At 39.8% G+C, this 515895-nt stretch overlaps 4 protein-coding genes and 1 long non-coding RNA gene across 8 annotated transcripts; 4 read left to right on the top strand and 1 right to left on the bottom strand.

Annotated features, from left to right (window-relative positions):
• Positions 1–9633: 9633 nt before the first annotated feature.
• LOC136008582 (myosin regulatory light chain 2, smooth muscle minor isoform) lies at positions 9634–16478 on the top strand. 2 transcript variants are annotated; one of them, XM_065668062.1, is made up of 5 exons: positions 9634–9886; positions 11220–11331; positions 14503–14700; positions 14835–14996; positions 15977–16478. In XM_065668062.1, the coding sequence occupies exons 3-5, from the start codon at positions 14517–14519 to the stop codon at positions 16147–16149; spliced, it is 519 nt and encodes a 172-aa protein (XP_065524134.1). In that variant the 5' UTR covers positions 9634–9886; positions 11220–11331; positions 14503–14516; the 3' UTR covers positions 16150–16478. The 2 variants fall into 2 exon arrangements, with proteins under 2 accessions (XP_065524134.1, XP_065524133.1); XM_065668061.1 differs by lacking the exon at positions 11220–11331 and having other exon boundaries at positions 9797–9886.
• A 10661-nt stretch (positions 16479–27139) lies between these two features.
• Positions 27140–33830, top strand: LOC136008583 (myosin regulatory light chain 2, smooth muscle minor isoform). Its single transcript, XM_065668063.1, has 4 exons — positions 27140–27397; positions 28809–29007; positions 29142–29303; positions 32933–33830. The coding sequence occupies exons 2-4, from the start codon at positions 28824–28826 to the stop codon at positions 33103–33105; spliced, it is 519 nt and encodes a 172-aa protein (XP_065524135.1). The 5' UTR covers positions 27140–27397; positions 28809–28823; the 3' UTR covers positions 33106–33830.
• A 40522-nt stretch (positions 33831–74352) lies between these two features.
• TGIF1 (TGFB induced factor homeobox 1) lies at positions 74353–85679 on the top strand. 3 transcript variants are annotated; one of them, XM_065668053.1, is made up of 4 exons: positions 74353–74632; positions 75714–76391; positions 83033–83259; positions 84602–85679. In XM_065668053.1, the coding sequence occupies exons 2-4, from the start codon at positions 76376–76378 to the stop codon at positions 85166–85168; spliced, it is 810 nt and encodes a 269-aa protein (XP_065524125.1). In that variant the 5' UTR covers positions 74353–74632; positions 75714–76375; the 3' UTR covers positions 85169–85679. The 3 variants fall into 3 exon arrangements, with proteins under 3 accessions (XP_065524125.1, XP_065524126.1, XP_065524124.1); XM_065668054.1 differs by lacking the exon at positions 75714–76391; XM_065668052.1 differs by lacking the exons at positions 74353–74632; positions 75714–76391 and adding an exon at positions 78064–78242.
• Positions 85680–105780: 20101 nt separating this feature from the next.
• On the bottom strand, positions 105781–432633 carry DLGAP1 (DLG associated protein 1). The gene is made up of 12 exons (XM_065668051.1): positions 432606–432633; positions 363245–363356; positions 243941–244966; positions 230168–230382; positions 203385–203562; positions 200699–200939; positions 132337–132710; positions 129031–129122; positions 120303–120721; positions 110818–110909; positions 109554–109706; positions 105781–106698 (listed from the first exon to the last, which is right to left on the bottom strand). Exons 3-12 carry the CDS (start codon positions 244892–244894, stop codon positions 106489–106491), a joined length of 2928 nt encoding a protein of 975 aa, XP_065524123.1. The 5' UTR covers positions 244895–244966; positions 363245–363356; positions 432606–432633; the 3' UTR covers positions 105781–106488.
• On the top strand, positions 126676–133201 carry LOC136008579 (uncharacterized). The gene is made up of 3 exons (XR_010610155.1): positions 126676–126772; positions 128569–128681; positions 131038–133201. It is a non-coding gene; the product is annotated as an uncharacterized LOC136008579 (long non-coding RNA).
• Positions 432634–515895: the final 83262 nt, after the last annotated feature.

The raw sequence follows: 515895 nt of genomic DNA, 5'->3' as shown, positions 1-515895 counted from the left end.
CACTGCTCAATCTCTGTGTGGAAACTGTACGAAGATTTTATATGTGCTTGTAAGTTTGACAGGCATATGTAAAACAAATTTATTCAGAATATGCAAATTTAAGGGGGAAACATTCTCTTGCTCTCTTTTTTCCTGATTCTGATGATGATTACAATTGCTTTGCATAAATCACAGTAGAGCTGTGGGAGCTGTAGAGATATAAGATTCAAGCTTCCCATATGAAGTCATTTGTCAAAAAGCTTCCACGTGCTGATGTGCTTTCAAAAGAATTGCCTTTTAGATTTAAGATATTGTAGATATTTTGTATTTTAAGTATTACTTCATTTAACTTTTATTTATAAATAAAACAAATGTATATCTTTAAATTATAAATAATATAAAAATATAAAAAAGACAATACATTTATATTTACATATTTAAAATATGTTATATATTTATGTATATACTTATATATATATTTAAAATGTTTAATTAGTTCTTATATTCTTGTGTCAAAACTTTTACGTGTAGTACCTCTCATGGTGGTCTCAGCTAATAGGTAATTCACTATATGTTTTAAATTGGACCCCTTTCCATTTGAAAGAGCAGTTGGGGATTTTTTACCTATCTAATGAATATTTAAATACAAAAAAAGTCTGAATGTTGGCCCATAAAGAATTATTTTATTACCAGATTGGAAAACAGGCAGGAAGACTGCAAATATAAATTATTTTAAATAGTCCTTCCTACAAAACCGTCAAAGATCAGTCTAGCAGACTGATCTTGAAGATCGAGATCTAGCAGACTGATCTTGAAATACTGTGTATACATGTGTATAGACATGAAATTATGTGTATAATTAACAGATCAGTATTCTAAATGCAAGCTCAGACTAGCTAATCAACCACACGGTTATTTGCATAGATCAGTGGAAACTGCTGAAAGCAATATTGATACTCACAATCTCTAGCAAACATAGCAAAGCCTTATTTGTTTTCTAGTTTTTCTTTCCAAGTGTCAGATACAAGCATAACATTATTTCACTGAAAATAACTTCGAAGTAATGAGCAAACAGAAACCAGCTGTACAATTCACAAAGCTCTTTAGTTTCAGTCCCTTCTCAGCACCAGTTCTTAAAACAAGCTTGTACTGTCAAACTGATTCTGGAATTCAAATAATTTTACTTAAGAGAAGCAATTACCTGGGAAAGACACCCATCAAGAATCCCAAAATACTTCAAGGAAGGAAGATTATAAGTCAGGACTTGCATTACTATGTAAGATACAGTATTCAGGGAGCTTGTGAACAGCTCTCACTGGATGAGCTGCATATACGCTTAATTAACATCCAGGTTTTAATAACAGCAGACTTAAGGGTTCATGGGAAACTAAAGATTCATTCACCTTCATCACTGTGAACCTGGGCAGGCAGATGTAGGGGTTGACAAATCTGAATACAATCTCAGGGAATGGCACTGATGGGGCCTGGCCACAGCGGGGATTATGCTCTCCCTGGCTTTTCTGCTCTGTGATCTCTGGCTTTTCAGTCTGCCCACAGAGGTGGAAGGCGACAAGGAGATATGACATAAGAACCAAATATGTGCAAGACTAACCAGAGAATATAGCACTAGAGATGTATTTCAAACTCCAGTCATCCAAGTCATATTTACAGACATTAAAATCCTGCCACATAATTGGCTTTGTAACTTTTCCGTTCTTTTTCTCTCTTTTCCCTGTAGCACAATTAAATGGAGATCTGTTTCCAAAGTTCATCTCTGAACTGTTTCACAGAATCATAGACTCATAGAATGGTTTGGGTTGGAAAGGACCTTAAAATCATCTGGTTCCAACCCCCCTGCCATGGGCAGGGACGCCTCACATTAGACTATGTTGCCCAAGACTGTCCAGCCTGGCTTTGAACACTGCCAGGGATGGAGCATTTACCACTTCTTTGGGCAACTTGTCCCAGCGCCTCACCACCCTCACAGTAAAGAACTTCTTCCTTATATCCAACCTGAACTTTTCTTATTTAAGTTTAAACCCATTACCCCTTGTCCTATCACTACAGTCCCTGATGAAGAGTCCCTCTTCAGCATCCTTGTAGGCCCCCTTCAGATACTGGAAGGCTGCTATGAGATCTCCATGCAGCCTTCTCTTCTCCAGGCTGAACAGCCTCAACATTCTCAGCCTGTTAAGTTACAATCACTTTGCTGCTGCACAGCTACGTTTTGCAGTTTCTCTGAGAGTTTGTTCAGAAGAGCAGATACCACCCCTACTGAGTGCCAGTATTAACTTCATTGGCCAAGGAAGATGTTACAATCTAATTCTCAGCAATAACTTGGAAGGCAAGTGATCTTGCTTTGCCTGGGTTTCTCCTGCTCACCTAGTAAATGTGCGTCATGGGCAGCGTGGCAGCCATTTGAAACCTGCCTAGGATCTGGCACTAATAATTCTGCATTTTTGTCACTGAATGTCTTTGGTTCTAGTGTCCTCATATACATTTCTGTTGTAATTAACGTTAGCTGTCTGCAGTTCACAAAGCTGGAATGATACTGGCATCTTGGGGTTCGTTTCTCTGTAAGTTTCTGAACTATTCTGATAAATGTACTATAAAAAACTGTCAGCTCGTGACCTTACTACTTGATCTCACTGTTGCTGGCCGTGAGCTGTCAATGGGGTGGAAAACCCTCTTTTGCCCAGGTACTTTTTGTTTCTGAGCTGCTCATAACAGATCCTCCAGCATGCATCCCCTCTGTTAACATGGGCTAGATGGGTAATTTAGAGAACTACACACAGAGGGCTGTACTCTTTCTGGATAGACATGCACAGTACATGATCCCAAAATGCCTACTAACATAATTGCAATGCAATCTATTGTAAGAGACACTGCTCTCCATGGCCCATTACACTGCTAACCCCAATGGATACAATTCCCAATCTTTATATCTACCAAAGGAAAAACAGTGGAAAAGAGACAGACTCCAGAATTATCGTCTCTCTACACACACACACTTTGGATTAACTAGAAACATTCCTATAGATAACAGCATAATCACTGTAGGAATAATTAGAACAGTGATACAAACCCACGACACTCACAGTTATTAGATAAAGTTAGAAGAGTCTGGAGTTCATATGATTTGCTGTGTTATAAAGCTGATACCAACCCAAGGACTAGATATGCACAGCAAAAATACAGGGCATATCTTTGTTTACTATTTATAGTTGCATGAAAAGCAGAGGGGAAGCATTTGTCCATTAGATGTGTCTTATTTACTATGAGATAGTCCAAATTTGAGCCCATCTGCTGACCATTTGTCACCTCCTGGCAATTCTTTGAAGTTTAGCCACAGTTACTGTATTTGCTCTTGCAAAAAGAAACTCCAGACTATTTAAACATCATTTTACTCTGGTCAAATGCTGAAGAAAATTAAAGTTAACTACAAGGGAGAGATCAAACTGGACAGTTCAAACCTATTTTCATATTCTATGGCTTTATAAATTAAAGTTTTAGATTACTTATCTTGCAGAGGCTGAACTTCTTGAAAGTTTCAGATTCCAACAGGATTTTGGGGAAAATCTGTGCAATTAGTTCACACTGGGGAGAAATGGGAATATTTCAGGACAAGAAACATATTATTTTTATTTTTTTTTTTGCTAGTACTGTCTTGTATTTATTTCTGTATGATAAAGAAACAGTTTTCATCAAGCCATTCAGAGACACCTTGAAATTTTTAGTACATCTCTTTATCATTACATCTGCAGCTCTGAAAGTGTCATGAAACTAAAATGCACAATGAACATTTTTCAGCTGATATCAGATTTCTCTTATTCCGCCTATAGAAAAATTGTACTTATTAAGTGTACTACAGTACTTTACGTTTCCCACTAACACAAGGCCTGAGTCTGGGGTTTCAGAGTGGAAGGGTGTGTGCTGCTCAGGCCATGATGGCGGGCAGACAGCTGAAAGATGAATCCTCAGCCACTGCCTGCAAGGGCAGGGCACAGCTGAGAACAGCCCTGCCAAAGGTACTAGTGGCTTCTTGACACAGTGCTGATTTTCTGCTTACCCTCCTGCATCTGTGTAAAACTGTACTCTTTCATTATAGCTCTCGAGGGACTGTCACACTAGCTGACAGAGTAAATACAGAGGGAATATGTGCCTTCCCTTTGGTAATGCCAGCAGGGACTGACGACCAAGCACAGCTGAGTAATGACTGCAAGAGGGTTAATAACAGCTGCTGATGAGCTCCAGAAATTCATGGTGAAGCAATTACATTACTTTTGCTGCTGGGTTGCTAGTGAAGAAAGAGGGGAACAAGTCTGCCTGTTGGCAAAGCCCAAGTGAGAGGCATCTTCCCTTCAACAGAAAAAATGGTATCTCCTCCCATAGGTGGCAACAGGGAGCCAGTGGAGTCCTGGGTGCAAGCAGAACATCCAGAGAAGGTTCAGTGGGACAGGCTTACAAATAGGAAAAATTCAACATATTTGATTTTAAAAACATTTCTTTCATGAATTTTTAACAGTCCTCATTAACTCCTCATTATTTTTCTTGTGCTACACAAGGGAGAGAACATGTTCTTCCTAAATTCAAAATTAATGTTCCTGTGGGCTATCGAGGTACACTTGAACTAGGAAGCACGGCTAGAGAAGGAAGGTGTACTTAGAGCCTTGTGGGGCTGGGTTTAATTTGCTGTGTTTGCTCATTTTGCCATTGTAACTTGTCTGTTCACTGCTGTCTATTCCTTATTTCCTCAGTTCTCACTGAAAAGGGTTCATAAACTATGAGTTCTTCATTGGCTTTCAGGTTTGAATGAAACTCACCCCAAATCTCATTTTTTCCAGCTGTTGGCCTCCTCTAGAATGTCTGTTTTCGTATACTTTCCAAGCACTTGGATATTTTATTCAACCCAGCTTTATTCAAAATTTCCTTTTCTAAATTCAATCCAGTTTCAGAGGAAGATTTGCAAATCTTGTACGAGTGCTAGATTAGCTCTGGCTCATCACGCTCACACAGGGCATCTCTGCTGAAAACAAGGAAACTAATTTTGCTATACAAGCAGAAAGCATATTTACCCCAGGTGTTGTTGATTACGGACATTGTACCTCTTATTGCATTTGTAACTTTGATCGCAATACCATAAAACAACATGTTTTCCATCCCAGAAAAACGTATTTGAGCTTTTCATAAAAGGAACACACCGATTCCCAGTCTGTACTGACAGCAGAGAGGCTGATCGGGGTTGCATCACAGGTGAAACTGCGATGTCAGCCTTCACAGAGCTTTAGCTGGGAAAGCTGCTGGAGCTGCCAGAGCTTGGAGACACTTCTGTATGCTTCTGGTGACTACGAAAAAGCAATTAGCAGCGCTGAATCAGGGCAAAGAGGGGCTACGACAGTAAGGCAGATCCTCACTTTTTAAGATACCTCTCTCGGCAGAGGTAGGCAGGTGCTTGCTACAGGAGTTTGAGGAGTTCGGACGCACCCCAAGTGTCACCCCGCAGCCCGTCGCACTGGTAGCGTCTTTCCCCTTTCTCCTCCAGGCCACAGCAGGATCCGATGCCATTTTGCAGCGTACTCTCCTGCCTGTGGCCGTACCCGGCCCCGCCTCTCGGCCCCTACTCAAATGAGGAGCTCCCCTTGCTGGTGACAGCCGGTAGCGGAGCTCCCGCCCGCCGCCAGCAGCCCGGGCGGCTTGCAGTGACACCAGCGTCTCCAGCTCAAGAGTTCAAGGGGGAGTAACTCTCCCTCAGCAGCCGCCACAAAGCCTGAAAGCGGACAGGAGCAGGGCTCCAGTGCGGGTTTCTGGCACTGGGGCGAGAGGGAGCTGCCGTGGGGATGGACTCCGGGTCAGGTACGCAGCGTCCGTATGGCTGTGCTGCCTCAGGCATGGAGCCCCTCTGTCTCAGGTTGGGTCAGGGCAGTACACGAAGGCAATTGACTACTGCTGTAAATAAACCAGTCATCTTCCTCCTGGAGCAAAGCACAATCACAGAATCATAGAACAGTTTGGGTTGGAAGGGACCTTAAAGCTCATCCAGTTCCAACCCCCTGCCATGGGCAGGGACAACCTTCCACTAGACCAGGTTGCTCAAAGCCCCGTCCAACCTGGCCTTGAACACTGCCAGGGACGGGGCAGACACAGCTTCTCTGGGCAACCTATGCCAGTGCCTCACCATGTTCACAGTCATACAATCTGAGAGTTACTTCATCTGAAGTATAGTACACCCACAGCAGTCAGGGAAAGAACCTGGAGAAAAATAAAACCACCACCAACAAAAACCATTTCTAGTATGACACACATATAAACTTCAGGATAAGGATTACAGTAAGGGCTTAACAAATGAAGGAATGCTGCTAAGCAGAGGAGGGTATCTCACCTGTCAACCAAAGAGGACTGGGAGTCCTCACAGTCAATGCTGTGGGAATGTGGCTGTGCTGCTCCCAAACCTGGCCTGCTTACACAGCATCTGTGCTGAGTTTGTGCACATCCTGCACAACACGCATAACTCACCCACAGGTAGGTAGGGTGGGACAGAAGCTGTCACAGAGCAGAATGGGCCATGAGGATGGATGGGCCACTGTTCCTTTGGCTTCCAGTGCTTGCAATGCCCAGTGCATGGCTTGACTCCTCGCATTCAGCATTGGAGCCAGGTTTTGTTCCAAAGAGGAACAACAAACCAGTTTTTGTCCCAAAAGGGAAGGACAATTCTACTTTCTACATAATGCAACAGTACCAAATAAGAGAGATGTGTTTCTGAGATTAAAGAGAATGCAGAGTTGTTCAAACTAAAAACAGTTCCTGTAGTACTAACCACAGCTGGAAAAAAGTGATACAGCCCACGTGATCGACTGCAGATAGAAGTCTCTGGAAAGAGCAAGAAAGGTAAGATTTGATGTCATCCAGCACACTGTAATCAAAAGTTAACTATTTTTAGTCATTAGTTTGCAGTTACTAGCTCTTCAGCAAATCAGAGGACTATCTCAGTGCTCAGACACAGCTAGAGAGCCCACCCAAGTCCCCTTTTTTAACACTTTAGACATGGTGGCCACTTCTCTTTCTTTCACATTTTCTCATGGTATGGAATGGCAGCTTGGCTTAGCCAGTGCTTTTGTTTAGTTTGTTCTTAAGTGTATTGACATTGCTTTGCATTTTCAAAATGCTTCTTCACTTCAACTGTGAGTGGGACATCGGAGCTGTGTAAGAAGCAAATGGAGAGTAAGGCTAAAACAGCTCAGTTTGCACAGAGTGAGCAAGAGGCAGCACCTCTGGCTTCTCCACAGGCATGTCTTCCTGGGTCAGGGAGGTGCAGGGCCATATTCTCATGCCAGGAATGCCCTAGGAATGGCACTACCAGGCCTGCCATGTGGCACTCATCTTCCACAGGCTGATACCAGCAGAAATTGCACTGTTTAAGTAAACTCCTGTTATTCAATGTAGTGTGGAAGATGTGTGTTGATTGCTGGAGCTGGGAACAAGTCAAAGCATGTTCCTTCTTTCCTGCCTGTCAGTACTGGTGACTCCCATATTGTAACTGTATTCCAGCTTCATTGGTTTATTTTATTTAATAGTCTGACTATACTATTGTTTGTATAACTGAATACCATAATATATTCTCTTGACCTTTGTTGCAAATGTATTAAGCTGCTTCTTCTTATTGTTATATTTTTGTTATTGTTATTGTACTTATTTACTTGGTAATTTTTCCCTTCCAACCCAAACCATTCCGTGATTTTACGATATATTCAAGAATTTAAAAGCAGTCTTGGAAAACTTCCTCCTTTAGGGACCCCTGGCTTCTGAGGAAGTAGCATGTAAGTCACTTTCAGGTGGATTCTAGAGTAATTTAGGTGTTCAGAGACTCACAGGGGTTTTGGGAAGTGTGCAAGCTTCCAAATCTCAGTGAAGTAAAACTCAGAAACTTCGCACCTGACTGAAAATCCTTTTACATTCCAAACCACATGTTTAGCATTTATGTATTATTGCTTGTTTAGCCCACCTGTGCTTCAGTGTCACCATCTGCAAAGTGGAACTCATGAAGCTTTTATACAGTCTGAAGAAGTTTAGTAAGAGCTAATGAAGAAGGTTACAAATGAATTACGCATATTTTTTTATAACTGGCTAATTATTTATTTTTCTGGAAGCACAGCTGCTGTTCCTGAATCAATATTACTGCCATCTGTGTTTCTTAAAGACGCCTGAAATCTATCGCGTCTTTAAATTTCTCCCTACTTTCCAAAATAAAAGGTTGCACACCTTTTCCCATTATGAAATTATTCAAAAGAAAAAAATCTTGCAAAAGTTCGAAGGGCAATAAGGTGAGCTCACCTGTGGTGATTTAGTAATACAGGCTGAAGTCCTCTGTGGTTAGTCAATATATTACGTATTACTCATTACATTAAATATTAAACCCGGCAGCTACTCATAGCCAGACACTTCAAACACAGATACCAAGTATGAAGGCTTCTTCTGACAGGTGTTCCTACATATTCATTATTCACATTTTGATTGCTCTTTTAGTCATACATTTTTGATTATTCCGATTTTGGGTACTCCAAAAAATTATTTTGGAGTAGGCCATAAAAATAAACACACTTACAAATCCCTGAGTTAGTATTGTATCCATTTTTGAAGGAAATAAATAGGAATTGTCATTGAATATTATTTATTTCATTGGATAAAAATGCCTCTAACACAGATACAGATTCCCACTGCTGCTCTTGCCAGGGCTAACTAACTGCTAAATCACGTCAGTTTTGCCACTGACTCCCCTCTTTTCAGCTCAAAGCCATTCCCCCTTGTCCTGTCACTATATGCTGTGTAAAATGTCCCCCTCCACACTTCGTGTAAGCCGTTTTAAGCATTGGAAAGCTACTCTAAGGTCTCCCTTAGAGCCTTCTATTTTATTTCCCTAAAAAAAAAAAAGTCAGAAATAGGTGTAATCCTTCACTGTTTCCACAGACCAAGAGCTGAATACACCCAAGGCCTCAGGCCACCTGTTTTATTGCCGCCATCGGCTGAGGCAGCAAATACTGGGCTGACATACAGACAACAAACCGGCATAAGCCCTATTCCTTAGGGATTTCTGCCAACACAGCCCCTCCCGAGCACGCACGACAGCACCATAAAACGCACTTTTATTCGGCCGGCTCCCGGCCCCTGCATGGCCAAAGCCATCCCGGAAGACGCTCTGGTTTTGTGTGAGGGAAGGGGCGCAGGCCAGGTCCGTGCCCCCCGAGGCCCCCGCACGAACGGTCCTTGTAAAGGCAGCACACGGAGCTGCGAAGGGCGGTCCGCGGCGGGCGCTATGAGGGCAGCGGGAGGGACGCGCGGAGCCGGGCGGGGCGGGCCCTGAGGCGCCGGGAGGGGAGGGGCGGGGCGGACACGGCGGGTAACGCCCGCCCCGCCCCGGGGCCCCCACCCGCGCGCGGCCGGGAAGGCGGGGCGAAGGGATGAGGCCCCGCCCGCCGCAGCGAGCCGGACGCGCAGGAAACTCCCGCCGTTGCCTTATAAGGGCAGACGCGGTATTTCCTCCGCCCCCCTGTCCGTGGAATGCGGTGACTGCATCGCGCTGCACCAAGGTTGTGCTCCGCCGGGGGGTAGACACGATGCGACAGAGACTGAGCACGGGCCTTGAGCTTACGGTCTCGGGGAAGATAGAGGCTTCCCTATAGGAACCGCGAAGCACACAGTCGCCGCCGGGGTCTCTTCTTGGCACTGCTTGTGCAACCTTGACACCGAAGCGACGAGCCTCGCCGCCACCCCTCCTCCTCTTCGCGCCGATGGTCTCGCCCACGTCTTCCTTCCTTTGCACCGGCGGGGCGGTGGCCGCGGGCTCTCCGGAAGTGCCGTTGTTGCCGGTGCTCCCTGCCGCGCTAGGGCGAGGCTTCTCTCCTGCCGACTTCAGGTGAGGTGGGGCCGGCGCTGGGTCGGGGCCGCAGCGGCCGCCTGCGGGCTCTGTAGCTGGGGTGCGGTGGGTCAGGCCGCCTGAGGAGCCGGGCCGGGGTCGCTTGCGGCGTCGCCCGCCTCGGAGGCAGCTCCTCTCAGCTCTCGCATCTGTGCTGCCGGGCCTGGCTGGAGCCCTGTGTTACGTCGGCCCCGCGGCTTTCTCAGTGCGGCCCTGTGAATGGGTCGGTGGGGCCGTTACCGTGGGCACACCAGCCGGGCCCCGTGGCAAGTGACCGGCTGCCTTCCGGCCGTATCGACCCTCTTGCAGCCGTTTCCTCACCATAAGTTAGAGCAGGGGAAGGGCCAGTGTGAAAGCTGCCATGGCTGAAGGGGCAGAGATAGGAGGAGAGGCCGTGAGTCTCTTCTTTCCTGCGTACGTTTTGAAATAACCGTGGCCACGACAGAGCTCTGAGGAACAGCTCGTAGTGGTTTCCGCTGTCTGAGTTGCGGAGGCCCTGTTGAATCAAAGACAATGGATTTTAAGGCAAGTTTGACTCCTGTACAGGGGTTTAGGAAAGCTTATTCGTGAGGAGCGCATTAAGATGACTTTCAAGACTGAGAGGGTGTGGTCTTTATTTCCCTTTTTCAAAGTGTAATCTGTTCTTTATTGAGCCTTGCTACAGATCAGCTCATCGTGCCCCAGTTTTATCGCTTCCTGCTACCACCCGTACTGTGATGGATGCATGGTCGTACCTGATGCTGTAATTGGTTATGTGGACAGAACTTGGGATTTAGCTTTGAGGCTGATTCAATTTGATGATTGAAAGGAAGGTGACTGTTACCTTAGGTCATGTAGAGGCTTTCCTGAGTGTGGGCTGTAGGGTTTTATTATGTGGCTGCTTTGTTTGTGGGCTGTTTGTTTTTTTTATTTCTGTCATAGACTCATAGAATCCCAGGTTAGAAGGGACCTCAAGGATCATCTGACCCAACCTTTCCAGACAAACTATGACCTAGACTAGATGTCCCAGCACCCTGTTCAGCTGAATATTTGAAGTGTCCAGTGTTGGGGAATCCACCACTTCCCTGGGAAGATTATTCCAATGGCTGATTTCTCTTTGTGGAAAAAATTTCCTGTTGTGTCCAATTAGAATGTCCACAGGAGTAACTCGTGGCCATTACCTCTGTCTTTTCCATATGACTCCTTGTAAAAAGGGAGTATACATCTTCTTTGTAGTCACCCTTTAATACTGGAACAAATCTTGCATTATAGGCATCCCAAATCATTATAAAAGCAGTGTTGAAACATGAGGATATTTTCTAAAGCGTACTTTTTGGTCACTACCTCTAAACAGATCCAGCCTGCAGCACTGTTGGTGGGTTATGAAGTTTCATATCTTACTGGCTGGCTCAAGCTCTTTAGTTGCTCAGTTTTGTCTCCTCCTGGGGTTTATCCTTTGCCCAGAGGTAAGGGCTGTAAGATGACTTTCTGTGCTTCTGTGTTTGTGTGTGCCTTGTTTGATAGCTGTTGCTGTTGGTTAACAAAGAAAATGAATGTACATGTGCAAGCGGCAGAGTGCAGTGCATGCTATTACTACCCTTTTATTATTTTTTTTAATATGTTTAAATCTTCCCAAGTAAAGATTATGTTTTTGGAAATATATTATGGTAAGTTTTACAGGCAAGGTCTTGCATTAGAAGTTTCTTGAACTGTTTCCAAAACAAGTCCCAGACCATCCAGTGCATCGCAGTTTTAAACAGACTAAACTTGCCTGTCATGACTTGTACTATCTAATGTGAAGTATTTCCACTTTACATCTACTGAGATTCTTCTATTTTCAGCGTATACTTACCATATTTCAATTATAAAAGCATAGAGGGTTTTTATATATAAATGACCTGTTGGATTTATTAGGTAAAATACTATTTTTTCTAAAATTAGTGGGTCCAGTGCTTGACTCAAGTTAGTTCTGGCTCACTACATCAGTCACTCTTGTACACAGAGAGGTATACTGCATGTAAACACTTGGAACCTTTTCATCATGAATGGATCTCTTTGGCTAAATGGGTTGATGTCCTTATTTGCCTGAGGACTTTAAAATTTATCACCCTTTTTCTGATAGAGTTGCCCAGAGTGGAGTGCACCAAATGGGCACAGCTGCACCAAACTTGTGCTGAAAGGCACCACAATCTCTTGAGACCTAATGTTTCTTTACATGCAGGCTGACAGGTCTCTCAAAGTGAAGCAGTTGTGTCATCTGTATTCCATACACCTGCCTCCTGAGCCCGCTGGAGGGAAACTTGGGGAATAATAATGCAAGCACCAGCAAATTTTTCTCTTCTCTAGTACGCAATTTTCTGAACAGTTAAAAAGAGGCTCTCCTGCCATGTGCAGGTACAGTTGGTAGTAGTGTGCTTCTGTTGCTGCCTCTTGACTAAGATGGAATTGCACCCAAGGGAATTGCAGGTAGCAGCTTGTTGGAAGTGCTGCCTGGCAGCACATGCAAAGTGAACTTCTCAGGCCACATCCTTGGAAACTACTGTTTGACTCTATTTTTGGGTAGTGGAACTTTATAAATAATCTGGAGTTTAACAGTAATTTGCATGAGTATTTTTACTGAGGTAAGAAAAACACTGAAGGTATGCCCAACTTGACTGCAGCTTGAAAGCAATCTACCTTATTGTCTTCATAAGTATCTAGATGTCAGGAGTTCATGTTTATTTGTTGAAGTATTCATTGGAGACCAGACATCTCTGATAGCTTGTGGTTAGTGAATGCAATGAAGAGAACTTCATTGCTGAAGGATGTGTGGTTGCATTTCATAAGCTATTTTTAGTTTGGGATATAATGGTTTGTTTTATACGTCAGAGGAACGTTGTATATGCACGCAGGATTTAAAAGCGTGGAATTAGCAGGGGAGATCAGTAACGCTCTTTGTAGACAGACTGAGAAGGACATAACCATGGAATATCCTTTTATGATCCAGATGCTTGGTACAGCGTGTCAGGTACCTGATAAAAATCAAGGTAAAATATATTTCCTTTTAATTAAAAACAAAACAAGCAAACAAAGAAAAACCAAACTAACTGCTTTTTGCCTGAATATTGGATTAACTATGTATGGGAGTTACTTACTTAAATTTACTCCCTTTTTTAAGGATCAATCACAGTTAGTGACTTCAGTCTTTCTTGTCAGGAGTCTGACAGAAAATATTGTAACTTTGAGCAAGCTGTCCAAGAAACAGAAGTGTACTATGACTGATTAAATTGCTTTTCTGACCAGACAATTTTTAAGTTACAAAATTAAATTTCAGACTGTTGGTATTCTTGTGACTGCAGGTGAAGTTTAACTTTGTCCTATTTCAGGACAGAGTTGGTGCAGTGCTCCTTGTAAAATTCAACAGAGGCTAGAAGGAACATGGTTTGCGTAACACTTAGTTTGGGCATAATAAAGTATGACAGCAGCATGGATTGCTTGCACTAGTTAAAACTAAAGCGTAGAGGTGAAAGAAGACTTTTAGAAACAACATTAACCAGTGTCTATCTTCTTCTGATCCAATAGCAGCGTTGAGGTCTTTTGTGTTTGCATTTCAGTCAATGACTCAGCTTTTCCTGTTTGTGCTGTCAACCATACTTGATGGCTAAATCGTATCTTCCCAGCCAAATAGAAAGAGTTAACTTGAAAGCCTCTCTTCTAATTATCTCAGTGTTACAACAAGTGAACTGCCACATGTATTTCTTCATTTGACAGCTCAAGAGAAACAATTAAATCAGTATATTTGATACATGAAACTATATAAAGATTCTGTAAGAATATATGTTTTGAAAGGTTGATAATTTAAAAGAAACCATCTTGAGATTTCTAGAACTATTATGTCAATTTATTTTAAAGCTAGTATGCTTGCATTTGCATGTGTTGTGTAATAGTTCCACTGTGTAACAGAATAGCAAAGTAGTGCTTTTGAACCAAGTCAGTGTCCTTTCTCCACCACATACAATCCCCTAGTTGACTGTGATGAAAGAACTGTAGTAGGAGTTCTTTGGCAGATCTTTGTCCCAGCACCATGGAGAAATCTGCACAAAACCCACAGGCTCTCACCAGGGTCATTCTGTGTCCTGAGACCTGCTACTCTTTTAATGGCAGCTATTCTAACAAAATGTTATTCAGAGCCTAAAATACTCTTCTCCTGACAAATGTTAGTTTAGCGTACTGCTTGATTTAGTTAACCACTACACACTATACTAGGTTAGCAGCCCATATCCTTCTACATGGTAGGACAGCAGTGCCTCCTTAACTGCTAAGTATGTAGTCTTAATTTGCAGAAGGCACAGATAAAGTATTGAATCAGCAACAAAAGCACTGTGTGAGTTTCACTTTGTGAATTTATTATTTGATTTGGTTTCCTAATGTAGCCTGCTACTGGCTTACAGTGCCAGTCCTTGAGTCTGGAAAATGTGCTTAGTAGCAACTGAAAGAAAATAAAGCCAGAGATACTAAATAATACATTTATAACCAGTTGTTATAAGCAAATTCACATTTACAACACGGAATTTGATATTCCTTTATCCACCCCTCTCCCAAGGACTTGCAGTCTGATTTAATAAGGCTAAATCCTGGGTATGTTTCTGTTCCCCTAGAACCAACAGCCAACATGTCCAGCAAAAGAGCAAAGACGAAGACCACCAAGAAGCGCCCTCAGCGCGCCACTTCCAATGTATTTGCGATGTTTGATCAGTCGCAGATTCAGGAGTTCAAGGAGGCCTTCAACATGATTGACCAGAACAGGGATGGCTTCATTGACAAAGAGGACTTGCATGATATGCTCGCCTCCCTTGGTAATGTCACTTTTCTGTTTGTGGTTGACAGGCAAATTTGTGCAGTTAGAATTAGAATAATGGAGTCTGGGATTTGCTTTTCAGGTTACTTTTAGTTTGAAAGCTAAACCGACCATGAATCCTTTTATTTGTAGGAAAGAATCCCACGGATGAATACCTAGATTCCATGATGAATGAGGCTCCAGGCCCTATAAATTTCACAATGTTCCTCACAATGTTTGGTGAGAAGTTAAATGGCACTGACCCGGAAGACGTAATCAGGAATGCTTTTGCTTGCTTCGATGAAGAAGCAACAGGTACGTAGGTGAAATAACTAAAAATCATGCCTGTGTCCCCATCAGCTGAAATTACTTTTTCAAACACTATAAAACTTAAGATCCCAAATTTCTGGCCCTTTGGTGGTATTCAGGACAGCAGAAGGTAAAAAAAAAAAAAAAATAATAATCAAAAATGTTGATTTGGGAACCAGGGTCTATATTTTTCCTAACTTAAAATTCAGCTTCAAGGCAACTTTTGTGAGGAGAACCCTTGTCTTCAAAGCCATTGTGCTTTTATGAAGAGCTTGTTTTCTGTTGGCAACTCGTATCCACCTTCTCTTTGTTAAAATGCACTTAAAGGAGAAGAAACCAAATAGATGAAAATCCCTGTGTGACTCACAAGAGTGCTAATAGGAGTCACAAATTATATAAGGCTGCTTGTTTTATAAACAATGCCCAAATGTGTTCTTTGCAACCAGTCTAGTAAATCTGAGCTTCGCCACTGATTTAAGATCAATTTCAAATCTTCGAAGTATTTCAAACTGTGTTTTCGTGCACTTGTTGAACATTGGTAGTTGCCAAGTTCTGTAATTTTGGGGGTTTTTATACTGATTTTCATTAGGAATGTTCAAGACAAACAGATCCCTTTTGTGTAAAATACACAACTGCTAAAGGCTTTTGGTACTACTAGGAGTATAGCTTGGCTGTTGGGAAGAAGGTCCAATACATATACTGACAAATTTGTATATTCTCTGAAACAACACAGGCAAATCATAAGATGGCCTTTACTTGAAGGAGTGAGATGAGGCAAATGCACTAAGAGGCTTGACTTAATTAGATGCTTGTAATTAATTTGCAACTCTAGTAATAGGCTTTAATGTCTTTGTTTTCATTTGGCAACAAAGACTGTAGCTGTCTTTAACTGAAACAAAGAATTCAGGGAAATACATTTTCATCCATCTGTTAGCAGATAAATATAAAAACTCCTTTTTCTTATGTCCTCGTACATTGTATTCCAGGGTTCATCCAAGAAGACTACCTGCGAGAGCTGCTCACCACAATGGGAGACAGGTTCACAGATGAGGAGGTGGATGAGCTGTACAGGGAGGCTCCCATCGACAAAAAGGGGAACTTCAACTACATTGAGTTCACACGCATCCTGAAACATGGAGCAAAAGACAAGGACGACTGAGCGGATACCTGCAGATTATCTCTACTTTACACTTACATTTATTTTTGAGGGTTTCTTCCTGATAGAACTTGTTGCATGCCTTTAGCTTTACAGCTTTTGCCTTTCTCAATGTATTTATCTATTCCAGGCCATTTAGGCACATTTGCACCTGTGTAATCAAACTGGAAGAGGGGAAAATATTGTGAGGGAAAGGATATGGGGACAAAGATCCCTGGACTTTTTAGTCCAGAATAATTAATCTCAATGTTTCTGGTTTAGCTGGATTTTTACATTTTTGTAATAAATGCCATTTTGAAATAAAGATTGCTATATAGATAAAATACCTCAAATTCTTTTGTGAAGAATATTTCTATTATGCTTTAGTAAACGTAGCTGTTAAATGAATTATACTTGCAGTTGCAAATCACGCTGGAAAACTCATTTACATAATGTTTGTTGCCAGAGTTCTGAAATGCTCCTTGCAGTGTGTGCTTGTAGCTTTAATAATGCAGCTGTAGAAATCTCTTACCTTGGGTTTTTTACATGGTCACCAGAAAAACGGTTGGGAAAGGTTGTTAACAATTGCCTCATTGCCAACAGACACCATGCCCAGCTTTTACTTCCTTTTAATATTGATCAGGTTTTAGCAATACTTTTGTGTCAAAATTTGCATTCCTCTTTGCCAACTTTTCATGCTGGCTATTGCCAGATTATTAGCAGGGGATTGGACATATTTTTTTCCCTTCTGCTAAAGGGAGCCTGTACAAAGGAATCCCTGAGCTTGCAGCATCTGTCCTAGCACTAACAGGAGTACATGGCAGAAAACTGACAGAAAGCTTCACTGTTCTGCAGCTAAGAATGACACTGAAGTTATGAGAATTAACTTGGTAAATCCCCATATATAGATGCTGAAGTCCCTCTCACGTTTTTTAAAAGATCACAAATACTCCTTACTACATTGATAAAATGGCTTTTAACCAGGCAAGAATTGTTGACCGAGGAACAGCTGTGCTGATGCTGTTGTCTCCAATACCAAGAAAAGAGGAAGGTTGTTCTCTGAGTTCTGAGCAGGACTCTGTCCTGCAATAGGTCTCATTCTCTTGGTTACTGCAAGCTGAAAAGTGTAAGGGGGATCTTTATTAAAGTGATGACCTCTTGTCTAGAAACTATGCCCTCAGCCACTTACACATTACTTAGGACCCCTCTTCCTTGGGATCTTAAGTTTACTCTACAATTGCAAAGGCTGGGGCAGCTCATACTGTACAGAGGGATTGCCTCATTTTTCCATATGGTATTATGGAGGCTTGGTTGGCTAATCTTGCTTAGGTTCCTAGTGTGGCAGCTCCTGAAGATGTTCTGCCTTTAGCTCTGTAAATGAGTTAACTTTACAAAGTATACTTCATAGGCATATTCTGGTATTCCTGGGTGCTTTCTTCCTTTTCTGGGCTTACTTAAGTTTTCAGCCATTCTTGTCCCAGTTTTGGTCTTGCCTCAATTTTTCTTTCTCCCACACAGACAAATTCTTTGGTGCATGTCTTCAGGCTGCTGCACCTACTCCTTTTCTCAAGTGTTTGCTTTTAAACTGTCTCGGTGCTCTTCAGTGGGGTTGCTGAGGTGTTTCTTCATGGGTTGCCTGCAAGGTTCTAGCAACAGCTGATTTTTTTTTTGGAAGGTAGCTTACAAGTATGGAGGGAAGCTTTTTCACCTTCAGTACCCATGTGACACAGACAACTGTGTAGATCTAGGAAACACTTGTCTTGTTGCACCATTGCTATGTAACATTAAGCCAAAGAACAGTTATGCTGTCACTTCTTGACTAATCTTGTCACCTCTCTGCAGTTCAGTATTGTATACATGCAAGGAGCCCTCACAAAAGATAGATGTTAGACTGGTCTTGATTCTTTTTTCCCTTTGAATGTCTAAATGGTGCAAGATTCAGAGGGTCAGTTTCCTTCTGTTATGAACACTGGATCCCCAAACCAGTCTTTTCCTGATCCCATCTTCTCAGTAAATTTTAGGTGCTGGTATGTTACTTTGAGTAACAGGCACAGAAGCCAGCTGGATTTTTCTTGCTGGAAGCATTGAAGTAGTGATTTTTAAACCATAAATGAGTTACTTAAGTAAAATACAGGATCCTCCTTGAGAGGAAGTTGTCTACTTGAAAACCTTCTGTACTGTCGCTCTCTACTTTTGAGCAGCTAGCTGAAAACTGAGATACAGCCACTGGGTTCCTTGTTGCACCGTGTGGGTGCTACAGTCTCAGCTGCTTCCTCTGATGAGGGGGTAGGGATGGGGAACCACATTAATACACAGATACCTGCTCAGGAAGACATGTTACTGAGAAAAACTTCCAAGGCTGTTCAAGTACAACTAATGATGCCCTTCCAAGTGCCAGTTTCCCTAGTATTGGTGTTGTAATATAGATGACCAGTTAACCTGCAGGCGGGCACAGACCCCTTAGCAGGGGAAGGCTACACAGCCAACAGAGCCAGCCAAGAGACCATATAAGAGCATCAGATGCACTTTGTGGCTAAGCCACAGGGGACATCCAGACAGCTGAGGCTGCATGCCGAGGCTGTAGGGATGTGTCATCAATAATCCACTTCCAAAAATAAAAATAACTTTGGTCACTGAAACAGCTTAAGATTCTGATGACTTAGCTTTGCAGTTTACAGTCAAGATCTTGAAGCCTAATCTTTTCTCCCTTGGGGTTCAGATATAATGGTCTCCAAGCTCTACATCAGACTAAGCTCACAATGGAAAACTATTTACACAGCAGATGCATGCATTTAATAGCCCTACATCTATAGTGATATATAATGCCCTGTGAAGCACTACTGAAAAGCAGTGATTTATTTTGCGTGACCCATTTACCCTGTTCTAAGGCTACATCCGCAGAGGCCAAACTGAAGCCAAGGAGCTACTGCAGCTGCATGAGAAACCTCCAGAACGGGTGTGTTTTTGACATGCAGCCAGTACATGCTTGTCTGCTGCTTCCCCCCATGACTGTTCCTGGAGATACTGGTAACACACAACATTTTAACACTCAGGATACACTTGATTTGGCTCTTTATCTGCGTTTAAGGAAATAAAACCACGTTTTATCACACAGTGATCAGATGACTGAAGCATTTCACAACATGAGGGCAGCTTAACATACTAGGTGAGCAGCTAACTGATGTCACAGAGATGGTGTTTGTACATTTTTGAAGTAAGGATCTGTTTCCCCACTGACCTAAGAACTATCTTTAGACCACTTGTTTCTAGGATCACCAGGGTACGTTGAGAAACAAAATATAGCACAGGGGCCCCATCCTGGCAGAAGACATCAGTAACAGTACGTCTTTGTGTCCTGCCCAGTGTATTTGTTCCAAAAAGCTGGAAAGTATCTGAAATCTTGTCATCATGTTCCTTGTGGCCTTTTTATGTCTTGAATAATACTAACCCATTATTTGGCATGTTCCTGGGGAGCCTCAAAGGGCTACGAATAGCTCTTTTACCACAGTGAAGGCATTCAGGCAATCCAAGTCCAACTAATGGATGAGTAACAATCGAAGCAGTCAGGAACATTTTAGGTATCAGCAGTTAATCCGCAATTGGTATTGCCTGTGTACCCATGCTCCTATTTTGGCTGGCTTGCTTCACTTTTCACACTTGACTGATATTTTTACATAACCTCCTCCCGAGGAAAAGTTATTTAGGATGACAATAACTCAGAATTACAGAACCAGGAACAATACAGAGGCAAAATGAAATTGGTAAATGCCTCTCAAAATGCAGCTTAGAAGTAAGTTACCACAAAATGCTGAAAAGCAATACGGGGCGGGGGGAGAGAAGGAGATTCCACACAGCTCAGTTTTGATGTGCTCTGAGCAGCAATTCCACAGAGATCAATCACCCTTTTCCTAAACTTTTGATATATTAGATAGAGTATTTTCCATCTTTAAAAAGAACAGTGGAGGGCAATGGCTGCTCTTCCTGCTTAAATCTGCAGCCCGTAGGCCCATACACACATCCTTTCCCAGGACCACCCATTTTGGGTATATAGGAGAAAGCTCCATTGCTGTGGGCAAACAAAGCAGGCAGGCTGATGTGGCAGCACACCCTTTGGGAACCACTGCACTGGACCTTGCAAAAAATAACTTCTATTTCAAATTTCAACAACAAGGAATGTTTTTAGGCCAAACGCGCGATATTCCCTAGAGAACAGATCATACATAATAGATAAATACACTGCATCATAGGGCGTAAGGAGTTATGCAGTTCGTATGAATGTAATAAACCTAAGGGAAGGTGTTCATGTGTTTCTTGGAAGCAGGTAATGAACAGGAGGAGAACATGAAATCCAACTGCCTCCTGGAAAATCCCAACATCTGGCTGCATGCAGATTCCTCTGCCACGCAGCCATGATTTCACCCCCTTGTAAGGCAGCCCTGCACTTTGATACAGGCTGAAATCACTTGCAAATACTACATGGTTAGGCAGGTCAAGACTAAATTTAAGACGTGCGCCTAAAGGAGTATGTGGTATGTGACAGCAGCATTCATTTTGTATTCTTATAAACCATCACTGCTCAATTTTGCAAAGCTTATTTAATCCTCAATTAGTAATTTCCGGGTATCAGTGAGTGCAACCTCACTAAATACTGAACTACGTTTTGGGCTTTTAATTTGTGAATGCATAGCTCCTTGGGAGTTAAAAGGCAGCATTTCGCAAGAATTGCCAGCCTTTGTCTAGCATATTCAAGTGAGTGGGTGTAAAATGAGGTCTGCAAGGCCCTGACTTAGTATGTGCTGAAATAGAGCTGGCATCAGAAACAAGTAACTTGAGCCTTGACTTAGCATTGTATCTTACAGATACTGGGTTTTTTACTTTTATCACGTTCCTCCTCCTTTATTGTGAGCTGACCACCTCTAACGCAATAGGTTTTATACTGGCAGCATCTTACCATCTCACAAGAAGCACGCTCATTTTGAAATTGCTCCACCAACCAAACTTGCATGGGTATCAGCTAAAGAAAACTGGTAAGAGCTTACCTTTTATACACCAAACACCTGACTGAATACACTCCCTCTTGTTTCCTGAGTATGTTTTAAAATACCATTTTAGACCTTCAGCCAAGCATTGAGCACATTTCATTTTATTATTTATACATACACACTGTCAGACAGATACAAACGCTAATTTAACATGGAAAGGGCAAAGAGGCATGTTCTTAGGTTAGCAGAATTACTTGCACGTGTTTGAAAGACCGGAGGCGTCACCCTTTTCGAACTAAGAACACCTTATTAACACTTACTTTTGCATTTCACTTATAAACATTGTGGAATCATAGTGCCTGGCAATGTTTCTGCTTAAAACTAGTGCAAAAAGGGTGAAAGAAACACACGAAGATTTTGCTAAGATTACTGCAACATAAAAAACAAGTGATAGGCATACAGCACAAGTGGCGGTGTAGTGACTTCTTTACCACAGAGAACAGGTAGCAAGGCACAAATTCCTAGAAGAAGCCAATAGCTCAAGACATACTTTTCAATTTCTTTTTTTTTAATAATTTGTGTTCTTAAATATAAAAGTTACACATAATGGACTTTGGACTTGGGAATGCAAAATGCAAGGAGCACCTTCTCTGCTGGGTCCCATCCCTCCATAGTCCATCAAACACATTTCAGCGCCTATTCATAGAGTGACTGAGCTGCAGATTTAGATCATTATATTGAGGTGTTTTGTTTTTTTTTCCTGTTTTACAACACTTGGGAGACTGACTCTATTTTGTTTAAGTTGCATTACATTTCTCTGCTTTGCCCTTGCCCTGTCATATTGTCATACAATGCTCAAGAGAACTTCCATGTTCTCTCCTTTTCTTCACCTGTGCACACCAGAAGTTACCAGTAACTCACCACTTTTATTCATGAGGTCTGTGAATGAAAGCAGGGAATACCCCACAGACGGTTAGAAGTCTTGCTCTGAGGCCCTCCAAGAGACCCAAGTGAGGACACGCATTCAGAATCCTTCTTTACCTCACGACTTCTCAAACCTTTCTTTGCCCTTTAGATCACAGTGCTGAAGCTATTTTTGGAGAAATTCCAGAACAGTTCTGCGACACTCGCAGCATCACAAAAAGAACGACTGTCACTCTGACTGATACAGTGCTGCGCTTGGGATAGCTTGACAAAGACAACAGACGCCAGCTGTAATCAGGGAAGAAGGGACAGAAAGGCAGAAGGATGAGCCAAAATACTAGGTGAAGCAATTGGCAGTCAAAATGATTTTGTTAAATGACTGTTGAACTAGAACTGTCTTCAATGGATATATTTGATTTTGATTGTGCTGTCAATACTTAACCTCTGCAATTAGCATTTGCAACTTCTGTTGAACAGTGATAATATGATCAGGAAAAAATCTCTTAACTGACAAAAAGTTCCACCCAACTTTGACACATTTTTAATTTGTAATTCAATGTGAAAATCACAAATATGCTTTTTCATTTAGTGTCTCTTTTTTAGACTCTTTTGTTTGTTCCCTATGCACATCTTTAGTCTTACTTCTACAATCACCGTAAGTATGGAATAGCTTTTGCACAAGAAAAATTACCTAAGCAGGACTCTGCTACAGCTGGCAGAACATGCAAGTGCTCTCTAGAAGTAACACCAAAAAGGTGGACACACAGTTCAGCCTTAGCATTTCCACCAGTACAAAGTTGAGAGCATCAAATAAAAACAGGAATAGGTAGGTTCAAAATTAGTAAAGTGAAGTTCTTCATGTAACAAATAACCTTGCAAAGGAATTCAAAACCACCTGCAAATGGTATTGTGGATGCTAAATTTACACCAATTTAAGGATGACATATTAGGCAAACTCATGAAAGAAGTTCATTAAAGGTTATGAAATACCACATCTGGCTCAGGATGGCTTACTCCTTCATGAGCTAACACCTGCAGAGGTTGGGAAAGGATTCCGAGAAGATATCACAGGCTACCATGATTCTTATTCTGCCCTAAATACTTACATATGGCCATTGCTGCTGCTCTCCCCTTAAAAATAGGATAAAAGTACACAGTGTTCTCTCTCCTCCAAAAAGAAGAGGAAGTGTACAGAAAGATATTTTTAAAACACCTGACGATTCCAAGTTTCAGGGGAAATAAACACACAACAACAAAACACAACAAAACTCTCCAGACACCTGGTAGGAGAGACCTCACAGCACTGTTGAAGGCATCCAAGAAATCAGCAGACACATCCCAGGTGTGCTCCACCGAGCAATGCAAGAAGCAGGAAGAGGACGCAGCTGCTGGGCTTCCCCTTCCCCACTCTCATGCTTAATTTTGACTTGCTGAAAACTCAGGGTGAGACATGGACATCCTCATTTAATCCCCACTCCATGGTTCTCACCTTCTTAGGAAGCAGCAAGATCTGAATGCTGCTCAAAACTCCAGCCTGTGGAATCCTGACATGCCTGCTCTGTTCCTCACCGTTGTGTAGGGCCAAAGAGGGGTGCTGTGGATGATCCTGGTATTTTTTCTGGCCTTGCAGTGAGCAAGCAGTACACTGTGACCTCAAACAGACCAGTTCCTTTGTGGAGCAGACAGTGCAGACATAGCCCGTGGAAACAGGAGCTCACCAAAGGATGGCCAAGACTCCCTGCTTCTCACATCCAGAATACATGTCTCGTTACAGCTGGGGCACTAGGCAGACTTTCACTGTGAACCAGTGCAGCTGTTCCTGTGACACTAATTAGATTCATAAAGAAACATCAAATGACACAGACTGACTCTGCTGCATTAAGCAACCAAGTCAATCACAAACGTTTGCATAGTCATCATAACTCAGCTGAGGTGAGGAAATGCAGAAAATTAAATTAAATGAGGGAAAAGGTTTACTGTAAATTGCTTGCTGTCTGTAACAGCTGTAGAACTTCAGCATGAAATGTGATTTTGAAGGCTCTTACACAATCCAAAGAAAACAAGCCTAGGAAAACATTCCAACAGCACAAAAGTATTGGAGTATTTTTGATGGAAAGAATGGAAAAAAATTATACATTTTGCTTAAAAGGGTTTTTTCTTAAACACGACTGACATAAATGAGAAAGAAGGTGGGAGTTAAGAAGGAAAAAGTAGAAATAAGAAAATGGAAAGAGTTAAGAGCTCAGCATGAAAAAGAAAAAAATGTTTTTCAGAATGGATGAATCCCTATTCTGTACGCTTTCCGCAGGAAATTATGCGGTACTGAGAAATAAACTTTTTTTTTTGCCACATCCTTGCACATGGAAGCCCGCAAAACAAACGCTGTGCGAAACTGAATGCCATCACTAGGCGGCACTATTTGGTGGTACAGCACCACCAGCTATCCAAAGCATCCTCCCAGCACCACAGCCAGACGGAGAACCTCCGGCACCCAAACCAAACGCTCCCGCGGTGCCCGACCTGCGCAGGCCAGCTGCGGGGTACCTCTTCTGCACAGCAGTTTTATGTCTGGAGCGAAGCATTTCTGCTCTGCACCGGGTGATGGCAAAAAATGAATTACTTAGCAGGACTACAACCCTGGGCTTTCCAGAACACGCTCTCCCTAGGATGTACCTGGACTGTTTTCTTGAGAAGAGCCCGAAGGCCATCTTCATGACGAGGCCTGCAGTCCCATCAGATAGCGATCTGCAAGCACAGCTCTCCCTGCAGTCAAGGAACACCACCTGGGCACAGAGGAGCCTGCACACTCAAGAAAGGAGCATGTGGCTTCATTATACTCTCAAAACCAGCCTGTAAGGCAGCAGGGAATAGGATTACAGTGCGCTTTTCAGCATCATCCAGGGATGCCCAGTCACAGCTGTTCAAGGCTGCGGGCAGCTGATAGGTACCATCCTCAAGCAGTATCCTCTCCAAAGTGAAGTTTACACAGCAGAAACAAAGTCCTGTTTACTTGAGAGATCATCACAACAAATCTTCTTAAGTAAGAGATGAAGCACAAGCTAATACAATTACCAAAAAGACCTTTATTTTCCAAGACTGATGTCAATGGGCAAAAAAATATTATTTATATAATATTTTAAGAGGCAAAACAAATTCTTTCCCTTTTAAATTTCTTCGGTGGTAGTATAAATGTTGCAATCAAGTAAAATGGAACCATTTGTAAAAGCATTATACAGATTTAAAAGGTGCAGAAAATGGTCTGCATTTAGCAACTGCTTCTCAATTCATTATGATGTGACAAACTGGAGACAAAAGCTTTAAGACATAAACACACAATTTGCAGTAAGAACTGATCTCATACTGGGTAAGTGTATTACTGTACCTATTCTCACATCTCTGGAAGTTAAACACTAGGAACAACATCCACAGGGGCAGGTTTCATGTAACACCTTTTTAATAGCATAAGAAACAATAAAAGTAGCATGTTTGCAGTGTGGTTCAATGTATAGTAACTGATGAAAGGATTTTAAATTAAGATATCAAATAACCATTTTAAGAATTAAATTTCAACTCACAATTCAGTTGCTCAACGTTATTACAAAGCATTTTAATAACTCTATTACTACCTTGGTGTTTCTACTGCTTTTCTGCCCACTCACACTTTGCATATGATTATCTGGAAACTACATGCCATTTTCTGGTACGTACAGAGCACTTTTCTCCAAACTTTTTCCATAAGGATGCTCTCAATTCAGCAAAGTTTGGTTTTTTTGTTTTGTTTGTGGGTTTGTTTTCTCTGTGTGTGTGTGTTGTTGTTTTTTCCTGTTGTGTTTTCAGACACATTTTAGAAGAGCAATATTCATCAGGAAACATAGCATGTTTTGGGTTGGAGAAGACCTTAAAGGTCATCCAGTTCCAATCCCCCTGTCATGGGCAAGGACACCTTCCACTAGACCAGGCTGCTAAAAGCCCTGCCCAGATTACTCCTACAGCTAATTAGGCCAAACTCTCAGACCTCATGAAAACTCTGAGTCAACTCTTTTGAGTTGAGGGAGGGCAGGGAAGGAAAGTTTGGCCTTTTAGCAATTAAAGTGTTTTCCTTCAAATTTGGGCCTGCAGCTTCTAAACTGTACAGTGTCTAAATGTAATCCATTTACATTTGTGAATATAACTGGTAATTTCAGCAAAAGCCTGTTCACCTATTTTTTCCTTTCCTCCTTAAATAAATTAATGCTAACTTCAGCTTTGTTTACCAATATACCGATTGTATATGAACAAAAGTTGTAACAGGCAGAAAATTAGTTAAAAGAATGATGAACTGTAGCTTTCTTCACCATATAATTATTGTGTACTGAACAATGGCTTCTTGAAGCCCAAGTAATTTATACAGTACTTCAATATACAAAATGGGAATAAGCATTCTGTTCAGAGGAATTCCCAAAATGCAGAACCCGTCAGGCTAAAACCAAGCAGTTTCTGACTTCATTTCGGACTCCGTTCTCTAGTGAGCACTAAAAAGACCTTACACTTCAATTTGAGATGCTACACCAATAAATGAAGGGGAAAAATAACCCACGCAGTATTATTCTCTGCACTGCTTTCATTAAATACAAGAATAAATCCCGCAAGGGGTCTGTTACTCTGTGCGAGGTGCGCGCATTTGCAAGACTTAAAAGACGCAAACTAGACGTTTTTATGATTCCTCAAACGAAACACGAGGAACACCGTAAGGATAACACCTCACACTCGTCAATCCTGTACGCTACCACCTCACGAGGCTCCATTCACCCCACTGCTCGCACACCACCAACCCGTTAACTCCGCGGTCGCCGGTAGAGGCCTCAGGAACACGGAAGCTCCGTCTCCAACGCGACCCATGAGAAGCAAGCACACGGGAAGAGCTCTCGACCCGCAGCAGCCCTCTGCAGCTACGCTACCAGCCCTCGAGACGCGCGCACAGAACCCGACCTGCCGCCGGCCCGGCCCGGCCCGGCTGCGCGCTTATCTTCTCCCATCAGCGCTTCAGGCTCCCTCCAGCGCTCCCCGCTGCACAGCGCCCGCATCGGCGGCAGCCGCTTCCCGCGGGCTGCGCCAACGCTGTCCGAGGGGGGAAGCTGTTGCGGAGACGCCCCGAGCCAGCCGCCTCGGGAGGGCGAGGGCGGCTGTGGGCGTTCGAGCAAAGGCCTCGGGGCTGTTTGGCTGCCCTCCGCAGCTTCTCCCACCGCCAGCCGCCTTCCTTCTGCCGCCGGTCCCCACCCGCCGCTCCGGGGCACGATGGTTTCTCCGGGAAGCACCGGGTCTGCTGCTGCCGCCGCTTCCTCCCTTCCTCGTCACCGTCGTACTGGGCCACCGCGGCGGGCGCTTGGGTGAGGCCGGGAGGGTCCGGGTGCTGCCGGCGGGGCGGTGAGGGGGCGGGGACGAGCTGTGGAGAGCGGCCGTCGGGAGACGCGTTCGAGCCGGCCACTGTCAGCGGCAGCCGTTGGGGCAGCTGCTGCTGAGGGGAAGCCGGGGCGGCGTCTTTTCGCAGGGAGGCTGAGAGCTTTCAGGCTCCATACGCCCTTAGGAGACCCGGGCGGGCTGCGGCTTTAGGGCAGAGAGCAGCCTTCTGGGGGCGGAAATAAAGAGTATTTATGTTTTAATTAAATCTCCTGAGTGCTGTGCTCGCTGGAGAGCTGAGCGTGTCGGCCGATCTTGATTGTCCGCGCACGCCCAAGCTTAGGGTAAGAGGTGGCTGCCCGGTTGTTTTCCGGTCACAGCACTGTGTGGTTAAAGCTGAAAGAGGCTGCCTGTGGGTTTCCCCCCGTCAATCCCTCCCACACAAACTAAAAGACAAAGGCAGCCTGCCCCAGTTCATGTTATAAAATCTTAAGAGCCTGCTCCTCGGCTCTGTGTGACCAGGCTCAGCAACAGGTAAATTAAATGACAGTGGTAGCAATATAATGGACCAAAGTGTGGGCATTGCTCTGTGTTGTTAGACCCGAGCACAGCCTGAGCGCTACAGGTGAAGAGGGCTTTTTCTGAGCATTGTTTTTTCTAGAGAGATGAGCAGAAGAGGCATGAGTTGGTTGCTTTCCCTTTTGGCTTAAAGGAGTAGGCAGCAGACATGAGCTGTCAGGTACGACAGACCTGTAGTACATTTTGGGTAAAATTAAATGCATAAAAGTAAATGGAGGTCAGACAGAACTTATTGGCGTGAACAGAAAAATAGCTGGCATGATTTTCTCCTAGCTTTAGGGTGTTTTTAAATAATGGAAGACAAGGCAAGGAAGAAACCCATCATCATACAAAATAGCAACTACTTATCATTGTCAGGTGTCAAGTATAGGCACTTCAGAATTTGTTCAGGTCAACCAAGTTGTGTTTCTCCTTTCCCTGCTACTTAATATTGCACACATTTATTGCCCATCTATCTGTATATCCATATGGTGCTCTTTCACAGGCTTAACAACAGCTTTCAAAACCTCACTTTCTTCGTGTAGTTTCCTTCTTGCAGGTGCATATATCAAGAAGGGATCCCAGACAAATGCTATCACTTTGAAGACTGAAATTCAAGATTAACTTATGTCTTATTTTAGTGGCTTTTTTATTTAGCAGTCTGTCTTTCATTTGTTTGTATTTTCTACTTCTCTTTTTTCCTTCTTCATTAGGGAAATACATTGATGAGAGAAAACGGAAGTGTGTAAGAGGTGTTTTCTGTGAACTTTCATGTTAAACTATAGTACATTTTTTAAAAAGTCCTGGTTTTACTGTATTTACAGTATTTATTTTTCTCCTTAGTATCCAACAGCCAACATGTCCAGCAAAAAGGCAAAGACAAAGACCACCAAGAAGCGCCCTCAGCGCGCCACTTCCAATGTATTTGCGATGTTTGATCAGTCGCAGATTCAGGAGTTCAAGGAGGCCTTCAACATGATTGACCAGAACAGGGATGGCTTCATTGACAAAGAGGACTTGCATGATATGCTCGCCTCCCTTGGTAATGTCACTTTTCTGTTTGTGGTTGACAGGCAAATTTGTGCAGTTAGAATCAGAATAATGGAGTCTGGGATTTGCTTTTCAGGTTACTTTTAGTTTGAAAGCTAAACCGACCATGAATCCTTTTATTTGTAGGAAAGAATCCCACGGATGAATACCTAGATGCTATGATGAATGAGGCTCCAGGCCCTATAAATTTCACAATGTTCCTCACAATGTTTGGTGAGAAGTTAAATGGCACCGACCCGGAAGACGTAATCAGGAATGCTTTTGCTTGCTTCGATGAAGAAGCAACAGGTACATAGGTGAAACTCAGACACTTTGCAGGGGGGAGGAGGGAGATGGTACTTTTGTGTTGTTTAGTTGGGTTTCTAAACAGTATGCTGATTTTTGCACTGTTATAAATGAAGTGTGACACAGTAATTCTAGATGGCACATTCTACCAAGTAGTAAGAATTTGACTTCTACTGAGTGAGAGTAAAAGCTGTCTGGCTGTTCTGTGTGAGTACTGAGGGCTACTAGTAACGTTGTTCTGTGAGTATTTGAAGAAAAGTGTTTTAACTGGACAGCATCTATGTTCCTCTGAGTGCAAAATAAGATATGTTTGCTCTAAGGATATAAGGAATTCAAATTGGAAATACGTGATTTTCTACAGCATTAAAAGGTAACAGATGTGAAATCTGTATTACAACTGAGTGTGTCCACTCCCTGCAGTAGGTCTGAGATGCATCCGAATTCTTCAATGTTATTAATATTTCAAGACAAGGTGTCCAGGCTACATAAACTCTTCTGAAACCTCATTTTCCCTCATGTATGTTACAGGTCTCATGGCAAATGCCATGTGTCATGCCCTCAGCTGCACAGCTCAGTTTGTTTCCAGGTTGCAGGAAGGGCTGTACTTTAGTGATCTGAAGATAAAAACCAGGTGGGATCTAGAAAACAGAAATTACAGGTTGGATTGACTTGCATAACAAGATGGGGAGAAAGGAAAAGGCAGAGCTGTTTTACTGTATCACACTTAAAATGTTGCACCTGTAATTTGGAGGGTAGAGGTTATTTATTATTCATGTAGGCTAAGATTCTGGAGAAGTGTGTGTAGCAAGTAGGGGTGAATCCTTAGGGCAGTTCTGTGGAATCACAGGATATCAGCGCTTTGACATGCTGCGAACATGTCTTACTAGTGCATGCCAAAATTACGTAACATCTGTACTAGAGATGTCACCGCATCTATAACTTTCCTCACAACTGTCGACAGTATTTCAGTCTAACCTGTGGATATGTGCTCTGAACCTTTCAAAGGATATTACTCCATTTCAAACAGCTATTTTCAGTCTGCGTATTTTTAGCACCTTTTGCCTTTTCAAAGAGCATCCCCTTCCTGCTGAGGTGTAGGTAAACAGGCCTTCTGTTGGTAAGGCCTTTTCAAATGTTAATTGACTTCCTCCCTGTCAAAGAAGATCTCTTTACCATCTCCTAGAGAAGGAAGTTTTGTTAATAGGTTAATTATTTTCTCTCCACAGGTAGTCTGACTCACTGTGCTACAGGGTTTTTTTGTGTGCACCAAAACAAGAGCCTGTGAATTACGATAGAAAGAAAATTACTGTGCTAACAGTTCTTTTGAACAGTAACTTTCTACGTCTATGTAAATAATAAGTTACTAGTTCAGGCCCCCATGTACTGATAAGATTGATTTTATTATCTTTCAACTCTGTGTGGTAAATGTTTTAGTCTAGTCCTAGGATGATTTGAGGATAATGGTTCCACCGTTTCTTTGGTGTCTTACGCCATCCTGAAATGTTAACCAGAAAACATGTTAGATAGCACGCTGTTTTATTGATTTTTCGATTCATAGCAGTCAAAATACAGTCTTCAAAATAACGTGATGTATTTGTAGAATCCATGTCATGTTTGCATTTTATTAATTCTATTCTCAGAGTTGCCTTCTAGTAAGTTTGTTCCTTTTAAACATAAACAGAAGGGTTTCCAGTGATGTTAAACCTTTTCAGTTTTGTTTTTCCACTTTGTACTCTCCATGAGTGTGTGTGTGTTACTGGCCTGATTTTCTGGCTCTACCTCAGTGTAGTTCTTTTGACAGAGTATAATACAAATCGGATCCTCCTGATGAGGATAAGGCAGTTGTAAGTAAAAACCAGCAAGTACATTTCCTGTATTGCAAATCTAGTTGAGTATATTGCTTTAGCATTACTATCATGTGTAGTACTATGAAATTATTCCTATAGTATTATAGTATATAATAACTATAAATGATAACTATAAAAGTTACATCTGTCTGCATTTGTTATGTCTGATCTTTGATCCTGCATTGTCATCTGTTTTGTGCTGCCTGAATCTTAATTTTTGCTTCATTAATTTGTTACTCCCCATCTACACCAAAGCTGTGTCTGAGGGAGAGTGGGTTTGCTGTTTGCTTTACAATTTGGTGCTACTAAAACTTTTAGTGTATTTCTAGTCTAGCAACCTAGTTCAGTGTTTAAACACCTAGCTGCTCAAACAGGAGCAATCTATCTCCTTGAGGCTAAACTTGGAGCACCAAAGGCTTTGCATTCTTTGAATACTAATCCTTTTGTCATCTCTCAGCACTTGGTCTCTGTAGGACTGCAGAAATAGAAAACCTAATCTGTCTCGCTGCTTTTCCCCCTTCTTTACGCACATCTGCTAAGAGACAACTCTGGAGTTTGACCTGATTAAGATGAGTCTGACTAATGGAACATTCTCCGAATTTTTGAAGTAGAACACGGTTGTTAGCCTTCTTCATTTGGAGTCAGCAGTCAAGGGTTTGCCTACACGGGGATATAACCCTGGTTTAATTAGCATATGTTGAAATATGTTTTTCCCTTCCCCACAGCATACACCAACCCCATGATAATTTGCCATGTTCACTTGACTCTCTTTCAGTCCCGATTCCCTCTACATCAGTTGATGTGGGTGTCTACATATGATTTCCTGCTGTTCTGCACAGTTTATACATTCTTTTTTGGAACATACGTCTACCCCCTCTATTCAGTTATTGATATTTCTCCAACTGAAGTTGAGTAACCAATTTCTTTATCAAATGAAGTAACTATTGTACATTTAAAAGCACGGTTGGTCTTATTTCCACATTAGTTGGTTTCTGCATTCTTCTGTCTACTATTTGCTACTCATATTATGTTTTTTCATCTCAAAACTTTCCTGCAATTGTTTGGCAACTGGTGGTTCTACCCATCTATTGAAATTGAATGAACAGGACATACTTAGCAACTGCTTTCTTCCAAAATCATCTGATAATATTTTAGCATAAATAACTTGATATATTGTACCTTTTTCTTTACTAGCTTCTCTGCCTCTACATCTCCACAAGTAAACATTCTTCCTCCCTTCTGAGTTAACTTGCTCAATCCTGTCTGAAAGTCTTTTCTGTTATAAACTGTCCCTGGACACTTGCCAGCAGCTCTATATCCATGTAAACTGCCTCCAGTAACAGTATTGTGTAGAGTGAAGAGCCAACCAATGGTTGTTTAGTCCCCAGAGGAAACTAGTTTATAGAGGATACACAAATATATCTAATTAAGTCAAGAAAAATATAATTGAATTAAGAGAATAGCTTGTGTAAAGAAGACTAGCAGTGGCAGGAACTTGTTTTTCTACTTTCAGCTGTTAAAGATCAGTGGGTGGAAATAGGTGTTTACCAGATCACAGCAGATCAGGCCCTCTTTTCAAAAATCTGTATGAATTGCATTAAATGTCCCTCTCCTCCCCTTTGCATTCAAGGAGTTTCTTTAGAATCCAGTAAGAAAATATTTTGGGCTCTTGGTGCAAACACATATTAACCACTGTATTAGTTAATTGCATGTCTGCCAGTATGTCTGTTCTGCTGCTTTTGAAGGCTTGGCTAAGAAACAGTTCCCCTTTGTGTTTCTTTCTAGGGTTCATCCAAGAAGACTACCTGCGAGAGCTGCTCACCACAATGGGAGACAGGTTCACAGATGAGGAGGTGGATGAGCTGTACAGGGAGGCTCCCATCGACAAAAAGGGGAACTTCAACTATATCGAGTTCACACGCATCCTGAAACATGGAGCAAAAGACAAGGATGACTGAGCAGATCCTCAGATAACTGCAGATAGCTTTCCCCCCTCCCCCTGTCCCTTCCCCCCCCTCCCCCCCCCCCCATTAGTTTTCTTTCTCAGGATCTGTCTTCTCTTTCTTCCTGTTGGGACCTTTTGCATACATTTTTAGCGTTCCAGCTTTTTACCTCTGTGGACTCTGGGCCTGCTCAGGCACACCTGCACCTTTGTAGTAAGACTGTACATGGACAGGGAGGGAGGACAGCTTACAGTGATAGAGGTTTAGGGACAAAGATCAGTGAGTGTACAGGCCCAGGTAAAAATGTCAGTGCTACTCACCCTAGGTAGATTCATTTCATAGTTTTGATGGTAGCTTTTCAAATAAAACACTGCTATATTAAGCACATCATTAGAATTTTCATGCTAGAAATGAACTGTTTAATCATCTGTAAATATTTTTGCAACTATATGCAGTCGTGTTGTTACCTATTTTTGCCTTAAGAATGAAGCATAAGTCACTTAAGTATACTGTTGTTTGTACTTCAGCAACTTCACTTACTACTGTGAGCACATACAATGAAGAAACCCTGTCCTTCAAATTTTGCTACACTGTAAATTAAGAATTTCTGTCCAGGACTTGCACATTAAACATTTTAAATCCTATGGATGTAATCGAGGGGGTATTTTACCACCTTGGCGCCTCCCTTTCTTGACGCTGAGCACAATATAAATACTGCTATTAAAAACTTCTGTAGTAAATCCTGGTGTTGTCTTAAAAAAGATACCATATACGAGTAGAATGCCTGAGTGATGCCTCTTACCAGATCTGCAGGACTAACAATATAAATTGCATTACATTTTGTTGCAGCCTCTTACTTTTTTTCTTTCTTTTCCTGTCTTTTTTCAAAGCGCAATGAGGATGGGTCTGGATGAAGAAGGGAGGTGTGCTCTCTCTATCTGAATATTACATTATTGCTTTCCAAATGAAACAATGTACAAATACATTTTTAAGAGCTTCTGCTGAGAGTGGTGCTTTGGGTGTATGAGAAAGAGGCATTCCTTTTTGTTCTATTTCTCACAATTATATCCTCCAGTCCCTGTGGTAGGGATGCGTAGCAGATTGGCTCCAGTACTCTGAAGCAACTTTGCCATGATCAGAATACTTGTGGTTTTAGTTTTTTGGCCTTGAGAGAAAGGGTGATCAGCGCTGCTTCTGTCACTTCGAGGAATTACATTGTTATATCCCTTCAGGATAAATGTCACTTGGTGGAGAGAGTGCTGAGTTTCTTGCTAGGCTGCTTTTCTGAACTGAACTTGTATTAAACTTCGTTAGAGGGCAGTGGTTATTTGTTTCAGAAAGACACTGTTCTTCCATGAGTAACCTACGAGGGCTGTCGTCTTTTGAGGACAGTGCTGTAGAAGTCGTTCACTGGTACCAGTAAGAAAAAGCTGTGCAGTTTCTGCTCAGAAGCGCGGGCCTGGCTTTGCTGCCCAGGGAGCCTGCCGGGGGCTTGAGGCCAGTTCCCAACGCCATCGGTAGGTGGCATCGCAGCTCCCGGCTCTGGCTTGGCTGAAGGGTGAACGGTTCTCGGCACAAGTTTGTTGTTGACTCCCGAAGAGCTCGCTTGTTGCCGTGTGCAGAGATAAAAAGAGCAGTTCGGTTCCCACAGAAGTTCCGCTTCTACCACAACAAGGACTAGTGCTGCCGGGAGTTTTCAAATTGCAGCTTTTGTATGGCAGTAATCGAATTCATTCATTACAGAAGTGAGTAAAAAGAGGTTATCTGCCAGCTGTTGTTACAGTCATGGATGTACAAATGCACATGTGGTGTATGTTTGGGAAAGATTTGGTTTCAAAGGGACGTAAGGCCTTCCTTGTAACTCAAACCAGATACACACTCGTACATTTAATTTCTCAGCATCTCTGTAAGCACCCTGCTCGTTCTGTGAGATCAGCTTTGAAAAACTACCCCCTCCCCATTCAAATTTATATGTTTGCATAACTTTGTTTACATATGAAAGACTAAAACCTATGATACAAACTAAACTGTTGATGCTGGGAGTGAGGCAGCTGGTATTTATCTACAGCAATAAAAGGCAGTTGTTAAAACCCCAGTTCTTGCTTCTGGGCCAGGGCGATGCTGTTGCCATATAGCAACGCCTATATGCCGTTTGGTCTTCCGAAGATGAACAGTAATTCACTAATGCTATTGTTCTTCCCCTTGCCTTGGGGACAATCTTTGTTCTACTCTCCCAAGTTTAGTGGCATTTAATGCTCATAAAAACATGCCAAGGAGACTGATAAAAACTGACTTCTGGTAGGTAATTCGGAGGCCTGGGATTTCTCTTGTGAAGACATTTTAAACCCCCACTCACCTCTGATGCAGAAGGTGCCTTTAAGTCTGTGTCTGCCTGGAACCAGTAACACTGGTTTTAGAGACTAATTGCAGTTCTCACTCCTGGCAAAACCCTAAGAGCCGCACAGTCTCCAAGTGTTCTCATTGAAGTGGGTCAGCAGAACGTGAAGGCGTTTGTGGGGGGATGCCTTTCTCTTTTTATTATTATTAATTCAGTTGTTTTGTAGCTAGGCCACTTGAGTGGAGGGCTGGAACAATGTGGCCTTCAATCCTCTCAGCTAGAAGAGAGAATTAAAAGTAGGTCTGCAGCATTCAGGCTGAATGTTAAACCACTGAACAATTGAAGGAGGGAGGGTGGAACCATCACAAGCGACTGTGTTTCTAATTGTGATTCTTCTTCCATTTTCTTTTCTTTTTTTTTTTTTTTTTGGCAAATGAAGGATCTTGGGCAATGATCCCAGCAGAAGGGATTAAAGCGATCAATTCTACCTGAAGAAAGACTCCTTCCTGCTCTTCAAGGTGAAGTTCCCAAAAGCTGTGATTCACAAGCAGGGCTGGTATGTTTGTTTCCTGTGGTTGCAGAGGCAACAGAGCTGAACTCTAAATGAGTTTTAGCTTATAAACCGTTTCCTCTCCAGGGCTGTTTGTAAACGTTTTCCTCTTTAGGGCTATTTGTGAGAAGCAGTGCCTGGGAGTCACCAGGGAACTGTCTTGCACATCCTGTATCTGACCTCACACCGCGGCCCCCCCCCCCCCCCCCTCCACTAGCTGTCAGTGCAGGTCAAAACAGGCTAAGGTTGTCCCTGCCTTTACTCTGCTATAATGGAGTGTGCTGTGAGCTGCCATGGCTCAGCACCTGGTTATTCTTGAGCAACTCGTTCATCTCCACCCGAGGGGCAGTCATTTTGTAAGCTGTGCTGTCCCTGCTTGTGAGTTACAGCCCAAACACACGTAGAAAGAGTAGTGGTGACTCCTTACCTCCACCTCAGTACTTCTTGTTGATGAGATCCAGCAGATCCTTACTCAGTGCGCTTGCTTTAATAGTTACTAATTTTAGTGCCTAACTCCCCTAGATGGGGAGAGAGCAGCATCTGTCAATCTGGCAGGCATGCCTCACTGCGAATAGTACCAATGATGTCAAGCATTCTTCCCTGTCACCCAGATACCAAGTAGGGGATATTTAATATGACAATATCCAAATGTCAAATAGAATGATGCTTGGTCTAAAAAATGTGAGTGTCTTACGAGAATTCCTATCACCAGGGTAGTGGTGTCTAAATGCTAGGCACTTGGTATGACCTTTGTGGACTGTTTGCAGGCATGGTTTATATCGCTATTCAAACAACCTTAGCTAATTGCTGACTCATCGCTAGTTCCACTCTACAGATCCCATTGCCGAAGTATAAAACTTGTTTCAGCAGCTCTCATTAGCTGTGGAAGACAAACCTAAACTAGAGTTCCTCTGTAATCACCATGAGATCAGAGGTCTCATGTAACCTGAGTGTTTAAGAATGTAAAAAAGTGTCCACACAACTTTAACAGGAAGGCATACCAGTCCCAGCAGGCTTCTTTCAGTGAGGAGGCAGGAGTTGCAAATTAAAGATACTTGCAGCTGGAAACTTCCTTTTCAAATAACAGCAGGTCACTGTGACATTGGAAATGGTTGCAAAAAGCTACAGTGAGACCACAGTCATTGCATGCTGCTCCCCCCCCCCCCCCCCCCACATACGTATATACAAGGTTTCCTGAGAAATCTGCTGAGCTCTGTGCCCCACAGCCTTAGGGAGCTTCGAAGCTACAGGGCTGGAGTCAGTTAAGAGGGGAGTTGACAAGCTTCATGTTAGCGAGATAAGCTGGCGAACTTTGTGGTACATATTTTGAAGAGAATTAAATACAACAAAATCACTTATAGTTGGTTCTTGCCTGTTTCTTTTACTGATTCAAGGGATAAGGTGTTGTATATGTATTAGAACCTGAGACACATGTTGTGCAAAGTATCAGTGATGACAGTTATTGCTATCCTGTTTGCAAACAGGGGAACTTGGCTATGAATCTAAATCCTTCAACTTTGCCTACCCCCTCCTCTGCTAATTAAAAAAGGTAGCAATGTAATTCTCAGTTGTCAGAAGACAACATTTCTTTCAGGCTTTCTGTTTGCGGTTTTTTTAACTTTTTCAACACAATCTTAGAATTTAACTTGCTTCTCTGCTGTAATAGGTGTGGGTACACACACCGCATTGGTCTCACCAGTGTTTGTTACTGTTGCTTTTTAGTATGTACATTGCCTCTTTACATAGGTGGGGCAGAGAACAGCAGCCCTCTTACAACTGTATTTGGGAAAGTCCTACTACATGGTAGACCTACAGCAAAGAAGTCCTGAAACTTGAATGAAATGGTGAGGAATATACCACAAAAATGCCAAACTCTGATTCACTTACTGGCAGATGACTGTAGGCCACCTGAACGGCAAAGAGGAGGATAAACTGTTGCCATGGAGTGCTGGTTACAACTGCATGATTATTAGAAACCCTACCTGGTAGCAACTAGAGCCAAATGTGGAGGTAAGTTACAATGTGGATGGATGGGCCAGCCATCAGAAGACAGGGATGAGGCTTGTAGGAAGTACTTGCGTGTACTCTGTTCCTGTTGCAATGCATGCAGCCTGCAGCCCCTAACATTTTCTGCCCAGACGCAGAATTTTGGTAACTGAGGAGCCATCTAAACTGATGAGTATTAAAATACCAGAAAGAGGAGAGAAGATAAGGGCTGAGGCACTGAAGTATTTCCTGATGCAGCTGATCAGAGATATGACTGTCTGTTGAGATCCCAGTAGTCTGCCTTCTACAGGGGCTGGACACCAATGTCTAGGCAACTCTTTAGGCAGCTCCTTACTTTAGCAAAGCACCATAGCTCTTCCAGGGCTGTTTTATATGTGGTGTTTCACCCACTCCCCCTCTCACCCCCCTTTCCTCCTGTCCTTTATGCAAGCACTCAAATGCCTTCCACATGTCCAGGGGCCTGTGTCTAACCCCTTCTATTACAAGCTTTACACATGCCTAAGGGTTGAGGCCCTGAAGTGAGAAAGGCATTCCCTTCCCTGCTTTGTGTACCACACCTTGGGCCTCACCTTGAGATAAGATTCAAAGCAACTAATAAGCTGTAAGGCAGGCTTTGCAAATTTTGATGAGTAAAAATTCAAGCACCTCCAGGATTAAGGAGCAATTCAGTGTCTGCTTTGAAAATGCTGGCAGTATCTAAATGGGACATCAGTACCTCAGAGATTTCAGGCTCTTGGCTCAAACCAGATTCTTGTGCACATTGCTGGATGCAGGGCAGTAGGGCAGCACATGACAAAACTGTCGGCTGAGGGCAGTAGGCGAGGAGGCTAGGAAAATAGGAGACTGTTTTGGCTGATATTCTTACTGGCAACACCTGGAAGATCTTACCCTACACCAGCGTTTCAGGGCTGGTAATAGTGCCTCTTCCACCACTGATCTCAAGTACTGCTATGAGAGAGCAAATGTCAAACAAAGGGGTGCTGGCTGCTTATTTTCACAACCACTTTCCAGACTCGAAGGGTACTTTGCACATATGTGACTGATTCTGGATTATTCTTACCCGTGACAGATTTAGTGCTTGCACACACCCTTTGCAGGAATGTTTTTGTTACCTACTGGTGGTTTTAAAAGTGACTATAAAAGCAAGGAAAGCATTTGGGAGATGCTGTTATTATGAACAGGTTAGGGTGTGTTTATTTTAGTTATTTATTCTTATTCCAATCCCTCCATGCCTCCCTTAAGCCTATTCACAGGTTTTCCTTTTACAGGAGCATTGTACTGAATTCAGTAAGGCTCACCTAAAAAAGGTCATTTCAGCAACATTATGTGAGTTTCCAATATTTACCTTTACATTCTGGCTCATTTCCTGACTGCTGTTCTTAGTTTTCTTTTGGTCTTCCATTTGTTTATTTTTCTAACTTTTGTGTTTTTTTAAAGGTACAGTTTCCTTGAGTTTCAGCCTCTAACCAATATTACCTTAGTGACTTTCCTATATAGTTTGCCCCACTTCATTTCTGTGGCAGTTGAAATGTTCATCTGGTGAATCTCCTTGCATTTCTCTGCTATACGCGGCTGATGTCAGACACCTGTAATATCTGGGCATGTCCTTACACGGTCCACAAAGGTTTGTTTCAGGCTTTTTTTTTTTTTTACCTCCCAGAAGCTATGCAGAAAAGGACAGCAAAAAATCTGTTTAGAACGGAAGCTGGCTAGGGGTAGGGAGCAAGAAGTTTTATCCCTGGAAATAAAAGCAATGTGGCATGAAGTTATTCCTAATATGCGTTCCTTTTAATGAATCTTAGCCACTTAGGTGATTGAAGACGTTCAGTTGGTGTTTCCCTCAAGTAAGTAATTAACTTTCAACACAGAAAATTAAATTGCTTAATATTATTACACAGCTATCTGAACAATACTTCTACTGTCTTGTTGCTTTTATTGCTTTTTTGCCCCCGGCATTTGTATGTAATCATCCAGACACCATGAGACATACTGAGTAAATAAATTGGGGCCCTTTGCACAGTACAATCTTGTTTTATATAATCTTATACAATATGCTATTTCCATAGCCAAGTAATAAATAAGAGCAGAGTTAAGATAGAAACTTTGGCCAAAGCCAGTCTGTCCTATAATACATAGTCAGAAGTAGTGTGGACTCCTTAATTAAGCTATGTCTTTACTGGGAGAGGGACTCCTGAGTTGACTTCAGTAGGAATTTTGCTATTAGGCTGACGTATTTCCTACTACTACGCTGCGAAAAGCTGAAGAGCAACTTCCGTGCCAATGCTCACAACGCTCACAATGCTCCCAGGGCTCCAGACAGGTGAGTAGGTCTCTCTCTTTGGTGTTTGTACAGCGTCTAGCAAAACAGGCAGCGGTTGTGTGCATGTGAAATTATAATGTCTTAAGGCATTTCCATAATAAAAGCAATAAGCACTTTTCCAGTGGAGGTGACAAAAGCTCTGAACAGCTTTCGCTGGGCCCTCTCTAATTCATCAGAACATCATTTTCACCTCTGGCTTTGGCTAGGCTGATTTAGCAGCTTTCTGTTAGCAGTGTTCTAGATAACAAGTGGCAAACAGAATACTCCATGGCTGCCCCATCCTTTCTTATCCCACAGCCTAATGACAAAAGGAGAAAATTGTGCCTTGTTTGCTAACTACATGCTGTGCTTTATCTTGCATTTTGGCTTATGTTGTCACCAAGTTGCTAATCACCATTCTGTGACACAGTCTGCACAGCTCCTCCATGCACCTCTTGGCTGCATTACCCAGGCACGGTATCGCAAAAGAGCAAACACAAGCATTGGTACCTGTTGATAACTGTTGTTTAGAGCAGAGTTGTTCCTTTTGCCAGTCAGTGCATCATCATATCTCAAGGCCACTAAATAAACGCTATTATGCATCATCTGGGCACCATATGGTCTGCATGCTTCTGACTAGAGCTGAGTTATGCACATCCAGTAGAACCCTCCAAGCAGTCAGGTGAAACTGCTAGCTTCCACCCTCAGTAGTGGTCTGCCTTAGCAGCAGTAAGGCTTCCACACTGCTGTGTTGTGAAGAGAATCAGTGAAATCCTCTCATAAAGTACCAGAAGGATTTTGTTCCCTTATGGAAGTGCTGGAATTTCTGCTGACCCTCCCAGACACAGATGAATAAGTAAGCTAGCTCTTCTATGTCAGTTGTGCTGCACAGCTTACAGCTCTGCACCCTGGTGTCTGCAGCTATAATGCCCCCTCAGAGAACTTGTCTTGTATTTGGATGTATGAAACTGTGGCTTAAATGAGCTCATGTTATGCTGCTTTTAATCTGTCTTGCAAAAGAAGTCCATTCTACATTGGACTCTTGATTTGGCACCATGCTTGAATGGACAGAACCGACACATGCACTTTGCTGGAAGTGACTGGGTTAAATGTGTCAGCAGGCTAAGTTTTTCCACACAGAGAAAGCAGAAATGAAGTCTGAATCAATTCCTAGAGTAGCACAAATTAGTGAGCTACTAAGAGCCCTCAGAGAGGTTCCCAAAGAGCTTCTCACTTAACCCAGGTAATTATAGCTGCAGGTGCCCATGTAAGCATGAATCACATAGGTGAAAGTAGTGTCAAAGACTCAGCAAGACTGTTTTTATAAGCCTAGGAACTGAGTTCAGTGACATTATATTGACCTTACTGCCAAGACAGTCCTCACCCTAATGGCTAGCCAGAGTTAAAGCACGTTATTGCCATTTGAAACACCTGGGACTATGACAAGTTGTAGTCTACATCCATACAAGTAAATCCAGTACTCATACTAGTTTGACAGGGAAACTTTGGCTCCATGCCTGCAACTCAGTTTTTAACAAGTGAAGATCTGTTTCCATCCTAAAGTGTTTGAAAGGAACTTCTGTTTTTGAGAACATGAGATAACTAAGGTAACAAATTACTTCATCATCTACCAATGTCCTATAAGCATGGGTGCACAGGTTTTGTAAAAAACTTCCAGGTTTCAATCTATCCTGAAATTGGGCTTCTTTACAGAGTGAACTGTACTTTTACTGTCCTAATTGCTTATATGCCTGATTTCTGAAGTGGCCTTTTATTATCTTTACTTTTCTCTAGAAGATACATACCATAGCTAATGTTCTAGGCTAAGCTTAACAGCTTCATTGTTATTTCCAACCTAAAGCCATATGTGGTCTACAGTGTGATGATGTCTTTGGGCCTCACTTGTGTCTCACTCCTTCACAGCCTGATTCCAGCGATCACATGCTGAACATGTTTAGCAAAGGTAGATAGCACTGAATTAAGCACAAGCACAGTGGCAACTAGTGCAGAATCATGTCTGATAAGATTCATGCCTTTTGCATTCCATCTCAGTATGTAGAGCTTACATACAGCAAGTAGAGACCTGTGTGCAATTTCCTTTCAAGCCTGAGAAAGCTGAACACTTTTACAGCAGAAGCTATTCTAGACCGAGACCTTTTTCTGCTCTTCCTGTTGAAACTGGACTTCTAAAGGAGGGTCAGATTCATGGAAGGACAAGGAAAGACAGAAGGAGACAGCATGTGTGCCTGACTCTCTAACTCAGATGTTTCTGAAGCACTTGACAACAGGCTTCTTCAATGTGAGGCCCAGTAACTTTGTGCATTTTAGTAAAGCAAAAAATTCCTCAGAAGAAGCCAGGCCTGCCTTTTCTCTTAGGAAGTGTTCTTCTTGCTGAACTGTAAAACTGGGTTATTTTCTTTTTTCCACCTCCTTTTATATTTTCTACATACCTTTATTATTGATGTTTCTTTTTGCCCAATTAAGGGGTTTCCCTTCCTAGTATGATGGTTGACATCAGTCTCATTTTTGTATACAAAATTTTATCTTTTTATTGGATATACTACTGGTGAACTGCAGACACAAACTGGCTGATGGAACTTCATCTGCTGCATTAGTTGTAATGGCAATTGCTAATATAGGGTCTGAGTTATTCAGGATTATGGCATTTATATTTTTTTCTTAATAGTGCAACTGTTGTATCTGGATTTAATGGAAACTCAGAGTTAAGCTGCTGGTTTCCTGATTTCCTGTTGATTAGGTTTGGGTACTGTGTTCTGCAAGGCCATAGCTAAGAGAAAGAATTTGTCTACACTCTCCACTTCCACTTGGGTCTAAACTTCTAGCTGGTGAATTTCTGTAGGTTTTGAGAACACATAGGCAATGGGGCTCTTTTCTGTCCTCATCTACAGGCTCTTCCACTATACATCCAGTAGAGCACAAGTATAACCTCCATTACAGCTATAACTAATCACTGATGGGGCTGCGGTGTGTGCAGACAACTCCTTCACTATGTAACTCAGGAAGCAACTGCACATCAAAACTCCCCCGGCTGGGGAAAGGTCACAGGACAAATCTGGACCTGCCATTCCTGGTGAAACACCTGCAAGGTACAACTTTTATGCATTCTCTCTTTTGACCTGCCCCCTCTTTAACAGTCTTTATTCAACAGAAAGATGGCCATACATAAAAGCCCTACGTAGCAGGTATAGCCTAGGCCTATGACGTGGAAAATCGTGGAAGAGCTCCTTGGGTTCCTAGAATGATCTTCAGTGCCAAAGCACCCGAAGCAATGTTTCAAGTTTTAAGCCTAATTTAGATGTTTAGCATTTGCCAAACCTAAGTAACTGTAGAAGGTAGGGGGAGAAGGGGTAGTATATAGGAACATAACCAAATCTGCAGTACCCATTAGGACTGCTCCTGCTTAGGTGGTACATAGAACATACCAAATCTGCGCTACACATTAGGACTGCTCCTGCTTAGGTTCCTGCCTGACCCTACACTCAAATACCAGTCTTGCCAATTTTTAGCTCCCTCTCAGGAGAGCCGTTATGCCATAGCCCAAGCATGCCAACAAACAGACCTCCACGCATTTAAATAGTGCTACTTTTCCAGACATGGATTTTCCCTGCCCTCAGCTCCCAGCCAGACTGGCTCTCTGGTGCAGGATTAATTTGACGGAAGGGCACCTTCAATACACTCCCATTGTTTTTGCTTACCATAATGGAGAATGACAGCATAATGGTCAAGCATAGGGAGAAAGGGAGCATACAAGTGCCTGCACGAGTGAAGTCATGCATTTACACTCTTTCATCTTCTCCAGATGTAGTGCTTAGGGTTTGTAACATTGCAGTAAGCTGTGTAGCTCTGTCAATGTTTTTACAGCATCCTGTGGGAGGATTCATCTGTCCCTGCCCCAGATCCTGGCAGAAGTAGCATGGGTATGGCAAGTCATGAAAACGAACTGGCTCTGGCTGCACATCTGTGGTTCCATCAGTGGCAAGGCATTGATCCAGTGGCTCATTCTCTGATGTGTGTAAGTTATGTAACCAGCCTGCTTGTTTGCAACTCTTGTTTTAAATTGTCTGGAATTGAGCCTATTCCACACTCCAGATAGGTCCGTTTTCAGCTGTCCGACCCATGCGACCCTTTGCATATCTGCTGCATCCCAAGACCTCCTGCTCTTAGCTTTGGGGCTATGCAAGTCAGCACATTCCCCTTCTCCTGGCACATTTCTGTACAAGCCTGCCTCTTCTCAGCTTTCTAAGCCAATTTCAGCAATGTCAGCCTGTGCTACGTTCCACACCTTTCTAGTCCCAGTTTCTATCTAAGCTCCGTGAATCCAAGAACAGCACAAGACAATCTGTTCACAGCTCCTGATCCAGCCAGAATATACCCAACTGAAATACTTTTGGTCCAAGCTGACACAATTGCAGAGGAGAAGGAATTAGGACCAAACATCACTGTCTGATTCAATCTTTCTGGGCTGCCATGGAAAAGAAATAATGGTACTAAAAGGGAATCACTATGGACTAAAGGAAGCAAGAATCCTAACAGGGAAAATGCCTGCATAACTAGTATATAAGCAGTAATTAGTACATAAGATGGTACCAAGACACACAAAAACTATCAAAAGAAGGGAAAGCATTAGTAATTGTGTAATTGATTATCTAGTGAAAAAGATTAATAAAGATTAAAATTTCAACTGTATTTGGTGAAAAACCTAGGAAGAAGAAACAACAGTGCTTTCATGACTCGCTGAAAAGAGAGCTTTTGAGATTTAACAGGAAGCAGTTGGACTGTCAACATGAAAGGAACGATTGATCAGAGGAGAGTGCAGAGGGGCTCTCGCTACAGAGCAAGCTCAGGAAATCTGTGCGATGGGCAATAATAGTCACAACGGAGAGCCCAGACCAAATGTTATAGGGGTTTCTTAAGTGATGAGAAGGATTAAGAGCTTACTGGTATGAGTTAGAAGGAGGCAAACTAGTAGTAATAGAAGTTGGGGGGAAAGGGGGAGGCGTTTGAAGGAGAGAATTCATGTTAATACAAAGATCAAAATTATTTGCTTTGGGCTCAGGGAAAAGGCCAAATGGAGAAAACAAACTGACTACAGAGATGGAAGTTACTAGTTTTGAAAATGGAGTAGAGATTCTTAGTGTCTTCTGATAGCAGTGAATGACAGAAATCAGCATGCTGCTGACAGCAGTGTAGAATACGGTGCCATTAGTATACCTGACAGATGAGGAAAGCTATTATCTTTGTATTTTCTACTTGAGAATCCCAAATTACTTTGTGCTGCAATTGTTTGAGGCACGGAGAAAGTTCCTGGTCTTGAAAGAATATACCAATAGGCCAAATACAACTGCTTATGTTCATAATAGCTAGAGGAGAAAGGTTAGCAAGGGATGGACCAAGACGGTGAAATCTGGCTGAAATAGGAACAGTATGTTCAGAAAGGCACTGGCCAGTCATTTGCTGAGTGATGAGATGATGGAAAAACATACAGAATGAGGGAGCATCAGGTAGGTGAGGTCAGGAGCTGTTCTGGGAGACAAGCAAAGGATCATTCCCAGCGAGGTAAGACAGAACTAACTGCACCGAGTGTAATCAGACTGAGACCAAAAAGAAAAAAATGCCCAAAGGAAAATTCAGATCAAACCACACTTCAGTCCTGCTGATTTGCTTCATCAAGAAGTTTACTGAATATTTCATGTAGAAATCAAGAGTTTGCATTGATTCTACTCCTCCGTAGTCAGTTTTAATAATGTAACCCCAGAACTCTGACAGCCATTTTAAAGCAAAAGTAGGAAACTTCCTGGAAACCAGAGATCTTCCTATCGATACACCTGCCACAATCCGTTCAGATGTGTACAGAACATACAAAAAAAATAAAGTGAAGTAACACCATCAAGTTCAAATTTTATTGTCTTCTGTGCCCCCCTGCTTTTTCTACCTAGGAAAGAGGTGTATAGGTCAAGACTCTTTTCCCTCTAATGAGCACTGTCCTCTGTGTGCTGCCCCCAGAGAGGGGATGGAGGCTGGGAAAGCTAAAGGCAAAGGTTTGCAGGTAAGGGGGTGTTATGAACTGGAGGGTGCCAGCAGACAAGGAGAGAGAGAGAGAGGTGGATGGGTAAAAGAACAGTCAGTGGAGCTCATGCTTTAGCACTACAAGAGGCAAGAGCATCGATCAGCAGTGCCGCACAGGGCACAAGTCCTGTGGAGGGACCAGGTGAACACAGCACATGGGCTGCAGCCAGGGTATGTAGCTGGGAAATTCTGCAGCTGGTGAGAGGTGACAGACTTACCTGGCAAGGGACGGCACTGCCCTGTTTCTAATCTTCTCTTGCTTTGCCTTTTGAATTTTTTGAAGCCATCTGTCATCCTTACTCATGCAGATTCATTCTTACCCTGAAGTGACCTTACAGATTTCAATACTGATACTAAATGTACAGACATAAATGTGTCATACAGAGCATTTAAAAGTAAAATGGTGACCTAAAAGTAATAGGCAAGAAAAATATTCACTCCACAAAATAGCTTTCTGCAGTCAAGGGCTGTGCTGCAACATCATTAAGTGACTAAGATCAGGACTTTGGGCTGTTCGGGACTGTTTTGCTATCCTCCATGGGCTTTCACTGGCAGAGAGACCTATACTGCCAGTAAGGTCTTACAGCAGACAGCTTTATATAGATACTGAGTAAACTGTCAGGGCTCAGGAGAGGCCAAATGCCATTCCTACCAGTGAAGAAAATGTTGAAGGTAGCTGGCAAGCAGATCCACTGGAGACATGCAGGCAGAAATCCTTCCATATTCAAATAATATATAACCAAGTCCAGAAAAGAGTAATACTGAGGTCTGAATCAGGTACTGCTCGGCAGTGTTGATGCGCAGAGAACCTGACACAGTGGAGCTTCAGTAGGACAGCTCCTCCTCCTTCCTCCACTGATGACCAAATATTGGACCTAATGGGCCCTGCTGGTTCCCTGCTCCCTCCCACATTCCAGATAACAACAAGGACCCATCCTGAGAGATAAGAAGTTATGTAGGCAGCTATTGCTGCTCTTCAGAGAAGGGAAACCAGCTAAAAAAACCACACAGGAGCTGAGATTAAAACTGAAGAGTTTCTGGCTGGGTGCCCTCTGGAGGTCATAGCGCTCTCCCGTTAGAAAGAAAAACATTTGATTTACATAGAAATATTTTTGGCAAGAACATGGAAAAGACACACTATATGATAGATATGGTTTTGATTACACTTTGAAAGTCTGCCTGAGCAGAAACAGTAGCAGCAAAATAGTTTGCTACCCCGCTCCAAACTTAAAATAAGGTTTTTCTGCATAGCCAAATATTAAAATGACATTTCACTGCAAGTTCAGTCATCTCCCAAAGTTGCTTTCTCTTTACTAAGAAAACTTTTGACTTGCACATTAAAACAGCGATGGGTGAAAATAATCTTGATCGATCATTCACGGATCACTTCCTCCTGTTTATTTAAATGTTAACCCTGTATCTTTTCCTTTTCTCATTACAACTACCACTTTAACAGCAGACTTGCATTTAATGTTACAGGAGCCTTTTAATGATGACTTATGAATGTGAACAGAGACAGAAGTTATTTTTGCAAGTACTTATTGCAAAGCACTATTGCTGCAGCAAGCACTCTGTGTTAGAACATGTGCGGCAAAAGCCATATAGCTAAAATTATTTGTAGATCTCCATTTTAAACTCTGACTTCATGTACTTGAGATGTCCCATCTGTGGGCTGAGTTCCAGGGAGAAATATTTTTCCTTCTTTTGTTTAAAAGTTATTTCTATCTCGAACTGGAAGTATTTTGTTGCTGTCAATGTGCCTGCTGTTCTTTAATCTCAGACGTGGATGACAGCCTGGAACAGAACCGTAGAATACCATTTATTTTGGTGCAGATCCCTGAACATTAGAGAAAGGGCTGGCAAAATGGGGATCCAAATACTGGACCTGGACTGTTCCCAGTCGGTCAGGATATGAGCAAAGAGTTTTCCCATTTTATTTTCATACTCATACTGGAGTTTGAGTTTCTTAGTCATTCTGCTATACAGGCATCATGAAAAACATGTCACTTACCAAATCATTCTGACTCACTAAGGCCTCACCTACTATGTATTTGACCAATCTCACTGGAGTCCTGTTTTCTCCTCTTTGACTCTTAAGTCACAACCTTGGCAACAGTCCAGTTGCAAGACTGGGCAAACTGAATCTCCTGATAAAATTAACATGATCAGCTATAAGTATAGCTTATAGCTATATTTATACAGCTGTAAGTCTAGCTGTAAGTACGTATTTGAATTTTCAAGCCACAGAAAATAATGTACAAGGTAAATATCCATGTTACTGGATGCACTGTACAGCAAAGACCAAGGTACCAAACACAGAATTTGCTTCTCTTTCCACAGACACCTAGCTTAACAACTTACCAAAGTAATCTTTAATGCATCCAGCATTCCTGGGCAAAATTTCTTTAATATATTACACTGCCATTCTACTAAACTAGCATTCTGAACCCACGCAAACACTTTTTCCATAATATTTACTTAAAAGTTTTCCATCAAAATCTTGGTGGTGGTAGGCAGCTAACTACCGTTTTAAGCAGACAAGGGTTCTTTAATAAAACAAAGTTTTTCACATAGAACTGGAAATTAAACCAGCCACATCAAATCTGGTACCTGGGAGGCATATCTGATTAAACAGGGATCATGAGTGGCACCTTCTGATCTGGAAATGCCCTGCACCCATTATATCAGGCACACTAAATGAGAAGCCCTCTTCTCTGTGGGCTGCTGGCATAGGTCTCACATTGACGAAACTACCCTCTCTTCCATAGTCAGCTGAGGCACGGTGGTACAAGGTTCAGTTTGCACCCTGAAGGCTGCTGCCTTGAATACGGGGAAGACCCAGGTTCAGAACAGAGAACTCAAAGGAACTAAGGTCTTGAATCTCTGGCAATGCCACATGACCTGAGTCATCTCACAAACTAAACTACTGACAAGGTTACTTTCACTGGTGGAGCTGGGTGTGCTGGGCGAACAGGACACACATGTCAAATTAAGTGCTGCTGGATTTGTTGCTTTGGCTGGACCTCCTACATCACAACTGCATGCAAAGCATCCCACCAGGGAAGGTAAGACCTTTCACATTCACCAGGCCAAACACCCAATGTAGCTCTGTAAAGCAGAGCCATGCTTATAAGACCTGTCTTTCTCACATGGATTCAGCAGTTCAGGCCCTATTATTCTCTCTCCCCTTTGGCAGATGAAGAAATTTCCCCCTGTTGAAATGTCACTGTACTTTGCCCTTTGCACAGACGAGGAACCACGGACAAGACCACTACTGGTGAAGGAGAGCTCAGTGTGCCACATGAAAGGGAAACCCTAGCTAGGCAGGTTTCTCCCACACCTGCTCCCTCTGCCAGGAGGTACATACCCTCCCTTTGCCAGGCTGCATGTGAGGTGCTCCCACTTGGCTGTCCCAGCTCTCACCGAGCAATAGACCTGCTGCAGAGGAGTGGCACACTGCTTGTAAGGTTTTGCCTTCCATGCAAAAGGCATGGTTGTTGGTCTGTGACAGTTTCAGCCCCCGTTCCGTAAACATCTCTCCCAGAAACATCCAGCCTTGCTGCCTACCCCCAGGAAAAATGCCCCCGCTCACAGACTGATAAAGAGGCCCTTCCCAAAACCGCAACTGCAGATATGACTCCTACATGCACATAGCGTAAACCAAGGATGAAGGATGCTGTAGGGCCCTTTTAAGGTTTAACTGAAAACTGTGCTGTCTTTGCCTTTACCTGATGTACCAGAGCAGCATTGCTGCACAGTCTCATTGCTCAAAAGTGCCATCAGAAGGAAAGAGACTGCCTTTGAGCCTTCATGTTAGAAACTGTGATAACTTCATATGCATAAAAATAACAAGGAGCAGCATGCAGTGATTCCACAAAAGAGCGACTGAACTGATTTATTTTTACATGTAAGTAAGTATCTTAATCCTGTCCTAACTCTACTTTGCTGCTGCCAAGACAAGGAAAAAAACCCTTCAAACTCAATTCATTAAGTCAGGCCTAAACATCAACCATACTTTTTTCAAAACAACAGTGCAAAAAAAGATAAGTAGATAAAGCATGAAATATTTGTCAGCATAAACTGAAATAAGCACTGAAAAGAGAACTGTGGAAAAATATGTTGTACTTGCTACAGTTTAGGCCACATCCTGATTTCACATCCTGATTTAATTCAGCACAAGCCTGAAACAATGCCACTTAAATGCCGCTTAAATCCACTTCACATTTACCCCAGGTAACTGAGCAAATGAAAACCTGGAATGAAATGAAACCTGGTGCTAAATTAATGGTTAGGCTTAGGAGCACAAATGAAAGTATAAGCTCAAAAATTGTTCTTCCCCTTCCTTCATGTCACATTGCAATAGTCTCAGTGCCTGGATATGTTCAAAATGCAGAGTTGAGCAGTTCCTTAATTACAGGAACTTAGTTTTCACAAGCACCAAAGGTTTGTGCTTTGAGTCTGCATGGGTTACTTATTCAGTAGCAGACTGCATTTAAGTAGTTGGTTTTGCTCTAGAGAGCTCTGTGTGGCCATTGAATCTACCAGGCTGCAAGTACAGCTTGCTGGGTTTCTCCAGAAAGGTTGCTCAGCGTCCCACTGCCTGCCAAGACTGAAATAAAGCAATTGTTTTACTGATCTTCTGCCCATAATGTAAAGCCTATATATTTTTGTGCCTTCCAGAGCCTATGAAAATGCTCCTGAGAGCAAGAAATCCTGTTAAATCCTTCCTGTTGGAAAAGAGGGAGTAGGTATTCCCCCAAGCCTACTATGAGCATATCTTTAGTTGAAATGCAGTCACTCAATCCTTTTCCTAGTCACATTTTCAAATGGGTCAAGGAGCATCTAGGAACAAGAATAAGTGTTTCTTTCTTTGTAACAAGAACCTAAAAATATACAAATAGTTATTTAGATCTGTTCCCTAAGAAACAGAGATAACTTTCACGAATGCTTCAAGGACAATCCTACTTTTTTTGGTTTTCATTCTAAAATGACAATACTGGGACATATATAACTAATGCTTCCCTGTATCAGTAACTCCAACTTAAATAACACATAAACACAGAATTAAAAATCCAACATCAAGTGATACTTGATGACTAAGTCCACTATAAGCAATACTGATTTCTGCAAAAGCTGCTTTCCAACCCTGCAGGTAGGTCCATTTTCATGATCTGATGTCCTCAAACCCTTCCTAGCATTATTCCATAGGTATGTCACTGCCTGAAGCAAACCCCTGCAGTCTCAAAGCAGAAACCTTCAAGCAGGCTCTTCCTCCAGCATGTTCACCGGGACAACTGGAGGTCAGCTCTGAACATCCCTAAGCTACACATAATGCTCACAAAAGGCAAAACAAGACCTTTCTCCCTGTATGTATGTATAGCACTTCTCCTATTAGCTTAGCAGTTATTTACACCCACCATGGAAGATCTTGTTTCAGGCCCTTAAACTGGACTTTAACCAAAGGGTCCTTAACTCTGTGTAACACTGACTGTTGGGTAAGTCTCTGTCAGGTAAGTTGTTTAAATAACTTTATAGAGCTTTGTATAAATAACTATATATCCATTAAAGCAAAGACACAAACCACATTTGGTGACAACGCAGCTGAGTGAGAGAGGAAGTAATTCTCTCTCTATGACTTGATAAATATTTAGTTACAAGAGACTGGGAGAGATCTGTTATTGAGCACACAGGAATCCGGGAGCTGGAACATTCCCTTGGGATGTGTGTCACTTCGTGACTAAGCAGCATATGCTTGTTCTAGCTAATGACTGGCAGAATGACTCGCCAGATTTAAAGATCACAGCTTTAAAAAAAGTTCCACAGTGTGGTTGGGAAAGAGCTTCAGGAGAGGATGATGACAGAGAGAGAAAGATCACAACCTTAAGCCTTAAGGAGGACTTGAACAGTCCTCGTGATACTGGAAATCACAGCTGTTCCAGTTCACCCTGCTGTTTGTACTGCCAGCTTAATATAGTGACCTGGAAAAACAGCAAGCCTTCCAAAAGAGGTTTTAAATGCAAGGGCAAGACATCACAAATAGCTATCTACTCACAGGAGGAGCAACCCGATGGTCTGAACTGAAACTGAAAAAAACACACAGTGGCCTGAAGACAAGGAACATGTCTCGTAACAACCACAGAGACAAACGTGAAACTGAATACTTGACAGAGTTAAGCAAGTGGCAGGGGTGAAATATTAAAAAATTAAACTCCCTAGAATTTACACTGTTTAAATTCAAGCAGAGGAAAGTTGCAAGACAGTCTAAAAACACAGAAGTTTCTAACAACCACTTTGGTTTTTCTTGCCTCTCTTCTGCTGTGTTGGATATAAACTCCTGAAACAGTGAATTCTGCCTCTGGAAAATGGGAAAATCAAATTTACCCAATTTTAGTTCTCCTAAATCATGGCCTTTTTAATATGATCTCTAGGTTACAGAGCAAGGAGAAAATGACGTACCACAAAAAGGCATGTTTGACCCAGACCTCTGGATCACTGATTTTTATCAATTGACCTGTAGGTGAGAGTTGATCACAAGGTATCAGAGATGGTATTAAGCACAATGTAAACAGCTTTCCGTAAACAAACACATACAGATACAAATAAATACATGGGGTAAGAGGGATAGTAACAGTCAGGTTAGATGTATTTTAAATTTGATTGTAAAGGGGTAAACCATTCCAGCAACATTACACACAAACTGAGTCCCACCAGCATGAGATCTGACAAGACTCAGCATTCCCTATGCTTTTCCTTTCATGTGGGACAGCCAGACAAGAGCTGGTGTACACACTGTCCAGTTTCCTACTTGGTATGAATGAGGGAAAAGGACACAGAGTGCAAGCATATCATTGCATGTATTCATTCCTTAAAGTAAATTCAGTCCAAGCCTTCCTTGGACAGTCAGTGTTAGGGATTAAGCCAGGGCTGACTGCCCAGTCAAACAAATGCCATTTACAAAGCTAGACTTTGCACTTCAGTAAATGCAGGGATGACCAGATCAGGTCACAGGTCCCAAAATACTTTCAAAATTGCTAATGGAATAACTCTATCTAACCGAAACCTTCCTCATTTAATCCACTATGTTGAAAACAAACGGTAGTGCCACCAAAGAAGAAACATTGCAGATCCAGGGTTTAATTACTTTTTCAGGGCAGTTCCACCCCAGGATCCTGATGTATGGCTGAATTATGACACTTTACAGGGTGCTGCAAGAACGCAGTATGTGGCTGCCTTCAGATTATCAAAAGGAGACAGGATGATTTAGATTAAACCTTTTTCCTGGGAGTTCATGCCAACACATTTTACCATAGGGTTCTTATAGCCTAGCAATACATATGCAGTGGCAGTTATCACAAAACACAGTAGACACAGAATCACAGAATTATTTAGATTGGAAGAGACCTTTAAAATTAACAAGTCCAACTGCTAACCCACTGCCAAGTCCACCACTAAACCATATCCCTAAGTGCCACATCTACACATCTTTTAAATACGTCCTCTGATGGCCACTCTACCACTTCCCTGGGCAGCCTGTTCCAATGCTTGACAACCCTTTCACTGAAGAAATTTTCCTAATACCCAGTCTAAACCTTCTCTGGTGCAACTTAATGCCATTTTCTCTCATCCTATCACTTGTTACTGCAGTAACTCTCCGAGTAAAGAAATTCAAATGTGATGCCTTTACATGTCTCCAAAGTTCCAGTCTCTTACACAGGACACTTCTCAGAAAAGCTAATGTACTTATTTCCAGTAAAAGTTTTCCATTTTTATCCTTTCCTCCTATCTTCTTTACTTGCTTGTTTTGTTTTGTTTGGTTGTTTGGGGTTTTTTTTCTGTAAACAGTGAAAGAAAAGTTTATGAAGGAAGTACTCATCTGTTACAAACTGGTTCACGATCATTATGGCCTTATCACAATGCTTTAGAACTGAGTTTACATGCCTGTGTCTGAGAAGGCATTCTGTTAATAGCAGAAAAAGGGAGTGATTCTTAACAAACCTGAACTTTGGCAGCTACTTCATTATCTTAGCAGATTCTGTAAAAGCTATTTTATAATTAAGCTTCAGAAGTATCTCGGTACTATCACTCAGAGGTGAGGCTACACAGAACAACGGAAGACTACAACCAAGGTCAAGGTCTCCCCAGAGTCAGACAAGATGCAAAACCCTAATTCTTCTGCTTCAAAGGATAAAACCTGTGAGCAATAATTTCACTGCTGTCAAAGCTAAACTCATGATAAAATACTATCAGATTGGCAACAAGTCTCAGCGTTCATCATGCAGGACATGTCACATCCTAGTAAGGCACAGTACCTAAATATAGGCTCTGGAACATTAACATTTGGTCCAATTCCCCCATTAGCATCCCCATCTTCCATTCTTAAACATGGATAGTGCCTTGCCCACAATAATACAGCAAATTAAGTCTCACAAAGAACCAAGCATCACATTGTTCCCCTTCCATAAACACAGCCAGACTAGAAGCACTCAAAAGCTGCCACCGGAGACAATGGGAGGTGTTTCTGCAAATTTTGCTTTTCTGAAAAGCAAGATTATTCATAGCATTAATAGCTGCAGGATCAAAGATTGCTGAAACTCTTCACTGAAATCTAAGGCTGAGCCACCAGGCCTGGGATAGTAGCTAACCTGCTGTAAGAGTCACCTGAACCCAAAACCAACTATCTTTAAACTGACTTGGTTACTGTTTCTAGCTTTGGATCAGCGTTGCCCTCATGCAGGCCCAGATGCCTTGTGTAAAGGTTTCACTGAGCCACACTACTTCCTGACCCAGCTAGCACAGAGCTTTGAACTGCAGTCTTAACATACGTCCAAGAGTCCCTCTTCCCATTCAGTAATCCTTTTTCTCAGAACTCCTCCTCAGTGTTGTAATTCTAGTTTGATACACCCAGGTACTATCTTGCCCACCAAAAACAAAACCAACCAACCAAAACCACATGGTACTTAGGCTTAGTAAAGGAATTTCTCAACCATTTATTGCTAAAAAGTGCTGTAGAGACCCGGAGATCTGTAAAGCTTGCCCTTGACGCCACCATAGTCTAAGTTTTGTCAGTGTTCTAAGCCAGGCAAAGACTTTCTGCTTCCGCCCGCTCCAACCACCCCTGTTCACAGAGAATCCAGGTCTGCCTCCCACCTGTCTCTTCGGACAAGCAGGCTCTCCCTCCATTTATTTGGTCCTGCTGAGAAGCACCATGGCTGCCAGCTATGACAATTCCCTTCTGTAAAACAAAGCAGAAAGTAAAAATTAAGAAGAAATTAAAAAATAATCTAGAGACCTCTAGTTCAAGGGCCTACTCCGTCAGTTCTGAGATCAAAAAAATAATTGTCATACCATGGCTGTTCTCTATGATCTCTAAACATAACTCAAAATGGATGTCCTAGTGTGGTCTCCATTTTAAAGAGTGCAAAATTCCCCAGCAGAATGATGATAGAAATCTGCCAGATAGATTATAATGCTGATGCAGAAAATGTACATCTTTGTGAAGTATGTAATTTTGTAAAGTATCTATAACAGTTTTTTTACCCTGGTGCATATAACCATATGTGGAGACACAGATGTGTTATACAGATTAGACTCTCTGGGGGCAAAAAGGAAATTCCAGGACATAAGGTCATATTGCTCGTAATCACGAGTGAAGAAGTGCTAATTAATGAATTGTTCTCACTGGACAGGCAGCTTTCAAGGGTCCTGTTTTCATCTCCATAAATCAGGATTGCTAGAAAACAAACTGACCAGTGACCATTGCAGCAAAACCCAAGAGCTTTTTCCTAAGATATTCTTGCAAAGTCTGTGCAATGCTTGATGCATGCCTTTTATTTTTCGTTAAAAAGAAATCACTTGGTACCTCTGATAATTTCAGCACAGACCATAAAGAGCTGAATTAAAGTTGGGCAGAAATACAAGCTTTCAGGATCTAAAGGACAAACTCAGGTTATCGCTTCAGATGCTTTAAAAGACGAATGTACAATTTGACCTGAACCAAACTTCAAAGTCAGTGAAGGCCAAGTGAAAATAAAAAGAAAAATGAAAAAGATTTCAGCAATTACTTAGCACTGGTGTCTCAGCAGCAGAAAAACAACATGTACTTAGGGTAGGAGAAACATCCATGCCTCTGATAAATAACCTGATGCCTAAAACCAAAACCAAATCCCAACAACAGACCCCCAAACTCTGAAATACTGCTTTACACTCTATTTTATTCTTTACATGTTACAGTATAAATAGCAGTGACAACTATGTTTCTTACAACACAGATGTTTTTGAATAAATAATAGCAAGAGGGAAATAGTAGTAAGGAGTGAAAGGGAGAAAAAGGGAGGAAAATTATTTTTCCACCCTACCACTAACCTAGAGAGCTACTGAGCTATATAGACACAGGGCAGGGAGAGGTGGCAGAGGCAATTTATTTCCCAGATCCATAAAATTCACCATGATTATCTTTATGGACCCACTTACATACATCTCTGCAGAATTTTACTACTTCAAAATAGTGTAATATTTCCTAAAAGGAGAATTACCCAAGTTTGTCATGAAAGGCTTGAGCATTCTGAGGTCTCCCAAGACTATCATTCACTGTAACAGCTAGAAGAAATTGGAAAATACAGCTAAAGATGTAAGTAGCACACAGGAATCTTTGCCAAAACTCCCTTCCTAGCAGCTTACTACCTCCCACTCCTTTCTCCTGCTGCAATCTCTACATCTGCACTGGGGTTTTCAATGTTCATTCTACAAACGGTTAAAAATTACTTTTACGTTAGATACTGGCAGCAGCACAGCCAAAATATCTGATTTGGTGGGTTTGGCCCAACAGAGGCTCTAGCAGAAAGAGCTGCCCCAATCTCCTTGCCATGTTCAAGACAAAATTGACTAGTAAATCTGTTGGCAGATTAGTAACGATAAAGAATTCCAACTGATCATTATTATTTAATATGAAATGAGCTCATAATCTCAGGGTGGTTCTGGCTGTAAGGTGGCATTACATCATTCACCCTTACTGTTGACACTGGAGCTTTTGGCACACAGCAGACAGCACCTGCCTTTCTAGAACTCAGACATGCAATTCATTACTAGTTCAGCTCCCCTTATATACTAATCAGAGAAGCCACAGCTCCGGTAAGAATAGGCTTTTTTTTTTTTTTTTTCAGCTAGGACATCCATATCTAACTCTGAGGAGGACCTGAGAGCACAATTATAAAAAGAAGTTAATAGTCCTGCCTCTGCAGCAAGTCCTACATTCAACTACCACCTGCAAAACCACCCGAGTAAACCATAACTTAGTCATATTATAGAAGGTACACCAGCAGAGACAACTGACAATAGGTAGTGAGCTCAGAATCACGTATACATGCAAATTATCTGACCATACACACAGAAACCCCTCAGGTTCATTTCCTAGGGCAAGTGACCCATGTTGCACACGGGATGCTGCACAGGACAGTATTAAATGCTTTGCACAAGTTTAAGTAGATGTGCCAGTTGCTTTTCCCTCATACACCAGTGCTGTACTCCCACTGGAGAACACCACCAAATTTGATAAGTAAATTTGCCCTTAGTGAAGCCATGTTGGCTGTCACAAATCACCTCCTTATTTTGCATGTGCCTTGGCATAGTTTCCAGGAGGATCTGCTCCATGGTCTTGCTGTGCACAGAAGCGAGACTGACTGACCTGCAGTAATGCCCAGAAAATATTACAGCATATACAATAACTTTACAAGTAGGCAAAGGATACATACCAAAACAGCACAAAGTAATCTTGTGAGCTTGGTTATATTTGTGGCAATGCAAATGGCATCATGTTAACTGGAGAGAACCTTTTCCCCAGTATTTGCCCAGCAGTAAGAGCTGTTCTGGTTTTACAGGTACGGAAAAACCACTGCTGGTTCCCTGTGCTAAGTGTCAGATACGGAAGTCAGGTCCCTTGGCTTTTAACTTCTCTATTCTAATGAAAAAGTTATCCACATAGTTAAAATGTATTTTATGTGTTTTGTAAATTATTAAGTATTGCGATTTGATACTGCAAATACCAGAAAAAGCCTAGAAACAAGTTAAAATCTGAGGTTTGGACACTAATGATTATGTTGTGTCTTCATGGCTGAACATAAGTTTTTCAAGCTGTAACTGCCGTGATCACTGCTTATGACAAAACAGGATCAACTCTACAATCTTTGATAGCCATGAAAGAATGAGTTAGTAAATTGGGAGTCAGAGATCAGAACCTGTTCTGTCCTCAGGAAGTATGTAGAAATCACAACATCTCTGAATTAAGTAAGGACATCTAAAATAACCCTCTTGGGTTTTGTCAAGAAACATGAGAAGTTGAATACCCTGACTTCCTTGCATATCTTCACCCCTATTAATTTTAAAATACACAAAAATTATCTCCTTGGCTTCTCCTTAGGAGAAGGGGGATTTCCTCCATTCTCAGCATGAAAGCAAGAGGCAAACCAACACAGCTCTGGTAACGCCTGAATTGTCAGCACCAAGGGTTCATAGATAATCTCTGACCTGGACGCTGCAGTTTGTTTTAATGTTTCATAACCATATCCTCTTTGATCTGCAAGTCTTTACATAGGCAGTTCTATACTTTCAAAGTACAGGAACAGCCACTGCTTCAACTAATTTAAGAGAGAACTGATTTCCATTAGTTATTAAAAATTAAATACTTCTGACAACATAGTTGAAGGCATTGTTCTATTATCAGCAATTTAAATAAAAGTCATCAGTTGCCCATTGTTTAAATTCCACTGGTGATATATTGTAATTAAAAAGAAGAGGAAGACAACTGAATGTATTACTGACTTCTGTGTGCTGGACCCTAGAAATTGAACTCTGAAGAGGAACAGACAAACCAAGCTATTGGTTTAACATCTTTGCACAAAATTAACCTCACCAAGACGAATATCTGTTTTGGTGTGGTGGTTTGGGTTTTTTTTAAGGAGAGGAGTCAAGTAGACATCAGATTTGGTGTTGATAAGTCACTCATCATCTGTGCAATCACCATAGTTATGCCTGAGGGTTTGTAACTGTAAGCCCAACTTTGGCTTTAAATCCACAAATGATTCATCAAAACTTTAAAAGGCCCAAATAGTTTCACAGGGAGTGAAATGCCCTTCATGTTTACCTGCAGCTTTGTTTGTGCTGTCCCATTTCAACTGAGATACAAACTCTCACCACCTTTTCTGTTGTGCTTGGGGCATTCAGTATCTTCCCCTTGTGGATGTGTCACTAACAACACAACCAAACTCCTTCCAAAGCCTTTCCTTCTATGCAGAGATTCAGGCCTTACTTAACCCACTTAATCACTATCATCAAGAACAAAGCATCTTTAAGATATTTGAATTCCATCAAAATTTACCTGAAACTGTCCTACAAGAGACAAACTGTCTCAAGTTACTGAGGAACCCAGGCAGACCAGCAGACAAGGGCAGCACAATTACATAAACCTCCTTTCCTTAGGAATTCCAGATAAAACTCATCTAGCTCTTCTTTGTTATGAGTGTAACATTTCAATGTTCATTCAGTGCTACTGGGTACCCTTTGCTGCCTGCTCCCTAAAGAAGTGGCAATCATTTATTCCTAAGAGAGAACTCCATGCCAAAGCAGCACCTGGCAGCACCAACCCCTACCCTAATCCCCTGAAGCCTTTGCCCTGGCCAGATCTTTGGAGTGCAGCTTTCCTCAGATAAGCCATGGAGACAGAACACTCGCTAAGTTTTTGGTTTCTTCTCTATTCAGCTTCCATGACACTCATGGTTCTTGCTGCTTCCTCAGCTTTGAGCAGGAGCACATGATACTAAAGAACAGATGACCAGCCAACCCAGAAGCAGCTCTGACTGATCACATCTGTGAGGGCAGGTTTTCCCTACTGCCCCACTTTTACTGAAATCCCCAAGCTCCTATGGCATTAGATGAGGTTTCAAAGCAGCGTTAGGCACACTCAAGGCCCATCCAAACAAAAAAATGTACTGTCGTGATTCACAATGCATCAGCCAGTGATTCGTATAACTGGCTCCCCAGAGAGCTCTTTTGAAGTGCATGCAAGTCAACAGACTGACAGCAAAGCACAATATGCCATCACCAGGCACTCATGGGAGCCTCACTGCTTCTTCTGCAGCATGTCTCATTCTTCTGTCTCCAGTATATCTCTTTTATAACTCCCTCTGGCTCTGTCAAAGCAAGCTACACTTTATTAATTTGCTGATCAGGTCCATTCATATTGCAGAAATTAATGAGAAGTGCAGCAGTTTGAAAGCTAGCAGAATTAGAAGTTATAGCACCTTGCCTCACTGAAGTCCTTCCATAAATCTGAACTTAGGCCAAAGTCTCACTACCAAGCTCCGAGACCATCTGAACACCCAAGTGTGGTGCTTGAGTAATGCGAGCCCCCCACTCAAAGCAGCTTACTTGTCTTGTGTCTCTGTTTCCACCAACACCTGCTTGCCTTTCTGCTGCCTTAAGCTACTCCTGATGCTGGGCCACCAACAAACCTTATCTTATTTGCACTAAATTTTACACTTTTGAAGTATAATTGACATTCCTGACAGGGATGCTCTATAACAAGTTGTTCAGCCACTTCAGGGAAAGTGCATTGCTGAAGATAATCATTAGCATGACTTTCTTAGCAGTTGTCATGTGTAACACCGTGCTGCATGGACATAAAAGTCTGAAGCTGACTTTGAGAGTGAAAAGTAGTATGGCTATGTTCATGCGGTATTTCATCAATAGTAAGCCTTACATCTCAGCTAATTAGTGAAGCAGGAACACCACAATGACAAGATCAGACTGTTAGCAGTGCTCAAAACTAATTTACTGTGACATATGTCACTTGGACAGACTTAGATTTTGGCCAGTCTACAGAGAACTTTTGCAGAGGCACCTCATTTCCCAGCAGATGCTAGCACAACAAGCATACCAGAATGATCATTTCTGCTAGGCATTCCATTCACTAAGCCTTCCAAAAATAATATTGTTAACAAATTTGCAATATAGTTATCTTCTATCTGTACATGCATTATTACTGTTAGTGTTGTGAGACAACAAGGAACTTTGATAAAATACCATTGTCAATGATCAGTTATATAACTAACAGCACTGTGTGCATATATACACACACACAGATGTATGCAAAGCTTTGTATGCCAATGTTCTCTGGTTTGTGCTTTCTTCTAAGATTCACACCAACAGTGAAAGTCAGGACAGGTTACTACACTGAACAAGTATGTTCATAAGCACACACATTTCTGTAAGCCCAGGACACATTCAGACATATAGAACAGAACATCAGTCTGAAGTGTTCTGTATATTAATATGAGGCAGCAAAAATATTAAATAAACGCATTCTGTTATTATTCTTTTCCTTAGATTTATAGCACTCATGAAATTACTACACACACAAAAAACCAATACAGCACTGTAAGAAAGTAAGTTTTCTCTAAGTGTTTTACCTCTGTAAACAAGCTTTATTTAAACTTCTGCATTTAACAAAATTCTAATACAACACCCCCCATTCAACATGAATAATAGCTCTCAGAGTTTTAACCTTTATACAAATATAAAGCTATTCCACTTCTAAAAACTGAGCAATTTGAGAAATCATGTTTAGGAAGATGACATTTACTGACACCAAATTAATTAACAAGCAATGACTGTTGTCTCCTACGTAATCCTTATCTTTGTCTGTCTCAAATATGTGGTTCAGTGTCTGTGTTAAAGAATCAGATTAAAATTTCAATTTAAATGGGGAAACTAAAACAGAAAAAAATAAGGTATGTGCTAAATTTATTTCACCATTTCCAACTTCTGTAATTATAAAACAGTTTGTAAGTCTATGCATTGCATAAACCCCCATCTTTTCCCCCAAAATCTTCCAAACCCTCAGTGAGAGTAAGTACTGATCACCACTTTGGCCGTAGTTGTCATATCCATTTCAGTATTGTACACCACTTACAACATAGTGCCTATCCAGTTATCACTGCTGATTAAAATACTCTTTATTCTAGAAGAAATTAGATTCAACAGTAGCAGCTATTGCTCTACTGCCCTCCTGAGCAGCACTGCTCATTGAAACATGGCTCCTACTAGCCACATGACATAATCACACACAGCTGAGCATGTCTATATTTTATCATGAATTAGACATGTTAACCATGAATACGTATGGGTGGACAATTTGACAGCACACAGTTACGGAGTGCTTTGTGTCCACTAGAGTTTATTGCAGGTATACATTATTTACCTAGTGTTAAACCTGCAGCAGTTTCGTTTCAGAGAAATTAGTGAGAACACATGCATTGGTTCAGTATCAATTAGCTTTCCATTGAAAAGTCAAAAATGCAGGATTTTTGAAACTTTCAACATTTCCGTTTCACATTTAAGGCTAAAAGGTTCTGTCTTCAAGGGGAAGTTACTCAGTCTCAAACTAATGTAATTTACAAAAAGAAATGCTAGCCAGGACCTAGCTATATGCAGCTTGCTTAGACCTTGTGTCTGCAGACACACTTTCAAGAGATTGAAATTGATGCCAATCATCTGCCTTAACTACACACAGGTAAGAGACAATTAGCCCCTTGTAAAGATGTAAACAACCCAACACAAAGACTGAAAGCCATTCGAACTTGGTGTAGCCTTCCTGCTTCCACTTTTCAGGATTAACCAGTTAATCAAATATCTCCACACCTGAAGTTTATCTCTGAACAGCTGAAGTCAGATCCTTAGCCATTTGATGATCCCACATAAGACTGTTAAGCATCCAGGTGATTAAATTCCAGCTCCTCAGGAGACTAATGACTCAGACTCAGGTTTTGTTACACCTCGTAATGGGTACAGAGGTGGGGCAGGTACAAGAGATTCTAATACTTGCTGGTATTAGAATGGTAGCTCTTACTACACCTTTTAACTGCAATGGAAGGAAGAAGAACAGTTTTTAGTGTCTCAATAGTTAACAGATCAACATATGATTAACAGCTGTGTAAAGATTTATTATTTGCTCCATGAGGATGCACAGTTTGTTTATCTAGTTTTACTTAAGTGTCCAAGAGACTGCTTCTAATCAAGACATGAAATATTCACACTAAAAATTTAGGCAGTTATGTACTAACTTTACACTGAGGATCCAAGCTCAACTGCTTCTACCTTCAGTGTCTCCTAATACGTAACTACAATTTCCCTGAGCCCCCAGGGCAGTTACCCCCCCCCCCCCCCCCCCCCGCTTGGCTATGACTCCTACCACATAGCTAAACATGCAGGTCACAGAGCACCTAAGAAGTACTGAGAATGTCCCCCAAGATTTCTGTATTTTGAGATAACTTTAAAGTTATTTTACATAAAGTTGATTTAAAGACTCCCAAAGACTTCTAAAATCACAAAGACTATCACAAAAATATTTACATGAAGGTCTGTTTGAGTATTTGCTCTCTAAAAACATCCAAGTGCCCAAATCGCATGAAAGCAAATGCTTATAACACAGTTTTAATGCCTGCCATAATGCCATTTGCTTTGCATAAGTTAAGGCTTCTCACACTATTTACAGCTAAGGGTTGTCACAGGTCCCATGCTGTGCCCGAGACAGATATTCATGGGGTTACTGTGTTTCGAGATCCATGATCCCTTACCTTCATTTTGGACACTATGAAAGATTACTTGGTGACAGGCTGCCTTAGGCCTTCACAAAATAAACTAGCTGTCTCAAGCTGCTCATGGACTGCCCAAAATACCCATCTCTAAGTTCAATGTGCCAAAAATCCAATCCTGGGAATGCTCCTAGGTTACAGTTTACACTCCACCAACACATCATAGTTTAAACAAAACAAAAAAACAAAACAAAACAAACGAACAAACAACAGAAAAAAAAAACCACAACCAACCAACAAAAAAACCAAACCAAACAAAAAAAAAAAAACCCAAAAAAACACAACCAAAAAAATCCCCAACACAAAGCCAAACCAACAGTTCTGTAGGGTGCATTATTTTACTTCACCATTCATAAGAAATATACTGCTGATAATGTATAGAAAGAGCACATTACAGTGAAAGCAGAAAGCCCCATGCAGACTCAGAAATATCAGCACTACTGAAGACAGAGAGCATACATTCCTACTTCTCTCCCCTGCTCAATCCTCCTTTATCTGCAAACCTTCAGCATTTGGGTCTCAAAATCAAGCACCAACACCTGACTTATTCTTCCTAGTACAGAAGTACTCAGTGTGGGAGAGCAGAAGCACCAATCCAGTTCCTGTGATCCTCCCTAAAACCAACAAAATCTTGTTTAAATTAATTTCCTTAGAGTGTAGCACTCTCATTGCCTCATAATACTCACAGGATGGGCCACATGCAGGTTTAGCAATCTTCCTTGATGCCCTACATTATAACTGCAGACAGATGCAGTCCCAAATCATCACAAGGTACATTTGCCTTGAGAAGATTAGGGCCTCAGGCTATGTCTAGGATTTTAGAGAAAGTTAGCCAACACCCATTACCTGTCACTTTAAAAACCTTACACACCTTTTTCAGCAGTGAAAATTTAACTCTTCCTTAGTCATCAGACATCTTTTCATGGTGGCTCCCAGGTGAAAAGATCAGCTCACCAGTGTCACCCGCAAGACGAATGCATAGTCCCTAATTTTACACACTTGCTTCTCAGTCACTGAATCTGTTTAGCTTCGTATGTACGTAAGTGCTTAGTAAATAAAAGAACATTAACAGCCTCCTTATATGCTCAATTGATGAAGCTGTGCCATAAAGCTGTAAATTTGATCACTCACTGCCTCTATACAAACGCCCGTAGCATGGGGAACAAACAAGAGGAATTAGAGTTGTGTGCACATCTATGGAGTTATGATATAATAGGCATCACAGAAACGTGGTGGGATGGCTCCTATGGCTGGAGTGTTGGAATGGAAGGTTACAGGCTCTTTAGAAAAGACAGGCCCAGCAGGCGGGGAGGGGGAGTTGCCCTTTATGTCAGGGATAGGCTGGAGAGTATGGAACTCTGTCTGGGGGCAGGTGAGCAGTTTACAGAGAGTTTGTGGGTCAGGGTTAAAGGGAAAACAGTGATGGGAGACATTACTGTGGGGGTCTGTTACAGGCCGCCTGATCAAGGAGAACCTGTGGATGAAGCACTCTACAGACAGACAGGAAAGGCCTCACGCTCGCAGGCCCTTGTTCTCATGGGGGATTTCAACCACCCTGACATCTGTTGGAACGACGGCACTGCACGGCACAAGCAATCCAGGAGGTTCCTCGATTGTGTGGAAGACAACTTCCTTCTGCAAGTAATAGAGGAGACAACAGGGAGAGGTGCTACGCTTGACCTTGTGCTCACCAACAGGGAAGGGCTCATTGAGAATGTGATGCTCCAGGGCAGCCTTGGATGCAGCGATCACGAGATGGTCGAATTTGAGATCCCCAGGACAGTGAGAAGAGCATGCAGCAAGCTCACTGCCCTGGACTTCAAAAGAGCAGACTCTGGCCTCTTCAGGAATCTGCTTAGTAAGGTTCCATGGGATATAGCCCTGGAGGGCAGGGGGGCCCAAGACTCTTGATTGATATTCAAGGATCACCTGCTACAAGCTCAGGAGTGCTGCATCCCAACTAGAAGGAAGTGCAGCAGGAGGGCCAGGAGACCTCCTTGGATGGATAAGGAGCTGCTGAGGAAAGTGTAGAGTCTTGCATCTGGGGAAGAACAACCCCATGTACCAGTACAGGTTGGGGGTTGACCTGCTGGAAAGTAGCGAAGGGGAAAGGGACCTGGGGGTCCTGGTGGATAGGAGGATGACCATGAGCCAGCAATGTGCTCTTGCAGCCAAGAAGGCAAATGGCATCTTAGGGTGCATTAGAAAGGGAGTGGTTAGTAGGTCAAGAGAGGTTCTCCTCCCCCTCTACTCAGCCTTGGTGAGGCCGCATCTGGAATATTGCGTCCAGTTCTGGGCCCCTCTGTTCAAGAAGGACAGGGAATTGCTTGAAGGAGTCCAGCGCAGAGCCACAAAGATGATTAAGGGAGTGGAACATCTCCCTTATGAGGAGAGGCTGAGGGAGCTGGGTCTCTTTAGCTTGGAGAAGAGGAGACTGAGGGGTGACCTCATCAATGTTTACAAATATGTAAAGGGTGGGTGTCAGGATGATGGAGCTAGGCTTTTTTCAGTGATATCCAGTGATAGGACAAGGGGCAATGGGTGTAAACTGGAGCATAGGAAGTTCCACGTTAACATCAGGAAGAACTTCTTTACTGTAAGAGTGACAGAGCACTGGAACAGGTTGCCCAGGGGGGTTGTGGAGTCTCCTACACTGGAGATATTCAAGGCCCGCCTGGACAAGTTCCTGTGTGATGTACTGTAGGTTACCCTGCTCTTGCGGGGGGGTTGGACTAGATGATCTTTTGAGGTCCCTTCCAACCCTTGGGATTCTGTGATTCTGTGAAAAAAAAAGGCTTATAAAAACTGGAAGCAAGGACAGGCAGCCTGGGTAGAGTACAGAGATGTTGTCCGGGAAGCTAGGGACCAGGTTAGGAAGGCTAAGGCCCAGTTAGAATGAAACCTAGCCAGGGATGTTAAGGATAACAGGAAGCTTTCGGGAGAACTGGCTACACAGGATTTGGAGAAGGCTGAGGTTCTGAATGACTTCTTTGCCTTGGTCTTCACAGGCGAAGGCTCTGACTGCACCACCCAGTTCTTAGAAGGTAGACGCAGGGACTGTGAGAATGAAGACCTTGGGCCCACTGTAGGAGAGGATCTGGTTCGAGACCATCTTAAAAATCTGAACACGCACAAGTCCGTGGGACCTGATGGAATCCATCCGCGGGTCCTGAAGGAGCTGGCGAATGAAGTTGTTAAGCCACTGGCCATTGTATTTGAAAAATCATGGCAGGCAGGTGAAGTTCCCGACGACTGGAAAAAGGGAAATATAACCCCCATCTTCAAGAAGGGGAAAATGGAAGACCCAGGGAATTACAGACCAGTCTCACTTCTGTGCCTGGTAAAATCTTGGAGCAGGTTCTCCTGGAAGGCATGCTAAGGCACATGAAAAACAGCAAGGTGCTTGGTGACAGCCAGCATGGCTTCACTAAGGGGAAACCCTGCCTGACCAATTTGGTGGCCTTCTATGATGGGGCTACAGAACTGATGGACAAGGGTAAAGCAGTTGATGTCATCTACCTGGACTTGTGCAAAGCGTTCGACACTGTCCCACACGACATCCTTGTCTCTAAATTGGAGAGATATCAATTTGATAGATGGACCACTTGGTGGATAAAGAACTGGCTGGATGGCTGCACACAAAGAGTTGTGGTCAATGGCTCGATGTCCGGCTGGAGACCGGTAATGAGTGGTGTCCCTCAGGGATCGGTGTTGGGACCGGTCTTGTTCAACATCTTCATCGCTGACATGGACAGTGGGATTGAGTGCGCCCTCAGCAAGTTTGCCGATGACACCAAGCTGTGTGGTCTGGTTGATATGCTGGAGGGAAGGGATGCCATCCAGAGGGACCTTGACACGCTTGTAAGATGGGCTGATGCCAACCTTATGAAGTTCAACCATGCCAAGTGCAAGGTCCTACACCTGGGTCAGAGCAATCCCAGGCACAGCTACAGATTGGGCAAAGAAGAGATTCAGAGCGGCCCTGCAGAGAAGGACTTGGGGGTGCTGGTCGATGAGAAAATGAACATGAGCCGGCAGTGTGTGCTTGCAGCTCAGAAAGCCAACCGTATCCTGGGCTGCGTCAAAAGGAGCATGACCAGCAGGTCGAAGGAGGTGATCCTGCCCCTCTACTCTGGTCTTGTGAGATCTCACCTGGAGTATTGTGTGCAGTTCTGGTGTCCTCAACATAAAAAGGACATGGAACTGCTGGAACAAGTCCAGAGGAGGGCCATGAGGATGATCAGGGGACTGGAGCACCTCCCGTATGAAGATAGGCTGAGGAAGTTGGGGCTGTTGAGCCTGGAGAAGAGAAGGCTGCGTGGAGACCTAATAGCAGCCTTCCAGTATCTGAAGGGGGCCTATAGGGATGCTGGGGAGGGACTCTTCGTCAGGGACTGTAGTGACAGGACAAGGGGCAACGGGTTAAAACTTACACAGGGGAAGTTTAGATTGGATATAAGGAAGAAGTTCTTTCCTGTTAGGGTGGTGAGGCACTGGAATCGGTTGCCCAGGGAGGTTGTGAGTGCTCCATCCCTGGCAGTGTTCAAGGCCAGGTTGGATGAAGCCTTGGGTGGGATGGTTTAGTGTGAGGTGTCCCTGTCCATGGCAGGGGGGTTGGAATTAGATGATCTTGAGGTCCTTTCCACCCCTAACTATTCTATGATTCTATTCTATGAAAATCTCTGTAACGCATCTACAATATTGAAAGAGTATTCTGTTTGCAGTTAAATATGTAAAAATTACACCCAGTTTAGAATAATGTAAGCATTAATTTTAAATTGTGTAACACTGAGGATTAACAAAACAATTGCAGTAGTAAAAATAATAAAGTGGATGCAATACCTATGAAAATAAAAAGCTGACAGCTTTGAAAATAAAGCTCCCAACATATATTCAGAGCAGGTACAGCACACAGTTTTTAGCATACAGTAAATGCTTTTCTACATTCAGTACACAGTGTTTAATTGTGGCCTGTCATAAAATCCCACTACTTTTAACAAGTCTACATCCTTTTCAATCTTTGCTGAACGTAAGGCTGTAGACCTAAATAGGTTTTTTTTTTTCTGTACTGTTATACCTAATAACCAACATTCACATTTACGATCAGCTAAAAAAGCATGAAAAAATCCGCAGTCCCAGAAGGCATTATTTCCTACACAATCTTTCCGCCCTTATGGCAGGGAATGATGACAGAGCATCTTTAGCAAGAACTTTCTATCTCCAAAATATTAAGATACGGTACCATTATTTCCTTAGTTCCCAGGCATAACAAGTATTCCAAGTTAGGTTTTTTGTCATACAGAAGACTAAATATGTTATTTACTGTTACACCAAATAATGTTTAGTGGAATTAGTATATTTCATTCATTATGATTGCATTGTTTGTACTTCTGCAAGGCAAAGTTAACCGTGTTTTTCAAGGACAGACATCGTTTTAGACACTGCTCCTTAAATGTAAAAAAACCCCAAACTTTTAGCATAGACTCAACTAACGATATACTTGGCTGACCATTAAGTTATTTTGTTTAGAGTAGACTACATTGAACAGAATAAAAGTGCCCAGACATAGTTATGAAGAGTTATTTCATTTTAAATTAACATTCTGCCCTGAAAATAGATCAGCTATCAAGTGTAAACATCTCTTAGGCTTTTGTTTTGTTGTTGTTCATTTATACAGTGATTTTTGTATACCTCGATACAGTTTGCTGATGTAAAAACTTAAGTAGAGATAGACATTTCAGTATTTAGTTAGACAAGGCCAGATAAGCGAGGTCACTCTTGCTTAGGGCACCTACAGTAAACCTCCAGCCTTGCCCTTGCTATGCACTAACCAGTCTGTGGTAAAAACAAGTTGGTCATCTCACTATTAAAAACACTAAACAAAAAAAACCCTAAACCCACATATTTTTTTGGTCAGCCATACTTCTTACAGATAAGCAAAAACTGATTGTACAAATTGCAAAATTGCAGCCACAGTTTCAAATTTCAGGAAAGATGGATCTGTTTCCTTGAATGCCCCAAGTTCTTGAGCTAAGCTGAGACTGTCAGTGATCATGCCATTTGTCACGCTGATTTTGATATGCTCACTTCCATGCCACAAAGGAAAACAGAGAAAAAGCCCCACCTCCAAGGCAAAAGGACAAAGCCATTATGAGATGTGCCTGTGGTGGACAAAAATTATAATTTCTGAATAAGTGGAAGGAATACAAGGTCTGTCCCTTGTCAGACTTTTAAATCCAAACCTGAAAGTGAACACTATTACTCCAAGCAAGATTAAACCTACAATTAACTTTTTTTTTAATTTTACACAGTGATCTGACTTAAAGCTATGAAGAAATTGCTTTTACATTAATGCAAGTTTCATAAGCCACTACCCAGAGCAGCTCTACAGCTTTTAGTCTCAGTGTGTGATTATGTCACTTACAAAGTTTATGCATTGTCTTCTAATAGCTAACATTACTGTATGTACTTAAGTTGCCCCTACAGTAATCACAATATTATCTTTCCATAGGCTTATACAGAAGCACAGATGTGGGACATCACCATGTGGAGCTGAGGCAGCATGGGCTAGCACAGGGAAGAGCTGAAGGAGGCCCCAGAGAAAGACTGCACTAGAACCTGCTAGAGAAGCCATAACTCCCCTTTGCCAGTAAATGCCTGAAAACCCCAGCAGGAAGTACAGAGCACTACAGCAGCTGATCCTCATCCGGAATGGTAACTGCTGCCTCTTACCTAGAGGATCATACTGAAGTCCATGCTGAGAACAAAAAGCTTGTAAACCTGATGCTATGCCAGAGAGGAGCTTGTGTGACTCTCCATAAAGAATTCCTGGGGCTTTTGTTCTTGTTTGATCATTAATAATCACAAGAATGCCCATATAAAAAAAAGTGAGAAGTATGTTCTAGTTGCAAAGTCTCTCATGTAGAAGTTCTGAAATCTTAGGATTGTTTTCATGACTTTGATTTATCCTTTTTGCAAGGGAAACGTAAAATCCAAATATGGGAGCACAGCTGGCTGGCATAATTTATTTAGATTTCCAAAGGGTATTTGACAAGATTCCATGCAAAGAGCTACTGGAGAAACAAGTAAGATGCTAGGGCAAAAAAGCAAATTATTGTCATGAATTAGTATTTGGTTCAAGCAAGAGAATCAAAGTTGTTTTTTATTACGATGAAAAGGTTAACAGCCTGGTGCTTCCAGGCGTTATGCTCAGTCCAGTGCTCTTTAATACATTAGCTCAGACCACCAAGAAAGGAAGAAATAGGGCCAGGTGAAAAATAGTGAGGTGCCAGAATATGAAGCTATCAAAAACATATTTGGGAAAAGGAAGATTTGTGAGTAACTTCAGTATGACTTCTGTTAAATGAATGAACAGTGCAATGATAAAAGACATTCAGCAGTGAGATTCAACTGTGCACAAGATAAACTTCAAACAACCTATATAACCTCCAAAGTTGATAGAGCCCTGTGCTCAGTATGTAGCAGCAGCAAAAGATAAAGCCTAACATGCTGGATTTCATAAGAAATAGGTCAGGGAGTAATATCAAATACATATATATTGTAATCAGAGGCATAACCTTGCTTGGAATACTGCATGCAGCATAAGTCACCCTTGCTGAAAAATAGAATATTATAGAACTAAACAGACCTGAGAGAGAACCAAGGCAATGATCAAAAGCTGGAAATAATTCTTATAGGAAAAGAGATTGAAAAGAGTGAAAAATTTTAGCTCAGAAAGCAGACATGATGGAAGTATATAAAATAATGAATGGTACAGAGAAAGCAGGAAGTAAGAACTCGTTTTCATTGTGTCAAAACACAAGAGAATAGTCAATGAAATAAATACATAAGCAAAAAATCTAAAGATGTTTTTTTATGTAACTCACAACTCACCATGGTACTCTGCAACCGACTGCCATCACAGGGTTTTAATGCTATAGAGATATTAAACTTTTATATAAGTATAAAGAACACCGAGCTATCTCAGTAACAAGATTTGAAGTTATATTTAACTACTGCTCCAGTGCTTGTATTCAGCTATTTAAGATTTGGATGGGACATCTGAGGGATAGTATTACCTCACATCTGCCTTCTATAGCCTCTCCTCTTCCTCAGATGCATCTGAGACTAGTCAACATCATTGATAAGAACAGGTGAAGAATGGCTGTGACCCACAGTAGCAATTCCTGATTTTTCATGCATAGGACAGATTTTTTCACTGGAAAACTGGTTATTTGTTACACTGCTTTATTCTCTCTGCTGAAGGTATGACCTGCTTAATTTTCTGCATGCTGCTTAGTTTTGTTCTAAATATAAAGGAATAAATTTTCTCAGAATCATTTTAATGGCATTTGAGTGCTTCACAAATATCAATGAGTTTATTTTCATAATATCCTATGAAGTGCAGAGGGGGAAATATACTCTGCAGTTTATAAACAGCAAACTGGAACAAACAGTATAACAAACATCCACAAGCCTGAGATGCCTAGGTCTCAATTTTCCAGAGTACTTCCTTTAAGAATTTCTATGCTCAAAACATGGCTTTGGAGAAGTTAGTAATACTTAGGCAAACATAATCCCAACATATTAAAGCAAAGCACTTGTAAGAAATGTGAAATTAGTTGTGCACAATGTCATACATGGCAGCATGACAGGACAGAGAAACGTGCGCCCCACCACAGAACATTGATAAACCTATGATATGAACAATCATCAAGCAATTCAAAATCTAGCCCCTCCAGTTTTATTTCTCTCCCTTTTGAAATGCAGTTTTACAAATACTTAACAGCATGTCTATGCAGACAGGTTCCAGACAGAGCTGAACTTGCTCTGACTAAACCAATCTGTTCAAACCTGTTGGCACAGATGCATCTTGATGCATGTGTATACCACTACTTACTCAAGGAGCTGCACAAATACCAAAGTTGCTCAGTGAGCAGCATGAGCTGCTTGTGAGATATGACTATTAGTGCTGATGATGCAGCTCCAGCAGATTAGGTAATACTAAGAAACACAGCTTCACCAGCATGCCAAGGGAAAAGAAAAACTGTGGAAAGTTACGTATCATCTTCCATACCACCTATTTTTGCCTGCAAGCAACAGCCCATACCAACACCCACCACAACTTATGGGCCACCGTGTTACTGCATTCATTCTAAAAATCAAGTTGCTCTGTTCCTTAGATTTGAGATCAGTAAGATTCCTTGTCATACTTCAATAAAAATAACTAGACTACACACTTCAACCTGTTTTCTAGGGATTTTCACATACAGCAACAAATTGACTCCTTAAGGACTGTGTCTTCTCAGCTTTGAAGTCTGAACTTAGTTCAAGGTAGAGGTCACTGAAAACTCCACCATACCCAAACCCATGTGATACTCTGATTTTGGTCCAGAAGGAAAATTTCTGGATCTAATACTGTAAGCTATTATTAACTTGTAAGCGTTTTAAATGCCTAGGCTAAAGTTGAGCGTACTAAACCCAAGATATTTCCTAAGGAGCATCACCTGTGCTCTCTTTAGATGCAAACTTGTTTCAGGTGTGTTGAGGGCTTCACAAAATGGTGAAAGCCTCAGCACACCTGAGACAACTCAAACTGGTAAAGAAGGTTGCAGGGGTTTTCTTTCACCTGTCCTACACTTTTGCAAACCTTATCCACCTTACCACCTCAAACACATCAGTCTTCAAGCGACAAAGAATCTGTAGGCAGACCCGTGCTACTGTCCCAGGCAACAACTGCAAGGTGTGCTGCACAAGCAAGCCCACTTTCTGTCCTTCCCTCTGGTCTCAACTATGGACACACCCCTCCATACTCAAATCCATGAAGAATGCCGGTTCAAAAAAGCATCTCTGCGCATTTTGTGCCTGGGGAGCTACACTTGAACACACGCTGACCCACTGGCTGCTCCTCCTAGCTAAAAACCTGCCACCTGAAGTCAAAATCAATCTTACCGTCCTTTGAGAAAATTCCTAGGAACCCACATTCCAACAGAGCTAGAAAGGCTGTTTCTAACACTTTTAAAAGCGGGCTTGATCTCGGTATGAAAAGAAAACTTTTTTCCCTCTCATGAAAGTGACCTTGCCAAAGAGAAAACCAAACAAAAAGCCTCAACCCAAACAAACCTAAAAAACCAAACAAACAGGAAAAAAAAAGGCGGGGGTGGGGAGGGAGCTCGCTTCCCGGTCTGCCAGCAGTCCCTAGGACAACGAGCAGGCGTGAGGCAGCTGGGGCGGCGTGGAGAAAGGGAAATCTCTTCAACCCTTTCACGTGCTTTTTGTCAACTTCCCGTAATTACTTTTTCTTTTGCCGTGCCCGTGCCTGAACGCCCAACCTCCCCGCTGGAAGAGTCAGCCCTCGCAGCTGGGCACCCGGCTTTAAACAACAACAAGCCGGGGAAGAAACCCCCAGCGAAACACGGCGGCGTGCGCGCACACCCCCCCCACCCCTGAGTCACCGGTCCCTCAGAGACATGGCTCGCTTCTCGTCACGTTAAAAACACCCGCCCCTCAGCCAGCCTGTCCCTCGCAGCTGCATGGGCACGAACCCAACCGGACATAACCGAAGGAGCGAAGCCGGCAACGCGGCGGGAAGGTGGACCCTGAGCAGGGCGAGCGAGCGAGTGAGTGCGCGCCGCTGCCTCATCCCGCGGAGGGCGGTTGGCCGGCCCGTAACGGCCCAGCTCGCGCTGCCGCCGGCGGGCGGCCAGTGGAGCGCCGCGCCGTGAGTCAGTGTGCCCGGCACGGCAAGCGGCGGCCCCACACCGGGGCCTTGTCAACTGGCGTGACGCGCCAGCCCCCCCACGTTCCCCCTTCAGGCTGTAACAGCTGTTTTATCTCCAGCAAGGTCGCGGTAATTGCGGCACGTAAAAATAGTTACAAGGTACCGGAGGGGGAGGGGGCTGTTAAAATGCTGTTGCTTCCCCTTCGGCTGTGAATGCGCGTTTGTGTGGATACCCGCGCCGCCAGAGCGGGAGGGCGGGGGAAGGAACGAAGGAGGGAGCTCTGCACTGCCGTAGGGATTCATTATTTCATCAGCCGTTTGAAGCGTTTGCTTGCTTTCTCCCCCCCGCCGCCCCGAGCTCCTCCTCGCCCGCCAACGGCCCAGCACGTGGCGGTGTGGGAGCGATACAAACGCGTTTGTGGGGCACGGCGGTTTGTTTTGCTTTGCTTTCCACGCCGAAACCTTCCCGTGTCACGTCAGCCCAAAGCTCGGCACTTTGAAGTCCGAGCCGGCGCCGAAGGGTACCCCCCCCCCATATCTCCCCTTTGCTGGGCCGGGGGGCGGTGGGGAGCGACTCGCCGGCCCCGCGTTTCCCATCCCGGAGGAAAATAAACTGTTGCTGCAACGCTTGCTCGGCCCTCAGGGACGAGTCAGGATGGGAGGATGTTCGCTTTCACAGCTACGAGCGTGTGTCACAGCAACATCCACCGTACTGGGAGCTTGAGGGGAAGAAAAACAAGCTTTACGAACTGATGTATAAATAACCCCAGAAACGGGGCTCGCCTTCCCCGCGGGAGGGGCAGGCGACCGTCAGAAGGATGCGGCTCCTTCAGTGCCATCGGGGGATTGCGGGAGGGGGGGTGCGAAGCACCCGCCGCCAGGCCCCTCAGGGGGCACCGGGTAGGGGAGCTGGTGGGGCCCGCTGGTCGTTGGAAAGCTCCTTCTCCTGCGGTACCGTCCTCTTTCTTCTCTCTATTCAGGCGAAGGAGTGGGTGGTTCGTCCGGCAGCAACAGGAGGAGGCTAGTCAAGGGCAGCTGTCAAAATCTCCCTCCCCCGCCCCTTTCTCCTTCCAGTTTAATGATCAAACGTCTGCCTGGAAGAAAGGCGAGGGAGCGGGAGGCACGGAGCGCTCTTGTGTGTGCATGAGCAAGCGGGTACGTTCCCCCCCCGCCCCGGCCCGTCCCTCCCCTGCCGTCTGACAGAGCCACAGCAGCCCGGGAGGGGAGGAGAAAGGAGGAGGAGGCAACAGCGAGTGCCAGTGCAGCGCTCGGTTACTCTCCCGTACTCGCTGTGGGGAGGGAGGGGGAGGGCGGGCGCTGTGTACCTTTTCCTCCCGTGCCTTTCCTCACTTTAACAAGCCGGGGCCAATAGCCAGCAGAAGGGAACAAAGGGACGGGGGGAGGAAAGCCCACCCCGGCAGCGGCCGCATCAGAAACCCCCCGGGGAGGCAGAGCCCTGAGGCTCCTGGTGACAGCAGCGCGGCCCCGGACTGGGCGCCTGGCTACGCTGCGGTGTTTCTTCTTCTTTCTTCGTCGTCGTCTTTCTCCTCGTCCGTGCCGAGTTTAAAGGAGGAGCGGCGTCCGGCAAAGGGAGAGAAACTTGGGTCGGTGTGCGGAGTGCCCGGCGGTCCTCGTGATCAAGATGAAAAGTAAAAAAGGTAGCGGTGGTGCGGCGTGCTCGAAAGCCGGAGGCAGCAGGGTCTCTTGCGGGGACGGGTTTCGGGGGATGGAGGTGAAGGGGGTGGAGGGACTGTTGCCAAGCTGGACGGAGCCTATTTTCTCTCTCGCCCGTTTTCCCCTCAGTGGTACCCCCTGCCCCTGGCAGAGCTCCCGTGGAAGATGGCAGTGGATGCTTCGCTCCCAGACAAAACATGCGGGGCTGTTGTTTGGAGGCGGCCGCCTCTCCGCGCCGCTGGCTCCCTGTCAAAAACATGTTCAGCCGCCCGCCTTTTGCCTACGCGAAGTTTTGTTTTCGCTCCCTTCGCCGGTCCCCTTCTCTCCATTAAAACGCTTTCTGTCGCTTTTCTGCTCCGAGCCTGCCGTCCGGCAAGGGGGGAACGAAGGTGCGGGTCGTTTTTCCCAACTTGGTGTGAGGGAAGCGGTGCCGTCCGCAACTCCTAGCACCGGGACCTGTCGGTGCCCGGCAGCTCTTTGTTCGCGGCAGCGTGGGTATGGGGGCCGGTGGGGGGGCTCGGCCTGAGGGTACCAGACCCCATCCACCCCCTCGGCTGCGGTGTTTTCCTCGAAGTTACTGCCTTTTCATTCCTTTAAATGGAGAAAAGAGAAACAAAAAAGTACAGAAGTTTCGGCACAAGTAGGGTTAAAAGCAGAAAGACTTGTTTTTTCCTCACAAAGCCAAGGCTTTTTAAGTTTTCTTTGTGTTAATTTTCAATCAGGCAAACTTTACAGTTAAGAGGATTGTTGCTCATTACGCTTGTGGTGCTTTAAGTGTCTTTAAATTAGAGCTTGGCCACAAAGGCGCGGAACGTGCTTTCAGGTTTAACACATCTGCTCTGGCTGGAAAGAAGTTTGTAGCAACGGAGTGTCTCTTCAGTTGCCATTTGCCAGCCGGTTGTGTGGGACGAAGGGTGTTTTGTATTCGGAGACCATTAAATTACCCGAAGTGGAGGGTTAGGGGAAGCAGTGCGCATGTTCAGTACTCCAGAGTTGTTCTGTTTTTCCCCTACTACGCATTCCTGCGGCTCTATAGTAGAGTAGTCTCGCTCATTGTTAGTATCCTTAGAGCAATTAATGCATATGCAGTTCGTGAAATCATAGGGCTGGTGAAAACACGGTGTACTAGTATAGTTCGTAGACCCTCTTAAGAAGTTTTGGAAGCGCCATTCAGCTGAGAGGCGAGTACACAAAGGGAATTAAGCCACAAAGACGAAGTTTAAAGGAGCGGGTGGTACTGGTGCGAGCGGAGCTCCCGCAGGACAGGAGCCGGGCGCCTGTCCGGGATTGTAGCGTGGGGCTGCTGTGCCTGGAGACACGAACCGCAGGAGCTCCGGAGCACTCCACACGCCCGAGGCAGGCTGAGATTGTTAACCCTATTGCTAGCAGGGGGGTTTGGTTGGGATTTTACTAATTTTTTTCTTGGTTTCACTGAATTAATTTAGCCCAGTTATTTTTAGGACATTCCTATGCTCCCTATTTGCACAGCAGTGGTGAGCTGGTTTCCTGTCTGCTGTTGCTTCCATTGTTCAGACTTCTCTCCCCGAGGGCAGCTGCTGGTTGGTGAAATACCAAACTCTCCGCACTTTCAACTGTTGTTCTTACCAGCCCCCCTCCCCCCGCCGAAATAAATGCGTGCGAAAAACGCTGACGTAGTTTCTAGGTATGCATATGGAGGGCTTTGTGTGTGTATCTGTATGTGAGAGGGGGAGAGATCTGCTTTGAGGATTGCAAGTCCTGGGCTGAAACAATGGAAACAATGAAAGGTGACAGGCAGGAGGGAGAACTTTTGAGAGGGGCCATGGGCCTGGGGTTTGCGTGGCAGAAATTAAAAGGTGAGGAGACAAAGACCAAAACTTTTTAAAAGATGTTAGGGCTAGGGTGCCTTTGTTTTATTAAAGGTTGGGCTTGTAGTTATTTGTGACCTCCTGGCATTTGAGGCACATTCAAGAAGTTTCAAAGAGTGACTTTGTTAGAGCTTACACTCCTATAAAAGTCTCATTTCAAGGGGGAGGACGGGGGGGGGAAGGAAAAAATTAGTACTCAGCCAAATCTGTCCGTTTTAGAAGTGATAGAGCATAAGCTGTGAAATGCAGAGGACGACAAATAAGCTGGTTCCTCAATTTTGAAACTCGTTAAGAGGAAAAAGTTGCTTGGCTTTTTTTTTTTTTTTTTTTTTAATACTGCGGAAATTCCCTTTTGCATCCTTGTAGTTTTGTAGGTCTTGGTTACTTACGAGTAATTCTAAGCTAATTTATTTTTGTTGTTGGATTCTAAATTCACATTAAATTTTAGTTAGGTTTTTTGTTTGTGTGTTGGATTTTGTTACTGTTTGGGGGGTGTTTTTGTTGTGGGGCTTCTTTTTTTTTTTTTTTTTTTTGCTAACAGGCTGTGTATTAAAACCCTGAGGACTCTTCTGTGGATAGTTTCATTTACAAATAATAACGTGATAGCAATCATACTTGTTAATTAGCTGATTTAGAATACAGTCTCGCAAAGACACAGGCATGTGCTCAAGTTTATACATGTGAGGAATCTTACTGAACTTGGTTACAACAGGACTGGGGCCTTAGATGGGAACTGGTTTTGTTTATCTGTGCTTAAGAAATTCAGAGAACCCTAAGGGGGCGGGAGGTTTTCCATAGGTGATTTTTGTGCATCCACTCTTTGGAGGGCAGAGATTGTTCATTGTGGTATACTTTGTCCTGTTTTGAATAACAATTGGATTCTGCCACTTCCTCTGTGAAGCTCTTCCTCAACACAGTGGGATAATTGTTAGGGTTTTTTTCCTGATACTCTGCCTAAACTTTTTTTCATTTGCTTAACTTCTATTTCATATGTCTCAGCCTCTCCAAATACTTTGTCCTCCCCCTCAAAGTATTTCAGCATGTCATCTTAAGCAGCAGTAGATTATTTTGAAATCAGCTTTAGTCATCACTGTGTGCTACTTCTACTCGAGTTGTTTTAAGTTGTTAACGGTTGAGTGTTGAGCCTAGACTCGAGATCCTAGGTGTAATCTTCCCTGAGCTGATTACAGGAGGACCTGTAAAGGCTTTGGGCTGTGATACAATGCAGCAGCACATTCAATCATGTATATGACTTCAGCTGGGAAGCCAGGAGGATAAAGTAATTTATAAAGAAGGGATGCTGATCATGTAGTTCTTGGGTCATTAACAGCATGGACTACTCATGTGAGTGAGCAGGAATGGAGAACTGGGATTTTGTATTGTTTCTCAGACCTCTGCAAATTAACTTGTGGTGCTTAATTTAGTCCTGTAAAAGCAGTTTTTCTGTTTGTTTCCCCCAGAATGCATTTAATCAAAAATAACCTGGTGCTAGCCTGCTATTAAGACAAAATAAATTAGTAGGTCAGCTGGGGCTACACGTTGTGTCCACAAGCCTTTATTCTGGGTGTAAGTAACAGTAAGCCAATGGTCCAGTCGTGGAGCCTGGCCAGAAGCCTTTTCAGTTGGTCCCTGTTAAAACAGGAAACCAGCAGCAAATAGCCTGATTACTAACAAGACAGAAAAACAAAGCTGGGTTGTGATTAGCAGAAATGCTTTAATGAAAACGGAGCCTTGACAGCAACAACGTGGCTCCTGCTCCAGTAAAAAAAATATCAGCTGAGATAGTGTGAGATTTCTAGTCATGACTTCCTGTTGCTGCTTATTCTGTACCGCGCCAGAGAGATCTCCCGCAAGTTCAGAGGGCTGATGATCTATTTAAATGAGCTCATTTAAATGAGGAGAAGTTGTACTACACTGAGTTTCCTGCTTAGCCAAAACCTGCTTTGTGTCACTAACTTACTGTGTCAATTAATATAACACACTAACTGAGCAGGCCAAAGGGCAGGCTCTGCTGTTGACTCATTTCTTGCTAGGTAGGTTACAGTTAGACGGCAACTTTTACTTTAGCAAAAGATCTTGTTTGCAAAATAGAAAAACATTTTTACGCTGCAGGCATTCACAAAGTATTTTGCCACTTTTGAGTGAAAAAGAGCAACAGTTCTTGAAGTTGTGCCTGTCAGGTCAGTTTTCTCAAATCAGACAGATGTCTGTGGAGTCTTTCAGCTGTGGGCTAGATCTTGGAGAGGTTACTCCAGACAGGGTGGTGTGTGCCTGGAGGTTTTTTTTTGTTATGCTGCTTAAACATGGATCTCAAAGCTTTAGACACCCAACTTTCTCATAGGAGAAGCTTCTTTGGCTTCTCTTCCTTATTATTTCCAGCCCTTGCTGTTGGCCTCTCCCTGTTTTCCAAAGTCCTGACTTGCTGCCTATTATACTTAAAAACAAACAAAAAACCCAACCCACTGAAGTGCAGCAACACATACAGTTTCTGATGAACAAGCACACTGCACTTGAAAACATTGTCTGAACAGTGTAGGCTAGTTTTAGCTAGTTTTAAAGTTCAATTTAAAAGGGATGAGCTGCTTTGCAGAGCCATCTTGTTGTCTGTGCAGGATCTTTGTTCCAAGAAGTGGTTCGCATGGCTCCAGGAGCCCATTGTGCAAGGCATGTTCTCAGGTTAGGTTGCAAGCATGACAACGCTTTCTGTGAAGCTATGACAAATGCAAAGTGGTTTGCTCAGAATCATTTTAAAGTAAACTTGACATACTTTCTACATGAGTTAAAAACCTGTTTACATAATTCAGAGTTTATCTTGTGTTGGCTACTTAAATATTGTCCTATTGTTCCTGTTCCGTGACTGGATAATTTATGTAGCTAATCATCACTGGAAAAATTTGGTATGTCAGTTTGGTGTTTGTCGGTTACATAAATCAGCAGTTGGGAGAACGAAAACAATACTAAGTAAGTTACTGAAGTAACTATGCCAGACAAATTGCAGATTGATGATCCTGCTGGGAATGCTTGCCTATGAAAAATGTGCATTGAAATTTGGACAACTTAAACTGCATTTAAGGATGTTGGCACTATTCATAAATAGGGGAAGGAAAGAATAAGTCACCATGTCAGCTTTGGCTAAAATTTAGATGTGTGGGGGAGGGTCCTCCTCTGCTCCACTCCCCATCCCCCAAGTATTAAGTAAAGCTTGCACACTCACACCTTTGTGTTTTGGTTTGGTTTTTGAGTTTGGTTTTTTTTTGTGGGGGTTGTTTGGTTGTGGGTTTTGTTTGTTTGGTTTGTTTTTTTTTCCTTAAATGACATTAATTCCTTCTGTTTCTTTGCTTATGGATATAACTATAGCTTTATATAGTTTCATATTTTGATGGGCATGTTTCTTTTATTTTAGAGCTGACTTTGTTTCCTTAAACAGAATTTTTGAATTATGGGTGGGTTGCCGACATAAAACAATTACTTTTGACATTTAACTTGCTTTTACTGTTAAGGTATTTAGTTTTGATGTTATGAATGAGCAAGTTTCCTCTACCCCCACCCCCACCCCCAATCTAAGTTCAAAACACAGACTAAGGGCTTGTTTTCCTTACATAGTTTCTAGAAAGGGCTTCTGAAAACAAGTATAATTTCAATTGAAGTTAGTATTCTACTGTTTGAAAATGGGTGGTATCTTATTTGGGTTGACATACTGTTTGTCAGATTACTAACATTTCTGGTAAGCTTAACCTGGTGAGTATTTAAAGTGTGGTTTTCTTTGTATTGTGCAGTACTATTTGTATATCCTACCAAAGAAGTAGAACTGTAGTCTTCCTAGCTGTACTTTTGTTTGTCCTAATTTTATTTACATACCATAGCTTCATGTTACTAGTTGTGTGGTGTATATATAAAGGGATAATCGAATTCTGAAATCTGTTCTTTGCTTTGTGTTGAAGGAAAAAGGTATGCAGTCTTGTAAATCTGGAGCCTTTGTAGTAAGTGTAGCACAGAACACACATTTCCACAAATTAAAATGTCACATGAAAACTGTGAAGTTGAAAAAATAATCAGGATGCAAAATGGTACATTTAAAAGAAACAAACCAACCCACCCAAATATTAATTAGGTTAATCTCCCAGTAAACTGATGGACTCTTAAGCAACTGATTCTTTTCTTTGCCTACACTTTTTGTTTCCTTCCTAACTGAAAAATTCACTCTGGTAGGGGCAGGCACAATTTCCCCCTTTATTCTTTTCTTGTGCCATTAGTTTTTATTAGTATATTTTGAATGAGCTATAAATTTACAAAATCTTAAAGCTGTCTCTCCCAGGAGTGAAGCATCAGCATGTTAAGAAGAATTTAAATAACCCATTGCTTGAGTTGGGTGTTTCAGGTTGTTGCTTATTGACCTTTTGCCCAGCAACTGGATAGTTACCCTTTAAGAAGAGTGTTGGATGCATACCATAGCAAGCAAATTTGGACAATGTTGGTATTAGATAGAAGCTATCTGATAACATGCAGCAGATAAAAGGTTGCTAGGGGAACAAGAAAATGAGGGTTTGAAGAGAAGAATTCCTTTAGGAACAGAGCATTGGTGCTACTTTTTGTTCAACTGACAGAAAAGCTACAGCTTGTCAAGTTAACGCTACAGGACAAATCCTATATAGGAGGCTATACATACCATGATTCATAGTAAAGACAGTTAATGTAATAAAAATGTGTGAACCATAGAATGCTGGAGCTGAGTAGTTTACAGATGTAGACGGCTGATTGTTCTTGCCTTGTAATTGTAGGTGTAGTTGCAATATCAGGCAGTGAAACGGAGGATGATGACACTATGGATGTCCCATTGGATCTTTCCTCATCTGCTGGCTCAGGCAAACGGAGAAGACGTGGCAACCTGCCCAAGGAATCTGTGCAGATTCTTCGGGACTGGCTGTATGAGCACCGATACAATGCTTATCCTTCAGAGCAAGAAAAAGCCCTGTTGTCCCGGCAAACACACCTTTCCACACTACAGGTATTAAAAATAGTAGTACTGGCTTCAAAAGGGGTTGTTTTCTTCTTAATTTACCTGTGGTCTAGTCACTATTGCAAATGTTTACACTGCATGTGAGGTTTTCTTTCTTATCGTTACTCACTCTCATTCTGATGGCAATTCTAAGGAGAAACACAAATCAGTTGTGTGTTATGATGATCTTTTGTTTCCTGGGGATAAAATTACTTCTCTGGGAGAACAGACAGTCATGAATTTGAGTATGCATGCTAACTTGTGCAGAATTGGGCCCCAAAAGACACAAAGTGTATAAAGGTAATCTATTGTGAGAAGGTGGTTATTTACTTGTCAACAGAGGTTTTATGGTGATATATTCGCCACTTAACCTAGAACTCCTTACTACTGAAACTGCAACCTGAGGCTTGTTTCTGCAGAACATGTACATACATTATTACATGTCTGATGGCTTCCATTAACATTAGTGGAGCAACCTGTATGGAATAGAGCTACTCGAGTGTATTAGTATAGGTATGATGAGGCTTTTGTGTGGTTAGTTTGGATTCTCATCCTGGGATACCACTAACAGCTGCAGGGTCCCTTGGATGCATCATTCTTGCCTTCTGTGATCATCTTTGGTGGAATAGCTGTTGACAGTTGCTGCTTCCCACTTCTTGGGAAAGTGGTGCATGAAAACTTGTGTTGACCCTGGTTTGGTTTTGCAAGGTGCTAAATACAAATATGCTCCTGCTGAGTTCTGGGCTTTATTTTTCCAGATTAATTCTTTGGTACAAATTTTGTAATTGGCTATAAAGTAGGATTTTCTCAGTGTAACATCATAAAGAAAATTTCCTTTATGTAGTAAACAGAAAAAAAGACGTTAAACTATAAACTATCCTGTATTGCCCAGGAAACTGGTTTGATATTTAAACAAGGACAAACTTAAATGAGGTAATTCATGTTATGTCTGTCGACACAGTCAGTTGAACAAGGAAAATCAGTAACTGTTTGTGGGAGGAGAGACTCTCTTCAGAGAGAAAAGGTTTTCCTGTTGTTAATTAACCTAAGCATAGGGAACAATAGCCAATAGGTTAATGTGTGTGCAGAGTTAAAAGCTAAACCCTTTGGTTCAGGCTAGAAGTCTCCAGATGTCCCCAGGCTTTCTGTAACAGGAGTGGGGGAGCCGGCAGTAGAGCCGGGACAAGGGAAGAGCTTTTGCCAGGCATGTCAGAACTTGTCAGTAGGCCTCTCTTTTGTTCTGAAGTTAAGGAAACTGCTTGGAGGGATTCATTAATCTAATCCAACTATTCTAATGGCACATAGTTGGAAATGAATGAAGATAGAAATTAAGATGTCATTATATTCCCAGGTCTGCAACTGGTTTATCAATGCACGCCGCAGGCTTTTACCTGACATGCTGAGGAAGGATGGCAAAGACCCAAATCAGTTCACTATCTCACGGCGAGGGACCAAGCTCCCCGAGGGTGGCCTGGTAGAGTCTTCTATCAGCACAAAGAACTACATTCCCCTGCTGGAGGAGACTGCCTTCCTTCCCTCCGCAGCTCCGCTTGGCAAGACTCTGTCCTCTTCCAAGCCAGCTTCCCCAGGATCAGTCCTGGCTCGGCCGTCGGTGATTTGCCACACGACTGTGACTGCATTGAAAGATGCCCCTTTCCACTTTTGCCAGCCAGCTGATGTAGGCCAGACCACGGACCTGCAGCAGCCCCCCACCAACGGCTTCACAGACAACTCCCTCTCCTACCATGAGGACGCATCTAAACTGGGACCTGGTGCGAATGCACAAAGTGGGCTCTTTAACACTCCTCCTCCAACCCCACCAGACCTTAACCAGGATTTTAGCGGATTTCAGCTACTGGTGGATGTTGCACTCAAAAGGGCTGCAGAGATGGAGTTGCAGGCAAAACTTATGGCTTAAATCCCCTCTGTTCTCCTTCCCATTTTGTTTTTCCAGGCAGGGATCTAACAGCTGTGTGGTTATTGCCACCCACATGATATCAAAAGACTTCACAGCATTATTATTATTTTTTTTTATTAATCTTATTTGCACAAGGGATTGCTGAAATGAAGCTTCCTGTCACTGAGATGGTTTTCAGTGGAATATGGTCATTCCAAGAATTATAAACTTAAAGCTACTGTAGAAAGAAAGGATTGTGTGTTGGTTCTGTGTTTTTTTTTTTTTTGTTTTGTTTTTAATGTTTTCTTCATAGGTTTTTCATAATGTGAGATAGTTCCCAAGATCATGTGATTTGTTTTTTTCTTTCAGACTGTGCAATATCTAGTAATGATATAGAGTCTTCTTATCATTCCCACGTGGAACAGAATATACCGACATGCTGTTTAAAATAAATTTTCAATTTTTTTAACAATACGAACTTTGGATGATTATGCTTTTTTCCCATAATGTAATAAAATATTTTCTTTACAAATGGATGCCTACAGAGTATTTTGTTGAATATGAGCTTTGCAGAAAACACAGCTGTACTCTTAAATGGAAGTGAGAAGTATTTTTGAGCTCACACTGACTTTGGTTTAGAGAGCTGCACTAGCAGTTATTGTTAACCAGGTATTTAAAGGAATGCAGGAAAGTGGGCCAGAAGTACCTGAGTGCGTTCTACTGTGTTGAATTTTTTTTAAAGGGGCCAAAGGAAACTGTGTAGGCATAGCTCATGAAATTCCAAGGGAGATACCTTAGGCCTCTCTTAAGTTTTAATGTTTTGGTTCCTAGAAATACTTTAGGGTTGGGAGATGTGACAGCACATGGGGAAGTTCTCCTGAAGATTAAATGGGAAGGCCAAAAGGGGTTTGGAGCAAGCATCTTTGTGACACAGCTCCTTGACACCGCTAGTGACAGATTTTTAGGGGGCAGGGCAAGGGCTCCCACTTGCCTTGGACTAGCAACAACAAGGTTTTGACTCTAATTCTAGTAGACTGAAATAGAAGAGACTGTATTGAGTTGAAATCTGAGTTTTGGGAGTCAGGTCTTGGTGAGATACTTAAACGAGTGGCTGACAAAGATTTTGAAGAGATTCCTGTTGTTTTGGGATGTATTTTGGCTAAAGTTACCCTTCAGAAAAAGACTTGGCTATCAATATTATTACTAAGTAATGTGAAGACTTGCAGATCCCATCTCAACTTACTTGAATGTCAGTCACCTACCCTTATCCTTCCAACAACAGTGAAATAAGAGACCTCAAGGGGAAAAAATCAGTTCCGGCTAATCCTTAAAAACAAGCCAGTTGTCTGGGAGGCTGGGAGAGGGCTTTGTGGAGCAGGAGAGCTGACGAGTGTAAGGATATCATTACGAGTAGAAGGCTGCAATGCATACGCATTTTGTTTTGCTGCGGCCTTTTTATCTTTTTGTAATGTCTGGAAAGATTATGTGTTCTCTGGAGTACTCTGGAATTCTACTGAACTTCTGCCTTTCTTTAACCTTGGAAGTTTCAAATAAATGTTTATATTTGAAAAAATGAAGGCAAATAGTAAACACTGGTTTACTCATTATCTGTGTCAGCTTCAGTAACACAGTCATCCTAATCTGCTGTATGAATTGTCCTGGGTTCAGCTGGTTCAGTACCAGCTGTGTGGTTCTGAGTTGCCAGCTGGGCTTAAACCATGACAATGAATATAGATTTTTCTTTATATATGTACTTTGTATTGAAGTAAAGCTTGAAAAAACAATTTTTTAACATAGCCAGAGGTGGGTGTATACTTTGTCTTCAAAGATAGCATGTGAATCCAGAAAGAGCCTTGTGTCTTGTCTCTGGACACACTGTACTTTGTATGTCTAGTCTATTTTTCCTGGGATGCCTACGTATGGGTTTTTTAGTTTTTTGGTGGTGGTGGTTTGTTCGTTTTTTAATGGCTAATTTTATAATAAAATGGAAGTACACTTTGGTGAAAATCATGAAGTTGAGGGAAAAGTTGCTCAATAGACATCCTTTGTGGCATGGATGGTTGTTCTCAAAGCGTGCTAGGCACCCGAAGAAGAGTGACGTCTTTGGTGGTGAAGATTTGGAAGATGCTTCCTTGTCCACATGCAGGAAGGAACCTTATGGCAATGCTCCTTACACCCATGCCTCAAGCGCTGACAAGGAAAAACAACCTCATACAAATAAATGCATTCTTTGATTTAAGTGCTTTGACTTTCTTCTCCTCCCCTCCCATCCCCCCCCTTTTTTTTTTCCAAAGCAGGCTGCTCATGTGCTGTGACAGAGAAAAAGCGGGGGACTTGGATCACTAACGAGTGTGCTCAGAGATCTTCATTACTCTGCCCTCAAAAAATGTCAGCAAGTTTAAAACCCCAAACTTGAGCTCTGCTGGCTGAGCTGACCGTTTCTGTAATTCCACCAGAGCAGCTGCAGTACTGAAAATGAAAATAGGATGACTAAGAAAGCTGTTGCTATTCAGGTTAACAGTTGTCATTGAAAGTAAAAGCCTGTGGTCTCTGGGCTGTTTTCATTTACCAGTAAGCCATACAAAGTGGCATTAGTGTAACACCACCAAAGTCCTGGCTGTGTGATGAGCACTGCATTTCCATTTTGCTGACTGACTTACCCTGGGGACTTCACTTGTGACCAGTTTTGCTTGAGGTCTTTTTATTTTAATTATTATTTGTGTCAAGGTTACACCTAGAAGTTCAGCTGTAGTCACAAGCCAAACCCCTTTGGCTGAGTAGCACCTGACACACTGTAAAAGCTTTTCCTCACCCTGAGGTGTTATTTAACTTGGAGGAAGACAATTACTCATATTGAGTACCTACTAACGTAATATCAAAGCGGAGTTTCTGCTTTCCTGTAATGTAGCAGTGATAGTTTCAGTGCAGGTTATTGAAGTTTGCCTGAACCTGGCTCTTTCAGAGCAGCAACTTGAAGTTCCAGATAAAATTATCAAAGGTAGGTAGATGTAGGGCATGAGGTGGAGCTAGTACCCAGAATTGAGCAGGAGTCCTATTAACAAGCCAAAGGCTTCATGGGCTGGTCACTCATCCCTGGCAGGACAAAGGAAAAGTTTCTTTCTGGAAACTTGGTTTACCATGGCATAGAGAAAAAAAGAAAGGCAGTAGAAAGAAAGAATGAGACAAAATGGGCAGTTTTTCTGTTCCTGCAGCAACGATAAACCTAATTGAAAGGCAGCTGTGTCAAAACCTAACCTCTGACTGAAAACACACTCAGGCTGACTCTGAAAATGAAGGGAAGGCATTGCCGTGCGTTACTGAAGACCACGTGGCCAGCCAGGGCGTAAGTGAACGAAGAGGTATGACAAATCTATGCCAGGGAAAACAGCTCGCATGCAGACTTCATCAACCTTGTTTTCATGGCTTTTGTGTCTTGTAAACAAGTTGTGGCAGCTGCATGTGATAAATCTCTGCACAGAGCAAAAATAATTACAATAGGGAGGGAATCTTGGGACTAGCATCACTGCCTGTGTGCACGGGGGGGGGGGGGGGGGGTCAGGGAGTCTCTCTGCCTATTTGGGGGGGTTGGCTGTGGTATCCCACATGTCTCCCAGCTTCTGCCAAGAGGTCAGTATACACGTCTATAAAACCATTGAAGCTGTAACAGCTGGCCTCATGTACTATGGGGGAGGGAAGGGACACCCACAGAGCACGAAGCTGGGATAACTCAAAGCTGGGATAACTCTTTTCAGGAGGAAGGCAGTACAGTCCTGCACGCTCTCAGGCAATGCTGGTTTTGTGGCCAGAGGGATGCTACTACCTGGGTAGGAATGCAGGCAATAACCTCACTGGAAAAGGGGCAGCAGGAGAAAGTGAGCAGAAACCAGGGAGAGTGTGGGTGGTGGTGGGGAGTGCCCACGGTATTCCCCTTGGAGAGGAGAGAAGCCCAGCCAGAAGAAGGTGCTGTGTGGCTGAAAGCCCAGGTGCACCACGACCCTGCTAAGTGCCACATGTATACCTGCACTATATGGGCCATTTGCAGTTAACTGTGTGCTGCCTGTCAAAGGCCGTTTTCATTTGCCATTTTTCTCACAGCGCCCATGCAGTTTTCTTGTTAACGCTTAGAACATATTCTTGGAGTGCTTCATAGTTCTCTTAAAGCTCATCTGGGTTTTCTTTCTCCTTTTTTTTTTTCTTTTTGACATTTTGCAGTTGTCAGCTTCCCTCCTGGCTCCTGCCAAATAGGGATTACTAGCATGAATATAGCTCCTGTTCACTTTTCAGGACATTACTTGTTTTAAGTCTCTTGTTCACCAATTGCTGGAGTTGTTACATCTCTATCCTGTTTCGCTGGTTCAGCGTGCTCTTCTGCCATGAGTTCCAGTGTTAAGACTGAAGGAAAAGAGATTAGATTAGCTACTCTCTGTAGCAAAACGTCACTTAAAGCTGCTGCTGTTCCAGACATAATAATTGCATCCACGTGTGCTGTATGCAGTTCAGTGTCTGTTCTGGTCCATATCATAAAAGTGAGTGCCTGGATTTCTGTACACACAGAAAATAACACAAAGTGATACTAGCTATACTACAAAGGCAAAACTCAGACCATTTTCTACCTCTAAATTTTGCATTCATTTCTGTTTACAGCTCAAAGCCAGGGCATTTAGCCATTTTGCTCACCTTTTTCACTGAAACTGGCTTTACCTGCCTTAAAAAAACCTCCCTTTTCCTTCTGAAGCTTTCTAGCACCTTCGGCTCTGAGGCATCAGGTCTGGGACTGAAACTGGCAAGTATCACAAGTCTTGCTAGCAGACCAGGGTAGCTTCGAACAACAGATAAACCTCACAGCCCTTTATAGCACTGCAGTGCTGCCTCGCTGTGTAATATGAATCATGGTTCCTGAAGCTGATGCAGACATGAATAAGTCACATCTGCCTCCAAGCTAATCCCCGTTCTACTGCAGAACAGGGTTCCTGCCAAATTTAATATGTTTCTACTGACAAACAAAGCGTTGATCTTTCAGGTGCTTACATCAATGAGTAATAAACCTGTAAACATGTACACAGGTAGCAGTGCTTTGAATTAGTGACATAGCCTGGGGGACTGGTGGCAGCTTGTGTGTTGAATGAGTGCAGCTGACAACTATCTAACCCTGTTTATTCTTGGACAGCTTCTCTGCAGCCACAGACCAGGGCTGTGGCCTCTTTCTCTAATTGCAGCTGAGCCAGTCTCTGCCCTGGCCAATGAGCCCTGTCTGTAGGTGTGTAACAACGTGACCCTCTCAGGGTAAAGAACCCTTGTCTGGGCATATATAAATCCTGCACATGGTTTCTGTAGTGAGCCTTTCATCACATCATTCAGCTGATGATGAATAGGACTGACCTGACTCCAGCGAGAGCAGGTCAGTCTCAGTGCTGTGGTTTTGCAGGAGGTATCTACATTTGCATGGCTTCTCTGAGTCTTTCCCTCTCTGCACCACTGCTGGGGAAATACTACCCTGGCAAGTGTTCCTGGAGCTCCTCCATCAGTGATGTTTCACAGGTTGGCAGGGCTCTGTTGTTGTTGGTTTTTTTTGAGAATATTCATTTTTATCAGTAGTAAAGAAGTAATTCCGAACTGCAAGGCCTGTAATTTTACCAGTATAGCATTCAATAAGGAATCAAAAATGTTTGGTCCTGCCTCTGAAGTTCCTACAGTCTAATAGCTCTGTGGGAAATAATGTGTCATACACTTTAAAGCATGTTGCTGCTTTTTCCCCTACAAACAAACACTTAGGGCCAGAGTGGCTTACATTAGGGATAAACCATTTGGATTCTTTAACTGATGTGTCCCATTTTCAGCATGAAACAAGTATTCTTTCCTATCTCAACTTTGCCTCTAGTGTCCTAGCTCTTTTGTGGGAGCAAAATTGTTTTCTGTTAATTGGTGAACAGATTTTAGGGCTTGGCTGGGGGCTTTTGGCCTTTTGACGTCTCCTTTAGAAGCTGTTGATTCAGAAGACAATCTTGATCATAATTTGCCACCAGCATATAGATTTTACCAGGACACTATACATAAAATAGTGGCCCCATCCCTGGCAGTGTTCAGGGGCAGGCTGGACAGGGCTTTGAGCAATTTGGTCTAGTGAAAGGTGTCCCAGCCAGTGGCAGGGGTATTGGAACTGGATGAGCTTTAAGGTCCCTTCTAACCAACCATTCTATGTTTCTATGATCTCCTCGTAAGGACACCTGGTATGGTGTCCTTATATGGCCCCTAGTATTTATGTTAACAAACCCCACAAAATCTCTTGACCAATTTTGGGAAGAATGTGATGTCCTTCAGCTTGCTTTTATGAATTTGTGTAGCCTGTCTTGGAAATTGTTCTGGATAGCAAACACATAACTGATGGTAAGGATCACAATAGTTTTGTAATTTTCCTGAGTAAGTGTTCAGCTGTTTTGCCAGAGCCTGTAATTTCACTTCCTTTTCTAGCCTGCAATGTTCTGATTGCCCGACCTTGTGTCAAATGTCTTACGTTGTTTTCTTTTGTACTTCTAGTCTCAATCCTTGTTTGAACTCTCCCTCTCATCTCTCTCCCTGTTTGACTTGAGAGTGCTTACATAATATCATGCATATTTCATTTAACTAGGTTAGAAGTTATTTTGACTAGTTTCGTACTGCTTTGTAAGTTATCCGATCCTTGCTACCCTGCTATCCCAACCACAACAGCAAATCTTGCTCTCATGAGAACAAATCAACTTCTCTTCATGAGAGAAAGCACATCTTCCCTGTGTAGATAGCTTTGCTTTCTTGTAATTTCTGCTTTCTGTGCTGTGACTGGGGTAAGCCGAAGAGAGAAGCAATTAGCATTAAAATCCATTGGGCATTTTCAGAAACAGACGGAATGTTTTTAGGTTGGAGTTAATGGTGTTTTTGGCTTCAGCACACAGTCCTGACTGCTGCCACAAGCCTTCCCGAGGTGGATGTCCCACTAGGCGAGGTATGAAGCAGACATTCCTCTGCCAACCTCAACTAAAAGGTTAGTTCAGGTTATTGTATGAAGTGCTACTTAGGCAGTTGCTGCTGTAACTCATTCTTCATGTTAAATTCTGCTGGCTTGCATTCAGCCAAGGTATTTCCAGTGATGTGTTGCCAACTTTCTCCAAGGGCTTCCTCAAAAGTCTTCCTTAGCTGGTGATACATGGAAAAAACTCCTGTAAATACCTCCTTTTAGTGCACAGAGTTACATCTGCGAAGTGCATACTGTCTGTTGTAAAGCTGCCAGTCCTTCCACTTCCCTTGCTCTACCAAACCAGGCCTTCTTGACCCCCTGCTCCCTCCCTCCTGCTAGAGGCAGCTTCAGCCAAATTCATCTCCTTGCCTGCTGGGACTTGTAACCATATCAGCTGCCCTGGCAGCTGTTCCCAAGTTTCTGGAGGCTGCTTAGATGCAGAAAGCCTCCTTCATTGCCTGGCTGGTAAAACAAAAGATGTGCTCTGAGTCTTCCAGAGACATCTGGTCTCATTTCCCACCATCTACTATGTCCGTAACACTCAAAGCAGAGGGAATGTCCCAGTCAGCTTCTTAAAGAGAGAGCGGCATCCATCTCTTTGGACCCTAGGAAGAGACGGTGGGAATGAGGGCATACAGGTCTCACTGTGGGGAAGTTCCCACTGAGTCATGCAACACCTTCACCCGGGTGTGACTGTGGGAGCCATGGAAGCAGTGCAGGTCCCTAGGGTCAGAAGGATGCTGGTGGTTTCAGGGTGGGCAGCACGTGTAGCCTGGCTGGGGAGCATTCCAACAGCAAGGACTGCTCTCTGTGCCTCCTCTGATGTGGCAATTTGAATTTAAGTAAGCCACATGGAGGTTGGGGGGTGGCACCATTCCTCCCCCCCCGTTTACACCGGTAAACAACAGGTATTTCCAGTGTGAGCAATTTCCTTTCCTTTCAAATGCAGTAATACAGCCGCTCAGCTTTCCTTCCACAAGGTGGGAGGAGCCAAGGAGTGGAGCGTGGACCAGCTCATGCCCACATTAGCCAGACTTTTCCTGTCTGGAGAAGTGACTCATCGGTGGCATGACCCTGCTGCTCCCTGATGCCTGTTGTGCTCAGGGGCCGTCTGACTTCAGATCCTCTACTTCCCTGAAGAGCTGCCTTTAATCCTTGTCTTACCCCAGCCCTCTTCCGCGTTTGCTGGAGGGTCTGGGCTGAAGCGGGCTGCTCCGGACGCCCTCCCCAACGCCTGCGGGCTGCCTTGGCAAGAGCGTGCGGGGAGCTACCACTGCGGAGCTGGAGCTGGAGCTGCTCCCTCCGCCTGGGTCTCATTACGTGCCGCTTCCGCTCCAGCTGCCAGGGGCCTGGACGGACACCGGGGAGATGGCATGCGGCGGCTGTGGAAGCTGCAGGCCGGCCCTCGGCGCTGTCCGCCCTGGAAGGAAGAGCTCGCTGAGCCTCCCGGCCCGCGGGACGCGCTGCCTGCCTCGGGAAATCCCCTGCCGCAAGGCAGCCCGGGAGACGCACGTGGCTGGGTCCGGATAAGAGCGAAGAGTTTTGACAAACCCCCGATAAATCTTTCCATTATGCATAAGCAAAAGTGAATAATCCTTCCCACTGCTCAGCTGTGTGGTTTGCCTGAGTTTACTTCCCTGGGACGCATCGGAGTTTGATCTTTAAGAAATGCTATCTAAGCCCACGTGTAAAAACGTAACTGCACCAGCGATAGGATCATAAACTGCCTTTGATCCCGTAAACTGTTGAACCACAACTCTATCTGTTGCTCAAGGGTTGCAGGAAATGGACACAGGCTTATGCAAATTTCTAGTAGAGGGAATGTTCTGTAGGACTGGAGGGGGGAGGGAAGATGGCTCTTGCTGCAACTCAGTTTCTGGATTGCAGCTGAATAGCTTGGCAGTCCCGATGCTCTCCTCTGTCACCCTGCTGCCAGTTCCCACGGCTTCTACCCCTCGCCGCTCACCGCCCGGTTGTGCAAGCCTGGAGCGGAGAGGTTTGTCAGAGCTCTTTGCCGTGTATGCTGGTGGCATTTACAAAGAGTCTAGAACCTGGTCCTTCAGCTGTGTTTTCCTCCGGACAGCTGCAGTGACTGCAGTGTTCGTGTTTCACCTCTAAATCCCCGTAACTTTTGCCGGTGGGGGATATTTGCATGGGAGTGGGTGAATCCGGTGTTACAAGACAAAACGATTTCTTTGGGAACTTTGAGGGGAGCCAAGAGCGCACCAGAGCCCAACCAAGGCAGGACACAGCAACAACACAGCGGGGGCGCAGCCCGCAGCTGGGGAGCAATCAGGCAGGACTTCAATTTTGTGTAAAATGTGGGTTTTCCTCTTTCTCAGACTCGTAAAAGAATACTCAGACCCTTATAAAGTGGCGGGCTGGGTGCAGTGTCAGAGTATCCATCGCCTCATTCAGACGATCTATGCTTTACATCCTAACCCTGGCTTAGGGTAGCAGATCCTGCTAAAAAATAAGAATAGAGATCCTTTGATCCCTTCATCCTGTCTCCATTTTTTCTTTTTTCCTCTTTTTTTTTTTTTTTTTCTTTTTTTGCTATATAAGCCAAGTGACGTGACACTGGAATTTGGTACTTCACCTGATTTATGTCAATTTGCATGTTGAAGAAAGGTGTCGCAAGGGCAGGATGAGCCCTCCATTGCTCAGCTGCCCTGGCAGGACTCCCCTGGCAGCCATGCTGCCGTGCTATGCCATGCCAGGGGAGGCTGTGCTGTGTCCAGGGCACATAGTGGCATTTTTTGTAAGCCATTTGTGCCATGCAGGTGCAGGGCTGAGCGAACCAGAATGTGGGGCAGTGCTGCCTCAGCTGGGCATGAGTTTGTTTTGCTGTTTCTGTTTGCTTTTTTCACCTCGGTGATAAGTCTTACCCAGTGTGTGATCTCTGCTCTATGTACTTTACTACTCCTTGTGATAATCAAAATCCGGCCGTGAACTTTTTCACTACAAAGGAAACAAGAACTTTGTCCTGTCGGCTGTTCACAGGCTGTCTAGTGATGTTGCAGCCTTTTCTCACATGCAGAAACCTCCAGAATCTGTGCAAATCAAGGCTACACTGATGTCAGAATGCTTTCTGGATTTTCATCAGTGTGGGTGGAGAGCAGGCGCTTTGACATGACATGTGATTTCTAGTGTCAGAAATCTCTCAAAAAAGAGAAGGCACCCAACTGGTCGGTTGAATCAAACCTACAAACTCCAGGATTGCCAGTAATGTGCTGTATACAGCTCAAAGTGCAACCTGTGATGGGCAAATGCTGAAACATTAACCAGACCTTGGGACACCGTCTATAGTTGCCGCTCGGTGCCCATGCCATCACTCCTGGGAGCGGAGGATGAGGACTGCACTATTACTAGTCTGTGCAGAGAAAGGGTGCAGCAGTGTTTGCACAGCACGGGCAGAAGCGGGGCGGTGGCCCCGAGGCTTTGTGTGTAGGGCTGTGGGGCAGCAATAAAAAGGTACGAGCTTCCCCATGAGGGGAAGAAGGAGAGGCCGAGAGCTTAAATTTCAGTTTCTGGCTCTTGTTGAAGTGCTCTGGCAAGCAATGCGGTGGTGGTGGTGTGAGGCCGTCCTTCCACGTGCATTCCCATGTTTGCGTGTATAACCTGCCTGGGGGTGAAACCCCTGATTCTAAGCTTCCCTCTGACCTCAGCTGAGGTAAGGATGTCGGAAGAACAAATACCATCCCTGGCAATGTTCAAGGCCAAGTTGGACGGGGCTTTGAGCAACCTGGTCTAGAGGAAGGTGGGGAGTTGGAACGAAATAATCTTCAAGGTTCTTTCCAACCCAAACCATTCTATGATTCTAAGGAATGGCAGGCTGCAGTGGCAGGGAAAAAGGGGAACGATAGAGATGCTTCAGGGCCCACACCTCAGATGGTTTGGACCTGGATGGTGTTTTGATGTTGGCTTTTTTTTTTCTAACACTGGTGAGCTGTCCTGGAGATCAGGTGAGGAGATACGAGGAACCAGAAAGCATTTCTGAGCACACAAGTGTTGTAATCACATTACTGCTCTATGAGCTCAGCTGACACAGGAGACTGGTAAACACCTCCCAGTGTGCAGGTAGGTGACAGTACATAAATCCTCAGAGCTCCCTGAGAAATGACAAGTCTTTTGCAACTTTGCCTTTGAACTCTGAAGGAGTTATGATGGATGCTGGATGGTGGTGGCGCCCAGCCATATTCTGAGGGGCAGTGCAGCTTCTGACTCCCTTGCATAGGTTTTATCCTGACATGAAGAATAGGTGCAGCCAAGCTGTGTGCTGGTGCTGAGCAGGCAGTGTGGAAACTGTCATTTCCTTTCCATAAACCAGCACCTTCTGCAAGGTGCTTGCAGCAACCTTGCACACTTGGTGTCAGGCCAGAAGCCATTCCTAATAGCATCTGCTCATACTATATGCACGTGTAATGTTAACTTACTTGATTCCTACTGCGGGTTTCTCCACAACCGCTACTGCATATCCCTGTCTTATCAGTGGGGTGGCTTTGGGAACAGTCTTTTCCATTAAGTAAGTTTACCTGAGAACATGTCCCAGTTCAGGAGCAGCAAAACAATGCCTTTCCCTGCTGATGCTGAATCATTACCTGGCAAGAGTTTGGGAACCATGAGGTTATATTTTATTGTAGTCTATTACAGCTGCAAAAAAAAGTACTGGATTTTGGGTTTATATGAAAAATAGATTAATTCTTGGTGAGGATGATAAAGTTTTTAGATCTGGGACTTTGCCTTCACAGCTCTCTTTGTAAAGTAATTGCTCTCCTAGTAGTGGCAAGAGAAAGTACATGCTCATTTATGATGCTCTAAATCACACAATTCATTTCCAAAGACAAATAGCAAAATCGTAGCAGAGAGCTCTGGTGCAGGCTCCTTCATGAACTGTAAATACTGCAAGACAAACCATCAATATTTGCACAGTGTTCAGCCCAGCCCAGCTCAGATTCTCTAGTGGGAGCCTTAAGAGTCCCGCTAATAGGACTGTTAAATCACACTGAAACCCTTCTTACAATATGTACAATCTAACAATAACTCTGCATGTGTGTGCCCAGTACAGTGGGTTGTGACCACGAAGCAGTGAAACCACAAAACCCACGATGAGGCCAAGTGTTGCAATATGGCCTCCCACTCTTCCCCCTGCTTATCACACGTGTTGCAGTGGCTGGGACCCTTTCTGATGCTGCCAATATTAATCAGAAGCCACTTCTTAGAAGAGGTGATGTGAGAGTAAGTGTGTTGCTGTGTGAGCTGTCACCAGATGTGCCAAGGACTGTGGATTGAAAAGGTGTGCTTGTGGTGGGGAGGGAGAAGCATTAAAAATAGCATTGCCATGTTCCCCTCTGGGCTTACACAAATGTGACACAGAGAAGAATTAGGCTTTTGCAGTTTCATGTTTCCTTGACCTTTTGGGAGAGGAATAAAAAAATGGATCTAGCTTCAGCTCCCAGTTTTAATGCTGAAAGCCCAGAGCAAATATAATACACTGGCTCCTGAGGTGTGAGAGCAGAGTTTCATGTTGTCTATTGAAAGAGAGAGCTCTAAGGTGTAAAGATAATTGAACAAAGACCAGATGAGTTGAAAGCTAAACCTCTGTCCCAGGTGGGTGCAATTATTGGTGTTTCAGTGTAATTATTGGTGTTTAAGGAGATTCATTCACCCTGCTCTGGTGGGATTTCTGACTTGGCATCAGTGCAAGGTAAAGCAGTAAACACTTGGCTCCTATAGCACAATGTCCTCTTACCGTGTGAGTGAGGGACATGCCGCAAGGAAAGGTTTCCAGACAGCAGCATCTCAGCAGACAAACCCTGGCAGCGGTGGGTACAGCTAACGCATGTGGCAGGGACACTGTGGCAGTGCCCGCATCGCACTCACTTGACACTTGGGAAGGCCTTGTGCCTTTAGTGTTAAGTTCACACGTGCTACTTGACATGAAACCACTTCCAGTCAAAAATCATTTCAGAATAACTTTATATTTGCTCATGCAGCTGTCGACAAACAAAACCCGCTTGGATTACACTTCAGTGACAAACTCTGCATGCTTCAACAGGTTTTCTTTGTTTTGGCTTCGTTTCCTGATTTTATTCCGCACCTTCTATGAAGAATTTTTCAACTTAAAGAGGACAGCTATGGAGGCTTGTCTGCTTCCTACCTGAGATCTTAGCATTGCCTGGCAGAAGCTGATCAACATGAATCATCTCAATGAATGCAGTACTACACGCAAGCAGCTTTTTTCCCCCTTTTGCGTACAAGCACAGGGCTATTAAGCAAAGGACAAGAAACGTGTGGAGTACACCATAGTTTGCTAACATATGGCTGGGTTCCCAGGTCCATGTACATTCTTGCAGACAGGCTACAGTTATCATGATGCTATTGCCAGGAAAGATGTAAACAAAAGGAAACTTCTCGTTGCCAGTTAGGTTAGTAATACAAAAGAGTACTTCATAGAGTCTCTCAGATTGATACACACTGTCTGTTTATCAAAGATGTTGTTATATGTGGTCATACATCTTCACTGATGTAAGTCACCGTTTTTTAAGTGGTTTAAAATCACAGCAGTATTTACTATGTGGTGACTCAGAGCAGTGAGCAAGGTCATAGGATCCTAGTTCACAGGATCATGAGTTAAAATTCAGGTGTTTCAGGTGTTTGCTCTTCTGGGTTCACTCAGAGACTGGCAAATGGGCATGTTTCTGTTGAACTTGCTAAGGGTTTGTCTTTATGCCTCCACTAAGTGTCACAGCTGGCAATTAGCCTGGGGTGAAGTCTCCTTTCTCTCCCAACACTGCAAATACAAGTGTGTAACCTCACTAAAAATCCAACACTGGTGTTTATGCTGGATTAAAACAGTTGCTAGTGAGAGGAAAACAAGACTCACTCTTTCAGACTCATGAAAGCTTACTTCATGGAAGTAACAGCCGTGAACTGACCTGGATTACTTTTGGGTTATGTTATCTGTGTCAAGTCCATGCCATGTTCCCCTAGAGTTGGCATCATTTCTGTAGCCTGTGACAGCCCTGCCCCATGGAAGCCTCAAAGTTGCTCAGGGACTTGCATCTCCCCTGCCTTCATCTGGGCACCCAGGGGCTCCTTGAGAGCATGATTCTGCCCTGCCACATCTGGGGCTTGCAAATAGCACGGTGGAAAATGTGGTTGTGGTGGCGGTGATACAGTGGGAAGGGATGTCGGATATTTAATGAAACATCACTCCAAGATGGGAAGGAATTTTCCCCTTCAGCTGTTGCTGCAGATTGGGACAGCAAACGCTTTGGTCACGGATGAACTTGGTGGTATCCAGCCTCTTCTGCCAAGTCTCTCTTCTTCCTCCTGCTTTTCTCCTTCTCTAGGGCTGCTCACAGCATTCCTGGATTCAGCTCTTGGTACCAAGGCCCGTGCTCTCAGTTTTGGCCTGGTACCCCAGCATGGTAAAACGCATTGCAGTTATGGTACATCATCTGTGAACTGCCTGACTGATACCAACTTTTTTCCCTTTTGTTGTCAATTATTGAGCTGAGACATGAGGAATGACACACATTTAAGTGCATCAGTTATCTCCGTTTCCTTCCCTTTATACCTTTAAGCTAGCCATGATTTGCCAGAACTATCTAGAAATTGAAGAAGTTTCAGTAGTTATTTTTTTTTCAGGCGGTAGGAAAGTTTTCTTCCCAAGACTGACAAAGCAACTGGTGAGCAGTGAGTTACTATTGCAACCACTTACTGAAAAATAACCAGAAAAAAGAACGTGATGTAAGATGACAACGTAGCCCAACTCATGCAATGCATTAACATTTCAGTGCTGCATACTTTGTGGAGTGTGCACAGCAAAAGCAGGGGCAATCACAGTTCTGGTTCAAGGACTGCAGCAATCCAGTCTTGAGCATATGCTTACAAAGTGATTCCAGATTGCAATTCTGAGCACCGATAGCCAGTACAATAGGGAAAAATAAGCCATACTAGTTTAAGGACATGACTTTGATAATTCTCTACTTAAAAGCCAGGGATAAGCGATAGGCCAGGCATTCCCACTGGTAAACAGATTAGGTACATCGGAAGGGGTTACTTTTGCCATTCAACATCTCGGATCCCTAGTCCTGGTTACCATCTGCAAACTAAGACGATTCAGCATATGTTTGTTTACACAAGTGACATATCTTACCTTGGTAAGACATTTCATACCCATAAAACATCCACCACGCTCTGTTCTACTGCTTTTCTTTAACTCCAGGCAAGGCCTGTCCGTTTCCCCAAACCTTTTGACAGCTTTGAAACGTGTCAGAGTGTTGTCAATGCAGCTCAGTGGCCGGGCAGCAGTTGCCTTCTCTAGGGGCTCTGCAATGCTCCAGTAGTTCTCCTCTTTGAATAGAGCTGGCAAAATCCATAATTGCTTCCATTCCACTTGGCTAAAAATGAGGAAAAACCCTGCATACCGCCACAGAGATTGTTCAGTGCAGAGTTGCTATGATGAAGGCCTCTGCACCAGGAGTCACCCATAATAGGTGGTGGCAATGTCACAGCTCTGTTTTTTAATATATCTCTTTATTTTCTCCTTTCATGCGTTGTTTTCTTTCCCCCTGGGTGGAGCACAACCGGGAAGGTGATGACTTACCTGCCACAGCTCGGTAGATCGCAATCTGGAACTGGCAGAGTGTTAACACAATGCCCCAGCAGAGCTTTTCTGTCTCTAATTTCTATGATTATGTTATTACCGGATCAGCGAAGAGAACCATGAAAAACACAATTACCAGGAAGCCCTTTTCCTTTCTTCATCCCTTTGTCTCGCTGCAGATCGGGCGTGTGACTCACAGAGCTGTATTCGCCTGCACTGCTGAAAAGGGTGCTACCCGCCAATGGGACCCAAGCGTGGGAAAGCCTGACCGCTGGCTGGAAAAGCCAGTCACATCATGTTTTGTGGCTGACATGCAAACGCATCCTGATGAATCAAGTGATAACAGCTACCTTCTCCTGCCACCACAGCAGCTGAGCAGCAGTGCAGAAGACAGGATGTAAAAACTTCCCCACTGTGTACGAAAGCATGAGGAAGGGAAGATGGTTGTGAATGAGCTTGCCATGGCAGGAGACCAAATGTTCTTAGGTCACTGGTGTAGCATCAATCTAAAGGGAAAGGGGATGAGTATGTTCCAAGTGTAGGTGCTGGTCCCAGGTTTGCTCAACACAAGCCATCCTCTGCATTGCCGGCTGGCAGGGCTGACCCAACCCCATTGGTTGACGCATAATGGGAAAGGAGAACTTCATGTGCTGACTGCACTCCCAATCATGGATAAACCTAAGACTACAATGACAAATGCCAACAGCAGCAGAGCAGCCAATATTTATATTATTAGTTGCTATCAAAAATGTCAACTTGAAGTCAACACCAAATCTCAACAGATCTGGTACACAAGCATGCCCCAAAATGAAGGATGAAATGTATTATTTGCCTATTGTGTGCTGCAGAACAAAGAGTCTAGCAGGAGAGAACAGACTTCGGCAAACAAACTGACAACAAGCTATGCTTGTGGGGAAGGCTCACGATTTGATCTGGAAGGGAACACTGACAATAAATAGGGATAAAGTTTTCCTTAAGCATGCATGAAAGGCAGGACTATGAGCCATAGTTTGGATTTCTTCATTCTTCTGCCAGAGAACAGCTTGAAACATATCGGTTATTTTATGCCCTCTGCTCTATTCTCATTACAAAAAGATACCAGCCACCTCTGAAAGGTTTTTAAATAGTAAAATGTACTTTTTTTTTTTTCCCATCCCTGGTGCCTCGGTTTACCAGTGATCAACGAGAACATAAATTCCAGCAGGTGAACAGAAATCCCTTCATCTTGGTGGTAAATAAACCTTTAAGCAGAAGTTTCCCTGCCTATAAATCCCTGGTGCACATCCTTCTGATCTTCCTGTGCTGAGGGTCAAAGCATGGGCAGACAGTTACGTGGTGCAGCATTGGCATGCTATTGATATAACTATTAGGCTCTCCAGGCTGAATCAGAACTTGTTTAAACGCTCATATGGCCATGAGCAATATCATCCAGGATGTATTCCTATGGTATTTAGCGACTGTCTTTATTTCACATACGATGAAAAACCCTGTCTTGAAGCAGGATTCCAAATGAAGGAAACTATCTATCTCTGCCAGGGATCTCTCTGCCCCCACCCTGTTTCATCCATCACTGGAGATAGGCATGAGATGAAGGGGACCAGTGAGGGGAAAAAGAAACGGGCTGGGGTTTCTTGCTGCTCCTTTTGAAATCACCAATGTAACTCCTGTCATCTTCAGCAGGGTTTGGCCAGGCTCTGTGCAGAAGCGACTTTGAAGATTTTGTTAAGGCTCAAGGCCTTGATCATGGCAATATTTACACCTGTGATTAACTCTGCGCAGATGAGCACTTCCAGTGCGCACAGTGGGGTGCTGTGCATGAGACTTTGCAGGATCGGTCTTAAGCAATAAGTGCTTAAGAGAAACATTCTGCTTGTCGTGCTTTTATCCTTGACCACATCAAATGGAACGCCTTGGCAGTTCTGGGAGAGCGATTTTGCATTGAAAACCCACAGCTCTTACAAGCAGTGCATTAATTATTTTATTAATTTGCTCTTTTTACATTATGGGAAACATTCATCTATTTACATTTTCCTGTCCACACACAAACCAGATAGATAATCCTATGGAAACCCAAATCATTAAGCCATAAAAACACTCTCCTCTCTCTAAAGGCTTTCACATTTGTGTCTTTTGTTTCAAATCAAAAACATTTTTAAAATCACATTTGGGAATGCAGGTAGGTCAGTGATTTACATTCCAGTTACTTAAAATATGCATTTGACCATTTTCCTTAAAAAAACCCAAACAAACAAAAAACCCAATAAATTCACAAAGGTACAGTTTAAATTAAAGTGATAGTGCACATAAAAGCATTAAGGGAACACCAATAAATAAACTGAAATATATTACAAATAAATTATTTCTATTTACCTTTTCAAATATTAAAAATCTTTAATCCATTTCTTCATCTTTCTTTACAAAAAGATTATGAGAATTTTATGGAAACATCTGCAAAAAATATAATAAATACTTTTTTTTTTTTCTTTTTAAACTTTTGAAGCAGGAGACAAAAACAACCTTTTCTAAAATTTCCCCCAAGGAAAAAAAAAAAAGCAATAGTTTAGTCCCAAAGTGAAACAGAATATAGGCATTTTTAATATACACTGGGCAGGTTAGACTAAAAACAAATAGTTACAAATTATACTAAAACAGATGATAGAGCAAATATACTAGCATTAGAGTCAGTAAATGAGTCAAGTGGTTAACTAGTGGCATTCTAGGGGCAGAATTATTCTATTTTATGCTTTCTGGTCTTAGCTCTACTTTTAATATTTTGCTAAAAAACTAAGCAAACATTATAATAACCTCTCCAGTGCCAAATGAACTAACAGGCATCCTGCTAAGAACAAATTCATTTAAATTAGATATGAAAAATATTCTATGACATACAAATACAGTAATTTGTAATGTACAGGACTAGATAGTCTTCGCTTTTCTGCATTTTTAGGTGGGAATTTGCTGGATATAAATTTCTGTAGCCACTTGTCAACCAAAGTCTTAACTCATCTTTCATAAAACGTTCACAAAACTAAGTTTAGTCTGCAACACAGTTGTGAATGTGGACTCTCACCTGGATACTGCTTTGAATATTTCAGTACAAATGAGTTCCAAATAGTTAATACTTCCTATGACTATATATGCTCAAAAGTGGCAGTTGGCACTATTACATACTGCAAACACGGTGATGTTTCATTGCTGCTAAAAGTTAAACGCAGTGTTTCAAAACTAGCAAATACACTGCTATTCAAACACCTAGAGGGTCAAACCATTTGAAGCTCCTGTAACACAAAGCACTCTAGGGTTACACTGGATTTCTGATTACTCTAGTTAAAAGTCATTTATATATTAAATTATTAGCCCTTATCTTGTAAACCACAGCAGTAAATATTTGTGCCCTGTTTATAAAGACATAGCTCAGATATCAATGGCTTTGAGAGGTAGCAAATTCTCTAGTGGTTTTAGTATGCTCTCATGAAAATACTTGGTGCCAGAACCTATTACCTCTCTTATTTTCTTGAATAAAATTAAATTAGCACCTGGCTATGATGTCGTAAGAAAAGAAGCTGTCTGCCATGATCTCGATGGATAGTTTTAGCAAGACCTTAAGTTTTTGATGACGATTTTGAATGCTTTTTAAGTGCAAGCTGCAGAATTACACCACCCTGTGCAGTGGGATTTTTCATGGGTCGGATCATCTGTACAAGTTTAACAGTTATGGGCACAGACAGACAGCGCTGGCACCCTGTGCCCCTCCATGGGGGCTTTTCCCTCTGCCTGTTCCCATCAGGAGTGGAAAGCAGCCTGCCTTCCTCTCCCATGTAGCCCTGCCCTGGCAGCTGGGGCAAAAAGCTCACAGGGACCAGTGGAGGGGTCCAAAAAGCATCACCATGGGGCTGCACACAACACCAGGGACCACACAGCGTTCCTCTGCCCTGGACCAGCCCCATCATCTGAACCAGTTCACAGTAATTCTGCTTTCAGCAGCACATGCCAGCTAGGCACACATGTGCACGCACGCACTCAGACTCACACTCACATGCACGCACACAACTTGCTTTCAGCAACATGCCTGACATAGCTTTCCTAATGTTGGCACAAGAGATCCGGGTAGCGTCATGGTCAGCACTGTTCCACATCAGAGGAGCTGGAGGACAAGCTCCTGCCTCAGCCAGAATGACTGGGGGGAACAGACATGCAGGGGCTGACCTCTCAGGCTCCTCTCCAGCCCTATTGTCTGCCAGTAACCCCCACTATTAATGAGCTACTTGGGATGCATATTTTTCATGATTGCAAAACAATGGCAGAAGCCATTGGGAGGAAGGCTTGTTGTGAAAAAAATTAAGTTCATATTAATCCCATAACTTGTGAAAAATACTTTATTGTTCTTGTTCAAATGGGTATTTTATACTGCTAAGAGGAGGCTGAGTGAGAAATTTACTCCTAGATGCAGACTGTTTGGTGATAAGCAGTCTGGACTGTAGCATACAACTGGCTGTGGATACAGCAAAGCAAGCCTGGTCTGGAAAAGCATCAGAGGCTCCATGTACAGCAATTCGTCTACAGGTGTCTGTGTGTGGCTGCGTGGACGTGTGAGATCGGATGGTCCCACCGAGATTAAGACATCAACAAAACCAAACTTCTTTTTTTCTTTTTTTTTTTTTTTTTTTTTAACCAATATAATCCATACAATACAATACAAGAGGAATTGACAATACAGTACAATTTTAAAAATTCTTAATACTTGGACAAGAAAATCCTTCTTTTATATTATCTCTTCAACTGTCATTGCTTCTTATCTCCTTCCTTTTCACTCTTTTATTGCCTTTCAAAATAGATTATTTCCCTGGAAGATCGAATTTACAATCTTCTGCTGATTGAAATGTTTAAGTAGTGATTGATGAAATAAACATGAGGCAGTTTGTGCAGCTGTGAGTGTGCAGGTGTCTTTCCACAGGAACTTCTCTATCCCTCGCCATCTCACCTGCGGGATATACTTCCACTTTTTCACCTTGCAGAGCTGTGTTTTATTTTCTCCCCCACTTCCCTATGCCCACCCCAGCCCCCTCCCCATATGTGACTCCTTAAATTCAGGTGAGAAGGTGTGATTCAGAGGTTTAAAGTGCGCCATCTGCTTTAAAAAAAAACAGTAATAAAAAGAAGGGAATCCAAGTCTTAGTTCCTTTCATCTTTTGTGAGGAAGACGGCAGAGTCCGAAAGGATCACCCTGCATGACTGAAATTTCCAAAGTCCCCTACAGTTTGATATTGCTGTACACTGGGTAACAGACTAGCTTTAGGTCAACTAAAGATCATGGGTAAGTTAAACGGAGCATCTACTGTACAGGTGGCGGGTGTGTGGAAGTCTGAGCGCTGCGTTTATTTGTTTCAAACAGAAACTAAAAAATAAAGAGGGATCGTACTCGTTTACATGAGGCGAAGTGGCAGCATCAGTACATGTGACAAAGCATCGTGATGGCATGGGCGAACCTTCAGAAAGCAAGGGTGATTAGAGGACATCTCTCGGAGGACCGACAACTACGCCACGGCAGTGGAGTTCACTGGGAGCATCGGGGCGGCTGCGTATAGAGAGAGGGGAGGGGGAGAGGAGGGGGCAGAGAGCGAGAGAGAGAGGAGGAGGAGGAGGTACAAATACTTCGTGGTGACCTTGAGCAGGAGCCTAGAGGGGCAGATTATACATGAGGCTTGTCTTGCCAGAGAGAGTCCTCCCAGTTGGATCCCTTCATAGCCTGGTCTGGGCTTCGGGGATGTATATCTCAATGCTTTCGGCGCTCTCGGTAGCTGAGTTCTGGCGGACCGATGCAGCGCGCTTGGCAGCCATCAGCCGTTTCCGGGCCTCTTGACGCTGCGAGCTTTCCAGAGAGCGTTCTCGTATGAGTGGCACCTGACCTTTCGATGGCTTCTTTGGCACTGGAGGAGGGACCCTTCTCTCCTGATCAAAGCAGAAGGTTAATGGCATTATACAGCTTCTCAGGGAAAGGCGGGAAAAACTAGGATACGTCAGTAGTTAGAACACACATTTTACCTAAGGTTTGTTAGCTCTTATCTGCCTTTCTGTCTTCAGTGAACTGGCTTTTGTGCTCAAGGTTTCATAAACACAGGGCAAGGGCAAAGGGCTACTTTTCCTCGGGGCCGAGGCCCCCACCGCTAACCGCTTAGTGCGGCTCCCCGGGGCAGCGGGGATCCAGGCGTCTCCTCCTGGTGCCAGGGGCTAGAAAGGAGAGCATCAGACACGGCCTCCCGCCACCAGCGCAGTCGTGAGCGCCTGGGGAGCGAGCGCTGCTCTCAGCAGAGGAGCTCTGGAGAGCCCCGACTCCTGAGCCACCCTCTTCTATAGGTGCAGAACACACCAGGCGCTCTTGCAACACGGAGATACCGTGGCTTTGGCGTTCCCAAGTGCAGATGGGAACTAGCTGCCTGCAGCTGGTGCATCGGAGTAAGTGCTGTTAAGAAACACCATATATTTATGTATATATTTTGTAGTGGCTTCATGGCTTCTCAAAAATCCCGCACTTTGGGGCTCAGTGTGCAAGCTCATAAACTCTAGCCTCCTGCTAAATAGGCATGACAAGCTACGATCAGATAGAAGCAGAAAAAAAACCTGGTAGGAAAAGCGTAAGAACCATTAAGAGAACATGCATTAATCATCACGGTGGCAGCTAGCTCCAGATATGCGATCAACAAGGAGGACTTTTATGCGTATCCTGGTGCATGTACACACACACACAAAAACCCAGCAAAAAAAACCCCCTCAGAGAGCGATGTCTCTCAAAAAAGAAAAGTGTATTCAGGTCTGAATTTCAGGCGGCCACAAAGACTTTGTCAAGTTAATTAGATTGTCTTTTAAGTTACATCCCCTTCCAACTGTGAACATGGTCTCTGAGCGAAGGGATTTTACCGCACTACAAAGGTCCCATTCTGCCCTTTCGTTTTCTCTCATGCTGCTCACAGCTTCCATGGCTCGAAATATAAAGGTGCTTAGTTACACTTATTCATACTTCGCTTTTTCTCTCCGTCCAAGGATTAATCTATGCTGCTTAAAAAGGGACCAGTGGCAAAGGCCAAAGGCAACTGCAAATATCAGTTCCACATAAAGTGTTTTCTTCTTTTTTGTTTTTTAATCCTTTTTAAGATAGATGATCTGTTTCATCTAAAAATCATAGACAAACGCTGTTGAAACAGGAACACAGTGCAATTCGTTAAAATCTTTTACCTTCCTACTGTAGGTCCCTTTCTTCAGCACTACTTAACTTCCTTTAACCTATTATAGTCTTCTTTTTGTTGGAAACTATTTGAAGTGTTTTTTTTCAGAAGCAAAGAAAAGGCACGTTTGGTTTTTTTTAAGGAAAGCTCTCATTTCTCACTGCAATTGCAAACACTCGGCCTACCCGCTTTACTGTAAAAGCTAATGAAAGACCAGATACCAGCGTTTCTGTGCATGGATGTCTGACGGTTTTAACTTCCTTTTTTAGATAGAAACTGGAAAAAAAAAAAAAAAAGAAGATAAGAAAATGACTTGCCTTCAGTACCTTGGGCTAGGAAAACACATTCCCATTCATTCCCCTACAAAACACACTAGGTGTGCACAAGTGGTGTGAGCATGGCACTCCTAAGTCAGGAATGAGTATTTAGTCTTGATCGGAGGAGGAGGGAGAGTGCTACCAGCACTGCCTTTGCAAGCTTCCCGCTGCAAGATTAATGGGGTTTGATATTATTACGGTTATTTGTCCAAAAGAAAACACCACTTTGGTCATCAGCAGCCAGCTGATCATCAGTTGGGGCAGCCCGGACTCCTGTCTGAGCCACTGTACCTGTACGTCATGTTCCCCCTCCTTCTGGTGACCCTACCTGTCGGCTGTATTCACTCCTATCAGAGCAGCCATGGTGGAAATTCAGCCATCACATTACATACCTATAGGAGCGTGACATTAGACTGTTGATTCCTCTAGGAATGGGTCTGGCTTTTAAGGATTTTTTTGAAACATTTGTGTATTTTGGCTCACCCAGGTGCTGTTTGTCTTGATACAGATAGTGAGAGGAAAAATAAGGCAATGGTGCCAAATGAGAATGGAAAGTGAAATGTGGCTCACAGTTGGAGATGGTAGTTTTTCATGGTGACAGAAGACAACTACATTTAAAAAAAATAAAAGAAGACCAAAACTCCAGATGATTTTTATGCTACTTTGGGTAAACAGCACTACCAGCAAAGTGAACCTGTTTATGAAATCACCCATTAAAAAAGCCAAAAACCAAACCAAAATAAATTGAGAAATGAAACAAATGGAAAAAAAAAAAAAAAAAAAGTAGTTCTTTCATGTGACATTTTGGAAGGCATATTTTTGATATTGCTTTGTTTGCAATCTGGTTACCAAAGTCAGTGATGGTTACAGTGCTTTCCTATTTTTTTCAGTAACACAACCTAGAACTCTTGCTATATGCAATAATATGAACCGTAAATGTGATTTATTTAATTTTAAGAATCAATATATAAGGCAGTTCCTTCCAACGATTGATCGCCTAATATGATTAAATGTAAAGCTTAACAAAGTACCACATTCCCATTATCCGATTCACAAAGACAGATTTGGTTTAAAAATATGCCTGAAACATATTACAGATAATATCCCAGATGATTATTATGTAAACATTGTTAATACAATGAAATTAATTTGATATGAGCTTCATTTCACATTTTAAACGTCAACGCTGTAACACAGAGGCCTATTTAATCTGTCCAGTATTTGTGCAGGGTTTTAAATGAAGCATACAAAATCTACAGTGTTCTACCTTCTTGTCATGAGGATCCATCTGTTTCCAATTATTGGCCTTTAACTGATGAAGTTCATCAAATTTCATACTAATATTTTCTATGGACAACTGCAGCATATCCCAAAACCCTGCTAAATCCTGGGAGGTCGGCCGTGGATGTGCATTAGGATTCTGTGCAATAGAAGAAAGAAAAACACATTGGCTTTAGTACGCCTTAATGTAAAGCATTTGTTTGAATGGTTAGGAATCTCGCTAGCAAAGCAGTTTCAGCAGATCCAAGCAATCGGTGAGACACAGGGAGAGAAGCAAAATGGAGCACTACTTACTGGCAGGGGTTTTTCAAGGAGTCTGGCTGGGTGTTGAGCTGCTGTGCCCCCACAGATCCCCACTCACTGAAGGCAGTGGTTACCCCCCGTGGACCATGGGGAAAGGGCACGTGGCGGGTCCCCTGGGGCAGGATCTGCCTAGGGATGTTCCTGGGCACAACTGGTTATATCCTAACCCCAGTGAAATGAATCACCAGCCTCATCTTCACTTTCGTGAGGAAGGGTTCCCTGCCATGTCCACACTTGTAAAAAAGACTGATCCCTGTGCATATGTACATTTGCTGGTTGTGCAAATAGTGATATATCACTGCATGGATGCCCTTTCCACATTCTGAGAACTTAAGGTTTAACCAAGAATAACCTCTGCAGGGTGAAAATCTCGCAAGAGAACATGCAGAAGAATAGTGCTTTAGATACAAGGTGTAAAATGTATTTTTATTTACCAACAGGAATATTATTCTTTGCCCTTTTAACCCTCTGGAAAATTATTTCTCTCTTTTTTCACTTATTGGGGTTGTGGAACATGAAGCACCAGTTTTCAGTGGTTGACTTTCTTGTATTTCTATCTTGTTTAGTACAGATTACATGGGAAAGCCCCACTCATGAGACTTCTGGTCCACCTTGAAAGACTTTAAGTTCTTTTACCCAAACATCTCTATGCCCATGCAAACTGAACTCCGAGAGCAAGGGACAGGTCCTTACCCTTCTGAAGTCAGTAGCAGAGCCTCAGTGTTATTTCACCCAAAGCTTTTTGCTTGTTGCTATCTTACGGCTCCTAAAGCCATTGTGAAGCTCATGCTGACACTGCTAAGTTTCACAGAGATACTCCCAAATTCATATCAAGGCCTTTACGAGAAAAACTACCATATTAATCAGAAAGTCTGTCTAGTCTAGGCATTATTGTTCACAGGGTTAGTAAAAGGCACACAACAGCGTCTAGCAGAAAACTTACATACCAGGTTTTCTTCGCAAAGTTCTCTGAACTGGTAAAATTTCTGGGCCATGAGAAGCTGGGCACTGCCCACTGCAGTTCGAATTTTCCCTAGAACTGAGAGGAGAAGAAATGTAAGTCACGACGCTTTCTGTGTGGCAGGCAACTGAAAGCCTATAAAAAGAGAAGAAAGCTGCACAGTAGTCATCTCTGGCTTTGAAAAAGTATGTTATCTCTTATTCATGGATTAGAAAGAAGCTGATAAATCTAAGGCCAAATCTGCAATAGGCAAAAATACTAATCTGCTGCTGCATCTTACTCATTCCTCCCATGAGACCAGCTATAACCAGCAAAGAGCACTTCCATGGCAGTATAAATGTGGCTAACTAAAAGCTTTTGCAACCTGCATAGAAAGCTCACCAGAAATGACACCTCTCCTCATCACTGTGACCCAGGCTCAGGCTTTGAATACAAGCCAGCTCCCTGCACAAGGACACATGGCTTTCAATCCCCGTGATGCCTTCTATGCTGCGTCTACCAGCATTTCTGCCACCTTGCTTAGCAACTCAGAGCCTTGTTTTCAGGTTTAGCCGAGTGTTGTTCAATCAGAGCCCCAGAAAGGGAATGGTGATTTTAATGCACACCAATGAATCTCAATTGCACCCTCTGAGTATTTTCCAGTGAGCATAATCTTGAGGCGGCTTCTGCCTTTGAATGCAGATACCGAGGCATACTTCAGGGAGCAATCACATCCTGGCCTCTCGTCCTTGCTGGTGACCTGGAAGGAGATGTCAAAGAGTCCTAGCCCAGTTCCAGTGCTGTTTGGGGACTCCTTTGTACAGACAGCTGGGTACTTATGGTGTCTTTGGACTGACTGCGTGCTGTGAAGGACTGCAGTGAACCAGAAGACAGCCCATAGTGAATGCCTCTGAATAAAACAGGAGCTCATACTGTTTTGATTGCATTCAACCTCAGTGAAATGGTGGGGTTTTACTGCTGCAAGAGGTAGTTGGGAATACACTACTAAAAACAAGAGGCAAAACTGGTGCATTCAGAGACCTGCATTTCTCTAGAGCTTTGCTGAGTTCTGGTCCAGGGGGAGTATGTGTGTGTACACATTTGTGTGTATATGTGATAAAAGAATCAAGCAAAGCAGAAACAGAGCAGAAAGACAGACAACTGGTATTAGGACAGTGAATCTAAAGAAGAGAGTGTGATTTTGGGAACTGCTGGTTGAAAGAAAATTGATGCTGTGAGCAACAAAGCAGCTACCAGTTTGTCTGAGACTTTCAATGCTCAGGAAAAAGAACCCAACAACTCTGCTATATGCACAGTCTTTAAATAAACAGGTTGGCACTGTGGATGTATCTGGCTCAAGCATTAATTTTCCCTTTTGGCTGGAACAACTTATTATCCCCCAATTCTCTTGTTAAATATTGACTTAAAAACTAATTTAAATTAGTTAAAATTTTTAACACTTCATTAATGAAAAACATGAATGGCAGCCACTGTGTCACAATTTTCACTAGCACTTCTATTCATGGGTATTTGCATTGTTCTAGCCCTCAAATAAACACAGCAACTTTTCCATGACAAATTTACACTCTGGATACATAAGGCAGGCGAGGGAGAAGCAGGAAAACCAAAGAGATGAAGTGGCCTGCTCCAGGTGAGTGAATTGTTGGCAGAGCCTAGAAGAGATATTAGTCCTAAGCTGCCAGCCTCTGTACCACCCCTTGGGCAGTCGCTTTTTGTGTAAAACCTAACACAACAGTAGCAGAGCTCCACTGGGAAAATGCTGCTAAGTATTTTGACTTACCACAATGAAAAATCAATAAACAGATAAATAAAGAAATAAATACAACTTTGCTATAGCCCCTTCCGACAATTTTTTTAGGGCCTCAGGGTCCTGTGAAAGGCTACAGTGCATATCCGTGGCTTGCGCCCAGAATGCCACCATGCATTCTCCCAGGGATTCACTTGCGTAGCCACGTGGTAACAAATATGATGAAGTCTGTGTTCTGCTCCTTCAAGGCATATAGCTTTTCCTTCAGCAGCCTTAACAAGCGAGCTTGAAGGCTGCTGAAGAAAAAAGTGGGATGCGGAGTTCATTTATACTTCAGACATAGACAGGGGAAATGGGAGAGGGAGTCTTTACACATTTTCTTTCCAGAAACTATAGGAGAGAGCTCTGTGAACACACACAGAGCCCAGACTTTCATTTTGTTCCCAGAACTCAGCTCAGCACTGCCAGGAAACAGCCGTGAGCTGGAAGATTCACTAAGCAGAATATTTTCAGCATATTGCGCAGGGAGTTTTGCACACAACTCTCATTATTGTTAGCAAGGCTTGCGTGTCTAATTCTATGCGCACAGTGCTGAAAATGGACCCCTTGGTGTGTCTAGTCATTTATGCAACCCAATATGCAAACCACTCAACTGAAAGGACTTTTCAATAGTGGGAGGAGCTACTCCGGGAGCTTTCATGTGGTTCCCATTGTTAGGAAAACTCTTCCCACTGAGTGTATTTCGGAACAGCTGCCTCATCTGGAGCTCGGCCACTCTGACGCTTCCCAAGACTTGAGGAGGAGAGAAAAAACAGTCTCTCAACTTCTTGGGACAAAAAACCAAGATGAGGGGAGCTCTTCCTGGAAACCTGCACCACCCAAGCTGGAAATCACATCCCAAGCACAAAGAAATGTAAATACACCTTGGTGGTGGTGGATGGGAATGTGCCCCTTTCTTTGAGGGAAGAAGAGCTTAAAATACAGAGATCTCAGCAGAGGGAAAAGGAAGTCCTTGTCCTTGGCTGCCTAGCGACTGGCTATCTGCCTAAAAACCATCATCCCAGCTGACTGTGGGATGCATGCTGATGCTGTTCTCTATTGTTGCCACTTCTGCTGTAGCTGCGGCTGTATCTAGTCAAGTGTCACTGATTCCTTGCCCCTCAAAAGCAAGTGGTCTGTTAATGTGGAACCCCTCAACAACCAACTCTGTCACGGAAGTTAGGGGAAAAGAAAAAGACAAAGCATGCAAAAGACTGAAAGGAATCTCTCCAGAAGGCACAAAGCCTTATCAATAGCCTAAGTTTTGCTTCCAAACGCACATTGCTTTGGTGTTTCAAGGCAGAGTGCTCGTTTTGCTTACTCAGTCAAAACCTTGGATGTCAAGGAGAAAGGCCAAGGTATAGTAAAAAAACCTAAAAGTGAAAATAGACTGGTACTTTCTTAGGTGAAAAGCCTGTGATGTTTGAAGTACCAAGAAAATAAATGGAATTGCAGAGATAATAGTCAAAACACATCAGAAAAGAATCAGGAGAAAAACATATAAACATTCAAATTGATGTGTTCAGTTAATAGGATGCAAACAGAATGTATAAAACCAAGCAACAACAAAAAATACCGACCCATCAAGATACAATCATAACAGATTTAAACACCTATATAATGTTATTCATGCCTGCTTTCTATTCCATACAGGGTTATACAGCACACTCAGCGCTGTTGGATCTGAATGCCTTCCAGTAATGCATTAAGCAACATTATTAACATCCATCATATGCTTTGCTGTCACCCCTTCCCCAGGGGGAGAAGTGTGTGTACTGCAGTGTTTTGTTTTTATAGTTTGAATTTTTCCTCACACCCCTCCTTGCTTTGACCTCTCTTCCTTGCAAATCCAGTTCTCTCCTGTGATGACTTTAAAGAAACAGACATGCCTATTCTGGAAAAAACTGCTTTCATATAGATAGCTTGATATAATTCAGCTACTGTGGAGTGCCTCCTCACTATTACTGTTCTTCACCAGGGGACACAGAATGTTATTCCAAGGTAGACACATACCAGTGGATTTTCTTGTGTGTCCATCCCCCCAACACATTATGCTTTTAAAATGTTCTTAAATATAGACTTAGATTAGCTCTGTTCAAGCAGTAAGTTCTCGCTTCTTGTGGTTCTAAGAACTGCATGGGACCTACTTTGGGATTGTAAAGCTCTGTGTATCTCTCCCCTCCTTGTCTTCATGGGAAAATAAATGAAGAAAAACAATCCAAAAAAGGAATTGCAAACACAAGCGGAAAATGGTGATACTGTCATCTTGGAAAGAGACTGTGTGTGTGACAAGGATATCAAAATACAAGAAAACAAGAACAAAAATCACCTGCAATGAAAAGTCATCACGTAGAAGCCATGGAAGTTTTGAGAAGCAGCAGCATTATTTGGCCCTAAACACCAACCAATCTCTTTGCATTTCAACTTTGACAGGCTCCAGGGTCTAACAAGTGAGGAAGGAGGCACTTAAGGACTGTAACTATCAAATGCCCTTAATGTACGAACAGCTGATCGGTAGCAGGGCTCAAGCTAGGGAACAGCAAACCAGCGACTTGCTCATTGCCCCAGGAGCAAGTGGTAGGAACAATAGCCGAAATTACAGGAACACAGCCTGACATTTGCGTTGCAGATGTTGGCTGGGCACAATGCATATGAAGCAATCCTGCCATAGAGCTGTCACAATCCATTTCCAAGCCAGGATGGACCAGCATTTTAGCCTATTCATGTTGACAGACCTACATTTAAATAACGCCAAACATGACAAAAGCCAGGAAATTCAAAGTTAAAACTACTGCTCAGGTCTTAAGCAGGACTGTTAAGGAAAACAGCCAAATGGAGCAAAGCATGAAGGAGCAGTCCTTGCTTTGAGTCATATATATACTTATAGGAGTGATCTCATTGAAATTAATAGGGCTGTCTGCATGAGTAAATGCTGTTCACTGGGAGTAAAGCAGTTTCCATGTGTTCTCTGACTTACTTGGCATTTATTGCCACACTTCATGTTTTTTTCCCTAACTAGATTGTTTCCTTGCTTGTGAATTTCTCTTTTTCCCTTGCTAGCCTTTGGACACTGGCAGGGCTTCCAGCCAGGAGCTGACTTTCCTTGGAGAAACCCTTGCGTACGGAGAAGTCCCTTCTGGGGAGAAAAGAAAACCAGCACAAGAAAAGGATGCCTCGGGCATATGGCCAGAGGAACGTAGCCAGGGGGATTCCAGCAGGACTCTGGCCACATGTCAGCCTGGTGACTGTCCCTTTGCAAGCCTGCATCAGCCCACTGCAGGATGAGGCTGCCTTACTCCTCCAAGCGGCAGGGACCAGGAAGCTTAGGGAAGCCCTGCAGAGGACTGGCAAATGGTTTTCCTTGCTTGTGGCTGAGAGTGGTCTCATGGGTCCCCTTTTCTTTTGCCATGCACAACTATTACAAAAATTACATCTTTTCCTTAACTTTCTTCTTTTTTCGTTTAGCCTTCACTCATAAAGTTTTCTTTTGAAACAATCAAAACACACTAAACCAGCACAAAGTGTGCAAGTATTGCATAATTTGCCAGACCTGGCTGAATTTGCAGTGACTCTGGTCCTGAGCAGGGAGGTTATTGCACATTTGAGGTCAACCTTTGTTCACAGACTAGCCCAGAGGAGTGTAGTATACACACAAGACAGTTATAATGACATGTCTTGTCAGAGCCGTGGTTTTCTATTTTCGTTTTCACTTGATTGGCCTGACTTATCTTGCCACTAAACCCACATTACACCTGGCTTGTGGTGAATCAGGCCCACTGTTTACTTCTGATGCTTATCTTCGCATCTAAGCCACATTACAACCCCAATGAAAGAGAAACATTTCTGAAGCAGGGGGGAAATCAAATCCTCTGGTTCTTCCAGAAGGGTTAATGCTCCATGTGAAATAAAACAACAGCAAAAAATCCAGCAAAAGCCAGGCTGAGGCCATAGGTGTATGTTTGCATGTCTACTGCCACTGGGAAATAAAGTGATTAAAGGCTGCTCACTAACATCAATGTGCTGGCAGCCAGGCCTGTTGCTGCTTATTCTGTGTGTAAATGGTTACTCCAGAGCCCTGAGCCAAAAGTCACCGCCAGTCATGAGGCTCTGACTGTATGAAATTTTGCAAGTTTGAGGCAAGAGGTAAGAGAAAACAAAAGAAGGTAAACAACTGATTGCACTGATCCAAAGTGTCAGTCATTTGTCACAAGGGATTCAGACTCATATATCTAAGAATATTTTTTAAATATGTATAAATTTATAAATATAAATATATATTAATATATCTAAGAATATTTATGAGAGCCCTACAGTTTGTAGCCAATGTCCCGGTAACAGCAAAATACATGGAAACGATTTCAAGTATCCTAGCTTAAAGTGTGAATGGCGTTCACTTGCCTGTTACACACTCCACGGCTCTATCGAAAAATGATTTCAAATAGAACCGGAATATACTCTACAATACATAATTCATGGCGGAAGGGGAACCACATTTCTCTCTATATTGGCATTTCATCATGCAGCCACTGAACCACAGCTTGTTTTTATACACAGCAGCAGACTCCATTTCCCAGCTAGAAACATTCAATCCCATCTGGTAGATTCATTCCCAGCTAGATAATACCCAACGTATCTCTGTAACATACAAGCTACTGTCAAACAGCAGCGAGCCGTCTCCCTGAGACAGCTGTTTCGCACAAGGGCCGCATTGTCTGGAGGAAGCAGGGATCATTTTTCGCGGAGCGCCGGGGGGACGAGCCCTCTGTCAGCTGCCATGGCATCGAGAAAACCTCGCTCATCACACGTCCTCGTTATTTTGTTATCTGGCCAAACACACGCTGGGGATGTCAGGTTGAAAACAAAGGATGCTTTCCCTGCTCTGGTTGTATTTCATTAGGAAAACCAAAGAGAACACACCTCGTCTTCACTTTTCCTCCTTCTCTTAGAAGTTTATAAACATATTAAAACAGACATATTTTGGGTCAGGATTTGTAACAACCAGGCTTTTGTTTTGGGCACTGCTGAGTGGGCAGAGCAGCTCTGGCCATATGCTTTTCCTTGGCACCAGGTAGAGTGGGGCGTGCTGAGCAGCAGCAGAAAGCCCCATGCAGCTTCTGCGGGAGGCAGCTGCCACGTGCTGGAGCGGCTGGTGGCATCACACCAAAATCAGTACCTCACTGCTGACCACAAAATCCGGGTGACCCCTTTCCTCTTCCCATTGCCAATGATCACAAAAAGTGCCAGTCAGAAAAATGAAGGGGAGGAATAACCCGAAGGACACATGCCATGTGTGCTGTAAGGAGGCATTTGGAATAGCCTGCTGAACCACTCATTTATCTTCCCCATAACTGACTTCTCCCACCAACTGCTCAAAAGAAGGGCCCTTTAAAACTATCGTATCTCAAAGACACCAAGACACTGACAGAAAATTCTATACGCTTTCTGCATGTATCAGCCTTGTAAAAATTCACTTCATGTTTTTTCCCAAAGTGAACAACTATTTTGGTGTACAAATAAAATATTTGTAGTTTTTTTCCTTTATTATCAGCTCACAGAATCATAGACTCTCAGAATGGTTTAGTTCCAACCCCCTGCCATGGGCAGGGACACCTTCCACTAGACCAGGTTGCTCAAAGCCCCATCCAACCTGGCCTTGAACTCTGCCAGGGATGGGGCAGCCACAACTTCTCTGGGCAACCTCTCCCGGGATCTCACCACCCTCATCATAGAAAATGTCTTCCTTACGTCCAGTCTAAGTTGTTGTGGAAAAAAGAAAGCAAGTGGGCTTTGTTGCTTGGACTTAAAAATATTGTGTGCTTCCTATTATTTGTTATGTGTTCACACTTGCTTTTCAGACTAAAATCTCTTACCTCATGAAGCTTATTTCTTGCATACTAACAACAGAAAGCATTTGTATTCTGATACATGTTCAAAGAGATTTTTGAATGTACTGATGTAAATTAAAAATGAGGTTCAAATATTCTAAAACTTGGGGAATCTGGATTCGCTTTGAGGGCCTATCCTTCTGTATTATTGCCTCAGAAGAAATTGTTAGCCTGTTATATAACAGAAATTTTGTAATAGAAAACCTTAATATACCTTGATGTTATCTTGTACTTTCCATTAGATGTCAATTTCCAGTTGCTTACAATAGTATCTATCTAGATCAAACTTCTCTATGGTTCTTTCTTTCATTGGGTTCAATGGAAAGTTCCAGCAGAAACAGCTTATGCATTTTTAAGAATTTTAAAAAACAGCATTTTTGCCAGTGTTATTTCTTTTTCTTCCATAAATCAAAACCTTCACATCAGAGCGATGCACCCCGACAGTGAGGAAGCCAGGCAAAAATGCAAGGGGGCCTGCATAGGCAAACAAGGAGCTCCTGGACAAATTCAGACACAAAAAGGAAGCCTACAGAGAGTAGAAGTAAGGAGAGGCAGCCCGGGAGGAATACAGAGAAGTTGTCAGAGCAGCCAGATTAGGAAAACTAAAGCCCTGGGAGAATTAAATCCAGCCAGGGATGTCAAGGGAAACATGAAGAGTTTTTGTAGATACATTGGTGATAAAAGGAAGACAGGAAAATGTGGACCCTTCTCTGGAAGGAAACGGGAGACCTGGTTACCTGGGATATGGAGAAGGCTGACGTATTCAATGCCTTTTTTGATTCACCAGCAAGTTCTCCAGCCACACTGCCCAAGGCACAGAAGGCAAAGGCAGGGACTGGGAGAATGAAGAGGTGCCTTCTGTAGAGGATAAGGGTCGAGAGCATCTAAGGAACCTGAAGGTCACAAGTCCGTGGGGCCTGATGAGATGCATCCATGGGTCCTGAGGGAAAGGGGGGAATGAAGTGGCTAAGCCACTATCCATCATATTTGAGAAGCTGTGGCAGTCTGGTGAAGTTACCACTGACTGACCTCCATTTTTAAAAAGAGGAAAAAAGCGTGACCTGGGGAACTAAATTCTGGACAGGGAGGCATGTGTTTAGCTTTTCTTCCCTAATTAGATTGAATGAATAAGACCAAACCCTTCTTCCTAATGAAGCCTTACTATACATTTCCACTACCTTACAAGTGGGGTAATAATTCTGGTAGTGGTGACAGCTGAGATGTAGTTTGCACGTGTGTGGGTTTTATCACAGAATATGGAGAGCTTCTTTTACCAGGAAGATCAGAGAGGAATAAGAACTGCAAGGGAGATGATGAGAGGCTGGAGAGAGGAAGAGAGGGTGAACAACTTGGAAGCACCACTGAAATCTCTTTCAGTTGGGAGAAGCATCTGAATACCCTGCTGCCAATCGCCATCTAAGAAAGCAATTAAAATATGAATTTAGTGAAAAGGAACTAGTGTCTGTTCAACTGTATTCTGAGGTTATGAGAAGAGATTTCAAATGGAAGAGTTAAGAAACATTAATACTACAAGATCCCTAACCACGGTCTCCTAATTAGCTGTTGAACTATGCAATCCCAAAAGCTAATACCTCTGCAGTTTCAGAAGTGCCGAACATTTGCATTCCCTGTCAACTTTAATGAGGGTTATTATATACATACATATAGTCCTTTTGAGAATCACTTCCATAGCTTCATTAGCTAAATAAGAAAGGACACGATACAGAATTCACTGGAGTAAATTTGACCTATATTAAATACATCTTTGTAGTTGCAATATTATTGTACATAGTTACTTACTGTCCTCAGGTAAGTTGTTTTCCCGTTCTTCTCTCTCCATCTGTTGGCACCAGCCCTCCATACGATCTCTCTCTGCCTGTAGTAGCTTCAGAAACCAGTGGCCGTCTCGTGGGCACACTGATCTTTGAACAGCTTCCAGATGATCTTCAGTAATAGAGTCAATCCAGGGGTCAGGAGGAGGTAAAATTGATGGATCAAAATCTGTATCAAAGTCATCATCCACTGCACATGCATGGTAATGGTTTCCTGACCCTTGTATGCTAACGGTGGAGGTGCTTGCATCTCGAGAAAATTGTCTTGATATTTGTCCAGAACACGTATTGTCCTCTTGAGGGTCGATTATTTCAAAGTTCTCATGGAAATCCAGGTCTGCTTGCACCGCTGTTGTTACACTATTAGATCGCGTAAACCTGCGAAAGCTTTGGAGACCACAAACATAAAATATTTAGAAAGCTTTTTCTAGGTAACTCAGTCAGAAAAGACTTTCTGAGATTCTGCACTCCTCCTAAGACTGGCAGTCACACTGGGGTGCTTTTACTTGAAATATCAGCATAAACTTCTTTTCCCATTGCAAGCCAACAAACAAGCCTCTTTTTTTCCATGCAGGCTTACTGTTTATTGAAGGAAGTACCCGTAATTATTGTGTGGCTTACCAAAACCAGAGGCTAGCCCAAGAGACAGCTAATGGTGGCAGTAGCTCAGTATTTTAGGTTAATGATTGATGAAAAGGTAAAGGGGCCTAATTTTAAGAAGTGGCTTATCTTTCAACTTGTAAAACTTATACCCCTTTGAAGTTGCACACCCAAACTCACAAGCCACGTTCAAAAATCATACATGTGAGGCTGATAAGATAGTAATACCAATGAGTCCACTATCTATGTAATGCTATACATTCCATTTATAAAGAAGTATTTTTAACCCAGATAAGTATTTTGTATTGCTTCTTCATAATTACATACCTGCTAATACCATTGCCATCTCTCACAATTTCAGTGCCCATTCCCAGTGTTCAGGCATTTTGTTTTTCACATTCAACCTTGTTTCAAAGCAGTATTCTTTTTTACGCCAAAGATATCATTCTCAGTCACTGCCTGCGTTACCGACATTGGGATGGCTGCCACCCCGAGGGTAGCTTCCTTTCACCTTACGTAGTTTCCCTATGTGAGATCCTCTGAGGGCAGAGAGTAAACCTTGAGGGTAAAGGCAAAAGCAGGGGAGAGAGGAAGTTTGGGGCTTTGGGTTTGAGTGGGTTTTCTTTCTGTAAACACACTCCAAATTCTGCAGTCCAAGGCATCTGAGGTGAAGAGGCTGATGGGGAAGGAGCAGAGGGAAGCGTAAGGAGTAAGACACATCTCATGCTGTTGCAGGGGGTGGTAGTGAGCAGATACAACAAGCAGTAAATTGTGGAAGGAATGAGTGGAAAATATGCAGACAAATAATCACAGAGTCAAGGTAACTAGAAACTGATGCACTGAGGAACACAGGAAAACAAGCAAAGCAGACATCTGTCTTGCCCCATGATGATAAAGAAGATAGAACTGCAAAGTAATTAGCATAGGTGTTACTTACATTAGTAATATTTAGGCTTCAGAATTAATACAGTTTTCAATTGAACAGGGACAGATTACCACTCCTTCTTAGTAATCCAGGATGCCTCTGCACTCATGCAGCAGGCAGTTCACTTCTAATTTGTTCACTATATCACATTTACTCTTGAAACCAGTGTTAAGACCTATTTCCCTCTGATATTTTGGCTGTTTTGCCTTTACCAGTTCTATTTTTAGTTTAAGCTCAAGCAGCATGGAAAAGGCTGTGGAGCTGGATGCTGGGCACCATTTCACTCCATTTATATTCCACCTTCCACTGAAGAGCAATAGCTGATTAGACAAGTGCAACTAACAGCAAAACTTCATCAACTGTATTTAGTCTGCAGCTGAGGAGGGAGCAGATGGAAGGATGCTGAGGGAGAATTTCATGTCCTATATATTTGATGCACCCAGATGCATCAGGAGGAGTGCCACTGACTTCAAGAAGGACTGTACTAGGTCATGTTGATAGAGGAAATTAGTGGCTGTTGATCTGGGGCTTTGAAAGGAGTAGAGCAAAGCAAACCAGGAGTTAAGAAGGGCTATCTAATTAAAAAAGAAAAGGCCAATTCCTCCACAGAAGAAAGCTTAAATTAACTTTTCAGTCACATCAATCCCTAGAAAATGTTAATAATAGATTGTATGCATATTGCTTTATAATGGCCTAGAATGCAAACATTTTCAGTAGTGTCTGCTGCTTGCAATTCCTTTGAAACAGGTGTGTTAAAGGATGGAAAATCCACCTGTAGTTTTGCATGATACACACCAGCAAACTATTAAAAATGAGCAAGAGCTCTTCAGCTTGGCAGTATTTATCCTTTGACAAGCAGAGCAAAGCATTTTGCTATGCACTGATACAGCAGGAAAAGTTCAAAAGGGAGGACAAGGATCACTAGAGATATGGTATGGCTTCCACAGGACGAAAGACATTTCTTCATTGAGAAAACAGATAGCTGAGGAGAGATATGAGAGACCTATGAAATCCCGACTAGGGGATGTTTCAACATTTCTGAAAGTGCAAGAACTGTGAGGAGGAAGGCAGCCAGTTGCTTGGCTTAGAAGTCTGAAGATTTACATCTATCAAAAGGAAACATTTCTTCACACAATGTGTAATTAAATTGCCACAGGATCTTGGGAAAACCAAAGGTAAAAATAGGTTCAAAGAGAACCTAATCGGATTCACAGGAGATAGGTCCAGGAAGAGCTATTACACAGATGTCATATCTGGCTTAGGAAGTCCCTGAACAACAGACTGCTAAATTGGGAATGTCCACTGGGAGAAGCAGTGCTTTATACACACCCTTTATACTTTTCCTTTATACACTCTTCCAAGTATTTCCCACTGTCCCTTGACAGAGAAGAGCTGTTAGACTGTTATTAGTTGTTAGAATGACTTTAGCTTTAGGCTGACATTACAATGAATATCTTTCAGTTCAATTTATTTAGTTTTTAAAAAAATTGCTTTAATTTGGCCACCAACCTGACAAATGACTTTATCTGTGCTGAAGCGTGTGCAAGCATGTACACACACAGAAATCCCTGTGTGCCCTCAGAAGCACATGCTCACAGAGTTATTAGATATTAGTCTCTTAGTTATTTAGTCAGGGTTCACGAGAGCCAAGGCATTAGTACACAGTGTAATCTTCCACACCCTCCATGGTAGGGACAAAAAAGCAAATGCCTTAATCCAGGTTCGTTCTTCTCTGTGCCCCTACCTAAACGTCACAGCTGCCTTCTGCTTGCCCCAGTGCCCTAGAACTCTGATATACTTGTTTCAGATAACCATTTGTATTTTCAGTTAACACCCTGGCTTTTCCGTGTGCACCAAATCCCAAATGCGAAAACATTAAGGTCTTCTTGCCAAGAGGATGCATTGCTGGAGACACTACATTTCAAAGCTTTCAGGAGTGTATTTTTACTGGGTTTCCTATGAGCTACTACCACCAAAACCAGGCTGCTCAAAAACTGAAACAGAATGACCTGATTCTTTTTTGCCTTTGTTTTATCTATAAAATGGTATGCTGCAGGCTGGCTTGACAGATTCTTGGCACCAGATTGTGTAACCTATCTGTCTTCAAAAGAAAAACAACTTGGCAGTAGAATATAGCATCAGTTCAAAACCAAAAAAATACTCCCAAGGAAATGTATGTTGAATGAAATGGAAATGCAGGAAGGCACCCACTATCTGCCTGCCTCCAGCACATCTATATCAAATGCCTAATAGATGGTAATTTTAGTCTCTGACATTGCTTCCTCACTCACTTCCAGGATGTTTTACTCTTACAAAATACCATTTGCGTCCCACATGAGCCTTTTTTGTTTTGCTGTCAGTTAAAACTCCATATCACAGGAGACTGGATGAAACCGTTGCCTAAATTTTCACTGTTTTTACACCTACAAAGCATTCACAGGTCTACATTAAAAAAAAAAAAAAAAAAAAAAGTTTTCAGAAATTGCTTGTATTTGTTAAAACCCGAGATTTGCTTCTTCCTTTGCTTTCAGGCCTGGCCCTTTTGTACTCAGTTGTGCCCTGCAGGCACAAGGCGAAATAATTACAGCTTCAGAGAACTGCAGCAGATATGTGGCCTAAGGTGCAGAAAGCCATGAAACCTCAGACTGGATAAACCAGTATGGAGAACAACAGCATGATGTGTTTTGAACAGCAACAACAGGGTCACTTGTTAGCATTCAGCTCTCTGCTTCTAAGACATCTCTCGCTTTCTTTTGAAAAACATGTTTTCATTTCAACTCAGAGAACTTCTTTCTTTCCTAAAAGAGACCCGACCCAAAACCCAGAAACGATCTAGGTTTCAAAGCAACTGATGCATGGTGAGCCTCAGAGGCTCTTACATTAAATTCAGCCTGACTCACTTCAGCCATTGGCTGTACTGTGCCTTATCTGTGGGCTTCTCTGCTAAGGTTGCAGCCGCTGTCAGCAGAACAAAACAAACTGCAGGAGCTAGCAGATACAGTACTATGTCTTCTAACGGCAGGATCTTCAGCCATGTATCTTCAAACTATACAATCTTGTGTGCTTTGCTCTATCCCTCTCCTCTGATTCACATAGTCTTTTCATTGCTAAGAGTCTTAGCAGAGAAACTAATCCTTTATGGCAATTTTACAATAGACTGTTTCAGTTAGAAGGGACCTAAAATGACCACCTCTCCAGGAAGCCTGTTCCAGTGTCTGACCACCTTCTTGGTAAAAAAATGCTTCCTAATGTCCAGTCTAAACTTTTCCCTAGTGCAGCTTTGAACCATTCCCACGTGTTCTGTGACTGGATACCAGAGAAAAGAGATCAGCACCTCCCTCTCCACTTCCCCTCCTCAAGAACCTGTAGAGAGCAATGAGGTCTCCCTCAGCCTTCTTTTCCCCAAGCTAGACAAGCCAAAGTCCTCAGCCATTCCTCACAGGCCATTCCCTCCAGCCCTTTCACCAGTTTCGTTGTCATCCTCTGGACACATTTGGGACCTTCACATCCTTAAACTGTGGGGCCCAGCACACAGCACTCGAGGTAAGGCCCCACCAGCACTGAGCACAGTAGGACAATCACCTCTTTTGACCGTCTGGTGATGCTGTATGTAATGCACCCCAGGGTGCAGTTTGCCCTCTGGGCTGCCAGGGCTCACTGCTGATTCCTATTGATCCTGCTGTCCACCAGCACCCCCAGGTCCCTTTCTGCAGAGCTTCTCACCAGCCACTCCTCTCTCAGTTTATACTTGTGCTTGGCATGAGTGGAAATATTAGCCCCACCACCATTCTAAATCATTTCACTTTATACCACACCAGATATGGTGTGGTAAGCCACACTTTATATCACAGCAAGAGGTGTAGGCTCCTTCCCTGGCTGCACAGAAGCCAGAGGAAATGGTGAAGAACCATCTGTTTACGGTTTTAGTCTCCCATGGCAGTGTTCTTACTTCAGAAACTACCATTGTTTCAGCATTCGTAAGTTCTTGCGATGCAAACCAAGTAATGGTTTGCCATCTGATGGTGCGACTAGAGCAACCAGCTGATGGTGTGACTAGAGCAATAAGCAAGACAATTTTGGGGGAGGACATCTTAAGGCAGACAACATAAAGAAGCAAGAGAAACTGAAAATGAGAGCCCCTTGTTCAATAAGCATGGGTGCTAATCGGCCTGGCACAGTCTATAACTTCTTTTCTAGTTCAGTAGAACTGGTTGACTTCCAACAACTCAATTATCTTCTGTAAGTGAGGGATGGAAGGTGCTCCCTTGAGGTCAAAAAGTTACAGGCAGAGAGAAAGGACAAACAGAAATGGAAATGCCCCACGATTGAATTGATCAGCTTAGGTAGATAAATGTTTTGAAAATGCCCTGGAAAGGGTGGGTCATGTGAGGAAAGCAGAGGAAGATTTGGCTTGGGTTTTGTTAGCATCATGGGGGAGATCAGGTGCGAGATAAGACAGTAACAGCAGGAAGATCATGAGGAAAGAAATGCATACAATTTTTTTTTCCTACAAGAAGGATTGGAGAGAGGTCCTCTCTAAATGCCAGAAATTGTACAGCTGCACTAAGGGAATGGGTGCGTAAAATATTATTGAGAGCAGGCAGCATAAAGGACTGAGGATAATATGAATAGTGGTGATGGATCTAGTTGTAAAATGGTCAGGTAGTGGTAGGCACATTTATTCTTTGAGCTGTACAAGAGGAGGAGCAGGACTCGGATCTTGGCAGGAAGCCCAGGTTACAGAGAGTGAAGGACTAATGAAAGGTGTGAGTCGACATGGAAGATGGAAGAGATAGAGCAGTCCTCTGAAGATGCTTGGTTCTTGAGCTACCTTAGATCAAGAAATGGAAGCAAAATCTTTTGCTTATTTGGTCCAAGCACAGAAGCAGGAATATTTAAAAGAACATGAGGAGGTAAGACTCCTTAATGTGAGAATGACAGTCATTTGAGGTGAGGGAAAGGGGGGAGGAAAGAGCAGGAAGCAAAGAGGACTGAAACAAATTTCGTATGGTAGGCTTTTGGTGCATTAAGCAGAGAGCTTTCTTTTATAACACTGCACTTAGTAGCTTAAACTGGCAAGGAAACATGATCAATTTACTGTATTTATTCTCTGCTGTGTCATGCTTCTTGTTTTATATTTATGTAATATTTCTGAAGCCTGAAAGATTATTTAAAAAAACCATTCATTTGTCAAAGATTGAACTCAAAAGGGTTTTTCTTCAGAGCTGCAGATGTTATGGTGCAGGGACAGGGAAGAATGCACTGTATTTACAATTCTATTTCTGTAACAGATAATCAATACATTGTCCTCTGCTGTGTTTAGAGAAAAAAAAAAGGAATATGGTGCCAAACTGTGATTATAAACCCTTTGTGTCTTGGGTGCACTCATTTTCTGGAGATTAGGGGCTGTCCTTTATCAGCCAGTTCACTTCTGAAAGTCCATGATAGATTGCTGCTTGCCCGACTGCTCCAGCAGCAACCTCAACTATATCAGCAAGGAAACCCCCAAACACAACTGTCAGGAGGTAAAGCAGAAATACTGCTTTCTCAGGGCAGACCCTCACAGGCAAATCTTACCTTTTCATCTGGAGCAATAAAAACTGCAATTGAAAGTGGACTTTGGAAGTAAGGTATTTACAAACAGCCATTTCTTTCTTTCATCGTTTTAATGTGTTTTGGTTTGAGTTGGTTTTGGGTTTTTTTGAGGGGAGGGGGAAGGGTTGGGCTTTTGGGGTAGTTACTTCCTTTGTGCTCAGGCTGAAGGGAAATAGTCCTTCAGCATCTATTCATCTATTCTAATGCGCTGGTTTATCTAGTGCTGGAAGAGTTGTGGGTAAATGGGGCTAAGGTCTAACACATAAAGAAATGTCTGTCAGCAAGAGGTGTTTTAGCAGGTTAATGAGGAACTTGGTAACAGCGTAGTAAGATCATTGCAAAATCATGTTTCTTTTTGCTGAAATCACTTCAGCCTTTTAAAACCACAGGAAAATACTCTCCTACTTCACGGGGAGATTTTGTTGAATTGAAAATAGTGTAGATAACATGGGTTTTTTTTAGGGTATTTTTAGCAGAGGTAGTCAAAAACCAGTGTGAAATGGACATTTCTACTCACTTCTGCAGTTGGCGGGCCAGAGGAGGGCAGAGGACCCTAATTTTGTCAGCTTAGATTTACTGTGACCAGGTTTTCTCTGGAGAGATTGCAAGGGTGACTCTTCCCTCAGTGACAAACCCTGAGGCTTCTCCCACAGTACAGTACAAGGAGCAAAACGGCTCCAGAATCCATTAGCAAAATGGCTCCAGAATCCAAAAACTATGCTGCTGCCAAACAAAATGAAAAACAGACTTGGGTGGGTGCTTGCAGCCACAGCATCACTGAGCAGGCCTGCATGCTCAGAGGTCAGGGGAGAGTCCAGTTGTTCTTCAGCCACCAAGTCCAGTTTTGGGCAGGAATTAAGATTTACAGTTGTGGTCAAGCACTCAGAAACTTTATGTGTCTGGGAAGTGCTATGCACGCTTATGCTTCCCTACAACTTCATTGCAATTTGTCACCAAAAAGAAATACAACCCTTAAAGGCAACAACTATATATATATATATATATATATATATTAACTGAAGCATATTTGTTTACTAATTCAGGTTGCACTGCAGACTGGAGAGAGAACTGAGTTTTACAAGCTTGCTTTTTAATCTCAACATTTTTTCACAAGGAAGCAGTTGTAATGCAGAGATGTCTGGGTGAGATACCTGAGCAAAAGCAATCAGTTTGGCTCTGCCACTGCACAGCTCCACGTGGCTGGAAATTATTCTGCTGAAAAACAAGGTAAACTTCCCCATCACCTCCATGCTGCTGCAGCCGCCCCAAGACTAATATTCCATCTGCATCACCTTTCGCTGTTTAGGTAGATTTTCTGGGGAAAAAGAGCTTATTAAAAGTACATTGACCTTTAAAATATGTGGCACTTTTCTTCCACTTCTGCCAGTGGTCCGGAAAAATCCCCTCTGAGAAATAAGAGCTATAGCATTTATAAGACTCAGCTTTTCAGTTGGGTGATCTAACAATTCATCCAGGAAGCAGGTTAATATGGTCATGTGTGCAGGAACTAGGGCTCTTAAAAATTAGTTGCGGCATAATTATTTACTTTAGAAAAACATTATTAACTTTTACTCACCACTTTTCCTCCTCTACTTGAACTCCTATGGACTGGAACTTACTGGTTGCTTTATTTTCAACTGATTTATTGGACTCTTCAGCACCATCAACCTTAAAAAAAAAATCATCCAGCTAATTATAATGTATTTTAACAGAGATATAGCCCAGCTGCTTACAATTTCTATGCAAAATAAGTGTGTGCATGTATAACTTGTACTGTAAGTACCTTCATCTAGTCAGATAGCTTACCTGTCCTGTGCCCATTTCTGATGTTATTAGTGGATATTCATTATTCTAGTTAATCTACAAGTCTTTTCTGGTAAGACAACATTCAGCCTGCAAAACTCAGATGGACTTTATCCAATATTTTCTGGAGTCTGGATGCTCACATTTGCCAGAGCAAATCTCTGAGCAGCTGTAACTCCACTTACTGTGCTGTTTGTTTGATTTTACCTGTTAGTGTGTATACATATACATACATGAACTCATGTCAAAATTATGCATGTATTTTCAGTGTTTATATCAGAGCACTGTACAGATAAGACTTAAAGAAAACAGATGCTGCTTTTGGATGCATTTTCTTTACTGCTTCATCATGCAAACAGGTGGTCCCCAGGAGCAGAGGCAGGAACTTTATACCACCTCCCCATCTCTTTGAGGAGATAAATACCAGTGGTGTAAAGTTAGGATTTAACACGCATGTAAGATATGTCTTTGAGAAAAATCTCAAAATTGTGGGTCCAATCAGTGCAGTTGTTAATTGCCAATGCTATATATGAGATTAGTAGACATACAAGAAAAAAGATTTCTGGCACACAGAATTTTTGGGCCACAGCAGGATTACAAAGTGACCTGTGGATTCACTCTGATTCTGGGTGTACCTTCTGTTGTAGTTAGCATCTTTTCCACTAGTAAATAAGCTTGTTGAGAGCCACCTGAACAACCTATGCAGGAAAAGTGCTCAAGGAGGGATGAAAAGTTACAGACTTGCTCAAAGGATTGAGGTACTTATCTGGTACTGAAGCTTTTGGGGAGATAACTATGCCTTAAATCCTGTAACTGAGAGAGAGAAGGAGCCTTTTGATGGAAGGGTTTTTTTTTTTGCTTTACTTTGTTTTTTGCTAAACAGATTTACAGCAAATGCTTGGGGTGCAGCCCCCAGTGCTCAAAAGTGACTGAGGGGTGCAGAGGACACACATGGAGGTTCATCATGAATACACATTAGCTTTGTTTGTTAGAGGAGGAAGCAAACCAAGACTATGCCTCTTCAGCTTGCCTTGCTCTACAATGATGGCCAAGCTATAATTAAGGTGCATACCTGGTCTGAGTAGAGTATAAGCCTAAGCTAGGTTCTCTTTACAGTCAGTGGAGAGAGACTGACTCCACACTGCCAGTCTGAGGGCTGACAGCATACCTACCTATTTTAGGACAGTTGTTTCTAAAAGAAGTAATTTCTGGCAGCAACAGCTATTTTATGGTATTTCCACTCCCACACTACCTCTTCAGCTGTACCACCAGCATGATTGCTTGTGCAATGATGCTGCAAAATGGACCAGACAGCAGACTAGCAAAGTAGTCTTATTTGTGAAGCCTGTCTGACTCTAAAAATCTCACTGATGGGCACAACTGGGAGGGTGGCATGGTGCAAGGGCAGGAATCCTGTATCACTGCTGAAGGCTTTGCTTCATGTAATCCCGGTTTTTGGCATCTCCATTGGTTTGTATACAAAAATTACCCTGGCAGTGCCTCATGACCATCCCCAGGCAGCTTTCATATATGATTATGTTGGTCATCTGTAAATTTCAAAGTTTCAAAGACTTGAACAGCATTTGGGGCTCTGTTTGCTCAGATCTCAAGAAACTGAGGCCCCTATGCTTCCAAAAGCAGCATTTGTTACTTGCAGAAACAATACCTGAAGAAGAGACAGAAGGGAGACGGTGTCTCAAGAGCCATTATTCACATTACCATTGTTCATTTTGGCTTCTGCAAACATGGAAATGATTTCTTTCTGCCTATTATTTTGCAGGGTGTTTGCCTGCTAAGGAGTCTTTGTTGCCTTGCTCAGCGAAATGAGGAATTACAACATTAGACTTGGCTGAGAATGGGAATAAGTAATAGAAGAGTTTTCCCTATCCCTGTCCCCCCTGAATCATGTGCCTGTGTTTAACACTGAACATCAGCCCTTCTTTCAGAATATATCCCAAACAAACATCTGTGAAGCAGAAAAAGGCTACAACCAAGTCAGAGAACCGAGCCCACAGGCAATAGTAATTACTGCCCTTCCCAGAAGAAGTAAGAGAAAAGCCACAGCTACCCCAGGATTTGCCCCTGGGATGGCATACTTCTACACAGCACCTCTCATCTCATCAGGCTGATGCAGAGATTTCATGGTAAATTCTTAGGCTTTGCTAACCAGACAAGCCTGTCCAGGCACATAGTGCTGTGTGTACAACCTCCATCTGCAAGAAAAACATCATGTCTTCAGGCTGATAAGCTGTGGATTGCTATTCTGTTTGCTTGTGGTTCATCTTCCAGCAAAACCCATGTTGATTCTCAGTTGATTGTAAGTTCAAGCACTTCATTGAAAATGTTAACCTTGCAAGCAGATAGCTGGAGTCCTATCCACATTCTTCTTTTCTTTATTTTTTTTATTGTTTGGCTCTTTTTTGGGGTGTAGGGGTATGGGAAAGCTAATTAAGAAAGCAGATTACACTGGTCTGGCTTATTTGCTCTTCTTCATTCCTGTAAACAGGAGTGAATTTTGGCAGGGTTAGTTTTCTTGTTTCCTTCCACTAGAGGTAACAAAATGTAATTTTCTTTCACAAGGGCAACTTAGAAGAAACTTACCCTCTGCTCTTGAGGCTGAGATGGGAACAACGCTGCCTCGTTCAAGCGGCTACCAGTCATTATGAAACGCATGAATAAGCAGTGACAATTAAGTCACTGAGGCTGGACGAAAATATTTTTTGGGTGATAGTGTAATGTAAATCATTGTTTTACACATTCCCTTTCAGTGATTTAATTCATGCCTTTCTGACCCCCGCTGTGTTATGATTCATAGATTAGTGCTCATGTGTGTAATTTAACAAAGCTGAATAACAAGCAGCAAGGAGACTTAAACAAATCATTGCATCTGATGTTTTTACGATAAATTAGGAAAACATCATTAGTACCATGCAGAATGATTATGCTGCTGCAATTTCTACATAGGTACCTGTCAGGAAAACAAGAAAAATACACAAAACATTGCATAATAAGCAGTAAACCAGATGTGGAGATCCAAAACAATGGCAGGCAATAATCCATGTACTGTACTGTACCGTACCTGTATTCCAATAGATAAGCATCTGTTTTTCTTGAAGTGGTCCTTCTTTCTATCTTCTACTGCGACGGTGGCAATGGTTGTGGTGGTGGTGACGGTGGCAGTATTGTTCCCTACATGTTGACTTGCAGGGCCGTGGATCTGTGCATTGGCAGCTTCAATAGCAGCTGTCAGCGCCTTCATACTGTCCAAGCTCTCCGTGGAGTTGCTAAGTCCAGACTGACTGATGATATCTCCCCTCTGTCCATGCCCATCCATATATGCATCTTGGGCAGATTCTGTGCTGCTCTGGGCTGTGATAGAAATAAACGGTTTGGTGGTAGTTCTTGGTGGGACTGGAGGTGGTGTCTTCTTATAGGTGGTAATGCAGGATGACACTGGAAAAAAACACATGAGAGTTCTTGATTTATCAAGGCTGCCAGGAAAATGGATGCAGATAAGATTACAAAACATCAGTGAGCATGGAAAGAGCAGATGTAAGAAGGACACTGTTAGCCACAGAACCCCCAAAAGCTCCAATGTAAGGGCCATAGAAATACCTTGCTTATTGGTGTCCTCTGTTCCTACTAATGTGAGTGGCAGAATTGCCAGTAGAGGGAAAGAAATTACCTATTTGCCAATTTCCTCCTTAGTCTCTTTAGGATTGCTTTCCTCACTGTATTGTCTGCTAACTGTTCTAAGTCCCATGGGAAGAAGTCCTCGGATCAAAATGTTTGTTCTGCTCATGGCTTCCAAATGAGATTCACAAGAATGATGAGTCTCTCACCACTTATCCTAGCTGAACTGTACTTAACACAGCCCTATTGCAATTGTTTTCTGTCTCTAACCTGTCCTACTGTATTTACCAAGCTTATTTGGAAATTTAAACTACATTCCTCTGCTCAGAGACGGACTCTCAAACCTGTGTATTTATTGCTGTAAAACATCGCACTTGTTGCACAGACCTCAAATACTTTGAAATGCTCTGTAAGCCTCTGAAGACATTGAAAACAGCACTTTGCCATGCCTAAATTTCTCACCATAAATAGAAGATATCAGTTCTGGAGAAAAACTGCTTGATTTTGTACACAGGGAGTTAGTGTAATGAAGTCAGTGGCTAAAGCCTGTCAGTGATTGGGACTACTTAAAGGAAAGCGTAAGTATAAATGCTTATAACAAGACGCTTTAATAGAAGTTTATGAGAACTCTTTTTCTATTTTGAGGGCTGTGCTCTCTTTTTTAAGTGCTGGTATATGGATCTAGAAGCTTAGCTTGACATTCCCAGGTTAAATTGGCCTATTGGCCTCTATATATAGAATCACATGCAGAAAGCACTACATGGAGATAGAAACATCTTCCTTTAAGGGGTAGTTGGTGTCTTTGTGTTACTGGAGTCTTGGAATGCTTTCAAATGAGGAAAGAAAAGTTCATTAAGAACAAAAAAACAACCATGATATACTCTATTCTTTAAGAAAATAAATGCAGGCATGAACCTGTGCAAAGTTCAGACACAAACACGTTAACATAAATTCTTATTAACAGTAATCATATGGCAAGAAATGAATCATCACATCATTTTAATTGGCAGACGTCTATGCCACCCACATAAAAGGTAACTCTGCTACAGCTGTTCTGCTTTCTGTTTGTACTGTACATGCTTGTTGAGCCAGAAGCCATTATGGAATTAATTTGACTAGCTCAGATCCATATGCCTCATCTCCAGATAGCTGTAGGAATAGTTACAATATAAAAGGTGTTTCCAGGGCATGAAAGCACACGGGATTTTTTTTAGGGACTGTAGTGTAAGTTTCTGATAACATGTCTGAACCCATGTTAAACATGTTGAATGCTAATGGAAAAAAAGAGTGTTTCACTAAGGCAGTGAGGGTTTTGAAACTATGATTCACTTCTGAAAAATCAAACAGAAACTACAGCACCTTTGAGAGGAGAGATGGCTAAAAATGAACTTGTCGAATTTTAACTGTGCGGAAGTGACTAGTGTATTAGGGGTTAAAGGTGTTTTTTAAAGTGCTTATGACAAGATCAATATCTGGAACTAACAGAAAGGATGTCAGTTTTACAAAGGGGACTGTGAATTTTGTGCCGTTCTTCACTGGTTTTGATGGTGCCAAAAAGCATTCGGCGTGACTGTGCACATTCAGGTGAATCAGCTGCTGTTGCTGCAGCACAAGCATTTACTCTGGGACTTAGAGAGAGTTCTGGAGGCTGCTGCTTGGGTGATGATATCCCAGAAACAGCCCAGGTGGTTCATGGTCTGGAGAACATTCTCTGAGTGGTGGAAATGCAAACTGAAATTCACTGCTGAAAATTCAAAGCACATACACATACATATATTCGGGTAATGCTTTGGGAAGCTGGTGTCGGACTTGTGTAATAGAGATTGGTGTGCAGTGCTACTTTGCAATTCAGCAAAGTATAAATTGCACCATTTAAAATATGCTAGGCAAGGTCATTGTGGAACTCCTGGGGACATGCCAGCAATTTCAGGACATCCCAGCAAGGCACATAAGTATCATTTTTCCTACATAGCAGATAGGAAAATGATAATGAAACACACTCAGAAAGTGCTCTTAGGTAGGAGACAGAGCATCAAAACCAAAATGCAAGCCTTAACAAGACTTGTCCACACATCACTGGTCATCCCCCACTAGAAAGGGAGTCAATAGCAACTGTCTATCAACTGTTACCATGCACTCTGGACACAGCAGTACAAATACAGAAATGCCTGATTAAGATGTCTTTCATTCTGTTGGTAAATGTACTCAATGAGGAGTCTAATCCGCACTGCAATGAAAGATGTTTGCACTCAGCTAATTAAATCTGAAGTTATTCTTAAGAGGGGGAGAGAATTGACAAGTCATATGGTGAAATTGTAAAGAGAAACGGCAAACGTTCTTTTGGCAAGTCAAAACAAATCCTCAGTTTCCTGGAGTCACGCAGCACATACTGTACAGCTCTGGAGAAGCAGAGTGTGCAAGTCATAAAAGAACCCCAGGCACTTCATTACTGGAAAAGATGTAAGCTCCTGCCGCTCCTCTGCAGAAACGACAACAAAACAATGCTCGGGCCACCGTCGCTGTTGGAGGTAGCTGCGCTCTCAATGCTGTAGCTGGCTGAGCCCTCCAAACGGCTGAAGCACAATGACGGGAGGGATTCAGTGCATCAGTTTTTGTCCGGGTGCTTTCAAGAACTTGGCAACTTGCGACATGGCAACCTGAAGGATCTGCCCACTGTTCAAGTGGCTATGGTATTTTAAATGCCAAGCTGCTTGAAAAACAAAACAAGTACTCCCAAAGAAAAATGACAAAACCCTGGTGTTCTTCTTGTGCAGCCAAGAGAGCCTGAGTGTTCAGTCAGTGCTTGGGAAGAGCACATCACGTTGTGCCCTGTCCCTGCAGGCAAAGGGGAAGCTCATCCATCCAGCTCTCCTGCAGCAGAGATGGACTGCCCAGCAGGATGACTCAAAGGGAGAAGATCACAGGATCACGGGACACATGAAAAAGATGGAGAAATCTTCACTTCACACACAAGGAACTTTCAAGGGGTTTTGCATATGAATGTCATTTTAATTCACATCAGGAAGTGAATTTAAACAGCTATATAAATTCCTTGATAAATATGTTCTTGGACATGGATCAAAGAGCGAAGTTCTGTACGGAAACTGATCTGACTGGAGAGTCAAGTCGAAGTAGTCTTGTTTTCCATTAAAATTGTTTAGACATGGAGTTTATCAGTTTAACTTTTTGAATAGCAAATGTGTGTATGAACTCCCAGTTTGTCACAATATAGACTAGCTTTTTGTAGTCCTTAGAGCACACATGCTGCTGGAGCAAGTATGAATTCCTCTCCTAGGGCATATGAAAGGCTTAACCCAGAAACTAGTTAAGTCATGCACAAGAATCTTTGACTCCTAAAGCACCTTGAATTGGGCCCACAGTTTCCAGCTGTATCAATCTACCAAGTAAAGCTCTCCTTTTCCTTTTGATCTTTATCCTTCTTCTGTAGCCTGCCTTCTGGTTACAGTTTAATCCTAAATACCTAGTGAAAAAGCACTTTCTCCAGATTGAGAATAAAAAAACCCCCAGTCATGGTGTTTGTCTTCCTAGCCAGTATTTCCAAACAACTAGCTCATGGGACAGGAATTTGGAACAGGGAGTGTCAACCACCCAGTTCAGAAGGAAGTCTAATGATAAAAAAAAAATAATCCCAGATTGCATAATAATAAAGGCTTGAATGTGAATGTTTCATTGTAAGAGCACTTCAGTTGTTTAAACATGCTCACGAGGGAGATGAGCCCTCAGGAGCAAACATCAGCATGCAAACACAGTTTTAGCTCAGTGAATGGGTGCTCAGGAGAACGCCAAGGCAGATTAATATTTGTGAAGAGATCAAATTCGTGCACTACTTTGAACAGTTCAAGTGATGAGATATGTAAGCAATATCTTCCTAATTTGGCAGCCTCATATTAACTTGTTGACTTAGTTAACAAATACAGGAAAAAATGAAAGTGCAAATGTAAACTTAATTAACATAATAGTGTTCCTCTTGAGAAAAAGGACTAATTCCACAGCTTGAAAGAAGCAGCAAAGGACAACTTGAGCGCAAGTAAGTATTAAGGTACAAGGCAGGAGTTCTTCTACCCCACACAGATGTGCCTCGGTCTTCTGATTTACTGTCTGTTAAACACGTGTGCAAACAGCAGTGCCCTTGCATCTCACACAACTGCAACACAAAACACAGGTGTAGGCACATCCAAGCAGACCTGAGCCTCACAACTGCAGCCCCTGAGCTCCCCACACAGAGGTGCAGTGCTTGATTTGGCTTGGTAGAGTTGTTATTCTCTTTACCATGCACTAATTTCCTTACTTTGGGGGGGAATGTTTGGAAATAGGGTTCAGATCCTGTATTGTTATTTATACATGCAAAAAACTGGTATGGAAGGAGAGCATGTGTTTTCCTAAGAAAAACCTATTTTCATATAGCAGATGGCTTCTGAGGATGTAGAGATTTACTATTACAAGAGTGAAATAAAGATTTTTATAAGAAGTTCTAAACTGCCCAAGGGAATAATACCAGAGTGAGTTATAGATATCATTATCCCAAATGAGAACTACTGAAATCTACGTACTACACCATCAGGACTTCTGCCAAGAACATGATTTTTCCATACCCCTGCCACTGCCAAGCCACATACCTTATCCGACAAAAACCTAAGCCATACTGGGTTAAGAAACAGGCATAACTGCTAACTAAAATCCTGCAGAAACCTATGCAGAGTACCTAAACTATCTTCACTGCACACAGTAGCACCACAGATTTAATATTCCATGTACTCAAGAGGTCTAAAAGCTGGTCCTGGTGACCTTTTCATAAGTTTGGACATTTCTGTTTGCAGGTAGGGTGCCTCTAGCTGCCCAGCTGGATATAGTAAAGGATTTCCTGAAACCTAGGAGAGAGGTGAGACTAAAAATGGTTCATCGTGCACCTGAGATGGCCTGAGTTAGAAAATCTGCACGTGCAGAGTCAGTGGATGATAGGTGAATATTTCTCCAGCTGATGGAGACTGCTGATGCCAGTCAGAAGTTTAATTGTTATCCCAGGGAAGCTGAATTAGTGTACAGAGAACAGATGAGATAGTAAAAGATTTCTGCTAGATGCAGTTTATGACTAGGATATCACCATAAATTATGGATGCACGGACAAATTCAGTGCAAATGCAAGAAAATAGTAGGCTTCCTATGAGACCTTTTTCACTCCTTGTACTATATAGACATATCTGAACTTCTCTATACATAAAAATTACCAGTACGTTAGCAGCACACAACTAAGCAATTCAACTCATTGAGCCCGAAAACCAAGACATCTATAGACAACTGAAACTCTGGAAAAAAGATTTCACATAAACTGAAAGTCATTACCCAAAGTGGATAGTTGCTAGGATGGTTTATAATACTTAACTCCTGAAACCTGTGATTTTTACTGGTGTCAAGCAATTAGGACTCGGCTTTATCTTTCCTGAAGAGATAAAATAGGCAAGAATGGGACCATTTGCAAGCCCTAGACTTAATTCCAATTAATGCATATGAAATGCCTTGCTTTTTTCCCCTGAGTGAGTAGTTGGAGGCAACAGCAGTAGCATTTGCTTCTGCCATTCGCTTGCCAGCAGCTGTCTCTATGGGGTTGAACTGCACTGTACCTGAGGATATGGTGCTTTACAGATGGGTTTGATCCTGCCCTTTGGCCCATGGGACATGATGAAGCTATATACCCACAGACAATATATGAATAGCTGAAATTCATTCGGGCTGAGTGGGAAGTCAGATGTGAGACTATTCTGGCCTTGCCCTTAAACTCTGGCTACCAACAAAACACCTGAATAAACACCACCAAGAACTGCAGGGATGAGAATGTGAGTCTCTTCTGGGCAGATGCTCCCCAAGAGTTCTGAAGGTTCAAACTGCTTTAGAACAGTCACGGTGGAAGGTATCTGATACAGAACATCAACCTCTACATTCAATGAAGCATGTGGGAGAAGAGTGAAAAGAAGAAAAAAACCAGTACAGCAGTGTGGTGTTTTTTAGTTAGCAGGTGAATCATTTATCATGTCTTTTCATCTGTATAGCATTTCTTTTTTTCTTGAGAAAATCGGGGAAAAAGCGGTTGACCTATAGTTTAAACTAAATCTAGTGAACCATTCAAATGCTTTCTTCACTTAAATACTTCACTAAGTCCTTCGCAGTTCTGCCCCATTTTGGAGCAGTCACGGATAACAAGAAACATTATAATTTCAGATAAAAAAAGGACACTTTAAAATATCATTTATTGTTCAGAATTTACATGTCTTAAAAACACCATGGTAAGAAATTGATGAGCTTTCTGAATATCAATACATGAATATTATAAAATACATTTATAGAAAACAGAGGAAACCTGGTAAAATATGGCAGTTTATCCTACTTAGACCAAAAATGTACAAGTAAATAAATGTAATAATATGCAGGTTAATGAAATCAGATCCTTTCCCCATCTATTTTACAGGAAGCAACTTCACTGGCACTTTAACACTTTTTTATGTGTTACTGCAGGACTCTCAAATTCCAGAATTTGCATCCTTTTCCCTCTGGCAATACTGTTAATAAAACAAAATGGGAATTTCTTTTTTTAATGTGGAGTTGTGCTAACCAAATAGAGACACATATATGTAAGCAGCTGTTTAAGTAAAAACACAGTGCAAGATCCAATGCCTGGATTTTCAGAAACACAAGGGGTTGAACTCTCTGCAAGTATCAAGCCACCTTAGCCAGGAAGATGTATTTAAGCAGTTTCAAATCCAAAATATATACTCCAAAAAGATACTTATTGTTTTGGCTACTAAGGAAAGGTTAAATTTAAAGACTTCGGCTCCGAAGGTACATTTCAAGTCCTTGGTGTCAATCACTGGAAAACCTCTTATTTACATTTCTGATCTCGATGTGGATTCTTGAAAACCCAAACTGTGAATACATGACCTAATTTCCAGACTATACCAGCAGCTCTTTCAACATGCCAAAAGTGAAGCCCACACTTGCCACTCTGTGTGGACATATTACCATAGGTGCTATTTCTCAAAATTATCATGTAACTGTTGCTGGACATATTAATATACTCTTGTGTATATGGTTTCCCTTCAGTTACAGATGGAATATTTAATATCTGAGCAGCCAATACATAGGAGTCTTGAACCCTGTCAAACCTGAAGATACATCATTGCAGATGTGTGGTCAGAACTAAGGCCACATGTTACTAAAGCTCTCCTGCAGCAAGTACCATGGGTCATGCCCTCCTTCACAGTTCATTAAGAACTGCATTTTGTCCTTCCTGAGCCTGTGCTGCCAATCTGTCATCCTCCCTCAGTGCCAATGGAGCTAACTGATGATAGAGCAAGTTTAGCACTCAGTCATCTTAGGAGGAGTTTGTCATGAATTTGATGGAGAAACTGCAGGTTGAAATTGTACAGCTTTTGTCACATAGCAGGTTGGGCTACAGAATAATACAGAATAATCTTCTAAATCTGTGAATCCCAGAAATTAACCTGTGAACCTAGAGGAGACGTAAGCAAGTCAATTAACTCTCAGTAATCTGATCATCTAGCCTTGAAGTTAGCTAGGTATTAATACAGTTGGACATCACTTTTTTCAACATTAATGCAAGGATTTTATTTTTAAGCTTTTCACCACAGCCAGCTTTCAAAAGGAAATAGTTGGCTGGGCTATTGACACTTCAAAGTGTGATTTCTGTATAAGAAAAACATAACTGTAAAAGTTGCTCCCTTTTCTTCTGCTGCTGATATTAGCAAGAAAACAAGCTTCTACTGGTTTTTACTCCCAGTGGTTTTCTGAATACTTAATAAACTTAAGGTAGGGTAAGGAGAATTCTGTATCATTGCACACATTGGCATCAAGCTGGTCCCACAGAATTTGATTAGTGATGCATCTACATTGGTATAGAAATTAATTAGTTTAAATTGCTGCAATCCCACCCCTGATGTGGACACATTTAGAAGTGCATTATGACTGATAAGGTCTTTTTTATAACTTAAATGAAAATGCAGTGGAAATAAGAGTGATTCCCTCGAAGAGTTTATTCCAATTAACTGTATCAGTTCAGTGATTTTAAACTTCGTTCTATGCCACAGTGTGCAAACAAGCTGTACATTGCTATGAAGTACATCCATTTGAATCCACTGCAAACTGTAGAGGTATAATTTAACCCAATGACAATTTGTGAAGATTAAGAGCCCTTTTTAATTTTCTGGGTCAAAATCAGTTCTCAGGGTTGCTCTATTTGAGTTAATTTGTGCCTACATGGTTTGGTTACTTTCACATCTGGTATTTTTTAAAAGCTAAAATAAAACAGAGAACGCAGTGAGCAGCATTGTTACTAATGACCTGCACTGGAGAAGTTCTGTACTATGAGAAAGGTACACATATACATATGTGACAGTTATATTCCTCTAGTCGTTAAGGGACTGGTATACACAGCAAGTACGGAAATGTAGGTATACCAGTTTTGCATGTTTTTCAACCCTAAGGCTGTTCAGAAGCTTTTAAGCTATCAAGAAAGTCGTTGGTCTGACATAGACCATTCAAATGTGTTTAACACAACCTATACGAGATGGAATTTCCTATTTTCAGTACAGTAGCCACCTACTGTACTAATCAAACTTCTTCATGATACTGATGAGTACAGGTGGTGTTTCCTCACAGCAGAAAGCACTCTGTCACCTGATCCAGTAAAGGACTCAAATGTTTTTAAATTCTTTAAAGTACATACTTGAGCTCTTTTGCTCAGTCCCGAGTGGCATCAAGGCTTTACTGCTTTCACATCATCCCGAAAGGCTACCTTTCAATTTATTTTGAGAATTTTATTTTATGCTACTTGATATCTCAGATTATATTAAATAAGTTTGGCCAAGAGTTGAAAGTTATTCAAATGACAGCAATGATGAAGGGCTGCTGTGTTTTAATCAGATATATGTTGGGAAGAAACTGTACAAATGCCAAAGACAAGAAAATAAAAGCCAGTACAAACTTACTTAAAAAAGAATGTGATTGTTAAAAACAACATGAACAACTTTTTCACTGCTACAAATTGCCATGAAGCACCACAAGAATTGATTTATATCATTTTACTATCAGTTTCAGTGTAGTTCCCTATAATTCAAATGAGTATAACCACACACTGAATTATTCTCATATATAATTATTAATAAACATAAAAGTACAAAGCCATCATTCAGGAAGAAAAGTATCATATGGGCATTGAGCAAGAACAGGGAAGTTGAGTCAGGGAAGTGCTGACTTGTTTTTAAGCAGCCAGTACGGCATTTTTCAGCACACTTATCACTTTTGGCTGTTCCAGTCCAAGCAGGAATGTCTAAAGCAAGCAAGTTATGCTCTTGTATTTCCTAAGAAAACAAACCCAAACTAAAACCAAAAGCAAGAGCTGCTTGCAGCAGGAAGAAGGAAGGGAATAAGGAAAATTATGACTAAATCCATGCTCCAGGCTGTCACCTGAGAGAGAGAATTACAGCCCCACTTGAAAGTTCTGCCTCCCCACATAAGGTTATCAGATGACCTGTTAAAAGTCACCTGTCAGGGCAGATCCACTAGTGCTGTGGGGGAAAATCCAGTCCCCTCTCATATGGGGAGGAAATGGAGGCAAAGGGTTTACACAAGAAATTACACTTCTCTTTGGCCTGATTTCAGGTAAAACTGCAAAACTGACCCATGCTTGAGGACATTATCGTCTGTCAAAACCTAGAAACAGTGGAATTGTTTGGTGAATGAGGTATATGAAACGTGTATGAAATATGTTTTGAGGTATTAAAATCTACACCGAAATCTGATTTCTATCTTCTCATTTTACATTCAAATGAACAAGCTACATCCTTGCTCAATGACAGGTTTGAGGTTGCTGTGAGTGACCTTATCCTTTTATCTATTTGCTCGTTATTATGACAAGAGTCCTAGTTAATAATTCAACACATCAGCTGAAGATACTGGCATGGCATGAGAAATTCCTAATGATCATCCCGAGTGTCCTGAGCACAAAAAATACTGACATCTCATTTACTGTCACCAGAGTGTACAGATAAGAACATTTCAACAAATCGGAGCACAGAAGTCACTTCTTCCTGGGAGTCCTCAACTAGCAAGAGAACATCAACAGTTCCCAGAAGACATTTAGACAAAGAAAGATGGTAGCCCTGGTACACATGAAAGAGGACAGAGCAGTCATGTTACTTTTAATCAAGATTTGAATGAAAGACATTCTCATTTCTTTTCATACATTTCTCTATCTATTAAAGAAACGCCTGTAAGACAGGCCTTGAAGAAATTCAGATTCACAGTTTGTAGGAGACGTTAGACACAGACTCCCGTAACTTCCTTGGAGACATCAGCTGCATAGATGATAGTCTGAAAGCTTATTTTTATTTTTATTTTTGTTTGTTTATTTTGTTTCTATTTTACTTAAAATAACCCAGTTCACTAGAGGTAGAAATTTGAAAACTTGCCAACAACATCATGAAACCCTGATGGCTGAATTCATGTCCTATCATTCCAGTAGCAAAAATCGGAGTATTATTTCCACAAGGACAAGAAGTATTGTCACAGTAGAGATCCAACTTTTCTCTCCCCAAACCACATAGTATTTATTTTCCACTAATCTCTTTAGCAAGAGATTTTGGAATGAATGCTCATGGTCTCAGCCTGGGATAAACCTCCCTCTTCTCTAACCCGTAGACAGCAAGATAATATGAGCATTTCTCACTTTTGCATATTATAAAAATGAATGATACACTTTGTACTGGCTTAGTTAAAAGATAAATCCAGACCTTTGTGCTGGCTAGAGTCAAAAGGTAGACCCAGGACATCTATTTACTACATAAAAAGAGAAAGCAAACACACCCAAACAAATTTTGACACTTCAAAGTACCAGACTTTTTGAATCCCTAGACTACAGAAATGTTTTATGAGGATCATGTGGCCAATACAAACTCTTTGCCAAAGCCAGCAAAGTGAATCCTACAGATCTGTACAATTTTACATGCACACGGAAATACTCCACACCTCCTTGTGCATGAGTTGCAGGAAAAGATCAGGTTTTTAACCAAAGCTCCAATATTTCAGTTTTCTCCTACCATTTTTTGCCCCAGCCTTAAACTTGCTCTTCGTAGTCACCCCACTAAAAAGACCCTTTTCCTATTCCTCCTCCAAACTTGGTGTTTCTTTTGGAACAAAGATTTGTCTCTGAGACTTCACTGGTTCATGGTGAATCAGAAGGTAACCCAAACCTCTGACCGAAGATGCTCTCATGGGCAAACAAGATGTGAAAGAAAGGGGATGAATCAGGTCTGGATCTTCTTGTCCAAACCAAGCAGTTATAAATAAATAAATAGATAAACAAATAAATAGGTAAATAAACACACTAATACAATGTACTGTGAATGTTTGTCAAAAAGGATGCTCAGCAGAGCAACCCACAACCCAGTTCAATTTAGGCTGTTGAGTCTGGCTCTGCTTTGCTTGAAAACCTCCTTTATATGACCTTGATTTCTGTTTGCGCAGATGTTTGAAGAATGTCCGTCTTAATACCAGCACCTTTATCTGCCTGGTTAACATGGCTGAGACTATGTGGTAATTCATGATTTGTTATTGTCATCCAATTATGGAGTTTGAGCAGTATCACTGTCAAATGCCAATCACCCAGCACAAAAAGCAAATAATTAAAATGGACAGGTGATGAATAATTCACAAGCCATTTATGCTTTTCATAAATTGCCTGTTAACAAATGATAAACAAATTCACGTGTAATCATGAGGACTGTTTGCAAACAACTTGGGAACTGGGGAAAATTATAGATTCAAGATTAAAATCAGTTCCAGTGAGGAAGTAAGTCAGCTCTTGTTACCAGTGCTATTAATATTGTCTACTTTTTATCACAAAGGATCTAAGAGGATATACAGACTGTGCGTAGTTCTGGGTCACAGCAGCACCATCCATGGTTGCACTGCACCCAGCTGAGAGGAAGGTTTGAAGCTAGTTGGATGTTTTCCAGAAGAGCTATTACTCTGGAGTAATTATACATTTTGGAAGTGGTTTAAACTGAATCACTACACCCCCACTTCTTGTTTGGGATTAAGGGTATCCAGATGAAGAGTTATTCTGGAATAACCACAGTACTTTTGGAGAACTTCCAGGATTAGGGAGACTTTGCTGCAGAGAGGAGTGCAGCACACTGAGCCAGCAGTCTCCTCCCATGACCTTTGTTTTCTTCAGAATCTGTCAAAGTGCTGGCAGTTCTGATTCCCTTCAGCTTTTAAAGACTAAAAAGAGCAATATTCAAGGTACTTTGCCCGACTTGGGTGAAGAAAACAGCATGCGAATGAACTCTCCTCTAGCTAAGACTTCTCAGGGCAGAGACTTTCCTACCTGCAGAATGATTAGAAAAAATGTGAACTATTAGAACTTAGTAATTCCAAAGGCAGCTTATTACATCCACAATGTCATTCCTTTGTGCATGAAATCTCTGTTTTATCCATGTACACCAGGCGTGAAATCTACTCATAAAGTAAAAAGGAACTTTCTTAAGTTTTACTGAATTTAACGCATAATGCTGTGGATGAGTCATATTTTCCATTCAGTTGACTTATCTATACATGTCTTGAATGTGCTATGTATTAATAGCCAAGTAGGTCACCACAGCAGTTTTACTTGAGTTTGGGAACCTGCTGATTTGACCTGTTTATCAAGAGAAAAGTGTAATCTCAACAGGACAAGACTGTTTTGTATTTTTCCTCCCTGTTTTCCTCTTGTGAGCAATTTCTTTTTAACTCCCTAGAGCCAAGTAAAAGGTCACTGGCCTAGAGGACTTTTTTCCCCCTTCCTCTTTTCTACCATTTGTACATAATTCAAGGAAAAAAAAAAAAAAAAGGAACAGTTCTCTTTATATAAAAGCTTAAATTGTAAAATTGGAAAAAGCATATGCTTAGTGTTCTTTATATATGTCTATGTGGAACCTCTTTGTGTATGTCTTAAGCAGACACAATAGAATTTAGAGTCTTAAAATGGAAAATAAATATCTATATTTATGAACAAACCTATAATGATAATGGGAAAAGTGCAAAACCTGTCATGACTGAAGTGAAAAGACAGTCATTTTATACCTCGCCATGTTCACACAACAGAATGGACTTGAGCTCTGCTGAGCATGCTTGAGTCCTTCAGGATGGAAGGCTCTGTGCTCTCCAATTTAAGTTAGCATTACAGTCAAAGAACTTTCAGTTTTAAAAATGTCCTAAGCTACTTTGAAATGTTCCAGAGCTTTGTTTTCCTAATTTCCACTGGTACAAGTTAAAAGTTAGATCTCCTAGATCATTATATTAGCCTCACTAAGGAGAACTGAGCCAATGGTACTTCTCCTCCCCCATAAATTATATGTTGTCAAAACAAAAATTGTGTTAAAAAGGCTACGTTTCACATTCTTCAGACTGCTGCATGCTACTTGGTCAAGAACTGAGCTTCTTGTGACCTTCCATAGCCTGCCATGTGTGAAATTCCTCCTACGTGACGATTTTAACATCAGTTGCATCGTTAACATGTGCTCCTGTCTGCACAATGTTTGTTTTGCACTTTGCCAGATGAGGCATATGCAAGATGAATTGTTACTGTGCACATGCAATTTTCTGAAAAAACCCCAATATAGGCATTATTATTCTTGGAAATGCATTTGGAAAAATCTTACTTTACATTGTATAATACACATGAGGGTGACAGGTAGGCAAAGAGCTGGAAGTGTATATGACGTTAGAAAGAGGAGTCCATGAGTATAATAAATACCTTTATGCATGTACTTGCCTGAACACACAAACAGAGCCACTCATGCACACACATACAAAACTACATTAATCTTGAACTCTGCCTTAGAGTTTTGCTTTTGTTCTCATCTCGTATGATGCAACAAATTTCAAGGCATGCTTTTCTCCTGAGCTTTGACTTGTATCTTTGGTTTCTTTCAGGATATTCCTTTTGGGTAGCATTCTCAGCTTCTTCAGCATCTGACACTGGGAGGGATTATCTGGTCTATCCACAGCTTCCACACAATATGTGTGCAGTTCCAAAGTATCTTGTAACACTAACCATTCTGACTAAAACCACAAACCACCCAAAACCTAAATGAAAACACATAGATCTTGCAGGAAAAACAGGCTAAAAACTATAAAGTAAAATCTACTGGAAGAGAGCAGAAGAGCTTCAAGGGCTCAACGAGTGTCACGGGCCTTTCTAGATGAGGATGAAGCTTCCTAGGTGATATTTGCCTACAGGTAAACTACATTATTTGATACCACAGATTGGAGTTAAGAGGTTGGTGTCCCCAGCATTAGCTGGTTTGGATCCAAATAGAACTTAGTTCCCCATCAGTTTTTCACAGAACACCATTTGAAGAGATATTCAGAAACTGTTTTTCTGGAAACAGTTTTCTTCAGCTCTAAGGTAAGTATATGTGCATGTGCATGTATTTGTATAAAGGTGTTACTGGAATACGGAGGGAATTATACTTAATAGCACCAGATGTCCTACGGCTTTGTGTCAAAGACAAAAACTTGCAGCTTGGTTGCTCACACAACCTGCTTGCTAGGGGCTAAAAAAATTCTGCTTATGAGCAAAATAATACACATTATTTCACTGCTCATTCTAGCACCAGGCCTATAATTACTGCATTCTCAACTATCTTCCACATTCCCTTTGAGCTGTGAATTACAAGCTTTCAGCATATTGGATACTAGTACTGTGGCATGATTAGATTACCATTTCCACAGGTTGCCAAAGCAGAAGAATAGCTCATCTAAGTATGAATAGGTTCATTTACTTGAAGAGAATTTTCTTTACCTTTCAGACTAATCATCTGTGTCTAACACAAGGTAAAAAGAACAGAAATTTTTTGCAGGTTAGCTTCTTTCATAAAATAAAATTTAACCCCTAGTTTTTATATCCCAGTATTTCAAGGTATGCAGATTTGGGGTTTTGTCTGCTTCTCAGAAGAGAGATGTTGGTTGCAGAATGCAGATACAGACCTGTTTTCTATTGTAGACTGAATGCATTAGTCACTAAGGATGCTAGCGCAATAATGGAAAGTAGCCATTTTGTGTTCATTTTAGTGCACAGCCCTGGAGAGGAACAACACACATATCCCTATCACTTTTGATGTACTATTGAATAGAATACAAAGATTATAAGTATTTTATTAGTTGTTTATGTGTTAAAAAAGTAATATACATAGAGTAAACATTTCCCTTTGGAAACATAACAGGCTTCAATTTGAAATAAGAATCAGCATTTGATGATATTTGTTATTTGCAGGCTATTTATAGTGTGAACATTGATCTGTGTGTGTTCAGAAATACTCACTATGCTGTAATTCCAGTGCTACCAAGCACCCATAAACCCAGCTTAATGGGCAGCACCTCTCAGCTTCACAGCTCTCTCGTGCTGACAGAGAAGACAAGAAGCTCTGTCATGCTGACAGGCAAAGCAGGCAGGTGAGTCCACTCTCCTGTCCATTCGAGTATATAGGTAATAGAGCACATGCAAATGATTGGTTTTTTTATGTGGAAGCTGATACACCACACATGGTGAAGCAGGTCAGAAGCAGCCCCAGTGGCTTGCTGGCTTTACTTGCCCAATGATGATGGAAATCTGGTTTTGCTCAAATGCATTCACCCCCTTGCCCTACACAATGGCATAAAGAAGGCAGCCCCACATTGCCTTCCCAGCCATTTGCAACTTACAAAAGGTTTTTGGTGGATGCAAAAGCTGACTGACTCAGAACATGGGAGAAGTCGGTAAAAAGTCGCAAGTCCTTCCACTGGTGAGCAGCCTTTGTGGCCCATCCCTTATGTCTGTAAATCAAGTTCCTGACACACATTTGTGGCCTGCTCGGCACTGTTATCGCCTGTGTTTTAACTCTCTGGTTTATGATTTTATTATTTCAGTATGGTCTCCAGACCATTTGCAAACCACCTACAGCGCCTGGCAGCTCACACCATTTGGGAAACATTGCCTTATGATACTCCTCTGCAGTAATTACATTAAAAGCTTGTTAAAAAGGCAAATCTAAACAACTTTGGAGATATCCAAGGAGAACCACAGATTTTTTCTTGACATGCATCATTATGTAGTAAAAGAACATTCCATGAAACACAAGGGTATTTATTATTCAAGAGATTACACCCCGCTACAGCTTAAGCTAGTCTGGACAAAAAAGGACAGCACTATTTAATGATGGTTTGCAAATTACATCCAGAGAAAGAATACCTGCCATTCCAGTTTTTGTTAGCCTGCATGTGGCCACGTGAGTACTGCTCACAGAAACACTACTCCCTTCTCCGTTGCTCACACACAGACACACGCATCATTCTCCTGACTTTGTTGTGACTTCCTGAATGGTTTTCCGTTCAAACAAGCATCTAGGCAAACAAAAACATGCTGCCTATAGGAAATGTCCTTTATCTTGAAGGGTCCGTGTCTATCTCTCCATAAGACAAACATTCACTGTGTTTTCTGCTGTGGCCGCTTTCCAAGCTTTCCACACCTACCTCAGCCCTGCCTCACATTGCATCTTTTTCGATGCTCTTCCCAAGTCGCGCTGCTTCTCACAAACCAGTGTGATTACAGCTGAATTCCTCTCTCTTTACAGACTCCCAGGACATTGTATTTCTGCTCGGTAGTTCAAAGCATCATGCCTATAGTTCATAGCACGGTCTATAGTGCATGTGCTGTTTTGCTTTGTAGGACAGTACAGTAAATGTTACATTCTTTGTACAGAAGCATAAAGTTCCCGTGTAACTGCCTGCTTCACTGCACAGTGCATGCACAAAGTGTCTCAAGTTTTCCAGCATGCTGTTTATGCCCTGTTGAGGCACTGTCTTTCTGAAAATTCCAGTTATGACCTGACTCCTGTACACTGGGTAATTTCAACCTGGCCATTTTCAGTTCCCTGCTGTGAAGGAAATCCAAAGCAAATACAAAGCACACTCACAATCCACTTAGCAAACATTTCCAGAAAACAAAAAAAAAAAAGGAAAAATACAGAAAAACCTGTATAAATGGCTATAAATGCCTAAAAAACACAGGCACTCTGGGAAAGTAACTTACCCTACCTTCCTTAGAACTATTGTGTTTGGAGGTGATGAACTGCCCTTTAGCGGTGTCTGCCCCCCTCCCTGTACTGAACTGCAGGCCCAGATGACTAATTTTGGATGGCTAATTAGGCAACAGGAATCCCAATGCTAAACAATTCCAGCACTTTGCTTCACAAAGTTGCCCCTAATTGCATTTAGTCCATTTTCTCCATTTTTGTTAAGCTCCAAGATGAAAATCTGGAGACAAAGAGACACTATTCTAGCTGCAGAGTTTATCTATCTGTCTCAGACACAGTGCATGCAAATGCACAGAAGGGCTCCACTTTGCTGTTTGGGTAGTGCTGTGCAATGGAAATCGGCAGTTTGTAGACAGCTCTTTCAAAGATCAGCAAGAACAAACACTCCTTTCTTTCCTCTCTGATTTCCTCCTAGTTAACAACAGATATTGACCTTATAGAATCACTGTAGCACACTGTGAATCATATATGACATGCAATTTCCTCATCTACTGTGAACAAGCTTAGCTGTGCTGTTTGTAGTACCTATCATCAGAGGGCTCACAGTACCCTCAGAGACAACCTAACTCACCCAAATTAAACTGTTAATTTTCAATTAAAAAAATTCCTTTTCAATTTCTAAAATCCTCCCAGCAAGCAGCTTGTCATAACTCCTATCCCACTTCCTAACACAGTTTAAAATCTTTTAAAAGTCCATGTTTTAGTCTCCCAAGGGTTCAACATGTGCTTTAAGGTAAAATGTAATGAGAACAGAACATTTCAGTTGGGAGGGTCCTACAAACAATCATCTAGTACAACTGCCTGACCACTTCAGGGCTGACCAAAAGTAAAAGCATCTTATTTAATCAGACAAGAGGAAAGGGCCTCAAGCTCAAACCAGGGGAGTTTCAGACTGGATATTGGGAAAAATTTCCTCACTGAAAAGGTAGTCACGCGTTGGAACAGGCTGCCCAGAGCAGCGGTGGAATCACTCTCCCTGGAAGTGTCCAAAACCAGTGTAGATGAGTCCCTTAGTGACATGGTTTAGTGGTGGACTCAGCAGTACTAGGTTAACAGTTGGACTTGATCTTTAAGGTCTTTTCCAACCTAGTTGAGTCTATGATTATTCAGGGCATTTTCCAAATGCCTCTTAAACACTGACAGGCTTGGGGCATCAAACACCTCCCTAGGAAGCCTGTTTAAAAAACATCCAAGGGAGATTCAGAAGTACAGGCAGATGCCTTACTAACAACCCTAGGGTCAAGAAATCAACAATTGTTACTGAGTACCTATTCTTTTTCCCATCCAGCACAAATTATTTCAGTAAACATCTCCCAGATTGGATCAGAAGAGTGATCTCATATAACAAGTCCCATACAGAAAAAACTTAACTTGTGCTGGCTCCCTGCTCAGCACATTTCTTATACCTTCTTATTCAGTCATCAGAGACCTTCTGTGAGCTTTATCCATGTGACTAGTCTCAGGGATTAAAGTGGAATTTGAACTATCTTAGTATGGCTCTACAAGTTTTGCAGCCCACAAGCAAATCAGAAAGAATCAGCTGATTTCTCAGTGGAAAGATGTATTCTTAAAATCCTAATCAGAACATTTCTTTGTAGTTGGGTTATTAAGAATTTGGAACCTGAGCATATTTTTATGGCATTATTCATTTTTCCTTCCTTTTGTTGCATTCGGTTTTAAAGCTTCTAATCAGTGTTTTTCTCTCATCCAACTTTTATTATCATCCTAGAAACAAAATATCAGCATAACAATGAAAAATAAATAGAATCACTTATTAACACTTATTAACAATATGTAAAAGCCACAGAAGATGACTGAATTACTGGAGTAATTACAAGGAAATCTCGACTAGGTTTTTTGTTTCTCTTTCCCCTTGTGCAAGCCCCATTAACAATGCAGTGTGTACGTTAGCAATGTATACAATCTGTAATGGTGTAGGAGTCTAGCACCTTACACCCCCAGCAACACAGGAACAGCATCTACCATCACTGCTGTTTTTCTGAGTCTCAGATTTATTTTGGGAGGTACAAACTACACTCACACTTGAGCTACTGACATAAGTAGAGGCAGAAAATGTAAGCAAGCTACCTTTAACTGATGAACGCATGAGTAAATCAAATGGATGCTCGTGTACAGCAAGCAGATTTGCATCAACAGTTCATTCTGCTGATGCAAGGGTTGTCCTGTAAGCTGCACCCAAATGCAAGCAGAGTTGTCTTGGAATGTTTACTTCTAAAAATGAATTATAAAATGTGTTATTTTAAACGCACAAAATCCCAATTTCCTTATGGGCGTGTATAATTTGCACTCATGGAAACTGTAGGAGCCTTCTTTTCTCCTGCTCTCAAGTAATTAAAAGTGAAACTGTTCAGCTATTTGCATGCAATTAATTTGCTGTTCCCTCACTTATACTGCTATGTCCTGTTTTACATTACACATCCAAGGACTGTATACTTTATGCACATAATTGCATTTGATCCTGTGGTGGAAATAAATTTTATAAGCCAGCCAAACTTCTCCTAACCACGTATACATCTGCTGTCTCCCTGAAGCTCTCTGACAGTTAATTCCCTTCACATCTCCTGCACAAGAGGTACTGTTCCCAGTGCCCTTGTGAGGTTAAAGCCTGCTCCCACCCCACATGACTAAATCAAAGCATTCCAAAAAACCAAAGGGACGGTCAAGTCTCTGGAATTTCAAAGCAAACATTTTCTGTATGTCTGGTGGTTCAACCCCTGCCAAGTCATTTCTCCTGTTAATCATGTGTTTTGTTTAGCACAGCAGCCCAGCTCCTGACTCCCATTTCACTGACAGAGGAGAGGCTTTGATTCTGGCCTCATAATACATCTGGATAAATTCTCGAAGGCCAACAGAACAACACAGGTATAAATTGGAAAGAAGCAGACCCAGAACTGGCTTTGTGTATGTGGATATCACATAGTAAGAAGGCAAAACATACATGTTGTAATTTACATGTCATAAATATATATGTTGTTTATTTACATGTCGTAAAACATAGTTCAGCCTGTTCAAGAGCACACATCCACAGGGAGCAACAGCCACACCAGCACATGTGCAGGTGCTCTGCTGGGAATGGGAGGTCACTATGGCAAGCCAGTAGGCATCTTGTGATGGATGACACACCTATTTGAACTGAGGACAACTCAAATATGGATTTTTCAAGCCTGCCCAAAGAATGCTAGAGCTCTAGGAGAATGACAGGCCTATATAACATGACTTAAATCAACATTTAATTTACAAACAGCAAAGTCTCTGAAAAGTGTTGCCCTGTATGTAGGGTGACCTAATATGGGGCTGTGCTACACCATAATGCAGAGCTGCTAGCTTGTTACACTCCACTGACTCAAGGCCATGCTGGCTGGAATAGAAAGTCAGATCCAAAGCTGCAAGGCTTAAACAGTATGGTTTGTTCAGCCCTGCCTAAGGGTGAGCTTCGTGGGAGCTGTTACCTATGAAGAGTAGTAAACACTGATCATAGCCAGTGTCAGATGCTTCTGAACCAATTGCACACTCTCCTAGGCCACTTGTGGGATGGCATTAAACTGTGATGGGCATAGGGTGGAGATGCATAACAGAGAGTTCCCCTTCCAGGTGTGGCAATACAGTCTCCCCCTGTGGACAACTGTTGGCACCTAGAGATAGCTAGCAAGTGCTGGTAGCCTTAGATGTGCCTGGTCTGCGTAGATTTCCAAGGCAATGGCTCTATGGCACCTCCCTTGCCTTCCTGCGAGAAGGAGCCATCTACCACTCCCCTGGGTCAGCCTAGATTAACAGCAGCCATTTATTCTCTGCTGCTACTGCCCCAAACAGAGCCTTTCAGTTAAGAGTCCCTTTCTGTTAATGGATATAAATCTAACAAGCTTCCATGATAATCAATGCAAATTTTTATCTAAATACGGAATCTGCACATGACAGGATTGAGAAGCAGAAGAAGTGAAGAAAGGAAGCAAAGCAAGCAGATCCAGACCAAATACTGGGCTCCACTAACCACAAAACCTAAGGACAGGTGTAATTCTTCCAGTTTTACTCATATGAGAAAGAGAAGCTCACTCTCCGCCACACTGCTCCCTCACGCTCTTTGTTTCTTATACTCACACACTCAAAGATTTGTGTCTTTACATAGTCATCCTTGCTTGGAATTTCTTTAAACTGCAGCAGGATAATGCCCCTGGCTCTGGGGGAACCCCTTGCCTGAGGGATTCCTAGGGATATCACTTCTATCTTACGAAATTGAGAGTAGCTAAACTGCCGAAGGACTGACTAAAGATACGGTTCTTTCCTTGTAGTAGAAAACCCCTTTTACTAGCAACTGTTTTAAAGGAATCCTATAACATAATACATATGCCTCTGTATTTTATTTTCTATCAACTAAGATGCTGAATTTCTAAATATTGTGATCCGTGCGTGTGTCATTTGAAATTTGGACCTTAGCCTGTGTTTTTACTACCCTCGACCTTAGACATCCCATTTGGCACCATTTGAGCTAATTTCCCCACACCCATTTCATTTTTTCACTCTCTTTGCATGTACGTGTGGCTTTTAATCACGTGCAAAGCTCATAAGAACACACAGACAACCCTGTAGTAAACATAAAGAGGGAAGTGCTTTATTCCTTTGGTTTCTCTCTCTGCCCTGAGCCGTGTCCCACAGTCTTACTGCTTTAGATAATAACTCACAAAATACTTTTCAGGAACTTGGTTAATCTGGTATTACTTATGGTTCTAATATTTCAAGGAAGACCTTGAATGACATTAGCCAACAGGCAGTGTGTAGCTATGGACATAATTATTTCTGAGGTAAAGACCTTGAGATGAATGTGCATATGGTTTACATTTGTTTTTTAAGAGAATTCCCTAATGAAGCACATTCCTTATCCCACAAGGCATAATAGTCTGCAAAAATGGTGGAGATGAAGTCTTCCTATTAATAATTAAGGTCTTTGTTGCTACCACAGTGGTGAGCATTAGGCAATTACCTTTAGTCTTTAGAACTATTTGTTCAGATAGGTTCGTATATAAATCCCTGCGTTCATGGATCTGTCACATTAAAAATAAAGAATAAAACCAGCAAGCTACCTCCTGTTCCAGAAGATGCCAAGGACTTCTGCAAGTGTAACACTTTCTGCCCCAGCCACTGTATGCATTTTGTCTGCATTTTGTTCACAATCTTCAATCTATTTATCAATAAGCAATAAGCAGAAAGCAAAACCACTACTTTTACTAATTTCAAAATTAGTAACAGAACATTTCTGGGGAAGTATATAGATTGTGAGCCAATGCAAGTTGTTGTTAAGGTCACTGCTGTCAAATACATGGAGCACTCAGGATCCCCTCTGTGCTTGACAAGTGTAGTTTGTGTGTCTCAGGGCGTATGTTGTACTGCTAACACAACCTTTCCAACAGCCACCTTCAAAACTCAGTGTTGTGACCTCATATATGAGGGACCCAGACAAAAGAGGCAGAGCTCAGGCACAGGTATTTTGGGATGCTCTTCCTACTGCCATGAAAGGGGGTATGACGGGTCGGACTTTACTGCTCCTAGCCAGGAATCTTCAACAAACAGGGCTATTGGCCTGCTGGTGCTGCCTCTTCCTTCAGTGGCAGCATCCCTAGCAAGTCTTGCTTCCCAGGACCCCAGGCAAGCTGGGGCTCACAAGCTTCCATGCAAATGCTTGGCACACATACAATTTAGACTCTCACCTTGTCTCAACACCCGCCTTCCACTTCCACACCAAAGTCCAGCTGTGAGAACTGGAAGTTTGAAGGTGTGCTGTTTTCTTGCCACAGGTTTTCAGACATCAGTAACGTGTTTGAGGTGCTGCCGCTTTTTCCTTCCTTTCTGCTTGCTGTTCAAAACACATTTTTGTGGTAAGGAAGAATGAGGATGGCTTTACATTTTGGAATGAAGGCTGTGACTGTGCCAGTGAAACTATATTAAGAAGCCTGGGCTAAAGTGTTTATAACCAATTATGAATGTAGCCATTCCTTTTCCTACTCACAAAGCTTGCAAAAAGTTATTTGGTAATTTTTGTTATGCGGAGTCATTCTATGACACCTCTTATGGATCTAGGTCAGGTTTTAGCACTTGTTTACAAACAACTCACTTCAACTGTATCTTAGCATATTCAGTGTTTATGGTGTGTGGCTGAGCAATTTTCATCACACCTAACTGTTCTCTGTTAATGGAAACTTTTGTAAAGGGCAGAAAGATTGGTAAAAATGCCAGTGAAAACAATCCAAGTATCTGATAAATGAAAAGTGCTCTTTGAACTTTCCATGAAAAATACCTGGAAAGAGCAAAGGATACTGTTCAAAGAGACTTTACATTACTTTCCAGACAAAAATTACATAAGGCAGTTGGGGTTAAAAGTCCCTATTGCCAGGTCAGAATTAAAAAAATGGAATGCTGTAGTACCTATTCCTACACCAAACATTATACAAGGTGGAATTCAACGGCAAAGTTAAATATAAAATAAATCCAACAAGATTGTAGAAGGGCACCGTAACCCTGTCCCTGCAGTGACCCATGTAATAGCTCTATGCTGGTGCTTGTGATGACATGTCAGCAATCCCGCATTAAATGTACTTTAAAGGCACATTAGCTTCTCCTCTGCTTTGTGCTTCCAGAGGCTTCCTTCACTCCTTTATGTGCCTTCTGCCATCTCCTCCTTACCCCCATATTAGCTGCAAACAGTGTTAACGTTGGTCTTTCCTGACCTTCCTCCTCAGCAGATTGCCGCAGTGAGGAAAGTATTTTGAGACACCAGCTCGTTTTTTTTCTCTTCTGTTTTTAGCAGAAATTCCTTCACAGCAGCATGTTCAAAACAGCTGCCGTGTGTGAGTGCATTTGCAGCCACATTTGCTTTAATTCTGGCAAACAGCTAACATTATCTTTGTGAAACATGGAGGTAAAAGAGTCACATTTGGGTCTGGAGCAGCAGGGGCAGGCACAGAAATGAGTAAAGACACAAGGAGCAAGCAGATGTGCGTACCAGGTAATACTATCTGGGGCTAGGGGAATTGGATTTTCTTGATGGGAGGATGGGCAGATATGGGGGGATATTTAAATATCATGTTTCACACTTGTGAAGTTACATGTTAGATAGCTTTTAATATAGGCCTTTGTCATTTGATTTTAATTAGCTCTGCCAGAAAATTAGACCTAAAATGGTAAGTTTTGGAGACCTTAAAACACAACAGTTGCTCCACAGATGTTGTGGGTAGGCAGAGAGAGGTCATCTGAATGAAAAAAACACAAACTTATTCTGAGGCAACAATTACAGCCTCCAAGTTTGAGGGCTGCCACAGGTGAGGACAATTTTTTCCACGAGAAACAGAGCAGGTGAAGCTGGTTTTCGCCTGGATTATGTCTTTCCCTCTTCAGCCCCTGCTCTCTCCATCTCCCCTTTGCCAAGTGCCTGTTGCTTCACCTATTTTTGCTACCTGGCTCACACACCTTGGGAGCTGCCAGGCTTGCCATGCAAACCTGAGTTTCCTGCCTTTCCTACCCTGCCACTGATGTTCGCAAAACCCAGCAGGACGTAAGCAATCCTGAGTGCTGTTCCTTACTTAAATTTAGTTGAAATGGAACAACAGGTTAAAAAATTATTCAAGGGGGCATGGGTTACTTGCCTCTGCTCACCTGCAGGCAGAGGAAGTTGTTCCTTTTGAAAGGAAGAACTTTATTCAGTAGTAGCCAATTCATAATTTTGCTGTGAGATGACAATGATGCGAAGCCTGAAACATCTGGAGGTAGTACTGTGTCATTAACGCTGCTTATGATAGAAATATTGGACATAGGCAGCTCTGGAAGTACTCACTTCTTATGAACTGTTATCCCTGAACTCCTGAACTGTCTTCGCTTGTGCACTGTAAGAAAATTATTCCTATTCAAGCAGTAAGTTTTGTAATGGCAGTCAGGACACACACTTCTTCATTTGTGAGAATACGAGGATATATTCCTGCAAAACTCACTGCTAGGAGCTACCTTGAGGAACTGTATCAGTCACCCGAGGCTTACATTTTAATAAACATTAGCAAATACCACCATTTGCTGCCATTTGGATCTTGCAGTGAAATGTGGCTAATTAGACATGTCGGATGTAGGACTTTCATTAAAATCCATTGGTTCATATTATGTGCAAACAACAATGAAAAAAGCTATATTCCATTTGTATGTGTATCTAGTTTCTCTGTGCATGTACTTTTCATTTACACAAACCTTTTTCAACGCCTGTTCCTGTTTCTCTTGCTGAAAAATAATAAATATTTTGTTAAAATACCTTTCTCAAAGCACTGGTTCTCGAATTAGGGGAATATTCCTGTAATAAATCAATTGTACCTGAATGGTTTGAAAATCAGAATGTAAGTAGAAATACATTTTTTTACATATCATTATATTTATGTACTCGTCATACTTCCAGATTTGGAGTTGATGCTGCATACAAATGACAGTGAATGGTTTGTGATATTTTAGACCAGGAAAAACCTTGTAAGTGGCAAACCCAAGTTAAAATGTGTCCTTCCAGAAGTCATGTGTGGTGAACCCAGGTTTTCTGGGAGGCATTTATGGCAGGGAGAACAGAACTCACACCATTCTTCCTTTTCTTTTTTTCCTTTTAATAGTTTAAAATCCAAGCCTTTCAAACTGCACCTTTGCTCTAAGCTACCGAAGTCAAACAGAACAATTTACAGGGGAAAAAAAACTCCACCTAAACCACTTTATGTTTCATTTTGCTTATGCAAAAGAGAAAAGATACAGCACTTTATGATCTCACACTGTGGCACTCCGTGGAATTTTGTTCCAGGTATCACCAAAATAAACCACAAAAGCAAGGCTAATGAGAAATAAATAGCCTTATAATCCTAAACAATTCACTAAATTTTTTTTTTTTTTCAGAAAAGGGAAGCTTTCCAGTTCTCCCGCTATCAGGCAGGGGCCTGTACCAGCCTGGTATTACAACCTCTGTTTTTTAGGTCCGGAAAGCATAAACACAGACTAATGTTACTTTTGGCAGACTCTGCCTAGTATAGTTTGTGTGGGAGTTTTTTGAAAGTTTGCCCTAATAAATGATTTACCAGGACAGTAAAAAGATCAGGAAAGCGCTGAGTTGGCCTCTCAAGACAAAATACTTTCTTCACCCACGCCTTGAAATCCTTTAAGAGCTTCTTGTAGTGATTAATTTTCCAGAATTCTAAAATCTGTTGAAGATCAGGGCCCATGACTACTGCACACCTCTCCTGGGATAAAGACACAGCATGGTCTTGGATTAAATCTCATCTGATGCATCCACATGTTTGCTTTGGGTATCCATTTGTCTTATTTGCAGCCTGAATTCTCCTACAGAGTCATTAGAGTTTCAATATTTTCTAATGTGCACATTTTTCTACTAAACAAAGCACAAGAGAGTGTTTTGCCCTCCTTTTTTTATATTAATTTTGTCAAAATAATTTGTTTCAGTTGTAGCAAAGACAAAAGCAGGCTCACAGGGTGGAAGGAAAAGGCAAGTGGGAAGATGCCAATAAAGGCAGAAGAGAGAGATAAGAGAGATAGAAAGAAATGACTGTGCATACTCTGGGGGCTCCCTTGTCTTTCTGCGACAGCGGTGCCTCGCTGGGACCCCTGAGGAGTTTTCCAATACACATAATAAAGAAACAGTGTTAGAAGACACATGAAGAAGAGCAATTAAGAACAACAATGAGAAAAAAAAATTACAGGCATAATTGTGCCTCGTTAGGGGTACTTTATGATAATAAACAATGATATGTATTTCTGGTGATAATGATCCTGCAGTTACTCTCTCCACTTATTCTAATTCCCCCTGCAGTGCCATTGCTGTCTAACATAAGATATTTATGCAAAAGATGCGTTAGAAAATTAGACTCCATTATTATAGCATCAGGTACAATAAGCAAAGCTATGGAAAATATCCTCTCTCTTCCTTTACTGCTTCTGCATCTGTCATTTCCAACGGTTTCCATCATCCTCCCATAGACATTAAACATTTTAAAAGCATCACTCATTCTCATGTTCTCTTCGTTTTACTGAAGGAGAAACTGAGGCATAGAATAACTTGCCTGCAGATAGGGACCTACCAAGCAGCTGGGCTAGGCATTGGGCCAGTTCGCAGTCACATGCTTTAACTATTTCTGATGCTTCCATAAAGAGTATTATTAATTACTGGCAATTTGTAGTAGGCAAACCCATACAAAGGCCTTATTAGCAGTGTGAGAACACAGGGAGAAGAGCTTCTGCTCCCCAGAGGAGCTCCCGAAAGGCTCACAGCTTTAATAGCCCTTAGAAGCTCACATTGGGAACAAAGATCTTTTAAAACATTGCTCCCACAGTAATTTTCATTATGGCAGATCATTAGTCAGCAAACCCATGCTCGGGGACTGCTTATTGAGCAAGGAAAACCTCATATCCACAGCTGCAGCTGGGACTGCAAGCTGGAGTGCCTCGCAGTGCTAACAAAAGCAATTACACAAGCATTTTCAAGACCTTAGCAGACCCAGGCAGGACAGTTTATTCACCTATCACTACTAGTCAGATGGACTTGTAAAACCAGGGAGGAGAAAAGGTGCTGGTGATGCAGACGATGCCTGCAGGGCAGCCAAGGGTCAGGTGATCTCCCCCTTTTTAGCAGTAAGTTGGTAGCTAAGAGCTGTGTGTGCCTTTGAAGCGCAGTGCAGTTATTTTTAAAGGCTCCCCTCAACCAGCCCATTGTGTAACTTCAGAAGAAATGGCATCCTAATAGCAAACATAATATTCTTCTTGCAGAGTCTGCAGTTCTCCCACATGTCCGCTTGACTCTCACAGCGGACAAATCTCCTGGCAGGAACCAGTTAACAGGGACAGCGATGAGCAGCACTGACAAGCAGCAGCTCTGGAGGAAGGCAGTCATGTATTTAAAAAGGAAAAAATCACCACCAAGAAGCCCACAAAAAAGCCACATTATTTATTTTTCTGGGAGGTGAGTGGGAAGACTTTCAAAGCGTGGCTGTTACTCTGTTTTGGCACAAAAAGTACTTTTCCAAATTGAAATCTTCCATTGGGCTGGCCTGGAAAACAGCATGTGGTTTATAGCCACGGCTTGCTCTTTCAGCTTTGCCTCCTCTTCCATGTCAAAGTCAGCAACTGGGAGCATCTCTGGGAGGAGGGAGGAGTGTGTAAGAACCACAGCATCCCCAGCGCGTTTCCACTGGCTGGCCCTGGGATCCGCAGGTAGTAAACACAAGTACTCTCCCTAAAAGGACCTTGCTTGGCAGGATACCGAGGGAAAAAAATGAGACTATTTCCAAGGTGCGGAGCAAAAAGAAGTTGTTATTTGCTGGCACAGAGGAAAGGAACGAAGGATGCTGAAAGGGTACTGGGCAGCTGCTTTTCCGGCTGCTCTGGGAGCCAAGGGAAGAGCCTTTGATCTGCTGAGCAGGCCTGGGCTTGCCGCCAGGACCTATATCCTTTCTCCAGCAGTGACAGCAGGCTTCCTCTCTAGTTTCTTTCTGACTGCCGAGTCAAAAAACAAGTGACGTAACTCGTTTAGGGACCTCACTAAAACGTTTCTATTATCACCAGCTCTGCAGAAAACATATGCTACAGATGCCTCAGTCTGAAATTATCTTCTTGTCCAAGGTGGAAAAAAAAAATAACAAAGAAACCACGAGGTCAGCTGGATTACATCTTGCAAAGCCTCATAAAAACCCCTCTAAGTGTACTGGTGAATTAAACTAACACACTAGCTCTACAGCTGAACTATTATGTCTGCATAGCACCCTGGCCAAGCAAGCACTCCCTCAGATCTTGATGTGCTCTTACCTGTTGTGGTTAGGAGATTCAAACAGCAATACGGCTTCCAGAACTATACCTCAAATGACGTCAAGATAGCACTTACTAAAGAATGAGCTGTTTTGAAATAATTGCCAACAATTTTTAGTATAAATTTAGTGATGTAAGGGTCAGCCTGCTTGATTTGTCATGTTGCCCAAGAAAGCGGAACATGAAGGCAGCTGTGCTGCTCAGTTCTGATACCAGAACAACCAGAGTATAATAGAAATTCCTCCAGCACCAGAACGCTTTGAGTACTTATCAGCATAACATGCTATTGCCATCACTACAGGTAAATTCTGCTTAGATGCGATCCAGGCTTACATCTTACCCCAGAACCAGACAGGATTTAAAAGTCTCATCACCTAAAACACAGAAACATGCTATGTTCTATTTCTAATGAAGCTGAATCATACATTTTTGAATGACATAATCAAAAATTCACTTTACCTTCCTTGCAGCACAACATCTTTTGCACCATTGTGTTCCCTTCCTTTTGATGTTTACCCTCAGTACTGAGAATACAACCTTGCAAGATGCTGAATACTGGCTCAGAAGTTTGGATGGTCCCACAGTTAACTCAGCCAAGCACTTTTATTCTCTTAGTACACTTCCATTTTGCTTTCAGGTACTTGCTGCTCTTTATCAATGTTATTTGCACAGCGGTGGCAGCTTCTCTCAGGTGTGTCCCCTGCAAGACGCACTGGGTGGCTCTGTATTAGTTCTCTTTTCGCAGGTCAGACCTTAACACTGTGAACTAACAATTGTACCAAGTCTTCTGTTCTCACCACGTTCAGCTCTGCTGAAGTCAGCTGGAGCCTTGATGTTTGGGTCAGGTCCTGTCTCCAGCCATTATCATACTGACCTCAACTTGGTCTTGATGAAACCCTTAGTCCCTGCTGGCACTTGGGGCACCAGTTTCAATCTCTGACGCTGTCTGCTGATTTTCACGTGGACAGAATCTGCAAAGGTTTTGTGTTTTCCCCCCCACCAGCTGCTAAGTTTTACTGAACCTACCAGACATTGCTACACATAAGAAAACATTTTAAACACAAACTCATTTATGAAGTTGGGTGTATTGAGGAAAGGATAAACCACAGAGTACAAGGAACAAGTTTTGAAATCATTGGCTAAGTTTTGCCTTCTAGCACACACAATCAACTTTTACAGTGTTCTTTTTGAAACTATGCATCTGAAACCTGATTTTTTTCCACTTGAGACACAGTCTCAGTTGGACGCAATTACTTGAAAATAAATCAAAACACATTGGTAGAATCTTAGCTGGAGTAAACCTGTGCTATAATTAGAACGTCTATTAATTTTAAGAAGTTATTTTGCTCACTTAAACTCTGCAACAGCATCCAAACCTCCACCTTATTACAGGCATCTTGGACAGTGGCTAAAGCAGGCTGCTCAAGCGAAGAATAAGGCAAAGTAACGTTCTCTCTCCAAGCCACTCTCCCAGCTACAGTGACTTGCAGTTCAGCAATTTCCCTAGCCAAATGTCCTACCCTGCACAATCTCTTAGTGGATTTTATTTAACTTCTTTGTATGGTTGCTTCTTGAACCCATCCGGTAACAACAAAACATCTGAATAGTTTTGCACATTTCATAAAAGCAGTGATTTTTTTTCCCTACACATATGCAATTCAGTATCAGCTTTTATGGCACACTCGTATCAATATACCACATGTGTGATTTCCTCATTGCTTTTCTCTACCTGTAATTGTTCACTTTACTGCTGATAACATTCATGGATGTGGACGGAGGTGCAAACAGAAAGGGGATATTTGCACATGTGGAAATACTTAAAAAGAAAATCTCTGTCAAATGGAAAAGACCAACACTAATTAGGAAAGAAATTATGTTTTCCATCTTCCAATTGTACATTGCAAAAGATGCAGTCTGTTAAAAAGGACACCTTTGAAAAAGCAGTTGGCCCATTAATTTTTAAGCGAACAATGAGATTTTTTGCTATGTAAATACCTGAAGCTTCATTTTTAATTTGCCATCACTAACAAACACACAAGTGTAGACATGTCAGCTGAGTTTATAGGAACCTAACACTAATATAACTAGAGATAACACTGCAGAACAACTGGAAGCATACAGCAGCTAAGCCCTCTTCGCTCTCTGTCCACAGCTGCATAGAGTTAAGCTGAGACAAGTCAGCTGAAGGACTTGTCAGAATTCGCATATGGCAATGTATTAATAAGCTAGAATTGGCCCAAAGAGATGATACAAAAACCATTTAACCAGTTTTCTGTAACAGATGTTGCTTGCCATTGGCGTTTTGAAACTGAAGGCCCATGATGACTTGGTCTTTTCCTATGGCTGGGAAGCAGGTGGCCATGGCCTGCAACAGCCCTTGTCACTCACCTTCTTGATGTAGCATCAACAAGAACTATTAGCACCTTCCTTCTGGAATTCAGCACCAGAGCCCAAATCTGGAGATCAGGAGGGAGAACTAATGCCAGCAATTCTTCAGCTAATAGCTCTTCTTCCCATCCTTTTCCCATGCCTGTGACTCTGGCAAATGACTCAAGCCACTTAAAGGGCACCACATACTTAGACAGCTTCCTAAATTGGTACCAGCCAGATCTTACTTAGCATAGCAGGCTCCTGGGATGTAGAGCTGGGACTCAGCCTGTCAGAAAACCAGTTTAGGCTACATGCTTTTGCAATATGGTGGTAATAAAAACCAGCAGTATATCGTCTAAGCCTCTTCTTCAGACTGCTGACAATTCTATGTGTCTAGTATGTAGCTGGCATCAGACAAAGGGAGGTAAGCCTATAGAGTCAGAAATAAAAAACATTCACTGAACCAGATGTATTCCAGCTATCATAGTTTCCACTTATTTTTGCACATCTTTAATAATTGCCAACCTGAAACGGGACCAGCTGACTGGCTGTAATATGTAACAAATATGTTCATGTTTATGTATGTCCCTAATTTCCTTCCCCACATGTACACGTTTGAAAAGCCTCATGTTTTGCAGCCTTCACCCAAACATCTGCAATCATTTATGGAACAGAACAGTCTGCCATCTCAGCCTAGGTTTTTCAGTGCACACTACAACTGATGTCATTTTGGCATTTCGGATTTTCAAAAGAAACAAATAGGTTTCCAGGCAAACCACATCACAGAACATGCCATGGTTATCAGTTCAAAGAGTCTCATTGGCTCAGCAGCTAGTGCTGTGTTTCATCTAGTCTTCCTGAGGTCAGGCAGGGAAATGCTAGCCCAGGAGTACACATCTGTGTGTACACAGATAGTTTCAGTCTCCAGTTGTTCTCTCCCTGACTGCCCTGTGAAATAATACTCTGCAAAGCATAAGAATTGTCAAGTACAGGCTTGGCCAAGGGTAGACTTTCATATGAATCATGCTACATTCTGGAGCGTGGGTGTTTTGTTATGTCATTTTAGGGATGAAGGAAAACAGACTGACTAAAATGGAGATCGTTACTGCGATATCCCATCACCTTACTATGAAAAGGTCCCTCGAACATATTTACATAAGTATATTCTGCTTACATTTTGTTTTTCCTCTAGCCCACACTGGAGCTAGGGTGAGAAAGAAACTCCCTAGTGATCCCAGACAGTGGAAGTAAGACTGGATTCAGGATGTACTGCTTAGACTTTCACTTTTCTAATTTGGCAAAAGGAGCTAGACAGTTTTGGGTTCCCAAGAGGACCCAGTATGGATCCAGGCTCCAGTGAGTGACAGATTAGACTGGACACAGCAGAGGCAAAGCAGAATTACCTCTGGGGCTGCTCCTGGCTAACCTGAACATGGTTTCAGTTAGTAGCCTTGGACAAATCCTGAGCTGGCGCCTATGCAAATTGTCTGAAGCAAATTCAGCTGCATAAATGAAACTAAGATGTTGTAGCAAGGGAGATAAGAGTATGCTAACAGCTCAGTATTGCTAGGTATTGATGAAATGCTTTGCTGACTAATCCTGACAGACTACCTGTGATAAAATTACATCCAGCTCCAAAGACACCCACTAAACTTCTTCAACAAATATCCTTTACTAAAACTAGAGGGATAAACTGTTCAGGGGACTCAAAGGAGTGATGAGTTTTTTAATATGTAAATTCTTTGGAATCAGACATTAGACTACTTTGGTAAATGAGTCTGGACGTAGACGAGTTAGGAAAAATTTTATGTAGACATGGTATTTCAGATGAGGTGGAAGGGCTACAGTATCAGAAGACCAAATGAAGTGTCCTAATACCTTAATGTAAAAACCACAGATAGAAATGAAGAAAATTAAAAGATGCGTGTAAGAGTGATACATGAGTTTCACTCTTGGAGATTAGTCCCTGTGTCGTCACTGGGACTACTGTCCAGTGCCTCTTCCCTGTTTGCAGTCTGACATATGCAGGCACACACTGCTGTGATTAAGATTAATTTAATTGTAGGTTTTATGTCCTCATGACAGGGCCCCAAAGGGCAACTGTTGTTCATAGTAGGCATTCAAAAGAACAGGTTTCTAAAAATGTCATTAAAAAAGAACTGTATGAGCTTTGCATGTCATATTTTCCCAAGGGCTCAGGGTATGGGATCCCTGAGGTATGGGATTTCTTTTCACAGACGCAGATCCTGAAAGATCCTGGTGAGAAATGGTTCTTCGTGTCACAAATGCCTCCTCTGCTGTCCCTACATGCTTTTCCTGCCAAATCCTTCTGAGCTTTACGGTAACATCACAATGTTTGCTTTTGAATGTAAGCCATGCTTGGCATTGCAAATTTTAACTGTTTGTGGTGCTCTGATTTTACACAAATACAATATTTCCAGTAGTTTAGAGGAGTTGTCCTTTCCTTAGGCATGCTTATCTGATGAGTAAATTTAACATTCATAAGCATGTGATGTTCCTTCATGTCTGCCTCATCCAGCAACATGGTACTGCTATTCCTTTTTGACATGAGATGCCAATCCAATTTTGATTAGATGGTTGCTATTGCTAGGAAAGGACTGTGGTGATGGAGTAAGCATCAATCTTTGAATCTTTGTTAATGAAGAATAAAGAGATTCTGACTTACTTCAACTCTGGAAGCATCAGAGACATGCGAGATGTCTTGCAAATCTAAGCTGCTATCAGCACATACTTTAACCAAAAGTCACTCCATTTTCCTGCCCATCCCCGATGTCATGTCCTAAGGTTTTCTGTGGTGTATCTTGCCTTTTTCATGTACCCATGTGAATTTCTGTTGCTGTCGTGGTTTAAACCCAACCACAAACCTCGTCCACTCACTCTCCCCAGTTCTTGCCCTCCCCCTGCTTCTGGAGGGACGAAGAGGAGAATCAAAAAAAAAATGCAACTCCCACGGGTTGAGATAAGAACAGCCCAGTAACTAAGGTATAACACAAATCACTGCTGCTACCACTAATAATAATAGTGCTAAAGGAAATAACAAGAGGAAAGAATACAACACCTCAACACCAGCCGACCGATAACTCGCCCCACTCCCCCCTGCCGAGCACCGACCGATACCTCCTCCAACCCTGCAGTCCCTCTACCCCCTCTGGGTCCCTCCAAGTTACATCCTGGGCATGACGTGCTGTGGTATGGAATACCTCTTTGGCTAGTTTGGGTCAGGTGTCCTGTCTCTGCTTCCTCCCGGCCTCCCCTCCTCCCTGGCAGAGCATGAGGCTCAGAAAGTCCTTGGCCAGACCAAACATTTGAGCAGCAACTGAAAACATCGGCGTTATCACCACTGTTCCAAGGCCAAAAGATCAAAACACAGCACTGTACTAGCTCCTAAGAAGGAGAAAAATGACTGCTGCTGCTCAACCCAGGACAGTTGCTTCTGTCATGTAACGGTAAGTACTGCTCAAAAATCAATGCCCCAGCTCCTGTGTTTGCTACTGCGCTTTGGTCTTATGAGATATTTGCCATGTTTTTATGTTTTGGGTGATGACAACATTTGCTTCAGGACTATAAAATAGCTTGTTTTGTGTATCTGCAGTCAATGCAGGACAGGTGCTAGACCCACAAGCTCGTGTGGAGATTCTCCCTATTCCCCAGCAAGCCAATGTTCTCCAGATCAACCAGCAGGATTCATCATAAAAGCTACTTTACAAAAAATGTTATTTCCCTTCACCTCAGTTCTACAACACTGTTGCAGGAGAAACAACTGCACTACTCAGGAGTTGTGGGCAAGTCACACAGAAATGCTTTAGCCTCACAGAAATGTCACAAGGAAATGTTTGGAAGTCTATAATGAAAATGCCAGCTGTGAATGAACTGTTCACAAAGGATCATTTCAGCTCCTTTCAGAACATGTGTTAAGGACATGGTTTGATGGCAGTTGTCTTCAGTGGCAGTACCAGTGCAGACGACAGCCTTCTAGAGGACTAGATGACCATCAATTCTGCATCACTACATCTTCACCTGTACTAAGACACATCAGTTGGATGGTGCTGTCAACCAGATCAGGTACATGATACACAACACTGCTTTTACATTCAATTTATCTATGTATTTATTAAAAAATAGTATTAAAATACAAGCAGCCAGATTTACAGGAGAGTTTCAGAGAACAGCCATATTAACAGAGTTGGGGGGGAACAGGAAACTGGGAAATAGGGACAGAGATGCTGCACGACAATATCACTTCTGAAGACAGTGTGCTATCACTGCAGCCTAATTTTAGATGCATGGAGGAGCCCCTGTCTTTACCCCGACTGTGAGAACAGCCTAGGAAGAGTTATTTTCCTGAGCTGAAGTTTGCCTTTATATGTAACCTTTACTTCTCTCCATATTGTAGGAAGACTCAAATTTGTACACAGACTTTTAGCTTCAAAATGAGGAGGAGCAATGTATTACCTTCCAGCCAAGGAATCAGAGCTGAAGTCACAGAAATACTGATATTTAATCATTTACAAAACCAAAGTTACTTAAACACCTGATCTGCATAGGGGTTTCTGCAAATTTAGCTAGGCGCCTATCCACATTATTAAATACGTAACTACGTTTTACCTCTTCTGCATTCACATTAGTGTAATTAAGATGAGCATTTGATTCTCAGGTTTCTTCTTTACCTACTGAAAGAAAAAGTTTACTGTCTGGATAATTCATGTATGGATATGACTTAATGAATCAACACTTAAACACCCACCTCTAATAATGCCCGGATCTTTTAAAAGATCTCTACAATACTAGTCATCCACCTGAATGTATGATGCATCTTCTATGTTCAACACTATAACGATGCCAAGATTCTCTTTTTGTGCTGGTGAGCTCTGTAAAGCTGACACACCTAAGAAGGGAATAGTCTCATCTCCATTTGATCTTACACACCTGCAATAAAACTATTAAAAAAAATAAAATAGTGTTGTTGCAGAATCCTTCACCTTGGCACACTGTGAAAGCCAGGGAGTACGATTTAACATTTGGCTTAGCCTGGATTTACTTTGATATTTGCCAATGAAAGGGTGATATTTACAGAATACCCCTCTGAGAATAGAAGAGAACTTTGAAGTCCTGCTGAAAAGACAGCTGAATTGTGTAATGAGCTGATCTTTGCTTCATATTCCACAGGTGAAACTCAGTGTAATGGTTGTGGAAAGTTAAGTACCGTGTCAATAATAGGAACTAAAAGCAGTCAGTGCAGAAGCAATAATTACAAGTCCAGATAAAGCAGAGAGTAAGTCTCCACTTTAGTCTATTGTCTCAGACATTCAGTGGTGAACTGGAGAAGCTTCCCACCTGCTTCAGCATTGTGTGAAGTATAATGCTGTTGGGTCAGTTTGTTCCATTGGCATAGATTCACCTTGGAACTGAAGTTGTGTTTTCTTTCTATCAGTTACTGCAAACGAAGCAGTTGACAGAGTCTCTCTATGGAGAGCCCAGGGGATTCACTGTTCCCGATCCAGGCCAGATGAAACTTTGTGGGCAGAAGGACAGACTTTTAGCAGGCACAAAACACAAGTATAGCTGCTGAAAGGGCAGCTCATTTTCAGTAAGTAGATAACCCACTCGCTTCTTTCATATCTGTGTACCCAGATGTGCTTCCATGGAACACCAAAGCACCTGGGGAGATGATTGCATCCTGGTCCCTTTCCAGCATGCTGCACACTTGGGAACCAGGACTCTGAGAGTCCAAGGACTTTAACTGTTCAGACACAGGCACTCTGATAGAGGGAGGGCGTGTGTGGATGGACCAGGAGAAAAGCCTTCAATAAACATGTGAAAAAACTTATTATTTCCTGCTCATCTGGCTCTGAACACTGAGCTGCAAGCCTCTAGTATCGTTAACACATATTAGTGCACAGTAGGTGAATGTTCTGAAGCAACTCCTTGATATAAAGAATCAGTACCCTGCAGTCAGCACTGAAAAATGGCAAAGAACACAAACTCTTTCAAACATCACCAGAATGAATCCTTTCACTATTTATGTTTTTGTACAGTCACGTCATCTGAACTTTATTCTTTGCTTAGAAACCTTACTCACGCTATTACAAGTCCTGTATCCCGAGGCTTTCCTTTCCCAGATCTCCAGTAGAACAATAACTCCCTCTGGTGTTTGCCTGCTATTGTTACTGCCTCAGCCACAGCCCTGCCTGATGATGTTCGTACTATAAACTCTCGTTCCTTGGTCGATGGAATTTTCGGCTTTGGACAGAAAGGACAGCATGCACCCACTGGGCAGATGCCGGACTCGGAGGATTCATGTCTGCAGGTGAATGGACATCTCGCACCGTGAAAAGTGGATTGCCAAACTCCGCTGCTGCTGAGTGACTCCTGGTGCCAAAGGCTCATTAACATGCTCCCTGCATTTATTTAATTACAGGACCAGTAGGCTGGTCTGGATGCTTTATTTGATGACTACTGGAACTTACCAGTACAACACAGTCCTGAGAGGGTCGGGATACGTACAGGGATATGTCAATCTGGATGATAGTTCGGAGTTAATGAATTACCGAGCTCTGCTCTTGGAACAAAAAATGCAGAACTGTCATTCAGCTGCAAACTTACAGGAATGCTGTCACAGCTTTAAGGCTCAAATCTGACCTACAAGTCAGTTTCAAGCTATCTCTGCAGGCAGAGGAAGCAAAATGAGATGCAAGAGGATTAAGCTCCTGTCCTTCTGGCTAGACCTTGCCTATCTGTTGCCCTAGTAATGCTGATTGTCAATTTCTTTAATTTGAAATTTACAAAAAAATCTAAACTTTTAATGCTAAATATATATCACATAATAATTTATAAGTAAACACCCAATAATTTTTTTTTTTTCAGATTTTTGCTGTAACCAGATGACGAAAACAAATCTGCAAGACAAGATGAAGGAAACCAAATGTTTGAGATAGGCATTTTGCTAACGAGAAGAGGCTATTTTGCTGGGCTGCTGAATAGAAATTCCTTCCAAAGAATCATGCAATCATTCAGCTGAGTGCTCTCTCCGAACAGCCCACAGGCTTTTTGTATTTGACCTAAATGTCTGGAGTTCATTGGGGGTTTGTTTTTTTTTTCCCCTTCAGCATATCACAGAACAGGAATCTGTAAGCTGATTACTGTTGCTGTTAATTCACTTCTGAATGCAAACATCTTTGCATATTTCAAACACTGGTGTATAGAGCTGAAATCAGAAAAGTTAAAAGAGCCTGAAAGCTCATAGTAAATCCTGACTGTCTGGCTCCTTGGCCAATGCCCCGTATTATACAAAGTGTGTAACCATACTGCACCTTTGATGTAAACCAACTCCCTTTTAATGTGCTGTAATCTCTTATGCCCTTTGTCTCTCAAATAATAATCCTCTTGCATATGGTAATCCTCAAAATCACATATGCTTTTTAAAGCCTTTCCTTTGGAAATTGTTCATATCCATTTTCTGGGTACTTGTAACTAGATATTACAGAAAACCTGACTCATCTGCAGGCTGAATTTTTCAGATTCCACATTCACTGCTTGGTTGGAAGTGGATTAACAAAATGAGTAAACAACTTTCAGCTGTCCAGCAGAACAGCAGCATGCCTACTTTTCGTTTGGTCAAGGCAGAGGCACAACATGTCTGGGAGAGTCAACAAGAAACAAGTAAGATGACATTTTCCGTTTGGGTTGTAAACCAGAGAGAAAATCAGATTTAGTTGCCTAGAACAATTAAAAATTATCTCCTCCTGGACTACTAAAACAAGCTGGTAAAAGAAAAATTCCCACCTCAGCAATAATAATCAAGCCCCCTAACCCTGGCACCTGGACATTTCCAACTGTGCTACCAGTTACTTGAAGTTTCATTGTTGCAGGATTAAATGTTTTTAGATATTGCCATCTCACATCAGAGGTAGAGGCTGAGAGTAAAATTACATGAGATCAGCATATTTATCTAAATGATCCAATCATGACAATTGATGACTTTAATGTGGGTCTCATCAGCTCAAATGTAAGATCTCAAGTGTCACAAATTGCAGTAATTGCAGGACTTGATGAATATTAGCCTAAGAGTTAAAAAATAATTGTATTTGCTGACAAATGTGCATATTGCCATAAGGAATCTGTGGCAAGCAAGGAGTGCTGAGGTACAGCTTCCAGTGACACAACAGCACAACCTGCTGATGGGACCATCTTGTCTTGCCTGTCTAAGCCCAGCCAGCTTGCTTCACTCCCTCACTCCCTGAAAGATGAAGCGCAGAAATTTCTCCAGGTTTGTTTTTTATGGAGGACAGGGTCTGCTGATGTTTAGGGGCATTTTATTCCTTTTCCCCACCTCCCCTGGGCATGGGGACACCCATCCACAACCCCTCTGCTTTGGTCTGTCCTACACAGGAAGGGATAAGCCATGGGCTCTGGGTCAGCTGCTGACTCACGGCAGCTACCCTGGAGATGGTGGATAAATAGACCTGAGCTAAACAGCACAGCTCTCTGGTATCCTGAGTTAACATTTCACAGTGTTTTTAATTTAATCTTGTTACTACAAGAGTCTAAGAGTTTCTCCTGGAGCTCTATGAAACTCTCATCCTTGTACAAAATCAAAATTACGTTGCATTTAATTCATTTAGATTATAGCCTATACCTCATGAGTCACAAACTGAAAATGCAAACTCCCCCATTTTGAGAGTTTGAAGGATGGGATCTTGATGGTCTCTCAGCCTAAGCAGCTCTGAACCGTGTTGGAGGTTTAGGAATGCCCTGCAGGCCCACAGGTCCCTCCTTCCAGTGAACTGTGTAGTAGCACATGTGCCATAGCTCAAAGACTGCCACCCAGTCATAACAAGAACAATAAACAGTACTGATAAACACTCCAAGCTGAAGTAGGCTGCATGTGGGAATCAGGCAGTACTATTTCTAAAAGAAAGGCAGGAAATTAGGCTCTCATATGCCATTTCAAATGTTTACAGTAAATCAGCAAAATTAATGGTTCTAGCAGGGAGAAACTCTACTCTCACTGAGAAATTTGCTGTACTCCAAGCAAAATAGCCAAATATTAATTTCTTTACAGCTGTTTTTGCCATTTCCTTGATTTGCCAAAATTAAGTCAGCTGAATTTTCTCATGAGTGCAAACATTTGTGATGCAAAAAAAAAAAAAAAAAAAAAAAAAAGAAAAAAAAAAAGAAAAAAAAAGGAAAAAAAAAAAAGGGAGAAACTCAAGGATTTAACTAATTTTTTGGCAATAAAGTTAACTTATCAACTGTAAGTGCTAACCTTCCTATCCCACATGAAAGTCTACAAACTCCAGGTAGATCTAAAACTTGGTAACTTGACTGCAAGAAGATTTAAACTTTAAACATTGAAGGCAAATACCTATCAAAAGGAACCAGTTTTAATTTGGTGAGCAGAAAAAATGATCTCGAAGAGCAAGGTTACAAGAAAGACCCCTAAGAAGATGCTAAAAAAATTTTTTCACATGGACGTATCAATGCATATAAAAGAAGTAACCTCATCTCCTCCATTCCTCTCCCTAAGGAGGATTAGAAGTCCAGCTGTCACAGACAGCATGCTTTCTAGTCTTTATCTAGGTGATAACAGCAACTTCAGTTTGCTTAATTAAGTAATTGCTTTGCCAAACGTTGTTATCAGTGTATTGATTAGAAAACCACAACTTTTCAATTAGGAAATATGTTGCCTTGTTCAGTTTCTGAACTTTTAAAATCAGTTTAATCACTCCTAAATCATTGCTTTAATAGTTGTTATTGCAAAACAAATTACTGAGGTAAGAGCGAATAGTTATAATTAATACTATTTTTCTTTCATCTTGATTCTTAATTGAAATGAGATTAAATGAAACAGGAATTAGAATAGGAAGCTAGTGGAATATGTGTTCTTACCAAAAGAAAAAGAAAATTTTAATATTCAGATGAGAAACTCAATGTTATCAGCATTTACAAGACTGGAATCAAAATATCCAGTTTAAAATTCAGGCTCTAATTCACTTTTTATTCAGCTTTCTCATCAGTAATAAGGGGCTAATAATCCTTACTTTTCTTATTCATGGATTGTTTCAAGGATGAAAAATATAGTGTCAATGTCGAGCATTACCATAAGTTGTTTTAAAAGTGTGAATGAAATAATGAAGATGTATCATAAGCCTAAAGATACAGAGAATTTGAAACCATAAATGCACCACACTGAGTTTGTCAAGAGATAGTAACAGTCTGATGAGGAAAAGAAATGAGTATTTCTTTCTCATTGGCAAGGAAACGAAATTTCAGAAATCACCATATGACTTTTTTCCCACGTATTTCCCACTAAAGAGGTCCATTCAGAAATTTTTTGAGAGCTAAACTTATTACAGGTGTAACTATCTTTTGATGTATGTATGGGTACAGTCCATGATTTTCACTTTATAGAAGAGTGGTTGTACAGACAAAGAACAGGAGTAGGGAATTAGTAAAATACAGTTAAATGGATTCCAAAACACCTAGTGATAAAAAAAAAATAAATAAAAAAATGAGAAACTACAAAGCCCAATTCAATAACCCAACTGTATTAAAAAAAATAACACTTCCCACTTGGAGAATTCATGGAGAACATAAATAGCATCATGGTGTGACTAACTATAGGGGGGGGGGGAAATCTCATTAAAATATTCAAATTAATACCATCAGAGTTTAAGATAGCACATGACAAGCATAATTGGCTTATCACTTTTCCAGGCAGTCAGTAGAACAAGATGGATGACAAACCTTACAAGTTACAGGAATTGATCAGTTGCTTGTAAACTAGTTTAGCTATACTGCCTTAAAAAGTGTGTTGCTGTACATCAGATACACTCTGACTCCCTTCTTCACATCATGGACATCACCTGGTTACTTCTTCCCTGCAGTGGATTCTCAGGGCTTACTCCACTGATAACTGTGGGAGTGAAATGCTTTGGAAAATTTGCCCTTTAACTTTTTTACTCCTAATCTCAGCAAACCTTCACACCGACAAGCACCTGCTTATCATTCAAAACAATGTTATTTAGTGGACACTGGCATGTTTCCTTTCAGAATAGACAGTCAAAACTCGAGTCTTAGTTTACATTTCTGACTGAAGCATGGAAATTCCAACCCACTTCATGCTTCTAGGCAGTTTGATATCAATACAAAGGTTTAGGGTCCAATGCAATTTTTACTAAAAATTAGTTTGTTTGGGTTGCAGGACCAGGAACTGATTCAGTTATTTTACAAAACCAAACTCAAAGTCATCTTATTCTCCTTTCTAAAAAAACTTAAGGAGGAATTAAGTGAATCAGGAATAGAACACAGATAACCTACAGCAAGGTGTATGCAAAGGTCTACCTTGCCACACTGTTACTTGCTATGGAGAAGTCAGGACTTTTTATGACCTGAGGATACATCTGTATACTGTTTAATGTTAATATGAGACCCAAATGACAAATTTTAGAAGTGACTGTAAACCTATTATATTTTGCATGCTGACACCCTTACCTTCATAGTGCTACACCATTCTGTTCTGATTGAATAAAATCCGTAATAATTTTAAAGTGAACCAACACGACATCAAAAGTATACCACTACAATATCATAAACATGCTTTGTTTTTCTGCAGAAAAGGAATACTTTATTAATTGCATTCATGGTTAATATGACAGTTATCTAAAGAAAAATAGTTTAATGATAGATGTTGGTCTAGATATACAATTTCCACAGAAAAAAGAGGAAGAACATATGATATCATTTGGCTGTCACAAGATCATAGATTTGTTTAAGTTAGAAAAGACCTTGAAAATCATTGAGTCCAACCATTGACCCAGCACTGCCAAGTCCACCACTAAATCACGTCCCTCAGTGACACATCTACACGTCTATTAAATACCTCCAGGGATGGTGACTCAACCATTTCCCTGGGCAGATGGTTCCAGGCTCAACAACCCTTTCAGGGAAGAAATTTTCCCAAATATCCAGTCTAAACTTCTCCTGGTGCAACCTGAGGCCATTTCCTCCCATCCTGTCACTTCTTACTTGGGGGAAGAGACTGACTCCCACCTCCCCACAACCTCCTTTCAGGCAGTTGTAGACAGCGATAAAGTCTCCCCTGAGCCTTCTTTCCTCCAGACTAAACAACCCCAATTCCCTTAACTGCTCCTCACAAGACTTGTGCTCTAGATCCTACACCAGCTTTGTTGCCCTTCTTTGGACACACTCCAGCACTTCTCTCTTGTAGCGAGGGGCCCAGAACTGTACACAGCATTCAGGGTCCAGGTTTACCAGTGCCAAGTACAGGGGGCAATCACTTCCCTAATCCTGCTGGCCACACTGTTTCTGATATAAGCCAGGATGCTGCTGACCTTCTTCACCACCTGGGCTCACTGCTAGGACATATTCATACTGCTGACCAACACCCCCACCTCTTCCCCAGGCCTGTAGCATTGCATGGGGTTGTTGCGGCCCAGGTGCAGGATGTGGCACTTTGCCTTGTTGAACCTCATACTATTGGCACATCAATCAAGGCTGTGCAGAAGCCTCTGCAGAGCCTTCTTACCCTCCAGCACATCAACACTGCCATGCAACTCCCCATGAGTTTTCTGCAGACTTACTGAGGGTGCACTCAATCCCCTTGTCCAGATCATTGACAATCAACAGAACCACCCCCATTACTGGGCCTTGGGGAACACCACTTGTGACTGACAACCAACTGGATTTAACTCTATTCACCACCCCTCCTTGGGCCCATCAGCCAGGCAGAGTTTTACCCAGCAAACAGTATGCCTGCCCAAGCCATGGGCAGCCAGTTTCTCCAGGGAATGCTGTGATAAATCACAGAATCACGGAATGGTATCAAAGGCTTTACTTAAGTCTGGGTAGACAATATCCACAGCCTTGCCTTACCCCATGCTGACTGGGCCTAATCACCTGGTTGCCATGTGATGGCATTCAAGATGATCTGTTCCATAGTCTTCCCGAGTTCTGAGGTCAGGCTGACAGGCCAGTAGCTCCCCGGATCCTCCTTCTGGCCCTACTTGTGGATGGGAGTCACATTTGCTAATTTCCATTCAGCTGGGACCTCCCCAGTTAGCCAGGAGTCCTGAGAAATGACGGAAAGTGGCTCAGTGAGCCCTTCTGCCAGCTCCCTCAGTAGACGGGTGGACCCCATCTGGCCCCATAGAGTTTTGGATGTCTAAGTGTTGTAGCAGATCACTGATCATTTCCCCTTGGATTGTGGGGCTTCATTCTACTCCCTGTCCCTGTGTTCCAGCTCAGGGGGCTGGGTACCCCAAGAACAACTGGTCTTACTACTAAAGACTAAGGCATTAAGTACCTCAGCCTTTTCCTCATCCATGGATTTCCTCATCATCCTTTGTAATTTCAAAGTAGCTTTAAAACCTTCAGTTAAGACATGCAGGCATATCATTATGTCAAATCTCAAGCTTTTAACACCAAACATAATTAGTATTGTCAGATCTGTCAAAACTCAACAACTTTGGCAGATACTAGTAGCACCAACTTGGTAGTTGGTAGTTGGTTGGCTCTAGCAGAGTCCGCAGCAGGACCAGGTCAAGCTGCCTCTCTGGGAGAGCTCCAGGGTTCCCTGTCCCTCTGTAACTGAAGTCCCCTGGGGTGACCTTATAAGCTTTCAGCCTCTCTAAAACTCCATGTGAGCCTGAGCACAGGGCAAGCTTTCTTGATGATGGATGGACAGTGAAAGGATTTAACAGGTGGCTGGCTGCTTGACTTTCTGTTTAATTGACCAACTTAATGGTGTTGAGATCAAATTATATGTTTACAGTGTGCTATGAAACACTACTTTGGATGGGGTACTTTTCATTATTACTGAAATCAAGTAACTGAATGCGAAGGGCAGCTGTGCAAGAAACATATTTTGTAGCCAACACCATACTGTATTACATTATACTACCAAAAGCACACAATGAGTGCAGAGGGTGTAAGTTTTCACTGGCTCGTCTTCTGTAGCTGAGTCTTTCCTGAATGAAGACCTATTATGAGAACAACTGAAAAATATTTTAGAGTTTCAGTTTTCAAAGAATGATTTCTTATATAGTTATTCTGTGCCCAATTCTATATGGCTCACGCTTTGAAATCATAAAACCAAATATATGTATAAAACTTATGAAAGCTTTTCATGCCAGAAATTGATAATTTCAACTTTGATACATCAGGTCCTTACAGGATTTGAAAGAAGCAGCTGCACAGAACAATTAGGCAGCTGGAGATCAACCTTCTGCAGTGACATAAAGCTCCAGTTTCTGAGCCTGCAGGGATATGAGATATCAGATTTTAAGTAGTGACGTCTTAACATGCAAAAGAGCTGTCACTGCTGTTTTTTGTTTCAAGAAAGGAAATTATTTCTGGGGGTAAAGCCAAATTTAAAGAGGAAATATTCTGGGGCTGTATTAAGGCTAATGCTGGAAACACTTTGGAATGGCAAACATGTTTGAGACAGCATAGTAGACATCTTCCTTGTAAGCATTAGTTATCGTTATATTCACCTTTTTTTTGAAATACTTGATTTTTAGCCTTGTTTACACTGTGTTCTAGTGTATTTGTGTGCAATGACTCTTAAAACCCAAAGGCAAAATGGTAACAGCCTGTGGGATCATTTTCTTCTAGCATTTTTCAGCCTCAGCAAGCGTATTTTTAAAAATATCCTTTCTAGATTTTTGATATTTTTTGATGTAGATATTTGTAGATTTTTTAAGATAATTTATCAGATCTATAGACCCTTAAATACCACTCAGGGAGCATACAGAATTGCTCTACATCCACTGACACTGAATTCTGCAAAACCTGGGGTGACCTCTCTCAGAGGTGCTGTAGGATCCCCAGCAATGCTTAGTTCCATTTGCACCTTCTGTCTCTAGAACAACTCCATATGATATCTGAAATGACTTAAGATCATTATGAACATGAATGGTTACAAAAAACCATATACTGGAGATCCCAGGGGAAAGCACACAGAAGGGCATAAGCTACTATTTAAACTAGATTGAAGCTGGGGAGAAATCAGAGGACAGAAGATTAGTTATAACGCATATATTATGCTTTTTTCTATATAATCAATATAGCCATACACCTACACATAACACATGGCTTTCCTAGAAGGTGCTGCAAGAACATTCAGCCTATTGCTCTGTACTAAAAACGTAAAAATTGACAGCCCTTATAAGCCTTATCTTAGCCCTGTTGGCTGTTCCTTCACAAAATAGCTACTAATCCAGCGCACAGAAACAGTAGTACTCATGAGCAACATTGCCGTACATTGGGTTTTCCTTCTTGTTCAATGTGCAGTCCTAACATAGGTCTACTAAACACACCTCATACTACACCCAGAAGACAGAATTACTATTTTCCTTGGTGGCTAACCTTTTCTTTTAGAAAAATAATTATTTATTTAAAATCACCCTTCTGAGGAAAAGAGAGGTTAATTACTCCCATTTCAGAGGTGAGGAGATGGGAAGGAGAACAGTCAAATTTTAGACTGCCTACAATTCTGAGTGCCCAAGATGAGATGCTAGTTTTCCAATTGCACCACCTCCTACATGCAAGGGAGAGCACTCTGTGACTTCAGTTCTAAGTCAGCACTTCCACCCATCAAGTCTGTCTCTCCAGCCAGAGAGGCAGAGGAGTTTGGAACTAGCTGATCTCTAAAAGTTCTTTCCAACCCAATCCATTCTGTGAATTTGTGATCTGCAGGAAATTATTTATTTGACATGACAGAGGAGCTCTGTGTCAGAAGCTGGGCAGAATCCAGCTCTCCACATCAGCTTTCCATGGATATAACTGTGACCCCATCTTTTTTATCGCTGCAGTTCCCTGGTCTCATTTGGTACAGACCGTGCTTCTCCAACAGATGAATTTTGGGCTCAGAGAAGAACAGTTTCCCTTATTTGTTATTCTTAGATAAACCAGATAATCTCCTGAGCAGTCTAGTCTGTTGCCCACAGGAGTCAGGCAGACACATTCAGGAAAACATCCTTGTAATTAAGTATTGTGTCATACAATAGGTGTCCAATGGAGCCAAAATAAGACTGTGCATGGAAGTTGAAGACGAAGATTTTATACTTTATGGATGTCTCACTTGATGACTTTAAGCATGTTCTTTTAAAGCAATTTTTGGGTGTATAATTCCCTATGTTTATAGAAAAGCAACAAGAAAACAAAGTAAAAGAGAAATTTCCATTGTGAAGCATTATATTGAAAATCATGAGCACTACTAAATGAGGCCGAAACCCACCTCACTGCTGGCTGAAGCACCAGGCTCACTGTCCATCTCAGGGTCATCAGTAGTTTATAGATATCCTAAGAGATGATTGCTTCATCTCCTGACATTTGCTCTTGCAGCTCCCCAAGAGGGTTTGCTTAGGCAGACATTTGGCCTTGGGGCTGAACATCTGTCTTCCTAGGTCTTGCGTGAAAATGTCAACACATTTGTTTTTTTAAACAGAATACAGTGCCATGGTGTGGTGCTTGAGGATTTTTTTCCCCTCAGCATGTGAGAAAGCTTTAGCTTTGGAAAAATACATCTTGTTGAACATGTTATGCATTATCTTTCTTTTTTAACAATGACTATAGCAGATTGTAAGTGTTTCCATTCTACTTTAATCTCTTTATTAGGAAGCAATGCTTGCTACAAAATGACTTCAAGCGAATGAGGCATCCATACATTAAGTGAAGATCTCTGGAAGAAATCATTAGCTATTTGCTTTATGTGATTCCCTTTGTTCCAACAAGAGAATATATGCATAAGTAAAACCAGTTGTTTTCAGGTCTTGCAAAAGCGATTTCCATCTGCGCTAATGTGAAAGGCCGGAGAGCTGCAGCACGGCTCAGTGGGGCTTACTGCTGATGCTAATGAAGAACAATCATGTCAGAGAAGGAAACAGCCACATCTCGTTTTTGTCATCAATCTGTTAGAAAGCTAAGACCCACATTTGCAGTTGAGCCCAAGAAACTTGTCATTTATTCATATTCAGTTTGAAATGATCCTTTGTCAAAAGCACAAGCAGGTGTCCTTCAGGGGAATGTGAATCCACACTGCAACTTTCTTCCTGGGACCAATTTGTACCCTAAATCAGGGGTAGAAGCAATGGAACTTACTAATGAAAGTAACGTAAACAGGAAAATACACTTAAAAATATTTCAAGATTGAATAAAGCTGGCAAACTAAAAATTAACAAAACCGAGGCACAACAGCAGCTTTCAAAAAATAAGCATTGCTTGGTAATAAACCTCTGCAACAGAATAGGAACATTTCAAATAGACCACCTGTTGCAGTGTTTTATTAGCCTTCCAAATCAAAAACGTCATTTCTCATTCCTTGTTTCCAGGATCGGATGTCAGCCTCCTTGGAAGCAAGAGGTGAAGCAGATGATGCTCTCCGTTATATTTTTGTCAGTGCTTGCTAGTTTTTACTTTCCGAGTGTGCTTTTTTGTTTTTCTAAATGTTGTGAGAACAGTTTTCACTTTTGCAAATGGGGGGAATGATGGTATCATGGAAGTTGGACCATTTCCAGACAAGGGAAAGACGAAGGGCACAAGGGCACACTGGAGAGGTTCATGCTGTGCTGCAGTTTGCACCTACATGAACTTCACTCCTTGGAACTGTCCGTCCTCAGCACTCACTGCAGCTGTGAAATTCAAAGCTGAGCCTGGGCTGCTGCTAGCTACAGCATGGCAGGGTCACACATCACAGCACATCCAGCACTCAGGCTACAAAGGAACTAGCACTAAGCACACCTGCACAACTTATTGTGCTTTCACATATATTCTCAGCTGCTCAAATTCGAAAGACATGAAATAATGGATTTACTTCTGATATCCACTGAGGATAATCTCGGGGCAAAATTCACTTTGGCTATGGAAACACTACTGCCTTCAATGTTGAGGAAGAACTTTAAATGTTTCAATTAGGATACAGAAAAAGCGAAAAGGGATTAGCTCAGAATGTTTCAGATATCAGAACTAGGCTTAATTCATACTACTGCTGTTATTACTACCTAATTTTTGTAAAGGGAGCTGTATTTAGTTTAAACCTAGTTAAGAGTTTTGCAGAGAAAATCCTTATGGCCCATTTTGACCATTAATGAGAAAAAGGCCCCCTAAAAGCATCAAATGAGATAGAACAGCATATGCATATGCAGTCATTAAAAAACTTGACCCTGTACCACACAGTCCATGCATCTGAATGAAATACAGGCCTTACTTTTGCCCATACATTTTACAGTTTTTAATCTATAAATTGAAAGAACACAATATATTGTAATTGTACTGTTTTTGTAACAACTTGTTCAAAAAGAGATTTTTGTAAAAGTACAGTCATGAAGTGCAATTGGGCCAGTCAGATTACCTTCCTGCTTCCTGCTGAATATGATTAGATAAAGCTTCCTGGTGAATATGATTAGATAAAAGGAAAATGGAGACTGGAGAAAATTGATCCTCTCAGCAGAATTTGCCATAATTACATGCAGGATGAGGAATTATCTATTATTCTACTGTTAAATTCCTCAAGTAGCCAGAAGGAACATTCTTGCATAATCTGCTTTTTAGATCTAGTCAACGCAAGATGAAGATCCTGTTAAGAAAAATGGAGGTGTGGTTGACCAAGTTCTATGAACCTAGTAATTTTTCTCCCTAAAGGTTAGACAGTGAAAGGATGTATTGGGATTGCCTTACAAGCACTTCTCCAATAGCCCACTAGCTTCTGTTTAACAGAAGTTTTCATTTCAAGAAGTAAAATGATTGAATTTCACCCATGCGTTCATCCCTGGCAAGCTGCAATGCAAAAAGCTTCTATATCTCAAATGCTGTTCTTACAAGGCAGAGTCTTTGTAACAGTTCATTGCTAGCATGACCTGAACTCTGCCCTGTCACCACAGCAACCACATTGTTGTTAATCAAATTCTTGTGTTTTTACTAACACAAAAAGACTTTTCTGATTGCGAGCTTCTGTTTATGCAAGAAAACCATGGCTTGGAGCACAGCTTTCTTGTCGCTACCTAATTCAAGCGGAGATGGTACTAGTAACATGAAATAATAATCTGGAGAAGATAGAAATGATTCATTAACAGAAGGAGGGAATAGGCTATGTAGCCTAATGGGGGGGGGAACAGCCCTTAATGTTACTGAGTGCAGTGAAATAGCAACAATGAAATTGTGGCAGGTTGGCATTGCTGGCGCCTGGGCAAACAGCTGAGTTAGGTAGCAGAGGAACAGTGAGCACAGCTATACAAGTGGCAAACTTCTCTCTTTCTAAATATCAGAAACTGTTACATAATTATTCAAATTAGCAACACGAAAGAGAATCCAAGAAAAAGAAAACAAAAGCAAGAAGCCATGAAAAGGGACAGCTTGTCTGAAAGATAATTATATACTGCTAAAAGGAGTAAGAAACACTGTTTAGTATGCCTCTAGATGAGCAATGATCTTCCCTTAAATGCAGTCTGCTCTGCTAATTCTCCCAGTTCTTTTATTATAGATGTTGCAAGCACAATGGTTTTATAGTTCATGACTGGGTGGGGTGATCTTAGCTGCAATGTTACTATAAGCCACTCATATCCAGTCTGCTGACATGGTCTCACTATAATTCTAACTGCTAAAATAATCGCTAATTACAACACAAAAAGGAAAAGAAGGAAAATCAGATTTACGAGTAGGGACCAGGAAAAATCGCTCAAGTTGTCAAAGCTATAGCACTGTCATCTCTCCTTTCTGCAGCCTCACATGTAACCCATTCGCTTTCTTCAGCCAGGAATGACACTTGCCTGCTGGAGCTGCCCAGTTTGTCCAAAAGCACTTTTGACTGTGAATGCAGGGAGTCCCACTTCATGCTGACCAGAAGGGTGCAATTGGGAAAAGCAAGAAAATTAACATATAGGCAAACTTTAGAGGAAATGACTGTTAACAGCATTGAGAGATTAATATGTATTTGCACAGTGGGGAGAGCTGCAAGCCAGTAACCTATGCTTTTGGCAGATATAAAACATGGCTTTAATCGATACTATTGCAGAGAAAGGTGTATTCAAGAGGTGTCTGTAGAGGTGGAAGTTCAATTAAAGGCCTTCACACAGCACCAGCTCTAGCTATATATATCCCATAACCAATGGGTAAAGGGCATCTGAGACACTGTCTGGGAGTTCTTCCCTGCAAACACCTTCATTTATTCGGTACACACCACCAGCCTAGATGAAGCAAATACTTTTATGCCACGTAATTTTTAGATATTCTCATTGTCCTAGGTTTTGCAGTAGAAGTCATTTTTCTCCTTAGTAGCTGGTGCAGTGCTGTGGTTTTGACTTTTGGCCTGGGAACAGCGCTGATAACACTGATGGTTTTAGTTGTTGCTAAGTCATGTTTACTCTGACCAAGGGCTTTGGGAGTCTCATACTCTGCCAGGGAGGAGGGGAAGCCAGGAGGAAGCAGACAGGACAGCTTTCCCTTTCAAAGAACTGTCGTGGTTTAAGGCCAGCCAGCAACTCAGAACCACGCAGCCGCTGGCTCACTCCCCCCGACTCCTCACACCACGTCTTTAAGATGGAGGCAGATAACAGAACACCTTTAGTTTGTCTCAGAATATACAGTTATGCACTACGGGATGGTAGTTCCTCAATTTTTGTAAAAATGTCAATTGAAAAGTCTGTTGACTCACTGCTGGAAGTGTTGCTGGCTGACAAACCAGCTACATTTTTCATAGGCAGGGAAAGGTGAAAGATAAAAATCTATGGGATAAAAGTAAGTATGGATACATCATTTTTTTTCCCCAAAGCAGTATCACAGAATGGCTGGAGAGCCGTTATCTGTGAAAATCAGAATAAATGGCCTAGGAAAAATGGTGACTGACATGAGTGTCATGAGGTCATCAGATACAGTTTACTAAATGGCAGTTTTTATTGAATAAATGAGCTATCCCATTAGCTTCAACTTGTCCCCAAACAAATCCTCATTATCTAACCACTTCATGGCAAATAGCTTAGGCTTGATTTTTGTGGGGAGTCATCAGGGACTGAGCCAAAGAAATCACTGCAAAAATACGAGTCTAGAAGAAGACATGCCAGTTGCCTTCAACATCAGCAAGTATTCAAATATGGATTTATTGGAGGTAGAAATAGGAAATCTGTAGTGAGCATAAAGATGAATCAAAGTGCATGAAATTAAAAGTACTTTATAAAAAACAAGAAAATAAACAACATCTTAAGCAGACAAACCAATAAGAATCTTCACAGAATCATAGAATAGTTAGGGTTGGAAAGGACCTTAAGATCATCTAGTTCCAACCCCCCTGCCATGGGCAGGGACATCTCATGCTAAACCATACCACCCAAGACTTTGTCCACCCTGGCCTTGAACACCACCAGGGATGGAGCACTCACAGCCTCCCTCAGCAACCCATTCCAGTGTCTCACCACCCTAACAGGAAAGAATTTCTTTCTTATATCCAATATAAACTTCCCCTCTTTAAGTTTTAACCCATTACCCCTTGTTCTGTAACTACAGTCCCTAATGAAGAGTCCCTCCCCAGCATCCCTATAGGCCCCCTTCAGATACTGGAAGGCTGTTATGAGGTCTCCACGCAGCCTTCTCTTCTCCAGGCTGAACAGCCCCAATTTTCTCAGTCTGTCTTCATACGGGAGGTGCTCCAGTCCCCTGATCACCCTCGTGGCCCTCCTCTGGACTTGTTCCAACAGTTCCGTGTCCTTTTTATGTTGAGGACACCAGAACTGCACACAATACTCCAGGTGAGGTCTCACAAGAGCAGAGCAGAGGGGCAGGATCACCTCCTTCGACCTGCTGGTCACGCTCCTCTTGATGCAGCCCAGGATACGGTTGGCTTTCTGGGCTGCGAGTGCACACTGAAGCTGGCTCATGTTCATTTTCTCATCGACCAGCACCCCCAAGTCTTTCTCCACAGGGCTGCTCTGAATCTCTTCTCTGCCCAACCTGTAGCTGTGCCTGGGATTGCTCCAATCCAGGTGTAGGACCTTGCACTTGTCGTGGTTGAACTTCATGAGGTTGGCATCAGCCCACCTCACAAGCGTGTCAAGGCCCCTCTGGATGGCATCCCTTCCCTCCAGCGTATCAACTGGACCACACAGCTTGGTGTCATAGGCAAACTTGCTGAGGGCGCACTCAATCCCACTGTCCATGTCAGCGATGAAGATGCTAAACAAGACCGGTCTCAACACCGATCCCTGAGGGACACCACTCGTTACTGGTCTCCATCTGGACATTGAGCAATTGACCACAACTCTTAGTGTGCGGCCATCCAGCCAGTTCTTTATCCACTGAGTGGTCCATCCATCAAATTGATATCTCTCCAATTTAGAGACAAGGATGTCATGTGGGACAGTGTCGAACACTTTGCACAAGTCCAGGTAGATGACATCAACTGCTTTACCCTTGTCCATCAGTTCTGTAGCCCCATCATAGAAGGCCACCAAATTGGTCAGGCAGGATTTCCCCTTAGTGAAGCCATGCTGGTTCTCACCAAGCACCTTGTTGTTTTTCATGTGCCTTAGCATGCCTTCCAGGAGAATCTGCTCCAAGATTTTGCCAGGCACAGAGGTGAGACTGACTGGTCTGTAATTCCCTGGGTCTTCCATTTTCCCCTTCTTGAAAATGGGGGTTATATTTCCCTTTTTCCAGTCGTCGGGAACTTCACCTGACTGCCATGATTTTTCAAATACGATGGCCAGTGGCTTAGCAACTTCATTTGCCAGCTCCTTCAGGACCTGCGGATGGATTTCATCAGGTCCCACGGACTTGTGCATCTTCAGGTTCTTAAGATGGTCTCGAACCAGATCCTCTCCTACAGTGGGCCCAAGGTCTTCATTCTCACAGTCCCTGCGTCTACCTTCTAAGACTTGGCTGGTGTGGTCTGAGCATTTGCCAGTGAAGACCGAGGCAAAGAAGTCATTCAGAACCTCAGCCTTCTCCAAATCCTGTGTAGCCAGTTCTCCCAATAGCTTCCTGAGGGGGCCTATGTTGTCCCTAGTCTGTTTTTTATTTGCTACGTACCTATGGAATCCCTTCCTGTTATCCTTAACATCCCTAGCCAAGTTTAATTCTAACTGGGCCTTAGCTTTCCTAGCCTGGTCCCTGGCTTCCCGAAGCAGCTGAAGTGAATAGTGGAAAGCTGACTGGCGGATGACTTGTGCATCAGCAGCACACAAAGCATTTGCAGGCCTTGTTCTACAAAACTAGTTAATGACATTACCACTTTTGCAATGTGAACTTCTTTTCACTTAAGCTGTTTTGAGTAATGAAACTTCCTCCTATTTGATGAAAAACCATGACTTTGTCACTTACTGCACTTTAAGGAAGATGTATGCTAATTTCAATTTTGCAAAATCTCCGCAAACTTCCTCTGTAGAAAGATACCCACTTATTCCTGCTACGTTATCAAAAAGCAAACATGCACTGGTTTTATTTTACAAGTGAAATGTTTTTCATAACAATATGAATGAGCTAGATAACTGCTGACAGCTTGAATTAATAATTTCCCTAGGCTTCTTTCTCTCTCCTAAGAAGCATAATGTCATGCTCCAATAACAATAATGGACTCTTCAGGAGAAAAAGAATCAGATGTAAAAGATGATGCCAGATGCTGCCAATGCAGTCAGTGCACTGCAGTAGCAGAAGCTGACAATGCCTCATGCCCCCAAAAGGTTCATATTACACTGAAAGCGAGAAAAAGAAAAGTGTTTTTTGAAACAGGAAGTCTACACCAGGTGGGTATGCCTAATCTTGCACTCATGATTAATGTCACATGTTGCAAATTACCACACTGATGTTGTTCTACAACCACAATGTTTATTTTTGGAGATTAGTAATAGTAACTGGCAACATTCTGCAATTACACAGGTTCTGGTTTGGGATAAAAAGATTTTCTTCCTTGTGCTTCTGCAAAGGCACTGGCCAGAATGTAACCCTAGGAGAGTTCTGACTCCATGCCTGCTGAAGAGGCAGCTCTCTGAAGATGGAGTAAGGCTTCCTCTCCTCCTCAGCAGTAGCTGGTAGTTAGTTTTTTGCCTCTTCTTTAGAGGTGACACTGCAAAGGACACACATGTACCAAACTTAATGTGTTGAGGAGGAGAAAACACAGGTGGTTTGCAGGAAGTGCACAGGATTGCAGTGCAAATAGAAATACCCTCTTGAATGGAGTCATACTAGTTTTGCAATGAGTGGTCTTCTTTTAATCAATGTTTAGCAGATGTATCTGAAATACAGTGCCAGTGGTCAATTCACATTATGATGTTATAGACAACAGATGTGAGGCACTCAGTATTGCTCCATCTAAATCTGCTGAGCATGATCTCATTGCTAATTGTGAGGGTCAAAAGAAAGATACAGGCACCCATTCTGTCTCTTCCATTTATGAATGTGACAGAAAAAACCTTGACATTGGGTAAAAATCTTTTTTTCTTGTGCAAATTTGTCTGCTACTACAGCATAGGGAAAGTGTAAATATTTACTCCACTGACATTTCCCAGGATCTCATCTTTTCTAGCAGCAGACTGGAAAATAACCTATCATTTGAAAAGTTTCCCCAGAAATTATGTTTTGCAAGCCATTTCTGTATTATTCGGCAGGATTTGGTTTCATGATTTAAGCTTCCAACAGAAAAAGGGTAAGAAACTCTTAAATTTATATCTTTTAAAAAATACCATAAACTGGATTACAACAGATTCGTGCTCCTGACCCAGACTCTTCTGGTTGTAAGGCACATGCAGTGAAACGAGGGAGCCAGATGTTTTTGTGACACCAAGCATATGGAAATTTTGAGCTGATTCTATGATGCTGGCAGCTGAGGACACAGCACCTTTTACAATTAGACCCTCGATGAGCAAAGTCTGCAGGAAAAGAAAGATCTGTCTCACTTCTGCAATTTAACAGACTGCTCTGATCTGCAATATTGTACTTAAAATATTAAAAAATGTATTTGAAAAACAGATGGGGCAAAGTGTAACTCTTCACTCGATGAAATTCCAACACTGCTGCTGCAGTCCCACAAATTCCCACAGCTATTTAAACTTTCTATCTATTGCCTACCCTTATCTGTCATGTTCATTATTTTCCATTCACTAGTTTTGCCAGCCTTTTGAATGCAATAAACAGATTCTGGATGTCATTAATCTGATGACCACCTCATATCCTTCTATATCTATATGCCTGCAGGGAAACTGGAGACTCATCACAACCACAAAACAGGTTCTAAAATAAGTGTCAAAATCTGGCTACACCGGGGAATCAAATCGCATCAACAAAATGTGCTAGATAGCACACCAAGTCATACGTGATGGAGGAATAAAGAGAAGACAAAGCATTTTGGAAAAACTCAGGTTAAAAGCTCCATGCTTCTGTTTCTTACCATCAACTATTCACACAGCGGAAGGTGTTAGTGACTCTACATTTTGTTGAAATTAATGATTTTTGAAGTGGAGGGCACATTTCTGTTCTATGAAACTATACCGGACCCACTTTGCTCCTTAAAATCAGTTTCTTTCTTGTCCTTCTCCTTTTCCTTTTGTCACTTCTCACCTCTTTTTTCTTAACCATCAAACTCTTTGCCCTTCAATGAAAGGATGTATGTTGAACTAGGGAAAAAAGTATATTATTAAGAGTAAAAACTGCTTTAACTCCTATTTTTTTACAGATACATGTTTTCTCCATTGGTGCATGGTGGCATGCACCAATGGAGAACACATGTATCAACCCACATGCTTTGAATCAGACTCGGTACTGCTTCACCCTACAGCTATTACTTAACCATCCCACTCAAGCTCACAGGACGTAAAACTAATCTTTGTACCCAGCATGAGTCTTCTTAACTAGCCTGGTTGTACATGCTCTGTAAGAGAGACATACATTCTCAGTAAGCACTGACAGAAACAGAAAAAGGGTCTCAGGACTGCAGCACATATTTGAAGTCCAGAAAGGATGATGACTGGGAAGGTAAATCACATTATGGGAAGTTGTTCTTATTCATTATGCCACGTGTAATCTGTTGAAGTACATGACACCAGAACAGATGTGATGCGCTGCAGCCTGCATAGACTGTGTATAGACAAGGAGAACCTGTTCAAGCATTAGCCCAGCAAGTAGCTGATGTGAGATGATTAAACACAACCATCCATTTGCACAAAATAACACTGCACACTCTTAGGTGAACCTGATGCAGCTTTTTGAATGGAGATAAAGTCCTACAGGAAGATTAGGGAAGGGTGAGTGTTGGTATCGGAAAATTTAACTAACAACTTCTTGCCCTTATTTATCTCCCTTTTTCTGAAAGGGAATAAGCATTTCAGTCTTAGCAGTGCATTAGCATCACTTTTAACAGGATCTGACTTCCCCATAATAACATTACAAAGAGGGAAAGAGATGGCTTAAAGCAATATGTGTAAGGACAGAGCCAGCTCTCTCTGAAATACATAACAAGACAGTAACTCACATCACCTAGACGAGAGCATGCAGCCTTGCAAACTTCACCAACAGGGCTTGCAACACAGATAGAATAGAATCATAGAATAGTCAGGGTTGGAAAGGACCTCAAGATCATCTAGTTCCAGCCCCCCTGCCATGGACAGGGACGCCTCACACTAAACCATCCCACACATGGCTTCATCCAACCTGGCCTTGAACACCGCCAGGGATGGAGCACTCACAACCTCCCTGGGCAACCTATTCCAGTGTCTCACCACCCTAACAGGAAAGAATTTCCTCCTTATATCCAATCTAAACTTCCCCTGTTTAAGTTTTAACCCATTACCCCTTGTCCTGTCACTGCAGTCCCTGATGAAGAATCCCTCCCCAGCACCCCTATGGGCCCCCTTCAGGTACTGGAAGGCTGTTATGAGGTCTCCATGCAGCCTTCTCTTCTCCAGGATGCAATTCTTCCTTTCACCCCACCTCCATCTCTCTGAATACCTTCTTCTCATGCTTTATATATATATATATATATATATATACACACACAAAAATTATATATATAAAATTATATAAATTTTATATATATATATAAAAATATTAAAAAGAGGCAAATGTTAAAATGTCACATAAGAGTTCAGGGAACTCTGTGAGATAAGACAGAGTAAGGGCATGGCACCAGGTGACCAATTTTGTCACTTGGTTGTAAATTCCCTTTCATGCAAAATAGAAAGTGGCAGATTTTCTCAAGAGTTCCTGAGGCAGTCAGATTGGGGCTAGTAGTTCATGGATGGGTTAGGTTTTATTCATTGCTTGTATATTTTTGGTCTACTAAGACCCTGGCTTTTTTTCTGCCACAGATGTACATCATTTTATTTGACTCTTAACAAGGTTCAGCAGAAGAGAATTAAATTGAGAAAAAGGAATTTCAAAACAGAAATAGTCTGCTTTATTTAAACAAAGATTCTGCCAGCATTTATTTTGTTATACTATTACAATGTTCTGACTTCCATTTAAACCTTTCCAGAGGGATTCAGATCTACATTTTACTTCAGCTAAAGACAGAAATAATTTAAAAACCATTATAGCAAAGAGAACAGTTATCAAGCCGCCATAATCTTAACTGTGCAGACAAAAAGTAGGTGTCTTTCTCAACAGAACAAGCAAGAGATCTGTCACAATAGAGGGTTCTGTGATATTTATTGTTTTTTTTTTTTTTTTTATCCCTCCCCTGATAGCTTAACTCAAATCCTTGATCAAAGCAACTAGGAATTGCTCTGCTCAGATGGCTTACTGCATTTTAAGTGGAATGCAATTTAGTGCTCTCCCGTCTGACCAAAGCCAAATTCAGTAAGGGAAAACAATTTCCAAAGAGCAACACATCCATTTCCCCCTTGAGAGGCCAGACAAAGGTTGTGGCATTAGAACAGATTACCAGCATCTGCTTACAGTGTGCTTCTGATAAAAGGGAGTATTAGACTGTGATGGCAGCTAGACTGTCCCTCTCTGCAAAATAAAATTAGGTGTTGTTCAGATTCCAGTATTTGACTTGCACTGTGCTTTGTTATTGAGCATTGTAAAGAGCAGTGCAGTAAGACTGGTGTAATATCAAGAAATAAAGAGTAAATCACATTTATGTGTATACTTCAGAGCTTCTGTATTTTGTTTTCTTTTGAATCTACAGATGTCTTTGCTACTACATTTCTATTGGGTTTATCTGTGGCATTACTAGAGAAAAAAGGCAGTCTCTGCTTCAAGAAGTGGTTAAAAATATGTGCACCCCATAGTCTACCATAGCTTCAAAGAGCCAATTACTGTTAGACCATTGCATAAACACATATTTAGGAAGCATGAAAATGTGTAATTATTTACTAGATCCAGTACCTAATACATCATCTCTGAGCTCTGAAATGGGAATTACTGACATGATGAAATATAACAGCTCCAAACAAATTGCTGTAGTGCAAGAAGGACCCTGAAAAGCTGTACTCATTAAACCCACTTATTAAAAATTCTCACTCAGTTTTTTATTTTTAAATCCAAAATCACAGTCACTTTAAAAAGCCCATCATCACCAATTACCTCATCTGTAACTTCCTGGAATACACTATGGTTCAAGAGAGCTTTGTAATTATTGTATCTATCTGAGAACAACCAAAATATTCAGGTTTATTTTAAAGGAATGACGTAGAATTTACTGCAGGTGGGTGGCAGCACACTGCAGAGACTGGACAGTAGCATACTGTAAAAAGAACAACCCAAGTTATTTTCACACCCTGGATGTATTAATTAGTCATAGCCCCTTCAGGAAAGAGGCCTAAGTCTTCCTTCCCAAAAGATAACTGTAGTTAAAAGCCACCACATTAGTCTATTTTAGGAAAATGGCAGGAATTATTACTGAAAATGTGATCGCATTATATAAATTGGGGCATGTCTTCAGCTTACTGATTCAGCTCATTTCTGTCACCACCATCACAAAAACACTGCATTGGAAATAAGCCAGAACAAAGAAAAGATTCACGTCTGTTGTATTTCTTCATAATATGAAAATTGAATTATTTGCCCTTCATTTGTTATTGGCATCTCAGCTAAGGAACAATGTATCCCTAATGATGAGAGTTCTGTCGCTTTAGAGATATGACCAGTCCTTGAGAACAACATTTTGGATAAAGGTTATGCTGTTCTCCCACAATTTGAAAGCGGAAGCAGGCCATGGCTTTATTTTATATTCTGCTCTACATCCCACCCATTATTTTGCAATAATAAGCCGGTGCTGCTACAAGAAACCTGCTTCCTTGCAATGTGATTGCAAGCATATTTCAAAAGCGGTTGGTTCCTACTCCTGCCTGAAATCAGAAAACATTGTCCCCAGAAACACAGACAAAGAAGGCTGCTGAGCCAAAGCTGTTGAAGTCACAAAAGGTGACAAAAAGGTAGACTTGCCTTGTTTGCATCAATGAGCATTAGTATACCAGGGGTCTCCACCTGACTGGGGCCCTGGACACTCCTACAACAATGTCCAGGTAGTGGTGCGTTTGAAAACACACGTACCTGGTCTGGACCAAAAGCATAGCACAACTCCAAAAATGATCCTTTAGGGAGAACTATATAAGTCTGAAATGATTATCACTTTAGTTTGTGCAGTATAATCAAAGGAAATGAATTCATGGCTGACTGTATTTAAGCACATTCCATACATGTATATGCAAAAGGTTTTTTTTTTTCATCTCCGTAAAGAAATTAAGAGACTAATACTGAAACATTACATTTTATTGTAACTAATCACTCCATCCTCTTTATTTGTGCTGCCACTAGATGAGCAATCTACTTAAAAGTTCTTTTCATAGAATGCTATAGATTTCTGTCAAAGATCAGCTTCTCCTGAAAAGTCGTGTTATTTCCTGTTCCATTTCAGAGTGTCAAATTTACAGCTCTAATGGCCATCCTATTCCCAGCATCAGAAAAGGCTTGTGGGGTCCTGCAGAGCAGGAGGCTGAGCAGCAGTCAGCAGCGTATTGTGTCACTGAAGACTGCTGACTGCATGCCAGGCAGTCTTTGCCAAAGCACAGCTGGCAGTTTGAGGCAAGTGTAGTTCTGGTAAGACCATATCTCCAGTGTGTGTCCAGAGCGGCACTCCCAGCATGGGAGACACATGGACATTGACACAGTTAGTAGGGCTAGAGTGTGATGTACCCATATTTAGTCTTGGAAAGGTCCAAATCATTTGGATGGCTGGTGAAGCCAACCATACAAGTGCTATCTGAACAAAATAGTGGAGTTGTTCTGTTCTAGAAATATTAACAAAGTAACACAACACATTCCTTCAAAACATTCTAAAATCACAGTTTTGGATGATTAAGATCTTTCTCATATTCTTACCTCACTAAGAGTCTCAGTCCAAAAATTTAGAAGCATATCAAGCAAATGAAGAATGAGAATAGTAACCAAAGATCGAATACCAAGGAGTATTACAAGTCTTTCATTTCCTGCTTTTGAAACACATTCATAACTTTGGTGACCACTTTGAACTCCTCTAAGCTTTGCGTTCTTAGAGGTAGAAATACAAAATAGGCCATACCCTACAAAACAAAGTCCTTGCCTCACCTCTTCTCCTTAGAAAGTTCTGAGCTTTCACTGTGCTCAGCAACTCACCTTGAGCCTTACCTGAAATTGCAAGGACTGAGCGCTTTCCTGAAGGGCTGTGAGGGAAAGTGGACTTGTCATAACGAAATCAAAATGACCAAGCTCCAGCCTGAATTCCACAGGTTGTCTTTCTCCAGATCTGAGCAGTGTCTCAGATAGGAACAAACAGTTTAAATTCAATATTCATAATTACACAGAGAAAAAAAAGCAGTACCAGGGAAGATGACAAAAATTTGGTGCAATATATTCCACCATATATCACTTAAGTTGTGAATCAGCTGTAACTACTAAGTATTCTTAAAGTAGGGTCTCTGTAATATTACATAGAATCATAGAATAGTTTGGGTTGGGGAAGGGACCTTAAAAATCATCTAGCTCCAACGCCCTGCCATGGGCAGGGACACCTTCCACTAGACCAGCCTGATTCAGCCTGGCCTTGGGTACTTCTGGGGATGGTGCATTTCTTCCAGCAATCCCTGTCTTTCAGTCCACAAAGTTCCATGTGTCTTCAGGACATAGAGACTTTATATCCAAAAGGTAAAATAGAATTTATCAAACATTACAATTCCTGTTCTCAGTTGGCATAAACTATACCACATGTAAATGAACCTGATGCAACTCACCAAATGTCTGGGTAGTCTTTCCATATCCAACTCTTTCTCACACCTGAGTCCTGCTCCTGACCCACTCGGAGCCATTTCTATGAGTGCCTTGCATCATGCTTTAAGTTAGAAATGTTCCAGCAAGATCTCTGTTGTGAATTCCTCTCATTAAAAACTTCCTCTGGCTTCATAAACATGGTTTTTTTTTTTTTTTTTTTTTTTTTTTTGTGTGTGTGTGATGTGGAGCTTAACATTCATAGTCAAAGCTGACTTCTGGGATAGACAAGGCGAAACTTGTTTTATCTACAGTCAGATGCCTCTGAAATTGGAAACAGTGTTCTCCAAGGTCAGCTCCTCATCAGTAAAGCAAAACATTTTTAAGTGCTGGTTTAAGCAATTTGAAAGCAGATCCAAAGCCGGACTACATTTCAGGATTACTCAGGGAAACAGAGGAAATGAACCATGTAAATTCTTTGTCAAACATTTTTTTACACTCTTCAATTCTATTTTAAGGTTCAACATCTGCAGGAAAGCCTTAACTTAGTTATATTGCTTCAGATCTTCTGCGGAAATATAGTAATTTTGGTACAGGTCCAGAAACCAACCCTAGCTTCGACAGGAAATCAAGTTTGAAATCCTAATTACTTGTTTCTTTTTGGACAGAGCAGCCACTGAAAGGACAGCTCTGAGGAGTTCAAAAGAGCTTAGACACAGCTGGCATTCAGTCAGTTACAGCTTCCCCTTCTCCACAGGATTTGATTTTATTTTTGAATTCTGCCAGGGACAAGTCTATTTTTAAAGCTGTTTGCATTTTCTTTCCTCCTCCTTTTTTTAAGAGATATATATATTGGCTAGGCAGCCCCTTAGAGATTTTCCATAAAATACCTGACCTCTCTCAGTCAGATGTTCCAGCAAACGGAAGGAAAACAGCTTGCTCAGCAGAAGCACCATAATTAGCATATACTGTGATAACCCTCAGCCCTTTTCTAACCTGCTGGCTACACAGCACGATTTCCTTGGGATTTTTGTTTGGTTTGCTTTTAAGCAGAAGTGTAATATTATTAAAAATCACCAGATGGCATTGCTGCAGATAACTTTGATATTTCTATTTACCTGACTGTATAGAGGATAGATAAGGAGAAAACACTGCAATCTAGTACAAAGCTTTTACTGATGTTACTACTCGAAATCTTCTACAGAGATGCCATTTTCAAATTAAACATATCCAGCCTCAGTTATACATTTGTATCTGCATATGCTAATGCCAGAGTCCTCACAATGTGATAAGGTTTGTTTGCAGCAAAGAAATGTGCATGGCTGCACAGATATGGTTTAGAAACAAAGACACAAGAAATGTAGGAGAAATGTTATTTAGACTACTTTAAAATTTCATTTCTTCCTAATTACTGTGGTAAGTTTATTGAAATTATTTACAGACTTCTAAAGTTGTTAAAAGGCTACCTGTTTAGTGACTGAATCTGTTGGCTGAAGCATTTCAGCTATAATGGTTGCATCTGTAAATAACCTGGAATCACATAATGTAATAACTCACAGCTCACTAAATTCCTCTGAAGAGACCAAATAGCATGGGTGGTAATTTTTAGTGTAGGCTATGGGGTGTAACATACGCCAGCACTTCAGAGCTTCTGTAGCTCACAGCCTGCAGTCTGCTCCAAGGAATGGCCTCTGGCCAGTGCAGGGTACACCTGCCTCTGCAGGTATGATGCTGAGTGAGCAAATACAAGGGGGAATGTAACTTCAATTGCTTAGATTTTAAGTCATGATGAAATTGTGACATAGCACTTAATTTCCATTTTTATATGAAATGGTAAGATTGTATTTTCTCTCCTTCGTTTCAAAATCCTTCATTTTAAAAGATGATAAAAAGTGATTTCACATACAAGATTGCCTAAATACTCAACTTCCAGCTACACGCAGAAACATCACTTTGGTGAGGTTAGGATTTTTCTCCCCATTCAGTATAACATTTTAACCCATTGATCACAACAGGTTTGTGCCTACAACCCCATTTTTACACTTGGGCTTGGTTTCAGTCATATGCTGAGGCCACCAGCTGAGCAATCATCCGTGGCTGAGCTCTGTGCCACAGCTAGTATATCAGCACTGGATTTATAGTTATATTGAGAACATTCCCAGGAACTGAACAGCTATGCCACTAGAGATGTATCCTAATTTCAGAACCAAACCTCCAAAACTATGTGGCAGAAAGGAAATTAAAACCTGAGGCTGCAACCACTGTAGCATAGGCTGACAGGCAGAGGTTAAGTGTGATTTTTCTCCATAGTGCTTGCTTAATATTTTTTCCCAGATGCCTTGGAAAACTATAGGTCATTGCTATGGAGGAATAATTCTGAATCCGGTGGACAGGCAGCTGTCTTGTCTTTTCCATCATCATCAAGTTGGCATTTTCCTGGGCTTGTAGCCCAGGTCAAAGAAATTCCCAGTATCAGTGTATGATCACAGATTTGTGCATTAGTGAATGAAAAGCCGGGTCGCAGAGCGAATTGCTAATGTTTATGAAAAGAATCCTGCTTGGTTAAACAGGCAAAGGTGTTTTTGGAGCAGAAGAACAGCTCTCTCATTTGGGGAGATTAAATCCATAGTTTAGATCATAACCGCCTATGTCTCCCACGAAACATTTGAAATATCACCTCAGTGGAGAGGAGTATGATATACTGTTCTCCTGTCTACACATCTTCCTAGCTGTTGTGCCATTTCCAATTTTATTGAAGCAGATATTAACAGAAACTAACAATGATACCTTTCATGTTTCTCTTCTGTGAGCCAGCCATAGGCAACAGCAAGGTAGTCAATATAGATGCTTTTGGATGGAGTTAATTCAGCTCTAATCCCCATTTAATGGATACTGGTATGTAAGTCAGGTAGTAAAAGAGACAAGCTGTCTGAAACTCTTAACAGTGTAAGAAATAGGCCCTTGGGAGCCTGAGAATTAAAAATTGAGAAAGATAATTCTGTAAAATTCCCATGGCAGAAAATATACACCTACAGCAGTCTTTAAATGTCTCTATGGATGTCCAAAGAGAAAGCTGCAAATCACTTTTCTATCTGCATTTTCTATAGGGGTTGACTACAGAAACAGTAACTCAAGACAGACCCACTGGATTACATTATTGAATAACATAGCTTTGTTCATATTATTTTTTAATAAAGCCAGCAACCCAGAGAAGAGACCAGGCCTCTGTCTGTGGTTGTACTGCAAGAAAAGGAACATAAACAAGAGACAGATTACAATAATGGTTTTCCTCTTCTGAGTTTTCCAGTGGTTTTGGTTGACACATACAGCCAACCTTCTCTATTTATACATCATCATCCCCAAACACAGGCATGATTTTTCTGAGTGTCAGAAACAACATCTTATATGAAAATAAGAAAAAAATACTCTATTTTGTATTAATTAATTAAAGATTAAAGTAATTTTTATAAAGGAAAAATGTTAACAAATCCGTTCTCATAAAATTGATAAACCACTCTGGGATACCCAAATTGGTCTAACAAAGGTGAATGCACACTGAAAAATCCCTGAGAATTCTCATCCTTCAGCTTTTGCCTCAGAATACGTTTGACATAAGCTAACACCATACAATGAAGTAACATACACCTCATGTAAATCCTGTCTTTGTGATGTGGTGCAAACCCTGCATGCACTCAAGAACCACTTTTGTAGCAGAAATGTTGTCATATGAATACTGTTTCTTAAAGGTTAGTGATTTCGTAGAATCATAGAATCATAGAATAGTTAGGGGTGGAAAGGACCTCAAGATCATCTAGTTCCGACCCCCCTGCCATGGACAGGGACACCTCACACTAAACCATCCCACACAAGGCTTCATCCAACCTGGCCTTGAACACCGCCAGGGATGGAGCACTCACAACCTCCCTGGGCAACCCATTCCAGTGCCTCACCACCCTAACAGGAAAGAATTTCCTCCTTATATCCAATTTAAACTTCCCCTTTAAACTTTCGATGAGAACTGTTCTGCATCATTTGTTGAAAAAGCTTTGATGTTTGTGATGTACTGACAATGTATTTCCAACAGTACTTAAACTTGTTACTTTTAGAAAAATCATGACTTCAGCTGAACATTTTTGGTAAAAGGACTGAAAGTGTCCTTTGATGTCATAAAGCAACTGAAAAGCGTCTTTAGAAAAGACTGGAGTGAGAGATAAGGACTTACAAGGTATAAACAACTGCACCTCTGAGATAACACACAAAAGGGCAGAAGTTTTTAGTATATAGAAAACAGAAATTAAAGAAGTAACTAACTGGGAAAAGAAATAGTAGGTGTAGTGAAATACTTATAATAGTTAATATTAGTCATGAATAGGAATAGTACATGAATAGTCAATGAAGCTTGTGTAAAGCAGTAGAATGGATGCAGGGAAGTCAAAAGAAAGAGGCTCTTTCTCATCCTCCCACAGGGAAGAGCACACACATGTAATGGTTCCTGCCTCTTGCTTTCCTGAATGACGAGGCAGATTTGGATTTTGGTTTCCAACTTGATTTTCCTTCCCCTTAAGCACTGCTTTTGGTGACAGAATCTAATTCATAATGGTTATTTCCAAAAGAAAAGCAACCTCAAACATTAAAAGGAGGGTTTCTAAGTCTCATATTTAGAGCAAAACCTCCCTCTCTTGCAAGGCTTGAATAATTTCAGCTGCAGAAAGAATAACAGCAGGAGGTGAACATGCAGCTTTTGACCTCCAGACCTCTTCTTCCCTTCCTCATTCTCACCTCTGAGATACAGCCTAAAGAGCTGTAACAGTCTCTTTGAGACATTAAACAACACATTTGATAACTTGTAATTTTTAGAAAAGACAAAGATCACCTCATCTTCGTAGGAAAACACAGAAGTGGGACCTGTACTCTGTTAAGAGCCAGCAGAGATGCTAAACCAGAGCCTTCTTGTTCAGCCTTGTCAAATTGTGATTGTCCTTTTGGGGAGGAGAACATGAGGAGACATGACCCTGGACTTCCCTTCTATATGCTTTTAGCCTAGAATAAAGATTGGATGTAGGAGGCACTAGAACTGCATCAGACTTGATCAGTGCATAGTTTTAGGCTGATAAGTCTGTCCATTTCCCTAGTGAAAAACAGACTCTTGTTGGCTTGGTGTCTGATGGAGAGGAGCTAATTGTTGATCTGACGGAACTTCACAGAAAGGTACCTTCCCCTTCCACCACCCCTCTGGATATTCCTTTTGTTACTCACCAGTACTGCTCTGGATGGTCCTCACCGTGGTGGTTGTACGTGGGGGAGATGATGACCGCAGTGATATGCACTCGTCGTCCTGAGAACAGCCCTTCTCAATGGCCCTGACGTAGCTGTGGCTCCTCATGCGGAAGCAGCCTGGCATGGGCAGATCCAGCGCCTCCACTGCCTGAGACTCGAGTTCACTGAACACTGACTCACAGACGGATTCGAACTGACCGTTCACCTCCATCTCACTCACCTGCAGGCAAACACAGAGCAGGTTCAGTACATCCCATACTCTCACAAGCTATGGTGGCACAATTGCCAGTATCATCTAGAAGATCCTTTCACACATGAAGAAAGGGTGAATGGCACATAAACACATCCCATTGTACAAATCAACAATTGTTAGGGCAAAAAAAAAAAAGAGGAAACAAAGGTGTTAGGCAGAGATTCATCCGACTTCAGGCTTTTGGTTTCTCCTGAGACTGGTGGGAAGCTGGGATTCCTCATGAACAGTGTCTGATGAGCAGCATCTGGTTTGTGTTACCCTAGGACCACAGCAATGGTTGAACCTTTGGTCATTATGATCGTTACATTGAAAACCAAAAATCATTCATGCTTTCTTCGAGGAATGAGGAAAATACCCCAAAGGTCAGTTTAACCAATACACAATCAATGCAACCCACAGGCAATCACAGTGATAAACCTGAAGGCCTGGGAAACTCGAGGGCAGAAGTGACAACAAACAGTTGGGAAAAGAAGGCTGAGAAGGGACCAAGTTTGCTGCAGAGGCAAAATGTGTAATTACCTCTCTGAATGAAAGCAAGAGATGCAAGGGAATCCTTAGACCCTTTGTGGAGCAGACAGTAGGTGGTGACAAAGCCTTGCACTCATGCAGGTTACAAAACATTCCAAAGCATGTGGCCTTACTGCAGGTCTTACAAACCTGGAAACCATTTACCCTTGCTTCACTGCTAATGGATGCGCATGTTTCTAAACTGAGCTTGGCATGAAAGCACAATAAGTATCACTGTAGGAAACGTGCACACAGAAACCATCACTTGAGGATTTTGTTAGTTTTCAAGCATGCCAAAGGCCAAGACAGCAGAAGATAAGGCTATGTTACTGTAGTAGAAAAAAACTTATAAATTCTTTTCCCAGACTAACTTTATCAAGAAAAATGTTATGCTGAGCATTTGCATGCATCACTGAATAGAGAAATCTCAGAGTAGAACATAGTTTTTAAAGGGACAAAAGAGCATGGAAAAGTAGTAGATAGTATATCATACAGAACAATCTTAGTATGGTGCAGAATAGCCATATACCCAAATAAACACCTCTGAATTAATGCTTTTTTAAAAAAATAACCGAAACAACAAACTTCTTCACATTGTTAAATGATGCTCACTCTTTGGCAGACAGCTTTGTGTAAGCGTTAGGTGTAAACTAAATAAATCGCTTAACCTAATGTTCATATAGTTGCCTCAAAGACTTGAATTTCATTGGTCTTCCTCCTAGATACATCCTGACCCTCTTTCTAGAGCATCAGCCCATAGCCTATGTAAAGTGCCTCACTATAAAATACATAGGTGAATATTCTGAAGTTTCAGTGTTCAAATATAGAATACTGCAGAAATTCAAACTACAGATCCATTCTGAATGGCACATATATTTGTTATGGCCATAGCTAAAGTCCTGGTATCAAAGATGCCACACACTTTTTTTGACATTGAAGTGACTTGACATGCCAGTAATAAGGGGGCAGCATCTGGCACCACAAATCCTGCCTGCTGCACTTCTGGACTAGTGTATGAAAGTTCTTTTATCCAAATGATTAATCCAAATGATCCACTTACTTAAGGAAACAAGCCAAAACTCATACCAGGAAGCTACAGAATTTAGCAGATTAACTACTGGCCCACTGCCCTGTGGAGTGCTGGCATGCCTGCATTTCTTCCAGATCCAGATTCCTGCCCAGCTCAACTGTACAAACATCTATGCAAGGACAGGCTATTTTATGATGCTAAAGCTCATAAACTGAATGCGTTACAAGCTCATAAACTGAATGTGTTGCAGCAGGCTTATTTTTTCCTCTAGTTTAGAATTAACATGAAGAGGTCTCATAGGATTTCAGAGCAAAAAATACGAACAGATCGTTGCACTTTAGTATATATACTGCAACGCTTGTACTATACAGGTGAAAAGTTCAGAGGTGCCCAAGGTTAAGAATATACACAACAGCATAAAGAAAGCTCTAAAATGTCTAAAAAAATACTAATAGAATTGTGAAATACAGAATACTACAGACTTAATTTTTCTTTAGCTTGTGAACTGGGTTTTTTTGGAGGCATTCTGAAAAATTTGATTTGAGGTACCAGGCACAAGATCCTTAAAAGAACCCTGTTTAAAGACATTGTTGATTAACACCTGCTTTGGATAAAGAAAAAAAAATTAGACTGCTCCTTCAAAGAAACTGCATGTTATGCCACTCATCTATTTGCAAAGGGCAGGTTATGGCATTATCAAATGTTACCCTCTCACAAACAAGACTGTGTGAAAACACTCCTGATTTCTTCAATACATTATGAAAATGTGTGGCATGGAATGGCCTGATTCCACTTTAAGCAAAATCAAGTTTCTCCTATTGCAAAGGCTCAGTCAGTGGCTGCTCTCCAGGCCACAATGGGTGCCTGCCACCCACCTGACTGATGGTGCTCATGGCTCTCATGTAGCTCTCGTTGCGGGAGCGGAACTTGGGGGATGTCAGCAGCCCTGCTGGGTCCAGGCTGTCCAGGCTCCTGTTGATGGAGACTTCACTCACTGCTCTCAGGTAACTGTGGCTCCGGATCTGAAGCTTCGGCGAGTGTTCACTGGATATCCTGGGAGATGTGGGGAAGGAGAAAGAAAAAAGGTATTTTATGAAATCCAAATGGCCTCACCACGAGCAAGAATAACCAGGTATTTTTCACTGGATCAGCAAGACCTGAACAAGTCATTACACAGTCTCTGTATAGTTACAAAGTAAGGACAATGTCAGCGCTTTTATTTGGATTGCCACACCTGTTTATTTGGTGGGAGGAAGAGAAAAGAAATGAAAGGACTTACTTTTTGTAAATCTTGTTTTTGGTAAACTGTGCCTAAGCAGAATGGCAAAATAACTTCCATTTTATTTAGAGACAGCTGCATGGAAAAATTTTACACTGTACCGACAGTAGCAGCAACCATCTCCAGCAACGCCCCTCACTGTGTGGGACTTTCTACATGACAACATTGAAATGACAGCGGAGGAGAGCCCTCTGTCCTTACAGAGTTGAATGTAGAAACCACCAAAACAGCTGGGAGGCAGGTAAAGAAAGAAGCCTGGTATTAATATTGGCTGAATGATCCCAAACACATTAGCTGAACATCCACTTCTTGCAATGCAGTTGGTGGGAAAGGTAGGGGGTCTATTCCTCTAAGGGGTTATTTCTCTGAGAAAACCTGGCACTGAACAGATCTGATGGTGCTGTGACTCTGACACCATTGTATGTGCCTATCCCATGGGAATGCTTCTTAGGGAGCTTTCAAGGGTGCAGGGGCCAATAGGGTAGGCAGATTATGCACAACATGCAAAATGCACTCACAGAACATTTTAACCTGGGAAACCACCCTAAGAACTTTGGGCACTTCGTGAGGTTTGATGTACTCTAAAATTTTACTCCTGCCTTAAGCTGTAAGTTGAGAAAATGTAAGCTGGGGAAGTAGCTTGACAAGACCGATGTCAAATTAGAAGTTTAAAAACCACAGTTGTGTTTCTGAAGTGATTACTTTCTCCATCTTTCCAACGCAACTGACAGACAAGATGTACAAGTAGTCCCAAACAAACCAACCTCCCCCATAGGTGAAGTGTACAAACTGTAGTACGCCTGCCATATATGCTTAGAGTCAGCTAGCAAAGGTTGTAATGTGTAAAAACAATCCTCCACCCGTGGGATGGTTTATCACCTGAAAATGCTGGCTAGGTGCTGTCTTCATAATCACAGGCATCCTATAAAGATGTGAGTCACAAAAAGTGATCCATGTCATGCCTTTTATGCAATACAATTAATTTTGGGGATATCCCTTTTGAAACAATTAAACAGTGGATAAAGTATTGAAAGGGTGGTTCTTCAATATGTTTAATGAAATATCCTTAATACTCTCTAAATATTATAAAGCAAAAATTTAAAATATTAACTAAATTTTCCATTTTAAAATGTAGATCTCACATAGATGTTTGTTGGTATCTGAAAGAAAAATCTGTAACCTAATTACAAGCCTAATCTTGGTCCCCTAGTTTCAGCAATACACACACAGCTGACCTGAAATGAGAGAATTCATTTTATGTCTAATTCCTCAAGCATTTGCAGACATTTTGTATTCAAGTAGCTAATGATGGTAATTAGTATGAGCAATTTCCCAGTGGCATGCACAATTCTGGTAATTGTCAATGTATTTTAGGAGGACAATTCCATTGTGTAATTGCACACCTAAGTAAGTAGTTCAGAAACTGGGTCTGTTTCTGAATGGTACAATACGGTAATAAAATCTAGGCCATCTCTACAATACCAATCATACAATACCCTGGCTGCTAATTATCTGCCTAATAAAAATATGTAAACTTATGCCGATTACTTGATATTCTTGTCACAAGATAGAGCCTTTTCTTGCCATTTTCACTATGGGCATGGTGCAATACAGCAGCCATATTCATACGCTCTGACTCCTTATGCCATTTGATCCCACATGGCAAAAGCAGGTTTTTAGATATCATTATTAGCAGTGTTCCAAACAACTTAAAAAAAGGAAGAGAAAGTGATGAAAAAGAGACCATTACTAAGGGTTAGCTACAGCATTTTGGTAACTAACATTAACCATGAAACTCTTCGAAAAAACCCAAAAGTTCTTGTCTGTTATTGGATAAAAATATACAGAAATAAGTAAAAAAGAAGATAAAATAGAATGAATAATTCAAAAGACATAATGTTTCAGATGCATGCAAGCAACTTCACCACCCTGCAGATCTGTAAACTGATCAGCATTGACTGAAATGCATTTCTTGAATTAATTCAAAATGTATTTTATGAATACGTTCTAAACAGTTTGCTGCCAGTATGTGACATACAAAATTCACATATGCATGATAAGCAACCAGTCAAATACGTCACCTGGGGCTTGTTGCTGTTCACTGATTAGCTGAGCTCACAAGGAGAATGCAGCACATCATGAAATTCAGTGTACAGATATTGCCAGACAGAAATTTGCAAGCGCTGAGGCAGGCACCTTTTAAATACTGGGAGCAATATAACAAGCTGCAGCTACTCACAGCATCAAGATTTTGCTGTAGCAGCCAGAGTACATATCAGATCAGATGCTCTAAGTGCCACAGAAAGCCACCACAAAAGGTATAAAAATTCATTTTCAATATGCATTAGTGTTGCACAGCTTTTTCCCAACTTTGGAAACAAGGGCCTCCACCCATGAGGGCAAATGTTTCCCTCTTGTTACAGACGTGGGTGGTCAGCACAGCTGCCTTCTTCTTCTTTTTGTTTGTGACTGTACAACTGTCCAGCTTGGCACGCATCTAGAACCACATTTTACAGGTGGCCACTTATCTTAGCCTCCTATCCGTTGTATAAAACTGACTAGGATATTGGCAGCTGTTGGAGGAGGTGGCTCCTTGCTTACTGATTGCTACAATCACTGTTTCACTAGAAGTAATGATGGGGAAAAAAAGAAAAGAGAGATTTTAAAGCCTAGACAAAGAAACATCCGAAGGTTTGCATTTAAACTGCCGCTTTTATGGCTGTGGAATAAATCGTCACTGTGTGCTACAGTATACCTCAATGAACAGCTGTAATGCCACTGGAAATTTTGAAAACATTCAACTTAGGAATAAATCTGACTATGTATGACAGGGAAGAGCTGAATGTCTAATTTATTTTCTCAGAGTTGCTATTACCATTAACCTGTAAATGAAAATATTCTTTCCTTCCTTAAGGGTTCAACTACATCTTCTTATCCTGCATTACTTAAACTTCTGTTTGTGCCATCATGATTTCCACAACTAAATACAACAGGGGACTGAGACTTTGAGACAGCTCTTTGGCTAATCCAAAATGATCTGTTAGCTTCACTCACTGCATTGGATACGTTAACTGGCAGAAGGAGGATGCACATTATTAAAGATCTTGAACGAACTTCTCAAGCATACTGCATCATTTCTGTGCTGCAGTGCCTGACAGTGTGACATGGGATGAGTTCTGTAGGGTAGTCCTGAGCTCAGCGCCAGAGCTCCTTCAGAGAAGCTTATACATAGCTCATCCTTACTGCTATGATGAAAGAGAGATTTTGTTTGGGATGTATAACAGTTAGTCCCTTGTGGATACACCATGTTGGTTGAAGCAGCATTCATGGAGCTTGCAGCAGGCATGGGAAGCCAAGTGTGCTTTGGGGCTGGGCTGTCCCCAAAAGTAGCACGCTGCATTCACAAGAGGTGTGTCCCCAAACCAGCTGCACCATCCTTTTTCCCCATATTGCTGCTGCCCTTGTCCCAGGCCTCACCCCAGAGTATGACAGCATAGCCACAACAGCAATGCATCAATAATGCATGGGGCTGGAGTAGCATGCTAAATTTGATTCCCAAAAACCATAGGCAAGAGTCGCGGCAAGAGGAGAAGATGAGGCCTTTAGGTTTCTGCCACTCTGAGGCCAATCCCCTCGGGCAAATCCAAGGGGACTTACCAGAAAAGGAGCCAGAGCTGAGACGGGTTGAAAAGGAGTCTGCCAAGACCCAGCAGAGAAATAAAAGCTCTGCTGGGTAAAGAAAGGCAAGTGCCTCTGATAAACACTGTGCCTCAGGGCAGTTTGAAGTACCCCTTTAGACTAGACACAATATAAAAAAGTGTTACAATGAAAAGTAGTCCAAAGACAGTATTGTCTTCTGTGAGTTCAGCATTCAGACCCATAGTACAAAGCCCAGTGTTGTGCCAGATGGGTACTGTGCCCTGCCAACAGAAAATGACAAAGCAGAATAAAGCGAAAGTCCAGAAACATGCCCTGAATACTCCTGTAAGCCTGTAGAGGAATGTGCTAAAATTTGCCTTCAAACAAACAGGAAGAATCCAACACCACACCACACACAACTCAAATCCAAGACAAAATAAACCTCAAAACCACCACTGTTGCAAAATATTTCAGCTCCCACTTCAGTAGCCTACAACGGACAGCTTAGTTCGCTGGGGCTTATTATCCTTGGCTGAATGCCCCAACTCCGGCGTGGCTGGTGGGCACATCCAGTGCACATTTCTGTGCTTAATTTTATTTGCATTTTCGTGTTGTTAGAAGCCAGCACAGTCTGACACAAGGCAAACACTGAAGGACATCAGGGAGGAACACATATAGAACAAAGTCATTCAAGTGCATCTGTCTGATCCTGGTCATGATATGGGTCACCAGGCTTGGGTAATTTGATCATGCTGGCACGTGCTTTTTCAGTGCAATGAACATAAAGCTGTCATGCTACTGACAGAGACAAGGGCAGCACATTAACAGTTTTGAGCATTCTTCCCACTCATTAGGGATTTTTCTGGGTTTTGAAGATCTCCTTTTCTGGTTGTGTTTACAATCAAGTGAACTTCCTCATGAGGTTTTCCTGTCTTAAAGCTAAAATTAAAGCTAAAAGAAAAAAAATAATAAAACCTCTCTTCAAGTCCTTAACGTGTTGCTAGAGTCAAGTTGGAGAAAGAAATATCTAAAACTTGGAGATAGCCAGAAAAAGCTCAAATTCTGAAGAGCAATTAATCATTATAATAACATAATAATCAGCAAAAACCTGACATTTTCTTCCTTTTGCATTGTAAAAGATATAACTATCAGACTATAAATTGTCTTCACTGCATGGACCAGCCAAGACACACAATGAAACTGTATGGGGCATGTCGGTGTCACAGGGTTTGTCATGCAGTGAGGCAGTATGGTGTATTTTTCAGATTCTGGTAGGGCTGCAGAGGAGAGCACTTAAAAATACATATAAATCCAGAAGCCTACACAGTTTGGTGTCACGCAGCTCTCTAACATGTCTATCTCCAGCTGTTGTGGGCTTTTGAGTAAACACAATGTGTCCTGCCAGAAAGCTCCTGTTAGTCTGATAGAGGGCAGCCGGAACTGGTTTAATGTTTCCAGTAGCAAATGCTTCAAAAAATCACACTCCCTTTTAAAACTCTCCATGTCTGGCTACTGCGAGCTTCAGAATCTGCCATGAAAACTCCTCTTTGTGATTTTATTACAAACCTGCTTTCCTCTCGAGGGACACAGAAGCTTGGAGTTGATTGTTTTCTTATTTTTTTCCTTTGGGCTGTGGATGTGTTGAGGTTATATGACCCAGTTGTAAGAGCAATCTCTAGCTGTTAAAGTGTTAGCAAAGATGACTAATGTATAAAACCCACCATATACATTAAAACAAAGCCTCCCCTTTATCTCAAAGATCCCCTCAGCTGCTGTGCATAATCAAAAACCATAGTCTAATGAACTTAAGGAACGTTTCCCTTGCCCCTGACATGCCATGTCTTCTACCTGCTTTCTAGACATGGTGAAAGAACCGAGCACAGTATGGAAGGGGCACATAATGCCATATGAAATTGAGTTGGTAAGAGAAACAGATGGGAGATGATGCAGACAGACATTATACAATTCTCTTTAGTCAGAAATCTGGTCTGCATGCTGGTGCTGATTCCTATGTGGGGGTGTGTGTGTGGGGAATAGTTGTGAGCACTCTTCTGTTCCACCCTGGAGAGTGAAAAGAGATGCTGAAACATAGAAGCAGTTCAACCCAGATGAACCAGGTAAGCTGTTTCTGTAGAAAACCACACATTTTTTGTTTACGCTAGAAGTTCATCCTTGTCACACCTAGCACTGTCGAGAGTGCCCAGCTTGAGAAGAGTAGCTTTCCTTTCAGAAGACCCTCTGAGGAAAGCTGTGGGCATTAATGTCCCCCCTCCTATTGCCAATCCTACTGAGTACTTACTCAAATGGGTTTTTGCAGGTCCTTGCTGAGGAAAATATGTCTGAACCTAGACCAAATGTGCGACACACTCCAAGCATTTTGGTGCGCCAGCCAATTGTACGCATTTGAGGGCAAGCCACCTGAGAAGGAGGGAAGGAGATGCCTCCAGGTCTGCTCAGGCACAGGGACTGCTTCACCACCACTTCCAGTAGCTGCTATTATAACAAGTGAATCAAATCACACTTCATTTTCCTCCTCTCGGGTCTCTGGTAACACACTCAAAACATCCTCTTGCACACCTGCAGATCTGCACTTCCTGATGTATTCATGGTGAGAACTTCGAGTCTTAGTCTATGTCCTAATATTAAGCTTAATCCTACCCAGAATATTGACATGAGGGTATCTGGCATCAAGATAGTTCCCATTGCAGTCCTTATGCTATTCTACTAAAAAATCACAGTCCAGCAAGCTCGGACCTCACCTGCTTGATTTAATTTTCAGGTATACCCCATTCACACATTAAAAGTTTGATTAATTCTGCCAGTGGGAAGAATCAAGAGTCACAGCTCTCTGCCAACTGCAGGAGGAAAGCAGTTACTTTTCAGGAATGTCACCTGGCCATGCGCTGAGCTGGCTGCACAACCAGCCCTCCCTGCTTAGCACCGTGATTTATGCAGGAGCTCTGGCTTGCTCCCGGGAGTGGGAGGATAGCACTCTAGCTCAGCTAAACAGCATCTTCTGGGCAGGCTTCCCATAACTTAAGGTCCTTCTGTGCTATTCCAAGTTACAATATTGGGCTGTATTTATCTACAAATCATGTTTTCTAGGTTAATACTAAAACCGTATTTGCTGTTTAATGTCACTGCAGTGTTTATTTAAGAGCATTTTTTCCTGACAATTCGCAATCCATTTTCAGTGATCACTGTGCTCAGCTCCACATGGAACTGAAACCAGATGATGGCCACTCACATACTACATGTCCATGAGCCTGCAGTCCTGCCATGTGCCTGTTTCTGAGTCACCTGGTTCAGACAGACATTTCCAGCCCTCCAGTCTACATCTACATAAGCTTCTCACAGTGAGATTAGGAACACATCTTAGGTTTTGCAAGTCAACACCATTACGCCAAAACCTCCACATAGATAAGCAGCCACCTGCATTTTCCAAAAATGAATTTTACATATGCAGCATTTTTTCACTTCCTATTCAGTCTTCTACCATTTCAAAAATTTCAGTTACCTACTTAAAAAAAAAAGCAGATTCAACATCTGTACAGATGTGAAACACAAACCAAACTACTGCAGAAACTCTGAAAAGGAAGTACATTTTAAAGCAATTAGGAGGGAACACTAGTAGTTCTGCAAGGCAGAAGGGAAAAATACCATATCCAACTAAGCTAAAGGGGCTGAGCTCACGTTTTTATATCTCTGAGTAACAGCACTGACTCCGAATGAATGTTTGAAAAAGCAAGAGTCAATACATTGCTACCTGACAAATACTGCGAATATCCCCTCACCCACTGTGGGCACACATTATTTCTTGATAACAACTGCAAATTGTTGACCTGGACTGTAATACATGCTGATAGCGACAGCGGATTTTCTTTCCTCTCTCCTGATGGGTTCATTTTGAAACATCATCTGTGCACTCTCACTAAGTGGCTATTTCAGTGTTCTCTATTTTAGCTGGTTTATATTTGAAGACTGCTAAGCAGTTTAAAATCCCTGAAGAGAAGATTGCTTTTTCTTCTAGTCTAAGCAAGTACTTCTAACTTTCTACATCTTGATTTCCTGTGGACACTGGGGAACCGGTGATTTGCAATGGGATCCAGTTCCTCCTGCTGGCACAGAGGGTTGAGAGGGGGTGATAAGGCAGAGTAATGACCTGGATAGCTCTACAGCCAGTTTCTCAAACTGTGTCTGGGTAAGTATAGCTTGGAGCTCAGATACAACTTGCAGCTGTCTCTTCCTGATAAAAATGAAAGATTCTGGGGGAAACTGTTCAACTGGGATTTATCACTGACTAAGATAAAACCCTGCAACTTCTGTACTACCAAAGAAGTTGGAAATAATAACTTCTTTTTCCTACATTTTTATTTAAAGTAACGTCTACAATATAAGTAAATTGAAAAATAATGGTGTGCAGTAGGGTTTCTGGCAAATTTTTTACTGATTCTCCGGGCAACAGCCTGCTGCTCTGGGGGAGTTTCTCTTTTATCACTGATCTTGCACAGCAAAAGTGATACTCAGAGACAGGAAGACATTCCCTCCATGTAACTTTACCAGAGTTATTCCTCAGAAAAAAAGGAGCTGCTACCACTTTCCCTTTAGCTGCTTTTACATCAAAGGGAATCCTCAAAACAAACCCAGTTAATTCCCGAAACCTAGTTATCTGTGTGTATTTTACAGTTCTCTCTTTCCACTCCAAAGTCTTTCCAGTCTTATTTTCTCTCCTGTACCGAGACACAGCATGAAGTGATAACCTGTTATTTCAGGTGTGTATATATACATATATGTATTGTAATATGGGCAGGTTGGCTTGTCAATGCTTTTATAAACAGGGCAAAAACACTGAATACCTTAAGGTGGAAGTCTGCACTTGATTTCCGTTATGAAAACTTTTCTGATAAATACAAGTTTGTGCAGAAGATGTAAAATTATGCTTAACACACATTTTTTTAGATTTTTTTTTTCTTTTTTAAAAACAGACTCATTCTGTGTTATAGGCTATCACTGGGCCTAACTTGTATAGAATGAATTCTGACAAAGCAGAACTAATTATATTTTGAAGTATGAGAGAATAAAAAAAACCATCTCTTAAGAACCCTGGATAATAATACAAAATCCTGCTGGGGACTAAAAGGGAAGTTTTATTGCAATTATTTTAAATAGGTAACTTTTAATCCCATGGAACAGAAGTACCCTGAAACATTTATTTGGGTCTGGGAGTAAGGGAATAGACAACCAGTTGACATGCCATTCATCATGCTGTTAGTGTCAAGCGCAATGATTCGGATGGAGACAATGAGAATGTAAAAACAGTTCCGAAGAGTAGATGATACTCTTCAGGGCTGAGGATCTTCAAATAGGCTGCGCACCTCATTTTAAAGGAAGAAAGCTTTAACTCCTGAAGATTTTCCAAATATTTATTTGAATTTCATTATCGCACTCAGAACTAAAGCTTTTGGTTTACGGAACTGGGACACTGCTCTTGTCCAGTGAAAATTAAAGCAAAAAAAAAAAAAAAAATCCATCAAGGTCAGATAAAAAAGATAAAATGCCCAAATGTCTGTGTTTGCATATTGAAAGGAATAAAGCTAGCTCCTTATAGAAGGCTGATTAATAGTGTGCTGTCTAGCCCATATAAATCACAAAACCACCAACCACTTGTGAATGAATTAAGAAAACCTCCTCTCCTTTTCAGAATATAAGTACAGGATACATGGTGAAGCTGAAAATGGCCTTCTGTCTTACTGGGAAAATCAAAACATCTGGATACCCATGCTTTTGCTTAAAACACCATAACAGGGAAAGGAAAAAAAAAAAAGCCCAAAGTTTTTCTGGATAAAAAATGTCTACCTGGCATTTAAAACCATAGGAAATGGACTGTGGCTCATGGGTTTGGATTTCATTGTTGACAGAAATTTGCTGTGTGACCTATAGAAGTCACTCTCAGGCTCAGAAAACAGGTAAGTTAATACTTCTCTACAGTGCAGCTCAGGTGGCTTCCTGGTGCTGAATTCAAGTTAGCAAACATGATTGAGGTTCTTTGATGGAAGAGAACGTATTTTTGTTATATTATTGGAGGCAAAGGTGACAGGATGACTGAAATAATAAACTTCAGCCCCAGGGACAGTTATTGTACATAAAGCGCAATAGCTGGTTAATAAAGACTAATGAATGTTTGGTGTGATGACCAAAAGGCACTTCGGAAGAAATGCATTATTTGATTAAAACCATTATTGACTATGGATGGAGATTTATGATACCATTTCAAGTCAATGGTTTTACTGAGGTGAGACAGAACTCCTTGAAAAGATCTCCAGCCTAATAAAACTTCAGTGAGCTATGGAAAAGTTTCATGCCTAAATGTCAATTTTAAGCATAATGAAACCTATATTACTTTCTTGAGCCTCACAGCATTTACTGGGGGGTAAGAGGCCTGCAGTTTTGCCCTGAAGTTATGTAATGTAATTGTTTTGTATGAATAAGTACCCTCTTCCTTAGATGACCTTTTCCTTAAATGGCTGTTGTACCTATATATATACTGGCTATTTTATTGCTCAGATTTTTTTACTGCTCAGAGTTTTTGTCACCTTGATTAGGAAAACAGCAACATTATGATAATCTATTAATCTGCTTCTTATTGTCATGTATTGTACATGACTAGGCAAACTAAGCAGTCTCAAATTCATCACTTTTTCAGTTTAGCACATGCATCAGAGATCAGTTGTGATATATTACCTGGATTTGTTGTAATGGATGATAAGGAAGAACAGAAACAAAACAGAAATGGGGCAACCTTCTTTACACAACAGCTACTGGGAATCATGTCATATAATGTACAGAAGTGACTGGGAAAGCTTGAGAACTGTAGAGAGGTGGCTTGAAAAACTGGAAGGCTGGTCACATAGAATCATAACATAGTCGCTTATGTGTACACAGAGGCACCAGGGATTACCAAGCAGGCAGGAGGTGAAGGATGCTGGAGGATGCTAACCTGATAAAAGTAAGTTTCTAGTAGCTAAACTAATGGAATAATTCCTTGAGATAGTAATAAAGAGCTCCATTTATTCTCACTGGAGCCAATCAGCCACTAGAGGGAGGAATAATCTAGTGCTTCCAATCACTGCAATTTATTATGCATCTGCAATGCATTATGTTTTCCCCAAAGCTCATCTCATGAGGCTTGCAGAATCTTTCCAGTTAAAGGAAAAAACCCTTGAATTTTCACAGTTGGCGAAGAATGCACACAAGCACAAAGTACAGGGACTCAAAAAAGGTGCTGCACACCTATTGTATCTTAGAATATATTCTGCTCTGTACAGCCCAGATGAATTATGGACCTGATTTCCAATTAATCAGCATTCATAAGGCAATTTTCTTTCATAGCATTCAGCATATCATTACAAAAAATTGTAGGATTGAAAGCTTTTTTATGTGCTTTAAATGAACGAAAGTATTTTTCTTGGTGACTAGAAAGGGCAGGTCAGCACTTTGGTGTTGAAAAAGTTTCTGTACAGAAACTAGCAACGTGTTAAAAATGTTACTTCTATATTCTTTAAGAACAAAGCTATTGAAAGTAGAAACCAAAAAAAAAAGCCCAACACAATAATACGCTCTCAGTGGCTGCATTACCATGCTCTTTTCACCATGGATAACTATGCAAACTATCCATTTATAGCAGGAAAGAAGCAATTTGGGTAAGTGGAGGCAGCTTTTTGTGTGTACAGCTATTCACTACTCACTGAGGAGATTTTCAGGCACAGGAAAATGCTAAATAAAATTATAAAGTTGTTTTTATCTGAAGATAAGCAAGTAGTTCATTAGGTAATTGCTAGAAGTTTAGCAGGTCGAATCCTGGAGTTTTGCTGAGGGTCTATCATAGAACTGTAGAATGGTCTGGGCTGGAAGGGATCTTAAATTGACTGGAAATTCTGAGTCATGTTTCTTCCTTCAACAAATTCTGCTTAAGTTAACAGGCCCAGTATTGCCTTTCCAAACAGGAAGAAACCAAGCTTAAACTCAGCAGAAGAAAATGGATCAATATTCTTCACAAACAGAGTGTAGAAAGGTCAGGAATAATCTCTGTTGTGAGTATACTAAGGACTTGGAACACAAGTAGAAAACCGCCCCTCCACTAGGTCTTGTAGGTTTTACTGTCCCTGGCAGCACCATGCTTTTAATGGATGACTAGGCTGCCATCAGTACAGGACCACAGGTGCTGCTGTCTACCCTCTCCAAAGGAGAGAAATAAGGAGACAATAACAGAAAAATGTTTCTTGCAGCCCTCCAAATGGCTTTTCATCAGAAAATTCACAGGTTTTCCAAGAATAGGCATGCACAGAGCATACAGTGGGAACCCCCTCACTCAACCAAACTGTGATTTTCAGTGTGTGTGGTGTGTTTGCTTCTCTGTGCAGCACACACCATGGCAGCTCAGGCTCTGAGATGTATTAAAATATCTTTTCCTAGCTCTGAAGTCCTTCCCTATGGGGGAAAAAAAAGCATTTTGAGATTCCCTTCTGCTATAGTGTGAAGGGTAACAAATACAAAGAAAATTTATAGAGATGTGAGTGGGAAGCCATGCATTAGCGTATGTAGGCAGGTCATAGAGGGAAGAGGGGATGTAGGAACAGCTGAAAGGAAGCATGCGTATCTATCATTTACCCCCTGTGAAAGTATCTGAACCACCTCTAGGACATATGTTAGCAATGGGTGTGGGCTGCATGGCGGTAAGAGAGGGGGAGATGTGTCAAGTTATGATATACCTATGAATTTCAACAGACACAGCAAAATGCAACGTGAGTTACTGTTACTCCTAGGAGTAGTACGCTTCCCTCCGGGCTTTCACACATAACAGGGTGAGCAAATACATACAGCAGGTGGAAAGAGAGAAGAGAGTATCTCAGCAGCAGGATGCACGTGGGAAGCACAGTTGAGGAGGAACTACAGGAACAGAATCACAGAATCACAGAATCCCAAGGGTTGGAAGGGACCTCAAAAGATCATCTAGTCCAACCCCCCTGCAAGAGCAGGGTAACCTACAGTACATCACACAGGAACTTGTCCAGGCGGGCCTTGAATATCTCCAGTGTAGGAGACTCCACAACCCCCCTGGGCAACCTGTTCCAGTGCTCTGTCACTCTTACAGTAAAGAAGTTCTTCCTGATGTTAACGTGGAACTTCCTACCCTTTTATCCCTGGGTGAGGTCTTGCAAGCCTCTGAAGCATTTCCTTCAGCATGGAAGTATGAGGATGATTTAACTTCTTCCCCATACTGTGCCTTGCTGCTCATGAAGTACAGCGGGGCTCTTCCCAGGCATCTCAATGAGCACCATGAAATGCTGCTGCAAGCCTTGCTTCAGAAGTACAAAGCCGGAGCTAAAAGCAAGGGGTCAGTGACTAACGATGATGGTATAAGCATTTCCGCAACCTCTTTGGAAGGCTCAAGGATTGATGCACTAACTGTAATCAATCAATCCTTGCGACATTCTGATGCGCAGGAGGTGAGCATTATAATCCCTTTTTACCCAGAACTCCAGGCACACCATTAGCTGTGACTGGTAAGGGGCCAGGCAGGGAGCAGCAGTGGTGGGGTGCCCAGCACTCCTTCCTTGGACCCTCCTTCCAAGGCACAGCCTACCTGCCATGGGGGCACAGCATGTAGGTGTGGGGGCCAGACCCTCCCACCCCCCGCTTCCCCCTGCTACAAAAAAGGGGCAGCACAGCTGAGGGTTTTGCAATTCAGTCCTTCATTTTAATTGCTTGACTGATACTCCTCCTCCCTATGGGAACAACACAAGCCAGGCACTCATTCCAGGTGCACCTCTTTATGCTCTTTTTAGACCTGAGAAACACAGAGCAGCCAAATCATACCTTAGAGTGCTCTTGAACTGTAATTAACCTCAGTATATCATTTTATGGAAGAGAAAGCTGTTAAATTTGTCTGAATTCAAAAGAACTTGGAAGAACAGTGGCAAGATAATGTTTTTAACAAGCAGCTTGATTAATTCATGGCAGAGGTTATCATCCCATTGTGCTGGGTAGAAGGCCGACATTTAAAACTTGGTATGTACTTTGTCAGGGAGGGGAGAGAAAAACTTCCACAGCTCAGATTTTAAACGCTACACTTGAGACTTCTAAACAACCCACTGCAGAATCCAGTGGTGAGGACCCGGATCCCAATTGCACAGTATTCCCAAGGACTTTAAGAGAAACAGTTTACAATCATTTTTCTTTGCCTTATTCCCACTAAGTCTCATGCATTAGTGAAAAACCCCAGTGTTGATTTCAAGTAGAGTGCATACCTCCCCATGGAGCAGAATGCCCTCCCAGTGGTTATATCAGGCCTGTACTGGGTGCAGTGGGTAATCCAGGGAGCAGGGCAGGGGATTTACATTAACCTCAGATCTAAACTGGATCAGATCTAAACTTCCCATTCTGGCTGGCTTCAGTGCTGCCCATGATAGAAACACTGAGGGAGTAAAGGTGAAATATAAGGATAAAAACTGTAAGATTCAACTCAGAAGCAAGCTTTTACCGTGCTGGGTTTGGGGGGGGGGGGTTGGCTACAAAAGAGACTAATTTTACTTTTCTTCCCTAGAAATATAAATATTCTGAGAAGGGATTATATTTTTTTTAATATTGAAAATATTATAAAACAGGCTTGCAAATAATCAAGATGCTCTAAAATCAATGTTTTAAGTATTACTTTACATGTCCATTTTACTTTAAAAATATTCCTTAGAAATAAAGATTCTTTATGTATTATTTATTGACTATTATGTACATCATTTAAAGGAGGTACATGAAATAAAACACATAATCTGAAAACATATTCAAAAAATGAAGAATCTGTGTGACATCAATGTCAAGCTACAGCCCTGGTTTTAGAGACAGCTGTTCAGGTGATTTGTCATTTGTATGAATGTCAAATGGATTATTTTATTATTCTTTGAGCTGTTGCCCTTAAGGTAACTAGTTACATTAAATAACAAGCTATCATTATATGGACATACTGATTCTGAGAACAGGGGAAGGAAATACAGTCATAATATGCAATTTCAATAGAAAATGAGGGCTTGTCAATCTTCTGCCAGAGGCAAAACATTCAGGCAGATACTGCAGTCATCACAGAGATATAATGAATCTGATTAACTTCCCTGGAGAAGGGACAATTAGAGCTGATAGTATAAAACCGCTTTGGGGTGCATGCATGTTTGCACAGGGAGCAGTGCACAAAGGCTGCATGACCACTGGTTGATGGCAAGGGCACCTTGGCTGCCAGGCTGTGATTGTGAGCCACCCCAGCAACTCCTGTTGGGAGAACTGGAACAGGGAGCACACCCAGTTGCCCACGAAATCACTCCAAAAATAGCTTGAAGCATGACTGGGTGCAAATAACCATCACATGTACGGTGGTGGCAATGGAGAACCAAAACGAAGGGAGGCACAGCCATTTTCCAACACAAGCTGCATGCCTCCCCCATGAGAAAAGAGAAGGATCGAGGAGCAACAGAGCAGCTCTAGCTGGGAGTAGGAACTGTGGGATAAAATAACTCTCAAAGACTCACAAGGATGAAATTAGTAACAGGACTAGTGAAAAATGTTAATAATTATACCACCACTGATGAAAATCTTAAGAGTGTGTTAGGATCGGGACTATAATAAATGAAAGCAGACGATAATGCTACATACTCATTATTTTCACAGGTGTGAAATTCATTGACAAAGGAAATAAAATAAGCACTAGGGAGGTGGAAATATACAAATAGTTGATAGTCAGGAGGTCATTCTGTCACTTTCACAAATCTTGGCCCCATTAATGGAGAAACGATGTTTAGCTAAGCACTGAGGATTATTTGGGACACACAAGAAGGATGTGGACCTGCTTGAGTGAGTCCAGAGGAGGAACATGAAGATGATCGGAGGCTGGAGCACCTCTTTTATGAAGACAGTCTGAGAGCTGGGCTTGCTCAGCCTGGAGCAGAGAAGGCTCTGGGGAGACCTGGCTTTAAAGTGAGAGAGGGTAGATTTAGATTAGATATTAGGAACAAACTCTTCACTGTGAGGATGGTGAGACACTGGAACAGGTTGCCCAGAGAAGTTGTGGATGCCCCATCCCTGGAAGTGTTCAAGGCCAGGTTGGACAGGGCTTTGAACGACCTGGAAGGTGGAAGGTGTCCCTGTGGAAGTGAAGCAACCTGGAAGGTGGAAGGTGTCCCTGTCCATGGCAGGGGGTTGGAACTACATGAATTTAAGGTCCCTCCCAACCCAAGCCATTCTCTAATTCTCTGATCACTGATTAATATTAAGGAATCACTTAAAAAAAAAAAAAAAGAAAAAGAGAGAGAAAAGAGAAACGGACAACAGAAATAGTGACATAGTGCTGACATTCATACCAGGCACTGTCAGTCTAGCATCTTGTTTGAATAAGGCATCATCCACGCTTTCTCAATTCACATTTTTTCATCGCAGGTAACCAGCAATTAATTTGTGCCCCAAATAAAATGATCTCTAAGGGAGAGGGGGGAGGGGTGGGAGTGGGGGAAGTAATAATAGACAGAGAATGACTGCTCTGCCAGAAATGACATTCTACCCAACAGTAAATGACTGAACAACTGCAGTGGCACAGCCTGACTCACCAGCATTTCAAACAACTCTGAGCAACAAATCTCTGCCAAAGCCCTGTTGTCTCACAGCTCGTACGGGAACATGACTGAGATGAGTCCAACAGATCCTGCAGCAGTCTGAAATCCATGGCTAGACATTTAGATTGGACCCTATTGACTTGACAGTGTCAACGTTTCTGAGTTTCGAACATCTTTGACTGCAACTTCACAAGGATGGCTGAATGACATGTTGGCTGCATCCCACTAGAATAATGAAGAGAGACCTTTTCAAAGTCAGAAACTGCCCCCCATCCCCAATCCAGCTTTTATAAATGTAATTGCTATCACTGCTATAAACATAAATATTATGAGATGAAGTCATGACTCGGTGTTACCAGTGACACCATTTCACCCAGAGTGGTTGTAAGCTTTCTGTGTTGTGTATGTATCCTAGATTTTGAGATTTATGCAAAGTTCAGAACCAAATTGTTTCTCTAATGTGATAAAAACCAAGTAGCAGTTTTAAGTTTTGTTATGCAGGCAGTAATAAATATTGATTATTATAAGGAAGAGTTTTAATAAATGTCAATACTATGCCTATTTAGGTTTGATAAAGTAAGAAGTAATAACTGTGAACATTTTTAGGACTAGCTCAAGGAGGACTACCTTCCAAAAGAAGTTTTTCAATGTTTCCTTTCAAGTATAACGAAGGCTTAGCACAGATTTGCAATAGCCAGTGTCAGATATGAAACGGGAGATTTATATACTAGTACTGAAAGACCCAGAGCTTGCCTTCAGCATGATACATCACTGTCACAGTGCAGAGCTGCACAGACACAACTCAAGCATGGCTGCCGTCCCAACGACACCTAAAGAAAGGGAAGGATTTGGGTGCTCTATATGTGGCTGCTGGCACTTCGGGATGACAAAACCAGTTACTGCTTTCTGCAGCTCCTGGGCTTGCTGTAGGGCAGGCAGGGCAGAGGCTGGCAGCACAGCCTTTTTGAAGGGGAATGGGAAATTGCCATGCAACTCAGCTACAGATGCAACCACAGAAATGTCTCACAGGAACTCAGTAGCTGCAGCAAAGGTGCTTTAAACCAAAATATTTTTTTTTTCACACCAGCAAATAACACAAGCAATTGTACGATACTTAGCTTTGTGGTATACAATGAACAAGAAAATAGGCACGATGTAAAAAAGTCTTTAAGGATTTACCCTAGTTTCTCCCCTCCTGGACAGATTCATGACTTCTTTAGAAGAGAGGAGATTTTAAGAAGTTAGGTCTGACTGGATGAAGTTCCATCCATGTGTGTCACCGGGAACAGAGTGGTATTTGATGCTGCCCTATTTCGGCACCTCTGCCACCAGAGGCCTTACGCTTTATTTGTTTCCCCCTGCCCCTAACCTTAATCTCATACTGCAGTCAAGCCAGCTGAGAATTACTAAAATAAGTTGAAAGTCAGTCCATCTTAGTAGGAATACAGACACAAGGAAATGCAAGAAAATAACGAGTGTGCATCAACATGACTTGGATATTAAAAGTATCTTTTTGTAAGGACAGAAGAATTACTCACTTTCATGTCTCTCTCTTTCCACTTTAACATGATATAAATAAACAGAAGATCCCACAGCATGTCTACAGAAAGTGTCCAGTAATTCACACTAAAACTAAAGCAAAATACGGGGTTTTTTTCCTTTTTGATCTAAAAGGGATCCAGCATTTCACAGTGAAAGAATACTGCGCTTCTAGCTGATCAGCACAGAAAATTGCTGTGAATAATTAACTTAATTATTGTTGCCTATTTGCTTGTCTTGTTACGCTGGACATTAAGGACTCCAGACTGAATTTTGTGCAAATGCACATCTCTTTCTATGCCCGTGAATTTTCTGCATGGCAGATTTAATACATCAGCTGAGCTCCCCTTAGCAAACTAAACCAGATAGTATAAGATCATACACCAAGAGTCAAGCATGGCATTGCTGGCAGAAGCCAGAACATAATTTCAAAATGCTAGCAATGAAATAACATTTAAAATACATGAAAGAACTGTGCAGCAGTGCTGTGGGTGGGATATCTATAGTTACTATTCAACATTAGGCCTCCAGGAATGGTTTCGTCCTGACGAGAATTTTATTTTTGTATTTAAAAAATAAGAAAAGGAAGTAAGAACAGTGATAGTGGGTATTTTCAATAGCCTGCGAAAGACATAGAATCATAAAAAATAGGTCTGGAGGGGTCTTTATGAGGTCATTTGTCTCCTCCTCCTACCCTAAAGCAGGATCAGCAATACCTAAATTTGTCCTGACAGACGTTTTCTACCCTTTTCTTGAAAATGTCCAGTGAAGTGATTTCTCTTGGCAATCCACTCCCACGTGTAACTATCATTACCATTAGGAAATGTTTCCTAACATATAGACTGTGTATGTCCTTGCAATCTAAGGCAGTATTTCTTCTCCTGTCCCCACTGGACATTATTAACTTCCTTTCTGAGGCAGCCTTTTAAGTAGGTAGGCAGAAATAGGGCTAAAAATACACAAGACCAGTTTTGCACACAGGCATGCAGGTTGGCTGTGTAAAAAGTATATCCTGAAAGAGATGGCTGAAAACCACCTCTTGGTTCAGTGATTATAATTGTTTCTTAAAGCAAACCCTGGAAGTGCCCCTTACAGCAATAAACCTCGCTTTTTAAATCAGACAATGGGATGGACTTGAATTTACTGAAATAATTTGCTGCAAAATGAATAAATGTTTAGAGAATTTTACTGAAAGAAATCAAAAAGTTAGAAATCCTCCCTTTCATCGGTAGTTATGTTTAACACAAAGCTAGATCTTATGCAAAGTTGGGACAGATAACTAAATACAGGACAAGGGGTCATGTATCTAGCGATTTCGGCAGGTCAGCCAATAATCTAAATGAAGTTGCAGCTTTTTGTTAACAAACTATCAACTTCCAAAACTCTCCTCCAATATCACCAAAGAATCACACTTCGACTAGCAAAGTTAAAGTTTATTTTTCTTTTTGGCTGATGTTTTTTTCATGAGTACGTTAATTGTAACAGTTTAATTGCATTAAATTTCAGTAAGTAAAAGTACAAGTGAGGCAACAACAGTAGTATAGGTCACATACCACAACACAATTCTGACTTCTTATCTTAGAGAAACAAGAAATAATATTATTTACACAAATGTGACAATAGCATAAGGGCACAAGGGCACATGGAGCTTGGTGTGGATTGACACAAGGGTAAATTTTATGATAGGATTAGCAATGTCTGCTAGCAGTGAGACTGTAATAGCTCAGGCATCTCAATTTCACTGCAAGACAAACTGGTGAGGATCATCACAGAAGTAGAGAGGAGGGGTGCCTGTCCGACCTATGTACTATGCAGTGAACTGTAGGAATGCTTTTTCTCCACAGAGGATTGTGCAGTGATATAAGTGAATTCATTTTGTCCTGCAAAGCATACATACCTTTGTGTGAGGGGACACAAAGCCCAGAAGGGAAGCTGCAATGGGGCACAAAATTTCTCACATAACCATTAGTGACATTAAGCATTAACTGACTGAACACGCTTTATATATTCATCACTGGAAAGTTGCAACTGTTTTGAAAGCCCCAAGATCTAAGTTCCTTTAATAAATCAATATCCTCTGCTCCTTAAGTATCATGCGCACAAAACAGATGTCAGCTGCCATAAAGAAACCATTGGCTCCAGATGTATGACCACCTACTACCTCAAAATAAATATATTTTTATTGTCTTGCCTTTCAAATTTTCTTCTGACTTACAATTTATTCATTGAACTTAATCATACTTGACATAAGAGCCTGAAAAGTGACAAACCTGTCCAACAGCTTCTCCCTAGCTTTCAGAGAGAAGAGAGAAGGGATTAGAGTAATATAAAGCTAAGTAATATATCACGCATCAGTGACTGCAGGCTGGGAAAGTTACCGCCCAAGCCAACAACTGTTCCAGAATACTATTCCTTCATCTGCACGTCCAAAGCTCAGGGTGATGCTCCAGTCTCTTTCATGGGAAATTCAAAAACCTCACTCTTCAAGCAAACAAACAAAAAACACCTAAGGAAAATGGAAACAATTGTTTCAGTAGGTAAAGATTTGATGAAAATGAAAGAGACTGTAACATGAAACAGGGAAACACGGTACTGGAAACATACTGTAAAACACAAATAAAAGATTAATCAATCTTATTGCTTTTGTACTAATTAGGAAAATCATTGTTCCCTAATTGGAAGTCACTCAACAAGAAAAAGAAATTATCAGTCTTCCCTGCATGTGTCTAAAAATATTCACCAGAAGGAAGATGAGGTATTGCATCACCTTGTATCTTCCCTCTCCCTTCCCCCTATCTGTGATCTGGGCCTGTGAAGTTAATGGGACATTTTCATTAATTTTAGCAGAATGAGGACAAAAAAGTATGTTTTTGTTTAAATGACACCTTCTTTTCTGGAGATCTTTTGGAGCATGTTTTCGTAATACAGAAAAACCTTAAAGTAAATAGGACCTCATTCTTAACACCAAGATGGCTTTCATACCTAACGATGTATGCTAGTGCAGGGTAAGGACATCAGCCTCAGTTTGCTCAAATGCCAGAAGAGTCTAGCCAGTCTGTGAGGCTACAATTATCCTTACGTCCCTTATCATTTACTTCAGTGCAGATATTTCCCAAGAACAACAGTTCAGAAAAGCTGAGAAAGCGGGAGAACCATCTCCAGAGTTTATATTTTCCCATAGTTTTCTGAGAGCTGCGTATTTCAGTTTGGTGACATATGAAGATTCGTACATACACAAACGTGTATTTCGTCACTATAGGAAAATCAAAGCTATAATGATCTCCAGTTTTGCACTTAATGTTTAACAACATCCTTGCCATGTGACATTTAATTTGTTGTGTCTTTACTGTAAAAAGCTTTTGGACCTTTGCTCATCCTTTCATTCACATCAGTCCCAGCATCATGTTTGAAAACAGACAGTATGCGATTTCGCCATTAATTTCACAATTAATGCCCCATGGAAGTGCCCAATCCAGGTGGGATGGGGCTTTGAGCAACCTGGTCTAGTGGAAGGTGTCCCTGCCCATGGCAAGGGGGTTGAAACTACATGATTTTTAAGGTCCCTTCCAACCCAAACTGTTCTGTGATTCTATGATTCTATGATTAATTCACTCAGTGCAGATGATGCACTTTACCTTCCTAACAGTCTATATGGATGTGCCCATGTGTGCATATCACTTTTCCCCTGATCACCACAAGTTACCACCAGACAAAACTGTTTGGGAGCTTTTCAGACTAAAAGAACTATTTTGATCATCATTCCTTTTGCAAGGATTAGGGGATTTCTATCCGATTCACACTATGTAACAATGGGGTAGCTGGATTTTTTGGCAAGTCATCCTACCAGAGCTGGTCTTGCAACTCTGTCAAGCTTTGATTCATAATATAGGTTGACCCTAGCTTGAAGGCTTGTCTGCCTTGAACTGACCTGATCAATTCTCAGACAGGTGATGGAATGTTGGAATTTAGGACAGATAAATCAGATCTACCTCCTTCTTCTTGCTTTTGTCACTATTGTTAATTTTTCTGCCAGATTCTGCCACTTAATTGAGCTTGATTATTTACTGTGATTTTATAGAATATTAAGAAAAATGGCACAGTTTTCCAAAACAATATTATCTTTAGATCCCCATAAATATACAACTAGAAAGTACGTATGCTGTATCTGTTAGCACATAAAATATATAAGCCTGGATGTACACAAATAACATGCATGTCTTTTGAGATACTATTGTTGGAATGTCTCCGATAAAGTTAGGAATTGATTGCTTTATTGAAAGTATTACTCACCTATGCAATAAATCACAGGAATACATGCAGCTGTGATGAGAATACCTTGAAAATAAAGATTTTAAAGAAAAAAACCCTAATTTCTGTTTTCCCTTCTCTCCTTTTTACATGAATTCCACCAGTGCATCTCCAAAGTATCAAGATCATTGAAACTGTCAGTACACTGGTGATCAGAGAGAACAACTCCGAAAAAGGTTTATATAATCAAATATGAGTTCAAAGGAACAATACTGCAACTGCATATACCCCCAAATCCATGTAAAATGTCCACAAATGGAATACTTTACTTCAGCACTGTAATATTTTAGGAAAAATAAAATAGAACTGCAGAAGACTGAAGTGGCTGAGTCCCCAAAGTAGAAGAAATATTGAGTTAGGAACCATAATCTGAACCCGTATTTTAAGCAATGAGTGTGGATGTAGTGAGAAGAGGAAAGGGATAGAATGAAGTAGGAAAGCTATGGTAACGGGATCTTAGACCTCTTGTCCTCCACAGACATTTTCAGTCCTTTCCACATTCCTCATCTTTCAGGCTGGGAAAATGCTGCCATCAAGTAATATCTTGCGCTGACTCACCAGCTGCTTTGCCCACTTCAAGAGACTGTAAGGGACAGCTGCAGATCATTCTCTGCCTTGTCCAGAGAGATCTTCATAACGTTTGCTGGAACTTCATATCTTTCAGACTTCATTCTCTTTAGCAAACTTGGTTAAAGCTGGCCAACAAATTCAAAAGTTACTGGGAGGTGGAGGTGATAGGTTGGTGTGTGGACAGGCAGTGTAATTGCGTATTTTTCCCCAATGAAAATCAGGCTAAACATAACCAGGGAACATATAGATAGTGAAGGAATATGTCCTGAACCAAGCTGAGCTGTAATAGAAATGTCAGTTATCTGTTGCCTTCACCTTCTTTAGAAGTTAGCTAACCTATTTTCCATCTGCTTATAAGTGCAAGATAGATAAACTTTTGCCACTTTTTAGGAATGGGCAAGAAAACATCACTTTTCTTTTTTTTTTTTTTTTCTTTTCAGCTGGGTCAGTTTAGATAAACTGGACTGTTAAAGATTAAACACCAAGAGGATACTGCCAGCAAAGACAGAGAGAAAAAGCTGCTTACTTCCTGGTAGAATAATGAGAATGCAGCAGCGGAGGTGTGCATTTCAAGATCACAACAAGATGTGCTTTGTTCAGAATGGTACCACAGCATTTGACACATGTGCTGTAACCACACAGAAACCATGGCATGGGAGGAATGTTGTAGGAGGAAGATTGTAAGGTATAGCAAGAGAAATACCTCAGCAAAAACAGGAAAATAAATTTGCATTACGTAAAGGAGATATGACACAGTTGTGCTGTTCAAAAATTATTCCTTATATAAAAAGAAACATTGACAATAATGAAAATCCTTTCTTAGAAAAGTAGGCGCATGAGCAATAGTAGGTAGGTAGGTGGGAGGAACAGTGTGGGTTGTGAGACCAATATTAGACTTAAAGTACTCAGAGAGGAAAAGTCCCATAAGATGAAAAATCCTTTCAAAAACAGTGAAAGCAAAGGGGAACTTGTTTTTAAGTTGTTTGCTCTGCCGAAGACAAAAGTGAAGCCAACTAGAGACTGTATACAGAAAACAGAAACAATAGCAGAAAGTGCAGCAGATTCCTGACAATTACTACTGAAGAAACACCACTTTCAAAGGTGCCTTGTTCTTCACTGATGGAAAACACCATAATTAAAGGAGTGAAATACCACTCAGCTTTAAGGTGTTAATAATGTCCCATGAGGACAGCTAGGAAGTCCGCTAGTGTCACTAAAAGGCTGCTTGCTGATGAAAGTAGCTGTTGGCTCATTTCCTCAAGGCTCTTATTCAGGTGCAAATTGAACTCAAGTCAATAGTAAGCCAAGGAAATAATTTGATATCACACATTACACAATTGCTTGACGACCTATATTCAGTGAGTTAGGGGTCCTAATTTAAACTCTGGCTGACAGGCCAGCAAAACTCTATCACAGCTCACTCTCAGAGTAATCAGGGTAGCCCTGGGATGAACAAGCAATGTCATGGTCAAGGTTAATTCATGAAACTAAGGAAGTATGAAGAAATGCAAAAAAGAATGAGCTTAACAGAAGCCTTCAGTTACCAGAGCAAGTACTTGGCTAGTTCTTACCAAAAAAACCCCAAATTATGATGTTCAGCAGAAAAGAATAAAAGCAATGCATAATTATGTATTATACAATTTGTCTCTGAAAGTGGAAAGGTTTCAGAGGAGGAAATATTTCTCCAAAGTATCATCATGGATTAAAACAAATACTTCTACTTCATCCCAATTCTTGATGAAAAGTCATTAAAAAAGAAAAGTTATCTCATATTTTGTCCTCTTTTCTGTTTTACTACCATTTATAATTTTCTCCTTCCTTCCCCTATCCGGTGATTTACATTCTTCTGCATAGCTTCAAAACGTACATGAATTTTACAGAGCTCAGCTTAAAATCAAGCACATTCCTAAGAGCTTTCCTGAATAGGAAGGAATTAAAAAATATATATAAAATGAAGTATTTGTACAAGCACTTTGATGAATAACAATGACTTCAAAGCCAAACTCAAAAAGCTTCTGCTGCCAAAGCCCTCTGATCTAACATCCTCTGTGGGTGAACAGTGACATGCAGGACTTTTTATTTTCAATAATAACATGATATTCTTTTGAAAAATCTTATTTTTACAGAGAATAGGAATGACCATGAGCAAATAAACTCACTGTGATAGACTGTACTTCACATATATATTACAGAACTATGGAACATGTTTCTAAAGTCTCAGAAAGGATAAACTGTGCCTGACAGTGTGTCCATGCATAAAGCGTGGCTTTACGGAGTTTGTGATGGTACATAACATTCATGTTCACCTTGCAGAGGATGTAATAACTGATCTCAGAGGAGGAGTTTTGGCTCAGGAAAGGATGCGGTAAAGTCTGCTGGATGATGAGAGGAATCACTGGATCCCTTGAGCAAGCACCATCTAGCTTATGAAAATCCCTGTAGAGAATGAGACTGCTCTCTCCTTTGGACACTGACGGAAAGACAGGACAAACAATCTGTGGCTTCCCCCGAGACAAAGTCAAGCAGGCTGTTATGGGGAGCTACAATAAGTCTGTTTTATTTTTCTGCTGGTCTATTCATCAGTGATGTCAAGAGCATGACATTCTTAACAAGGATCAAACGCTTCTCTCTAAAATCTATTTTTCAGATAAGATATCTGGGAAAAAATGGGGTAGAGAAGGACAAGGAAGGCAGGAAGGAGAGGAAATTAATGAGGGTAACGCATAAGGAGTCTTTTGTCACCAATCACACATACTAGAAGAGAGATACAGTGCCTTTTTTTAAAATTCATTTTAAAACTACAGCCTTAGGCAAGTTATACTAAAATCAAGTTATTTTTGGTTCTGTGAACTATGATTCACTATTATAGCTCTGAAGTTTGCACAAGACAGACAGAAACAACTGTTGATTTAAATTCACACTACTTTCTTTTGCGGATATAATTTATTCTTTTGCTCTAGGGGACCTCTCCATTTTAGAATCATTTAGAATACAACACTAAACCCAAAATTATCCATTTGTGTAACTTTCATCAGAATTTAGGTGGCTCTTTGAAAAGGCCCAAATAAAAACAACACAAACTGACATTTAAAAAAAAAGAAACCATAATTATTCTTGACTTCCATAAATGATTTGCTCCTTCTCCCCACAGTTTTGGTTCTATTTATCCACAAAATACAGGGCAATTCTGAGTGAAGTAATGAGTGGAAACAATGGATTTGCTTATTTTCAGACAGTCATTGTTCTTTTAAACTAAATGTCAGATATTCTTTGTTGAGTTGCAAAGACTAGTTTAGGGCTAATTTAATATGTTGAATATAAATACGCAATCATGCAAAGCTTTTGCAGGACAAAACTATATTTCAGCAAGATGCTTAAAGAACAGACCTATTGTACATACCTGAATACTCACTTAACACTAAGAGCTTAAAATACTTCGCAAATTCAAAGCACAGGTAGTAGGGTCTCTCTTCAGAATAACATTGAAATACATTCCTAAACCTACTCTTGTTCAGAAAAAAACAAAAATCCCAACTGAAAATAAGCATGACCAAACATCCTTACATAAATACTTTCCTTAACTGGTACCCAGAAGCAAAGAATAGAAACAAATAGCAACAGAAACTATGTCTTAATGGAGAACTCTATATGATGCAGTAGAGCGCTGACTTACTTGAGGGTGGTGAGCTCTGTGAGGGATGGCTGGGTGGCCTTGAGATAGCTCTCTCTTCGTGCAGCGATCTTTGGGGATGGCTTTGGACTTGTGTCTGAGTCTCCACTGTCATCATCTCCCATGGCTTTGATGTAACTGCCACTACGCATTCGTCGGCAGGGAATCTCATCATCTTTCCCTCGTGGAGTGTATCCAGTCCATTCATCTTGAGGGACCTAAAGTGATAAACACAATTCTCTTATTAATACCTCCCTCCCTGATGTAATTGTACAGCAAAATTTGAACGTGCTAAACCACAACAGAGACATAACAAAACCTCTCATGGCCAAGGGCCTACTCTTAATCCCATTTGGCCATGGGTTGCTGCTTGCAGTGGAGGCCCACTTCTCCCCCTGCATAGTCACAAGCATCTCTGGAGTTCTTTGCTATTTTCCACTACTTATCTGGGAAGTTCTAGCTAATGTGCTGACACAGAAGCCTCAGTTAGGTCTAATGTTGGTTTTCATTAGAAGTATTTGCAAACCAGATCGTGCATTTTTGGTTTAGCTTAACAAATCAAACACCTCTGTGGAGGCAGAAAGGATTAAATACAAATCTCTATATCATAATCTTTTCAGACAGAGTGTGCACTGCTACACAGACCAGGATGACTTTGGTTCAAGATAGATTAGTGGAGCTATGCACTAATCATCACAAAAGTAGGTTTGCAAGTGTGAAATTATACTATTATTGCTTCTATAGCATAATTAGCACCACTGAACACCTGCCAGCTTGCAGGGATCCTCCTTTTGAATTATGTTAGCCTGAGTGTCTGAGTCATACAACTCTATTCCCTTCTTTTTCTTCTTGATGTACATTATTTCTCTTAATCTGAAGCAAGTGCTATCCATTCCTTGCACCAGAAATCTGGAACACTGGGAATGTGCATTCATGAGACTTTGGAACATAGCAAGAGGACAGTTCAAAAGCACAGTGCTTGCCCACCCACCCTGTCCTCTCCTCGGCTCTTGGAGCTTCTGGCCATTGTAAACCAACACCCTCCTCCTTCATGTAACAGCAGAAACAACATGCAGTGGAGAAGGGTCCTTGAAGGAGTTGTCCTAAAGTTATTTTCCAGAAAGCATATTTTTATAACAAAGGTGAAACTGCAAAAAGGCTTTTTAGTTACACATATTTTGTGTTTGATTTAAATAAAAGTAGTTGTGAACTTTCAGATTGCTATTTTTCTGATTTTTAGTGAATCATTCTCCAAAGCAATCTGTAGCTACAGCGCTCAAAAACCCCTACAAGCCATATTAAGACAGGAGTCTCAGGTCTAAGTTGCTAGAATTTCTCCTGCAGCGTATGAATAATAGCATCTACGAGGATAATCATGGCGTGCCTCTTTTCTATGGAAATTTTGTTCTTCAACAACATCCATCTTCTGCTGAATGTCTTGTGTATCAATTGCTTCACAGACTACAGCAATAGCATTTACATGCCAGCTTGTTTAGAGAACCAAAACCGAAACACTGGATTGTTTGCTAACAGCTTAGCTGTTGATTCCCACTACAAACTTAAACCTAAGTCCAGATGCTTTAAGGCCTTTCAAACGTTACTGTCAATGTAGGTCAAATTTTTATGGCATTTTATCCATCTACACTGATATAAACTGCATTCCACACAGCCACTGTGCTACACAAATGAAATAAAGACATTTAATGGTCCTAAGCATTCATGGATTTATTGATAATCATAATTAATTAACCAAACTATTCATAAACCATGTCACTGTTTTGTTTCCTGCTGATTTGAAACCCAAGACCTTGCCAACTTTCTTCTTTCATTTACTCTTCTTTTTACTGCATCATGATTTAGGTCAAAGTAATTGAAAAAAATACACTTAAAACACTTAAAATTTTCTTCTAGTAAAGGTTAGGACTCTAAGAACTGCAGTATTACACTGAACCCGCTGAATATAGGACTCTGACAAATTTCTGTGTGCAATAAAAACCAAATGAACGAATGAACAAACAAACAAGCAAACAAAAAGCAGTTCCAATTCCATGGTTTCTAAGTTTATGTTTAGACCTCAGATCTGGAAAGTTAATGCTTTCTTGGTGTGTATACATCTGTATACAAATGAAGATAGTATTTGGTAGTGGGTTTGATTCCATTTGTGATATAGAAGAGTATGGAGAATTTTATACTCCTCCTGTAGCCATTTATGACAGCCAGAGGATAATATTTTTTTCATCTCTCATTCTTGCAATGGCTCTAGGCCAACAGCATCATCAAACAGTGGAAATACAATTCTATATTCATACCACTTCTCACATATATTTTGGAACCTACAGCTCCTGCTTCTCAGCTGTAAAACCTCAACTTTTCCATTCACTGACATACAAAAAGAAGTTAACACACGCTTAGTAAAATCAAGCTCTGCTGACATTTTGATGACATGTTCAGGCCTTCGGTCAGGAGTTTAAAACCTGCAATAGTGTATTTCCAATCAGTTTTCAGGCAGATACTAGATAGCTAAGTCATATTATGTAGGGAATCTGTAAATTCTCTGAGGACATGCACTTTAATCTGTTTAATATTATATTCATTATACTTTAACCAGTTAAAGATCTGTGCTTTTTCTCATGAAACTAAATAAGTGAATTAATCTTTCATGCACTAAATGGGATATGTTAGTATAATGTTAAAGTTGGTGTCTTTGAGAAAAAGCGGTGTTAAAGTTACAATGCTCATACAGCACCTATAGTTCAGGCAAGTTGAACACTTGTGGTTTGACGAAATAACAGACATACTGTCAGATGTAATGCTGTAGTTTATAGGTGACAAGTGATGAGCTATAGTTGCTGCAAGCACCATAACCCTTGAATTCTTAAGTTCTGTTATCAATAAGTCCATACATAAGTACAATATCTTTTTTATCCCCAAAACTTCTCCAAATAATTTAGATACAATAGGCTAGGTTTTGAAAGCTGGTTGCAATGAATTCTGCACAAAACTTCCTATTTATTCACACAAACACTGTGTGCCATGATACGCATTGCTCTAGCCTCACAATGTAAGATGTGATTGGAAGAAAGTTTCCAGTTTGAGCTCTGCTCACTCTGTGAAGTGAGCAACCACCGAAAACCAGCATGCTAACTTTTTAGCAGCTCTTCCACCTTTTAAACACTCTAGAAGAAATAGAAAGCTGAGCCGGTCACATATGGACCAGCAACAAAGCAGTCTCAGGGAGTGCCACAAACCTGGGTGTTTTTTGTACTGGAAGTCACTTTCACGCCCAAACCTAAAGGAAATAATATAAATGCAACCCAAATTCCATTACCACATTATGGTTTTAAGGGTAAACTCTCTACAAGCCAAAGAGAAAAGGATGGCTATGGTTATGGTTAGGAAAAACATCCAGATTTAGAGAACTGGCTAAAATATCAACCCAGATACGCTTCTAATTTCAGTTAACACATTGAGGAAGTTGGAGTGCTTGTGTGAATTCTCTTGACTGCTTGGATATAGCTGAAGTGGAAGAATGTAATGGATATTTGTTAAAAGGCTATTTTAGTTAAACAATTTGACCAGTTTTCTTGCAGATATTTAAGGCTGAGTGGGACTCTCTCTCTTTTTTTTTTTTTTCTCCTTTTTCTTTTCAGTAAGGTTTCAGTATTTAAGAGAATATTAGGGAAGAAATTTGGGTCCAGTTCCCTTTTATTTTATTTCATTTTTAAAAGAGTCATAAACCCCGATTTCAGAAATTTGAGTAGGAGAAATCAGTAAGACATCATGTAACTTGTAGAGAGCAACTGCAGTACTACTTTAGAAGTAGTAGATTTTTGCTTTGGCTATTAACAGTTGTAATACTTGTCACGAAAGGATCTCAGAGCACTGTCTGTATTATTCGAGTAAGACAAACAAGTCTTAGGGCTTAGCATTTCCTTTCATTGTACCTATTTTGCTGTTTAAAAAATACAGCCAAATACAATAATGTCAACACTTTAATATTTCTGTGCCTATAGTCAAATGCCTCAAGCAATATCGAGTAAAAGAAGTGACCTGATTTTCAGAGAGCTTTCTCTGGTTCCTAAAAGAAATGGCTGAAACAACTCATGCAGACAATGCAATTTGCTGTCACATACAGTGCTTCATATCATGGGAAAAAAATAAAACATAAAGCCTTCTCAAAACCGCAAATTGTGAAAATAAAATTGATCGCATTATTTCGTGCATTCATTTTCTATACATATGGTACTAAACACTGTGTAGTGTGTTTCCTTCTGTTGATTTGGAAAATGCTGGGAAAAGGGCCTATGTGAACCTCCATCTCTTTTATTTTTTTCAGTCAGGAGGTCTGCACAGATTTTCCCACAGGCTCTTACTTTGAATCACCACTATTATGTCTTGCAGGGTCACGTACTATATTGCACTCAAGTGCGTATGTACAGTATCTACTGCCTTAGAGGATTAATGGCATTAAGACAGACATACCTGAGATAAAGCTGTTTCATGCTTTTAAGAAAATCATATTATCCAATTACCTTAGCAATACCATTGTATCAGTATCAGATCATCAAGCAGGAACATCACATGCCTGATTGTTTTTACTCTCAAGAAAAAGGGGAAGAGCTAAACTAAGATCTAACAATGAACTTTTTTTTTTTTTTTTTGTTAAAATAGAGCTATTATTATTCATACTATTGAAATAATAGAGATCCTGGAAATATTTCATTCTGCAAATGATCTTTAAGATCGTTTACAATTCTTTCTTTACAAGCATAAAAATCAAGAGTGCACTTCACTTACACAAAAAAAAGCACAGTGAAATAGAACACATTATTACTTGAAAATACACAAAAAATACTCAGCTAAGGCCTCTGAGCCAGGCAATTTACTGAAACTTGAGACTTCAGCATACACATTAGTAAAATGTTTGTTAAAGTATGAAAGCTAAGTCTGACTCTAGTTTCTTTCTTCTGATTAAATGGTAGATAGAGGATTCTTTTGCAAACAGAACAGGCTATACAGATAACACACTGCCACCAGCCAACATTTTATCTAGATTCAGGTTCATTTAGTGTATAGATTACCTGTCCTGACTTTTAAATTTGTGTTGCTCTGGAACTGTTTGCACTTCATCATTATCCAGGCTGGAGTGTCTCATCGATTCCTTTAATACATTTTTTGATATGAAGGAGCTGGATTTTTCTAATAGACAGTCTAGGTCCCCAAATAAAGAAACTAAGTAAACAGGCATACTATCTCCCCACTTTTCTAACATTCATTTCAAAAGCTCACACATAGTGGTATGTGAAATAAACCCAGAATGTAAAGACAAAAGTAAACCCCCATTTTTTATTCCATTTCTAAACAATAAAATTAGAATATCTAGTTTCCTTCTCCCCCCCCCCCTCACACCCCCCCCCCCCCAAATTGTTGAACTTACTTACCTTACTGGATGAAATAGCAAACAGACTGCTTCTATAGCAAATTAAGTTCATTACTGATCTCTAGTTTGATTTGGTTTATTGCAGCTGAAATCATTAAAGCTTCTCCCTGTGCTTTGCCAAAGCAATGTGGATGACTACAGAAGTAAACACAAGGACTGGAAGGAGTGGCTAACCATCGCTCACAGCAGTAGACTTGTAACTTTAGCTTTCTATTAGTATGCAAATACTTAATGAAATGAAATCACACAACTGAAGAACAATGCTTAATGACTGCTCAGTGCAGATTTTCAAACCCATGTAATTTGGTTTTCTTAGCCGTTATTATGCCTCTTCTGCGTGCTGTTAAGGAAGTTTCAATTGCCATCTTCCACTCACTAAGCCTATTCCTAGCACTCATGAATACTGAATTAATCAGACCAATAAAGATGAGCAGCATTTCATTCTATCAGTGTGCATGTATTAAGAATCATTGAAGTATGCAAAAAAGGGGAAGCCTTAGAAATCTTAAAGAACTATATGTTTAATAAACCTCATGAGTTTGCTAAAAGGCAGATAGGAAGGTTGCTTCTATTTAGGACAAACTTAATATGCGTAGTATCTGCATCACCACTTGTTTTAGCTTGTACAATTTCAGCAATCAAGTTCTATTATAAATTAATTTCATTTAGCTGACTCTATGTTTTTTATACATGAACAGCATTAACAGCCAAAAGACCCTGTCCAAGATGGAACATTTCCTCAATTCTAAATGCCTGCACCTTGCATCATACCTGAACAAGCAGTTCAAAGAACTGCAATCTTCCTTCGCATAATAAGAGTTTGGAAAGTCTGCTAAAACAGTATAAATTCTCATATAGCAAGTCAATAGACAAAAATTCTTCAAATACTGCTCCAGTGTATGATTTTCGTTCATCAAAAGGTGCCTTGACCACTAGCTTGGCAATCTGATTCACATCCTGTTTTATGAAGAGGAATGTGGGTCTCCTACACAAAACAACCACGTCTTGATTCCAGATAAATTTTCTCCTCCTGCCTTATGCATAAAAATCCAACCAACCATAAAAAGGGCCAAGTGGATACAATGATTCCAGCCAAGGGCCTTGCAAGTTTGCCACCACCAAACGCATTCTGCAGAAAGGAAGCCAAGCACCAATTACCACATCTATTAGCTGAAGGAAACATAACTGAAGGTCATATAGTAGCAAGACTCTTGGTCAGGACCTGAAACTAGAACTGCTTCAGTAATACCCATGGATAATCGCTCTGTGGCAGAGGGCAGACATTTATTCTTATCTTTCTCGATTCCATTGAAGCTTTCAGTGCAGTGGACTATAATGAGATATGGCTCCTTGCCCAAGTAAGGATGACAGGATGACTGTTAACATGAATACCCGTCCTTGACAGGACACTTTCAATCTCTAGCAATGGAGAAATGTTCCCTCACTTCTAGGTACCTTATTTTGGAGCAAATCAGTTCTCTCCCTTATCACTTCAGCAGCTGTATACAGTGACTAGTTGGCATCACATCCCAGTATTGATAAATAAGATGTCATTTTACCTTTCTTTCATAACACATGTCCACAAGCCCATTATCAATCAGCCAGCAGGAAACTGGCTTGTGGATGGAGAACGTGTAGCTGAATCTGCATCCTTGGGAGAAAACTGTTTTTGATGGTGGGGAGAGCATTTTGAGAAACAGCCCTTATACTGTTTCTGTTGGTTGACTGTAACTGGATGATCTCTGGTGCTTTGCTAATGTTGTGCTCTCACAGAGAGCAGCTGTAAGTAATGCACTTAAGTTACCATTTCCAGCTGGCTATTAGCTTCTGTCAAATTTATTGGACAGTGGACAGACTTTACTGAAACTTCCACAATGCTTTCTTTTGGAATACAACAATGAAATACACCTGCGTAAGAAGCTTTCATTCAGTCCTTAGGAAACTTCCCTGGTTTCAGAACATTACAGCATGCCTTCTCAGTGACTCCAAATTGTCACACTCTACAGTAGTGTCCCACTGGATACCAAATCAAGGCCATGGCCTTGACTCTCATCTGCTGGAAACTGAATTGCTAGAGACCAGGAAATCTCACAGATTTCCTACCAAGGTGATTGACAGGCTGGGGTTATGTCACTAAAGCAAAATAAAACACAAACCTATTTGCATAGAACACTCAGAGATAATTCAGAGACTGTCTCTGGAAGCCCTCCACCAGAACTGTCACAGTGTCTTATCCAACTGCAATGCACATTGCTTAGCCTTTGATGAGAGAAATACATTATACATCAGAAGCCCAAATGAGACAGTCCATTGCACAGGCTGAAAGGACAAACAGTACACAATGAATTCATGTTCCTGTTGCTTAATTCACTAGTGACAGAAGCTCAGTTGTGCAAAAAGCAAAGCACAAGAGCATTTGTAAGGCAGAACAGAAACTGTGGGCAGCTGCCCCCGGCTCAAACCACTCTTCTAGCACTGTAGTATGTCCCCACTCAAGATCTGTACTTCTTGAAACAAAAGCAAACAAACAAACAAAAACAACCCAATAACTGGATATAGAGGAAATAGTACTCATGGCTTTGCACTGACTGTGGAAAATATATCACCTCTCAGTATTTTTTTCCCCACCTACTTTGCATATCTCCACAATAAAAGTTAAGGATTTCAGACTTGGATGCAGACTGAAATCATCCTCTTTGCTGAGCTTGATTTGCCTTGAAGATTTTTTTCTTTTTTTTTTTTTTTTTCTGGTGAAGTTACTGAAAAGAATAAGATCAGAACACTCCAGATACTTAAGGGTTTTGAAAGGAGTCAGATCCAGGACTGAGTCAAATCTTATCCACAAAGGAACTGAAATCTGCATCAAATTGTGTGCAGCCATAATTTTCATAAACATTTCTGACAGAACAGTATATGTAGCATAGTGTCACCTGAGTATGCTGCTGGATCCTATATATGGGTTTGTATGCTAGCAACACAAAACAGGGATACAGCTGCAAGAATTAGGTTCATTAATGGATGAGCTATTAGAACGTAGGGATGTTAACATAATGAACCAACAGGAATTCAAGTTAATCCAAAAAACTAAAAAAAGTAGTGCTGGTATACTCAATACTAAGAAGCTACAGAATGGTTATAAAACTAAAGCATAGAAAATTATTACCTAAGGAATATGGGCAGATAAAATTGCAGCTGAATGTTAAATACTGCCACTGCTGTAGAACAGCTCTTAGTGCTTAGGTGGCCCCCATTACTGCATTACTCAGACACCAAAGGTCAGTCCATGCTTCAACTAAGTGAATGAGAACATAGTGAAATACGTGGCAAGATCATGCCCACCAATTCAGCTGACAATTTCTTTTTTTTTTAAAAAAAGTAAATTAAAGGACTGCAAAGACGAGGAGGGTGGCTATATGGAAATACTCTCCTACATATTTGTCTTAATATATCAAGGGTAGGATTCTTAATATAGCAATGAGTAGATTTGCAGGTAGGCTAAATAACCAAGATATAGGTTCAATGGAATTATTTGTTATTAATCTATTTTTTGTAAATAAGCTGTTTCGTGTTTAATTTCTATTTTCCAAGTGCACACACATTTTGTAACTTTATTCATTATTCATATTACCCATCTCGCAATTTTAAAGCTGAAGTAAGTTGCTTTCTGTGAATGACACTTTTTCAATTTTAATATTCTTAGACATTAGTTTATTTTAAAATTCATGAAAATCTAGAAATCTCCAAACATTTTTAGGATTATTCCATACCTGGAAGCTGGCCTAGAATACATTTTAACATTTGACATTTTATTTCACAATTGTTCAAATTGGTTCACCAGCTTTACTGAGAAGTATGTTTCATATGAGCTCAGTAAATTAATGTTAAACTTTTACCTCAATATACTTTGTAGTTCTGACTAGAAAAATTAAGGGAAAATAATGTATGCTTCATTCAATTGCAATTCATAATGAAATAAGAGGAAAAAAAGGCAGGTCTTTTGGTATATGAAAAATGGAAGATCAATATTAATGAATATTGAAATACAACTTACATATAAATACATATAGAGGGAGATACTGAAACTGTAATATGAATACGGTAGTTGTGACAGAAATACAAGCATTACAAACAAGGAAAAAGTAAAGATAAATTGAAAATGCAGATAGACTTGCGCACATAAGCCCAGGATAACTGTTCTAACATAAATTTCTGTGCCATAAGGATAAACACTCTGTAAATGCCATACTGCATTTAAAAAAATCATACAACAGATATTGGTCCTTATTAGCACTCTGACACAGGGTGATGCCCTCTATTTGGCTGTCCATGGACACAGGCAGCAGAAAGAGGTTAGGATTGAGCAGTATCTCCTCAGAACCTGGGGACACGCCTTGTCTTCAGAGTGGAAAACAAGTCACTTGAACTATTGTGTCTCTTCACACTGCACATTATACAACAATGCACATTACAATCTTTGCAGAGGAAACTGAGCACAATATGAACAGAGCCCTTCTTCACCAGAAAATATTTATTACACCCAGAAACTTGGCTTATATATATTTTTTTTTATAGCATTTCTCGCAGTCTCCCACCAATGGACAAGTGATGGAAATATGGAACTCAGATGACTGCACCATCACCCTCACCTACTGCTCTTCAGTTTTCAGAAGTAAAATCTCAGCCTTTCATCCTCTGACACAATTGACTTGAGCCTCATCAGATGGGATCAAAAGAAAACATTTGACTGACCCACATAAGAAGAGGAATAATACAAAAAAAGTCATCCTTTATTTTTATCCATTTTTTTTAACTAATGGACCAAGGACAATCAGAATAGTAATTATCAGGGAACACTGAATGGCAGAACTATAATTTGAAACAAACTCTGCAGTATATTGGATACTCTATTAGCTTCAACAATCATGAATTCATAGAAGACAAGAGTGTCAAAAATATCTACCTGTGTATTAGACCTTATTGTTCACAGAAAAGACTGCATTTTGTCTTCAATAGTTTTGTTTAATTTTATTTTCTTCCAGAGAGGATACCAGAGAAAGAGAGGCTGTGCACTGCTTCATAAATTATTCTCTCAAAGGACCGAATGAATTTTGAAGAATTTTAAGGAAACACAAACAATTCCTTCTCACCTTCCTTCAAATTAGTCCAACTGTAAACCTGAATAAAATAAAAGAACTTTCCTGAAGTAAGAAGCAGCTCAAAACTAAGGACTTTATCTTTCTACTATGCAGCTCCTCATTCTTGAAAGGAGAAATAAAAGAAAACAGAAAAATACAACTTCATTCCCAAAACGCAGGTGAGAGGAAAAGGTTTGCTTGACAGTCTTTAGACTAGTTTGGGAGCTAATATTTCTTTCTGGAGATGCACAGTGTTGAGACAAGCCTCCCCTAGACCGCCAAGGACAGACACTGTGCCTCAGCACCCAAGCTGGAAGTGGAGCCTGCCAGGGTAAAGGAAGACTGTGCAATGCAGGAGGGCTCTGCACTCAATCCAAATTCCAAACTATGAGAAATAAGCCCATCTGTAACACAAACTACTGCCAACTCCTTCCACAGAACAGTTCTGTGGAAAATACCACACTAAGTGAGATAATTGTTTGTTATTTCTATGTCTTTACACTGAGAATTCATCCAGATACTTTAGTGATAAAAGCCTTTACAAGCAAATGTGAAGTCAATGTTGTCTTTGATCTCTGACAGATCAACCAGGATAAAGAAAATTCTGAATACCCAGTGTTGAAAGAAAGTCACTCCTTCATTGAATTCAGATACTGTAACAAGAAGAGTTTCACATGAACAAAACAGTTGCCTCTTTCAAGGATCAGAGAGTTTTTATCCTGGACTATAAACAACAGCTTAAATAGAGTTGATAAAAGTATCTATTTAACAATTAGTGAGTTAAATAAAGCAACAAAGCATCATCATAATAACAAAATTAAATTATTAGAGTTTTCCAGTTTTGCCAAGAATTTGAAGCTTTAATTTCATTTAGTGCATTTCTAATGGTTCCAACATAGGACACCAGCTTTTTGGTATGATGATGAGAAGGTCATCGGGAAAATAACAGATATACAGAATACTTCTGCAGCCTACTAACGGAGTAATACTCTGCTCCAGTTAATATATAATCATACTGCAGGACAGCCAAAAGGCCTCAATTAGGTTCTGAGCCCCATTGTGCTAGGCACTGTGAAAACACAAAAGGGAACAAAGTCCAAGCCCCAAAGGGCTTGTAGTGTAAAAAGATTAGTGACAGTGAAGAGAAAGGCAGTCCGATGCATTCAAAATAGACTGACTTTTTAATACCTATATCCATGTGTCATCCTTTCAAGTTGCCAATAGAGAAGAGTAATCCTGACCTGCTTTCTCAAATCTACCCTACTGTGGATATTATTTCCAATGTTAATCAAAGTCTGGCTAAGGTTTTCCATTTATTTATTTATTTATTTATTTATTTATTTATTTATTTATTTATTTATGATTTCAAAACAGTTATATTTCTCTGGCTTTTACTAACAAGCATACAGTTAGAAAAAAAGAAATTAAATGAAAGGAAACCCAAAATAGAACTACCAGGGAGAATGGAAAACACAGCGAGAATTTACTTATTTGAATTCCTGCCCTTCTCAATTGTTGGACATATTTTCACATAGACACAGATAGTGTCCTCTAATTCCACTTCAAGAGTCTATTCCTGTCAGTTAAACATTATCTAAAAGTCCCTATGGAGGTGTTCATTTAAAGCTGATGCTGGCACAGTTTTTCGCTCTTTTCTAGCCATCTGGTCACATACTGAATTGTCAGCTATTTTCTCTAAACCTGAGAGGAAGACTGAAAGAGTAAACAAAAACATCAACAAAAAGCAACCTCAGGGTATAAACTAACCACAACAATCAAGGCTAAATTGCAGTTTCTTCTCACTCACAGATTTCAGACAAAAGAGACTTAAGAGAAAAAAACAACCCAAAACTCAAACGGTTGCAACCCGAAGCTATTTTGACACCCCCCCCAAGTCCACATGCACAGCTGCAAACACACCAAGCATTCATATTGCCCCCTCTCCCCCTAACCCATTCTCCCAACAACTAATAGAAAATACAGAGATCCATTTCTTTACGTTTAAAACTTAGAATACCAGGGGCTGGCATTCAAAACTATTTTGCATGCCCTTCAATAAAACCTTTTAACATCAATTTTTAAATGTGGATGCCTCAGTCCTACGCTTTCTCTGCATACTGACTTAAACAACAGAATGTGGAAGCTGACAGCCTCATTAAAGCACCCATATGAGAAAACTTGCTACAGTTTCTATACAAATAGAGAAGAGTCCCACTACATTAAAATAAAACCAAATCATCTTAGCAAACCTCTTTTTTCCTCATGGTCTTCTCTCTTCTCTGAGCAACGTTGTTCCATCTTACACACACACTTAGATGTGCCATAAGTGCTTCGTTTAAAGTGCATAAAAGCTATTCACAGCTCTCCTAAGAATGAAAGAGTTTTAATATTTTCTGATCCATGTTCCTGCCACAAACATTCACCGGCAGTATGATAGCTCCAAGAGCAGACATCTGATTCTTGACATTTAAAGATACAATACTGGTGAAAATAGTGACGCTGTATTAACTGCAAACAGCTTGTGAGGGAGTAGGTGATGTACTCCTAAAATGTATAATCAGAACAAGTAATAATTTCAACCTTTTGATTTTTTATTTTTGACTCAAAGCCATGAGAAAGAGGAATAGCCAGACAAACAAATCTGGACACGTTACAATAACTGTTTTATGAGAACTTATATTCTATGGCAAAAAGGAAAGTAGGTTGTTTTCCTGATGGAGAAAGTATTAAGGTACATCAAAATTTCTCAAAAGGGTCTCAAAAGCTTTCATAATGAAATAAGCAGTAAATGAAGGCAAATCTTGAAATTACAGAAATCAAAGAATTTGTATCCTGGTTACATTTAGTTAATTGACATTGTAATGCTAAGCGCAAGCACTACAACATCAAATTCCCTATACCCCTACTGTGACTGCCTTATAAAGTCAAAAAGTATGCAGAAAGGTCTTATTTTTCCCACAGGAAAAAATTATAAGCCTGTTCCAACATGAACTGTTTCTTTGAAATACTGAACGCTCAGGGAAAAAAAAGAAAAAAAGGAAAGAAAAAGCAGGTTTATTTTTAATTTCAGCAGCTTTACCCCTTGTCTGATGATCAGTGACCTCTTGGGAAAGCTGAAATATCAGAGTAAACCTCCATCCCCCACAAACACCTTAGACACGGCAGAGCACAGTTAACAGTAATCAGTTCTCCACACTGTACCTGGAGGTACTGACATGACCGTTCCTGTTGACACGTCTCTGCTTTCACCACTGTCTGGTCCATGTTAACTGATGCTTTCTGGTAAACTTCACGGGCTCTGCTCACTGTTAATGTAGAGGACCAAGAGCTTTTCTTCATTAACTGGGAGTCCAAATTCACAGGCAGGTTTGCACAGGTAGAGCATTTGACATCATTATTGCTTCTGGATGACTTCACAGTATGTTCGCTAATAGTGTTATAGGCTTCCATAAAGTATTGGGAAGAAGAACGATCAGGGCATCTTCCCATGGTCATGACCCCACTGGGACCATGATAAATGCAAACATCATTGTCCAAGTTGTCATCTGAACTCCACCATCCTGATGCATTGGATCTGGGCTTACCTTCTGATCGCCTTTCTTTACTCTTGCTGCGCTTCCCATACCTCATCGTCTGCGACTCCTCTGGACTTGCTTTGCTCCCATTGACACTCCCCTTGGATGGTCCCTCCAGTGAATGCGACTTAGTAAAGAGCTTTTGGACAGAATGAACCAGATGCCTGATCCTCCCTGGGCTGTCACTGCGGTGCTCCATGGCAGTCCGCTTGTACTGCAGAGTGTGGTAGCCATCCCGATTCAGAGGCAGCTGCCGCTCAAACTGGTCCAAAAGGTTGGCAGGAATGCGATTTGTCTTGTTGGCAGTTCCATGGGGAACCAGAGCGCACTCATCCTTGAGTTCATGGTGGGAACTATAATGCCTCCTGGGAAATGTGCTGCTGGCAATCTGATCGTTGTAGGGCACCATGCACTCTGCCTGAAAAGAGTTCCTTTGAGTGTAGTAAGGGTGGTCTGCAGGATGGGGGTCCACCGGGTTTAACAAATATGGCTTCCTGTCTGGGTGGTGTGGCAGACTGTCACACGGAGGGTCACAGGCAACCCCATGATGATGACTACGGCTGCTAGATAATCCCTTCATCGTTGATGTAAAGCAAGTCCCAAAGTCATCTAATAAGTATGGCTATGCAACAGGGAGATCTCAGAGAAAGGCCTAAAAAAACGAAATACAACAGAAAACATAAGATATTCAAGATAAGAGAAAAATCAGCATGTGCATGTTTAGCATTGTTTCTTACTGTAATTGTAATAAACATTCTCTGACTATTCTTATCCCTTAATATTTGCCATGTCCAACATAGTGATAGGGGATACCTAAGCAATACACAGGAAAAGTATTTTTTCACCAGATGGAAAACATGCAAGAACATTATCTGATATGAAATTCACTATTGTTCATTAATTCACAACAAGGTAAGTATCACCACCTATACTGTAAAACTTTAGTCCTGAAAACATTCATGGGCATTCATGCTCATCCGCATGCTTTCAGAACCAAATAAATACATTAAAAAAGATCGTGTCCCTAATGGATCACTTCCTGGGTTACTCTAGACCAAATACTAAGTGTGGTTCAGTTAAGGTAAAACTGTTCTTTGTCTTAAATCCACATCTGTTCATGACAAAAGTGCAATTTACTTGATCTCCATGTTGTCTGCCTAGACCCTAAGCATCTCAAGACTATATGAAAACATTATTTCTGTAAGCTTTTTTCAAATTAAGAATAAAATAATAATACATGGAACTAACTCTGTCAAAATTAAACCAAACAAACTGTTTAATAACCTATATAATCAGGGTTGTTGTAGTTACTGTTTACTCATTCCTATTAAAAAATTAAATCTTACTCTGATAATGCATGGCTTGGTTTAATTTTCCATAAATTTTCAGAGTACCAAGCAGTGTTTAAATATCCCTACCTACTCCTGCTACCATTAGGGGAATTAGTATAGCCAAAACTTGCACACTGCTATAACAGTGTAAGGTACTTCAACACTCAACACTTGACTGCAGTTATTTGGCCTTGAAGTGACTCACAGTGTTATAGACTAATGGTTGCAACAATTTGAAAAGGAATTCTTCACTGTAAGTGATATAACCACCACCCTGTTTGAGGCCAGATGTCCTCATTTCAGCTCTCATCCTTAGCAAAAGTCTGGATGCAACTGCTACTGCAACCTCTGAGATGTTAATGCATAAATTATGCGGTTTTACATGTGGCAAAACATTCTCATGGTGCTGTCTCAGCTCCTGATGGGCAGAGGATCCTTAGAGGATGCTCTCTTATTCTGCACACAACTGAAATGGGAGTCACTCAACGACTTTATTCCTTTCCAGCATCAATAGTCGCATAATACTTTTGGAAATGTCACCTTTGAGATTTTTTTTTTTGAATGTGAATAGACATGTATCCACAGTTTTCCACTATGTTCCTCCAGTGTTCTCTCAGATAAAGTTCATGTTTTAAGAGGCTGTGGACAAGGTACGTGCTGGCAAATTCAGAACAAAGTTTTCTGAAATAGCACTAAGTTAATGTCAGTCTGGAAAAGCATGTTCTGCATTTCATCACAACAGGTTTTATGTGTTCTTCTGAATCTGTGATGAGCTGAAATGGAGGGTTTTTTTAAACACACCTCAAACCTACTGTGGATGTCCTGCATTTCTTTCTCCCTCACTGCATCCCTGCAATGCAGAAAACGTTCATTCTCAGGAGACTGAATTCCAAAAGAAAAGTTTTCAAAATACCACAAAAGGCACTGGAAATATTCCAAATGGATGAGCTCACTGGCTTACCTGAAGAATGGCCAAAGGCACTTTTAAAAGCACAAAAAAAAAAAAATATATTCAAAGAGCTGATTTGTCAGTTATACTGTAGTGACAATCCTTATAATTTCTAAAGAGCATTCTACATCCCAACAAACTCCTTTAAAAGTATGATCTATTAGACTGTGTAACAGAGAAAAGCCCAAAAGGATGTAGATCTATTACTTAAATCATTGAAAAGGTGATTTGACCAACAATATCCCATCAAGAGGCATACCAGTAAAGGATATAATGACCAAATAAAAATACTTGTGTCTCTGGTGTCTATGAATATCTTTCACATGTAAAGGTTTGTGAAAACAAAACTTCAGCCAGTTAATTTTCATTCAAATGTATTTAAATCCATTTAAATCGATAATCATGCAACAGTCCACAAGATGGTTGATAAATTATCTTAGGACTAACAATAGATTAGTGCACCATGTAAGATAAAAACAGTAAAACCTTGCCTCATAGATATGAGAAAGACATGAAGAAGTACAATGCAGTGGGGCATGCACAGAACCAGTGATTTATTTTCATTTTTTTATTATCTGAATGGCTATTAATTTTTTATTTTAGCATACTGTGGAAAAAGAGTATATGTAGACAGACAGAACTGAAAGGACCAAGCATTTACAGAGTAATGAGGTCATAACAGGCACAGGGGATGGCATGGAATTATTAAGAATATGCAGTCTTAATACATTGTTAGAGCAGAATGGCTTGGATGAGGAAACACTTATCTGACTTCATAGCAGCCTTCCAGTATGTGAAGGGGGCCCAAAAGGATTCTGGGGAGGGACTCTTCATTAGAGACTGTAGTGGTAGGACAAGGGGCAATGGGTTAAAATGTAAACAGGGGAAGTTCAGGTCGGATATAAGGAAGAAGTTCTTTACTGTGAAGGTGGTGAGGCACTGGAATGGGTTGCCCAAGGAAGCTGTGAATTCACCATCCCTGGTGGTGTTCAAGGCTGGGCTGGGCAGAACCTTGGGTGACACAGTTTAGTGGGAGGCGTCCCTGCCCATGGCGGGGGGGTTGGAACTAGATCATATTAAGGTCCTTTCCAACCCTAACTATTCTATGATTCTATGATTCTATGACAGATAGGCTAGAACAGAATAGTGTGGAACATTTAGAAGACAAATATGAGCTTTAAAGGTACAGGTATGGTTTGATCAATGACAGCAGCAATGTTACCAGCTGTGTTTTAGATGGACTGGCAATATAGATGCTAGAGAGAATGCGCAAGTAGTCTTAAAAAGTGGTAAAGCTTATGAAAAGTGTCATTTGTCTGTACAGAGAGAAAGGGACACGTTTTCCATAAATTGTGGAGGAAGACTGGTTAAGCACTCCTATATGAGCTTGAGTGGCAAGTAGGATGGTGGTAATGTTTAGGGGAAAAGATAACATTTAGTTCTACACCCATTTTGAGCCTGAGCTGTCAAGAAATCTTCCATGAGGAAGTACTGGAGAAAAAAGCAGAAAAGAGATAGGTTGATCTGCCTGAGAGGAATCAGATGAGCAGATACAGCGAGTAACAGAAAAAATATGCTTGTGAGAGCAAAAGATCACAGAGTCACAAAAAGACAAGGATAAATCTTTGCAGGAGCAGCAGATTGAAAAAGTGGGGGAAAAAGAAGTAGCAAAGACCAGAAAATTACAGAAAAACCCAACAGAAAAGGGAGTAACCAGCTGTGTAACAAAAAAGAGTAACAGTAAACGCTCTAAAACCTGTGAGAGATTGAAGTTCAGAGTAAATAAATGTTTATTCACAGCTCTCAGACTTCTGTATGCATTATGAGTTTTTTTCTGCTGAAATAGCATTGAAAACATTTATTTTATCATATGTCAATTGTGATAAAAGTCATGAGTATTAACGAGAATATATCTCCATTTTATCTTAACTATATTACTGCTGCTACATTATTGAATGCATAATGAATTAGAAAAAATCCCCAAGAACGTGCCATACTGCACCCTCCAGGAAGGGAAGAATAAGTATAATATATGCTCACTAAAGAAAGGAGTGGTGCTTTTCCTAAAATATTTAGTGGACAATTCTGCACAGAAAAAACCCAATGCAATTCCTAAATCACTTTCACACCTCGATCCTGCTTTAATATGTTCATATATGTCTAGAAAATAACCCCAACACACCATCCTACATAGCCTCTAGTTCCATCAGTATTTTTTTTAAATACAAATTTTTTTTACCATGATTGTGTTGGCTGAACCTATCAATGTTTAGTGATGAACTATCAATGTTTAGTGCAATTAACAGCTGAAGACAGGGCTATCTGATCATGCAATGAATAGCTGAGAGGAAGACAATTAAGATTTTTATTGCATTGATATTTTTTGGCCATACTAGGAACATTTAATTACTCATGAAATAAGGCAAGATAATTGATGACCATACTGCCTATTAATAAACAGTGGAATTAGCAATTCTGTGGACAGCAGACCAAACCCACTTGATGCAATAGGAATGAGAGGTTAAATAGACACAGCATTATTTAGCTGAAGAATTCTTATTACTTTCAACATTCATGTTGCATTTGCTTTTTTGTTTTGAGGATGCCCTGAAGGATACGAATATACTCATCCTTGCTGCTAACATGGTGTCCTTAATGCACAACAGTTTGCTGAAATAATTAAGTGGTTAGAAAAATATGTAACTAAATCTTACGTAATTAAAGTCAAAATGCATGCAAAATAACAAACCTGAATGCATAAATTACCTACACTTTACAAGCTCGATTTCCCTATACTGTCTACTCATGTGTTCCAAATTTATTCACAAAACACATATTCAAGAAATATATTCTTTCTCTCAGATATATGTGAAAACTTCTCTCTTTTGAAAGACGTACTGATATGCAACATAGCCCCTCTAATTTTATTTTACGAGACTGCAGAATTAAGTTTCTTATGTTTTTACTGGAAGCTGTGAAAAACAATTAGTTAACAAATGCTTTCAATAAAATAATGCATACATAGGAATATAGAAAGTAAGCAAATAATACAGGAGAATGTAGCAGGTAGTACAAAATGGATAATTAATAACTCAGAATGACTAATAAAATAAAAATAGTTTATGGCCATTAGCGACTTACAAACCTTCATAATTGGAGTGTCTTATGGGATCAGTATGAAGAGTCAACATTCATAATTTTATCTTTTTTCAATAATCTGGTTATGTTGTAGCAGTACAATATTTAGAGCAACGCAAAATCACAATATAATGTGTAATGATGTGGAGTGTAAGGTAAATAACTGCTAAGATAGATGACAGAATGGCCGTGATATCTATGCCAAGGTGTGCAGCTTAACTATAAAAATGCAAGTAAGGCATATATGAGAAACAGCCAAACATGTGCTTGGAATTCATATTAGATATATACAGAAGGAAGACAATGCAATTACATTATGTGTAGTTACCAACAGAGACACTGTAATACCCAACCCTAACCCTAACAGAGATGACCTAATGAAGCATCATCAGGACTACAGCACCTTAAGTCTAATATCCATGTCTGTTCAGAAAATGTGTGAATGATATCGACCTTTTGTTTTCATTTGGTGAACATGGGTCCGTTCAGTGAGTTAAGAGGATACTTCTGAATCCTTGGTTTTGTGCCAGGACCACAAACTGCCAGGCTGGCACACAGGTGAAAGGCAATGTAAAGACATGATGTCATGTATGTATAGCTTTGAGACAGGAAGGCATTTAATCATGCACACAAACTGAAACAGACATTTGGACCATATTGGTACTTACATCTCAGATCACAGCAGTCTTTTCAAAGAAATGCTGTGTTACTGTTCGAAGTGAGAGGACATAAATTGCGCTTTCTGGAAGTACTATTTCTGGTTGTGCTCCCATTTTATACTCGGTGGTAAACAAAGAGAGGTTCTAATTCCCATACTGAACACCAAAGATTCTCAGCATTTGCTTATTTATTTACTCACCCTCTATGTGAAGTTGCCAGGGAAACTCCTTTCCTCGAATCTCAGTCTTTACAAACACATGGAAGATATGCTGATGCTGAGAATCAAACTTCCAAACACTCCTCATGCAGCACACTGCTTTATCCCAAAGGTCTTGATATTTTACAGCCATTCTGTGTGGCCTTTCCCATTTATAAAAATTTTGACATTGATAAAAGGATACATATTCTAAAATGCCTGTCTCCATATAATTTATTAAAGGTGTTCAGAACAAAATGAAGTCTCAAATTATATTCCTAATCCATTTTGGCATGTAATATGAGAGATACTGCACTTTGGGTAAAACTCTCAAGGGGATGTCTGGCTTTTGCTTCCATGTCAGCAATCACACCAGGCAGGTGATACAATATAATTTAATCTTGAACTGTGGATGGGGATTCATAAAAGAAATGTTTTGGCCACTAACATAAACTCACTCCAAGGTCATGGGCAGATCAATAAGGGGGAGTAACTGGGGAAAAAAGTAATTAAACTCAAGAGGAATCCCTTTTGAATGGTACGCGTACAGAAAAAGCAAGAGAGGCATCCCACCCACGATGTCATAAAAATGGATTTTTTTTTTTTTTTAATTTTGTTTGTTTGTTTTTTCCATTTTTTTTTAGGTCTGCATCCAACATTCTTTAGTTTGCATATACTTGTGGTGGCAAGTTTCACATTTACATTTCATCACTATTTTCATCCACATGCTTTTGGTGAGCAACTGTGGTGGTCAGCACCAGGGTAATATGTGCCTTGCAGGTTTGGGCTTGGATTTATTTTCTTCGTCTCTGTGGCTAATAGCAAGTTGATTCTTCGCTAGGAGTGTCACTAAAAATGTAGTCACTAAAGGAACCTGACACGTAATTAATCTCTGAGTCATATCTATCTATATTACAAGGTCTGCAAGAATTCTAGCAGTAATATATCTGCAAGATTTTGACACAGTCTGATTTTTCAATCCTTTAGGAATGTGACTGGCAATACAAAGGATTGCATGCAAAAATCTTGGCTCTACAAGTACAAATACAAAATTGTGATCATCTGTTCATCCACTCTCCTCGTCTGCACACACAATTAACAGTCAACTCTTAAAAAATTCTGATCTGCTCCAGTGATTAATAATATACTGTGTGATTAGACTGCTCATGCCTTTTCTGTGATATAGAACACAGAGCCTCTCTGATTTGATGAGGCACAGCACATCAGTTGGAGAGCCTGTTGTGAATTCCACTGCAAATTCCGAACCGTCAATCAACATCTTCACCCAGAAAGAAAACAGCCAAGAGGTTATGTCTGTATAATGTGCATGTAAGAGAATATATTAAATTGAGTCCTTTGATAAGTGTTGTATAGGCAGTATTTAAGCATATAACTCATATGCAGGTATAGATGTTGCATTTTATCCTTCTAAGCGTGTAGGGTGATGAAATTTATGACCTTAAATTTTTTTTTTTTTTTTTTTTTAGCAGCACTTACAGTTTGTTTCTAGAATTCTGTTTGGGCTGGAAGAACAGTGAAAGGGGATGAAATGAAAGTTCCAAAATTTGGAACAAGGTTAACACATACTTAGCTCAGTTGCTCTCTTTTGGGTACCCTACAGTGACACCCAAGTTTGCAACTCTGGAGATTTTTTACTTGCTTTCCTCACAGAAGATTTCTTAAAATTAAAGGATTACAGTCACTACTTTCTAGCAATTACAGATAATCAATGTAATTTAGACCGCTTATATCACTCAGGATTACAAAAGGAAGCACGTATTAGGGACAGGCCACACTTCAGTCTGGCAGGGACGTCCCATAAAAATAGAGGGGCTAACATAGTGGCATAAAACATATAGCATTAAATGACTAATACAATATCGAAATTTCAGGTATGCATATATAGATTCCTGTAAGCCAGTCAGTTTTGAATGTCAAAGGATTATTTTTCTAGTAAGAATGAGATGTTCAAAAGATAAAACCTACATTCAGTGTGTGCACTGTAACTTTACTGTGAAAGTCAAGTAAATTCATGATCTGCAATGTGGTCACATTGTGAAAATGGACATCCTTGTACTACAAGAAGCACTTTATTCTCACTGCAAGCACACTAAAGTGACCAAGCAAAGGAGCCACTATCGCATCTAGTGACTGTCTGACAGTGACCTAATAGAAGCTGTCAATCTGAGTCAGACATTGCACTATTACGTAATCCTCAACCGCATGGATCACTAACCTTTTTCAACCAGTTTTTTAAGTGCTCTGCAATTCGGCAGCATGGTACTTTTGCGAAAGGAATCAGTTAAATTATTGCCTGAGCTAAAGGTTTTCATGATCTCAAGAGGTTTTCTACACATATCTTGAAATAACAACATACACTGTCAAGCCAGGCAACTGGCTTTTCTTAGTCTTATGCATTACAGTCCAGTCAAGGCACACCACAAGACAGCATCCATACTTTTATTTCTGTGATGGCAGTGACAGTCTGATTATGTGACTTTGCTGGTCTTGACCAGCAATTTTCATGACTCAAACTGCCTCTGAGCTTTTTATTCCTTACTGTTTAGAAATTAAGATAAACATTATTTCACATATTTCTTTCTCCACAAAAGCTACCCAACTAATTTTAATAAAACATAGTTTTACATGACTCTTTCTGCAGCTTACTCACAGACCTTGACCTCATTTAGCAGAAACAGAGATTGATTTCCTTGGAAAATGTTCTTCCAAGTACACTGTGATCTTTTAAGTCCAAGCAAAAGTGATAGATACAAAAAAATATAAGCATCAGTCTCTATGCTTGCAGATGGTCTCCCATCTTGGCTTCCAAATAGTAGCTCTATTTGAATGGTGTTACCCCTCAAAATCTGTTGTCAGCCCCAGAAACTAATGAAAATGGAGAAAGAAATTTACAAGTGTTTTAATGGAGAAACTTCATGGAAACCTTAGAGGAACATTGTGAAGATATTAGTTCATGGAAACCTTAACAGGAGCATTGTGAAGATATTAGTTTTGACAGGATGACACTACAGGGCTTATTGATCTTCACAGCCCATATGCTACCCACACTAGCCCCACCAGAAAGCAAAAAAACCTTAGTGAAAATATCCCATATTGTAACTACAAGTAAGAACTTCCTGCAAAATTCACTTCATATTCATATTGGTATTATGGAGCTTTGATTGTATAAACAAATACCACCACTATGATCACCCTTCCTGGTCATGGATATGCTTCAAATCCTGTGTATCCAAGCCAGGTATCTCCAGTGATGCAGTAGGAAAAGATATGAGGCAAGCAGTGGCAAGAATGTTTTGCTCATATCCAAGGCCAATGATCTTCTGCATGGGAGAAAACTAATTCTTGGAGGAAACAAAAGCCCTCTCTGAAGGTATGAGACAAAAATGCTTAGCAAGCAAGTTGGAAAGGTCATTGGGTTTGAAGACAACAGTCATGCTTAGATCAAAACTTAACCTTAGTAATTTTAACCTGCTCCTTCCAGCTCAATCTAAAAGTAAAAATCAGCAAACATAAGCTTGGTTTGCCATAGACCATGAAACATCCAATTAAAAGGCAGAGAATAACAGAAATTTTACAGCTGTACCCTAAAACAGTGCTGTAACTTTGAACTTCCTGAGTTCAAGGTTAAAAAAAAGAAACCCAAAACCTAAAAACTAAACCAAACCTCATCTATGCTGTGGTATATAAATACAGTTTAAGAAGTTTAACCACCTTATTTTTGATAGCTGTAGAAACTGATCAATATTTGTTGTCACATAGGAGATGTAATGGAAAATAATTTCTTGTTTTATAGCAATGTTATAAAATTGAGTTAGATTTAGTGGAAGTCTTAACCACTTGCTCAGATCAGCTTGTCCCACCTTACCTTTACTGGTATAAAAATAATAAACAGAAAAATTGTCTTTTCAGGGGAAAATATTTGCTAGAAATAACTTTCATGCAGCTCTGGTTATGAAGAAATTGAAATAGCATCAATTTTGAAAATGGACTATTTTTCACAGAATTTCGTGAAAAATATTTGTTGCTATAGAGTACTTGGGAAATAAACCTAATTTATGAAGAATGTCTGAAAAAATGACTGGTACTTCCAAAAAGCTACCTAAATTTATCAAGTCCCTCATACAGTACAATGTGACAGCAAAAGTAAGTGCGGAAGAGAAAATCTGAGAAAAGGGTTCTTTCCCAAGCAAGGCACAGGATAGTGGCTGCATCTCTTCTAGGAGGGTATTCTGCCCTTGAGCAGAGGACACAGCTCCTCAATTTCTACTTTGAGGCTTCATTCAATTCCACTTAAATGACAGAACCGCTACATCTGATCTATAAATTTACAACAGCAATAATTTAAAAGCTTTTACAAAAAAAAAAAAAAAAAACCACAACAGTAACTTTGAATTTATTTGGATATGATTTTGATTGAAAATATAAATAACAAAAAAGATTATCTCAGATTTTTCTGCTATTATTTATGCGCATGTGATTCGTTTCCACTGTGTTCATGTGCTCTTTTTTTTTCTTTTTTTTTTTCCCTCCACGCATTATTCAGAAAATAGATAAATATATTCAGTGGTCTGCTCATACCTAGAAACAAGTAAATTTAAAGATTAAAAAATACTTTTGCAAAGTTTATTTGGAACTTTCTCATGTATGTTGAGGTATATAGACAAATGGCAATATGACAAGAATCTGACTGTTCCAATTATGCTTATCCAATTAAGAACCAGAAAATAATTCTATTAATATGGAGGTAAAAATCAAAAGAACGCTCAATTACAGAATATGAATACTTTGAATGAACCCCTGCTAATACACTAAAAAATATTCATAGAAATAAATTTTTAAGAACACTGAACATGCCTTAAACATTTCAGAACTGGCTTTCAGAATAGCTTTTAAATCAGGAAGAGGCAAAAATAACTGAAAAAAAATATTAAATTACTCATTGCAAATAGTAGTCTGTTTGATGCTGGATAGCTGAAAAATAAAAATTAATAAATATGTTGATAGCTTGAGTTGCTCAGGTCAGCTTTGTAGTGTCATGGAATTTAACTGTGATTTGTACTGGACTGACTGATTGATCTCTGCTTCCACAGTCTGATCTTTTATCACTTTGGTGAGGTCACACTGGATTCACTCTGAGGCTTCGACACATGGTGGTGGCACCCTCACATTAGATGGCACCTAAAATGCATGCATGTATTTCATGCGCATGTTAGAAATTCAGAACTGAAGATGATTTCTTTTTCACTGTATGCATTCTGCACAGAAGCTCATCACAAATCACTGTGCTGAGATATATAAAATAGTAACTGAAAATCTTACTGTTGAAAGATGACTGACTTAATCAGCACATCAGGCATTTATGCACTTCACATTTCACTCTTTGGGGCTCAAAGGGAATACCAAAGCACCAGACTTTCTTATTTTATACTGGCCTTGACAGAATGTTGCACACTGCTGACATTAAATACAATTATAAAAAATAGAACTAAAATTTTTCTTTCTATATAGAGTCAAGAAGTCAAAATCAAGTAAGATACAGGAAAGAATGTTTCCGTTTCACTTGAACTTTGTTGTATTAATGAGTATTTATTGAAACAGGAAAATCCAGGTGTGGGAAGGAAAGAGTGGAATAAAAAGGACTACATGAAAAGAAGGAAAAGGAAAGTATGAGTTTAATTTGTTGGTTTTTTTTTTTTTTTTGGGTGTTACTATTTCTAGCAGTTCCCCAATTGATACAACTTCATAGATCTCAGTGGAATTACTCCTGAGTGAGACCGGCATGAATATCATGAAAGTGAATGGAATGAATTTAATCTCTGCTTTTAATACTTGCTAGTTTAGAGTAATGATAAAGAAAAGGTATATTCCATTATATTTAGTAGGTACAGTTTCAAAGCCATTAATAATACACTGTAGAAGAGAATGGTATTAGTAACTCATTGTTTCATCACATAGAACTGCCATAAATGAAATACAGTTCAATAATCTCCTGAAATTTATTTTACAATTAATGGCAAATGATAAAGTGTACATGTTATGGTATGACATACATGAAGGTAAAATGCTTTATTTCTAGGTTCTACTGCAGAGCATCTTGTCATGAGTATTTTAAAAAATCACTTAAGTAATGGATTTTACATTCTTTTTATTAAATTAAGCTCTAATATTCTGTTAAAACTGACAGCAGAGTAATAATGTAAATGTGCATTAAACATTTCCATAGCATTGAAAATACTTCAGGAAAATGGTTCTTTAAAAGAAAAACACCATAAGCAGACTACTGTATATGTCAACCTGGTGATATATGCAGAACATCCTGATAATTCTTTGTTACTTCCTTCTCCTAATTTAATTTCATGTCAGGGTGAAGGGTGAGTGGATTCACACAACCTGCTTTAATTTGTGAACTAAAAAAAAGCCATAATCCCTTAAACTTGAATGAAAAGTACACAGCCTTTTCATTTTATTGCATGTTAGCTATTCAACAGAAATCTCATCTTTCTTTTCAAACCATGAGGTTCATCATACATTAAATGTCATCATTATTGTGTAAGCTCAGGAGGAGCCATGGTCGGTACACTGTTTGTCCTCCTACATAATATGAGGGTTATAAAAAATATCCACAACTGCTACTGTGGAGCTGCAGTTTTTTGTTGACAGAAGAGTACACCTGGTAGAAAGATAGTAATTCCAATTTTAAAGATACTAAGTAACAGAATCTGCCACATTTCCAAGCAAATTGTTCTGGTAATTAGCTGCTGATACATAGCTGCATCTAAACGCATGTGGTATGCACTTCCACCTGATAGCTCTGGACTTTTTTGAATGGACTTTTTCAGAAGGCCTTACAATGAGCCATGTTCCCTCATGCTGCTATGAAACAGAATTATTTCATGTCCTTCTCCCATAAACTAAATTGACTGGGTTTCTTCAAATACTTTTGAAGGCAGGTTTTCAGGCTTCTAGTAATTCCTGAAGCTGCCTTCCATCCAGCCTTTAGCTACTTTATAAAATACAGTTCTTATCAGATATGTAATAATGTTGTTATGCTTTATCAATAAATATAGATTTATTCTTGTGAATTCCTTATCTAGACAGAACTTGACTGAAAATGTTGAGCAAACTTGTCATAGCTGGGTTTAGGGCTTTCCCTGCTTTTTTCCCAGTTTGGACTGCAAACACAGTACAACATATAACATACAAGTCACTTATTCACAGCTGTCTTCAATTCGCATAATATAGTGGGGTTTTTTTGTTTAGATTTGGGGTGTTAAATGAAAACAACAACTTTCAAATTCTTGAATTCATGCTCACATAGACAGATTCACATTTTACCAATAATTAGATAAATTAAAAGCATTTCTATTGAGATTAGTCACATTAACCTTTGTATTTTCACAAATGTAACTCAGAGTCATACCCAATGTTCAAGTAAACTACTTTTGTTTGTCATTCATATTTTCAGCCATTAGTATTTACCAACATTAAATCTGTATTGCATGGAGAAAAGGAAACCAAATGATATTAGCCCTGTGAAACAGTAGCCGAGCTACAATTTCATGTTTACCATCTTTCTTGGGAAGTTCACAGTAAAGTCAAACCTAGTGATCATTATTGACTAGTCAGACTAACCCCTGCTGAAACAGCAGTGCACATGACCAAAGAAACAGGACACATCACTGTTAGAAAACTTGAACTACTACAACTATAATTTCCAGTGTATTTTCAGAGTGCACCATTTAAGGCACTGCAGAGAAGATCTAAGGAAGGAACTCTGGATGACACTGCTGGTTGTTTTCAGAAATGTATGATTTCTGTAGTAATATTTTCCAGAAGATAAATGACGGGCACTGGTTTCAGTAACTATCCATTTTGAAACTTACTTAAAAATAAAGAAATATTTTATAAAAGAGGTAAATAAATTTTCTTAGCTTGCAGGTGACAGCTGCTGAAAGGATATTAGTAAACTAATTTTATTATTTTTAATCCAATTATAATATTTTTGCATTAATATTCTGTACCTATTTAAAGAACTTGTAGCCAATGAGTAGGGTAGACTTTAGTTGTGCAAGTGGTTATAAAATCCCTCATTGTTATCCGAATTACAGCTGCAGAACACAAGTGAATGAAGACATAGATTGAGTCCTGTGTTGTGAGTTGGTGGAGTCCTGGGATCTGCAACACTACAGCCACAGATAATTCAGCCATTTGCAGTTTAAATTCTTTTGTTTCCATCCTGGAACAGCTGTATGGAATAAAATCGGCTCCAGCAATACTGGGATATACATTTATTTTACCCAGTTTCTTCCTTCCATTTAAGAACAGATGTGGTTAAGGTGAGGTGAGAGGAAGGCCCATCATCTGAGGAAGGCCCATCATCTTATTTCACCACCTTCTACAACATGATTTTGTAGAGCAGTGTGAAACAGAAGACAAAACAGAATATCTATACTCCACAAAATCACTGAAAATACACCAAATAAGAGCATACAAGTAGATCTGGCAAATGCTGTTACTTTTTTTTTACAAGAGTGAATATATAGAATGTTAAAAAGTGATGATAAGTACTTTACTGGCTGCTGATAAAGCTGTGTTCGGAAGAGACCTGCATTCTTTAAAAAAAGTAATTCCTCTCTTTTCCCAAATGCAAAGAGACTGGTAGGTCAAGGACACACACAGAGGAAGTTCAGAATAAAACCCTGGAAACGGCATGAACAGGTCTGTGATCTCTCCTACCCTAAGTGAAAAGGGAAAAAAAAACCCAAGCCTACTAAAGCTCTTAACACTGGTTTAGTTCCGGAAGACTGTGATTTAAAGGGAAATTTTTATGGTCTTAATACAGTGTTAAGAGTGTGATCTCAGACAACTACAGTGCATCTTTGAAGTCCGTGGTATAGACGGTGGACAGCAGTAAAAATGATCTGTTAGGCATTATTTGCCAGGTTTCCTGAGGTAATAAAGTCTATACATTCCCCTTATCTGTGCACTTGCATCCATTCTTCCACTTGCTGTCCAACCTCCTGCCCTGCCTCAGTACTTCAAATTTAAACTGACAGGGGTTGAAATACAAGATCTGTACAACCCTGAATGTTAGCAAAGGGAGGTAAATCCTGTCTATTTCTTGACAGTGAGAAGAATCATAAAGGCACCTGAATCTTAGAGATGAAAGACTGTTATTTTTGGACTTGGGCTCCAGTGGTACATGGCACTAGGGACACCATCCAGAGACAGACCCTTTCCAAGATTCACAGCATTGGAAATGGTGGCATCTTGCGATCAAAGAATATGAGCAAAAGGCACACAGGGCATCATGCATCCTTCAAGCTCTCCCTTCTTTTTCCTTCAGAAAACACTGGTCCAACTACACTTCTTGGTAAGCTGGGAAAACCATGGAGTCCAGGGACTGATTTCTCCTTGGGTTTCTCACAATCAGCCCTCAAGCTCTGCTTTATACAGGAGCTGCTGGCAGGTTCAAATGTGGCTGGCTAATTCATTTTGCTTGGTTCTGCAGTTTGAGTCCTCTGAGCTGACTTTTCACCTTTTATTCTACTGCTCATTCTTACAGCAGACCTGCAAAGTTTCCTCCATGTGATCCGGTTGACCTGCCTTCTCTTAATTCTCGTATCACTTGGAAACATGCAAAAGAACATTTTTTCCCTTTAGTTCTGAAGGGCTATGTGACAATTTGGACTCAATACGCAACTATATTTTCTGCCATTTTCTCCTAAAATTTTCAACTCAAATCTTGCTGAGGCAACTATCGTGCATGTAAAGATGATAACACTCTTCCAGGTCTCATAAAATATAGGAACTCACACTATGTTTGAACATTTACAAGTTCACTTCTCATAGCTTTTTATTCCTGTGTCTGACTGTTGTTGAAGAAAACAACCTGACTGCTGCTGCCAAAAACAGATATGGGAAAAGGCTAAAGATACATATGGAGTAACTAAAACAATACCATGATTCAATTAACTATACAGTCAGCTGACACACACAAAGCTACAGAAAGCCACATTTCCCAGACATGCTTTACTAACACAGCTACTATAAGCATCTCCAATGTTTTTATCTCCTAGACTTTTGAAAGGCTTAACATCTATTAATATCCAAGTAAAAAGCCATCCTCTTTTTCAAACACAACTTCCAAGCAAGTCAGAAAACGTTGAGAAAAAGTAGATTTTCCAGGTATTTTACTACTATTTTAAAGTCTGAATTGGGAAAAGTAGTTGAAGTGCATAAGATTTAATCTTTTTTAAATGCAATGATGGTAACATAAAAGGATTTTACCACTTACCAGTCCAAAAGATGAAGCAGTCAATTTCATATGCATTTGTTCTGCTGCTTTACATCTAATTTGGACACATAGGGCATTCTTGTGAAATTAACTAGACAGAATGATAAATAGAGAATTTGAGTTTAATTACGACAATTAATCCAGTTATGGAATTGGATATTTCAATTTTCCTTAGAAAAACATTAAGCCTAAGCCAATGTAAAAAGCATTATGTCTGTCTCCTTTTCTTGACAGTTTGTTTTTCCTAGACAGAGGCTCAATAAGCTAGAATGGGATGTAGTTCCAAGGGTTTTAGATTTTCATTCAGCAGTAATGGTTTTCTAATGGATACCCTAAAACTGTAATGGTACTAATAGAGACACTTTTATTAACCTGAAAAAAAGTTTAATTATTATAGCAAGTCTGGTTGTCCCAGACATGCAGGTAGCAAAACAAAACAGTTCTTTACACCTTCAATTCCAGCACACCCATATTCTCATACATAGCTAAAACAATCCATGGCATCTGGAAAAACTAACCATCAAAACTTATCGATTCACTTTCCCCACACTTTGAACCTTAGCCACAGTGAGAATTTCTGAAAGTTGTGGTATTCTCTTGCTGGGATCAGGCTCAGGTGATTGTGTCCTTGGTGATGCCTGTGTTTCATAGCACAAGCCTGCTCCTCCTCCTCCTGGAAGATACGCCACCCCTTTACATGCTGCAGTATTCTGCTCTGGTTAGTTAGATGCAGCTGCACTCACTCTCAATATGTAAGCTGTGGAAATCTTAGATAATCACAAGCTTCTACCTACTGCTTCTCACACAACCAATGAACCTCTATTCTTACCAGAACTTTTGGTCACCATTCTCCCATGGCCTGAAGTCCCCAGCAATAGTTTGTGCTGTTTTTTCTCAAAAGTAGTTGTGATTAGAAAGCAGGATGAGGGTAAGAATGTAAAGAAGAGTGTTTTGTTAAGAATACACTGTATAATAAAGTTAAGTTTATTTCCCTAAGCTGCCAATTTTCATGTCATTAGTCATGAAGAGTGTGGCTAAACCCAAGATGTTATGGATGAAATTTACCTGGAATGCAAAACCACTGCAGGAACACTCAGAAACTAAAGTCCCTGTTTCAAAGTTCTTCTAATGACCAGCTAGATGCCCCTTTTGAAGCTAGAATAATTGGCAAATGAGTTTCTAATTATCAGTAACTGAGTATTTTTCATTAAACATTTAATGATATGACTTCTCAAGCTGGCTGCAGTCCTAAATGAACTCCACAAGCAGTAGGTTTTTCTTTCCTGATGCAAGGAATATCATTCTTCACTTAGCTTCCATGGATAAATACAGCATACGGCTGACGTCCCTTTGCTTTAAGATGATTTGCCCTCATGAGTACAAGCTCAGGGAAACATAAGCAGCATTATGGTTCTAGAGCAATATTCTGGTTGAAAGAGAAGATGAAATGAAGTATGATAAGAAACACGAAGAGGAGTGAGAGGAACATGAAATGCTCCATGGCTGAGAGCTTGGCTGCTTTACAGATAGAGGAGACAATAATAAGCAAAATTGGCTGGCAGTGTTAAACTACTAGCCAGAGAAAACCTTTTCTGTTCCACCTCCTGGTCAGTTACATCTCATGGTACATATTTCTTCACTTCTTGGATTTTGGGGTTTGTAATGGCGTTCTCTGTGAAGCATGTAGAAACAGAATGTACACAGCTTCCCAGAACATCATATGATACTGAAGAGATGAAGTGAAATAGGAATGTCTCAGTGACGCCCACAGGAACAGTCACCATCGCCAAATTGTCAGCATGCCTCAGCAATGCCAGACCACAGTGAGCATATGGATAGTTTAGGCTTTCTGCCATTAGACTAGATCAGTGAAGCACATGGTTCATGCATATCTAGGCTAACTTTGTGTCAGCGGAAAAAAATATTTCCGGTACAAGTAGCCTCCTGGACTTAGAGAAGAAGGGCTAGTTCTTGGGCAACTTCCATAGAATAGCCTACTGCTGCCTTCTGCATCCGTCAGGTTCTGTGATACCTTCCCAGAGAAACCCTTCATGTGATCTGCGATTACACTTCTGAGACCATGAACCAAGGTGTGAAGCTCTTTCCTTCTGTTGAGTAAATGTGACTGACAGTTCCGCAAAATCCCTTCAACAGATGATACTACAAGGGATTTTCATTCTGTTACAACTCATGCAGGCTGTACAGCAGCCATTTGTGCAAAGCCTGCTCTCCATGACCTCCCCAGGCAAGAGTGCTTTACTGAAAGATATACACTGTGCAGAGCCTTATGTGAAAAAATGCTGTGTATCATTTAGAAGAGAAAACTTCAAATATGGTGGAATTGGATGCTTCAAGTTTCATTTCTTTAGAGAAACATTAAGCCTAAGTCATAAAAATGCCAGAGACTGAACAGCACAACATACAACCTAACTTTGGCCTCTCTAGAAACAGATTCTGGTATAATGTGCAGTGCCATCGTCTATATTGCAAAATGACCAAGCCATTTAGCACATTTTAATGTATTTTCCTTATGGAAGATTATTCCAGCAGAAATTTCATGTTCAAATTTAAAGTATATTGATAAAACTAAAAAAACCCAGAATATATTATCCTGTATTGCAGTTGACTAAGAAGCTAGCTTTTATCGGCCATGAATGAACTAAAAATATGATTATATAAAATGTTCCTCCTTTTGAAGCTGACCTGGTTATTTATATCCTAGCACATAACCCATATTACTATTCTGAGGTCTAGAAAGGTTTCCAACTAATATGCTACAGATATAGTAGTCATACACCTGTACTTTTATTCCACTTCAAACGAGAAGCAGAATATAGAATGGGAAAAAAGTTAAATAGTACGTTAAATACTGGTTAACATATACATCCATCATTCTGCAAACATCCATGATTAATTATAGTTGAATAATCCTATGCAAATTAATCTATTTGCAAATAAAAATAAATAATATTAATATTTGTGGAATAGAGGGCAAAATGGTAATGCCAAACTCACAGTAGAATACAATGTTTAAAATATTCCTTTAGTGCTTGTCTTCCATTTTTTTTGGCATATTAATTGAATTCTCTTTTGCCCTGGCAGCATACAGGAATGATTTGATCAAGAATTCTTTAAATATTAACAGTGAGCCAGAGGAGTCTCAGAGGAAAGAACCTTGTTAGTTGCAATGTAAATGCAAACATATGCAGTGTTTGTTTCTGGCATACTACTATTGTGGTCTACCCTATAGGCCGAAAATATTATTACCCATTTAGTAATTTACACAGTAATCAGACATTGTTTCAATTAATATAGAAAAATGTCCTTTTAAACCAAATTAGTCTTTATGTCGGATATCACTGTATTTTTTCTTCATACTTAAAAGTTCTCTAAAATGAAAATAGTTATTAGCCAGATAAAATTTAAATAAAGGAGCACTTCTAACTACCTCTTTTCCCTTATAAAGTTTAAAAATACAACTTCAGGCAAGAGCTGAAAAAAACTATACATACACTATATAGGCTTGCTCTTCAGGAAAAAAAAAGTCATGTACAGCATTCTGCAAGACGGATCACATTCTTTGCTGAAATTATCATTCAATGCTGACAACTATTAGTAGTTCTATATCATATATTCCATATTCTATATCTATATTCCAAGTAAAATATCTTTAAAATATATAATCTGGAAATATTCTCTACCATCTACAAATCAGAAAATAAAAATTCGGGATTTAACATATTAATTATAGGAATCTAACTGTTCTGGCAAATTTTCACATCCCTCCTGTTCCTACACACAAAAGCTAGTCACTGATTGCACAAGGAAATACTGGAATGAGGATCACTCTAGACTAAGGACACAAAAATAGGTATGTTTAAATAGGTCATAGAAAGACACTGTTGGTAGAGGCTGAGCAACTACTTTCAAAAAAAACCTCTGACTTTGTACACACATATTTTCCTAACAGCTCTTAGCTACGCTGAGCATCATGTTCTCAAGCATAATTTTGTCATTTATAACAACGGTGCTTCCATGCAGCTCCATTGGTGAAACCAGACCTTGGAATGAACATGAATTATAGTGCCAACTTCTTCAAGGTTCATTTACATTAACCTTCAGGTGTACTGGATGAAGGTGTAAGCCTATAAAAGAACATGTCACTGATGCCTCTGGAAGTTTTACAATTTCTAAGAAATATAAACTATTACTATAAAACTATTCTTGAATATTTAACAACAATTATTAAACTAAGAATGTACACATATACTGCATTTCCATGAGATGGAAATATTTGTGGTTTATGGATTATCTTGAAAAAATCTGCTTGCCACATTCATGATAATTAAACACATTCACATGTGTTCTTACTCATTCTCTTAATGAATATTCATTTACCCATCTGATTTGGAAGTACAGGTCTTCTAAATATTAGATAATCCTTCAGAGAATTTTGCATTCTGCAATGGAAATAGTCTTTTACCCCTGGGCAGCTGTCAGTGACCAGAAAAAAAGGGAAACTTGCAACTTCATCCTTCATAGAAGTTCTTTACTGTGAGGGTGATGAAGTACTGGAGCAGGTTGCCCAAAGAAGTGGTAAATGCTCCATCCCTGGCAGTGTTCAAGGCCAGGCTGGACAGAGCCTTGGGTGACATGGTCTAGTGTGAGGTGTCCCTGTCCATGGAAGGCAGGTGGGAACTAGATGATCCTTAGGTCCTTTCCAATCCTAACCAGTCTATGCTTCTATGCTTCAAGACCACCATAATCTACGCATAAAAAGAATGAAATTAAACAGGAGCTCAGCATTTTCTTATTGCTATTCATAATGCCTTCAAGTGTTATTCTATGTTTACGGAAGATTTTTTTTTTTTAGTAAGGACTTACCACTCCACTAATTTCTGTCCTAAATCCAGAATTATAAAATACCAGATTCTTTCACTGGATTAAGAGATATCAAAGGGACATGTAGGTATTTACAGATAGGATGTAGACCAAAATGATGATTAGCAGTTTCTCACACACTGTTCATTGCATTCCTTGCTGCCCATCTGTCCTCTTCTTAACCTTGACGTAGCAATTTTCAAACAGCAGTGGTGCAGTTCAACCATAAGGAACTCCATAAAGCCTCCTGTGAATGAACTCTTGACACAGGGGAACATCCCCATTAGAAGAAGGCTAATAGGAATTGGCAGCTAGTATTTTGAAAGGCTGCATTAAAATTCCCATTCCTTGTACTGCAAGGAAAAAAACCCACCTCTTAAAAGATATATATTGTTCAATTATGGCTACTTGTTCAGTAAAATGTGCCATTGCCTGTAATTTACTATTGCATTTCAATAGTTGGAATGTGCAATAAGAAAGAATTTGCAACATAAAAAGTCAGATGTAAAATAAGAAGAGAAAAAAGAATTGCGTTCTGCTCTTTACAATCTCTGGAGATTACACTTAATGTGGTTTTGGGAAGGAATTCATTGAAAAATTCTTTGTCTGTGTAAAAGAAAAAAAAAGAACCTCTTCCTGCCAAGTGAGGCAACAAAACATTTTTATTGTGGAACACTTATATCACTAAAATTTTTGTATCATCATTATGTGATTAGGCTAAAAATGAATCTATTCATCATTTTATAATACTGTAGAAAACTGTTTGCATGCAAATTGCTGCAACATCCTACAGAAAAATGCCAGACTTCCACAGGCACATTTGTAATGCCTATAACCAGGTTAGTGTTTTCTAAAGAAACCAAGGGCGAAATCAAACACTCAGCATAAAAACATCTGTGTGCTTTTTGTTGTTTTTGCTTTTTTTTTTTTCTTATATTTTTCAGCAGTTCAGTGAATTACACAAATTAAAGCTGAACGGCCCAGCAGGCCCAGACCCCTTCTTTTACCATCTCATGCTGCAGCTTCACGCTCTCCTCATTTTGGCCAAATTCATGTGAGGTCCAGAGAACAATTCTTGAAAGCCGCTCTGCCCTTCGGATTTTATATTCACATTGGCCACACTCATGTCTGGTCTTCGAATACATCAAGCTTCCCTTTTTACTTTATCCTACAAGCACAGTCACCAACAAGCTCCCTGTCCAAGAAGACGGCAATTTCTTTTTGTAAAACCCTAAGCACTCAGGCGTAAATCAGAATTTGAATGCAGCAAAGTATATGAGGGCAGGATTCAGAGATAGCACAGAACCATCTATGGGTTGCCATCGGCACCAGCAGTGCAACAGGAAAAGATCTTGATACGTTATCAGCTGCAACTGAGGAATAAGAAAGGAAGAACTGAACTGTGACAGATGACAACAGCAGGCTGCGGAATTTTTCAGTTTTACTTGCAGACTGCTCGTAGGAAGAGTTTGAGGCAGTGTGCTCTCATCTGTGCCTCATATGCACAGTGGTGACATTCATGAAGCGCTCCCATATTTACAGAAATAAAGATATATATTCAAGTTCAGGCTTTGCATCATGTCATTTTTGTCAGATCCTACAGCTATATATAGGTAGGTAATGAGGGAAACTACATGATATTTAATATGGTATCAGATAAATATGCAAATGTTTCCATAAACATGCATCCAAATCTGCAGATAAATTGACAAATTGTTACTCTGATTTTTTTTTCCCCTAAAGCACTATCAGACTGTTTCAAGCTCCTTATTATGACACTACACATTAATAACATTTTTCTGGTATTGAAAGATGATTATCAGACTACACGGCCTTTATATATGAGACTAATGGCACCACTTCATATGAAGACTATCGAATACCTTCCGACACTTCCTTATCAGCTGCTCATACCCTTAACACATCTCCGTGAATACGAGCTGATATTCTCCATCACTGGGAGTACTGAATATCCATTAGAAAAAAAAAAAAAAAAAAGTGATGTTTGAAAATTATGTACACCAGCTCCTTTGTATTTTAAAACAATCATATAAAATTTGCCAGACACTTCTTATCTATTTTTGTATTTGCCCAGACTTGAAAGAAATTGGTGAGACTTAGGATTTAGCAACTAAATTTGCACAGTTCCTCAACCCCAGGGCTTACTTATGTATGCAGTTCTAGCTCTGAAAAGTTATTTCTTGAACATATGGATGTGCTGTATACATAGTAGAACTTTCTCACATTGCACAACTTGTCTGATGTGGTAACGTTTCAAAAATGGTCTATTCATACACATGAAAATGCATCTCAGGGACTATGCTGTATTACCAGGAGAAAGAATTTGTCTACCAGTTTATAAAAAAGATGCACTCCAGAAAAGATGCATGATTCCTATTTTGACATAGTCAAAGTGATTAGTATTTTACTGTGTTACAGGTTCTGGGAAGTATTGGGAAGCCAATCAGCCCTGACAATTCTGTAAATATTTCAATAAATCCATTCAGTGTTAGCAATGTAAGGATGAAATGAGATATTCAAGGCCCGCCTGGACAAGTTCCTGTGTGAGGTACTGTAGGTTACCCTGCTCTTGCAGGGGGGTTGGACTAGATGATCTTTTTAGGTCCCTTCCAACCCTTGGGATTCTGTGATTCTGTGAAATGACTATAACAGAAATGATGGCAAGGCACTGAACAAGTGTGGTGTATCGACACAGAGTTAAGAGGGCAATAAATATATGTGATGGCTTAACATTGGTCAACTGTCTGGTGGACACCAAGCTGCTTTCTCACTTCCCCTACTCCACAGGACATGACACTCACCAATTACTGTCACAGGAAAAACAGACTCAACCTGAAGAAATTATTTAATTTATTGGCAGTTAATAACAGAGTAGACAGTGAGAAATGAAAACAAAACTAAAACCACTTTCTCCCCACCTGCCTTCTACTAATCTTCTATTGTAAATCTATTCTATTCTGCCTTGGAGGCTCAACTTCAGTTTCAGTCCCAACTCTTCTACTTGCCCACCAGCAGCTCAAGTAAAAGGGGAATGGGGGCTGTGGTTGGTTTATTAACACTTTTCTCTGCCACTCCTTCCTTCTCACAGTCTTCCCCTGCTCCAGTGTGGGTCCTTCCTACAGGGTGCAGTTCTAGAAGAACTACTCCAGCATGGGTCCTTTCCACAGGGTACAGTCCTGCAGGAACAGACTGCTCCAGAAAACCTGCTCCTGCGTGAGCTCCTCTCCATAGGCTGCAGCTCTTGCCAGGAGCCTGCTCCAGTGTGGGCTCTCCATGGTCTGCAGATTCCCTCAGAGTATGTTCATGTGCTCTGGTGTGGGGTCCTCCCTGGGCTGCAGGCAGATAGCTGAACTGTGGTCCCCCATGGGCTGCAGAAGGCAACTTCCCTCGCAGTGGTCTTTCACCATAAGCTGCAAGGGAATCTGTGATCCAGTGTCTGGAGCACCTCCTCCCCCTCCTCTTCTCTGACACTGGTGTCTGCAGGGCTGTTCCTCTCACATTTTTCTCATTACTACCAAAATGCTAACAGTTTTTTCGGGGGAAGGGGAGGGAAAGGGGAGTGCGCTTGTGTTTGATCTTCACCTTTCTTAGTCAATGTGCTCTCAGTCATTGTGTACCCAAGAGGTGTTTCTAGAGGGCAGTACAGTGCATTCTGTTATTGGGTAATTTTAGTCACTGATAGAATGTGTGAGTGCAAGATCTGGCCCTGGTTTCTCTCTAGCTTTCCCTTTCTTTACACAGTTTATTAATTTAACCCTACATTTTTCCCAGAACACAGCTTTCAACCCCATGAATATCCGGATACTCCCACGTTTGCCATCTTTTGACATAAAGACTAAATGAAATAATTAGGCAAAACCCCTGCTGTGACACCACCTAATAAATTTTTCATGCTGTGTATTAAGAATCCCCCTCCCCAGTTTCTCAGTGTCTAAGACAACAATCGCTGGAGCCAGATTCTCTGATCCATTGTGCAGATTCAATTGAGTTTGTGTTCGAATTCAGTTGTACTGGCAACTGTACCTACACTGTGGAGTAATTCAGCCTATGCTGGAAGCAGAACTTTATTGTATTTAACCTCCGTAATGCCTGTGAATAAGGAGGGTTCATATAGTACCTGTAGGTTTTCTAATTATGCATCACAAGAACCTGAAATTATCTAATAGCAAAAGGATTTCAGTTTCCCTCTCCCTTTCTTTGCAATAAGACCATGTTTCTTGGTTTCTGTTTTTGTTTTTTTCCTTAGCAAAAGCACAGCTAACAGCTTGTCCTCTACTACAGTGAAGAAGGCTGTCCTGTGACCAAAAAGGCTGTGCTCTCTTCCTTCATTTTTATAACTGAATAGATTTTAAAGCTGATCAATTCACTAAAAAGGGAATTGAACTCCCATTGCAATTGTTCTCTTTTTAATCCTGGCTTCTTTCTCAGTTTTCCCACATAATAACACCCTACGCTCTGTTAGAAATGTCATCCTCATTTCTTAGCCACTCCACTGAGGAGCCCAGTTGGGATAATGTTCTAATTACTAGTGGTGAAAATGTCCAAGTGGCCTTGGATATATGCAATACATTTACACACTTACTAATTCCAGCTCATTCTAATAATGCTTAGGTGCTTTAAGTTTTCATTTTTGAAAACATTTAATTGATGGAATTTTCTTTCTTAACAGTCACAAAACCCTAAGCATGAATACTTCTAGGAAGCACATTTTTAGAATGTGAGCAGATGGTAATATGCATTGAAACTGTTGTATTTTACTTAGTGACTGAGACACAGAAGCACCTGAAACTTCAGCTTATTTTTACCTAATGGCAACTGAAAGATACCACATGCCTAAGAACTTAGCCCACAATTTATTTTCTCTTTTCTTTAAAAGCCAAATGAAACACTTGATAACAATTCACCTCAGTGGTTGCTGTTGGCATTCTCACCATTTCATGAAAGCGAGTGGGCTGTAATGGGCTGTAAAATTTTCTTTGGGGATACGTGGTAATGGATATATTTAACAGAATTACACTGTTGGAGCTGATCACTTCTAATTTGGCCAGGCACTGATAGTGCTAACTGCATTATTGTGGTAGTCTTGGCATGGGGTGGGGAGGAAAGAAGCGTAAAGCGAAGAAGTATCAAAAGCTAAGTTATGATATTACAACACAGTAATCTTCCTCTTTCCATCCAAGTTACAAAAATAGTATTTCTTTCTCATTTCCTAAAGTACAGCACTGTTCCCACTAGGACTACACAGAGCATTGCTTTTTTTTCCCCCCACAACTGAATGAGCATTCCTCTTGCGTTCAGCCTTCTAACACAAACTGTCATAAAAAGCTAATGTGAACTGGCAGAGAAACTCAAGAACAGGCACAGAACCTGAAAATAATTTAGTTATTTTTTCCCCCTAAATTTACTAAATTTTAAATGCCCTCTTACGTCCTTTATTTTATTGCCAAAGCATTTCTAGAAGGCTACCAATGGGCAGTTTTGATTTTTTGCACAATTTCCAAGTTAATTCTTTGTTCTCAAAAAGAAATGTCGTTATTTCTTTCCTATGGGGGGAAAAAAATCACAATATGAGGGGTGAGATGATAGGGATAATTAGGCTAAATGGTGGTATAGAACACAATGGGAAAAATATCTTTTATGAAGACCACCTGTCTACTCATTTTTGTAGCCTAAATGATGTTTTATTTTGTTCAGGGAAACAAATTCACTTAATAAAATCCAAAACACAGATGGCAGCTGCTAGAAAAAACCAATACAAGATTTTGTTGCAAAGGGTATAGAAGTGATCTGAGCTCTGAATGGAAGAAAGAAAATTTTCCTCTCTCACTGTCAATGGTGCTGTTTTCCAAGAGCTCTCACTCATGCAGTCTGGGATTTAGTTAGAGCAGCAATTCTAACTCTGAGTGTAGAAATAAGGCTTTCTTTCATGTCATTCTAAGTTTTTCCTCACATTCTTTTCATGCATCTTCATTATATTATTGTAAATGATTTGAAAAATAATGCTTGAATCTACATAGTATTTATTCAGGTGAGGTTGAAATGGATCAGGAGAAAATTCCATTCTTCTCAGAAGTTTAAAAGCATATTTTAATGCAAAAATACATAATAGTTTAAGAAAATATAGCAGAGTCTCTTTTTTTTCAGATGTTACTGTCCTCTACAAGAATAAGTTCGTAACTCAGTTTAAATTCAGATCTATAGCAAATGTTAGCTTCCTCATTTGGCCAAAAAACGTACCATGAGCTATCTACAAATCACAGTAAAAGGAAGAGTTACTCAAAGACTGATTTAAAAAAAAATAATTTACATATTCACAGTGCCTTCTTGGAAAGTCCACAAAACCAAAAATATTGAGTTGCTATGAATGCAGTCTGGTTCTACTCAGGACTTTAGGAAGACAAGGTCTTGATTTAAGACATTTCTAGATGCCAGGTCAGAAGCACATGAGGTACCTCAGTCTGATTTCAGTCTGGCCTAAGTCAGGTCCTTCACACAGATTTACTTAAATATGCAACTTAAGCGGGAGGATAAAACAAGGACTGTGAACAGCCAGAAGAAATTTTATGGTTTAGATACCAAAATAATCTTCTTCTAAAGAGGATTATCTTTCAAGGAATGAAAACTTAAGTAATACTGGGGCCCACATAACCATTTTCCCTTAGAAAGGGATCCTCTCCCATGGGAATCTTACCTGTCCTTAGAGAGGAGAGCAGATGCTTACAGCACCGCTCGTCCTCCAGAAAAGCAGGACTTCCTCCAGAGATACCAAGTAGCATAAAGGCTAGTGCAGACATCTGAAGTCACATAGTGAAGTTCTCCAATAAATAAAATAGCAGTACAACAATCTCTGAATAGATTAATTTTTCTGTAGCAAGTCTTTGGACAAGACAAGTGTCTGGCAGATGGACCTTGGCTAAACATCAGAAAGGTCAGCGCTGATACAGCTTGTGGAAGTGGTTGGTCTGGAAGATTCACTTGACTAGAAAATTCTCTATTTGCTCACCTATCATGTGTGTATATATATATATATATAAACCCAAACCTGTACAAAACCAGTTTTCCTCTTACAAGAACTTTCCCAGACAGATTTCTTTCCAGTTCCTTACCACATTATCAAAATGAGAGTATCATAACAAGATGCAGATCTGCTAAGATTTTGGTTACCTGATTCTGAGGCATTCATTATTCTACGTGCTGGTCATAATAATAAAACATAAAATCATTTGGAATTAAAAAAAAAAAAAAAAAGGTGGAATCCACACCAGGAATCTTGCCACTGAAACCATATAAACCACCAAAATTTTTCTTGCAAGTCAGTGATTATAAACCACTGCTTAACAGGAGTAAAGGAGGGTGGGTAATAAGCAACTTTAAAATAAATGGACATTCATCACACAAAGCTCAGTTCCTGCTTGGAAGCTTTTTTATGCTACTCTGGCAGGAAATCCTGTGGAAACATTAGAATATAGCCTCAGTGAGTACAGACTTGCTGGATTTCATTGCCAATGTACGCTCCAATCATATCTATTACATACATTGAGGGCCTCAACGGTTCATTTCTGGGAGAAGGAAAAGGTTATAGAAATAGGTATTTCTTTGGGATAACTATAAGAAATTTCTAGCAGACACATGGTAAAACATGTTTTGTCATAATTCCATAAATGATAAATCTCAGCAAATTAAGCACAAATTTTGAAAATAACCTCCACTGAAACTTGAATGAAAGCTCCACAAAGTATTAAATGATTAATTTTTACCTCCTTCCAAATCTTTTACTGAAAGGCAGACTTGTGGGTGACACTAAAGTGGAAGCAGAGATAGTTAAACCAGAGAGAAGTCACCACACAAAAACATGTCAAAGAGCTGGAATATTGGGACAAGAAGATTTTTATGAGGTTTAATAAAGATAAATGTAAACTCCTGCATCCTGAATAACTACACACAGAAGTATAACTACACTCACCTCTGACTGTGAGGTGAAAAACGTGTGGAGGTGTGACTGTGTGGAAAAGGCTTGGGGGGTCCTGGTGCACAACAAGCTGAACATGAACAAGCAGGCAAATGTGTCCTAGGATGCATCAACAGAAGTAGAGCCAGCATATGGACAGATGAGGGACAGTCTCAACTGCTCAGTACTTGTTAGGCCAAACCTGAAACACTATGTCTCTTCTGCTCTACCAGCTCCTGGTCTCCCCATTTCAGGAAAGACATGGGAAATTGGAGAGAGTCCACTGGAGAGCCACTGAGATGATCAGAGGGTTGGAGAACTTTACATAGGAAGAAAGGTTGCTGGAATCGGTTGTGTTCAGCCTAGACAAGAGACAGTCTTGCAATGTCTAAAAAGTAGTCATAGAGCAGATGGAGGCACTCTCTTCACAAGGATGCCCAGTGACAAGGGGCAAAAGGGCACAAGCTGCTTCAGGGTAAATTCCATCTGAACATATGTAAGGAAATTATTCATTTCAAGAATAATTAAACACTGGAACTGGTTGCCCAGAGAAGTGGTGGAATCTCCTTCATTGGAAACATTCAAGATGCTTGATTTGGCCTTGGACAGTCTAATCCAAGCCTTGCTCTGGTTCCAACCCAGCAGGCTGGACCAAATAATCTACAGAGGTTCCTTTGAACCTTCTCTGTGATTCTGCATGTGAATGAAGTAATAGAGTAATTCAAGGATTACAAATGCATAACAATTATGGTGGGTTTTTCACTCTGTATGAAAAGTTTAATTAAATTGACTCATGAGCAACCAAGCCATGTCTGAGATACACTGTACATTCCAAACAAGTGTGTACAAAGACTCCCAAATCATACCTCAAATGCACAAGTTTGGTGTCATATTTACTGTGAAAGGGCATATTTACTGCGTTTATGACATTTTCTAAAATCTTTACCTGACTATTCCTCTAAGCATATTTGTAGGTTCTGTATCTTCCTGTAAATGTAACACTGGGGGATTGAGACAGACTGAAGTAGAAATGTATAATTTACAAAACAGCCAAACCCCATCATAATCTAAAGTGATATATCAGGTATTTCCATGCAGTAATGCAAATGTTTCTGAGATTGTAATTATCAACCTTGAGGTAACAAAGAAGATTAATAAACTACAAGATCCTGTCCATTGAACTGAGACTAAATACTGTCCATTTTGGAACCTATGTTGTAGCAAATGTAGGGAGCAAAAGGAAGCAAAGCCAGATTTCTATGAACTGAAAATAAAAGACAGCTGCTACCTGACTGTGCTCAGAATCTTGGAAATACGTAAACAGCTGGAGTAAAGCTGCAACAGAGGACAGTGTGCACTTTCCTTTACATATTGTTGCTGCAGACATAATGTGTTATATGAAGGATAAGACTTCCTACATTAAAATATCCTCACTTGAGCAATGAAATATGAGTCAAGTTAACTGAGGTATTCAACAGTTCAGTTTATCCTTTTTAAAAAATTTGTTGCAGCAGACTTAACCAAGCATAGCTTCAGCCGTAGCCTAGAGTCTTCTCTGGCGGCCAGTCATCCCCCCCTTTCTGGCTGAGTAGCAGAAGTCCCTGTCCTATGAGGTCAATGTGCCAATCTACTTCTTCCTCTGAGTATTAACACCTGTTAACAGACTGAAACAAGAAATGCAATTCTGCCACTCTGTTACGGATAGACTACAGCACTACTCTGTGTTTTCAGTTCGTAAAGGCCTATGAAAGAGAAGGAATTCCTTATGTTTCAAGTCACAAGACAGCACACACATCTTCTCACTATTATATGGAAGGGAACAGGCACTCCCATCAAAAGCAAAAAATCATTTGCATTTGTACTTTACCAAAATGGTGCACAGACATTTTACTTATGCAAAACAGAATGAAAATCTAGTGTTATAAATAAGTCAGTACAAGTACATAGATGTTACTTGAAAACTTTTTAATAAAGTCTTATGTTTCATAAAGGTTACTCTCCAGCTAAAATAGTGCCGCTGCTTCATATTTGAAAGAAACATGCAAAGAGACTGCTTGAAGCTATAGATAAATAATAGATAATGCTCTTCCCAATGGAAAAGCAGTAAGTGCTTTAAAAGCACAGCAAAATGAAGAAAATCTGTGCAAAGGAGTTGAATGGAGCTAGCATTTCACATGAAAAGTAAGTGCTATTCTTTTTAAATTTGTAAATTATCACTGGATTTCTGGGTCAGTGCCCATTCCTGAGTTAGAACAACTTTTAACACATTCTAAAGTGTTACTCATGCTACTTCAAAGAGAATAAAGGAAAAACAAAGAGAGTTTTCAGTACAAAAACACCTAATGACTTTCTCTAGCAAATGATTAAGCAAAAAGTCCCTGTAAATTTGGAATTGTGAAAGACATGGTAACTTAACAGGTTAGACTTTAGTCCATTGCAGAGGAAAGTATTTATTCTCTGGTTCATTTTTAAATAAAGTCACAAAACGCAGTAATTATTCTCCTGAATCTAGGCAAAGATTTTCTTTCCAAGCATAAGAGAAAAAAAATCCATATTGTATTCAGCCTAGGCGATAAATGAGGTCCTGAAACATATGCATGTCATGAATAAGAGCAATTTTGTTTTCGTTTGTTTTTTATTGCTTTCCATATTGATTTTCCTAAATGTTTTCGTATTCAAGAGCAAAAAGCTAAGAAGCATAGGTTTTAGTCAGGTAAGGAATGCCAAACAAAGGATTTCAGTTACTTGGCACCTCCTTGTGTACAAGCCATTAAGTGTTGGTTTTCCTCAGAGCACTGCTGTGAAAAGCCCAAGTCAGCAACTTGCTGAAAAAACCCATGAGTGGAAAGGAATCATTTTGTAAGAAACCCTCTTCTCTCACAGCAAAGGAACTCTCTCTGAGCACAGAGCATACTTTCGTATCACCAAGAACGATAACACTAAGCTGAGAGAGAACAGCATCACCCTGAAAGAACAATTTCTAAAAAGAGTCATGGGCACACCTTGTCCAGTTCCTCTTCAGACGATTTCCAAACAGGGAGCCAAAGGCTGTATCCATGGTATCTCATGGATTTTGGGAAGTTTTCTATGCTTTTGAGAAGTTCTGTCCCAGTCTAAGATTTCACTTAGAAATGTTGTCTCATAAAGTTAATTAGGGACGTATCTAAGAGAGGCTTAGAGTAGGCTAGTCAGATCCCCATAAGAAACTTCATTACTATACACATGCACACACTCTTCACACTGATATGCTTCATAAGGATCTGTTTTCTTGTGCACAAGAAAACAACAGGAATTAGAAGCTATTTCCCGAGTCTCTTCATATATACAACCTCATTCCTATTCCTATCACACAGACTTTGTTGTCTTCACCAGAAAGCACATCATGTGGGAGATCTGTATCGGCTCAAGAGCTCAACCATATCAGAATCTACCTGGACTGCTCCCATAATATGCCACAGCCACAATTCTCCATGAAGCAACACCACTGAATCTGTGCAGCACAACATACATATTTTAGTTCCTGACAGCGCTCATCTGAGCCAGTATTTTTGTTCTTAGCATATGCTTGTTCGTGTCACTTTTAACATTTAGTTAGGATTAGGGGTAGGGTTAGGATTCTCTTCAGAGACTACTGGCATCTAACAGTATTCAGGTAACTGACATTTAGGTAATTGAACTTAAATTGTATATGACAAGTGTTCAAAGAGAATTCTTTCACTGTAACCACTGAAAAAATTGGGTGCAAACCACAGAACCTATATTCTCCCTTTCAAAAAATGTGCCAGCTGGGAACCCAAATTACTCCATTTCTGTCCGTTTCCTCAAAATTTGCATTCTTGATTGCATAGTGACCTTGTAAGCTCAGCAGAGGGAACAGGAAGTGCTGGGCAGTCGGGGTACTCAATACATGGAGTGGGGCTAAGGGAAGTCCAGAATCCAAGTACAGTCTCTCTGAAGTGAGTACTCTAATGAGGCTACTAGGCAGAAACTTTTATCATCTCCCAAACCACCACCATTACCTTCCATTCTGGGCACGTTTTGGTTTTCTCTTTTTCAGCTTAGCCCTGCCTGTTCCAAGCATGCTCTGAGTCTACCTATTAAGTCAGGACCTTCAGAAGATGCTTAGTTTGTGGATCCCATTGTTGGTCCACCCGAGACACTAACTGTGTAAAAGTATGACACAGGTTTAGATGTGTGAAAAACTCAAGTGAGAAACTCAAGACACCTGTGGTGTTGCAACATTTTACTGTCCATTTGTGCTATTGCCTTCTAGAGCTTGGACTGCTTTTGCTTCAGTTTAAGAGCCTGAGGACCATCTTGCATCTTACATTTTGTCTAAAATTGTTCTTAGAACACACAACTTTGAGTATCTGATCTCTTCACTGAGAGTAATGGATTACAGAATACCAAGAAACTGTACTGGACTTTAATGAGTACCGAAATTTATGGACACTAATTATTTTCATCTCAGTACCACAGCTGTTGCCACATAACTTTGTAATTCATTTTCATGACACTTTAAGTGAGCTCTAGATGTTTGCTACTGTTTTCACATGCATCATTAGAAACAGGTAACATCAATTCAGGATATGAATTTATCAGAAAATGGAAAACATTCTTAAGTTTACCTACATATTGAAATGTATTCATTTAAAGACAAGGTTTCTAACAACTCATGCCACAGATAGAGATTTTTAATTATATATTTAGTAATAAAGGTGTAGTTATAATTAACAGTACACAAGTAATGACACATAAACATTAGATTTTATGCACTGTATTTTACATCAAATACAAGCCATTTAGTGAAAAAATACTTCAGCCAAACCCTCAAATAACTTTATACTGAAATACCGCTGCAACAGGACTCTGCATTGCAAAACTTACTCCTAAGGAAATACAGCAAGTTCTTATCCTCATCAAAGAATTAAATCATAATTAAATCTATGTGCAAATGAATCAGATACATTTTAATTTGCAATCAGGAAAATTATCACAGTTGGAAAGATTAAAAATTTGGTTTCAGTGTGAAATCCCTATCTTGCTAGCTTTCAGTGTTCTATTATGGGAATTTTTAAAGCAGAAAGACTATTCTTAAAGATGCAGTACAAGTGTAATTGTAATAGCCCTCTTCCTCAGGCACTTGAAAAGACATAGATTGCAAACCTGCATGTATTCAGTGACTAGATTATATAGTCCACTAACCTGACAAAAAGTGTAATTGTGGTGTTAAGATGGCATGGAGTTTGGTTTTTTTTTTTTTTTTTAGAATTTAGAAGATTTTCACTTCTTCCAAAGGCTGACCTAACCCTTACCCTTGTAAAACTAGGATCTACTTAGAAGTTCACTTAATAACACTGTTTTAAATGTGGAAAGCTGCCCATGACAGAAAGAACAGATCTTCGAAGTAACAGAGCAACCACACCAAAAGAATACTGCAAGCACAGATGTCTTGGTATGCTTGCACCTTGTGGGTCAGGTATATTACTGCTCCAGCATGTTTTAATGCTGAAATACTTTGCACAGAGGAAAAACTTGCTATCAATTTCCAGTTTCCTGTTGGCTGCTAAACTGCCTTAATCCCTTTAATTTAGAGACATAGCTGACCAAAGACCAGAGCATATAATCAGTACCTTTGGCTCAATGCTTGCAGTTGAATTAAGTCCTCAAATGAACTTTTGCTGTGCTTTAATAAGATAAAGTAAAATACTGCAATCTGTTAAGGATCAGAAATTAAAGCACTTGTATAGTGAAGAACCTTGAGTGACATTGTTTTTGTCACAATGATATGAGCAACGACTTAAAGAGTTTGGATCTCCACTGAGACTGACTGCTGCAAGTGGGATGAGCTTTCAGCTGCACTGCCTTGATGCTGCAAGGAAGAAAACAGCTCCAAAATGAGCTGCTTCACTATTTCCATTAAAGCCGTAACTGTAAAAGTGGCCTTATCCACTCTGCTGCTTTTGCAATCCCAGCACCTATCCACTGTATAGATTCGTCTACTGCATCTTCTCCAATTCCCACTACAGAGGTGCTCAAAGGAAGAGACTTGTCTTCAAAAGATGAATAGTATTTCAAGTTTTGCAAGAAAGGAGCCCTTTTTGCTTGAATCTGGAATAAAAAGCACTCAAGCAAAAATATTGCATTGCTGGTATGAACCCATAGTACTCCTCTGTATTGCTACTTCTTGCAACGATTCCTTTCACTCCTGCAAAGTCTGCAGTTTTGATAAGACAGCTGAAAAATACTAATGAAGAAGTATCCTGAGAAGTCAGTGGCTGTTATGAACCCAACAGATGTTAGTATTCTATACTTCCTGAGGCTAAAAAAAAAATTACTTATGGAATGTAAGATTTAAATTGACAGCTATCTCAATTTGAGACTTTGGAGTCCCAGATCTTATTTTACCTCTGTATTTACTGCACTAAGGGCAAACCTGTTTAGATTGAAATGCAGATGGAAATTTCACTTTTCATTTGAAACAGGCCCTTCCTGATGGAGCATGTAAGGAATCAAAATCTGGCCTTATGGTCAACTCCACATAAGTCTGATAAATTTAGAGCTGCACAAGTCATCAAAACAGGAGAAATGAGATGGCTTGGATCTGCACTATTTTGCTGATGGAACTTAAGTTTCACTTGAGAACCCATCAGATTAATTCTGCTGTTTTGTCTCTTGAAGTCAAAGGACATTTTGCTGTCAACTTCAGTGGAGCCAGACACGCTATCAAGTGTTCAGTTTGATAATATATCATAAGATTAAAAAGGGCTCTGAAAAACTTTTGAGTGGAGTTGGAGAGAGACACCCATTAATACTTAAGAGATGCAAAACAGCTTAAGGAATAAGAAAACAACATTGTGTGGAGTCCAAAAGTGCAATTTTCTTGTCTTGGCAGAACAGATTTCATAAATAATTTAAGCAAAAATATGTGCAAGAAGACAAACATCTCGTAATCTAAATTCATATTTCTTTGCATAACAAGCGACCACTTAGAAAAATGCCACACATAAGTTTGAGTAATGCTTTTAGCACTGTTCAGTGTGTTGACAAGGCAAAAAGAAAGGCATCCTTTGCATATCTGAATTTTTTGTTGAGGATTCAGGAAAAGTCAAGATGCTTGGGCTAAAGCATTTAACCTCTCGGCTTTAAGAAATCATAGATTCGTATCAAAGATGCATTTTATTTGGAAACAATCTATTTTCTTTCTTGGCATGAACTTCTACTTGTATCATCTGGAGCCTTGTGCAAAGCCAGAATGTAAGATAAATCCTAGGTTTTTCCCCCAAGATATATGGCTGATTGGAATCACACATTTAGAAACATTAAAATTACATTTCAGTGGAGAATGAATATTTTCTTCCAAACTATTTTTTTAGGCCAGACACAAGGAATAAAGTTAAAGTGCTTTTCAAAGCCAGGCTGTGCCCAGCCCATTATTAGTGCTAAAATTGGACCTTTATCATAGAATCATAGAATAGTTAGGGTTGGAAAGGACCTCAAGATCATCTAGTTCCAACCACCCTGCCATGGGCAGGGACACCTCACAGTAAACCATCCCACCCAAGGCTTCATCCAACCTGGCCTTGAACACTGCCAGGGATGGAGCACTCACAACCCCCCCTGGGCAACCTATTTCAGTGCCTCACCACCCTAACAGGAAAGAATTTCCTCCTTATATCCAATCTAAACTTCCCCTGTTTAAGTTTTAACCCGTTACCCCTTGTCCTGTCACTACAGTCCCTGCCGAAGAGTCCCTCCCCAGCATCCCTATAGGCCCCCTTCAGATACTGGGAGGCTGCTATGAGGTCTCCATGCAGCCTTCTCTTCTCCAGGCTGAACAGCCCCCGCTTCCTCAACCTATCTTCATATGGTTGATCCAATTTTAATTGGACTTTCCTATGCTTTTGTACATAATACAGGTTGTATAAGAATGAATAAAGAATGGGTCTCATTACACTTTTATAATACTTTATGTGGCATTCTGAGCCATGAATTTAATGCATATATGTATTTTTAAGGTAACTGTAGCATTAGGTGTAGCGTGAAACTACATATTTGTCCTCTGTGACCTACACGGTACATGCATGCACAAAGGTAAGGCTCAGTTAAAGACTACCTTAAAAAATAGTTTCATATGAGGTTCCTTTAAAAGAGTCCTATGGAATAAAATGAAGAACAAAAAAGAATCCTACTCAGTAATAAATTTAACAAAGTCAAAAGGTGGCAGAGAAAGAATTAGAACAAAAGTATCCACCAAATCTTTCTTTAAGAGGTACTCAAGCTGACTCCAGGGAAGCTCTATAATTCTGTTGCAGAGAGAGGTAAGTAGGTAGGGAGGAGTGAGAAATATCCAAAAATCTCATAAAAATCTTAGAGATAAATTTGAAAGTCAAAATACATGGCTTCCCTGGTTTTGAACACAGTAATACAAAACAATTCTCAAAATAGGTATTTGAGCAAAATAAAGAATATTCTTCGGGAGACTTCAGGAGGACAAAATATGCTCACACAACCTGAATTTACCAGGTCACCAGAGCTACTATTAATACAAAATTATGTAAGATCACAGAATCATAGGATCAGCCATCCATGACCACATTCCAGTCATGTGAACTGTCCCACCATGTCTCTGTAATCGCCACTAGATCATAACCTTTAGCCCGCACACAGACTTCTAACTCCTCCTGTTTATTCCCCATGCTGCGTGCATTGGTGTACAGGCATTTCAGGGAGCCAGTCCTAGTACCCATTTTCCCCTGCGGGACAGGGTCTAAAGAGCTATCCTTTCCCACAAGTGAAACAAGAGATTGATAGTCCTCCTTAGCCCGCCATCCTTCAATCCCTAGCATGTTCCTCTTGGGCTTGTCCCCAACAGGCCCAGTTAAATCCCCTCCCCCCTTCCTAACTAGTTTAAAGCCCTGTCAATAAGCCCTGCTAACTCCTGCCCCAAAACCCTTTTTCTTCTCTGGGACTGGTGTATCCCGCCTGTCACCAGCAAACCAGGTGTCCCATACAGCAGCCCGTGACTGAAAAACCCAAACCCCTGCCTTTGGCACCAGTCACGTAGCCATACATTAACCTGCAGAGTCTTCTTATATATCCCTTCACGTAGTGAAGGGGAAAGGGACCTGGGGGTCCTGGTGGATAGGAGGATGACCATGAGCCAGCAATGTGCTCTTGTGGCCAAGAAGGCAAATGGCATCTTAGGGTGCATTAGAAAGGGTGTGGTTAGTAGGTCAAGAGAGGTTCTCCTCCCCCTCTACTCAGCCTTGGTGAGGCCGCATCTGGAATATTGCGTCCAGTTCTGGGCCCCTCTGTTCAAGAAGGACAGGGAATTGCTTGAAGGAGTCCAGCGCAGAGCCACAAAGATGATTAAGGGAGTGGAACATCTCCCTTATGAGGAGAGGCTGAGGGAGCTGGGTCTCTTTAGCTTGGAGAAGAGGAGACTGAGGGGTGACCTCATCAATGTTTACAAATATGTAAAGGGTAGGTGTCAGGATGATGGAGCTAGGCTTTTTTCAGTGATATCCAGTGATAGGACAAGGGGCAATGGGTGTAAACTGGAACATAGGAAGTTCCACGTTAACATCAGGAAGAACTTCTTTACTGTAAGAGTGACAGAGCACTGGAACAGGTTGCCCAGGGGGGTTGTGGAGTCTCCTACACTGGAGATATTCAAGGCCCGCCTGGACAAGTTCCTGTGTGATGTACTGTAGGTTACCCTGCTCTTGCAGGGGGGTTGGACTAGATGATCTTTTTAGGTCCCTTCCAACCCTTGGGATTCTGTGATTCTGTGATTCTGTGATCACCAAATGGTTTGGGTTAGAAGGGACCTTCAAGGTCACGGAGTTCCAACCCCCCTGCCGTCTTCCACCACAGACAGAATACATGCATACAGAACTGCTAACAGAAAAAAGTCTCATGAAAAAACTGACAGCTACCTTGAATTTGACAGCAGTTTATATACTAAGACATAAAGAGCAGCACAAATTGAATACATATTATTTGTGCAAATGAACACACCTCTAAACAGAAAGAAGCACCACAAGGAAATATAACCTTGGCAAAACTGCCAAGAGTTCATTTTAAAAGGCTAGATCATTATCCATGCTTTGGATGGTTTTGCACCTAACTGAAAGAAACTTGGCTTGGTAAAGAGACAAGAAGTACAGCACTGAGGAAGAGAAATTATGTCCTGGCAAGTCTGAGGTAACAGAGCTGTCTTCTGCTGGCTTCTCTGTGATATGCCCAAAAGTGGGCTAAAAGTTCCTTCTGTGTATAGGGCATGAGAAAAAACAGACACCAGTATTTGTGTTTATTTCATCAAGACTAAGTTTAATTCCATTGAGATTTAGCATTTTCATGGATGTGGGACTATATTCATGCTGCCCAAGCCATCAGCTGTTTCAGGGACCAGAAGATATTTTTATTCTTTGCCAAAATTATGGCCTCATAGGTGTGAGTTTTAACCTTATGAAGAAGACACAAATAGGTTGGGTTAGGAAGAATTTACCTGCTTTCTTTTCCTGTCTTTCTCAGATAGGTAAGGACTTTTCCAGGTTAAAAGTGATCATACTGTGCTTGACTAGGATTTGCACTCAACTTGCTCTTCTGAGTCGAGAGTATGTGGAGTCACCTCACAGTACCTCTTGAACTGTTCTTGCATTATGTATTCATATAAATCATGTTTTGCTTCAGTTGCATAAGCTGTGCTCGACCCTCAATAGCACTTAAGCTATGCCTACTGCTCCTTGCTATGAGAGTTCTGAATAAAATGAAATTTCTGCTACCTTCATATGGCGAAAACCCCAACCTATTTCCTAAAAAGAAAACTAAAATTCTCACGTAATAGAAATGTAACTGTGGAAAACAAGTGGATGTTAAAAAAGATTTACCTACCACCATGTCCTAGACCACTGAGCATCTGAGCTATACGGGAAGTTCATATTCTCCCTTTAGAAACAACTGTTAACTTTTCTGGCAGATATTAAATGTTGACATTGGTGAAAAAAGTATAGCCAGCAAGAGCATTAGCTGAATAATTCAACACCGGAATCACAGCTAAAGAAGCTGAAACAACTCATATTCCAAAAAGACTTCAAGGATGTGTTCTTGGAGTTTTTCCTACAATGATGTCACGTGACACTATGCCACTTGTTTTCTGCTAGCGTAAATAAAAAAACCAAGACACATTACTACTTTGATTTTAGTAATAAATAAGGTTATTTATCTGCTGATTTCTTAGGAATTGAGCTTGTGACTTTATCCAATTCTGGTGAGACCCACTGGGCAAAAGACCTCTCAGAGGTAATGGTTGCTAATTTTGACAAGATTAAATTCCTGATGGGGGACTCAATTTTTAATTGTTTGCTTGTCTATTAACTCAGATTTTCTGGGAAAAATATAGGAATATTTGAATACTTGCAGTATGTGTTTCTAGTATTTCACAAACGATCAGTACGGTCATAAAATAACTTATTGAAGTTAAAATGGAATATGGTAGTGGAAAAAGGGCATCATAATTTTCCTATAAATAGAATCACAGAACAGTTAGGGTTGGAAAGGACCTTAATATCATCTAGTTCCAGCCCCCCTGCCATGGGCAAGGACACCTCACACTAAATCATCCCACCCAAGGCTCTGTCCAACCTGGCCTTGAACACTGCCAGGGATGGAGCATTCACAACTTCCTTGGGCAACCCATTCCAGTGCCTCACCACCCTCATAGTGAAGAACTTCTTCCTTATATCTAACCTGAACTTCCCCTGTTTACATCCATTGCTCCTTGTCCTACCACTACAGCCCCTAATGAAGAGTCCCTCCCCAGCATCCTTACAGGTCGCCTTCAGATTCTCAGCAAATTAAGGATTCTCTGCATGCCATGTGGAGTTAGGGGTGTCCCAAGTTAATTTTATACATACATATATAAAAAAGAATATTTAAGGCAACATCTTGTTTTTTAAAAGGCTTGGCTTAAAAACCCCTGAATTCAGCAATGAATTTGATTTTTAAATATGTTGTATTAGCTTCTTATATAGTCCTCTTTTGGAGGCATAAAGACAACATTTCAAAATTCAGTTAGAAAATTACCAACAGGCTAATTTGGCCCAAAAGCAAACTCTAATGGGATTTGTTCTTATTTCTTTCAGACTACATGCTACACAAGGACAAGGGCGTATTATGTGCTATACAAGCAGATATTGCTTATACTTCTTAAGAAAAAGCCATGTGTTTTGTTACACATGCATGGGACTTGGTAGCTTCATAAACACTTCCAACTATTGCCAAATGGATAAAATGTGCACATATAAAAAAATATATATTTATATAAAAAAATATATATGCACATATGAATACATATATATATACACACACTGTACTCAGACAAAACACATTCTAATCATATCAGATGTTATCCATGTAGACTCCCAAACAGTATGCAATAGGTATCTAAAATCTAATCTGTGGAAACCAAACATTCCAAACATAATTAGGCACTTACCTTGCACTGGAACATATGCTGGTAGCTTTTTTTGTTGTTGTTGTTGTTTTTGTGGGTTTTTTTTTCTTTCTTTTGTTTTTGTGTTGTGTTGTGGTTTTTTTTTGGGTTTTTTTTTTTTTTTTCCTTAAGGGAATTTCTAAAATAGAGACTTAGCAACTATAAAAACTTTGAAGATCTCAGCTTAAGCCTACAACTCTAAATCTAGAATTATTAAAACAGACAGCATTCACAAAATTCTGGAGGACCTGAATGTCCATGACAAAACAGCCTCTTGGGCTGTAGCACATCCTAAATGCAGTCATTTACTGTTTTTAGAGTGAACTTGCAGTTTAGCTATCAAAAGAAACACCTTCCTGTATACAGCCTTTGCATGACGTGAATATTTACACATAAGCTTATACTCCCTCCCACATAAAGTATATTTTTCTTTTTACAAAGCAGTACCAGTAATCATTAGACATATAATAACATACATTCGCAGAATGTGAGCGACATAGAATCTAAGTGTAGCCATGTCTTAAGGTTCCTATTTAGCTGAAAATGCTAGTGACCTTTTAGGCTGATAGATCTCGGCCCAGTGTGAATCCAGCCTATTCAGCAGAAAGGTCAGCGACTAATTTCTCACCCTCCCCAGAGCCTGGGTTCAGAACTCTTTTAATTCTCGCTTCCCACTGTTTGCTCTTGAACAAAAAGGAATTACTCACTTCATAAGGTCTAATGCTTACAGAAAAATTCTCTTCCACAGTCCTATATGCATGACTGAGAGAAGTATTGGCTACTGCTGACAGTCTGTAAAATCATTTATTTTCTCAGACTGACACTTCAGGTATAATGGGAAAAAAAGATAAATTATTTAAAATTAGATAAAATTGAGGTTTATTCAGCAAGAGATTGCCAAATTCTTTATTTTAAAAGGAGGAAACCAGGCTTATTCGTAGAACCATTTATGCTGGAAAAGACCTGCAGAAGTATGCAATGAACACCTATATCTAAGTTGCACAAAACTCACCTGCTTTTCCTACCACAAATGTAAAGATGGATGACATGGAAAACAATGGAAGCCAATATTCCATTTGACGTACATGGAGCAGAGTTAAAGAGAAAAAAATAACTAATTTCGTTACCATTCAAGCCATGGGGATGAGACATGTACCCCGGCACCACTTTAATAACTCACTAAGAAATATTTATGCTTACAGAGTTTTATGAAGTCAAGCTATCAGCCATGTACTTCAGCTAAAGTAAATCACGCAGTTTTCCTGGAACTCTGGGCAATAGCTTGAAACTGTGTTAAACCGTTTATTCCCTAGAGTTACTTTGTAGGTCCATCAGGGAAAAGCAAATGAAACTCCTCCTGCTCCACATTTCCAATTTCTCCAAGCAGACAGAGGTAATATTGCCACTTCTCCTGAATTTTTCCTCGGGGAAGAGTCATTTCACGTTATCTCAGACTTTTCCAAGTAGCTACATGTGGCAGAGGTACTGAAAAACACAGTGGCAACCCCAGCTCCACTGGTTTCTGGCAATATAGTTTCTCTGCAATGATTAACTGGTGTTTCCCTAGAGCCTCTTTGAGTGAAGTGGAACTGTACCTGCTTTCCACCGCAAATGACCACAAGAGCAAACCCTTGAAAATGTCTATGTGTTTTTTACCCAAGTGTAACATTAACAGTCTATATAACAGGTAAATTCATATTGGTAATTAGCAGCATTCAAACTGGTTTTAGAAAACTCTCTTTTCCTATGAGAAATGTTGCCACCTATGAGCAGAAATGTCTCCTCCACAGACGGCCTTGAGGTGTTACAGAATTTGGGCAGGACTGGTACCTGCCTGTTAGCAGTCTTCTTGCTGTTTTGTGGTGGCATTATGCAGATTGAATGCATATGCATTTAGAAAAAACTGTCAGTTCATTATATTGGGAATCACAGAAAAGGAAACGCGTGCACTGAAATAATGCCCTGTGATTTGCATATTGTTATTGATCCTTTATAACTTTGGATGGCAGATGCATAAATACGGTTGGTTGACTTTTGCCTGCCCTATACCAGCAATGGTATATTTAGCAAACCTAGTGTACCAGCAGCTACTGAAGTGATCAATATTTAATTATTCTTAGCCTATAGATAAATAAATAAACACCTCAGTGTAGAGCTACTCTTCTGATCTAGTGGCGGAAGACTGTATTTCTTGAAATCAAGGACATTACATTTGAACTGACTCGAAATCACTCAGCTTTCACTGTGCTGCTTCTCAATTAAGTAACTTCAGTGAAGATTGGTAAATTCAAGGAATTTTCCTACTAAGAGTGAGAGTTATGAAATTGCAGATTAAAAAAAAAAAAAAAGATTTAGAATTTGGCTTTTGTTTAGTTTTTGTAAGAAATACTGAAGCTTGACAAAGAAAGCAAGCTAGTAGAATTCTCACATGATCTCTGTATATTCAACCCGGCCACTGTCCCCTTTTTACATTGGATCTTCTTCAGGTTTTAGCAGCTATTTATTTACCTGAGATATATTTGAACTCTGAATAACAGGACTCTTCTCCAGCTCATTCTCATCACCTCTGTATGAGTAAAATAGAATCAGAATCTGTCTTCTGTTTGTGTTTGGATATCAATATGCTTAAATAACTTTCAAAAACTTAAAATAGGTTTAGTTGCTGAGTAGAAGCTTTCAGTTCGCATCATCAATACATGAACATTTACAGAATCGTAGAATCATAGAATAGTTAGGGTTGGAAAAGACCTTAAGATCATCTAGTTCCAACCCCCTTGCCATGGGAAAGGACACCTCACACTTAACCATGCCACACAAGGCTCTGTCCAACCTGGCCTTGAACAGTGCCAGAGATGGAGCATTTACAGCTTCCCTGGGCAACCCATTTCAGTGCCTCACCACCCTTACAGTAAAGAACTTTTTCCTTATATCCAATCTAAACTTCTCCTGTTTAAGTTTTAACCCATTACTCCTTGTCCTGCCACTACAGTCCCTAACAAAGAGTCCATCCCCAGCATCCTTAGAGCCACCCTTCAGATACTGGAAGGCTGCTATGAGGTCTCCACGCAGCCTTCTCTTCTCCAGGCTGAACAGCCCCAACTTCCTCAGCCTGTCTTCATACAGGAGGTGCTCCAGTCCCCTGATCATCCTCGTGGCCCTCCTCTGGACTTGTTCCAACAGTTCCATGTCCTTTTGATGTTGAGGACACCAGAACTGAACACAATACTCCCAAGGGAGGTCTCACAAGAGCAGAGTAGAGGGGCAGGATCACCTCCTTCGACCTGCTGGTCACACTCCTTTTGATGCAGCCCAGGATACGGTTGGCTTTCTGGGCTGAGAGCACACACTGAAGCCGGCTCATGTTCATTTTCTCATCGATCAACACCCCCAAGTCCTTCCCCGCAGGGCTGCTCGGAATCTCTTCTCTGCCCAACCTGTAGCTGTGCCTGCGATTGCTCCGACCGAGGTATAGGACCTTGCACTTGGCATGGTTAAACTTCATAAGGTTGGCATCAGCCCTCCTCACGAGCCTGTCAAGGCCCCTCTGGATGGCATTCCTTCCCTCCAGCGTATCAACCGAACCACAGAAGCAAACTTGCTGAGGGTGCACTCAATCCCACTGTCCATGTCACTGACAAAGATGTTGAACAAGACCGGTCCCAACACAGATACCTGAGGGACACCACTCGTTACTGGTCTCCAGCAGGCCATTGAACCATTGACCAGAACACTTAGTATGTGGCCATCCAGCCAGTTCTTTATCCACCGAGTGGTCCACCTATCAAATTGATGTCTCTCCAATTTAGAGACAAGGATGTCATGTGGGACAGTGTTGAATGCTTTGCACAAGTCCAGGTAGGTGACATCAGCTGCTCTACCCCTGTCCATCAGTATCGTAGCCCCATCATAGAAGGCCACCAAATTGGTCAGGAAGGATTTCCCCTTACTGACGCCATACTGGCTGTCACCAAGCACCTTTTTTTTCATGTGCCCTAGAATGCCTTCCAGGAGAATCTGCTCCAAGATTTTGCCAGGCACAGAGGTGAGACTGACTGCTCTGTAATTCCCTGGGTCATCCATTTTCCCCTTCTAATTTTTTTTTTAACTCTTCTAACCACCTTATTTGCAGTTTTCTATTTTTGCACATGATCTGCTTGGATTCAAATTCACTTTGACAAATACCAGTGCTGAATTTCAAAGAACTTGTGAGCTTAAATTCATCATCTCATATGTACCTTATATAGTGTCCGGGGGCTTTTTATTTTGCTTGGATGATCAAGAATATACTTTCTAGCAAACAAAAAGCAGCAATGAATTCAGCTGCAGAGTTGATCAGTAATCATTACACCGGCCACAAAAAGCCAAATACAAATGCCAGGTTATTTCTTCCCTTCTGTAAATACTTTTTTTTTTTTTTTTTTTTTGTGCCCTCCTATCTTAATATTGTTAGATATATACTAATGAAGCAACAAGTGTCAAGAGCTGAAAGTGCACTTGTTTCTAAAACTCAATCTAGTTTCATTATTAAACCAAGTTTATCTGAGAAAGTTGCTCCCAAACACTCTGCGTGCTCCAGCTTCCTGAATGCACGCTTGGACTACATAAAGGCAGAACATTTTCAGTGAGATGAAGAAAAATATTCCTTCCTTTCTGAAAGTTTTATCAGTTATCTGTCTAACAGAAAGATGAACCCTTTATTAGAAATTGTTAAGCAAAGATTATACCTTTGTGTTGCAATGGAAATGAGATATTCCATATTAAATTAGAGATTTAACATTTTTCTATGAACCAATATACAGAAGTGATGTCAGCAGAATTCACCGTGAATATAGCCGTTTACTATTACTCTGGTTACAGATTGGTCACTACTACAAAGACACTGAGGGACTGTCACAACATTTACAACATTAAAAATTAGAAATATAATATAAATTGGGATGAGCTATTACTTATTCATCTAACTTGCATACAGAGAGGTGTAGATGAGCATATATTACCATTACATTGTGGAGATGCTTTGCTATTTACACTACCGTTCCAATATTACCATGAAGTCTTTTTTATTCTCCATTTAAATCACTACTATCTAGACACATTTTTCACACAAGTTTTGAAGACTCTGTCACTTTGGACAGCACTTTAGATTAGCCACCTAGCAGAATATTGTTCTATGATCTAAGGATAAAAAAAAAAATATGGTTGGCTATGGTCACTCACGTAATCATATTTCAAATAGATTTTATTTTGGTTTTCTTTTTTCAGTTCAACTACTGCTCAACTTGTGGCAATCTTCCAAGTCAATTAACATTCAGAGGGACAAGAAAGAAACTATGTACTAAACAATCTTGCATTTTATAAGAGGCTTTCATGGTTTTATACTGATCTTTTTTATTACCTTTCTTTAAGGTTGCTGAAATCTTGCTTTATATAGAACACACTTTATATTTCAAATACAACACAGAATAGACATGTCAACAGCTGTAAAATCTCACTTAGGGAATTGTTCCAAAGCTGTTGAGAGGTGAAGAGTGCTAAAAAGTGAAATCTTAAAATACTCTCAAGCTGGGGAAGTCGTTCTGCCTCTGAAGACCAGTAGTTTAGCTCAGAGGTTTATCTTGAGAATAGCATGCGCTTTTCCAATATTTTGCTGCCTTTTTCCTTTCTATTCAGGAAATCAGGATAGTCCTTTTATATGCTAAGGTAATTAAATGTAACACAGTGAACTATGATTGTAATTTATAAAACGGGTAGTAAAATGGGTGATAAAAGAGTAACAAACCTCTAATTCTGTTGCGCAAATCTGGGGTTTACACACTTTTCCATTCCATCTTGGTACACCTCCTGTTTCCAAACTGTACTGAAATATATTTTTCCAAATTAGCCACAGAGAGCCCAATGACAAAGCATGGTAAAGCAGTTCCAGTTTATCTAGGGTTGGACAGACTGGTTTAAAATCCCTTCATGGTTACTACTGAATCTCCAAACAGCATCAAATTTAGCTTAAAATAAATTCTGTTGACTAAAATAAACTACTGAACATATCATGCTGTCCATGAATCCACACTTACAAAACACTGAACCACTCATCTCCCTGTTTAAAGATGTAATAATTATTTAAGACAGTGCCTATCCTCCAAGGATTCTTTTCTTCTCCTTAAAGTATTTCTCAGATTTTCTACTACATTCTGGTTACATAACGGAGATGTCCTTTCTCTTTGCCTCAAAGAAAACAAAACAAACCCTAAACCCAGATTTTGTGGTAGAATGTACATATGCCACTTTTAGAAACCCAGATTCCCCTCATTTATACGTGAAGACAAAGAACTTCAAAATTAACTAAAACCTGTGCAATTTAACCAAGAGCTTTTATAAAACAATTTAGAAGAATTTGAAAGCAGGATGCAGGAGTACCATAAAGAAAGAAAGAAAAGAAACTCTCTACCTGCTTAATCCACCCAGCATTGATATGGAACTTCATACAACTCGGTATAGCCTCAGATGTCTTAAATTAGCACTACACAATTTTAAAAGAGAATGAGAGTGAGAACACAAAAAAATCTTCTCTTTTATGTTTTCTTGTTGTTCAGAACAGATTTTATATTGTACCTGAGCAACGGTTGAGTGACCTGGGCACCTAGAAAAGCATGCACTAAAGCAGGCAGAAGAGATGACAGGAACCGTGGAACAGTACTTGACAGTGGGAGAGACGCAGTAGAAAAATGCCAGGAAAACAGAAGTAGAGGGAAGAGAGGAGAAAATCCAACCCATTTCCAAAATATCAAGATGATGTCTTTAGTTCTGATAAAACCAGCTCATGAGGAGGAGCACGTGCACAAAGTATTCTTCATGGGGTATGCCCTAAGTATTCAGACCAAAGGAAGACTAAATGAAGCATTGTAGATATTTTGCTGTAGTAATGGTATTTTAAAATTGAATCTGTGTGATATTCACAGGATTTACATTTTCCAGTTTGCAATTGGACTACTTTACATATGTTTATTTTGCAATATAAAGTAAAAAAAAAACCCAACAAACAACCCCCCTAAAAAACCCAAAAAAACCCCTAACAAATGGGCTTTCACCAATTTGCAAATTCCTGTACTCTGAGTATTGAGACTATGCAAATCATAAACTTGAAGGCCTCTTCAAGTGAAGTCTGATATTGATTTTAAATATTCAGCTCACACAAATACTGTAAATAAAGTATTTTGAATATTTTCTTTACAGAAATATTCATTTTGAAAAATATTAGCTGGGCTTACTTATCAGTAAGTAGGTTTGGAGAAAAATGTCATGAAATGAAAGCAGCAGCCAGTTTTCACAGCATTTGTCATGGTTGTAGAAGCATAAATATCTGCCTTTGTGTCTTTTTTTTTTCTTTCCAAGTTTCTCCAGGCTTGAAAAATAGTTATGCACCATAAATATCACTCTATGAGTCATTTACTTAAGTGAACAGCTGCCTGCTAATTAGCCAAATGCTCTCCATTTTAAATCATACAGTTAAATGAACACACTGCAACAGGCACAAGAATGAAGTGCAGGAACTTTACTAAAATGATGAAATGGCAGAAACTTGCTATTTCCATAGCAGCAAACAGAGGTAATTTCCTTACTCTGTAACTATGGACTGAGACACAATGATCATTTGCAGTAGGCTGTGGTTCTGAATATAGAAAACCAGGCAAACACGACAGATTCTTGGTTAAATATCTGAAATGATACAGCTTTTAGACATTAATATGCTATTTCTACTAATATAATAATATTAGCTTTGTTTTTTCCCACAGGACTGCTGAACAGTGCTAACTTCTGAAGAGCCAGATTAGTTGGCTTTTGCCAGGATGGCTGGTCATATTTACTGGAAAACCTTTCTTTTCTCCAGTGATTAAGAAAGCTAATCAAATCTAGAAAAAAAGACAAGGTAGGCATGCCTTCCTGGAATAAGCCAAACCAAAACAAGTTGTGAAAATAAAACTGAACACCTTTTTCACATGACTGTTCTCGTCCATCACTCAAATCTTGCCTTTTTATTTTTTATTATGAGCATAATTATTGGCAATAGGAAAGAACTGTAGAAGTCAGGACTTCTCTCTGAGTCTCACATCCCACTTTCTCACAGAAAATCTTTTAATCTTAAATACAATAAAAACTGAACACAGTTTCACAGCTGACATATGAAACTGAAGAAATACCCCCACGTGCATAATGAGAACAAAGCATCTGATCTATCTGATGGTAACTAATGCCATGACGATCCATCTTTGAAGGTCACTAAGCTTTGGGCATGCTTCTTCAAAGTTACTTTAGCACAGATTTTAGAGAGTTTTTCACCATCTATTTGAATTTTTAAGCAATCAAGAAAAGTCAGTTGACACAGGAGCTAAGAAAGTTAGAGCCACAGGATCCAAGAAACAAATATTTGAAATCCTTACTTTAAGTACATTTTTCGTTAAATTCTCAATTCAGATTAAATCTGACACTGAAAAAAGCAAACCCAGAATCCAACAACACACAAAACAAAGGAAAAAAAAAATTACTTAGGTAATTATTATTAGAATATTTTTAGGCAATTATTATTAGAAACTGTTTTTCACAGAAAACTGGCAAAGCTTAGAGAGAAGGCTGTTGTGCATGGTTGGACATATTCTGACCTGATTTTCAAGAAGAAGAATAATGAATATATTCCTTCTTGTTCTCTATTCATTAAAACTGAGACATATGCTTAAACAATTAACCAGGTCTACAACATCATTACAACAGTGACCTCCAGTGAAAGATAAGGATAAAATGAATCACTCACTGACAGGACAGACGTAGTAAGAGGCTTCAAAAATTAAAATTGCTTTACAGTATTTGCCATAGTTCTATTTTCTTTCAGAGACATTCAAAAGACAAACTATGAGTACTTTATGAACAGAGTTCCAGAACTGCAGTGCTCTACACCTTTGCTTACATTATCAAAATAATTTCTGAAATGATATGTGATACATTTAATACAGAATTGTGTGACGTGATTGTCTGCAGTAGAAAAGGACTTGAATTGACTACCCTCCCAAATCCTTTCAAGTCCTATATTCATAATGATAATCAATACAGAAAAAATCCAGGAGCTACAGGTACTTTCTGCTATTTTAGTATTTAGTTACTTTTTTATTATTATTATTATTTTTTCATCAGTGCATGAAAGTTTGGGGCTTAAAGTTTCACACAATTAAGTATACCTACCTTACTGATGGTTTATCAGTTCTATAGTGATCCATCCACTCATCCAGTCCCACAATCCTGTGAAATCTGTCCAGTAAAACTAGGCAAAACCAAAATAAAAAATCCACTACCCACACATACAGGCTGGAAATAAGTGTCCACAGATCCTGCTGAATTCTATTTCAAATGCAGCTATGAACTTTTGAATTTTGGGTTTATAGTTGCTATTTTGTTCTTTTGTAAGGTGTAAATGACTTCTTGAGGTTTGGAGCCTATGAAAGGAAATGACAAATGGACAAACAACTTCTATGCTAATCTGTTCTGCTGCTCAGGAATCAATTATTTTAAGGAGGGTGCTTTGCAACATGCTCCTTTTGTTCTGCTTTCCTCTGTAATTGCAAAAAGTGAATAAACTGCAGTAGCTAAAAAAGATTTTATCTCAAAACAATGAATAGTCACAAATTGAAAAGCTTTGCACAGAACTTCAATTGTTTTATCAAGGAGGTAGAGGGCAAAATTTGTTATTAAAAGATGCAGATGCCATCTGTTCATTGGGAAAATAAATTACATTGTTCACCTAGCATGTCTCTCATTCTTGCCAATATCTATGATTCAAACACAAGTCACGTATTTTTGCAAAAATTATTCATATTGCATATGAAGTACGACCACTTACTTTTTAAGCACATCCCGTCTTTATACCAAGAGCCTTTGAGAAGGCTCCCTGCAAAAAAACCCTGTGACTGAATCCTCATAAACCATATCTGAATCAAGCTCTCACCTGGCCAGCAATCCCCTGCTCTACTGACAGCACCATGTGACAAACATGCAAATTCTTTCAGAAGTGCAGCAGCCGCAGGTATAGCTGGGGCAGGATTTGAGTGCTATTATGTAAAGATTCACTATTACGGCTCTATCTTGTAAACTTATTGAGCCCAACTGCAAGCGAAAGAATAGCAGAAAAGAGCATAAAGAACAAGAAACTTTTCAGGAAAGGGAAGAGGATCACACATTTGGGTTTCAAAGAGAAAAAGTCAGAATGGATTCGGATAAACAAATGTTCATGTTTATGAAGCCCACCAGCTGTAGGTCAGGAGTCTGGACACAGCCAAATGACATCTTAGATTGAACTGCCTATGACTGTTGGGCACACACAGAAAACACACAACAATGCCCATGAAGACACACCAAATCCAAAAGATTGAAGCCCATTTTTTAAAAGTGACTGTCAAACCCCACAGCAATAACAACAAAAAATTGCCAAACACAATCAGAGCTTCTTAGCTTACACAGTCAATAATTTTAAGTCAACAGCTTCTTACACAGAAGAATAAATAACAAGACACAGGAAGCAGAAAATCAACTTTTGATGGACAGCTTCACTACTTCTATAAAGTAATGATATGTCCCTATCATCTTCAATATCCTAAAAAATGCAGAAATTGGTCTGAGATGCCTCTCTCCACAGGCTTTAGTGACAGATTTTGCTTGATTTTTCAGAACACATAAATGGAATGAAGGTCACTTGGAACTTCTGTGCACTAGTTACACGTAAGGAAGACCAAAGAAAATGGAAAATCGATCAAGATACTTTAAAACACAGGTTCTACAGCAATGACTTCCCTTTCTCATTCTCACTCTCATTTTTTACTCTCCACCTGATACATCTATATATAAGCACAGGACATTTTCATATCTGTATTAAACTTACAGTGCTACTTGCCTCAAATAAGACAGACGTGCATTTTACTGTCAGCCTCAGCTGCAGGTCAAAAGTCTACATACAACTGAGTCTTCCTAGCATGACCAGTATGAGACTATGCCCTGTGTGCCCAGAGACAGAACAATGCCCAAAGACTTTTTGTCTACCCAGACAATTACAAAAGCAGAGTTCACAAACTTGCAGTCTGCACCTTTGTATCTCTTCAGTGTAAGTGTTTTAACATGCATATTGGATTAGCTGGCACAAAAGAATGGAACTAATCTAGAAGCTTTTATGTGTTGTCTCACTAGTGCAGGTAAATTAAACTCATATGGCAGAGAACAGTTACCATGCTCAGCTGTTTGCTCTGTTTCACTCCAACTGATTACCATTGACACTGCATGGATGGGCAAACCATATATGAAGCACATCCTGAAACCATCACAGTTAACAGCCTGATGCTTTCAGGCAAACCAAAACTGATTTTCAGCTGTAAACTGCAGCAGGAGATGCTTAAGAAAAAGCTCAGTAGTTTACACAGTGTGAGTAGGGCAGACTGCTCAGGAGAGCTGCTTAATCAAACATCTCAAAATACTGCCCCTCCTCAACTGCAACACTCAAAACAGAGCTAAGCAGCTTGATACTTTGAAATCATGCAAGTGCTAAACATGCTTTTTTTTTCAGCAATGCTCTTGCATATTTACTTTTGCAGGTAACAGGCATTTCCGTTGATCTTTGGTTTTGTAAACCCAGTAAAAATAAAAAAGAAGAAAAGTCTGTCAGGGTGGCTTCTGTTAAGAGCCTACTGAGAGTGTGCAGCTCCTCCGGGGAGTGATTTATCCTTCTCTAAGACAGTTAGCTGACACGGAATTGCTTTCTCAAGTCTCACCATTCCTTGATCCCAAAGCAAGACGAAGTGATGCTCTCAGACAACACACCTAACTATTAAACATTCAGTTGGATGTCTCCTATCCTGAGCAGAAGTCTTTTCTGATTCAGGTTTCTCCTTACCATGTATTTCCTCTTTTCTCATATAGACAAAAAAAAAAAAAAATGGAAAGAGAAAGCCATTTCAGCCACTTTGTACACTAGATTACTATCTGTCTACTGAATTTTGACATTAGAATGATTCTCCTAATGCTCAGCCTTAGATTTTTCCTCCTTTAATGCTATCATGCACTCTTAATTACACTCCTACTTTCTTCTGTGTTAAATAGATCCACCGTTACTATTTATGGAATTTTGAATAGATACTTCCAAGTCTATGAACAGTAAAAAGAGCTTGCTCTTGCGTTTGATAAATGAGTAGATACCATATCTGAATAAAAGGAAATAACACACATCTGAAGACACAGTTGGCTTTGCCTTGTCAAATCATCTACATGACTCATTTAAATCTATTATTCTTTGTGGGACTGGCAGGATACCATACACATCTGAGGCTGAGATAATACTAAAACTTCACAGGCAGTCTTTTCAGCTTGAGAGTTCTTACTGCTATGCATGCATTACTTGTTTCCTATGGAAATTGGAATTTGTGGATTGTTTTTAATAACAGCAAGAATGTAAGCTGAAAATATCAGTTGAAACATCAAATAATTTTTTTCAGGCAAATTTGTACTCAAATTCTAGCTTGAATGTTTCAAATAAATTATTAGTTAAATTATCTCTAAAACTAAGTATCAATGTAGTAAGATGGTTTATGTTTGGTGAGGATTCCGCACTTTCTTTGCAAAGATTTTGCTTTAAAATTCTATTTCTCATCACATAACCTTTTTATGAAAAGAATAAGAGCAAGTTGCCATTCAATTCGAATTAGATAATTTCTAATTTCTAGGCAGACAACATTGTTTTCTCCTCACCTCTAAATACTTCACTAGGTGCCAGTATCCTAAGATCATGTTACATACACCTGAGAAACTAAAAGCTCTCCTGCGAAAGTTCAGTTTGGAATAAGTCTACAAAATAAAAGTAACTTTTTTGCTCCTTCTTTTCCATAATGTCATTTTTTTTTAACACTAAAACTTCATGGAGTCATTATCATTCAGAAAAGATATGAGGCAAAATTTATCTAGTAGAGAGTCAAAAAGAATACAAAATAGCACGAAATTTACCGTGGCAAGGCAAACAAATTAGAAATAATGATTGATGAAGAAGACCAAGTAAGATTTTATATTTTACGTAAAAAAAAAGTTCCAGAGTAGTTTGTGGACATGATAGGTGCATAAAGAAAAATCACATGAAATCCATGGAAGAAAAATGGTATTGATTTCTAAAGGTAACACCAACAGAAAACTTTGTTAAGTAAACCAATGATGTAAGCAAGTTACGCTTATGCATTTCCTGTTAGCATGTGGTTTTGAATTAAGCACACTCTTAATTTAAGCAAAATTATGCAAAAATCCTGTATTTTTTTTTTTTTTTGTAATGTGTATATATGCTCCTAGGTTAATTTATTAGTCTTATTTTCTAAACTGTAAGGTCTTTGCATTAGAGGCATTTGTAAAGTCTGTATGTTTTTACAGGAGCATGTATAATGGAGGTCTGATTTACTAAGGTGTTTAGGCACTCTAAAATAAACTGATAAATAGGTACCAATGCAATATTCTTAGAAAGGTTGAGACTGGTTTTTCTTTTTTTTTTTCATCTTTTTGAGACAGTGCATCTGCCTTTTTTTGTGAAGGGAGAAAAAAAAATAATCCAAGAATGCTTTTAGCCACTTAACATCATAATTTGCAATATTAACTCAATTTGAAAGCAAGTACATCACCTCAGACATTCAAAATATTGTCAGTTACTTCATTAAATTCATGAGAGTTCTTTAAAATTTCATGGATTTTTTGACAGATTTTGAGAAATGAAAGTGAAAAATTCATGCTAAGTATACGGAAACACACAATGTGATTTATGAGCAGATTTTCAATCTGGAAAAAGGGGAAAAAAAAGATGCAGGGCAAAATATTGAATGAGACAGAGATTTAATTACACTATAATGTGCATTATTATTGTAGTTCTCAGCCTTAAAGTGAAGAAGATAACAGCCCACCAGAAAAAACAGCATATACTGTGACAAATTAGGTTTTAAATCACACAAGGGAAAAAAAGCCTCAAACATGAATCATTTGTAAGGGTTTCTTCTCCTTTAATTACAGATATTTGATGTGACATTAAATGATTAAGAGGACCAGATTGTCAGTTTTCATCAGCAGACACTTAAATAAAATGACAAGTAGCTTTGAAGAAATTTTTGTGAGAAGGGGCATCTTTCCAAGAAACCCCTTGCTGTTGCAACATGGAAGTTCTTCTCCAAAATCAGCTACTGTGCTGAACAGTAGCACTCCAGTGAGATGAGAAAAGTATCAAGGAACAGGCGAAGATGGACATATGATCACACAGTGGGCATTTAGTCTGGCAGTCCACAAGGACTTGAGAGGGAAAGTCACGGACCCACATTTCTCAGGTATCTTGTCTTCAGGGGAATGTATGAGATCAGTTTTTTTCAGAAGTACCTATTTTTACACCTTGATTTTGATGCCTAATCTGTGACAGAGTCTGGTATCTAAGGAAACTGAAAGTAGATACTATGAAAATCTAGCATCTGAATTTTTTTCCTCTATTTCAGTGTTCTGTATCAATGAGGCGTATAGAGTTGTATGAGGATCAGAAAGCCAAGTGCTGGTGAAAAACCTTATATAAGTGAAGTGAAATTCAAAAGCTGAAATACTGGCTTGCTGGGCCCAAGTAATCTCACTGAGCTGGCTTTACCATACCAGCTGATGCTGATTTTACAGCACCTGCATTCAGGCAGGGCTTCATATGGTGAAAACAATCTTACAACATCATCCTTCAGATCAGCTTCTGAATCTTGAAGTCTCCACTGCTGCACACAGCGTCTCTTGATCTTAAAATCTGTCCTTGAATCGTGTTAATGGCAGGTTCTTTCGTTGTCTGATTCACCTACTGAAAGAAAACAACTACCTGCAAAAAGGATTCAACTATACTTATTTGCATTAAGACTTTGTAACTATGTGTCAGTCCTACAGTATCGCTCCCATGAATTTTGCTCATCGTCCTCAAAATAGTGATTCAAGAATTGCTTTTGCAATAAATGCCTTTTTATCTTATTAATGAATTCTGGCAAAGACAATTTTAAATGTTAGTCTCCTCAATTATGATGTTAAGCAAGAAAAAGTATTCTACTTCATGCACTAAATGGCATACCAAATAATTGGTTTAGTTAAAACTTATCATCCTTCGAAGAAGCTGTAGTATTTTTGTTCACCTGCAGTATTTTGGTTCACCTGCAGTGCTTGCTCTAGCTTTTTCAGTTTTCAGAATTAAAAAGATCATGCTGTCAGCTTTGAACACTGTGGATGCTTGCCAGATTTCACTCCTCCCTGGAATATAAACTTTAAAGTTAACTTCGATTAATTGCATTTAGTCATAACGCCTTGGCAATTTCTCTACCAGCCAAAATAGACAATTTAGGCAGCATGTAATATTTAAATCCTTTATGCTTGCTTCACTTTTTCCAAAGGAGGCCTCTCCCTCATGTATTGGAGCAGTCATTTTAAATAGTGCTTCCTAATGAGAAGGCTCTGTGGTAGTAGTCTCTGCACTATGGAGAGACGCAGTTTCAAGCAAAGATGAAAGAGATTATTTACTGTAAGCTTTTGTCTGAGTGACAAGGACATTTAGACAGACATTCAAGAATGAAGAAGATAAGATGGTCCTAGCATTGCTACCTGAATATCCTAGATTTTTTCCTTAAAATTAATTACCTATACATGTTGCAGTTAGTGCGGATTACATGTTCTCGAGTTTAGTACAAATCCTAAAAAAAAGGGGAAGAAAGGCAACCCCCCCAAAAATACAAACTAGGAGTCATTCTTTGATACTCATCTAGCAGTTTTCCAGTTTTCATCCCCTTCACAATCCAAGCAACACATCTCACTTGTAGTTATTTACATCCTTTAAGTTCTGCAATACATGATTGCCTATGCTGCTACTTACATGGACAGCATATCAGTTCTCACAAACACAAATGAGATTATCTTCAAATCATCAGTGTCTTGAAAGAAACCTTGACAGACTGAGAGGTTTGCTCACTGTCACCCAGGAAATCTTTTACAGAGCAAGACAAGAAACCCAAAATTTTAATCTAAATCCTTGATGTCATCTTCAGAATAAAGTGCCCAAAACTAAACACAAGGAATGCCACAACTGGAAGACCCCATGTCCTGATGGAACCCTGTGAAATATGGATTCTGCATGCTGCCTTCTCCTTTGGCTGTGGTTGGCATGTTTTCGATAATGCAGCGTGTAAGACGCACTGAGCACAGACTACCACAGCAGGCACTAAGAGCGGCAGGAGAAAGCTGAGAAGCAGCATGGCTTCTAATACGTGCAGCAGTTCTATCCACACAAGTGGGGTTTCCTTGTACAGACTGCCTGACTAGAAAATGTTCTGCACAGTTCTGGAAAACAACGTTCGGGGCCTGTGATGAATACTTGTAAACCAGGAGCTTGTCAGTCTAAGGAAAGAGCATTGCTGAAGGTGAGCTACTGCAGCTTAATGTTATTGTGTGCATCATTATCACCCACACAAACCTTTTGATGGATGGATGAATAATTCCTATGTGTGGGAAAGTAACACCAAGTGCTGGATTTCACCAGCATAAATATCACCAGCAATTAGTTGGAACAGTTAGGGAAGGAAAAAAAAAAAAAAGAATAAAGAAAAAGACAGTACAGTCAACACTTCAATTTGGAAACACATTAATTTTTAGATAAGTAATTCTAATTGAGAGTTTCATATACCATGAGATAAGAGAGCTTTCAGAATGGTATGAAGCTTGTTCTCCCTCTCCCTTTACTATCCTTGCAACAGGGATGTATAAGTGGTGAAATATCATTTAAAGGACATGGAAGAATATCTTCAGATTAATTTTCCATCTGTTTTGATAATACAGGTTATGAATATTCTTGCATAATATGATCTCCATAAAGGCAGTCCCTCACAAATGATACAATGAAATTCTCCATACCAAGTATCTGGCCAGGAAATGTTTATCATTATTGTGGGTGAAATTAATTTTGCTCATAACCAACACAGTAGATGATAGGTAGAATACAGGACAGCACAATACCTGCCAACCACATGCAGAAGGCCTCTTATTTGAGATGAACAGCCACTGACATTCCTGCCTAACAACTGAACTATACCTAGTTTTCTTTAAAAATAGATTCTTTTCAAGAGGGCTAAGGCATACACTACTGCTGTTCACTGCTAACTCAAGTCACTCAAACTCTCCTTCTTGGAACGTATCACACTTTCTAAGAAATACCAGATTAATTTATGCAGTGTTTCTTAGATTTGCCAGTATGTTCTAGGTTCATCTGCATCCTGTAGCATAAAATATGCCTGTAAGTCACTTGTCTCTCTACCAACAATTGCTCTAACTTGCAGTTACTTGAAAATGACAAAATGAGTGGCCAGAAAATGGAAGCAGAAAACTGAAAGTGCTGATGGAGCATCTTTCTGTCTCTGAAGCACAAGATTGATTCTGAAGGCAGAACGCTGAAGGAGTGGTAAATCATGAACAAGACCGGGAGAAGTCTCCTACAGTGGATATTAAGTAGGGCCTGCAATCAAGGGCTAAGTGATAAAGCATCACAGTAGACCAAACTGGCTTAAGGAGCACTTTAAAAGTCCTTATTTGAAGGATGGAACAGTCTTTAAAGACATGCAATTCTGTATCAGTATATGCACATGTAAGTGACAGAAAGAAGAAAACAAAACAGATCTTAGATTCCTGATGTAAAATTAAAGCAATAGAAATGGCTGAAGCACAGTTCTGCAGCTTCATGTCTTTTAAAGGTCTTATTTTGGTCTGAAATCAGAGTATTGGAGCAACAAATCAAATATTAGGAACTTCACAGAGTTTAACTGATTGATGTTAAATGGCATATATGCCTAAATAATTGCCAGAAGTTTATGAATAAATAAATAAATAAATAAAAAAAAAAAAAATATATAAACAGGAGAATCATGTCCCTGCTTAGGTTGTAAAAGTACTCCATTCCATTTGATCCTATCCTATTCAATCCTATCCCATTCTGCTCTAAGTATAAGATTAAACATTCCCCATTGGCTTCATGCTCCCTTCAATGCAATCTATGTAGCATCCATGTCTGTTGTGAAAAACAGCAATAACAACAACAACAACAAAAACAAACCCAAAATCAAAACCAAACACACACAAGAACATTTCTGGGGCAGCAACTAGGCTATTTTCATGCCTATGACAATGTACGTGTAAGACATTACATAATTATATATATGCTTCCTTGGTCTTCTAGTGAATACACATATTAACCAAAAGTTTAAATGGCATTAGGTATTGCATTGTTTTATGAGTCTTGGGAACTCTTTAAGAGATGCACTGAAAGTTATGAACTGTGTTTAGCAGAACATAGGGCCATGCAGGAGGGACTGTACATGCAGCTCCTTGTTGTCCAGATGTCTGTAACACAGTCTTCTGGGAAAAGCTGTTTGAAGGTACTATTTTCACAAGCATTAGGTATTGACTTCTCCAGTTCTCTAACTGAAAGTTATAATTTCTTTCTTGATTTGGTTCCTGCTGTGGCACTTCCAAATTCCTTACATCATTTTTGTGAATCCTAAAACTCCAGCCCTAGTTCAATTCTTGCTCCTTAGACACATCTCTTGCACTTATTTGCTGTCCTTAAAACTGTGAAGGCCCTTGAGCTCAAGACAGATGGCAAGCCCTATTTAGTTATCAAATGTTCTTCTGAAAAGGCAAATTTAGCTAGTGAAGGGGGATCACACACAGATAGACCTAGTTTTAGCAGGTTATTAACTCCATAGAAAACACTATTTCAAATCATACCTTATAGATGGTAATATTTTTTAAAAAATCCATTACTTGTATCATTTGGATCAAGGAGAAAGCAATCTCTAATTACGTATTATAAATTTTACAACTTGAATCATCTGAAAGAAGGTGAATTTATTCAAGAATGAGAAATGAGAAATGAAAGTTCTATTTTTCCATTTCAGATCAGCAGAACTACGTTTGCTTTTGTAGTTGTGCTTTCTGATGCGTCAGTTATAATCCAAAATGCATTATGGGACAGAAAATATGTATAAACACACACATGTTCTCTTATATTACATACTCATACAGTATGTGGCAAGCAGTAGAGGCAATACATACAGTACAAAGCAAACAACTGAAACACTGCTGAAGACTGACAGCGAATAGTACCTCCATTTGTTTTGAGATTTTTATTCTGATGATTGCTGCATTTTGTTAATTTCCTTTTGGCCATTAGGTGTCTTTCTTTCCTTTTTATTAAAGGTTCATTGCATTTGTGTTTTCTGCTTTCTCTCCTAGGTGCAGGAGCACTTTGCCTCTCTATTTTGGGTCAGTTCCCCACAGGTATATACACTACTTCTGCATTTTAATGATGTTATCCCTACAGTATCTAAGCTCCAGTATAAAATATTTATGTGCAATATCTTGTAGATCAGTGATTCTGTCCTGCATCCACACAACAGATGATTCCTTTAAACTTAAAAGGCAGTTTGGGGCAACGCTAGTTTTTCCATACTCCTCATGGACCTGGTCATAGAAGCTAAAAAAGCAGCTACCTATATATAGCACCTCTACTTTAGAGTTTAGATTGTTATTGCTGAACTTCTGGGATTTCCTGCGCAATTCCTCAGACCCAGCTATACAGTATTTCAAATGCTAGACTCTGTCTTACATGTTTTCAAAACTATTAATTTAAATCTGATTGAGCTGATGGAATTGCAACCACTGCATCAACTAGCTGACTGTTGTCTGTCTTCAGGACAAAATTATCTTGTTTTCATTAAGAGGAAAATGTGTTAGTACTAAACTAAAATGAAGATGTAAAGCAAAAGTAGGTATCTATATACAGATTCTTCATTAAGTTAATGAAATTGGCTTTAAAACAAAACAAGTTAGGGCAAAACTCTCTTTTGGAGAAAAACTAAATCAAGTTCAGCATTACAGTACATAGTAATGATAGAAATATCAATCCACCAGGTTACGACAGATGTTTTCACTGTCATTTTCCACATTTTGCTTCCAAGCAAACAATTACAGGAAAAAAAATGAATGAAATATAAGATTATGCGTCCCTTTGATAGAATTACACAATTGAAATTCCATACTCTCCATAGACTTTCCTCAACTGGAAATGCCCTGAAGGACAGAGGAAGATATTCTGGCATTATCTGCCAGCTCATTCCAGAGAAAGCAGACTAAATGCGTTTCAACCTAGGCTGAGCTGCCAGGTTGCTATGTGACCCTGGGTGCATCCCTTGTGATGCCCGTGTCTCAATTTACTGACCTTTTACAAATGGAATAATTACCCTAATGCACCCACTTAAGGGTCTCCAAGGAAAATTATTTATTGCTTTGATTATTCTACAGTCTTTTTGAGATTTCTAATTCCTTTTCAGAAGCACAGTTTTTTAAAAGCAAAACTGACAGTTAAATTTGACATCACACGTTGACTGAACGAGACTTAAAAAATAATGAAGAGAATGGCTTAAAGCAGGGAAAATAGAAAAACAAGCTAAAGGAACGATCTAAGCAGTGACTTCAGTGGGGTAGTAGATAATTCAAATTAGCTTGGTAGAGGAATTTGAAATAGACAATCAATGCTTTGATGTTTTTTAATCACAGTAAACAGTAATCATATCTCAGGCTGTACGGTTGAAAGGAAGCCTTTGGGCAGTTAGACCACTGGGCCCATCAAAGCACTGGTCAGAAAAACATTTTAAAATCCCTTTAGAAGAATGACTTGAATTACATTAATAAACAGAATTAATTTCTGCTACACATTTCACAAATGGAAAGGCTACCCTGGTCTAAGTTGCTGATGTATCTCATCTGAAAATGACAATATATTACGCTCTAATACCCTTTCCTCTTGCTTCAGAGGCTGACAGGATGATAAGTTGAGTGTCACTGGCAATTCTGCACAGGGAAATTTCTCTGTAAATGAGCCAAAATTAACTTCCCAAACTCTTCATTCCTCAAGACAGATCTGCAAGAATTGGGTGGTCTTCCAATAAATTTCAGTGGTTTTAATAACAAAGTCCTCAGAACAAAATAATGTAGCCTTCAAAAAATACTTCAGGAAGCTCATCTCTACCTGAAGTCTCCTTCATTCTGTCAGAGGTTACTTTATTCTTTTGAAGTAATTCAGACCTAAGCATTGTCTCTCTTGTTTCTTCAACTCCCACAAAAATCCTCTCCACAGAATCCAGTGACAACCTCACCTTAGGGATTCTTGAGCTGATGGCTGAAGGCCAGCTGAAATTTTCCCAGTGAGGATGTAGAACAAGTCAAGTGAGCATACTGGGCTTCCTACTGCCTTTATCTGACTTACTCCTCTCTGGCTAGAAGGAAAATCAAGTTCTAGACTTCACTACAAAGAAAAACAAATACATAAAGAAATGCAGCTGCTCAGCTTAACAGAACAGTAAGACTCACAAATACCGTGCAGTACACTACATACCTTGGTATGTGCAGCCCAAGGAGGATGCAGCGGCTTAGGTGGGCTTTTCCAATGCTGCCAATATTCTTAAGTCAGCTAACTCAGTGGCTCAGACTCAAGTGTAGGGCTTTCAAGCCTACATTCAGTGAACACACACACACACACAGGGTGGTTAAGTTGCTGCTAAATTGAAGCAAAAGAGAACCAAAATTGGAGATCCATCAAATATGAGAGCTCTTTAGAGGGAAGACACAAATCATGACCTCTCTCCAGCACATATTTCTTTATCTGTATCTCCTATAAATACAAGAAAGGGCTTTCCAGAAGACATTCAGACAAGAATTCAGTGTGTGCCACAGCATCAATATACATAATCTTGTAACAAATTTAATACTTTCTTCTTGAAGTAGAAAGTAATTGAAGATACTTCCTGAATTGAGGATAACCTTTAGGCATGGCAAACATTTAAGTGGGAATTCCATATAACAACATACCATGGGAAAAATAAAAGATGTAGTGTATAGTTACCCTAAAGGTTTTCTTTCCATTTTGGGGAAGAAAGACTTGCTCTTCCCCTTAATGCTCTCTCAGTGATTTACGGTAAGAAGTGAAGGATCATACCATCTTGTCCTTCATAGCCCCCAGGAAAGAAGAGGATGAACTGATGAAGACACAAAGGAAAGACAAAATACTGGAGAAGATACATAAAATACAAAGGGTGTCAGGTAAAGAGAAGACAACTGAATGAGTATTCGGGACAACAGGTGAACTGTTGCAAAGGGTTTATAGTGAGGTACAAATTGAAAGAAAGCTACTATGTTCTGCATTTTTGCATGCGTGCATTTCTCAGTGATGTTACCATCCCTGAATGATGTTAACCATATAAATCCATATTATCATGGGTTTTGTTAAATTCCTATACTGAGACACTCAGTGGTGATTTGGTGGCAGTTGCTGTTAATGCATCTTATACACTGTACTATGACCCTGAGATTCACACCACATTTAATTCACTAATTTCACTGTCATAGGAGCATAGCAGGAATTATCCAGTGAAAATATTATTTTACCTATTTCATATACCAAATCTTTATAGGTGTATTAAGAACCATTAATATTTCAACGGATTAGTAATTTTAACATTATCAGATGCTGAACTCCCAAATAAAACTGAAAGCCATTTTAGTTATAACTGAAAAGACAAGAAAAAACTGCTGTAGGTTTTGATGCACTCTGCTCACAAGCACCACTAATAGAACATTAAGAGCATTCCCATATTATAACTATCATTTAATCTCCTTTTGTGACAAAAATTTAAAGTGATGTGACTTCTATTCAGAAGTTTGAAGAAGTAATAAAAAGGCAATTTAGATTTTTCAATATAAATAACTTATAGGTATAAAACTAAACAGTAAATTCTTGTAAATACTGCCTAGAAGTTAGCAATACTACTATTTTTAATGAGTAAACAACAGCAATATTTTCAAAGTTACCTTCCTTTTTTAAAAGTCTTATTATTGCCTAGCAATGAATTTTGATGTTTTAGTGATTGAATTTGTTGATGTGTATTTCAATCTCTTTGATCCTTATCCAAAGTCTGTTGAAATGAATTTGAGTCCTCCTAGTAACTCCTATTAATTTGGAAGGGTGCAAAAGTTCAATGACTGATTATTTCTTTAGTCATAACTTAAACCAAATATAAATAGCAAGATCTCAAATTATCTTATTATATATTGTTTTGATGGAGCTTGTTGAACATTAAATTTATCAGCAGCTGTCAAGCCTGCAGCTCCTGAGAGTCAAATACAAAATTCTAAACATGTACTTACTGGAGGCATTAAAAAAAAAAGAGGTGTTAACAAAACCAAGTTGCACTGAATTGTTTTTTTTCCTGACAAACTGAGCAGCAAGTTCAAAATGCATCTTGCGTCCTCTAATGTAACTCTCATGGCAAAAACTGCTTTCCAAGTGTTCTGGCATCTCTAAGGTTGCATACTTTTGGCTGCCTTTTTCCACATAGGTAGCTTTTCATTTTTTCAAGCTGAACATCTCATAGTTCACCTAGACTTAGAAACACATTTAGGTCTATTTATTTGTTTCTTCTTGAGGTGCTTGCAACATCTTTTTAATTAATAAAACTGCATATTTCATCAGCATACACTTTTATTTTCTCAACACACATTTGAATGTTAATGAAATTGTATCTAACCTTATCTCTAGGTTTTCTCCTACATAATGTTTGTTGCAATTTACCAATTTGTTTTCAGTTTCAGGGCACGGTATTTTATTCAATATGCTGTAGGTAATTACAGGAGATATCACGTCCTATTCTACATCAGCAATATTGAACTGAATGCTCTACTGGTTTCCCCTTCCCTGCCAGTCTCTGCGAATAACTGGAGGTGCAGATCACAGTCAAGTCACTCAGTGGAAAAACTGTCCTGGCTACGTGCATTTAAACCGGAGCATTTTATATCACTGAAAATCTTGTCAGATGTGAGCATAATTTGGCATACACTTATCCTAGTATATAATATCCTTAGGGATTTGCTTCCACTACTTTATACATATGAGTTGTAATTACATCCTGCTAGTATCACAGCATACAAACCTTCCATGCAAGAGACCGTAATTACAATGTTGGGAAACTTCTGCTGTTCAGTAGTACAAATTACCATTGAACATCTCAGTGTAAGTCAGTAGATAAAATCACTGGTACAGGCACAGTAAGGAGAAACACAGGTGGCTTTACATTAATTTTACACTTTACCCTTGCAGACACCCAGTTGCCCTACATAGAATCATAGAATCATTATTACATGATTACGGCTGCCATAAGCCCAGGTAGAAATTATGAGCCACAGTGAGTTCGAGGAAGCAATTCCAGTGATTATTTTTGTGACAAACATATGTCACACACAGTTTTGTCTATGTTAAGCTTCCTTTGCTGCAAGGTCTCCAAAACAGTGTTCAATGTACCCCTAGCCTAGCAGCAGTGAGACCATGCTTCATTTTAGCAAAAGCACTTTGACAGTGGAGAATATACAAAGGAAGTTTCTACAGCTAGAAAAACATTTGGTGAAGGCACAACACAGACTGGATAAGAAATCACCACTGATAAACAGAGTGCCTTAGGTGGGCAAAACAAAAAGCAAAGCAAAGCAAAACAAAACCGTGCTGCTGTAGCCAAGCTTAGACTTGCTTAAGCTCCAGACAATAGCTCCAGAAGGGGGATACACACCAGGCATTATATCAGATGCTGAATGCAGGTGACCTGGACACAATTCAAAGCATATCCCAACTTGAAAAGAAACCAGTTGTATACAGAAGACTTTCATGGTAAGCATAGCCTTACTAGCTGATATTTTAATGAAAAGTGGCAGTATGTTTAGAACTGTCTTCTCAATGTTCCCTAAGCAGAGATTCAATGAACTTTCAGAAAAATCAGAAAAGGCAACATGGGACTAGTTTTAGATGGGTGACAGTGTTTCATATCCCAGTGCAAACTTATAGATCTGTCCCAAGTGTGCTTTCTCATGAGTGCCATGGGAATAGAGCAGCATACACATAATTTTCAGAGACTTAAGTCACATGAATTTCCCAACACTAATACAATCTTCAGTCTGTTATGTTAGGTAGTGCATACTTTCAACTAGTGGGATACAGTTTAAGTTGTTCGCAGAAGGAGTAAGAAATTATGGTGGGTTTGACCTTGGCTGACTGCCTAGCACCCACCCAGCCACTCTCTTACTCCCCCCCTCAACAGGAAAGGGGAACAAAATAAGATGAAAAAGTTTGAGATAAAGGCAAGGACATCTTTCACCAATTTCCGTCATGGGCAAAACCAACTTGACCTGGGAAACTAGTTGAATTTATAGCCAAATAAAAATAGAGTAGGATGGTGAGAAACAAAGACAAACCTAGAAATACTTCCTCCCTACTTTTTTTTCCAGGGTCAACTTCATTCCTTCATTACTGACCCTTTAATGTGCCAACCAGCGACTAAGGGGGATGGGGAATAGGGGCAATAACACATCCATAATGCTTCATCTCTGCTGCTCTTTCCTCCTCACACTGTTCCCTGGCTCCAGTGTAGGGTCCGTCCACTAGGATACAACCCTTCATAGAATCATAGAATAGTTAGGGTTGGAAAGGACCTTAATATCACTAAGTTCCAACCCACCGACCACGGGCAGGGACACCTCACACTAAACCATGTCACACAAGGCTTCGTCCAACCTGGCCTTGAACACTGCCAGGGATGGAGCATCCACAGCTTCCTTGATCAACTCATTCCACTACCTCACCACCCTTACAATAAAGAACTTCCTCCTTATATCCAATTTAACTTCCCCTGTTTAAGTTTGAACCCGTTACCCCTTGTCCTATCGCTACAGTCTCTCCCCAGCATCCTTATAGGCCCCCTTCAGGTACTGGAAGGCTGCTATGAGGTCTCCACGCAGCCTTCTCTTCTCCAGGATGAACAGCCCCAACTTTCTCAGCCTGTCTTCGTACGGGAGGTGCTCCAGTCCCCTCATCATCCTCGTGGTCTTCCTCTGGACTTGTTCCAACAGTTCCATGTCCTTTTTATGTTGAGGACACCAGAACTGCACACAATACTCCAAGTGAGGTCTCAGGAGAGCAGAGTAGAGGGGCAGGATCACCTCCTTCGACCTGCTGGTCACGCTCCTTTTGATGCAGCCCAGGATACGGTTGGCTTTCTGGGCTCAAGTGCACACTGAAGCCGGCTCACATTAAGTTTCTCATCGATCAACACCCCCAAGTCCTTCTCCACAGGGCTGCTCTGAATCTCTTCTCTGTCCAACCTGTAGCTGTGCCTGGGATTGCTCTGACCGAGGTGTAGGACCTTGCACTTGGCATGGTTCCTTGAACTTGGCATTGTTCATGAATCCCTTCAATGCGGGTCCTTCCCATTGGCTGAAGTTCCACAAGAACTGCTCCAACATGGGTCCTATCCATGGAGTATAGGCCTTCAGGAACAGACTGCTCGAGCATGGGTCCCCTATGTACCATAGGTCCTGTGGGAAACCTGCTCCTGCGTGGGGTCTCCATGAGCTGCAGTTGCCAGTGTGAGGTCCTCCACAGGTTGTAGTGTGACTGACTGCTCCACTGTGGCTCTCCATGGGTTGCAGAGTGACAATCTGTGTCACCGTGGTCTTCAACATGGACTGCAGAGGAATCTCTGCTCCAGCACCTGGAGAACCTCCTCCTCCTTTTTATCTGACCTTCATGTCTGCAGGGCTGTTTCTTTCACATTTTTCTCACACCTGCTGAACATCTTTTTTAATCCTTTATTAAACATGTTATTATAGAGGTGCCACCAGTGTCACTGCTGGGCTGAGCTGTGCCCTGCAATGGATTTGTTGGAACCATCTGTGTCCATCACAGAGAAGCCCCTGCCCCTCCTCACAGAGACTGTCTCAGCATCCACAACCAACCCCCTCCCTCCAAGCCAGTACCTGGCCATGGACACCCAACACAGAAATAAAAAGAGCAAAGGTATAAAGAGCTATGACATAAAGAAGGCTTTAATAATAATAATAATAATAATAATAATAAAGGCTCTTTTGTCAAAACAATAGTTTAAAGGTTCAGCTTAAGAACATTCATGGTGACTCAACTGGCTGCTTTACTTTCCTCATTAAAATGTCATTTCACGTAGAAACAAATAGAGATACTTGATTAGTGATTCCAAAACATTAAATAAAACAAAGAATTTGAGAGAAAACAGGCAGGCTTAAGGTGTATAGTTTATAATGTCTATGTTCACTGCCTTAGGTTAAATGGTGTGTTATGATGACATCCCATTAGGTGGTACCATAAGCTCAGAATTTCACTTGAATGTCAGAGAAAAAAATGGATCAAGAAATACAGCATGTATAGACAAGAACTAAATCTAGTTAAAAAGCTCTTAAGCATACACTTGAGTATAAAATTAACTTCATAACACTTTCAATGCTTTTAACTTATGCAAAGCAAGCTGAAAGCCACAACTAATGCAGTCTTTCCATCAAAGGGCTATTTCATTTATTCTCTATTGAGGTCTATGCCAAATGACTAAAATCAACAGGTATTGAAATGGAGTATTATAACAGTGAATTAGCTACTGGCAGGAGCTATACATAGTGCAACTGGAACATAATTCCAGAAAGTAAAATTAATTTTCTAGTAAGATTAAAATAATTTAGAGAAAGACTAATGTGTCTAAGGCAAAAGTATGCTCCTCATGTTAGACATCTTCTTCCTTACAGTATTATTTTAATAATGTCAATTAATGTGGCAGTAATGGGACTTGGTTTTGGTTTTGTATTCTTTATTAAACTAGAATGAAAGTCAAAGCAGCACTTATTTGTCACACTCAGCGGATCAAATTTACATTTGTTTATTTTGTTTATGTTCTATAAAAATACTATTTTCTCCCTTAGTTTTTTGGGTTTACCACTAGTAATTCTGTTTTGTGAGCCTTAGACTTTCTTACAGTGATGCTGAGATAAATCCTAAAATACTAATAAAAATAAGCAAAATCTTGTTGTTTTAAAGATTTCTAATGCGAAAAGTCCAAGGTTAACTTCTATTCTGTTCTGAGTAGTTTTATGGATAATTTTCCGTACTATAGTCATTATTAATTTATAACTCAAGAGTGTTGCATGCAAGACTGAATCACCTGAGGCAAAAAGGAAGTGATGTTACCTCATGCCATCTGAAAGGTATTAATGCTTTTTTCAGACATATATAGAGAGGATATTTAGAAAACATGTAAACAATTTGCTTTATTTCAGGAAGGAAACTCCCTGAGGTCTAGGCAACATCAATCTGATAACTAGCATTTGGAAAAATGCAGTGATTGTATAGATTGGTCAGGCAAAAGATCATTTATCATGTCTAAATAGACTTTTTAACCACAATCAGGTCTATTTCAAGCTACAAAAGTGGAAATTGTTTGATTGAAACTTACCGTGATCCTTGGCCCACTGTGGATGATATAACCCATAACTGTACAGCACAAGATTTAAAGGAAATGTTATACCAAAAATGCATGGTACTGTTGTACTCACACATCAAAGGCTCCTGTATCTATGATCAGCCTAGTCTAACTATATATTATGTTACTGCTGGAAGAAAAATAAGTACAGAGGCCAGTAGCATTTCTTGGTCAATAATCTTGTTTCTTTCTCAGTCTCCTGTAGAGCTTAAATAAACCCCCAGGTTATAATGCACAAAATTTAAAGTAACTCTACCTTCACTCTATGCGAAGTTTGGGTCAGATCACCTGGTCCAGCCCCCAGCCTGCCAAGGGCACTAGACGAGGTTGCTCAAAGCTCTGCCCAGCCTGACCTTGAATATTTCCAGGGATGGGGCAACTGCAACTTCTCTGGGGAACCTGTTCCAGTGTCTCACCACCCTCCCCACAAAAAGTTCTTTATATCCAACCTAAATCTACCCTCTTTCAGTTCAAAAACTTTGCCCCTTGTGCTGTTATTACACGCCTTGGTAAAAAGTATTTCTCCATCTTTCTTATAAGCACCCTTGTGGTAAAATGGGGGAAATTAGAGACCTCCTCTCCCCAGTCCCCCAAAGTTTATAACAATAAGGAAACCTTGGAATAAAATGCAACTACTACTTTCACGATGGGATGCAGTTGGCATGCATGGAATCTATCTGGTAATAGTACACCAGGCAACCCTGCAACCCTGGCATATGCTAAGAGAAACTGAACAGAGGGTAGGGTGGAGCAAAGGGCCCAAGGCCTGTGTTGTGGTTTAAGTTCAGCTGGTAACTCAGAATCACACAGCCATTCACTCAACACCCCCCACCCCCCAACGTCCCTTTCCCCCCCCACTCCCGGAGGGATGGGGAGGAGAATTGAAAGACTGTAACTCCCATGGGTTGAGATAAGAACCGTCCAGTAACTACAGTATAACACAAATCACTACTGCTACCACCAATAATAATAATGGTAAGGGAAATAATAAGGGAAGAGAACACAAACCGCTCACCACCTGCCAAACAATACCCAGCCTGATCCAAGCAGTGATCTAGCCCTTCCAAGTAACTGCCCCCAGTTTATATACTGGGCATGACCGGCTGTGGTATAGAATACCTCTGGCTAGTTTGGGTCAGGTGTCCTGTCTCTGCTTCCTCCTGGTTTCCCCTCCTCCCTGGCAGAGCATGAGACTCACAAAGTCCTTGGTCAGAGTAAACATTACTGAGCAGCAACTAAAAACATCGGTGTTATCAGCGCTGTTCCCAGGCTGAAAGTCAAAAACAGCACTGCACCAGCTACTAAGAAAGGGAAAAATGACAGCTACTGCTGAACCCAGGACAGCCTGTCTCATACTCCCTGCAGAGGTGGGAACTTGAAGCCACCAAGCTTTTTAGGCACTGCACAGCAGCTGCCAAAAAAGGAGACTTTATTTGCATTTTTGAAAGCAAAGTGAGAGGATTTTACACCCATCGGTAACAAAGTATGAGTAGAGTCTCTCAAGCTCCATAGGCACACAGTTAAAAAGTTGAAACCTGTGTTACTATGGAGAAGCCTGGAGGGATACAAGGGCCTCGTACACAGGCAGGATGAACAAAGAACTGATAGCGGGAGAGGAGGCTTTGCCTTGTGTAGGTGGACTGAGAAACGGGGCTAATGAATCTCTAATCAGGAAAGACTATCCCTGAAGCCTGGACCATACTGGAAGCACATGGACATTGTCAACATATGGTTTCATGTCAGCAAAACATGACTGGGGTGTCCTTTACATGAAAATGATGTAACCTGACAGAAATTAACTGACCACTCCATACATGATGGAAGGGTTATGGGGAGGTACTAACCTGAATCAAATTGTATAAATACGTGAAATTAGGAAAGGGAAAGCGGGGAAGACTCCATCGTAACTTCTGTGATCAGTTGACAGGCTGAACCTATCTCTCTCCCATAGGGATGGATGTCTCCTGTGTAAGAAATTCATCTTATGCATGCTAAATATCTAACTCACTCTAGCTGTTTATAGTTATTATAGCCTGGTTATGCATCGCTTCAAGCTTGCTTTTGCAGACAGTCCCTATCACCGGCAATTTCTGAACCTTAATTTGTCACAATTTTATATTAATAAAGAGCATTATTCCATAAACTGCCAGTCCTTTGTGGGCGCTTGCAGTAGCTAACAGTGACTAATTGAATAAAGTGGGAAAAACCGCTGAGGGGTCCCCCATAGGCTGTTGGCATGTTTCCCTGAACTAGTCAGTTGAATTGCCCTCAGATCCAGCAAGACTGTTGGGTGAAGGGTCCCTATAACGGGATGTTGACAGACTGGTTGGGCACAAGGCTCTCAGCTTTCCTGGGGTGCTGATAGACAGATCAAACACTAGGGGTTGAGCAAATCTCCCCACCTTTCACATGACAACCCTTTATGTATTGAAAGGCAGTAGTAACATTCTCTCAAGCCTTCTGCTCTCCAGTCTGAACAATTCCAACTCTCTAAGCCTGTCTTTGTAGAAGAGGTGCTCTGGCCCTCTGATCATTCACGTGGCCCTTCTCTGGACTCTCTCCAACAGGTTTATGTCCTTCTTTGTCCATAACCAAACCCAACAACAAACAACCCTAACCGAATCCTGAGAGAAATAAAAAAAGTAGATTTTTAAAAGTATACAGGTGCAGATGGAGATTCCATCTTTTTTTTTTATTTGACCAGTTCACAGAGTGGAAGGAAACCAGGGATTCTCACAGGCACAGACGGTCTTTTTCAGCTCTAAATTATTAAATGCCTTTGTGCACTTATCCTAGTCAAAATGTAATTTCACTTTTCCAAAGCAAAAAAAAAGTATGAGAAATCCCTGCATTACTCTTCAACCAGTACTACAGAAGTGCACGTGGTCACCAGGGAGACCAGAAGGTCTAAGTATGTGAGGATGAATTAGTTATGATTTCCAACTGTCAGTTTTCAAACACCTTTGTCAAGACTGATTTATATAACTATGATAATTACCTCAGCAGCTCCAGAGGAACAAGCAGAGTCCTCACAAAAAGTTCAAAATATTTGTACTTAAATGGGTCTAAGTCTGACCTCTAGAGAAACTGATTTGGGGTGAGATGGGTGAAGGAGGCTGCACAGCAAATTCTGGCTTCATTAGACTTTGCAATCCAGAGACTAATCATCAGCAATGCAAACAATGAAACTAATACATAGCAGAACTTCAGTCTCAGCCAAGATACAGAGGTTGAAAAGAAAATTAATTTAAAGCTATTTTTGCAGGGTTTGGCCTAAATATAATTCAAGAGAAAATAAATGGAAGGTCTAAACAAATTGGCTTGTTCAGATATCACTGAATGTACACATTCGAAGAAAAACAGTAATAAGGCTTCAAGCTTCAATTTTAGATACCTAGTAGAGCTGACAGACCTGGAATCCGAAACGCATCATTTTATGAAAAGATGAAGGACAGCAGGGAACATAAATGGTGAACTGCTTACACAGGTTTCTTTAGAGAGCTATTTTCTTCAGATCAGAATGACATTGTGCACTATTCTACATCACTGAAATATTATCTTCGAAAAAGCAAGCAAGCTTATAATGAAAGGCCAATGGCCACTAGAAAAAACATCCAATTCTTTTCCATAGTCAGTTTCTATTGAAGTAATAACTTGATCAAATTCCTAAGCAGTCCTGTGCTGCTGTCTTACTAGATATCAGGCTAATTACTCACCTGCCTTAAAAATGGAAGAACAGTCCTTGAAAAGCCACAACATTTACTGGGGTGCATGACAAAAGCCCTCAGTCTGGTGGAAAGGCCCAGACCATTATTATTTTTGACCATTTGTATCAGTATAGATAATGACATCAACAGATCTGCATAATGCCTCTGCTGTCTTCACGTATGTGATCCAGCTGCTTGCAGCAACCCTCACGGCAGGGTTTAGTGGACTGCAAATAGCCCGCCTTTCCTAGTCACACTTATGAGGCCAAGTACAACATCAGTATCCCATTCCTAGGCTACTGCCAAGCTTGTCTCCTTCTACTGAATGATGTCTTATTTAATTTGTGACTTTACAATATGCTGTTCTTGCCTAGGCAGATAGAAAAGGCTGTAGATACTTAATCTGAAAAAGATAGTTATAGCAAAATTATTATTTTCAGAAGTTTTAGCTGAAAACAAAAGAGAAAAGTTGCTCAAATGTAGGATCACTCGGCTTTCTTTCAGCTGTGTAGCTGGCCTTCTGGAACTGAATTTCATCCATTCAATTAAAACTATTTTGAAATGTAAAAATAACATTTAATGCAAAAGGGCTGAAGGCTTTCCTTCATCTTGTTTTAGCAGTTCTCAGTCTTTGGGATAAAAGTAATGAGATTCCTCTGAATTAAAAATGTAAACTGTCTGCCCCAGAAAGACAAAAACTGTGCCTGTGGGTGCTGTATTAGTGGGATATTGATAGTTTATCTGGACAGCTCGGGAACTGCTTATCGTCAAAGGATATTTACACCAGGCTGCTTAGCATGAAATACTCTCCTGAACACTATGTTCCACCATTCATGCATTAACCTTCATTCCAGCGCTCCCACATACCATCCTCCTGCACTGTGGGCTAAAGACATTTTCACAGCTTGTCACATTGCCATCACACCACTGACTTACTTGACACTATAAAAGATGCTAATGGCTATGTCTAGGGATTTCATGTTTTTACCCCTTAATTATCAAAGGACTAGTTAAGTTTGTCTGTCAGCTTTGTGGAAAGTTGGAGGAGGCAGATTCTTCTCTCATGGTCACGGAGTGGCAGCCTCAATTACAGTGTTCAGACTGCAGACACTGCATGCCTGCCTGAGAGATGCTGCAGCAAGTCCTGCTCAGCTGAAGTGTCTTCATCTACACCTTCCTTTGCTCATCCCAATCGATATACAGCCCCAAGTGTTATGAGCCTTGCAATGAGCTGAGAACCACAAAGCACAAGGCTCCATGTTCTACCTCCTTTGCTTTCTAATGCAGGGATCACAGTGACCAGCAGAAGAGAAGCAGCTCTATTTCTCTTTACGAGAAACTAAGAAGCCTAAACTGTTCAAGCATCTTTTTATTTATTTATTTTATTTTTTTTAGGACAAAGTCTATGAGGATGAAGGTTTTCTTGCACAAACAAAGCTACTTAAGCTGAAGCTGGTTGCTTGGTGCCTCCTGGCTCCAGTGGGAAGGGCTAACCAAATTCTGCGGCTCAGTGCTGCAGGTTGAAGGGGACAGTTTCCCTCACACAGCCTCTGACAGAAGAGTTTAGCAATCCATCCAAACAACGAACAAACGACTTCCTTCAGCAATTTAAAATTAATATGGTAGTCTTCTGTGGCAGGGAAATATATAATTTATGTATTTCTGAATACAGTTTATTTAGTAAATGATACCCTTACTAGTGAAAGGACCACAATTAGATGTTTTCACACATTTTAATGAGATTATTTATTTCTTTTCTCTCCCTTACAGGAACTCCAGCTCCATCAGGAAGCCATAGAATGCTATTATTTGTAAGGACAAACACACACAGCAGTTTCTGCCTCTTGTTACATACACTTAAAACAATAGGAGGGCTCTCTACTGCCCCATTATGTGGTACGGACAGGGACTGCACACAGCTTTTAGAGGCAGGATGAAGACTGGGCTTAATCCATCTTTCTGTGGGCTGAATTCTGTTTGGGATCTGTCCCAGAGCCTTAAATGGTCTTTAACCTGCATTGACCACATACCTGGTCTGCAGTACCTCTAGGCTGGTCCACACTGCACAGCTGCCTAACCATAATCTTGTCTCATGTTAGATCTCTTTCCTTTCACTCAAATACTGCCTGAGACCATTCCCAGCACCAGGTCTTACACAGAAGTCTACAGAGGACAACACTGTGGCTGCCTTTCCTTACTGCAGGTAGAAATTCTAACACCAATTGTTTTAACAAATCAGTCAGACAGCTCTGGACAGGAATTCAACACAGATCTCTACTTAAACAAGCAAAAACTAACCTGCAAATAAGAAGCTGAAATTAAGGAAATGCCTAGGGATTCTGCTGAATTTGGATTTTAATGAAATAAGTTAGAAACATCTTTTAAAGGATATGAGAATGTCTACATTAGTGAGAAAAAACTTTTTTAGAACCTGAAACATTATTTAGGAGTAAACACTAATTTAAATGGCATTTCATACATTAACAAAGTCTGAGTTTAGATTTTAGATTAATGAAATACTATCAAATGTAATCTAAACAATTTAATGGTTGGCTGGGTTAATTAGCATTTTTCAAAGACTGATAATTAATATCTTTTAACCTCAAGGTCGCAGCTCAGACCCAAGATCTTAACTAATTACAGCACTGACAATAATTAGGAGGACAAATGTAGCATTTGTAGATCTTCTACTTCTGCAGCTATTCCCTCAAAATACCTACAAGTTAAGTGGCAATGTTTAAAGCTCGTGTTACAAAGAAGTAGGCTGAGACACTGATATAAAACAACATTTTCTTCAATCATCATAGTAGAACGCAGGCAAAAGATTTTGCACGCAGGCTGGTAAACTGGCTTGACAACTTTGCAAGGCTGATAAAAATGTATGTCCTTTTTTATCTTCTTCCAAAATGGAAGTATCACTGTTGAGCTGAAACAAACTGTGTCAACAAACACACAAAAGTGCTTTTAGTGAAGATAGTAAGGGTCAAAATACTCAGAATGACTAAGACCACTGAGCATTTCCTTTATTTAACTAAAACTTCCTTTTACTAGATATTAATGTATTAATTAAGTCCAAGATTGCTTGCATAGTACTCAGCAATACGAATGCACTTTCCATAAAATGTATTTTATTTACTATTCCTAACACCGTTATTAATCAGCACGCATAACTCCTACATAGTGTGTATTAACATATATATCTTAGGGCACTTTAGGTCCCAAGAGCTCCATCTACAAATATCAGAACAAACAATTCCTTTCCCAAACGGTTTATCAGCTTTTCGCTCATTCACTGCTATTTTTCCTGCGCAACAGAGGTGTCCACTTGAAATCAGAGCTAAGCTGTGCTATGTGCTAGCCCAAGATCTTTACACAAGAACCTTCCAGTTGAATTAGCCAAGACAGATGAACAGCAGGAACAAGGAAATAATAGGTCCTTTCATGAAATTGGAGCAAACCCTCCAAACCTGAATCCAACCTCTGTTTGATTCATGCCTGAGACAGAAAACACTCTCCAGTATTTTAAGCAGGAAAAGCTAAGGAATCTGCATCTTTTGATCTTGTTTTATATTGAGCTCCAGTTGCAAAAAGTGGTGCAAAGCCATTAAGCTGCCAGAATCAGGTCATCATACAAAAAGCTGTAAACATAATGCAATGTTAATGATTCAAGTCAAGTTTCCTGGTTTTCTTCTACAGACTAGTGACCTGTTACAGTCACCTCCTCAACTCCTTATTATTTTACAAGGAAATTGTCATTAATAAAGATGCGGTTTTGGGGTTTTTTGTTTGTTCGTTTGCATTTTTTTTCTTTAAGGAAAATTAATAAAAAAAAAAAGCAGCACAAACTTCTCTTTATAATTATATAGTTTCATAGAAAATATGGTGCACTGTGCCACACATTAAATTTTTCAGGTTTCTCTCTTTCTTATTAAACCGATTTAAAAGATCTGTGAATGCAAAGCATGAAGTAAATGAGGCATAAATGGGTAATATCCCCAGGTAATGATAACTTCTGCACATGCACCTCTTCTAAATTCCCTTAAACATATTGTGTTCTATACCACATGGGATGCATAATTCTTACACTGATTTTCACACCTTCTTCTGTTGGTTTCAGGGCATCCAGAAAAGTCTGGTTTTTGCTACGAAGTCGAAGAGGCACTTTTATTCTCTGATCATAAGGAACCTACATAAACACTTCACAACATTGAAAAAGAATAGATAAATCAATTACATCCTAGAACTAAAAAGAACAAAATTCCATCTTGCAATAACTGCAAAACACTAAAAAGTGCAGCCAGTGCAATTTTGGACATATACACATGCATGTGTGTATTATCTGTCCCTATCAGTTTCAGCACTCTGGATCAGACAGTATATTTGCAACGGAGCTCAAATCCAAATCTTCCTGTTTGACACTGCAAGAGATTTGGAGTGGAAGTCAAAGACTGTGCTGCTTTAGAAAGCAGAGGTACTTTAGAAAGCCTGATGCATCAAGCAGACAGGCCCTGCTTTTCTGGACAAAGGCCTTAAATCATCCTTCTGCTGACAGATGTGCTCAGAGAGAAAGCAGCGTTGTTTATCTTAATGTCTTATGCATTTTCTGCAGCCTATTCACACTAAATGCAACAAAGTGTCTGGAAAAACATGCTACTGACGTAATTCTATGCTGTGGCTGAATAACATTAAACAAAATTTATCTAGCCTTTGAAGTGCAAGCTTTTTATTCTCTATTCTAAATAGTAAAATAAGTAAAAATTGAGGCTTTCACATTAGCTGTCCCATCCTTATCTCCCTTTTCTCCAGCAAATGCAAAGCAAACACAGTGAAAGCTGGACTAACAAGCAGACAGAAACGTACCATAGAGAACTACGTATCTGTTGCAACATTTGGTGGCGTAATAGAAAAAGAAATCAGAACATCACAAAACTGTTTATATAAGTTTTACCTACACTAGCATGTTATTTTTTCCTGAAGGCTATGGGCTAAAATCTGTGGCTGTTTATACCGTCTATGGCAGCTCAGAACACAGAGTCCTGCTTCTCAGTGCAATTAATTATTTGACACCAGATGCCCATGCATGAACACTGGTAGCATATTTACTTTTCCTGAAATTTTTTTAAGCCCTTATCTGTATTGACATAAGTATGTTGCCATGTTGCATTTGAACACAGCAAAGCACTCCTCATGAAGATGATGAATATTCCTGGTTAATATCTTCGTAATGCGGTACAAAATAGATCTGTAATAGCCTAACACAGATTAACACAAATGACTCATTTTTTTATTAATATATGCATTTAAAATTGCCTAAATGTCTTCTGGCTTCCAGACTTAGCTATTTTTGCTAGGCAATTTTAAAAGAAATTGTCAAAGTACTTTCAAACAGAAAGATCAAAGTTCCTATGACGAATTCAAAGACATTGACTTTTCAAATTCAGTTCTTTGTTGTAGTGGGATCTAAATAATAACGCCTGTACCACAGAGCTGATCATATCACAGGAGCAGCAGAAGAGTGCTGTGGCTCAACTGATGTGTGCTGCTCCCATCCACACTTAGCAAAAAGCCTTGAGAGCCCAGCATGAGGCAGTAGCCCAGGGTAGGCAGGGTAGGCAAGGTAGAGATGTGCTGTACAACAGCAGCTCCGTTTTGGCTGCTGCACAGCTATGCTCTGCCAATGCAGGCAGCTTCAGGTGACAAGAGTCCTAAAATAATCTAGGCTGGCAGGGGCTCTGAAAGTCATTTGGTCCAACCCTATGGTCAAAGCAAGGAGAAGTTCAAATTTAAAGCTAAGTTCAAAGTAAGATCATGCTGTTCAGGGCCATGTCCAGTCCAAGGATGGAGATGCCCCAGCCTCACTCAGAGATCTGATCCAGTGCTTGATCACCTGATAAGTATTTTCCCCTATATCAATCTGGAATTTGTTAAGTGGTAGAGATGAACACAGCAATATATTCCTACCCTTTTCTGAGCAGCACTGAGAAATACAAACTCTCCATGTTGCAACCCTTTGACCCTCCTCACTTGTATGGTGCTAATTTTACTCCTCTCTTTGTTTTGAAGCTTCCTATCTGCAGTGGGCTCTTGTGAAAGGGAAAGAACTATTTTGTAATGAGAAATGGCCTGGGCCTCAGGATATTTGAGCTCTGCCTCTCTTTCCTGTGATTTTCTTGCATGAATATGGGAAAGTCACCTCCTTGGATTTGGTTCCAGTAGGAACTGTTGAGCTCTACAACTTGAATTAAACCCACCTAATTTTAGTTATCTAGTATACAAAAACAATGCTTGTCCATACTGACATGAGAAACAGAGGACAGTTGGACCCTGAAACAGCCACTTCTGTAAATTGTTACAGGTAATCTGAAAAATGGATTAGGGCTAACGTAATACAAAAAAGGAATATGAGATTGAGCTAAATCTGGCTGTGGTATAACAAATGTGTATGTTATTAATGGCAGCAACTTTGAACCTGATCACTTTTTGTGTGTACTTTTTTAACAGAAGAGTTACTGAAGTTTCAGACCCAAGAATCAAGTTTAGGCAAAAAAATAATGAAGGCTTTCAAGAAGGTCAGGTAAGATTTCTTGTATCCATTTTATAATTCTCCACCTCATTTCAAATATAAGTATAGTAATAATCACTTTGCAGTTCTTGCAAATGCACAGTCAGTTTAGTATGTCTCCAGCGGCATGAGCTCTTCCTAGGGAATCAGGATCCCATTGAGCTGGGCCATGAACCCAGCAAATGCTAAGGGTTGCTGCTGCACTGAAGAGCTAACAAAGCTGCTTGGACAGTGAACTGAAACGCAAATTCACCAAAACTTCATTGCATAGAGATGCTAAACATCTCTTAAGATAGAAATAGCACTTAAAACCCACTGAGCTGTGCAGGATTCAAACTGGACCTGTAAAAGAATGGCTTTATGCATGACTAGAAATAGCTTGAGACATCCTATGTCCTTAAAGAACTTAGGTTACGTCTTTCAGAATGAGCTGAAAGACAAGCTTATTAACTCAAATTTTAACATTTTTGTAGCTTACATCAGCAGATGTCCTGCGTTTAAGAAATGGGCAAAATACCCTTAACAGGCTCTGAGTATACACATTTAGATGAATACAAAACTGTTTTTAGAGGAATAGTTTTCCTCAGTTGAAAACATAAAAATGAACATTATCATACCATCCAAATTCAGTTCTAAGTGCAAATGTTTTGCAATATCAAAATTATTTTCCGTAATCCTGTTGAAAGACTGGCAAGGCATATGAGTCTTGATGCCAATGTAACAAATCTGAAGTCTGCTACCAGCTCTACTTAATGTGACCTTGAAGGAGCTGTCCAATATTTTATTTGTGAAAATGAACCACTGAAAGATACTGTCAAAGTCAGAAATATGAACCATGTGTAATGAGAAGGAAATAGAAATATTAGCAGCAATTAGGAGGAGAGTTGGAACTGAAATTTATGGTTTCTGGGCTTCCTATCAAATGTATCTTTGTACATAGTAACAGGATATTAATAGGGACTGTCTGTGTCTCTTCCACAGTTGTTCTGGTTCAGATAAAGTCATATGCCCTGGTTATGGTGTTTATCTTAATGCTGTATACGAAATAAATGCCAGTAACTGAGAATATTAAATGATAGAAATCTGGAGTTCAAGCCAGAATGAGTGGCACACAGATTACTTCTTTCCCCCAAAGCAGTATGGTTTGATTTTCCCTTTTGTAACTATGAAATATTTTCAAGAAGGGAGATTCAAAATACGTTTCTTCAGTTTAAAAGCAAATCATATTACAATTTCACTGAAGATAGTTTTCTAATCTTAAATAATCAGAAACACTCAGAGAAAAATACATAATTGTTCCCATAGTGATACATGCTTCTCCCTTTTCCTAGAAGGGATCTCACCACAAAAAAGGATAAATAGCAGGCTTGCATTGCCTGAACAAACCATTATTCCTGTTGCAAAACTCAACCACTAATGATAATAACTGGGAAGTAAATAAACCCGACTTGATTCTCAGGAAATAAAGTGAGGTTGCAACACTCAATTGTTTTTTATTTACAAAATGAACACTTGAGACACTAGGACATGGACCACCACAAAACTACTTTTTCTGCTATTTTGAGGGTAAAGTTAGACCTGAAAATACTGGTGTAGACTTTTTACAGTATTAGGATAATGACAGCTAAAATGTGTTTAGATTTTGTTTCCACCAGAATATGGAAATTTGACAATTGTCAAGCTATCTGCAGTTTCTTCAGACGTATAAACTACATACTTTATATCAGCATGGTATTTCATTATAGGATGAGATGTAAGTCTTATGATACTGAAATAGTTTAAAAATTTTATACGGAAATAAATTTGTTAATAGTGAATTTTATGTCAGTATCATGCTAAGTCTATAATCAGCAATAAACATGTTTAGGAGCATGTCCTAAGAGACTCAACAGGGATGTTTAGTTAAAAGGAATCACAAACATTGAGAGTATTAAATTGGACTTCGAATTGTCATTTTCTGAGGGTAGTTTAAAGAAAGCTAATACACATCAAAGTGATCAATCATGTCAGCTATGAGTGGAATTCTCCAGGCCTTTTCCTGTCAACTTTGTGTGCCTTAAGAGTATCATCAGACATGATGGCCTATTCTCCCACTTGCAGGCAGTTAAGTCAGAAGCAGCTTGCAGGCCTGACAAGAACAACTTTGATATAAAGAGAAGAAGATAACTGGATCCAATCTTTGTAAAATCCCCAACAGTGTTTATTTGTTTGCTTATCTTGTTAAGAGAAGTAGAGGGATTGTTAACACTCAACTAATGTTTTCAAAGAGACCGGGGAAACTGAAAAAGAATGGACTACTCTTTGTAAATGTAAAAGACAGCAGACCTGCTTTTCAGACCCTTCGGATTTTAAATCGGGAGTCTAATTTTTTCAATTTGCCTTTTCATCAGTAACTATTTTCTTTCTATGATATGAAAGGCTCACGCTGTTGTTTGATGATATATCAAATCCCCCATTTCTGCCTACAGAAATGTCCTATATATACACCTCTCTATCTATAAAAATATTGTATCTGCTGTCTACATAGATGTGGCCTGGAGTGAAGAAACTTCTCCCTAAGCAATTTCTAAATTTTAAGCTTTTTTCTTCCTTTTCAGTAGTGAATTACTCCCCTGCCTACTTACCAATATCACATTTCAATATTTTTTGCTGGACAAACTGGGAAAATACTGTTTTTCCAGATATCTACAATGATCTGTTTTTTAGAGAGGGTGACCTTGTAAAAATACTTATAAAGAGTTTATTAAGAATTTTTTTTACTTTAGAAGTAAAATATATACAGTCTATTAATTTTCTGAAGGACTTCTGAAAAGCTTAAAAAAAATCTCTAATAAGGGGAAGTAAGTAATTTACCTTTTTAAGAGAAACATCATCCTATATCTACTGCTAATGCATCTGTCATCCCCTTTCACGAATCAAGTCATTGGCTCCAAGACATCTTTAGATGAACTATAAATTAACTATACCACAAGATTATGTTTCATTTACTAGACACATGCAGCTTCCTTAACCAGTACCACCTCAGCACACCCAGAAGTAGCTCTGGTATGCATTAGCAGTAGAGTTACATTTTATGGTATGTGACAAAGAACGTGAGAAACTTAACTCTGCATTAAAAATAAAGTAAGTTTCTAAATCTCAGCTGTGTGAAAACAACATACAAGGGACTCCTAAAAACTTAGGAACCAGCAGATGAATAAAAAGAAACATAAGGATTTCTGGAGCTTGATGGATGTTTTTGAACATCTGGACTTGACATTGCTGACTTTATTACATATTTAAACTATGGTAGATCCACTGTGACTATTCTGTATTGCGTTTAAAGCTTACGTAGTTGCCTGGAACAATCTTGACTAGGAGTTAACAGTTAGAATATACATTTCTACTTTGAATGAGCAGCAAAACTAAGCTGGAAGATGTATTTTACTTCCTCAGTTTTTTTGGTAGTAAAAGAACTGATGTTTTTTCCTGCTCCAATATATGGTAGAGACATCTACCTTTACTATTTTTTTTTCCTTAATGTTTCCAGTATTGTACACGCTCTGCATATTCCGAACATACAACAGTGCAATTGTTGCAAGTAACCTGCGAGTGCAGTGGTAGCGGTAGGATTTTATTATATTTTTTTTATAGCATTACTTTGCCATATTATGCATTCATAATTATCGTGATGTAACAGAAATTAAGGAACAAATCTAGCATGTGAGTTCAGCAGATTGGAGACGTCTTAACACCATTTACTCCTGTATCCCTTTGTGATTTGCTTTCAAGCATCCCATGCAGGCTTGAGATGAATTTATAGCATTCAAAATGGTGCATGGGAAATTAATTTTGCACTTGTCCTCAGATTCTAAGGTACCCCAAAAGGGTGCAAAATTATGCAAATACTTGCCCTTGTCCTTTTTGTGCCTTTGCTTTCTTAAAGGAGATCCAGACTGTCAGCTACCATGAAACAGTAATGTACCATTCAAATTCACTGAAGAAAACCATATGGAGACTCTCAAAGCATGTCCTTTGGTCCCACAAAAGTACGGCCAAAACATCAGACTTATTTTTGTTTTGTCTAAAATGAGCACACCCCCCTCCACCCCCAACCATACCGTTATGGAAACGCCTACAAGTTCAGACTGAAAAGATTGAAAGTTACCCATTTTTACAGATTGGGGTGAGATACTTCTGTTTCAGTAAAGACTTTTTTATGTTACAGGTTCAAATAAAAGTTTCTATAAAGTCGCATGGGCACTAAAAGCAAGTTATGCTGTTACAATTTCTTAATGCATTGTGTTCAGAGATGCTTGTAACACTTCGACTGCTTTTATTCTCTCAAACAATAAAATTGAAACATTTTGTATCTGAGTGTGCACAGAAATTTTATCTAAATTAGAACATGATTACTGTTAGTGGAAGCAGTTTCAGTAGGTCTTGTCTCTTTCTCCCTGGGGAGAAAACCAATGGCTGGAGAATGCTGTATCTAATGTAGCACCTTCTATAATTATCACAGAGATTTCTGATGTTAGGTGCATTTATTTCCTAACTTTGTGGGAAGAAAGTTAACACAATCTCTTTTTGAAAACCCTGCTGTGCCAGCATTATCTGTGCTCTAATATTTTCTAACAGCCTTACCCAGGTATAAATGAGATGTCAAATCTAAATTAACACCGGAAACATGACCTGCCCTTCTCTTCTTCTGCAAACTGACAGCTCAGATGCACATGTCAAATGTGAATCACCCTCCAGCTAACTAGAGACTCAGGAGTGGCATATTGCTGAACTGCAAAACTTACTAACAGAAGATCATCATAAAGAATAAGAAATTCCAAACAATTCTACACTGTCATTTGGATTCTGCATTGTCCCTTCCCTCCTCATGATCATAGAAAAATAGCTTTTGCCATATCCTTTACAGAATGGAAATATAAATCCCTTTCCTCTTTGTGGTAGCTTCCTGGTTAAGTAAAGGTTATAATATCTCCTTTTCATGTTTTTGTTTTTGGTTTTGTTTTTTTTTATAAGCAACTATCATTAATGAAGCCTTTCCTCTCAATAACTGGTTTCCTAGACTTATATAACTTCAATTGCTCTCTCCTGAACTCTATTCTACAGGTCCTTAATCTTTCCTGAAGCACAGGGCCTACAAGCAGAACAAGTACTTCAGCTGAAACCCTCCAATACCGCTTTCTTATCCCTTCTGTTAAAAGTTCTACAAAACATCCTTCCGATACAGCAAATAAATCAAAACAATTAATATAAAAATAGATAATACAAGTAGAAAAAAGATGCGGTGAAACCTGTGTGTCTTAATTTACCAAACTTTGCTTATTTTGAGATCACCACAAAAGAGGTTTCTAGTTCATAAGGGCTAAAAAAGATCTGAGAAACTTTGAAGACTTGTAAAAGCTTAACATTTCATGTCAGATAAAAGTGGAGATGAAAAACTCCTATTCCTTTTTATGCAAATGATAAAACTGTATTCACCCTGGACCCCAAGAGAACAGGAAAAAGACATGTATATTGGAAAAAGATGCCATTAAATCCATAGAAAAAATGATCAAAAACATTAAAGACTGGCAATAAAATAAGATGTTCTATTTTATCATGGTGATTTTCATTACCGTATCTTCCAATATCAACTCACCAGTCATAGCTATGTATAGTTTATGTTATTGCACTGAAGTACCTTTTAGGTCTTAAGTGTAAGAGACTCATCCATGGCTATTCTCATTTGGCAAATGAATACTTGCTCAGCACCTCAGATTTCAGTACATTTCCAATTCAGTGGCCAGCCTCTCCTTTTCCTTTGCCATTTTGCTTTACCTTTCTACTTTTCAAAATAAGGCTTCTGCCTGTACATTCCACTGGATCTTTGCTGATTCTCTTTATCAACAGCGTCCTTTTTTCACACAGGCAAGCTAACACCATTACTTATTCTCATCCAAAAAAGATCTATTTTGCCATAGATTTTGCAGGACATTGGTGCTGGTTCCTGAACGAAAGCTGAGGGCAAGAAACAGGAGTAGAAAGGGTGGGTAGAAATATTCCTAATTCACAGCATGGGGGAATTGCAGCCTGCCCCTTTTTCCACAGCACTTTTAAGGCTGTTCTAGCAGCTGCCAGAGCCTGGTGTCAGAAGGAGTAGTAGTACTTCAGCATATGGTTACACAATGGGTATGTATAGGAGTCAACACAATTTCTAGGTGAAGTGGAAGATTCAGTATTAAATCAACTGCATTCTAACTCAGGAATAAAACTAGATAACAGATATATAGGAGGTAGCCATTTCCTGAGAGGCTAATTAGAATACTTCTCACAATTAATTAGAGCAACTATTCATTAATGTAATTATTCATTTTGATGCCAGTCACTTTGTCTTCTCAGTGTACATTAACGTACTTTAGAGGTGGCAAGCACAGCTGAACAAACATCATATTGCACCTGCAATTACTGAAGAACAAAAAAAAGGAAGACAGGATATTGATGGTCCTTGGACAGTAGTATAAAGTCATTACTGACAGAACAAACTGGATGCTGTCCTGTGTCAAAGTCCAAGGCATCCTTTTGAAAGATATGTATATTGTATATATAAACTGCAGTTATATGTGTAGATAATAAATGTATCAGCCATATAGGTTCAAACATCTAGTTTGTGTACACCTAAGTGAATGCCCACTAACTGATTACATATACAGAACAGCCAGATCAAAGGAATACATAGAATCATAGAATCACAGAATCATAGAATGGTTAGGGTTGGAAGGTACCTTAAAGACCATCGAATTCCCACCCCTCTGCCCATGGGCAGGGACACCTACCACTAGACCAGGTTGCTCAAAGCTTCATCCAACCTGGCCTTGAACACTTCCAGGGACGAGACAACCACAACTTCCCTGGGAAACCTGTTCCAGTGCCTTACCACCCTCACAGTAAAAAAACTTCTTGGTAATGTCTCATCTAATGCTACCCTCCTTCAGCTTAAAGCCATTTCCCCTTGTCCTATCAACTATGTCCTATTACTAGCTGTTTGGACATCCATACGTTTGAACTTATATGTTTGAACTATTTCAAATATTCACAGTTGGACTACTTGATTTCCATTTCATATTTCCGACATGTGTAAGGTTCATTAACAAATCTAGAGATGAAAGTTATCTCTGTGTTCAAAGTCCTAGAATTCAGCAAGTCAGTGGTGTGGGAAAACCCATTCACTGGACTACACATTCATTGCACTAATCCAGGAATAGCTTTCGAGTATTTGAGTGATCAGGTGTTTCTACCACAGCTGTCTGCTGCTGTATGAAAAGTTGATTTTGCTTTAACTTCCCACAGCTAAGTACCATGCATGAAGTGAATTCCATCAATAAGCTTTCTATGCTAAATATTTGGGATTTGTGTATGCAAGGTCAACATTATAAATTAAATGTTTTTTTGCCATTGGAATATTTAAGACTTTACACCCACTCCCTGTACAAATGTAAACATATACTGCATTACCTGTAAGAACTGGTTGTTGATAAACATCAATGTCAAATCTCAATTACTCTAACATTTGAACAAAGCGATATAGGAAAAAACGCACCTGAATTTTAGGATGCAAAATGTGATATGATCCCACAAGATCATTACAGAATAAGGAAGAAAAGCAACAGAAATATTTTTTTGATAAAGAAAGGGTTATAATAAATATTTCTTACAAGTCTTTTATCATTTCTCCTTTGACAATGTAACTGCCAAACAGTTGCATATCATCAGTAGACCCACATAAAACAAACATGTCATGTCAACAGATGACAGCCACCCACCAACAAACGTTGTGATAGATCAGAAATAATACAAGAGTAGGATGAATCCCTGTGGCATTCCCAAATTAAATTCATAAAATACTGACTGGGAGCGATTTGGAACAACCACCTGGCCTCATTACATCAAGATTTTAAATTCTGATCATAACTGATCTAAATCAGTGCAATGTTATATTTTGCAGGTGTAGCCATATTCCATAAATATACTTGAAAAGAGATATAGTGATTCTTAATGAAAGCTTTTGTGGCGTTGGGAAAAATAGCAGTAAACACATTTGAAATCATCCTTGCCCTCTTCTTTTCAGATAAGATTTTTAACATTTTCTTATATGAAGACAATTCATTGTCTGATACATCATAACAGAGTATATATTTTAATATCAGACAAAAGATATTGAAGCATGAGCTCAATATGACTTCAGTTTCTAAAACTTCTTTGACTCATCTGGAAAAATCTCCTGTAACTTAATTGACTGAAACCTTTTGAACATACTTGGACCAAAGCCAGTAGATGTGATTTGATCCAAACAATAATGATAAGGAGAGGAGGAGGAAAGAAACAGTATTTTCCACTTAAAACTACTACACACTATTTGATGATCCTTAATCATACAACTAAAAAGGAAAGGACCATCTTTTACACCAAGAACTGAAGTCCTAATTTGGCCCATCTTGAAAGCCCTATTAGTCTCTTAGGTCCCATGCAGGAGATGGCCTCAAAATCTCTTTACCTGCATGAGATGCTGGCTACTGAAAAGTGTTACAATATTTGAGAAGTTTACACCCTTTTTGAACAAAGCATATATTTGCCTTTTCCCATAGCAAGCTCCAGTGGCAGTCACCTGAGATGCAAGAACTGGACAAAAAAGCGCTCTGGGCATCTTTTTACTCTTGTATGGAGAGGAAGAGCACTCCGTTGAGTTTCCTACAGACCATGAAGCACATTTTAAACAAAAAATGCCAGCTATGAGATGAGGAGGGCATACCTCACCAGCAATAATGAGCATTTCTCACAAGGTGTTTTGGGCATAAGGGAACAAATTTCCGAGAGAAGGAAATTAGGAGGTCAAAACAGTACTCAGCCTCACTCCCATGCCCATCCAACACTTTCACAGCCTGCACGGAGGAGAAAGGGACGTGGGCCAGAAAAGAGGCTCACTGGCTCTCAGTGCCCAAGTCAAAGAAGGTGACAATGTCAACAATGCTGTGTCTCAAAAGCAGGGTGCCATATCGTTTCACTTCACAGAGGCATGCTGTATTTTAACTGGCAATACTTGAAAACATTCTTGAGATAGCACTTGGTTAATCTGTTGGTTAATATTTGTGATTTTTCTGAAGTTTTTATTTAGTTACTTAAAGTTCTCTTCATACCCTGCTCAAGCTGCTCTATGAATGAGGAGTAAGCATGCCATCAGGTTTTCTCTGCCAGTCATGAATCACTCTGTTAAATCCCCATGGTGGTATGGAAAGAAGAGCCTGCTCCCAAGTCTCTGAGAGCGGGCTCTTTGCTCTCTCCTTGCTGTCACAAGCCTTTAAGCTGACCCTGGTTTTCCCTTTGGAGGCGAAAGCATTCCTCCACCATGTGACAGGCTACTAAGTTCGCCCGGGGTGCTGAGAGGAGCTGACAAAGAGAGCCTAGCTTATCAACTGGCTATGTTTCCTCTTTCCCACTAAATTTGTTGTGAATTCACACATCGAACTCTGTCTGAAAAGCACGGAATGTGCGAATCTGCAAAGCTTCACAGGAAAGAGACCTGAATGCTGGAGATCCATGTACAGCCACAAAATAGACTTTTAACAATACAACAACTCACCCCCTATGTGAAGTCCTCCCATTAGCAATCCAGTGAACATTTATTACAGCAGTTCCACTTGATCACAATTAATATCTAATTCCATAAATTTGCAGTTTAAACATTTTTAAGTGCTGAAGCTAGAGACATTTTATGTGTGGGTGTGCCTTTTTGACACTGACACTTCTGCTTCATTTCTGCAATATAGTAGCCTACAGCCTGTAGTTTTTCATCCTCTTCTATCTCCCAGTGACTGTTTCTGTCCCATCAACCGTATTTTAAGATGAGCCATTGCATCTTCTGCTTGAATCAACATTAATTATGTTGTTTCTTTCTCCTTCTTTAGGCACTGCCAACTCCGGAACAGAGTATTCAGAGGCGTCTTTTATACATTTAGCTATTTATGTCGATTGTAACATGGCCAAACCATCTTGTGTACTGTATTTTTCACTACACATTGCTGAACTAATAGAATTTTGTTGGTTTTGGTTTTATTGGGACTAAACTTTGATGTCTGGTTTTACAGATAGACCATGAATGCACATCTTCAAAGCATTAAAATAATTTTTGGGTTCTGAAAGAAAGTAATAGAAATTCAGCAGATGTTCTCATTATGTCTGTTTTATGCTCCCAATTATTTCTGGTGAGCAATAGAGTATCTTTGTCTTTTGTTTGGTCCTCAAATCCTGTATGTTGCTGAAGAAATCAGGTAGTACTTTCAAGTCGGTTATTATCATATCATAAAATTAATAGGTGTGCAATGATGTCAGTATAAACTGCGTAACAACCTAGTTGCTTATTCTTCCTTATTCGTAGACTTGTGTAATACAAGCTACAGAACTGGGACTTCAAAAATACTCTGAATTTATGGTAAAAAAACTGTAACAAATGGTCACAAGAAAAGACTGAACTACCATTTGCTGGAAAATCTGTAAACAATGCACTGAATGATGAAACTATCAAAAAACAATCAGGATCTCTGCAGCCTTTAATTTGCCCAAAGATGTAGTTCTGAGGAAGAACTATCTTGGCTGCAACTTTTTTCTTACAATGGAAGCAGAAGTTGGTCATCTCCAAGATGGATATATCTTTTAATCCAAATTAAACAACTGATGCTGAACCCTCCTGTCCTGGGTTTACCAGGAGCCGTTTTGCTCCTTCTTAGTAACTGGTGCAAGCTCTGTGTTTTGACTTCCAGCCTGGGCAGAGAGCTGATAATACCGATTGTTTTTAATTGTTGCTAAGTAATATTTATTCTGGCCAAGGACTCTGTGAGTCTCATGCTCTGCTGGGGACGAGGGAGGCCGGGAGGAAGCAGAGACAGGACACCTGACCCAAACTAGCCAAAGAGGTATTCCATACCATAGCACGTCATGCCCGGAGGGGGAACTGGAAGTTACCCGGAAGGGGCAGGCTCTCGCTCTTCGGGGGGGGTCGAACTCGTTCGGCGGTGGTATCGTATTCTCTTGTTATTTTCTCTTATCAATATTATCATTTGTGGTAGCAGTAGTGATTTGTGTTATACCTTAGTTACTGGGCTGTTCTTATCTCAACCCATGGGAGTTACATTCTCCTGATTTTCCTCCCCATCCCTCTGGGAGTGGGGAGGGTCGGGGGGGGTGAGTGGACAACCTGTGTGGATTGGTTTAAACTACGACACCTCCCCACCCAGAATAGGTGTATTTACACAAGAATATTATTTAATCCCTTTTTGTAATATTTTTTATCCCGTTCTCCATTCTGTCACACCATGCCACCACATGCTCTTTTCTTTCAAATGAACTATTTTGAATGTCGATGCTTTCTGGATTGTCCATCTTCAAAAGGTACTTGAAAACACTGTGTTTTTTTCATTTGCTCACTGGAACAAATGAACAGTAATCTCTCAATGGCTCATACTTGATATGCAGCAGAATTATCGATTTAATGGAAACATTTCCTACAATGGAAAGGGCCAGCATAGATGATTTTAATATTTTTAAAACCCTACTCTAACGAATTTCTTCTAGGCAGAATTAAAGTGGCAAGTACTGTAAATATAAAATGAAAGGTAAAGTGAAAGCTTCTTCTAGGCTGACATCTCTAACCAGGACAATTACACGTAGAGAAGAATGGAGTGAAAAATCAACCAAACTTGAGAGTAGAAAAGTTTATTTGAGAATACAAATGCGGAGGAAAGACTGCTGTAGAAAAATAGGCTCCTAGCTCACAAAAACATAAAGAAGTTACAGCTAGAAAAGCAGGTGGGGAAATCTTTCTACAGGGGCATTATGGTGTATTCACCATATAAGGACATGGTTTAGTGGTGCACTTGGCTGTCCTAAGCTAAAGGTTGGACTTGATGATCTTAAAGATCTTTTCCAACCTAGCTGATTTTATGATTCTATCATTCTAAAGCATGTTATTACACCAGGTACAAAAAAAACCACAATGGTACAATTGTGCTGAGAGCTGCAAAGATGGCTTAAGAACACTACTAATTAAAAATTATGTTCAACAGATGTCTCCACCATCAAAAGTAACTAGAGGCAACTTCTAGGCACCAAGATGCTGAAGTTCTGACTGTACTATAAGTTACTATTGATTCAGTTTGCATAGTTGTGATCAAATTTATTTACATTAGCTGACTGTTAGACCCAACATTTATGTAAAGATCAAGAGCAAACACAATCCAAGCAATTTCTTTTTTTTTTCTTAATACGAGATACCAGTAGGTAATGTTAAAAGGACAGTAGCCCAGACTTCAAACACCAGAAACTAAATTTGATCCTAAATCATTAAACTGCTCCAGTTCTGCAATGTAAGCCAAACCCAGTCTTAAATCAAGTTACCCTAAATATTGACAGCTGCTAAAAATTAATCTCCAGAGTTTATATTGCTTATAGATACCTTCTAACTATTGCTAAATACAGTGATTCTTTACAAAGATAAGCTCAGTTATGTATATTGGATAAGTAAAAATAATGCACAATTTATCTCCTGATTTCAAATTTAGATGCATAGAATATACCATAGAGCCATTTTGCTAATAAGAATATGACACTGGATCAAAAAATGGTTGTCATCCATTTAAGCCAGAATAAGGTAGTCTTAACTAATTCTAAATGATACTAGACTTTCTTATAAAACTAGTTTATATTTTTCATGTAGTAAGCTCTACATGATTTGTACTTACTGTTTAATTATTGCAATTTCCTTCTCTTGAATTAACTTCATTTCATTCATTGTTTTAATACTACCAGTGATTTATGAAATGCCAGTTCAACAAACAAACTCTATAATTTTAGTATCATAAATCTCCCAAGAACTAGTTTTTGACAGCATGGTATCTGACTAGAATATTTATCATGCTAAATTCTGTTATTTCATTAAAAATGTTTTATAGCCTCTAGTTAAATAGCATACCATCTTGATTATCAGAAATGTGATGTCATTTAACAAGGTTTGTTCAGCTCAGATTCAGAGCTATGTTTTAAGCCTCTAAAATAACCAAAATACTATACCATCTTATAGGGTTAAATTTAAAACCAATAAAACATTTATAAGAGTGAATTGTAAGATCTTTTTGATATTCTATATCATTATGCTGGAATTGTAAGATCTTTTTGATATTCTATAACATTATGCTGGGCAATCCAAGGCTCTAAAACAACACTTGAGAACTGACTATAGATATTATTATCTAAGGTCACATTTTGTAAAACTGAAATGGAAGATCCTTTTGATTTGCTAGGCAGTTCGTTCACTGCATCCAGATATTTATCAAACCACTACCTGTAAGTTGGTGAAAAAACAGTGTATTCTGAGAAGAGTTTTTCATCCATGGTTTGTATCAAATGCTATTACAAACATATTTATAAAATCCGGGGCAGACATCTACTTCCTAGCTTACAATCTAGAAAATCTTTATTAAAAATGTATGGGGATAAAAAGGAAGAAAAGACAAGACAGCTTCCTTTATGAAATCTACTTTGGCTTCAGTCACTTGATACTTGTTTGTTCTCCGCTGTACAAAATTACTGAAGCACACAGAAATGACATTTTGCCCTTGGGTGCAGTGGAATGACAGATTGAGTAAATGGAAGACTTGAAGCTTCCTCCAAAAGGAAAAAATAAGTTACTTAAATAATTTCAAAGCCTTCTGAAATGTCAGGTTTTTTTTTTTTATTTTTTATTTTTTTTCCTCCCAAATGAACCAAATCAGGAGAGTAATTATTTAGTGAACCAACTTGAGTCTCTTAAAAAAGCAGGCAGCATGAGGGAAATTGGTGGGACATGGAAGTTTATTAGTTGACTGACAGATGTGACAGTCTTCATAAACACCTGATTTTAATCTAAAGCTGCATAAGTCTCTTGCTTAGGTAAGGAAAGACTAGTCACTTCATCAGTTGATGCATACGAATGCTTCTTTCTGTTACATCACAAATGAAATCACTAATTGTGCTTCACCTCCAGAAGCTAAACACATTTTATATTTTGACACTTTATCATAACTTAAGGGACCGTTAATAAAACACAGCAAAAGGAGAGTGAAATTTCAATTAAATCACACCAGAGGCTCATAACAATTTACAATTTCTACAGAATTTAAAGACAAATAGCAATAGCACAATACTATCACAAGGGTTTGTTGCAGTTAAATACCTACCTAATAATCAGTAGCAATGGTGCTGAGCACAGACTCAGTCTATTATCCCTGAATTAGAGAACCTCCTTTGAGCAACTTTCACAATTCACAAGGGATGCTTTACAACATCCGAGTGCTTCTCAGTTTCAATTATGTAATTTTTTTTCTGTTTTCTCTTAGGTTACATTTTAAAGATATTTGTTACTGAAGAGGAATATTTTGCTCTCTTGCCAATTTATATATCACATCTCTTTGATCAAAACAAATAACAAATTTAAAACCTTACCTCTGGGAATAAAGTGACAAACTCAGACTTAGGATAGATCAGAAATATTAATTTATTGAGCTTATTGATGAAATTGGAAAATTAAAGAAACAGGTAAGCACCACTTGCCTGTAATCTTCTGGTCTCATTTTAAGCAGCTATTTTGGAAAGAAAGCAGATAATTATGTCAAGGCTAACAAGACTCATGAAAGAGCTCACATTTTTTTTTTTTAAAAAGAAAGTATATATACATCCTTTTGTATAGCACAAAAAAATAAAGAAATTGTCTCATTTAATTGCCGGATTTTTTTTCAGGGAATAGAAAGCATAGGTGCTGTAGCACTTTGAGCCAAATACGAGAAAGCAACTTAAACTAAAGACAGGCAGAATAAAAGAAAAAAATCCTGAGACACTTCTTCACAAAACTGATGTCCCATGCTTAAATAATACTGGAGCTTCAGTAGAACTATTAACAAGAAATAACACTCCCAGATCACTTATGAGATAATAGTAACAGCTTAGTCTTCCCAAAAGCAAGAAGGAGCTGTAAGGATAGTTGAGGATATATGTTAGGATATGCTTTTAATTTACACGCATTGAAAAATGCTGACACCTGTTAAGAACAAGTTACAACTAACCACAGACTTTTCTGAAGCAGACAGGTTTGACCTCCCCTGTGAAGAACAGCTGAGAAAGCTGGAGTTGGTCAGCAGGGCCAGTAGTGACAGGAAAAGAAGCAACAGTTTTAAACTGAAAGAGGGTAGGCTGAGACGCGATATAAGGAAGAAATTTTTCATTATTACGGTGGTGAGGCACTAGAAGAGTTTGCCCAGAGAGCTGTGGATGCCCCATCCCTGGCAGTGTTCCAGGCCAGGTTGGGCAGGGCTTTGATCTAGTGGAAGCTGTCCTTGCCCCCAGCTGTGGGGGTTGGCCTAGATCATGTTTAAAGTTCCCTTCCAACTCAAATAGTTCTAGGAGTTTGTGATTGTATGACAGTTTTCTGTTTTCCTAACTTGAAACTAAATAGATGCCCCCCTGAAAGTCTAGTATGGAGCTGCAGATGGGAAGTCAACAGATGCTGATTGCTGAGGCACCAACACAACTACTAGATTCCTAGGGGCTGGAATGGTTTCTTTGGGTGGGTGATACACAGGCTACACTGCTAAGTTGGTTGCAGCTTTCACGTAATGGAGGTTTATCAAATCTGAAAAAGCATGAAGAGAATCAACAGATAATGACTGATTACTGTCTTTTCTGAATCACATGGGGCATCAGATTAATGCAGTATTTAATAGGTACAAAACAAGTACTCTTGTACAACGTTGAAGATACTAAAAGCCCATACTGCTCCAATAGAGAGCTAGGCACACCTGCAGAACAAATATTAACTATAGGCTAGTCAACTTGAATGTGAAATTTACGGCTCACCAAGTCTCTGATCCGTAAACTGTTAGACACGGGGATTTTGGAGCAGTATCTCTCACTGCATGCTTTGTCCTTGTCCTGTATTTTCCCATGACTGTTGCTATTCCTCATGGCTGAAGACAGGATATGGCATATGCAGCTAAGCGGACTTTTGACCACATAAGATACAGCTGTCATTATACTCTTAGCAATGTCAAGCCACAGGTCTGTCAGATGGAACTGCTCAGTGTCCAACCCAGCTTAAAAGGCTTCCCAACTGTAACCACCCTCTCAGTCTGTGTCACAGGGAAGACAACTTTTGTTACAATGAAACAACTGGGTCTGCATGTTGAGGGGTGCAGAAATCCCTTCAACTACTCCCTGACAGAACACCTTGTATTACGAAACCATACCTTTTGAATTTGCCACCAACCAAAAGCCAAGGATCATGAAGCAGGAAACTAGGGGAGAAGTGCAAATACGTGTCCTTGTACAGAGGTTAAAAAATAAACCCATGGTACACAGGACAGGCTGAAAAGGCAGCAATTCCATTTCGGGCAAGGAATTTGCGTGATGTTTGTTCTTCCTGCATTCAGAAAAACATGCTTTCTGTACCCTCTTTGTTAATAAATGGAAGATCTTTAAAGCAATAGTTGACTTTCATAATCCATTTCACCTTCAAGCACAAGCAGCTTGGTGACAGTCAAAATACTGGCCTGAGTAATTTTGCCATGAGACAGCAGAACTTTCCAGAACATAAACAATGATTCAGATATGGTGTCTCATTGGAAGCAAAGCAGTAAAAAAAAAGAAAAAAAAAAAAAAAAAGAAGTGTATAATCATACAATAAAGCAAATAAATAAAAGCACCTAAATAATCAGCATCTTAATTTTTTGTTTTTCCTCCTAATTTTTAGACTTGCGGTTTTCAGTGGTTCTCTGTGCTTCAAATCTTTCTTGGAAGAGTACAGCGCTTCATATAGTAAACAGCCTGCTGACGTAAAGCCTATTTTTCATAGTTTTCTTTCCTAGACCTTCTTGGAGTTGTCTATTGGCTGTGAGAACCTAACAATCATAGGTTTAAAAAGTCTTGGAAACTAGAAGACTGGTTGATTGACTTCCATCAGGCAGCGAATTATCAGAGACAGAAAACCAGCTAATACTACACAATCTATCTCAATTTATGTTGATAAGATTTGATCCTGTCACTTCTCAGATTTGTTGTCCAACTGCTGATGGAAAAGGCCACAGGCAAAACAGAAGACACAATTCTGGCAATCTTGTTTCATCACAATTATCTAATCAAATCTTTGCTCATTCACTCATCAATATTTTTCATGTTATAATGAAGGCACTGCTAAAATAGTACACCCAGAAGCCTTCTCATTCTGCCTACTATAATAGTAATAAAAAAAAAGACACAACAACAACAAAAAGAAAAAAACAAGCCCAAAACAAACCAAGATTATTATTGGTTTGAACTTCGTCTGTGTCACACTGAAAGCTACAGCACAGCGTAATAATGTAATATTTCCTGTACTTAAGATTGACTAGTCTATAAAATATCTATTTTTAGAAAACAGCTGATAAGAAAGATTGCAAGCTTCGAAATATTGATATTTTGGGTCTGATATGCAAGATACATCCTGTGTATAAATACGATCTGGGCACATTAGAATATACTTAGAAATGTGTGCATTTCCATCCATATCAGAAGTATATAACGCTCATGAGCATATATATTGCTACAAGCTTTCAGGAAGAGGGAGACTTGTAGATTCAGAACCGTTACATTGATGGAAAATTAAGAATGCTTCCCGCCTCCAAGCACCAGACCCTAAGTGGGACACTAAGCTCTGGATTTCAAAATGAGAAAAAAATAAACACTGTGGGATGGTTATGAGGCACTACTTGAAGAGAATAAAATCCATATTAGCTACCTCAAGGAAGAAAAAAGTAAAAAAGAATTCAATATTATGGTTTGTCTTTGAGAAGTATGTCCCGATACAAGCCAGCTACAAATATATAACTGCATAGATATATCTGTTCAGCATGAAAGTTACACTAACACAGGTAACAGAATTTACTTCCATTCGTATCAATATCAACCTGTGGGGTAAGGTACAATTCACCAGAAGTACAGGATCAATCTGAATCTTTAAGAAACCTATCAATAAGAACAAAAGCATTCTACTTTGATGTTCCCATAGGTCAGAATATGTAACACACACAGACATTCTAGGATATACACTTTTGGCAAAAGCTGAATTTTAATATCACAGAGGATGTTTCCAGTGAATATATGGGTCTCCTAATTCAAACTTACAGTAGGTAACTTGAGAGGCTTTACTATACAATTTTTTTTTTTTTTATTTGGTGGAATCTGGCAGTCTTCCTTTGCTGTATTGATTAATTTGTGAATCACTGTAGCTTTCAATACCTATCACTGTTTCAAAGATCCTTAAATGTACCAACACGAAGTATTTTACATTTATTTCTTATACATGGTATCATAAAGAGGTAAAAAGGGAAAGCTAGAGCTAGCATAAAGAGTAAAGAAATTAAAGATACATCAAACTGGTAATATGGGGCATATGTTCAAGGAAAAGTGACTCACAATACTAGACTGATCCCTCAAAGAATTGGTAACTTAAATATTGTAAGAGTTGGGAAAAGTGAGAGTTTAAAAACAGGTGTGAAGTGCAGGCCATCATCAGATCATACACTTAGGGTACCAGTATTTTTCTAAACTAAAGGAAATTTGTCCACAGCTTCATGTTCATAGAGCTCAACGGAAAGAAATACAGTTTCATAATGAGAACCAGGGGAAATAAAAAAGACATGAGTTCTTTATTAAAACTTACAGCTACAGACAGGACCTCTGTCACACCACCTGCACTGCTGATTAGTAGGAATGTGCTCTGGTGCACAGAATAATGACTCATGAAAGGCAAGCTGACTTGCCTAGAGCTCACCAGACCATCAAGAGCAGAGAAGATAACAGGACAGTCTATGGTGCTCTCTTCAAAAGAGTGAAGCTTCAGCCCCACACAATACTAGTTTTCAGGTGGGTCAGACAGACCACAGCAAAAGATATGCCCAGAGGTGTGGATGGAGGCAGATGGAGGTCAGCCACCACAGAACAAGATCTGTGCAGATCTGCCAACATGGGCCTGACTTTCAGATAGGAAGGATGATGGGAAGAAAGGATACATCCCCTGGGCGCAGCTTGGCATAAGCAGAGCTCCTCATACTGTAGCTTACAAGTACCAGCTCTAGGGCTCTGGTGTAATGATCCCTGCACTATTCATTTGATATTTGCTATATTTCGTTTATCACACAGGGGCCTCTATTTTTTATTATTTAGGGGTAGAAAAGGATGTAGCAAAGAGTGTAAGAGTAACAGTAAAAAAATAGCTATTACAGTATTATAAAATTTTCACAGAATTTGTAATTACTGTCAGGTTTTCTTGTCTTTCATAAAAAAAAAACAACCCCAAAAAAGAGACAGAAAAGTAACTTAAAATGGTTAATGGTTTTCAGTTCTGCATTTTGAAACCAAAACTCTTTAAACAAGATTTTATTAATTTATTTTTACCTACCATTTCTGACAGCTGTAGTGGTTAAGAATCTCAAGAGCAAGCACAAAACCACTCATAGTATTTAAAAGGTTTTCATGAGCATTTCTCAGACTGTTTCTCATTGCAGTTTAAATATACGGTATTAGTCAACAGTACAAGTGCATGGACATAGAAGGCAGTGGCAACTGTACTGTCTGATGGTCATTTTTTTCCAGAGCAATGAAACATTTAAATCTTATACTAAAGAAAATGCAGTGTGCAGGGAGATGAGATTAAACCTGTAAAGACCAGGTGGCCTTTTTTTCATAAATTTTAAGATAACCGGAACATCTAACTCAGGCTCCAATGGACAGGTACAGAACAGCTTTCACTGTCCTTCCCTAAGTCAGCCGACCTCAGAAAAAACAGACTGCAGTTCAGGGATCTGGCCAAAAAGTTTCTCCTGAAGTTTCCACAGCTTTCAATCCGGATACACAACCATTAAAGTTGTCTCAAAAAATCCTTTTGTGAGAACGACCACTGCATTAGCTGCCTCTAGCACGTTTTCAAAACTGTGCATCTAAAGCTATACACCAGAGAAGAGAGGAGTCAGTCACTCCTTGCATATAGGTGCTTCTTTTCACATTGGTAGCAGGCAGCTGCCTGTAGAATGCTCAAGGGAACTAAACTCATTTGACTCCCCGCCTTTCCATACCTTCACTGGACATCACCTGAACTCCCTAGTCATAGCCCCACTCCTAAGACTAATGAGTAGTCGAAGGATCTGTGCTATGTTTGTAAAAATACTCAATATTCCGTATGTAAAATTCTTAGTGCACTGCCCCAGCCCTTCCCCAGCCTGCCAAAATTCTTAGCCTGAAGCAACTGAACAAGATGCTTCAGGAAACACAGACACACTCCAGCATCTCAATGTCTTTCTTATGTAGGATATAATACATCCCAATAGCTGGGTGAACAACTGACAGCCCTTAATGTTCAAATTTAAGGTCCTGACTACAAATGTAACTATTAATAAAAACATCTATGGATTCATACTGCCGCTGTTGTATCAGTGTTTTTCAAATATAAAAGACACAAATACCCTATTTGCATTATCAATTGTTGTACTGCATGTTTAATATTTAAATCAAAGTTCTTTTTAGGTATTTCTGTAAGAAAATGTTGTTTTGTTGGCTTTTCTTTCTTTTTTTTTTTTTTTTCTGGGGCAGACTCCTGAAATTCCTATGTTTTCAGGACAAGCCTGGAAGTTAATGCAGATGACACCTACAAGTACACTAATTTTATGTGACTCTCACATGAGAAAATTTAATTATGGTGAATTCTATAAACAATTTCTTTTATTTTCTTCCTTACCTTACTAGCTCTCAGTCAGAAACAAACTGAATATTTGCACTGTGGAATTCAGGCATCTACTGTTACTGTTTAAGAAACAATACAAAAATGTTCAGAGTTTAAAGATGCCCAGGATTTCTTACATGTTTAGTGCCTCTGTTCCTTCTTTCTGATAGACACTTATTTTCCTCCTGAGAAATATCAAAGATACACTATATTTATCATGGCCTTCACTTACTCTTTGATTTTTAAGCCATCCAAGTATAGGAAAAAAAAAAAGTACTGACATGGAATGACATTCATGCGCTAGCAGAATGTCAGCACAGGGCTTTTTTAATGTTTAAGATAGAGGGATTTCTGCTTAAGAACAAATTCTCTTTCATTTGGTGGCAATGAAATTATTAAACCATGGAGACCGACTATTTTAATCAATACTTCTGACAAGGGCTTCTGTTAATCAGTGTTCAGCCCACATTACATTTGCTATGATTCTGCCATTCTCCTTTTACATGAGGATCTGAGGTTGTTTTCTCATACTCCAGACATTAGGATCCTACAATCCTTGATCTAGGAAATGGGCTATCCCAATCTGTTTTCAGTTTGCAAAGATCAGTTACCAAGGAACAAACACTCTAGTGAATAATTGCCACCTAAGTTGTATTGAAAGGAACATTTAAAATAACCTTACTTATTTAATCTTAAATAGTTACTGGCTCCAAACAATTTGCTCTGTTACCATGTGTTAGTATGATCCACCTATCAAACTCATTAAACAAGGCACTTCTTACAAAAACAGAAGCTGCGTGCCTACTGAGGACAAAAAGTTATAAATGAAATTATTAATAAGGCAAGAAGTTTTCTTTTCTTGTTTTTAATTTTCCTACCTGTCCAGAGTGTTCTTTGCTCCCAGTGTATGGCAGCATACTCTATTTTCATTGACTGTATGTTCCAAATTATGTTTTTCTAATGCACAGTAATTTGAAGTTGCAAAGTAACATTATTAATTAGTAATTATCCATCTTAGAAGTTATTTATCTAATACTTTCATGATTGATTAACCACAATGTAAGTTTTACTGTGAAGTGTAAACAAAGTAGTTGTGCTTTGAAAAAGCTCTCTGATCATTCTTATAAAGTAAGACAGTCTTTGCTCATATAAACTTTCTTGCTTATTAACTTCCATGACACATGCACAAACATCCTTGCTTTGCATGATTCAGTGACACTGAATTTTATTAGTCCCTTTAGGTAGAACCACTGTAAAGAAACCAATTTAAGAAGCAAAATAAAAGTCAGTGAACAATGGTAGAACATTACATCTGATCTGAATTACATCTGATACTTCAATTGACGGATTTTCTCAGAAACCTGCAATGTATAAAGACTGTATGCATTCAATCAAGAATTTATTCTTGATCCAAAGTCTACAAAACATCTCCCCAAAATGAAAAGTTATTATAAAATAATCTTTAAAATATTTGTGACTTTTGAAAGAACACCGATAAAATAACAGTAACAATTTACTCAGAATTGACATTTGTTAGAAAGCTTTACCCTGCATATATATGTTATCAAGCTGTCCAACTAATCCCTTAAACACAATCAAAAAGAATCATTAATTGCATGAAACAGCTAAGAGTAGATTCTTCAGTGGAAATGGAGCAGGCAAACAATAAAGGTCATGTACTTAATCCTAATCTGACAGAAAGTCAGTATGAAAAGGATCTGTGTGATTCTTACTCCTCATTCACTTTATTCACTGTAGTTATCCAGTAATTATTTTCACCTGATTTTTTTTCTTTTATAAACACATTCTATAACTATGCATTTAATTTAGGACTTGAGAAAAGGCCTAAATATAGCAGCAGGCATGTTGCCTGCTTGCACATTGCAGAAGTGTGACATTTGGTATCCAAACTGAGATAATATGGAAAATAGGAAGGAGAGAATGGATTAGAAAGGATTAGGCACTGCAACCTAAGTAGGACACTATACATAATATACCTGCATATGTTACAGGTCTAAATTATGTAGTACATGTAAATCCTTTCCCCATGCATTTCTGAGTTTACAAAAATAATCTGATTTTGAGTTGTTCTTAACAAATAGATACAAACAAAATATATAGCAAGATAAAAATGGAAAAGCAGGATGCTTTTACCTATGCAGAAATTATTATTTTGAGATGGTTGGTCTACAGTTATAGTAGTTACTAGGTGTGGACACAAACTGTTGAGGTGTTCTGGTTTTAGTCGAAATTATAATTTTTTCTGTATTGAGTATCGATACATGACAGGTTTAGTATGTTACCATACAGGTTTTGCTCTATAGTGGAAACAGAAAAAGCACTGGTAAGAAAAATCCCAGTTAAAAAATATTAACAATGAAATCCTATTTCTACAGAACTAATTTTCCAAGACACATGTAAATTGCTCCCTGACAATAAAATACCTTGTATGAATATTCTGTTTTTCTAGTTTGAAAGTCCAGGAAAAATAGGAATCTGCTAAATGCAAGCAGAGTGAACTTCACAGCCCTGCCCAGCCTCCTGCAGATCTGTCTCAAGGCCTGTTAAGCACTGAGGTCCCACTTCAGCTATAATTTGAGTAATACATCCTGTCAAGCTATGCAATTTTCAGAACAAATCATACAACACGTATCTGGTAGTAATATTTCCTACTGGAAAACTTAGTGGTTTGTAAACTCAGTTACACAGCTATTATGAAAAATACATGTAACAGTTTTTCAGTCTGAGATAATATAACAGTAATTTAAAAGGTGAAATTATGAATTATGTAATTTTAATAATTAGAAGAGGGATGATTACAAACAACCAGAAGAGCATACTCTGCCTTGTAGGTTCTTTGGCCTGTTAATATTCTCTGTTAAGAAACAGTTCATTGCAATTCTGAAAACTGTTGGACTTGCACTTCTGTCCAGTTAAGTTGTATTTTATGAAGAAGGATATTAAAACAATAGCTGGGAGTCTTTCTCCCCACCCTGAATTCCAGCTATTCTTCCATTATAACTAGATTTTCTCTTGCTAAACAGGAAATGTAGGTTTCCATTTAAAGACTGTTTTCTTGTATAAAAAGATGACTCTGAATTCTGTTATGTAACAGACTGAAGAAACAGCAAATGCTCTGGTCTTCTGCAAACCCATTTCTCCTGTCCCTATAATCTAGGCCAGGATACCTTCCTGATGTTAGGTTTGCTTACAGGATAAATTTCATAACCCAATCAATCCTTTTCTAGGGGAATCATCATACTACTGGGATGAAGTGAAAAGTGAGTAGCGAACAGCATTTGCTGCTAGACACAAGAAGATTCTCCTGTGAACAGAAAGAGCTGGAGTGACTGCTAGCCCTTAGTCCATACTCCTCAACTCCTGAAAAGGCAGGAGAACAGAAAGGAGAAAGAATGCAGATCACGTAAATATTTTAGAGACTTTCAGGAGAAGGGGAAAGTACATAAATAAAATGCCTACTAAACACTTTCCTGTCCTCAAAAGCACAAAACCCCAAACATTGGAGAGATACCTCATTGCAGAAACCCCCTGTTGTTTAAACTACAGGGACATGAAAGAAGACATTTTAAGAATATTTTCTAGATGTTGACATCTAATGTCACAAACCAGGGTTCACAAATGTACATCAGATACTAAAATACAAGTCTTCTAATACTTCATACAGACTAAAAAATGTTTTGAGAAATATGAATATTGAAAAAATGAATACATTCTTTATAAAATTTCTATTCTAAAGAACATCTAGGGTGTAATACATAAATGCTGCAGGTATGTTTTTGTTTCTTTTTTAAATTGTGTTTTAAGAACAACCAAAGGGAATGAAAGACAGATTTCTTTTACCAAGCAGGACCACTTCCACGTAATTTCTCACGCTGTTGTATTTCTTTATTCATTCAAGAATACACGGATGACAAAATTATACACTGTAACTCACTGGAAAGCCACAGAGAGCCAGAAATAAGTTCTAGGCTTAAACAAATCTTCTCCTTTCAGCTGCTCAAAAAAAAAAAAAAATAAAAAAGGTCTATTATTAAATAACAGTGATTTAATAATAATAATTAAAAGATTTCCAGTGGGATTACTTTTTTAAAAAAAATCAGTCACCTAGCCTAGCTCCAGCTCTTTGCAAGTGGTTCCTGTAGAGCTGTAGAGAGAGCAAGGCACACCTGGGGTAGGGGAGGGTAACCCATCCTCGTCACTTAGGGATTTGGTCAAGATCATTCTTTTCTGGTGCTTTTCCCACTGCCTAAAGACAAGACCCTAGACCATCTTGGACTGCACGCTAACACCACTTGTGAAAAGCATTTGAGAATGAGAATTGGGAATGGAAAGTAAAATAAGAAATTTATTAGACAGCATCCACAACATGGCAAAAGAAACTCATGACTGATATTAAATAGTCATTTCACAATTGGTTGAATAGGTAATACTGTTATGTTAAAAAAAACCTAAAACATTTATAGGAAAAGGTAAACATTATATGCATTGAAGAAAAATATTTACAGATGTGATTATTATATTCCCATCAATGACAATCGTTGGGTAGCTGTACATAATTTAAATTGCCAAATAACTGTGCTATGTTAAGCAATAACATTCATCAAGTACATTGCTGATTTTTCTAGCCCAATTTAACACTCACTCACGCTTAGATAAATAGATCAACCTTGGCTGACCAATGGATGATAGTTTCTGTTCTAACAACCTTCCCAGTGAGTACACACCTCTGCCAGACTTTACATTATACTCCCAAGCAGAAGTTCAGCTATCAGAATTGATAACATTAGTGCTGACACAAGCTATTTGTGGGTTAAGTGACGATGGCAGGTGAAAATTAATGGTGCTCTGCAATAGATTTATTTCCCAGAGAATCCCACTCACTGTAGAGCAATCCCTCTTTAGCTTTATCACATAAAAGACTTACTCAACCGTGAACCCACAGAAACAGCATAGGAGTCAAGCATGCCAACAGAAATCAGCTATAGCAAAAACACTGTATTATCTGGGTGTTGTCAAACACCTGGATTTAAGGCATCAATGGTAATAATCAAAGCCTGCTGGAGGCCCACTAAATTCTCCCCGTTCCCTAGACAGTAACCAGTGCAAATCCAAGTTCATTGTTCAGAGGTGTTTCAAACACTGTAGACTCGCATCTTCCCTGACAGCAAAGAGACACTGGTCACTCAAGCACCCGATACCTCATCCCCAACAAAACTGCCTTCCTGAGACACCTACCTGCCCTCTAAAATCTCCTCTTGGAGATCCCTTCACTTTCAGGACCCTCAGATCATTACTCACACTATAGGAATAATGTGTGTCAGGATATCAGGTGTTATCATGAAGAACAGAAAAGTATAATTAACAGATTAAATAGGTTCTGCACAGAAATAATGCCCTATTTTCCTAGCTGTAAAGAGGTAGATTTTTTTTAATAACTAAAAAAGAAATATATATCAATATAGCTAGAGAGATTTTGGGATCTAAGTAATATTTATTTAGACTGGGATATGAAAGTACCAGCTTTCAAAGATTTGAGGGGAGCCAGGAGGATTACTAAAAACTTCAGGCACACTGTTGGAGAAATTAAGAGAATTCATATAAGTTTAATCAGGATTTGCCATACTAATGTTTGCTATATAAATAATTCAAGTTTGAAAAATATGCCACAAATTTGCATTCTGTTTCCCTGAAATAAGACAACATAGCATTTGAACCTCATACTTCTTCCCTTGTTGTAGTATTGCTGTAGCTATGACCATAAGACCATAAGCTAAGACCATAAGCTAATAATATGCATTTAGAAGGATAACCAAAACTAGTAATATTTCAAAATCATATTTTTTTCCTCCAACTCCCCATGGAAGGCATTTAATTTTGTAAAGTTATAAAAGAACACTATATTGCACGTCTGCAAAAAACAAAGCATTAAATTTATTCAAGATTTCTTCAAAGAATATAAATAGGTTTTAATTTCTCAAACATACATGAAATGAACACAGTCAGTTAGACTGTGTAGCAGTACAAACTACCAGTAACTGTGACACAAATTATTCCATCAACCCTTTTCAATCATTCTAACCAAGAGGGATCTCTGATGAAGAACCACAACATAATTATATTTTGCATACAATTACCAAATCAAATGGAACTGCACTGGAGACAGAACAGCTGTAACACAGGAAAACAGTGATCAACTGATTCAATAAACTGCATTTGTCATTCTCAATTTGTTTTACCATTTGGATTTTAATTACAAATCAAGCACCTAATCTAAGATGAAACCAGATAAATTCACTTTATGCCAGGTATGCGTTTCCAGAAAACAATCAATCTAACATTTTAGAAAAAGGAAGAAAAAGGTTTTCTTCTAGCTCATCACAATTGGTCAGTCACCCAGGTAAGCAGTTCCAGTGCTGGCACAATACACAGTGGAATTCTCTGGTGTCGTGCACAAGGGGAATGTCCTGACCCAGAGGAACCTCAAGGGGAGCCAAGAGAGCCACCACGAGCCTGCAGCTTGCATGACAGCAGTTGATGGGACCTGCGTGGGCCAGGAGCACCAGCGGCCAGGCCCCCCTACATGTATTAAAAAAAAAGCCCTTAGGGTGCATTAGTGACCATGAGTGCTGCCAACAAGAAGGGCAAACAAGACACAGCACATCAGCAAGGGCATGGTGGGGCAGTTTGTGTGGAAGGGTGTGCAGGAGGGGCGCTGAAGCCCTGCCAGCTTGACCAAGGAGCAATGAATTCACCTGGCAGAGAGCCATGGCCTCTCTGAGCTCTGCACCCACTACGGTTGACACAGGTGCCCAAAGTGAGTTCTGGTCAGAATAAACTGCCAGTGTCAGGCTGTAGGCTGTTCCCAGCTCTTGCGCCAGTATGGGACAGCAGCAGTGAGCATACCTGTGGGAAGTGTGTCCAGATAGAGGAACTGCTCCACTTAGTGATGGAGCTCTGGGAGGAGGAGAGTAGGTTTAGGAGTATTGGGGAGAGTGAGTGAGAGATAAACTACTAGAATTGCCTTCCCTGAGACACTGCCAACAGCCAGACAGGATGCATGGTAATGGAGGATTCCCTGTCTCTCCTGCTGCCTGAACAAAGTGACTTAAGGGACTGGGGGAAATGGCAACAAGTTATTGCTCAGTGCAGCAGGTACATCTACTTTGTGACTACCCCAGCTGCTCACGTGCCTGTGAATAGTAATAGGCTCTGCAAGTGGAACCAAACAATGACGACAGCAATGGTTCATCTAGCATGGAGATGCCACCAAGGTTAAGTCAGCTTATTTAAAAAGACACTTTAGGGACATGGTTTAGTGGTGGACTCAGCAGTGTTAGGTTAACAGTTGGACTCGATGATCTTAAAGGACTTTTCTAACCTAAAGGATACGAAGATTCTCTTACTGTTTTGTATAAATATGAGGAAGCCACTGAGAAAATAAATACTATCAAAATAAAATAGCTGTGCAGAGCTGTACGTGAGAGCTACGTAATGTAAGAGGCATTTGATTTAGAATTTAAGAGCTAAAAACTATTGGTATTATTGCATTTTTATTGTTCCTTGACAGCTAACCATTTACTCAGATAATACATGCTACAAGCACACAATCCTACCATAATATCATATGCAGTAAAGTTTAGTAATTGAAAATAAAAATCCACTATATAATTGAAGGCTACATTAGTCAGGCAATGCAGGCTGAATAAATTATTGTAGTAGATACCAGGATACAGCATTTCCTGTTTTCTCAGATACTCAAGCTACTGCTATCTCAACAAGAGATCAATTCATTACCCAAACAGTCTCAAGGTATTAATTTGTCTAACCCAAAACCAGATGGTCTGTCAAATAAGGTGATTTCTAAAACTGTGCCATGTTGTGTCTGGTTCTGTCATGCTTTCCCTATAGCATGTGCTTTGCTTACTGTTGCTCTAAGACACAAGTCATGGTAAGTCTTGTCATGATACTTTTAAGAAAACTGACTCGTGTCACCAACTATTAAAGAGCCAAAGCCAGATCAGAAATCTTGCTGCAGGACAAAGTTCTTCCTTGTTACAAATTTCCACTGAAAACCAGAAAAATTCGACAACAGTTCAATAGCATCTGCATGGAGCTCACTTATTTCTGGTGAATTAAAATAGCTGTATCTCCTATAAAGTTGCTTAGATGTACCTCTCTTATATTGGATTGCTCCTGATCATAAATCTAAGAAGCCCTATAGTTATTTAAAGTCATACTTTGACCCAGTGGTGCTATTTCTTTTTTGATGTCATACTGACTGCCTGCAATCCTGCCTACTGCTATTTTGCTTTTGGACAGATTCCACATCATGTATGAAAGAAAATATATTTGGACCGTATCAGTCTAATTTGTACCTCCTGGGACAGCTAGGTTACCTCATATCCTTGAATACACTTTCTGAGTTACATTCTCAAATCAGAGAGAAAAAAAAATGACATTTGACATTTTTTACAAAATGCTTTAGGAAATTAAATATACATGTATGTATAAACACACATGTATATAATGTAAAGAAATGGTATAATAATTACACATCTTATTCTGCGAAACCATTTCTTAGACTCATTTGGCCAAAGCAATGAGTGAACTTGGTTTATCATAAAGCAGCACAACTTGGGTTTTACTGTGTTCAAAACCTAATTTTGACAAGGTCTTTCCATCAGGGAGCATTGCGCTGTCCAGACCAGAGGGCATCTTCATGCAGTGCTTCGAAGCTAAAATCCCAACAGCCTTACAGGAAAGCACAGGAGCAATTTAATGTATATCACTTGAATAGCTGCATTATAAAGCTCCTGAAGTTAACAAGGATATATATTGCTTTTTGGTTCACATTACATTATTAGTTGCTCACTTACAGAAACAAAAAAAATCCCAAACTGCTAACATCTGCACTTTCAATCACTTTCACTCAATCACCAACGTAATCAACTGCATGGACATTTGGCACCTTCAACTCAAGTACCTGTCTGGACTGTCGTGATATTGAAAATATAATAGATTTTAAAATTAGCTTACACTCAATTCTTTTTCCAGCACTGGACAACACAGTAGCTGCCTTTTAGCTATAACTTTTATATAGCTGCACAAAGAAAACACACAGCAGTTGCCATCAATAATTTGTCTGAAATACATACTGCTTCATCTCCTTGTTGGAGCTGATAGACCGCATGGAAGATCTACATGATAATGATGAGAAATGCAGCAATCAGTATAACTTTTATTCTGATAATGATATATAGTTCATAAAGATGACAAATAGCTTTCATATACTGATACAGCCCCAAGAACCTAATATTATAACCTTGCTGTCACACTGGTGTCTTGGGTAAACAGATTTCCAAAATATCTATGATATATCAACCAGTACAAAACCACTTATTTCTCTTTGTACTTTATATTCAACTCAATTCACTTTTATACAAATTATAATAATTTCTACCCAAAGTCTTCAACACAGAGCTGAGATATGCCCGTTTTGTTATGCAACAAAAGATAACTTAAAAAACCTGTTGAGTGTTGACATACAAGTTTTAATTTCATTGTGTCAACAGCAACAAACACTATTACTTTTCTACATTAACTGTTTCCATGTTGTTAATTTGTTTATTATAAAAAAAAAAAGCAACAAAACAAAACAAACAACCTTAATGTTCTAGATTACTGCTCTGTATTTAGTAGCTATCAGGCAGAATTTGAATTTCCAGACCTCGCAAAATTCAGCTTTGTGAGTAAGCCAAACCCAGGACAGAATCCAGCTCCTGATTCAAGGGGTACAGTGATTGTCCCCTCCCATACGTGAGCTTTACTTTTTTTCCCTGTGACCATCCAGTTTCAGATGCATATCTCTGAAAAGTAAGCCAAGGAAACTGGCTTGCAAATAGTATTTGTACTGATTACAGATCTGGTTTACAGGACAGGTAGCTTAGCCATGCAGACCGTAAGCAGTGAAGTGTAAAAAAGAAAGAAAACAGATAATTTCTACAGTAGGGGCTGTAGTGTCCAGAGACAACAAAATTAATGACTGTACTGGTGCATGACTGGATGCTTAATACATCTATGTAGCCACTATCTCAATGTAACTCTCACACACACGAAATCAAGCCAACCAGAGTCACTCATTTAAGATCAAAGTTTTCCTGGTGAGAGACAACAGTTTGAAGTGAATTCTTTACATAGACAATATTACAGAAAACCAAGAAAAGCTTAGTTAATAAATCTATCTAGCCATATTTCAAGACCTCCTCAGCCATATTTCAAGACCTCCTCTGGTCAACACACTCAGATCACAGAGGAGGTCCTCAGACATGACCGACTGTTTCTGCTTCGGCTATGAAAAATTCAGCTGCTGAAAGCCTAACAGAAACAAAGCTTTTTTGCTTCTCCTTGTCTTTTAGTCTTTTCTCTACAAGCAGCAGCAGAATGGAGGTGAAATAGCAACCTACTGTAACATGAGTGAATCACAGACATCTTAAACAGATGGGGTGTAAGTACTTCAACAGTTATCTCAAGTAGCTCCTATTAGGTCAAAACATTTTTTTGCTGTTCTCAGGTACAAATAAACAAACACACTGACTCCGTGAACAAAAGAAGCCACTGGAACAGTCTGACCTGCTGTGCAATGTATCAGAGACCATCTCCGTAGCACTCCAAGCCCCATTTGTGAATCAAAAGGAGTACACTGCTTTTAGCTTTGCTGCATTTCTGGAAGAGCCCAAGAGATCTTGATGAATTTAATGAGTACACTTCAAGGATGTCTGAGCACCTAATTCCCTAAATTGCTTCAGCAATCTTAGCCTTAATTCCAAATGAAATCTTGTAAGTTACAAGAATCCACAACACTGCTTGGTAAATTGTTTCAATGTGTAGTTACTTCTGCTTAAAAACGCACAATTTGCTTGAATTTCTAGGTTTAACTTCCATGTACTGGATCTTTTTTTTTTTTTTTTGTCATCACTTGCGAGTCTCAGAAGTTCAGTATTTTGTTGCCTTCCACAGTGAGAAAATTGTTTTCCAAGACCCCCCACCCCCGAACACTGATCCAAGCTGGCCAGGTTTCTTTAGTCTCACTTGAATCTATCCTGTGGTGTCTCCGAAAGTCTCTCCAGTTTTCAAGAGCTTTTAAAAATGTGAGTACCTTAATAAAGTATGTCCTGGAGTGGCCATATTTGGAATAGAAAGCTGTAAGCCCAACTAGTGGACCTGGCACCTGTAGAATCCTGTTACACTGGTAACATGCCATGCTCTCAAATTTCAGACTTTTCTCCCGGTTCTTGAAACCTTCCCTATTTCCAGGATTTTCAAAATATGAATTTTAGTTGTTGAAAGAACTTCCTAGTGAGCTCATAAGACGGGCAAATTATTTCATTGTGCTGATTTTATAACACTGAAATATTTCTTCCCACTTTTAAAATAACAACAATATGATGAGTATTTGCAGGAAGTTTCTAGCCTACTTAGATTTCAATGTGCTCAGATAAATTCATGCTTTAAGAGCAAAGACAATTTAGAAAGCTTCAATAAAATACATGATTATACATTTTGTTCTTGATGAATGGGACTTTGTTAAACCATTTTCCTTGGCTTTTTCTCTTTGATCTTGGAAACAGTCACTGCACCCAACCATGACTGTGGTGTCTCTTGAGCATTCAAGTCCTGAATACCAGAATTCCTTGGTGTGTCCCCACTGTGACCCACTGCTATCCTGCTCCTTCTTCAGAACATTAGCCAGCTTTTTAAACTGTGCCTACAGCATGTAGAAAGAAGCAAGAAGAGCTGACAGGAAAGGGCAACAAACCAAAAGATAAGTAGAAATTATACAATAGACATTATAGAGATTGCAGAAACAATTTAAAGTAATAACCATATGGCAGAAAGAGTTTCATATAGAGTAAGGCTTCCAGAAGAACATAATTTTGTATTACCCAATGAGTTGGAAGAGGTTACTAATGTACCTTCACCAGACTTTCACTATTCTATAAGGACAAATGTATCTTCCTATTTTGTACAGTGCAGGTTCCATCTTTGCAACACTGAACTTAAAAGAGCACCCATATCAGATTTTTATGATATTACTGCTTTAGTTGTTATAAACAGATAAAAATATAAAGATAGACTATATAAGGATAGATGTGCTTCCTATACTCTTTCCAGTGTTAGGATAAATGCGGGCCCCTTATTCCATGAAACCATCAGGAGATGGTATCATTGTGCCTATGCCTGCTTATTATGTGCAATGCAAACATAAGAAAGACATCTCTCCCTGCATTAGCAGCCTAAAACCAATGCCAGTTCCACAGATCAGTTTGTTTTTAAGATAGGTGAATTATTTCAGGGATATGATTTTATACCATGGGAATAAATAGGATTTCCCACTGTGCTCAGTTTGAAATTTTTTGCTCGAAGATAATGATGGGAATACAAGAAATACTCCCTTTCTCAGTGTTAATGGTGTTACTACTTTTGTCCTACCATGAAATCTTCTTATAGGCATCCACTTCCAGTAGCGTGCACTTACAGAAATTGCCATGCTGGGTGAATTCAAAGACCCATTAAGCCACTGTCACAAACAATAGTGGCAATAGATGCCTAAAGAAAAGTATAAAAAACCATAAGAAAGTTGAATAATTCTGGTATTCCCTGAGCTAGAGATGACCTCTTCTTAGGCCTGAGAGACCTTACAAGAATGTTACGTATTTCTTATATTAATGTCCCCTGTCCTCAGGGTTCCCACTCAACAGTCATGCACGCACAAGCAAGTTTATTTTGGCTGTGACTTTCACTATAAGAAAGTCACAAAGAAAGGCATTTTAAAATTAAACAACCATTTAGCATTCCCATTTAATCCCATTTAATTAGGATTAGTTTAAATAGGAAGAGAAGGTGTAATTAATAACGAAGGACTAGATGCTAAGTATTTAGCATCACTTCCTTACCTATCCTTCTACAACCTCATACTTACCAAAGCAAAAGGAGGTGGGCTGGGAAGCACCCTTCAAGTTACTATCTCTCTCTTTTCCTGAGACTGTTTCTCTGAGTTTACCAACCTGCTTACTTTCTTGGTTAAATAAAATGAAATTGAAAAAAAAATTAAAATAAATAAACCATAATGATTTAAAAATTGGATAGAATATTCTGTTTTGGTACCTTGAAATACTTTATACAAAATCATAAATAGGCACATTTCGTTACTACTTTCTGATAAAATCTTGTAGGTGCAATGTAATTATGCCTTAAATATAGTGTAATAAAATAATTGATCTGAAGTTTACAAAATTTCTCTTTCTACAGAAGTTCAGGTCAGAACTTCTGTAAAAGTTCTGACCTGTAGAACTTCTACAGAAGGCTGTAGGAAACAGCCTTCTGGCACTCTAGGACAATTTCCTTTACCAATTTCACATCTTCCACAAAGCCAAACAAGCAAAAAAATCAATATGGATGGTGAAGGAAGAACGACCACATCTTCTTCTAGAATTCAGCCAATAAATATCTGGATTATATCAACTGTCAAAACGCAGGAGATCAAAGGTACATTCTGAAATAAATTTTGATACAAAATTGATCGTAGCTGTGAGGAATTGTTATCTGTTTCTGCTACATGTGATGAAGTGATTTTTTGTTTTAGATTGATAGAGGAAAAAATGATGGCCTTAGCTGTACTGAATACCAACCTTCCTGTTTATTTTGTTCTTTTTTGCTCCCAGTTACATATTAAACTCACGTAAGCAAATTCATCACTATCTTTTTTTACTCAAAGATAAGCCTCTATAGTTTCTAGCTATTAATGATTATTTCCTTATTTATCAGTAGAAAGGAAACTTTTGATACAATATTTTACTCCACATCTCAGTACGTCTCTCTGAAGTTTTTGATATTTTGTCCACCTACATACTACAACTCCGTTTTCCCTTAGGCCTGCACAGATGGTGACTTTTCAGAGTTGTAACATTACTGTTGTCACTACGGCACTCAAATCTAAGGAATGTCCAGAAGTAATTTCAGCATCCAAGCTCATCCCAAAACATTATGGATATTCCCTGGACTTCCAATTTGCCACTGGATGCAAAAATGCATTTAGCTCTTTACATCTCATCAGGTTGATGCTGACATATTGTTGCTTGAAAGAGTTATCCCTATCTTTTATTTTGAACTCGATTTTCCCGTAAGTAGAGAAGGAAGTAGAATATATAAAATATATTTTTACTTGAAACTTCTTTTTTTTTTTTTTTAATCTAATAGACAATTCACTTGTATATTTCACTGCCATTTTAGTTTCTTCTCCCTGTTTATAGGTTTTGTATACCCAATCAGGGAATTAGCATTCAAACTCTAACATAAAGTCTTGCCTTTTAAAAAAAGTTTAAAAAAACCCAAGCAAGTCATGATTAGTTTTCAGTTAGCACCTGGAAGCTGGTTTTTTTTTTAATATTTGATCACACTACTTTTGTCTCATCTAAGCTTTTGTGCCTTTTCAGTGTACTTTACCGGAGGCAATACTTCTAATTTTTCTCATTACAGTTACCTTCACCCCAGCATTATTAGTAAAATACCTTACACTTCCTCTCGTACTGCATCAAAGATCATTGTATCTTTTAACTGATAATTTGTTCTCTGTGTCTTGTGTTTTTTCTCTCTAAGGAACAATATTTTGAAGAGTCTGAGACTGCTGCCTCATTAGACCACACAAAAGCATTCACCATCCTATTTCCCTATCCTATTTCTCCACTAAGACAGGGAGACCACAAGGTTTAAATTTCTTTCATTCTCCCTCCAGAGAATAAATTATATTCCTTTTGTTTGGCCTCATTAAAGATCTATTTCTTCTGTGTCCCTAACACATTTCATATAGATTCTCCTTATCTGACTTTTTCAAAGTGTAGTAATCTTCTCCCTGCTAATAAACATGTCTTGATTTAATGGCATATTGGAGTTCCATCAGCATGTCCCTTAAACGAAATTCACAAGACATACATTCCTTATGAAAACAAATGGACCGCACCCTGTTCTTTCTAATAAGTGTATCATTAATCGAAATACCTTCTTCAGTAACATAATGTTTTCTTTTGTATTCTTCATCAAGAGATTTCTTACGGCCCTACTTCACATTTTTGCATCAAGCAAAAAGTCCCCTTTACAGGAAGGGCAATAAACTAATAGGAAGTCCAACAGAAACCGTGTACTTTCATTTTGTCCATTCAAATTATTTTTAAAAGTATGATTTTTTTTTTGTAGTTTTAACAGTGAATTTACAATTAAAAAAAAACAACAAAACACCTCCTTCTGCATCGTTCAATACAATCCTCTATATTGAAAGAATTCTCTGACACCTCTTCTCCCAACACTCAGTGAAAAAAGTCTCTATTTATTTTGCCTGCAAGTGGTGGTGCCTTTGCTTCTTGCGAGTAAGCAGAGGGTTGCTCTATTAGGACTGTCTGTGTCAATATATATATACAAATACCCTATTTGAAATCTTAAGTACCCTATCCAAAACTGGGTAGATCAACTCAATAGGTGGACTCTATGAAGCACCCTAAGAAGGGTCAAATTTAATAATATAATTACATCACAAATTTATTTCTTAATCCTTAAAAAAAGGAAACCACCAATACCCAGTTGAACTTTGAGTAAAATTATAGGCAAAAAATTATACATGAGATTGTTGTTGGAAAGAATCTCTTGTGATGTGTGTGAACTGGCAACATGCATTTTGGTATTTCTTAAATTGTGCAGAGATGACTGCAAAGCCTTAATAGCATTCTTACTATATCATTCTTAACTTCTTTGACTCTTCTAAAAGACACATCCCCAGATCCAGGTGAATAAAATAGCCAAAGTTAAGTGCAGCTGTAAGAAACTGAATGCTGGGAATGCTGGATATTGTTGTTTTACCCAAACCACAAAGAACTGAGGCGATAGATTTTTTTTGAGAACAAAAGCACACAATAATTGAAATAAATGTATGTAAGTGATAGGTAAATGTATTACTGTGAAAAAGAAACACATGCTAGTTTCAAGTCCTATTCTGCAAAGAAAATGCACCACTTTTTTTAATGTGTATGCAACTTGGAAATATATACTTGCAATGTATAAGGATATATATGTATGCTATATAAGTAATATATGGATTCCTGTATACATATATATATGTTACATATCATAAATCATCATAGATACAGTTTTATGGCTATGGAAATGTTGCAGCAGCATTGGCATTTTCTCTTCTGCTAGTATGTTTTCTATAATAAAAAGCAATTGTTATTGCTGGATAATTACATAACATCCTTATTGTAAGAAATTAAATTTTTGAGTTATCCATGAATATATTTTACATAAAAGAGAAAACAATTAATAAAGATCACTCATGAGTGATACAAAGATTTTTCCAGAGATGTAAAACATTTAATTCAATATCTTAAACTTACACACATGGAAATTTACAAGTTGAAGTACAGTACCATACCTAACTAATCCTGATATACTAATTTTGTAATGAACATATTAATTTAACTTTATAACTAAATTGCTTGTTAGTGAACTACAAAGAGTTGAATATGGCATACTTCTAAGAATTACGTTTAAAATCATATTAAATAATAAGCAGCATGACCACCATTTAAAAAAGAAATATAAATTGAAAATACTTTCCCTGTTCCTAAAGCAGTTCTATTTAAGTCTGTCATGTGGTAACAAAGAAACAGAATATGGAACTGTTGATTTTAATTTGTCTCGATATGATTAACTTTGTGAAAAACCTGTAATTCACTATACATAGATATTTCGCCACATCAATTTGTGTTCAAGAGGCCAGAGCTACTCTAGGTTATGGTCAGTTTATATTCAGTATGTGCACCAAGTCAGTAAGGTCATGCCTTTTTTGCAATTCTTAGTGCAAAAAAAAAAAAAAAAAATGTGGATGCTGTGGAAAAGAAGTTGTTTCCCTACCAGAGCTTCTCCAAGTCATTTCAATGTTGCTTCTATCTTTTTGTCATTTTTGTCTCTGATCTCTCTTATTTCTATAATCTTTCAGGCCAAATCAGTCCTCTGCTCTCATATTGTCTACACTTGCTCCGTACCTATGGCACATCTAGCCATATGAGGATCTACTCAACATTTAAGTTTCTGTGCTACATTTTTATGTTCATGTCAGACTCACAATGTTAAAAGGAACCTGATATTAACACTGTCTGCAGCCTGCAGACCTAGATAAATACAAAGATGAGTTGTTGCATGTATGATTTTCTAAGCCAAAATAGTAAGTGATCAGGCTACCTTCATTTGCATTAGAGCAGCTCAGAATTTGCAATCATCTGGCTTCCTACCTATTATAAGTAAATCCAGAAAAAAAATGAATGACAGTGATGCAGAGACAGATCAAGGAGAACAATCAGAGAATAAGAAGAAAGGACTCACCTCCTTTAGTCAGTTTTCCATTTTAGATGTTTCAGTAGTTAAAGTGGGAAGAGGGTTTTTTTGCACACTCTTTAATTCAGATGTCAGTTCCAATATTGGATGCTTGACTGTTCTGAAATGTAATGAAAGTGTAGCAGTTAAAACTACTAGCCTGAAACAAGGAAAATTTATTAACATGGCAAGCTACTATTTATTAATTAAAAATCACAGCAATATTGATTGATAGTCTTTATATCAATGGTCCATGGCAAAATTTTCACATGGTACCACGCTCTCTTCCCTGCAAGAAAAAAAGGACAAAATCCCCAAATATTTAGATTGAATAACATTGCATTTATGGCGCCATCTCACGTTTTGCTCCCCCTGCACAACACAGAAACAGTTTGTCAGTTCTTTTACAAAAAGATATGTAGACTAGACTAGTTACATGTGATTGCCTCAGTAAATCTACTGACTCTCTGCAAGCTCACCTCTCCACCAGTCTCACCATCCTACAACCTTTTCTCACACTACATAAGCACCATACAGTCCTGCTGCCTCTGGCAAAGCAACTGGGAATGGTGATAAACTTGACCCACCACCCAGATGTATACATGGTGCTTCCCCACCAGCATTCAATTGCTGATGGACAAAATTGCAATGGCAAATCACTGCACATTTAAATATATGAATTTTTAAAATTATACAAACTGAAAATAGTTATTTCCAAGTAATTTTCTTTCTGTGTTAAGGAAAATGATATATATGTTTCTCCCTTTTAGTTCTCCAGTACTACTTACTGAGACTAATGAAAACAAATGGCTTTCCTCTGCGCTCTGTATTTGAGCTGTATGAGTCATCTCACTATTTCAAGTTTTGTTTCTTACCACTTAAAGGTCTAGCCTATTTTATTCTGGATTTTTTTCCCTGTTTTTATGTTTGGGGCTTTTTTTAACCCTCGTGAACAATTCATAAGTACAAGACAGAACAAGTGCAAATATTTTTTCTTGTAAATGCAGTTAACAGCTCCAATCAAACTTTCCCTGAAAAGTATTAAAAGAGAGGAAAAGGCATATGGCTAAGAGCTTTGATACTAGCCTCAGATTATACTGAAGTACAATCAGTACAATAACTTGTTTGATGCGTTAAAAATTCCTACATTATTTCACAGCCTTGACGTTTATTCAAAGAAACACCTTTACACAGACCACAGCTAACTATTGGGCACTAGTTGTCAGAAATTGCAAGTAAAAATGTTCAGAGCAAAAATAGCCTTATTGCAAAAATTACAAACCCATGTTTATAAAGGCAGAAGAGAACCCAATCAGAGTCTGATGTCTCACTTCCCATAGGCTAGAAAACTTTAACTCCTTTGGAAACGGGATGCACATTTTAGTAAAGCATCAAGCTTTGGATTGAAGTTTTTCCAACTAACCACTAAGAGGACAGGAACAGCCTCCATACACAAGGCAGGTTTATTTCTGGGAATTTCTTAACCTCAGAAGCAGTCAAATTCATGAAGCTGCAGCCTGCCTTATGTTATCATCTTTTCATTTACTATAAGACCTGTTTCCAACATGAACTAAATTCTGACATTCAGAGTCTCTGGAATCAGTGTCAGAATAGAAACACCTTCCACTAGTACTGAAATTACAGTACTTTGTGCATAGCTGGCATTGACGGCTGACTCTTCCCTGAGGTATATAACCACCCCTGAGGTATATATTCTTAAGTCTAAAACTAACTTTCGAATTCTTTCTGTACAGTTGGTCTTTAAATCACTTTTCTGTCTTGGTTGTGCAGGTTTTTCTGTCAGAAGAGGGAGAAGTGTAAGTTTAAAGCTGGAAATGTGATGGTAAAACCATCAGACAGGTGGTGGGAACAAGAGAGAGATGCAGAACCAGAAATTACTTTTAAATAATTTCAGAAATGCACAGATTTCCAGTTGACAGAATGTCTTTTGAGAGAGGCCTTCATTTGATTACTATATTGACTACATCATAACTATTTCAGATTTTCCTTGGGAGTATAAAATCGATAGATTACACTTAATGGTATCACGTAAACTGGATTGATTTGTTTATACAAGATTCTGTTAGGAAGCTTTCAAAGATAAATCTCTGAAGGATCAAACTGGACAGGTCGTTAAGCAGAGCCTTCAGTTGTAAGGACTTCTGTGAACCAAACTGAAGCTCCCAACTTAGAAGATTTGCTCGAAAACTTTGCAAAAGTTGGGCTCAAACAGGTTTCTCTTTGCTGACACCATTCACTTTAACAAGAGAAATTTTAACTTGTTGTTTAGTGATGACAGAGACACTGAGGCCAGGCAATGTAAAGGTATCACCTTCATTGCACAAGTGTTAAGCACACTGTAAACCACTGCCTAAAATGTAAAAGGGGAAACAAAATTTGACAGGAACTTTCTGCAAACATATATTATAAATTTATATAATACAGCTTTGAGGGACAGTCATGGATTAGTGTGCTTTATGCTCTGTACTACACAGGGCACTATCCAAATCAACAGCCCAAAAGCAGTATTGGTTTAACACTTTTAAAATTTGCTCGTTTCTTCATTCCTTTTGCTTTTGGTCCTTCTTACTCATGAATGCCCATGCATGCTAGCCTTCTCTGACCACTTTTTCTATTTTTTATTTAATCAGAGAGATACAATCAGAAAAACACAGAAGAGGAAGATGATGATGGAAGGTACAGAATGATTTCTGCCTGAGGGACAAATGAACAGGGCAAGAGTCTTTGGTTCATGAAAGGGAGAACATTATGAAAACATGACTGGCATAGACAGGGTTAGCAAAACCATTTTTTTCACTGCCTCATTCTTCCCAATGCAAGAACTAGAGGACATCAAATGAAGCTGGTTAAGAACCACAGTCATAAAACAGAAGAAAGCAGAACAAATGAACAAAGACAGGTGGCTCTTTCTGCAAAGTGCAGTTGTGCTCTGGAACTCGCTGCCACAGGAGGTCATCAACATCAAACCAGGCCTTCAAGACAAGTCTGGGCAGCTGTGGGAAAGGGTATTAAATCTCCTGAATGTGCCTAACTATAAATGTTCAGAAACATACAGCTCAGAAAGACCCAAAGTTCAAGAAACCTGGAGGCTAAGAGCATTTGTTTGCCATGTTCTTATATTATTTCTTTTGGTCTCTGATGCATGAAACAGGACGTGGGACAAAAGGACTTTTGACCTTGACACTGAAGCAATTTTTATGATCTTTTTATGGTACAACCAACAAGTAGTGCACATTCACATCCCCATCTGGCATTCAGGAAAAGGAGGGCAATTAAATAGAAGGTAGAGAGGATTCAAGTGTTGCTTTTTTAGACTGATACATTTACAACACTTTGACATTTAGGTGAAGTACAGAAGTACAAACTGTAGGGTATCTGGTCCCTTTGATTAGTTTCAGACTGTTGCTTTTTATGAAATAAGATGACATTAGGACTTTTCTCTCAACAGACTGACCTGAAACTGCTTCACAGCCAGTACTCATGAACACAGCAGGAGTCAGACTTATCTTAAACCCCCAGTTTCTGGTTCAGTTTTAGCACAGAACAGTGACTCAAATTACCCAGGTTTTGTATGGCAAGTCATTTACAAAAAGCAGAGTCTCTAAACCCATCTTTTAGGTGAGAAATAGTAACTTACTAGCCACCATGTGTTTCTAGATGGATATGGTCAGAAAGACACCTGGAAAGACTGTGAAGAACAGGAACAAAGAATAATCTGGAACAGGTGCCCAGACAGGCTGTGGCATCCCCCTCTGGGGAGATACTGAACACGCAGTTGAACAAGACTGAGACTTGTTCAAGTCTCATCTTGTATTCAGCAACTTGATGTAATTTTAACATTAGCCCTGCTTCAGCAAGGCTTTAACTAGATGACCACCTCCAATTCCTTCCTACATTTCTGTAATTCTAAGAAACAGACTCTAATCACGTCTGTACCACTCCTGCACAGAACACCAATTCACATCATGAGCATTATCATTAAACTAAATTTCAGTGCAAAAGTGAAAGGCAAGTGTTTTATTACTTAGTAAGCCACTGGATTTCTCTTCTACATGATGCATTTTTACACATCTCTGGTTCTGCCATCCTGCAGATTTTTAAATTAGCAAAGATACAGTGTAAACGAGATGAATCAAATTTTTATCTTTTTTTTTTTCCCCATGTTTGTGTTTCCTCCCTTTCCCCCACCATATTTTTATTAAGTAAAAGTAACTCTTAGTGAAAGTGCATGACTATCCATTTTTCTGTAAGCAAGTATTAGGACATGACCTATTTTAACGGCTCAAGCCTGATTCATTAGAAATACATACTTAGAGGGGCTTTATATTTAGTGCACCCTTTCTATGAAGGTGCCTAGGGGAGCAAACAACAGATAACCTCAGATGTTCAGAAGAGGTCTCTTTCAGAATATGACTTAGTGCATCATAAGTCACTGTCCTTAAGCACTGGGCAGGAACCTGATGTATTTGCTACCCAAATTATAGCAAAATAGTCACAATTACAGAAATGAGGACTACCTAGTAACTACTGGCAAATGAACTTCTAAAAATTTAATTAGACCCATACTGGTGTAGTAGTAATGGGAATACCATAAAGCTTAGCAATGAGCACAAAACTATACCCTCTCCTATAAAGCCAGGACTGCAATATTACACATGCTTATTCCACCTCATTTGTAAAATTAACAGCCTCCCTCAGACAATTAAAAATCATGCTGAGTACTGAGCCACAGTAAATTACAAATATGATTAATAATAAAAAAGCCCAAGTCCCTACTTAAATACACTGCCAATTCAGCTAATCCAGGCACAGCAAATATTAATGCAATACTTCAATGTCTACAGCTCAGCCGATCTACAGTAATAATATCACATTAAGATTTTGCCTATAGAGCAAACTGCTTATTTTCCCCAAGACAACTGGAGTACCAAGTTACCGATAATAAGCTGCTCATACCTTCCATCATCCTGCTGGGAAAGGCAGGAAGAGAAGACAAGCACTTTTAGCCTGATTGTATTTACAACCTATTAGACAGACATGGTCTTTTGACTACTCTACTCTAAACTGAAAAGAATCCAACCTAAAGCTATTTAATGATAAATTTAAATCAATGCAAATTAAAGGGCCCTGCAAAGTGTGATTTTTAATTATGTTACTTTAAGAAGTCACTAGACAATCACTATTGGCATTCCCTTGTTTCTGCATTCAAATGGGAAGCAATTCATACCTTGAGAAAACCTTCTGATTTCAGTAGCTAGCACACCAATAAGAAAAAGTTTAAAATTCTGGATCAGTAATAACTTCAGATAAATACTATGTGAAGAAATTAAATATGTCTAAAATTATGCTGACAGCACATCACTTGCCAACAATGCACGCTAGTACTGATAGGCACTGGTATATATTTACCAGAGAAAGCTGATAGAGAAAGGATTAAATACAATTTAATTAATTCAAATTTAAACATGTATTTATACCACTATATAGCAGCATGTGAATGGCAGACATTTCACTGTCTCACAGCAGTTGTATTATTTTCAGCCCAACTTCATAAATATTAAATGGTTTTGAAACACAGTTGTAAGTATGTATGTAACATACAGGAAAAATCCCAAGCACAGGCTTTCCTTCAACATTAATACACAGGAGGAATAAAGTATTCCCTCTGAGATGTTCCTGCATCAGCACCAGTGGGAATTTCTGCAGTCTGTTGTAGTTGGAGTTAAATGGTTTTAATTTGCTCTTCATTGTAAGTGAAAGAGTCAGTTATATAAAGCTTTAATATCTCCAAAACTGTTCTGCAATAAGAAGGGGCTACCACAGCTCCTCACCCAAGACTGCCCCACTGAGATTTTTCATGGCATGTGCATGAAGGACTTGGCTCAAAAGAAGGCAGAAAACTAAAATGGACAAATCAAAGGAAAAAAAAAAATCATAAACCCACAGTGTTCTGTATCTACCACCACCCCAAGAAGTCTGTATTTTAAACAGGAATAGTTGCGAAACACAAAACTAAAAACTGTCCTGAAGGGATGAAAGCAAAAAACAAACAAACACACAAACAAACAAAACTGGAAAAAAAAAAAGGAAAGACAGGCAACATGTGTGATTATGCTCACTCCTCACAGATGCTGCATTACTCCTGTCAGTAACTCCTTACTCTGCCTTGTTCATGTCTGGTAGATATGAGTCCTTCCAGCAAGGTGAAACTCTTTTCTTGCACTGACTGGAGGAAGAGTCAAGCAGCTAACCCAAACAGCATTGTGGCCACTGTTCAAAAACAGCAAACAAAGTATGAGAGGTATCTAGACCTAGCACCTAGGCAACTGGACCACATGCAAAATCATCCCACTTTCAACTGTGCCAATGACATGAGCAATGGAAGAAAATATATAAAACAGCCACATGAAATTTGGAGAGCATAGTAACAGCTCAGGTCAGTGAGCATGTCCCTTGTTTCTAAGGAAAGAAACAAGATAGGAAAACTAGCCCACATCTCCCCTTTACATTCAATTCAGAAAGAAAAGGGGGTCAGGGGAGAGATCAGATAGATAGATAGATTAGATAGATAAGCTATTTATTTGCACCATATACAGGGTGGAAATTTCTGCAGTGTAACCACAGAGTCAAGTAAAATGTTATTAAAAACCCCAACTACAATCTTTCTTTCACATACTGTAATACATCCTATGCAATTGATGCCTAAAATATTTGTTACATCTTAGAAGTGCTTGTAACACAACTAATAATTTTTAAAAACCCATGTACCTCAAGTTACGTTTCCACAAATGTATAATGATCCTTTCCAAATTATGCTGCTCTCCATATTCCTCACAAAGCATTTACATTGCAGTAGTTCACCCTCACGTCTGGGAACACGTACAGAAGCAAGTATATCAGTAGCATTGCAGGATTTACTGTGCTTTTAAACCACTCTAAGTTTTGATCCTCCTTTTCCTCAAAAAAGTATGATAAGCAGTAAAAGGTAGGAAATAGAACCCAAGGTGTATTGTTTTTCACAGGACACAGTGAAAAGTAGACAGTTTGAAAGTCCGTCTTCCAGAATATGCATGTGAATTTTAAATATGTCCAGCTCCTGCTTTTATTATATGAAGTCCTACTCCTGGAATCATTGAATTTCTCGTTACTTTGCAATGCCAAAAATCTGTTTTCAGCCTAAATAGCAATCATGAGGCATTTGAGCAGTTTTTGAAACAGAACACGTTAAAAAAACAGCATCCAGCTGTTGCAGGGAGAAATTCTCAATTACACGGTTGAAAATGTGCTGCGTAGTAAAGAACTCTACTCGTGCAGCACAATTAGGAATCTGCAAACGGGGGTACTTTGATAATCTAGTCATATCCTCCTCCTCCCCCTCCCCCCAAAAGGTTACATTTCCAGAAACACCAGTCAGTCAATTTAACAGACCATCATTCAAAACATTTAAGAGCACTTCTATTTCTCTTTACCTTTTCCTGGTGAAAAAATGTCCTCTTCTCTTTCAATATGGTCCATGTTATTCCACATTTGCTTCAAAGCCAAAGCTAAACATCACTTTGGATAAGTGACAGAGGCTATCACTGCAAATTTTCATGATTAAAACATCTGGCTAGGTAATGATTTTCTCATACATTGTGCAAGATTTTTCGCTCAGTCATCATCCATTTGCTGTACTTAAACTAAGGCCTTCAAACTTGCCAAACACAACTCTGGATATTAAACTGAATGGGAAAAAAAGAGCTGTCAACAGAAAATTCATTATGTTTCCATAGTGCTACACCAGGTGGTAAAAGTTTACTCCTGCATGAATCCCCACCAAACTGAGTAAACGTCTCAGTTAATGAAGGCACAGTAGGGATCATGTGTTATGTCCTGCACAAATAAACATTCCTCTTTTGGCAGAGAAATTGAAGTTTTGGGGTTCTTTTTCCCCACCTCAGCAAATGAAAATTACAGTATGAAAGTTTTATTAGTGTCGTGGACAATTAGCTATAAATTAGGGTCTGTTTACCTGTCTTTTAAAGAAAATAACAATATTTCCATGTTGACCCTAGCAAAGATTTTTCTTTTTATTTTGTGCTAATAAGCAAGATGCATCAAGGAGTCATAAATGTGGCACCACAGTCACAGGATTTTGATACTGGCCTACTTCTGCTCACACTGTCTGCCAATATTTCTGTTGATTTGAATGGGAAATTGAAGAAATCACCTCATTAGGAAAACGTTTTATATGTATTTCTTGATTGTAGACTTCAAAGCATACCAGTATGCAAGAAAATTGCACAAAGAGAGTATACAACTCCTGTAACTGCATGTTGGTTTTGCTTAATTAGTTTATTAACTGCTTGATTAACTAGTTTGTGCAGTACTTAGGAAATGTAAAACAGTAATAAGTGCTAATTAATCATTTATGTAACGTTCAACTACAGCTGCAAATTGTACAAACATAACAAAAAGATATGAACTACATAACGGTGAAGAAAGAAGCCTACATTGCTGGTGAACTTAATCGGGAAAAACAGAACTGTAAAGCAGTCATAGGCAGCAAACAGTAGGCTAGAGATGCAAAATGCCTGCTTCAGGGGGAATGACAGAAGCAAAAAATGAGGTGAATAAATGATGCTAAAAGCGCTGCCCAACTGTTTCTATTAAGGAGAACATATGGTGGAAAAGAAGCAGAACTGCATGAAAGAAAAAACGATGGTTTCAATGAATTGCAAATAAGAGGTAATAATTTCAACATCCACTGTAACAGAATACTTCTATGTGTTATCATAAGCTCTGGCAGATGCTGTCATAGACCAATTCATGAATCTTTTCATGATCATTTGATGATGCAGCATTTAGTACCGTGAGGTTGGAGGTGGAAAGGTGCTCCTGATAGCACTTTCTGATGACCTAATGAACCTGCTCTAACTGGAATAGCAGTTTCTGCTGTCAGAATGACTTAAGAGTTGAGTGATAAAGGTGAGACAGCATTTATCACTTCTTTCAAGTTCAAAATCATGCATAAATGGATGAAGCAAATGGAACAGAGTACCTAGTGATGGTATAGCAGGATAAACGGTCTAGCAATATGAAACATGCTGAAGAAAGACAGATCTGCTGCTCTAAGAATAAAGTCAATCTTTCTATGAAAACACCCACAAAGAACAAGAAAAAGAAACTTCACACCATGTATGTCAGAAGACAACCACTCCATAGTAGACTTCTAAAAAAACGAAAAGCTAAAGTATCCTGCAAGTGAAAATAAAACCCTTATAAAATACTTCCGCCATGACTGTCAATGCTAAAGTTATGCATGAATAATAATGAGAATTTAAATGTACAGATAGATATTCAAAGGTAGAACGAACTAATGGAATGTGATGAAAAATCAAATGAACATATTCATTATCATAGGTAAGCGTATTCACAGTCTTAAGTACTACTATTATTTCTATTATATCAAATTGTTTCCTTATTATACTAAAGAAAGTTTTAATACAACTTCATGAAGAGGTGGCTTTCTGTTCCTTATTTTTTGATCGGGCTATTTTCTTGAGTCTGCCAGTACATGTAAAACAGCCTACAGAAACCATTCAGTAACACAACATACAACTTCTTTTAATGTGGCTTTAAATATACAGAATGCTGCAAAACCTGATGGATGCATGTCTTAAGAGATAAAGAAGTGAAAAGATATCTTAAGAGATAAAGAAGTGACACCGTTGTTAAATTTGTTAATGCACAAAAAGTCCAGAGTTCATTTGCAATTTTCAATTAATTTGCTCTGACACATTATTAATCCTTTTACATATTATACTTGTATTAGTTTGTGGAATTAGCATTGTTTTCATTACTTACTAAATTCTCTTTGAGATCTAGTGGTTAAGATGAATGTTGTTGGGTACTCTGTATTTTAATGCTGTTTACCCAAATAAGGGGAAGCACCTGGGAATCAGAGTTGTATTATTCTGGAAGGCATTATGAGCATTCTCTTTCCCTGGAGAACCTTAAAGTGAGATGAGGCAGTTTTAACTGAATGGTCATGGAATGTAGGAAAAATAATTTAATAAGTGGAAACTCCTCAGTGGAAGTGCCAGCCCCTCAGCACCAAGTGCTTCAGTGCACTGATCCCATCTTCCTGTGCTTTGATAGTTTCTGAACAAAGATACTACTCATGGCACCCGCAATCCAAACGTCCCAGTCACCATTGTTTGCATTTTTGGTGCTTGCACTTTACTGACAAAAGCTACATACTTCCCATGTTATGATGACAATCAAGTCATATTTGGTAAGCCATGAACATGTAAGACTGGGTAAATCTTGCCACGCTGGCAGAATAGAGGCCCACCCCAGACTCAGGCTGCTAACAGGAGACATGCACTTCATTAGTGTCCCTCCTTTCCTCCCAGATGTCACCTCCAAACTTGGGATACATCAGAACCTGCCTTATGCTGACATTACAAGTTTCTGCTGAAATGATGAATCAAGAAGAGAGCTGACGTTGACTCCAGGAGCCATTCTTCGCCTGGCATATCTAAGCCCCCTTAAAATACTGAGCATGCAAGGCTTAGTAGACCATCCATGGATCATATTTTGAGCATAAGGAAAATACTCGTTGGATGGTAGCTCACTGTAGCATTCCTAGGTAAATGCAGCTAAGCATTACTTCTAAAAGCTTCTGGGATTATTTTTTTTGTGTGTTTCAATATCCTTTCAGAAGATAATAACACTACACAGCAAAAGACTTATCTCCAGTTTCTTCATACTTTAAAGCTCCATTTTATTCAAGTTGGCACCTTTTTGCAGTTATTGCAAGTTTTGTAAATAGACTGTTATTGCGTATGTGAATGCCTTAGTGAAAGGGAAAAAAAAGGTTTTGTTTTGATTTTTTAATTTTTTTTCCTACCTTCTGGAAAAAGTCCGCAGTCAACAGATCTTTTGCCTTGTTAGCTGAACACAACCACCCACATGTATCAAAAGTTGACCATGTGGGACATGAACTGATCACCTTACGCACAAAGTAACATACAAATTGCTCATCACATCATGCATTTTTGTGCCCCTGCACAAAGAAAAAAAAGAGTCGGTATAGATTTTTCTACTAAGTTTGCACAGGAACAGCTGATTTTTGTGTCTCTGGGCTTGCAAATCTCATAGAAGTCCCACAGAACTCAGAAAACACCCCTGACACATGAATCGTCAGGGCATGCTACAAAAAATGTATTATTTATGCTTGTAATAACATGTTGGATGTTATGTGGTGCATGATCCACAGTCCTAATGAAGACTTTCAGTACTGACAGTACCCTAAGTATAGCCATCTTGGTTTTGATAGAGCACTTGGTAAATTTTGCACTAACAGCAAATGACAACCTTTAGATGGGAAACTGCTCCCAAAACGTTGTTTCTTCAGATGACTCTTGCTTTTTTCAATTTTTTAAATATTTAACAAATTACTGTGCCAGAGAAGTCAAGCTGACATGATAAAATTCCTTTCAACAAATTCTCTGAATGAGTACAGGGTTTTTTCTAGTTTCATTTTCCCAACCATGCAAACACACTCCCTACCTGTCTAGAAAAATTCTATTTGGAACTTCCTTATTTCTGATTTTTCAGGTTAAACACATTTCTCTAAATGCTATTTAAAGTGTAGTAATATTCATTCAATAACATATTCAAAGGTGGATAATTCAGAGATTTTTTTTAACATGAGCTCTTGAGGAAGTTATTAATAAATGTTCTGGGAAAATATGTAATAAATGCCTCTGGCACCATCTCCGTATAATGTTGGCTGAATGTTTAAACATGTTCACTTTGTTCTTTTGCTGTCTGCACTGTTGATTTGTAACACTGGCTTCTGTCCGCTCTGTCTGCTAGATTACCGATGACAACATTGGATCAGAGATGCTTTCATTCTAGGTTAGTGAATACAAAATACCAGAACAATATAACGCTTAAGTGCTCCATCACTTGAATAACTTTCTGTTATAGCAGCCACTTGTAATACAAACTTCAAATGCATGTGCTTGCTTGCATTTGGGAAATACATTCCTCAAAAAACTATGACTGTCTAGGTATTTAGCAGCTGACTGTCATGCAGAATCCATCACTGCATGATAGTTTTCACTTAAATATGATGGCACTCAAAACTTCTCACAATATGGCATATTATAGACATGGCTTCAGCAGAATGACTGTCCATTCATAAAACCTAGCCTGTGATTTGCAAAGAAATCTTCAGATGGGAGGAGCCTTCATTTAAACTGACATAGACTTCTCCATTGAAGTTCCTCTTACAGAAAGCCAAACACAAAGTGATGACTCACGTGTAAAGACTCGAAGAAACAAAAGGTTCTTGTGAAAACTCCTATCACTACACTGCATGCTGAATGAATTATACTGAACTAGTAATTGGGGCTCTTCAGCCTGGAGAAGAGAAGGCTGCATGGAGATCTCATAGTAGCCTTCCAGTATCTGAAGGGGACCTACAAGGATGCCAGAGAGGGACTCTTCCTTAGGGACTGCAGTGATAGGACAAAGGTCAATGGGTTCAAACTTAATCGGGGGAGATTTAGGCTGGATATAAGGAAGAAATTCTTTACTGTGAGAGTGGTAAGGCACTGGAACAGGATGCCCAAGCAAGTTGTGAGTGCTCCATCCCTGGCAGCATTCAAGGACATGTTGGACAGGGCTCTGAGCAACCTGGTCAAGTGAAAGGCACCCCTGCCCATAGCAGGTGGGTTGGAACAAGGTGATCTTAAGGTCCTTTCCAATTCTAACCATTCTGTGATTCCATGATTCTACTTCATGTGGTACTTAAAAATGCTGTGGCAGCATTATAACTGAAAGGTTTCCCTAAAAGAAGACAATACTTGCTATTTAAAATGTTACCAGGAAATCAAACCTTCAAGGAAAAAAAGCCTTGATTTTGCATGCAACTGCAATGAATTCTGTTTTTCTGTTCAAGAAACAAGTATGATTTAATGTTTTTCTAGTTTCTTAGAGTTTTTCTGAGTAGCTTGTGGCGGTAAAGTTGTGAGCCGATTTCGATGTTGCAACCAGAATGAGTCACAGCTGAAGATTTTTAATGCACTTCTTGTATAAGACAAGGATGTGTCATGACATCACTGTGTATAATTTGCATGCATTATATGTCACTTTTGTAATGAAATAGCTACTACAATTGCACAAACTTGGTAAAACAGAATTTCACCAAATGACTTCACCGTGATTTGCTTTCACCTTAGTGTACCCTAGTACCATATCTTCAAAGATATCAAAGCCAAGAAAGTTAAAGATGATCCATGTCACAGAACTGCTACCATGTACCTTGCAGTAGGAAGATGATTTACCTCAGTTCCCAAAAGTCCAGCTAAGGTAACACATGAAACTGAACTACTGATGACAGCCAATCTGCCCCATTTATGCAAGCTGTTATCTTTCGTACCTCTTCTTTGCTTACTATCAACATTCAAAGGTCTTTTTCTACAGTCACATTTTCCACCAATGATTTCTTCAGTTTTTGAAGGCAGAAAAGATAACAGTTGACAAATTTGAACTTGTGATGGCCAGAAAACTATTGAAAATTACTCAGTTTCTTGAGATCATAAACACTAGAACACAGAAATCCTGGTGGATAAAGGACTTTGCATGTAAAAAGATTGAACCTGGATCTTACCTGTTTTGAAGCCAATTCATTAATGTGTCATTCCATACTGAGAAATGAACTGAAATGCCATAATTGGCAATTTCATTGGCAATACTGAAGTGAAAGCTATTAAGACCATAATCAAAGGCTGAGGGAATGATACACAATAACAAGGGGGACGGTGTTTATAGGGCTGGTGCTTATGTTAGAAGTCGCTTATCAGCATGGCAAGCAAATGTACCACCTTTGCAACAAACTTTACAGAAATATCCTATGCATTTGTGGGTTAGATCTCTCCCCAGTGCAAAAAAGAAGGAATTCCTGTTGTGCACTTGTCCAGCGTGATCTTGGAACTCTATTATGCTTAATTATTGCCTACAACCACACTGACAAGGTTAAAACAGTTTTCAGATGAAGTAAATCATGCTATAAGATACAGAAGTTATAAATATGCCAACAAAAATAACACTGTATATTAGATTTTTTTTTTCCAGAAAAAGCAAGCATTTATTACGCAAAATAGCATTAACTTGAATTTTTCTGAAGCACAAATATATTAGCAGTTTTTCTTTTTTTAACCACTCAGTTAAACACTGATTCCCTGAAATCTGATGTCAACTGCAGGGCCCTCATGTCCTCTACAGCCTACAGAGCATCTGCACAACCTGTATGTCTCCAAATCACAGTTATTTAAATTCTATAAAGAATTTCTTTTCACTCCATTTTAACTGTCCTTTTAGTATTTAAGTTAGTTACATGCATGTACATGAATGACTCTGACCTTGAAATCTGTGTATTTGGAAGAAACACATTGCAGTTTTGCCTCTGCAAGGCTATACTGATGGGATAGAGCCTCCTGTAGTATGACAGTTCTGGGTTTCTCAGTTTACGTAGTCTCAGATTAAGAAACTCTTCAGACTAAAGTGAACTTTGCATCCCACCATCAGCAGAAGGAACAAATTTTTGCAGTGAAGGATGATTAATAATTTTCTTACTTTTCCCTTTCCCATGTTGCTTGTGTTTTCACTATCTGCAAATGTTACACAGTTTGACAATGACTCGCTTTCTATGAGTATCAGACAGCCACACAAAAGGAGGTCAGAAATTCTAATCTTATTGGTTACAAAACAATTACTGAGTCATCTTACCTTCTTTTAACTATCCAGAGACCTGTACAGAACTGGCTGATGGGTCTATGTATTCATAAGATACATACTTATTTTTGTCACGGGAGGCAGGTATGTGCTAGGTTTGGGGATGGGGGAATGGATTGCAGTTCTTTAAGGATTCTGTTAATGACTTAATTTCTTTAACAATTCTCCATGGTGGGACCATCTTTTTTATACAATGCCTAAAACAATAGGTCTCTGAATACTGATTGGATTTCCCACATACTGCAGTGACCTCTGCATTAAACAGCAGCACCATAAGAGTGTTAGGAGTCTGTTTTGATAGCAATGTGTTAATGAAACAAAACCCCAGTTCACAGTATAGGCATTTGAGAAAAGAAAGACACAAAAAGAAGGGGAGAATGCTACTGAAGCAGGAAATGCTTTAATACCAGATGCAGCTGAGCTCTCCTAACAGAGCTCACTTTGACTGCAAGATGAAGGGATGGATAAGAAATGGAATTCAGTCAGAGCTGAATCAGATTTGTAGGAATATTTGTCAGATATTTTCAGTTAATTTTGTTTTGCACAACCAAGCAATTGTCCTTGGTGGGTTAGATGATAGGGCTTTCACATAGATAATGGTGTATGTGTGTTTCTGATTAAAATAAATTTCACTCAAAGAGGTCAAGAAAAATTGCATCATTAGACCAAATCAGTACTTCAGAGTGTATTTTGTAAAATATTTCTTCACTACACAGAACAGGACTTAGGTAATTCTAAAAAAGAGTGGTCCCCTTTTACTTTTAAAGCTCCATAAATGGCCAGCATAAACAAAATATGGGCCAGAAGAAACTCTTTGCCACTGAGATCGTTTGGAATTTCATAATGTTAACTTTCAGAATAGATCGTGGTTTATAGGAAGAGGTTTGTTGTTACCATGTCTTTATCCTCTTAGCAGAAAGACTAGATGCCAGCCTTTCAAAAAATCTAGAGAGGCCGATGCAAGACTAGTAGGATAAGATGTTCCAAGACGTACCGAAAAAGAGATGAAATGTTTACGTTGCACTTGACTTCAACTGAGATCACTGTTAGAAAGCTGCCTTATTTGAATGCCTAAAAAAGATATATCTTCTGATCTCTCCTCCCTACTTTTTTGGTAGCTTAAAAAAACCCACAACCCTGTCAGATAATACGACTCTCTAGGAACAAATGCAAGTTCTTTTTCTTTCCCTAGGTGGAATCTTTCTTTCCCTAGGTGAAATCTTTCTTAACCTTCTTACTATTGTTAGAGTACCCTGCCTGTCTACATAGATTGTCATTCAGATAACCAAAATTCTTAACAAACATTAACACCTAACTACCACTTCATCTCTAGCTACACTTATTCTGGGAGAAAAAGGAAACATTGTTGAAAAATCACAAATGCCTTTTTACTTTGTCTTGTTTTACGGTGCAATATTAGATATTTTAAGTGCTTTATGATGAACGTTACTCGCCTTCATGAATACTACTATCAACAGTTCAAATGCCACAATTCCAAGTTCCATCTTCTTCATTCTATCTTTCCAGTTGAAAAGCAACTCTATTTTGCCTTTTAAAAACATTTAGTTACTGACAGAGCAACTCTCTCTGTTATCTGACAGTGGTCGAAGGAGCAGGTTTTACAATTTCCAGAGGAATATATAGCCAGAAAGAGTCATAAAGTGCATACACATGTGGAACCATATTGCCCAAAGCAAGGTTGTGAGATGTTTTGAGTGCTGTAACTGCCTATGCATGCCATTTACTTTCATATACAAATCTTTTCTTGTCACACACACAAAGAAACCCCCAACCTGAATCCATTTCCTAGAATACTCTCCCCCTTGCTAGTTTTGCCAGTACACAGTCCAATATGTCAATATTGGTGCAAAGAACTATACACAGTGGAGTCCCTGAGACAGAAAGCTTTGTGCTGTGTTTCAGCTGAAAGAGCAGCAATGATGGGGGATGAAATGGCAGTAGAAAGATAACTGGCTTAAAATAGGGCTTTGGGAGTGTCCTGGGTTCAGCAGTAGCAGTCCTTTTTTTCTCCTTCTTAGTAGCTGGTGCAGTGTTGTGTTTTTGACTTTTGGCCTGGGAACAGCGCTGATAACACCGATGGTTTTAGTTACTGCTCAAATGTTTGGTCTGACCAAGGACTTTGTGAGTCTCATGCTCTGCCAGGGAGGAGTGGAAGCCGGGAGGAAGCAGAGACGGGACACCTGACACAAACTGACCAAAAAGGTATTCCATACCACAGCACGTCATGCCCAGGATGTAACTGAGGGTTACCTGGAAGGGCTGGTTCACTGCTGGGTGGGGGCGAGGTATCAGTCAACAGGTCATGAGGTGTTGTATTCTCTTCCCTTGTTATTTCCTTTACCATCATTATTGGTGGTAGCAGTAGTGATTTGTGTTATACCTTAGTTACTGGACTGTTCTTATCTCAACCCAGGGGAGTTACATTCTTTTGATTCTCCTCCCCATCCCTCCAGGAGTGGGGGGACGAAGTGAGGGAGTGAGTGAACGAGCTGCATGGCTGGGTTTAAAACACGACAGGGAAAAAGGCTGGAACTAAAAGGAGAATGGAACACAATACCAGGAATTCTGTGTGGTTTGGTTGATACGCTGGAGGGAAGGAATGCCATCAGGAGGGACCCTGACACACTTGTGAGGTGAGGGATGCCAACTTTATGAAGTTTAACCATGTCAAGTGCAAGGTCCTACAAATGGGTTGGAGCAATCCCAGGCACAGCTACAGGCTGGGCAGAGAAGAGATTCAGAGCAGCCCTGTGGAGAAGGACTTGGGGGGGGCTGATGAGACAATGAACATGAGCCGGCTTCAGTGTGTGCTTGCGGCCCAGAAAGCCAACCGTATCCTGGGCTGCATCAAAAGGAGTGTGACCAGCAGGTCGAAGGAGGTGATCCTGCCCCTCTACTCTGCTCTCGTGAGACCTCCCTTGGACTATTGTGTGCAGTTCTGGTGTCCTCAACATAAAAAGGACATGGAATTGCTGGAACAAGTCCAGAGGAGGGCCACGAGGATGATGAGGGGACTGGAGCACCTCCCGTATGAAGACAGGCTGAGAAAGTTGGGGCTGTTCAGCCTGGAGAAGAGAAGGCTGCATGGAGACCTCATAGCAGCTTTCCAGTATCTGAAGGGGGGCTATAGGGATGCTGGGGAGGAACTTCTCATTAGGGACTGTAGTGATAGGACAAGGGGTAATGGGTTAAAACTTAAACAGGGGAAGTTTAGATTGGATATAAGGAAGAAATTCTTTACTGTAAGGGTGGTGAGGCACTGGAACAGGATGCCCAGGGAAGCTGTGGATGCTCCATCCCTGGCGGTGTTCAAGGCCAGGTTTGACAGAGCCTTGTGTGACATGGTTTAGTGTGAGGTGTCCCTGCCCATGGTAGGGGGGTTGTAACTAGATGATCTTAAGGTCCTTTCCAACCCTAACTATTCTGTGATTCTATGATAATTCAATCAAGGAATCAAAAGCCCCCACATTTTAGCTCAGGAGATTAGAGCCTTAATTAAAGTATCATTTACCAACAAAAAATAACCTCAGTTTAGGGTAAGCTCGTATTTTCAGAACTGCTTAACTGCAAAATTTCTAGAACTTGTATAAAAATTTGTTACTGGTTTTGTCTAGATTGCAGTCAATGCTACAGACTGCAATACAACCAAGGTATTTTTGAACTAGTTTGGATACAATAAGCGGTTTACTCCTGGTAACACAAGATAGAGCAAGACATGCTATGTTCCAAACTCTGTGTTGATAACATTTATTTATGTTAGTTCTTAAGCAGATGAGCATATGTTTGCAGCTGGAGAAATTATATTGATGTTGGATCAGTTGGATCAGGTTTAGTGGAAGGAGCCCTGAAAAAATGGTAAGGACTTCAGAATTCCCTGTGATAACAGATAATAGGCTGCTCAGGAGAACCTTGTAGGAAAACAGAAAATGCTTTGCTGTAGTTCACTGACTAATTTATGGTTTTTGTCAGATGTGAGCAGCAGGTGAAAGAATGGGAGATTTTATTTTCCAACTTGTGCATCCTTTGTGATGTACCGCACACATCCCTTAGCATTCCAGAAGGATCCTTCTATGCATACTATACATACTATTAATCAACAAGATAGGACAATCACAAAATCTTAATTTCATCAGAAACCAAAGCACCAGTAGATATAGTTTAGGGAAGGCATGGGGGAAGAAAACCTGTTAAGTCTACATCATTTGTGTACCAGAATTTCCAAGAAGGCCTTGCAGAGTAGGAAGCTGCCTGGGTCAGGAACTGCTCATTCAGATGTACTCATTTGTACCCTCCTTCAAGCTCAGAGCAATGAGAAACAGATGTATCTTTCTCTCTTCCCTACCCACCCTCAGCAAAGAAATGCATGAATGTTACTATAGAGTTCACTTTAAAGTCTTTCTATCCTTGCTATTTAACAGATGATTCCTCAGTTAAGGGCACAAATGAACATTCCAGCAGTAGCAATGCGGCTGAAGAGCTTTTCCACCTGCAGCTTCCCCTTAGCTGCATGTGAGTACCTTTCTGTCAGACTTGTTGACTCAGTTGCACCTGTACCCACTCCCTAATCCTATCCACAAAATGCAGTTACGCTTGAACTACTTTCTCTTTATTATTTCTTCATTGTTGACATTCTTCTTCTTTTGTTTTTAAAACAGGCCTTTTTGAGAGAAAAAGGCTGGGGAGCAGCCAAAATTCATAAGCACATTTGACTTTATTTTACTAAACATCATCCAAACTGCACACTCTTCTGCATGACAAAGAAAACCTGCTATATCAGAAAAAGGATTAGCTACTTGTTTTATCTTATAAGAAGTAATTACAGATAACATGATCTCTCAGCTAAGGTCTTCTTTTGCATATAGAATCTCTCAAGTAAAAATAACTGAATTCATTGCCCCTTGTGGTCTTTTGAAAAGCTCCTTTGAAATACTATGCTGTTTTTTCATTGCATTGAACAGGCGTAACATTTTATAATGGCTGAACAAACTTACAGTCTACCATAGTAAAAATGGGTAATTTATAATTTATTAAAGGGATGATTCACTCTCTTTATAATTTCGTAACATTTAGATTCTCTTGTACTTTGCATTGAAATCAATGTGCTTAAATAAATTCAAATTATCTTTCCATGACAAAGTAAATAAAAATTCATGCCTGTTTTTAGTGTATTCAAGCCCAGTGTCCCAAGAAAATTACGTATGTACTAATGTTTACAATATTATTTTAAATATAATCATGTTAAAAATATAAATACAAAACTTAAAATTACAAATTCATAATTGCATGTACTGCTCATATTGAAATAATATATCTGGAACAAGTCAAGAAAGGGTAAAAATATAAATATGTAATGATTTCATAAATAGGCCTTCTGGAGATGTTTCAGGATAATCATATTCTCTGGACATTATAGAATTAGTCAAGTGTTTTTTCTGACTATTTTGAGATATTTATATTCTCCTGAATTGTACCTCCAGTCAAGAGATGGCTGCTGCTTCCCAGTTCCTAAATTGTCCTCTAGATAAACAAATTGGTTAAACAACTTTTAAAAACTACTGTTGTTATGGCAATTTATGGCCCATAGCTGACAGATAATGAAAAGCAAAGGAATTTCATAAGAACCCCCAGAAGCCATCAGAAATTTAGTTTTTCTTATAATATAGCTGAATTGCCTGTTTATAAAATAAAAAGCTGACACAACCACCAGTGAAAATGCAGCTACTCTTGAACTCCTTTTTAAATGAACAAATGAAACCTAACAGTCATTAACATTCACTGTTGGCACTTCAGGGAAGTATAATTCCCCTGAAAGTATAAAACTTAAATAGAAGGAGACCTTACCTCAATAGCATCTGAATTTGAATTTATAAGGACTCTGTCAAGACTTCAATTTCCTTCACGTGAGAAAAAAAGCCAATGTTCCCATATTCTAACATGGATGATGAGGATACCGAGCTAAAAAGACATCTACAATAGATTATTACAGCTGACACATTTGATGAGTTTTAACACACAGCCTCCTCCTTTCACCAGTTTTAAAGAGACTGTCCTTGAAAAGGCAAACAAACATTGGGCTTTTGGAGGGAAAAAAGAATACTGTAAATTGAGGTGAAAGAGCACATCCTTCCACAGACCACTTTTTTTCTGGTGAAGAAAATATGCCTGACGCAAAGATTGTATGCTCCAATCTGTCCTATTTCAAAGCTTTATAAATACAGCAATTCAAAGGACTGTTGCTTATAGCAACAAATATAAGACAGTACAGATGGAGAGGGAAGTAACATTACTGCAAACCCCTCTTTGTGCTTAGCGAATGTACACCTCTGAAAGCAGACAGCATGTTGGGGTTTGATAAAGGAGGAAAAGGGCAGACATTAATGTTATAGTAATGAGGAGTAAACTTGTCAGTATTTACATATCCTAAGTCACCCTTAGGAGGCCTTCTATAATTTAAACACAGGCACTTATTTCTCAAAACTGTGTCTCAAGACTAAGAACTGATAAGGCACATTTTATTTAAATGGACAGCAAATAAACTCACTATCAACTAGTTAGCTCACTAGGTTTCATTTTAGTTAGAAATAAGTATTTCCAGGAATAACGTAATAAATATTACTCAGGAAAATAAAAATTTTCTGATAAAAGATCAGTAAAGCTGAGTGGCTATGACTGGGACTATTCCTCACGGACTGTAGTGATAGGACAAGGGTCAACAGGTTCAAACTTAATCAGGGGAGATTAAGGTTGGATACAAAGAAGAAATTCTTTCCTGTGAGAGTGGCAAGGCACTGGAACAGGATGCCCAAGGAAGCTATGAATGCTCCATCCCTGGTGGTGTTCAAGGCCAGGTTGGACAGAGCACTGGGTGACGTGGTTTAGTGTGAGGTGCCCCTGCCCATGTCAGGGGGGTTGGAACTAGATGATCTTAAGGTCCTTTCCAACCCTAACCATTCCATGATTCTATAACTGTTGCAGCACATGTTTGGTGGGCAGAAAATAATACAGTATATAATAACTGCATAATCATCACCTAAGAAAACACGAATTTTCAGTAGTAGCACAAGTACATTTCCCTTTGATCTACTATGGTAGATAAGATTTTACTAACTACAGAAATGACCTGACCAAAGCATACTCATCCAATTTTTTGACTTACAGCAACATCAAAGCATCACAGTGCCCCAAATCTCCACCTACTGGCAAGTGAACTGCAATTACACTTCTCTTTTCACCAGGAGTAATTTTTGCTGCTATGATTAGGAAATTATTTTTTGTTCTGGCAAATTCTTATGAAGATCTGAGTTTTTATTACAACTGTTATCACTGCTGTTGGTACATCTCTGCTCTGTGCAGCAATACAGGCACAGTAGGATTCCATGTTTATTCTTCTGCAGTGAAGTCCAGTATAGATGCTTCTGATTCCCTCTCCCACCACAACCATTGGTAACACAAACTGGATGCACACTTTAATAAGCTGTTAGGCTTATTCTGTCTTGCCTATCACTATTAACCCTGTACACGTCAAACAACCACAAACAACTGACTTTAATATTGTCTGTAAGAACTCAGTCAACACAAAAGAGGGCACGCGTGAAGGCATCTACTGCTGTCCCCTCTCCTAGCAACACTGGTTTAGACATGCCAGTGAAAATAAAGATCCTAATTTTGCACACAAACTCACATAGATACAAACCTGTTTTGTAAATAGCTCATTTTTTACATAATTACAGAGTAGAAGCCATTGCTGACACATTTTAACAGCAAAATTGGTGTGATGTGTCACATCGGAAACCTGGTGATAACACATAGATTGTGGAGTGGCACAGACGATCATGCTACTGTTTGTGAAAGGGAAATTTCTGCATGTTTTTAGGAAGGCAGAAGACTACTATGGAAGCATTGCAGACATCAAAAATGACTGGTTTCACTTTGAAATACTTTCAGAGATGCAGGAACACAAAAATGTACAGCAAGGGGCATGGCCTTGGTACAGTGCCTGGAATATGGCACATTTGACATTGACTTTCAAAGGCTGCATGAGAATTTTACAGACCTGTAAAGAACTGAAGTAGTGGATGTAAAGACAAAGTACAAAGTATTGGGGAACAGCCAACACAGCTTTTGCAAAAGGAAGTCACACTTCATTATGCAGTATGTGTTCTTTGAAGGGGTTTTATGACCTTGTGGATAAGGATGATCCATTCATCTACTCTACCGAAGTAATTTCTACTTGGATTTCCAAAATGTTTCTGAAAATGTTCCTCACAAAACAAAAAAGCAGTAGGACAAAAAGGGAAGATACTTGCCAAGATACAGTATTGACTAAAAAAAGGAAAAGAAAAGTTCTTGAATTGGAAAGAAACCACTCATAAAATCAAAGGTCTTTTCTAGGAACAATGCTCTTAAGGCAGACATTAATGCATAACCTTGGTATCTGGCAAGCCCTCCAGTATTCAGGCTCTGAAATGAAGACTCATTTGAGTAAGTCTGTCCTTCCAATTTAGGGCATCTCCTCACCTTCAGTGTTACCATTTTGAATGAGTGATAGGAATTCTGTTCAGTAACACCTTCACAGCACACAACCATGTCACCATAAACATCAGATTTGTAGGTATGATGCTGCAGCTGAGTCCTGGTTTCCAGGCTTGACTGAGAAAGCCTGCTAGAGTCCGGTTCCTGTGTGTCTTTTCCTTGCAGTTTTCATTTGGCATTGACCTCTCAAAGGAAAAATTAAAATAAAAAATAAGCTTTCATTCGGAATAGTGCTTTCTGTGTGAAGAAGAAACAGCTTCCAGCTGCTTCTCACTCCAAGTCATTTTCACTGGTGTAAACCAGCATTTTATTGGATGATGGAACGTTTGGAAAACTGTCTTGGTTCCATCTAAAAAAAAGACAAAACCAAAATTCCATGTGAATTTCTGTAGAGAATCTTTAGAATTTGTTTACCTCAGCAAGATTCTATATTATTCTGCTGCTCATCAACTTCAAAAATAATTGTTTTCTATCCATTCATATGGAATTTTGGATGGCACTCTTATTGTGAAAAGATGTGGATTTTTCAGTAAGAACAGAATCTTTTGTTAACATTTTTATCCAGTAATTCAGGAGCCACATGCTCCATAAATAATATCAAATCATCTTTACCATCTGAAAACCAAGTAATCTAATATTAGTCTTGTGGCTTCATCTCAGAGACTTTTATTAACCTTTGAAAGGCTACTAGCAGTTTGAGATAAAAAGTCTATTTGCTAATCCTCCTCTACATATAGTTTCCATCTTTAAAGGTTTTGGTATACACCGCATCTGCCCAAGTTTCCACATTAGACAGATCTAGTCTTGCAACATCCATTTACCATTCAAAGCCATTACAGCACAGGCACACATTAAAATGTTCCGTTGACTTATTTCATCAACAAATTACCGAAATGGCTCTTTTTAGGCTTCAATCCCAGGAGAAATGGCTAAACAATCATAAAAAAAGAAAATTGTTTTACACTTATTTTCCCCTCTCCATAAGAAGATGTCATTCAGTATGCTTCAGCCAGATTTTGGTTCTCTCATTACCCTTCAATCTGTTGGAGGCCAGAGCTTAGGTACAATATCTGAACAAATACCAAACTTTCTGTAATACTCAAAATGCTTATCATTAAAGAAGCTCAAGAAGAGTATTCTACTTGCTGTGACATAAAATTTGCCTGTCAAGGAAGACAAAGGAATATTAATAGCTTTTTGCTGTGTGCTTAATGAAATACTTCCCAGACTACTTGCAAGCTCCTTTATTAAGAACAATAACCTTTTTCTTAAGATCAGTGACACAGTTTTAACACAGAACACCTTATCATGGGAAGTTTGTTCCATTTTTGTTACTCTAGACAATAAAAAGTACAAAAGCAGTGATTCAAATTTAAGCAATCTTTAGACACAAAATACAACTGCAGCTATCACTCAAACAAATTACCTCCAAATGTGCCAAGAATCACAAGCAATAGTTCTTGGTCTGAAGAACACACCGGTTCACATCATTCATCATGATGCAGTGGAATCTTAAACACAAGATGTTTAAGAAATGAGAAAAAGGACATCAACAACAATCAGGTCACAAAGTTTCCTTGGAGAACTCTATGTCAGTCTTCATATTTTTTTGTTTATCTATTTCTTCTTTTCCTTCTTATAGTCAGGAAAAAGGAAATGAGGGACAATTTATTCTCACTGTTTTACAAAATGTTTGGGAGTGATCATACGGAAGAGTCTACACACACTGTGACTATGTTTCAGCTAGAAACATAGGAAAAAAAAAGATTTATGGACAAAAAAGCATTAAACATGGACCGAGGCTGAAAATAAGAGCAGAAAAGAGGGAAAATGCAAAGACTTGATAAAGATTTACAAAGAACTGTTTCTTTTCTTTCATCAGCATTCTCTCTTACAGTATTCTTACAGTACTTTCCACTAGACTTTTCAGTGGGTCTTGCATTTTTACTATCACATTTACAGTGTCTCCTTAGTTAACGACCAGTAAGTATCATTGTAGCAGCATACTACTGCATGACAAAATAGTTCAGCTTAACAGTCACCGTTAAAGCTGTCCTAAAAGTCTCTGCAAGATGGCTATCTGTAATAAATTACTTGCACAAGAGACTTTTACAACAGCTCTAGAGAATTTACAGAAATGTGAGAAAGCAATATGGGAGTATCTTTTCCTTTTTTTTTTTTTTTTCTGTATTATTAATAGTAGTAATGTGAAACTGTTTTAGTAAAGCCATTTGGCAGCTGCACTGCTATTCTCAAACCTCTGCTATTAGGTACTTTTCTTTGTATTTAATTGCTTGCTGTTACCTAGCTTCCTTCTCAATGTCTTTCTTCCTCTAACTAAATTTGTCTTTAAAGCTGAATGACTCACTCGCTTCACTGAAAAAAATTGTGTTCCTGGCATACAACTTGTCTTGTAAAAATAAACTATGATGATAAATATTTGTATTTAATACAAAGCTTCTTGAACTAGAAGGGTTTCACTGGACTAATACCTTCCTCTCATTTAACAGGAAGGTGTGCAATGTTTCTTATAATCTCCCCTCTTCCCATCCCCCAAATTTCTGACTTTCAAATTACATTGAGAATTTACCTGTTGTTGCTAACAAGGCTGGTCACAAGCCAGGACCTTATTCTTTGCAAGCAGGGAATACAGATTAGTTCAGTCTGCCTACGCAGCCAAGCAGTGGTCAAGACTTTCACTTAATCTCCTGTGACGTGAATGAAGAAACACACTAAATTAGCTGTGTGGAATGATTGGATCACTACAGTTGAACGATCAAATGCCAGCACAGAGCTGCCATAGAAGCTCAGGCCACTAAGACTTTTCTGCTTTACTGAATCAGTTAGTTTCAGGTCATTTTTTTAGCACTGTTCAGAAGAAGGAACTGAGCTCACCTGAAGAAAGAAACCACGCTATTTCTGTTTGCTGTCTGTTAAATTATATTCAATGCTTTTACAACAGGTTCTAAGAGTTCACTTTTCAGCATGATTCAAACTGCATCAGAAAACTGCATCATTTGCTTTTAATCTACTGGTGCAGCTGCTTGTAAAGCTGCTTTGTAATTTCATGTTGCCACAGAACAAGCAGAATAAGCTGTTGCTTAATGTTAGCAAAGAACGTAAGTGCTTGATAGTGCTTCTAGAGAAAGAAATTAGGATGCTAAAATAAGCACTGTTAAATTCCCAATTCTAAAGGTTTACATCAGGGTATAAAACTACAGAAATGAACAACTACAGTTTCCAAAATAAAGGAAGGATGCATGTGAAATGTTGACAATCTAGCCTAGAATCTCCTGATAAAAATTTGATAGTGGAGACTTTAGCTCAATTTGGCTATGCAAAAACTGAAGCAACCCAAGAGTTTTAAGCCCCTTTTAAAATCATGGTAAATTTTACATTTGCCAGTCACCATGGAACCTAAAGGATCTAATTCCACTTGATCTAGCAGTACCTGGGAGACAAAATGCTTATGTTACCTTCTTCAAATTATCATAGATAGATTTGTGAGTTCTTCAGTGCGTTATTTCAAGTTGATATAGAATCATAGAATCATAGAATAGTTAGGGTTGGAAAGGACCTCAAGATCATCTAGTTCCAACCCCCCTGACATGGGCAGGGACACCTCACACTAAACCATCCCACCCAAGGCTCTGTCCAACCTGGCCTTGGACACCGCCAGGGATGGAGCATCCACAGCTTCCCTGGGCAACCCATTCCAGTGCCTCACCACCCCTACAGTAAAGAACTTCTTCCTTATATCCAATCTAAACTTCCCCTGTTTAAGTTTGAACCCGTTACTCCTTGTATTATCACTATAGTCCCTAATGAAGAGTCCCTCCCCAGCATCCTTACAGGCCCCCTTCAGATACTGGAAGGCTGCTATGAGGTTTCCACGCAGGCTTCTCTTCTCCAGGTGTCCTGGGTTTACCAGGAGCCGTTTTGCTCCTTCTTAGTAACTGGTGCAAGCTCTGTGTTTTGACTTCCAGCCTGGGCAGACAGCTGATAACACCAACTGTTTTTAACTGTTGTTAAGTAATGTTTATTCAGGCCAAGGACTTTGTGAATCTCATGCTCTGCTGGGGACGAGGGAGGCTGGGAGGAAGCAGAGACAGGACACCTGACCCAAACTAGCCAAAGAGGTATTCCATACCACAGCACGTCATGCCCAGGGAGGTAACTGGGAGTTACCTGGAAGGGCACGGTCTCTCTTCGGGGGGGTCGAAATCGTTTGGTGGTGGTATCCTATTCTCTTGTTATTTTCTCTTATCAATATTAACATTGGTGGTAGCAGTAGTGATTTGTGTTATACCTTAGTTACTGGGCTGTTCTTATCTCAACCCGTGGGAGTTACAATCTCTTGATTCTCCTCCCCATCTCTCCAGGAGCGGGGAGGGTCGGGGCGGGGGGTGAGTGGACGAGCTGTGTGGATCGGTTTAAACCACAACGCCAGGCTGAACAGCCCCAATTTTCTCAGCCTGTCTTCATACGGGAGGTGCTCCAGTCCCCTGATCATCCTTGTGGTCCTCCTCTGGACTTGTTCCAGCAGTTCCATGTCCTTTTTTGTTGAGGACACCAGAACTGAACACAATACTCCAAGGGAGGGCTCACGACAGCAGGGTAGAGGGGCAGGATCACCTCCTTCAACCTGCTGGTTGTGCTCCTTTTGATGCAGCCCAGGATACAGTTGGCTTTCTGGGCTGCGAGCGCACACTGAATCCGGCTCATGCTCATTTTCTCATCAACTAGCACCCCCAAGTCCTTCTCCACCGGGCTGCTCTGAATCTCTTCTCTGCCCAACCTGTAGCTGTGCCTGGGATTGCTCCAACCCAGGTGTAGGACCATGGTTAAACTTCATAAGGTTGTCATGGTTAAACTTCATAAGGTTGGCATGAGCCCACCTCACGAGCGTGTCGAGGTCCCTCTGGATGGCATCCCTTCCCTCCAGTATATCAGCCGGACCACACAGCTTGGTGTCATCGGCAAACTTGCTGAGGGCACACTCAATCCCACTGTCCATGTCACCGACAAAGATGTTGAACAAGACCGGTTCCAACAGCGACCCCTGAGGGACACCACTCGTTACTGGTCTCCAGCTGGACACTGATCCATTGACCACAACTCTGCGTGCGGCCATCCAGCCAGTTCTTTATCCACCAATATGCTTCCTCAGTAAATAAATCTCTCCCTTACGGGATTTCTTCTGAACATTAGTTTAGAGAAAAAGAGAGTGTTTCTCATTTAGGAACATAGATCAGGACAAATTATGATGAGTTAAATGCTCATGATGTGGAAAGAAGATTTTAATGCCATCCTTAAGTACATATCTCTGACTTTTTACAGAAGATTCAGAAACTTGGAAAACTTCATGCCTCAGAATGTCAGAATTTTAAATGATCCAGTAAACCTCTTTCACCATTAGAAAGACCAGCATTTTAGTGACACTGAGCAAAACCTTAAATACGTAATGAAACTCAGTTCAGTTTGAAACAGGGAAGACAGTATATACTAAAACATGGAAGCCCGAGTTGAACTTTGAAAGTCTTTAAATGCAACTGTGTTATTAGGTGTGCAATGGCACATGAATCTGATGAGGACTAGACTGCTTCACGGAAAGCAGGCTGAAGCAAATTTATATAATCAGATTGCAGTGTCTGTTGCAAATGAGCATAACAGTTCCTATATACTTTACTACTGATTGAGAGCCCCTTAGTGTAGTAATGCTCGTGAACTCTGCTAGATTTAATTTCTATTTCCATTTGACAACAGGCAGGAAAGCACCCTGTCAGTCAGTTTTTAATAGCCATTACTTTCCACATTGCAAAAAGTCTTTCTAGATTTTAATTTCTTTTCCAAAGCTATTTCAGGAAACTTGCAAGATGGAATACATTAAACTAAGAGGAATAAACAGCCCTGAACTGCATATGAAGGTTTAGTATGGCAACTAAGGGGAATCGGCCAACAAAGGCATCAGTCATAGCTCCACTTTCATTGTGAAATTACTCAGAGGAGAAGTTAGGAAGCAATGGTTGAACCCCAGATTTTCCCCATTTTGGGGTTCTGGTTACATTTACTATTACCAGAAGTAATGGGTCCCATCTGACCTGATCACCAAGAGGATTTCTTCCCATGGAAAGCAGGACATAGCAAGATGGGCAGGAGGAAAGATACACTCCTTAATCTCACCCATCAGGATGCTGGGACACAGCTGGAATGCCTTCCTGTATCTGGGAAACAAAGGTGCATTTCTACTGTCAATTATAGCTCCTCACTTTCAAGCCACCACAGCCACCTTAGCTGTACATTTCAGTATTTGTTCTTCAGTATGAATGACTTTTGCTCATCTTTTCCTTGGCAACAGATCATTACTGAACATAAGACTTGTCATGATAAACAGGAAATATAATCACAACTTGCCAGAAATAAGATTCTCCAAAATTGATATGACTTCCTTATTCAACCTTAATTTTATATTCTCTGTCTTTAATATTTTTATTACCTAAATCAGTAAACAGCATAAATCTGGACAGCTTCATAGTAAGAAATATTACCCTGAGAAGCAGTTTCTGTTCTGATGACATCACTGTTGTAGTGATACAAGAACTTAGTGAAATATATCAGCATAACAGCCGCATACTGTGCTTTGATTAACACATGGAAAACGTTGACCAGATGAAATTCAAGGCATCCAGAAGATATATTTCTACAACTCCATTTTGACTTATAACAATTGAGAGTTTGACCTAAAATACCTAAGAGTTATATGTGGCAAATGATTTTTTTGTGGGGGTAAAAATAGTTTCACTAAAACTGACATGCTAAAAGGTGCAGCATTTTTAATTCAGATATTCTATGTAAACAGCAGAGATAATGTAAAATGAAGGCTCTTTAGAATACACGGATGCCACCTAGAACACTGTTTTAGTTCAAGATTTTTCTGGATTTCTCTCTCTTGAACAACTTTTTAAGTATGGCATCTGAATTCCTACAGTGCTTTCTCTCTTAATCGCTGCATGTTTCACATGAAGCTTTACATAAGTGGAGTCTAGCAATGCTCAATATTACTCTTTGCTTGTCTCTGAAATATTATTAACATACTTGTATATGCAAAAAATGAACTTAAGAACATAATAATACTTTCCAGACACAAAAAAGTAAATTGGAGTTAAGTATTTTATCACAAATATTTTAAAAGTTTTATTAAAAAAAAACAAACCTATATAAGTTTAATGCCTTTTAAAAGAGGAAATGCATTTAGTTGTTAAATTAGAAGAGTGGAACTGACATAATCTGGGTGAATAGTCTATTTTTATAAAGGTCTTATTTTATATGAGTGTGCAAATTAATTCTCATCTCTCTGCTCCACTTTTGCCCTCTATAAAATGGAATGTCAACCCCTTTCTTGAAAAATGGAAGTATTGAGCAGCAGTTCTTTAAAGATGCAAAAGATAAGAAAGATTCCTTTACAGCAAGTCCTTAACCACTTTTCTTTTTTTTTTTTTTTTTGAACTTGGATGTATAAATGCTTTCCTAAACTATAACCTTGGAAGTCTTATGAGAAAAGACACTACTATGTGCACATTTAACTTTTTAAAAATACCAAATCATATTCATCTTCTTAGATCTTACAAGGGCAAAGAATCCAGCATCTTTTCAACATAAACCTATTTATGTAAAAGAATAACATCTCTGCAGCTCAGACTTGTTTTGCTGAGTTTGTTGAGCCCACAGTACAAACTGATAACAGTACATATTGAGAATGTAGCCACAGATGAAGGGCTCACACTGCTTATACAGGTGATGTGAGTTACCTGCATGTGTATCTCACAGGAACAACAGTAACATAGAATCATAGGATATTTTGGGTTGAAAAGGACCTTTAAAATGGTCCAACCCTTCTGCAATGAGCAGGGACATCTACAAGTAGATCAGGTTGCTCAGAACCACATCTAGCCTGGCTCTGAATGTTTCCAGGGATGGTACATCTGCCACCTCTCTGGGCAACTTGATCTGGTATTTCACCACTCTCATTGTAAAAGCTCTCTTCCTTATATCTAGTCTAAATTTACACTCTTTCAGTTTAAAAAATTACCCCATGTCCTGTCGCAACAGACCCCACTAAAAGTTTCTCCTCATCTTTCCTATAAGATCCATTTAAGTACTGAAAGACCTCAATAAGGTGTCCCCTGAGCTTTCTCTTTTCTAGGCTGAACAAACCAAGCTCTCTCAGCTTGTCTTAATAGGAGAGGTGCTCCAGCCCTCTGATCATTTTTGTGGCTCCAGATCCAGGTCCTTCCTACATTGGGGGCCCCAGAACTGAATGCAGTACTGCAGCTGGGCCATCACCAGAATAGAATAGAGGGGCAGAATCACTTCCCTCAACCTTTTCCTTTTGATACAGTCGGCTTTCTGTGCTGCAAGTGCACACTGCTGGCTCATGTCCAGCTTTTCATCCACCAGAACCAACTCCTCCTCAGCAGGGCTGCTCTCAATACCCTCATCTCCCAGCCTGTATTGATACCAGGGGTTGCTCTGACCCAGGTGCTGCACCTTGCACTTGGCCTTGTTGAACATCATGAGGTTCACATGGGCTCGCTTCTCGAGCTTGTCAAGGTCCCTCTGGATAGCATTCCATCTTGCAGGCATGTCAACTTCACCAATTAGCTTGGTGTCATCTGACATAGGAATGTCTGTAGAAGTAACAGTAAATACAAATGGTAGGTGCTAACATAGTAGTTTTCCAATAATTCTGCATCATTCCTACGTCATCACGTAAGTTAGCTCTCATGGCTGTCTTTGCTGACAAGTACGTTTACCCAGAGCTACCTGCAGTATTTAATTTCTTCCTTATTCTGCGCATTATCAAGTTTTACATACTTGGATAAAGATGCCACCTAATTCCATTCCTATACCTACTTTTCAATTTGTAATTGTGTCCAGAGGTCTGGATTGCAGACTACAATACTAATATAGCTGTTGTACATGCAGAATACAACAATTTTAGTATTTTAGTGTCAACAACTACTCTTGAACCCTCACAAATACATGAACAATCCTGTTTCCCAAATAAGAAGGAAAACCAAATATCACAACTACAAATCCTACCATGACCTAGAAGAAGGGAATTCCTGGTTCAGCCTGTAAAGCAGACTTACTGATAATTCTTAATGTTTTTACTTACTTCTACTATTCTTTTCCTCACTACTCTCCCATATTAAGAACCTGAAGTAAGATTGCATGAATGGCCATACTGGTCAAACCACAAGTTCACATAATTCACTTAGACTCTTGTCTCGTACCAGTAACTAGGAATAAATGCTATTTGATACATTTTACTTTGTGTTGCACCACTGCAATTACTTATTTTATTTTCACTTTTAAAAGGGATTTTTAAACCACTTTAAAAAAAGTGAATTTCATTTGCCTGTCTTCCTCATCTTCTATCTTCTTGAGACTATAGGGCAAAACAGTTTTTGTGCTGAAATAGCCTGGCTCAAGACTCAATGCTGCACTGTCAAGTGGGAGGTACATTAAAAGATTTATCTGGTCATCTCAAGAGAACCTTAGAAATGTGTCAGAATTACTGAAATTACTAATGTAATGTGACTGAATCATGATTTGTAATATTAGCAATTTTTTGCAAGCATATTTAGAAATTATGTTTAAATAACAGCATTTTTATATGCCTTTATGCATCAAATCCAGAGAACTCTTGCATTAGCTCAAACTTATACCCTAAGTAGATTTCCTACTGCCTGGAAACACATGTTCTGCTTGACTACACAGAATGGAAGATAGGGAAATATATCACTTCACCTTGTAACCAGGAAAGTAGGTGGACTTCTGCTCAGAAAAAAAAAAAGAAGATAAATACTGTGATAGCATTACAGTGTATCTCAACCTCCTGGAGACATTCCTTTAATTCATTTTGATCTATTCCACATAAACAGGGGTTGCCTAGAAAGGCTGTAGAAAATCCATTCTTGGAGACCCTTAAACCCTGCCTGTGCAAAGGCCTGAGCAACCTACTCAGTCTTGGAAATTGGCTCTATCTTTGAAGCTGACCTCATTTCGAGAGCCAGGGTATTTGGACCAGATGACCTCTAGAGGTCGTTTCCTACCTAACTTGTTCTGGGATTCTGTGAATTTGCAATAAGGATTAGACCCTGAGGACACAATGTTACAAGACTGCAGATGAACAGCCGCAAGACCATACTCTACAGAGACTAAAAATTTAGAATATTTTCTAGAATCTCAAGACTTCTGCAACCAAATATCTGCAAAACTTCATGACAAAACACGTGTCTCATTCCCCCTCTAGTGGCTAGTTCACACAGTCACTGCCAAAACCACTTTGTAAACTCTAGTGGCAAGTATTTGCGAAGGAGTATAAAGTTTATCGCACAACTGGGTATCAATACATTCTGCATCATGGTATTAGTGGGGTTTGTTTTCAATGATATTTTTTCTTTTCTTTTTTTTTTTTTTTTTTAAGTTAGGAAATGGCATGACATATATTCCTACCATTTAAGATCTTCCTCTGCTCCTAGATAATTTTTTCTTCTATTTTCAGCTGATTTTTGCATGTTCTGTATTTATGCATACATGTACATATGCAAATATATATGATTATTGCTGTTTATGTGCATAATTTTTGTGATTGTATATATATTTACATTTATGTGCATATTTTCTTAGTGGACTAAGGTGATAAAGCATTTCCAAGATCCACTTATTCAGACAAGGTCACCTAAAGTCACTTCTTACATCTATAAATGATTAAAATTGTCTAAGCTTTAGAGATACTTGCTCAATTACCAATTACATCAAAGAAAGTTATGTATCCAGATCAGAGAAATATACATCATGCTTCCATGCCTCAGCATGAAAGGCTGTATATACACTAAATATTAAAAAAAAATTAAGAAATGTAGTATGATCTACTGCAACTTAAAGAAAAAATACAAAGAAAACAATAAAATCAACATTAAACTTTGCTTTTAAGTGGGAATACTCTACAAATATTTATTTACAGAGCTACTCTATTTGGCATATGTCAAATATTGAAGGAAATATAGAAATACAATTGATGCTAATTATACATATGGGATTCTTATAGACAGAACAAATAAAGAAGTCAAAGTGAGATACATAAAATAGTCTCTACTAAAAAAAAAATATGTTTAGCTACCGGGTAAAAGGATGTGAATTTTCATCTACATGGGAGAGCAAGAGGATGTTTTCCAAATATTTAAATGACAGTAAATCAAATTAAATAATTAAAGTTCATAGAAAATTAGATTATTGAGAAAAGATGCAAGCAGTAATCCTTTTTTCTATAGTTCCAGTCTATGGTAACAGACAACCAACATTCTCAGACTGCTTGGCCTCTAGCGCACCAAACTCATCTTTTTTTGTGTCTGGCCAGCAACAGTAAGACACTACTTACCATACAGCATATCAAATACCAGTTTTTCACTCAATAAGCTAGGCATGCCTTCGTGCAGCTCTTTTGTATAGGTAAGTGATATATAGGCTGCAGCTATCCCAAATAAACAGCGCATGCAGAAGCTTAATAAGGCATTTTTGCAAGGTTTTCTAACCACAATCTTACGTATTCACAATCAGGCAGTTTTAACTTAGGTCACAGTCTGTCAAATGGTTTTACATACAATGTCACTTTTCAGCATCCAAACACTGATTTCAACAGGGCAAATCACCTGACTAAAGTAAATGTGTGCCAACCATGCGCAGAGTAGAGCCATAAACATTTCATTTGGTAGCAGAGAGAGACAACCTGTTATAACCAAGGGGACAGAAAGCAATTGTTCCAACAGCATGGAATGACAAAGCATCTCTGACGAACTGCCAGTGCTGATAGCCCTATTCTCCTACCTCCAACAGCTGCTACTAATATTTCACAGTACCAAAATACGTAAAAGGCATTATAGAGAAAACAGTACAAACTGCAGCCAGTGTCCTGACGTTTAAACAGTGCAAGTTTCAAACTTAACCCTAACCTCTCACTACAAATACTGACATTTAACAATAGTATGGAAAAAGACTGCAGGTATATATGATTTATAAGAGTAGACTTATGGGGCAATGTCTATCAGGCTGTTTTTGAAACTGCATCCATTCAACAGCTTCTATCTCACTAATGCCTATAGAGACACCATAAGCTCAAATTAAATAAAACCTCCACTTCTATTTTCAGACATCAGATTTAGATATGGATATTGGATTAATCAAGATACAAGTGGTTTAGAACCAGCTAAAAAAAAAGATAAATAAACAATGCTAGAAGGTAAGCCTTTTCACAACCATGTGAAAAGCCCCAAGCATATGAATCAATCCTGTTTTAACAGCCGTAACAGCATGCCAGAGCTGCAGCTACAAAAACTGATGGCAATTTAGTAATGCAAATGCAATGCTGGTGATTGCCAAGGAAAGGGACATCTTTTTTATACTCCTTCAGGCACCAGGAAAAGAGATGGACTGGAAAAAAAAGTAACAAAGGAATCTGGTGAATAATGACTAATTTAACCAGAATAAAACATATTCAGTGAACAATATGGTATCCTGAATATCAGCAAGTACCTCTGAAGATACAACACATTAAAGTAATTTTTCAGTTGTGCTGATAAACGAAACAGAGCATCCTTAAAACAAAAAAATTATGTAACAGGGCACAAACTGAGGAGTCACATTCCACAGAGAAACACTTCCTCTAAGATTCATTCTTGCATTTTTCTTCTAAAATTGCACAGTTTTCCTTAAGTTTTACAGTTCCAGGATACAACATGAAACAAAATGATTCAGATGATAATTGGCTGAGTCACAGACTGTTAAATATTTGAGGATATAAAAAATAGTTCTTTTCCATAACAGATGATGGCCAATTTAAATACCATATTTTTAGGTTCTAAAATACAGCTCCACTAACAATCACTTACTGAAAAACAACTTGTACTGTTCCATGGACTGATCTTGACCATTTGTATTACATCGTTCAAAATCTGCTTGGACATTCTCAAGGTAAGATATATTTGCTATACCAATCCCTTGCAGCTGGAACTTCTCCAGCTCTCACTGATATGGCTAATTAGTGCACTGGATACTATTTATCAAGGCTTTCAGTAAAAGCAGCTTGCCTGATCAAATGATATAAAATGAAAAACTGTGTGTGTGGTGAGTCACTGCACTAAGCTGTCTAAAGTATTGGTTAGGAAATACAAGCAAAAAAGCAAATTACCTGTGAATTCACTTCCTCAGTTTGGGAGGTTTCAAGAACACACCAGTGCTCCCAAATGACTTGCTGTTGAGCTACGTCAATTTAGTGACCCAGTAAGGGATTTAAGAAATGATGTGTAACTATCAGCATAATAACATCCTATTAAAAAGTTAAACTAAAATGTGACGTTATCTGTGGTAAAAATGCCTCAAAGGAAACAGTGAAGGGCACAAACTGGAAAAGATAAGTCACTTCCAAGTATGACTCAATGAACAGAAATACTGAAAAACATCTTTTTTAAACAGTGAAATTTAAGCTAATGATAAGAAAAAATAAAGAAATTGGATTTAATTTTATGCTATTCCATATTGACGAGCAATTCTCTGAGTTTCCCTTATAGAAAAATGACACAATTCTAATAAAATGATTCATAGCACTAAACCATTTTCCTTAGCAAACACCATCGACAGGACTACAGGACTAGTAGGACTTCTACACAAACATTTCTTTGGAAGATTTATTATCGTGAGATTATGGTAAGATGATCTGATGGCTCAGTGTATGAAATCTTGTCATCCTGGCAGAAGTACTTTGTTCTTCCAAGAAGCAGACACACATTTGGAAGCAGGTAATAGAACCCAAAATCTGAAGCTGCTGAGACAGAGTCTGCACAGGCCCACACTGACTGCAATAGGCAGTAAAATAGCAGTAAGTGTGAACCATTAACATGCTGGCATGAGCCGTGGAGGAGGTCCACTTATTTGTTGAATTAAAGGAGGCACTTCAATAATGTGTGTACAGGGGGGAAAGAGAAGGAAGAAAAGAATGAACTCTGTCATTTTCAGTGTGGTTGTTAGCGGTTTGTTTACTTACAAGAAAAATATTTTCCTTTGAAAAGTATCAATATACCAGAAAATAACTAAAGGAAAAGCAATCATGGTGAGCAAATTGCACATATGGTATAAAGCCTATGAACTTAAAAAATAGATTTTTGTGGATCAGTTTAACTACCTCATGAAAATATTTCTTATCTAACTCCTTGAAACAAATGCATTAACACCCGAAGAACATAAGCTATAGCTTAAATAGTATTTGTCGAAGCTGCAAAGGTAGTACAACTGACTATATGAATTTACATACATTTTAGTTTAGGTTGCATCATTACAAAAAAACCCCAAAACAACCAACAACAAAAACCAAAACAAACCCAAAACATATCAGAAAACCCAGCAGGTGATAAATGTTTTTACATGACCTATGAGGAAAACCAGATGGCCTACTAGCCAAAGTGGTTTCACAGACACCAGCTGCTACCCTTCTCACCCCTTCTCTGCCTTGCTTTCCCCCTGAAGTCTCTGTATACAAAGAAGGATAGTGGGGAGCACAGTGCTGGGGCACAACTTTCATGGAGTGCCTTTCTACCACAGCAGGGTCAGAGCACAAACAGCACAGCCTCCCTCCATCCTGGGAGCCTACATGGAAGACCACGGACTAAGCTGGGCACCCTGGGCTAGCACACAAGCTCTCAGAGCTAGGGACTAGGTACGACTGCAGAGAAGCTGCACATATTGGAAGCATAGCTCCAGCTGCAGCCCTAAATTCATCTCCAAGCCTCCAAGTTCTTGGAGATAAGAGATTCTGAGTTGAAGGAGCTCTGCAAGGAGCTTACAGTTTGTAAGAGAAGTGCTTAGAGGCAGAGGGAGTTCTGGAGCATTCGCAACCCAGTATGAGTACAGCTTGTACAGTAGTGATGAGAAGCAGGGCAGGCAATACAGAGTCAGAGCAGCTGGAAGGTGGGAGGATATGGATTTGAAGAAGCAGAAATACGGAATGAGGGAGTGGGGACTTACAGCAAGAATAGCGGAAGATCCTATTTTGGACAGCTATAGGGAATCCATCAGGAAGCTGTGGCTCTCAAACATTTCATGGCATGGCTTCAATTGCCAGAAAGTTTGGCAACCCTTAATCTGTATTTTCTACTATAAAATTATTCTTTTCTTTCAATGTCACTTGCTCCTGCATTAAACTGTTTTTCCCCTGTTCCACCCTGCCTCACATCCCACGCTTCCTCCCAACCCCACTAGACTTTAAAAACTCTTAGTAATTCCCTAAAACTCAGGAATACACTCCCTGGGGGCTTACATACCATATCTTTCTGTAAATAAAATGCAAAATTAAGTGTGCAAATACAAACTGGACTTGTCAAAGTGGACGGGTGAAAGAATCAGGCTCTACAAGTATCCCCAACACCCCATGTGCTCATCATTATCCTGGCAGGGGAGCACCACACTAAAGCAAAATTGTAAACTTGTTTGACTTCACTCTGTGTCATGTATGCATCACATGGGCCCAAAATGTACAATCCTATCACACAATTTAATTAATTTCAATGGGATTTAAGTGAATATTGCTCATTAGTCTGTCACCTGTGTTTCAGGAATTACCAAGGTGTACCATATGGTAACAATAAAGCCCCAAATGCCAAGATGCTTAAATGACTGGCGCTATCTTAATTATTGCTATTAATGTCAGTGCAACATCACAGTGGTAACCTTCCAGTACAGTTAAGAGAAACACGGGCTAAATCCCCAGTGCTCAGGCTTGCTTTCTGTACCCGATGGGAGTAATGATTAAAACCCTTTTGAAGATCACCATCAAAGCCTATTTTGCTATTGATTTATACAGAATGTTAATAATTAAACAGCTGGCATATTTCTCAGCTTCCTCTCATTGAGACCCAATAAAAGGTAATCTATTTATATTCCACTCAAGATCTCTAGTGGTTCTTTACTACTTCAGTATTGAGTAAATACTCACTAAGCTTATTACATAGCAGGACTAATATTCCGCTTGAATTGGGAGGAAAATGGCTTCTTTAGCTCCCAACAATAGCTGCTGTTGAAGTGGGACGGAATCTGCGTAACATGCAAAGAAGCTACCCAATCCCTTAAACAGCTTCCTTTAAACAGGAGTTGGACCTGATTCATGAAAAAAATGTGTATGTTCAGTGGGTGGTAACTTTGATGTAGTTCTTTTATGTATATAAGGGTTAGCCAGAGTGTCTGAATAAAAAAAGGAAGCCAATCTGCTTTTATTCAGACATAGCACCATGTGGGCTGAATGTGAAAACCAGAAATGGTATATTAAATGCGATTCAGAGAAGAGATTCATTTTCTTGTTAGTACAAATTATGGGAATGGTAGCCCAGCTGATATGTGTAACACAATGATATGAATCAGTGATGACCGTAAATGTGGGTCTCAGAACAAAACTTGTTTTTCCTATAGCTAAGGACTGCAGTGACATATTTGTTTCTACCATCCTCACCAAAGAGCTAGAAACACCTGATCCCCAGGATTATTGCAGCCCTTTCCATACTCCTCCTTCTTAATACTGGTATTGTATGGGTAAGATTGCTCTTTAAAGGGTCTGCAATAACTGTGGCAATAAAACCAAACCATGTTTGATATCAAAGGTACATTCCTCCTTTAGCCTGTATGCCCTTGTTTATCCCTATTCTGGGGCAGAATGCCAGGCAACCAATTGCAGTAGAAAAATAATGTACTTTTCCCAGATGAAATTTACATTTGTAACTCACTTCACATCTTATAAAAGGAATAGCTGTTTAAAACTGAAAATCAAAACATCAGTTTCTGCCAGATTAAAAAGAAGAAAAATAAAAGCAGCAATTTAAATCACATTTAAAATTCACAGGGGTTACTGCATTTTATTAAAACATGTCCAGTGTGAAGCACGTTCATCATTAAAAATCCACTGCTGCAAAGGAAAGAATCTCCTTACAGTGATAAGATTTTAGAATAGCTTTCTGATCATTTTGCTACTGGACTTCTAGAAAAACACCAGTGAAAGGGATACAAAAAACTTCAGAATTCTGTACATTTTTTTTCTCTTTCGTTGAAGAAGTGGAAGTGCAGACGACCACCATGAAGAACTGGTCCTCATAAATTGGCATAAATATGTTGATCCAGTATTGCCTAGAAAACTGAAGTTTTACAGAGTTTCTTTCAAACCCCTTCAACAAGTCTTTGTGCCATTTTTAGCAAAGCAGCTTGTATGATGCAATCATTTGAAAAAGAATGAGACAGTAAATAATTTTACTATAATTCAGAAGGGCAAAACCTTTGCAGGAGGCAGATCAACAATTTATGGCTGTACAAATGAACTGCCACAGTATCACAAGCATGATTTAAGCTGACTGTTGCATAAATGACTGATAGATGTGGGGTTAAATTTACAATTTGCAGACTATCCTGAAAACAAAATTGCAACCTACAAAATTGCAGTTCTACACTTTTCTTTCAGAAACTGATCTCTTGATCATCTTTACTGGAGCAAAAGCAGAAGACATGAAGTCACATACCACTTGTGGGGGTCTGTGATTGACTGCAGTACCTAAAAGCATACTCAGGCTAGTAATACTCTAAGTTTGATATTCAGCACATGTAATTTCATCTACCCACGTTAAGACAAGATGTATCACCACTATTCCAGTGGCTGGAAAAGGCACCCAGACAGTAGCTCAGTCTGGATGACCAATTTGCAGACAGCTAAAATGTCCCAATCAAATGGGGAAATTAATCTTGTTTGCAATTACTAAGAGCGCTGCACTCATTCATAGCCAAACAAGCTCTGCCACAGACTTTCCAAGACTACTCACTATTCTGAGTATCTACCGGTGGTCTCCACCCTGCATGGAAACTCACGATGTTCAAAGCTGTCACTTTACCAGCTAGATCAATGTCATCTTGCACCTGCCTACATTGACAGCCACCCCATGTTTGACAGAAACGTAGTTGTGCCTGTCAGAAGAGCTGTTAGATAGGCAAAACAGTGAAATTCATTTATTAACCCTTGGGTAAAGCTTCATTTTCAAGGATATCTAAAGTTGTTAGCCTCGGTTTTATTCCTCCTGTGTCTGCATTAAAATATGTACATTCTTTCAGCACTTTAAACTAGTCAGTGATCCAAGACAAGACATGTATTTCTTATATAACTACAATGTAAATGTAGCAAACTAAACTAAAGACAAGCTACTACTGAGTTAAGGAATGTCCCTGTTGGAGTGAAAGAATTTAAGTTTACACATACCGGCATCTTTGGTTTATTACTTTCCATCAATTTTGCTTAAGGCCATTAAGTATGCCTTCTGGCCCAAACCAGACTGACATCATGTCACACAGGAATCTTCATGGTAATAATGACTCTACTATCAATATCTGGAATTCTGGTAAGCTGAAATATATGGGCTAAATAACAACTATAACATGAAATCTGAGACCTATAAATAAATACACAAAATTATTATTCCAGATCAAATTCTTCTACCCTTTTCTGACATGAGGAAAACTATACTAGTGAAAGCACTTCTCCAAATCAACTGACCTGGGTTACTCTACAAAAAACACAGGATGCTCTCTCTGTTTCATTAATACTTTTAACAGTTCCCTTAAAAGAATCCTGTTGGCATATAGTATTTTTGGGAAACAGGGTCATGAGAGAGGGAAAGTCTCCTCTTCTGAGCCCCATAAATCTCTCTCTCTCCCAAGATTTAGGTAGACCAAAGGCAATTATGGCTATTTACATGGAAAGCCAATGTATATATGTATAGTCTCGGTTTCTATGGCAGCACAGCTCCTATAAAAACACAGCTCTGCAAGCTCACTGGCATCCCTGTGTACTCTCAGCCATTCCCATAACAGCAAACTGCCCCTTAAAACATGCCAGATCATACAAATTAATACAGACCCCACCATGAGCAGAGCAAACAGCAAGGTGCTGAGAATACACCCAGTATGAATGGCCAGTGGTTTCTGCTGCTGCCTCCTGCCCTCCCCTCTGCCTCTTCCAGCATCATCACAGTGACCACCGAGGGCCTGCCAGGTGAGCAGCAGGAAGTGAAAACCATGCCAAAGAGCACGCTTCCCTCTTACGTCCTGTTGCCTTCCCCTCCTCCTCTGTGTGAACTGAAAAATCCATCATGCAGAAAATGAAGATGAGAAAGACTGAAACCGCTGCTGCCTTCACTGTTGCTAAGATTACGCAGTAGAAACATTCCCTAGATAATGGGATTTGTCAGCATCAGCTGAAAAAAAAATGCCTACTGTGTGATGTTATTAAGAAATCAACTACCCCTATAAACAGGAAGTAGCTGACATTATTTTTCAGTTAATTAAATGCCTGAAGCAAAGCCATATATTATTGTTAGCTATATAGATAACTGGAGTGCTTATACAGAGTTTACTTAAACTTCACATCACAGTTAAAGTGTCTGCTTTACACAGACACCTGTTTAGTCCTCTCAATGCTACTTCATCCCATTACTAAAAAGAATTATAAGATTTGCATATTACTACTGGAACACCTAATTGCAGCTAATAAAAGAGCTATCAGAAAGTATCCTGTATGTTTATGGAAAATTAAGTGTATTAATGTATAAAAATACATTGCTTCAGTTGAAAGTCCAATGGGAAGGGTATTTTTATATGGTGAAAATGAAAAAGAAAAATCTGCTTAGGACAAGAATACTCTCCATCAAAACCATTAAGAGTTTATTTATGGAAGTTAAATATCACATCGTTATGTGACAGTTTTCCCTTCTGATGCTGAGAGAGCTTTGGATTGGCAGGAGGCTTGGAAGTTTTGATTAACAACCCACTGGAGCTCTTGGCAACGTGCCTGGGTGTTTCAGATTACTGCTGCTATAGAAACTCCCCAGGGTGACTGCGCTGCTTTTCTTTTTCTCACATTTCCAAAACGTTGATCTTCAATTTTATTTTTTCTTTTTTTGTCCTTTTGCAGTTTGCTCCACTTAGAGCAACTGCTGCACTACTGTTCTACTCTCAGTCAGTGAATAGCACAGCTACACAAACAGCTATCATTACAGATAACAGGCATCATAAAAAGAGTTTGCCGTATGCCTTGTCAGCTGGCCAAACTGATGACACAATTCTTTTACAGCAGTCTGGGTAGTTCATAGGAGGTATATATACATTTCAGGAAGTTGGCAATTCATTAACATTTCTCTGAGTGGAATACTAGTTAATATACTTTTAAGGGCCAATTAGATAGAGCTTAATACTAGCTTAATGTTCATTTACTATTTAAAAACTGTAATTCAGATTTATCCAGGAGAGAATGAGGTACTGACTATAAAATCACAGAGAAAGTTTTTTTTTTTTTTTTGTATGACATTCACTTTTCAATTATCTTTTCTTTCTTCCACTCTCAGGATAATTCAAATTATGCTAGTATGGTGAATTGGCTATCTCTTTTTCCAGCACCACTGACAGGCTTTAGTGGCAGTAGAAGTCAGATCATTAGTACTTTCTATTACTACTTAACAGAAAAGACTACAAAACAGTGAAGCAGCACAGAATGCAGTTGCCTTACTGCTACTCTGAGCCTCTGACTAAACTGACTAAACACCAGCTACACTAAAAGCCTACCCAGGCCATCATCAGTGAAGCGACTGCACCTTCTGCACACTTCAGTACACCCATTCGCGCAGCTGCAGTTGTGGTCCCAAGAAGTCCGGGGTTTAACAAGCACAGATATAGACACTGCGCCAAGTCCAACGTGCGGGCACTGTACAACACATGCACTTGGGGTGCCGCACTTGTCATGAGAGGAGGGCAGCCACTGCTAGGCTAATCCCTGTCATTCATTCCTGGTGCTCTGCCTGCCAGAGACTGCAAAGGGAACAGACTGCAAGTGGGATAAGCCGGTTCAGCAGTGACAACGTATTTCTTGGCACCTTATTTGTGCACATACGGACAAAGTCTCATCTGATGGGGCATAGTAGGGCTGCATGGCTCCTGAGTTAGTGGATCAGTAGATGAGCTGCCTCCACCAGAATAGGTCATACAGCTCACACCTTGCTCTGAGGGCTACTGGGGAAAGAGGGATACTGGGAGACTACAACAGGATGAATGAGCAGTCCAAACACCCTTCCCGAGAGGCCCAAGCACAGTGAAAAACCCACAGACGCAGATGACTACCATGCGGCAATAAAGAAGCTATCTGTGTCAGATAGGTCACATTGGTATATGGAAATCCTTACTTAGGAGATTTTTTTAGCTGGATGGCTGCCCAATCTGTGTGGGCTCAAAGCAGGTGAACTGTTGAGCAGCTTCAGCTCTCAAGAAGGCTCATGAAAGCAGCCTCCAGAGAGTAAACAGCATCTTGCAAATGGGTTCAAAGCAAGTGAGGGATTTAAAATAAAGCTACAAAAAGTGTATTTTTTTCATTCCTCTTTCAAAGTAATGCCATCAGAGACTGGATTACTCAGGGTCTCACCTCTTTGGAAGACTAGTAGCTTTTTATCTTGTCCTTCAGAACTTAAAATTACTGCAAGGAAAACAAGTTTCTAGAGCCATGGTTCTGAAAAGAGCCTTCTAAATATTGCTATAGCCTTTCATATCCATTTCATATCAGCTAGGGCTTGCTGAGAGCCTGAAACAGAAACTGAGACACAGATAAATGTACATAATCTCTACTATTTACAGGCAGTATCCAAGTTTAACCCAAAGCAAAATAATTCAGAAATTGATTTTATTATCTACTTCACTGATCAAAGCTTAAAAAGAAGTGGGGCATTGGATCATTAAGGTCCTTATCAGTTGCTAGAGTTATTACAAGAAAAAAGATTTACTGCTATGATTGCAACTCTAACATACAGATACTGTAAACTTACCTTAAAATGAGAAATTATAGAAATGACCTCAAGTAAGTTAAGGTAAAAGAGCCGTAAGTGTTTCAGAAAAAAAACCAAAAAAAAAACCCAAAAAACCCCCCAACCAACCAAACAAAAAACCCTAAGAAAATCTAACCCACAAACATTTAAATAATTCTAACTAAGGAGATGTCTCCTATGCTACATAGCTCCACTGGAAAATCAGTTTATCTCCCTCTTATCCTTTCACTAGTATACCCAAACCCACGTAAGATAGCAGCAATCTCTAGAGCTTGTATGGTCCAAGCACCTGTCTCAAAACAAGGCCAGCCAAGTTCTGTGTACCCCCAAGGACAGAGATCCCACAGCCTCTCAGGACATGTGCTCTCTATCCCTACTAGTTAGTTGGAATTTCCAGTGTTTCATTTTGTTGTAGTGGCATATGGTTTTTTCACTACACACCTCTAAAAAGGGTCTGGCTCTGTTTCCTCTGTATGCTCCAGGAAGCTGAAGACAGCAGTAAGACCTCCCACCAGCCGTCTTTTTAATGCTGAACAAACCCAGTTCTCAGCCTCACTCTGCACAATCTCAGAAGTATTCCAGTCCCATAACCATTTTGGTAGTTCTCTGTTGGACTCAAACTCAGCATGTATTTCTTCAACTGGGGAACCCCAAACAGGTGGTAGTTCTCCTAATGTGGTCTCACAAGTGACAAATAGAGGAGTAAGACCTGCTGGTTACGCTTGCTAACATTGCCTGGGACACGACTTCACATCTTTGCTTCAAGGGCACACAGCAGACTCACACACAACTTGCTGTTCATGAACACTTCCAGCAGCATTTGCTTCTGCGGTAAAACAAGAGGTAGTATTTACAGTCTTTGAATGCAGTCTGGGTTATTTCAGCCTTCTCCAGACCACTCAGCTTTGTAGAGTATGTTGCCATCTATTCTTTTGCAGCATAGGGGAGAAAAATAGCCAAAAGAAACTAGGAACTTTTAGTGCAATCACTAATACAAAATCTAGAGTTCCAAGTTCCAAACATAAAACATAAAACAAAGCTGTAAACTTAAATAAAGAAATAAAACACATTATTTCTAAAATATCTCACTGTGTTTTATTTATAGCCCAAACCTTAAAAAAAGGCAGCCTGTGTAATACTTAGCAGCAGTAATTTCCAGGAAGAATATATTTAATTTTTAAAATCCTCAGGAAGAAAACATTTAAATTCATTCATGAGGATAAAAGCAACAGACATCAAGAGTGGATTCAGAGCATTTTTAGAGTCTCAAATTTTCTGTTTTTCATCCTTCACATTTCTAGTACCCAACTGATATCATATCACAGCTCACTCCTGAATCAGAAAAAAAAATGAGAGAATCCATCTCAGGACTTCCAACATTCTTTCTATTGGGCTTGAGGTTTATCATTTGCCCTGCACAGTATCAGCATAAGCATGCCATCATTCCACAGCATCCACAAGACCCAAAATGTCGTGATCAAGGAAAGAGGAACGACAAGTATGAATCTAATCTGCACCAACATCTTTCATTGTGAAAAATTAATCTTTCCTGATGATTGGACCACCTAGACTAGAACTATTTATGTGAGACCAGGAGTAACCAAAGTAATTGAGAGAGATGACAGTGAATTGCTAGAAACAGTAGTAGTCTGAAATTCAGGAGGTATTTAAGAAAATTTATAAGACAACTGACCACAAGATATTAACATCTGTAGAACAGAACTGGAGATCGTGTGCTCCCCTTTCTCTCCTTCATATCTCCTTAACCATTTTAAGTGCTGTGGTGTAGCACTGGTGTCTCTGCTCCTCATTTGCAGACACCACATACCACAAAACAGTGTATTTTCACATACTCCTGATAAAATGCTTCCTCCCTGCTTCTCCTTGTAAGGGAATTGTGGCTACAGAATAACAATTTACCTCTTCATTTTTCTCTTCCCTTTTCCTTCTTTTCCTTCTACCCTCCAATCTGGTTATTTTTGGACTGCCAGTTGGGATTATTGCTCTTTTTCCCTGCTAAAATAAAAACAAACAACAGTTATACTTCAGATTCTTGGCTTAAGCATGAGATCTGTCTCCAACATTAAACAGTCACATTTTTTTGCCTGAGGTGCAAAGCTATCTCCTATGACACTGACTAAAGCAAGCCTTGTACTTAAAGGCAAATTCTGCTTCTGGATTCACATGTCCAATTTTCTGACTTCTCCAGGAACTACCTATCCACAATCCTGAGCAGAATTATGCCCTGAGAATTCAGTACCAGCTGATAGTTGCCTAGTCTTAAACCATGCAAATTTTGCCTTTCTGAGCTGAACTACAATAATTTAGGATACACGCAGATACATTAGAATACTTATAACCTGAAGCACCCTTTCTGTTTGACACATGTTCATTTCAGACCACCTGTTATTACATTTCGCACTTTAAAACTTATTACTAACAGATGGAACTTTTGTAAGGAATTTAACATTTACAAAATAACAGACAATGTGATAGTGTTGACTGTTATTTCAGAAAAATAACTGTTATTTTTAAAACTTTAAACAGCTATTAAACATATATATATAAAAGCTGGGTTTTTTTTTTGTTGTTTACATTTTTAGGTTTTTTTGGCTGTTTTTTCAGAGAAAAAAAATTCTCACCTCAAAGAGAAGGTCTGAATTAGACAAAACATGATGCTCTTCCAGGAAGCGATGACCAAGATTTCCCCCACCCCAATCTCCTAATGTCACACATGAAGTCCCAACTGAAATAAGCCTCAAAGTTTTCTAATGTGTACAATATCATATTTTTCCCAAATTAAAAAAAGAAATACCACCAAGTGGCATTCAAATGGTCATTTCCCTTTTTTTCTTCATCAAACTGTTTTCAACTATAAGCAGCGTTTCCCAGAACTGGAAAAAAAAATCTATCTTATTGTGTAAAATTCAATATGGCAAACAGCTTACAGGAACTGAAAGAAGAGTCTAAGCACTTCAGTAAAAATCACAGCTATCCCACTCTGGACAAGAGGTGAATGTGTGTATACCTCAGTCTTCCTGCTTTTCTGTATGCTGGTTATAAAGGGATAAATTGGGTGTGGTTCTGAATTGTCCAAGAATACAAACTGATTGTGCTGGCTTCCCTTCTGCCAGCCACACTGTCCTTTAAGAAACGTTATGGTATACTACCTGACAAAAATGCTTTTTTATATTCAAGATAGGAGGCAAAATTAAATCAATATACAAAAGATTTTCAACAGTGTAAGGCTCAAGGCAGTCACAGGAATATACACAATTCCTTTTCACAGGCATTTCAGTGCCAGACACTATCATATCCCCTTAAAAGTAACATAACCTTACTCATAGTACAAACAACATTTCAACAACTGCAATCTCACATATAATGGTATATAAATGAATGTTTGCAGATTTTTATTATGTTCTAAAACCTTTTGGATGCTCAATTTATCTATTCCTGGCATACAAGTACTGTCCACTGGCCTAGTTACACTTCCTCCTCTCCCCTGATAGCAGTTATGCTACAGTGAAGTCCACAGCCATTTTACACTGAAGAATTCAGCCCAACTATCTAGCTAAGTATAGTATTCCTGCTTGGTGTAAATGTAAATGTCAACTCTGTGTTCTCCAGCTGTGCTCTCAGAGGGCCAGTTAAATAAAAGCCACACAGGCTTCATCGCATTTAAAGTTTATGAAAAGTTTGCATCTTCATCTGAACTAACACAAGAATTTTCATTCCTAGGTTTACAAACTGTTATCTATATATGAATATCTTCAACGTGTCATAAATTCACCAAAAATTATCCCTTTCAACTTAACCACTGCTATCAGAAAATTAAGTTGATATTTATAATCAGAACTGAAGGTGTCTGTATCAGACCTCAGCTACAAATCCACAGAGCACAGCACTGTATATGCAATGGTTGAAGTCTCTCAATCAGCCTAGCTGACTTGGTAGGACTTGTTAGCTCAGGCACGAAATCGCACAAAAGAAGCCATGTACCACCATTTCTGTTTCGAGTCATGACAGTGTTAAGCATCTGCTCAGCCAGAGTTTGTAACTCTGCTCCAGAAAGTTTCATCAGTTTGTCTCTACTATTCCTCCTACTTTCTTAACCAGCAGAGAGAACTGATTTAGCTTCAGATACTAAGGGGTTTGTTGTTTTGTTTTGCTTTTCTAGAATAGCAAGACAAAGAATTATTATCAACAAGTTCCTCAGGCAGGAACCCATAACATGCAAATGAGCTCGCAATACTGCCATGAACAAAAAAAGCAACATATATACCCATCACTGCTATACTGCAATAAAGGGCCCAAATTGGGCATCAAAAATAAATCAAAAGCAAACATGGAGGCTACTGAGACTAATAAATACTAGAACTTCCCAAAATAACTTCAGAGAGATTAGTAAAACAAGGTCTGGAAAGGTACGAGACACCATTTTGTTGCTTCTGTAAGCTTAATGTGTCTTCTATTGATCACTATGATACTCTTTACGGACACATGGACTCAGGTTTTCCCAACAACTCTGCCTTGTTCATCACAGTCTGTGGATGTCTAGTCCGTGAAATATAATTGCACAGGCAAAGAGCATGATGTCTACAGTAACTCTTCTTTATGTTTTCTTGAGCTTGGAAAAATGCAGGATGAACAGGGCAAGAGATTACAGAAAGGCCTGTTTAATTGTTAAACCCACCAAATACTCCACTCAAAATCTGTATTTTTTCTAGCTACAGAATTCCTGTGTGATATCAAAATAGAAATAAAATTAACCAAGTTTTATAGGTGGTCACTACATTAGAGCTTCTCATCAAGAATATCCTGAACAAGACTTTTGATACAACCTGTCAAAATGCTTAGAACTGAGGACACCACAGAACCAATGGCAGTATTGCTTTGACTATGCAATGCTGAATAATCTGGAACACAATGGAGCTACAAAGCATTCACACATGCACTCCAGTATTGTTACAGACATACAAACACAACTGAAATATAACCCCTATGATCCACAGGTCTAAATACCAATTTTCTGCATTGAAGTGGTCATATGTGATACTACACTTGATTCTTTTATGCCCCTAAAAGTACTTTGGAAGGGAAAGAGGGATCTGAACAGCTTTCCAAAGTATATTTCCACATCTATTTCCCTGGGGAAGTAAAGGAAGTGAGAGTTTTACTTTCTCATACCACACTATCATGCACACAATTGACTCCTGGTTGTGCTAAAAATAATACAGATTGAAGCAGATCACTTTCTAAAAGTACTTAGAGACTTTTGATAGTTACCTAATTGTTTCTGTGAGTTTTTCTACAGCTCAAAGGATCAACACCAACCTTCGATTTAGTTTCTTTCATGTTCAGTTAGGGTGGGCCTCTTTGTTCAGGCTTAACTACCACAAATTCAAGAGTCGTTATTCAACTTCCCACTAGAAACTCTGCTGGCTGTAGTCCAGATACAAACCACAATGACTGATACGTTATAGAGGACTCCATTATTATGATAAAAAACACTGCCTGAAAATCTCTACTGCTCTTCTCAAACGTCTGTCCTGTGGAAGGGTAGAACAGCCCATTACTATCACACTGACATTTGAAGTTTTGTGAAAATTTCTCAGAAGTTACCTGCATACAAAGACATTCTCTATGCTGTTGAAGATGTCTTTCTTTGCTGTCATCCAGTGCTAAAGTTCCCTTTCGGATCTGTCTGTGTTGCAAAATGTCTTTCCACTGATGTCTTACATATATGCCTTACCTTTTGCTGGAAGTTTCTCTACTTCGTGGCTTGGTGTTCCATCTTCCACTGTTCCCAGTTATGAACTTAAGGTGTATTTGCCCTTATTGCTTTTTCATGAATGTCTCTCCGGGACTCTCTTCTGTCTGATACCATCATCTTGCAGCCATTTATTTACAGTTACATGAATCTTCAACTTTTTGTTTTACAGTATCTGCCGAGTTTAAATTACTCTGTGCTCATGATAAATGGTGTTTCTTTTGCCAGTTCCTATTCCTGTCTCCTATTAGTTTTTAATAGTCGGATTCAATTCATAGGCCTTCACAACGCCACAAGCACTTAAACAAAATCTTCCTTTTTCCTGATAATTCTGGCCTTTTCAGATGTATTGCAATTTTTGTCCCTACGAACATGCATTCAAATGTTTTTCCCACTTTGCTGAACAGACATTTTTTGTACCATAGTTAGTAAACTCCTTTCTCTGTAATTTCCCATTCATCCTTTCTCATGACTACAAAACCAGAAACCATATCATCACTCCAAAGCAAGAACATGCAAGATGATGGAAACACTTCTGCTGTCTCAAAAGCCTTATACACTGCTACTATGCATGTAAGGATTACAAGTTTGTTGATGCACTGTCAATTTAGAAAAGCCTTACTCTTTCTCAAAATGGTTCCTTAAGCAATAGCTTACTGAACTAGATCTGCTGAAGGGAGGGCTCACTGAAATGACAGTAATACACATTCCCAGAGGACAATTACTGTGATTTTCTTCACAAGGACTTTGTAATGGGCAGCAGAAATCTGGACACATAAAATGTATCACCTGATAAAAAGCAAAGCACTAAAATATCCAATTTTGGAATTAAGTATTTTAAATCAAAAGTCTTATAGGATTTGGAATATATGCCAAACTATTATGGAGGTCAAACCACAGTTCTTCAGTCTCTGTCTGACTACCACCACAATGAAATGTTATTATCAAGAAAATTTCTGATTAAATGTATTTAGTTCAACCACATGTGGCCGAGAAGTAATAACTACTAATTTTTAAAGGTGCTCACTCATATGTTATGTTTAAATAGGAATTTGCACACAATGACTATGTTACCAGCGCAGCTTGTAGGACCACATACAGATTCCAAAAGATCAGAAGTATTTGCACAACCTCCCAGTGCAAAGAGGTTTGAGGATAAACTGACCTGAATTCCCTCTAAATAATGCTAAACACATATTTAAAAAAAAATAATCTTAATTTGGAAACTTGAGCTTACAAAATCATCATGACAACCCTCATTGTGAAAATTAATTCATTATTTCCAAGTCTGCAGTTCACAGCTTAGTTTTAAGTGTATAACAGTGTCTTCTGTAAAATCATCTCTAACATTGGGAATTTGTTCAATATGTACTCCAAACTTCACTATGACACTTTAACCTAGAGAGAAATATCAGCCCATTGGACGCAGAAGTCAAGCATACTGTTCTCCTAATACTGTGATTAATGTTGTGAGCTACACCCTGCCTAGCCTTCCTAATCTCTGGGCTTTCTAATTTATAGCAGAGATGGATAGGCTATCAGTGGGGAATTATGAGGATTACTAGCTGTTTATCTCTCCTTTGCAGAGACACTTTGCTGCTTATGGAATTACCATAAACCCTCCAGATACAGTGCCACTTCTGTACTTATCCAGAAGTCTAACTACCTATTGGATGCAGAATGTTTTGGTAGCCAAAATATTAGAAAATGCCGGATTCAATGGATGTATATTTTTTTCTGCAAATGATTTGAACATACTGTCAAGACTTGTCATGTTACTTCGGTGGTAATTTGTCTGCAGGTTATCTTGCGTTCCCTTGAAATCCAGTGCTGTGATCTTGTCTACACTAATTAGAGTTCAGCATTAAGGCTTGGAGGTTGCCCTGAAGCAACACCACAGGTGAAACTATTAAACATGTATGCCAAGCCATTTCTGCACTCACAGCAAGTTATGTAAGCCATTTCAAAAGATTTCATCTTTATGGCCACCAGGACTGCTGCTGACTTTCCTACTATCTGAAAATTAAGGGTTTCCTCAATGGCTCTACAGAAAGTCCTTATGCTATGGAGTACAAATTTCATTCTGTGGTGAAACTAGCACAAGAGTTTGACAAGAAACTGGCATAGAATCATAGAATAGTTGGGGTTGGAAAGGTAAGTTTTTTCTTTTAGTTTCCTGAAGACAGAAAAAACAAAGGTATCCCAAACCATTTATTATTCAACTGACTTTAAAAACTCTGAATCTGTACAGAACAACTTTGGCCATTTGAAAAGAAATATAAGAATAAGAACCATCAGTAAGATAAATGTTAGCCCTTTTACAGTGTATTTTTAATAATTACAAGTGGCCTCCAACTGCATTTATAACCAAGGTATTTATAGTCTGGGTAGCTCTGTAACCACAATTTAATCGAGTAACTATTTGAGCACTAACATTCAGCTGATTTGTATGTATTTCATACTGCTTAGATAAAAATTTTAGCCTATCTTATATAAGCATGTTCTTACTCAACTCTTCATCATCTGCCACTGAGATAAAACTTTTACTACTTAAGCAGCCTGCTACATAGGAGACCATAAGAACAGCTAATCAAAAAGTTCTGAGTATCTAATTCTATGCATCAGAACAGGTGCATGCATATTTATAAACATAATAAAAAGATGTACAACACAAAGATACTTGCATGCTCAAAGTCACAACATCCTGTCTTTGATTGTCATTGTACAGTCATTTGTATTTGTCTATGCTTACTTTATTTTCAAAGACTGTAACAAAAGAAAACTATTAAAACATAATCGTTGGTTAAAATAAGAACTCTTTTATTCTCTACATTGTCTTCATTCACTTGTGTCTCATGCCTACACACATCTTTTGAAATACTTGATTGTTTAAGACTTAAAAGAACCCAACCAAAACGAAACTGCTTCATGCCTGGATTCCTTTCAGAACATTATAAAATGACTCGGCACACAAATCACACAGGTATAGCCACCCAGGCTCTTCCTTCGAGGTATCACATCTCGTAATAAGAAATGAAAATACAATTACCAAAGAGAGAACCCCTACCTAGTATCAGATAGCCTGCCAGCCTAGTCTAAACTCACATCTGTGCAACCCTGTCACATCAGCTTCTGTGGTTTTCTCTCATCATTTAATCTCTGGTTAGCTCCTCAGTAAGCATAAACCAGCAGAGAGTAATTCCTACTTTCTTGTTTTTTTAGTACTTCCTCAGCCATCTCCTGCAGAACAGGACATCACTTTCCTACTTAGGACTACCTAGGCTTGTCCTATCTAATTAATTCCCTGCCAACACCGTGGCTTTGCACACTGAAAACACTTTAATCTTTACTCTTCTCTGAATCCCAAGTTTAGTCTCTGAGGGAAGGAAATTGTTTAGTTTGAAATAAGTCATTTGGCAGAAAGCAAGGGTATCTACATGAAATTTAACAACATACAGAGACAGAAGATCATACTAATTACCCAGTCCAGCTTCACACTCTATGAAAGCCTACTAACAAAAGGGGTACCATGAGTTAGCCTATCCTCTGATTCATTGAGCCATGTTGAGCTTTAGTGTGCTCTTATATCCTATTAGCAGGATGCAATCACCTTATTTTCTTTTGTCCTGCATTTGTCTGCTTTTGTGGCAGGGCATGCTAAAAACATAACAGGTTGGTTGGGTTTGTCAAGGTAAATTGGGCTACATACAGAAAGGCAGAATCAGGAACCTTTCCAACAGGTTCTTGAAATCCAATAGCACATTTACATAAGATGTGAGGCTTTTACTTCGAAAATGGATCAGCTAAGTATGTGTTACTGGATGAAACATGGTTAAGTCATGTTTTCAATACAACTCGCACATTTCTCAAGTATCCCACTAAAACTGTTCTTGGCAGTTCTGAGGTACATATCCCAGCATTTCTCATATTCCCCTGATGATTGCTTCACACCAGACTGTATTCCAGGTAATAGCCTGTATTAGCATGGAACAGCATTCCTCCAGCACTCAGAAAAAAAGCCACAATTCCTTTGTGCACAAGGACACAAATTTGCTGCTTATAGCTGCAGTCTCCAGCCTCACTAGCTCTGCTGCACTGTTGAGTACACAGGCAAGCGTGAAGCCATTCACATCCCTTCCAGATCACCTCTCTGCTGTGGGTGAGTACACACTGAATGCTTGGGTAGAAAGACTTAGCGGGTAGATAGTGAGGAGACAGGTATAAGGCTGGCTACTCAAGAATTTATGTCCACATTACTTGTTTGGTTTTGCTTTTATTAACTTTACTGTATATATTCCTGCAATTGAAAATTATCTGTTCTTACGTGAAAAAAATATGTTAAATTCCACAGACATTTAAGAAATATTGATACTAAATCATATACCAATGAAACACTCTACAGGGTATATTTAATTTTAGAGGAAATATCAGGTATACTTTCCATTACTGCATTGGGAGATAGGGTGAATTTTACCCCAGTACTATCCATCTATTTTATTCACATGTGGAATAGTAACACAGATCAAGTCTACTGCAGTAGGGTGTGTCAGTATTTTCTTTTTATGTAGCTCCCTTTTTACTTGTGAAAACTTGGCAGCCTAAGTTCTTGCTAGGGTATGTATCTAAAGAGTAAATTCTAATTACAGACAGACAAGTCACCAGGAGGCCTATGAACTACCTAATTAATTTCTTCATATTATTGTGTAATTAGGACATGAAAGTTAAGTTCTGCTGATGGACAGTCCTGCTACCAACCTGCGTATCAGTCAATGCAAAGTTTCTTTGCTTTGTCATTGTTTTATTCGAATTCTTCTTAGCAAAAAGCAGTGAAAAGTGATGAAACCACTTGCACTCCCAACCAGGCAGAACACTTCTTGCTTGCACTTACAACACAATCACAATCTGTGACTGGTGTTAAGAAAGTTTGTGCAGTTTAAAGGGATGTAGCATACTGCTAAGCTACAAGAGTGGCACCACCTTTAAATCAGAAGAGTGTAAGATATACTGCAAAGAAGATGGTCTGTAATATTTTTAAAAGGGTAAATTATTTACCTTAGAAAGTGCCAGAAATTACTATCTTGCTGCCCTAGAGTTAAATAATATTAGAAAAAAAATTGATTTTTACACTTTTCTATCTAATAATTTCTACTCTCATTACACAGAATCCACAGAATCCCAAGGGTTGGAAGGGACCTAAAAAGATCATCTAGTCCAACCCCCCTGCAAGAGCAGGGTAACCTACAGTACATCACACAGGAACTTGTCCAGGCGGGCCTTGAATATCTCCAGTGTAGGAGACTCCACAACCCCCCTGGGCAACCTGTTCCAGTGCTCTGTCACTCTTACAGTAAAGAAGTTCTTCCTGATGTTAACGTGGAACTTCCTATGCTCCAGTTTACACCCATTGCCCCTTGTCCTATCACTGGATATCACTGAAAAAAGCCTAGCTCCATCATCCTGACACCTACCCTTTACATATTTGTAAACATTGATGAGGTCACCCCTCAGTCTCCTCTTTTGCAAGCTAAAGAGACCCAGCTCCCTCAGCCTCTCCTCATAAGGGAGATGTTCCACTCCCTTAATCATCTTTGTGGCTCTGCGCTGGACTCCTTCAAGCAATTCCCTGTCCTTCTTGAATTGAGGGGCCCAGAACTGGACACAGTATTCCAGATGCGGCCTCACCAAGGCTGAGTAGAGGGGGAGGAGAACCTCTCTTGACCTACTAACCACTCCCTTTCTAATGCACCCTAAGATGCCATTTGCCTTCTTGGCCACAAGAGCACATTGCTGGCTCATGGTCATCCTCCTATCCACCAGGACCCCCAGGTCCCTTTCCCCTTCACTATTTTCCAGCAGGTCAACCCCCAACCTGTACTGGTACATGGGGTTGTTCTTCCCCAGATGCAAGACTCTACACTTGCCCTTGTTAAATTTCATCAAGTTTCTCCCCGCCCAACTCTCCAGCCTGTCCAGGTCTCGCTGAATGGCAGCACAGTCCTCTGGTGTGTCAGCCACTCCTCCCAGTTTTGTGTCATCAGCAAACTTGCTGAGGGTGCACTCAGTTCCCTCATCCAGGTCATTGATGAAAATATTAAACAGCACCGGTCCCAGCACCAACCCCTGAGGAACTCCACTAGTCACAGACCTCCAGCTAGATTCTGCGCCATTGACCACAACTCTCTGCCTTCTTCCTTTCAACCAGTTCTCGATCCACCTCACTACTTGATCGTCAAGCCCACACTTCCTTAGCTTATCTATGAGGATGCTGTGGGAGACAGTATCAAATGCCTTACTGAAATCAAGAAAAACTACATCTACCGCTCTACCATCATCCCTCCACTTAGTCACTTCCTCATAGAAGGCTATAAGGTTGGTCATACATGACTTCCCCCTCATAAAACCATGTTGGCTGTTCTTAATGACCCCCTCATCCTTGATATGCCTAGTGATGGAGTCAAGAATAAGTTGTTCCATCATCTTTCCAGGGATGGAGGTAAGGCTGACCGGTCTATAATTACCCGGGTCCTCCTTCTTGCCCTTCTTATAGATTGGTGTGACCTTTGCCATCCGCCAATCCTCAGGCACCTCGCCCGTTTCCCACGACTTACCAAAGATGATGGAAAGTGGCCTAGCAATGACCTCCGCCAGCTCCCTCAGCACCCGTGGGTGCATTCCATCCGGACCCATCGATTTACAGATGTCCAGATTGCATAGCTGATCCCTAACCCAATCCTCATCTACCAAAGCAAACTCCTCCTTTGTCCTGACTCCTTCTGGGGCTATAGAAATCCGGGGCCCTCGGGGAGAGTCTGCAGGAGTAAAGACAGAGGCAAAGAAGGCATTCAGCACCTCTGCCTTCTTTATATCCTCTGTCTCCAGGGTACCCACTTCGTTCAGCAGTGGGCCTATATTGCCTCTTGTGTTAGTTTTATTTGCTATGTATTTGAAGAAGCCCTTTCTATTGTCTTTAACCCGACTAGCAAGATTGAGTTCCAAGGAGGCCTTAGCTGTCCTAATTGCCTCCCTACATCCTCTAACAACTGTCCTATATTCCTCCCAAGCGGCCAGCCCCTCCTTCCATAATCCATAGATTCTCCTTTTCCACTTGAGTTTGCCCAGCAGCTCCTTGTTTAACCACGCCGGTCTCCTAGATCCCTTACTTGACTTCCTACTTATTGGGACGCTCCGATCCTGAGCTTGGAAGAAGCGGTCCTTGAATGCTAACCAACTATCTTGAGCCCCTTTACCGCCTAGTACACTTTCCCATGAGACCTCCCTTAGCAGTTGACTGAAGAGGCCAAAGTTGGCCCTTCGGAAATCCAGAACTGTGGCTTTGCTAGGTATTCTATTCCTCCCACACAGGATCCTAAACTCCACCATCTCATGGTCACTGCAGCCAAGGCTGCCATTGACCGTCACCACTTCGACCAAACCCTCCTTGTTGGCGAGTACTAAATCTAGCAGCGCTGCTCCCCTAGTTGGTACGTCCACCATTTGCATTAAGAAATTATCATCAATGCACTCGAGGAACCTCCTAGACTGTGAATGACTGGCTGTGTGAGTCTTCCAGCAAATATCGGGGTAATTAAAGTCCCCCACGACGACTAAGGCATGTAGTCGCGAGGCTACTTCCAGTTGCCTGTAGAAAGCCTCATCAACTCCTTCGTCCTGATCAGGAGGTCTGTAATAGACCCCCACAACTGTATCACCCGTGCCAGTCAGCCCCTTGATTCGTACCCACAGACATTCCACTTGCTCCTCATCCGACCCCGGACAGAACTCAATACATTCTAGTTGCTCTCTCACGTAAAGAGCCACTCCACCACCTCGCTTCGCTGACCTATCTTTCCTAAAAAGGACATAGCCATCCATGACCACATTCCAGTCATGTGAACTGTCCCACCATGTCTCTGTAATCGCCACTAGATCATAACCTTTAGCCCGCACACAGACTTCTAACTCCTCCTGTTTATTCCCCATGCTGCGTGCATTGGTGTACAGACATTTCAGGGAGCCAGTCCTAGTACCCTTTTTCCCCTGCGGGACAGGGTCTAAAAAGCTATCCTTTCCCACAAGTGAAACAAGAGATTGATAGTCCTCCTTAGCCCGCCATCCTTCAATCCCTAGCATGTTCCTCTTGGGCTTGTCCCCAGCAGGCCCAGTTAAATCCCCTCCCCCCTTCATAACTAGTTTAAAGCCCTGTCAATAAGCCCTGCTAACTCCTGCCCCAAAACCCTTTTTCTTCTCTGGGACTGGTGTATCCCGCCTGTCACCAGCAAACCAGGTGTCCCATACAGCAGCCCGTGACTGAAAAACCCAAACCCCTGCCTTTGGCACCAGTCACGTAGCCATACATTAACCTGCAGAGTCTTCTTATATATCCCTTCACCCTCGCTTGCAACAGGTACGGAGGCAAACACCACTTGCGCTCCAGACCCTTTAACCAGCCGTCCCAGGGCCCTGTAGTCTCTCTTCATCGCCCTTACGTTCCTCGTAATAATTTCGTCACTGCCAACCTGAAAAACCAGCAGTGGGTAGTAGTCAGACGGCTGCACCAGTTCAGAGAGCTTCTTTTTAACATCTCTAATCCGAGCCCCAGGCAGGCAGCAGACCTCCCTGTGGGGTGGATCCGGTCGACAAATGGGCCCTTCTGTTCCCCTCAGAAGGGAGTCACCCACCACAATTACTCTTCTTTTCTTCTTGGTTGGAGAAGTTCTGAGGTATGTGGGTGAGTGACTAGCCCTGGGTGACTCACTAGATAGATTTGCCTCACCATCTCCATTCACCTGGCCCTGAAGTTCCAAGACCTCGTACCTGTTATTCAAGGGCAACTGGGAGGGAGGAAGGGATTGTGAGGGTTTTCGCTTACCTCTCCGAGGAGGAACCTCCCTCCATCCATCCTTGTCCATTAAGCTCTCTCCTTCTGTCTGATGGTAGGAGGGAAGGGGATCCATATCTTGTTGAACCACTTCCCTCTGTCCTTGCCTTAGGGTGTGGTTCCACCAATCTATTTCACTTTCACACTCTCTAATGGCTCTCAACCTTTCTACCTCCTCCCTCAGTTCAGCCACCTGCCTGAGCAGGTCATTTATTTGCTCACAGCGAACACAAGCAGTATCACTGGCTCCCTCCAATACAAGTGCCAGGCTCAGGCATTCGCTGCAGCCAGAGACCTGCACAGCTGCATGTCTGCAGGAAGGCTCAGTCTGGATACCCACATTAGTACTCACTGCAGCTTTCGATCGTGTTGTAACCATGATCTATCTGGTCAATCAATCCGTCTACGTCCCTCAGCACTCCTTCCCCCTCCTGTACTCCAGGCGAGTCTTCTCGATGAGGCGGTTGGAACGCTTCCCTGCCCGCTTGCCTGCCCGCGCGAACTGCCGCGCAAACTGCCTCGACCCTCTGCCTCGACGCTCTCTGTTTGCCGGCTCTGTTCGCCGCGCTCCTGGTCGCCGCGCTCCCTGGGAAAGATTTTTAGCCACTCCCAGCTGGTGCCACTCCTCCTGGCTCCGCCCCCTGTGAGTCAGCCCCTCGCGGGAGCTGAGCTTCCGAGTCCTGGGCAAGTCCTGTTGAGGACTTGAGGCTCCCTCCTCAGTGGCTCTTGTCGCTCTGAGGTGAGGCTCCTGGACGCTGATCTCTCCCCTCTCCGCTCCGGTGTTGCAGGCGTCCTCTCTCAAGCTACTCACCTCAGCAACTGATCGAGAGTGGCTGTTGGTGGCCGGTTTGAATCTGCCACCGAGCCTCCTGGCTCCGCCCCCTGTGAGTCAACCCCTCGCGGGAGCTGAGCTTCCGAGTCCTGGGCAAGTCCTGTTGAGGACTTGAGGCTCCCTCCTCAGTGGCTCTTGTCGCTCTGAGGTGAGGCTCCTGGACGCTGATCTCTCCCCTCTCCGCTCCGGTGTTGCAGGCGTCCTCTCTCAAGCTACTCACCTCAGCAACTGATCGAGAGTGGCTGTTGGTGGCCGGTTTGAATCTGCCACCGAGCCTCCTGGCTCCGCCCCCTGTGAGTCAACCCCTCGCGGGAGCTGAGCTTCCGAGTCCTGGGCAAGTCCTGTTGAGGACTTGAGGCTCCCTCCTCAGTGGCTCTTGTCGCTCTGAGGTGAGGCTCCTGGACGCTGATCTCTCCCCTCTCCGCTCCGGTGTTGCAGGCGTCCTCTCTCAAGCTACTCACCTCAGCAACTGATCGAGAGTGGCTGTTGGTGGCCGGTTTGAATCTGCCACCGAGCCTCCTGGCTCCGCCCCCTGTGAGTCAACCCCTCGCGGGAGCTGAGCTTCCGAGTCCTGGGCAAGTCCTGTTGAGGACTTGAGGCTCCCTCCTCAGTGGCTCTTGTCGCTCTGAGGTGAGGCTCCTGGACGCTGATCTCTCCCCTCTCCGCTCCGGTGTTGCAGGCGTCCTCTCTCAAGCTACTCACCTCAGCAACAGAGCAAGTTCATGCTGAATGAGCTGGCGAATGAAGTTGCTAAGCCACTGGCCATCATATTTCAAAAATCATGGCAGTCAGGTGAAGTTCCCGACGACTGGAAAAAGGGAAATATAACCCCCATTCTCAAGAAGGGGAAAATGGAAGACCCGGGGAATTACAGACCAGTCAGTCTCACCTCTGTGCCTGGTAAAATCTTGGAGCACATTCTCCTGGAAGGCATGCTAAGGCACATGAAAATCAACAAGGTGCTTGGTGACAGCCAGCATGGCTTCACTAAGGGGAAATCCTGCCTGACCAATTTGGTGGCCTTCTATGATGGGGCTACAGAATTGATGGACAAGGGTAAAGCAGTTGATGTCATCTACCTGGACTTGTGCAAAGCATTTGACACTGTCCCACACAACATCCTTCTCTCTAAATTTGAGAGATATCAATTTGATAGATGGACCACTCGGTGGAAAAAGAACTGGCTGGATGGCTGCACACAAAGAGTTGTGGTCAACGGCTCAATGTCCGGCTGGAGACCAGTAACGAGTGGTGTCCCTCAGGGATTGGTGTTGGGACTGGTCTTGTTTAACATCTTCATCGCTGACATGGACAGTGGGATTGAGTGCGCCCTCAGCAAGTTTGCCGATGACACCAAGCTGTGTGGTCTGGCTGATATACTGGAGGGAAGGGATGCCATCCAGAGGGACCTTGACATGCTTGTAAGGTGGGCTGATGCCAACCTTATAAAGTTCAACCATGCCAAGTGCAAGGTCCTACAAATGGGTCGGAGCAATCCCAGGCACAGCTACAGGCTGGGCAGAGAAGAGATTCAGAGCAGCCCTGCGGAGAAGGACTTGGGGGTGCTGGTCAATAAGAAAATGAACATGAGCCGGATTCAGTGTGCGCTCGCAGCCCAGAAAGCCAACCGTATCCTGGGCTGCATCAAAAGGAGCGTGACCAGCAGGTCGAAAGAGGTGATCCTGCCCCTCTACTCTGCTCTTGTGAGACCTCACCTGGAGTATTGTGTGCAGTTCTGGTGTCAACACAAAAAGGACATGGAACTGCTGGAACAAGTCCAGAGGAGGGCCACAAGGATGATGAGGGGACTGGAGCACCTCCCATATGAAGATAGGCTGAGGAAGTTGGGGCTGTTCAGCCTGGAGAAGAGAAGGCTGCATGGAGACCTCATAGCAGCCTTCCAAGTACCTGAAGGGGGCCTACAGGGATGCTAGGGAGGGACTCTTCGTCAGGGACTGTAGTGACAGGACAAGGGGTAACGGGTTAAAACTTAAACAGGGGAAGTTTAGATTGGATATAAGGAAGAAATTCTTTCCTGTGAGGGTAGTGAGGCACTGGAATCGGTTGCCCAGGGAGGTTGTGAGTGCTCCATCCTTGGCAGTGCTCAAGGCCAGGTTGGATGAAGCCTTGGGTGGCATGGTTTAGTGTGAGGTGTCCCTGCCCATGGCAGGCGGGGTGGAACTAGATGATCTTGAGGTCCTTTCCAACCCTAACTATTCTATGATTCTATGCTCTTCATCTAAACAGAAGTTTTCTGTATAGCAATTATTAGCTACTATTCTGTCTTCACTAGTCAATCAAACTAGTCATTGCAAAGTAATTCCCCCTGTATTTTGAAAACCCTATAACAGTAAAACAAGTATCCTTGAAAAACAAAAAAGAAGAGCTAGCTGTGACCAAGTGACAAAGTAGAGATGCTGTCCTGGCAGGAATACAACCACCTGTGGTTCTCTAATACATTTAGAAGCTTAATTCCATTATGAAAAATGACTGCCATTACTAAGTTTTTCTCTTTTTATTTACATAAAATTGGAAATGAGGCACTGTAAATATGAAAAGAATTCAAAGGTAGCAAGATAACCTTCCTGTTATCCTGCTAGCCTATATCACAATGCTACCCATTTTATTTATTACTTCACTGAGCCTGGCTCAGCATGCTCACAGAATTATCAAGAAGCAGTTGCCAAAATTATGGTAAATATTATTACAAACTAGTGCTTCTCATAAAACAGAGACATAAACCAGACTTCATTTGACACGAGCTGCAAAACTCCTTCCTTAGCTCAGATGCTAGCCACTGCTTAAAGAACATTACCTGGCTCTGAAGATAAAGTTCATGCACCGATCCTTCCCCATGTAGCTGAGGCCTCCATGTAGATATTCTTATCTTTGGATTAGCAACAAATGTTGGCACTGATGATGTCTTTCTAGAAGTATCTGCACTCTGCTAAAACACACTCAACCACATCTTCTTCATGACTTATTCCTTCAACTCCTTTTCCTTCCCTTCTTCAACACCAACAGTCACTCCTCCTCCCCATGCCTCCTCCCCTAACTCCTTTAGTAAAAATGGATAGAAAACAGGCAAAGTAAAATTTTATACTTAAAATGAAAGATTCACTGGTGTACTGGTATATGGTATCACAGGCTTATAGTAGGAAGGAGGGGAGTTACATTTCCCCTTCACAGATACTCAGACCTTACAGATGAAAGCCAAAGATTGAAAATGTAAATCTGAAAGACAATTCTGTCCAGCAAAGGTGACATCATGACAAATGAAGAAAAATATCATAAAAAATAAGCCACTGCTTGCTGGAAGATATTCAGGACAGTCGGGTTAAATGAGGTATAAACTGTAATCAGAATTGCAACCATCAAGCTGGAAAGACTGACAAAGAAAATGAAGACATGAGTGCTCTTCTGGGGTGAGAATAATGCACACTGAATACAGCAGCAGTGATAAAACTAAAACCTATCTAATGCAGATTATATAATGCTGTATAGTCAATCATAAAAGAGAGCTTTCTTAAAGTTAGAAGCATTAGTGTTCAGGGTGCACTCAGCTGAAGCAGAAAAGCAAGCCCTTTGTTCCTCACAGGAGCTGCTTCATGGAATCTGTAGTGGTACCAGCTCCTGATGCCATTTGGAAACTGAGATGAATAAGAGACTTGGCAGGAAATGGAAAAGGCACCTGCAAAATTAAGACTAGAAAGCTTTTATTTTACTTGAGCTCTCAGCTGTGTTTGATATCACACACCAAGGCAGTAAAGGTGGAAAAGGTAAAAAACCACACTCTCTGAAGCTGTTATTCAGCTTTATCCTCATGTTAAAGGATATGAAGATTTTTGTGCCACTGCAGATTCCTTTATAGTCTCAGAAATATTTTTATCAGTGAAAAAAAATTATCACTAGTCTCAGAATGATAAATTATCAGATTTTACTTGCCTTACTCACAACCAGCTATGAATGGCAACTAGTAAGAATATCAGCTACTGATGCAGCTCATGTTGACTTCACACTCAGCAAGTCAGCTGTCTTTGATTAAGGCCAGAGAATACATAAAATACGACAAATGGCTGTCAACATAATTTCCTTTTCTTTTTGAAAACCTGCTCAAATTTTATTCTTTTATGTATACAAACAATGGTAACAAAAGGCAGCCTATATTTTACTTCATCTTCCCAGAAGACCTGATTAAAAGCAATAGTATAAAATATGCAAATGACACATTGTAATAGACTATGCATGTACCATGGGGGCACACTGTGCAGTTCCTGTGGTATTCATGTTTCTGCATAACTTCACTTGTCCATTAGCAGATAAATAGGAACTTTTCACACTCAGGAAGCATTTGCTCAGGAAGCTGGAGTGGCCTAGGTTGTTCTGTTTCATTAACGGAGAAAGTATTGTACGCCTCTTTTTACACCCCAGCCTACAGGGAGAGCCTTCTTCGGACTAAGGCTGCTCTATGCTGATCTAGCAGCAAACCTCCCCTTAATTCAATTATTCAATAATTCAGAATTACTCTGGCCAGGGGAAAAAACCCCAACAACATAAACCAAGGATAATGAAACGGCCCCTGCTCTCCTTCCTCCTGAGCTCCTGGGGCTAGTGAATCACTTCTGGGAACTTGTATACTGTGCCAAATGACCAAGTACCCACAGAAAGAGCAGAGACAGGCCCTCGTGCTTCTCTAGGGTGTCACATAGGATTTGGCTGATGTTTGGCAGCTCAGAGTCATAGAATCACTATATTGGCTTGTATCTGTCATTGCACTGTCCACTCAAAAGTTTACGGCTTTAAAAAAAAAAAAAAAAAAAAGCTGATCTGGAAGATTCTTCATATGTAATACTATTCTAATTTCCATAGAGCTTCACATTCTCCATGTCAAGAAGATGTTGAGTCAGCATAAAGATTTCAATAACAGGGAAGCATACAGTTTTGCACGAATGTTAAGGCAGCTGTTGTGTACGTTTGATACATGAACAGATCTGGGGAAAAGAAAGATGGAGGTTTTAGTCCTAAAGACTTTGTATTTCTCCAAATTCCCCTACAGTTCACATGGGAAGATTTGATCGTATGTTTAATTTAGACAAGGCTTATTTGGAAACTGCCAGCTTTACAGAAAGGTTGGCAAAACTGGACAACTAAAAAAATACTTATGCTTTTGGCTTTTAAAATGCTCTTCTACAGACTCAGTCAGACAAGAAATACGAAATTATTTCTGGCCCATGTAGACAATGACTTCAACACAGCAGTCATTTTCTCTTTAATGACAAATTGCTAAGTTTCCCTTTTCATGTGGCTATTTTGCACCCTGTTATTCCTATAAATACAAAAGAAAATTGGTCTTCACACAAGCCTGTAACTCTTTACTGTTAAGAACGGGCTGAGTATATGAAATGCATCTGTATAAGCTCAGAAGACTAATTTTGTTAGGCATAAGTAAGAACTTCCCATACTAATTCTGTAGGATTGATCTGTTATGATCTATCTGGGCATTTTGTACTTTTTACATTTTTTTCTTTCAGTGCTTTTTCTCCTGTGAGATTAATTTGCTTAGCATTGCTAATTTCTGGTGGGTATTACATTACAATATTTTTAAAGCTAGGAACACGTGTAGAAATAATCTGAGATTATCTGCAACAGATGCTCAAATGCAATTCAGCTTTCTAGAATGTGCAATCTGTCAAGAGCATTAAGGCACTCTAACACAGAGAGGAGGAATTACAAGCAGGCACATTATCAAGAAAGATCTGAGGTACCCTAATAATAATTAATATTAACATCAAAACTCAGCTTCAGACTCCTGAGCTGGAATTTTAGTGGCATGCAGGAATAAATCTGAATACTCCCAAAAATACAGAGGTAGTACAGATTTTTATTTTATGTATGTTCTCTTTATCTTGTCATTTCTGCTCACTGCTTTCCCACTGCATTACTTGCTCAAAGACAGTGCTACAGGCAGTAGAAGCGTATCCAGTGGAGTAGAAAATCACTTAGTTTAAATTATTAAAAATAAGAATATTATATGTCACATAATAATTCCTCAGAAATTATGTATGTGCACTATACATTATGCATTTTGTATGGAACTAATGTTTTCATGAGCTACCAGAAACTGTGATTCTTAAAATACAATTTTTGGCTACCTCACAGATACAAATAATAAAGCATTCAGCCTCAACTTTGCATAGTTCAAAGCATCTGCAGTATATTAGTTCATGGTCATAATTCTATCTGCTGAACTGAAAAGATGATAATAGCCACTTTTGATATTCATATTTCCTCTGAAGAGTAAAATATCTAGTCATCAGAAAAAATTGAAATTATTTTCCATCATCATGCATTACACCAAGGACTGAGTTATTTACAAGGATTACAATTCATATCCTGTTATTTTGCTCATGTGATTTTCATAATTCTATTGCATTCCAAGGAAATGTCCTCTATCCTCCCCCAAACTCCCTTCCCACCTTACTGTTGCAAAGCCACAGAGATGCTGAAAACCAGAAGCAAAGAATCCTAAGAAGACTATGCTTGATACCAAAAGCTTGCTCAGAATAAAAATGATAAACTGTTCACAGTTTATGGTGCCACAGAATAATAGAAATTTAATAGTAAGAGTTGTTAGCAGCCAAGATCAAGCAAATTCACCTTTCAAATAAAAGGAAGACGTTTTAACAGTAGGGATAATTTGCCAAGTATTGTCCATAGCTGTTCCATTCATTAATACGCTAAAATCCCAGGATATAAACTTTCGGAGGTGATGTGCTCATCTAAACTCAAGACCTGAGCTACTGTAAACCATGCAGGTGAGCCCTCCAGTATTACTCTGGGTTTTTATTGTAAACTGTCCAAACATTTTTAAACTTACATCAAATTGTAAGAATTTTATTAAGTTACATTACAGTATCAGAATTTTTTAATAATATATCTCAACTGTAAATGGACTGCAAACTGCTCACAGCTCTGAGTCATCTTCATCTCTGAAAAATATTTAATGCCTCATAAAACACATACAACTTCATCCAATCAAGTAAATATTAGAGACAGACTTACAGGTAAAAGAAAGAAAGGTTTGTCAACAAAATTTAGGTACTTATTGAATCTGGAATAGAACTGCTCAGAACATTTCAATGACTTGGTAAGTTTTGGTCAAAAGACATTTAACTAGAAAGCCTTTTCCTTCAAGTGACATATTTTGGATGGAAGTATGAATCTCAACATATTTCAACAAACAAAAATTATTTCCTCTGAGCCTGACTTTCCACAAGAGTTCCCATGTGACAGGTGGAAACCAAACTATCAAATTCCAGTTTGCCTTCCAGTCTTCAAGTTTTTTGTGCCTCAATGAGTTTAGTGTGGTTAGGCAAGCCTTTCTCCCAGAAACCACCAGTACGTTTCAAAAAGGTCGGAGTTCTATTCCCAAAGCACAATCAAGGTTCAAATTCATTTCACTACCTATGAAGAGATTTTATACAATTAAAGCAGCTCTGATGACACTCATTTGTTAAACAAGGTAAAGCTTCTATCAGAGGTCAGTCTCAAAAGAGAGGTTATTTGGAAAAAATGAGTATAAAGGAAGAAAAAATCTATTTAACTACTACTGAACATAAAACAGATCTGTTAATCTCTTTTCAATTTCTATTAGCTCATTATATTCCCTTTCAGTTTCAACACTTGAATACAGAGATACATAATGTTTCATTAATACAAGTGACTGAGGAAGCTGGGGTGACTTGATTTAGGAATTATAAAAAAGCTGCTGAATGCAAGAACAGTTAGTGTGTAAAATAAACCTGGGATAGTTCATTAAGTACCTTTAACAGAGACGTGGTAACATTAGATTTTTATTATTTTAACTTACTAACTATAAATTGTGACCTGTATATATGAACTCATGCATTTGCATATTGTGTATGTAATTCTGCCTCAGATATGAGCCTTACACATTCTCCTGTAATGCTAGTAGCTATGTGAGCTCATCTTAACTTTATTGTGACTACTTTGTAAAACTGAATTCATACCTCAAATAAATAGCTAGCAGTCTATGCATCTATAAAACCAGAATTTCCAGATAGTGACCTATGTTGAGCATTAGATGCAAATGCTAAAGTAAAATACTTGAGAGTGTTATTTTTTATGATAATATGGGAAAAAACCCAACACAACAAAACCCCAACACAAAACACACACAAATAAAAACAACAACAACAACAAAACAACACACACACATAAAAAAAACCCCAACAAAACAAACCAAACAAAAAACCCCAACCCCCCCCAAAAAAAGTCAGGATGTATATAATTTTCCTTTTCTCACTTTCTAAAATCTGGTTGACTTTCAGGAGCAGCTTCCAATGCAGAACAACTTGTTTGAGAAAAGCAGCCCCTCTGTTTTAGCAAAAATAATCTCCCCACATGAAAGAAAACCCAAAACAACAAACCAAGAAGTTGCAGGTAACAAAAAAAAAAACCCAAACATAAACCCACCAAAAAACCAAAACATAATTCACAATCAGCTTTGTGAGAGACAGTATATGTGCGAACATGAAAAAGGGAAAGTAAAGACTCACCTCTTTTATCTCTACTGTATTTTTTGACAGTAGAGCGCTGATTTCCAGGTTCATGGTGCTCCTACCATTGCAAACTGCTGTTCTGAAAGAACGACTCAAGCCTACTCCATAGAATGACAGCCCTAATCAGACCTAAATCCTAACTGCTGCTGTTTTGAGATGCCCCAGAGGACTCAGTTCTGTAGCACATTTGCACTGTTAGAAAAAAAAATAAAAATTAAAAAGGAAGAAAATACTATCAATTGATCATTTCTTTCCTTATTAAGCCATACACTGCAGTCCTTTGGACTGAAGTTCTCTTAAGCTCAAAAAAAGCACAACATAGGAAAAAAAAATCTGTAAGTTCTTACTCATGTATTGTAACATTGACTGTCAAACCCCTTATTTTAGAATATAAGGAAGGCTTAGTTTATTTGACTTTTTAGTTGTTAACCACTGCATTTAAGCTGCCTAGAAAAGAGTTATTCTATTTGCAACAAATATAGTTCCTGAAACAGATAATAATCTATCATCATGGTAAAATCATTAAATAATTTAATTCAAGCCTCCTAAACCCTATTAGCATATTGTAACTTATACAATACTGACCTTATACAAGACCTTGTAACCATACTGATAGCAACCCATTTATGCCATAACGCTTTGTGAAACCCTTGTACCTCTCACTCATACACTTACATACATGTTCTATCCTTTCATGATTCTTTTAGTGATGTGGTGGGTTTTTTTTTGTGTGTAAATGTTACTTCAAGATTAAAACTGTGAATTACTATAATTTTAACTCTCTGATACTTAAATTACTTTTGAATTTCATTGTGTTTTGCACTGATCACTGACTCAAAGGTACTGTTAATTCCAGAGGTGATATATCAAGTTACAAATGTATTTTTTTCACATTCAGCAAGAATAAATCTCATCACTTTACTATTTTTCAAGACATCACCACTCCTAAAGACAAAACGATTTAGTGACTTTCCTAACCTATATTTTATCTAAAAATTTAGAACCATCAGAAATATTTAATGACTTGATTTAAAGCGCTGAAATGGAGGCATGCCAAAAGCATATTAAAAAGGCTGTATTTTCCCCAAGAATTAACACCTGTCAAATTAATAGATTTTGAAGTGGAAAACCTCATGTCCATTTCAACTTGCAACTTTGCAAGTAAACACTGTAAAAAGAATGAGTCTTCTTTCTAGAAAAGCATGAAAGCATCATGTCCCTTTCTGACTGAAAAGTTTGCCTGCAGTGAGACTTCAGTATGGAAACTCTATAGTCTTTTTATTTCAAAAGCTGTTCTATACAAGGATTAACCCCTTTTCTTTGGAAACTCCTGCTCATAATTTAGAGAGATGCAAAAGATGATTCTGAAACTGATTAAGCTATTGCAGCTCAAAAAAACCCAACCCAAACCCAAACCCCACAACCCAAACTCCAAACCCAAGCTTACAGTCTTTGCTATCCCGTTTCCAATCAAGAAGCCAAATGCTAACAGCACTTTTCCAGGTATGTTATACAAAAATAGCTCTGTTGTGCAGCTAAGGTACATAACACACCTTCAGTATCACAATACAAATCACAATGCAAATGTTGTACCCAAGATACTTTGCCTGGTAAAACTTGATGCAAGTACCAGCAAAATTATTGTTTATTTCCAAAAATCAAATTTTTTGAACAGGAATTCAAAATAGACACTTATAATACCACTCTCATTAGGATGGTATCTTCTCTAGGCAGTACAGCCACAGCTGACCAGTTTTAGCCTACCCTTGGGGGAAAAAAAACCCAGAAAAAATAAACCCCCCAAAACTCCCACTGATTTCTTTTTAAATATACAAATCTCTAGGTTATTCTCTATGACTATAAAACATATAAGATTCAAAGGTAATGTGTTTGTAAATATCTGAGGAATGTCAGCAATGTTTCTATTGAAGAACATTTCAAACAAATGTCAAAATGCGTTAGAGGAAAGAAAAATAAAACTAGGTGAAAGATGTAGTAAAGGAAGAAATAAAATAGAAATAATTTTATTGTATAAATAAATATGTGCATATAAATATATATATCTTCACATAAATAAAAATTCCAGCTAGAATTAATGATTGTGTATAATGAAACTTTTAAGATCAGAAATAATTACCCTAACTCACTAGATGTGTCAATAAATAATTCCTTTATTTATTAAACTATTTATAAGCGCATGAAATGTCTTCTGCATGCATGCATGCATTCTTCAGAGCCTATATAATGATGTGTATATTTATGCAAGTTTATGCTACTGACAACATATTTGATCGGCTCAAGGTTCAATCACAATAAACTTAAGAGGTGGTGGCCTGAAAATAACAGAAAAAAAAAAAATCTTGCTAAGGACATGGGAGTTGGATATGTAAGCAGCAAAATACAATATATCTTGTTAGAAAATTTTAGTGATCATCAATTTCATACATCTTGCTTTACTACTAAAGGGAAAAATCTTGAAACATTAAATAAAAAGGATGCAGGGGAGGGACTCTTCATTAGGGCCTGCAGTGATAGGACAAGGGGTAATGGGTTCAGACTTAAGCCCGGGAAGTTTAGATTGGATATAAGGAAGAAGTTCTTTACTGTAAGGGTGGTGAGGCACTGGAATGGGTTGCCCAGGGAGGCTGTGAATGCTCCATCCCTGGCGGTGTTCAAGGCCAGGCTGGACAAAGCCTTGTGTGACATGGTTTAGTGTGAGGTGTCCTTGCCCATAGCAGGGGGGTGGAACTAGATGATCTTAAGGCCCTTTCCAAGCCTAACTACTCTATGATTCTATGATTCTGTAATAGCACTGCTGTAATCAAATGTTTATGAACTATAATGGCCTGCTTCTCATAAACTAGCATAAGTTGATGCTACAGCAGTTAAAAGACCATCAACAGTGTAAGTATGAAAATAAATTTGGGATATTGTAAATGACACCAAAAAACCTCATTCTGACATTAATACCAACTGTCCTGCATTTTCCTGAATGTATGACTGAAAATAGTTTTCTTGTAGACAGCATTTTAGATTTTGATGCAACTAAGTTCCTTTGTTAGTTAGTTGATAATCTGTCCTGGTCATAGTTCACTAGAATTATATTTTTTCTAAGTGTAGGAAAAGAACTGTGGCATTATGAGCACACCCTAAATTGTCTGTGGCTGTTCTTGAAACACCACACGTTCTAGCATCCCATCTAATCTTGCTGCATGTCAGGCTTTTTTAGGAAAGAGGTCACCAGCACAGCGGTACATGGCCTCTGGTACATATAAAAGCTATCATAACTCAAACTCTCACAGTCAGCTTTCTAAACCCCTTTTCTATACTTTTCTATGCAACTGCTTATACTAAATAACAAAGCAAGATCACAGTTCCTGTGTTCCAGAGCCTGCTCACAGGATTCATACAAAATACACCAAGCCTACTGTTGATGTTATTATTCTTCAGTGATAATTATACTTTACTACTGTATTTATTTTCAAAGTTCGGTTCTTTGTTTTTTTTTTTTCCTTTGAAAACATAATTTTTACCTGAAAGGTGACTATAATACAGGTTCTTTATTTATGTACCATTTTTTTGTTCTTTTGAAACATCCTTTCTTTTTCTCACAAGTCAGGGAAATTGAGATTTTCTGCTTTCCATTTTTACCAGCTATTTTATACTAGTGGCAAAGGCAAAAAGCAATTCAGCATCTTTCTGCATACTGCAGTTCTCATCCTGTGCAAATGTGCCATAATTCAAAATTAAGTAATTATTTTGCATAGGGAAAGCTATCAGCATATGCCAGGTTACACGTAATATGCATCTTATGATTAACGAAATAAAGTATAGCTTTAATTAGGGAGGTAAGGAAAGCTATTTCAATGTTTCCTTAAATATGTATAGGGAAGTTCTCGCTCCACTGAGATTGGGAGATAAGAGAAAAAATATACAAGAATAACTTGAAATTTCTATTTCTTCAGCTTTTCTAATTTCGAAGAAATGCTAGATATTGCAAGTTTAACTGTTGGACTTTCTTTCTCCTTTCTCTGTGTTGCTTTGTTTCACTTATAAAGAAGCAAGATTTATTTTTTACAAAAATATTCCCACATTTTCAGAGCAAAAAGACATAATATTAAAAAACAAACCAGAAAAATCCTTACCATAATCCTTCTGCTGTTTTTTTTTTTTTTTTAATTTTTCTGTGCCTTCACGATTTTTTAATGCTGATTGTAACAACAGGATTTCACAAACCATTTTAATTCCAACCTTTACATTGTGCAACACAGTTAATTCAATTAATTATGTGTCTATATTCATTCCCAGCAGAAAAGGAAAATTACCATCCTTGTACTTTCAGATAAGGGGAAATAGTTCTTTTGTCTTTGTCTAATTAGGCTTGAACAGAGAAGATACAGGCTTCACTTCCTGAAATAATATTTTAAGATTACAGGAAAATTTAGGTAAGAAGAGACATCAGGCAGTTTCTAGTCAAAACTCCTGCTCGAAACAGGGCCAGCTGTGAGATCAGACTTGGTTGCTCAGGGCTCTGTCCAGTTGGGTCTTGAATGCTTCAGAGAATGGAGCCAGCACAATATCTTTGGGCAACCTGATGCAGCACCTGGCTGTCCTTCAGAGTGAAAATGTTTCTCCTTATATCCAGTCTAAACCTCTTGTGTCTGCTTGTGCCCATTAACCTGAGTTCCTGCCTCTGCACATCAGTCTGCCACAAAGTTTGCAGTGGCAGCTGTTTCAGCTGCTTGAAGCCAAATTTTCATGGGCCTACCCTTGAAAGCTTCTCTTTCTAATACAGTAACGTCAGACTCCAATGTGGGACTGCAAATAAGACAAAACCTGGACGACTCTCCTCACTCTAATTCTTACCATGATTCTCAACTCAGTGAGGCTGTTTTCAGAAAATACAATAAAGACAGTTACACATGGTGGAGTTCAGTTTTGGGTTAACAAACCCAACATCTGTTGCCTACATGCAAGAATGATGCTTACATTTGCCGTTACCAAGATACCTAAGGCCCATTTCAGTTGCCCTCAGATATACCCTCGAATATTCCTTCCTGGCCTCCGGCTATCACTTCAGGAGGGAGTCTGTGGGTCTTCTACAGGTCATGTGTCATATTTATCTATTCCATGTGGATGTCTCATGTATACTGCCACATTTCAAATGATATAAGCAGCATACACTATCAACCTATACTGTCAAACTTATTTTCCCTGGCTTCTTTGCAAGCAGAAATGATACAAAACCCAAACATCCAAACTACACGGAAGTGCAAGCTGAGGTTGAGGTATTGCTTTGATAGTACAGGTAAAACTGACAGGACAAGGGGAAACGGGTTAAAACTTAAACAGGGGAAGTTTAAATTTGATATAAGGAGGAAATTCTTTCCTGTTAGGGTGGTGAGACACTGGAATCGGTTGCCCAGGGAGGTTGTGAGTGCTCCATCCCTGGCGGTGTTCAAGGCCAGGCTGGATGAAGCCTTGTGTGGGATGGTTTAGTGTGAGGTGTCCCTGTCCATGGCAGGGGGGTTGGAACTAGATGATCTTGAGGTCCTTTCCAACCCTAACTATTCTATGATTCTATGCCTTGATTAAATTCCTTTAAATGAATGTCCTTTAGTTATTCACTCGATTAAAAGCACAACGATTCATTTGGACAATATAATGAAATTATTTTAATAAACTATTTTATGGCATTACTCAAATTACCTCTGGCTACAAGTATTCTGAGGCCATCTAATGAATTCCTAGATGCCCTCCTAGTTACCTTAAACATTCCTCTGTGAAAAATTTTGTTCATTTGTTAATAAAAGGTAATATTACATTATCGTTCTAATAATTGTGGGGTCTTACAGACCTAGAAGAATCTCTACTGCTCAAAACCAAACCCGTCACCTTCCTATGACAAATGCAGTTTGCCCTAAAGTACCTGCACAAATTAATACTGTATAGGGAATACAAAGAGCAACACTGTTGGGATACATTTACTTGAGTAAGTCTTCATTTCATAAACGAATACTTTTGTTTTCCTTTCTGAAAATGCATGGTTATGGCAAACTGTCACTTGTATTCAGATTTAGAACCTAGAAACTGCAGTGATGGTGCCTTGGAAATACTTAAAATAGATAAGACGGATGGACTGATTGCATATTCCTTTGAATTATTGTGGAAGCACCAGATCTATCTAAATCATGCCTTGAAAAAAGTGGAGTTAGAAGTTATGTAACTTCAAGTTGCTATAAATTGCTTCTCGTTGAAAGCTATATAAAACATTTTTAAATCTGTCATGTTCCGCCCCTTCTGCTTAAAAAAACCAGCCCCAAACTAAGCGAAAACATCCAGGAAAGGTATGAATCAGGCTAATGTTGTTAAGTTGGAGCAAAAGTTATGCCACCATGAAGACTGCACACTCTTCCATAATTAAATATAAGAATTTGGACCATTTTTGTGTCCAGAATGTGTTTATTACAGTAAAACACGTTTTATTATGTTAGCTATAACAATGCATCTAATTCAGCAACAAAACAAGCTCAGACATACTTCTTTTCTCATGAACACAGTTACTTTCATCGAAGTTCATTTTTCCAATCATCATATTTAGCTTCTTTCTGCTGCTGCTATTTCCATGTGCCCTCAGAACAAGCTACCTGACAAAGCAGCCAGGAAAACATATTTTCTACTTCTCCTTCCACATCAGGATTCAAGATGACTGCAGAGCCACACTATCCTACAGGTACACTCTACAACATCTGATCTGACCTCTGATCTTTGCAAGAAAACAGTCTCAAGCCTGCCTGACCACAAAGCAGGAGGAATGAAGTATTCACAGTAAGAGAGCATGAAGGAGCCAGAAACTGCTTTATTTGTAGTGATGGGAACTGAAGAAATTAGCACAGTAGACTGCAGAAGATAATACAGAGGTAAAAGCTTTGGGTAAAACCTGAAGTCTGCTTTTGATAGTCCTGAGATTAACCACCATAGCCACTAGGACCTGTAAAACTAGTGACAGTGAGATGAATGTCAGGTCCTTCTTTTCTATCCTGAAATATGCTATCTAAATTTAGAAAGGAACTCCTTTTCCCTTTCATGGCTTTTTAACACACACACACACACACACTCATTTTACAACAGCTATTTCGATTTTTGTGACTGGCAGTAAATTTTGAAAGCCTTTAAAAGCCTTCTAGCAGTTTCACTGGGACCAAAGAGCAAAACTACTACCAAATGAGGTTTTGAGAAAGAACAGTCAAAAGAAAGCACTCAGCATTTTCAGGACAGAATACCCCTCTGAGAAAAAAACTTCTTGCTTACCAACTCAGGTGCTTTCCTCATTAGAACACTTGGGCTGGCAAAGCAAAATAACAAAAGGGTTGTGGCAGAATTGCATTTGACATGTTGGAAGTGTGTATCACCCAGCACTGTGTACTCTTCTATGATTATATCCTATTTTGTACTCCAAAAAACAACAGCCTCCTACAGCAACAATTATAAGACAGCTACCATTTATCCCAGAAAAGCTCATTGCTACTTAGAAAAATACTGGAAAGGAAAAACAACCCCTTCTAGTAAAATTAGCCAAAATTAGGTCCTCTGAATATCTGTTCTTAAAACTGGGAAGGAAGGAAGGGGGATTGTATTTTATTTTATTTGTTTTTTTTTTTTTTTGTTCAGCATGATTTATTTTTAGACTGGCAAAGAGACAATGGTAAACAGAACTGAAGCTCCGTGGGCACCTTCTGAGGTTAAATTACCTTTCATGCCATTTGCACAGAAGACTGTTCTCAAGCAGCTTGAGCAGATGGTTGGGACACCATTGTCCGTTTACTTGTATTCACAAAGATAAACGATGGCTGTTCAAAATCCTGAACAATAAGACCCTTGTGATGCTTTAGGCTGCCAAGAAAAAAGCAACAACAAAAAAACCCCAAATCCAAATATAGGTAGCTGAAGAGGAGAAAAGAGTTTTGACTGATGAAACTTCATTTTAAATTACTAAAATCACCTCTTCAATAAAATGTACATATCTGTAATTGGGAATCAATTTGCTAAAAGAAACTAGTATGTTCCAGAATAGGAGAGAAACTAGTATGTTCCAGAGTAGGAGATGCAGGTAAAACAAATCCTACATAGTAACTCAAGACTTAAGTAAGAATCCGCCACCTCTACAGAACCTGTAATACATACAGCGTTCACTGGGCATGCTGCCAAATAACCAGTTCTGCTTCCTGGGCTGCAGAGATGGTCAGAGATTTTCAGGACCAAGCCAGAGGAGACAAACTGCCAGGGCACAGCTATCCACCTACCCAGCTAATTAATGACAGAGAAGATCACAAAAGTGGGAGAACATGTTGTATGTGGTTCTTTCTTAATCAGAACTTCACAAAATTCTTTGAGAGCAGCTCTGGTCAAAAATCTGCAACGTGAGCATTTTGACAACAGGCAACTTGCTAAAAGGCACTTTCATTGAAACAAGTTACTAGTAACAAAGGTGAATTTAAAGGACTGGAGACAATGTGGACAGAACTTTTAAGAGGGAAGTAAGCAGGTATTAGTCTTTGGACTTGCAACTAATAATTGCATAACCTGTCACTCTTAATAGCTCCTGAAAGAAAAAGAAAAGCAAGCTTGCTGAATACGAAGAGAATCACATGGACTCAGTGAAGGGGCCCAGACACTGTGTTCAATACATACAGCAAAGCAAGACAGAACTGGGTTTAGAAAATAACAGTGAAATTAGGTAACTATGACTCACTAGCTACTCAACATCCTAAAGCCAGCAGGTACCGCAAAACATTTAATTAACTAAAATTATGTATAAAGATAGATAGTTGTTTCTGCAATAACTGCTTGTTTAAAGAATGACACAACCAATAAATGCATATCCTCTGTCTAATGCCACATATTCCACAGCAGTGTCAGGTAAACAGTGGATATATTACTCCCTCTCTCATTTCAATGATCAGTTGATATTTTTAAATCTTTTTGTTGTGCTATTGGCATATTCAACATGCCTTAGAACAAATGTACAATTTAGATATTAAAGATTCTTGTCAGGTTTTTAGCAATTGTTAACACTCATTGAAGTAATGAAAAGAAGAAAAAAACATGTTTTGATAAATATCAACCAGAGGCATCCAGCAACTCAAAGTAATACTCTTTGATAATGAAGGAGTAATTATAGCTCATATAAGAGGAAATAAGTGTGAAATAATATAAATATGAATGGGAACTCAATAAAAATATACTGTTAAAAAATCAGGGAAACAGAACTATTTGTGTTCACGTGAGATTACATGAGAAAGCCCAGATGGGAAGATTTTTCCTAATTCTCCTCTTTGTCTCAGAAAAAAGAAGACCCAAAAGTACGTCTGTACAAAATACCAGTGTCTTGTGCTAACTTTCATGCTAATGTCATTTTCATTAAAAATAAATAACTGCATTCAAGGCCTTTCTTTCCACAAGGGAGCACTCTCTCTACTTAGTTCCTCACGTTTTTCACAAAATTTAATGTAGGACCACTGTCCCTCCACTTGCTTGTCTCCACTCCGCAATATCTTTACACAAAAAGAAGTGATAAAGTCATCTGTGAGGAACATGATTAAAAAATGCCCCTGACCTCAAAAATAAAACATTTTCACTGCAAATAGCAGAGTATACATTTTGGTTTTCCACTAAAAACAAAGGACCGTTGAATAAGGCAGCTATATTATGATCAGAAACCCTGTTTCAATAATACCTTTGATAAAGAATGTGACATTTATAGGATATATGGCAAACAAGCATTACTTACAAATGCGTATTTGAAATGTGTTGTAAATAACTTCCATGGTAAATGAATTGGAGCATCCGAAAATGTTTTAGCTGTCTGCTCACCTCTTTCCAGTCATGAAACTGCCCAAAAGCACAATCAACAAAATGAATTGGAAACTGCTGTGAATACAAATTCAGCAAATCGAATGAAATTTCACTTTGTTTTGTTCTCTTACCAGGACATAAGGAGATCATGAAGGGTAGGCAGGTAAGAGCAATACACAAGCACAGAGAAGCAAGTGCACATATGCAGAGGTGGACAAACTAATTTCCGAGGAAGTAAGGATGAAAACCCAGGCAAAGAAAAGTTGGTAGTTAAAACAACTGCTTATTCTTCCTTGGTAAAGCAGTAACAGCTCCCTCCACATAGATTATTTCCTAGATCCTCCTGTAAACTAGGCCACAACTAGTGCACAGTGACAAGCTGTCAGCTGAGAACTGGACTGTTCAAAGCTGCTGCAAAAACAGAGACAGAGAATTAGGCTGCCTTCTTCGTATACTGGGCATTAATACACCTTCTGATGACAAAACAGTTTCCTTCCTGCAGGTTTAGAAGTACAAAAGGCTCCACTGAGAAGATCAGGATCCCATCTTCCCACCTCTCCATTATGCAGGAAGTTATATTGGTCATTATGTATGGAAAGGGAGTATACTGCACACTCTCAGGAATAAGACTCAATAAAAGCAAAGAGATGAATAACAACTTTAGTTTTAACAGTGTGGTGCAGCAGCTGATTCCATAAGGAATTTCTCAGTACTTAACTCCTTTCCAACTGCACCTCATTTGTGAGTCCACAAAAATATAGTAGAATACAGTGAGATTACTGAAATCCAACATATCTTCTAAGGAGCTGAAGATACAGCATATATTATTCCATAACCACAGAAGGGAGATAACAAAATGCAAAAACTGTCTTTTTCTCACTACTATGAGTAACCAGCCTGGAACATGTTTTCAACAGACAGATATTCTGAATGAGGTGCATTTGAAGAATTTAGTGGAAAAAATGCCCATCAGGAAGTTGGTTAAGTGACACTTTGGTGCTGAAATTATTAAAACTTGCCTTTCAAATCTTGCAGAAAATGGTTTAAGTTTGCGGTTAAGACATCTACAGATTCAACCTCATTTTAACTAACATGCACTAGAAAGAAAAGCCTACTTGAAACTGCATATTCTGTAACTGTAGTTATTTCTTATCTCCTCAGTCTTTGTTTCACTAAATGTAGCACTACCAGGATGTCAATCTCCACTGTAAAACCAGAGAAAGAATAGATACTCATATTAATAATCTCATAAATCAACATAAGAAAGGACGAGCTCCATGATGACATGGACTGATCATAAAGCATGCCATTAAGACCAAATAGAAATCTCTCCCTGAGCAACCAGTGCTGTGGCTGTTAATAACATTGGCTCCTTACTTGCTCAAGTAGCAGACCAAGAATTTACAGACTGCTTGACACATGATTTTACAGTGGTATATGAAATGGAAGCTTTTAAGTATAATACACATTACTAAAGACAGAAACATTTGTGTCTTTAAATAAAAATTAATACCATGACAACATTTTTTCCCTTGAACATGCACATCTTCCAGATACTTGGGAGAAATCATGCCCAAAGACTACTTTGCCCCAGATGAACCATAGGAATATCCAGAAGACAAGGTAGGAATTTGATCTGCTCTACTTCAGGCACTTTCCAAGTAGAAGTGAAGCTGAGCCAGGGAGTTCCAAATCATCTGAATTGCTACACAACACCCATAGGAGAATAGCACCTCAGCTTTATGTTTCATAAAGACAGTAGCTGCTCCACTGATGTAAAATCCTTCATTCCCACCTCATGCTTCAGTACTGACACCAAAATTGCTAGAAGCCAAAAATGGCCAGTATAGTTACCTGCCACATCTGGGTTCTCCTCTGAGGTCTCCCATCTCACTAATGATGAAGCTACTTGGCTTCTTTGCATATGAGATTTAGCAAAGAAACAGCCTGCGGTGATACTGAAGTGGAAAACAGAGCAAATTAAATTGGTTGTTTTCCTATTTTACATCCAACTGCAATTACCGTACTGGGTATATGCCATCCAAAGAAAACACTGAACCACACAAACAGGAACCATTTCATTAGCATGCACAGACTGAACCTTTCCACAGGTGTAATTTAAGGAGCCCTTAAAATATGCAATTCTATCTACTACCTTGAGTCCTCAATTGCTTCCAACTGTAATTCTAGCTTCCCTCTACATGAAATCCTGCAGTTAAATCTACTTTCAGGATGACTGCCCTGATTAATAACTCTATAATGTCTGTACTCTCTGTTGGATAAAGCATTTCTTTGTTCAAAAGTAATCCTTTTCCTCTGAACGCTGGCAATTTCAGTGCTGAGGGAATGAATCATCACCGCTTGGTGCTGCCATTCACACCGCTGGGATGTGCAGTTATGTGAAGTCATTCTGAGCCATAACTTCTTACCCTCCTCAGTCAACTGTTGATTATGTTCAGCCCAGTGGAAGGACTGATGCAAGTAAATGAAGTTGCTGATGCAAGTAACTCATAACTCACAGGTCACCCAACATGTCCATCAAAAAGACCAGAGCAACTTCACAGACACTGGATGAATTCTGAATACCACAATTTTCTAAATTCTGACTGCTAACTTTGTGAAATCAGCAGTTTTTCATATTATGTTTATATTATTAAATTTTAGATCTAGATTTAGATTTAGATTATTAAATCCTTCTTGTAGACAAACTAACGTTTATGGATTTACTCATATCATAAGCTTAATCAGCACTTAAGATCTTTTTCATCTGACTTTGAATGATATCTTAACAACTTAATACCAGCTCACACTGAAAATCTGATTAGCAGAGACAGGTGACAATAGCAATGAATTCTAGTGTGTGTGGGGACCATTACTATGCTGTTAAAATACAAAAGGAAACTATTACCTCCTACAACTCTTGCTTTTGAATTTGAGGAAAAGCCCATGCAAAGATGTTTTATATGGAATCCAGTTTGATCAGCCATCCATCAGCTACAGTCTGCACCTGGATCAAATGAATGAAAACTTTTCACTTCCCCAGTGTATGGCCTAAATCACTATTCCATTACCATTACAAATGAGTGTATTCTGAACCTTAAATATGCACAAACAGTATTCTTCTGAACAAGAAGATCCAGTAAGCTTCTACCTACCAAAGAAAAGGCTTGGTATAGCTACATAATGCAAAATATAAATATTGCCTCTTAAAGGAGCCTCAATTTGACTGTTAATTTTAAACTGTCCCACTACTCTTGAGAAAATAATGCAAGCATTGCAGGGTATTATTCTGCATTTTGAGGAAGTTCTTCCAGGAGTACTGAAAAGAGGCATTATAGAATTTACATCAGTACTACTCCACAGACCATAAAATACTAACGTGGGATTTTTTTGTGGAACAAAAGGAACTGATTATAAGGAGTTACAAACTGAAGAGCATCAGCCTGTCCTTTCCCTGGATGTTGATGACAAACAACTGTTGATAATACTTGTATTAACAAAACTCTATGAAGGATAGCCTTTTGGCCTCTCAGTATTTAATATCATGCTGCCATAATAATAGGAAAAAATAGTACCAAGATGTTTACATGTAAGTTTTAAATTGAGTTACTTTGCAACAGTAAATAAGAATGCCTATTCCCTATTTAATACCTGACAAAAACTGTGTACAGAGCCATTGTGTGCCATCCAGGATGACAATTTATGAATTACTATGAAAGGGTATCCTCATGTAAAAACAGGATTCTTCACATTTTTATGCTATGTCTGCTAGATCATGATGCTGCCTATATGCTTTATATTACACAAATACTGTCAATTAAATTATAATTATATTTTTTATTGCTATTCCCTCTACATGCATGCTATGCCTCAAGTCATTATCACACTCATTAAAACACAGCAGTACTGTATCCCATGTCAGCATTTAAATGAAGTATGAGGATATATAACAATACAATTAACAGAAGTATTCCCAATGAATGGGCCTTGAAAAACAAAGAGAAGCCTTGATGGGAATGATTCTGCACTTGAGGCCTATACACAGCAATCACTAGGGCTTTTCATCATTCTTTTTTCAGGAGAATTGACAAGCCTGATGGAAGAGGAAAGAGAGAGAAACTACAATTTTGAAGCTTCATTTTTATTCAAGACATAGCACAAGGACATCCAGAGGCAGCCCAGGAAACACAAGATACAGTCAGAAATGAAGCCTGATTTAGTAGCTGAATTTATTCTTTCTGAGGTACTGAGTAGCATCTGACATGAGAGCCTCTCTCTTGACTCATGTCTTTCAGGACATTGCAAACAAAAATAGCATGTTCCTCCGAACAAGAGAGACCCAAAAGACAAAATAGTAAGTCTGTATCTTATGTTAAACCTTGTGTACTTTCTGCTCATGCAGCAAATAACTGCTTATTTATTTACCCTGGACAAGACAAAAGGTCACTCATTATGTGCATAGTAAGGTAATCTCAATTGTAGTTACACTGCAGAAAAAAAACCCCTTCATTTGAAGGTTAACTAGATTGAAAATAACCCAGTTCTCATCAGGGTGTTGCATTTATTTCAATTAAGTCAATCAACTTAACAAGGATTTAATTAAAAACAAGTTAGCAAGTCAGAAGAGGTATTTGAAATGCAATTAATAAATATTTTAAATAAGCAAGATGTGCCTAAATCAAGTATATGATTATAAATGCACTTGCCTATTATTTCTTTCCAGGAATTTGCTGCTGGTCAGCAACAAAAAGCACTCCACCCCAGGAATGCTGGCACAAAGCTCATCCTTGCAAAGACAAATGAACACAGTGCCCAGGAGGCATAATACTGAGCTTTCAAAGAATGAGGTAGAGAGATGAGTCCCTATTTCCATACATTTTACCAGAAGGAGAACCCAAGGTTGCCCACACTTTCTCGCTCTATTTCACCCATTGCTGCTGCAGTACAAAATAGCTGTACAAGGCGGTTAAAAGAAACAAAGTACCTTTTCACTGAACTGACTTGTTTTGTTAGTTGTGTCGTTTACTTCCTCTGTGCACACTCTTCGAGCTGGCACAGTGGGGAGCAAAACACTAACGAACAAAACCAGATAACTGTCAATATGAAGAGGCTAGTGGTCATGAAAGCCATGCAATCTCCCTAAAAGCATCAGTTCCTTACATCAGACATGTTCCCATTCTGTGCCTTTTCATTGTGTTTTGCACAATTATGCATCTCCTTCCTGGCTTTGGAGTCTAACAAACAATGCTTAAGCTCTGCCGCCCACAGTGTCCTTCAGTGCTTCCCAGGGATCTCTATCCTATGTAATATCATGATATTCTATAGTATCAAAAAAAAAAAAAAAAAGAAAAAGGAAAAAGAAAAAAGAAAAAGGCACCCTCTGCCCTCAAAACCCCCAACAACCCACAAGCAAGATTCCTGTCTCCTCAAGCCATCATTGAAAATACTGTAAACTTACTTTTAGTTAAGGGCATCTATATATTGAAATGAAAGTTTTTGTCTACCTCCACTGTTTACAACTGACTGAGCACATTTTCTTTCATGAATCTGACACATTGCAAACAGAAGCACGAAGATAAAGACAAGAATGTTCAGAAGTGTCAGCCCCTTTTGGACAACCAAATTTGAGAAGCCTATGCCTGATCTTTCGTATTACTTCAGATTACTCCATGTTTTATTACACTTACCATCTTCAGACCACAGTTCTTCTTAAACTGGCCTCAGCTATAACTATAATTGCTCCAAACTTCGGTAAATCAATCTGTAGTTATGTGAAACCCTCAGAAAATAATGGAGTGAGGAGATTTGATTGAGAATTTTTGTATCTGCATGATTTTCCTGGCATCACTCAATAAGTTTTGGGCAATGGTATAGCTGAAACTCAATTAGCTATGTTATAAACACGGTCCTCTTGGAGCTCTCTACTCACTCTGAGTTGCCCCCTCTATATACAGTCCTAAAGCAAGTCCACCTCATACACTAACCTAGCAAACGTTTTGTGGAAAGTAGAGCAGAGAACCTATTTAACCATGTAATGACAGGATGCATCATAATGTGTATGCAGAGAGGTGCTAAATTAATTCTATGTGCTTCAACCATATGCCCCATTATTCCTAACTTGCAAGTACTTGACTATGGGTCTCACAGCTACTTGTCAGAAAGGAAGGGTTATTGACTTGAATAACGAGTCAAAGGCTAGAGAAAGACATTGAAGAGGCACTCTGTAGTCCTGTTCTTACCAGCTTTTAGCTTTTTTTTTTTTTCCCATGTTATGTCCTCTCCAGCTTGTGCACTCACACCCCCCTGCTACAACTCTACCCAGCTCCTTCCATTTCTTCTCCAACTTCTCTCAAGGTTTAGTGAAAGAAATTAATCAATTTCTTCAGAAAATAGTGGATAGGAAGTGTTGAGAGCTTTAACATTTTCAAATTACTCATTTCAAGTAGATGATCTGAAGCAGAGAGACAGCAAGAACAGGATTCTTTTGATAATGATATTGCACAATCCCAGTGACAACCTGTGGCACAAAAGACCTCCCTACAGCCAATATCACCAAACTGTTACTTACCCCTTTTCATCCAAATTGTTGTCATAATCAGCAACATAATCATCAACTGCAACTTATGCTTCAAGCCTTCATATTTCAGCTTTACTGAAGATACTCTGGTGGAAGTATTTTGAAAAAGACTAAATGTATGTATTAAAAAAACCCCACCCGAGTTACTTATGGTGATCCTCTAGACTGAAAAATATAAAAAGTGACTCTTGGTATCAGTTTGCACCCAAACCATTATACTGTGCAGTGAAGTTTTCAAGGACTTGGGCAGCATACTTACAGGAAAGTGCATCTTAGTATCAATTGCCCCATTGTAACAGTAGTTCCCAAAAGAAAACATTTTCTGTTTTGTGAACTGGGTATATTTTGTCAGGTTTATCCATAAGTCCACATGCCTAAGAAACTCGGGATTTTATCAGAGACAAGTAAGAAAACAATTGTACATGTTCCTTGTCAAAAATACTGGCAAATAAAGTACAGACTTCTTCACATCCACTTGGCTACCTTGGCTTCTCTATTCCTCCTTCTGCCCCATCCCAGCAGAACAAAACAAAACAAATGGAGGATCCAAGACCATTGCACTATACAGACGGAATTCTCCTATTCCTGAGAAGAAAAGCAGAATACTGAATGCATTCTTTTACCTCCCCAAACTTAAATCATCTGGATACAGCTGGTATTTTTGTTTGATTTCTTCTGTGCCTCATAGCAGAAGGCAACATGTTGCCATGGATAAGACACAAAGCAATCAAAGACGTCTGGATGCAGTACAGAATGTGATTATTTTTCCTTTTACCTCTTTGGCTCAGTTTATTGCTGCCCGTCGTATTTTGCTTTATGAAGAAACACTAGAAAAAAAAACCAGCCTCATTCTTTAGCTGAGATAGTATGTGCCAGTTTCTGAACCAGTTTCCCTCTCATCTCATGTAATTCTCAATACCACAGTGCAATACAGAGTAGCTCTAATACAAGTATTTGCACAGTGAACAATGCAGTATTTTTAATTGAGTTACCTATGACAGGCATCAAATTTCTACAAGAATATTATCTGATATTTAAGCTGCCTTTTTTTGTCTTCTCTCAGATCCTATGCAGATGTGATTCCTTCTCCTATTCTGAGGCAACTTATCAAAGAAATGGTAAATACAAGCAGCAGGAAGAGAATGTGTATTTTGGCAAATTGAACCCATTTGCTTTCAGTCTTCCCCTTACCCCCAACTGTAAAATATAGTTAAAACAGATGATACAAAAGAATCATTTAGAGGTAATTCTGCCTCTCATTTAGAGGTAATTAAAGATAACCCTAGTACCATGTTATTGAAAGTCCTCAATATCCACATCCCCAACATCCATGGAAGCTTCCTGAAGTGCAGTGTATTTTTAGCTGACCTAATATTCTGCTCATTCTGCTGAAGAAAAATAGTGGAGTTTGTTTTAAGGATATTCTTAGGTCTTTCCCCTAAATCTGCAGGTCATCAGTCTCTGTGCAAAAAAGGCACAAATACCAGGTCAAACTGTTTCAGTAAAATGCTATCAAGAGATAAAACACTCAAGAGAGAGTGTTTTAGTATAGGGTGGAAATCCTGTCTTAGGAACCCTTTAAAAATTAGTCAAACCAGAAGTTAAGAAGAGGCATTTTTCTGCAAAAGGATGAGAAACAAAATCATAGAAGGGATATTATGACATCTGTCTGACTCTTCTGTTCCGACGAAGGATACATATATAGATCATCTCGGAAAACGTTGGGTTTTTTTCCTAATCTGATGTTTAAAATCTTCAGTGGGGAAGAATACAAATTTAGCCTGCTCTCTTTCTGGAAACGCCTTGCACAATGACAGATGTTAACTTCACTCCCCACTTAGATACTAATTAAAAATTGAATTTAAAATTAAAAAATTCCCCATAGATATATTTCTAGATCTCTAACACGTCTGCTACCCAAACTTTCTTCAACCCCTGCTTTTAAGTGCAGTGTACACAGCTAGATGCAGCAGTACATCAGATCTGAGTGACATTTATTTAGTTGTGTAGACCAATTACCTCCCAACGTTTCACAGAAGAGTAACACTGGCCTTTTCTGTAACTGCACCACATTGCCAGCTTTCCATTCAGCTTGAGGTCCAAACAAACAGACCCTGTTATTCCAGTTGCATAGCTAGTCATTCTCCATGATGAGTTTGTGATTCCCATGTTTCCTGAGAGCAGGACTTCACCCTTGCACTAAATTTGGATCAAATTTAATCTTGTTGCCGTTACAACAGACATATCAACTTCTTCACCAAGAAACACACTACCTCCCAACTGCCTCGTTGATGGTTTGTGGTGCCTCTTGAGAGAGGCTGCCCTCTGTGTTTCCCACAGATGGCTGTGGAGCACTGAAGTCTCTGTGCCTAAAAAACTGCAGAAGCATTCCTTTTTAACTACCACATCAAATAAACCACCTTAGCTGACCAAACACAGTACTGGTCCATATCTATCTTTAACTATTGAAGCTAACTAAACATGAATGAAAACACTACATCACTTCAAAGGGAGATAGTAAGAGCTGCACACTGAATGAGGAGATCATGTCTTCTAAGCAAAATTTCTTTCCAGGGTTTCCCCAGAAGTGGGAATACCCACAAAGGGCTCTATAGGCACTAGATTTTTGGACCCAAAGCATCACTAGACACAAAGGCTAACAAAAATTTACAAATACTTTTAGTTTCATGTGAAAGTGTGAACAAAAAAAGCCCAAATCACCAAAGTACTTTGAAATAAAACTGCTACTCAACAGGAAAGAAAAACATATTCGTCAATCATTTCCTCACTACTTCTCACTTTCACTTAGACTCAAAATGAGAAGGATGCCACTGACAAGTACACCATAACCATCTATTATATCTGACACTGAGCTCATTTACTGTATATTAAAGAGAACTGTTCTCGCACTTGTATACCGTGGTGTCAACCTTAATTGTTAAGATGTGCTGAACAGCTCTTCTAAACATAGCAACAATTTACATTTTAAAAACAAATCAAAGACACAAACAGGTGGAAGCACTCCATTGTGCCATATGCAACCCTTGTTCCTACAGCTGCAAGCCAGGACAAGTGCACATCCACTAAAATATCAGCTTGGGAGTAGAAGGAAGGAAGTGCTAAATCCTCACAGTCCAGAAAAAAAGCAATACCACAGGCTTTATTCCAAAATAGTGAAACAACATGCTTGGAAATTAAAGGATTTTATTCACTAAAAAAATGGCATGTACAAGTAAGCCACAGCTACTTCATGATGTCCTCATAGACAAACTAGGGAAACATGGTCTAGGGCAAACCACACCACAACAGGCTTACAGCTATGGATAAGAACATCTCATCACTGGCAAATGCAAGGATTACTTGGGTGAAGTTCACAAGAGCCAATGTTCAGTATGGTGCTATTTATTATTTTTACCAGTGAGTTAGATGATGGAACAGGTGCTATGTTTATTAAATTCAGAGATCCCACTAAGCTGGGAGGGATTACAAGCATTTTGAAGGCCGTGATTATAATTCAAAAGGCACTCAAGAAAACAAAGAAGCTGTCCAAAAGCTGCAGCTCTCTCACAAATGTGTACAACAAGCTGCAGTAATACAGGAGCGTTCATATACACAAATTCAGGACAGAAAAGGTTTGACTGTCGGAGATTCCACAAAATGGAATCTAATGGCTACAACTTATCACAAATGTGTATCAGCCATGGTCGTACCCTTACATAACAAAAATCCAATCAGTCATCCCACTGGGATGTATGATCAGTTTTCTGTGTATGCGACATGAACTAACTTTCTGTTCTGAGATCTTGAGAAACACTAGCAGTCTCTCCCTGGAAACTGCAGTGGGAAATCCCGTAAGGCAGCAGCCGTGGTGACCTTGGCCAGACAGTAAAGAATGCTGCCTGGATTCAGTCAAAAGCTCCAGTTGATCAAACTGGATTTGCCCATGGATGAGGTAATTCTTGCAACCGCTGGCAAGATTCCTGTTAAACACAGCTAAATGGTAAAACTAGGGAAGATATATCTGGAAAGCACAAACCACTAACTTGCCCACTCTCTTGGACTGGGTAAGTCACCATACAGGAATGTTGTAGCGTATACCCTAGATGTAAAAAAAGTCTGCACTAAAAAAATAAAGAGAAGGGATGATACTTTTGTTCTTAAAAAAAACCCAACAAACCCAAAAAAACCCCACAAAGTGGGAAAAAAGGAAGGCTTTAGGTGGATTGACCAATATCCTTGTATCCTTTCTAAAAGAGCTGAAACCCTATAGGGATTGCAAAGAAATGTGGCTAGGGAGGAGAGAACAGCAAGAGTGGAAATGAACAGATGGGAGATAAACGGGACATGGCAGACTGGCTGACAGAGCAAAGCAGTAGAGTGAGCCAGAACAACTGGCAAAGAAGGCAGCTAGTGGGAGCAGTCGGCAATGGGCCCAGCTGGCAGGGAATGGCTGGAGGGGAGTAGTGTAAACATCAAGGTCAAAAGCTTTGCTCCAGTGAGGTGTCCCAATGCAACCAATAAACAGCAATCCAGCGGGCTAAATAGAAGAGCCTCCAATGTGTTTCAGCACCAAGGTAAGAACTGCCCCTGGACGGGCTCTTCTTACTGGGGTTTCTTCACACTGATTTTTCCCACAGACTCTGGTGGCTACAGCTCAGCATCAGGGTCATCAGCTGTAACACCTCTTTGATCATGCTGCACTGCAGTCAAGCCCATGGTACACATGGAACATACGGCTGGTTTGTGCATGAGTGCTGCACCTCAGATGCCCAGAATGATCCATTCAGGCAGGGAACAGTGTGCAAAAGCAGGTGATCTCTCTCATGCTGGACTTTTGAGGCTAGGCACATGGAATGAAGAAGAGGTTTACAGGTGTGCCAGGGTAAATCAGACACAGTCTGGAACAGGATCTTGAAAGTCTGGAAAACTGGTAGATGCCTTTGAGAATGGAACACTTTCTCAGCAGTCTTGTCGACATTTCATAGTCAAAGAAAAGCAGCACTAAAGTATGATGTAATTCAAATGTGACTCAAGACTGAATGCATGAATGTGGTGGTTCTGGTGCAGGCTCAGACTGCAACAGGTTTGTAGTTTTGAGTTTTGCAATGCAGACTTATTCATCGTTATAACATAATACAGTCCCTGTGAATGTGATCATATTCAGCTGAATTTAACCATACAGCTGAATGAACACTTTCATACAGCCATCACATCACAGTTTATTGGCAATTCCTATTGGCATGTTAAGTGTCATGACTAATATCTGCCTCAAAATACTTGTTTTCTCTGATTCTTCTCCAAAGGGAGAATTCTGCATGTAGAGTATCATTTGCTTTGGCAAGTAATAGCATTGGGAATTTCTGGTTTTAATTTACTGCTCTTTTGAAGACAGGTCCTCCTTCTGCTTGGAGAAAAAAAGTGATGAGGCTTACATTGCTCACTTGAAACACAGAGTAAACTTCCTGAAGGAAAAAAAAAACAGCATATATAGAAGTTTTTTCTCCTTCTTGGACAAGGCTTTGTTTGTTCTGTTTGTTTAATTGGAGGGGAATGGGGACAAGAAGAAGGGAAAAGAAGAAAGAATAGGTTTACTCTGTAGAAAAAGTTCACAAATTAAAAAGAGGTTCAGACACTTGATTAGCAGAAAGTAGAATTAAGCAGGAAGCTATACTTCCAGATGTCACAGCCAGAAGCACCTGGCTGGCATCTCTAAATCTTCTAATTACTATCTGGCAAAATGATAGCACAAGGACATCCTTGATGTATTCTTGAAAGCTGTTAGCAGAGATTTCTATGCCATCTGTACATCAATAGCAGGAAGTTTTGTTTGTTGTTTTAAGAGAATGGAACAGCATAGACTGTCCAAGACTTTAAATCTATTTTTATGGAATTAAGAAAAAGAGGATAGTAGCTACAAGACCCCTAAAATAAGGAATTTGGTTTTAAACAGAAGCATACCATCTGCATCACATTTAGACCTGCAGGGATCGACTTAGGTGTGTAATTCACAGAAGCATAAAATGGTTTGTGTTGGAAAGGACTTTAAGATTATCTAGTTCCAAACCCTTGCCATGAGAACGGTATCTAATTGCCTGCTAAAACTACCCCTACATAAATCCCAGTGTTTTGTATTAAGGAAAAAACACTCTAAATCCAAGCCTCACAACACGGCCACATTTTCCAAATTAGTCCATGATTTGAGTTTACCTTTTGTAGGTTGTGACATGCAAGTTGTTTCTTTCTCACAAAATAAAATCTCAAAAACAAATAAAGTCCTCCCTTCCAGAAACGGAGCGTACATGTATGAGTGGGCAGTTCTCACCACTGAAGAGGGTAGGTTTCTCAGAACAGAACCTGTAGAAGTTCCTTGAAATAAGTAAAGGAGAGAATCACAATTTGAGGATGCTCAAAGCAAAGGGAGGCCTAGGCTTCTGTTTCTGTAGCTATTTGCAGATGCATCTTCTGACTTAAGGATAGGAGATAACCTTAACTTTATGTGCATATATGGCATGTAACCAAGTTACAAACAATTTGAAAAAAAAACAACAGTATTTCCCCTACAAGTATAATGGGAAACTGTGCTAAAAGTCTATTTTTGATGTATCAGTCCTAAATGTTTTCTCTGGAATTAATACCTGAAGAGTCAGAAAGAGACAAAAGCCTTTTGAAATGAGATGAAGTACAAAATTCACATACTTGGATCCCTTCCTGAAGTCTAAACTTTCTGATAGGTTTTCTTGCATACTTCAATACTTGAGTGCACATGCTTGAATTTATGGCTATTTACATTTCTGTTTGCTTCTTGTCATTATTATTATACAAGTATGGAAGCACATAATCATTGAATAGGAAAATAATAAAACCACTTTTGCTTAAAGTATGCTAACTACAAGGGAACTGCACAGTGATGTTTGTATTTTTTGCCTTTCTTTTAATGCAAGAAAATATGGATCCAACAGACTTAAAACATTCAATGAAAACTAACGGATTTTGTTGAATGCAGATGCAAAAGCAACTATTTCTAGGGAAGTTCAAAAGCATCAAAGAAAACAACAAAGACTTTGTTGTTTTGACTTAGTACTACTGCAAGGTTGAGTCAAGAACATTTAAGGTAAATGCTGTCTTTTTATCTGCGTCAAGGGGGATACCAATACCTGTAAACATTAATACCAGGGCAACAGAAAAATAAAAAAGGCCTCATTTCCACTAACCCTCAAAGTCAAAATAGGTGTTAGCAATTTATTAATTCTGATTCCTATGACAAACTGCCCTGGGTTCAGCAGTAGCTGTCATTTTTCTCCTTCTTAGTAGCTGGTGCAGTGCTGTGGTTTCGACTTTCGGCCTGGGAACAGCGCTGATAACACCGACGTTTTTAGTTACTGCTCAAATGTTTAGACTGACCAAGGACTTTGTGAGTCTCATGCTCTGCCAGGGAGTAGGGGAAGCCAGGAGGAAGCAGAGACAGGACACCTGACACAAACTAAGCAAAGAGGTATTCCATACCACAGCACGTCGTGTCCAGGATGTAACTGAGAGTTACCCGGAAGGGCTAGTGCGCTGCTGGGTGGGGTGAGTTATCGGTCGGCAGGTGGTGAGGTGTATTTTCTTCCCTTGTTATTTCCCTTATCATTATTATTATCGGTGGTAGCAGTAGTGATTTGTGTTATACCGTAGTTACTGGGCCGTTTTTATCTCAACCCATGGGAGTTACATTCTTTTAGATTCTCCTCCCCATCCCTCCAGAAGCAGGGGGAGGGCAAGAAGGGGGGGAGTGAGAGAAAAATTGCGTAGCTGGGTTTAAACCACGACACAAATACATGGTATAAATTATCAAATTTGTAATGACAGGACAAGAGGTAATGGGTTCAGACTCAGACAGGGGAAACTCAAATTAGATGTAAGGAAGAAGTTCTTTATTGTGAAGGTTGTGAGGCACTGGAACAGGTTGCCCAAAGTGATAAATGTTCCATCCCTGGCGGTGTTCAAGGCCATGTCGGACAGAGCCTTGGGCGACATTGTCTAGAATGAAGAGTCCCTGCCCATGGCAGGGGGATTGGAACCAGATGGTCTTAAGGTCCTTTCCAACCCTAACTATTCTATGATCCTATGAAATTTCTCTCAGTTTTACTGATACTTTGTTCATTAAGATGAAACAAGCTAGCCATCACTAAAATATACATTTGGTAAAGCCACAGAAACAAACAAAAAAAGGAGTTAACAATTGAACCAAATGTAAAAGTACACGCCATTGTGTCCTTTTCTTCCATGATGACACACTCAGGTGGATGTGACATTAAAATAATCCAACTTTTTTACAGCATTTCATTTTTCTATTGTCAAGGACAACACAAAATGTCATCCTAAGTTCAGATAATGTCACAGTAAGTTTACCTTTGATTTTACCTGTCTACTGTCATATAAACAATAAGCTTTAAAAGATGATTTCAGAGTGCATGCACTTCCCCTAAAAGGAATAGGATGGAAAGGAAGAATGGAACAGAATGCTTGGGTGATGGTCCTGCACTGGAGACTGGTTATTGAACACTAAAGAAAATATATGAATCATAAATGCTTTTCCCACTGCTGACCATAATGTTAATTTGCAGGAGTAATCTCAGGCACTTCAACACTAGAACTGAACCCTAACAACAAACTGCATTGGTAAAGCCTGTTTCACATTTGAAGCTTTTAATTACAAGTACTTGTTCAGTCTTGTTAATTATATTCCACCCTCTCCTTCAAAAGACAGGAAAAGAGGGAAAAAAGGAAAAGAAAAAAGGCGGCAGGGACCAAAAGCAGAAGCAGAATCACAGTGTTCCAGATTCTTATGCTGACACATTTTTTCACAATTCATTTTTAATCAATAAGATCTGCACATTCCTTCTGAGCTTCCAGCCATATGTAAAGCAAACTATTGGGGTCAGCAAAAGAAACTTGGGATATAATTTTTCAAAACCATCATGGTCATATGCTTAGCTATATGTGTTAATAGCCTGAGAGATGATGCAAAATTACTTTGCAATAAAATCTTCTAGATAATGCCATGAGTAACTACATTAATTTAAAACTACTGTTCCAGTCCCTGCTGATTGTACCTGCTGGAGTACAGAGGATTATATGGACCTCAAGGTCCTGTTTCTCCTTCAAAGTAGCTTCATCTCTAAGCATCTGAAAAAATCTATATAAAGAGGCTGCAGAGAAGCACCGAAGTCAACACTGCAGTTGAAAGCTGCCCATCAAAACTTCAAAGGCAAAACCCTCTAACTTGCCATACCACAGAGAGGACAAACTACCAAACCATAATTGGCAGCTTCCTACAAGACCGTGATCAAAATACAGCAGCATTCCAGACTTTTCCACAGAGAACTGTGTATTTAACATCACATCACAGCCACCAATCCACTAGGAAAAAAACTCATTTAAGAGTGCATTAATACTAAAATAAGAATTAAAACTGCAGCATCTGTGACAGTTGTAACTTTACTCATATTGAAGCAGATACCAGCAAGAAGGTACTGCAAAAGTCCAGGCAAATCAAATGTCATTACCTTATTCACAGTAACTCTTACTGACAGTTCAGCTACAATCATCATGCTGAAGTAAACCTACCTCCAAAACCCCTCACAGTTTGATCATTGTAAACTTACTCTTAATGAGTAACTCACAAATTCTGCATTTATGCCAATGGACGGAAAAATATCTCAGGTCTTCTGATGAGATTACACTATCCATGCTTCTAATGAATATAAGGATTGTTCCAATGGCAACTGAAATTCAGCTCTGTATTTTATCTAAGTAAATACCAAGAAATGTAGAATTCATCAATATAAATATGGTGAAGTGGTTCTGCAAAGGTACATCAGGCTTCTGGGGAAGTCTTTTCCCCCCACAGGTCCTTGCCATTGCAAGCTTCCATTCTTCTGCATTATTGACCCCCTCTCTTCTGTGTGTGTCAGTGGCAGAGATTTTGGCTGTGTGGCTCTGAGTTCTGAGCCCACCTCAGATTGCACTTGGAACCAGCTATCTACTCCTCAATCTCTTCACTACCTCCTGCAGCTCAGCACCTTCTGCAGGAGGTCCTCCACCTGGGCACACCTTTTGCAGGCAGGTCTGCTGCCCATCCTGCAGTCTGAGGTCTGTGCTGCAGCTTCTCTCTTCAGAAGTTCCATCTGGATGGAAGCATCAGCCACTGATGGGGTACATTGTGCAGACCCCACTGCTGGAGCTGCGGCCTTTGCTCTCAGATGAGTGCCCACCATTCCGTCCCAAGGGTCAGGTAGGATGAGTGCCCTCAGCCTGTGCAGATGACCACAAAATGGTGCCTCGTTGATGGATTATGTGGACTTCAAGTTTCTCCACTCAGCCTTGGAGCAGTATATATCCTGAAACACCTGGACCTCACAATTAAATACACTTCAGTGATTAAGATGTTTCAAGCACTGGATTATGAAACACTTAATAAATGAAGCTGATTAGCAAATTGTTAAAAAAGCTTCTATTCAGACACATCTCTGGAACAGCAGTGACAAAATGGAGAAAGAAAATTACACTGCACTTTAATGACATTTTAGGACAATCTAACATGAAAATGGTTCAGCTGAGGCTGCATTGACCCTGGCAGTATAACCATTATAGACTTTGATATGCTATTCACAACTCGCCCGTTACCATTTACAACAACATAAACTCTCAGTTAGGAAATTATTCCTTTTAATTAAATTGAGGTTAGTTCTATTTTAGTTAGAGACATAAAACTGTAATATTTTAAAAAAATTTCTGTCCTAGCTCAGATTTCATTCAAAGCAATGTATGCTTTTCAGTTTGGGGCTTTGTGGTGGTTTGGTTTGGATTTTTTTTTTGGGTGGTTTTTTTTATTTTGTTTTGTTTTGTTTTGTTTTGGGGGGGGTCTTTTTTTTTTTTTTTTGGCAGAGACAGATACAGTTTATTAAAAATGAAGGCTTTGTGTACCAAGTCACAAAACCACAAAAGTTCACACACAAAAAGAAAACAGGTCATATTGCCGACTGCCAGAAAAAGAGAAAGTACCTGCATAATACTCTGGCAACATGAAGATGTAATTTAACTTTGCCACAGAGCATTTACTAACCCAAAGAACAGCAAGCTCATCATCCTAAAGGAGGTACAGTGTTAAACCTGTGACACCAACATTTCACTAGATCAAATCTACAGGACCATGTTCTCATTTATATAAGGCTTTCCTCACACGTGACCACAGTCAGTACGCATAGGTACTGAATTTCTTTACTGCTAGAAAGAAATGTGAATCTTTATTAATGCAAATGAGACTCCATCCCACAAATAAAAACTTTCTGCTTTCATGTTGGGATTACCCTGAATAAATTAGAGTTAGTATCACATGAACACATTTAATTTTGTTATAAAACCATTTACCACTGGGGGCATGGGAGTGCCTGTGTTACATTTTGCTTCTAATAGTGCTTAAGGAAAAGGCTGAGATACTTGATGCCTTCTTTGCCTCAGTCTTTAATGGTAAGCCAAGTTCTCAGGGTACCCAGCACCCTGAGCTCGAAGACAGGGAGCTGAATGAAGCCCCTACAATACAGGTGGAAATGGTCAGTGACGTGCTACAACACAGCTCTATGGCGCCAGATGGGATCCACCCAAGGGTACTGAGGAAGCTTGCGGAAGGGCTCACCAAGCCACTTTTAGTCATTTCTCAGCTGTCCTGGCTAACCAGGGAGGTCCCCATTGACTGGAAGTGAGCAAATGTGACACCCATCTACAAGAAGGACTGGAAGGAGGATCTGGGGAACTATAGGCCTGTCAGTCTGACCTCAGTGCTGAGGAAGGTTATGGAGCACATCATCTTGAGTGCCATCATGAGGTACATAGACGGCAACCATCAGGCCCAGTCAGCATGAGTTTGACTAACCTGATCTCCTTCTATGACAAGATGAACCCCTTACTGGACAAGAGAAGGGCTGTGGTGGACAACACCAAGTTGGGTGGGAGTGTTGATCTGCCTAAGGGTAGGAAGGATCGACTCTACAGAGGAATCTGGACAGGCTGGATCAATGGGCAAAGGCCAATTGCATGAGGTTCAACAAGGTACAGTGCCAGGTCGTGCACTTGGGTCATAACAACCCTATACAACACTACAGGCTTGGGAAAGAGTGGCTGGAAAGCTGCCCAGCAGAAAAGAACCTGGGGGAGTTAGTCATCAGCCAGCTGAGTATGAGTCAACAGTGTGCCCAGGTGGCTAAGAAATAGTGTGACCATCAGGACTAAGTGATCATCCATCCCCCTGTACTTGGCAGTAGTGAGGCTGCACCTTGAATACTGTGTTCAGCTTTGGGGCCCTCACTACAAGAGACATTGAGGTACTGGAGTGTGTCAAAGAAGGGCAACAAAGCTGGTGAAGAATCAAGACCACAAGTCTTATGAGACACAACTGGGGGAACTGGGGTTGTTTAGTCTGGAGAACAGAAGGCTTGGGGGTAACCTTATCGCTCTCTACAAGCACAGGAACAGGCTGCCAGGGAAGTTGTTGAGCCACCATCCCTGGAGGTATTTAAAAGTTGTGTGGATGTGGTGCTTAGGAGCATGGTTTAGTTGTGGACTTCGCAGTGCTGGGTTAACGGTTGGACTTGATGACCTTAAGGTCTTTTTTAACCTAAACAATTCTATGATTCTATTCTAAGAACACGGGTAATTACTTTTTTCAGATGACTCAGAATAGGTATAGCAGCACAGGGACCAGCTGTACACACTTTCACACTCTGGCATTTCCAAAGCAAAGAAATACTAAAGAACAGATTGTTTTGAGTAAACTAGGCTAAAGATCTCCATCAGAATAGTTCCCATATTATACACCAAAATCAATAATTGGCTGATTGTGGCAAGAGATATCCAGAAACTTCTTTAAAAAGCAGAACTAGCATAAAGGAATAATGATGATTTTGGTTTGTCATGCACTCAGTATGGATGGTTTTATCACATTAGAATGGATCTTACATACCATTTGCTTCAGTTTCTAGTACCTTATAGAACAGTCTTTGAAAAATCACCTAGTGAAATTACTCCTTCTGAAAGAGGTACTACCTGCTCCACGAATGCAACTATACCAAAAATTCCATATTATAATTTAATTTAGGCAAAGTTACACAAGTGAAAATGAAAGACAAGTCCAAAGCTACATACCAGAGACTGGGGCAGAATCAAAATGTGATTATAAGATCTGAACTCCCACATATACTATATTATGTTTTCTTTCAGACCACACTGGGAATGTTCACCTCCACCCACTGCTGAGGATCTCAAAAAACGTATTTGCTTAACAAATTTTTGGAGCCAGTCTCTTCACTTTATACAGCTAAATAATTCACTCTGCTTTAAAATACAATTCACAAAGAAATAATTGTGGACGGATATTGTGGAGGGTTTTTTTTTTTGGGGGGGGGGGGGAATTAGTTTTTTGGGTTTCGTTTTTTTTTTTTTTTTAAGGAAACAGCATTTTTCTCTAAGCATAATCCCAAATTTTGGTCTTGAGTAGGTGAACATAGAGTTTGAAAGTACAATAGGAAAAACAGTCTTTCTAATAAAGTTCACCTTTAAAAAATATTTTAAAATACTATTTTTATACAGTTGATTTTAATAATACAAAACCCTCTACATGATTCAAAAGTAGCTTTGATGCCAGAATATTTATAACAATGTTTTATTCACGTATTTCTTTTGTAGCTCTGTCACTAAGAATTGAACCAGCTAACAACAACTTAATTCTTCCTCTGCTAGCTGTGCAATGAGAAAGATATTACTGCTTTCTGACTGCAGTAAAACAAAATGAAATCTATTACCTGTCTGGTTTACTATGATTAACAAATGCACTGAGTGCGAGATATGACATGCATGGCTACTTTTCAACAGAAATGTTATACGTTAGGAGAACTTTCATATCAAAGATTTCTGTGGGGTTTTTTAAACTGCATGCATATCTGTGGATCCAAGATGCTGAAGTATGCTCTAAGCTCCTTTATACTTAGTTACAACAAATATTTTGTGATAACTTCAGTTAAAGAGCGTATTGTGGACCTGCTAATTTGGTTTGGTTTTTTTTTTTTATTTATTTGGGGGGTGTTTGTTTGGTTTTCTTTTTTTTTTTTTTTAATGATATTGTCATAAACAAGCCACACCTCTGTGTCTAGTCTTCCTTTTGTTGTCATGTGAAAATTATTTTAGAGAGGCATATAAGGGGAATTAATATATATATATATATGTATCAAAGGAAAGAAAAAATCCAGTGTTAAATTTCTCCTCAGATTAAATGAAGATTGCAGTTGAAAGCATTTTTAGCTTTTTGGCAAAGCAGCTTCCCAGTGGCTGTGGATGACGACAATCCAATGTCACATGGAAAAGCAGAGCATGGTACTGAATACTTCATTGACAGGGTTTGCAAGGTCCTAAATTGTTTTCAAAGAAAACTCTAAGTTTCCTTTGCTCTAAAAAAAAAAAAAAAAAAAAAAAAAAGAAGAAAAGTAAATGACCAACTAGGAAAATATGCAGTGTTAATACTCAGTACCAGAAACATGGAAAAATGACACTAATGCTACCTTCATGAAAAGATAAACTCCCAAACTTCACATCCTGCCACTCAAGGTAGGACATAAGATAACCTGTAACACAGCTTAGCTCCCTCTGCAGCCCCTATATAAAAGTGACAAATCCCTTACCTGAATACTCAAAGCTTATAAAAATATTTCAAAGAATGTGCAAATTACAGACTCCCAAGGACCTACAGTCTCAGATCTTGAGAGGAGAAAAAAACAAACAACGGAAGATGGATTTTATTAATTACCCTGGAAGCATCAGTGTCATGTCTAATATGGTACCATTAATGTCCTGGCATATCTGCTCTCAATTTCGAAGGAGCCTGGCATACATTAAAAAGAAGAAAGAAGGAGCAAAAATAGTTTTCTATCAGAGGTACTGAGTACAAAATCTGTGGCTTTGGAGGCATAATGGGAATCCTTAATTCCCTGTAAGTGTAACATGAATTTAAGATCCCTTAGAAACAGAAAAAATTACCACTCTTCACCCGTGCTGATGCTGCTCTGGTTCTCATGTGATACATGGAGAGGGATTCTCCTGGTCGCTAAAACCAATATTGAAAATTTTGGCATTACTGTATACGCAAAGAGCCAAAGACAAAAGCATCACAGATGTAGCCAGAAAAGGCAACAGAAAACAATGAAGTATCAGAGGAACACTTGTCATACAAGTATAGAAGAAACCTCAGAATGCATCTCAAGCATAATCTTGGCACTAAGGGGAATTTTGAGAAAAAGAATAAAGAGACTGCTGCCGTTATTATTCCTATTTTTTTTTTTATTTAGGAAGATATAATTTTATGAGGATTTGTTCTGCAAACAAATAACAATGCATTGAATATTACAGGCACTTATTTCATCACTTTTTCCCCAATAGAACAACCTATAAGATTTCGAATACTAACCACTTAATTTGAAAGAGAGCATGCTACATACACCCTTTTTTATATAACTGGACTATAGCCAAACAAAACTCTGATCCTAAGTAGGGTTCTCATATCACAGAAGTCCAGAGAAAGTATGAACCTTAAACAACTCCTCAGCATCCAAACCAGTATTTGAAATAGCTAGGTATAGCACTGTCAAAACTGCTTCTCCAGAATGCCACTGCTTTTCCATTGTGGGCACTGCAAAATGATGCTCAAAGCTCTTTGGAAGCAACTGCTGAAAGAGAATTACATAGTCCATCTTCTTGGCCAGTTATCTGTGAGTTTACTGTAGACGCATCTAATGCCATAGGCTTTTGGCAGCTGGCAGTATGCAGCGTAAAACGTCATTCAGCTTCACTGTCACAGTCACTGTGCTTCACAGAGCAGAAAATCAAGTTTGACAGACTTGAAAAAGGTTCTTGTAATTTACTATAATTTACCTAAATTATTACATATATGGCTTTAAAAATCTCATCTGTGGCTTCCGAAGAACTATGACTAAGTGTGGTTATTTTATCACATAATAGGAAAAAGAAAAACCCAGTTATGAGTTTAGATCAAATACTTATTTTCATTCCTGTGGACAGAAGCATTGTCATAATTTCTATCTTTAAACATTCTATCTTTAATTTTCAGAACTTAATTTCTATATTATATAGCCTTAATTCATATGACTAGTGGTCCTTTACATTGTGACTGGCTAAGAATTTTTTGCTGGAACTGCCTTTATCAGAACTAGGTGATTTTTAGGTGACTTTTTAGTATAAAGTATCTGCCAGGTTTCATAAACTTGCTATAAAGTTAAAGTAGCAGTCTACTGTATCCTGGCTGGTACATGCTGCTTTCAGGGTACCACATTTGCTCTTTTGGTGACAGGTAACTGAGAAGCCAAGCCTCTTCAACACCTTGGGGCTGAAAATTGTCCTGAATCTGGAGAATCCAGAACTTTCTGCCATGGAAAGCACTGTCATTCCAGGGTTCCCAGGGAGGATGCAGAGCCCGCTACCTGCGAAAGCCTTGTTTGAGTTTTTGGCTCCAGCACACCTGACAATTCATTGTCAAATATTGTCATATTATGTTGTCAAATTATTTCCCTTTCTGTTTCACTGCACAGCCCTTGGCCTCTCAGCGTCCACATCGCATACATACTAATTTGCACACAGATTCCTACTTTGAGCAATCTAAGCAGTTCCCTTGGTGAATGAAGCTGAGCAGAGAAGATGCTTTATCAACCCAAAGAAATTACATTACAGAACAGAATTTAACACTGGCAAACATAATAGAAATCCTTAAAGAAGCCTAAAATGTTAACTAAATGTAGACTTAAACTATTAATTGAAGCAAGATTTACTAATTACAATTTAACAGGTACTCAATGTCCCAACCCTCTGGCATGCAGACAGCAAAAATTGCAACTACTGAGCTATTATTTGCAGGCTATTGCCATTGATTGCTAGCTTCTGTTATTCCATAAGCAGTTTCATGGGGAATGGGAGAAAGCATAATGCAAAGGTATTGGTGAGAATTTTTCTTTTCCAGTAGGTATTTCCTTCAGTTCAGGAAATAAGAACTGTGAATACTCCTTCTCATTTGTGATGTTTCAGCCTCAATCTTGAGTGCTGTCAGCTTCAGGTATCCAGTTCTGCCCAGAGGCCCTTCTGATGCCCCATGGTACATCCTACTTTCCCAAATCAAAACAAAATACAAGGAACACAGTCATGTCCCACCCAGTTCCTGCCAGTGTGTTGACTGATTTTTGAATGAAGTATACAGAAATTGTAAGATTTACTGAAATACCTACCTAATCTCCATTTTCTCATTTGTTTTTGTACACCTGAATGCAGACTGTACACACAGTTTAATTAGTCCTGCTGTGTACTTCTCAAGGTAGTGTAATTGGTTCAGAAGCATATCAGAGAGCAATTTCTGAGGTGTATCTAAATTCAGGAACTATTTCCTTAGAGAATTTTGATAGAAAAAACCAGCAGTATCACCTAGTGCTCTGGGACTCCATAGCAGTTTTCCCAAAATAAAAGATAAAACTCAGGAACTGCTGATCCATTGGTCAGCCCATGTCAAATGAGAGCCAACAAGCACCCTCCTTTGCCTTCCCACCAAGTGGGATCACTTCAGAGGAACAGAAAAAAGAAATCTCACACAGTGAAAGAAATACAGGGAGGAGAACTATTTCCATAATAGTACTTATATCTTCCTTTAAATATTAGCCTTTAAAATCTCAGATTTCAGAAAAGGAAAAAAGGTCTTGTGACTGCATAAAAATACGAGGAAAAGAAGATATTTGGTCTTCCTCTTGCCTTGCAAGAAATAATGGGAACAGAAGTGTCTCTTGTAATAACCATTTAAGTGTCTATATTGGAATAGAACTTGACATGATTTTTAACTGCTTAAGACTGTTATCAAAATTCCTCTTCCACAGCAAACCACGTTAAAAACCCCAACAACCAAGAGTTTTCCACTCGTTTGGGTTCTGAGAGATAGAACTGTGTAACAAAGGAGGAAAGCAAAAGCAGACCATGTCTCACACACGCATCCTCTGCTTCACACACATATTTCAAACACTACTGCATGTTCCACAGCGTGTATTACCACAGCAGCACAGAGGAGGTACCCCTGGTGTGCTGAGGAATGGCAGACATACAACCAGAGCATGTGAATCCACCCTCCCTAACTCTATGCAGGGAAGCGGGTAGCACATTGTGAGTCACAGCAACAGCTTCAGGCAATTAACAAACCCATTTTACAATCTGGCTTTGATTTTGTCTTCACTGTCACCTGTAGTAGTAGTCCTGGGGCAAAACTAGTTCAGATGATTTTTTGGGGGTTTTTTTTTGTTTTTTTTTGTTTTTTTCACAACTGACAGGATAGAAGTTACATTTATGCATAAAATATCAGCACGCTGTAATTATCCTTAGAGCTACTTATGTACCTCAGACTGAGTCAAATTCCTCAGTCCATGCAGTTAATACTTGGGCTGCGACAGAGGAAAAATACTGAGCTACCAGAGAGCCACACATGAAGCCAGATTTATAATCATCAATTCAGTACACATTTTTCATCATATTTTTTCATATCAGCCTATTGCATTTACTCACTTATATCACATTCACAAAATCTCAGGAGTTAGATTTTATTTTTCCATCCCCCAGTGCACCTGAGTTGTTAAGTATTTCATTTTTGTAAAACCTGTGTTTAATTGAAAAAAAGACCACATAAGATAAATGGGGAAAAAAACTTAAAAAAATAATTAAAAAAATCAAACATCCACAGCCCCTTCCAAAGGAGTATCCATCTGGAATTGTTAGCCATGCTTGTTCTCCCTGGGGCAGAGGCAGCACATACTTTCTTGTCTTCTAATCAACCAGTATGCTCCTTCTGTTCATTATTAACTGATAAATTCCTCTCCCCAAAATACATGTCCCCAGTTTCGGCCTGCAAATTGTTTTTCATATCTAAACCTGCAAATGTTATCTACAAATTTCAGCAGGTTGAAGCAAGTGATTCTGCCCCTCTACTCTGCTCTGATGAGACCCCACTTGGGAGTATTGTGTGCAGTTCTGCTGTCCTCAATGTAAGAAGGACATGAAGCTGTTGGAGCAAGTCCAGAGGAGGGCCACGAGGATGATCAGGGGACTGGAGCACCTCCTGTATGAAGACAGGCTGAGGAAGTTGGGGTTGTTCAGCCTGGAGAAGAGAAGGCTGCGTGGAGACCTCATAGCAGCCTTCCAGTACCTGAAGGGGGCCTATAGGGATGCTGGGGAGGGACTCTTCATCAGGGACTGTAGTGACAGGACAAGGGGTAACGGGTTAAAACTTAAACATGGGACATTATGTTGGATATAAGGAAGAAATTCTTTACTGTGAGGGTGGTGAGGCGCTGAAACAGGTTGCCCAAAGAAGTGGTAAATGCTCCATCCCTGGCGGTGTTCAAGGCCAGGCTGGAGAGAGCCTTGTGTGACATAGTCTAGTGGGAGGAGTCCCTGCCCATGGCAGGCGGATTGGAACTAGATAATCTTAAGGTCCTTTCCAATGCTAACTATTCTATCATTCTATGATCTAAACATCTCTCTTCAGTCCTGCAGCAGCATTTTGTACATATTTCAACCAGAAAGATATGTGTCCATTTGTCTGACTTACAGGTTCAAATGTTGGCTCTGTGGGTTGATATTTATTGTCTTGCAGTCTTTTATATGCAATAGGTCTTTCTTTTTATCACTCCAGTATCTCCTATAATCCTGCTGGGCCTCATCTTGCTTTGCATCACTTGGCAATCTAGGTTGTACAAGCTATATTAAGGGCTCACAGATTTTCATAGCAATGGCACGTACAAGATGTTCCAGCTTACTCATTGAATCCGCTAACTGTAGTTGACTGATAAGGTATTTTTAAAAATTTTTAATAGGTATCATACACACAAATATCCCTTTGTTAAAATGTCATGATGGTGAAGTCACTCATTCAAATGTTTGGAAATGCTAAAAGTCATTACTGCTGTGTGCAGCCTTATGTTCCAAAGCAGCTGAGAGTACTTAGCAGTTCTGTAAATTGCAAAACATTCTGAAGTCAAGCAATCAACTGCCTAAAAGTTCACTTAACTGATATGACACACCACCACCTTGGCAGAGTCAGAGATAAAATATTGCTCTGAAAATCCATTCACCTGCCCCAATCATACATTTGTCCTTTTACTTCTTCAAGTTTCTTTCTTATTCAGTACATATTCCCTTGTGCAGGTATCTTCTACAGGTCGGGGCTTCTCTGCTAGAAACCCTGACCTGAGTATCACTGGTCCTGCCCATTGGTGCCTCAGCCACTTCTATCTTCTCTCTATAGCAAGCAAACCCTTCTCATGTAAGTCTTGCCTTGTTCCACAGCTTCTTGACCACCTTCATCCTCAGCCTCTTCACAGCAGTATCTGCTGCTTCAGCTGAAAAGTCTGTGTCCCGCTGAGCTTTGCCCAAGACTTTAATATGCTCCTTAATGTCACAGAACTGGTTAATCTGAGCACAGTAAATAAAATAAGAAACCAACTGTCATTCAAACAGGGAAAAAATATGTATATATATATATTAATCATTTGGCATTACCACCACACAGCAAATGTTCACATATGACTAAGACATGAGGGAGGAGAACCCTGTGTACCTAACTACCTGCCATGCAGACGCAGAGATTTTCCAACTTAGCTGACAGATGACAAGAGTATCAATACAATACGCACATACACATAGATTCAAACGCTGTATTTTCACAGTCCTAATGGAGTTAAGGTTGCATGAGGACTTCTTGGGTGCAATTTATGCAAGATGAGTTTTCAAAAGACTGAGGTAACACTGATAATATTTGTAGAGTTTATTTCAGTTCAATTAGTTAGGGAATTCGATCTGAACTGGAGCTCTTGAATTACTTCTGGATGACCAGGTGTCAGTAAAGCCTCGGTAACATTTATTCCCATCTATGTATGGATGACATGTTGCTAGGGTTTTTTTCTAGACATAGACATTACAGAGGCTATCTATGTCTTCTTACCTTCCCCTTGGATCACTGCAATCTGCTCTGAACTTAGAAAATATTTGAAAAATTCAGCTAGCATAGAACTAGGCAATATTTTAGAGGCAAACCATTTGGAAACAGCCATCTGTGCTTGATAATGGTTGGAAATTTTAGAAAAATGTTACTTTTCTCTCTTCTCACTTTTTTTTGTCAGAAAAATTCTTGAAGTTTTTTTTTTTTTTTTTTTACTAGTTCCACTCATTTCACCCTTCTGCTGTGGATTTCTTTTCAGTACTAGTTGTGGAAAAAAATACAGCTTTACAGCCAAATTTTGTGTAATAGCCTACGCAATATTAATCGATTTGTATTGACCACAGACCTTGGCATCCCTGTGCTCCTTCTTCACATCCCATATTTATTAGCTACTCCATTTCTTTTAATCCCTTTACTCCAGTATCTCCTTTTCACTCCTCACTATTTGGTGCCACACTACTGAGTCCACTCAAGCAGTCAAGAAGCCAGTATCTTAGTTTAGGTGCGATGCAACTGCCAGCAAGAGCTCCTTCACCAAAAAATGTACTTCAACGAAATAACATATTCTTTCCTTTTTCTGATAGAGTGTGAATTATCTAACTATTTGACAAAGTGCAAGCCTTCCTGCATGTTTCTGAGGGAGACATTATTTAGCAGTAGGGGAACACTGTTAATTTTAAATAAACAGTCAGGTATGGTGCTATCAGTCATTTCTTTATTAAGCAGCAGACCAATTATTTTCCTCACAAATGTACCAAATAATAGATGCCTTCCTACGCTTTCTGTAATGCACAACGGCATTTCTACAGAGCAAATAAGTGATTTCAGTTAAAGAGAACCAAGGACTCACCATTTCTAACCATTCATCAGATCTACAAACCTTATTTGGTTACAGATGTATCTGACTAGACAAAGAAACCTACATTTACTTTTCCAGTACCTTAATGTTCCTCACAAACATCAATTGTCTTGATAAACACTTCTACCCCTCATGTAGGAAAAAAAGTTAAAAGTTCCTTGAATTTATAAATAAAGGCATTTAATTATGATTTAATATATCTTCTGGATTCACAAAAATAAGAATCTAATGACTAAAAGCACTTACATGTTTTATGGCTATTTCTTACATGGTAGTGGAAGCCTTTCTTTTCATATTCCCACTAGGAGCTTCCTTCTACAGATGGTTTAAAGTAACAAATATTCAAATAGAAAATATTCAAAATATTCAAACAGCAAACATCCATTTTGGTTCCAAAAGATGATAAAGCTACTTGCATACTATACCATCTATATTATGTCACTTCAGATAACACATACATTGTACTACACCATCTATATTATTTAAGACTACACATACATTGAATATTTAACTGCTTTTCTTCCACCCCCTTCCTTCAAAATATTTAAACTTTAGCAAATCCTGTTTGTAGTCTCAGCTGAAGCTGAGAAAGCTGTTAGTTCAATGTATATACACTCCCTACACTGACCTAAATTATAAGAGACTAACTTCAAAACCAGTGACTGAAAACTAATCTTAAACACTGAGCAAGAGTAACAGATCCTGTAACTATACTTCCAGAAGAAATGCATTAGAGATGTACTAGAAAAAGCTGCTACAAAATAGATACAGAACCATTAGGCGTCAGGTTAACTTAAACATGAGTTTCTTTTTTTTGCAGATCAGTAGCCCAAGGCAACTCCTCTCTGATTCAGTCTTAGTGAAGCACAAAACCAGTAACCTCAGAGTTCTCTGGCTCACATCACAGCGGGTCAGCTCTCTCACAGAAATGGGTGATGTGGTTCAGCTACCAGCCTGGTATCAAACAGCTTGCTTCTGCTCTTTACCTGACTCTGACCTTGTCAAAGATAAAAAAGACCTGCTCCCCTTGAATCCACAGGTCCTTCCCTGGATACTCAAAGTTCTCAGCTTCATCCCACTATCTTCTGATGCTGAAACACATGTTTCCAAACACCAATGACCATCCATCCTCTCTGAACCATGAAGGTTGGTAAGACAAAGACTGCTTAGCCTGCATACTCCAATTGCAAGAGAGTATGAAAATGAAATTTTATGCTTTCTGATCCCAGGTACTGATGCAATGAAGAAAGTGCAAAAAGCTTCTTCAGTGCCAAAAGAGTCTGGCCTTTTCCAGAAAAAAATCTCTCTTGTCTCTTAGTACAGGTGACCCATTAGCATGTATAACTTTAAGACCACTGACCTGCCTGAGAGCAGGATGGTAGAAGCAGGTGTGACCTGCTTCTGAATCTGGACAAAATCAGTGCAGTCCAAGTGCCTCCAGGGAGTTGCATTGCTGGCTAAAGAACTTGCTAAGTCTGAGCTCCTTTAAAGCACTTCTTTGAGATGGGCATTTGCTCTGCAGTTCATGAAGTCCTTCTTCCTGTTGCCATTCATCTTCTGCATTTTAAATGGTTTACCTAACTGAGTAGAAAGGCATGTGTATTTCTACAGCAAGCATTCCCAAAGTACTTCATGCCTGTATAACATGGCAGGTCTGTATCTTCAGGTAAAAATTAGCAAGTCATCCTGCCTCTAGCTTTGACCACATTCATTTAAGCCAAATTCAGGACTGCAACTACTAGAACAGCTAAAGCCTTTGGCATGATCCTGCATGAAAGCAGCAAGACCTTGGGAGGCTCAGTGATGACAAGAGCAAGACTGTATTTTCTCCCTCTTCTCTGACATATCTGGGTATGAAACAACAGGAGAGAGGATTGTCTCAAGTTGCAAGGAAGTCTCCGCTTTGACTGACACAAGAAAATCATTACAGCACAGGGATGATTTCAGATATTGCAACTCAGGTTGCTTGCACCTCAGGTTGCAACTTGCAAGCACTCTCCCTAAGAGCAAAACTGAAGTCAGTGCGATGCCTCACATGGTCTAGTTTCCTCCTGGGCTCAAATATATTTCAATGTTTAAAATGAATCTTTTCTACAGCATTGATGTGGAGGGTCTAGACCTGAGGCTGAAGCCCCAACTCTCTACAGCCATGTGCCTTACTGCTTTGTAGTTCAGGAACTAATGACTATATATGCATATTAATCTGTCAGAAGCATCCCGAACAACAGCTCAGAGGCAATCTCAGCATGGAGGGCTTTGCTCTCTGTGGACTGCTGTTTGCACCTTTCCTTTAGCCTACTTCATAGCCAAAATGGATTCACTTCATTTCCCAATTTATTTTTATAATAGCATTTGCCCCTAAAAAAAAATAATAAAAAAGTCAAAGTCAATTTCTGTTAAAAGCATGTGATATTTTAAACTGCAGGACTGCATTTAAGAACATACTTAGATCAAGTGCCTGCTGCCAAAATAAGCAGAAAAAAAAATAAATCTGTAACTTCACAAACTATCCTAATTTTTATTCAAAAGGGAATAGGACTATTAAAATTATTATTCTCAGCAACAACCCTTTAGAGTAACTGAAGTAAGGATTACCTGAAGTCAGCAGTATTTTTCATTGTATGAACCCAGAGGATTTCCCAAAATGCTGAGCATTCTTCCTAGTTTTTTTCAGAAATGAACATGAGTTCTACCTGAATGGATAAGAAATACACTGGAGATAGAAACAAAAAAAAATCCTCTTGTCAGCTAAAATTGTAAAAGTAGTTACATTCATTTAGCTATCACTAACCAATAAATAGTAAAACAATTAGAAAAGTTTAAAATCTGTATCTTTGACAACATACAATTCGTGCAACAGTAAGTGCACTGTATTTGTTATCTGAAAATTCATGTGCCATCATCATCTTACATACCTCAATATGTAAAGAATAAGGCTTACCTAGTCTGGTTTAAACCACAATCAATCAAAGTCATTAAACCACTCCTATGATCAACTTAATGTGTAAAAAAATTCAGCACACACACTGCAGTTATTTTAAATGCTGCATGTAGGCACAAGCAATAACCACCTGTTAAAGTACTGATGCTCCTACACGACGGTTCAAAATACATTTTCTCCTGTATGGCTAGTAGTTATTTTTGGCACATGCTTTTAGTTTGTAAAGCTGTTCTCCTCTACTATCTCTACTATTATCTTGACCTAGCTTTTTCCCTTCAGTTCTAAAACTCCACTTTGGATACAGACAGAATCCAAACCCTGCATCTTTCTGAGAATCGAAAAGGCACACTGGGAGTGCAGGTACAGATGTGCAAATCCAGGGATTTAGTGTAGAGCTCCTTTAGATTTGCCCCATATGGGAAGTAAGAATTTTATTAAGTCTGTGCCAAAGATGGATCACACTGACAACAAGCACATACACCTCTCTGTTGATTCTTTATATTCTGAGAGGAAAGGAGAGTTCCAAAGCCCAATAAAGTCAACCAGAACATTCCCCTACTAAATCTGTACCTGAAACTGTGAGTAAATGAATTGTTTTCTGAGGCTGAGTTCAGAGCAAGGCATCAGAAGGTACTGTAAAAATGCCAGCTTAATTAGCATGAAGAGTCCTTGAACACAAAATAAAGAGTTGACGCTCCTTGCCATATTCTGCACAACTGGCCAGCCACAACTGACACCTGCCTGGTTGGTAAAAGAGGTACACCAAGGCTTTCCACGGTTAAGAAAGCCAGAACAAGAGGAACCACAGCTTACTTTCTAAATCATGAACCCATCAAAAGGATCATGCCCTCCTACACACTGGGAAGTAAAATAATTTCAAAATGTACTTTAATACAAGTCAGGCATATTAGCTTTTATGTATAAAACCCCAGGAAATAAAAATTATGTTATTTGAGTACAAAGAGACTCACTAAGAGGACAAGTCTAAATAAAATAAGATACAACTAGCAGTTTGTGTTTAAAAGCACAATGGTCATTTGCATTTAAAAGAATAATGATCAATATTTTACGGATCTGTTTGAAATGCAATCATGATCAATTCCTCTCAGAGAAAGAATGCCACTTGAAACAATTTTCTTTACCAGTAAGATTCTTAAAAAACACTAAATCAATTTTATAAAATGTGCTTAGCAAGATTTAAACAGAAAAAAAGATCAGGCTATTTGCCTTCATGTACAATTTGATCAGATAGCGTGTAATAGAGGTGTCAAAGCCCTTTGAAGTTTCCTCAGAGACTTGAATTTCAGATAATTTTCTTATGCAAATAAGAGCTAACTAGTTACTTTTTAAATTCCAGCTCTTTTGACTATAAGACCTCTAAATAGATTATTTGTAGCTCTTATGTTTAAGAAGTTTTGAGTGCATTCTCATCTCATTGCACAGACAGCTATGCATAAGCCTCTCATTAAGGATAAACCACCTAGCATTGAAAGAAGGATATACCCTTAAAGGTTTCTGGATTAAATTCATGTTCAGATATTCATCCAAATTATTTTACATTTTCATAGCACATTAACATAGTCCCCATAACTTCATAGTAAAGATAGATATGCTACTCATAATCTGCACTAGAATATGAAAACATACAAGACTGCAGCATCAGCAGACGTACTAATGTTAAAAGGTCGTGGGTAGGAAGATGCAAGACAATTTTGCTAAGTGTCAGGACTCCTATTAGTGCTCAAGGATTGTCTGCTGTTTGTTACGGCTTTTCTATTACTTTGAACACAGCTTAAGGTACATTTTGCCAGACAGAAGACAGGATCCAAGAACTTCCATTTGACATAATAAATTGAATATATGATGAAAAGTCCAGGCTAAAGGGAAACAGAAACAGTACAGAAAGCTCAGATTCAGCTCTTATTAAGCTAAAGATTGACTGTGTTTTGCTGCAGGGTCTAGCATACAAATACATTATATCTAGATCCCGATCTTCAGGTTGATTTTTTTTTTTTATTTGCAGTATCTATGTAACGAATTAGTCAGTTTCTGTTACACTTCCCCTTTACCCACAGAGGGAGGATACTCATCCATCAGCCTTCAGCTATGAACTCTAAATTCTTCAGCTTAAAGTTAAGATCCCCACATTTCACTTTGCCCATTTCTCAACTCAATTAGAAACTAATTAATTGGCCAACAAATCAAAACATATTTGAAATAAAGACCTCATTAATTTTTTTGTTCTCTAACCTTAATAATGGGTAAATGAGTAATGGGAATGACATGCAGCAGACATAAAAAAGAGTGTTTTTTTGTTTTTGTTTTTGTTTTTTTTTTTTGTAAACTCATGCTCTTTTGAAGTCTAAAAGGAAGAGTAAACATTTTTATTGCTAGGCTTGGATTTTATTTTTCTTCCCCATAGTTGTTCAATTCATCTTATTACTACAGTATGTGTTAGGAAGAAATCAGCACACCAACTTTTCCAGATGCTGTTGAACAACCCACTTTAAAATTTCCCCAGAATAACAAAAGTATTTTGAAACAAATTACTTCAAAATTTTCCTATGCTACGATTAATATATCCTGGTTTGAAAAACCAACAAACAAACAAGTCTGTGAAAGCAATGGCCAGAATCATTCAACCTATGACTTAAAACAAATATGCAAGGAATTAATTTGACCCAGTGAATCTACAGAGTAGCATAGACTCTTTTGGTTATGAAGGTCTCAAATCTACTGGTTGAGTACGTCCATATTAATTTGGGATGTTACATTGCAGGTCCTGAAAATTCTCAGTTCTCACTGACATCAGTAGGAAATAAAAACTCTGTCTGTAAGACAGGCCTACTAAAAAAGTGATACTTCAGACTGCTAATGTAACGGTCTCTTTTCAAAGACAATCTGAACCAGTATTTCTCTTTATCATCTGTCATGTATTTTCATTTAGAGAACCTACACAATGACCACATTAGTAGAAATTCACAAAGGAAATAAAATCCTTCAGCTAAGTTGTTTCTCACTTTAAATGCTAGATGCTCCAAGACTTACTGAGATACCTTTCATACAAGCAAAGCCCAAGCTAACTGGGTGAAAATATTACTTAGAGGATAATATTCAGACACCAATCTTTAGTAGTCATTATCTTCTGTAAGATTAACATTTTTATTTACAACCCCATAAAAATATCATCCATAATTATAAAGCATGAAAACAGAATTCACAGCATATTGAAACACCTTTGATACTTAAAATTGTAATAATTGGAGCATTTCAAATTTCAACTGAACAAAAAAACAAGTCAATGGGAGCTTTCATTGCTCTGAAACTACCTCTTAAAATTTTAAATAAATTTTAATAATATATCAAATATAATAAAATAAAGCTTTATATATCAGCAATTCTTTACTGCCTTCACAAGCAGTACCAACAACAAACAACAAAGTAATATTGAATTTAGTGGCTTCACTTGACAACACACTTTTCCTTGTTGTTGTAAGAGATGCAAGAGATAGTGGAAACAATTTTTCAAAGTCATATAAAGGATCTGGATATTAATTTTAATGGGCAAAACAAAAATCTCAACACTGGTATTTAATATCTAAGATTACACATGACTAAACTCAGAGGGCCACACTCTCTTCCTACTGACTTCAATATATTCTGCATATGAAATGACTGCAGCCCTTTTGGAGATAGCATTATGTGCACAGATAGCACGTGTTTTCAGGATATGCAGAGAATATTGTTTATCAAACACGCACATTCATGCATGCAAATGGAATCAGATTCTGGAAGATAAAGAGTTAAAAGCACTCAGCATTCAGCAGGCAGGACAAGAAGATGAGAAACACTTTGGCATCGCATCAGCAGTAGTGGTGTGCACTGGGCAAGCATGAGTCAGAAGGGTGCATCACACACCAAAATCTTTTCGAGTTCACATTCTGTCAGGATAGTTATTTCACTGCACTGGCTCAGTCTCACAACTGTAGAAAAATGTTCTTTTCCAACAGAAAATTTTCTTCCTTTGGTCTCAGCTCAAAGATTGTATCGTTTTTTCCTTTTCTAATATGATCCCCTCCAGCTGCTTTTAAGCAGAAAACTATTTTAAGCAGAAAATTAAAACATACAATGCAATATAACCCCAAATTCAAATGAATTGGCTTCTTATATTGCATATTATCCAGAAGTCTTATTCTGACTGACTCAGGCTGTTCACTGAGGTGTCAAAAATGAGTAAATAAGAACCCGAAGGCAGAAAGGGAGCTTGCAGCCTCTAAAGACAGAGGTAGTATCAGAGTGTCCGCGTCTTTGCTTTGTCAATAGGCAACAGTAACACCTGTTAAAATAGAAGGCTACAGTACTGACTACCGCATTTACCAGTAATTATAAGGATGTCAAGCAATTAAGTACCTCAGTGGTAGTGCCTAAAATTAGAGTGGTAACTAAAAGAGATGTGAAAATGAGGAGAGAAAAAACAGGCATCAGTTTAACTGCACAAGCAAAGTCTACTCTGAAATCACAGAGGGTGGGATAAATGCTCAATAGGGAATAAAAATCTCAAGCACAAGGAGGTCTCCAACATATTTTTATACTCAAATACACAGCCTATAAGTGAGTTCTATAACTTTACTGCCTGTGGATCAAGCAGAGTATCTATAAATCACACTCCAAGCTTGCTGAGCACATGCTGTGCAGGCCAGATTCTTCTGGACCAAACAGACATTAAGATACAACCCCCTGCATGCTATTCTGAAATAAGAAATTTAAGAACACAGATCATCAAGATAAACTGAAATGTTATGATTCCATAGAAAGATTAATATAGACATATATTTGAAACAATTCATATACTCAGGATTGCTTTTAAGAAGTCCTAATGGTATTGTTAAGTTAGACCTGTCCAACCTCTAAACTTCATAGCACAGAAACTACTGAAGGTTTATGTCCTCTGTTAATAGGGTACTTGCACCCTTTATGTGTTTATACACAGATAAAATCCCTGTATGAATACATACAGAAAACAAAACCTACTGTGAATATAAGCCTTTTAAATGAGAGATTGATAGTATCTGTCATTACTGGGAAAGTGTCCAAACCTTCTCTTATCAAATGTTTTAGAAGAGTTCACCAAGGAAAGATGTCATATTTGGCACAGGTTTGGAAAAGATATTTAGGAAATATGGAATCATGTAATAATAGAATGGTTTGGGTTGGAAGGGACATTATAGATCTAGTTCCAACTCCCTGCCATGGGCAGGCACACCTCCCACTAGACCAGGTTGCTCAAAGTCCCATCCAGCCTGGCCTTGAACACTGCCAGGGATGGGGCTTCTCTAGGCAACCTGTGCCAGTGTCTCATCACCCTAACGCTGAAGATTTCCTTCCTAATATCTAATCTGAATCTCCCCTTTTTCATTTTAAAGCCACCTTGTCTTATCCATAGATGCTCTTTTAAGAAGTCCCTCTCCAGATTTTTGCTGGCCCCCTTTAGGTATTGGAAGACTGCTCTAAGGTCTCCCCAGAGTCTTCTCCAGGCTGAAAAAGCCCAACTCTCAGCCTGTCTTCATAGGAGAGGTGCTCCAACCCTCTGACAAATTTTATGGCCCTCCTCCACACTCTGTCCAACGTGTCCACATCCTTCTTATGTCAGCAGACCCAGACCTGGACACAGCACTGCAGGTGGGCACTCATGAGAGAAGGAGAGGGAGCAGAGTCACTTCCCTCAACCTGCTGGTCATGCTTGTTTCAGCCTCTTGGAAATTCTTACTGGTTTCTCAGAATAGTCTTCATCTTCAGCACCACTCCTAAGGTCAGCCAAATCTGTAATGTAAATCATACCTCTCTCCACTATAACAAGACACGGAGCTTTATACTGGATGGAAATGACTAAAGATTTCTTATATGTCTTTGATGCCAAAAAAGTCAATTATTAAGTTATGAGTAGGAACATGACAGCATAAATATTAGTAACACATATATAAGACACTAATAAAAATCACTGCTGCCCCCCAAATCACATACTTCATTGGAAACTGTTTTGAATTTCAGAGGCATATATGTTTTAATTTGATATATTTCATGTACAGTTTTAACAGCATGTTCTCATTTTCATTGATTCATGAATTTGCATGAAGCTAAAGACTCCCAAGGGAATTGCCATTTTATTTGTATTGTAAGTTACAGAAACTGATACTGTCATGAAAGAAATACATTTTATGCTTGGAAAAAAAAAAAAAAAAGAGAGAAGAAGAGGATTGCATCTTGCATACTTTTTCTTTTATTTCATTGCATTCAACTATCTTAAATAGCGCTCTTTTAAAAGTCTGCTTCAGTCAGCGGACTGGACTACACTCTGCATGTAAGTAGATGACATCCTGCAAAACTAGCACCATAGCCACCTATTCATGAAGCAACACAAGTGACAAGTGCAATAACCTTCAAATCACACTGAAGGACAGCACAGAAATTCTTCCCATAAGGGTCAATGTATAAGAGGCAAGATGCGTGCAGGCCTTAAGCAGAGCACACAGTTTAAATGCATAGGGAAATACGTGGCACAGAGGACAGAGAGGCAAGAGAAAGCCCATTAGGACTGTCAGATGAAGAAAATGTTAGCTTTTCAGAAGAGATCTCCATTCCAAAAGATCCCAGCTCCTCCTTCTTGAAGACTGAGTGCCTGCTGACCATTACCCACTTTTCCATCCTTTACCACTGGAGTGACAAGCAGCACCTTGACACAAATGAGGCAATCAGTGACAATGATAAAAATGAAGCTGCTCAAAAGTAAGGAGGAAGAAAGCTCACAGGCTCACAACAGATTTACATCAGATGTTCAGTTTCACAGATTATGCAATCAAGATTTTTCAGGTGACTGATCTGATCTGAAAAGCTAGCAGCTTAAATTGTGCGTACCTCTTAAGCCCCAGCACACAACACATTTCTTTCTTATTATGAAAGCAAGTGAAAAATTGTGTCTTAAGTTAAAAAAAAGAAAAAAACAAAACCAACTAAAAAAAAAAAAAAACCAAACAAAAACCAAACAACAGAACAAAAAAAAAAACCCCAACACCAAAACCCAAAACACCAGTACTGCATTTCTGTGGTAATCTGCCTCTGGATTATACCCTTGGAGGGATATGGGACTGTGTTGGTCAGCTCCAGGTGCATGATTGAACTAAGGTACTATTGCTAATATGTCCCCAAGAAGAGAAGCATTATTTATCAAGATGCATCTTTGTGCACAGCCCAGAAAGTCTATCTGTAAGTAGAGGTACAATGATACAATGCCACATTGCGGCTGCTAAACAGAAGAGATTCTAGAAAGATGGAATACAGCCTGGAGGGGTTTTTAGATCTTCCTTTGAAATAATCATTTTTTGGTTTATTTTCCTGAAAAAAAACCCTGTGAAACTGTCTTCACCCTGCATCTGGAAAACTGTTGTAGAGCTTACAACATGCCAAATATATAATTCAAAGGATGAATTATTTTCTATGATGTAAATGTTAAGGAGCTCAGAGCTCCAGTTGCTGACTGTTGCTTCAGAGTATTTTTATTGCCATGGTCATTAAAAAATTTTAAATTATCCTAAAGAACAATTCACAACAGAAAATCTTCTTGCAAGAAAATCTTTAGATCTCCTGTTGCCTTTCTCCCCAGTGTTTTCAAGAAGCTTGGAGGTATATCGCAGAAAGCACCACTATAAATTTCAGCTGTTCTTATGTTCTAACACAGGTACTCACCATGGCCAACAGAAGCCAGAATACCCAAACTAAGTGAAACTTATTCATATGTTGCGCTACAATGTTAAATTACAACTAAGTTACAATAAGGCAAATACAACATTGTGAGGAATGTTCATAATGAAAAAAAGAGTTTGCTAGACAAGTACTGTAGTCTGGAAAGGGACTAAACTCAGACTGTAGAAAGGCAGCTCTCTAATGGAACACAGAAATCTCTGTTAAAACTTGATGTAGGTCTAGATTTAAGGGGCAAATCCCACGGCATTCATTCAACCAAAATTGCTGGTGAAGTGAATGAGTGTTTTCCCTAAAGACTGAAACATTTGGCCCTTAGAAATAAAAACACTGCATAATAAACAGTTTGGATAAAGTAAATTCAACAGTAAATTAACATACACAAATACCAAAGAGAAAAATATTCTTTTGATTAAAATTAATATGCTTCTAAAACTCTACTATATTCATACATTTACTTATAAATTATAAATTTGCTGTATGAATACCATAGTTTAGTACTTGGAAAACAAGATCAAGCTTAAAATAGCTATTGGTACAACCTAGTTAAATTGTTGGTATTTCACTGCAGATTCTGCAGTTCACAATCTGTAACTTGGTACTCAGGAGTAAAATGTTGCACAAAGTATTTGAGTTAGTGGATTTAGAGATGTAACAGAATTAAGGCTTTAAAAACAGATGCTACAGTAAGAAACTTCATGTATGGATTTGAAACATCATACCTATAGATATCAAACTAAATTGGTTTAAATTAGTCTCATGACTATGCTTTAAAATGAGACGATTCCTCACATCACAGATTTCACTGAAAAACAAAAGGAAGACTCCCATGGAAATCAAAGTAGACAAAAGAATTATCACATTTAATCTTAAAATTGAGGACAGGACATATATGAAGCCTGTGTACCTTTATCATCAAAGAATGGTACCTACAGATAACTGTGAGAATATTCAGAAGCTTGGTTCACATAAGCACTAAAAGTTCACCTGTTTCTCTGAAACAGATCAGATGTCTCTATCTCAGTAATCTTTCTGTCATTCTTCCTTCACTCAGTTTGCTGTCCTTCCTCTACAGCATTGCCTTTTTTCACTTCTTCCCCTGTTACGACAATTCAAGCATGTCAATATTTGACAATATACTTCATCACAGATATCTGGAAGATCCATTTTCTTAAGCTAACCACAATGGTATGGAAGTGAACTCTCAAAAACTGCAGAAGGGCAATTTAGAAAGTAGAAAAAACCCTGGGAATCACCGTAAGGCTTCTAAAAAAGCTCTGTCACACAAAAAAGGAAATAAATTCCTCTCTTAAGGATGCTCTTGAGACTGAGAACTAACTCTACAAAATCATTAATATCTGTTGTATGAATGTAATACAAAAAGTCTTTACTAGATTGTAAGAGGCCTCCAGGCTCACAGAGCTTTCTCCCTCGTTATCACACATAACTACATTATATAAGACCTTAGATATACTCAGGAAATTTCATCTGAAAACCATTCTTTGACCATTGCTCTAAAGCCTCCCATTACTGGAAGTAATACACTTTACTGTGTTTCCAGCCCATAACTATCCGTGGATGGCTCATTCACACGTATGCCAACACTATCTTTCAACTCAAATAGTTGTTCCGGCCCTGGTGTTCAGTTCAGTCCTTTACACAAATATAGAAAGCCATTCTGTCACCCTCCAGCCTTAAAAACAGCTCAAGTTTTTCAGCCATACAAAATACTCTCTCAACCTTTCATATGGCCTTTCTCCAGATGTGAACCTTCTTTCTCCAATAGGTGATTGGAGTTTTACACAGTATTTCAGATAAAATATAACCACTAACATTTTGCAATAAAATTTTTGCTTTTCCCTCTTCCATGTCAAATAAAGCTTCCTCACCATGTAGGTAAAATCTCAGCTTCACAGCCATGAGGTACTGGTGGGACTCATGGATATTTCACCTGCACAAGTGGAAAGGATAAAAGGGATTAAGGGTTTTCAGGGGAGTGAAGATGATGACCAAGACTACAGGAAAGATGCAAGGTTTGGCAGTCACTGAGGGAGACCTTACCAGTGGGAATCTAGGTATTTCGCTGGGAAGAAAGAAAAACCAAGCACACAAAGTGAAGCCTTGGGGACAGAGAGGTGGCAGAAAGTTCATCTTCAGAAGCAGTACTGAAACCTACCCACCTCCCTCATCCCTGCCCCCTTGGGAATAAACCCTACCTTCCCCCTAAAACACCCCCCGCCCCCCCTTTCTGCAGCAGCTACTTGTCAGCCTGAGACTGCATCCCAGCCTCACCCTACTGTGCCTCCCAGGCTGCTGCTCTGAGAATAGGGAGCTTCAGGACCAGTAACTTGGTTGCACGCATGGCATGCAGAGCTGTGGTAATGGCCAGCCTTCAGTGCAGGCACAGTAGCACTCACTACCTCTGCATGCTGGCTTCTCAAGCAAACATGGTATTTGGCCTATATCTAAGGAAATGTCTGTCCTTGCGTGTTTTGTGTTACAAGCAGCCTTCACCTAAATTTGAACCACACTTATGAGCTTTCATAGTCATTCTACACTCAGCTACTTACCCAGATTTCTTACTCAAACAATGATTTCCCAGCTATACACAGAACTTGTCAGAATTAGCCCCTGAGCTCTTGAAGGCTTGGACAGTGATCTGTTGCACTTTGTAAAGCTAAACTCCTTCCCATTTCTGCCAGTCCAGTCCTTCTCTGAACTGTAGACATCTCTAAAACATTGACTCATTCCTTAGCATACTCCTACACTTTATGCCACGGTCAACAATGAAATATTAAAACACAGCAAGTCTGGAAATTTGTATTTGAGGAATGTACATTTCCCCTTAGCCAGTGCTACTCCTTTCACCATAGTCAGTAGTCTCTCCCTTGCCCAATATCTTGTCCATCTCACAATTCCTCACTAAGCATGTTTCAATAAATAATTTCTCATGTGGCACCATAACATGTGCTTTACTTAAGTTCATTTTGCTTATATCTGCCGTGTTTTCTTGAATTAAACACTTTACTGGTTATTTTTTTAAAGGTAGAGTTTGTCTGACAACAGCTACTTCTATCAAGTCCATATAAAACTCCATGCAACTTTTTATTTCTTCACATTTCTAATTGTTCTCTCTAGCAGTATTTTTATCTACATATTTACAGACTGTTAAGTCAAAATATAGGTCTTGCAGTTGCTCATACAATTTAAATAAAGGGGAAAATATCAGCAGCCATTCCATAATTCATGAAAGACGTCACTCCAACTAACAGACACAGACATACACCTTAGTCACTAACATTTTTGTCCTCACCTTTTAAGCTCACCTGGTTATCCCTCACCTTTGCTCTCGGAGTCAGCAGTACCATCCTTACTGATAAAAGTTAACAGAATGTTAACATACGTTTCAATCCTCACATAAACTCTACACCCAAATCTCTATTATGAAATTTCTATTTAGTCCTCCCTCAGTATTTCTAATTTCTTTGCTTTTTTTGAAGAGATGTTGGTTAAAACATCTCCTACGATATCTAACTAACCCTTGCTTTTAGCAGTTTTCATTCTATCCTTTTAATGGTTTTCTTCACTGATTAGCTGAGAAGGAATGGAACAGACTCTCTAATTCTAATTTATTTTGCAGAGTGATCATTTTACCCAGTTTATTTACCTCTTACGGGTTTTTCATGTACCACTAGTTTCAGATAACTTTTTCCATGCCACGTAACAAATCCTAAATTCGTCTGTCCAGCAACCTCCTTATGTGTTTTTTTCCAGTTCTTCTAAATATTCTATTTTGAAACTGAAGACCTGAAACATATTACTAATACACTTTCATCTGTGCTTCTATTTAAGTCAAAATGAATCAGCTTGTGAGCACTCAATTAAAGGTGGTTTATACAACTCTAAAATAAAATTAATTTCTCTAGTAATCACAATTTGCCAGCTACAGAGCAAAGCATTTAAGGCTGTCACACTGGTAACAGTATTTGCTCCCCAATCTCCACCTCTGAATTTCTGCAAGTGAGTTTTATCTTGGTTCATAACACTTCAGGAATCTCTATCCACACTGAATCCTGTCTCTAGAGTACCCAGTTAGGTCTCTCTTCACCAACCAATGCAGTTTCTTTTATCATCCTTCCCCAAAGGATTTTGATCTAATGGCATTTTTTTACCTGTTCCACTCCTTTTTCCAAGTCTAAGGCATGATTAATTAATAATTTTCTCTTTAAGGAGCTGTCAGTATGTTTAATGAAGATACTGCATATTACTGCCATAGGCAAAAAGAAAATTTAGCTATGCAAAAGGCTACGGGTATAATATCTAGCAGAATTTATTATTAGCAGGTGCTGTGGCTCAGACAATTCAAAGTAGTTACTGACACAATAAACTCTAGCAATAAAAAAAAAAAAAAAAATCAGAAATGCACCCCAGGATCCTATAAAAAGTTTTTTTCACCTTAAATAATGAGGGCACACTTGACCTCTCAACTCCATTTATCCATGTTACAACTGTTTCTTGGTATCTTTTTCGTACCTTCAGAATAAGCACAGGTACAAGACCTTGAATTGGTTTTATATGGTGCAGTAGTGCATCCATAGAATATTAATATCTTGAAGGATGTGTGAATAAAATGCTAATTACTACTGAACCATACAATACATATAAGAAACATCTCCTAATTAGAATTAACCACAAGGATAAAGAGGAGACCATACACCTTATAAATTGCCATATTCTTTCCTCCTCCGGGAAAGAAATGGTTACTAAAACAACTTTTCAAGGCTGCACTGTTTCCTTCAGAAGGAATGTAAGTTCTCTATCACTACTTGTCAAAGCACTGTATGAAAATATTCACTAAAGATAGGGAATATAAGAGCACAGATCTATAAAACAAATAAATGAAACAAAAAATCAAACACAAAACTTGCACCTTCTTCCTCAAAGGGAACCGTTAACTTAAAACATAAACATATATAATATCTTGAAGTTATTCAGAAAAGAAAAAATAAATAAAAGAAGGTGAGCAATAAACCTAAGCAGGGAATCAGGAAATAAAAGTTAGGACTATCTGTTACAATAGGATATGCATCAAATACAGCTCCATTTACATTTTCTTTTAAGATACATTTGTAGGTAGATAGCTGAAAGAAAAAATTTCACTGAATTAGTGAAATAGTGAATAGTGAAATAGCTGTCCCCAAATTCAGAATCTACCTATGAGAAATTCAGAGCTCCCAGGGAGTTAGCTCTGTGGTATGGTTTATAAAAATTTATGTTTGCAATGCCCAGATTCAGACCCAGACTTGCAGAAAATTAAGTTTCTAGCACATGTGGTGGTGGTGAGGGACCTTTACTTTCAGTACTTTGCCTCCATATTTTACTGCACAGTATGTTTTACCTTTGCTTTAAATAAATATTGAAGTAGATTATTCTATAGTCAACAAACTTCTCAAGTCAATACATTTTGATGCCTGTCTCTCTTAATGCATGAAGTCAGTCAGTAGTTACCACCCAAGAGGCAGTGGAGATTCCTGGTTCAGTAGCTCACAAAGACCTTTGGGGAGCAGTTTCTTTAGCATAAAACCACAGGAAGCCAAATTCTGCTAGTTACATGAAGGAGGAATCCAAACTTTGCCAAACTTACGATGATCTTGTCTTTAGAATACTACTGCAGGCTACTGCTATCCACAGAATTCATCAAAAAGTGTCCCCTAAGAAGACACCACTTAGTATTTCTTAAGCAACACAGATGTAATAGCATAAAACACAGACAAATCTCAGGTGAACTTAGTTGTATCTTCAGGAACCCTGATCAGACAGAAATTCTCTGTGGTTTTGTCTGACAGAAAATTGTCGCCTACTGAAGTGATAAAGTCCTAGCCTGCAAGAAGGTCACTCACAACCTAGGATACTAATGAAAGAGCTCCACAACTTTCCTGGTATCTCTTACCTGTAGGACACCTGAGTAGCAGACAGGAAGAAAACATTCAGAGGACTGTGTTGCTAGCCTCCATGGAGAACTCATGACCATCCTAAAAACTGTCATTTACATATGTGAAAACATCTATACAGTGTATTCTATTGTGGCCAGCAAGGCTGTGAGCAAGATAAAATATATTCTAAACACTAGCCTAAATAAGCCCTAAATAAGGGAGCGTAGTTTGACAATCATGGGCAATTACTATGTAAAACACAATTCTGTCATTCACCCCAGTATATAAAAGCAAGTTTACCACATAATTTGTTGGATTTTGGTTTTTTCACTCACTTAAAACTTCACAAGGTAGTGATAATACAGGGCAAGAGGAATAATGGTTTTCTGCAAGAAAGCAACATCAGTCTTCAGTGGTGGTGCTGCAATGACATGAGTATTAACTAAAAATAGATAAAATTTACAGAACTGCAAAGTATCAAAGAAAGCAGAATTTGGCCTCCTTTCTTACTTCCCCCAACTCATTAGCTATGTTATCCCTGAGCACTACCACATAAATATATGGAGCTGCATTAAAAACTCAAATTAGTTTATGAACCAACATAATCCCAAAATACTCAAACACAGGTATGCAGATATTGAGACAGCATATATCTATCTGTATGCAGATTTCAAAACTTTTATTTATATACACATATGCAAATTTGCAACATAAATTAAAGTTTTACAAACATACAAAATTTGCATGCTTCATTTTGTTCATTTTAAAATTTCAGATGGTCTAATGAGGAGTGAATTTAGAGGGTCACTAAAACCACATAAAAGGAACTGACTTACTTATTGCATGTGGACTTTGAGTCACATACTGTTGTCCTTACTTTAAAATCATTACCTATTTGTGTATCTGCATGCAGTCTGAGGCCAGCTCTCCTTTCCCAAATGAGCAGTATATCTGAGACTAGCTCCCATTCTGACATTTCACTCAGTAATTCACAAGATAAACTAAACTCCTTTTGCCAACCCTGAGGAGAAAACCTTGCAGGATTATGCCCCAGGAGTGTCAGATCAAAATCTTCACACTCAGAGTGGGAAACAGGAGCTCCTGCCTACCAGATACAACGCTCCCAATGAAGCATTCTCTGGCCACAGTGGTCCATAATGACAGTGACATGGTTCTGATGTGCGTTAATCTAGGTCACAGCTGACAACACAAATCTATGTTATTGAGCTTAAAAAGTTGTAAGATGTAAACTACACCAACAAACCAAAAATTATTTCCAACAGTTAAATGCTTCCTGTAAGAAAAAGTACTCTCAGATGTTTGACAACATACATTTGTAGAAAAAACCCCAACATATTTTCTTGGAGTGATTCTGCACACAACAGATGTGAACCCCAAGCCATTATTCTTATTGAAGCATTTCTGAATGTGCAAGATGTAATCACTGCAAACTGCAGAGAAGTTGGGAACCACTGAATTTCAGCAAATCTCTGAAATTTTCGTATACTGATTTTTCCTCAAGCCTTAGCATTATACAGCTACTGTAATGATAAACTGGAATAAACTACATTCCTACACTAGTTCCAAAAACATTTGTCCCATTTTATCATCTATCTTAAAAGGATATGAAAATAGGCCATAAATTCCATTGTTTAAAATACAGGAATTTTCACCCAGTATTTTTGCAGAAGTCTCCAGTAACTATCTTAAGGTCTTTTCCAACCCTAACTATTCTATGATTCTATGATTCTATACAAGAGACACAGGAATATTAAATATTTGAAGTTTATTTTGATATAAAACAATCAGTGCTAACTTGTTCATGGTCCTTAACCAGATATGATTATGAAAGAACAATAGCTTCAATGCCATCAAAGGAATCACCAAAACGATCACAGAGGTACTTCATCTGGGTCTGTTTGAAACCCATGTTATGGTCTGTCAAATTGTATTAATTTTATATTAATTGCTAAAGCTTAAAATCCATTTATTCTCAGCAAGAATGTAGTTTAATCCTCTATAAAATCTGTTCATAGCCAAATAATACTCTTTAAATACGAGGTTAGTAATGCGACATTTTTAACATCAAGGAAAACAGAGTACTGATTTCCCTCTGTTGCAATGTGCCACACCCACATTTAATAAAACCAGACAAATTAAGAGGTAACCTCTCAGCTCTGTAGAAAACAACAAGCTGCAGTAAGACACTTCAGTAAATGACACATTAAAAAGCTCTAATTAACTGGACAGGAACTAGCTCTTCTTTGGAACATCTATTTCAATCATATCAGGCGCATTTAATGGGTTGTCTGCCGCAGAAGCAAAATACCCATATCCTCTTGTGCACCACAGAAAATAGAAATGCAAGTAAAGCCTAAACAAGAAGACCTAATTTAATCTTGTCTCTGAGGGACAGCAGTGCTTCCTGAATTGTCAGCCGAGCAGGAGCATTCTTTCTGAAGCTGTTGTCTTTAAGATGCAGCACTAATGAAGAATAAAGAGATAAGTATTAAAAATATCCATAAGCACAAATAGTTTCCCCCCACAACACACAAAGTTCCAGAGCTAGAGTCAACTGAGAACATGGGAAATATCTTACGGATAGCATTAGTATTATCTTAGTTACTAAAATACAAACACTGTTTGGTGTCACCATGACGATAGTATTTTAATTGTGAACACAATTTAAGAAGTATGGGTGTGATACTGAAGATTAATTACATTTTTATAGCACAGATGGGAAGGAAAAGATAGTTTATTATTAGCAACAGAATTAACTGTACTCTCTATCAAGAGGCCTCCAAAACGCGAGTACCTTACATAATTTTTTTACAAAGAATTCCAATGGAAAAGTAGAAGCTAAAACAGTAAAAAAATTATGTTCTCTTCAGGTGAAAACAATCCCTGAATATCATTACCCACCCTGTATAAAGAAGCTGATGTTATATCATATTTGATTTCATTGCATTAGGGAGCCACAATTGATCAAATCAAGTTAATGAATGCTCCTGTCCAACTACTAATGATGATTAAAGAAAAAGGAAAACTTCAAATTCTTTAAAACCAATTTTCAAGCAGATTGCAAGGATGCATTTATTAGAACAAAAATACTGAAAATTAACTATATTCTAAAAGGTATTTTAAACTGGAAAAATGAGGAGATATACCAGGAGATGAAGCTACTGCAACAATCTTAAGATAGCACTGCTTAAATATTACTACTGTTTTAGCAGGAATTAAAACAAAAATATTATCTTGCACCAAAAAAAGAAAATGTAGAAGCTGCAATATCACTCCATAATGAATATTCATCACATTCAAGTCCAGCATGTGTCACAGCACCTGAAAGCAATTGCTTCTTTACAGTTTTGGGCATTACTGCAGTCCCTCCTAACCGTTTCCACCAAGAAATGGCAGTATTTAGTAACATTTGTTCCCTCTTGTAAAGAGAAAAGTATTTGTTATACAAGAGGGGGTACAGGGTTCAGCTCTTTCTTCTTTTAAAGAGAGAGAATTCATCCACGGAACCCTCTCTTGAATTACAAATGCTTTCCCCATCACAGGTCAATTCACTCTTAACAGTGTGTACTTAGTGCAGCCTTCTGGTATCTCATGGAGTATACAGTGTATGCATCATGTCTAAAGCAACATCTCTGTTGTCAGCTATATTTATTGGGAAATGCAGCTGAGCACATCAGTTGATTTCCCAGGTCATCTTCATCTTTGTAACAGCCCTTTTCAAAAGAACTATGTAATCCTTTCAAAACCAATCCTAATTAATTACTTTTGTGTTATGATCTCATTTCTCAACTCACTGCCATAGGATGCTTTTGTATCAAAAATCCTGGTAGCTCTCATTAACAATAACCCGAAAACTTTTGTTCTTCCTGGCCCAGTTCCTTCTCTTACTATACCCATTAAAACACTTCAGGAGTATCTCTGGATTCAAGGTTTGTGTTAGTTAGCACCATCCACTCCAGATTACGGACTCTGCGGACTGGCTTTGAAAGCAGGTCCACATGAGTAGCAGACACTGCACGGCACTGCGTCGTGTCATCATCCATGATATCCTGCCAAAGGGTTCCTGGTAAAACAGTATCTCCTACCAACAGCAAGTCTACCTTAAATGGCAACTGCCTTCATTTCTTCAGTCCCAGCTACTGCCACAGGCAGCTTATATCTTAGATGTGATTTAACGATTCAACTAACTTTGTTCACATAAAAGATATTAAATAATCTGAGTTACAAACAGTGAAAATGCCCAAATAGTTCAGAGTTCTTAAACTTTGTGAGGAGAGCATCTGAGATACTTCTGATCAACTAAAAAAAAACCACCCCAAAACAACAAAACAAACACTTCTGCTTAAGTTAAAACACCTTAAACTATTTCACTGAAAAGCTACCTCTTCCCCTTCTTAAAAATAGTGCAACAGGGTTATTCTGGCTTGAAAGCTATGAAAGGCATCAAGAAATGGCCTTAGCAAACTGCCATTTCATCTCACTCAGAGCATGTAAGAAGCTGTGAGAAAACTCCTCTTTGTACCTCAGTCCCACAGAACACACTCCCCCAGCACCAGCCACTGAACACACCTCAATCTGCAGGCAAGCACAAGCCTTTCTGTCATTGCTTATTAATGTTCAGTGGGGCACAATGGCATGAATACTAAAAATGAGACAAACACTGTTTCTAGTACCTTCTATCCTCCATCCATATTTTATGGAAAACATGGAAGAGAAGGCTGAGGTAGTGCTCACTGTGACACAGGAAAAGGGGAGAAAGAAGCATGGTGCACACAGAAGGAACATGAGTCAAGATGAGGAGGCAAAGTAGTCAGGCTAGGGGAGGCAGATGAGACAGGGGCAGGGAGATACACAGTCACTGAAGTATATTTCATTCCAGAACTTGGAGTGGAGCCCAGAAAACTGAAGTCTCAAAATCCTCCTCTGCTGTCAGCTAGTATTTACAAAAGCTAATTGCGAAGCTCTTCTCTCAGATTTACAGCTGGACACAGAAAGGGTAACAGTCCTCTACAGCTACTTGTCCCTTTGCTATGCCAAGAGGCAGAGAGCTTTAGTGCTACATCCTGAAATACATATATGATACTATCAAACAAAAAAGGAACTGTGTTTTGTTTAAAAGCATGGTATTTAATACCATAAAAATGTTCCAAGATTAAAAGTGGTGGGAAAAAAATCAGTGTAGTATTAATTAAATATGCAAATACTGAAATTGTGCCTATATACACTGTAGAATACACACCCACAACTGGCACATATATCTTTTCTTTTGCAACCACAGGTAATTAACACATGGCCCACATAAACATGTATGGCAGCATCAGTTATGTTTCCTTTCTCCAACTGTGAGTTAAACTTCATTCTTGTTCTGACAAATGGTTTCTGCAGTATGTAAAGGTTGCAATGCAAAGAAAGGGGTCTTCTGAGCTAGTGTGAACAGAAAACAGTGCAAGGAAAAAAATGGAAGGTCTGGTCAAATGTGCACCCAGGCAGTCCCTGGCTGCTGCTCTACCATTTTGCTATGCATGCAATCCTTACAATTTTTCCCCGATCCCTTTTAATATGCCTCATGTACCAGGATGGTCAGAGTCAACAGCAAGTTCCAGAACTGCTTTAGAAGGTGAAGACCATGATGTTCACTGGAAAACACTGTAAGCTCTCAAACTGTGAAACTAAGCTGAATGCAGCAACATCTCTCGGGGACATATATTACCTCAGGGATTCTGAGTGTTAATTGCGCAGATCTCTACAATACCTATTATTCCAAGGAAATATTTTTAACTTCCAGAAGTCAAAAGATGTACATTTTTCACTGTAGTTCTATGAAGGTACTGTATTTCCTGATTTGTATTTATTCCATCAACAAATCAGGATTTTCCCCACACATTATACTTCCTAAATAATAAAGTTACTGCCAGCAATTGCAACCTAGGGAATGTCAAAGTGTAAAAACCTGATGAAATGTTAAACAAAACAAGAGATAAGCACTGACCCACAAAGCAGACATGTAACACCATTTAATGGGCTTATGGACAAAATGTCTGTGAAATATTACAGCATGCATCTGCATAAAGCTGCCTGTTGATGGGAACCAAAGCTGACAAAGGCATAACAACATAAAAATATTATCTGTGATCTTATTCTGTATGTGTTGAAAGTGACAGCCCATCAGTGTGCAATTATCATATATTGCCAATGGAATATTAATCAATCACTCATTAGTCTAATTAGAAAAACTTGTCTTGAAAGACAGTCTGACTTTTCACCCCTGGAACTGCAATTGACACACAAATGAATTTGATAGTCTTAACAACTATAAATCCTTAGTGGGAGAAATAGTGTCTTCCAGTATTTAGCTTAACAGCCAGTTTCCACTCTCTGTGGGTAAAACTGAAGTCAGCTTAGATGGTCTCACGTACTACTTCAACCTCTGTCAAGTACTAAACATACATCTAATATGAGGCAATGATAATACATAGTTTGTGTGCAGGTTTACTGACCGGGGATTAAGCTTTCTTTGAAAGAAACCTGAAGTATCTGTCTAGAATGTACAAAGTCAAGTATGAACTGTGATTTCAGTTATCCACAAGCAAGCATACACTTCTGAACCTGTGTAACTTTTCTAGTCCCCTCAAGGGTGTCATTTTTGTGCATACACAATGTCAAGAAACCCACAGATATTAACCAAATACAAATGAGACCAGGTAGCAGTATAAAGTCTGCCTTTCAAAGAATTCACAGAGAAAATAAAAGCATTTTGGAAATGCTATTTTGAAGTGCCCAAGCAGACCTTACTTAAAAAAAAAAAAAGAGAAAAAAAAAAAAAAAAAAAGAAAAAAAAGAAGAAAGAAAGAGATGTGATCTTTGCGCTTATATATTGACACAATCCAATGACTGCTTAAGGCAATGATAACTATTACACTCACAGTGTGAGCCACAGATTTCAGTGAGTATCAGATCAGCCTCCTATGGATTATTCTAGCTATACTAAGCCATCAGACACTCTTAAATGTCTCATGTCATATCAATCAAAATATATGTGTACATGTTAGAGGCTTCACCAGGCTATGCTGGTTTACGGACATGCTTCTTTACATACGTGTTGCTGAAGGTGTTGAAATCTGAAGCTATTTAAGTCACAATGACTTTCGCTATTTATTTCAAAGGGTACAGAATATAAAATCATAGGATTATAATATCTCAAGCTGCAAGGGACCCATAAGGATCATCAAGTTCGACTCCTTGCTCCTTGCAGGACTACCAAAGACTAAATCATGTGAGTAAGAACATCATCCAGCCACTCCCTGAACTCTGACAGGCACAAAAGATAATCACCCTGTCATCAAAAATGACTATAATACTGTTTGACCTTATGGGATACTTGGCAAAGTTAACACAAACAAATTGAAATTCAGCCTGTTGAAAAAAATGCAGTGTAGAATTAGCTGTAATTTAGAACTATGAGCATATTTTAAGCTCTGTTGACTTCATCTATGAGATAATTCTTTAGGCAATATAAAGAGCATTATGATTTGTTTGGCACTGTAATTTTTTTATGTTACCATTACAAATTACTGTGTTATTTTCACTTATCAGATGTAGTCTTATAGTGTAGGAAAGGTTTGTTTATCACCTCTGAAACAGGAAATTCATTTGGAACTGATATCATAAATAAAAGTCTAAATATTTAAAACTCTAAAAGCATAATTTTAAATTGTTTAATCTTTGTCCTTGGTAATTCATTTTCATTACCTTGTGTTATAAAAGTCATTCAAACCATGTGTTCACTTCTAACTAAGCTGACAAAGAAAACTCAGAAACTATCTGTAGTACTTCAGTTTGATGCGATTTTGTGTTGTTGAAAACAGTAATTTTTTTATAAACTCCTTTCTTCTTGAGTCTAAACACAGACTTATTTCAAATTCACTACCTTGACAACAACATCCTACCAAATAAACAGTGACCATGCTTTTACCACAAGAAGGATGCCAATATTGTATTAGTCACTAAGGAGGATGCAATGAACACATTTAGTACTGTGGCCAGTACCACACAAATGATTTGCCAGCTGTGATAATCACTCTGTAAGTCCACACATTCTGCTCTTGCTTTAGCTAAAGACTATGCTGAGACTTAACATCATATGCCCTAAACCTTAAGGTCTTCAAATTCATTCCTTAATTAGCTATGGAAACTGTTGTAACTGGTGACCTTAGTTGTTTTTTTTTTCTTGGTTTGGGTGTTTTCTTTGATTGTGAGGTTTTTTCCACCCCCCTCCAGTTGCCATATATTCCATTATCCAAATGATAAAATTTTTATCCTCTTTTTCTAACAGAAAAGTCTGGGGTGAGGTACAATTTAGAACTCTTCAAATACTAGAAGCTGAAAAAATGCTAATTACATAACAAAACCAGGTTTTCATTTGGCTTTATGTGTTTGCATTTACACATACTTGAAACTAAGCATTAAGCCAAATCCATTCCTCCTTTCTAACCCGTGTACCTCCTTGTAAACACACCAGTCACAAACCCAGTCTCTTGCATTTTGCATCTACCAAGATAAACTATACTGCAAATACATTTCTGCTTCCCATTAATGATATCCAGTTGGTGTGCAGAAGGGAATAGGATCTGGTCTATTTTGATAAAATATACGGGTTTGAGATTTACTTTTTTTCCCCAGGGTATTTTCTTTAGCATACTTTTGGTTTAATTTCACATTTATTTATTAGACACAAGCAGAATTAGTTAAAAGTAGTTATTAGACAAAACATGACTAATTTGGCCTACTTTCAAAAAGTATCTGACCTCACGATAGATCCAACTAATTTAATCTTACTTCTTAAAAAAAATCTCCATGTCAACTCTAAAAAAATGCTTAATAAAACAACCATTAATACTACATTTGTCACACTTTATTTTCCAGCACATACAAAATCTTAGCTCTAGAGAGTCTCCACTGAATTAATTTACTTACTTTAGCTGCTATATTATAAAGATAATAATGGAATCTATTAAGAAAGGGCTACACAATTAGGTTCCATAAAACTGTGGGCAACAATCCATGACTAATCTGCAAATCCTAAGGAGGAAGCAAAATGATTTTTTTTTCTTTATTTAGCTTTAAACAGATAAGATGTGTTGCACACATAATGATCAATGTATTTAAACATTTTCTTTCTGATACTGTAGCTTAACTTTTTCTTCCACAAAACACACTGCAGGCAGCTTACCTTAGGAAAAAAATCATATTACAGGTGAACAACCTGGAAAGTGCCTGAGCATGTAGGTTACATGCAAGTTGCAATATACAATATCAGGTGGACGACTTTGGCTCCAGGATAATTTCCCATTGAAATTTAATTGGATCAAGAACTGTTCTCTTGATTGCTAAATTAAATGTTGGCTGATGATTGTTCAAATAGTATGTGCTGAACTATTTACTTCCCCCCCCCCAAAAAAAAATACACATAAATAAATAAATCTTACTTTGAAAAATTTCAAGTATCTCTATCATACAAAGTATGCATTCAGCTTTGAGTAATAACTAGCTACACGAATGGACAGTAATTTGTTTGTATCCGCTAAAACAGAATGAATCATATCCACAATACCAAATTGTAGTAATAAATTACTGAGCTCCACTAGTAGTTGAAAAAGCTTTATCATATTTTACAGTACAGCTCTATTGAAGTCATCTATTTATTTATTCAACGATACTTCATGGTATCCTAAACATATTGACTATTTACAATCTGTAGAGAGCACACATCTACCTTGATCAAATTATTCAAAAATACTATTTTCCTTACCATCAGTAAGGGGTGCTTATTACAATTAAAAAAAAATTATGAGTGCAGTGTAACTGTGCTGCTGGTATCCACAAATTTCAGACAGTCACCTTGACTATGCAGAACTAATACTACACCCACTGAGTGAATTATTCCTGAGAAGCAGACTTGGTGGCTAGTTGGTCCTGCCACATGCACGCAGCTAAGTCGGCGTGCGCTGTAGGCAGGACCTAGAGGTGGTGGAGTCCACTACTTATTTGACATAGCAGGTCTACAGATTCATGTTCTCTAGGCCACCTGATGGCAATAACTGAAGTGGCAGTTTCAGCCCTGAGGTGTGAGCTCCGTGTGAGCTCGGTGCCTTCAACACCTTCTAGAAAAGAATTCACGGTTCAAGTTCCTCGTTGCTTCCACCAGAAAGACAAGAAAAGCTGTTTAAAGTGCCTGAACAGGTAGTCTTAAACTTCTCTTCAGCCTCTTTTACAACACCAAAAAGTAGGCAGAGATTAGCATCAAGAATAAGCAAGTTCAAAGGGAACTCACTTTCTTTTATTCTCCCTGTTGTTTGGGGGGAAAAAAAAATCCCTATCAAAAGATCAGTCCTGACTTAAACGTAAATTCAAAGCATCCGTAAGCCTGAAGAGGTACTCCATGTTTATCAAGCATATTGCTAACATGGGTAATAGCTGCCAGGAAGTGGATATGGAAGGAAAGATGAGCACAGCAGCAGCATTCAGTTAGACTGAATGTTAAGGCAAAACCAGTAGACACATCTGAAATAATTTATATTCTATGATAACACAAGGCCCTCATGTACACACAATGCTGGAGTCAACATTATGTTCTTTTTTTTAATACCAAGCAATAAAATCCAAACCAAAACCAAACCCAAATGCTCAAGATCAGGACAGTGCTTTGTTCAGCAACTGTTCAAACCAGTGTCTAAATCAGCTGCAAGGACTCTGCATGCTAGAGCCCTGTAAGGCAAAGGAAGCCAGAAAGGATAAACTAGATCTGTCAGACTCATCAAATAATTAACTATACCACAAATACTTAAGTTCTATATAAAAGCAAATAAACTAAGAAAAATCACAGTTGAACCAAGTAAAAATCCACACCAAATTCATTAATTGGTATCTCTTAATTTGCAAAAAAGTAAAGTACTGGACTTTCCTGCAATAACTTCAGGTTAAGCACTGTTTCCTGCATCAAGGACGTATCTTGCACAGAGGTCATGGGGAGCTGCACACAGAACATCGGCAGGATGTGTTCTAAACAATGCACTATCTTAAACATGAAGATGAACTTCAGCATGACACCATTACAGATTAATAATACTGCAGCTTTTAACTAATCAGATTTACATTTATGGGCTTTCTTACATATTAGTTTCTCTGCTCTTAGACAGACTGTAAGTCCTTGGGAAAATGACCTAATTACTTTGGGTTCTACAGTACTTCAGGAAGCAAACTACAGGCAAGTTTAAGAGCAAAAAATTATAGTTTCTGCAGAAAGATACAGTTTCTCCAGATTTGTAAAGTCTGCTTAAACACAAATAATTATTGGACACACAAAACTGAAGTCGCCAATTTCCTTCTAATTTCATGTAAAATTTTCTAATTGCATGTAAAATTTTTCCTTTTAGTTCCAAAATAACCTGAAACAGGCAACTTCATCTTTCCCTCATCATGTTCTGCTGTGTGTTGTCATGGAGGCACCAGAAATTTAGACTAAAGCCATGCAATGTGATTAATTTCTCACAGGTCCTGTAGAAATGCTGTGATCCTTGAGTAATCTCTTAGCAAACATTTTTATCTTCAGAAGGGCATTAAAGTGTAAGACGCAAAAGAGTTGCTACTGCATTTCAGCATTTCTTCTTATAAACCCCCCCACTTCAATATGGCCCTGACCAGTTGGTGCTCAACATTAAAAACCTCATATGGCTTTTACAGGGCAGGCAACCTGCTCATGCAGTTCGTGTTCAAAATGCCAGGCAGCACAACGAGCAAAAGATCAGGTCAAGAACTTTAGCATACTCTTGTATTTTGATTTGGATCTCTGAAAAACATCCTCCGGAAAGCAATTTAACACGAGAGACACATTATTTTGCAGCACACTGCACTGATTTTAGAAGTATCTTACATAATATCTGCTTAGTAAATGACCAAAGAACTTTAATATTGCAGAATTTCCTTGTGTTTAGCTTTTCTCTCTCTGTATTTAAGATTTCATTGATAACTGTTTAAGGCTTTTTCTGCATGAATTTATAAAAATGCGAATGGCATTTCCTGATCTTTGTCTAAATCTACTGCTAATTATTAAAATCTGGTTTTAGAAATGTGCAACTTATTATTCCTTTTTTTCTACATATCTGCCCTGATCCTGGTTTCTAAAGATATCCGTTTTTCTGAAAACACACTTTATTTGAAAAAAAAACAGTATGCAAGAATTTAACCATACATGTAAAGAGTACATGTCCTTTTTAGTGAGCTCATTAGAATTTCTGTGACGTGCAAGTAGTCTCACATGCTTCATGCTGTTGGTTTTGCACCTTGACTGAGAAATTATTAGCATGAGACAGAAAACAACGGATCCTTTTTCATGCATAAATACTTCTGTTCATATACAATTACACTTTACAACTCCCTCTGCAAAATACAGCATGAAGATTCCCAGTGGGTAATTTATATCATGCTCTAGAGACATAAAACATCATGCAAGTATTCTGGAAGTCAGACCACACACCATCACAGTATAGTAAGAAATACCACATAAGATTTGCAAGTAGGAAAAAAATGAAAAATTCAACTTTTATATACAAAAATCAACTCACGCTTCTACCCAGGGTGAAATGAATGCTGTTCAAATACCGTGCCACTTCAATTCTGTAAATGACATTACACGAGCACTGAAACAGCTCTACAAATAATATTATCTCTGAAGTAGCTTTTATGAACTAATGAACAAAAAGAAACCCAAAACAAACCCTAAACCAAAACAAAGTGGAAGAAGTACCCATAGTTGTGACATTAATAAGTTCGTAATATTTCAAGGAACTAAAACCATAAATACTTTTTCTCTGAGATAAGAGGACAGGTGGTTAGAACACTGATCAGCAGCCTCTCCTGAGTGCAGTATCAGGATCTTGGGGTCTTTTTTTTTCCCTAGAAAAAATCCTGCATTGCCCCTTTTTCCAAGGTAGGGTAAAGACCCAAATGTGTAAGACAAAGTTTTTGTCTTCAATTTATAATTCCTCTCAAGGTTATTTTATCATGTATATATCTATATTATGCTTTTTAAGAAATTAATTTTTTTTCACCAAAAGTTACAGTGCTTCCCAAATAAACACTGTAGCTCTTATACTAGAGCCTTTCATTTTATACAGTGACGGTACCTACCATACTTTTCAAAGCACCACTAATACGGTAATTGCTAGCTCTATTTCACTGTAGCTATTAGATGACATACACCATCTACGTATTTGTGATCATCTTCCTCAGAAAATCATTTGAATAATCTCCCCAGATATTTCATTTTAAGGTTGCAAAGTTCTTCCATGAACAGAAATAAAGTCAACATTTGTTTTTATGCTGTATTGTTCTGACATGATGATCCTTGCAATACTTCATTTGTGCAAAATAACAATGAATTTCTCCTAATTCTACCTCCTTCATTCCTTATTGTGGTGATTTCCACCATACTTATTCTACTTTGTTACCCCCTTGCCACTTAAAAGCTATGTTTGGATATTCATCAATATTATTTACAAAACTGCATATAAATTTGGCAGTAAGCACCTCTCTGCAAAGAACTGATAGAAGGTGATCTCCAACGGTATGTTCTTACAAAATGGGATCCAATAATAGAGTTTAGTGACATCCCACATGACAGTCACAAAAAAAAAAAGAAAAACAAAACCCCACAACTTCATGGAGGTAAACCAGATTCAGAGCTGTTGACAACTTTAAAGGACCAAAAACACACGCCCTATGAACAGATAGCCGGAAGACACAAACTGAACAGAATAAGGAATCTCCTTGTGAATACCTGTGAAATATTTGCACCAATGCATCTCCAGCACCACAAAACCAGAAGCTGCATCCTCCTACAACCCACGGAAGGAAGCTCACCCTATCTGCGTGCTATACCACAAGGACTTTGAAATTCTGTCAGGATGCAAAGAAGATGGAGATTCTCAGGTACTCTGGGTATCTGTGAGACACTGTGTGTCCATACAGCACACTGACTCTCAATACTTCTGGCTGCACAACAGCATCTGCACGCTGCTTGTTGTCTGGTTTTGCACGAATACATATAGTTTAGACCACTACCAAAAACTAAGCCTGGGTTTCGCATCCATTTCTCTTTAATTTTTCTTCCTTTTTTTCTAATGACAAAACAAAACAAGACAGTAGTGAGACACTAATTCCCAATGTTGACTTTCCACATTGAAGGTACACTTCTAAAACTGAAGCTACCTCAATGAAGGTGAGCAAGACAGCTAATCCGTCTCTTCCTGTTATTGATCTCCAGTCAGACAGATATATTATCCTGTTTCGTCTGCAAAACTAAACAGACATATGGGAAGAAAATGTGTACAAGCATAGAAGGAGCAACAGAAGCCACACTCAGGAAGCTGGCTGAAAAAAAATAAAAAATGCTCCCTTTCATTTGAAAATGTAACTCAGCCACCATCCTAACAGCATGCCCCATGAGTTACCTTCAGTGAGGATTTATGCACAGAACATGAAATGGGCTTTCAAGCATCATTCTTAGACAAAATGGTGTAGGATCCTCATTCCTTCATCTTTCCTTTCACCAAAAGAAAGAAAAACTCCCGGAATCTTTGACTGTATCCAGCATCAGGCTATTAAGAAGCTGAAACCTGTAAGCTCTTGCAAGTCAACTCAAACTACTGCATCCCACAAAGCTTGAAAAAACTACCTTCTAGACATGAGACATCATCTGCAACTGAGATCTTTGGTTATGAGGTGATGCCAGACACTTTTGTCATCTGAACCACAGCCACTGAGATCTGGAACCTGGACCTACATATCCAGAAGTGTGCATTTCTTTCATACAGTTAGAATTTCATTTCTTAAATCCCTCGTTTCCTTGGTATGAGAAACCAGAAGATGAAGAACCTCTTGTTAGTTAAAGGTGATGGTAAAATTTTCAAAGGGAGGGAAACAACTGGGATGAGAGAGATTGATTGAAACAATACCAATATAAGGACAGAGCAGCATGTGGGAAGAGATCAGAAATTTCTTATATACAAAGGTTAAAGGAAAAGGTTCACAGGTGACTATTCGAAATGGTTCTCATCTAGCAGAAGACACTGAAGAAATGCATCAAGTCAAGCTCACTTGGCATACCAAATTATGAACATACAGAAAGGTAGAAATACACTGTGTGAATTCAAAGCACTGCAAAATGTTTCCATAGACAACCTGCCAACAAGAAGGCCAAAGTCAGCATTAGCATCTGTCTTCCAATTACAGAGTCACAAATGACATATAGCTTAGTGATAAATGACGACTGCTGTCTCGTATTAAGATGGTTGCTCTAGCAGATGTTTTCAAATTATCCCAAGCTATGTCACAGGGAAAGGCAAAAGAAATGGAAATATGCCCAGAGAGACCTGGTGCACCAGCAGCCTAAGGGAGATATTTTAAAAGCCATTTGCTACGCTCTCATGAAAACTTAGCTACAAAAAATGAATACAGAAAAGAAAAGGGGAATATGTTATATTCCTCAGTGGAAGTTTTATGTTTCTGACTACAGGATCATCCGGAATAAAATGTGCTCATTTCAACTTAACTTGGATAGAGTCCAGGCCTTCAAAGAAAGGGGGAAAAAAACCCCAAGCCAAACAACCCAACAATTACCCCAGAAAAGAGTGCTCTATGTTACTGCTTTGTGATGACAGAGCCAGGGCAAAAAAAAAAAACAAAAAAAAACCAACCCTTTTTATCATTAACATCTCCAAACAGTAATCCAGGTATCACATACTGACTCCAAAAATTAAGTCCTGCTCCCTGGTAAGAAGAGCTACATTGCTTTTACTGCTACAGAACCTCTGGGACACCATATGGAAGCTGTCCAAAAAGAGTGCAGACAAATAAAAGAAAGGGAGAGAAAAGAGTGACCACCCTTGTCTGAAATGGCTTAAGGAGTAAGGTTCTGTCAGGTCTTACACACAGTTAGAGCTAAGAGAGGTCTTCAAATAAAAAACCTGATGTGGAAAACAAGTTATCTCCTGAAATGCCATAGTCAAATCAGGTAAGTACAGAAATGCTGAAATACTATGCAGGCGGAAGGGAGGATGCGAGCGGGGACAAACGCAGAGGCTGTGCTCATCCAGTGTAGCCTCATTCTCAATAGCAGCTTTCTGGAAGCATGAGACAACAGTAAAAGCACGCCCCAGTAGACAAAATTACCACCAAGAGGAAGGTGCCAAAAAATGCTGCTACAAGTTAAGGAATGGGTAGGCGTCTAGTCTTGACCTATGGTGAGGGAGAAAATCCTCTCCCTCTCGTTACCATGGTGATCCCCTTTTCAGGTTTCTTTGGATAAGCTTTGCGCACAAGTGTAAAATTTGGCATAAGAGGAGAACAAGTATTAATTATGTGCTCCGGACAAAAACAGCCTTATTAAATCTCAAGAGATAATACAACAGAGGCTGTAAAAATTAAGTTTGGTTACAGAGATTAAGGGCTGAATAAACTATCTCATGTTTAAGTGCCTTGAGCTCCATCTTCTTAAAACGGCAATGCCAGCCTGAGGGTGTTACACCTGCCTATTACAATTTGGGTGAGAACTTGAGATCCTGTATGGTATAAGACTGGAGTAAAAATTAAAACAAAAAAAACACAACCCTGCATGAAGCCTACATACTACTGTTCCTTGGTACAGGATTGCCTTTATTTATTACACCATTTTATTAACTATTCATGCAGTTCTGTTTCTGTTTCCAGGCGGCAACATCACTAGCCAAGCTCTACAGAAATGCAGCACCTTTGCAGGATGGACATTGCAAAATCTAACACAAACAGATTATATTGATACACTTGCAAGCACTAACCCCATGAGACATAGAGCAGAATAAGCATTGAATTGAACAAGTATATTCAACAGTTCTGGTGAAGAAATTTAGAGCAGGGAAAAAAAAAAAGAGAAAAAAGAAAACTTTAATTCAGGAGGGTGTATATATATCTAATTGAACACTACTGTAAGCTTTATTTTTAAATCCTTGATTTCAGACCTATTTCATTACCTAATAAACAATGTGATTTCCTCCTAAGCATAATTTTTTCCCATATGCTTTCATTAATTTATGCTATCTAATCTTACTCTCTGAAATACACAATATCGGATAGACAAGCTATACAGAAGACAAGGAACTGCACTGTTGCCATTAACAATTTCTTTTTTTCCTGTGATCGTTATTATGAGTGATAAATTTATCTTTAAATATATACCCTTCACACTTTTGGATCCTCTGGATCAGTGAACACCGACCAAACTTGAAACATCTTTTAACTGAAGGGAAATACATGAACTGTACGCACGGACCCACATACCAGCAAGAACTAGCGTTGCCTTTTTAAAAGGTGTATTAACATTGAAATACAATCCAACACGACCGGCTGAGCATACACTATGCCTACCAGCACACCTACTTTTTATTTGAAAGTAGACCACCTAAATTAAACAACTACTTTTTGTTAAAAAAGTAACGAATTTCATATGCTGTCCACTACATATCTCACCATTTTTTGCTTCTGTTACTATTTTTCTTTGGTTGGTTGTTTTCTTTGGGGGGGTGTTTTTTTGTTTGGGGTTTTTCTTTGTTTTTTTTTTTTTTTTTTGCTTCCTGAATTAACAGTATATTTACGTATCTCTCTAGCAGATGTATAAACCAACATGAAACGGGATTACCCCAAATCAATCAAGTGCTCCCTGTTAAATATTGATTACTCCATAATTTTTCTCCGAGATCAAATGAAACCTTTGGAAACTAGCGTGGTGTGACAGCTTCATCGCTGGCATCCTGAGCCGGGTTTAGTAACAGCAGCAAGAAAGAAGGAAAGCCGCAATTACCTAAGGGACACAGCCAAATGCCCGGCTTCCTAGCGGAAGGGAGAACGGGACGGTGGGGACGGTGGGGACGGCGGCCCCGCACCCAGCAGCCGCTCGGCCGCCCGCACACACACGGCCCCCTGCACGGGAAACCCTGAGGATCGGCGCGGTAGGGGAGGCCTGTGCCCCCCGGGATGCGCCCTAACCCCCGGCGGCCCAGCCGGTCCCCGGGACAACTCGCCGCTAAACGCCCGCACCTGTGCCGCTCCGGGCTCCGGGCAGGCTCAGCCGTCCTCCCAGGGCCCGGCTCCGCAATGCCGCCTTGCTCCCATCCCCTGCTGGCCTGAAACGCTTCCCCAGGCACTGCGCCTCCGGGGAGTCTGAGCCAGGGTCCGGACGAGCCCCGCAAGACTTGGCCCGTTCTGCGAGGCTGCCCGGTGCGGTTCCTTCTCCCTGTTCCCGGGGATCCCCGCGCCACGCGGGGCTTGCTGGAAGGGGAGAGGAAGGGAGCAAACATTCACCCCGCTTCTCTTGTCCTGCCGAGGAGAGACACGGCACGAACTCGCCCTGAACAGGCGACATCTAGTTATAGAGCCGCACAGGGCTGCGGGACGCGAATCCGCTTCCCCGTCCGGTCCGGGGAGCCGGCGGCCGTGGAGCAGGGCCCAGGGCTCGCTCGCCTGCTCCTCAGGGACGGGGCGCCCCCCGGGGCGGAGAAGAAGGATCGCAGGCCTCGGAGGCTGCTGAAACACCGGCGAAGGGGGAGATAAAAGCCCCCACGATGCCAGGCCAGCTAGAAATTACTCGTTTGAATGATGCAGCAAACGACGGTGTGTCTGTGTGTGTGTGTGCTGGGGGGGGTTATGGTGGCGTTTAGTCCTCCCGTTGCCACTCTCCAGCCCTGATTAACACTGTACGGGTTCCCTGCCGAAGCGGAACGCTCGCTCTCTTCCGCGCACACAGCAATTAATAGCAACCTTCATCCCGCGAAACCTTCGCCAAGCGCTCCCACATGCTCACAGCCCGCGGTGGCAACTGCTGGGAGCACAATAACGGGAACCTCTCTGCCTCTCAGACAGGGGGAAGTGAGGGGAAGGGAGCCAAACCTCCCGCGGTAGAAGCCGATCCCCGAGGACGAGCAGTCCCGGGAGCCGCGGGGAGCGGCAGCCGCCGACGCGGCGGGAGGGCAGGCTGCCTGCCTGGCAAGCGGAGGACGTACGGCGCAGCACGCTGCCAAAACACCATCACCCACCGGCTTTGTCAGCAGACAGCACGCAAGCATTTACCTTTTTATGCCCGCTGTCCGTCAGTCAAGCGCTTGAGGGAGAGAAGAAGAAAGGACAGGAAAGGAAAGGAGAAGAAAAAGACAGAGGAATCTAGAGAGCGAGAGGCGGCTGCTAATCCCCGTGTAGCAAGACTTCCAGCAGCAGCAGCAGCAGCAGCATGCGTGTGTGTGCGTGCCCGGAGTGGAAGCGCAGCCCTCCTGGCGATGCACCGGCTCTTGCACCGAAGTACTGTCATGTGCGTATCTCGGTGTGTGTACCCATGGAACAGGGGAAAAAAAAAGGAAGAATAAAAAAAAAGGGAGACGGGGGGAGACCAGTCAGTCAGTCAGTCACACGCCCGGCTGTGCGCTGCTGGGGGGAGGAGGAGGAGCCCAGTGCTCCCCAGCCCAACCGCCACTGGAGCCGCTCGCTACTACGGCGGCGGCAGCGCCCCGCAAACAGCCGGCTCCGCACGCCTGCCCTTCCCCTCCTGCTGGCAAGGACGTGCCTGCGGGAGAAACCCCTCAGGGCCTCTGTCCCCGGGGTCCCTCTGCACCCCGCCCTGCCCGAGACAAGCGGGAAGCAGTTGGAAAAAAAAACATCCCCCTCTTCCTGCCCTCGAAATACCGCCCTGCGCCTCTCCGCAGCCTCCGCGGGGGACAGGGCTGCGGCACACCCCGAGGGAGAGGCAGGCCGAGCAGTGCCCCCCGGAGGGACGGGGGCTGCCGGTAGCACCGCGGCGAGGGACGCGGCTTGTCCGCGGGGATGCCGCTGCAGCCGGAGGCAGAGAGGTGACGAGCGGATCCCCCAAAAAAGCCCGTCGGTCGGTCCTTGTCCCAGGGGGATGCCCGGCCTCACGGTTGTGAGTCGGGAGGGGGTTTGCGGGATCTGTAGCTGTAACTGTAAATAGGTGCTTGTGGGCATTGGGACTGCTAACGCTGGGAAAGGTTGTGCTGAGCCATTCCACAGTGCGGATACCCTGGCACTCGCGTGTCCAGTCAGGTACATTCAAATTTCAACGGCGGTATATGACTGACTAAAAGGTATTTAAACCGTGGTGATACATTCTAATCAGTTATTTGCTACATATTAAATATTATATCCAACTTTTGGATATATGGCCACGGCTATGCATATAAATGAGATTTTGACATACAATTCATGAACAAGCTAAAATAGAATGAGCAAATTACTGTTATAGTCCTAAATTTACTAGTAGGCCGTGCCAGCAAGTTTCAGGATGTGATTTCTTTAAGCCCCAAGCCAGCAAAAGTTTATGAGAGATGTCCTTGATATTTTACTCTTTGTCCAAACCACATAATCTCTATGGACCAAAAGTTACTCTTAGTAGTGGAAAAAGGTTTATTAAATTACAAGGATGGAAAAAGCTTTAGTGGGGATATCAGGTATACTGTTTATACTATTTTTTTATTATTTAGTGGACAATGTAAACCTAATGGCTCAGGGGTAAACCAAGGAGGACAGGAAGTGTTGACATTTTAATGACAAATGTAGGTCACATCTACAAGCTAGGTAGGGTAGCCAATTCTGATGACTGATAATTGCATTAATTAGCAAGCAAGCAACCAATTGAGTGGGAGAAAATAATGGTCAATCTGTTTAAAAATAATTGTTGGGAGTTTTTTCTATCTGTAAACATAATAGGGTAGAGAGGAAATAGCTGAAAGGATTGCCCATCTTGTTGGGATTTAGCAGTTCACCATAAAATATTTTGAGACTTCCCAAAAGTCCTGCCATAAAATCAGAGCGACCAAATTTGTTGCTACTAAGTTGTACAAATCAAGTCAGCATGACATCATTTAAAAAAACAAACTGCACCCCAAAGCCATATCAGGTTTGTTTGTTTTGTTTATATAAAATAAAGGTACACATACCCTTTTAGTTCTTCAACTGAAACAGAGATGCTGAATCTGAGCTAACTCAGGTAAAGAAGCTAAATAGTACAGGGCTTATTTTTCTTTTTGGTGTTTACATATACAGCACTATTCTGTGTAGCATATTACTTTGTCGCTTGGCAAGAATTTTTTGATTTGTCATCATGAACTGTATTTTCAAGCTAGTTTCAAATCTGGTATAATCTGCTGTTTAAAATACGATGATCTGTGAAAACCTCATAGTAGAATTTATGTAATCTTTCCGATGCAATTATGTGAAGATTTAGCCTGCCCTCCGTAGGCCTGTGAAGTCAAGCAGATTTAGTCATTGTGATAGTTCTGTGAAAATATATTTGCCAAATAGGTTGATTACAGTAGAACAGGATAGTAATGAAAAGATGTAACATGTAATTTTTAGGCTTCATACAAACTTCCAGAATATGAAGTAGACCGAATTTCCTTTGAAGATTGAAGAATAAGAAGGGAAGATGAGACATTTATGCATAAAATTAGCCAACCTCAAAATGAAATCTAAACCATTTAATCACTTTCTTGCACTCTCCTTGTTTGTCTGACTTCAGTCTGACTGGGCCGCAAGGATAAAAGAGGGAAGTCTTGTTATAAATTCTCTCCTCAGCTGATCTGGAGGAAACTGCATCTTGGAGGAATAAGAAATTCAAGCTGCTTTACGTAATGACATAGGTGGTCTTTGTGGGCCATAAGTATTTTGATCTTAGGCGTAACACTTGTCTGTAATGGTAGTCCTAGTACTTGTGGGTGTTTCAGAAGACATGCAACTTGGAGAGGAGATTTCCAGGGTGGGAGCAAATATTCTTCATGGGCTCTGTGAGAGATGGCACAATTGAAACTTAGAAGAGGCTGTGAAGCAGGGGATATCAGTAAGGACAGTAAACAGATGCAAGTGAACCCGACATAAAGAAGATGGCAAAGCCTGGAAGAAAAATGTCCCGAAATAGCTTTTAGATCAGAAAAGTAGGAATCAGAAAGGAACATTTTAAACAGTGGAGATGAGGTTCAGTACTAAAATCTTCAACTATCTGCAATTTATCAAATTACCCCCAATGCAAATGTCCTTATTATATGCTATCCTCACACTTTGGTCTCTTTCTTCTTGGAGGAAGTTCTCTTTGCTTTGACTGATGGTGAAATAGGTCATCATATCGTCTGTCATTACTACGTAGTTAAACTACATGCATGCTTACATGAATTTCTAACACATGCTGGTATTTATCACCTTGGCACCTTTATTTAAGTTTGAAAATTGTTAGTTTTGTGTCTCACTGCCCTCTACTGGAGAGCAGGTCAGAACCGCTCCATGAGGTGTTAGTATGTACTTAGGGCCACGACAGTTGGTGGCTGTCCTCATTTGTTGGTGGATAACCTTTCTATGAAGTTTACAACTGTGAAGGCGTGAAAGGCCAGCGTCCATAAGAAGAGTTCTTTTTTTCTCTGGGAATTCAAATAATTGATCATACAATCTGCTGTCTGCAGTTTGTTGACCCAGGCAAACTGATGACTGAGCAATGGTTAAGATTTTAAGATATATGTCTTCCATTAACTTCTGGGGAAGAGGCATTGCAGATATGCTGAAAATCTTGAGCAGTGCTGTTTTGATAGTATTTGCCTGTAACTTTGTAGATAACCTCATCAAGTTTCGTATCTAAATCCTTTGGTTCATTCTCCATTACAAGATTTCCCTCCATCCCTTTTCCTACTCTGGCCTTTCATGCCTCTCTACTTACCTTTCACTGTCTATATCAATATTGCCAGACTATCACATATTTGTTGTTTAATTTTCATTTTCCTCACAGTCTGGGCAGTAGCAGAACAACTGAAACATGGAGAGCACAGCAGTGATATTCTCCCAGTTCCCCCATGTGCCATTTCCTGCACCTACTGCCACAACAACTCATGCACATCGCGAGCAGTTTCTGTTGGAACACAGTGAGTTTTCCAGCTGGGTGGGCATACACATTGCCAAGGCACGCTGAGAGCTGGGGATAATGAGGCCTGATCAGAGTGTACAGTAAAGAAAGTTTCGGTATCTAACTCAAAATATGCTTTCTAAGCTGTAGGTGCCAGTAGTTTCTATGCTAATTTTTGACTACACATCTCGGTCAGATTTACAAAGATGAAGATCACATGTGTGCTCTTCTCATTCACTTGTGGCATTGGCTAGCGCTTCAAGATAGCATTCTGAGTGTGACTGTAAGGGTATCTTCAGCATGGCCAGAAGAATAGCTTTGGTGGTTTCTACCCTTAATCTGATTAATGGCAGAGCCATTTAACCTGTGCTTTCTCCTCCCCCTCAGAGTACCCTGAAGCAAACATCTGGCTATAAAATTTTATTTAAAATATTTCAGCTTTCCTAATGCTATAAATGTCTTTCACTGAAAAGGGTTAGTGTCCACCACAGCCATTGCAGGTCTGTTTGTAGTATTTTATTCTGTTGTACTGAAGGCAGTAATGTCCTAGGTGGATGAATTGTGTGGGTTGCCTCATTTCATGTTGCCTAATTATTTGCTATAAAAAGCACAGCATCAAATTCCATTCCCTGGCCTAATGGATAACATGGAGGAATTAATAGGGCATGGAGTGGAGTTGTTCCCAGTGAGTAACTCCTAAATGACAGATGTATGCCAAGGAAAATGTAAACAGGCTCACCTTGTATAACCGCATTGACTATTGACTGGTCACTTAAAGATGGATGATAAGAAAGCCTGGAGAGCCACTGGTTGCTCATCCAGAAAAATTGGAAAAGAGTAGCAAATAATCCAAATACAGTGTCACTCCAGAATACCTACTTACTACAGAGAAAAAACCCCTTCAAGATTATCATGGGTTTACAATTAATGCATATTCTTCTATAATTTGGAAGTAAAATAAGTACTTTGTTAAAGGTTATTCTTGTGACCTTTAGGCTATCAAATACAATTCCACAAGACTTTTGACTTTCAACCTGTATCAGGAAATAAGTCAGAAGTCTTGGGAGGCTTCTCAAAGAGGACTCTGTTTTGGAAGCTGTAAAATAGAAGATTTGAGGATGACATCTTCCCTCCCACATGCCAAATCTTTGTTTGGTGTTAGAAACAAGCAAGTTGCTGTGATTTTCAGGTATCAGGATGTATTTCTCTGGTATCAACAGCACTGTTCTGGATAAGCATAAAAAGAGAGGAGGAAAAAATATTTCAAACCAATGAAATTTCTTCAGTAGAATGAGAATACTTTTCCAGACATTGAGATACAGAAAAGCCCTGAGCAAAGTGCAAATCAGTTTGTAAACATCTGCATCAAGAAAGTACATTCAATTTGTTAAGTAAGGAGAGTTATAATAACTTAGGATATCATGTTTTTTAAATACAAGCATATAGTTCTAAAGTGGAGTGCAATACAACCATGGGAGTATTTTTGTTCCTTTTGATAGAAAAGTGGGGAAACAGGGCTTTTTAAGAACTTTATATGAATGAGAAGACTAATAATTATGTAGAAAACTGTCTCTCACTCAGGATTTTAGGTGAAGTATTTTTAGATAAAAAATTATATTTTATATTTGCATTAATTCCTGAAGAGGCAGCACAAATAGCACAAAGAAACTGAAAACTACCATAACTAGTTTGTACAGAAACCACAATTCTCTACCATGTGAGCTAGGTAAGAACTCCTTTCTTACAACAGGTAATAGGAGAAGATGCTCTGCTCTACTCAGACCAACTGCACATCAAAAAGCCCACAACAATCAACTGAGATCGAAACTGAGACCATGGCTTCATTTTCCTAATGATGCTATCAGTTCAAACATTGTTGAGGATAAAAGACTATTGAAAGCAATCTTCTCAATAAATAAGTTCATTAATAATTTAATAATGTACAGCATGAAGCATGATGAAAAAAAGAAAACTTGTCACTTCTATATTGCAGGTGGAAAGTAGAGTAACAATAGAAGCAGAAACAAGAGCTGGACTCCTATATTCTGGGTTTCGATTTTAACAGTAGGGTTATCATTTGTATCTATCATGGTCCGTTTTAGAGACCAAAAGATTTTTAAAATGAAGGCCGTCACGTGAAGCACCGGTGTCCTGGAGAGAAGTTCTAAAAGCATTCAACAGGGCTTTCTGATGTGACAGCTCAACTCCCTCTCTCTCCTTCAATGGCTGGATATAAAAGAGTGATAGCTAGATTTTACTAGATTTAATGTGCAATAATCTTGTAATTTATATGGTAAAAGGTGGGGTGATAGCAGTTGTCTGTATTCTTATTACGCCTATCCCAGGGTGAGAGGAATTGAGCATAAAATGTACATTAAAGCAAAAGGGAAGACAGCCAAAGCTTTAGAGTATGGAACTATTAATTTTACTGAGGTTTGGAGTTTTTTTGTTAGGGTTTTGTTGTTGTTGTTGTTTTGGGGGTTTTTGTGTGTGTTTTTTGTTGTGGTTGTTGTGGGGTTTTGGTTTTTTTTTTTTTTTTTGTTGATTTTTTTTGTTTGGGTTTTTGGGTTTTGGTTTTTTTTTTTTACTTTATGGAAAAAAGAGGCAACAGTTTCATTTGTTAACTGTTTTTCACTATCCTTTCATGTGAATCCAAATAAATAAGTAGTAAGCACTACACAACTTTCAAAAGGTCCCAAAATTCAAGATTAAACTCACGTTTTTACAACATGTTCAGTTCTTTTTCACTTTGTGCCTGGAAGATATGCTGCTGTCTCACAGGGTGTTCCTGAGAAGAGCTTTTAACAGGAACTTCTAACAGTTAGATTCCAGAAAGACCGATAATTAAGACTTGCATCAATAAAGGTATCAGTCAAGTATGGGAAAGGAATTATTTTAATTATTTTAAGGCACTATAAAGAGCTGGTAACGTCAATGAAGGTAGCATACATGGATATTTTAGGCTTGTTTCTCCTCCCATGGAAGTCAACAGGAGTGTTATGATGAAAGTAGCATCAGAGTAGGATAATAAAATATCTCCTCAGATTATAGGAAACACTATTTTCCTATTTTCCATCTGTGATCTGTAAAGTACTGCATGCATATAACAGTTACAATGTAATTATAATTAAGCATCATATTTCATGGGAGGTCTGCAGTGAAAATAATGACAAATCAAGGACTACACAGGGAGAAGCTACTTATGATATTTTAAAAAATGTATGAGAACGTATTCCAACATACTTCTTTCTCAAGTAGAAGAAAGTTTTCAGGTAGTGGTACAATTCAACAGTCCACAAAACAGGGTCCTGGTATGGAAGGCTGTGATAAAAGTTTTGGGTTAGTATTAGCAATTTAAGAAGTGATGGCTTGTCAGATCTCTTGAAATCCCTGCACTTTTGAGTTTCATCAATTGAATTCTACCTGCACTATTCCAGGATAGTCTTTTCTTTTTGAAGCATGTATATATAGTTGCAGTTACTACAGGCATTATGAAAGATCATGCACACCTCTTTCAAAAGTTCTCTACTAGTGAATATGGAAAGAAGTATGCACTAACAGCAAGTGGCTCTCTTCTGCATTCTCTGTGGCAGTTTCTTGCCAGGTGTTTGGGGTGGTGGTGTTTACTCCTCAAAAGCAAGGAGGGCAGTTGATGCAACGTGCTTGAATAAACGCTCCTCAAAGAGATTTTACTCCTCATCAGAAAGCCAGCAGCTGTTGAATGCTGCTGCTGTCCCCATGAACAGTATTCTGTTGGCAGCATCCTTTCCCATTCCTAGCAGCCATCCAATGTTAGTTTTGTCAGTGCATTTCTGACACTGCGTGCTTGTTTCCAAACAGCTGAAGCAGCCTTCGGAATTCACAAAATCCATAGACTTTTAATATGTGTGGGAAGATACAAAGTTTGTAACTCCTGTAAGAGGAAATTATAGAATCATGGAATGGTTTGGGTTTGAAGCAGCCTTAAAGATCATGTAGTGCCAACCTTGCTGCCATGGGCAGGGACACCTTCCACTAGATTAGGTTGCTCAAAGCCCCATCTAACCTGGCCTTGAACATTGCCAGGGATGGACCAGCCACAACTTCTCTGGGCAACCTATGCCAATATCTTCCAGAGGAAAGAATTTCTTCCTGATATCTAATCTAAATCTATCCTCTTTCCAATTAAAACTATTCCTCCTTGTTCTGTCACTATATGCCCTGGTGAGAAAGTCCCTCTCCATCACTCTTGTAGGCCCCCTTCAGGTACTGGAAGGCTGCTATAAGGTCTGCCTGGAGCTTTCTCTTCTCCAGGCTGAAAAAGCCCAGCTCTCACAGCCTGTCTTCATAGGAGAGGTGCTCCAGCCCTCTGATCACCTTTACGAGCTTCTTCAATTCCAGGATTCTAGCTACCAGCTATCCAGAAATTTTTGTTTTCTAATAATCAGCAAACTAGTCTGTAATTAGTCTTCAGCTGAGCTTGCACCGTCTTGGAAATCTGCAAGCGCCTGTAGAGTGCTGTGCAGCTCAGCATGTTTTCTGAAGTTGTTTGGAGGCCGCAATAAAGTGTAACTGACAGCATTCTTATATAAATCATTCCTGCACAAAAGAGCGCCAACACTGAAAGCTTTGATCTGACCTGGTGACATTTCATTTCTAGAAGCTTGTAAATAAAAATGAAAAGCCCAATTTGCTCCTTTTTTAATACCCATTAAATTTCACTTTAACATTAAAATGACATTCAGTAAAGGACAGCGAGCTACCATGAATAAATCACCATGCATACAGAATGCAGCATTTCTGAAGACAGAAACCCTTGGCAAAGGCAAGACTAGCAAATTGCATGGTGTCCAACTCCATGTTCTAAGGAAAAAGAGTTTGGCCGATGACTAGCAGTCAAGATTCCTCAACTTACGAAAAGTGACACAGTAGAGCTTAGTAAGCAATTTGGTGATTAGTTGGACCCTGGGAAGGACCTTCTGCTGTATAGCTTCCCTGTACTGCTTCAGTGTCACAGAACAGCCAGAGAGGCTGTAAAATTGACTACCACAGGGGAAACCTGAAGGCAAGAAAAAATACCATTTTGAATTTGTTCATAAAGGAATTACATCATGAAATATTTGTTAATTAAATGTACTGCTGTGATCAAGAGGATTCAAAATCTACCAGCATGACCAGCGATCAATAATGGGGGCAGAATATTCTAAGCACAGGTAAAATGTCAAAATGCATTCCTACCAGTAACATTGTAGGGTACTGTGTTAATTTCTTCTCAATACTTCCTCCATTTATTTATTCAGAGTTTTTGAACAGCCTTCCTTGAAAATTGAA

This window comes from Lathamus discolor, chromosome 2 (assembly GCF_037157495.1).
Source record: "Lathamus discolor isolate bLatDis1 chromosome 2, bLatDis1.hap1, whole genome shotgun sequence".
NCBI classification, from domain to species: Eukaryota; Metazoa; Chordata; class Aves; order Psittaciformes; family Psittacidae; genus Lathamus; species Lathamus discolor.
The sequence above is the reverse complement of the archived record's forward strand: the minus strand, read 5'-3'. Positions and strand labels throughout refer to the sequence as shown.

What these genes read in the sequence shown, in the direction of transcription:
- LOC136008582 (XM_065668062.1), top strand. Translation starts at nt 14,517, where the DNA reads ATGTCCAGCAAAAGAGCAAAGACGAAGACCACCAAGAAGCGCCCTCAG. An exon ending in TGATATGCTCGCCTCCCTTG is followed by an intron (nt 14,701 to 14,834) that starts GTAATGTCACTT and finishes TTTTATTTGTAG; the next exon opens with GAAAGAATCCCACGGATGAA. An exon ending in CTTCGATGAAGAAGCAACAG is followed by an intron (nt 14,997 to 15,976) that starts GTACGTAGGTGA and finishes ATTGTATTCCAG; the next exon opens with GGTTCATCCAAGAAGACTAC.
- LOC136008583 (XM_065668063.1), top strand. Translation starts at nt 28,824, where the DNA reads ATGTCCAGCAAAAAGGCAAAGACAAAGACCACCAAGAAGCGCCCTCAG. An exon ending in TGATATGCTCGCCTCCCTTG is followed by an intron (nt 29,008 to 29,141) that starts GTAATGTCACTT and finishes TTTTATTTGTAG; the next exon opens with GAAAGAATCCCACGGATGAA. An exon ending in CTTCGATGAAGAAGCAACAG is followed by an intron (nt 29,304 to 32,932) that starts GTACATAGGTGA and finishes GTTTCTTTCTAG; the next exon opens with GGTTCATCCAAGAAGACTAC.
- TGIF1 (XM_065668052.1), top strand. Translation starts at nt 78,158, where the DNA reads ATGGAAACAATGAAAGGTGACAGGCAGGAGGGAGAACTTTTGAGAGGG. An exon ending in TGCGTGGCAGAAATTAAAAG is followed by an intron (nt 78,243 to 83,032) that starts GTGAGGAGACAA and finishes TTGTAATTGTAG; the next exon opens with GTGTAGTTGCAATATCAGGC. An exon ending in CACACCTTTCCACACTACAG is followed by an intron (nt 83,260 to 84,601) that starts GTATTAAAAATA and finishes TTATATTCCCAG; the next exon opens with GTCTGCAACTGGTTTATCAA.
- DLGAP1 (XM_065668051.1), bottom strand. Translation starts at nt 244,894, where the DNA reads ATGAAGGGATTATCTAGCAGCCGTAGTCATCATCATGGGGTTGCCTGT. An exon ending in GGTCATGTCAGTACCTCCAG is followed by an intron (nt 230,383 to 243,940) that starts GTACAGTGTGGA and finishes TTATCACTTTAG; the next exon opens with GTCCCTCAAGATGAATGGAC. An exon ending in GACCATCCAGAGCAGTACTG is followed by an intron (nt 132,711 to 200,698) that starts GTGAGTAACAAA and finishes GTTTTTTTCCAG; the next exon opens with TGTCATCCTGCATTACCACC.